This window comes from Lissotriton helveticus, chromosome 5_1 (assembly GCF_964261635.1).
Source record: "Lissotriton helveticus chromosome 5_1, aLisHel1.1, whole genome shotgun sequence".
NCBI lineage: Eukaryota > Metazoa > Chordata > Amphibia > Caudata > Salamandridae > Lissotriton > Lissotriton helveticus.
In genome coordinates, this window is record NC_136065.1 from 484,518,691 (window position 1) to 485,095,406 (window position 576,716).

Here is a 576,716-nt window from a genome sequence, read left to right on the forward strand (position 1 = left end):
ATGTCTCAAATCCGTTGCTGCAACAGGTGTCAGCATTGAAAGGTGTGAAAATATAGTAATGGGACACCAATTAGTGGTGTATGTACCTCGTTCTGTAGAACTGTTAATGACCAGGACCAAGACACAGCACTTAACCAATAATAGGCTCACGCGCTACGAGCAAGTTATTCTTGCTGCGGAGAACGTGACCCTTAAGAGGTGCTCTGTTTTGAATCCTGCTACATTGATGCCACTTCCTAATGATATAGAAGGCGAAGAATGTGAAGATCACGATTGCCTTGATGTGACTGAACTATGCACCAAGCCAAGACCAGATATTGTGGATGAGCCGTTGACTGACCCTGATGAAATTTTCTTTGTTGATGGCTCATGTTTAAGAGACGATACTGGTCGGTTGAGAGCAGCTTATGCTGTTTGCACCATTACTGGAGTTGTGGAAGCCGCTTGCCTGGAAGGAGTACACTCCGCTCAGGTAGCCGAAATCATTGCATTGACACGTGCCTGTTTAGCAGGTAGCAAAATTAGAGTCACCATTTATACCGATAGCCAATATGGTTTCGGTGTAGTTCATGATTTTGGCCAATTGTGGTCTCAGAGAGGTTAAATGACCTCCTCTGGTTCGCCTATTCGAAATGGGGAATTTGTGCGACTGTTGTTAGAAGCATTACAAGGTCCAGCAGCAATTGCGATCGTTAAATGTGTAGCCCACACCAAAAATACAGATTTTGTGTCGCAAGGTAATCGATATGCAGACGAAGTTGCTCGATATTGTGCGGAGCAAGGATATTCTTTCACGGAAGTGGAAGTAGGTGGGACTCAGGAAAAGACAGAGTTAAACATGATGCTAGAAACAGTTGATACTTGGGAGGATTTAAAAGACATGCAAGAGAACGCACCTGATTCTGAGAAAAAGGCATGGGAAACAGCAGGTTGTGTGAAAAGTGAAATGGATTTGTGGGTTTCAGCAGATGGAAGGGCAGTATTACCTGATGAATTAGTGAGTCCAATGGCACGACAGATACATGGTCCAGTACACTTAGGAAGAGATGCCATGCTGAGGTTATTTAGGCAGACTTGGTATAATCCAAAGTTTAGGATTGCAGCAGAAGCAGTGTGTCAAAGATGTGTCACATGTCAGCAACTGAACGTAGGGAAAAGAACACCAGTTACAATGAGTCACATTGGGAGGTCTGGGGGGCCTTTCAATCGAATGCAATTAGATTTTATTGAGATGCCAAAAATCAACCGCCTCAGGTATGTTCTGGTGGTTGTATGCATATTTTCCAGATGGGTCGAAGCATACCCTACACGCAGGTGCGATACACTCACAGTAGCAAAGTTGTTGCTTAGAGAGTTGATCCCGCGCTTTGGGGTGCCGACCTCCTTGGAATCAGACAGAGGAACTCATTTCAACAGTGAAGTTGTGAAGATGCTTTGCTCTGCATTAAACATTGATCAGAAGTTGCACTGTAGCTATCGACCAGAGGCTTCAGGTATCGTGGAGCAGATAAACGGAACTCTAAAGTCCCGAATAGCCAAAGTATGTTCATCGACGTCCTTAAGCTGGCCAGATGCTCTGCCCTTGGTACTCATGAGTATGCGTAGCACACCAGACAGGAGGACAGGTCTCTCTCCACATGAGGTTTTAATGGGGAGGGCAATGAGACTTCCGTCTGTTCCAACTACAGCTTTGTTGAATATTACAGATGACCTGATCCTGGATTACTGCAAGGGACTTTCTGATGTCATTCATTCTGTGTCTCTTCAGGTGCAGGCTGCTGAAGTTCCATCTTCAAGAGACCTATGTCACGACTTGTGCCCTGGTGATTGGGTGCTTGTGAAAAAACACGTCCGGAAGAACTGCCTAGACGTGCGTTGGAAGGGCCCTACCAAATAATCCTGACAACGAATACTGCTGTAAAGTGTGGAGGGCTGCCAAACTGGATTCATGCTTCCCATACTCGAAGGGTTCCAGCACCCTTAGAAGAAACAGCTCCTCTCACAGATGAAAATCCAGCTGTGGACGGCGAACCACTAGAGGGGATCAGTCAAGCTGTGGGGGTGTCGAAAGAAGTTGGGAGTGCTACAGATCCAGCAGAAGAAAGACAGGACGACAGTGAAACTGAAGTTGCCACCGAAGGAGAAAGTTGCTGTGAATACGGCTCAGACACGGATCAAGACAAGAGTGATCAAGAACCGAGTGTGAGGACAAGAAATAGGAGAACAAGGCGTGGAGAAGCTAGTTGGCCTGAAAGAAAGAAGAGGCCAAGCTTGAAGCCAACTCCAGAGAGAACTCTTGCTCCTATATCTGAAGACTCGGATTTGGACGAAGGTGCACAAAGACAGGAACAGGAAGGTCCGAGAAGATCGAGGAGGGTGCGAGTGCCCTGCAGAAGATACGCTACTCCTGAGTGGACCTACCTAGCAGCAGATGTCCAGTGCACGGAGATCCGGGAGGGTGAGGGAAGTGACAGTGACCAGTACTGACCCAATCATAACATTGGAAGTAGTGTTGTTGGTACCAGGAGTGGAGGTCGAAGGGTTGCTGACACTCACTATCCCCAATCCTCCTTATCTGAGCAGGATAAGAGAACTGGTTTTAAACAGAATAGAATTTCCGACTTTTTGTTCAACGATGCCAACACTCGAGGAGATCATTCTTCGTTTAGAAATATTAGAATACGTGATTAGAGCCGCTGGAACACGTATGATTCCAGATTGCTAAAGACTTTGTAAATAAACAGATTGAAAGATAACCTAGCGCCAAGTGGAAGAAGAAGAAATTTAGGGACTTCCCATTTAGTGGACGGAGAACGGCTAGGGTTGTCTGTTGCTATAGAACTCAAAGACTGATCTTGCAGAAGGGATTATCAGCTTCCAGGTGTGGTTCGGAAAGGCTGAATAAGCAAAGAAAAGAGACTTTGTGTTGTGAAAGAAAATCAGAACTACACTGTCTTGAGATCATGGAGGCCGGCAACCCAAACCGCAAGACAAAATGGATAGTAGGCACACTTTTAGTGGGAGTAATTTTTCTTATAGTTTTAGTAGTTACTATATCATATGTAGTGGGACATGAAAATGAAGAGAAGGCAACAAAGGAAGCAAAAATTGTATCGATACAGAAACCTACTACTGCTGGTCAAAGGGGGGACAATACAGAGAAAGATAAAGCTTTACTAGCAGCAGAGACTCGTAGGTTGCATGTGGATGAATCACAGGGAAATTTCAAATCAAATGCATATGCTAAATTGCTTTATGAATATATTGATGCTATGGAGGCAAAGGATTGCTATGTGTGCATGCAATTGCCAGCCTCTGTAGACGAAGGTATTAGATATCATCATCTTCCATTGACTTATGGAATCACATGTAGTTTGTTGCTTAGTATATTTTATGAACGTGATGGTTTTGAGTATTATTTTTCAAATTTTGATGCGGTTTTACCAGAAGTTCCAAACTACAAGCACATGAACAAGTGGGATTATTATAAGAGTGAAGATAGATTAAAGAAATTTTTCATTCCTTGGAAAACGTTGGATACTTCACATGCCCGAAGAAATAATTTGACTTGTAAAGTGTCAGAAATTGAGAAAAGGTTTATAGGACAGGTGGATGATCGGTATAGGAGACAGAAGATCTTAAAGGCTTCAGGCCAATGGAAAACAGATTGGACCGAGGAAGAAAGGTCACACAAAAGAAAGGGTAGTAATGGTCCAATAGCTTTAGATCGAGAGCAAAAAGGGAAACTGTGTATATATAGGGGTAAAACCTATTATGAGAATGTGTTTGTGGGAGAAGTAAATTGTGAACATGCTTTCCAATTAGAATATTATACAAAGGATTTCTTGAAGGGAATGCAGGTGATCCCGAATGTATATTTTGTTTGTGGAAGAAATGCATACGTGAAACTACCGGATAATTGGTATGGATCATGTTATTTAGCAATTGTCTTCCCCAAAATATACCATGCTAAGGATCTAGAAATTATAGAGGGAGGAACTCAAGCTAGAGGAAGAAGGGATGTAAGCTATGAGGAGGTAGTTGGAGACGTATTTGGTGCTATGTTTCCTCTTTTAGGGATAGTACTGAATGATGTCAAGATTAGAAGATTGGCAACAGTTGTAGGTAGGTTGTCCGCCAGTACTGCTAGATCATTAATGCTGGTGGAGGGAGAGATGCAATCGATAAGGGCAATGGTTCTTCAGAACCGACTTGCTCTAGACGTTCTGTTAGCCAAAGAGGGAGGAGTCTGTAAGGCTTTGAAGGTTCAGGAATGTTGTACTTACATTCCAGACAATTCAAAACCTCTAGAAAAGTATATACGGAACATCACTGAAATTCATCATGAGATTGAGGATTTGACACAGGTAAATGTGTGGGAAAAAGTAGGTCATGGAATGGGTAAAGTTGGAGGTTGGTTTGCCAACCTAGGAAAGGGTTTCATTTGGTACATACTGAAACCTATCATCATAATAGTGATTTGTATAATCACCTTGTGGGGATTGGTGCGGCTGTACCAATGGTATAGATCAAATAGGTTGCAGAGATCCATGAGAGAGCAGGAGAGGAGATTAGCTGCGATGCAGGATAATCAGTACAGGAGTCTGGGGGCTCTAGAGATGATGAAACGAGAGAGTACTGCAACGAGTTCTGTTTGATTCAGTTCATACCTCAGGGATGGTGTTGTGATGGTGATGACTACTAAAAGTCATCAAAGGGGGGAACTGAGAAAGCACAAATCGAGAAAAAATAGAAGTGCGCCATATTTACAAGCACGTTGCATCAGTTTAGTAAAGATTACACAAGGGTGTCGAATTTATAGAGAGAAAATACATAAGAGTGTTTAATTAAAATAGAATGCATATATCAGTGTGAAAAGCTAATGTAGAAGTGTGTAGAGATGTTAGAATGATGTTGAAATCCCATGTTATGTGGCTGTTGTAGAGGAGAATGTAATACTGCTAAACGTAGAAATGTGTAGGCCACATGGCAGTTCACAGAGAATGAAAGGTGCTGTTACCCTCTCACATGATATGGATTTTTAATGTTGTTGTAATTCAAAGTATTATTGATCATAGAACTGAAATATATGTTTTATAGAAGTGTTTCATATAACCATTGTGTGTAATAAGTTAGAATACTGTTTAGACTAAGAAATTAAAGGTTTACAGAGTGCACAGGCCCGTTTCATGTAATTCTAATAGGCCTGAATAGATAAGGTCATTTCTTTTGATCTGCATGTGTTAGTTAGAGGAAGGTCATGTTAAGCATAAATTGCGGAGCCTGCTCGAAGGTTTACGACTTAGAAGATACGGTGGAGGCGGGAATTTGGGGCCCACTGTACAAGTGTCTGTTTGCAGGTGCGACGAGGTTCCAATCAAGAGAGTGATGAATAGAGTTTTGTTCAGGGAGCCAGGCACAGGCCTGGAGGAGGCTTCAGGAATTTCCTGGGGGGTACCGTCCTGCCGGAGAAGAGCCTGAGAAGCAAGGTCAACGCTAACGATGGGCCCAGAGGAGTATCAGCATGGAAAATGCCAGAACCGACACCACGTGAGGGGCGTCTCTAAAGGGCGTTTCTATTGTAAATGTGATTTTGTATTAGGGACAGCACCCCTGGGTGGAGTTAGGGCAGATGGTCTGAGGAACCTAAGAGAGCGGATGGGTAGGCAGATAGGATAACTGCGAGACACCGATTCACAACGAAGACTAAGGGAAGTGAGTGATCTTCTTTGGAAGTCATCACGGCTGACACCTTTTTAGGTTAAGATTTTACTAAGTAGGGATGTCAATTAGTCTAGTGTAGGGACAGTCTAATCTGGATTTTCTTCCTTTCTGTAAATGACTCACAAGTTACAGCTTGTGTCTATTCTTGCAACTCTGATGATTTTTGAATTGGTTTTGGTGATATTCTTCTGCCGACTAAGAGCATTTAGAAAATTTGTTTGTATTGATACCAGTATATCTTTTGAACCTTATTTTGAGATGTTTGTATCTCCAGTTAACTTTGGCTTTATAATAAACTTTTAAAACTTATTCGTAGTAAGTGGTTCTTTAGAGTGGTGTAAGTCCTTAACTGATTGACCTAGTAGTGGATTGCCTTTTACTCTATGACAGGTATCAACGGTTCAGTCGACCTGAGTTGGGATCTAGATCTATAGCAATAGATCAGAAATCCCGCCGTAACACCGGCATTGCCGCTGATAGAAGGCAACGTGTGAAAAATGCTACATAATGTACAAGAGCGGCCTGTGGGATGTCAAGTACTTACTCATATCTGCTGTCCTTTCAAGGGGGCGTTTTGAACATGGCGGTCTCTGACCTCATGGCAAAGCTCTGGGGAGCATTTAGTGGGAACACTGGGGCTTATTTACAAACCTCCTGCGCCGCTGGTGCATCACTTTTAATATGGAGAAAAAGTGAGGAACTGGCAGCGCAAGGGCCTTGTAAATAAACCTCATTGTTTTTCAAGGGTGTTGGAAATATACATACTTTACTTTTGCATAGTTATGTGAAGTTCTTCAAAAAATTACGCAAACTTCGACTTAACTATTTGAAACGTAAATCCATTATTTAGAGCTATATTTTAGTGAGAACTACATCCTTGCCTCCATATTTGACACAATGAAGCATTTTGTCCTAAAGAAAGCAAAGTGAAATAAACACAATTGATGTGAAGAACAGTCACTTGTATTCTGGATGTTTGTGCTGTCCCAATGCTCCTGCACCATAATTTTGTTGCAAATTGAGGCACAATTACGCAACATGTCATTTGAGAATTTCATGTAAAATGAGTAACGCTACATTCCATAAATTACCTAAATCATGCCACTGAACTTTAAATTTTGCCTTGGCCTAGTTTTAATGCTGTTAAAACTTTGTTTATAAGTTGATTGTCTTGCCGATAGGAGAGTGGGTGATTGGATTTGTAGTCAACACTGTATACCATAAATGTAGCAATAGGGATGGGGACCAAGAAGGAGAAGTTAAAAGATAATAAGGTATGGAAAGAAGTGCTCCCTCCTAGTTTCATCAATTGTCAATTGACACACAGTCATTTGTGAGAAACAATGCATATTAAGTATTGAATGATAAAAATATGAGCCTCCACAGATACACCTGATACAGCTATGATGGAGAAGATTCACAAAGAAATTTATGAGTACAGTAAGTAGTACTACAGGCATACTTGTGAATTGGCAAAGAGTGCACCATCTGTTCTGTTTGTACTAGTTGCATGTGAACATTCCATAAATAGTCCAATGTTATTCCCATCCTATTTTTTGTTTGAATATGTATTTTATTCCCATCGTATAGTCACAAAAGCTCACCAGAGCACTGAAAATAGTACTCCTGTAGTACTCTTTGCCATACTCATAAATGCTATTGTGAATTGGCCTCTGAGGGATCACATGGATCATTAAAAAAAATTGTCCTCCCTATAGTTAAGAATAGCAAGCATACAACCCATCTAGATTAAAGGACCAAATTAGAGTTTGGTGGGCAGAATACTTCATTGCAAACATGAAGGAATACCATGGCTAACAAATCTTCGGGCCTCCCATGTCATTTAGAGATGGGCTGGCCTTAAGTTTTCTGCTGCCGAGGCCTCTGTTGGCTTTTGTGGTGGAAACTACCTTTAATAGTCTGATGGAGGAAGGACATTACACTGTACACACTTTTTTGCCTGGATGGTGTTAAGTCTTCTTTTTCTGACCATCACTTTCAGGAAAAAACGGGTGTTGAGGGACAGAAAAAAATTGACCCCCCCACACCCAGTGTAAAAATGCCCAGGGTGTGGGGATCATTAGTTATTGTATTTTTCGGAAACATACTCACGCTTTGGGAGTTTATATTGGAAAAAAGAAAACATTTGTAATGTTTGGCGAATAGTCAACACTGATGGTGGTCATTCATTTCAACGTACAGAGAGGATCGCTAGTGGAGGTGAGGTCCTCCGTCACCCTAACAGATGATATATGTACTATCAAATACAAAATCAGGCCCTAAATCCTGCTGTAGGCCATTATAAAAAATAATTGGTAATATATAGGAAAGAAGCAGTGGCATTCCTATTCAGATTTAGTATGGGTTGTTAGTCATATCACAAAATTCAACAAGTTTATTCTTGGATCCCACTGATGCAGACTCCAGCACAATGGTGTTGTCTGCACAAGCAATGGCTGGCATGAACTTCTTCCTTCTTTAATTAGATTGTAGAAAATCATGCAAGTATGAATTATACTTTTTAAACAAAGGCGCGGCAAACAGCACCCCTGCTCTTCTCTGCACACAAGGTGTATATAAGTCAACTCTGACTGTGCGCCCATATAGTCATGTGAAACTCTACTATGATACTTATGTAGACAAGTAGAGTGCTCTGATACTCTTGAAGAGACTAGCATATGCCCCTGCTGTTTTAGCTCCTTCTACTATTACAAAATGGATCCCTTTATTCACTGGTTTAGGGAAGTGTTAGAAATCTCTCTAGGTTAAAGGGGACATTACTTTATGATGTTTGATAGTAATGTGTAAATGTAAATGTATTTGAGGTTGTAAAGCGCACTGCTACCCGTCAGAGGTTTCCTGGCGCTGTATAACTCTGGGGAACCCGTCCTGGCTTTCCCTGTGGGATGGTCCCTGCTGGGAGTCCCCAAGGTGGAGCCAGGCATCCCCGGAATTGATGGGGCCGTTGTGGAGATTAGGCAAGCTAATGCCCAGAGTTGCCGAGTGGAAACCCTGATTAGAGTAAGCACCGAAGCGAGAATTATCGAGTCCGCTGACCCAATTGAACCCTGGTCCTGGCCGACTTCTGCTCCCGGGTCTGCCGCCTCTAACCAGTGAGCCACACCACTCCACAGATTTTTTGTACGTTTATAATAGTGTCTCATTGTGTTTCTTGGCTTATCTTCCAGGAGATCCATGTTAAAAGCCTTTTCCGAAATGTCTTTCAATTACCGATCATGCTGAGTTGATCTGTACCAATTCTGCTCCAGGGTACTTGGTGAAATTATCAACCATGATAAGGGCATATCACTCATCTGTGAATTGCATAAAGTCAGCATGCACTTCAATCCAAGGTTTGTTTAAGATATAATCAGTAAGGATTAGTACAGACGTTTCTCCTTCCATTGCATCCTGACAAGAGAGGTAGTCAATCACCATTGCTTCTAGATGCTTATGGATGTCCAGGAACCACACATTTAGATGAGTTTTCATTTTTTTATTTTCGCTATTCGTTGATTGTCCACAGAGATAGCATCAGAGCATGTGGTAATAAGGAAGTTGGAATTACAATTTTCTTCTAGCAAGAGAGTTTGTTTGGTGACCGAGCGTTCATTAAAAACATTGTGGTATGACTGGAATTTCTGATCCTACTGATGGTAAGGTAGATTTGTTGCTGTAGTACTGTTTCCATTGGTTTTCTTTGATGGCTTGTTTGGAATTTATCTAGCATTGTGTGTTGCTACATGGAGACTTCTACATACACTCGTGTGAGGGTTCTCATCCTAGTGCTACCACTATCTTTAGATGCACAAGTAGCTCAGGACTACACATGGAACATTCCTTAACTTTGGAATGATCTGCCTCTAACACTGAGAGAGTGCCACTCACTCCCCTCATTCTGCCAATTGCTTAAAACTTGATTGATTTGACCTCCGGAAAACATTCTTAAATTTGTATTCTCTTTAGACAGCACTCTGGACTGACCCATTGTCTGCGATGATCCTAGCGCTGGGAAACAATTTTTAGGTAGCCATGCACTTAATAAAACATGCATAATAATAATAATAATTCCTAACTAGGAGAATTTTCTAACACTCATAAATTAATATAACTTAATTTCTTCTTTTGATACATTTGTAACTCTTAGGAGCTCATCTATTCCTCCCACCTTTAAAGGTTGTAGGTGTGTCTCTTTAATTGATTTGACTTTGTAAATGCCCATCTTTTTAGTCTAATAGTCAACATTAAGATTCTGCCATTCCTATTTGCTTTTTCCTTGGGTGGACCAATCTAGTGTTGAGCAGGACTCGGAATGCGAGCATTGGGTTGACCCCAATTAATCAGGGATGTAGAATAAAATAGTCGAAAGTATTCCCTGATGAATTTAATGAGAAGTTGTATTGTATTGAATTGTAATTGTATTGTATATGAAGTTTTAATAATTGTGGCCTGGATTTTGCAATTTGCCTCAACAATGAGCCTATTCATAGTGAGATAATGAGTGTTTTTACCCGTATCTCTTGTAAAGTTAGGGCTCTCCTTTCAGTGCCATCCCAAAAAAGGGTCATGCAAATAACTACATAGTTTGAGAGTGACTGCTTGAGAAGACATAGAATACTGCAGAAGGCTTGGAGTCCTGAACCAAGAGATAAATCATTGGTTGTTGCCAACCGATTCAGTTGCATATCTGAGGTCAAAAGGTAGAAACATTTTCTCAAGAGTGAAGCCTGGGCGCATTTACCACAAGCTAGCTGTCTGAAGAATAGTTCTGTGTTTTGAGAGATTATTAATTGGCCCTTCTTTGTTCCTATCGATAACGAGTTCCTCTGACATCACATTACTCCTAACAGCTGGATGTTACGTTTTGCCAGAATTTACAACTACACCATTTCTGACACTATTTGTGATATGCTGTTGTCTTGTGATGTGGCTGGCAACTTAGCTTTTACTTTGGAGTAAGTTAACAAGGGCATGCTATGCCTCTCCCGGAACATGGCCTCTGCCCCGGACTGAATCCCCTTGACCCCTGAGCTCTATGTCAAAGAGTCTGAGATTTGGGTGCCACTTCTAACTGAAACTATAAATGCAGCAGTCAAGGAGGGGCCTCTGCATTCTTCTTCTTTTTTTTTGGAACATTTTAACTCGCATTTTATTACGTAACAACAATCCAATCATGTCATCATTGGTCATCACACCCCTCCCCCCAACCCCCACCCACCGAGCATCACCATTGTAATCAGTATATTCTCCTTCGGAGCGAGTATCTGCACAGAGCTTTCCCCGTATCCAAGTCTGTTGTGCTGTAATGAGCTTCCTACCGGTTGCAGCTGTGTCCGTGGACACATCTGCTCCCAATATCCACTTTCATAGCCCTCCATCAAGTCCATGATATTTCCACCATTTGCTCCAGACTTTACCAAATTCCCCTAGCCTTATATGTAACCCTTTTGGCTGCCATATACAGATCTAGCCCTCTTCTCCACTCCTCCAGCTGCGGTGGCGCGGCCACCCCCCATTTCTTTGCCACATCCCTCTTGGCCACCACCAAAGCCAGGACCAGAAAAATCAGTAGTGGGCGTGATAAATCCACATTGTTCGTCATACCCAACAGAACAAGTTTAGGGTCCAGTGGCAGGGAAGTCTCCAGCACCTCCTCTAATTCTCTCAGGACCTCCGTCCAATAGGCCCGAATTATCGGGCAGGACCAGAGTATGTGGTAAAAATCCCCCTCCTCTCGGCCACATCCCAGGCAGTTCGTGTTCCCTGCTCTACCCATTTTGTGTAAGCGGACCCTGTCATAGTAAGCCCTATGGAGTACGTGGAATTGAATTAGCCTCAGCCGTGATTTAATGGCTACCTCTCTTGGATGTATTAGAACTGTATCCCAGTCCACCGTGTCCATTCCTCCCACCTCTCCCTCCCACTTACTTCTAAGCGCATCCAGGTCGTCAGACATTTTATTCATAAGAGTACTATACGTAAGCGATACCGCTCTTTCCGGGATTTGTTCCTGCAAGAGGCGGCCCTCTAAAGGTGCATATTCAGGGAGTGTGGCCTCTGGGATCCCCTCCGCTCGCCAGGCATGCCTCAGTTGCGCATATTTAAAGTATTGATTGCGATGCAGGCCAAAGCCTGCCCTCAGTGCTTGGAATGATTTCAGTACAAAAGGGGGTGGTGATGGACGGAGCATCTGAATTAATCAAACACTCACACCCAGTCAAAAGATCTGGGTTTGATCCATCACCGTTCTTTAGCCCACTCTGCCACCCCAGTTCAGACATGGCTATATGCAAATCAGTCTGACCCTGTGCCAAACACAAATCAAATATTTTTGATTATTTAGTCGCCGAGCAGCCTGACGCCTTGTTCCTAACGGAGACTTGGCTTCATGGTAGCTTCTGATATTGCGAGTGCTGTCCCCAATAACTATGTTATACTGAGACAGGACAGAGACTCCGGAAAAGGAGGGGGCATTGCAATAATCTTCAAGTCTTGCTATTTCTGCAAACTTGAAGTCTTCCCCCTTCCTGGTTGTGAGGCAGCGCTTTTCAAACTCGCAATTAACCCCCAATTCACTTTATCTGGCCTTTTAATATACCGCCCTCCTGGCAATGCTCACACCTGGATATCCTCGTTTACCAACTCTATAGCCCCCCTACTTCTTAAGGCCGCAAACTTTACAATTCTTGGTGATTTAAATTTACATCTTGATGACCCTTCTTGTGCCATCAGTAAGAGTTTTCTAAATGATCGAGAGGTACTGAGCCTGATGCTGTGTAATTCGGGCCCCACTCACTCTGCTGGGCATCAACTGGACCCAATTTTTTCCAACCTTTCCTTCGATTGCTCACAGAGTGCTCGTCCTTTGGATTGGACTGACCATTTTGCAGTCCATTTCGCCCTATCCGATATCAAACTGCCAACTTTGAACAGACAGGGCAAGGGCGAACTAATCCACAGGTGGGGTAAACTAGACATTTCGAAGTTTAACCAGTATCTCTTCGATACCCGCCCCCTGAATGACGAAGCCCCTCTTAAAGAACTGAACTCGGCAATTACATCTTGGCTCATGAATGCCGTAAACACCGTGCTTCCCTCTACTCCGAGATTATCTAAACTCCATCGATGTCTGGCCCCATGGTTCTCGGCCGATTTAAAGGTCCAGAGAACTAATTGCAAGGCCTTAGAAAGGAAATGGAGGCGCACTTACTCGGCTTCCCGGAAGATCATTTACAAAGAAGCATTGAAGGAATATCATTCCAGGTGTAAAGAGGCAAGAGCTACGTATACGGTAAACACAGTGACGCAAGCTCAGAATTGTCCTCGTACTCTATTTGCAGTGGTCAAAAAATTGACAGGAGCAGACACTATACCTACCCCCCCTGTTTTAGAGGAAGCTCAGTGTAATTCCATTGCTGAATTCTTCATCGCCAAAGTCGAGCGTATTAACAACTCTATGAGTTCCCCCAATATAGCACATCAATCCCAATTAGGGTGTACGGCTGTGGCCGCACCCTCGCCCCCGAGGGCAATAATAACCAACTGGCTTTTGTTTGATGATGACTCGTTCCTTGTTTGCCTGAACAGTGTCAGATCTGGCTCACCGCGTGATCCGGTGCCTGCATAAATTTTAAAGCTTTTTGATCTTGAGTGCCGGCGTCCTCTTATGAGACTCCTAAACACTTCCTTGTGTGAGTCTCGTGTGCCACAGGACTGGAAACACGCGATGGTGGTCCCACTCCTGATAAAGGCTGGTGCGGACACATCAAACCTCTCTAATTTCAGACCCATCTCCTTGCTGCCTATCTTCTCAAAGATACTGGAGAGGCATGTCAATACGCAGCTCACTCATTTTATTGAAAATCAGGGCTTCTTACATCCTTCTCAGTCCGGTTTTCGGGCTCACCACTCTACCAAGACTGCATTACTAGGGGTAACTGAGTGGCTTCGGCACGGTATCGATCGCGGAGAAACTTCTGCCCTCATCCTTTTGGATTTGAGCGCAGCGTTCACTACCGTGTCTCATTCTATCTTACTAAACTCTCTCCGTTCCCTTGGAATAGCTGGCCCTGCACTTGCTTGGTTTGCCTCCTTTTTAAGTGAGCGCACATTCCAAGTTTTTTCTCAGAAAGCTGCATCTACGATCAGTCCATCGGCGTATGGTGTCCCCCAGGGGTCCATTCTCAGCCCGTTGCTATTTAATATTTACATCAAACCTCTCGCTACCATCGCAGAGGATGCCGGGCTGACCATTTTTTCATAGGCCGATGACACGCAAATTGTCTTTTCCCTCTCCAGTACCGAAGCTAGCAGCGTGTCTGGTTTTAAAACCGGTCTGTCACTTGTGGCTGAGTGGATGCAGAGGCATCTCCTCAAGCTAAACGGTGACAAAACCGAGATTATCATCTTGGGGAAGCAGAAGGATTTATGGGGTCTGCAACACTGGCCCAGTACTATGGGTCCCACCCCTCAACCAGTCCCGGTGATACGTAACCTGGGTTTTCTCATAGACAATAGATTGTCTATGAGGCAACAGGCCACCAAGGTGGCGGCCATCTGTTTTACTACTTTAAGATGGCTCCAAAAAATCCTCTGGATGTTGCCTCATGCCACCAGGAGAACCGTAGTCCAGGCGCTGGTAACATCTCGCTTGGACTATGGTAATGTCCTTTACCTTGGTGCAGATGCTGCAACTGTTAATAGACTACAGGTTGTACAAAACTCATCAGCCCGTCTCCTCTGTAACATCCCGAGGAGATCTTCGGCTGCCCAGGCTCTTCGTGATCTTCACTGGCTCAAGGTCTCGAGCCGTATTAAATTTAAAGCCTTATGCTATCTTTTTAAAATTAAACAGGGTTCTGCCCCTTTGTACCTCCAGAGCTTAATTCAACCCTATAGGCCCTGTCGTACTTTGAGGTCATCGACCAATTGCGACTATGTTATTCCCAGATTTAAACTGGTGAAGATGGGGGGAGATCTTTCTCTCATCTTGGCCCCAAATATTGGAACGCCCTGCCTGTCGCCCTGAAGGCCGAGACTAATATGCTCTGCTTCCGGAAAAAACTGAAGACTTTACTCTTTTAAATTATCCCCCGTAGCTCTTGGTGCTAATACTCAGCTGTGTTGTTGTTAGTCTTCTTCTTCAGTCTATCCCTTGCGCCGGGAAACCCATTGCGGGTAGCTGTTGCGCACTACAAGTTTTAAATAAATAAATGGGAACAGTCCAGCCCGAACTGCCACGCCATGCCTTCCCTGGACCAGAAACAAGCTTCCGAGGACCGGTTTCTGGCATTACAGCCGTCTTCAGCCCGGCTTGCTTGAATCCAGTGGCAAAGTGAGCAAGGGACTCACGTCTGAGCATACCCTGCCACACTTATGGCGTCCAAAGCGGTACAAAAGGGGGTGGTGATGGACGGAGCATCTGAACCAATCAAACACTCACACCCAGTCAAAAGATTTGGGTTTGATCCATCACCGTTCTTAAGCCCACTCTGCCACTCCAGTTCAGACATGGCTATATGCAAATCAGTCTGAACCTGTGCCTCATGGGAACACTCCAGCCCGATCTGCCAAGCCATGCCTTCCCTGGACCGGAAACAAGCTTCCGAGGACCGGTTTCTGGCATTACAGTCGTCTTCAGCCCGGCTTGCTTGAATCCAGTGGCAAAGTGAGCAAGGGACTCACGTCTGAGCATACCCTGCCACACTTATGGCGGCCAAAGCGGTACAAAAGGGGGTGGTGATGGACGGAGCATCTGAACCAATCAAACACTCACACCCAGTCAAAAGATCTGGGTTTGATCCATCACCGTTCTTTAGCCCACTCTGCCACCCCAGTTCAGACATGGCTATATGAAAATCAGTTTGACCCTGTGCCTCATGGGAACAGTCCAGCCCGAACTGCCAAGCCATGCCTTCCCTGAACCGGAAACAAGCTTCCGAGGACCGGTTTCTGGCATTACAGCCGTCTTCAGCCCGGCTTGCTTGAATCCAGTGGCAAAGTGAGCAAGGGACTCACATCTGAGCATACCCTGCCACACTTATGGTGGCCAAAGCGGTACAAAACGGGGTTGTGATGGACGGAGCATCTGAACCAATCAAACACTCACACCCAGTCAAAAGATCTGGGTTTGATCCATCACCGTTCTTTAGCCCACTCTGCCACCCCAGTTCAGACATGGCTATATGCAAATCAGTCTGACCCTGTGCCTAATGGGAACAGTCCAGCCCGAACTGCCAAGCCATGCCTTCCCTGTACCGGAAACAAGCTTCCGAGGACCGGTTTCTGGCATTACAGCCGTCTTCAGCCCGGCTTGCTTGAATCCAGTGGCAAAGTGAGCAAGTGACTCACGTCTGAGCATACCCTGCCACACTTATGGCGGCCAAAGCAGTACAAAAGGGGGTGGTGATGGACGGAGCATCTGAACCAATCAAACACTCACACCCAGTCAAAAGATCTGGGTTTGATCCATCACCGTTCTTTAGCCCACTCTGCCACCCCAGTTCAGACATGGCTATATGCAAATCAGTCTGACCCTGTGCCTCATGGGAACAGTCCAGCCCGAACTGCCAAGCCATGCCTTCCCTGGACCGGAAACAAGCTTCCAAGGACCAGTTTCTGGCATTACAGCTGTCTTCAGCCCGGCTTGCTTGAATCCAGTGGCAAAGTGAGCAAGGGACTCACGTCTGAGCATACCCTGCCACACTTATGGCGGCCAAAGCGGTACAAAAGGGGGTGGTTATGGACGGAGCATCTGAACCAATCAAACACTCACACCCAGTCAAAAGATCTGGGTTTGATCCATCACCATTCTTTAGCCCACTCTGCCACCCCAGTTCAGACATGGCTATATGCAAATCAGTCTGACCCTGTGCCTATTGGGAACAGTCCAGCCCAAACTGCCAAGCCATGCCTTCCCTGGACCGGAAACAAGCTTCAGAGGACCGGTTTCTGGCATTACAGCCGTCTTCAGCCCGGCTTGCTTGAATCCAATGGCAAAGTGAGCAAGTGACTCACGTCTGAGCATACCCTGCCACACTTATGGCGGCCAAAGCAGTACAAAAGGGGGTGGTGATGGACGGAGCATCTGAACCAATCAAGCACTCACACCCAGTCAAAAGATCTGGGTTTGATCCATCACCGTTCTTTAGCCCACTCTGCCACCCCAGTTCAGACATGGCTATATGCAAATCAGTCTGACCCTGTGCCTCATGGGAACAGTCCAGCCCGAACTGCCAAGCCATGCCTTCCCTGGACCGGAAACAAGCTTCCAAGGACCAGTTTCTGGCATTACAGCTGTCTTCAGCCCGGCTTGCTTGAATCCAGTGGCAAAGTGAGCAAGGGACTCACGTCTGAGCATACCCTGCCACACTTATGGCGGCCAAAGCGGTACAAAAGGGGGTGGTGATGGACGGAGCATCTGAACCAATCAAACACTCACACACAGTCAAAAGATCTGGGTTTGATCCATCACCGTTCTTTAGCCCACTCTGCCACCCCAGTGCAGACATGGCTATATGCAAATCCGTCTGACCCTGTGCCTCATGGGAACACTCCAGCCCGAACTGCCAAGCCATGCCTTCCCTGGACCGGAAACAAGCTTCCGAAGACCGGTTTCTGGCATTACAGCCGTCTTCAGCCCGGCTTGCTTGAATCCAGTGGCAAAGTGAGCAAGGGACTCACGTCTGAGCATACCCTGCCACACTTATGGCGGCAAAGCGGTACAAAAGGGGGTGGTGATGGACGGAGCATCTGAACCAATCAAACACTCACACCCAGTCAAAAGATCTGGGTTTGAGCCATCACCGTTCTTTAGCCCACTCTGCCACCCCAGTTCAGACATGGCTATATGCAAATCAGTCTGACCCTGTGCCTCATGGGAACAGTCCAGCCCGAACTGCCAAGCCATGCCTTCCCTGGACCGGAAACAAGCTTCCGAGGGCCGGTTTCTGGCATTACAGCCGTCTTCAGCCAGGCTTGCTTGAATCCAGTGGCAAAGTGAGCAAGGGACTCACGTCTGAGCATACCCTGCCACACTTATGTCGGCCAAAGTGGTACAAAAGGGGGTGGTGATGGACGGAGCATCTGAACCAATCAAACACTCACACACAGTCAAAAGATCTGGGTTTGATCCATCACCGTTCTTTAGCCCACTCTGCCACCCCAGTTCAGACATGGCTATATGCAAATCAGTCTGACCCTGTGCCTCATCGGAACAGTCCAGCCCGAACTGCCAAGCCATGCCTTCCCTGGACTGGAAACAAGCTTCTGAGGACCGGTTTCTGGCATTACAGCCGTCTTCAGCCCGGCTTGCTTGAATCCAGTGGCAAAGTGAGCAAGGGACTCACATCTGAGCATACCCTGCCACACTTATGGTGGCCAAAGCTGTACAAAACGGGGTTGTGATGGACGGAGCATCTGAACCAATCAAACAGTCACACCCAGTAAAAAGATCTGGGTTTGATCCATCACCGTTCTTTAGCCCACTCTGCCACCCCAGTTCAGACATGGCTATATGCAAATCAGTCTGCCCCCATGCCTCATGGGAACAGTCCAGCCCGAACTGCCAAGCCATGCCTTCCCTGTACCGGAAACAAGCTCCGAGGACCGGTTTCTGGCATTACAGCCGTCTTCAGCGCGGCTTGCTTGAATCCGGTGGCAAAGTGAGCAAGGGACTCACGTCTGAGCATACCCTGACACACTTATGGCGGCCAAAGCGGTACAAAAGGGGGTGGTGATGGACGGAGCGTCTGAACCAATCAAACATTCACACCCAGTCAAAAGATCTGGGTTTGATCCATCACCGTTCTTTAGCCCACTCTGCCACCCCAGTTCAGACATGGCTATATGCAAATCAGTCTGACCTTGTGCCTCATGGGAACAGTTCAGCCCGAACTGCCAAGCCATGCCTTCCCTGTACCGGAAACAAGCTTCCGAGGACCGGTTTCTGGCATTACACCCGTCTTCAGCCCGGCTTGCTTGAATCCAGTGACAAAGTGAGCAAGGGACTCACGTCTGAGCATACCCTGCCACACTTATGGCGGCCAAAGCGGTACAAAAGGGGGTGGTGATTGAAGGAGCATCTGAACCAATCAAACACTCACACCCAGTCAAAAGATCTGGGTTTGATCCATCACCGTTCTTTAGCCCACTCTGCCACCCCAGTTCAGACATGGCTATATGCAAATCAGTCTGGCCCTGTGCCTCATGGGAACAGTCCAGCCCGAACTGCCAAGCCATGCCTTCCCTGGACCGGAAACAAGCTTCCGAGGACCAGTTTCTGGCATTACAGCCGTCTTCAGCCCGGCTTGCTTGAATCCAGTGGCAAAGTGAGCAAGGGACTCACGTCTGAGCATACCCTGCCACACTTATGGCGGCCAAAGCGGTACAAAAGGGGGTGGTGATGGACGGAGCATCTGAACCAATCAAACACTCACACCCAGTCAAAAGATCTGGGTTTGATCCATCACCATTCTTTAGCCCACTCTGCCACCCCAGTTCAGACATGGCTATATGCAAATCAGTCTGACCCTGTGCCTATTGGGAACAGTCCAGCCCAAACTGCCAAGCCATGCCTTCCCTGGACCGGAAACAAGCTTCCGAGGACCGGTGTCTGGCATTACAGCCGTCTTCAGCGCGGCTTGCTTGAATCCGGTGGCAAAGTGAGCAAGGGACTCACGTCTGAGCATACCCTGACACACTTATGGCGGCCAAAGCGGTACAAAAGGGGGTGGTGATGGACGGAGCGTCAGAACCAATCAAACATTCACACCCAGTCAAAAGATCTGGGTTTGATCCATCACCGTTCTTTAGCCCACTCTGCCACCCCAGTTCAGACATGGCTATATGCAAATCAGTCTGACCCTGTGCCTCATGGGAACAGTCAAGCCCGAACTGCCAAGCCATGCCTTCCCTGGACCGGAAAAAAGCTTCCAAGGACCAGTTTCTGGCATTACAGCTGTCTTCAGCCCGGCTTGCTTGAATCCAGTGGCAAAGTGAGCAAGGGACTCACGTCTGAGCATACCCTGCCACACTTATGGCGGCCAAAGCGGTACAAAAGGGGGTGGTGATGGACGGAGCATCTGAACCAATCAAACACTCACACACAGTCAAAAGATCTGGGTTTGATCCATCACCGTTCTTTAGCCCACTCTGCCACCCCAGTTCAGACATGGCTATATGCAAATCCGTCTGACCCTGTGCCTCATGGGAACACTCCAGCCCGAACTGCCAAGCCATGCCTTCCCTGGACCGGAAACAAGCTTCCGAAGACCGGTTTCTGGCATTACAGCCGTCTTCAGCCCGGCTTGCTTGAATCCAGTGGCAAAGTGAGCAAGGGACTCACGTCTGAGCATACCCTGCCACACTTATGGCGGCAAAGCGGTACAAAAGGGGGTGGTGATGGACGGAGCATCTGAACCAATCAAACACTCACACCCAGTCAAAAGATCTGGGTTTGAGCCATCACCGTTCTTTAGCCCACTCTGCCACCCCAGTTCAGACATGGCTATATGCAAATCAGTCTGACCCTGTGCCTCATGGGAACAGTCCAGCCCGAACTGCCAAGCCATGCCTTCCCTGGACCGGAAACAAGCTTCCGAGGGCCGGTTTCTGGCATTACAGCCGTCTTCAGCCAGGCTTGCTTGAATCCAGTGGCAAAGTGAGCAAGGGACTCACGTCTGAGCATACCCTGCCACACTTATGTCGGCCAAAGTGGTACAAAAGGGGGTGGTGATGGACGGAGCATCTGAACCAATCAAACACTCACACACAGTCAAAAGATCTGGGTTTGATCCATCACCGTTCTTTAGCCCACTCTGCCACCCCAGTTCAGACATGGCTCTATGCAAATCAGTCTGACCCTGTGCCTCATCGGAACAGTCCAGCCCGAACTGCCAAGCCATGCCTTCCCTGGACTGGAAACAAGCTTCTGAGGACCGGTTTCTGGCATTACAGCCGTCTTCAGTTCGGCTTTCTTGAATCCAGTGGCAAAGTGAGCAAGGGACTCACGTCTGAGCATACCCTGCCACACTTATGGTGGACAAAGCGGTATAAAAGGGGTGGTGATGGACGGAGCATCTGAACCAATCAAATACTCACACCCAGTCAAAAGATCTGGGTTTGATCCATCACCGTTCTTTAGCCCACTCTGCCACTCCAGTTCAGACATGGCTATATGCAAATCAGTCTGAACCTGTGCCTCATGGGAACACTCCAGCCCGATCTGCCAAGCCATGCCTTCCCTGGACCGGAAACAAGCTTCCGAGGACCGGTTTCTGGCATTACAGTCGTCTTCAGCCCGGCTTGCTTGAATCCAGTGGCAAAGTGAGCAAGGGACTCACGTCTGAGCATACCCTGCCACACTTATGGCGGCCAAAGCGGTACAAAAGGGGGTGGTGATGGACGGAGCATCTGAACCAATCAAACACTCACACCCAGTCAAAAGATCTGGGTTTGATCCATCACCGTTCTTTAGCCCACTCTGCCACCCCAGTTCAGACATGGCTATATGAAAATCAGTTTGACCCTGTGCCTCATGGGAACAGTCCAGCCCGAACTGCCAAGCCATGCCTTCCCTGAACCGGAAACAAGCTTCCGAGGACTGGTTTCTGGCATTACAGCCGTCTTCAGCCCGGCTTGCTTGAATCCAGTGGCAAAGTGAGCAAGGGACTCACATCTGAGCATACCCTGCCACACTTATGGTGGCCAAAGCGGTACAAAACGGGGTTGTGATGGACGGAGCATCTGAACCAATCAAACACTCATACCCAGTCAAAAGATCTGGGTTTGATCCATCACCGTTCTTTAGCCCACTCTGCCACCCCAGTTCAGACATGGCTATATGCAAATCAGTCTGACCATGTGCCTAATGGGAACAGTCCAGCCCGAACTGCCAAGCCTTGCCTTCCCTGTACCGGAAACAAGCTTCCGAGGACCGGTTTCTGGCATTACAGCCGTCTTCAGCCCGGCTTGCTTGAATCCAGTGGCAAAGTGAGCAAATGACTCACGTCTGAGCATACCCTGCCACACTTATGGCGGCCAAAGCAGTACAAAAGGGGGTGGTGATGGACGGAGCATCTGAACCAATCAAACACTCACACCCAGTCAAAAGATCTGGGTTTGATCCATCACCGTTCTTTAGCCCACTCTGCCACCCCAGTTCAGACATGGCTATATGCAAATCAGTCTGACCCTGTGCCTCATGGGAACAGTCCAGCCCGAACTGCCAAGCCATGCCTTCCCTGGACCGGAAACAAGCTTCCAAGGACCAGTTTCTGGCATTACAGCTGTCTTCAGCCCGGCTTGCTTGAATCCAGTGGCAAAGTGAGCAAGGGACTCACGTCTGAGCATACCCTGCCACACTTATGGCGGCCAAAGCGGTACAAAAGGGGGTGGTTATGGACGGAGCATCTGAACCAATCAAACACCCACACCCAGTCAAAAGATCTGGGTTTGATCCATCACCATTCTTTAGCCCACTCTGCCACCCCAGTTCAGACATGGCTATATGCAAATCAGTCTGACCCTGTGCCTATTGGGAACAGTCCAGCCCAAACTGCCAAGCCATGCCTTCCCTGGACCGGAAACAAGCTTCAGAGGACCGGTTTCTGGCATTACAGCCGTCTTCAGCCCGGCTTGCTTGAATCCAATGGCAAAGTGAGCAAGTGACTCACGTCTGAGCATACCCTGCCACACTTATGGCGGCCAAAGCAGTACAAAAGGGGGTGGTGATGGACGGAGCATCTGAACCAATCAAGCACTCACACCCAGTCAAAAGATCTGGGTTTGATCCATCACCGTTCTTTAGCCCACTCTGCCACCCCAGTTCAGACATGGCTATATGCAAATCAGTCTGACCCTGTGCCTCATGGGAACAGTCCAGCCCGAACTGCCAAGCCATGCCTTCCCTGGACCGGAAACAAGCTTCCGAAGACCGGTTTCTGGCATTACAGCCGTCTTCAGCCCGGCTTGCTTGAATCCAGTGGCAAAGTGAGCAAGGGACTCACGTCTGAGCATACCCTGCCACACTTATGGCGGCAAAGCGGTACAAAAGGGGGTGGTGATGGACGGAGCATCTGAACCAATCAAACACTCACACCCAGTCAAAAGATCTGGGTTTGAGCCATCACCGTTCTTTAGCCCACTCTGCCACCCCAGTTCAGACATGGCTCTATGCAAATCAGTCTGACCCTGTGCCTCATGGGAACAGTCCAGCCCGAACTGCCAAGCCATGCCTTCCCTGGACCGGAAACAAGCTTCCGAGGGCCGGTTTCTGGCATTACAGCCGTCTTCAGCCAGGCTTGCTTGAATCCAGTGGCAAAGTGAGCAAGGGACTCACGTCTGAGCATACCCTGCCACACTTATGTCGGCCAAAGTGGTACAAAAGGGGGTGGTGATGGACGGAGCATCTGAACCAATCAAACACTCACACACAGTCAAAAGATCTGGGTTTGATCCATCACCGTTCTTTAGCCCACTCTGCCACCCCAGTTCAGACATGGCTATATGCAAATCAGTCTGACCCTGTGCCTCATCGGAACAGTCCAGCCCGAACTGCCAAGCCATGCCTTCCCTGGACTGGAAACAAGCTTCTGAGGACCGGTTTCTGGCATTACAGCCGTCTTCAGCCCGGCTTGCTTGAATCCAGTGGCAAAGTGAGCAAGGGACTCACATCTGAGCATACCCTGCCACACTTATGGTGGCCAAAGCTGTACAAAACGGGGTTGTGATGGACGGAGCATCTGAACCAATCAAACACTCACACCCAGTAAAAAGATCTGGGTTTGATCCATCACCGTTCTTTAGCCCACTCTGCCACCCCAGTTCAGACATGGCTATATGCAAATCAGTCTGCCCCCATGCCTCATGGGAACAGTCCAGCCCGAACTGCCAAGCCATGCCTTCCCTGTACCGGAAACAAGCTCCGAGGACCGGTGTCTGGCATTACAGCAGTCTTCAGCGCGGCTTGCTTGAATCCGGTGGCAAAGTGAGCAAGGGACTCACGTCTGAGCATACCCTGACACACTTATGGCGGCCAAAGCGGTACAAAAGGGGGTGGTGATGGACGGAGCGTCTGAACCAATCAAACATTCACACCCAGTCAAAAGATCTGGGTTTGATCCATCACCGTTCTTTAGCCCACTCTGCCACCCCAGTTCAGACATGGCTATATGCAAATCAGTCTGACCTTGTGCCTCATGGGAACAGTTCAGCCCGAACTGCAAAGCCATGCCTTCCCTGTACCGGAAACAAGCTTCCGAGGACCGGTTTATGGCATTACACCCGTCTTCAGCCCGGCTTGCTTGAATCCAGTGACAAAGTGAGCAAGGGACTCACGTCTGAGCATACCCTGCCACACTTATGGCGGCCAAAGCGGTACAAAAGGGGGTGGTGATTGAAGGAGCATCTGAACCAATCAAACACTCACACCCAGTCAAAAGATCTGGGTTTGATCCATCACCGTTCTTTAGCCCACTCTGCCACCCCAGTTCAGACATGGCTATATGCAAATCAGTCTGGCCCTGTGCCTCATGGGAACAGTCCAGCCCGAACTGCCAAGCCATGCCTTCCCTGGACCGGAAACAAGCTTCCGAGGACCAGTTTCTGGCATTACAGCCGTCTTCAGCCCGGCTTGCTTGAATCCAGTGGCAAAGTGAGCAAGGGACTCACGTCTGAGCATACCCTGCCACACTTATGGCGGCCAAAGCGGTACAAAAGGGGGTGGTGATGGACGGAGCATCTGAACCAATCAAACACTCACACCCAGTCAAAAGATCTGGGTTTGATCCATCACCATTCTTTAGCCCACTCTGCCACCCCAGTTCAGACATGGCTATATGCAAATCAGTCTGACCCTGTGCCTATTGGGAACAGTCCAGCCCAAACTGCCAAGCCATGCCTTCCCTGGACCGGAAACAAGCTTCCGAGGACCGGTTTCTGGCATTACAGCCGTCTTCAGCGCGGCTTGCTTGAATCCGGTGGCAAAGTGAGCAAGGGACTCACGTCTGAGCATACCCTGACACACTTATGGCGGCCAAAGCGGTACAAAAGGGGGTGGTGATGGACGGAGCGTCAGAACCAATCAAACATTCACACCCAGTCAAAAGATCTGGGTTTGATCCATCACCGTTCTTTAGCCCACTCTGCCACCCCAGTTCAGACATGGCTATATGCAAATCAGTCTGACCCTGTGCCTCATGGGAACAGTCAAGCCCGAACTGCCAAGCCATGCCTTCCCTGGACCGGAAAAAAGCTTCCAAGGACCAGTTTCTGGCATTACAGCTGTCTTCAGCCCGGCTTGCTTGAATCCAGTGGCAAAGTGAGCAAGGGACTCACGTCTGAGCATACCCTGCCACACTTATGGCGGCCAAAGCGGTACAAAAGGGGGTGGTGATGGACGGAGCATCTGAACCAATCAAACACTCACACACAGTCAAAAGATCTGGGTTTGATCCATCACCGTTCTTTAGCCCACTCTGCCACCCCAGTTCAGACATGGCTATATGCAAATCCGTCTGACCCTGTGCCTCATGGGAACACTCCAGCCCGAACTGCCAAGCCATGCCTTCCCTGGACCGGAAACAAGCTTCCGAAGACCGGTTTCTGGCATTACAGCCGTCTTCAGCCCGGCTTGCTTGAATCCAGTGGCAAAGTGAGCAAGGGACTCACGTCTGAGCATACCCTGCCACACTTATGGCGGCAAAGCGGTACAAAAGGGGGTGGTGATGGACGGAGCATCTGAACCAATCAAACACTCACACCCAGTCAAAAGATCTGGGTTTGAGCCATCACCGTTCTTTAGCCCACTCTGCCACCCCAGTTCAGACATGGCTATATGCAAATCAGTCTGACCCTGTGCCTCATGGGAACAGTCCAGCCCGAACTGCCAAGCCATGCCTTCCCTGGACCGGAAACAAGCTTCCGAGGGCCGGTTTCTGGCATTACAGCCGTCTTCAGCCAGGCTTGCTTGAATCCAGTGGCAAAGTGAGCAAGGGACTCACGTCTGAGCATACCCTGCCACACTTATGTCGGCCAAAGTGGTACAAAAGGGGGTGGTGATGGACGGAGCATCTGAACCAATCAAACACTCACACACAGTCAAAAGATCTGGGTTTGATCCATCACCGTTCTTTAGCCCACTCTGCCACCCCAGTTCAGACATGGCTATATGCAAATCAGTCTGACCCTGTGCCTCATCGGAACAGTCCAGCCCGAACTGCCAAGCCATGCCTTCCCTGGACTGGAAACAAGCTTCTGAGGACCGGTTTCTGGCATTACAGCCGTCTTCAGTTCGGCTTTCTTGAATCCAGTGGCAAAGTGAGCAAGGGACTCACGTCTGAGCATACCCTGCCACACTTATGGTGGACAAAGCGGTATAAAAGGGGTGGTGATGGACGGAGCATCTGAACCAATCAAATACTCACACCCAGTCAAAAGATCTGGGTTTGATCCATCACCGTTCTTTAGCCCACTCTGCCACCCCAGGTCAGACATGGCTATATGCAAATCAGTCTGACCCTGTGCCTCATGGGAACAGTCCAGCCCGAACTGCCAAGCCATGCCTTCCCTGGACCGGAAACAAGCTTCCGAGGGCCGGTTTCTGGCATTACAGCCGTCTTCAGCCAGGCTTGCTTGAATCCAGTGGCAAAGTGAGCAAGGGACTCACGTCTGAGCATACCCTGCCACACTTATGGCGGCCAAAGCGGTACAAAAGGGGGTGGTGATGGACGGAGCATCTGAACCAATCAAACACTCACACACAGTCAAAATATCTGGGTTTGATCCATCACCGTTCTTTAGCCCACTCTGCCACCCCAGTTCAGACATGGCTATATGCAAATCAGTCTGACCCTGTGCCTCATCGGAACAGTCCAGCCCGAACTGCCAAGCCATGCCTTCCCTGGACCGGAAACAAGCTTCTGAGGACCGGTTTCTGGCATTACAGCCGTCTTCAGTTCAGCTTTCTTGAATCTTGAGCAAGGGACTCACGTCTGAGCATACCCTGCCACACTTATGGTGGACAAAGCGGTATAAAAGGGGTGGTGATGGACGGAGCATCTGAACCAATCAAACACTCACACCCAGTCAAAAGATCTGGGTTTGATCCATCACCGTTCTTTAGCCCACTCTGCCACCCCAGTTCAGACATGGCTATATGCAAATCAGTCTGACCCTGTGCCTCATGGGAACAGTCCAGCCCGAAATGATTTCAGTGCAGTCACATCACCTAGCGTTGAGATCCCTTTGTCGTCTCACCTCTTGAACCCTTTCAATTTGTTCAGTTCTTGCAGCCAGGTACAGTGCCACAACAGTGTTTGTCTAGTGGGCCTCTTCTCCCAGCCTACAGTCTTAGCCGCTCGGTTCCAGACCGTCAGGTTAAGCCTGGTGGCATTCAGCAGTCTCCCCCTCCCTTTGCCCCGTACAGATAATAATTATATGGAGTGGTATCCATAGTGTGTCTCTCGAGTGCGTATGTGGGGTGCGAAGCCGGGGTGTGGAGCCAGTCGCTAATAGACACCAAGTGTTCTGCCCAATAGTAGGCCTTGATGTTGGGGAGTGAGATCCCTCCACTGTACTGATGTCCTTGCAGGGTAGTCAATGGCACCCGCGGTTGCTTACCCAACCACAAAAAGGTTCGCAATTCTGCTTTTATTTCCGCAAACACTCTGCGGGGAATGGGTAATACTCGTTTTGAAATGCTTATAGAAACTTGGGCAGCATCATCATTTTAAACATGGCCGCCCGGCCCAGGATTGTAAGGGGAAGCAGCCGCCATCTGTTCGCGTCCTCTACAAAATTATTCATTATCCGTCTTATATTTATGTCATATGATCGGCCGCCATCAAGCGTCACAAACACCCCAAGATAAGTAAAGCCTTACCAGTCGTCTGTAGCCACTCTGGAAGGCCTGTTTATTGTTCCTGTCCCCATGGATCATATAGGACAGACTTATGCCAGTTTATTCGATACCCTGCAGGCGCCCTATATCTCTCCAGCTCCGTGAACAATGCCGGTATCGTAGTTTCTGGGTGCGTTATACAGAGGAGGACAACGTCCGCGTAGAGCGATATTTTTTCCTCCGCGGTATCTGACGAGCTCAGTTGAAAACCCGTAATGTCCGCATTTTGCCAGATTGCACCCGCGAGCACCTCAATCGTTAGCGTGAAAAGCAGGGGAGACAGTGGGCACCCCTGCCTGGTCCATCGCCTCACTGGGAAATCCCGGGATAACACCTCATTTACTCTAACCCTAGCTCTAGGGTCTGTGTACAACAATTGGACCCACTTCTGAAATTTGGGGCCAAAACCAAACCGCACCAGGACCCCCTCCAGAAAAGGCCAGTGTACTGCATTGAATGCCTGTTCAGCATCCAGAGATAAAAACCAATGAGGGTCTCGTCTCTTGCTCACCTCCTGTAGCCAAATGTGGGTCCTTCTGAGGTTGAATCTAGTGGCCTTTCCCGGAAGGAACCCGGTTTGGTCCAGGTGGACTAGTTCCGGGATCACCCTCCTCAGTCTAAGAGCTAAAATGGTCGCCAGTAGCTTCACTTCATTATTCAAAAGGGAGATAGGGCGGTAGGATGAACAGTCCTCCTCTGGTTTACCTTCCTTATAGAGCGGGATTATCGTGGCCATGCGAAGGTCTGGGGGTAATTTCCCCTCTTGTATCGCCCCTTCAAAGAGTCCCAGGAGATGACGGGCCAGTAGGTCCGCTGTACGCTTAAAGAATTCATCCGGGAACCCGTTCAGGCCCAGGGACTTTCCCGCCCTTAGTTTAGCTAGGGCAGTCTTAATTTCATCTATCGTGATGGCGGCCTCCAGGTCGTCTAGGTCCTCGGGTGCCAGCACCGGGAGGTCTAAGTGCGCCATGTATTGCATGGCATCTTCCTGTGTCCCTAAGTCCCTCGCTTCATAAAATAATCTAAGCATCCGACTTCGTCAGGCTCCCTAGGGTGTCTCTATCCTGTTCTACCCACCTGGCATTCCTTTCCTTCCTACTCAGCCATGCAAGCAGCTTTCCCGATTTATCCCCCACATCGTATAGACGATGTAGAGTCGCCTGTGCCTGTGTTTTGGCCTCCCCCGTTACCATAACCCTATATTGGCATTGAACATCCAGCAGCTTACGAAGGGTCTCTGGGGCCCTAGCAAGTTGGTGTTCCCTTTCCAGCTCCAGTATCTGAGTTTCCAATGCCCCGATATCTCTCTGGACTTTCCGGGCTTGCTCCGCTAGCCTATTCTGTGCCCTATCCCTAAGGACCGCATTAAAGGCCTCCCAGAAGATCACTTTTGACGCAACCGAGCCCTCATTTTCGGCTACATAGACTTTTACATCTGCCCTGAAGCCGTTCAGTATGACCGGGTTCTGCAGGTCGCAGGCTGTTAGCCTCCAGGACCCATTTTTCCGTACCTTTCTCCTCCCCACCTGCACCAGAAGCAGGGAGTGATATGAGATCCCTCTGGCTTTGTACTCCGCTAAATCGTCTCTCGTCAGGACATGTCGGGCAAGGAAAATATAGTCCAGTCTAGAGTAGACCCTGTGGGCACCCGAAAAAAAGGAATAGGTCCTGTCCTCTGGGTGCAACCACCTCCATACATCCGTCAATCCCAGGGTACTAATCGTCTTAGCGAGTAAAATCAGGGTTTGGTCTCTGGTCCTGTCCCCTGTTCTATCCTGCTTTGGGACCAGCACGTCATTAAAATCCCCCCAACACCTGCAGTGTATCTGATGTATTAAGAAGGATATCTGCTACCCTTTTCAATGTAGCTGCCTGCAACTTAGGAGGTTGCAAAAAACACAGTTGATGGACAGAATGTAGAACAATGTCATACATTCACCCCAGTACAAGGATCTGGGCCTAAATCAATCGTTTTTTTGCACTCCACACCACCCTGGGTTAGACACTGGCTATATGCAAATCAGCTCTGACCCTGTGCCTCATGGGAACAGTCCAGTCCGAACTACCAGGCCATGTCTTTCCCAGACCGGAATCAAGCATCCAACTTAGGAGGGGCATATGCCGAAACTATCGTATGTTCCTGCCTTTTCCAGGTACCCCTTACTCCTACGTATGTCCCCTGGGGATCAGACCATACCTGCGCCACTCGGAATGGGGGGTTCTTCTTTATAAATATGGCTACTCCCCTCGACCCTTTAGTAAATCCCCCGTGTGCGAGAACTTTGTACTGCCCTCTAGCCAGAAAGCCACATTTGGTGCCCTGTAGATGCGTTTCTTGGAGAAGAATTATGTCCGGGCCCACCCTCTTCATGTATGCATTTACTAGGCCTCTCTTGATCTTATTTCCTAGCCCATTCACGTTCCATGTTAGTATCTTGAGCCCCTCCTGGTCTTGTAGTGCCTCTGTGTGGTTAACAGACATCCTATGTTAAATCCTGATGTGTGGTGCATAAGCTCAGCGCTAGTGGAGCGTCCTGGACGCAGATGTGTGACCTTTCTGACATTGTCCCCTCCCCTCACCCTCCCCCAACTCCACATCCCTCCCCGTCCCCCCCTCCTGCCTGACCCCCTCCCCTAACAGTCTCAACTGTAAAACCAACAGAACTCCCGTCAGCCCCCCCACCCTACCTCCCTCCCCGTCAGTCCCATCCTCCTCAAAGTTGGGATTAAAGGACTTTCAGGCGGAGAAGGTCTGTCACCCTCCCCAAGTTCAATGCCTACAAACCCACTCCAAACAGATAGTCTAATGAATACGAGAGACAACAACTTCTCCCACAAAACCTACGTTCATAAACATTATAGCCAAAAACTGTGTACTCAGTGGTTATAGGGTGTGAAACAACTTGGGTGCTTCCGGGCTGAGCCGGCATCCTGTCCATCCAGAGTCCCTCTCGATTCAGGCATTAGAGTCTGGAATGTCCCCTTGTGGTGTCTACACCTCCGTAGCCGCTGCCTGCTCCAGGTCATTGATCGCTGCCACTAGTGGGTGTAGCGACTTTTCTCCAGTTCCTCACTTCCGGAGGTGACACCCCCGTGGCCTCCTCTCCATCGGATCGTGCATGTCCAGCTAGGCAGCAAAACCTGGAACCCGCCAGACCACCAAGGTCAAGAGTATTGGAACCCTGATGTCGCATGCTCGTCGGATTCTGCGTGGGGTAAGGAGGTGTCTTCACTCTCCTGGAACCCCGCGTGCTCCGCTGCCGCTGTGTCTTCGGTGACTCCAACTGAGACCCGGTCTTGTCTCCTTCTCCGCCGCCCCTCTCATTTCTCCTTGTCGCCTTCGTAGCAGTGGACATTCCTCCAGCCATTGCCACGCTTCTCCTTTACAACAGAATCAATCAAAATTACGAATCTATAACATTGGGATTATTGTTATCTCCCTTTTTGAAAACTGGGTGCCCAATGATACCAAATTAAAACCAAGAATGCAGAGGCCCGGGGCGTAGCCGAATAAGTCGCACGCAAGCGAAGCTCCAGCGAGCCCAAATGATCCGACGTAAATACAAACATCCAGAGATCCCCTAACTACTGCCACGGATGACCGGAAGGTCCTGTGGTGCCGTGGGCAAAGGTGACGCTGCCGCGGAGGGTCTACGGAGCCCCGAGATCCGACGGAAAAGTGCGGCCTCATGAAGACGAGCGGAGGCGGCCTCAAGATGGCGGCGCCCTGAAGGTTCGCGGCGGAGTCGCGAGGTGCGCCCTGAGGCTGCAGGGGACAGCAGTAGGCCTGAGAAGTCCCTGAGGCCCACCGGGGTGGCGGAGTGTCGCTAGGACCCGGGAGACAGACTGCCGTGTGGCCGAGGAGATAGGCGGGATCCGCGACAGGGGCCTGGTCCGGAGAAGGCAGGCCCGACACCCGGGTGGCGTTGGCCACAGTAACGGCGGAGCGGCCGAAGCACCAACAGAGCAGCCACGTGGACGGAGCGGGTCGCAGGGTGCCTGGGACATCTGGCGGCACCCCGAGGAGGAGGAGGCGAATGGGCGGCCAGGTACACGCATTGGAGAAGGCCGCCCGCGGAGGCACCAGATTGGGGCCCCAACAAGGCGCGGACTGACGGGGGCGAGTTACTGGGGACAGAGGCTGAAGAAGAGTACCAGTAAGTGGAGCCCGACCTGAGAATACTGTGCGGGGAGCGTTTGGGACAGGGGCCCGGGCTGTGCTGCGCTCGACATGCCTCCTCTTGCCCCCCCCACCCTTCCCTGGCTTAGACACAGGACTGGCTGGGCTATCTGACGATCGTCAGTACGGACCCTGAGAGAAGGGGCGCCTGTGACGCGGCGGCGCCTGAGGCCGCGCGTCCATAGCAGAGTGGACCAGCTGGGCCTCCTGGGGCTGAGGGGCGCGGGAGAATGGGCCTCTGGACCAAGAAGTAAGGAGGCGGAAGGTACCCAGTGCCACCAGCGCCAACCCGGTAGACAACGTGAGTGGCCGTGATGGGCAAGAAAGAAGCGGCCCCCAGGGCCCCACACCAGGGCACACTGGATCGCTATGCATCGGTGCCCGCTACAGTGGAGACGGGCGCAGAGGCTGTGAGTCCACAATCGGATACGGCTCTTCTGATGGGAGCCATCCAGGCATCTAGAGAGGACATACAGGCATCCCGCGCGGCTCTTCAGGTAAAGATTGGGGAAGTAGGCTCTGAAATCGCGTTATTGCGACAGGACTTTCGCAATCTCATGGAGAGGGTGACCACGGCCGAAACTAGACTGGGTGAGGCAGAGGACATTATCTACTCTCTGCAGAAAGACGTAAAAGAGCACCGGGCCTCACATAAACAGCTCCAGTGGAAGGTGGACGATGCAGAAAATAGGACCCGGCGCAACAACCTCTGCTTTGTTGGCTTTAGGGAAGGAATTGAAGGGGCTAATATGATGGAGTTCTTGCGCACATGGCTGCTGAAGACCCTGCCTGCGGCGACATTCTCCAACTGCTTTATAATTGAGAGAACCCATCGAGTGCTCCTTGCGAAGCCCCTGGTGGGGGAGAGACCACGACCAGTCATCGCTCAATTCTTGAACTTTGCGGACAGGGACGTTATACTACGCAAAGCCAGGAAACTGGAGGTGATCCGTATGGAGAATGCACAGATCATGATCTTTTCAGACTACAGTCAGGAAGTGCAGAAACAAAGGCGATCCTTTGATGCAGTAAAAGCAAAGTTGAGAGACCTTCAGATCCGATATATGCTGCTTTTCCCGGCCAAACTAAAAGTCATCTTTAAGGAAAAGACCTACTTTTTCACCCACCCTGAGGAAGCGTGGCAATGGCTGGAGGAATGTCCACTGCTACGAAGGCGACAAGGAGAAATGAGAGGGGCGGCGGAGAAGGAGACAAGACCGGGTCTCAGTTGGAGTCACCGAAGACACAGCGGCAGCGGAGCACGCGGGGTTCCAGGAGAGTGAAGACACCTCCTTACCCCACGCAGAATCCGACGTGGAGAAGCGTGGCTCAGTGGTTAGAGGCGGCAGACCTGGAAGCTGAGATCGACCGAGGACCAGGGTTCGATTCCCCACCTCGGCGGGTCTCGGGCTCAAAAAATTCCACGGACTCGATAATTCTCGCTCCGGTGCCTACTCGACTCACGGGGTCACACTCTGCGACTCTGGGCAATAGCTTGCTTAATCTCCACTACGGCCCCTCGCGGTGGGATGCCTGGCTTTCACCTTGTGGACACCCTGCCGGGGTTTCTCTCAGGGGAATACCAGGACGGGTTCCCTAAGCAAGCGCTTAGATACCGTGTCGGTGATTTGCGCTATATAAATACATGTACATGTACATGTACAAGGTTGTAGGGAGGTTAGTCCTTAATAGCCTAACTGCCTGGGCCAATGAGAACCACATACTATCTGACCTTAATATTAATTTAGGTCTGGTAGAGCCACAAATGATCAGTGCTTGAATATGTACTTTATCATTAACAAGTGCACAATGTCCAGACGAACTTTGATACATATGGCTTTTTTGGATCTCACTTCAGCCTTCGACAGGGTCAACCAAATTAAATCATGGAACATTCTTTTCTCCTTGGGTGTAGACCCTAATATTGTTCTTTTTATGGGCTCTTCTTATGAATACCTCTTTTTCAATTAGTTATAGAAAAGGTTCTTCCTGTTCTCAATCTTTTCCAACAAACTGAGGTGTTGGTTAAGGGTGCCTTTTGATCCTGTTTTTATTTATCCTGTATGTTAACAGTTCAGATAAGTTTTACTATCTTCAGGTGCAGTTTGTCCTCTTGTTGGGAAACAAATTTTCCCTGACCGCTTTATGCAGACGATGCATTAGAACTGGCTTGAACCGCAAAGGGGCTCATTAGGATGGCGGACGGACTTGCGTCCGTCCGCCACCCTAGAGGAAGAGGGACCGTCCGCAGGGGCAGCGGCGGTCCCTCCGTGCTAATTAGGATGTGACCGCCACCCTGGCGGTCACATCCTGTATTTTTATCATTGCGACGGGTGCTGCTTGAAGCAGCACCCGCCGCAATGTTAAAAAAGTAAGTTGTGCATTTGCATGCACAAAGCGGCAGGCACCTCACGGTGCCTGCCGCTTTGTGCAGGCAAATGCAGGGGGGTACCATAGGTACCCCCCATGTGCACCCCCCACCCCCCTTCACCCCTGGGGGCCCGCAACGGGCCCCCAAACACAAATCCGTATGCCTTTACACGGCGGAAATGCCGCCGTGTAAAGGCATCTTTCCGCTGTCATCCTAATATGGCTGGCGGTGTCTGATAGACACCGCCAGCCATGTTAATGCTTTTCCGCCGCGGGCGCAATCCGCCAGCGGCGGAAAGGTGGCGGACAGATAGGAAGACCCACCAGCCATCCTAATATGGCGGTGGGTCTTGCAGGGCTCCCCGGCGGATTTCCCGCATCCTCCGGGCCGGCGGTGGCTTCCGCCGGCCCGGTGGATGCAGGAAATCCGCCATCATAATCGGCCCTTAAGTCTGCAAACCCTTTTGGATTTGTATGTCACTTTCATGGATGACTTGGACTTGGCCACCAATTATAATAGGTCCTTTGTTATGATGGTTAGACCTAGATCCACTAAAAGCCTTTCAAGTCCAAGGTCACATAGTAATGAAGATATGGGCTTTTTCCAATATGGGAGTATTGTTTGACTCAAGAGGGGCCTGGAATCCCCTCACTGGAGCCTAGAACACTCGTTAATGAGGGCAATCTCATCCATTTAAGGTTTTGTTTCCAGGCTAGAAGGGCTACCACCAAAAGCTATATTGAAGGTACACCAAGGTAACTGTATGCCAAAAGTTGCTTATGGCAGTGATACCTGGCAGTATGTTGACATCACACTACTGCAAACTATTTAAATCAAATTCTTCTGAGTATCCCACAGTGTACCCCATCCGATGTAATGTGCAAAGAGGTGGACTTAAGGTAATGATAAATATCTGATGTTCTAGATCTTTGCCAACTCCTGCAATAGTCAACAGTGTGGAGCGGGCCTGAAACCAAATTGACTAGGGAGATTTTGAAGGACTTCCTTCCTCTCTGTAATGCACACCACATACCAGGTGTAAGATAAATAGAGAACTTGTTTTCTTCCTTGGGACAGGGTGATTTATTGGAATGTCCGGGGCAAATGATAAAAGCTAACATAGCAAAGACCAAAACACATTTCCTTTTATGGCATCAAGCTGACAGGGAAATCCAGGAACTGGTAAAAGCTTCTGTGCGGGGGGTACATGTCTTTGAAAACAATGCTGTATATGGAGCATTATCTTATTTCATTAAATAACAGGAAACAATGTTTTTTTGCTCACAATGTGTTTTGTTAGTGAAACTTAGGAGAGGTTTTATCATTTCACTTTTATAGGGTCAAAATTTTAACCAAGTACATTCAGCCTACATGTTCTTACAGGAATTGAGTGATCATTTTATCTGTGACTCTGATGCTTGTTTTATTGATGGGGTAGTTAAATTAAGACATTCTATGGATGTTTGATTTTATGAAGCGGGTATTATTATTATTATTAGCAGTAGTATTCGTTTTATTATTATTTTTATTATTATTATTATTATTAGTACATTCTTTTATGCATTTTTACAAATTCTGAAATTAAGTTATAGGATGACGATTGAATAAAACGAAGACGTTATTCAAGGTTTCACATGCAAAATCGACCTGTGTATGCCTAGCAATGTGGGGTATGTGGTGAGGATTGGATTCTCTTCACAGCACTGGCAAGCATAACACTGCATAAAAGACAGCACCAGGCATGAGGCTATATACTCATCTTTATTAATTTCTCAGTTTTTATACATGGCCTACTGATGTGGACCTACTCTCCACACGTCCTTTTCTCTCTGCTTTCCTAAATGTAGTGAGAGGGAAAACTAGTACTTCCTGTCTCCACCCAGGAAGTTCCTGGCCTCCTACTTCTGTCTGGACCAGCTAGACCGCTGACCTACTTGTATAACAATGTCCTTTCCTGAGGACATGACATCTCCCCTCCACTTTTAAAGAAATTAAGTCCATCTCTTCAGTGCATCCTTTGGGCTCCTTGATTGGTTTGTTAGCTCTGCTGACCTACTTATATAACAATGTCCTTCCCAAGAAGACATGACATCTCCCCCCAATTACAAAGAAATTCAGTCAATCTCTTCAGTACATCCTCTGAGCTCCGTAGTTGGTTTCTTTGGTCTGCGAGTGTTGAGAGTGGTTCTGCAGATGTTGCGGGTGATGTCTGTTGCGGTGAGTGTTCGTTTGTGAGGTAAGCATCCATTGGTTTCCTTGATTAGTTTGTTAGCTCTGTGGATGTTGAGTGGGTTTTCTGTTGAGAAAGGTGCTTGTTGGTTCGATGTTTATTGAGAACAAGGGTCGGCTCTGGGACCCATTTACATTTTGTGTTTGCCTCACCCACTCCAAATTCCGTTTGAGAGTGTTGAAGTCTTTGATTATCCAGGCATCTTCATGTTACTTTCTCACCCCCTTTCCTTGAAAATGACATGTCTCTGTCAACACATTTCTGCCTTTCTTACAGAGTGATGAGACAGCATTTCCAAAAACATTTTTCAGTAATGTTCCATATGTTCATTCTTATTCTGCAAGCTCTTTAAGTCAGCCGAGCTGTCCCCATCAGAGGAGAAGGTATAATATTCATGTCTTGATGTGAATATAACTGACATGACATGTTGCATTGGGGGGTAAGGGATTGTTCTGAGTCATCGGCATGTGATGTTTTGCTCTGAACGGGGAGAACGTTCTCTGATTCCACTGTGCATTTGGGTAATTGACGGCATGGGCGTTTTCTCAATCTTGACGTGCCAGATGAATCTGTTGACCTGAGTGATTGTGCTGACATGCTTTCTGAATCAGATGAATCTTCTACTGACTTCCTTTGAGGAAGCTCTTTTGTGTGTGGTCTGACTGGTGAATCTCTTGCACTGATGGCCTGTGATGAACTGCTCCTTCAGTCGGAGCTATCTTTAGGACGTTTCTTTGGGTACATCTCTCAAAGTGTCTCATGTTTTCTTGAAGAGGAGGGATAATTTGATACCTGAGTGTTTATTATTTTTGTTTGGCCCCAGTGCATTTTGTCTTTGCTCCTCTCATGTGGTGTTAACTGTCTCCTCTCAGTTATCTCCTTAAGGTCGTGGGTGTCTTGAGTGCGTTTGCATACTGAGTGAAATGCCCAGTCTTATGTGGTTTGTTTCTTCTTCTCGCTTGTTGGGCTTGCTGTCGTCTGTGCCATGTGTGTGATTTGTCCCACTGCTTGATGCTTCTTCGGAAAAGTCTAAGAAGTTCGATGAACTGTGGGTGGCTGGGGCGTGTCTGTATACCGGTTTCCAGAGTTGGTGTGAATTGCCCAATCTTTGTAGTTTGTTTTTTATTCTCCCTTGTTGGGCATGCTGTTGTCTGTTCCATTTGTGCGATCTGTCCCACTGCTTTATGCTTCTTCAGAATAATCTGGAAAGTTTGATGAATGACTCTTTGAAGTTATTTCAGTTTGGCTGTCACGATCCCGGATTGTTCTGGTCTTTTGTTTTCCATCCTCCACTGCTCATTGTGTTGTTGAATCTGAGTATTTCTTGTCACTTTGTCTATTGTGATATCTTGTCTCTGGCCTGCCTTTGCCCTCACTCTTTCTGGCTCTTTTTGTCTCTTGGGCTTTACTCACTGACATGAGTAACATCTCATTTCTCTTGTCTTCTTTTCTTTCAATGAGGTGCAATTCTCTTGCTTTGGCCCGAACTCCAGCTTTGGACCTCCTGATTATTTCCTTTAGGGAGAGCTGCTTTTGAAGGATCCTGCACTTCGTGTCTGCTATTAAACAGCCCTCAATTACCCTGAGTCGAATTGCTTCCTCATTTGTGAATGAATTGTCTCAGTAGGCTTCAGTTAGGCTTGGATTGCCTGATTCCAATATGGCTGCATCATTTATTTTAGTGGATTTGTCTCAGGACGCCTGCCTTCAGGATGGCAACTCCATAGACTTCAATGGACTGTCCCTCAGCTTGCCTGTCTTCTAAATGGCCACCACTCGGCTGCAGCATGCATGGCTTGTAGCTCAGAGAATTCCTGCTTTTCTTTAATGCTGCATGCTAGCTGCAGGTAATCTGTGTTTCCTCAGCACCGGTACTTTCTTATGGTACTTGCCTCCTTTATCTGCAGGCGTGATCTTAGATCCCACCCTCATCGCCAGTAGTCCTGTTCTGGATTGGTTTCTCTTCACAGCACTGGCAAGCATAACACTCTGCATAAAGGACAGCACCTGGCATAAGGCTATTAACTCATCTTTATTAATTTCTCAGCTTTTATACATCGCCTACTGAGTGGAGTGAAGTGGAGCCAATCTCCACACGTCTTCTTCTCTCTGCTTCCCTCAATGTAGTGAGGAGGAAAACTAGTACTTCCTGTCTCCACCCAGGAAGTTACTGGCATCTCACTTCTGTCTGGACCAGCTAGACCGCTAACCTTCTTATATAACAATGTCCTTTCCTGGAGGACATAACAGTACACCTGTGTAAGCTTTGAATATATGAAACAAGATGTCTTGCTTGCCAGACGTGGACCCAAGACATGACTTCATGTTGGACAATATTGGAGTTGCCTGTGAAATGCTCTGTGTACTCCATGGCCCAGTACAGCAATATCTCATTTATTCTAGCTCTATCTTTTTTTTTACCTCACCCCTTGGGCCCATTACATCCTGATTAGATGCAGTCTTCCACAATTAATTCTGTTTTACTCTTTCTTATAGAGAGTCATCCATCACATACCCTATGTTACCATTTCGAATCCTACATGAGACTTGTCTGTGCATTCAACTTTGAAAATGTCTTAGAGTTATTTACATATGTACTCTTTGTGTTCTTGTACTACTCTAAGGGATATATCATTTTATAATGACATTGCCACAGGCTATGACATACTCAGAAATGACATGTTAATTTTGGCTATAAATTCTCCTCACTTTACGAACACAAAAGGCTAAGAATCTGTCAGGGCCTGAAACGACACTGAGGCGGTTTGATCAACCGATGCCCAATCCCCTTAAGCCCAACAATCATCTGTTCAGATAAGACAAAGGTAGGTGTTATAAAAGATTTCCCTTGATTCATTTCTGCATCTTAAATTCTTTGTGAATGCACTTTTTACTCTGCGTGGTGTGTCCATTGACTAAGCAAACTATGGGCCAGATTTATCATAGTATTGCATTACCCGTGTGTCACGCATGGTGTTGCAAGGGTAACACAAAACTAAAGTCAGATTTACCAAGCAACGCAAGTCCACCTTGTGTGGCCCCGTGTTGCTTGGTAAATTTGGAATAACGCATGGCATGGCAGGGCAAGGGGCTGCCTTGTGACACTTTGTCCTGGGAAGGCATTCCATTGGTGGAGGGTGGGTGTTCCCACGCATCCATCTATGGATTTTGGTGCATTCCCAGGTTTACCAAGACATGTAAACCTGTGATTGAGTTAAAATGCTATGCCTTCCCAGGGGAGGCTCAATGGGGAGGAATAGATGTCTAGCTGCAGCACACTGAGAAAGAGGAAAAGTCTTTGGAGATTGCTTTTTGTGCAGGAAGGTGTGCCCTCCCACGCAAAAACAATCTAGCCTGAAATACAGGCACCCTTGCATCATGGTGCAAGGATGCCTGCGTTGTTGCCTGGTAGCAGATTTTGAAGCAGCGCAGGCAAAGAGCAGGAATGCTCCAAATCGTGGTAAATATGGTGCATTCCTCTCCTTTCCCTTCCACACAGCACTGCAAGATGTATTGCTGTGTTGTGTTGCATTAAAGATTGATAAATCTGGACTTATGTTGTTTAGCACCCTCATTTCTGAGGCCCCTTGCGCCGTCGGAACGTCACTTTTAGTGACGTTCTGTGGCACAGAAGCCTACCCCATATTTATGAGGCAGCACTAAGCCACTTTTTCGGGCTTAATGCTGCCTTGTAAATATTGTCCCTTTTAACAGAGTTTTCTGCATTAAAGGGAGTGCAATGGGTGTTGCTGGGGGCATTCCTAGCAAAATCCATTACATGTTGACACCGCCCCAGATTTATGAGAAATAGTAAATCTGAGGCAGCGCCAAACATTACACCTCTCCAGGGGAGGCGTAAGGGAGGCACAATGAGGAGAAATATCTTTATTTCTCCTAATTTTTCTTCTTTCAAACGCAGCACGCACAGAAAATGGGAAAAGTCTCTTGTGATTGTTTTTGTACAAGAAGGTTTACCTTCCTGCACTAAAACAATCATCCCCTCAAAGCAGGCACCATTTCACCAGGGTGCACAGGTGCCTGCATTGGTGCACGGCAGCTTATTGTGTGCCGGCACAGAGGAAAAGGACAGGAATGCGCCATATCTCATAGATACGGCACATTCTTGCCCTTTTTTTTGCTGCCCCACGACAAAAACACACATACATGAGGCCCTTGGTCTCTAGAAGCTGATGAGCTGGCAAAGATGGGAATGGTCTTGACTGGGTTTTATCTCTTAATTTGATGGTCATACAAAACAAACTTTTCAAGCGTGTTATATTTTCAGTTTGGCGTATCAAGAGGGAGAGAGAGGACTAGATAGCTAGTCCGAATCCCCAGGGATTTATATGTAGTATCAACAGGGACTAGCCGTGTGTGACCGTATTAGGACTCTGAACTGTATTTTCAGCAGGCACCTGGTTGGTGTGTTCATGAAGCCCTCACCCACCAACCTAGTTGGTGGCATGCTTCATCATCGGGCCCACCCAGTGACATCTAATATCTCCCGGGTGTGCTTCATGAACACACCGACCTGGTGCCTGCTAAAAATACAGTTCAGAGTCCTAATACGGTCACACACGGCTAGTCCCTGTTGATACTACACTTATATTTTCAGTTTTCATGTTTTTATTTGTGCTGCTATGTTTTTTAAACCAATTAAATCGTAATAAAGGCATATCTAGATTTGTTTCAGTTTGTTTACTGTTCTTCGGAATTGAAAAGCAAGTACTGTGGCTGATGCCGCTCCCTTCCATCTCAAAAGAGGCACAACATGCAATGCATTATTTACATGTAGCTAAGGCGAGGGTTTATTTACTTCTTTTTTAATAATATATTGAATGTGCACTGCGGACTTAAGAAGGATTCAGTTGACATCACTAAATGTATTATTGCCAAAGAGGAGAACAATGGCGCAGTGCAGAGTCTCTTCCTCTCACAGATACCCTTCTAAGCCCCTGTATGAGCTCCTTGACGAGCCCAGCTCCAGCCTTCCCACGACATGTCGGAAGGAAGCCAGACAGAGGCGACACACCCCACCGACACGTTCATGGAATCCCAAGTTTTTGTGAGGCCTTTAATACCACTCGCCCCAGAGAGAGCATTAGTTTCATTTGCGGGCTGGAACCTTCCAAATTGTTCGTATTCAGGCCTGCACAGAAACACGTAAGGGTATATTTAGAAGCAGCTAATACTACAAGAGCATCACTTTTTCCTACGCTCCTTCTTCACTGCACCATTCCTCTTATTTACAAGATGGCTCTACGCCACTTAACATGGATTAACGCTACCAGTCTGCTGCGCCAAAGTGGTTGGCACTGGGGGGCAGATTTACAAGCCCCTTTCGCCTTTTTTGCGTCACTTTTTCTATGGGAAAAGTGACTCAAAAGTGTCTATAGGGGCTTGTAAATCTGCCCCTGGGTGTTGCTGTGGATGTTTCACCGGAAAACCCATTGCTTTTTGATGCTGTCCCTGATTTACGAGGCTGGGGTGGAGCCACAAACTAAGGCCTGGTCTTGGAATGGCGATAAGAGAATAAAATCTTAGGGACATATTATCAAGAACGGCGATTAAACTATCGCCACTTTAGCGGCAGGAAACTGCCGCTAAATCGGCGATAATGGGCTTGACCTTGTGAATTCCCACAGCAGCCCAGGTTCCGGTGTTAACCTGGGCTGCTATGAGAATTTACAAGGGCATATTATCAAGCCGATTATCGCCGCTTTAGCGGCAGTTTCCTGCCGCTAAAGCGGCGATAATTGTATCGCCGTTCTTGATAATATGCCCCCAAATTTCTCCTTTTTTTTGTTGCTCTTTCTATGTTCGCTTCATTCTTCAGCACACATAAAAAAGAGCAAATCGCTATTATTGACTGTGTCCCTGCCTGCACATAAAAAATCACCCCTGCAATACAGGCACCCTTGCAATATGGCGCAGGGGTGCCTGCGCTGGCGCTAGGCAGACTTTTTAGTGCCAGCTGTAGGGGAAACGCAGGGATGCGCCGTATTTTTGTAAATCCGGCACAACCCGAAATTTTCTTGTAAATATCTCCGTAGAGTTTTGGAATAAATGTAATGAGAAATAAAGTAACTCCTTAATGCTGTTTTAGAAGCTGTCAGAGGCAGTGGATTAAGCGCAATAGTCTCTCTCACCCCGCTACCTGGAATATGTGGTGGGGGGACTCTTGTCACCCCTATATCTCACAGATTTTCATAGTATGGGTTAAATGGTCACCCCTGAATGATGTTCCCCCTGAGCTCTAGGGGCTGCAACAACAGCCTGCCTCGCGACCCTGGTCAGAAGTCACTGAAGATGAATCTTGTAGCTAACACTGTTTCTGGTCAAATTTTCCTACCATGAGTTTGAGACATGAGCAATTGGGAAATGGGAGCTTGCTTTTATTTAGAGGCAAATTCTTTTTGCGGTAAACGCTTCTTGTCGTACATCCTTGAAAACAGAGAAAATAGTAAATAATGTCTTTCAGGTATTATCTCATTGTCACAGATAGAAGAATATGATCTGATATCCACCTGTTATATATGTTGCAGTCAGAGTTTGAAATCCAGGCAGTGTAACTAATAACTTTCGATTCTACAGATTGTTTCTTTCGCTATGGAACATTTTATTGTTTGCCAGGGCATTGATCTGATATATTGTAATAGTACAATAGTACTTCTTATGTTTAGAGCAGGTGTTTTTTTATTACCCAGTATGCTACTAATTTTATCTGATGGCTAGCCAGGATTCAACTCGTAGCCTGCACATCAGAGATAGCAGCAGTGAGCAGTAAACTCACTGAGTCACTTTACCCTCTTATTGTTTTTTTTTCAGAGTATCTCATCACCACCATCCAATTATCTGTGTGCTGCTCTGCTCACTCTTTGCCTTACTTCAATAAAGGGCACTAGTAAGCCCATTCATTCATCTGGGGAGGTCTAGTTGCAAAGACTTGGCAGGTAGGACTCTGCAGGTGGTTGCTGGGTGCTGACAGGAACCCAATTAACTACTTTCCACTATGTGCGTAATCATCTGTTCACGAGTTTATAATATCTACTGCCTGCTGGTAGGGTGCCTGAGAAATTGTTCAAGGTCTGTTAGATTAAGTTAGAGGCTGTATTGAGGGGGAGGCTTCCCCAATGTAATGTAACTGAATGTGGTGACCCAAGTGCGCTCTTGGGTATTACCACTATAGGTTGACTGGAGTACTCTACTGTCTAGAATGGGAGGACTAAATACACGTGTTTTGCCCCCCACAAGAATTCTATCTGGGAAGCCAACTCTTTGCCAGAGGACGTCCGGGTTTTATCACAATTTTACATGCAATTGAAATGTTTCCACATCTTGCTTGATGGCCCCTGCTATGTGTTTGAGGAGATTGCATTCTACCTGCTGGTTGCACACCAGGAAGATGAATCTGGAACACCATCTTAAAGCGATATAACATCCAGTGCTATATATTTTTTTCCAACGATGCAATATTGTGGACAGGTTATATTAACTAAGTAGATGAGATCGAAAAGAACACAAATAACATGTACAGGAACGCAGACCATGAATGCCAGCTTGCCCCACCTTTCTTTTTATTATAGCTTAGTTAATTATTTACTTTGAAAAAAAATCGCACTTTGACCAAAATGGCATAACATCACACTTGGGGGCATATTTACAAAGAAGTGGTGGAGTACGGCATTAGCCGTCATGGCTTAACACCTCATTCCTCTAATTCAGAAATGCAAGGCTGCACCAAATTTACAAGGATATGGTACAGCCTTGCGTTTCCCCCTGCGCTGGCCCTACACTTAGCAGTGGGAAACGGCCTCTACAACGAAGCCGTTTCCACGAAATCATTTACCACGCATGCACTACAACGCATGTGTGGTTACAACGAAAGGTTTTACCACGCATACCTTTACTACGAAATACGTAGTAAAGGAATGTGTGGTAAATGAAAAGAAAAACGAAGGGGGGTTTGGGGGGTCTCCCCCATAAAAAAAAATAAAGCGCTGGGATAAAAAGGGGGGCTGGGGGGTCTCCCCCCCAAAAAACAAAACTAACCTGAGGAGCCGAAGGTAAAGCCGAAGCCGAAGCTGAAGCAATCAACGTCGTTAGGGAGGAAACGGAAAGTAACTTCCGCTTCCTCTTAAAGACGTACGACGGACGTAACCAGAGAAGATGGAGGGAAGGTAAGTTAAAAGGTAAGGGGTATTTTAGTAAAATACATATATATATATTAAGGGTTAAGGGTAAATATAAGGAGTGATGCTGGGGGAATGTAAGGGGAGAGTTTTAACCTTTATCAAGAGTATGCCCTCACCATGCATACATTTACAACAAAAAACGGTGTAAATGTATGCGTGGTAAAGGAATATTCGAGGTAAAGGTTAAGCGTGGAAAACGAATTCCGTTGTAACGCATGTGTGGTAAAGGCATGCGTTGCAACGGAATTCGTTGTAACGTCATACATTCCTTAGCAGTATAGCGCCAACGCAGGCACCCTTGCACAAAAGTGCAAGGGTGGCTGCGTTCAGGGAGGATTGTTTATGTATAGAAAGGTGTCCCTTCATGCACATAAACAATCCCGAAATGCCCTTTTATCACTTCTATGTGTGCTACTTAATAAGGCACGCATGAAAGTTACAAAATGGCATTTTTTAAAGGATTGTTTATGTGCTGGAAGGGACACCTTCTTACACATAAACAATCCAAGGCGTTTTGTTTTTTCCATGTGTGCTGCACAAGGCAGCACACATGGAAAAAGCACAAACGAGGTGAGTTATAGCATTTTTCCTCATTTCGCCAACTTAAGACCAGGTTTTGACTGGTCTTAATTTTTGCGCTGCCACGTATTTATGCTGCCCTTGTAAATAGGTGGCAGCGTAAAAAACAATGGGTGTTGCGGTGGAACGCCTACAGCGTCACCCACTGCCCACCCCTTCCATGCTAAGTAAAGTGTGAAAGGGGGCTTTATTTACAAGGCAGTGTTAACAAAGTGACGTTGTCGTAGCGATAGAGGCTTATAAATATGCCCCTTGATGTTGGGCAGGCCGCTGGTGTTTTCAGACCCTGTACAGCCAACCAAGCTAAAGGCATGGGAACGTTTTTGCAATGGCAAAAATGATAGTATATTCAAAGGAAATCACTTCCCAGCAACATTAACATCAATGTTACAAGGGCAGCATCTGAGAACAGTGCCTAATTTAAGCCGGTGGTTGTCGGTGGAGGGCCAGCAACACTTATTTTTGGGGACCAGCACTTATTATTCAGCATCAGATTATTACCGAGAGCAAGATTAGTAAAATACACAAATCGAAAAGACGGAGCACGAGAAAGACGAAAAAAACAACAGGTAGTAGAGCGAAAGGAGGATCCTTGAAAGAGTGAAATAAAGGGTTAGGAGTGTCTGGTAGGGGATTAAAGAGGCATGAGATGGTTGGAGACTGCCATCCTTGGTATTCTCTGGGCTGACAAGTAATTGCACAGGCCATGGGCTTCTGAGCAGAGCTTCGTCCACCCGAACTCTTTCTTTAAACAAATTAAGCACTCTCTGAAAACCTGTGGTGTGAATTTATTTGGTGCAGAAGAAACATTGCTCGAAAGACATCTACTGCTAAAACGGCTGCTATACATAGAGAAGTTCAGAGATGAACATGACCTTTCAAGCACTTAACCATAAATCAGCTAGGAACAGATTGAACAGGAATTTGAGCAAGTTCTACAATAGATGAGAATTAAATGGATTTACGTGTTTACAGTAGGTATAAACTATGGGGATGTGATGATTGTGGTGGTGGAAGTATCTGCGGTGGTGGGTTCAGTGTCTGGGGGTGTGCTGGTGGTGGTGGATGTGTATGTGGTGGTGGGTGCAGTGTTTGTCATTGTGCTAGGGATGGTGGATGTGTCTGGGATGGTAGGTGAAGTGTCTGTGGTAGTGTGGTATCTGTATGTTTGGATGCATGCCTTTGTTTTTTGTGTTGTTTGTGTTTGTGTGTAGGTGTGCTGCTTTTGTCTGTGCTTGGGCAATATGGGTGGGGACGGGGTGGGGTGGAAGGTGGGGCACATGGTTGGAATGGTTGGGAGGCTGCGCTCAGTGAGGAGGCTAGTCCATGAAAAGGCCTCTGTAGGCTGGATATAGCACTGTGAATGCCTTCCAGGTAGGCTACCATTTTTTGCAATTGTCAGCCAAGCCCCTGAATGTCATTCAGCAGTGCAGTCTGGAATTCAGAGATATTCCTGGGGAGGTCCATAGTTTCCTCACTCAGCGCAGCCGGGGAAACAGAGGCAGGGGGTGAGGTGCTTGGTGCAAAGGAGACATCACCCCTTTCGAGGGGCTGGTTTTGCCAACTAGGGGGGAGCAAGAGGGAGGGTGGACAAGGCTGCAGGTATAATAGATGCAGTAGGATCCACCATCACCAGGGATTGCTCATTGGAGGAGGCCTCAGAAGAAGATGTAGAGTCGCTGATGGCCTCCATTGCTCTCCCCTCACCCTCCGGGCCACTGGGTCCCTCAGTGTTGGTGGTGACTTCAGTAGGAACACTGTGGTCAGCTGCTTCCTCACAGATGTTAGCACCTTCTCCTTCACCTGCCCCAGATAATGCTGAAATGATATATACAATAGTTTTATTGAATCTGTGTAAACAGAACTGATCATGACCTTTGATCATAAAACAGTTTCAAAGATTTAACATTTTCACCTGCTTCAAGGCTCTCACACTTTGCTTCAACAAAAGCATAATCTCATGTGTATGCAACATTTTCAAAAAACATTTGGTCACAGTTATGTAATTCCCCATGAAAGCTCCTATATCATGTATCAGCTTGTCTCTTAATCATCATTATGTATCTCCAGGACCTGTTTCACACTCCTGAACGGTTGACGTGTGTTGTCTAGAATAGTTAATTGATGTCTGCAAAAAAGATGGCAACCAAAAATACCTTTGTACGGTGTGTTCACAAGGCCCTAAAATCTGCATACTGTTCATTCTCAAAAAGTAATATATGAATAAATGTGGGAGCCAGGGAATAATTCAAAATATTAAGGAGGAGGGGTTGGTACCGTTGTAGCTCCGCAAACGTTGTTAGATGCCCATAAGACTGACCCTGAATAACCCTGGGTCCGATTTACAGAGCCCCAACTCCCCCGTCTCCCTCCAAAGATAGAAAAGAGAATTGTCATTCTAGATCTGCTCCCAGAGACTGCTCCCTTAGTGACCGTTCTGTTAGGTGTCCCACCAGTTAAACAGGGTTCAAAGGAGTCAACTATAGATCTGCTACACAAAGTGACCCACTGGTTGGACAACTCGTTAGTAAATGGGTGCCACTTAGCATCCTACGTTATCATGGCAAGAAGAGTTGGATAAGTTGGAACCACTATAAAAAAAGACAGGGGGGTGATTGCATTGTGGTTAACTTAACACACTTGGCCCACACAAAAAACATGATTCACAGTAATTATAGACAAGAATCTAACACTGGAATTAAGGTTGTCCCGCTTCACTTTTTCTATCCTGTTGGGGTTCAGCGCCAAAAATCCCAGAGTATAGACTTCAGTCTTTACCAGCAAGGCCATTACAATTCCCTGATGTGAGCAGAGCCATTCTCCTTGTAAACAGATTTGCCCCATTGAGGGATCTAGATAGTATTGATTGACAATCGGTCCCAATTGAAGGTGTGGATACAATAGGGTGCCCTCCATTATCTGGGGAGGTCAATAATTTCCCCTTAAAGCTTGTTCCTTACCAGCCTGGTCTATTTAACTTTAAACTAATGTCCTGGAATATTGCGGGATCGAAGGCTAACAAAGATGAGGAGCATGGCTGGCTAAAATAAGGTCCTGTCATATTGTCACACTACAAGAAACATGGGATATGGCTGATTCTTTTGTTTTTGATGGTTTTACCTCTTTTTATAAAACCGCTTCCCCCTCCACTATAGGATGCGCTAAGGGAGGCCTGCTTACTTTGATGCCACTTAAATTGGCCTGCACAATGAAGAGGTTGTTCTGTCCATCCACCCATGTGCTAGTAGTAGAATTCATTTTCTCCAAGTGTCCCACCTTGGTAGTAATAAACTTTTATATATATTTTTTTAGGGGAAACGATATTGAGTACATAGCCGCACTTGAGGGTTTTTTGGAGCATTATGGAGAGGAGTGTTGCTCCTACTCTGAATTCATTAGGATTGGTAATTTTATTGTATATTGCTGTTCCTTTAACTGTACACAAGGTAGGGGATCCTGGGACACCGTGGTTTCTTCAGCCCACTTTGAATATTCTGCCCAAGGCTGTCGGCTAGAGAGCCTACTTGCTACTAATAATCTACAATGTCTTGAGCATACGGATGAGATAGATTCAGTTCCATCCTTTATTGGCAGGGGCTATTGCTCAACCATTGATTTCAGTTTGGTATCTCCTCCTTTGCTTTCTGACATGTTAAAAGTAAGCCACTCCTGGAGTTGGTATAGTGACCATAACCTGTTGATTTTAGAACTGATGGGGGAGCTGGTCTTCCATGGGGCTGAGAAAAAAAGCGTTTCAAATAGGGATTTCAAACCAATAGATCAGGACCACAAAATTAAGGGGCCGATTATGATGGCGGACGGACCTGAGTCCGTCCGCCACCATAGAGTAGGAGGGACCGTCCGCAGGGGCTGCGGCGGTCCCTCCGTGCAGATTAGGATGTGACCACCAGGGTGGCAGTCACATCCTCAATCTTTAACATTGCGGCGGGTGCAGCTTCAAGCTGCACCCGCCGCAATGTTAAAAATGCATGCACGGCATTTTCGTGCACAAAGCACAGGCACCGGGTGGTGCCTGCCGCTTTGTCCACGCAAATGCAGGGGGGTACCATAGGTACCCCCCATGTGCACCCCCTACCCCCCCTTCACCAAGGAGGCCCGCAACGGGCCCCCGAAGGCAATGTCCGTATGCTTTTCCACGGCGGAAAAGCCCCCGTGGAAAAGCATATGATTTCCGCCATCCTAATATGGCTGGCGGTGTCTGATAGACACCGCCAGCCATGTTAGAGCTGTTAGGCGACCGCAACGAAAAAGCTGCGGACGGATTTTGAGACCCACCGCCATTCTAATTTGGCGGTGGGTCTTTTGTGCCTCCGCAGCGGTTTTCCCGCATCCTCCGGGTCGGCGGTGGCTTCCGCCGGCCCAGAGGATGCGGGAAAACCGCGATCCTAATCGTGCCCTAGGTGTGGAAGATAATCCCGGAGGCTTTTTTAACCAAGTTATACTTGGAGGGTGGAGAATATATTAAACTGTGTCTTGATAATCATACCAGGACCAGTGTGGTAATAGAGGCTTTTGGCAACCTGGTAAAGTGGATTGAAGAAAATCTATTTGGGGAGAGGAAGGATATAAGACATTAAGGTGGAAAAATGGTGCAACGTAGACTGCTCTAAAACCCATAAAGCTCTTATGCACACATTAAAACATAAACCCAGGGATGTAGAAATGATTAAGGTATGTAGGAAAGCCTATAAATTGGCATTAAATCAAAGGAAAGACAAGAAACAGGAACAGGCATGAAAGGATCTAAATCAGGTTAGTGTCCACGCACCAGGGCTTTTTAGCCCCAACGATCACCAACCTGCCTGGGGGGCCCAAACCGAAGGTGCAGCACACTGCGCTGGGGAGGGACTCGGTCCCCCAGCATCCACCAGACTCTGCACGGTGTGGGAGGTGATGTCACCCTCCCGGCACCTACAAACTGGACGCAGCACTTCACGCACCAGGGCTTGCTAGCCCCAACGATCACCAACCTGCCCAGGAGGCACATACCAGAGGAGCAGCACACAGCGCTGGGGTGGGAGTCGGTCCCCCACCAACCACCAGACTCTGCACAGCGCGGGAGGTGACGTCACCCTCCTGCTTAAAAAATGGCTGCAGCACTACCGCAGCATCAGGAAGAGGCAGGGCAGGACCATCCCTCTTTCGTTTGCTGTAGGAGGGTTGATCTGCCACTTGGACCTTCATTTGGGACGTCAGGACATTAAGGTACTTGTTATCTGGCCATTGCTTCTCTTTACCATCTAGATTCCTTGGAGGACTTGCTGCGCTCTTGCTTTTATTGCTTCCAGTATTTTGTATTGTTTTGTTAAATGTACATATGTTAAGTTGCACTTTGACACTAGCGTGATTTCTTGTTTTGCTCTTGAAGCATTAGTTGTTTCTATTGGCTGGGAGGTGTAACCAAGAAGTATGGGGAAAAGAAAGACTATGGAAGGAAGTGGGGAAGGGGTGGGGGTGGAAGTGGGGGCATTAGAATAGGACGGGTTAATAAAGGGAAAAAGGCCAGGAAGCTACACAAGCGCACAGGTAGCAATTGAGTTTTAGATCGTATTGACACCCTCTTTAGCGAGTGTGAGCATATTCTAGAGACATCGCCTAATGTGCAACCTGCCTGTGACAAATATCCCCCCTAGACTAACACAACCCACTGAAGGAAGCCCTAGCCACCAGCCTGCTATTCCTTTTATGTTTCGCAAACCACACAAAAAAAAGTCAGCCGGTGTAAATAAAGAGGGGGAATGTGATACATCTGGAGTAGTTGAGTCGACTAGCAGCCTTTGGGGTCTAATCTGCAACGTTTAGATCCTACAATTGTATGTATAAATAGATTCTAGGCCCTGTCGGATTTGACTATTGTAGACAGGGAAGAAAGTCCCCAAACTGCCCAGCTTTCGCAGTCATCGTTAGTTATTAGTCAAGAAGTTGTTCCAGGGAAGAATGCAAAGTATCAGGATTTGATCCATGTGGTTAACAAGCTACAGCAGGAGGTAGGGGCTATGAGAACCACGATTGTGGACCTAGCCGCTATGGTCCAGTTCCTTTCACCTGAAGACCTATCTCGTAGAGGGAGAGCTAACTCGACGGCAGATCACCATCTAGAGCGCCGTCAGGTCACTAATTGTGATATTTCATTAGACTCCACTAAAAAGGACACCAATGCGAGCTCTAGCGACCCCCCCTTCTGGTAAGGCTAGGACCTGCAAAGTAAAGTCATCTTCTACGATGGCCAAGCATCTCAGATATCTTAGTGTAAGAAATCCTAATAATCCTTACAGGGTAGCGCCAGTGAAGGACCAGTTAGTGCCGAGCAGAAATATTTCCCCACAAATCCAACACCCCCAGTGCAGTTTCCAAACTAGGTTGTCAGAGCAGAACATTCCCAATACATCTAGTAGACACAAAATCTTCATGGTGAATGTGCCTAAGTTTGACACCAATAAAGGCACAGAGAATGCAGACTCCCTGACTAATAAAGCCATCCATTGGATACGGCATGTCAAGGGATGCTGTTCAGTGATAAGAGAAGACATAGTCAAGGCTCGTAAGATCACCTCCCCAGCCTATCAGCTGGACTGCATTGAGCTTACCCTGACCAGGGCAGTTCTAGCTGAAAATCTTTTCGCTCTGGAGTTTCGAACTAGCCGCCCAGGACAGTTGTCTATCCCGTTTAGGCGATCTCCCCCGAGTAGCCAGTGTTTACATCCCCCTAGGCAGTTGTCCGTCATCCACTTGGGAAGTACCTCCTTGGACACCAATGATCAACTCATGAGAGTCCAATCCCAAATGCAAAATGGATCCCTCATAGTTAGCTCCACTACCAGCCCTTCTAGAACCAAGCTGACAGTTATAAGTTTGGGTGAAACTACAAGGATCCCATCTATATCTTCATCCCTGACGATTGGCCCAGAGGGGTCGGGTGGCATGCCTCCCATTGGAGCTAGCGGGTTATTGACACCTGGCCCAAATCACCTGACTGACTCCTTGCTATCCTGGAACATCACAGGGTTGAGCTCAAAGATCACCCCCCGAGTGGCACGCTTTTATAGAGTGTTATGACATCTGCCTCTTCCAGGAAACTTGAGCAGAGGTTCCTCTCTTCCGCCCAGGGAACTTAAATTATTATATCCCAGCTACTAGAGGTGTAAAGGGACGACCGTCAGGGGGTTTGGTGTTGAAAATAGCAATGTGTATGTACATAAGCGGCGTTCATTTGTGCTCACAGTACCCCTTGTTGTAAGCAGAACAGATATCGCTAAAACACTGACTGTGTTATCCCGCTAGCATAGACCCATGCACACACGTACACGACAGCCATTTTAGGTACCATGGTCTCTCAGTTTGCGATCGATCACCAGCGCCCCTTCCCTGACCCTGCAAGCCTCCCCCATGCACCCTGACTGCCCCCGCTCTCACATGCACAAGTCATGAGCCCTCCCCTCCCGCATGACTCTGTCTCTGAGTATCACACCCCGCGCCTGACCAACACCTCCTTTCCCTCCATGAATACCCCTCCTTTGATGACCTCTTCCTCTGAACCTAATTGTCTACATGGACCGCTGGTCACCCCCTTAGCCTGAGGATACAGTTTATTGCCAACTACTGTATGCACTCGCCTCTCTTAAAAGGAGCCACTATTGATCATGACCTCCCCACCCCCTGAGATTCGATCAGGAGCACACATTCCAAAGGAATCAGCAGAACACTCAGCTGCATGACAGCCCCCTCCTATTGTATGGAGGATAAGGGCCCCTACTGTAGCCACGTGTTGGAATATCTTCGTACTTCACACTGTCTTGATTGTAATAAAGGATGCCTGTGTGCCACAAACCTATGTATAAAAGACGAAGCCTCAGAGAAACTTGTTAGAGCACCTCCCGAAGACACTATGCGAGTGTCCGAAATGACATGCTCTCCTCATGAGTAATAAACTCTGTTCTTGTGTTCCTGCTTCCAGCGCCCGTCTCTTTATTTGGTAATTATTCAAGATGGGAACTAAGAGTCGCCCTGCACCAGCAGCCTGGGCATCGGGTGCGATATGGGCTAACCTTTCTACAATTGGCGTCCCAACGCAGGGTCCATCAGCGACATCAGGTCCGGTAAGAGAGGTCCAGACGATGAGGTGAACATCTAAATGATTGGAGTATACCTGCCTTGAGAGGGCCCTCGTCCGGCTGCCGATTAAATGAACTTCACCGATTCCGAACGGACCTCTCTCAAGTGACCTATTGTCCTGACTGGAATCCCAGAGGAATGCTGCGGTAAAAACATGGAGAAAGAGAACGATCGGGCGCTGGAAAAAGGAAGGCGAAGAACTGCCCACATGGTCCGGTCCGGGTAAGGTCGTGACACACGACAAATTGCGAAATTGATTGATTGATTGTTTGAAAATACTAGTATTACTCACTTTATTGTCTCTGAGAGATTCTCTATTTGCAAACAAGCACAGAGTCGCCATACTCTGTTTAGTCTTTGCAGATAGTGAAGGATAGGTAATGCAGACTTTTGTCCCCATTGTAATCCGTCATACCTATTTTTCTCCCCATTGATTGATTGTTTGAATCGAGCATTGAATTGTTCGAAGTTGGTTCTCTTAAGGATCTTCTCTGCCTGCAAACGGGGAAGAATAGGAATATTCTCTCTCCCTTTGCAGATAGTGAAGGGTAGGTAACGCAAACTTTTAACCCGTCGTGCCTATTCCGTTCCTCATTGATTGATTGATTGTCCGAACATTGACTGTTTGGAATTGTTCTTTTTGGAGGTATTCTCTGTTTGCAAATAACGTGGAATAGAAACGTTCTGTCGAGTCTTTGCAAGTAAGGAAGGGTAGGTAATGCGGACCTTTTGTCCCCCGTTGTAATCTGTCATGCCTATCTACTCCCCACTGATTGAAGCACCAGTCTCACCGGACCATTCACTAGAGGTAGGTCATCTGGCCCGACCGGAGAGCACCCCTAGTAAAAAAGACATATGCAATAACAACGAAGTGATCACTGTATCCTGTTAACAGAAACTTTAGCATGAAACAACCTGGAAAGAAAGGAATAGGAAAACGAAATCAGTAGGCCACTGATGAACTTTTTATTAAATAACGAACAAGGAAACGATAACAATACTTAATGATAAAACCTATTATTGTCCTAGAAACAAGAAACGTTAGAAATAAGCCCTTAATAAGAAACCTGAAAATGATAAGAGAAGCCAAGCTTGACATTGCGACGGCCACGAGGCAACGAGGCTTCATCGCCCCTCATTGTTCCAAACATGTCTGTCCCACCGCCTGCCACGCCCAAATAACGGCAACCTGGGAAAGATACAAGTCAGCAGACATCCGCCCCCTTTCTGGAAACTCCCAAAGTGCAACAGGTTTGCGGCTACGCCCAGCCGGAAGCAACACATATAGGGCGGGTCCTGCTGCCAACCGTCGGCCAGAGATCATCACATAGGGTGTAGCCGGAGGAGAGGCCGAGGCCGACGGGACCCGGCCAAGGGGACTGCTACGACAACCCTGGAGAGTTGCAGGGGGGGGAATGACCGTGTCCTCGACCCCCCCTCTCTCTCCCAGTCTGGACCAGCATCCATGGAGGGCCTGGGAGTGGAGAGGCCACTGCACGAAAGGCCCAGGAGAGGCGCCACACGCCAAGGCTTACCCCACCGGATGAACAAAGGAACCCGTTCCTGGGGCCAGGGCAAAGAGCGTCTGGCCGCCATCCACCGGAGGCCCGGCCCGAAAACATGCCAGGCGCCACTTCTTTCTTTTATAATGGCTGCAACAACCCTGGGGGGGATGTCTTGCACATGCCTCCGACCCCCCCCCCGTCCTCATCGCCTGGTCCGGCCATAACAAATGTCAAGCGAGGCGCCGTGGGGTGCACCGGGAGGGAGAGGCGGCGCGAATGAGCCTCTCCCACCTCCTCAGGTGGAGGCTCCCCAGCTGCGCCCTCAACGCACCTCGCACCCGGCAAAGGGTTCGTCCACTCTTGCGGTGCAGCGACGCTCCACGCACCCGGAAAAGGGTTCATCCACTGTGGCGATGCTGCAACACCTCGCCCGGCAGGTTGGAGCCCGTCTGCTCATTTGACCCCGCGATCGCCGGTAGCTGCCGAACTCTCAAAATGGTGGTCGACCTTGCAAGAGCGGGCCCAACATGAAGGAATGGCCCGGTTGCTTGTGGATGCCACCATCATAAAAGTTCTCCTCGTCCATGAAGATTCTAGAGGAGCCGCGGGAGTCCCCGACTCCCGCAGATACCCCCGATGGGGAATGACTGCCATGATTGCCCACGGAACGATGGAAATGTAGCCGCAGGACGTCGGCGCTCCCATGCTGTCGCCAGCCTCAGTTTGAATGACTAGAATCCTGCAGACTACAGTTCGGATCAGTTCCGGTGAAAACACAGTATGACCCGGTAGGAAAATTGTTGCCTCCCTCCCCTTTTTGACTGATGGTTCAGACCACCGATCCTTTCTTTTGCCCTTTAACGGAACTTTTGGACTGCCAAAGGAAGCTCTGGGCCAACCACGAGTTAGTAGAGATTTAGACTATGCCTGGTTCTGCCTGACGGCACCCAAAATGGCGCCGATGCAAATGAAACTCTCAACTCCTTATTGTACCCCGATTGCTCAGCCTTGGTGTCATAGGATATGTATGAAGTTTTTTAAAAAGAAAAAACATATAGATTGATATAGGATGTGTACTGATTATGAGTTCAGACAATGGATTGATATAGGATGTATACTGTCAGCTCGGACAATGAGTTGATATGAGATGGGTACTGATTGTGTGTTCGGACAATGAAGGACAATGAATTGACATGAGATGTGTACCGATTGAGCATTCGGACAGTGAATTGTTGTTGAGTTTGGCGCATCATGATTATTGAAAGTTCGAAATTTCGATGCTTATGATACTCGCTCACACTAAAGATTCGATATGATTTTTATTGCACTTGGCGCACTTTTTATGAAATTAACAACCACCGACTCCATTAAGTTTCCCCCTAATAAAGTATCCCCACATCTACAGTTCCAGCCTGCTCCGTGGCCGGCCCACGGGGTTGTAGGCCCGTATTTGTACACCGACATTCTTATTAAAGATTTTTGGAAAAGGCAAACGTAGTTGTCACGCGTAAGTTGATAAGTTTCAAATGAATGATCACTATTTTCGATATAACTAAAATATAGGTGAAATGACTCAACTCGATTAGATAAGGGTATAATGCAGAAATACGGCAAATATGAATGGTCCAGGTTTTTGTTGTATGTATTTTGCACAATTTTGTACAGCCCAAAGCAACCGCTAAAAAAAAAAACCCTGGAACTTAGCCTATATTTTATATGCTACCTGTATCAGGAAAATTGTGCTAAAATGTCCCTAAGTCGCCCCGAAGGAGTGCCACCTGGCCTCCCTACATATGGTCCATAATACCACACACTGGCCTCCGATAATCATCTCTCACACACTAAAAGGTTCATCTGGGCTTAAATGCCGAGTTGGCAAGAACTGCGCTCCGTGGCGATAGACCGAGTATGTAGTAAGTAAAAGCCTTTTTTGGGTTTATGCGCGCTGATGTGTTTTTAAATGTTGCCCCCGCCCCCTTCTTTTTCCCTCTTTCTGCAGGTCACTTTGGAACATCGATTAAAGATACGAAAAGGAAAATGGTGATCTAACGAACGAAGAGACGGGAAAAAGGCATTTGATTATGGTACCTAACCACGACAAACCCCGAATAATGCAACCAAAAATGACGTACAATAATAAATACATTCCTACGGTTAACTAAGTAGGGAAAAGTTTAGGGTATTTCGAGGTAAGGTTTACCCAAGCATCCTCCGCCGAGAGGACTAGGGATATTGCCAATATTTAAAAACCTACTACCTCCTTTTTCGCATCCTCATAGACATGTAACTCAAAGCTGCCCCATTGTTCTCCAACTGACACCGACTATTGTCTCAGCCTGGAAACACCGTTGCTAAAATGACTCGAAAATACCACCGTGGGCATTAGCCCGACCAGGTTAGTTCATGACCAAGTGGCAGAGACGTAAGTGTGCGCAACCACAACCTCCAGTAAAGGCAGCCGACAATAAAAAGAGAAGAAACAGTAAAGAGAGCTTAAGATACTGAGAATGCGCAGCGTACAGGAGGAGATCATTTTTGACCAATAACTGTTCTATGTTTTGTCTTGGATTTCTGTATATAATACATGTACTGTCTCCCCCGTCTGAGTTTGTGTGTACGTGATGCATGAATCTACGTCATCCCTCTGCCTGTGTTTCGGTGTTACTTAACCCCTGTTGTTCTGTGTTGTGCGCGCACTGAATGGCCCATTATTGTACACATCTCTCTCTCTCCCTCTTTCTCTCTCCATGTCATACGTGTACCGAATGAACCATTTAAGGTGCGGTCTCTCTCTCTCTCTCTCTCTCTCTCTCTCCCTCTCTCTCTCTCTCCCTCTCTCTCTCTCTCTCCCTCTCTCTCTCTCTCCCTCCCTCTCTCTCTCTCTCTCTCTCTCTCTCTCCAAAAAGCCCCCTGTTTCCTCTTTTCTTGTATGGTGACGTTGTGCCCCTCCGGCACAAAACATAATTGGGTTTCCTCGAACGCAAAGGTGTTCAGCAAAATTGACCAAAAATCAAAAATGATTGTGGCTTGCCATAGTACTACCTCTCCTTTCTGCAAAACGATAGAACCCGAGTTGGTAATGAAGGAAAGGACAGGTAAGACGACGGACGTCCCCTAATCTGGCCTTTTATAAGGGAACTATAACGTCAATGGTCTTCTGTTTCTCAGTTCGTTAGAAATGCGATCCCCAATGCCCCGATTGCCCCACCCCCCTGCGCCTAAGTGCGGATATCCAGAGTACCCCACTTCTCCCGATCGACCCCAGCTCCCTGTCCAAAGCACCCACGCGCCCCCGATTAACCCTAGCCTCATGTCAGCTACCCACGAAACGTAATTGATGACCTTGATTAACGGTCATTTCCCAGGAAAGCCATGTTTAACATCTGCCCCCTTCCCCCTTCTTCATGACGATAACGCCCCTGCTTGTAAGAATTAGCCGACCCCGAAGGGAGATGTAAGATTGTCGATACTTGGGTTAAAGGGAAGGACGAGTCTCTACATAAGGACTCGATTTTGAATTTGACGTAATACACTGTGTATAAAAGTCCAACTTCTCTCATCATATGTCGCGAATGAACGCTAAGCAGGTCTATGAATTCAATAAGCAATGCCCTTCTACAGACTCCATAAGTGACGACTTCTGACTGTGACCGATGAACTTATTCCCCACCTACATAGGATTGGGGACGGAATTGAGATGTATAAATGTCTTCTCCTGCCAGTTTTTCTAAAACTTGTTTTCTACCCATTCAAAGATACAATCACCGGAGGAGAGGAGCTGGACGTAACGCACAGCCTGGCCACAGATCATGGAGCACGTGTGACGACCAAAGGTGGAACCGCAGAGCAACAAGATGCGGGACGAGGCATAACTTTCAAACTCAGCAGATGGAGGAATGAAGGGCTGCCTTGAAGCCCGCGACTCGCTGACCCACTCGTGCCTGAAGTCCCCCGCCCCCTTTTGAGTCCGACTGTTGGGCTTGCCTGCTCGTTGTCCTTTGCTCCCTTGGTCCCTTGGTGTGTTCAAAGATCTGGCCCCACTCCGCTCTCTCTTCCCTCGATTATCCAACAAACTCACCCTTTTCGCATAAACTTTTGACTATAGAATGAGGTTTTACCACAGAAAAAGAAAAGACACGCAGGTGCCCAGCTTGAGGCACCCCTAAGAAAATAAGTTGGAAAACAGGACTGTGATCTAACAGCAGAGGACTGATCGCACCCTGCAACGTGTAAGGATGAATCCGAGCTGGACCTATAGCTCCACCGCCGGTGCTCAGCAGCGCCAACAAAAGAAGGCGGACTCTGTTAAAAGACATTGCAACAAAGACCCTCCCCCTTTCCAGAACTTTCTACTCACCCCTTGACTAATTGCTTGTATCGAATTGAATCCCTCCCTCAAACCATTTTTGTATTGCCTTTTAGAATGTTTCATCGGTCACTCATGTAGTTAGTTTTTCAAAAGTCTCTTATAGTACTGACAAGACCCGAAGTTATCAGAGCATTTTTCCTGTATGTTGATGTCACCAGAGAGAAAATGTGAACTTGATTTTATAATGTGTCGGAACATTTTTCCTTGATTCTACACCGACTAAATATTATGCCGATCTCTAGGCTTGTATGAAGAACCCAACAAATGTAAATTAACATGTATTGCATTCTGCCTATCACATCGACTATGTAGAAATTGAACTTGCTTATGTAAAAAAGCGGCGACTGTTGAAAATAGCAATGTGTATGTACATAAGCGGTGTTCATTTGTGCTCACAGTACCCCTTGTTGTAAGCAGAACAGATATCGCTAAAACACTGACTGTGTTATCCCGCTAGCATAGACCCATGCACACACGTACACGACAGCCATTTTAGGTACCATGGTCTCTCAGTTTGCGATCGATCACCAGCGCCCCTTCCCTGACCCTGCAAGCCTCCCCCATGCACCCTGACTGCCCCTGCTCTCACATGCACAAGTCATGAGCCCTCCCCTCCCGCATGACTCTGTCTCTGAGAATCACACCCCGCGCCTGACCAACACCTCCTTTCCCTCCATGAATACCCCTCCTTTGATGACCTCTTCCTCTGAACCTAATTGTCTACATGGACCGCTGGTCACCCCTTAGCCTGAGGATACAGTTTATTGCCCACTACTGTATGCACTCGCCTCTCTTAAAAGGAGCCACTATTGATCATGACCTCCCCACCCCCTGAGATTCGATCAGGAACACACATTCCAAAGGAATCAGCAGAACACTCAGCTGCATGACAGCCCCCTCCTATTGTATGGAGGATAAGGGCCCCTACTGTAGCCACGTGTTGGAATATCTTCGTACTTCACACTGTCTTGATTGTAATAAAGGATGCCTGTGTGCCACAAACCTATGTATAAAAGACGAAGCCTCAGAGAAACTTGTTAGAGCACCTCCCGAAGACACTATGCGAGTGTCCGAAATGACATGCTCTCCTCATGAGTAATAAACTCTGTTCTTGTTTTCCTGCTTCCAGCGCCCGTCTCTTTATTTGGTAATTATTCAAGATGGGAACTAAGAGTCGCCCTGCACCAGCAGCCTGGGCATCGGGTGCGATATGGGCTAACCTTTCTACATTGGCAATTTGAGTGCGGCAGGAATTAGGCTTTGACATCCGGGTGCTCTCGACACAGAGTCGTGACTTCCAGACAATTAGACTGACCTTGGGTTCCCAAGGTAACATAGACATTTATAATGTCTATGTGAGAGGAACGAGAGGGAAAAAGTTGGAAGTTCTAGCGGCTCTCAATAATCTTCTTGATCTATACTCAGATGAATCTAATGTCCTGGTCGCGGGCGACTTTAATTCATTGTTCGAGCCCCTGGTAAATGAGGAGTGTTATTTTGTAGAAGAGGAAGATGCTAAGTGGGGTATTCCAAAACTGGAGCTTGAAACTGTAAAAAATTGGACAGACGTGGCCATCCAAGTTAATTCTATTTGCCTGTAGAAAGGTTTGTGGGCAGTGAATGGTAGATCGCCATCAGACAGACTTGGGGCTAACACATTTAACAACGGGCGCAGTGCTAGCCGTATAGAATATATAATAATTTGCCTGAAACTATGGCATGTCCTTAGAGACATGATTGTTAGGGTCCGGCTGGAAAGTGATCATAATCCTCTGTGTATGTATTTAGAACCAATAAGACGGAAGGTACTTGCCCAACGAGAACATGAACTGTTCTTTAGTGATATTGTCCGCACTAATGACATGAGACATATAAAATGGGTGAGGATACTGGAGATGCCTGACCTATTAGGTAGCATCAAGGAGGACATGGATTCTGCAATAATTGAGCTTGAGTCTAGTGCAGTAAATGGATCAGCTCCAGGGAACTTAACTTATATTCATAATACATTTTTTGCAGTTTTGTGTACTTATTTTAATAAACAGGGTAGGACTAAAAAGGTCATAAACCAGAAAGCCAGCCATAAAGTATGCAGAGATGCACGTGCAGCACTAGGTTTAGCTATTAAAAAATGTGACCTAGTAGCAGTGCGAGTAGCCAGGTATAACTGCAGGCGTACCCAGACAAGGGCTAAGAAATAGTGGGATGAAAAAAGTTGGCAGGACCTTAGAGAGGCTTGTGTCACAAGCAATTCCAAGCAATTTTGGAACATATAAAATAGGACCGAGGGGGGCAACCCCAACAGCCACTGAATCACGTCTCACAGGAAGATTGGATTAATCATTTTAAACCCCAATATGCTCTGGGTTCAGTAGAGGAAATTTCAGGCGATATCTCTCATGTTTTTTATGTGGAAGAGGCCTTTAGTAGGGCAGACGTTGACGCAGCACTTAATTCTTTATCGATTGGGAAAGCACCTGGCCCAGAAGGCATCCCTGCGGATCTATTTCTTAATGATAAGGCAAGATGGTGTCGGTACATTTCATTACAGGCGAATGCAATTGCCCAGGGGGCGCCAGTCCCTGACTCATGGAAAGAGGTCGAAATCATACCAGTTTTATTAAAAGGGGACACATCTCACCCAGGAAACTATAGGCCTATCCGCCTAATTGATTCCTTGCAGAAGGTAATGGGGAGGCTGGTGCTCAACAAGGCCCAAGAGTGGATTGAAGAATATAGTATTTCATCCCCACTGCAGGCTGGTTTCCGGGCCTCCACCAGCACTATTGACCAGGTGTTCTGGTTTGTCCTGTAATATTGGAAAACGGTGACCTTGGGCAAGGGTAGTCTGTATACTACCTTTGTTTATCTTAGGATCTTGTTCCCCGTTCCAATTATGGGTGATCTTGCAAGAAATGGGAATGCCATCTGAATTATTAACCCTAATTAAAAGGCTCCACGAGAATAACATGGTCAAAATTTGTTGGAGTTCACAGGGCAACATTACTAGATCTTTTCCAGTTGAGAGGAGCTTGCGTCAAAGCTGCCTGATGGCACCCACGCTATTCTCACTTTTTATTAATGGAATAGTAAATTGCATGGGATCTATTGCTACTGACGCCCCATCCCTAGCAGAGGTAAAAATCCCCACATTAATGTTCCCTGATGACACATTAATCATATCCAAGACCCCGAGTGGCCTCCAAAGAGCCCTGTCAATCTTTGAGGTGTTTTGCTCCAAACGCGGCTTGGAAGTTAATGTGTCGAAAACAGAAATGATGTCTTTTAACCCGCATAGAGCATTTAAGGGGGGGGGGGTATTCGAATGAATGACCGACTGCTGGAACAACTTAATGAATTCACTTACCTAGGGGTTAATATTACAGCGTGGTATGAAATGGAACCACCAAATTGATCTGGCTCCCCTAAAGCACCGGCAACTGTCGGATGTGCTATATACTGAATATAATAAGTCACACTCAAAACCAATGAGTCTGGTAATCCAGATATACAACATGAAAGTTATCAGCTCAGCCCTTTATGGGTCAGAGCTATGGGGCTGTGAGAAACTGTCTAAGCTTACCAAAGCAGGAAACAGGTTCTCAAGAAAAATGACCAATCTCCCCCAAAGCACCCCAATGCGTCCATTATTATATGACTTGGGTAGGAAAGAAATTGCAGAGATGGCTAAACCACGCCCCTTTCTATATTGGCGTAGAATTTGGACTACCCCAGAATTGGCAGTGTATGCTGCTGGTGTTCAGGATATAATTAGAGCTGATAGTTTTCTTCAGATAAAATGGCTACGTGAGGTTAGAGACACCCTGTTTGAGCTTAGGTATGATAGCATTGTGGGATTATAATATTGGGAATTGGTAATGCATAACATACTGAGAAGCAGCGAGTCGTCTTCTTTAACTGGAATTTCCCTGGAAGTTAAAATGACCTGTAGCCTTGGGCCTTACTGGGATCTAATCACAAAACCGCATGACCAGAAGTTATATTTCCAGTTCAGAGTGGGTTTGCTGCCATTAAGAATTACTGCTAAATAGGTCAAATTTACTGATAATTTGTGCCCCGTATGCCAGGCCAGCGAAGAATCTTTAGCTCACTTAGTGTTTGCTTGTCCAGGATACGCTGCGCGCGCCGTGCTTGGCTGGCACCAATTTGTAAACTAATGGGTACTAGTAGGTGTATCGAAGATGAAATAATTTTATGTACTGATACATCTCCTCCCATCACTATAGCATTGGAAAAATTCCTGGGATGGTCTTGGACTATAAAATCACGTTCTCTTTGCTTCAAATAAGGGTGATCTTGTTTTGGAGTATCTGAATATAAACGAGGAAAGATATAATTCAGACAGTAAATGCAGTGATAATATGCCGAATCAGGTGCTTGTACCATTTAACAAGGGTTTGACATTTGTACCCCACTTAAAAATTGATTTAAAAAGTGCTGATGATTGTCTTTTATTACTGGAATTTTTAATGTTTTTAATTCAATTGATTTTATTCTGGCTTAATCTTTCTCCATCCAGGCTTAGTACTACATTTAACTTTGTGTGTTATGGAATTTTTTTTGTATCTTGCTTTTATAACTAAGTTGTCGAATAAAGCTGTTTGGATTGGATTGGTTAGTGTCCTGTCAAAATTTTAGAAAATCGCAAATAGTTCTTTTTTCTTTTTAGATCAACACTCCCAGGGAACAGATTGTGCCATCTGCTGATAGATGGGTTAGTCATTTCGACCAGATTTATAGAGATGTGGACCTAGAGAAAAATGCTATTCCCTGGGAACCCAGTTCAGATATCCGTCTGTTATGCTTTGGGGTAGACGAAGCCTATAAATTGATAATGGGCACTTCAGGTTGAAAAGTCGAGAAGCCTGATGGGGTCCCTGCGGATCTTTATAAAGCTGATCCAGGGACATGGCAAAGATCCTAGCTATGGTCCTTAATGCAGCAATAACTGGTGGCTCACCGCCATCATGCTTCACAGTGGTTATTTTAGCTATTTTCAAAAAGGGCGCCGGGGATGACCTTATTTGTTACCACCCGATTTCATTACTGGATTCGGCAGCTAAAATAATGGGTAAGGTGATTTTTGATCACTTAAGAATATGGTTAGATGCAAGCAACATGATTTCAGACCTGCAATACGGTTTTAGAAAAGGTATGAGGACAGTGGACCAATACATTAATCTACTTATGATGATCGGCAAATATACAATCGCCCAAAAGGGACGTATGCACATGGCATTCATGGACTTAACGTCCACCTTTGATCGAGTAAATAGGTCAAAACTATAGCCCTTACTATTAGAAATTGGAATGGATGCCGATCTGGTGGCCTTCCTGCACTTGTCCCACCTCAATCTGACTGCCTCTTCTAGATACAATGAAAATTGTTCCCTTACAAAATCTGGGGAGGTTAAGCGAGGGGTGAGAGAGGGATATATTTTGGCCCCTGTCTTATTTACCTTATACATTAATAATCTGGGGGCTGCCTTGTCAACTGCTAGAAAAGACATCCTTAGAGCAGGCTCTAAACTCATCCCTGCTCTCTTTTTTGCAGATGGTGCAGTTTTACTTGCTAGGACATCAATGGGGCTGCAACGACTTATAAATACTTTGATCGACTTTATGGTTTCACTTGACCTCTCAATTAACTTTTCTAACTTTAATATGGTGGTTAAAAATATGGTCTAGACTAGTCCTTCTCTGAATTAATTCATTTTAGAAGATTGTTTGAGGCTAGATAGGCCTGCTGACGTTCCCTGGCTAGGTTACATTTCTCAGCAGCTAGCGAAAATAGGGCGCCTTGAGCTCTTTACACACCCTAGACAGATGCACCCTGGAGAGCTGATAGATATAAAAAGACAATTTCTAACCAGGAGCATGGTGGAAAGGGAAAAAAGCTCAATTTTATTTTATTTTATTTTTGGCATTTGTATAGCGCACTGCAACCCTACGGGCATACTGGCGCTAAGTCAAAAAAGAGAGAAAAGCTGGATAGAGGAAAGAAAAAGAAGCAGCTAATGCGAGAATCATGTAATTGAGTCAGGGATTACGCTTTGGGGAAGAGTCATGTCTTAATTCTCTTACGGAAAAGCATTAAGTCCTGATTTCCAGAGGAAGGTGGTTCCTTAGGTGGGCAGCCGCCACTCCAAAGGCTCTTCCCCCCAGGGTTACTCTCTTCATCCTGGGAATTCTGGCCAGGCTGGCAGTGGATGAACGGAGGTTACGCATAGGTTCATGCCATTTAAACCTATCTTGAAGCAGTTTTGGTCCCAGTCCATGAAGTGCTTTGAACACTATGCATAAAGATTTAAACAAAATCCTTTGAGTAACTGGGAGCCAGTGCAGTTCCGCCAATGCTTGCGCCGTCGAGGAGTGGCGTGCTCGAGACAAAGCCAGCTTTGCTGCTGCTGCCTGGATACTCTGGAGTCTGGCAATCAGATATCCTGGAGACTCTAAGAGCAAAGCATTACAATAATCCAGGCGGCTTAGTATAAAACTCCGGACTACCATGGTTCTAACCTGGACTGGCAGCAATGGTAGCACTTTCCGGAGTCCTCGGATGAGAGTGTAACAGCCTCCCACCAGTTTGTTAACATGGGACTCCAGATTCATTTTCTCATTAAAGCTGACCCCAGATTACGTACTGTACTCACTGGTGTCAGATGGCCATCCATGGTTATTGGCCAAAAATCAGTTGGCAGTCCTCATGGGATCCTTCCCACCTTACAGTGTAAAATTTCAGTTTTTTCGCTATTGAATTGAAGCGAGTTGTTCTTCAGCCATTTCACCATTTCAAGCATACAGCCGTGAAACCTTTCCAGGGGATCAGCCTGATCGCAGTCCAGAGACACCATGAGCTGAGTGTCATCAGCGTAGTTAACCACGCTGATGTTATGCATTTCTATAATCTCCAGCAGTGGTCGCATATATGCGTTAAACAAGATAGGGCTTATTGATGACCCCTGGGGTACCCCATGTTAGTTTTTTTACAAACTCCGATTGATACGGAGGGAGCGCTATGGCTTGCCATCTATCTGAAAGGTAAGAGCGCATCCACTTCAATACCACCCCCTGTCATCCCTAGGCTTTCCAGCCTCGAGAGAAGTATACCATCGTTGACTATGTCGATTTCGGCGGACAGGTCTAGTAGTATTAAAGTTGCCAATTGGCCCCTGTCTGCCCGCATTCGAAGATTGTCCAAGACGGTCACCAAGGCTGTCTCCGTTCCGTGACCAGGTCTGAACCCAAATTGCGCCTCTTCCAGTTTGTTGATTGTCTCCAGAAAGAGGGACAGCGCCCTACTAACCAGACATTCCAGGGTCTTAACCAGGTAGGGTAAGAGGGATATAGGCCTGTAGTTCTTGTGGCAGCTTGGATCTAGTGTAGGTTTTTTAAATAGCGGCGTAATAATGGCCTGCTTCCATTAATAAATAACAAACAAGCACTTAGAGAGGCAACCAAGAAAAATAGTAAAGAAAAAAGTATCAGAGAAACAAGAAACAGCTGATATCCTTCATTGAAGCATTAAAAGTCTTTTTTTATTAAGTCTTCTTGACATGGTGATACACGGTGATACAGTTAGACAGCCAAAGTTTTCAATATCAAAGAACCAATGGAACAGCTAAGACACAGCCAACGTGTTTCACCCAAACGGGCTTCCTCAGGGCAATAGTCGCTTGATTTAACAGCAAACAGGATGATATAATCTTTAAAGGAACAAATGCATGGGCAGAAAAGCTATACTTAATGTGGTACGTTTCCTATAGAGATATGGCAAAGATAAACGATGACATCACTTGAACTAGACGCCAAGGTACACCAGACACTTTTCTCTTGAGCGTCGTACTGAGAAAATCTTTAATTTTCTTATTCTTTTTTATGTTTAGTAGCAATTCGCGATCGGAGTGTAAGCTATGATAGGCCACACATCTGATATAGTCTCTACGTGCAGATCGTCCCCATCTTTTGGTCACAGTCAGCACAACGTCATGTCAGTCCAATTTCGCGCCGAAATTGTACTGACAGGACGCGAATTCCTACCAAACTTAAAAGAGAATAAGAAAAATAAAGATTTTCTCAGTACGGCGCTCAAGAAAAACCAGGTGCGAGTATTTGCGGGTTGAATTCTCTGACAAGGGGGCAGGAGTTCTTTAACCGCGATACATGGGCAGGACTGGTCCGCTCCTGGAGACAGAAGATGGCACCCGATATGGTCGCCCAGGCAGAGCTAGAGGTGAGCGGTCTAGTCTGCGAGGCCACAGCTGCAGGGGAGTAGGTGAGCGGCGCTCGCGCCTCTCTAACGACGCACTTCACCGAGTTTTCCGGTCAGTGAAGTCGTATTTGTCTGCGCTATTCCTTAGAGTTCCCAGCCACTAGAGAAGTGTAATAATTTCCCTAGTTTTGATGTTCAGAGAGCCGTAGGCAATAATTTACATCGTAACTCGGCTCCAGTCTTCCGGCACGAGTTACTTACCTGGAGTAGAATTTCTGAGGAGTTTAAAAAAACCGAGTATCGTTCGTCAGAGCGAAGGAGGTCAACGAGTTCAAGTTCAAGGAGCAGAAGATTTAGCAGCAAGCTCAGAGCTAAGTAAAACTGTCACAAGTAAAAAGAAGAGATATTGTGAAACTTACCTGAGCATCAGTCGAGTTGTGTAAAACCTGAAAAGAAAACGACAGAATCAGTTTTCAAGGCATTAGAGACTTGAATGAATAATTAATATCGTCACTTGTAAAATTTGTAAATATATATCAGAAAAGAAGTCGAGCTAAACAGGGAACCTGTGATAAGAAGAAACAGAATTAGCCAACTTCTTAAGAGACATAGAAATGCAATTTCAAGTCTGCATGTAATTGTAAATATTCACCTGAATAGAAGTCGTGAGCTCAGAAAAACCTGTAAGAGAAAAGAAACAGAGTTAAATGAGAAGACACGTAAAAAGAAAGACAGCAGCTTAAAAGACAGAGAGAAATTATTGAAAACCAAATAAGGAGTTACTCCTCAGTTAGTGAAGTAAGTGCACTTACAACAAAATTAATAAGGCAAGCTAGATCAGAATAGGCAGATAGAACTAACGTTTGTTTTCTTTCATAGTGACAACTAACTGGCGAGGGAGACAGAATCTCACTAATATCAGAAGAGAAGCAAGATCCAGGAGAACTAGGGTGGGTGAGATATTCAACAGGGTAATTTAAGAGTAGAGTAGAAGTAAGGGTATTAATGTTGTATTAATTTTCAGGTTCCACTGAAAGAAAAGACGACGTCCGCAGATAGCTGACAGAAGGAACCATTCCGGACATGTCTCTTCTTTTTTTGTTATTTTATCCAATTTCCCCGGCCCCCAAGGTAATGATTTGGAGGTTCTGAGTAAAGACCTACTAACATTGCCGAGTGGGATTTGGGACCTAGCATCTCTGTTCCCGTGCAAGAACTGGTAAGCCATAATAGAGCATAAGAAGGTTCTGACACCCTTACTGCCTTTTTGCTGTGTTTCTTGCTTCCATTAATAAACAGGTGATAATACAATATATAATATTAAGCCCTGGGGCCCTAGAATAACCCTTTTAGTCTTTTATTAAAAACTTACACCATCTTTTTCTTGCAATCAGAGTTAGGTTTAATTACATTCACTGGTGTCTCACGGTTCCCGAGGGTTTTTCTAATCTGGTACCCAAAAGCTCTGGTGATGACTTCTCGGACCAAGATCTTTTACATTTTTTTGGTGTGGTTTTTATAACGATCCTCAAATAAAATATATCCTACCACCAGCCGTGGCCGGTAGTGGGAGTACCTGCCGGGCGATGATGTGGGGAGGGGGAGGGGCAGGGCGGGGGGTAGTAATGTATGGATTACGGACCTTAACAGGTAAGTAAACATATAAATAAATAAAATGAATTTCGTTGCATGCTCTGCATAGCATCTGGTGATGCAGTGCACACAACGACATTCGTTTTATTTATATGTTTACTTACCTGTTAAAGTCCGTAATCCATACATTACTACCCCCCACCCTGCCCCTCCCCCTCCCCATGTCACCGCCTGGCAGGTACTCCCACTACAGGCCACGGCTGCCTACCACTTTTAAAACATAGCCATTTTGCACAAGTGAGACCAGTTTTGATATATCTGCAAACACTGCCCTCACCTTTGATGTATTTTGGGGTTGCCGGTTTTTTAGCAGGAGCCTTACGGCAAAGGAAAATTTGGGATCAGGATTCGAAATGTCATGTTTTAGCGGCACTGTTTTTACTTCTGAGTTAGTACTGTTTAAAATGCACATTATGGGGCGTGGCTTGAGCGGCGATGTGAGCAGACGTGCTCTTGTGGAGCTCCCGCCGCCGTTGGCCTAATCATATGCTATCAAGGTGGATTTTGGGGTACTCAGACTCTCCCCGCAATACCCCTGAGTGCTGGCAGGCTGTAGTCGGGTTTCCACGAGCAGTGACTCCACGGAAGTGCCCTGTGCCCACGGAAGTGCCCTGAGGGGGGATCAACCTGGCTGCGTCTCCCTGACGGCTTGAGCGCCTGGCGCGATCGGCGCCCGCCTTTTTGAGGCACTGAAGCTGAGGTCCAGGGCTTGCTGTCCGGGACGGAGACTGACCTCTGGACGATCCCGTTCTCCGCTGCATTCCGAAGAGAAGGGGCAGAGCTGCGACCGGGGGCCGGACGGTGCTCTGTGTAGGCGGTGCCCCCGGGGCACGTTTCGGAGCAGACGGCGCCCGCCATCTTCCCGGCCTGCGCATTGGGTGTGCAGAGCCACGGCGGACTACCACGGCGGAGAAGCACGGCGGTGGGCTGCCGATCTTAGTAACGTCCTGGTGCTGTCTTTCCCTCTACGATCCCCTGCTGGCGCTTGAGCGGACCAGGTCTCAGCGAGCTTCCCTCGTCATCGCAGGCGAGGAACAAGAAGAGGCGGTGCACAGTGCCCTGGCGGTGTGGGGTGCCTGCTGCTCTGATCAAGCGGCGTACTGTTGGCGAGGGCTACCCCTACAGCGTTAACCCCTGACTGAGGGTCTGGAGCGGGAGGATCACCCTGCGCCGCACCGAACGGCCACGAGGTACTTTTGCCCGGTGGGTCCCGGACTGCTTGAATTGCTTTAGGGGGGGTGTTGGGGCCCGCTGTTGCGAGGGTCGAGTGATCGGAACTTTGGGCCCTTGAGTACCCGGGGTGCGGGCTGACTCTCGGGGCTCCACGCCTGTGTGCTACCCCTGTGTGCCTCCCCTTCCCTCTTGGCCTTGCTCTTACGTGCTATTTCGAGTGGGGGACCCAAGCTGCAGCGGCGATCAGCGGCCTACAGCAACCTCTCCTGACCACGACGGACGATGAAGCGCACAAATAGAGGCGCCAGGGCTGACCCAGCGACGGCCCCTAAGGATAACACTGTGACGGCCATGTGGGGCAAAGCGGGGGCACCGACGGCCGGGAGGGCCCATCCCGAGGGGCGACGGACTCCCCGCCGGTCACACAGGCGTTCATGGCCGCTTTTATGTCTGACCTCAAGGCAGAGATCGGCTTCCTGAGAACTGAGGTACATTCATGCGTTACCGAGCTTAAGAGGGAGGTCACGGAGCTAGGAGACCGTGTGGATAGCCTGGAGAGGACCATGGACACGCGCACGGAAGACCAGGAACATCTGTGGCAGCGCTTGACAGCCCTTGAGGAACAAAACATTGAGCTCCAGATCAAGCAGGAAGACTTGGAGAACCGGGGTCGGAGCAACAACCTCCGTATTCGTGGCGTGCCGCTCGGCGAAGAGGGGAAGGACGTGATGGACTACGTGGCGCAGCTCCTCCATGAGGTACGGGGTGATGAGGATGTATCGCCCCCCACTCTTGACCGGGCACATCGAGTGGCGGCCCCTGCGGGGAGGTCGGGCCTTCTACCAGACATTCTCACCAGGGTGCATTTCTTTGTAGAGAAGGAGGAGATTTGGAAGTGCGCGAGGGACAAGCCTGACCTTCAATACAAGGGCCATAAGATTCTAATTTTCCAGGACTTGGCGCCCAATACCCTGAAGCGGAGGCGTGCATTCCGTCCGGTGACGGAGAAGTTGCGGAGTATGAACATTCCATACCAGTGGGGCCATCCCTTCGCGCTCATCTTCCAGTGGGAGGGTAGGCGCAAAGCTTTGCGATCATACAACGAGGCGGCGCGGCTCCTCAATATCATGTCTTCTCCCCCGGAGAGCCCTTCTAGACCTTCGTCCCGTAAGAGAACACCGACTGGACCGGACTGGACCACGGTGCCACAGAGGCGACGCGCACCGCCTGTTGAAGTACCCACACACAGCCAGGCTCGGCAGGACGTTATAGCCCACATTAGAGCTCTAGAGGAAGCAGAGGCCGACCCTGAGGAGCGCTCCCCCAAGGTGCGTCCTCCCACGCCGTGAAGATGGCATCACACTTGCTGCACTCCTCTTGAGGTACTGTTCTCAAATCTCCTTCTGCAGACAAGGGGTTAAATGGCGGAAGGGGGGTCGGATGGGCTCCTGATCCCTCTGTGCCTGGCCTGGGAGGGTGGGGGCTCCATACCTCCTAGTGCTTTCTGACAGCCATGTCCCTCTTGAACTGCCCCCTGGGGAGTGACATCCCGAAGGACATTCGAACCCGAGGGTGTAGGATGCCCTATCCTGGGGACAGTGAACTCTGGCCCTGTTGGCCGCACTTCTATGGTTCATGTTTCCAGCCCACCCGGCTGATGAATGTTTGGTTTATGTACTTGACTATCTCTCTCTTCCTCTTTTTCTCTTTTCTTCTTTCTCTTACCTTCTGTGCGGGACCTGGGAGGGTGGGTGGAGTGGCGGATGGGGCCGGGAAAGGAGGGACCCTTGTCTGGGGTGTATGGATGGTGTGTGACTTGATGGGGATGGCTCTGATTGCGAATCTTAGGGTTCCCTGCCATGGCAAATAATGTGAATAGACCCCTAAAGATCCTGTCCCTTAACGTTAAGGGCCTTAACTCGCCCAATAAGCGCAAGCAGATATGGCATTACCTTATGCGGCATGAGACAGACATCGTTTTCATGCAAGAGACCCACCTTCTTCAGGCTGACACTGGGCGCATGGCACATCCTAGATACCCTCTCCCATACTGGGCGGCGGCGGACACGAAAACGGCAGGGGTGGCGATTTTGTGCAAAGCTGGCATCAGGCGGGGGGAGGATAGGCTCTTCCGAAGTGGTGATGGCCGTTTCCTTAAGGTGACTGTTGAGGTGGGACTTCGACGTCTTACACTGTGCAATGTGTATGCCCCTAATCTGGCGCAGGATCGTTTCCTCCGAGACCTCTTGCGCGATCAGGTACTTCAGGGTAGCCCCTCCATCGTCCTCGGGGGAGATTTTAATTTGGTGTGGTGTCCGAGGATGGACCGGAGTGAGGGCTCCTTTCACGGGGCGGGGGCGATGTCTCTGGTGCTTCGCAAACAGATTGGCGACCTAGGCTTGTTTGACGCATGGCGATACTTCTCCCCGGATAAGAGAGAGTACTCTTTTTATTCGAGTGCCCACCGCTCTTATTCTCGCATCGATCATGTCTTCCTGTCCCATGACCTCCTTCAGGATGTGGTGGATGCTGAGATGTCAGACATATCCATCTCGGACCATGCACATGTGGAGCTGCTCCTCCGGGATCCGCGGGACGGCCCCCCCCCCCCGAGAGCGGAAATGGTATTTGCCACCGCACCTCCTTAGAGATGCAGCATCTGTTGAGGACATTCGCACAGCCATTACCTCCTATTTTGAGTACAATGACCTGCCAGAGATGCCTTTTCCGGTGGTCTGGGACGCCTTTAAGGCCACGATACGGGGCCACATTACATCCCTTGCGATCGCAAGGGCATGAGAGAGGAGGGTGGTAGAAGACGGCTTGGTGAGGGACCTGAGGGTCGCGGAGACCCAGGATCAGGAGGGATCCACCTTGAGGACACGGCGCCGCCTGGCGAATCTTCGGGGCCAGCTGCGACTGCTGCGTGCGAACAGGGCTGAGGGCTCTCTTTTAGCTCTGAAGCAGTTGCACTTTGACGGAGGGAATAAGATTGGGAAACTCTTGGCAAGACGGCTGAGGGTCAAAGCGGCCAGATCCCATATAGCGAATGTGGTGCTCCCTGATGGGTCTCGAGCGACGGCGGCAAGGGACAAGATGGGGGCATTCCGGGATTTTTACGCCTCACTCTACACGGCGGACCCACCGGCCCCGCCCTGTCGGAAGAAGTTTTGGAGCAATATAGCGGGACGAGGCTGCACCCCCTTACGGCTGAACATCTGGAGGAGCCGATAACGCTGGAAGAGATAGCCTCGGCTCTTAAAGAACTGAATCTGAGGAAAACGCCAGGCCCTGATGGCTTGCCGCTCTCCTTCTATCGCCTGTTCCAATCTCAGCTGAGTCCCTACCTCCTTCGGCTCTTCGCCTCTTTTGATGATGGTCAGGGCCCTTCCCCGGACATGGGGATGGCGGAAATAGCCTTAGTTCCGAAGCCTGGGAAGGACCCCACGCTTTGCTCGTCGTATCGCCCGATTGCACTGCTCAATACCGACTTTAAAATATACACCAAGGTACTGGCTAAGCGATTGGACCCCCATATGCCTGACCTCGTTGACCCGGACCAGGTGGGCTTCATTCGTGGCCGCCAAGGGGCCGATAATGTGCGGAAAATTGCGCATTTGGTGGGGAAGGCGCGACCATTGGCGTATCCCGGCGTGCCTCCTCTCGTTGGACGCTGAGAAGGCGTTCGACCGCGTGGACTGGTCATTTCTCCGGGCGGTCCTTTGTAAGGTGGGGCTCGGTCCAAAGATGGTTGCCAGGATCATGGCGCCTTATGCTGCGCCGAAGGCTAGGATCCGCGTGAATGGGAGGCTAACAGACCCGATCACCATCGGGAGAGGGACTAGACAGGGCTGCCCTCTTTCGACCTTATTGTTCGCCTTGGCGATAGAGCCTCTGGCGGATTTGATCAGGCGAGACCCGGGCATCCACGCATTTCGATGGGTGGACAAGTCCATAAATTGGCGCTTTACGCAGATGACCTCATCCTTACCCTTACGGAGCCCCGACAGTCTTTACCGGCACTCCACGCAGCGCTCTGCTCCTTCGAAGGCGCCTCTGGTCTGAAAATCAACCACGATAAATCGTGGGTACTTAACCTTACGATCCCTCCGGCCGATGTCCCCTCGCTAGAGCAGTTAAGCCCCTATCGCTGGACTGATCGCCATATTAGATACCTCGGCCTATCCCTGACCCCCTCCCTGGAGGATTGGTCGGCACTCAACTGGACGGATTGCCGCAGATCCATCCTTGATGACCTGAGACGCTGGAAGCCACTTATCCCTTCGTGGCTGGGAAGGCTAAACGCAATCAAAATGTCTATCCTGCCTAAACTCCTTTATCTGTTTCAGTGCCTTCCTACACCTATCCCCTTGCCAAACATCCGAGCCCTGCAAAAAGACTGCACTAACTTTATATGGGGTGGTAAGAGACCCCGCTTCTCTCAGGCACTTCTTATGGCCCCGCGAGATCGCGGAGGGCTAGCATGCCTTAACCTAGTGGATTATTACTGGGCTGCTCACCTGCGCTTTGTGGTTGAGTGGGGCACCAGGCGGAGCGAGAAGGGGTGGCTCCATATGGACAGGGCGGTTACGGGCCGTACCATCTGGAATCTGGCTTGGATTCATAAAGCGGGGCGGTCCCCGAGTGCATATTTGGCGGTGCCCACAAAGACAGTACTGAACGTGTGGGACAAGATAGCGGTACGGAGAGGTCTCACAACTTTTCCCTCCCCGCACACCCCTATAAAAGACAACCCGTGGTTTCCACCGGCTTACCGCACCAGAGCCTTTTGTAAATGGACGCAAGGCGACTGCAGAGTCCTTACGGATCTCTTTGATGGGGGCACCCGTAAGTCTTTTGCCCATTGTAAAGAGGAATTCCGACTTCCGCCTGAGGCTGAGTTGCAATTTCTCCAATTGCGCCATTGGGCCTTGACGGACGCGGTATACCCAGGGGCCACCCGGGCCTTTACTCCGTTCGAGCGTCTAGCCCGCTCCTGCACTGACACGAAGGGCCTAATCTCCCAGATATATCGGATTTTGCAACACCCTCAGGCTCCCTCCTTGCAGCCGTACCAGCAAAAATGGCACGCGACGCTGGGTGCCGATATCGCGCCGACACAATGGGCTCGCCTGTGGGGAGATATCCCCAAAGTATACCGCAGCATACCGCAGCAAGAAAACGCGTACAAAGTAATGACACAATGGTATTACACACCACAGCGCTTGCACAGAATGTTCTCCTCTTCATCTCCCGGTTGCTGGAGGTGCCATCATGTGCCGGGGGACTTTCTACACATCTGGTGGACCTGCCCCCCGATCGCTATCTTTTGGAAGGAGGTTCTGAGCCACATAAGAGGGGTTCTGGGGTTCCCTTTGCCTGATGCCGCTAGTACAGTATTGCTGGGAATCAAACCTGCCAATTTGCTTGCTCTGACCCGTAGTGAATGGAATATATCATTGCAAATGCTGGGTGCTGCCAGACAACTTATTGCCCTGTTTTGGAAAAAGGTGGAGCCCCCCCCCCCCCTTGCTGCATGGTTTGGGAGACTCTGGCATGTCATCACTATGGAAATGCTTTCAGCAAGACTACAGTCTCGCACTACACGCTTTGAGAAAGTTTGGCAGCCCCTGGTGACTTATCTGTGCAAAAGTGAACATGCGAGAAACATGCCTCCTAAGCTGCGGGCGCTGTGTTTAGTGGATGATGCTGTGATCCCCTTTACCACCCGTAGTCCCCTGAGGTAATGGCCCGCGAACCCGGCATGGACCTGCTGAAGGGTGCCTCGACGATTGCTCCTCTCCGGGTCCTATCACTCCCCCTTTCCCGACTTTTTCTTTTCTGCCTTTCTCTCTGCTCTCTCTTGACACTGTCTCTATTCTTTTGTTGCCTTCCTCTAGGCCCCCGGTTATATGTTGGACCGCTATGGTCCGATGTTTGTTTACGTTTTGCCCACTGGTTGCTGCCCGACCCTCAGGGCTAGACCTTATGCGTGGTGACAATTGGGCGTGGTGGACTGCACACAATGCTCTATCACGCGGCCGGCCCGATTGGGTTGTAGGCAGAACGCTGTGTATGAGACTGAAGAAATTGCAGATCATGTACACACAGTAAGTTATTGCACTTAGAGTTATGTGTCGCGGCCGGCCCCTTGGGGGTTGTAGGCTTACCGCTGTGTAAGTGTCACCTTTTTCTTTGCGTATCCCCTTCTGGGGGTAAAATGAAACAGATGTTGAAATAAAATGCACTTTATCTAGGTCTATGATGGTACAGCAGTCCTATCTTGATAAGGCAAACATATATTAGGGCTTAGAAACCTATACATAGCAATTGTATATGAAATATTGGACCTGCCCTTTTATTATGTACTGCATAGTTTTTATCCTTTTACCATTGGTGTGTGTAAATGTGCTTTTATGGTCAAAACTGGCCAAATAAAGTTTTACTTGACTTAACTTGAATACGTGTGTGTCAACAAATACTGCAATGTTGTACCAATGTTAACATGATCTGAAAGCAGGTTACCTTTATTTGGGCATTTCACAATGATAACACCTACTCCAAGTCACGTAGGCGCATATTATCAAGTGGCAGCGATAATTATCGGTGACCGCGCTTAGCGCGCCTTTTCCTATCTCCGGCTATCGCTGGAACTTATCGCCATGTTAGCGCTGTATTAACAACGCTTAGCGACATGGCGATAATTATTCCAGCGATAGCGGGGATATCGCCGTTTTCCATGGAACAAGGCTGGTTTTCCAGCGATGTTTCATGGAAAATGGCGATACCCTTGATGATAGGGCCTGTGTTCTTAGCCACACAATCCACCTCCCATGTTAGGTATGCCTTAGTCTGGAATTTAACAGACGTTAAAGTCCAGCGTTAAGGCCCAGTTAGCGCTAAAAAAATCAGCGCTAAACCGGACGGGGCTTTGTTGTAAATACAGAGAAGCACCGTTAGCGATATTTTATAATGTAGTTGTAATGGGCACGCCTACATTGCATCTCATTAGAGATGCGAGGCAAGGCGATAGGAAACCGGGCGCTAAGGCAACGAAACACACGCTAGCATGTCCTTATTACTAAAGTGATAATATTATCGCCGCTTTTCGCCCAAAAACGGACGCTAAGGCGGCGAGAATGTTATCGCCAGCCCTTGATAATATGCCCCTAAAGTGTATGTTAATTGTCAAAAATTATACATGAATTCGGAGCTGTAGTAGCTTAACTATGTATCACATACTATGTAGATACCCAGGCTGTTGAAGACAATCAGAAATAAGGTTTTGGAGGTTGACAAATAACTTCTAGGTAAACACATAGCCCTTGAAACATTTCTAATACACTTCAGTACACAATTAAAACAATTTCACATTTCATTCGTAAATACCTATAGTTATTTGATGTTTGTTGTGTCTTTGTGAAATTGTTTCACTAAATACACTGCCTTTCAATATAGTGAAAAATTCTTAAGAACATTACAGTACTTTTTACATACACTAATTCCTATATAATTCTTACTACTAACAATCGCATATAAATTACAATATGCAACATATTACACCTTGATGCATTTCAACAGTTGTCAAATGAGTCTTGGAGTTTGGACTAATTTTGAATTTTCCGGATGGTATACTCCTAGATATATGTGAAGTAACTTTCCATCTTGCAAAATCCCTTTAAATTTGGAGTTTATCTACATCATTGGTTCATCATCTGGCCTTGACAAGGGACATTGAGAAATGCTTTAGGGTATGTGTTACTCTGTCACCAGATGTGTACAGATTCCTGTATGTGTTTACGTAATTATTTGTCAAAAAAAAGACAGACTTCCCCATACATATTTGTGTAGGGGTGAGAGAACATGCTAATCTGTACTTTTATTATGTATGAAACTGTATTTCTAATGCAAAACACAATTTGGGTATGTTTTCATTCCTAAATGTAGGCATTTTTACTGATGTCACTAGTCATTTTGCATCACATGCTCACTCTTGTTTTTATAGAATCCCAACTTACCAATGTGACATTTGTTGCCTTCACTTTATCACCAATAGTGAAGGAGCATCACACCTGACACAATAAACAGTATTGTCCTGTTTGGTTCAATTGTCCCTCATGACAGCAATCAAAATGATTTATATGTGGAACTTAGGCAGCCATGTGTCTGCTCAGAGAAGCCCATTGGTTGTGAACAGGAATCAGGCAGGATCCTATCCAACATATCAATAGACAAAGCACATCATCATACACTTTGTGCAAAACTTACACCTTCAACTCTTGGTGTGCGTTGGACATGGCTCACCATTAATGTTGATTGGAAAAATCATGGCTGTAACAAAAACTTAGTCATGTAACATTTGAAACTCTGATAAGAACTTAAACCTTTGATGCTGCCCTCAACTGCCCATCTAGCTCCGGACAGGCCACAGCAAGAATGCTGGTCATTAGGGATGTCAGGGTGTGGTGCACCCTCCCCCCCATGTTGCAAGGACTGGACCTATGTGCTCATACCTTTTCCGACAGATGAATTTGCCCCACTTAAAGAACCCTATGGCCCGCCCTTTCCTGGCAATTGCCTTCCAGATGTCCCGCTTTTGATGGTCTTTGACCTGTATATATGCAAGAAATGACAGAAAATCAATGGTTTTGTGACTTTTTGTTTGTTTGTATTGATGTAGCATCATTTTGCTACATCCAACACTAGCATAATTCATAAGTTAGCATGCAACATGTGTATTTTCCCATGCTGACCAATAGCACTATCTTAATACACACTTTTGAAGTGATCTGTTGCCTACCCTCAACCCATATCATGGTCTACACTCGCCAATCCAGGCCTGTGACATCGTTCAGCCCAACTGGCTACTACATTTTCTGTGATGAGAACTACTTCTGATCAGGGCAATAGATGGTGAAGTCCCAATGGTTAAACATATATACATATTGCACAGTCAACACTGCCCACTGGGAGTAAGGGGCCTGCAGTTTGGACTTGTTATACTTTGAAATGGGAGTCTAATTAAATGAAGTGCTAGCTCAAGTACTGAGGTAACTCTTCCTTTCACCCTTTGAAAACATTCAGGGGCATGTTTTTAAGTATGGCAAGGATATATATTTATGCCAGATGTACCTCAGGCCTTCAGTTGCTTGTCCCTGTGACACAGCCCTTGCCTGGTCCTTTATTCTGACTGAGCACTGTTCATTGTCAGGCTTTGTTATCTGCAGCCTGATGATCATGATGTGACATCAACACAGGCTTCCCTTACCTTTTTAATGAAAAAAGACCATGTGCCTATCTAATAAATGACTACAAGGCTATGTGCTACTCTGAAGAGGTCTGGGAGCTACTGGTAGATCCAATACAACTGTTTGTAGAGGCAAGATATAGGCTGAGTGAGTTGTTGGATGACACACATAGCTAACATCATTTACATTTTGTTTTTAACAAAAACATTCTTATGGGTGGGTGTGGCCTGACAGCCGAAGATGGCAGATGCAGGAGCTAGTGGCTCCACGCCGGCCTACAATGAATCCTGCTGTGTCCAGTGTAGCTCCAGATCCAGGGTACCTGGCGGGGTGTGCACTGACCCCGGAAGGGAATTAGCTGAGGTGACTGCGGAGGCCTGGTGAAAGTAGTGGGCAAAAAGACCCGAGACCTGGGCCCGCGTCTTAGAGGCCCAACACTGCTGGCACAGCGCTACGAGATGACCCGGGACGCCGCTCTAACCAGCCCCCACTTAAGAACGTGGCTGCCAGATTGAACTGCCTCTGAAGCCCTGGCATAAATCAGTGGAGAGGAGGTGTTGGGCCATGTGCAGCACAAACTGCGATACGACTGGGGTGACCAAAGATCACGATGAAGTGGGGGGCGCTAGATGGCGCTAAACCAAGATGGCCGCGCTCTTGTGAGGCTCTAGCCCATCTGAGCTTTTCAACATCCTTCACATCATCCTGATGTGCATGAAATTGCCTAAAAACTTCACCGCCGCCACCGCGAAGGTGCGATGCCATGCAAGTGGTGTTAACTGCTGGGAACACCTTGCTACGCTCGCCTGAACCTGCCTGCAGGAGTCGCCCTGCTCCCCTGGAGCCCGGAGCCCGGCAGCCACCTTAATTCCACATCGCGGCTTTCGGGCCTACCCGTCCTCCGGGAGCAGCCCGTGCGTGAGACCTGCGGCGGGGGGAGTGGAACCTCTGTGTTGCTGGCTCGTGCTGCCGGAGATCTGCTTAGAAACTGAGGTGAGAGGCCCTCCAACCCTCCCCCCACGTGCCTGCTGTGCTCTGTCCCCACGGGGTGGCGCCCCCACTGAACTGTGTCTCCCGAGCGGCGGCGGAGACCACCTGGGGCCGAGGTCTCGGGCCCTTCCTCCGTCATCCACGCCTGCCGCTTCTCGAGTGGTGCGGGGCACCTGGGAGCCTGCAGAGAGTGTCCTGCGCGCCTGCTGGGGCGGCGGTGGGACCTGTAGAGACACCTTGCCGCCTCGATCTCCCGCTGGGTCTGCCTCGCCACATGTGCTGCCGGCAGCGCTGCTTCCATACGATCGCCATTGCCACCTGGTCCCTGGTTGAGGAAGGGGCCCATCTCCTGCCAGACATATCCACCCCGGGCACAAGCGCAGCCTTTACCAGTCAGCCGTGCTTACCTCATCGCACCATTGCCCGTCCAGTGGCATCCTCCCTCCTGACCGGCTGTGCCGTGCCGCTCCTGCCTGGACCCGCCTGAGAAGGTCCCTGCCACACTTGGGGCTGTGAAACTTTTGAACTGTCTACACCCTCGGGCCCCCCCTCCCCCATCCCATTTGTTGGAGTGGACGAGGTGAGCTCAGGATCCGCCATTTTGATCTCCCTGTCGCTCTGCGAGCCCTCCCCGTCTCATGGGATACCGCCTGGCTGGTTGTACTTATCTGTGCACCCCCCTTGGGTGGCCCGTGTCGCTGGCCCTGCGCTGGCTTTGCTCCGTAATTCAGATAGGCTCACTGCCCGGTCACCCACCCCTAATTCCCATGGCTGCGGGGGGTCCTACCGCGCTCATTGCCTTTTTCCAGACACAACGACTCACTGGCTGCCGCCTGCTTCTATGGACCTCCACCTGTTCCTGGGAATTGTGGCTTGGCCTCCTCCGCCCGATCTACTCCGCTGGCCCCCATAGCCCCTCTTGGTCATTACTGATAGCTATACCCCCCAGCTGTGCTTAACGACCTCTACTCTGCTGTCTCTCTGGCTCCCTACCACTTCGATCTGCCCTCATCGGTCTCCCTTTTGTCTCTTGCTATACAATGGGGTGGAACGACGCCCGACAATCCAAGCTGCCCTACGAGGACCTGTTTGGCAGGGAGTCCTTCTCCGCACACCTCACAGTCGAGAGGGCACACAGATCCTTGGCGGCCCGTCCTCCCCCCGGCACCACGCCCAGGCCTATCATCGCACGGTTTCTGAATTACCGTGACCGCGACACGATTCTTCGGCTGGCCTGGGAGAAGCAACATGTCCCATATGAAAATAGTTGTTGTCATTCTACCCGGATTTTACGCCAACGGTGCAGGAAGCACGCCGCAAGTTTACAGGAGTGAAGAAAAGGCTGCAAGCCCCGGAAATCCCCTATGCGATGCTCTACCCTGCCAAACTAAAAGTCACTCATCGCGGGAAGCAACACATCTTCGCATCCCCGCAGAAGGCTGAAGAATACCTCAAACGCCATGGAAAGGCATCCTCTGGAGCAACGGACACCGGTAGCCGCTCCAGGTCGTCCTCCCCACTTTCACAGCAGGACTAACTTTCGCTGCTTTGACACTTTCCCGCGGAGCACCTCGCCACCTTGATACGATGCGAAACTCAGGACTGCTTTGGTGATGTATAAGACTATTTTACCTGGTTCAACCTTGCACTCATGTTATTGCTCAGGTTCTCATCTTCGTCCCACGCTCGAGTACTCAGCCTTTGGCTGCGGTACCGGTGGGTGAAAGAATGGAGATGTATGGGCGGTTCAGATGCCCCTAGTGACTTTACCCCCCTCTTCAGGGCGATCCCCTGACCCCCACTCAACGTTTGTTTATGTGGGGTGCTATTGTTTTTATTTCACTGATGGGTTTTAGTTTTGGGGGAGGGACAGTAATGCCCTGCAAGTTGGGGATGCCGGTGTGGGTGGGGAGACGGGATACTGCTCGAACTGTTTTAATGCATGTCGTAGTATTGACTGTAATTGTATCGCACTCCAAGTCTAGCTCAGAGGACCTATTATTCTTTTCCACTGACTATTCTACGAATCCTTGCCTAAAATCATATGACAGGCACAAGGGTGGGCACCCCAGGTGAGACTAGGGCACAACAGACCATTAAGCTGACCTCTTGGAATGTTCGAGGACTAAAAACCCCCAGAAAGCACAGACAAGTTTTGGGTTACCTTGACAGACATGGGATAGACATTGCCCTCCTACTGGAGACGCATCTGGCGCCCGGCGGCACTGTACAATTTGCATCCAGTTGGGCCTTGAGTCGCACATTCTCTTCCTACTCTAGCTATTCCAGAGGCGTTACCATTCTTATTAAGCGTGGGGTGGCATTCACGCCCAAAGGCATAAACAACAACACTGAGGGCAGATTCTGTCTGGTGTGGAGACACCTGCATGCACATGATGTTCTATTTGCCAACTACTATGGCCCCAATATGGACAGATCACGACCTCTCCCCTCTCACTACACTAACACGCAAAGAACGCACTGTGATATAGTGGAAGATAACAGCTTAGCGGACGCTTGGAGGTATGCTCATCCTCCTCTCCACGAGGGCACTCACTACTCTACCATACACTCTACCTGGGCGCGCCTTGACTACGTCTTCATACTGCGGGTGTTACTTCCTAGCTACTACATGCAACACACTTAGCTCGCACATACTCTGATCACTCCCCGGTCCTCTTAGAACTTAGAATCCCCCTTGACTGCTCACCTTATTTGAGCTGGGGGCTTATTCCGGCACACCTCAAAGACGCTGTTTTCAAGGCGGAAATGGAACAAGACATTCAGGATTTTTTTGATCGCAACATGTCGTCTGTCGATAGTGTCACTACTGTCTGGGAAGCCTTTAAGGTCACAGTCAGGGGCTGGTGCATAGCTAAAGGCGGGCATCCTGAAATCTCTGCGTACAGACCTGCACAATTTGGAAACCGAACTACGCGAGCTCGAACGTTTCATGGCTCAACGCCCTGACGACTGTACCGCTCAGGCCCGCATGCGCGAAAAGCTTATCGAATACACACATGTGGCGGACAGGGAATGTAACTTTTTGGGACGACCACATATGGCCCGTATTTATGGTGAGGGGGACAGGCCCGGGAGAGCTTTAGCGAATTCGATTAAACCCCCTCGTTTCACTAACTATGTCACTGAACTACACGACACTAATGGTAACATACATCCCTGACCAGCTTTGCACATTTCAGTAACACTATCGTGCACTCTATTCCTCGCACAGGACGGAACATCTTGACCTCCCGGCCTATTTTGACGACGTGGCACTAGCTTGGCTGGGCGACACCCAGCAGAAATCTCTTCATTTAGAATTAGAGCTGGATGAGATTACTGAGGCTATTATGGGGATGCGTTCAGGTAAGGCCCCTGGATCCGACGGCCTGCCTTTTGATTTTACAAACTTTTTGCTCCCATCTTAGCCCCCATTCTAAAACAAGTCTTTTATGTGGCGCTTGACGAAGGTAGTCTCCCTCGAACCATGCGTGAAGCGCTCATAACTTCCCTGCTCAAGCCTGGTAAGCCCCCTACTCATTGGGACTCCTACCTCCCCCTATCGCTCTTAAATTGCAACACCAAGATTTTGGCCAAGGTCCTGGCTACACGCCTCAACCTCCTTATGGAACGCCTAGTCCTGCCGGACCAGGCTGGCTTTGTCCCAAACCGGGCAACTTCACATAATCTTAGCACCCTACATGCGGTTCTCCAGGACATTGACCCACAAGGTGAGGCCGTGGCGGTATTCCTGGATGCCACCAAAGCTTTTGATTCGCGGAGTGGGACTACCTGCTGGGCACGCTACAATACATGGGAATGCCGTTTAGCTTCATTGACTGGGTGAAGCTGCTTTATCATCAGCCAACGGCCACTGTGCTGCTCAACGGTGCCAGATCCTCCCCTTTCACTGTCGAAAGAGGTACCCGTCAAGGGTGCCTTTTATCCCCTCTCCTTTTTGCGATCGCTATTGAGCCCTTATCCGCGGAATTCCGTCAAAAACATAATCACCGTGGCCTCATCTACCCTGCCCGCCAACTACTTGTCTCACTCTATACGGATGACATGACGCTTTACATTAAGAAGCCCCAAGATAATTTAAATCCAGTGCTGCGCATAATTAAAAAATTTGGGGGCATAGCTGGCGTACAAATCAACTGGGCAAAATCTGCAATCTTCCCGTTGACTGACAGTACCCAACCATAGCAACTAGACTACCCTCTCATGCGGGAGCAGGATGAACTAAAATATCTGGGCGTTCGCATCACCAGACAGAAAGAAACCATGATGCGGGCCAACTATGGCACTCTGATTGATAAAATAGCGTATAGTGTCACCAAATATATACACCTCCCACTTTCAATGGCCGGCCGGATCGCCCTTATTAAGATGGTACTATTGCCGAAGCTACTATATCTCTTTGTCAATATTCCCTAAAATCCAGGGATTTTTTTTTTTCGCTCCCTGAAGTCTCAACTAACGAGACTAATCTGGGGTGGGAAACAAGCATGTATCAGCTTTGATACACTTATGCTCCCGTTCCACCGGGGTGGGTTCGAGGTTCCCAACTTCGAGAGATATTACGACTGCGCCCAAGCACACTTCGCTGTCCATTGGTTTCATCCACCGCCATTTATGGCACACCTGGCTGTTGAGGACGGTCACATGGCTCCTACAGTCAAAACCGGATATATTCACACTCAAGTGAGGCCCAGGAGCCGCGACCCTTCCACTGTGGATTGCACGGTGGCGGCATGGAGCCGGATGGCACAAGCCCTGGACAGCCCGTTTTTTTACTCGCCCTTCCTGCCATTGGCTGATGATCCTCGGCTACAAGTTACTTGTGAGGCAATATGTCGCAGGCTGCTCACAGCTGGGTCATCGCCAATGGGGGGGATCTCTTTGTACAGGGGACTTTCCGGACTACTGAGCAGTTCTTTGGAGAGAAGACGCCCTCCGTTATGGATACCTTTTTATTTGCTCGGCTACGGCAAAACGTCCGAGCGATCACCCCCTCATTCCCTGATGAGCCTGAAACATTTGCGCCACTACACGCCCTAGTACAAGCAGACGCCCCATGCCATGTTATATCCATGCTTTATAAACATGTACAAGGTGCACTACTTTCCACCACACTGTGAGCCCGCTCGGAATGGGATGGGGACCTTGCAACACCACTGACAGATGAGCAATGGGAGCTTAGCTGCACACAAACAAACGCAATCACTGGGAATAATAGGTTAAGGCTTTTGCACTACAAATTTCTTCACCGGATATATCACACCCCTGCTAGGCTGCACAAATTTCACTTACGTGAGACTGATTGCTGCCTCCGCTGCATACACCTAGCTTGGTCCTGCCCTCAGGTTGCCACATACTGGACACAGGTTTTTGAGGGAATCTCTGATATGCTGGGTGTTGCAATCACCCCCTGCCCATTGACGGCACTGCTAGGACTGACGCAGTCCGTAGTAACTGTGCACAGGAAGCTCCTGGCGATTAGTCTCTTACTCACCAAACGATTAGTTACATGTCGCTGGGGACGGGGGTGAGCCCCTAAATTTAAATGCTGGGTCCGGACTATGTCTACATGGCAGGAACACCTGCACGCTTACGCAGAACTGCTGCCTCCGAGATCACAACCGAAAGATATCTGGGCTCCCTTCATTTCCTACCTCCTTCGGCGTCAGGCTGCAGAGGATGACGAGCAGGAGGGGATAAATACTGTTGATGCCAGTACAATACTGTCTAATGTTTAATCCAGCACCCGCGGCTATCTACATGCTTATTGCTCCTCTATAGTCCACGCACTTGTTATTATCCCTGGGGTACCGCTGAATGATCATCTGTATTGTGCTAAACGTTCACACACTATGCTGGCATGTGTTAGGTCATGCTTTAATATCATTATTGCCGGTATGGCCCTCTGAAAGTCCATATATGTTATTTACACCTCATAACTTTGACTCTGACCTGGAATATGCTGTATACTCTGGTTATGCCTTTCATATTGATTTTTTGGTGGGTAATGTTGGGTGGGTGGGTCTTGGGGTAAATGATATAATCGTTTTGTAAAACGTTATTGCTTCATGTATATGCTTAGCGCGGGAAGATGCTCATATTATGTAACTCATACGTCACATAATTGCCCGACCTTCTTGCATTGATGTACCGTGCTTTAAATACATAATAAATGTTTTGGAAAAAAAAAAAAATGATCACGATAAGTTGAGCTGATGTAGCGGGCCTGCCCTTGACGAGGCCTAGCGCGTTGCTGGTCCTGTGTGTTGCTATGGCCCAACTGAGCTCCGGCCGGTGAGGAAACCTGGTGCAGAGAAGGCACGGTAAGTGCAGTTGGTGGGACCTTGGGGCCCTGGTTGGGGCCTGGCGGTAGATGTGAGGGGGGAGACAGAAGATTAGGCCCAAGTCCAGGGGACCCTGCTCGCCCCATTGTTGAGAAGATGACACAGACCCCCTTGGAGCGGGTCACCCCCCAGGTGCCTGCGTGTTCTGTTGTGGGGCATGAACGGAGAGAGTGGGGCCTGAGGTGGGGCCGCTGCTGCCCCAGGACTGACCCAGCAGGGAAGCAGGGGCAGGTGTGACTCAGGAGAAGCGTGCAACCTGAGACCCAAGAGACATTGTGGGCTAGTGGCAGCAAACAATGACAAGACCCCCCCAGCTATAACGGGGTGCCCACTGTAATATTTTTAGGTGGGGGAAGGTAGACAAATCCTCTTGGCCACCTACTTCCAAAAAGATACAAATTCGGGGAGAACACCAGACTTGAGGTTACTACACATATCTGGCCCCTCCCCGTCCCCCTGAGGCAGGCGATGCACACCTGCAACACCTGGCTGGCGCTGAACTGGCCCTATGGTTGGAGCCCTGGCCGCTCCCTCACCCTAGGACGCACCCTGCATGACTGGGAGTGAAACCGCGCCTAAATACCTCTGAGGCTTATACTGAACAGGGGCTTGCCTTACAGACAGATGAAGAGCCACACCAGGGGCAGATAGCTGCATAAGGCCCACAACGTACTTGGTCTTCGGGAGTACACACATACCCTCCCGGTGGAGTCATCTCGTGGAGTAGTGACCGGAGGCCTCAGCTGAAACTTAAGAAACTCGTTCTATTAGGGGCACGAAGATGGGCAAAGCCAGGATGAAACAAACAGAGGCAGTGCCAGAACAAGAGGAAGCCTTGAGATATTGACACAGGTATACTCTATACACCAACAACTATCTAAGATCTTGGATGCTAGCTCAGATACCAAGACAACGTTACACCAGGATATAAGTACTGTCTCGGTGGGACTGGGACTCCTTTGAACAGAACACCTAAAGCTGTCTGAAAGAGAAAAAGTGGTGGAATCTAGTTTTGTGGAGCTGACACCAACACAGCAGACATTGTCACAACAGGTGGCAGAACTTACAGACAGAGTTCAGACGCTGGAGCACAGGGCGGAAGAAGGAGAAGGTCGTAGTCAACAAAACAACAAGGATCCTTGGCCTACCAGAGGGTGTTCAGACTGGAGACATGGTCGCCTATCTGGAGCCCTGGCTCAACACAGTGATACACCCTTGAGAGAGAGTACTGAGTGTCGGCACGCCCACTGGGCCCGGGTTGACCCTACGGCCTGTAGTGGCCAGGCTCCTACACTACAAGTATAGAGACATTCTTCTACATGAAGCTCAAACTGATGGTCCCTTTGTGGTGAACAACAGTATTCCCTGACTACACCCTCAAGGTCCAACGGAGGTTTGCTTTGTTCCTTGAGTTTAAGAACACACTGAGGGAAGAAGGCCTCCAATAGTCGCTAATCTTTCCTGCCCGGCTTCGTATAGTGCTGGATGGAAAGACCCATTTTTGTGAAGTCCCGAAAGCTGCATGGGAATGGATAGAAGCATACAGAAGTGAGCCCCCTCCAGGCAGGTCGAGGGCCCAGAAAAAGACCCAAAAGGTGAACAGAGCATGAGAGAGCGGCGGTGCTGCAGGCGGTAGCCAAGATCGTGCGCAGAGGGGCCCCCATCGGAGGCAGGGTCACGCTCTGTGAGGGGGACCGAAGGTTCAGACTCAGACTCTTCCCGAGGAGATAGCCTCAACATGCCAATAATGACCCGGAGACAACAGATGAGATTATAAAGCCATGATCCTTTTGGCACCCCTATGGAGACAAAACTCTTCGTAGCGGTGGAGAGTAAGCATGGGCGGATTTTGCGGATTGGCAATCCGCGAACTTGCGTATTTACGGATTCGCAATCCGCGAAGATCCGCGAACTCTAGCGGACTTGCGGATTTTTCCGTTTTTTGTGTTGGCGCGTGTTCGCGCCGATTTTGGGACAAGTTCGCAATTGCGAACTTACTTTTCGGCTTGCAACGGCCGCGACTATGTTGTTTCTACGTCTGGTTTATCATCACAGGTTCACAGCACCCTCTGTTTCACCACTGCCACCCTCTGGGACACCCATGCCACCCTCTAGTACATCCTCACAGGCACCTATTAGGTTTATTTATTACTGTAGATTATGGTGGTTGAAAAAAGCTAGCACACCTGCCCTTCTTCAACTGCCATCAATTAATTTGTGTTTCATTAATGTGTCAGTAATTTTGAAAGTTCCAGTCTGGCTGGCACCTGCTTCCTTCCTTATCTGTAATTTGCTTTTTGTTGCAGTGAAATTTTTTTTTTACAGGACCTTTATGGTGCTATTCTATGAGCCTGCTGTTTGGGTCATAGCAGGGTCATAGAATTGTTGCAAACTCTGGAGGGGCCCATCAGGAAGCACTACCTTGAATGTTACTAATGTTAAGTTTGAACTTTTGCACCTGCTCATTGCTTTCATTTTAGCTAAAATCGTTTTTTTTGCTATTTCGCGCGTTATTTGGGGCGCGAATCCGTGCGAGATCGATTTCGGAAGCCGCGAATACGTGCGAATACAAAATTGTTTTTGTTGCGACGTGTATGTTCGCGTGATCTTGCGCGTGTTCGCGAGGCGCTTCTAGCTATTCGTTTGCCAAGTTACCCTATCGGTCGTACACGGGCGCGGCCATCTTGTTGGCGTGACGTAATTCCGTTTCCGCCCGCTATGTGTAATCTCGCAAAGTGTGCTGCTCGCGAGTACAAGTTCGCGCGTACTCGCAAGGAAAATCTCGCGCGAACTTACCCACGCGGTCGTGAACGGGCGCGGCCATCTTGTTTCTCATTCATTGCTATGGTTCTGGGCATGCTTTCTCTATCCTCTCTCAATCTCTGCCATCCTTTGCTTGTTTGAAGTTTTTTTGATCTAATTTTACTTATTATCTAACCCTCTATTTTTCTAGCTCTATATTTTTGTGTTTTCTGCAGCTTTTAGTTACTTTTAAACTACTTTTTTAAACTCTTTTATTTTCTTCTTCACTATTCTATTTCTTCTTTATCATTTAAGTTTATTTCTGCCCAGACCATGGTAAAGGGAGCCGGGAAGCACCCTGAGAAGGGGAAGGGTCCCGCACCCCGTGCCCGGCTCCCGTGCGGGCGTTTAAGGGGGGAGCAAGTGGTCCCGAGGGAGATCTTTAGCGCGGAGGAAGTGGCGGCACTGATCTTCCATGTCCAGCGCCGCCTCCCCAAGACGATCCTGGGAGGCGGCAAGATCGCGACCGGCTATGGCATCCGGGAGCGCCGCCAGCGGTGGGAGAAGGTGTGCCGGGCCATGTACAAGATCTCTGGGGTCCGGCGCACATATAACCAGGCCACCCACCGCTGGACCGATGTCATGGACCGGGAGCGGGACTTGCTGGACGCGCTCGGCGTAGAGGTCCCCGGGCTTGGTGAGTAGTAGTAGTAGTACATTTACTACTCTGTTTTATCCTGCTCTGTTATTTGCAAATCTTTGTTCTTTACCAAGAGCAATAATGCTGCCGATTACATTGAGGTAAATTATATTTCAAAATCTTCTATGCATTTCATTTTCAGGTGCACTGCTCTCCTTCTCAGTAGCCTTGCTTGCTACTATGCTTCTTTGTTTTGTATGTTGTGTTCAGAAGCATTTCATTGGCCTGAGAAATTATGTATCAGTGTACTGTAAAGAAAAGAACTGCGTAATGCTAGACAGTAAGGGTCATATTTTCAATTACCGGCGCATCCCTGCAAAGTAGCAGGGATGCGGCAGTAATTGTGTGCCATGCCACCACCACCCATTGGCCCAAAACGTCACAGAAGCCTTACGCATCTGTGCCGTAAAGGCAGCGCATTGCTGGAGTTGCGTGCCAACGATGGCGCAGCTCCAGCAATGCTCTGGGGTACCCTATCTCCCCAATGCTGCATCAAGCCGTACGTCGGCTTCAAGCGCGCAGGGTTTGAGTCATGCATCATTGTCATAAAAATGACTGATTGACATCTTGTAGATTTCCCTCAGCCACTTTTAGGATTCGTTCCTGCGCAGGTACGCCCTCCCTTGCGCCGGAACGCCCCCTGATGGCGCAGGGCTTTACAACGTGATGCATCGCCCATATGCCCATATGTGTTTTTTTTTTTAATATATACGCCGCACCAACACCATGGCGAGTCTTTTGTTCTGCCGCTGCGTCAGAAAAGGCACGCAACAATGGAGGAAAATCAGCCGCAACTTCCGCAAGGGACTTATAAATCAGCCCCAACAGACTGAAGTCCAGTGTCCTTCCTTTAGACAGTCACATGGCTATCAGAAGAAATAGTGGCGGTGGTGGCGGGTGGATTGATAGTTTGAGTATTCACTGATCTGCAAGCAGGATGGACTTTGTCTGTCACGTGTTGTGCACTACTGCCTGCAGTGCCAGGCCTAGGCAAACCTCTTTAGTAGTCTGTTTATTGAGTTACATAGGAACTTTCTAAGTCAACGTTCCGCAAATCAGGCAATACGAATAACGTAGTATACCACATGAGATAGATCCCGTGGAATAGTTGTCTATCTATTTGCTATTTTTCCAAAATATGTTGTTATTGTTCTTTTGAAATGTTTGATTTGGTTGAAAAATCTCATCCATGTTTTATGGTTTTTCTTTCTTTCATGTTGTACATCAGCTCCCCCCAAGGGCAAGAGGACACAGGAGGAGGGTGCTGAGGATGCAGGCCAGGATCGGGCAGGCGAGGGCTCCTTTGCTGGCCCCAGTAAGTTTACATTTTACTAAACAGTACCTATTTTTTCCTAGCGTTCCTCATTCGATTTTTTCTAAATCGTCTTTGATCTTCTTGTAGACTGGATATAAATTCTTATCCTGCCTCGAATATGATGACTCCCTGTGGTATTACTAGACTATTCTTATTAGTCTGTCTGTGTAGCTAACTAAGATTGGACATTTGGCAATTCCATTGGACTCCCATTATATTCAGCAATACCTCTATGCACTGTCTCCTTACTGACTAGATAGTGTGGCAGAGTCATTCAGCTCCCGAAGTCACCGATTATAGATCCCCAATGATCTCTAGATTATCGTACGCAGGACAAGAGAGTAGTACGGAGTCACAGCACAGTCAAGAAGTGTCAGAGGCACTCATGCTTGCAAAAATTCCAAAACCTTTAGCTCATCCACTCTAGTCTAGAGGAACAAAAACCACAGAGTCTATTTAAGTGTAAAAGCTTTATTAAAAGTAAACACATTTATTGAAATCTACTTTGTCATAAAACTATTTAACTGTAAACGGAAAAGTGGTTAGTGCTGACGATTAATTGGACACATTTCTTGTGGTCGAGCCGAACTCTCACCTACTTTGAACTTGATCCTGGTCGTGTTCTTAGGACTCAGGAGTCAAGCTTCTGTCTGTTAGGAGAAAAAGTGGTGCGTGTTAAAAATCAAAAGCAAGCATTCATCAGTTGTGCATAAAAGTGCAGCAAGACAACAGCCTTCCCTGGAAAATGGGACATTTTTACTATGGAGTAGACAGTCACAAATTATTACATTGTATTCTGTTTTTTTAACATTTCTCCTAGACCAAATATTATATAGTAGTGAGTGGTGTATTCTAACTTTCTTAAATGTACTTTGTAGGTGTAACATCTGGTGACGGGGCCAGCGCGGAGGTGGCTGATGTGTTGGACTTGGACTCGGAGGCCTCTGGGGAGGATGCGGCGGTAGAAGAGCTGGTGGCCGTTCCTGTGGGGGATCAAACGGTGGTGGCGGAAACAGGTAAGCTATATATTCCTTACTTATTGAGATTGAAGACTGCATAGTGTGCTTTCTGCACGGGTGTATTACAATTACAAATCAACCAGGTAGTAGCCTCCTCGAAATGTACTTCGACTTAGCTGTGAAGTTTTTGGTGAGAAGAATCCCAATAAGTTCTTAGACGAACGTGATGGATGGGATGAACGAAAAGCGAAAGAAGGGTGTAAGTAAGTGGGACGCGAACTTGTATGATGGCTGGCAAAGAAGAACGATATGTGTTTGCTTGGACCCAGAGGTGGCTGGGAAGGAAAGAATATGGTATGGTGCATGGCTGGGTCAATGATGAAGCAAGGATGGGTGGAAGGACAGCAGCCTGGGTGGGTGAAACAGAAACTGTATGTGTGCGTATACTTTGAATGAATGGATGCCTGGAGCATGGTATTCTCTGACTCTTACATAGCAAATGTGTATCTAGAGAGAGTAGATGGTCGCCAGGTGAAGTAAGTGTTACCTTGAAGAGCATGTACCACCGCACCCGCACGTCCGTCCCAGTGCAGGGAAGGCAAGGAAAAGAAATTGTAAATGTGTCCAATACTACCATGAATAGTAGCAGTACTTTGTATTGCGTTTGCATTCACAGCATATATCTGGTTATTACGGTGGACACTCCGTACCTCTCTTAATAACTTTAGTTTACTTGTAGTACGTCATTCATGTGTGGGTGTATCACTGTGTTCACTCAATATTAAGCAAAGCACCTAAAGTCATCTCATCTGTCATTAAATACGTCCCATGTGAAGTGATAGATAATCAAATTAGTTAGCTTCTTCAGTTTCCTTTTCTAGTACTCATTTGCACTGTAGGGTGAAAGGTAAATTAATTAAGCAGTAGCCCTTGTAACAGAGTATTCTCAGTGCCACCCGTAATAGAAAAGTAATAGCTTCACCACCTGCATGTACTGGACCGGTACAGTAACGCAAGTCTGTCTCCATCATCATGGTGTGCAACTTTTTTTCTCGGGTGCAACTTCACTGTGCTGTGTCCATGTCATTCTGCCGGCTTGCATAAGATAACGTACCCATTTCCCTAAACAAGAGAGAAGAAGAAGAATAAGACTGGTGTACTGTCATAGTCGACTGTAATGGAAGTCCATAGTGGTCGTAGAATTAGTTCATTAAACTACCACTACTGTTAGAGCAAGGATGCAGAAGTGGGAGGGTTACATAGATACTGTCCTCAATAGTTATGTACTGTGCTTTCAATTTGCTACTTGTACTCTGTGACCCAACTTTCGGCTCAATCACTTTGTGTTATTAATAAGGAGCATTGGTTACAGACTATGTCTTTCTTTCTTCATATAGTTGCTCCTTCTTCCAAATCAACAACAAGGAGGGAGCAGGCTAGATTGGCCCGGCAACGGAGGCTGGAGGCCACAGTCGCCGAGTATCGGCGGCTGGTGGCCCTGGAGGAGGAGGAGGACACGCAGTCGAGCGGGGCAACATCTTCGACTGCATCCTCCTCCGTGACTAAACCAGCGGGACCGAGCCGGGCTAAGAAAGCCGACCGCCACCGCCAAGCACCCGAAACACCAGCTGCCCCCCACAGGAGCTGCAAGGAACGCCAACACCGCCTACGAGTCCGCATGTCCAACCTGGAGCAGGAGGTCCTGAGGTATAAGACCTTGGTTAAGGGCCTCCGCTCCGAGCTTGCCACCCTCCGCAAGGAGTATGATGCCCATGCCGCATCATGCACCAGCACCAGCACCCTCCAGTAGTGGAGTGTCCCTTGCCCTTTTTTTATAGACTTTTGGGGGGTGGGATTTGGGAGTTGGGATCGTTTTGGGACGTTTCAGAGACAATCGTTGGGGTTAGGGTGGGTGAGGGAGATTATTTTGTTAGGGATAAATAAATATATTTTTCAACTACTTTATCTGACCATACCTGTTTTTTACTGCTTTTCAGTCTGGTGGGTGGGGGGCGGGGGTGTAACAGTAACTTTGTTTTCCTGAACAGTCATAGGACTTTAGTAGTACAACCGTCAAACTCTTGTCTACTCCGAAATAATACTCCATTATACTACCTCCCACCAAACGCTTATCTTACCTGTAATTTGTGTTAGAAATTAGGGCTAGGCCCAGGGCTGGCTCCAGGTGAAATGGGGATTAACGTTGTCATTCCTGGGCGGGTGACATTTCCTCATTGCGGTGTTACTAGTGGTGTGACACAGTGGCAGTTGCATGCCTATGGAAAAAAAGAAAACGAAACCTTGTTTGTACTCCTTACTGTAGCATTACAACGGTTACGGTACGATCGAGAAAATAGCAGGTGACAGTACACTAGAACAGTGCCATAATGTAGCCTAACAAATGGTAAAGTATTGCAAGTATAACTAGTACTTGCGTTGAATTTATTTGACATTGGCTACTACTACTAGAAGATATAGTACTGAAGCTGAGTAAGTCTAGAAGATATCCTCGTATTCCTTCACCAGCCTGTTGCTGCTATCACCTTATCCTCCCCAGCAAGTGTGTGGAATTATTGATGTCATTTTAGTCAGACATCAAGCAAAACAACACAGCCCGGGGGAAGAGGGTTAGGGTTTGTAAAATGGATGGGAATGGGGGTTTCTTTTTGGGTAGGTTTTGTTGAGAGAAGAAAAAAAAAGCAGAGCATGGACAAACAATAATTGAAGATACAGAGTTTACAGACAATCTTTGGTTACAAAGTAAAGGTAAGCACATGCAGTCACACTCATAGAATAAAAGACAACAATGGATACTGTATCTGTATTGCGTATGTTGTTGGAGTTGTCCTGTTGAAATTGGTAAGTAAGTTGCATGCAGCAAACAATTCCTCTTATTGGCGGCACTCCTCCATTCCAGCTGACGCTTCGTCCATCAATGTGGTGGTGACCACTGACAGAAGAGACACCCTGTCCACTGCCTGCCTGGCGGATGTTGACTGAAACCCGGCCTGTAATTATTGAACGGAAAACAGGAAGTGCTATTACAATACCACTGATAAATAAATAAAAGGTATGTACGCTGTGTGGTTCAAAAAGTCACACTTTGATGATGCCTAGCAGAAAAATGGTTACAAAACGTACTTTGAAAGTAACAGTAGACCCAAATACAGACCGTGGATTGTATTCAAACCACTTGCCTGCAAGCAAAAGTATCCATAGCCAGCATCGCTCCAACAGTGCTCTACAACAACAGAACCGCGTTGCAATAGAACCCCCCTAAACACATGCAATCCTGCTGCTAGGGCTAACCCTAACGAACCCTAACTTACAAAGTGCCAAAACTGGTGTTTCCTTATGGATTTTGTCCAACTAACTTCTAGCCGGTATTAGACCTTCCCAGGAATGCCCCAGGCAAGACCCGCCAACCCACCCGCAAAAAAACACCCGACACAACACCACCAAACAGCGAAAAAGCTAAATCTCATACTTACAATGTCTCTCGGCCTTCGGTCCAAACGCGGCGCTGTGCAGCTAGGTCGTCATCATCATCATCAATCATCATAACTCCTGTTTTCCACCACGGATTTCCTGAAAAGCAAATGCAATCAAGATTAGACTGTCGCAGCAGTGCTTCGACAGAGACCCCGGCCGCAACCCACCCACGAACAGCAGGAAGCCCCCCAAAACGCTACATTGAGCAAGATGTCTGAAGAAATGGCAAAAAAAAGGCTGTTCCTTATGGATTTTGTCCAAAACACTTGTATCCGGTATTAGACCTTCCCAGGAATGCCCCAGGCAAGACCCGCCGGCGCCAACCCACCCGCAAAAAAACACGCGACACAACACCACCAAACAGCGAAAAAGCTAAATCTCATACTTACAATGTCTCTCGGCCTTCGGTCCAAACGCGGCGCTGTGCAGCTAGGTCGTCATCATCATCAATCATCATAACTCCTGTTTTCCACCACGGATTTCCTGAAAAGCAAATGCAATCAAGATTAGACTGTCGCAGCAGTGCTTCGACAGAGACCCCGGCCGCAACCCACCCACGAACAGCAGGAAGCCCCCCAAAACGCTACATTGAGCAAGATGTCTGAAGAAATGGCAAAAAAAAGGCTGTTCCTTATGGATTTTGTCCAAAACACTTGTATCCGGTATTAGACCTTCCCAGGAATGCCCCAGGCAAGACCCGCCGGCGCCAACCCACCCGCAAAAAAACACCCGACAACACCCCCAAACAGCGAAAAAGCTAAATCTCATACTTACAATATCTCTCGGCCTTCGGTCCAAAGTAACGCGCTGTGCAGCTAGGTCATCATCAATCATCATAACTCCTGTTTTCCACCACGGATTTCCTGAAAAGCAAATGCAATCAAGATTAGACTGTCGCAGCAGTGCTTCGACAGACACCAAAAATTACACACAAACCCCCGGAACCCCGCCAAAGAGCACCTCAAAGGCAAGCAAGTCAGCAAAAACGGCAAGAAATTTTCACCTCATATTTGGTCCAAAACACTTTTGTCCATTATTAGAGCTTCACAGCAATGGGCCCAAAACCGTCAACTCACCCGCAAAGAAGTACAACACCCCCACAAGTGCTGAGTCTTTCTTCATTGTGCGTAATCCAGCACTCTGCTTGGAGGGAAATCGCAGTCTGGAGGAGGAGGATAGAGGAGCATGTTCTTCAGAACTTGTGAACCTGAGGAATGTAGACTGCGGCACCTTCAAATCAATAAGCAAACAAGTGAAGACAGTTCTGATGATGGTCTTCTTTTTGGGATTAGGTGATTAAAGTTTGAATTAAATTAACTGTGCAAAACAAAGAAAGAGAGACACAAAGCACACAGGAATAAAAGTGAATAAGGACGAAAAAGAAAGTTCTTGATTGATTGTCTCATTTTCAGGGCTCGGTGTCAGGGAATAAGAACAAGATTTCGTCATCATACTCTGCGAATTCAGGCTGGATGAGGTCAGTGGCACCGAACAGAGAAAAAATCCCCTCATCTACGTTGCTGTCCTCATCGTCTTCATGTGGCGTGCTTTCTCGCACTTTGTAATCTGGTGGTATGAGGTGCTGATTCATCTTGATCATTGTCAGCCGCTCCACATTTTTGGGCGATAGGCGGCTCCGTTTGGCAGTTACAATGCCACCAGCAGCACTGAAAACACGTTCAGAAGACACACTTGCGAGTGGGCAAGACAAATAGTTTATAGCCAGGTTGTAGAGCTGTGGCCACAATTGTTTTTTGCCATGCCAATACTGCAATGGCTCCTCATTAAGAAAGACCACTGTTGAGTCATTCAGATAGTCCTGCACCATCGACTCAAGGTCATCAACTGTTCCTCCACTTTGCTTACTTTTTGCTGTGCCTGTGACATTTTTTAGAGAACCATACCCCATCAAACTTAGCCAATCCTCCTCCCCAGCCACTGTTAGTGTTGTCATTGTGTGTGGTGCAGATGATCCAGTTGCCGGTGTCTTTAACGGCTGAGAGGTCACTTGTGCCCCAGCCACAGGTGCAGAAGTGGATTCTTGTGACTGCGGATGGCCTGCTGATGCTGATGCTGATGTACTGGCTTCTCCTTCAATAACCTGCCGTTCTTTTTCAAACCTCTTGGCTGACCAGGCTAACCAATGTTTGTACTTTTGAACATCTGCATCAGCGAAAGGAAAGAATGCGTTGTCTGCCAGCGCCTTTTTGTAGCGTGGATCCAGAATAGTAGCACAAATGTAATGCTGATCTGAGTTGATGTTTTTAAGACGTTCATCACCACGTAGGCGATGTAACAATTTCTCAGACAAAATGAAATGGTTTTTTTTTTTTTCATCTTTTTCAAACTCAGAAGAAACCGCCATCAGTTGGTGCTCCAGTATGCACAACAATGGGATAGCTTTTCCCAAATTACAGTCCTCCTGGCTGACTGCACGCGTGAAGAACTCAAAAGGACGAAGCATGTCTGTCAGGCTTTTAACTATGGCCCATTGCGCCTTACTCATCCGCAGGTCCTCCTTCTGAGATGTAGCCTCTGTCAAGAAATAGTGATCGAGTACCGTATACTGCTCATGCAGACGCTCAAGCATGTAGAAGGTTGAGTTCCAACGTGTTGCCACCTCCTGGATGAGTGCTTTCACTGGCATTCCACGTTGAAGTAGCAGTCTCCGCAGATGCTTCCGGGCCTTAAAAGAATGGCTGAAATGGTTGCACATTTTGCGGCAGGTGGCCATTACCTCGAACGCTGGACTCTCTTTATCACTCAAGAATTTTTGAACTACCAGGTTGATACAGTGCGCCAAACACGGCACTCTAACATGGTGACCCTGTGACATGGCCTTAACTACATTGGCGCCATTATCCGTGGAAACATAACCAATCTTGCGTTTTAGGGGGGATAGCATTGACAACACCTTTTTGTCAAACTCTTCCAAAAGGTTTTCTGCTGTGTGACTTTTCTCCAAGGCAAACATGGCTAGTGTTGCATGTTTCCGAGCAGCTTTGAAAACTTGGTCCGGGTCAACACCTGCGTTTAGCTTTGCTATAACACCTGAAAAAGAGACCCAGTGTGTAGTGATGCACATGTAATCATCGCCTGGGCCACTGGTCCACATGTCTGTTGTCAGATGTATTGTGTGAACAGCACTCTTCTGCAAAGCTGCCCCAATCGCCTGCAGCACATCTTCATGTAGTGCTGGAACCGCAACTCTGGCAAAATAGAACCGGCTCGGAACCTTCCATTTAGGGCAGAGCGTTGCAACTAATTCAAGAAAACCTACCGCTTCTACAAAAGAAAAAGGTAGAAGGTCCACAGCTAGCATTTTAGCCAGCTTAGTGTTATACAGACGCGTCAGTGGGTGGTTGCGTTCATATGGCACGTCTGAAGTAAGCATTGTTCTAATGTTGGCCTGGACCAAGCATTTACGGGCTGATAATGACTTCGTTGACCCAATTTTGCTCGCTGGTGAACTTTTGTGCGTTGGTGTCTCACTCGCTCCAACACTCTTAGTGTGCCTCACATTGGGTGTGCTGCTGAGAGGGGTACTGGGTGTAAGGGAAGTGTTTGACACGTCTTCTTCCTGCTCGTCAACATCAGATGAAACATCAACGTTTCCTTGATTTTGGCCTTTCTTGATCGCAGCTAGGTGCGCAAACCATTGGACACCGTGCTTTCTGTCAAGATGACCACTCTGGCCGCCGGTACCATAGTTGCTACCTGGCTTACCACGACTAACTGCAAGCTTACAAAGGGTACAAATGGCAAACCTTGGATTTTTGGGACAAACAGTAAAGAAGTCCCAAACTGGGGACTTGAAGTGTCTGTGGGACCTGGAGGAGGCGGCGATACTGGTGGTGGTGGTGGTCATGAAGCTAATGCCAGATGAAGTGGAGGATCTGGATTGGCCAACTTTTGTACGTTTTCCACTTTCACCGCCACTAATTAAGGTCGAGGTTGACGCAGGTCTCTTCTTGCCAGAAAGAAATATGGAAGCGGGACGAGTTGGTGTACTACTTAACTCCAATGATTGTGGTGTTTCCACTGCCTCCTCATCGACAACATCATCATCATCATCATCACGCGCAGCAGCTCTTCGGGCTAGGGTCAAAATGTCTGTTTGCTGCATGCCCGCTGGGGCTGCAGTGACCTTTATGATGACTGGGTCGTCGTTGGCAGAGTCTTCATCAGCAGCAGTATCCGCCACTTCTTGTTGAGCCTCATCACACTCCATAAGTCTGAGACTTTGGACGAGCTTCCTTTTACGCTTAAGTACCTTTGTTGGATCATGGTGTGCCTCACTCTCAGACGGCTGTGGTGCTGGTTCCCAAGTTTGATCCGTATCATCAGAAGGAGGTGTGCTTGAAGAGGATGTAGACACCACCCTTGATCTCTTCCTTGCTAGGGTTGTGGAAGACAATGAAGGATCATCAGGAGGAGTGGCTTCCTCAAATGATACCTCGCCTTGATTGTCGATTTCCTGATGTGCCCCTACTTCGGGAGGAACAACTATTGTGGGCACTTGTTGTGACCCTCCATGCACCTCTGCATGCGCATCTCCTTGCGCTGCCTCTCCTTCCACATGTACTTGGGCTTGTACTTGCACATGTGATTGTTGTTGCCGCTGTGGTTGTTCAACACTCGTCAGATGAGCTACAACAACCTGTGTTGATTGAGGGACATTGCTGCTGCTTTCTTGCGATGAGCCAACATCACTGGTCGATGGTGATTGAAGAAGTATACTGGCTGCCTCTGCAGCACTCAAGGGCTTGGACTTAAGTTGGCGTGGTGGTGGTGGTGGCACTGAGCCCAATGGAGCGGGGGTGCTGCTGCCAGCTTGGTCCCCAGCAGATCCCGCTGCAGCTGCTGCAGGCATACTTTTTTTTTTACTCACAAAAAAAGGGGCGGGCGGCACACCAGTGTCCTTGGTAACTTGCTTCTTCTGCTCCTTACTGGCACCTTTCTTGCTAGAGGAGCTACGGGTTACTTTTTTTGGGGCCATCTTCTTCAGAGCAGGTCAGCAGGCAGCAGTTGCACGAGTTGCAGAGGGTTCTGTGTCCAGACGTGACGTCGCGTGACGTTATGCTGCACACACCGCTGCAGGACTTCTTCCTGGCACTGGTGGTTCTATTGAGTCTTCTTGTGCACCTAAAAGCAATGGAAGACAGAGGAACATCAGTTCAGTTATACACCCCAAAAAATCGACAAAACACAGAAAAATGAGCACAATCCCATGCCATCCATGATGTTTACATTGAAGACACCCCACAGAAAGACTAGGGACATGCAAGTATGCAACACTCACTACCCCTGGGCATAAGGGATGAAAAGTAGGCAAAATAAGTGCAGGCCTCAGACACTGCCTCTCCTCAAAATGGCCCCCTTACACCCCAAGCACATGTTGCTGCCTGTACCAGCCAGCACTCAAGATGGCCACCACCACCACCCACATGGCCAGTCCACATCAACAGTACACCCCCAAAAAACAGAAAAACAGCCAGAAATCACCACAATCCAATGCCATCCATGATGTTTACATCAAAGAGAGTGAGACAACACCACAGGCACACTCAGTCCATGCACCACCACCACCCCTGGGCAAGCAAAAGGCCACACCAGCAGCCCCCCAAAAACGACAAAAAACAATAAAATAAGCACAATCCCAGCCCATCCATGGCCTCAATTATGTTTAAATTCAAGAAGACACCCCACAGAAAGACTAGGCCCATGCAACACTCACCACCCCTGGGCAAAGGGCCACACCAGCAGGCCCAAAAAAACGACAAAAAACAATAAAATCTGCACAATCCCAGCCCATCCATGGCCTCAATGGTGTTTAAATTCAAGAAGACACCCCACAGAAAGACTAGGCCCATGCAACACTCACCACCCCTGGGCAAAGGGCCACACCAGCAGGCCCAAAAAAACGACAAAAACCAATAAAATCTGCACATTCCCAGTCCATCCATGACCTCAATGGTGTTTAAATTCAAGAAGACACCCCTCAGAAACACTAGGCCCATGCAACACTCACTACCCCTGGGCATAAGGGATGAAAAGTAGGCAAAATAAGTGCAGGCCTCAGACACTGCCTCTCCTCAAAATGGCCCCCTTACACCCCAAGCACATGTTGCCTGTACCAGCCAGCACTCAAGATGGCCACCACCACCACCCACATGGCCAGTCCACATCAACAGTACACCCCCAAAAAACAGAAAAACAGCCAGAAATCACCACAATCCAATGCCATCCATGATGTTTACATCAAAAAGAGTGAGACAACACCACAGGCACACTCAGTCCATGCACCACCACCACCCCTGGGCAAGCAAAAGGCCACACCAGCAGCCCCCCAAAAACGACAAAAAACAATAAAATAAGCACAATCCCAGCCCATCCATGGCCTCAATTATGTTTAAATTCAAGAAGACACCCCACAGAAAGACTAGGCCCATGCAACACTCACCACCCCTGGGCAAAGGGCCACACCAGCAGGCCCAAAAAAACGACAAAAAACAATAAAATCTGCACAATCCCAGCCCATCCATGGCCTCAATGGTGTTTAAATTCAAGAAGACACCCCACAGAAAGACTAGGCCCATGCAACACTCACCACCCCTGGGCAAAGGGCCACACCAGCAGGCCCAAAAAAACGACAAAAAACAATAAAATCTGCACAATCCCAGCCCATCCATGGCCTCAATGGTGTTTAAATTCAAGAAGACACCCCACAGAAAGACTAGGCCCATGCAACACTCACCACCCCTGGGCAAAGGGCCACACCAGCAGGCCCAAAAAAACGACAAAAAACAATAAAATCTGCACAATCCCAGCCCATCCATGGCCTCAATGGTGTTTAAATTCAAGAAGACACCCCACAGAAAGACTAGGCCCATGCAACACTCACCACCCCTGGGCAAAGGGCCACACCAGCAGGCCCAAAAAAACGACAAAAAACAATAAAATCTGCACAATCCCAGCCCATCCATGGCCTCAATGGTGTTTAAATTCAAGAAGACACCCCTCAGAAACACTAGGCCCATGCAACACTCACTACCCCTGGGCATAAGGGATGAAAAGTAGGCAAAATAAGTGCAGGCCTCAGACACTGCCTCTCCTCAAAATGGCCCCCTTACACCCCAAGCACATGTTGCCTGTACCAGCCAGCACTCAAGATGGCCACCACCACCACCCACATGGCCAGTCCACATCAACAGTACACCCCCAAAAAACAGAAAAACAGCCAGAAATCACCACAATCCAATGCCATCCATGATGTTTACATCAAAGAGAGTGAGACAACACCACAGGCACACTCAGTCCATGCACCACCACCACCCCTGGGCAAGCAAAAGGCCACACCAGCAGCCCCCCAAAAACGACAAAAAACAATAAAATAAGCACAATCCCAGCCCATCCATGGCCTCAATTATGTTTAAATTCAAGAAGACACCCCACAGAAAGACTAGGCCCATGCAACACTCACCACCCCTGGGCAAAGGGCCACACCAGCAGGCCCAAAAAAACGACAAAAAACAATAAAATCTGCACAATCCCAGCCCATCCATGGCCTCAATGGTGTTTAAATTCAAGAAGACACCCCACAGAAAGACTAGGCCCATGCAACACTCACCACCCCTGGGCAAAGGGCCACACCAGCAGGCCCAAAAAAACGACAAAAAACAATAAAATCTGCACAATCCCAGCCCATCCATGGCCTCAATGGTGTTTAAATTCAAGAAGACACCCCTCAGAAACACTAGGCCCATGCAACACTCACTACCCCTGGGCATAAGGGATGAAAAGTAGGCAAAATAAGTGCAGGCCTCAGACACTGCCTCTCCTCAAAATGGCCCCCTTACACCCCAAGCACATGTTGCCTGTACCAGCCAGCACTCAAGATGGCCACCACCACCACCCACATGGCCAGACCACATCAACAGTACACCCCCAAAAAACAGAAAAACAGCCAGAAATCACCACAATCCAATGCCATCCATGATGTTTACATCAAAGAGAGTGAGACAACACCACAGGCACACTCAGTCCATGCACCACCACCACCCCTGGGCAAGCAAAAGGCCACACCAGCAGCCCCCCAAAAACGACAAAAAACAATAAAATAAGCACAATCCCAGCCCATCCATGGCCTCAATTATGTTTAAATTCAAGAAGACACCCCACAGAAAGACTAGGCCCATGCAACACTCACCACCCCTGGGCAAAGGGCCACACCAGCAGGCCCAAAAAAACGACAAAAAACAATAAAATCTGCACAATCCCAGCCCATCCATGGCCTCAATGGTGTTTAAATTCAACAAAACAGTTGTATCATGCACCCATAACCAACCCTGGTCCTACTGGATACTGTGGCTACCCACAATATAATTTATTTAATTTTCTGAAAAAGTTCCAAAATTGTACTTGCAGCAACTGTAATGCCCCAAACAAACTTACTTGTGAAAGTTGATTTCTAATCCAAAAGTGATCCAAAGACAGTCAAAAAGGCCTCAAATCCAAATATCCAGCAGCACCCACAAAAAGTAATCCTTCCAGCTCCAGATCCAAATGAAAGTGACCAGGAGATGGACAAAGCACTGGGAGGAGCCTGCTGGACAGGAACAGGAAGTTGGAGACTGTGGGGCACTTCCTTCCTCCCCCCCCCCCCAAAATGGACTCCTTGCAAAAAAAAAGGCCATGCAAATGTCAACCTGAGGAGTGATTCTGATAAAAATCATAATTTTCTGAAGGTTTATCCTGTTTGCTGGTGATTTTCTTGTGCGAAATTGCAAAATCTCTATTTCGCAAGTGCGAGATTGTTCCTTTCCGCCGCAACTACATGTTCGCAATTGCGAACTCTCGCGAGGTGTGCTGTGCAAGGTGGCAAGCCGCGAGTACGTATTCGCGGGCGACAAACTCCCGCGGGAACACGCAGCAAGATCTAAAATGGCGCGTCACTCGCAAAGAAAAACAACTCGGCAAACGCTAAAATGACGGAAAGTGAACGCCGTGCACCACGCCGCGCGCCGCAACCAAGCAAAAAATCCGCCGCGAGCGGATTCACGGATTTTCGACAAATTCGCGAGCGTTCGCGGATTGCGGATTTGCCGAAAATCCGAAAAATCCGCGAGCGGAGCGGATTTTACGCCCATGCTTAGTGGAGAGCATGTCATCAGCGTGTCATCCGCAAAATTAAGATGGGGATTTTTCTTCCAGCTAAGATAGGGGCATCAGTGTGGGTGTCATCAAGGACGGTTGCAAATCCATTTATGAAGAGAAAAAACAGTGTTGGAGTCAACAAGCATCCTTGGTGAACACCCTTTCACACAGGAAAGGGATATGTCTTGTTACCTGATGCACCCCAAAGTATTTGTGCATAATTATCCTCAAGGAGGCGGGCCATCAGGGATAGTAAATCAAGAGGCATCCTCATCTCCTTTAAACCCTCCCACATTTTATTCAGTGAGAGCAGGTTGAAGGTGGATTTGAGATCAACAAAGGGCTCCATACATGCTACCTTTGCCGAGAGTAATTGTCCGCCAATATATAAGAACAAATTGAAAGAGCTGGTCAAATGTGCTGATATGGGTCCTGAAGCCTGCCTGGAAGGGGGATGAGGATGGTGTTTGCCTCAATCCAGACCTGGAACTTGGCCAAAACGAGCCTGACCACCACCTTCTGTATAGAATCTATGAGGCTTATTGGCCTATAGTTACCAGGTATGGATTTGTTTCCTTTTTTATATGTGGGAATTATTCCTGCCCCCCGCCTGGTGGCCAGAATAGGTGTTCCTTGGGCTAGTATGCAGTAGGACCATTTCGGTCTGTCGTACAAGAAAATGTCAGCAGGGATACAATCTAACCCTGGAGCTCTACCACCTGTTAGGGCGCTGAGAGCATCAATAACATTTGCCTAATCAAATACCCTGCCAGTAGGGAAGGGATGAATCAGGAATGGTATTTTACCATCTGCTTCATCTTCAGCATATTGAGTGGCAAAGTGGCTAACCCACACATCGGGGGCCAAATTATTTTCCGGTCTCTGTGCTACTCCCCCCTGCCCCATTTAACCATATTCCAGAACCACTTGGAGTTGTTGCGATCACAAGAACATTTTAATTCCTGACATCTGTCCTCATCCCAGGATGTTTTGGCCCAATGGATTAGGTTCTTGTAGCCACAGCACCTGATTTAATTGCTTCTCCAAGGACTTTACGGGCACGTCTACAGTCTTGATTATACCAATGGTATCTTTGCATGGTGTCTTTCACCCTAGCCTCACTCTGTTTCAGGAAATGCCCACAAATTTATAAAAGAAAAAGTTGTGCAGCTGCGTGAGTTCTTTAGCCGAATCATGGGCGAGACGGCAAGTCTCCATCAATCTAACTGTACTCTCAAGCTTGCTACTGATGGTTGATAGCATTTCCAGGCAAGCAAAAATCCTGGGCCATTTAACTCTGCACATGTTGTTTGAGACTAAAATATCACCAGAAGTGGGTAGAATAACTGGTTGTGCTGGTACACTAAGGTCCCTAAGTATGAACCGTGACCAGAGTGGATCATGGTCACTCTCTATACGTGCCTGAACGGCCATATCATCAAGGGTATGCCATAGATTCAGGCTGACTAGAGGTAGTCAATGCAGATAGAATGATAACCATTGGTAAAAGTGTTTGACCCTAGTCTATCTGAAGTGGATCGGCCTTTGGCAGCTCTTAAACCATGCTCCAGACAAAGAGTTATTTTTTAAATTGCTGCCTCGGTCCAGCATTTAATCGGCTGCAGTTCCAGAAATGGGACACCCCAATGTTCATCCTCCTCCCTTCCTAGGTCATTGTCTTCACTGTCAAGCGGTTCAAATGCTGTGTTTAGGTCCCCAGCAATGACAACTCCGGCTTCCCCTTGAAAGGCATTGATAGTTTCAGATCTCTGCCCCCTACTCAGGCCTTTGGCATGTACATTTACGATAGCACAAGTTCCATATGGAGCAAGAGCCGCCGCCATCGTAATTGCAATAATATCACTGCATTCTGAGGGTATGACCTGGATCGTGAAACCTATATCTTGTCTAACCCAGATTGTGAGGACCCCCAAAGGGTGGCCCCTAACGCCCTGCGTAGCTGGAATATGGTCATTTAGGTAACGAGGATGATGAAGCGACTCAATGTACCAGGTTCCCTGAAAGGCAAATATATGAAAACATTCTATAAAATGATGTCCATGAGATAGTGGTGAGGGGTCATCACTACATGGGGCAAACAACTGGTTTACAGATTGAACTGCATCAGGAATTGCTGGTCATAGAGGGTGAGCTGCAAACTTTGGACAGCATACAAGGAGTAGCCACGTAAGCTCATATATGTCTTCAAGATGCATGAAAACTGTATGATGAGGCATTGGAGAAGCTAATATCCCATGACTATAGGACATGTATGGACAAAGTGGAGGCAGAGGAAGGGAGAGCCTCCCGCTCGTTGGCATGGTTAATCAAGTCGGAGACTCAAGAGACCCTAATTACACATATTGGGACTGAAAGAGGTACAACAGTATATGACCCAGAAATTATCAATGATTTATTCCAGGGATACTATTGTAGTGTGGCCCAAGGCCTGCTTTACAAGCATGTTATGTTAGCATGGCTTATTAGAAGTTTAAACGCCATTTTACCTTTTGCCGCTTTTGCACACCACACTGCATGTAGCTGTTTTTGTGAGTTAGGCTTCGTGAAGGTCTACACATGAGAAAAGGTTTGTTTTCGACATCTATAGACTTACACCATGCCCCTAGTCTGCATAGTGAGTGCTGTAACCATCAAGTTTATCATAACATGTTAGCTGTTGTTCATCATGATCGAGTAACGCTTTTTTTAGACACAAGAATTTGGCAGCTGTGAGCCAACTTAGATTCTGGCGCCCTTATTATTGCACAGTTGCCATGATTTCACACACTTGGAAGATTTTCTGTTTCCAGGGATGCAGAGAGCTTTTGCTGATCCTGATGTGATTTACTCTTACTGAGCGGAAAGGTAATGGGGTACCCCAAACAAGCCTAAGAGACCTTCTTTAGTTTATAAACATAGTTACTATATAGGGAGGGTGTTATAACTAGGCACTATAAGACCTGTTTTCACCATCATTGTAATATGATTTCTCCCTTTGTATTTTATGGAATTGTAACAATGCTGACCATATTATTTTTAATCATATGTCTGCTTATGTTGGCAAAGATACTGCACCTGAGAGCACAACATTAAAATACATATTTTAACCTTACCCGTGTCTCTCTACTCCTGTTGTGGACTGGTATGAGAGTATAATGAAAAAGTGTTCTCACTTCCCACCATTCCTGAGTTTGCCCTAAGTCACATGTTCTAGGTTGTCTAATCATTGGTTCCTTTGCTATAGGACGAAAAGCTAATGTGACACTGATGCTAGCTGTTTGGGGTTTTTCTGGGTATTGAGGTGAGTTTCTGGTACACCACAATTCACTGATGTCCTGGGTCTCTTAGCACAGATCTGTGCATGAGCAGGATCCTTGCAACACTATGAGATGCTTTATGCCACCCCTCCAAGGGCCTCACACTCTGAGCTCAGAACCTTCCTGGCCCCTTTATGACTCCACGCAGTGGATGAACATGCTGGTGAGGCACTGGGCTGGCCTGTGATAATACATGAAGTGCTCCAATGACCACTGGGAACACTCCGGACCCAGATGGTGTCCCTGCGGAGTTCTACATTAAAAGCGCATCCTGGCTGGAACCACATCTGGTGACTTTGTATTCAGAGTCATTATGGCTGTATAATTTTCTGGAAACTACACAAAACGCAATGATGATCCCACTCCCCAAGACGACGGCCCCGGACGCCGGGTTAATCGACTATAGGCCCCTTTCCATGCTTAATATGGATTTTAAAATACTCAGCAAATTATTAGCACTCAGACTGCTTCTATAAATGAAGAACCTAATACACACCGATCAAAGGAGGTTTATTCCTTCCTACAATACCTCATACAATTTGCATAGATTATACTCCATGCTCTACCACTCAGAATCACGGTCCCTTACAAATGCTGTCATTCTGTCAATTGACCTGGAGAAGGCGTTTGACACGGTGAGCTGGGACTACCTTCTTGAGGTCATGAAGCACTAGGGCTTAGGGGAGGGATGGGTGAAGTCGGTATGACTATTATACACATGACCTATGGCGAGGGTCAGGATGGACAAAAACTTCTCCCCACACTACATGATAGTGCGCAGCACTCTCCAAGGTTGTCCCCGGTTGCCACTCCTATTCGCCCTGGCAATAGCACCATTAGCTGCGTTGGGCAAGCAATAGGGCTGACAATAAACTGGAGAACTCACATCATCTCCCTATATGCGGATGACCTACTGCTTTACCTGAGTAATGCTGAAAGTGGCTCCGATACTGCTCTGTGGCTCCTGGATGAGTTTGGGATGCTGTTGGACCTGCGGGTCAATAGGCGCAAAACTCATCTGTTTCCTGTGGCTGGCTCTTGGCCCAGACCCTCAGACTTACATGTGACCTTAAATGGGCATCTGACACATTTAAATATCTGGGCATTCGGGTCTTCTACTCTCTGGATGACTTGAAGGAGGGCAACTTAGATAAAGCGCTCAGATCGCTCAGGTCCAACTTAACATTCTGGCCACCTTACGGCTTCCTATAATTGCAAGGATCTCCCTGACTAAAATTGTCATGCTGCCCCGCCTCTTATATTCCTTTTCTAACTTACCAGTTCTAATGCCCGTGGGGTGGTTTCAACACTTAGACTCCCTAGTGCGAGACCTAATTTGGGGAGATGGGAGGGGGAGAGTATCACTAAAGACCTTGCACCGCTCTATGATGGAGGGGACTTGGGGGTGCTGGATTTTAAGCTCTATCATCTGGTTGCTAAGCTTCAATGGTTGGCTCAATAGTTGGAAGGAGTAAACACATAGGGGACCTCCTAATAGAGCCAAACCAGTGCCCGTCTCCTGCTGGCAAAACTCTTGGATCGTACAACCAGAGTCTCATATGACTCAACACTACAAATCCTGGCCCTGCAGTACTGGAAACGTTGCTTGGTGAAACTGCCAGAGGCCCAAGGTACTCGCCCGTACTACCCCAGGTGGTGCTCCCCCATGTGGAGCTGCAGTCGATCATTACAACAGAGCAAATGATACCCTGGACGGAGGGAGGACTCAAGACGGTAAGGGATTGCTACCAAAAGAAAACCCTGCACCCATTTGCAGAGTTGGTGGACGAATGCGATCTCCCGTCAGGGCAGTTTCTTCAATATGCGGTATTGGTGCAGGCTTTTCGACAGCTATGGGGTTTGGGTAGGGAAGAATTGTAAATGCATACAGTGCTACACTCATTGATCACTCTGGGAATGGCTGACACCAAATTAAAGGTTTGTTTAATATTATTACTTGGGGCTTACCTTGCCCCGCTACAGATGTTGCAGGGAAAATGGGAGAGGATTCTGGGCAGGTAACTCACTGACATAGAATGCGGTAGTGTGTTGGAGTCACCTAAGGAAATATCCTGCAACACACGGCTGAAATATGTCCAATTTATTTTTCTACCTATGTCATACCTGACGCTAAACTGCATATTCACCGCATACGGAGGAGAACCAAGAGGCTGCCAGAGATGCAGCCAGGTTGACGCAGACTTCATACATATGACCCGGGACTGCAAGAAGCTACAAGCTTTTTGGTCTGATGTGTTGTCTAAGATCAATACAACCCTGGGGCCACACTCAGTTTTACTGTGGACATCTGCCTGCTGGGACTCTTTCCCCGACCACCCAATAGCAAAGTACGAAATAGGTTTATGGACTTGACCCTGGCATTGGCCAAAAGGTGAATAGCTGTTATGTGGAAGTCTGCCCTAGGCCCACAGATTAATGTTTGGAGTCAAGAGGTGACCACCTGGGCTGGTGCAGAGGGCAGAGATTTGCACAGAGAAGAGATGGAAGTGGCTGCTACAGTGCCCAATCGCAGAACAATGGAAAGCCACATAATTTATTTGGGAACACCTCAGCCATCCCAATAGTGTGCATGGGGATAGTGGAGATGCAACAGACTATAATATAGGGGCTAGTAATGGCCAACCTAGACCACACTTGTCAGACCTGGAGAACCACTGCGACCCCCTCCTCCCGAGAAATAAATTTAGGACCCCCACAGATGTGCTAAGACCGGTCATGGGCAAGAACTGTCTGGATTCTAACTAAATAACAGCACACGCCCTTGAGCAAAACCTCTCAAATACCTATCTGTAGACCTCTCCTGCACCAGTTAAGTTACAAAGTTTATTTAGCAATAGTTACTTTTTTTTCTTTTTTACGAGTTGTAGATGCCAGTACAGCACTTCCCGCCCAAACGAAGCAATCCTGGGAGGTGGGGGCATTTAAAATACCAAAGGCGGAATCATAGTGGAGACACAAAATGATGTACCATTAAGATACAATGCGAGAAGTGGAAATATATTATTAAATATTAGGCTGATATTACACATCCCCCCACCATCAGATCTGTAGCCACCAACAATGTTATGAATAACTCTCGAAATCTGTGATACCTGCTTTAAAGGGATGAAACAACAGAATCAGTCCACCTACTGTAAATTGCAGTATGTACATACAAAATGCCAATAAAGATAATTTGAAGTAAAAAACAGAAAACATTGTTATCTACAGTTGCAAAGAGTCTATAACGTGTTGTCAAATTGCTATGATGTGGGATGAGCACATAGCATGTCAATCAAACATATGCATAGATATATTTCTCCATACACACCAATTACATTCCAGGGCTATAAAAACACAGCACATAGTAAAGGTCTTTTTTTTAACATGGTAAAGTGTTTAGAAATCCCCATCATTGTCCTCTGGAAGAAAAAAATATGTCAGTTCACATCACTAACTACACTTCACCGAATTTCACATTTGGTTTTGATGAACAAGTTAAAAATAAATGTGGGAATATCACATTTTAAATGCATTATTTACATATTTTGGAAATTTCACAATTGTTTTAGGCTATAAATGTAATTTGTGAAGAATAAATGACAAAAAGCAAATGATTAAAATAGTTAGTTAAACCATATCTATTTTGTAGGAGTACATGATTTCACTGGTAATTATCAAATATGTTGCTGCTGAAAATTTAACAAAATTTCAAATGTTTATCCAATACAGACATATGAACCCTGGGTATACAACCTTTACCACGCAACTTTTACCACGACCTACCATTACCACGCATTTTTTACAACGCAGGATCCATTACCACGAAGTACCATTACAACGCATGTATTTACAACGCAGTACCTTTACCACGCATACCATTACAACGTAAGTATTGGTAAGTATATAATTATATTAAAAATATTATAAGTTTGGGTTTTTGGGTAAAGGGGTATTTTTAGGGTTCAGGGTCAGTTTTGGGTTTTTGGGTAAAGGGGTATTTTTAGGGTTCAGGGTTAGTTTTGGGTTTTTGGGTAATGGGGTATTTTTAGGGTTCAGGGTCAGTTTTCAGTTTTTGGGTAAAGGGGTAATTTTAGGGTTATGGGTCAGTTTTCAGTTTTTGGGTAAAGGGGTATTTTTAGGGTTCAGGGTCAGTTTTCAGTTTTTGGGTAAAGGGGTATTTTTAGGGTTCAGGGTCAGTTTTCAGTTTTTGGGTAAAGGGGTATTTTTAGGGTTTAGGGTTAGTTTTGGGTTTTTGGGTAAAGGGGTATTTTTAGGGTTCAGGGTCAGTTTTCAGTTTTTGGGTAAAGGGGTATTTTTAGGGTTCAGGGTCAGTTTTCAGTTTTTGGGAAAAGGGGTATTTTTAGGGTTCAGGGTCAGTTTTGGGTTTTTGGGGTAAAGGGGTACAGGATAAATTAAATAAAATAAAATAATTAAATTAAATAAAAATACATTAATTAAATTAAATAATTAAATTAAATTAAATAAAAATAAATTAAATTACATTAATTAAATTAAAATAAATTAAATTACATTAATTAAATTAAATTACAATAAATTAAATTAATTAAAATAATTTACATTAAATTAATTAAATTAAATTAAATTAAATTAAATTAATTTAATTAAATTACATTAAATTATAATAAAATAATTAAATTCAATTAAAATAAATTGATTATATTAAATTACATTAAATTAAATTACATTACATTAATTAAATAAAATTAAATTAAATTAATTAAGTTAAAATAAATTAAATTACATTAATTAAATTAAATTACAATAAATTAAATTAATTAAATTAAATTACATTAAATAAAATTAATTAAATAAAATTAAATTAAATTAATTTAATTAAATTACAATAAATTACATTAAATATATTAAATTAAATTAATTAAAATAAATTACATTAAATTAATTAAATTAAATTAAATTAATTTTAATTAATTTACATTTCAAAAAATATTATATACTAACTAATACTTACGTTGTAATGGTATGCGTGGTAAAGGTACTGCGTGGTAAAAAATGCGTGGTAAAGGTAGTCGTGGTAAAAGTATGCGTTGTAACGTCATACATCCTGAACCCTGGGATAGTAAGGAGATGACAGCCTCCTGTGTACCGCCCATTTCCAGACCTTGCCAGCATAGACAAAAGGGATATAATTAAGAAGTTAGGTTAACTAGGTAACCTATACTGGATTTATGTCATCAGCTGGAGCCAGATCATCAGCCTTAAAACATAAATCCCACATCTATTACACCAATTGTCAAACTCATGACAGTACTTCATTTTGTGGCTACGGGATCCTTCCAATACACTGTGGCAACATCTGGTGGAATGTCACGACCAACTTTCAGTGGTGTGCTACAAGAAGTTCTATATTCAATGATGAGACACATCAACAGCTTCAACCAGTTTCCACGGCAATAGGATTTAGCCAAGGTGATGGGGGATGTTTATGGTTTGGGTCACCCACCATATGTGGTTGAAGCAATTGATGGCACACATATTGCCTTAGTTCTACCACACACCAGAGAACAGGTCTACTGGAATCAACATTCAAGATGTTTGCATTTGGGACTTGTACATCACAAGCATCTGTTTGCATTCCCCAGCTCTGCCCATGATTCCTTTTTACTATGGAAGAGCCCCATACCCCTGCAATTGTCTCAGCTTGGACCTGAAAGGGTCTATCTTGTTGGTCAGTATAATCTTTAATTATATTGTCTAGTTTCATAATCTGGAATTGTGTTACATTATTTTGTCCCTTTTTTGTCTTACATCTAGGAAACTCAGCTTATCCCAACCAACCATTGTTGTTGGCACCGCTGAGGAATCCTACAACACCAGGGTAATTCAGCTTCAATGAGACCCATGGAAGAACATGGTGGCCAGTGGAGCAGGCATTTGGGCTCCTAAAGGCTAAAATGTGTTGTCTGGACAAAACTGATGGAGCCCTCCTCTGCTCACCCATTTTCCGAAGAGAGCATTGAATAGAGATTGATCACTGCATGACACTTTACGATGTGTTGAAATCTGTTAGACAAGATAGAATGAGCTAATTGAGATAGCAATACACTTGTGAGAAAACAGAAAGAGGATATTATGGTAGTTGTAGTCATTTCAAAGACAACTTCCCGACACTTGTAAAATGGTTAGTGGAACATACCTGTGGAAAATATGCAGTGGACATGGGCCAGACACTTACGATATTACACACTTATGGTTGATAGGTTATTTGGTGTTGCAACACTTACAGGCACCATACCATCATGTGACTTGTAATGGAGATTGACACCTGTAATCTTAGATGCAATGCAATACATTCCCACAAACAATCTAAATAATCTGAAGTTTGAGGTTTCTATGTTATGAAAATATGTGCAGAATATATTAGCAACAGCTAACTTCAAAGCAAACAGGACATTGATGTTTAGTGAGAGTTTGTAAAGTGTAACTTACCAAACTCCACTCTACCAGGTATTCCTATCAAGCCATCAGTATGTAGGATCTGCAAGACCTTCTGTTCCCAGGAAAAACGTTGTAAGGGGGCCTGGGACAACACCACCAGTCCTGTTGGCCTCCAGTCCACACTTGGAGGCTAGGGAACGTACCTTCAAAGGCAGGTCATCTCACCTCTTCCTAATTTCCTCCTGTGTGCACAGGTTGTTAGCTAGAGACTTCACTGTGGCACTTCTTCTGGGACATATTTGCCTTTCCTATGATAGGGGTGTATTTGGACATGTTTTCATCCACCATGACTGACAAATTGCTCTCAGTGAGATTGGGATTTTTGTAGCCTGACATTTTGCAACAAAATATTATCACAATAAAATATTGACCACAAGGTGTAAAATTAAAAAAGAAGAAGGGATGAGTAACAGGGAAAAGAAACAAAAAAAACCTGACTTAACTGCAAAAAGGTCTGCTGGCAAGTGTCGTGGTGCATTGGAATGCCAAAGGATCATGGTCTGAAATGGAGTATGTTTTATGGTGTAGAATGCAGATGTTTTAATTTGGCCAATGAACATCGGGGGCACAGTGATGGTTCATTGTTATTTACAGACCACAACGGACTCCCTCCCTCTGGGAAACCATTGCTAAAAGACCACCAGCACAACTGTGAAATCTAAATCTGCTCGGCGGGAACCTGCTGCCCTGATGGCAACAGAGTAGCATTCGTCAGCATTGGAGTTTGCCGTGTCAGCAGCAGTTTGCAGCAACTGCAGCAGGAAACACTCTGTTAATACAGATGGTGAGGCAGCCTGCATGCATCTAAATATGGTGGATGAAAGATTGTCGATTCGGCAGAGTACTAGTGACCGCCAATTCGGAGTACGGTGGTAAGACCGCCAAGATCTAAATTGGGCCCTAGCATTCTCAAGGGGCCCACAATTCCATACCCGGCAGTAAAAAGCCGAGGGCCCTATTATGTTGGCAGGCAGATCGCCACTGCCGGCCTGGCGGTGGCGATCCGCCCGCCAAATGACCCAGTTTCACCCCGCCATATTATTATGGTGAGGGGCACCGTGGCGGACAGAAAGACCGTCTGCTGCTTTTCCGCTGGTCGGATTGCCGGCTGCGCGGAAAAGGCACAGGATGTGGTGGCGGTGCCTTTTAGGCACCGGCATCCATATTAGAAGGCCTGCCTTTCCATGGCGGAGACTCCGCCATGGAAAGGCATGTAGGAATTCACCATGGGGGCCAACTGCGGGCCCCGGGGTGTGGGAGGTGCAGGTGGCTACATTGGAGGGTACCCATGGTACCCCCAACCATTGCCATGCCATTGCCATGCATGTGGAGCCTGTCGCGTTGTGCATGGCAATACACAACATGGGCCTTAAAAATGCAGTGGGTGGTGCTTACAGCACCGTCTGCTGCAATATTAATGTCAAGTTTGCACCCACCAGTGTGGCGGGCGCATCCTAATTGGCCTGGCGGGACCGCCGTAAACTTCGGCGGTCGGTCCCGTTTTCCATCACAATGTGTCCGCCCGCCTTCTCAATAAGCCCCTATGGTTTTACTGGAATGGGTCTTGCTTGTCCAACAAGCATATTTTTACTTGTAGATTTGGAGGCTTATCCTGCATACAAACAATCTGTTACCATCTCAGAACTGATCATTTCTTTGCATCTGCAGCTCTGATAAATGTCCAAGAAGCACATTGTAGTGTTTTTCGAAACAAGTTTCTGTTTTCAATGCATGATGAAATATCAACAATCAAAATATTGTGGTACATACGTAAAGTAACGTAAAATAATATTGTGGTCAGAAATATTCTGGTGAAAAATATTGACATTATCATGGTAAGTAGATATATTTAATTGTAATCAACATTATTATGTTTAAAAATAAACATTACATAACTTTTTACAAAATTCTAATATTTAAAAAAATATAAAAATCATAAAGTCACATTAATTTATTCTTTTTTTAAATACAAATACCTGTATAAACACGTGTAAATATTTAGCAATACATTTTGACATTAATTTATGGCTGTGGGGACGCGCAATCTACTTGGCTGAAGTACGAGGAACCTTCCCTCTGGACCTGGACGCTCACTGCTGCTGAATTAGAACGGGAGAAACTGTCGCCCATTGACCTGCTGAGGGAGAGCTGGGGGATTGCTGCAGATACTGCCCATCCGTGCCTCGAGTCACCCGCGGACCGCGCGCTGCTTGCCTACAACATCCAGCAGGCAGCGCGGTCTCGCGTGAGGTGCCGGGCGGAAGGCACGCCCCCTGGACCTTTAAACTGCTCACTGGTCCAACGCGCAGCGGGACGCGCGCGGGCTCGACCGGGAGAAGCCCGGGACAAGGGTGGGCCCTCTGTGGCCCTCAGAGGCCAGTGGAGGCCGGGTCGGGCAACCCCATTAACATCTACACCCCCGAAAACCAGCGCCCCCCCAAAAAAAAGGAACCAACAAGATACAACATAACTATCATTGATCGGAGCTTTAAGTATCTAATGGTTCTAACATCTCACTTTCCACTGTTCGCCTTCATTACTATAACAGCGTTCAAATTCCTTCTGAAAGTAAGCTCGGACAACATCGTCTACCAACAATGTCCTCAAAGGGAGGAAAGGCAGATAAGGGTAGGAAATCACTAGAGGGAGGGTCGCTAAGGGGCACCATTGAGCAGTATCTTACCAAAGCGGCTTCAGCCCTGGGAGAAGAGATTGCAATGGCTAAACGCCGCTTGTCCACAGAGCTTCAGAATAGACGCTCTTCGTTAGGACTAATCCAACTAGTTACTAACAACAGGAAGGATAAATCTCCAAACGGTGATACAAGTATCCCCTCATTATTCTTCGAACCTACAACAGTATCGGAACCCAGTAGATCTTATAGCAATATGAGCTCCAGTATAGACCCATCGCTAGAAATCATCCCTGAGGAATCCCTGATACTCCACCCCTTAATGTTGAACCAAAAGAACAACTTGCAACCTCCACCCTCACATCCAACAAAAAAGCCAACACTAAAGAGAAAGAGGGGGGGAACAGTCATAGGGGAAGGCAGGCAAAACTACCTAATAACGCCAGGAATTCCCCATCAACGAGAAAGACAGGACTTGATAACACACCCCTAGTAAAGACACCGCCCCCCTGCATCAAGATCTAATCGGGAACATAGAGACTCTAGTCAAATCCCTAATATTACCGTTAGTGGAAAGAGTTAAAAGGTTAGCAACTCAATTGGTCTCAATAGAGGAAGCCATCACTTCCAATACAATTCTATTAAAAGGTTTGTTATTAGATAACAGTGAGAAACCTGGAACACCCAAACTCAATAAAGGGGATAAATCTGCAAAACCGTCACTTTTAAGGAAATGGGAGAAAACTGTAAAACCAACATCCCAGGTACTGGTAAACATACACCCTACCTCCAAGTCTAAGAGTGACCCACAAACACCTAAATTATCTAGCTCGAAGGGACTAGATGTACATCCAAGTAAAACAGTGGATAAGCGTGGAGAAAGCAACGGGGAGAAGTTAGACCCCAGACACTCAATAGGTTCTAATGTACAGATTGATTTGCCCCCAGAGGCTGCCCCTTACGTAGCAATACTGACAAGGGTTCCTGAACTGAAACCAGGGACAAGGGAAGGATACACTGACCTTAAAAACAAGGTAATTTATTGGTTAGTGAATAACAGACCTCTACCTCCCAATATCAAAGGGGAAATCATAAACATTAGAAAGTTCGTGTGGGTAGGCCAGAGGCCCAAAAACACACAAGGAGATGTAATAATCATACATTTCAGGGACCGTAGGGTCATTCCGTACCTAAACGATTGGTTCCCGGAATTTGAGAGTGGCGGGGAGGGGATAAGGATACATGACCTGAGCTACTTCTATCCTAGGTCATTAATATCCCGGCAACAAAGGAGGAGCAAGCTACACTATGACAATACCTGGGGGGGATGTTCCCTAACATTCAAACTTCAAACAGATTTGCTCCCTTCGTAGGGTTGGATGAGGTCGATTGACCTACCAACGTACTATCCAAGGCTTCAAGTGGATTAAGTATAGTGAATATTTCAAATGCCAATACGGGCATAACATTATCCACCTCTGAGCCAATAAGCAAAAGGACTATCATCGATCGGAAGGGCTCCCCAGAAGAAGGTGCTATCGATCAGTCCTTCTTATGTGATACATTTAAGCCCATACCCCCCCATCTAAAATAGAACTACCATTGGACCTAGGTATAAATAAGCTGATAACAGATACTCCCAATTGGAAAACTATTCCCACCCCAGTGCCCCTCACCACACTTAAAATAATACCACCAGAAGGAGAGGAAATTGTTAACTTAATCCCTCCTGGTCGGGATCTATCAAGCGCCCTCCATCAACCAACTATAATACCAACAGTAGACGTAGAACAAAGGGACAAGATTACAAACCAAAACAAACTAAACCCAAACGTAGTACTAGAACATCGGATACAACCCTGTTTACAAAAAACTAGTATAAATCCCGACCAAACAAGTAATCAAACTACGCTCGACATTATCTTCTGGAATGTGGCAGGGCTAAAAAATAAAATAGTAGATAGCAATTGGAGACTAATAGTAACATCATTTGATGTAATTGCCTTAAGGAAACCTGGCTTTGCTCACCCTCTCACCTCTTGGGCTATAAAACCTTTTTTTCGGAAGCAATCCCATCGACTTCTGGTAGACCAAAAGGAGGTCTTATAACGTATATTTCAAACACTCTCTCCCTGGGTAAAGTTGAAGTTCTGATGTTAGATCATAACTATCAGATCTTAAAGATAACCGGTCCCAAAAGGTTCATCTATTTAATGATTAACTTTTATAATAACCTCGGGATAGCCGACTTAAACGAGACATTAAATAGCATCTTAGGACTGCTTCAAAACTTATATACTAGATACTCTAACAAGTCAATCATGTTAATATGGGGAGGCGACTTTAATCTGCACCTATGCAAAAATAGTGGTCTTGTTAACTGTGGCATACAGGATGAGCTCGACAACAGCCTATCTCACTTTGAACATACAGCCACAGGAAACCAAATAAACGAGATCATGGCCATTGCAGATCTGGGATACGCAAATGACTTGGTTAGTCCACCAGTTCCCTTTACAACTACCTTTAATGGTCGGGGAACAAACACAATAATCGATTATATTCTAGTTTCAAACTATTCGGCCTCAAGACTTCAAAAATTTGAAACCTCCATAAACACATTTAGTGATCATTCCCCTAATAGCGTCCAAATAACCATTCCCCCCAGCATAACGGAGAAGGTTTATTGGAACCTTTTGGACCAACAATCCCTTAACGTTCACAAGGTAAATGGCTTCACGCTAAAATGGGCAAATGTAGATCAAAAGGAATTTTTGGCGATCATTTTAAGGAAGGCTCTTCCAGCAGTAAATGTATGTTTAGACCAGAATTCCAGCCCGAGATAATACTTTCTAGTTATGAAGACATTACTTAAGTAATAGGAGATGAGCTAATCATCACTAGAAAATTGAACAGGTCCAAACTAAAGGGTTGGTTTAACACTGAATGCACGAAAGCGTTAACCAGTCTGAAGAAGGCACTAACTAAAACCACAAAGGACAGGCAAGAGATCGCCGCCTTGAGAAAGGCCTATCAGTCAGCCCAAAAGAAACGCCAAGCCCAGATTAAAGACTCGTTATGGAAACAACTTCATCAAAGTTGTGTTGCGAAGGATTCCATTACCTTCTGGAGAACAATTAGAGCACCGTTTCTCTGCGATGACAAGGAATTCCCAAAACTAGAAGTAGCAGTAGATCCTGATGCTTGGGTGGACCACTTCTCAAACATCTTTAAACAAGATGAAGATCCAACACCGGACCTACCTGATTATTTCATACAACCAACTTACCCCATCCAGATAAGCTTTGCACACAATGAAATCATCAAAGCTCTTAACAAGTCAAAATCCGGAAAAGCCCCAGGACCGGACGGGGTCCCAGTAGACCTATTTAAATCTGAACCGGACCTATGGTCCCCCGTCTTGACAAAAGCACTTGAAGCGACCACCCAGGCAGGACTAGTCGAATCTTGGTCAACATCGATTTTGGTTCCTATTTTCAAAAAAGGCAACCGTAATAACCCCGGGTGCTACCGGCCCATCTCGCTTTTGGACACACTAGGTAAAATAGCAGGGCGCATCCTTCTGGATCGACTCAAATGCTGGGCAGAGGAAAATACCATTGTCTCAGACCTGCAATATGGCTTCAGAGAAGGGCTCGGGACAGTTGACCAAGTACTAAATATTATCCTTCTAATGGGAAAATACGTGTCAGCAAAAGGTGGGCCCCTGTACATGGTCTATGTAGACCTCAGCGCTGCATTCGACTGTGTAACCCACTCAAAACTTTGGGCTAAAATCATGGACATGGGAGTCGAACCTGCACTGGTCAACTTTTTAAGAAAACTCTACTCTAATGCTACAGCAAGGGTTAGATTTGGGCTGGATGGAGATCTCACCAAATCATTCAAGGTACAGAGGGGGGTCAGGCAGGGCTCTGGAATAGTCTCCCAATATCCCTCAGGTTATGTGTAGATCACTTTCCTTTTAGAAAAATGCTGAAGATCTTCTTGTTTAAACAGTAGACCATAACAGCTTCTAAAAGCCCTTCTTCTTAACATTACTGTAGAAGCCTAAGGCGCGGAGATACTCCTTCGGGAGTGAAGCCAGCGCGGTACAAACCTGCAAATAAATAAATAAATAAGGGTGCGTCCTGGCCCCCTTCTTATTTACTTTGTATACCAACAGCCTTGAACAAGAAATGGTGAGAGATAGTAAACACCTGCCTGCCATTCAGCGCCAACAATTCTGGCACTATTGTACGCCGACGACGCTGTTATCTTAGCGAGAACCCCTGTCCAACTTCAGCGTTCGGTGGACAGATACTGCGAGTACATGTCGTCTTTGAACTTAAAAGTAAATATAAAGAAAACATTTACGATGACTGCGGGGTTAAGGAAAAAGAGTAAAAAAAAGGACATTTACATCAATAATACTGCCCTGGACACGACGACTTCCTATCCTTACCTAGGAATTTTAGTTGTTAGCAAATTAACATGGACAAAAGCCATCGACTCAAGGAAATTATCTTTCCTTAGGGCTACAGCAGCGCTAACCGCATTCACCCAAAAACTTGGGAAGAGAGCCCCCGAGGAAATATAAAAAATATTCCAGGCCAAGTGTATCAGCGTTGCCAGTTACGGCGCGGGTGTATGGGGATACTCAAATACAGACGTCCTTCAGAGAGTGGAGAACTCTTTCTTTCGTTATCTCCTCTCAGTCCCCAGAAGCACCACGACATACGGGTCCCATTTGGAACTAGGCATGGACTACATTTCAGACATCTTAAAAATCCAACCCATAATGATGTGGAGGCGCATCTGGACGAATGACCAATGCCAACTAACCAGAGTCCTTATTTAGGACTGTATGTCATTAGACAAATCACACAAAATAAGATGGCTGGAATACGTAAAAGTGTTTTTTACTGACCTGGTCACCCAGACTTATTTGACTGACCCTACCTCGATCTCTAAAATTCCAAAAAAGACCTTAAAAGGACATGTCTGTCACATATGAGAGACCTTAGACTGGCTCAAGAAGTCGGTAAAAATTCAGTTCAACATCTAATGTCTATTCAAACCTCCTTCTTACTAGAGCCATATTTAAAATACGAGCTTAATCATTTTGAAAAACTTTTATTGACCAGATTTAGATTGGACAATTTTTATCGGCTTAGCTCGTTCCCAAAACAAAATGGGTCTCTGAACATGCCGCCCAGCTTTTTTAGCTTTGCAAATGTTGGAAAATGAAATATATGCCAAATCGATTGTTTCCTTTTTTTAATTTTGTATCAGTCATCGTCCCAATCTTAATATTGAATGAATATTATGTCTCAATGAATGCAATCAATATGTAAATTAATTTCTTTTTAACATGTTTTAATTGGAAAAAAATGTTATTGTTCTTTTATGTTCTTCTCTGAAAACCGAATAAAGATGATTTTGAATTGAATTTATGCCTTATAATACATTTATTCTGCACTTAAAATTAATTCTTACAAAAATACAATAATTGTCATTTATATTCCAAAATCAAACACCTCTTTAACATAGAATTTATAAACAGTTGAAAAATAATAAAACTTGTTTTATATTTATTCAACCATTATAAATAAAATGTTAATATATATGAAAAATTACTAGTTTACATTTTTTAAAAATATATATTATTAGAAAACAAAATCCAAAGAAAATGGATTACAAAAAAAATATATATTTTTATATATATATATATATCATTTTAAATTAAGTGTGTTTAAAATATTATAGTAATATCTAGTAACGAAATTCTAATCTCAAACAATAAACAAATAAAATCCAGTACAAATATTTTGTTCTGTCTTAAATCCCCCAAAGATTGGTGAAAATGCATTAATTTGGAGGGTCAGATTTACTAATCTAACTCCAGTCTAAAAAATATTAGGGAAAGTTTTCGTAATTAGAGGTTAATATTTGCATTCTACTCTGAAAAAGGAAATTATATATATTGGGGAGGAGGGGGCAGATTTACTATTTACTATTTTATCTCCAGTCCAACAAACTTTGGGGAAAGTGCATACACTGGGGAGGGGGTCACATTACCTATTCTAACTCCAGTTTGATAAAGATTGGGAGAATTTCTTTCATGAGGGGTGCAGCTTTACCGTTCTAACTCTAGCCAAACAAATATAGGGTAAAGTGCATACACTGGCGGGGGGGTGGAGAAGGAGTCAGAACTATTGTAACTTCAATCTAAAAAACATTGGGGAAAGTGAATACATTGGCAGAGTGAAAATTACTGCTCTAACTCCACTCTAAAAACATTTTGGGGAGGATGTGTCACATTCACTATTATAAATTAAATCTAACAAACATTGGGGAAAGGGCATACATTGGGGAGATGGTAGATTTGCTATTTCAATTCCAGTCCAACAAACATTGAGAGAAAGGGTAGGTCAGAGATTCTAACTTCAGTCTTACGAAAATTGGGGGGAAGTGTGCATACAGGGATAGTTCAACTAAAACTGGAGAAAGAGCATATTTTGACTGATTCACTTCACCCAAATAATATAATTACCCATTTAAAATCAATTGCAAATATAAATAAAGACTTAAAAAAGCAAATACTACTTAAAACTTGTTATCATTTGACGAAAACATTAAACTATTTAAAAAATGTACCAAAATCTAGCAGAATTGCTAAACAGCTATTCAATTTATTAAATAAACTTTAAAATCCCTCAAACCCATATTTAATATAGAACTAAATAAAATTATTAAGCTAAAAATAAGATTTTATAATTTTATATGTTTTTATTATTGAAAATGGATAATTTATTTTTTAAAACACTACCCACCCATTCCATATATTCACCACAAGTCAATGATAAAACATAGTCGTTTTTTTTAATTAAAATATATCACATAATTTAATGAGTAAAAAAATATTACATTATATTAACATTTTTGATTTTATTTTAACTACTAAATAAATCAATGAATATAAATTAATACCTATTTTAATTTAAAGACTACCCACCCAACTCCCAATAACACTGACAACCTAAAAGTAAAAATAAATAATTTTGATTATAAAATATTTAAACACTGTAAACAAAAAAAAACTATGGCCCAGATGTAGGAAGGCCAATACCGGTCAGTAACGGCTGAATTTACCGATTTTCGGCCGTTACCGACCGGTATTGGGCATTTGGGATGTAGGGGACCCAAAAACATCGGAATCGGTAAATATACCGAATCGGTAAAGTTACCGATTCGGAAACCATACCGAATCGGAAAAAATTCCAAATCGGTAAAGTTTCCGAATCGGAAAATTTACCGATTCAGAAATGATACCGAATCTGTAAATTTACCGACTCGGAAACGTTACCGAATCAGTATTTTTACCGATTCGGAAATTAAGAAATGGTAAAAATGAGTATTTAAGATGAAGGTAACCTCTGAAATACCGAATTTGCATGAAATTCGGTATTTAAGAGTCGGTATTTACCATGGATTGAAATCAGGTGGTAAACAGGTGCAGGGTATAAAAAAGGCCCCAAAATGCAACATTTTCACCAGAATGGCAGCATTCTATGTCATTGCGAGGCGGCTACGGCTACAGGAAGAAGGAGAGAGGGTCTGGAGGAGGGAGGAGCAGGTGTACAGGCAGAGGATCACACTATTCCAGCTAACTGAGACAGAGATCCTACAAAGGTACAGGCTGGATCCCCAAACTATCCTGGACCTAATCAGGGACCTCCACCCACTATTGGAACATCCAACCACAAGGGCCCATGCCATCCCACCCCATGTGCAGGTGCTGTGCAGCCTACACCTGCTTGCATCTGGGAGTTACCAGAGTGTGGTTGCTGCGGTAGGTGGGGTGTCCCAGAGCTGTCTGTCATGTTTCTTTAAAAAATTCCTTGATGCCATGCTGCAGAGAATGCACCACTACATCAGCTTCTCTGCAACGCATGCAGAACTGCTAAGGACAAAGACAGACTTTTATCAGATGGCGCATTTCCCAAACACAATTGGCTGTATTGATGGTACCCACATACCAATATGCCCACCTGATGCCACAGAGTACATTTATGGGAACAGGAAGTCCACCCACACCATAAATGTACAGGTGATCTGTGATTCAAAGTACATAATCACTGACCTAGTAGCCAAATTCCCCGGGAGTACCCACGACTCCTACATCTTCCAGAACAGTGGGCTCTACGCACGCCTGACAGCAGGGGAATTCAGAGAAGGATACTTGCTAGGTAACACACTGTGTGAAAGTCCCTTGATACGTATTGCAGGTGGATGTGTGTGTGTGCATGTGAGTAATGTTTTTTCTTCTTACTATTAAGGGACAGTGCATATGCCCTCTGGTCCTTCATCCCCACTCCCTACCTCAACCCTACAACACCAAGTCAGAGGAGATACAACAGGGCACACGATGGAAAAACATGGCGGCAGTAAGCTAGCTCGCCGCGGTGCTCCGGGATGAACTCCCGGTAGGATCGTCTCCCGCCATGCAGTAAGAGTGTTTTAGCGTGGATTGAGCTGCCTGGAATGTCATCGTCAATCGGAGAAGAGTGTAGTTCGTCTGTAACCTTGTTTTTTTACTAAGCTTCTTTCCCCGTGCGGGATGCGGTATACCTCTCAGTACAGCGGGCGCTTCTGCGGAGTCCTCTCTCTGTGTCCATGGGTCTTGGGCCGGAGTGAAGACGGAGCCGAGGAAGGAGACGGAGGACGCCGACCGGAGTTCAAAGGTAGTGGGTGTTGTGGGGGGTCCCGAGTCGTGCTCTGTGGCGCAGGCAAGTGGCTCTCGGGCAATTGTGAACTTCAGGGCGCTTGCCGGGCTGAGGAAACCCGACCCATTGTAAGGTTCGCCGGCTCGAACAGAGAACAGGCACTTAATCCTCTCCTCTCCCTCTCCCAAGAATCTCGGGTCACTCCTGAACCTAGCCCGAGGATCTGCTCAGCCGCGCTGGAGCTAAGGAGAGGTAGGAAGCTAAGAAGCTTGATCTCCCTTCGGGGGTTAGCAAATGCGGGAATGCTACGCATACAATCATAGCCCCCTGCTGTAAAGAAGTTGTACAAGATCAGCAACCTCGTCTACAGCATCCCGGTCTATTTGCCGCTGTGGAGGGGTCCCAGGCACAGGAACCCGATGATGGGAATCTTACAGATCTGTTTCAAACAGTAACTAAACCTACTCCCCTAGACTACACTCCCTGTGTTGAGGACAAATAACAGACTTCTCCTATTATAAATACCCCTAATATTCCTAATTCCTCAAAGACCCCTAACACCTCACCTAACTCACCCAGAGGGGGGCTTAAACGTGGTCGAGGTCAGGGGCGAAAAAAGAAAACTGTAGTAAGTAAAGCCGGGGTCCCGGAAGGGGGTGCAGAGGTCGGAAAAGGGGTCAACACACCATCTAAGAAAAAATCTTCTTCTTTTTTGAATACAGAACTAAAGTCTAAATACACTAACGTGAAGAGTAAAACTAAGGTGAAGGTTAAAGACTCTAAAACAGCGCTCCCCACAGGCTCAAGAATTACTCCTTCTCTTCGCTCCTACTTCAAGGTCGCTCCTCAGATTTTACATCTCTCTGAAGGGATCGACGATACGGATATGGCATCGGTCCTAGTGGCCAGCTCCTCCTCTCATACCCAACCTTTTGTGCCAGAAGATACACCGCTGCTGGGGGTGGAAGATGCAGCTGAGAAGAGCTCTACTCAGATTATTGAAAATGTTGTAACTACCGGTCTAGAAGGATAGAGATAGAACAACAGATAGAACAGATAGAACAACAGCCTGTGCAGTCTGCGCAATCTCCGCCACAATCTTTATTTGAGATAGTGCAGAGTTTACCCCTAGTCCTGACTACAAAGTTGGCCGAGGAGGCCGATGGGATAGATTCTCTTGATCTGGGAGGCGCATCTGGGGCTGTAGATATAGAAACTTCTTCTACTCCTGCTCTACTCGATTCTAACTCACTACTGGTCCCTTCTTCTCCTTCTCCGATGACGGCTGCCTCCGTTCTGGAGATGTTTTCGGCCCTTACCCTGGAGATAAGAAAGGGATTCGCGGAATCATCTGCTAATCAATTAGAGTTTAGAAACTATTGTGAAACGCTTGATAATAAAATTGAAGGGCTCACTATAAGAACCGGAGTGCTAGAGGAAACGGTTGGTGCACACTCAATTTATTTGGACCAAGCGAAAGTGGACATTCAGAAACTTACAAGGGAAGATCTGACTCCCAGCGATAGGATGGAGTCTCTTGAAAATAATGCAAGACGGGGGAACATTCGTATCCTGAATATTCCTGAAGGATCTGAAGGGTCAGATATTAAACAATACATCGTGTCTCTATTGAAGGAATCCCTGAGTTTAGAGCACACTCTCGAAGAATTGTCGGCTGACATTCAGAGGATCCACAGGGATCCCTTTAAACTGAACCCCCAGAGGTCCAAACCTCGTAAAATCTTAGTTAATTTTCACACTTACCTTTTAAAGGAGCGTATCCTAAATATGGCTTTGAAACAAAAGTCTTTGGCTGGGAAGGGTTTTACTTTTCTGATAAGATCAGACCTTTCTAGAGTTACACTTGAAAAGCAATGGGAGTTTGGGAGGCGCCTGTATGCCTTTAGAAAATTAGGTGCAACAGCTCAGCTCATGTTTCCGGCAGCCCTTAAAGTAATGTACAATAATAAGATGTTTAACATCAGGTCTGTACAAGCAGCCGATGAGCTACTAATGGAACTGGGCAAGGGGTCTCGTAAGGTATAACATCAGGCACCTATAACTCCACCTTACGTATTTAAGGAGACCTCCCATTTAATTCTCTATATTTGATCTGGAAATCTAGATGTTGACGTAGCTTTTCTCTTCTTACTTAAGTGCACTAGTTAATATGATTACAGTCTTAGTTATTCTCCTCTTTCCCTTGAATTCTTTTTCACTCTTCATTTGTCACTTGAGAAGAAGGCCGGTGATCTTTCTTGCCGGGAGTCAATCGGTGGGGCACTATCTACTGGACATTGTTCCGGTTGGATAATGCAAGGGTTTTTCACGGGGGGAGGGGCTCACACCTTGGGTGGGTGAGTGCTGAGGGGTGGCAAAAATATAAAAAAGTCCTCAATAACCTAAATAGTAGTTTAAGGAATGGTAATTCACACATTATACCCAATTTTTGTAAGGAACTTATGAATGTGATCATAAAAAGTTTTCTTTTTTGGTATAGTTTTTTTAGTCTTCTTGGCTTACTGGATGAGAGATGAGTAGTGTTGGTTTCTTCTCCTGGAACGTCAACGGCCTGCGCACCAAGCCCCGAGCCAACAGAATTTTACAATACCTGAAGGACTTGCATGTGCAGGTTGTGGTGTTGCAGGAAACCCATTTAACTCATAGTGAATTGATTGCACTTACCAAGAAGAATAGATGGATCGACTTTGTGGTCTCTACCACTCAAACATCTCATACTAGGGTGGTGGCGATTATTTTTAAAAAAGGAACTAGAGCTAAGCTGGTTTCGCAGGCTGTAGATCCTTCTGGTAGATGGGCCATGGCGTCAGTCCTCATGGTTGGGTTTTTAGTTACAATCGTGGGCTATTATGGCCCGAACCAGGATGACCCTTCCTGTCTGGAAACCGTTTTCTCGCAGTTACTTTCCGTTTTGGGCCCTATAATACTAGCCGGCGATTTTAACATCGTGTTGGATCCCGTCTTCGACAAGTCTCCTAATAATCTATCTTTGGTTTTGTCCAAGACTAGATCCTTCCTATTGGACGCTATGAGGCAGAATGGGTTTGTCGATGTCTGGCGACAAAGGTCGGGACAACAACAAGGGGTTCCTTTTCCGAACCTCAAATACCATCACAAGTCAAGGATTGACTTTATTTTAATAAGTCAAAGACTGGTTGATTCTGTTAAAACGATAGACTACCTCCCGTCTCACCTTTCAGACCATTCTGCGGTTAAATTGGAATTAGGTTTCCGTATTAAGAAACCATCGAGTACGTGGTCCTTCGATCGCTCTCTCCTTACTAATGATGAGGATATCTTATATTTTAGGTCGGAGACTCAGAACTTCTTTCTATTAAACAACGGATCTGCATTAAATAGAATTATCTGGGATTCGTTTAAGGCTACCTTGAGAGGGCTTATTACAGCTAAAATTGCCTATCGTAGGAAGCAATATAACGAAAAGATTTCTTCCATTGAAGCAGAAATGGCTCGTATTCAACACGTCATTGATATCAACGGTACAGCTTCAGGGTCTATATTAGATCCTCTTCATAATCAACTGTTGATTCTAAAAGGAAGCCTGGCTTCGATTTTAAATCTGAGGGTTCAACAAAGATGGGAAGCCAGTAAATTGGCACATTTCGAATTTAGTGAAGGCGCTGGTAAACTACTTGCTTGGAAGACCAAAGTAGATCAGGTCCGTAATAACATAGCATCTATAAAAGTAGGTAATAACAACTTTACCTCAGATGATGAAATTAGGAGGGTTTTTAGGGAATTCTTCCAAGATATATATCAAGAAGACAAGGTAATTACCGTTGAGGCTGTTAAGAGCTGGTTGAGTAACATCACTTTACCCTCCTTTTCCTTTGAACAATCGCAATATTTGGATAATCCCATTACAGAGGATGAGGGGAGATCTGCCATTAGAAAGGGTAAGAAGGGGAAAGCGTCCGGACCAGATGGGCTGCCAGCTGAGTTATATAAACTCCTGGAGTCAGAAATCGTTCCCTTCCTCACTATACTGTTTAATCAAATCCTTTTAGAAGGTATGCTTCCACCGGTATCATGGGATAATGCCTCTATCACCCTTATTTTAAAACCGGGTAAACCTAAGGAGGCCTGTGGATCGTATAGGCCGATCTCTATTTTGAATGTGGACCATAAAATCTTCACCACAGTTCTATCTACTAGATTAGCCTCTATCGCGCCCTCGGTTCTTCATTCGGATCAGAAGGGATTCCTGAAAGGAAGACAACTTTATGAATTAACTTATGATTTAATTGGCGCCATAGATATGGCAATAACCAGTAATCTCCCATTGGCCGCCCTCACGCTGGATGCAACCAAGGCTTTCGACAGGGTCAATTGGGTGTACCTGTCGGAAGCCTTGGCCAAGTTTGGTGTGGGGGAAAGGTTCCGAAGGGTGATAGGCCTGTTATACAGCAATCCATCTGCGTGCCTTCTTGTTAATGGTGACCTTTCGAACCCCTTTTCCATCTCTAGGGGAACCCGACAGGGATGCCCGCTCTCTCCCTTGCTTTTTGATTTTTACATTGAGCCCTTCGCGCGAGCCCTAAGGGAGGAGGTGACCATCAAATATTTTTCCTATCAAGGTTGGATGAGGAAGGTAGCATTATACGCCGATGACGTGCTTATTTTAACATCAGAGGTTACTTCTGCTCTCCCGGCTATCTTGAAATTGGCTCATGCCTTTGGACAAGTGTTGGGATATGAGATTAATGCAGCCAAGACTGAGATGCTTGTGTGGAATGATGAGGACTCCGTTACAGAATTTCAAGCAGGCATCTCAATGTGATACCTAGGCTTGACTATAGTGAAGGACATTAATAAACTTGTCCAAGTCAACTTATCTACAGTTGTCAAAGACTGTCGTAAGATTCTCCAACCATGGTCCCATTTGCCCCTTTCATTACTAGGTCGAGCCAATCTCATTAAAATGTCGATCCTGCCCAAAATTTCTTTTTTATTTAATACCATTCCTTTATACTTTGATCGAACTACTTTAGCCAAGCTCCAGTCTAATATCTCATCCTTTATCTGGAATAACCATCTTCCATGGATCGCCTGGAAAAAACTAAGACGGCGAAGAGATAAAGGAGGCCTCGCGGCTCCAGACCTAAAGATCTATGCTTGGGCCTTTCAATTATCCCATTTACGAATGCTGTTGAAGGGTCCCCTAGTCACGGGGGTGGGTCCTATGTATGCAGCGATGTTGGATGGGGAAAGAATTAATCGTTCGGGTTTTTTTTTTAAATTTGGTAATCCTGCGTTTGTAAAAAAAACTTAAACTGAAGACTCTACAAGGTCTTGCCAGAACTTGGTCTGAAGTTATGAAATCCATAAAACTAAATTACTTTTGTGAAAAAACTCCGCTGTGGGGGCTGCCTGAAAATCCTGCTTGGCTTGAAGACAGTCTAGCTATCCATTTGAGAGAGGCTGGCCTGGAAGTTTGGGGAGACCTCTTTTATGAGGGGGATTTACTCTCGTGGGAACATCTGCAAGCTAAGGTTGGCCCCAATCTTTCACGATTCAAATACTTACAGATTCTTAGTTGGACTGTAGCCTATAAAACCTCTCCCGCTAACAGGAATAAATTCAAACTTGGAGGGCATAGCCTATTTGTTTCTGATATAGTAAACTTGGGTCCAGTCAAAAAAGAAGTGTCCAAGTGGTATAATCTCATTCTGGAGGAGTCGGATGGGGACTTTGTTCTGCCGGTGTCGTTATGGGGCGCTGTTTTGATGGACCAGAATTTACAAGATCTTTGGATGACTTCTTTTGAACTTTTGTGGAACATTGTCAAGCCGTCCTGGCTTCGCAGAAATCATATCTTTAACCTGCATAGGGCATATTATTCCCCTCTTAGGTTATCCAAATTTGCAGGTGGAGAATCAGTGTCTTGTGCTAAATGAGGGTTGATTGCTGCATCAGACACACATATGTTTTTTGAATGCCCACAGTTAGCCACATTTTGGGAGGATATCAGTAATTCCCTCACAGAGTCATTGGGAAGACTTGTCACTATAGATCTGCCCCTAGTAGTATTTGGTGTTCTAGAAGGCGTACAAAACCCAGCCAGGTGCCTAGTCTTTTATGCAATCCTGCTTGCAAGAAGGGAGATCTGCAGGAAATGGAAAGACTCTACACCTCCTACCCTTAGAGATTGGCAAACTTCTGTCTTGCAGACCTTATGCACGGATCTGGCTAGATCTGGTAATCAGAGTAAAAGAGCGTTCTGGTATTTACTATCTTGGCTTCATTGATTCATCCGGGGTTTTTTGTTTTCCCCGGGTCCAATGATTGATCTCCTACGGAGCTTCTAAATTTTGCACCTGTGGAACAGCCGTTATCCGGTTCATGCCCGGCCCCATTTGGCTGCTAAACTACCCCAAGGTTTGCCGCAGATTGGTAAATCATGGACTCTGTGCCTTCTTGGAATACAGTTGACAGCTGAGGGATAGATGGCCCCTACTAGATTTGTGTCCCTTCCAGTTTTCCAGATAAACTGAACAGCTGCTCTCTGTAAATTCCTTTCGGTACTTTGTCTATATGGTGGTTATGAGGACAAAAAAAAAAAAAACAGGGCACACAAAACAACCCGGAACATTGTGGAACGCACCTTTGGCATGTTTAAGAGCAGGTTTCGCTGCCTCCACAAGAATGGAGGGGCCCGCCAGTACACACCAATCACCTGCTGCAAGATGATTGCTGCCTGTGCAATGCTGCACAACCTTGCGGTCGAAAAGGGCACAGAAGTGGATCTCTCAGACTATGAGGACCATGATGACGAAGAAGCAGTGCCTGAACCACACGCATCTGGAGTTGCTACACCAACTGATGGCAGATACAGACGGGATGAGATCACACACAACTACTTTTAAGTAAGTAAAAAGACACAGACAGGTGGAGTATGCACCGAATGTAGTTTAATTTTGTAATGAGGTAGGTTTTAAAGCACAAATGTGCAACAAACAGAATTTAACTGCAATAATGTCAGTCCTGGTTCACTTCACCATGAACTGTAAAAGTTATTTACTTCCTCGCTTCCCAGTACCACTTGTAGGTTGATCACCCTGCTCACTGTCTTGCTGGCCTGTGGCCTCAGCCTGGCGCCTGCTCCTCCTTGTTTCTGGGACAAGTGTGCTTCCAATGCTGCTCCTGCTTGTGCTCTCCTCACTGAGAGGCACATCCAGAGCAGCTGTATGTGCTGTTTGGGCATATAAGAGCGCCTCAAGAGCACTGGTCATCCTGCCCATGCCCCTAGTGACCACATTGGTGTTTTGGGTCATAGCCTCCTGCATGTTACTGCTTCTCCTGCATAACAGGGATGTGGCAGTGGCCAGGCGGTTGATGGCTTTATTTTGGCCATCAGCAAGCTGCCTTTCCTTGCGCCTTGCATCAAAATCAGTGTCTAGTTTGGTGCATAGCAGCTGCACCGATTGGCTAATTCCGCGCATCCCTGCTGCCATCTCTTTGTTGACTTGTACAAGCTCACTGATGCCCTTCCTTATTTTTCCTATGTTACTGTTCAGGGTCCTCATTTGTCGTTGGCATGACTGGATGGCTCTTCCCTGCATCCTCTGTATTCTCACCATGCTCCCCTCCAGACCACGGAACACACTTGGACCCTCAACTGGTACATCTGCTGGCCTTTCTTGGACTCTGCGGCGTCTTGCACCACCATGGGCCACCCCTGCACTGGAGTGCGTTGTACCAGAGCTAACATCTACAGGCAAGTTGTCTGTTTCGTCCAACCTCCATGTCAGCTGCTGCTGACTCCATTTCTAGGAGTGGTGCCACAACATGCCTCCTGCTTGGTTGTGATGCAGGTGTTGTATCATGCTGTGATGCTGGCATTTCTGGGGATGACAACAATAGTGGGGATTGAGATCTACGAGGGGACGCCAGCAACTCTTGAGCCATTTCTGAGTCTTGTGCAGGAGGATGGCTAGTTGATGCACTTGTGTCCTGTGGTACGTTGTGGGTAGTTGGACCTGCCTCCTGACTCCCCTCTGGTGGTGTGCCTTCAGTCTCTTGCGAACGCCTGCGAGACGTTTCACCTGTGGACATATGAGCGTACATTAGCTAAGCGCTACTGTCTCACAGTCACTACAATTACATATTTATCACATTGGCTATATTCTCTATGCAGTCATTTCCTTAACTAGTTGGTTGGTGTGCTGTTTGACATGTTCTTACATTTCCTGACTACATATTGCATCAGGCATTAGCCCTGTATAGTGCTAGCAGTACTGGACTGGGGTTCACTTGGCCACAAAGGGTACAGGTAAGGATGATGGTATGGGGGGGGTATGCTGTGCATTAGTCTTACCTTTTTTGCTTGCAGGTCTGGCTGAGCTGTCTACTTCTCCCAGTTCGCAGACGCTGTCTGGTTCAATAGTTGAGGCCACCATCTCCTCCAGGTCAGTAAGGGGGTGCTGGGTTCTTGCCTCCGCCAGTTTTTGATGCCTGCTTGTGATGTTTAGCCATTTTCTTTTTGGTTTGGCTCCTGAGGTCATAAAATCGTTTTTTCCGGTGTCTCTGGTGGTCACCCCAACTTCATTTACTTTGTCCAAAATGTCCAGCCAGATTTTTCTTTTGGCAGATTCTGCCACAGTGAGGAACTGCCTGCCAAACAGTTTGTGGTGCACCTTCACCACCTCCTCAACAAGGACCTGCAACTCCATGCTGCTGAATTTGACTTTCCTCCTCCTCTCAGGCTGCTCTTTTTCTTTGCTGCTTGCCATTTTGCAGTTTTAAAAGTGCACAAAACCCTTTCTGCTGCTCAGGAACTCAGCTCAGCTCCAACTGCCTTTCCAGAAGCTTCTAATTAGTTGCAGCTGCCTGTGTAGCCACTTCCTGGTAGGGAGGGGGAGGGTGGTAGCACCTGATTGGCTGCCTACTTAAGTTTCACTTTTTTTTGCTTTCCGATTCGGTATTTACCGAATCGGTATTTACCGAATTGGTATTTCCCATTCATTCCTATGGGCCTTTTTGGCTATAGGAATGCATGGGGAATACCGAATCGGTAAATACCGATTCGGTATTTTCCGATTGTCCGATATCGATTTTTACCGAATCGGTATTTTTTACCGATTTTTTCTCCACATACCATTTACCGATTCTAAAATACCGATTCGATAAAATTCGGTATTTTGGAATCTGTAAAATCGGATTACCTACATCTGGCCCCAAGTCAATTACAAATCTGAAATACTAAATAATTAACAATAATGTATATAAACCTTCAAAATAAAACTACCCATCGAAACCCAATACACCCCACAAACTGCGAAAAAGTAATAAATGTTTCTAAAACAAATAAGCATATACTGTATTCTATATTAAATGAGGTATACAATGAAATCATTTATAATAATCAAGTTGCACAGTTAATATATCAATTCTCATTAACTTATATACACTTTTTAAAGTTTAAAATGCTACCCAGCCAATCTCCCTATAAATCCAACAAGTCAATATTGAAATGTATTGCATAATTGCCGAGAGCTCGAGAGAACCTGGCGCAGAGACCCAACACCGGACAACATGACTGCCCTCAAGCTCGCCACCAGAAAACACCACCAACTCATCCGTGCCACCAAGAAAACTGCCTTCAAGGAACGACTGGACTACAACGCACACAACAGCAAGGAACTCTTCAACATCGTTAAAGAGCTCTCCAACCCGAACGCCGGAAACAACGACATCACCCCTTCGCAAGACCTCTGCAACTCCCTCGCAACCTACTTCCACAACAAGATCGCGGACATACACAACAGCTGCAGCACTCAACCAACGCACGCCATGACCGAACCACCGCACCCCACCACCACCCTCCGCACCTGGACCCCGATCAGCACCGAAGACACCGTCCGCACGATGAACTCCATCCACTCCGGATCTCCGACCGACCCCTGCCCCCACCACGTCTTCAACAAGGCCGACACTGTCATCGCACCCCACCTGCGGGACATCATCAACACCTCCTTCGACACCGCTACCTTCCCGGAGAGCTGGAAGCACGCCGAACTCAGCGCTCTTCTCAAGAAGCCATAAGCCGACCCCACCGACCTCAAAAACTACCGCCCCATCTCGCTGCTCCCGTTCCCTGCAAAAGTCATCGAGAAGACCGTCAACCAGCAGCTGGCCGCCTTCCTCGAGACGAACGGATCCCTCGACCTCTCGCAGTCTGGCTTCCGGGCCAACCACAGCAACGAGACCGACCTGATCGCAGCCACCGATGACATCCGAGCACTGCTCGACAACGGAGAAACTGCAGCCCTCATCCTCCTAGACCTCTCCGCGGCCTTCGACACTGTCTGCCACCGTACACTAGTACAGCGTCTCAGCAACGTCGGAATCCAGGAGAAGGCACTGGAGTGGATCACCTCCTTCCTCGCCGGAAGGACACAGAGAGTCCGCCTCCCACCGTTCAGATCTGAAGCCACCGAAGTCATCTGCGGTGTTCCCCAAGGCTCCTCGCTCAGCCCTACCCTCTTCAACGTCTACATGAGCCCCCTCGCAACCTTCGCACGCCAGCACAACCTGAACATCATCTCCTGTGCCGATGACACCCAGCTGATCCTCTCCCTCACCAACGACCCCGCCACCGCCAGAGCCAACCTTCACGAAGGGATGAAAGAGGTAGCCGAATGGATGAAGAACAGTCGCCTGAAACTGAACTCGGACAAGACGGAAGTCCTCATCCTGGGATCCTCACCCTCCGCCTGGGACGACTCCTGGTGGCCCCCCGCCCTGGGCAGCGCACCCAAACCAACAGACCACGCACGCAACCTGGGATTCATCCTGGACTCCTCCCTCTCCATGACAAGACAAGTCAACGCCGTCTCCTCGTCGTGCTTCAACACCCTGCGCATGCTACGTAAGATCTTCCGGTGGATCCCCTCCGAGACCAGGAAGACGGTCACCCAGGCCCTCGTCACCAGCCGCCTGGACTACGGCAACTCCCTCTACGCCGGAACCACCGCCAAACTCCAGAAGAGACTCCAGCGGATCCAGAACGCCTCAGCACGACTCATCCTGGACATCCCCCGTCGCAGCCACATCTCTGGACACCTGAGAGACCTGCACTGGCTCCCGATCAACAAGAGAATCACCTTCCGTCTCCTCACCCACGCACACAAAGCCCTACACAACCAAGGCCCAGGTTACCTCAACAGTCGCCTCAACTTCTACGCTCCCAAACGCCAGCTCCGATCGACCAGCCACGTCCTCGCTGCCGTCCCCCGCATCCGAAGAGCCACCACAGGGGGACGGTCCTTCTCCTACCTCGCCGCCAAGACATGGAACTCCCTCCCGACCCACCTCCGCCTGACCCAGGACCACCTCGCCTTCAGGAAGCAACTCAAAACCTGGCTGTTCGAGCAGTAGCGGACCCCCCTCCCCCCAGCGCCTTGAGACCCTCTGGGTGAGTAGTGCGCCATATAAATGCTTTTGACTTGACTTGACTTGAAATTAACGCAAATTTGCATTAGTGATCAAATAAACAACAATAAAACTATTAAATAATTAACATATATTTCAATTAAATATTAATGAATGTATAATTTTAAAAACGGGCCACACAATGTCCCAATAAAAACAACCCCAAACAAATTATGTTACAATCATTTTTTTAACAATATATTTACAAATACATTTCGCAAAAACCTAACCAAACAAATGAGAACATACTACAATAAAATAAAACAACACAATAAAAATTAATATTACATCAAACAATATTTTAAATTCAATATTATTGTAAAACAGTAAAAAATGATATATTTGTTTTCAATATCTTCACCTACGATAATTTTTTTCACAATATTTTGACTGCAATATGATCAGTATTTGATCGATTATGATCAATATTTTAAAGTTGATATTTTGGGGGAATAGCTCAGAGCTTGGCCTCAAAGTTGATCTTCAATTTCCTCACTTTAAATGTAGAAGGTGGGGGTGGGTGATTCAAGGCTTGGAGGCTAAACAGTGGGCACTGGGTCTGCTTCTATTCCTTTCTTCACCAGGATTTCAGTTTAGCTTAGTCCATGTATGCTTCTTCATTTACTGGTTTTCAATGCTTTTTTTCTGATAGAAATGTATTTTGTGTATATTTCAGAATGCCCATGGCATTGCAGCAGATCTGCTTGAGGGGATGTCCATAGTTGTTACTGAGCAGGTCAGAATGTTGGTTCTTTGGGCACGTCACATGAGACAGATTGTGAAGTTGATTCCTCTGAACCTACGATTATTTTTTTGGGTACAGTAGGAAAGAACAGATTGGGTCAATGCCAAGGAAATTCCAGACGTGCCTGGTGAGGACTGAAGCCTCTCCATCGTGTTAGTATACAAATGAGGCTAGGTAGAGCATGACAGAGGTTTCCATGAACGAAATGTGACATTCTGGAATGCCACAATACATTCGTGGAAATAGGTTGCACAATGGGCGTTCTTACATCCAGTATGCCAAAACCCCTACTATGGGGTTTCACGTCTATGTAAGCTACCTAACCTCGGGTGTATTTTAACATGATGGAGCATCTATATTTTTCTGTGTGGAGCAATTACCTGCACCAACCGAGCTACGATATGCTGTTAAAACTCCAAGTTTGTTGTGGCACAAATATTTTGGCAGTTTTTAAGTTATGAGAAAATAAATTATCGTCCGATTTTTATTCTTTGTGCCTATACTTTGTTGTTCAGGATCAAGACTGAGTTGCATATAGCTGGGTCTGAACTGAGGTGCCGAGGTGAGCGACAGAATGATGAAGGATTCAACCCAGATCTGTGACTGGGGGTGGGTGTCTGAAAAGTTTCAGCGCTCCGTCCATCATCTTCTTGTATTTGCTTAGGAATAGTTACAGTCATAACAAGTATAAGGATGACACATTATCATTAGTGTAGTAGCTAGGAAGGGGAACCTGGAATAAAAAACTTCAAAGCAGTACACTGCGCCCGCTTCAATCACAAAAACTATAGGAGCACCCACATTGGGGTCACAATGCGCAAGTACGTGTTGAATAACCGCGGGCGGAAATTAGCTGCAATAGCAAGGGCCATAATTAACAAAGGATTAAAAAAGGCAGCGCAAAAGAGGGTATTATCCTTTTAACTTTCAAGCTTGAAAAACCAACAGAACTAGGTGTTTCCTGAAAACTGTGGAGGAGAAAGTCCAAATACCACGGATGCCTCCGTGGAACAGTGCAATATTATTCTGGAAAAGCACAAGCGCCACTTAAGGTTCCCGCAAATAGGTACCAGACCAAATGATAGCGGCGCCATGTTGTAGGGATTCTGCTCAGAAAGAGAACTATGGTGGGACTCTAGAACATTATTAGAGAGGGACTGAGTCATCATACCACCTCAGAACCATGAGTCTTAGTCCGACTAGCAATAGGGTCTCACTTGCCCTCCTCCTCATACCCAGAGAGACCAGTGAATTGACACCCCAGGACACAACACGCCTGACCTTTTCAGTGATCACGGAGACAGGACACTCCCTTTCACCTACACACTAGTGCTTGTCCACAATAAGATATGAAAGAGACAAGGAGGAAGTTTGAAATATCTATTTAAACTATCATGCTATAGAACGCAGTATGTGACACAATTAGAAAAAACTGTCTAGCAAAAATACCATCAGCATTGTCAAAATACCTTATATTATGAAACACCCTGTCATATTATAAGACATAATAGCCTAACCCTCCCTCCCCTTCTAAAGAAGCAAACTGATTATACAGCAAAGGTCTATGGGTTTTGCAGTGGACCTTAGCATACACAGATTCGCATTCTATACCTCACATACAGCCGTGATCTGCTCTCAGGAAATATCTGTCTCACTCTGTCTGTTACCTTGCTGTGCATATCTCTATCGGTACAAAAGGGGGTGGTGATGGACGAAGCATCCATCACCACCCCCTTTTGTATTGCTTTGTTCGCCATAAGTTGGCAGGGTATGCTCAGACGTGAGTCCCTTGCTCACTTTGCCACTGGATTCAAGCAAGCCGGGCTGAAGACGGCTGAAATGCCAGAAACCGGTCCTCGGAAGCTTGTTTCCGGTCCAGGGAAGGCATGGCTTGGCAGTTCGGGCTAGACTGTTCCCATGAGGCACAGGGTCAGACTGATTTGCATATGGCCATGTCTGAACTGGCGTGGCAGAGTGGGCTAAAGAACGGTTATGGATTAAACCCAGATCTGTTGACTGGGTGTGAGTGTTTGATTGGTTCAGATGCTCCGTCCATCACCACCCGCTTTTGTACCACTTTGTTCGCCATAAGTTGGCAGGGTATGCTCAGACGGGAGTCCCTTGCTCACTTTGCCACTGCATTCAAGCAAGCCGGGCTGAAAATGGCTGAAATGCCAGAAACGGGTCCTCGGAAGCTTGTTTCCGGTCCAGGGAAGGCATGGCTTGGCAGTTCGGGCTGGACTGTTCCCATGAGGCACAGGGTCAGACTGATTTGCATATGGCCATGTCTGAACTGGGGTGGCAGAGTAGGCTAAAGAACGGTGATGGATTAAACCCAGTTCTGTTGACTGGGTGTGAGTGTTTGATTGGTTCAGATGCTCCGTCCATCACCACCTGCTTTTGTACCACTTTGTGCATATCTCTATGACAAGGTTCACATGTTCATAAATAACAGCTTAATTTATGTGTTGTGACTAGGTGCGAGTGCCTGACCAGAATAAAATAACAAGGAACAAGGGGCCATATTATCAAGAAAGGGCGATACATAATCGTCGCTTTAATCGGCAGGAAACTGCCGCTAAAGAGGCGATAATAGGCTTGATAATATGTCCTTGTGAATTCCCGTAGAAGCCCAGGTTCTGGTGTTAACCTGGGCTTCAATCGGAATTCACAAGGGCATATTATCAAGCCCATTATCGCCGCTTTAGCTGCAGTTTCCTGCCGATAAAAGCAGCGATAATGTATCGCCCTTTCTTGATAATATGGCCCATCGTTCTTTGACCTCGTCTGCTGTTCATACTAAATCCCAGGAAAGAACAGACGAAGAAAACAACTGCAGGTTCTGTGTGAAAATGTAATGTGGCACAGAAGCAAATGTGTTCAAATAGTAACGTGTGCAAAGCTAATGCGGGCTGTGTCGGGTACAGTTAAGCTAATTTAGGGAAAACTGCAATGGGTCCTGTTTAGAACACGACAGCATATGCCTAAAACCCATGAGCTAGCCTGCAAAATGATGTGTAAATTACAACAACAAGGTGATGGATGGAATAGTTGAACTTATCTCAGATACTCACAGTCATTTTGGGCCTCATTTCAGTACATTGTTTTTTGCCCACCATGCTGCCCTATAAAGTTCCACCTAATGGAAATCATTATCGACTTTGCTCCTCATAGGAACAGCACATCCAAAACTGAAAGGCAAGGGCCCTCCAGAAGGGACCACAAGCAAGGCGAAACCAGTTTCAACCAACTTAGCTCTCATCAGCGAGGAATAGCTTGAGTCATAAGGCACAATGAGCACGGCACCCACATGTGGGCATACTCGTCGCACTTAGGGCGTAAACTGCATCATTAACAAGGTGATAGATTCAATGATTACATTAACCTGTATCACTGGCAATCATTCAGACCACATTACACTCCACTGTTTATCATATTTGCATAATGATTTGCATAACACTGTCCTTTGTCTAGAGTGGAATGGAGGAGAAAAACAATTGACTGGAATGTGGCCATGAGAGATTGCCACGGGCTGAGATTAATTCAAGCATTCAATCATTCATCCTGTTGTTGTTGCATTTGACACCATAAGTGTGTGGGTATGCCCAGACTTGGGTCCTGTGCTCGCTGTACCATAGGGCTCAAGTTATACCTCACTGCTGAGACCTATGTAGGGCGACAACAATTTGTGGTTGCTTGTGGTCCCTTCTGAAGGGGGCCTCCCTGGCAGCTCAGGACAGACTGTTTCAATGAGCAACTAAGTTGGTACTGAATGTCATAAGTCTGTCTAAAGTGGCATGGTAGGCAAAAAAACGATTGACTGGTAGTCAGGTTGATGAATTGCCAGTATCTGAGACTAATTCAAGCATTCCATCCATCGCTTGTTGTTACAAAATGACTTGGGCATCTTTCTTCTTTTTATTTACCAAATTGTGATAAATAAGTAAATTTAAAATGAGGAGCACATAAGCGCTATTTTAAATTGCAGTGTGAACACACATACTTATTCTTTTTTTTAATTAAAAAGGATAACAGGGGTGCGAGAGTGGGTTAAGGGTGTGAGAGGTGGTGTGGGAGAAGCAACACAGTAGATGGGGAAAGACTCAACATGAGAGGGAGAAGAATCAACACAAGCAAAGGAGAGCAATGTGGGTTGTGGGGGGAGAAGCACAGAGAGAGGCAAGAGTGTGCAACACAAGTGCGGGTCAGAGACCAGCTCCTGAATGTTCTTGTTGATGTCATAATATGTCTTTCACACCCAGACAGCTTGCCCTGTCTGGTAGGCTTAACCTAAAAAGAGGACCCCAGGGAATGACAACCTAAAGAAATGCCAGGATTTAGCATGCCACTCAAAGAAATAAGTCCAGAAGATGAAATACATGCATGCCATGCTCCAAAATGTTCCATCTCACACCAGGGCACAGTTGAGGCAGACAAGCAAAGAACTTGTGGTCTCAACTATAAACATGTAAAAATTAGAATACACCTGATAGCCATATTTAATTTATGTTGTGATGGAGAAAAAGGAAACAGCCTTGCTGAAGGGGGCCTACAAACAATGCTCGAGCCAACTGAGCCACTGAATGCATTTGTGCTGGGGCTACTGAGGAAAATTGAATTTTGCCTTGTTATATGTGCCTACGTGTTCCCCATCCTATGTTATATGTGCATGATCGATATGCATGTATCCCCCTATGATCGATTAAAGACGCAATTATAGTTGTGTCCAACTCTAGTATGCCAGTCTCCAGTTCTCGTGAAAGCAACGAGTATTAGGCCTATGTTGCCACGTTTTACAGTGTGCACGTAATATTAATTGAATTGTCCCCGTTTCTAGGCCTCAAAGGGCCCGGAAACCAGATTCAAGCTCCAGTCTCCTGAACCTACTCCGAGGAGCGATGCAGCCCCCACCTGCATCCCTGACCCTTCACTTACTTCCTGCCGTGCAGCGCGGTGCCCGGCCTGGCTCTGCCTGCCTGTCTGCCAAGAATATGTTATGCTTCTAGTTATCAGTTCAGCTCTCCGTCTTCACATTCCTAAGCTACTGAACCGTATAAACATCTCCAGCTCTAGTCTAGTCTTTCTGTCTCCATGCAAGAGAATTACTGTATTAATATTCAGGAAGATTCATAGCGCACGCAATACATGTAGAATATATGCATGCACCAGCCTTAGTGTCAAGTAGCCTTTGCCCTGATAACTTTTAGATTCTATCAACATGTACTCCAAACACCAGATACCAGATATGCTATAGGTACATGTCGTCCTGACACCGCAGACTTTAGTCTCCTCTTCTAGTGCAGAAGTCATAGCCCCCAGTTCTCCCCGGTAACACGTCATTGTCCGTTTGCGCGCACCACTAGGTTAAAGGTCCCAGCTGCTCAGGTAGCCCCCTCCATGTTTCCACCCACTTTATGACACTTCTGTGACGTTTTCATCACATGTCTACGTGCACGCCTTCTTTTCACGCCCATGTGTTCTTATCTTACGCTTGTCACTAGTTACGCCTACTGTATGTAATGTAATTATGATGTTTTACTATATATATATCCTGTACTGTTAATGAAGTGTGCAGCTGCCTCTCTGTTTTATTTCAGGCTGTCCCGATCCTGTCCCTTCCCTTTTGCCTGAATAAAGCCCGTTCGATTCCTCGGATCCTGCCTCTTATTTTATTGAGCTATCTGTTATTGTTAATGTATTCAAAAATAGTACCGGTATTTAATTATTTATTTACCACAGAAATGGCGCCCGAATAGGGACGTGCCCTTTCCCCACGCGCCGGCGATGTAACGCAGGCCCCCTGACCCTCTGCAGCCGTGACGGAACTCTACCGTGCACGTGCAGATATTTCTGCTTCAAGTCTCCCTCAGGCCCACGGAGGAGACGGGAACTGCGGTCCGGCATCCAGACGAGGCGGTGTGGAATGCGGTTCGTCCCGACCAGAGCCCAAGCCGAGAGAGCAAGGTCCGAGGTATCCGGAGGCCCACCTGTTTCTGAAGTCCGAAGTTCGTAACCAGACGTCGTAGCAGTCCAGTCCAGTCCGAGGCCTTCCAGTTTCTGCTTCCCGGTGAGTACCGTTGCGGGGGAAGTATCTAGACAGGAACATTAGTTTGTTCCTGGTCCGATGGGTTTGGGTACACAGATCCAGTCCGAAGTATTCACCTAGGTGGATACGGTATGACGTGTCTCTTTATGAGACCGGTATGTTCTGTACTGTTTTAGCAGTGCATCCAGTAATTCTAGTAAGTCCGTTCTCGAGAAATTCAAGGGTTATGTTTTCAGTGTATCAGGTAGTATTCTGTTCAAACTGTCATTAATGTATTTCTATGTCGTGGTATGAGTGATTTGTTTGCCATTTTCATTACTGTGATTATTGTGTATTGTGTTCCAAGTATAATTCCGAAATGCCTCTGTTCTCGAAATTACGTCAGATAAAAACCAGAAAAGGGTTACTCGAAGAATCAGTTCCTATCCCTCCTAGGGACAGTCCTGGACATTTCATGTATCACAAGCATGGCTTAGATGCCATATTATATCTAGACTTATGGGCGGATTATACGAAAGATCTTGAAGAGAAATATAGATGGCCTGTATCAGGTACATGGGATGCCGAGTGCATCATGCGAGTAGAAGAAGCATTATGGAAAAAGAAAGCCAGACAGTCCCAGAAAGATGCCATCGAGTTATGGCGCAAAGAATCTCATAAAAGAACCGAAAAAGAATTTAGGAAAACAGAATTAAGTAGGGAATCCTCAGAAAAAGCCCAAGAAAGGGAATTAATCGAAGAAGGTGAACGAGTTAGAGCAGAACAGTCAGATAGACAGAGAAATGCCCTTATTAAAGGTATGTATCCTCTTCTTGCCGAGGGCTTGCCGAAGGCAACCCCGGAAGCACCCTGTAATTTACCGCCACCATTGGTCCCGATTAAGCTGCGTCATAAACCGACCGCAGCTGAAATTTTTCTTTCGTCCTACTTGGACGACACAGTCCCAGCATATGCAAATCCTATTCCGCCTGCACACCCTCCGCATCCTGTAAATAATGTAATTCCTGTTCCTCCAGCCGCTGGTCCCGTGGGTCAAGTTAATGTGCCCGTACCCCCGGACCAGCCCACAGTAAATGTACCCGCTTTGCCAGTCACTTTACCAGCACGTACAGTATTAACTGACGATTCTAGTTCAGGAGCAGCGGGGGGAAGTGCTCCTATCACCCCGCCTCAAGTAAGACGACTGACGCCGCGAGACGCAGCGTTACAGCGTACGCCAAAACTAGCTACATACGCAGACCTCAAGCGACTTCTTACGGAATGTATATATGATCCAGTTCCAGGAGATGATCACATGGTATTATATTCAGTACGCTTAAGACGGGTTGCCAACTTTTTGGTCACCCTGCCCGACATGAAGGAACATCTAGACAGAATATATCGTTTTGTCCGTACAGGAGAGAATCCAGGAAGTATTCACGAAGCTATGGCACACAGAAAAGTCGAGACTCAACATATGATTTTACAGTTCTTGATTAACTGTTTAATAAGAGAACAAGATTATCCTGATAAAGATAAAGACGAGATGAAAGGTCTGACTAAGTGGAGTGACAATATAGCCGAGGGAAAACACAAGACACAAGGTAGTGTAGAAAGTATGTACAAGAAAATTCGTAAGGAAATTATAAGTATACACCAGAAAGAGGAAGCAAAAAGAGCAACCGAGAAAGAGTATGACTCTTCTAGTGAAGAGGTAGACAGCGAGAATCCCTCCAGAATAGCGTACGTAGGTAGACCTAGACTTTCCGACCGACATTCACGCCTAGATTACAAGAAAGTTTTTCCTCCTCCAGTACCAGAACAGTGTTCTCTTGAACAAGTATTCCAGGCCACCGATCAAATTCTGAAATCACGAATAGGTTATAGTGAGCTTAGTACCATGCATGAACAAGAACTAGCCCGATCAGCAGTCCGATGGACTAGTGATTTTACCACTTTTCCAGGTGAAATAGTGGCCCAAATGTTTCTGAAACTGCCCCCAGCCGAGCAACGTCTGGTGGGTACGTATATGATCCAGCACCTCATTACACTGTATGAGGATCAGCATTCTGATCCAGGTCCTTTACATGATGTACTGAACGAGTTACTCCTAAACAGATGGAAAGGTCTAGGTACCGATTTAATTAGTGTCATACTAGAACAGCGCCACAAATACAGAATGTTCCTGAATCCACATTTTGTTCCCGTTCCACCCCCAGAAAGAAAAACATTCTACATAGACAGACAGAATCCGTTACGAGAAGTACATCCAGTTAAGGTAGAGGGGGGTGGTCTAGAACGAGTATTTGTTTACACCCCTATCACAAAAATAGAACTCTTGGAAATGAAAAAGTTAATCCCCTGTCACGATAAAGATCCAGCAGGGTTCCACCGTGAATTAAAGGACATGCTCCGTATGGGAGAATACACGTATCCTGATATCATTAAAATGTTAAAGGTCCTGTTGCCTGCGGGCATATATGAAAAACTCAAAGAAAAAGAATGGGAGGTGGGAGAGAAAAAGATAGATTGGACAGCATTAGAAACTGAAGATAACACACCAGTTCCAGGTACCGGTCTTGGGGATAAAGCTAAAGCATTGCCCGAGTTACTGATACAAGTTTTGCCAAGATTACTAGCCACGAAAAAGGAAGATTGGGATGCCATTTCAGCCTGTAAACAGAAACAAGACGAAGACACTAGTGATTTTTATTCTAGATTTGAGAAATGTTTCATTATTAATAGTGGTCTGAAAACAAGTAGTGAATCGTATCCCCATCTTTTTGTTACCAAGCTAGTCGAGAATTCAAGTCCACAAGTTAAAAATCGAGTACTGAAAGTCGAAAGTACCTGGCAAGCTAATACTCCGTCACAGATGCTCCAGATGTTACAGTATCACCAGAACAGAATCAGGGAGGAGCAGGAACATGAAAGGAGACGTATGAAAGACACGAAAATGAAAGTACTAGTTGCACAGTCTGTTCCGCAAGACAGTCAGAAGAGGGGTACGAATCAAGCCAGTCACCCTGCAGCTCCCGTTAAAGGGACCTGCAATTACTGTAAACAGCCAGGTCATTATATAAACGAATGTGCAGTTCTGAAACACAACATAGCTACTGGTAAAACGAAAGAAAGACCACGTCCGCCTAGACAAGAACAAGTCTCACAGACTTCCCAGCCACCGCAGAATGCACCACAGACAGTTACAGTACCGCAGCCTATAGCTGCAACGCAACACGTTACACAGCAGATGTACCAGTATGCACAGTCAGAGTATCCGGATTATCAGCCGTATTCATGAAACAGCCTAGAGAGGGAGGTTGGCTTGCCTCTCATCGAGATTCCTGTAGATCAAGAGGGTCCCTATGTACACAGTCAAGTATTAGGGAAAGATAGAAAGTTTCTGATTGATACAGGGGCAAGTAGGACTACCATCAGTCATGACGAGGTTCCAGGGGCTCCGCTCTCAGGCTCTAGAAATGTTTCCCTTGGATTTTCAGGAAAGCCTATTGTTAATGAAATATTGAAACCAGTTACTCTAGAAGTTGGTCCGTTGTCCCGAACTACAGACTTGTTACTTACGAAATCATGTCCAGAAAACCTATTAGGCATTAAGACTCTGAAAGAATTAGGAGCAGTCATATGCTGCTCCCCAGAAGGAGTACGATTGTTTTTGAGAGACTTTAAAGATCATTATGTATTACGTGATTTTGATCCAAGATTATTGAATGTACCACAGCATTTATGGGCGCAAGGTCCAACTGATGTAGGTTGTATGCACATTACACCCCATCGTGTCACTCTGAAGCAAGGTGTTGTATTACCACGAATCCGACAGTACAAATTGCCACCTGAGGCTGTAGCAGCCTTATCCAAAATTATTGACGAGCTCATTGCTCAAGGAGTAGTTGTAGAAACTGACTCCAATGTATGTAATTCTCCTATCATTCCGATTCTGAAACGTACTGATCCAAATGCACCTCCAGTTTATCGATTAGTGATTGACCTTCGAGAACTTAATAAATGTATTATACCCCAGTACCCAGTGGTCCCAGATATTTCTTCCCTATTGACAGCCATTGATTCCGAAGCTACGTTCTTCACTGTTATCGATCTCAAGAACGCATTCTTTAGTGTCCCCATTCATCCAGACAGCCAGTTCCTTTTCGGATTTTGTTTAAATGGAAGAAGCTATAAATTCACACGAGCTCCTCAAGGTTTCACAGAAAGTCCTAGCATTTATAGTCAAGCACTGAAAAGACAACTAGACAATATTCACATGCCCACTGACACTGCTCTGCTCCAGTATGTTGATGATCTATTGATCACAGCCCGTTCTGAACGTGACTGCGAACGTGCGTCACTTACAGTCTTGTATTTTCTGGCCGAGATGGGGCACAAGGTGTCCCCTTCCAAATTACAATTCTGTGTCCAGCAAGTGGTCTACCTAGGACACTTACTGTCCAAGAGGGGTAGGCAGTTGACACCTGACCGTATCCAGTTAATAGCACATCTTCCACAGCCCAAGACTCAGAAGGAGGTACGAGCTTTTATCGGCCTCACTTCTTACTGCAGACAATGGATTCCTCAGTACGCATATCTAGCCAAACCACTGATACAGTTAACGACACAGGAGGCAGCCGTATCGACTGTCCTCCCTTGGACCCAGGAACATACACTTGTTTTCAATGAGTTAAAGAAAGCTTTATGTAATGCACCTGTTCTAGCAACACCGAACTACAGTAAGCCTATTACACTTTTTGTCACTGAACGTGATGGTACTGCATTATCTGTTCTCACACAAGATCAAGCAGGACAATACAAGCCCTGTGCTTATTTTTCTAGCACATTAGATCCAGTGGCCCAGGCGCTGCCTGCGTGCCTCAAGTCAGTTGCAGCCACAGCTCTAGCTATCAGACAAAGTGATTCCATAGTGTTAGGACACTCCCTGACAGTACAAGTTCCACACTCCGTGGAAGTTCTTTTAAACCGAACACAGACTCAGCACTTGACAATTGCACGTTTAACAGGATATGAACTGACACTGTTTCAGCCACACATAGAAATCAGACGCTGCAACATTTTAAATCCTGCTACACTGTTACCCTCAGTTACCTCTAATCCTGCCACACATGACTGTGTGGAAGTTGTTAACACCATGACAAAGCCAAGACAAGACTTGACTGACATTGCATTACCTGATCCCGACCTGACACTTTATGTGGATGGTTCATGTATGAGAACAAGTACAGGAGAACTAGTAGCCGCGTATGCAGTGACTACTGAAACCGAAGTTATAGAAACACATCGTATTGACACCCTGTCTGCTCAAGCAGCAGAGCTCGTCGCTCTGACCCAAGCCTGCATACGAGCTAAGAACCTAAAAGTAAACATATACACAGATTCACGTTATGCATTCGGAGTCGTACACGACTTTGGAGTGCTCTGGCAAGAAAGAGGTTTTATGACTTCTCATGGAACCAAGATTCAGCATGGCCCCCTCATTCAAGCTCTGTTAGATGCAATACATTTACCGACAGCTATCGCTATCATGAAGTGCAAGGCACATACGAAAGTGACTGACATCATTTCCCAGGGTAACGATCTAGCAGATCGAACAGCCAAGCTCAAAGCTCAGACTCCAGACATTCCAGTTAACACAACACAGACAGACATTCCAGATCAGACTACTTGTATGACAGTTAAGGACCCTACACAAGACGTAATAGATATACAGTTACATGCTACTCCCGATGAAATCAAGAAATGGTCCGAACAAGGAGGGGTCCAGACAGATCAAGGATGGTTGACGAAGGGAAAAGCCACATGGTTTCTCCCCGACTCTATGGTTCAAGTCATTATCAACACCGCACATAGTCCAGCACACTTAGGAGAAAAAGCCATGTTAGACAGTATTCAGAACCTTTGGTTTAACAAGCATTTACGAGCAGCAGCCAAGCAGAAAGTGCGCACCTGCATGATCTGTTGTCAGTTCAATCCAGGTAAAGGTGTCCCGGTGCAACAAGGTGGATTCCATCCTCCTGACCACCCTTTTGAAGTCCTCCAGATGGATTATATTCAGATGGAGCGATGTCGAGGTTTCAAGTATGTCCTCGTAGTTGTATGCGCTTTGTCCAGGTGGACAGAAGCATATCCAGTTCCAGATTACACTGCTGCGACCACTGCCAGGCAGTTGGTTCGTGAGTTTTTCCCCCGCTATGGATTACCTAGGGTTGTGTATTCAGATAACGGCCAGCCATTTTCATCCGAGCTTATGAAACAAGTATCCCTTCTGTTAGGGTACCGGTGGAAGTTCCACTGTGTACGACATCCTGAAGCAGCCGGTCTCGTACAGAGACATAACCAGACTTTGAAAATCCGCATTGCCAAAGTATGTGCAGAGAAAGGTGTAGATTGGATAGTAGCACTGCCAGTTGCCCTTTTTTATATGAGAATGGTCGCTCACTCCCGTTCAGGTCTGTCTCCTTATGAGATAGTGTTCGGTCGTCCCCCAAATATGTGGGGTACACCTAGACCACGTACAATTACAGATGTTGACAGTAATATGCTGACAGATTATTTGGCCGCCTTGATGTCTGCACTACAATCTTGTCGTTCACAGGTTGCCGCCGCTTTTCCAGACAACACCGAAGTGAAACCGCATGAGGTCATACCAGGCGACCTGGTACTTGTGAGGAATTTTGCTCGTTCAAGTCCGCTGGAGCCCCGCTGGAAGGAGCCCCGCCTTGTACTGCTTACAACCAGGACCGCCGTGAAGATTGAAGGAAGAAAAGGGTGGTTGCATTCCAGTCATGTCAAAAGATTTCATGGACTCAAACCAAAGACTTTTCTCAAAGACTGCCCCGTTCTCAAGGACTGTCCAGACACTGAATCTAAACTTCCCCTGTTAGAGAAAACTCCGCAGCAGGAGTATAAAGAAAAGCTTCGGTCTAGTAAGTCAGCCAGTTTAATTGTCTAAGTCCCTCTCGGGTGAAACGGCTAGACAGGTTCCTGACATGTATGAGATAGACCCACACAGTGAGAGAGTTAGTCAAAACTCTAAGAGAATACGTTATCAAAAGAATATTCGAAGTAGATGTATCGTTACTCTGTTTTTTCTGATATTTCTGAGTCTTATGGTTACTTGCATAAGTTATGCCTTACATTTATGTTTTCCTAATTCACATGTACATATGTTTTCTAATATTACAGTAGAGCACACTTTTAGTGACCTGCCTCCTCACGAGTTATCCTATCGTCTTGCTATGCGTAATAATACTTTTATCCGAATGTTACACTATTCACATCAGACCAGCAATGCCACTAATTGCTGGGTGTGTGGTCGACTTCCCCCTTTCCAGACACCGAAGGGAGTTCTGCCACTCTTTCCTTATCCGTTTTCACATAATGGTTCATGTGGAGCATGGTCCACGTTAACGTCATCCTCAACTGATATGTCCCTTCTGAATAGAACATGTTTCCCAGACAAGGAAGGTCTTTCCCATAGAACAGGGTTAGATCTAGAAAATGAAGTATATGATCTAGGTAATTATTCCTCGAATTTCATGGTTTTGAATGTTCAGTCCGAGACTACTCCAGATTTGCCTGCTATTTCAGTTCTACCAGTTAAAGGCGAATTATGTGTCAGAAAGAATGGTTCCGCACATGTAGGACATAGTGATTGTACTACTATGGTCGAGTATAGTGACAGTGGGAAATCTATTTTCAAAGCCTCACGTCATTCTTATTTTGTATGTGGCCAGACCGCATATGTTCGCCTGCCCCTCGATTGGGATGGAACATGTTACATTGCCTTCCTACTGCCACCAGTTTTCCTAGCCCCATCCGATTATCACAGAAACGCACATCTAGTACACGTTAGACATAGAAGGGAGATCGAGTCCCCAATTGTCGATCAAACTGAAACTGCCTTAGAACAGTATCAAGATTTCAATAAAGGTTTCTTTTTCTTCATAGGTCCTGTCCAGAATAGTAAGCTAATACGTAGGCTAACCAGAACCCTTGAAGCAGTAGTGAATGAGACTACTTCCGCTCTAGGTAACTTAACTGAAGAGCAATCTGCTATGAGATTTGTCGTGCTCCAAAATCGTCTCGTCCTTGACGTCATACTGGCTGATAGGGGAGGAGCTTGTAGAGTCATCGGATCTAGTTGCTGCATTTTCATTCCTAATAACGCATCGTCTGTTTATTCAGCCATAACCAGACTTCATAAAATTGCCCATCAGTTACACCAGAATCCAGGCACCTGGACATGGTCCGGTTGGCTCTGGAGTATCATATCTGCCTGGGGATGGAAAGTATTGTCATTCCTAGGTATAGCAGTAATGATCATATTCAGTTGCTGCCTCTGTTTACAATGTGGCCCTGCGATTTGCGGCTTTTGTGCTACCTCTTGTATTCCTAGTCCTAAGTCCCGTTCCAAGACAATTCGAGACGAGCAAATGATGCTATATGAACAGATAGATGGTATCATGAATATTGATGTTTCCTGATGGAAACGTAGGGCACAAGGAGGGAATGAGGAAAATTGAATTTTGCCTTGTTATATGTGCCTACGTGTTCCCCATCCTATGTTATATGTGCATGATCGATATGCATGTATCCCCCTATGATCGATTAAAGACGCAATTATAGTTGTGTCCAACTCTAGTATGCCAGTCTCCAGTTCTCGTGAAAGCAACGAGTATTAGGCCTATGTTGCCACGTTTTACAGTGTGCACGTAATATTCATTGAATTGTCCCTGTTTCTAGGCCTCAAAGGGCCCGGACACCAGATTCAAGCTCCAGTCTCCTGAACCTACTCCGAGGAGCGATGCAGCCCCCACCTGCATCCCTGACCCTTCACTTACTTCCTGCCGTGCAGCGCGGTGCCCGGCCTGGCTCTGCCTGCCTGTCTGCCAAGAATATGTTATGCTTCTAGTTATCAGTTCAGCTCTCCGTCTTCACATTCCTAAGCTACTGAACCGTATAAACATCTCCAGCTCTAGTCTAGTCTTTCTGTCTCCATGCAAGAGAATTACTGTATTAATATTCAGGAAGATTCATAGCGCACGCAATACATGTAGAATATATGCATGCACCAGCCTTAGTGTCAAGTAGCCTTTGCCCTGATAACTTTTAGATTCTATCAACATGTACTCCAAACACCAGATACCAGATATGCTATAGGTACATGTCGTCCTGACACCGCAGACTTTAGTCTCCTCTTCTGGTGCAGAAGTCATAGCCCCCAGTTCTCCCCGGTAACACGTCATTGTCCGTTTGCGCGCACCACTAGGTTAAAGGTCCCAGCTGCTCAGGTAGCCCCCTCCATGTTTCCACCCACTTTATGACACTTCTGTGACGTTTTCATCACATGTCTACGTGCACGCCTTCTTTTCACGCCCATGTGTTCTTATCTTACGCTTGTCACTAGTTACGCCTACTGTATGTAATGTAATTATGATGTTTTACTATATATATATCCTGTACTGTTAATGAAGTGTGCAGCTGCCTCTCTGTTTTATTTCAGGCTGTCCCGATCCTGTCCCTTCCCTTTTGCCTGAATAAAGCCCGTTCGACTCAGATTCCTCGGATCCTGCCTCTTATTTTATTGAGCTATCTGTTATTGTTAATGTATTCAAAAATAGTACCGGTATTTAATTATTTATTTACCACACTACTCACAGTCTTTTCTACCCACAGTGGAAGTCTTTCCTTAAATGTATGTAGTTAGGTACCATTGGGAAGAAGGCAGATACAGCACTGCAAGTGTGGTGGCTACGCTGTAGCTCGCCCGCCCTCCGGTTCCTCCGACACCTGATCAAGATGTGTTCTGGCTTGTTGTGTCTCCACGCCTGACTGGCGATCACCAATAATGTTGTAATGGAGACACCAGACCACAGAAACATTGTTAAACAGCTTTAATGTTGATGCCAGTAACAGCGTGATTCTCCCTTCACCAGCAAAGGAGAGTAACTATTGAAACTAGAATCATTTTCTTACTAAGATTCTAGAACTGTAAAGTGTGAACATTCTAAAATTTAAGGAAAACACCATACAAGTATTAGCATTACTACAATTGGTATACCAAATACCTAGGGCCTGAAAATTAAATGCTACTAGTGGGCCTGTAGCAGTTATTGTGCCACCAACTTAAGTAGCCATTTAAAAACGTCCCCTGTCTGACATTGCAGCCTGAATGCAGTTTTAAACTGACAATTCAACTTGGCAATACAACCCTTTTCCAAGCCTTAAACTTCCCTTTTATTGCATTTAAGTCACCCCCAAGGTAGGCCCTAGGTAGCCTATAGGATAGTGTGCATTGCAATTAAAAAGTTGTACATGTAATTTTAGGTTTTACATGTCCTGATAGTGAAAACCCCCTAAACTCGTTTTTCACTATTGTGAGCCCTATCTCACCCTTAGGATAACATTGGGCTGCCTTATTACATTTAATAAGTATTAACGTTTGATTGAGAACAGGTAACATTTCAGATCTAAGAAATTTTAATTAAAAATCTTCTTTAATAGTAAGGTTAGATTTGAAGTTACAATTTCGAATTAGCCACTTTTAGAAAGTTGGCATTTCCTGCCATAGTTCCTGCAGCCTCTGCTTGGTCACATGACTGTTTTCAGTTGGCAATTAGACTTCGTTTATTTATCCCAGACAGCTGCACAATACAGGCATTAGATGGCCAGGAAGGGCAAACTACTGGCAGGATAGGGGCAGAAGTGGAAACAGCTCTACTTGCAACTGAATAGGCTGTGCTCTGCCTTCACACAAGGAACTTGTCAACCCTGCAGTGTTCAGGCAGCCAACATGGAGCCAGGGCAGAGGAAGCTGGAAACTTCAAGTGCTTCAAAAAGAGTCTTCTAGAAACTTCTCCTACTTCAAAGAAGGCATCAGGTTTAAGGATAGGACCACTAGACCCACGCTTCAGTTAGCTTTCTGGACCTTTGGAAGGATTTTCAGAGGACTGTCTGCTGCTGTGGCCTCCTGTGCACTACACAAGACTGCTTTGCCGCACCTGGTAGGACTGCTTTGCCGCCTTGAGCCTGCCTTGAACCCTCAGAGGCCTGCCATGCTGCTTGAGCCCTGTTTTATCATTTGGACTACCAGTGTGATGCCAAGGGCTAGTTGGCTGATCTCCTTATCAGAGCCTCAGGAATGTAAAAGGGGTCCCACCATCTTGGTCCCACACCTGAACGGAGCCTGAGTGAGTCCTAAAATCCTAAGGAGTGCCCCTCCAGACCTGAATCCCTGGTTGTGGTGTTAAAGGTGCCAAGGTACTAAAAATCCAATACTTGGAAATGTTTGGCCAAAGACTGCATTTAGAACCGAGAGACGACCGGGACCAACCTGCTCGTCTATATGCCTAAAGTGCATCGCCGATCAGCCTGACTGTGCGGCAGCTCCAACTACGTTCTTCTCTACAGCAACAAATCCTGTTCAGCTGTCCTTTGTCAAAGGGGTATCAGACCTCATGAAACTCTCATCTCCTCCAGCCTCATCCCAGCGGGGATTCTCAACTTCCCAAAAAAAGACCCAGACTGAACGTAGACATCTTTGCCGTGACTTCGTTCAGCAGCTCGTCAGTGCTGATGCTCCCTTCTCAGACACTGCCTGCAGCCTTGCCCTGCTGAACTTTATCATTGGCAAACATCAGAATTTTGTCAAAGTCTGAAAGTAAGCGCCGACTGGGCACAATCCACTTCTTGTATACGACTCGCACTACATTGCGGTCGACCACATATTTCAACTTTGACCCGGTCTTGCGTGATAATATGTCCACAGTTGGCTCATTGATGCTTTAGGGACTAGTTTTTACTTTAAATATATCTTTGTTATACTCATACATTTTTTGTCATTCTGGTGTCAAATAGTGTTTTAAAATGTATTTCAAAATTAGGATGGGATTTTTCTTGTGTTGTGCTTTCACTTTAGTACTGTTTGCGGCTGCATAAATACTTTACACATTGCCTCTAAGTTAAGCCTAACTGCTTTTGTGCTAAGCTACCAGAGGGTTAAGCACAGGTTAATCAAGTGACTTTTTTTCGTTTACCCTGACAGGGATTGTGGCTGTTGCTTGACCAGAGTTAGCGCTCCAGCCAACCAACAACCCAATTTCTCACACCCACTATTGTTACTTATAATGTAACAAGTTGCTCATATTGAAGAGCTCTGCTACGTCCCAGTGTATGTATGCATATAATCAATACATAAACTCTGTATATCTTACTGCACGGTAGGTGTTTAGTGCTTCTAAAAATAGAATGGCTAAGCACTATTAGTTGAATTGGAGCTTACTGCTAAATGTCTGCCAAGATGAAAGAATTACAATTGTAATGCCCATAAATAGCTGCCAGTCATTTAAAACTTCCAGTGCTAATTCAATCAAAAAATTGTTTATTAGTTAACATCATAAACAGCCATAACCAGAGATTATATAACAGAATTAAGCACAGCATTGTATTCTGATAATTTCATATAAACAGAGCAGTTAAGGAACAAAATCCACTCCCTCATGTAACCCCTCCGCTTGTTATAAAATCCAGGCCATAATGTGGCAGAAACACAATGGCATCATGCAAAGAATAGTAATGACCCTGTGTAGGGCTGGATAGGGGGTGGGGTGCTAGTTGATTAGATTTTTAAAAGAATCCTTTAACCTTGGGCAATAAGACTGGAAGGTAATTGAATATTTGGCTTCTAAGTTTGGAGTTAAGTGTTTGTAAGGGATGTCTTGTTACTTTACAGAATCTGTTGTCCTTGATTGAGAGTGTCTCTGTAATTGAGGATCCCTTCTTGATATTTATAGTACTCAGTAATAACCAATTGCCATAAAGAAAGAACATTAGATGTTTTCCATTCAAGTGCTTTGATATTTGATGAATATACCATCCTCTAATAACCAGGTGAGATAAAGACAGCACCGTTGCCTTTTTCTGCTGATGAAACCTGCACTCCAACTTGCTGAATTTTTAATGTGGGAAAATGCCTGGAAAGTTAGGATATTTCCATTTTTTCCCGATTTGAAAAGAAAGGACACATTTTGTCATTGGTGATATTTATTTCACCTGTTAAAAGAGGAACACCGGAGTATTGTATTTTAATGGGTACCAGGGGAGGATCCTCCGCTAAGGCAATGGAGCGCCCCCCTCTCTAAGATCAGAGCAAAGTAAAAATAAAATGATAATAACAGAATATTATCATCATTTTATTTTTTGACTGCCTTTAAGCTCCATGTTTGGTGGGGCTGGGTTTGTGCGATGCAAGCAGTGGGAGAAGTGGTAGCTGCATCAGAAGTGCGCATTAGGGTTTGGCTGGCCAAACCGTCATGCACACTGTGCATGTTCTCCACCGCCTGTTTAGTATAGCCTGGGTGGAGAACAAGCACAGGTTGTCAGTCCCTCTCTGAGCGCCGAACCGTGGCGCTCAGACCAATCACAACGCTGCTGTAAGGCAGTGTTCGTGATTGACTGGGAGACTCTGAGATCCTGGGTGCTTCCGTTCCAAGAGGAAAGGATGGAGGAGAGGCGGCAGCATTCACAGGTAAGTCTTTTTTTAAAAAATCTAACCCCCTCCTGCCCCCGCCCGCCGCCACTGATTGGTGCAGTAAATATCGCCCGCCCATCCAAAATGTTAGTACCACAGAATGATACATTTTGATTTGAGGAAAAAATACCTGTATCAAGGCAGCTGATATGCAGCAGAAAGCAGTTCTTTTAAGTATGTCAATAAATTCCATTAATGTGTGCTGCAGAATGCAAGTACAGGCTTCAAGGCGGAGTGTACCCTACCAAGAATAACAAATACTGTGGAACGATGTCTACCAGTAATGGATATATAGTTCAGTCTTGGCCATTTGCTAGTAACATATCCACTGATACTGACTCCAAGAAAGTGCTTATTGCATCCTCCATGCAGATTATTATTAATAACAATAATGATGATAATAATAATAATAATAATAATAATAATAATAATAATAACAACAACAACAGTAATAATAATAATAATAATAATAATAATAATAATAAAAATAATAATAATAATAATAATAATAACAATAGTAATATAATTAACATTAATTATTATTAATGCTAATCAACACTATTAGCAGCAATAACCAGAATAATGATAATAATATTGTTAGGCTACTAACATGATGAGTGCTTCATTGAAGACAATACATTGGCTCCGTCCCCATTCTCAATGCTACAGGCCTTTTACTTCAATAATCCAATGTTTGTTTCTCTTTTTTAATTTAGAACATTACACCCCAAGTTGGTAGAATGTTCAAATAGTTTTATAGTCCTTTGACTTTGGACTTTAAAGGTTGTTAAAGGCCCTCACGCTTCTTATAGGCCATCACAACAGGCCCACAACCCAGGAATGCGGCCATCAACAACCATTAGCACCTTCATCAGCACTCTATAATGCTTTCTTATTATTATTGTTGATTTGTTTGCTATTGTAAAGAATAGTAGTACAAAAGGGGGTGGTGATGGAGGGAGCATCTGAACCAATCAAACACTCACACCCAGTCAAAAGATCTGGGTTTAATCCATCACCGTTCTTTAGCCCACTCTGCCACCCCAGTTCAGACATGGCTATATGCAAATCAGTCTGACCCTGTGCCTCATGGGTACAGTCCAGCCCGAACTGCCAAGCCATGCCTTCCCTGGACCGGAAACAAGCTTCCGAGGACCGGTTTCTGGCATTACAGCCGTCTTCAGCCCGGCTTGCTTGAATCCAGTGGCAAAGTGAGCAAGGGACTCACGTCTGAGCATACCCTGCCACACTTATGGCGGCCAAAAGTGGTACAAAAGGGGGTGGTGATGGAGGGAGCATCTGAACCAATCAAACACTCACACCCAGTCAAAATATCTGGGTTTAATCCATCACCGTTCTTTAGCCCACTCTGCCACCCCAGTTCAGACATGGCTATATGCAAATCAGTCTGACCCTGTGCCTCATGGGAACAGTCCAGCCCGAACTGCCAAGCCATGCCTTCCCTGGACCGGAAACAAGCTTCCGAGGACCGGTTTCTGGCATTAGAGCCGTCTTCAGCCCGGCTTGCTTGAATCCAGTGGCAAAGTGAGCAAGGGACTCACGTCTGAGCATACCCTGCCACACTTATGGCGGCCAAAAGTGGTGTAAAAAGGGGGTGGTGATGGAGGGAGCATCTGAACCAATCAAACACTCAAACCCAGTCAAAAGATCTGGGTTTAATCCATCACCGTTCTTTAGCCCACTCTGCCACCCCAGTTCAGACATGGCTATATGCAAATCAGTCTGACCCTGTGCCTCATGGGAACAGTCCAGCCCGAACTGCCAAGCCATGCCTTCCCTGGACCGGAAACAAGCTTCCGAGGACCCATTTCTGGCATTACCGCCGTCTTCAGCCCGGCTTGCTTGAATCCAGTGGCAAAGTGAGCAAGGGACTCACGTCTGAGCATACCCTGCCACACTTATGGCGGCCAAAAGCGGTACAAAAGGGGGTAGTGATGGAGGGAGCATCTGAACCAATCAAACACTCACACCCAGTCAAAAGATCTGGGTTTAATCCATCACCGTTCTTTAGCCCACTCTGCCACCCCAGTTCAGACATGGCTATATGAAAATCAGTCTGACCCTGTGCCTCATGGGAACAGTCCAGCCCGAACTGCCAAGCCATGCTTCCCTGGACCGGAAACAAGCTTCCAAGGACCGGTTTCTGGCAATACCGCCGTCTTCAGCCCGGCTTGCTTGAATCAAGTGGCAAAGTGAGCAAGGGACTCACGTCTGAGCATACCATGCCACACTTATGGCGGCCAAAAGCGGTACAAAAGGGGGTGGTGATGGAGGGAGCATCTGAACCAATCAAACACTCACACCCAGTCAAAAGATCTGGGTTTAATCCATCACCATTCTTTAGCCCACTCTGCCACCCCAGTTCAGACATGGCTATATGCAAATCAGTCTGACCCTGTGCCTCATGGGAACAGTCCAGCCCGAACTGCCAAGCCATGCCTTCCCTGGACCGGAAACAAGCTTCAGAGGACCGGTTTCTGGCATTACAGTCGTCTTCAGCCCTGCTTGCTTGAATCCAGTGGCAAAGTGAGCAAGGGACTCACGTCTGAGCATACCCTGCCACACTTATGGCGGCCAAAAGCGGTACAAAAGGGGGTGGTGATGGAGGGAGCATCTGAACCAATCAAACACTCACACCCAGTCAAAAGATCTGGGTTTAATCCATCACCGTTCTTTAGCCCACTCTGCCACCCCAGTTCAGACATGGCTATATGCAAATCAGTCTGACCCTGTGCCTCATGGGAACAGTCCAGCCCGAACTGCCAAGCCATGCCTTCCCTGGACCGGAAACAAGCTTCCGAGGACCGGTTTCTGGCATTACAGCCGTCTTCAGCCCGGCTTGCTTGAATCCAGTGGCAAAGTGAGAAAGGGACTCACGTCTGAGCATACCCTGCCACACTTATGGCGGCCAAAAGCGGAACAAAAGGGAGTGGTGATGGAGGGAGCATCTGAACCAATCAAACACTCACACCCAGTCAAAAGATCTGGGTTTAATCCATCACCGTTCTTTAGCCCACTCTGTCACCCCAGTTCAGACATGGCTATATGCAAATCAGTCTGACCCTGTGCCTGATGGGAACAGTCCAGCCCGAACTGCCAAGCCATGCCTTCCCCGGACCGGAAACAAGCTTCCGAGGACAGGTTTCTGGCATTACAGCCGTCTTCAGCCCGGCTTGCTTGATCCAGTGGCAAAGTGAGCAAGGGACTCACGTCTGAGCATACCCTGCCACACTTATGGCGGCCAAAAGCGGTACAAAAGGGGGGGGTGATGGAGGGAGCATCTGAACCAATCAAACACTCACACCCAGTCAAAAGATCTGGTTTAATCCATCACCGTTCTTTAGCCCACTCTGCCACCCCAGTTCAGACATGGCTATATGCAAATCAGTCTGACCCTGTGCCTCATGGGAACAGTCCAGCCCGAACTGCCAAGCCATGCCTTCCCTGGACCGGAAACAAGCTTCCGAGGACCGGTTTCTGGCATTACAGCCGTGTTCAGCCCGGCTTGCTTGAATCCAGTGGCAAAGTGAGCAAGGGACTCACGTCTGAGCATACCCTGCCACACTTATGGCGGCCAAAAGTGGTACAAAAGGGGGTGGTGATGGAGGGAGCATCTGAACCAATCAAACACTCACACCCAGTCAAAAGATCTGGGTATAATCCATCACCGTTCTTTAGCCCACTCTGCCACCCCAGTTCAGACATGGCTATATGCAAATCAGTCTGACCCTGTGCCTCATGGGAACAGTCCAGCCCGAACTGCCAAGCCATGCCTTCCCTGGATCGGAAACAAGCTTCCGAGGACCGGTTTCTGGCATTACCGCAGTCTTCAGCCCGGCTTGCTTGAATCCAGTGGCAAAGTGAGCAAGGGACTCACGTCTGAGCATACCCTGCCACACTTATGGCGGCCAAAAGCGGTACAAAAGGGGGTGGTGATGGAGGGAGCATCTGACCCAATCAAACACTCACACCCAGTCAAAACATCTGGGTTTAATCCATCACCGTTCTTTAGCCCACTCTGCCACCCCAGTCCAGACATGGCTATATGCAAATCAGTCTGACCCTGTGCCTCATGGGAACAGTCCAGCCCGAACTGCCAAGCCATGCCTTCCCTGGACCGGAAACAAGCTTCCGAGGACCGGTTTCTGGCATTACAGCCGTCTTCAGCCCGGCTTGCTTGAATCCAGTGGCAAAGTGAGCAAGGGACTCACGTCTGAGCATACCCTGCCCCACTTATGGCGGCCAAAAGCGGTACAAAAGGGGGTGGTGATGGAGGGAGCATCTGAACCAATCAAACGCTCACACCCAGTCAAAAGATCTGGGTTTAATCCATCACCGTTCTTTAGCCCACTCTGCCACCCCAGTTCAGACATGGCTATATGCAAATCAGTCTGACCCTGTGCCTCATGGGAACAGTCCAGCCCGAACTGCCAAGCCGTGCCTTCCCTGGACCGGAAACAAGATTCCGAGGACCGGTTTCTGGCATTACAGTCATCTTCCGCCCGGCTTGCTTGAATCCAGTGGCAAAGTGAGCAAGGGACTCACGTCTGAGCATACCCTGCCACACTTATGGCGGCCAAAAGCGGTACAAAAGGGGGTGGTGATGGAGGGAGCATCGGAACCAATCAAACACTCACACCCAGTCAAAAGATCTGGGTTTAATCCATCACCGTTCTTTATCCCACTGTGCCACCCCAGTTCAGACATGGCTATATGCAAATCAGTCTGACCCTGTGCCTCATGGGAACAGTCCAGCCCGAACTGCCAAGCCATGCCTTCCCTGGACCGGAAACAAGCTTCCGAGGACCGGTTTCTGGCATTACAGCCGTCTTCAGCCCGGCTTGCCTGAATCCAGTGGCAAAGTGAGCAAGGGACTCACGTCTGAGCATACCCTGCCACACTTATGGCGGCCAAAAGCGGTACAAAAGGGGGTGGTGATGAAGGGAGCAACTGAACCAATCAAACACTCACACCCAGTCAAAAGATCTGGGTTTAATCCATCACCGTTCTTTAGCCCACTCTGCCACCCCAGTTCAGACATGGCTATATGCAAATCAGTCTGACCCTGTGCCTCATGGGAACAGTCCAGCCCGAACTGCCAAGCCATGCCTTCCCTGGACCGGAAACAAGCTTCCGAGGACCGGTTTCTGGCATTACAGCCGTCTTCAGCCCGGCTTGCTTGAATCCAGTGGCAAAGTGAGCAAGGGACTCACGTCTGAGCATACCCTGCCACACTTATGGCGGCCAAAAGCGGTACAAAAGGGGGTGGTGATGGAGGGAGCAACTGAACCAATCAAACACTCACACCCAGTCAAAAGATCTGGGTTTAATCCATCACCGTTCTTTAGCCCACTCTGCCACCCCAGTTCAGACATGGCTATATGCAAATCAGTCTGACCCTGTGCCTCATGGGAACAGTCCAGCCTGAACTGAATAGGTCATATATATATATATATATATATATATATATATATATATATATATATATATATATATATATATATATATATATATATATATCTATATATATATATATATATATATATATAGATATATATATATATAGATATAGATATCGGCGAGTCCAGCCGTAGAAGTTCGCACCTCCCTGGAAAGATTAAAAGGGCCCGTCGGACCTGAATGGCAGGACTGGTTACACGGCGCAGTTGGTTCCATGAACTGTAGGAACAAGTTTACAGCCCTGAGGCCCACTGGAGGGCTGCTATCGGTCCCAAAATGGTTTTTTCAGCACACAACCACTGGAGGTTTCAAATGGGCGTGAATAATTTACTACAAATCCCGGCATGCAATGAAAGTTAAAACAGAATTAACTGGCACACCTGAGGCCAATTGAAAATGAAAACGATTGCCTGAAAACTAACGTGCTGCATAAAGTCACCTCTGAGGAAAGTGCATGATTGCACTGAAACGCGTCAGGTGAAAGGACAGTATTTGCAGAGCTGTAAACCTGTTGCCTTGAAATAAATAAAGTGATTACTTGCCAACTGGAGGAGTGCGTCTTCATGCAGGGGCATTTTTGAAGGATATATATATATATATATTCACTGAAAAAACCATAGGTTATAGACCATATATAGTTAGGAATTAGCATTTACAAAACCTTGAAAATTCACTGAAAAAACCATAGGTTATAGACCATATATAGTTAGGAATTAGCATTTAAAAAACCTTATTTTACTCACACAAAACCATTGAAATTCCATATATAGTTAGTTGCACTAACTATATATTGCGCACCCGCAATCCACTGCTGATCATGTCACATATTACGTCATTCATGACATGGTCAGTGACATCACTGATGACATCACTGATGACATCTCAAATGACATCACTGATGACATCTCAAATGACATCACTGATGACATCATCTAGTGTCTGTGTGTTTTTGTAAAGTTTAAATATGTTTTACATATTGAAGAATGAGTGGATGTATAAGTGTCTGGATGAAGGATTTAGTAGGTGCGTGACTGACTGTATGAGTGAGTGATTAAATGTGTCTCACTGAATGCATGGGTTAGTGACTAAACTGTCTTAATTTGTGCATCATTATGTCTGTTGTTCTGTAAACTGCTGCATGTGTTGATCATTAGCTATACGAGAGGGTATATGTGTTATTAATTGGTTGCCCAAGTATTTCTATGGGAGATTGAGTTTGTGTAGGGGTGGCTGGAAGGTGTGTGACTCTATGCATAGATGTGTGAGCAGTTTATTCACTAGGTGTATGAGTTCAAGAGTGCATGTGGAAACAGCTACATGGGCAGTTGACTGTGTGCATGAGTGTATTGATGAGTGAATGGATATCTCAATGCTACATGTCATAGTAAGTACATATGTAAAACACAGTACATGTGAGAGTTGGCATATATAAATAACTGTGCATGAGAGCCACTGAATGAGTGAGTAGTTGTATCGATCATTGTGAACTTGTATCAGGGATTGTATAAGAGAGTAAATATGTGTTAGTATATGTTTCAATAAGTAAGGTGTGTTTAACTGTATAGTTGAAGAAATGGAGGTGAGATTGTTTCTTTGCATGACTGACTGGGTGTGTGAGTAACTCCATGGATGAGTGGCAGTGTGTGAGTGTCTGTATACACTGAGTGTATCTAAGGTTATATTAGAGTCTGAAGAGGTTTATCGTATTAGCACAAGAATGATGTCAAATGAGATGTCATCAGTGATGTCATCAGTGATGTCATTTGAGATGTCATCAGTGATGTCATCAGTGATGTCACTGACCATGTCATGAATGATGTAATATGTGACATGATCAGCAGTGGATTGCGGGTGCGCAATATATAGTTAGTGCAACTAACTATATATGGAATTTCAATGGTTTTGTGTGAGTAAAATAAGGTTTTTTAAATGCTAATTCCTAAATATATATGGTCTATAACCTATGGTTTTTTCAGTGAATTTTCAAGGTTTTGTAAATGCTAATTCCTAACTATATATGGTCTATAACCTATGGTTTTTTCAGTGAATTTCAATGGTTTTTTAATAGCAAATATCATAAGCTGGCGAATCTCAAGTACGTGGTAAGTGAAAACATTTTCGTGTTTATGCACACTGATCTGCTTTGAATGGTGCCCCCCCCCTCATTTCTATTAGGAGTACTCTCTCTTTGCAGATAGTGAAAGGTAGTTAACGCAGGCCTTTGCCCCCATTGTAATCCGTCGTGCCTGCTTCTCTCTCCATTTGATTGATTGTTATCCAAGTATTTACTGTTTTAGAATTAGTTCTCTTTGGTTCATTCTCTATTTACAAACAAACACAGAGTCGCAATACTCTGTTTAGTCTTTGCAGATAACGAAAAATCGTGTAAAAAAAAAGAAAAGGAATCGAGCAAAATCAGTAGGCCACTAATGGGATCTCTTTTTGACCTCGCTAAAATAGAAACATTAGGAACAACCCCTCATGACAAATACAAAACTAGTGAGATGAACTGAACTCCACACAATGATGGCTGCAAAACAGCTCGGCTCCGCCACCCGCCCAAAATAACGATAAAGAACGGCTGCCATGATTGGTTGCGGAATGACCACGACGGAGCTACGAAATGGTGCTGCTCTCATGCTAACCCTAGCTTCAGTCTGAAACATCCAGAAACACTGTAGACTACCAATTCGATCAGTTCCGGTAGCGCCCCAATGTAACCCGGTAGAGAAGAACTAGCCCTCCCCTCTTTGACTGATGGTTCTTGTTGCCTGTCCCTTCTGTTGTCATTTAACAGAACTATTTAGCCTGCTGAAAGGGGTTGTGTTCCGACCGCTGGTTGGTGGAGACATTTTGACTATATTCTGTACCTGCGTTGTCGCGTAATGCGTCATATGACGCGCCGCGTTAGCGCATCCGGAAGTCATCCGGGGCGCGCAGCGCGTAACGTAAGCATAACAAGTCATGTGACTTGTTAATAAAACTTTTCATTGGTTCATTTTACTTTTCTTATTGTAATGATGAAAGGCTTGGTCATATGACCTAAAAATTACGCTTTTCATTACTTCCGAACATTATTTTTTCTTAAATATATGTTATAATGTTCCAGGCTAATGTACTTTCCCGGAAATTTTACAACTGTCCTGCAAGTAAAATATATTCTTTTTTTCGAGAAAAAGAGCGTTTCTTCGTCCCATGACGGAGCCGTTGAGCAAAAGAGGGTCGACCTGCTGTCTTAGTCGCCGATACGCCTGAATATGAGATTCTTATCGATCACTTTATGTTGCAGGAATAGAAAACACAACAGCCCTTGACCATTTATCTTTACTGCGTTCCTTCGTATTATACCTTTTACCCTTCATGTAATTGGTCTGCTTTATTTCACTTGCCTTTTAATGATTCTAAAACAGTCACTATTATTAAAAACTTTACCAATGTATATACTACTACCATGTTTTCTTTTAAAAACCTTTATTGTGAAAATTTCATTATACAAATACGAGCCTATAACCACGTGGGCCTGCCACAGAGCAAACTGTAATCGTATATGATGAATAGACATTTACACTGTAGAGGAACGTAACGGGCGGGCCATTAGGTTGCAAGAACTAAGGTGTCTAACAGTTACGGAATCGGTGGACGTACATTTTATAATTAAAATACGACAGGGCCAGTTACAATAAAATTATCTAGATATACATTTGCGGGCAAGTACCATGGGTGACGTTAATTCGAACTTTCAACAGTACAGTAATCAATAACACATCAGAACTTAATATCAATAGGGATGTCGAAATATTCAATCAATTCTCGTCCCCGCCCGCCATGTGCTTCAAAACTGCATACGTATCTCGTGATTTCAAGGTTCTGCAACCAGTACACAACAAGGAGTTACGAGTCCCATTTATTCCGGCGCCATTTTGGGCGAGGACGGGCAGGTCCAGGATATAGTCAAAATGTCTCTACCAACCATCGACTATGATGATGTTCATATGCTGTATTTATTAGAGTAACACTCATCTGTCCACATGAAATTAATTTGCCACAATCTAAACATGTCATTTTAATCTTTCCAAAGTTCTTCTAAATATTTGGGACCGTTTCCCTTGCCTCTGAAGCTCTCAGTGCCACTTCTTTGATGAATGTACTAGCAGGTCAGGGGTTCTCCTCCAAATCTCTCTTTTATGCAGCACTATAATTAATTGGTGCCACCTCTCCATATGACGATGCATGGTATAGTTACCACAACTATATTTTTTTTCGGTTCCTCTGGAGAGTTCATCGTGGCAGATGAAGCGTGTAACGTACCGGGCATTTACCTTTTTTTGCATGTACAGGAAAGGAAAAAAAAATCGAGCGTCCGAGTTCTAAGGTGTCCCAGGGCCATTTTAGTGGACCAGGCCCAAATCCAAAGAACAGGCCGCCATTTTGAGAGTCCTCTTGCAGCCGCCTGTCGCTGTAGCATCAAGAGCAGCCGAAACTCAGCTGAATGGCAACTGAAACGGTAAAGGGGCGCCCCACTACAGCAGACGAGCCTCCACCTAGGAAGGCCCATTCACGCCGGCTCCCCCCCCCTTCGGGCACCCCACGCCGTTATTCGGAGCAGTATTGTAGGATGGCCACACCAGTGCGGCAACTTGCTAGACATCACCTCGGTGGTAACCGAATCTCAACGCCTTGTGGTGTCTCCTATTCAGAAAACATTGTTATGCTGCCTTCGACCTATTCGCCGCAAGTGCGCACACAACTCAACTGCATAGCTTGCTAGACACCACCTCGGTGCCATCCGGATCTTGGAATGTCAGCACCTTTTGATGTCTTCTCTTCAGAAAATATTGTTGCGCTGCCTTTGGCCCCATTCGCACATCGGTCCGCTACTGACGCCATCTCACAGGCTAATGGGGCGCCCCACGCCGAGTTTCAGCATTGTAGAATAACCACACCAGTACAGCAACTTGCTAGACATCACCTCGGTGCCATCCGGATCTCGGCGCCCCACTGCAGATGAAGTGCCTCTCAACTATGAAACCACCACGGTGACATCCGGATCTTGGCGCGTTGTGCTGCCTTCGGCCTATTCGCACATCGGTCCGCTACTGACGCCATCTCACAGGCTAATGGGGCGAACCACGCCGAGTTTCAGCATTGTAGGATGACCACACCAGTACAGCAACTTGCTAGACATCACCTCGGTGCCATCCGGATCTCGGCGCCCCACTGCAGATGAAGTGCCTCTCAACTATGAAACCACCACGGTGACATCCGGATCTTGGCGCGTTGTGCTGCCTTCGGCCTATTCGCACATCGGTCCGCTACTGACGCCATCTCACAGGCTAATGGGGCGACCCACGCCGAGTTTCAGCATTGTAAGATGACCACACCAGTACAGCAACTTGCTAGACATCACCTCAGTGCCATCCGAATCTTGGCATCTCAACGCCTAGTGGTATCTTCCATACAAAAAATATTGTTACGCTGCCTTTGGCCCCATTCGCACATCAGTCCGCAACTTAGACATCACCTCGGTGCCATCCGGATCTTGGCATCTCAGCGCCTTGTGGTGTCAGTCAGAAAATATTGTTGCGCTGCCTTTGGCCCCATTCGCACATCGGTCCGCTACTGACGCCATCTCACAGGCCAACGGGGCGCCCCACGCCGACTTTCAACATTGTAGGATGGCCACAGAAGTGCGACAACTTACTAGACACCACCTCGGTGCCATCCGGATCTTGGCGCGTTGTGCTGCCTTCGGCCTATTCGCACATCGGTCCGCTACTGACGCAAACTCACAGGCCAACGGGGCGCCCCACGCCGACTTTCAGCATTGTAGGATGGCCACACCAGTGCTGCAACTTGCTGGACACCACCTCGGTGCCATCCGGATCTTGGCGCGTTGTATTGCCTTCGGCCTATTCGCACATCGGTCCGCTACTGACGCCGCCTCACGTGCCAACGTATTTTCTCCGCATTTTATACCCTATGCCGCATAACAGGTCATGTGACTTGTTTATAAAACTTTTCATTGGTTCATTTTACTTTTGGTTTCCTAATGATGGAAGGCTTGATCATATGACCTAAAAACAACACTTTTCATTGGATGAAAACTTTTTTTTTCCCCCAAACGATGAAAGCCCCACCTTGTTTCTGGATGTTTCAGACTAAACTGGCGTCAGCATGAGAGCACCACCATCTCGTAGCTCCGTCGTGGTCATTCCGCGAGCAATCATGGCAGCCGCTCCCCACCAGAAGCCTGCAGGAGTCGGGGCCCCCAAAACTTTTGATGAATTCTCAAGGCGGAGGGGACGCTTTCGAGAATGGGGTCCAAGACCTAGCAGACAAGCGTCCGATTTCCAAGGTGTCCCAGGGCCATTTCAGTGGACCACGCCCAAAAAGGAAAGAGCCTGCCGCCATTTTGAGAGTCCTGTGGCAGCCGCCTATCGCTGCACCGCAAGAGTGGGCGCAACTCAGCTGAATGGCGGATTTTGACACAGTGGACCAAAAGCGGACGGAATGGCAACTGAAACGGTAAAGGGGCGCCCCACTAAAACAGATGAGACTCCACCTGGAGAGTCCCGTTCACGCCGCCTCCCCCGGGGCGCCCCACGCCGTTATTCGGAGCAGCATTGTAGGATACCAAAACCAGTGCGGCAACTTACTGGACATCACCTTGGTGCCATCGTTCTGCTGCCTTGGAACTATTCGCACAACAGTTTGCTACTGATGACCCACCCCCCGCGACGCCCCACGCCGTTATTTGCTGGGTGGCAACTTACTAGACATCACTTTCGTGTCATCTAGATTTCGGCGCGTTCTGCTGCCTTGGAACTATTCGCACAACAGTTTGCTACTGATGACCCACCCCCCGCGACGCCCCACGCCGGAAATCTGGACGTTGTGCTGCGTTGGGACTATTCGCACAGCCGACCGCTACTTCGTTGTTTTTCCCTAAAAATGTTTATATGTTATTACTATTTTTGTTTTCTTGTATATATTTATAAATTATTAAAGTTTTATAATCTTACTACTTTGTCGGAGTGCTATATATTTTTAATGTGACACATAATTGTAAAAACTTTGATGTACAAAGAGTCATCCCTGGAATCTTCCGCTTCACGCTCGGTCCCCTCCCCAATCACAATACAGGATGGTTTTCAGATAATAGCAACGCTTCTGCTGTGACGGATCTCATCGATTGTGGGCCTTGATCTACTATAACTCCTTTGAAGAGGGGTGATTCTTTACAGCTGTGGCCATAAACTACATCTGCAGGGCTAGCTGATAGCCTAGGACCGGCCTGGACAATCGGACACAGAGGAAAAGGAGTGTCAGAGGGTGCGGTAGTGAATAGGGCGAAAGGGAGGTGTCGGGCGGGCACAGGGTGTGATTCTCAGGGAAGAGCAGCGCAGATGGGGGGAGGTTTATTACCCATGCATAAGACAGAGAGCGGGGGTGACCACTGCCTGGGTGAGATGCTTGCGAGGGTGGGGAGCCATGCTAAGGATCGACAGCGTGCACAGAGTGGGTCTGGTCAAGGCATCTAAAATGGCTGCCGTGCACGACAAAAGTGTGGCATTTGAAAAAAGACAAGATGGCGCACACAATGTTTTTCAACAATTCCTGATTTCCTTCGAATCGAACGTTAACAGACGTTGGGGCATATTACCAAAGTTAAGCGATATTTATCCCTAACGATGCATTGCAAAGATTTTTTTACCGTCAGAAATTATCGCAGATAAACCTTGCTATTATCAAGGTTTATCGCAAATACGATAAAAAACGACCGCAATGCATTAATATCGCTGAAAACTCAGCGATATTCATGCATTACCGAGCTAATGCTCTTAGCCATGTTATCCACCTCCCATTGGATAACATGGCTAAGAACTGCTCAGGGCAGCTGTTACTTTTTGGAGATATTCGCGCTTATCTCGAATATTTCCAAAAGTTGATAATAGGAGATAGCGATGTTAGCGACTGTTTCCAGTCCCTAACATCTTGGCATGCCCACTTTGCATGTCATTAGTGATAAATATCACTCACATGCAAAGTGGGACCCAAGATGGTCGCTATCTCCTACTAGCCGTCGCTAACTGGTGTTAGCAACAGCTAGGTAATACAGATATAATTTTATCTCCGCGAAGCGGAGCGCTGTTACAGATATATATCTTGTTTTTGAACGTTAATTTCTCAAAATGCACTGAAGCACATATATTGAGACATAGCAAAGGCACATCGGGCTACCAGTCCCTAGGAGATAGCGATGTTAGCGACTGTTTCCAGTCGCTAACATCTTGGCATGCCCACTTTGCATGTCATTAGTGATAAATATCACTCACATGCAAAGTGGGACCCAAGATGGTCGCTATCTCCTACTAGCCGTCGCTAACTGGTGTTAGCAACAGCTAGGTAATACAGATATAATTTTATCTCCGCGAAGCGGAGCGCTGTTACAGATATATATCTTGTTTTTGAACGTTAATTTCTCAAAATGCACTGAAGCACATATATTGAGACATAGCAAAGGCACATCGGGCTACCAGTCCCTAATATTTTACCAAGTTTCGTGCAAATCCATTCAGCCGTTCGATTATTATTATTATTTATTTTTTTTGCCCCGCGGGGCCCTTTTAAAACCTCCACATCAAACCTAGGGGGTCAGCGAGGATCTACTATGCCCCCTTATGGTCATTTGCCCCTTCGCTTTGGCCTCCTCTTGTCTCTCGATCCTACCGAGAGACAAGATGGCGGCCGCTACGTACTGTTTGGAATGTTTACAGACACCGGAGAGCCAATCAGCTTCGCTTCGCAAAGCTCCGTAACGCGAAAAGTACGCGAAGCGGTGCGCTGTTACAGATATATATCTTTTTTTGAACGTTAATTTCTCAAAATCCACTGAAGCACATATATTGAGACCTAGCAAAGGCACATCGGGCTACCAGTCCCTACAATTTTGCCAAGTTTCGTGCAAATCCATTCAGCCGTTCGATTATTATTATTATTTTTTTTTTTTGCCCCGCGGGGCCCTTTTAAAACCTCCACATCAAACCTAGGGGGTCAGCGAGGATCTACTATTCCCCCTTATGGTCATTTGCCCCTTCGCTTTGGCCTCCTCTTGTCTCTCGATCCTACCGAGAGACAAGATGGCGGCCGCTACGGACTGTTTGGAATGTTGACAGACGCCAGAGAACCAATCAGCTTCGCTTCACAAAGCTCCGTTGCGCGAAAAGTACGCGTCCTGGGCCGCTGCCCGGTCCGCTGTTACAGATATATATCTTTTTTTAAACGTTAATTTCTCAAAATCCACTGGAGCACATATATTGAGACCTACAAAAGGCACATCGGGCTACCAGTCCCTACAATTTTGCCAAGTTTCGTGCAAATCCATTCAGCCGTTCGGGCTAAAAGTGAGGCCAACCGCCCTATGGAAATTAACATGGGAAAAACGCGAAAAAAATGTTTCTTGGTCAGTAGTGAAAATCAATGAGGGACAAGCTTATAGTTGCCTTTCCTGGTGCAAATGCGGCGGCCATTTTATAGTTCATGGAAGGTGTGCTGAAATTCAATTATTGCTAACATTGAATTCATTAGGTCTGGTGCTACTTATAGTCAGTTGTAGACCACATTGATAAGGGTGAACTTAATGCTAAGGTTTAGCTTATTCCATTATCTATATGAGTGCAAACATCACGTTTTGGATGTCCATTATTGCACCCAGATGGGTTGGAGACCTGAATTCAACTCATGTCAATCTAGCCCTGAATGGTCATTGGGCCTTATCTCTGTGTCTACTCACTACCCGCCTTGTTCTTTATATTCGGCACCCGCTTGTGTCATATTACCCTGCTTCCTCTATGCCCTCATCTTAAAAATGTGCAGACTGTTCTTACAAGTACAAAGTTAATACTAAAGGGTTCAAGCACTGTAAATCCATATCTGAATAGTGATATATCTCAGCTTAGCATAAGTGTACCCAAAGTTCTTCCTCGTTGTTTAGTCCTGTGGGGCTTTTGGACTGCATCTGAATAATATATTTGGACTCCAACTTCCGTAACTTTTTTTACCCTATCCCCTCCTCTTTCATCTTTGGGGATGTAGTCCATACAGAAGTACCTTAGTAGTTCAGGATTGGACTTGTGATGCTCCTGAAAGTGTTGTGCTACAGGATATACCATATCTCGATTTGTTATGGCTCTCCTATGCTCGAGTACTCTCTTTTTTGCTTTGTGGATCGTGCTCCATATATAGTTAAACCCACAAGGGCAGGTTAGGCAGTAAACTGCGAACTCTGTGTTACAGTTCATCAGTTTGTTTATCTTCCTTTTTGTTGTCCTGCCTGGGATCGTGTATTCCTTTACCTTTTGCCCATTCCTACATGCTTTGCAATTCATGCATGGAAAATATCCTGTTATTACATCCTTCTTTTTGGGATTCTTAGGGAAGTGACTTCTCACTAGATGAGTGCTTATTACCGGCCCTCTCCTGTATGTGATCAAGGGAACTTCTGGGAGCTCTTTTTCTATAATATGGTCTAGCTTTCAAAACTCTCCAGGTTTTACGGAAAATCTGAGTAATCTCTGGGGATTGTGCTGAGTAGTCTGTAATCCTTCTCAGCTTATTTTCCTTGCTCTTTATCTCCCCCAAGATTAAGTTCCTCCTCTCTAGAAGTTCCCCTTTCTTTTCGGCCGCTTTAAGTGTGCCTTCTTTGTAGGCCCTCTCTCTGAGTCTTTGGAACGTTTCGCCCTTTGTTTTAAGAAACTCGCTGTTTACTGTGCAGTTTCTTTTCATGCGTACCACTTCGCCAAATGGAATCCCTTTAATTACACTCTCTGGATGGAAGCTATTCGCATGAAGCGTGCTGTTCCCTGCTGTAGGTTTGCGGTATAGGGCTGTTTGCAGGTTCCCATCCTCGATATATACTCTTAAGTCCAAATAAGATACCTCTCTGTCACTTATACAGTCAGTAAATTGCTGGTTGCAGTCATTATTGTTCAGGGCCACTACATAGTTCTCCACATCTTTCCGAGATCCCTTCCAAATAATGAAAAGATCGTCAATGTAGCGCGGCCACAGCACAATATGCTCAAGCCATTTTTCATTCTCTCCTGCCCATGCCACGTGCTTCTCCCACCAGCCCACGAACAAGTTCGCGTAACTGGGGGAGAAACACGAGCCCATTGATGTCCCCTGTTCCTGCAAAAGAGCTCTCCTGCAAACAAAAAAATGTTATTTTTGAGGCAATATGCAATGAGTTTCATTAACATGCAGTTGTGTTTGTAATATTTGGCTTCACGTTTCATTAGAAAGAATTCTGTTGCCTGGAGCCCCTTCTCATGTTGGATACTAGTGTATAAGCTCGTGATGTCTAGCGTCACGAGAAGCATGTCAGGTTCCCACTTGATGCCATCTATTAGCCTCAAAAAGTCCTTGGTGTCTTTGACATAGGAACTTAGATCTCGGACCCATGGATTCAAAAAGCAATCAATGTATATTGATGCTTTTTCTAGTAGACTGTTCAACGAGGAGACTATGGGTCTTCCAGGTGAATTTCTAGTGCATTTGTGCACTTTTGGTAAGTGGTAGAAAGTCGGTATCTCTGGTGTGTCACAGCAAATATATTTGCAGTGCAAATCCTTTAAAATCCCTTTGACATGCCATTTTTCAATTATTTTGTGAAAGTCAGTGATACTTTTGTCATATACAGCTCTTGTCACGGTGTTGTAACATTCCTTATTTCTTAATTGTCTGCATGCTTCATTTTGATAATGCTTCCTGTTCATGATGACAATATTTCCCCCCTTGTCCGAGGGTTTCACAATTAGGTTCTCATAATTTTTCAGGTCCATAATCCCCTTCCATTCCTGCTTTGAGATATTTTCTCTCCGGAGTTCTGGACCTTTAGATTGTAATTTTTTAAGATCGTTAAAGATAAGGTCGTGAAAAGTGTCTATTGGGTCCTATGCTGTTTGTGGGATAGTTTTTGATTTGAGTTTAATATTGCTTGTGGCACCAACTTGGGTTATCCCCACCTCTTCTAATGTTCTTGCCATGTCAGCTTGGCTCAATAGAGTACTTTCATACTCTAATTCTCTGAGTAGCGTCACTGTTTCCATGTCTGAGCCAGTGGTACTTCCTCCTGCTTGGATTTGCATGCTCGTAGAGACACTTTGCGGCGTCTTCGGATGTAAAGTGTGTATTTTCCTTAATTTTAGCTTTCTTATGTATTTGTATACATCAACTTGTACATTGGCATAATCAAATTGAGGTGTGGGGCAGAAGGAAAGACCTAATTCTAGTACTCTTTCTTCAGTTCTGGCAATGACCTATCGGTTAGGTTCACAATAGTGTGTTTCTGTTGAGTGGCTATTTCTTGGCCCCCCGCTTGCTTCTCGTTACCATGTATCCGGTGTTCGATGTTCTTGCCTTTCCTGCCTTTCCTGCCCCTTCTTGTTCTCCGTCTCCTTTTGGTTTTGCCGGAGGGTGTGTTCTTGCTGCTGGCCTCTGCTGCACTTGCCTTAGTAACGGATATTCCTGAAAAAAAGTAGGTATTACTTCTTTTTCTTTTGGTTTGCGCGTGGACTGTTCTCCTTCCGAAACTTCCAATTCTGAAGTTTCTCTGGATGATGCTTCTTGTGATTTTTGCTGTAATAACAGCTTCCTCGGGCCCTCAAATGTCTTGGCAGAGGTCAGTATTTTCCCTGATTCGTCGTCTTCTTCGTCGCGTATAAATTCCGTTTGTTTTCGATGTTTAATCACACCATCATATTCTATCAGACGCTTTTTCATGAGACCCTGTAGTTCCTCTTTGAGTTTTTCCTCTTTATCTAATGCTATTTCAGCTTTGATTTTTTAAATTTCTTCTAAGAGCTCTTGCCGATCAATCCATGCATACTGACGTCGGTACTCGTTTGATGTCTAGATAACGCTGCAGAGACGTGGCTTCCCACTACTTCTGCGTTTCGATTTCATAGGTTTTCTCCAATTTGTAAAACAATATTTTTAGATTGTTAGTTATTTGTGTTCCACTGGCCCCACTTGGAGCCTCACTGTTGTGCTTTCTTTGCCCCTTGGAAAACAGACTGTCTGCTGCTTCTTCCCTTTCACGGTCTGTGAACATGCTATCTTCGGTTTCCCTCCTTGCTTCTTAACATGCGGAAAAATATTATACTCTTGCTTCGTCCCCCAAACGTGCCTATGACTGTAAAGTTCTCTGCAAGTTGCAACAAACGAAAAGAGCAGCTCCGCTTACCGGTGAGGTTTCTGACGAGCATCCAAACGTCCTCCGACTTTCGGCGTTCGTCTTCCTCCCATTCACGGTAACGCGTTGCCCGCTCTTTCTCTCCACTGCTTGTATCCAGGTGGAGTTCGATTTTGCTCACACTCCTGAATCAGTGACGGAGCCAGCAGCAACTTGTCAGTCTTCCGATGCGATCACCAGCTGCTTCTCCCACGGCACGGGTGCTCCAGCCTCCACGTTGGTGAAACGCCAAAAAATGATTTGTACGATAATCCCCTTGTGGATCACAGATGAGGCGCACACGAGGAGGATGTACTTTTAGTATTTATTCCGCAACAAAAACATCCGACAGACGCGTTTCGGCTACACGCCTTTGTCAATGTCGGTGGGATAATGTCTCAAACCATATTTATTAACAAACAACTTCATGCCGTGAAAGAAATGTTTCTTGGTCAGTAGTGAAAATCAATGAGGGACAAGCTTATAGCAAATGCGGCGGCCATTTTATAGTTCATGGAAGGTGTGCTAAAATTCAGTTATTGCTAACATTGAATTCATTAAGTCTGTTGCTATTTACAATATATACATCTTATAGTAAAAAGAAAATTAAAAAAATATATATATATATGTGATCAAGCCTCGGCTGAGGCGAAACGCGTCATGGCGACTGGTGGGCTGTTATTCACAAATAAATAACACTGGAAACGAGAGCACGAAGTTTGTGGCTTTTCTCAACTTTCGTTGTCAGAGTGAGCGGATGCTGAGTTGATTTCGAACTTTCTGAATATATATATATATATATATATATATATATATATATATATATATATATATATATATATATATATATATATATATATATATTCACTGAAAAAACCATAGGTTTCACACACGTTATAGTTAGGAATTAGTATTTACAAAACCTTAGAAATTCACTGAAAGTGGAGAAGCGTGGCTCAATGGTTAGAGAGGCAGAACCTGATGCAGAGATCTGGCCCGGGACCAGGGTTCAATTCCCGCCTCGGCGGCTCTTGGACTCAATTTCCCCGGACCTGATAATTCTCGCCTTGGTGCCTAGTCTAATCATGGGTCCCACTCTGTGACTCTGGGCAATAGCTTGCTTAATCTCCACAACGGCCCCAGCAGCACTTGGATGCCTGGCTTCACCTTGGGGGTGCCCAGGAGTGGACATTTCACTGGAAAGCCAGGTATGAATACAGCGCTACGAGACCTTTGGGTAGAAGTGCGCTATATAAATACAAATACATTTACATTTACATTTACTGAAAGAACCATAGGTTTCACACATGTTATAGTTAGCTGGACATTTCACTCATACAAAACCTTTGAAATTCCCCCTTTATAATTAGTTCAGATAACTATAACTCGCACGCCCGCAATGCACTGCTGATGACGTCACATATTACATCACTCATGACATGGTCAGTGACATCACTCATGACATCACTGATGACATCTCAAATGATATCACTCATGACATCTCAAATGATATCACTGATGATATCACTGGTGACATCATCCAGTGAATATGTGTTTTTCTGAAAATTAAATATGCTTTATATATGTATATCTCAAGGTCGATGGAAGAATAAATGGGTATATAAGTGTCTAAACAGATGATTTTTTGCGTAAAATTGATTGTATAACTGACTGATTAATTGTATCTTAGTGAATACATGGGTTAGTAATTAATGTTTAAATATGTAAATATCTGTATCAGTCTCTCACTTTGTGTATAAGTGGCTGCATGGGTTGGTGAGTAGCTACATGAGTGTGTATATAGGTTATTAGTTGGTTTCTTGAGTATCACTATGAGTGCCTGAATGTCTGTATGGTTTGGTGGGGGGTATTACTTACCGCATAGATACATGAATGGGTGACTCACTGTTTGTATGTATTTTGAAGACAGCATGTGTGCAGGACTGTGTGGGTGGATGAGTGTGTGTATGGGTGTGTTAGTGAGTGAATGACTGTCTCAATAGTATCTTTATGAGTAACTACATATGTTTTAAACTAGTATATGTGAGTATTGATGTATATAAGTGAGAATATGTGAGAGCAGGAGATTGTAAGAGTTCCTGTATAAATAAGTATGTGTTTCTATAAGTGATTGTTTAAGAGAGTAAGTATGTGTACAATTCTGTAGAAGTAAGTGTAGTGGTGGATGTGTAGCTGTATATGCAAGTAAATGGATGTTTGATAGTTTATTTGCATGTGTGAGTATGTGTGTGAGTGACTCTATGGATGAGTGTCGGTGTGTAACAGCATGTATAGGTGTATGAGTACATATGAAGAGTGATTACATGTATAAGTGACTATATAGAAATGTTGGTGAATGAGTGGATGTGTATGTAGATGGTGGAATTACTGTATAGGTTGTGGTAAGTGGTATTGGTATCTCCATTTTTTTGAAAATTTTAGTTTCTATTTTTGAATGTGTGTATCAACGGTTATATTACGCTGAGAGCAGGTCTGCCACTCTGTCACAAGGATGATGTCATCAGTGATGTCATCAGTGATATAATTTGAGATGTCATCAATGATGTCATGAGTGATGTCACTGACCATGTCATGAGTGATGTAATATGTGACATCATCAGCAGTGCATTGCGGGCGCGTGAGTTATAGTTAGCTGAACTAACTATAATGGGGGAATTTCATAGGTCTTGTATGAGTGAAATGTCCAGCTAACTATAACATGTGTGAAACCTATGTTTTTTTCAGTGAATTTCTAAGGTTTTTTAAATACTAATTCCTAACTATAACATGTGTGAAACCTATGTTTTTTTTCAGTGATTTTGCAAGGTTTTTTAAATGCTAATTCCTAACTATAACGTGTGTGAAACCTATGGTTTTTTCAGTGAATTACAGGGTGCTAAAACCCACCTTAGTATCCAAACCCCCTAACAGACTAGCAATCAGTGACTCATTGGTTCTTCGTCCTATAGCAAAAACACCAATAACTAGTCAACCCAGAACATGCAACTTAGATTACCTCAAGTAAGGTGGATAACAAGAGCACTCTTTCATTATAGTCTTACACCAGTCCAAACCAAGCAGTAAATAAAGACACGTGCAAGTTTGAAATGTTTATTTCTAACGCCGTAATCTCATGCACAGTACCTTAGATAATACATGCAAACATATTATCAGAAACAAGGTTGTCAGCATTGTTACTATTCCATTGTTACTATTACTATTCCATAAAATACAAAAGGAGAAAGCATCTTATAATGCTAAAGGGAAAGCGATTTAAAATATACCTCGATTTCACACTCCCTACCTAGCAGGTTAGTTTATAACTACAGAAGGCCTCATAGGATTACATGGGTGAACCCATACCTCCGGTACTCAGCAGCAGTGGATCACATTGAGTTCTGCACAAACTGTCAGGATACGAATGTTCTACAACTGTGTGTAATCATGCCTGCACAGTGCATTATTAAACGTGCCAGTATAAGAGGTGGCCACAGCTGCATATGTGCTATGGCTCTAATGTGCGAGGATCATTCCAAATAACAGACACAGTCTCCAAGATAACCTTGATGTTCCATGCTCTCACTATACACACTAAACTAGCGAGGCACTCTACAAATGTAGCATAACAAATTATTCTCATTTGAATCAAAATACTCAGCCTTCTCTAAACAATATCGCAAGTGCGTGTCGTGTGCAAAGCAGAGCAGGAAAGCAAAAATGATGTTTAAGCTTCTAATAAACCCATGCTAACATAACACGGTGTGAGTGGAAGCCTCAGCCCCACAACACCCTTCCTTAATCGAAGCACGTGATATAAACGTGGACTAATTACGAACGCAGAGTCCAAGCCTGAAAAGCACAGTCAAGTTCATATTTGCAAAAAAAATGATTTGCTGTTTCAAAGAAAGCAGTAACTAAATAATAAAGAATAGGAAGAAAAATAAAAGAGTCTTACTCCAACAGCGTATAAGCACAGTATGTAGCAACAGCCTTCAAGAGGAAGTCATTGTTCTCATCTGAAAACATTTCAGCCATCCAATTCAGTAGTGGGAATGAACATACATGTTCCTCAACGACCGTAGCCTCTATCACCATCGGAGGAAAACTCGGGTCATCTTCAATGCAACTGTGTGCCAAGAAGTCATGCGCCACTGCAAAAACATTCCAACGTTCCATTATTCCATGCATCGCTGCTAAGGCCATAATCCCGCTGCCAGAACAGAGCAAAATATGAACCACTAAGGGGCTAATCAGCTGGTCGTAATCCGTGTTGGGAGACACCGTACAGCAGAGACACAAATCCAGGGCCCAGTCGAAATCGCAGCTCAGGCAATGGAAGACAGGTTGAACGCATGTGAAAAAGGAAAAAGCTGCACTCAATGCAGCCAGAGGCAGCGCTCCATAATAAGTAAGCATTCGGTTGCGTACCAGCAACAACCGAGAAATATTCTTGTGTGCTGCAGGATGTGCATACATATTTAAGTAAACAAATTGATAGAAGCACACCGGCAACTAATGCGAGTATTAAGGGGAATCCACCAACGATGCTGGAAAAAATCGAATGGAAAAATGCAGACAAGACACCAAATATAGTTTGAAAAGAAGTCACAATGCCACTGCTTATAACTTTAAAAAAAAACTAAAGTAACTCCGTAGTCAAGGACGTATTAAAGATAGTCTAAATGAACTCCCCAAAATACAAGGACAGGTCAGTATTTAATAATGCATGCACTTCAATGCGGGTATTTGCCACGTGAAGGACAAATGTTTCTCTACCAGATGTAAGAGCGACCTCTTTTTGAGACAATAGCGCTCTTATACGGCTTATTTGGCTGACTCTGCTTTCAAGGTCGGAATAGACGGCCAGTTAGAAACATCCAGCTTCCCATGCAGAGGAGTTAACACAACTTTTTTATAGCAAACCACACGCTCAGTTACCGTAATCATGTAACCGATGCCTGCTAACATTGCACAACAATCTGCATTATTTCAAATTAAATAACTCAGGTTTCCAGTAAACTGAACGTTGGTATGAAAGCAGTGCTTTTCAAAACTCAGGCCAAATTAGGCGCCTCTTGTTTACAAGAGCCATGCAATAGTATGTGTCTACAAATTAAGGAGTGATCTGATGCTATTGTGCAATCCTCGCCATTCAGATAGACTTCTTTTCCCTCCCTCATGCACCTATATGTAAATGATAATATCCAACCTTCATGGAGATAAGCGCTGCCTAAAGATCCATATCTGCCTATAGCATACTATTTCATGTAAACCTCAAACGTAAACTAAAAAGTAACGTTATGATACCGTGGATAAGCCAAATATGGAGCAACACGTGAAGAACTTACACCCCAACAACTTTGCTCGAACTGCAACACAGAGGTTGAAGGACAACCCACCTGCTACTGCACCAAACACATCAACTGCTGCAGCAGAATTTTCAGCAAGCACTCCACACCCACAAATTAATCCTGATGTTGGTGAAGTTAAAATTCTATGCATTTATTGCAATAAAGTTTTGTGTTATGGGAAACAGTCTATTGACCTGATAAAACGCAGGAAGCAGGAGCATCGCTGTCCTCGACATTCGTTTTATTTTTCATTCTTTTGTTCCTCTTGGACACTTCCAAGCCCCCATTATAGTAAAAAATTGCCCGCGGGATTTGCCCCCCCCCCCCCGGAGCTAATTAAGAATAAAATAAACTTCTTTTTTTTTTCCTTTTCCACCGCGTAGGAGTACAATACGCGTACCACGCGTTTTAAAAAAAATACGTTTTTGCGCCTAAACATCCATGTGGGACCCCCTGAGCAGGCCTAAAGGATCAACATGTTTCTACTCTGCCCCCTTTCCTTATTTTTCAACTTTCTTTTACTGTTTTCTTGTGACTCGGTGCTACCGAGGCACAAGATGGCTGCCAACACTTCCTGGTTTGGAGTGTTGACAGACAGTTGACATCCAATCAGCATGTAGCTCGTGCTCATAATTGTACGGATTTTGGTACGCGTTCTGTACTTTGTCTCTAGATATCGCTATGAATTTCCTTTTGATTTCCTCAGGAATTACTGAACAGATTTACACCATTTAACAAAAAGCCCAACCTGCGAACCGAACTCTACCTCTCTGCCAAATTTGGTGTAATTCCGTTCAGCCGTTCGGGCTGTAGCCTTGGCTAGAGGTCCCTATGGAAAATTGCATGGGGAAAACATGTTTTGGGACACCCCTTTTTTCTCGGCCCCCACTTGACAAATCACCCCCAAACTTTCACGGAAGGAGCGGAGCCAAGCAGGCCATTTTCTTGGAGAAATTCGCGAAGATTCGTCCACCAGCGCCAAAGTTATTCCAAATAGTAGAATGTTGTGGATTTCCTATGGAAACTAGGTCCTAACTATAACTACGTAATATATATATATATATATATATATATATATATATATATATATATATACACACAACCAACTCCGGCACACGTAATCCTTTAGCCAGACACCGAAACCACAGTTCCAGTTCTTGAGATACATTTTATTTATTTAATTCAATACAGGGCTGTAACTCTTTTCGGCAGGATCCCCTGCCTTGTTCACACAGCGAGCCATAATGCTGCATTTACTTTTACGTTGATGAAAAACGATCACATGGTGTCATGGACACAAACAACATGCTTCAATATATACAAACTTCATTATCAGTTGCACAGGTTTGATGCATGTTCTAACTTTTTCTGTGTTTCTGCATTTGTTTCCCATAATTTACTCCTTTTTTCAATTATTTAAACTTTTAGTTTTTGGTTTTCCTTTTTTTTACATTTTATTAATTTAAAGCCTTATGTGCAGATGAGTGATATTTACTCCTTACTTAACTTCCCTCCAGTCAAGTGTTTAGATAATATCTTGTGTGCATCAACTTAAAGCCCCTTAGCATGGGTAAACATCCTTCACAACGCGGTCAAAAACCCTTGTAGTTGGTCAGACCATTTTTTTATTCATTTTTCTTTTTCCATAGAAGGGTCTATTAAACCTAGGCCACAAGTGGGCAGACAAATTCGGAAATGGAGGTCTGCAGACTTACCAGCATTCCTCAAAACTCTGGCTACTACTCTTCCCCCTCAGGACAAGGACATAGAATCCAATGAAAACGCACTCTCACAATGGCTATGCCAAGCGGCAGATCTACACGCTCCTCTGGTAAGCTTTCCTAAAACACGAGGGAAGGAGGCCCATAAATGGTTTACTCCAGAACTGAAGAAATTAAAACTCAGTATTAGACAAAAAGAAAGGAAATGGAGAGCAAATTACTTACCACAGGACAAGGAGACCTACTGCTTAGCTAGGAAACAGTATCAAAAAACGCTTTTAAAACAAAAGACTGACTATTTTTCTGCAAAAATTATGAACTCCTCGAACAAATCAAAGGAGATATTTGAAATTGTAAATGATCTCTGCAATGATGACAGGACAGCCCCCCACAACTCCTACCCAAAAACTATGTGACTCCTTGAACGATTTTTTTCGGGATAAAATTATTAACATTAAACAGAACATAATCAGCTCTCCTATTTCAACTCCACTAAATGACATATTTTGTAATCCTTACACTCTGGATACCATTTCTCCTATTGAGCCTAAAACTTTTTCGGAACTCTTGGTACGGGTGAAATCGGGATCTCCTGATGATATTTCCCCCCCCACATTTTTAAAGAAATAGGACTCGCTATCCCTCAGAGGGTTCTTTCTTTATTAAATGAATCACTTGCGCAGGGTAAGGTGCCTAGCAGTTTTAAGCATGCCCTGCTGATCCCCCTAACAAAAAAATCAGGCATTGATCCGCATGACCTTACTAATTACAGGCCGATCTCCCTTTTACCCTACCTATCAAAAATTCTGGAGGCTCATGTATCCAACTGCCTCTCGAGTTTTATTGAACTAACCGAATATTTAGAACCGAATCAGGCAGGCTTCCGCCCATGTCACTCTACCGAGACAGTGATACTTGCGGTCCAGAATACCCTGAGATCTAACGCAGACAGAGACGCTCATCAGGCACTGGTGCTCCTTGATCTGTCGGCTGCATTCGACACGGTTGACCATTCCATTCTTGTCAACCGTGTCGAACAGGCTGGCCTCAGGGGCCCTGCCCTGAGCTGGCTGGAATCCTTCATCTCTGAACGTACTCAGTCAGTTAGACTGGGGTCATTCACAGCACCAAAAATTGTCTCTACCTGTGGTGACCCCCAGGGATCATCCCTTTCTCCACTGCTTTTAAATTTATATTTACGTCCATTATTGTATTCTCTGAAAAATCGGAGAGTTACAATTTTTAACTACGCAGATGACCTGCAATTGGTTTTCTCGCTGGACTCCCCTGATGCTGTGGTGGAATTTCAGGAAACTATGTCTCATATCCAGAGATGGATGAATTTGAACCACCTCAAACTTAACCCGGGCAAGACAGAACTTATACTGCCCTGGAAGAGTGAAATTAGTTGGGGTCCCCACTTCTGGCCGTCAGACATGGGAATTCCACCCATTAAGTCCCACACAGTTAAGAGCTTAGGGGTGACTCTCAGTGAGGATCTCTCACTAAAAAGTCACATAGGGATGGTAGTCTCAACCAGTTTCTTTCAACTGAGAAAGATAAAGAAAATATCTCATCTCTTAACTCATTCTGCCTTGATCCAGGCAATTACTGCATTGATATTATCGCGGATTGACTTCTCAAATAGCCTGTATCTTGGTCTTCCAGTAGGTCAGTTGAAGAGACTACAATATGTTCAAAATCAGGCAGCCAGGCTTATTTGTAAGCAACCTAAATGGCAATCCATCAGATCAGGATTAGAAAAACTTCACTGGCTGCCAGTAGCTCAGAGAATCACTTTCAAAGCTGGTTGTATCATTTTTAAAGCTCTGCAGGGTAAGGGCCCGAAATTCATTGGGAATTTGGTTGGCAAATATATCCCTTCACGGAATCTTCGTTCGGCCCACCAAGAACTGCTAATGATTCCCTCATACAGGAAAAAGCGTCAGGGCGGTAGTAGTTTCCATTTTCTTGCCTCTTCTTTATGGAACTCCCTACCATTATCGCTGAAACTGAGTGACGATCTTCTTTCCTTCAGACAGGCTTTTAAAACCTTTCTTTTTAGACAAGCTTATCTTAGTTAAACTGATGTGCAATCCACCTTTGCTCAAAGTACCTAGTTGCTAAGTTGTGTTTCAAAAAACTTCAATAGCGCCATGAAGCCTACGGGCGTACGAGCACTGTATAAATAAAAAATTAACATAACATAACATAACAAAAACACCGCTGTGCCATTACGACGCGTCTTTTACAACGCAAGTCGTTACCACGACTTTCGCTGGAGGGCGCTCTAGACTAAGGAATAGTAGATTTACTATTCCAACACCTTTCCTACTGTACGTAGGCTGAAGTTGGAATAGTAAATCTTACTATTCCTAAGTCCAGCACCCTACAGCGCAAGTCGTGGTAACGACTTGCGTTGTAAAAGATACGACTTGCGTTGTAAAAGATGCGTTGTGATGTACCGCGATCATTTTGATCGCGTTGTAACATCATACATCCCTTAGCATGCATGTTTGTTAATGGATTCATCCCATGGCAAGTTAGTTGACAAATATATGTACATCCCTCATATATGGCATTCGGTCTATTTGGAGCAGTGCAATGATACTCTTGTGTTTTGCTCTAGCCTAGGTGTTTTCCAAAATTATATAGACAAGATCTCTCAATGAGATAATAAATAGTTAGACCTAATAAATGGAAGCAAAAAAGTGCAAGTGCAATTACCTCGCACTGAGCGTGTAAAGTGCAAGAGCTCTGGTTATCATCACTGTTGGGGAGTCAGTGTCGGATATCCCTTCCTACATATTGGATCAATCGAATTCTGTCTTTGCCTGCTGTTTTGGACTCAACCAAACTACTGTGGCCCAGATATGTGCAATTATGCAATGTCAATGCCCCTTAATGTAAGCTGCTGGACACCCGATAACAGTGGAACAAAAACAATATATATAATTATTTTTACTTCCTCAGTTGTAACCCACGTTTTACATCAGGAACCTACTTGTACCATTGGCATTATTCTGTAAACCTCAATTAGGTTTGTTGGGACTTATCCATCCTTCAGAAACCCTTGTTATCTCCCACTCCAAATGCACCAAAACATCTGTGCGGTTGGTTAGTCTAGCTGCAAGTAAAATGAAGATTCTGGAATGTAGTATAATGGCGGACACAAAGGTTCATTTTTGAAGTAATTGCTTAAAGAAACATTGAGAACCTTCATGAGTTATTACCAGCCCAGGGCAAAAACATGCTGAGATACTGATGCCAAAATCCCCACTATCATATTTCTGGACTATTTGTCTTTATATCTGTGACACAATCCATCTCGTGTATCATTTTTTCTATATTATGTGCTATATACCTTCACATACTTTCTGAGTATGCATGCATCATACCTACTTAGAAAATGTTACATGCTCTGAAACAAAAATATCATGGTTACTGCAGAGGTCATGCCCGGGTGAGCTGAAAGTATTCTATTTCAAAGAATTTTGAGGTTTTTAGTCAGAGTTTACATAAAGGAGGCAGCTGAATAAACATTTTCTTTTGAAAAAGAGTGCATGCTAGATTTAACAAGCGTTTACAAACACAAGTTGGGTATACACACTCTCTAAGTCGGCAATTTAAGGGAGAAGCATAGCAAGAGTGGTGTTATACTCAATGACATTTACCATAGTGGTGCATGACAATGCACACTATGCCACAGGCCTACTATCGCTCGAGCTTTCAACAAGAGTGCTCTGCAAGCACCTGTGTCAACCCTGGCCCCTGCATAGTTCCCAATTACTGACCTACTGCTCAGCTGTGATGTGTGGCTTTTGAGTCAATGAGTGCCTGTATCATGAGGAGCATCTTCATAGGGCTCTTTTGTTGCCAGTGTGGCATGATGAGCTAGAAACAGACGCTGGCTGCACAAATCACATGAAAATCTGAGGCGAGTGGACTTGGGTAGGCATAAGACCGAGAACACAGAGTAGCAAGCACCTGCAACACAATGTGTGGCGCAGATGCCGTGTTCTTTCCGTGTACCTCTAGACATGTGAGGGACTACCAGATTGGAACGAGAGATACATTTGGCTATTTCCATGCAATCACAAATATTGGCCAGTGGGTACGATCAATAGTATAGATTGGGGCTCTGGGTGTATGATCCTGAGGAAAGCCTATTGGTGGTATTAATTTAGCCATCGAAGGCTGAAACATGTCTCATAAACACTATCCAACACTCCCATGTCTCTAGTTTTTAATCTTCAATAGGGTAGAACATAACAGGAGTTACTAATATAAGGAGCCCTGTTTCTTCTAATTCATCTACTTCACTCAAAAAGATTCAAAGAGCTTTGGGTGAGCCAGCATAGCACTGCGATGGTGTTGACAAAGGAGTTACAACCAAGGGTGAAGTATGACACTTTTAGTGGGTGTGAAGTTGCATCAGTTTTATACAAGATACATATATGTGAGACGTTCCATAATATATATATTTAAACATTATTGAAACACAGAGGGCCTAATTATGAGTTTTTGGTGGAGGGCGTGCCACTGCTCCGTCAAAGGTGGTGCCGCCCTCCCGCCAGATTACAACTTTTTAGTGGTCTGGCAGCAGGCTGCATGGCGGTTCCATGCAGTGCCTCTTCTAAAGGCACTTGCCATTAAAAAAGGCACTGCAATGGGACCGCAGTACACGGTTCCTGCACGCATGGCCTCGAAAGCCCATGCCGTGCATGAACCTATGCACATTCAGACAGGAGGGGCACACGTAATGCCCCCCCTGTGTACAGGAGGGGCCCACGTAATGCCCCCCCTGTGTACAGGAGGGGCACACGTAATGCCCCCCCTGTGTGCATCGACATATGTTTGAGGCACAAGGGGGGCCCTGTAGGCCCCCCTTGGTTTCATCTCCGCCAGGCTTTTAATGAAAAGCCTGGCTGAGAAGAAACACATAGTATGGTTGGCGGGACCGTGGCGGTCCCGCAAAGCATATTGCGACCTCTGACGGCCGCTCCTACGCCAGGGAACGGCGGTTCCCTAGTGGAGCCAGCGGTCTCTGGGCTGTCCGTCTGCCCAAGTCCTAATCAGGTGGTTGGACCACCAGTGCGGGGGTGGCTAGATCTGCCAGAGCCTTGCCACCACGAGTAGGGCCCACAGTATGTTATCTGAAACAGCCTTAACTTCACAAACTTGATGTTTTGCTTGTACAAACCAGACGTCAGGGCCTGACCGGGAAACCAAAAGCAGCACTTGTTAAAATGCTCAAACTAGCCCTTCATCTTCTTGCACTATGTCTTTAATTTTTGTTGTGTGGTCGTCCGTCGAATCACCCCCCAACCCTACCGGCCCACTGCTTTGATCTGCACTGGCCATGGCTGCTATCAATCCCTCCATTTTCTCTCTCGGGATTTGGCCCAAGTATTGGCCCTGGACTTTCAAATCAGCTTCCAACGGGCTGCCAACGGGAAAACCCGGTGAAATCAAAGGCCTGTCTGGCCCTGCCAGCCCTCACTGCACTTCATCCTCTCATTAACACCAACAAATACTGACCCACAGATGAATTCACACTGTGCCTAATCTATAGGAAAAATAAATATATGTGACAAAGATTTTTCTTAGCAGCCCACAAGGTGCTGCTGAGTGCCAGAACTAGTGAATACCAAAGCTGCCTTATTTCGATTCAACCTCATCCCTCTTTCCTCCACTGATCTTCATTCTCAATCTCTTTATGTCACTCTTGCGGGTACTTTTCGTCCATGGTTTCCTCCTTTGTGACTGTTATACTAACTTGCCTTCTCCCTTCTTCTTTCTTTTCTGCCCTTCTCTTTCTTGCTCTAGGCCAATCTCTGGACAGTAGTTATTCTGGACTCAGGTTTCTGAGTATGTACCGCAGAGGGTGTTAAAGGTAGTGGGGTCACTGAGGTGTCAGGAAGGCTGTTGAGCAGAGAATTGCCTCCGTTGGGACAGGAGAGGACCAGGACTTTCATCTTTCTCGTAATGTTAGTTGTAAGCAGAAAGAGTTTCACTTTTTTCAGGCGGGAGACCTGGTACAATGCTGTTTTGGTTTTCTTGTTGATGTGTCCTTTGAAGAAGAAAGAGGTATGTGTTGAGAGTGAAGATAAGTATTTTTTAGTTAGATTGCTGAAGGTTGAAGTCATCTAGGTTGAGGTTACATAACAAGATTAAATCTGTGGTAGTTTAGTGTTGTTGCCAAGAGGAGGGATTCTGTGTATACAATATGCATCTTCATGGCTGTGCCTGTTGTTGCTGTGTGCAAGGGGTTCCATATAGAGAACAAAGATGAGGCTGGAAAGGATGAAAGTGGTTCGGTAGGCACTCCTTGGGAGGTGGTGAGTTTCTGAGATCATGAGGTTCCTAATAAATACCTAATCTGGTAAAGTAATACACCTTTTATGAAAGAAGCAGAATTTGGTATCAAAGATGGAAGCCTTTACGCAAAATGTGCAGGAACAGTGTTAGTAACCTATGATTTTAAAAGTGCCTGTTACCTTGCATGGAAGGGTGGTTTGCATGCAAATGAAGATCCTACCCCTAATAATGCTCTCATAACCAGAACTGTGTGAGCACCACAGAATTAATGCTAGGGGATTTGTGCCTCCTAGATAGTGTAGTGTAAGGTGGGTGCATGGTCTAGACTATGTAGCATAGAGGTTCTTGCTTCTTCTTCACACAAGAGAAAGTTAGGGACCATTCTAACATCCAGGAAAAGGGTGCAAAGGCACAGATTCAGTCTGCAAGGTTAGGAGCTCACAGGCACTTTACCTGTCCTTTAGGGTGGGGTTATTTCCTTCGGGAGAGTGGGTACTGAGAGGGACAGCATGCAGTGGGGAATTGCAAACCCTCTAAGGATATAAGGTCCACCAGCACATGCTCTCTTAGGAGTATATTTACCAATATTTCCTGCAATGCAGCAGTAAAACTTGCTGCACTGAGTTGTGTGAAAGGGAGAATGCAGAAATGTGCCATATCTACTAGGATATCTACTAGGATATGGAACGTTTCTTCAGTTTCCTGGTACTGGTGCACTTGTGGCAGCCTAGCGCCTGCTGCCTGCTGCAGGGGTGCCTTTGTTATGAGCAGGATTGTTTTGTGCAGAAAAGGACACCTTCCTGCCTAAAAATAGGTGTTTTTGAATCATTTTCCTCTTTCTATATATGCTTCAGAATGTATCACACATAGAAAGAGGAAGTAATGAGGAAAAATAAAGATATTTCTCCTTGTTACGTCTTGGTTAGGGAGGCATAGAATTCTGGCTCAATCCTAGGTTTTCTAACTTTAATAAATCTGGCAGTGTGTCAAAAGCCATGGGTGGTTGCGTGAGAACGTTCACACTCCTCCCATGGAATAAATCCCTGCTTCAATGTAAAGCAAAGCAGTGCTATGCACTACCCTATGTTACTTTGGATTTACTAATAACACACAGAGACACACACAGTGCCTTTGCATTGTTTAATAAATTCCATGTAAGGACATGCTTTGCCTTGTGTGCGACACACAAGTGCAACACAAGCCCTTAGCAAATATGCCCCATAATGGCAGGAATAATGTACATTCCGAGTGGGTGATGTGCACTCTGTCAAGTACAGTTTCAGTGTGGGTGAGAAAATTAGGATGGGGCATAGGTATCAATAGAGCAGAAGGTGCAATGGCATCAGAGCTCAGGGTTCTTGGGAGCACCCTGAACCTCAATAGTGACAATATGTTATTATCCAGCTAGTGGGCAGTTAGCCCATTTTCATTGCTTGCACCTGGGCTGATGGCACCATGCTATGCCACTGAATACTTCTCCTACCAACACTGCCACTTCTTCTAATACACAACCTATGAATGATCCCACACACCTCCTGCACACAAGACCAAAAACACCCTGCAACAGCTACACTGTATCCTGCTCAACGCCCGCTCCCTCTGCAAATATCTAACCGAAATCTAGGACACCATCACCACCATTGCCACAGACGTTACCTTCATCACCAAATCGAGGCTCAACCCCTCCTCGAACCCCAAAATCACCACTGAACTCCCAAAGGCTACAAAATGATACACTGAGACCATGCCAACAAACAAGGAGGAGGCATCATCTTCAAGGTAACCATCAGCTGCACTATCACCAACGATGACCCCATGCCTCTCATGGAACACCATAACTTCCTCCTACAAACTGGCGCAAGGACCACAAGAAGAAGCAACCTCGTCTACAGACCCACGGTACATCTAGCAACATTCTGCGACGCCATCTCCAACCTCATCACCCCCTAGCAATCGACTCTCACCACTACGTTCTACCCGGTGACCTCAACTGCCACATCAAAGACCCCAACGACACCAACTCCATCACCCTCCTGGAGAACCTGAACAACATCGGCCTTACTCAACTGGTCACCAAATCAACGCATAAAGCCATACACACACTCAACCTCATTTTCACCTCCAGTGACAGAATCAAATTCAGCCACATCACAGAACGCACCTTGACTGATCACAGCAACATGCATTTCACCATCACTGATACCCTGCAAACTATCACCAGTCGTCAGATTCCCCCCCGCCGGAGCATGGTCATTGAAACTCAGTAGTCACAGGCCCTGACCACCTTCCAACCTGAGGCCTCAACAGACCTTGACAAGGCCGTCCAGAACTTTGGCGCCTCACCAACAGCTCCCACAGAGTCACCCCACTGAACCCTACAACATCCAACATAACCTCCAAACATGCCAGGCGGTACACTCCAGAACTCAGGACCACCAAGTGCCACTGCCACCAACTGGAAAAACAATGGCACACCACTAAGAACCCTGCCGACAGAGCAACTCACAAAACAGCGCTCAGCAAATATCACCAGAACATCAGGAAATCCAAGAAAGCAGCCATCACCACCTGCATTGACTCCATGGCCAACCACTCAAACAAACTCTTTAAATCAGAGAATTCTCCAACCCAAAAGCCATAGAGAACACCACCCAGCCCTCGCAAAAACTCTGCAACATCCTCTCAGTCTACTTCTACAGCAAGATCACCAACATCTACAACAATTTCAACCTCCAACCTAGCACCCTCAACCCCAACAAACTTTTCCAACCAGCAAACATTAGCCAAACCATTACCAATGGGCTCTGCTGGCCGCCCTGACCACCTCAGCCATCATGTCTTCCATTCACTCCTGGACGCCCACCGGCCCCTGCCCCCACCACCTATACAACCTTGCAATTAATTCAATCAGCACGCAACTCACCAGCATCCTCAACACCTCCATCTCCACAGCAACCTTCCTTGACAGATGGAAGTACGTAGACATCAGACCACTCCTAAAGAAGGCCTCCGTAGGCCCCCTTAATCTCAAAATTATTGTCTGATCTCCCTGCTCCCCTACCTGGCCAACAACCAGCAGCTCACTGAATACCAGGAACAAAACCACCTACTGGACACCTCAAAATCAGGATTCAGTGCCAACCACAGCACTGAGACCGCACTGAATGCATCCACAGATGACATCAGAACACTCCTCCACCATGGAGAAATTGTCGCCCTAAACCTCTTTGACCTCTCCGCAGCGTTCAACACCTTCTCCCACAACACCCTCAACAAGAGGCTCTCAATCATAGGCATACAGCAAGACTCCCTCATGTGGATAGCCTCCTTCCTTACAGGATGGACACAGAAATTCCAAATGCCTCCTTTCACCTCTGCCAATAAAGATGTCATATGCGGCATACCACAAGGATCAACCCTCAGTCCCACCCTGTTCAACATCTACGTGCCCCCTTCGCAGACGTCGTCAGAGCCCACGGACTCAACATAATCTCCTACGGAGACGACACTCTTCTAATCCTGTCACTCACTGAGGACCCCTCCAACATTAAAACCAACTTCTGCAATGCCATGATCAACATAGCCAAATGGATGAGAGACAACTGCCTCAACTTCTACAAAAGTGAAGTACTGATCTTTGGAAAGAGCTCCTTTTCATGGGGCCAGAGCTGGTGGCCTGCAGAACTCGGACCTACACCAACACCGAATGAAATGACGTCACCACTGTAGTCTCCTCCAGCTCCCACACACTTTGCATGCTCTGCAGAATCTTCAGATGGATCCCAACCAGCACCAGAAAGAACGTCACGCAGGCCCTTGTTACAAGCCGCCTTGGCATGGCAAAACCCTCTATGCCGGCATCTCCACCCAGCTCCTCAGAAGACTCCAGACCATACAGAATGACACAGCCAGATTTATCCTGGACCTCCCCAAACAAACCCACATCACCCTCCACCTGAGAGAACTCCACTTGTACTCCCCATCCAGAAGAGATGCCGGTAAGAGATCCTCACACATGCTCACAAAGCCCTTTATGACCTAGGACCCGCCTACATTAACTATCTATTGAATTTCTACGAACCCTCTAGACACCTGCACTCCGCTAAACTCACCCTCGCACACACCCCACATCCATCACAGCCTCAGTAAGGGCCGCTCCTTCTCCTACATCACAGCCAAGGCCTGGAACTACCTTCCCCTACAGCTCCGTATAGCCCCCTCGCTAACAGACTTCAAAGTGACACAAGACCTGGCTCTTTGATGGAGACACTGTGCCCATCGACCCCTAGGGGTGATAGTGTTGTGCATTACAAATGCTGATCAGTCAAGTGCATGGCACTGATCTGCGCAGGCACTGTTTTTTTTAATCATGCAAGTGGGTAGGAGTTTACGAACGCAACCTTATTTTACCCACTGATATTTTTAAGAATAGTTTTGTGAAGCAAAATCGTAATAAAATAGATTCAAGAAAGATTATTTATGCCTGTTAGTAACATCTGGTTATTTTAGAAAGTGTTAATAACCTCAGCATCCTTAGCAGTGGCACAGACACTTGCCAAAAGGCAAATGTGATTCACTTTCTTGGTTTGAAACTTCAGCCATAATGTAGAAAAGCTCTGTGAAGTTTGGCCTTCATGACATGTTGGCGCCTAATATATTTTGTCACGTCATCCCATCGTTGGTGAAAACGAATGCAGAACTGATGCTTCATTTGACCCATTTGATCCACCCTGTTGTCATGAAGGTTTTACACGGAGGTTTTTCTAATCTCAGGTTCCACATCAGGTCATCCTGTAACTGTTCAGTAGCAAATGTCTCAGTAAACCCCATGACATTGAAGTCGCCGTCAGCCAGTTCTGCTTTTCTATCGTACACCAATCTACACGAAGGGCTTAATAATAAGGGGACGGGAAACATCCTTTACAACGCAACTTTTACCACGCAGTGCCTTTACAATGCAGGTTTTTCAACGCAAGACATTACAACGAATTGCGCTGGGGGGCGCTCTAGGATAGGTAATAGTTTAATTTACTATCCAACACCTTCCCTACTATCCACAGGGATTGGAGTTGAAATAGTAAATTAAACTATTCACTATCCAGCATCGCCCAACGCAAGTCGTTGTAACGACTTGCGTTGAAAAACCTGCGTTGTAAAGGCATGCGTAGGAAACGCATGCGTTGTAACAACGTACATCCAGAACTTATCTTGACAGTTTCATGGCACGGTGAGTTAAATGCTCGCTGCTGAAGCGTGCAGGAATCAGCAATTCACGAGTTTAAATTCCACCCAGGTGGACTGTGCTATTCACCGTTCCAAGGAAAGTGAAATTAGCACCGTTAAACTAACTATTATTTACAGCGGTCCATTATAAAGCTCTATATATAAACAGGGTATTGACTAGCAAACCTCGGAAATACACATAATATGGGTGATTAGTTTGCAGTTGAGAAAAATAATATTTCTGCACTTCGAGTAAGCAAACCACAAGTTACATTTTCGGCTTTGTGCCCCCATAAGGGGAGGCACTTGTGTAAAATACACAGTGGAAAGTCTGAGCTTTATTGCATTCTGAATATGAACTCATGACTTCCTTCTTTTTCCTCTCTACTTCTTCCCGCTCTCTCCACCGCCCTCCCTGTGTGAGAAACCTTCTTTGCTGTGACATGTCGAGCTCTTTACTATTGAAGAAACGCTGCAGGTAACATTCTTTGCTCGGAATATTTGTGTAATGCAACCAGGGGGATAAGTATCTGACTAATTCAACACAAATTGGCTAATATACTAAAGAATGCCATTATGTTTAACAGCAAATATTTAATGTCTGTGACCTGCCTCACAAAGAGCTGACAGGGTCGGAATGGATCCAAAAAGCTTCCTGTCCACCCCCAAAAAAGTATTCCACAATCGCAAAAAGCGCTTTTTTTTGCGACCATTCGTTAATTAGTACTGGGAGTCTTGAATGTGGTTAAATATGTGGTAGAGCAAGAGTTTTGTATTCAGCCCCTCTTTACAGCTTTCTTCTCAGCCCTTTTAATGTCTTCACCTCAACTTTAATCTTCCCAGCGCTCCTTCTTCTACCTATAGCCAACATTCCACTCACATACCACTTTTTAATTTTCTCGACACTTCTCTCTGTTATCTGCATAAGCCTGTTCTCCACCTCTTTACTACTGTCCCGTCTATTTACCTCTCTTTTCCTCTTTTACGTCCTTTTCCACCATGTGTCTGATTGTCTTACTTTTTCTACTCTTTTTCTCTTCTCCCTTTTTTTCCACCCTTCCGGTCTCCCATCTTCTTTTTCTCTCCCCTTATTTCTCTCCTTTCCTTTTTGTTTGTTTTGTTCATGTGTTCCCCAATCATTGGGCCAGGTAAGACCACATCAGCACTTGACTCTGTGCTAGCACGGTCCCAGTGGTTCAAAGAGGAAGGTAGGCACAAGTTGTACGCAAATTCACAACTTGCATATACGCACAGCATCCCATATAAATGAATGTTCAGCCAAATACTTGCTTTTATGAAAAAAGTAGTAGTCATACACAAACACGAAGTGAAATATGCCACACAACAAATAATACACACACATGACACACTTTAAATAAGGACACCCTTCTAGTACAAAACCTATGCTAGACTCATGCATACATCTTTGCACTGAAGTGCATCGTTGTGTGTGTGTGGAGTTCGACATCCTGATTGTGCGTCAGTTCTAGGGAGCTCCCCATAATGCCATATCTTTGCAGATATTGCACTTTCCTGTTCTCTCTCTCTCACTCAATGCAGCGCTGCAACTTTGTGTGTTGCGCTGTGTTGTGTGAAAGTTTTGTTAATGTGGACCTTCGTGCAGCACAAACTTGGAGCACGTCCATTTTTTATCTATGCATGACAATGGGCTGGTCCAAAGGAGTCAGTTACACCCTCCTGAAGCTTTGGGTTGTGTTTGAGCAGCTCTCACACTAAACAATGTATGGGTAAAAACTTTCAACTATTGGCCTCAGTGGGATCAGGGCAAAGGGAATGGGCGCATTTGCGATTCAACTCTGGTAACTGACATAAAAATAATTTTAGAGCGACTGCATACTGTCTGTAGTTGAGAAAAACATTACCTCTCACTCGTTTTGTTGCTTTCTGTTGCATCCTAGCAATGTGTCCTAGCAACATGCCTTCTATTCTTTCTTTGGTGCCAGCATCAGAGAGTTCTGGAGCTGAACAAGAGAGAGGAGACAGTTGCTGGAGACAGGACAGATTGTTATGTTGTTCCTTTTCTTATGTACCTTTAAGGCTCGTGTTATGTATTATGGAATACATGAGGTCAGGATTGGAATGTGGTATTGCTGCATTCTGGTGTGGGTGGCAGTTATGCTGGAGTGGTCCTTGGACTGAGCTGCTTCCCTGGCACTCACTTGTACAGCTTGTGCTTTATATCTAAATAAAGCTATTCCTTTTATTCTGCCTACGTTCCTCCATTACAATTGGTGACGATGGAAAGGGAAAACGGATTTGGAACCTTATAAGAAGAAATTTGCAACTTTTATTTATTTATGGTCTTTGAAGAATTCGACCATAAAACGTTGGGAAATCTTAAGAACTTTATCTCTGTGGAAAAGATTGCTGTTGGAAACGCCGGTGCATCGTGATATAGGTAAAGATTGAACTTACTTACTTCCCTTTTAATACTGGCCAGATCGCTTAGTGTCCGTTGGAGATTCCTCCTAGCGGCATTTTTCGAGTAGAGAGCGAGATTCTGCACGGGCTGCGCTCGAGCAGTAGCGCGAGAAGCGGAAGTCAACTCAGGACACCGGGTAATCCTGCAATTAGAGGAAAGAACCTAATTACGCGAGGTCACGCCACGTGACCTTACGCGGAGGACATTTTGATCTTTCATTTCCACTGGAGCAACGCGCTTGAAGAGAAGCTTCGTGATGACTTAATACGACCGGAGCAACGTGTTGAGGAGAAGTTTTGCAGTGAATTGAAAACATTAATTTTTTTTTCTCTTCACACTTTCCTATATTGTACTTGTGGATTTATTAGCAGAAAAGCGGACGTAGTAGAAAAATATTTTTTTTAAACATTGGAACAATTTATCTGTACAAGTGAGATAGTCGGGGGGAGCATATAAACATTTTAATATTTTCTCTCAACCTTGTAAAGAGGGAAGTGCAATGTTCTACTTTTGAGCAGAAAATAAATAAATAAATAAATAAATCTTGTGTTATGGACCAAGGTGACACCAGTGAAACCGGTGAAAATACTAGTGTAGTAATGGCTCAACAAAACTTCACAATAAATGCTCCTGAACCTTTTTGGGCAACTGGTACCAAGCCAATTATTAAATGGATCGAATGGAAAGAGTATTTTATAAACTATATCGAAGCAATTGATGAGGGTAAAAAGATGAAACCTGAGCAGAAGAAAATTATTTTGTTACATTCATTGGGCCCAATTGGTTTAAAAACTCATTCACGTATGAGCAAAGATGAAGACTCGAATTTAGATGTTTTTGAGAACTGCATTAAAGATATGGATAAGTATTTTGCACCCAAAGTATGCATTGGTGTGACGAGACATAAGTTCTTTCAGAGGAAACAAACAAAGCAAGAGACTGTTGATGACTGGGTGGACGACTTAAAAAAAACTGGCTATTGACTGCAATTTCAGAGATTTACATGATGAATTAATAAGGGACCAACTGGTTATACATAACAATAATTCTACGTTACAGGATAGGTTATAGGTGAATGGCGATGCGCCTTTGGATGATGTTGTGGCTATTATGAGAAAAGCAGAAATGTCCGGCAGATGTTCTTCTGTGTTAAAAGAAGCAGAAGAAGATAAGAGCGCTAGTGTGGTTTGTAAAATACAGACTGCAAACAAGCCACAGAATAAATTTCAGCAAAGTTCACAAGGGAAGGGGTTGAGTCAACCTTCTAGATATCAGAAATTTGAAGTTAAAAGAGAAGAACGAAGATGCTATCGCTGTGATAGTAAGGAGCACTTAGCGTTTAGCAGGAATTGTCCTGCTTTGAGAGAGAAATGTTCAATATGCGGACTATTAGGCCATTTTAGCAAAATGTGTCGCAGGAGAAGCAATGTTAAATATATTTGGGATGAGGAAGAAATTTAACAGGTTGAAGCAGAAACTGAGTATGTGAAGAGTGTGAGGGGGAATTATGTGATTAATATATCGGAAGAGTCGTTACATGGCAAACCTTTCTGTAATATCTCTTTAGGAGGTGTGGTTGTAGAGGTGTATGCAGACTCAGGATCTCCCTACACTATTGTCAATGAGGATGTGTGGAAGAAGAGTTTTGTGGGAATAATTGGAGGTCAATTGTGTGAGCCTGATATTAATCCGGTTGGGTATACAGGCAAAAGGATTGAAATGCTAGGTTACAGATGGCTTACCTTCCTATTTAAGGGGAGGAACACAAGAGGGAAATTGTATGTGTCTAAGGTTGGACCGTCAGTATTGGGGTGGTTTGACCAGAAAAATTTGAACATCATCCTAGACCCCAATAGTGAGGAAAAAGTGTTGGTTGTGGACGATCAAAGTAAATTGAGTGAAGTTTTGGGCAAAGAATTTCCAGGAGTGTTTGGTGAAATGTTGGGGAAACTGCAAGGTTTTGAGCATAAAATCCAACTTAAGGCTGGTGCTGTGCCTAAGGTTCACAAGGTGAGACCCATTCCTATGTTGATCAGGGATGAAGTAAAAAAAGAGTTACAGGGCCTGTTAGCGAAAGGGATCATAGAAGAAGTGGAGGCGTCAGAGTGGATTAGTCCTATTGTTGTCGCACGTAAACAGAATGGCAAGATTCGGCTATGCATTGATTTACCCCATCTTAATAATAACATACTCGTGGAGAAATTTCCGTTACCAAAAATTAATGAAATGGTTTCTTTGTTAAAGGGTGCTTCATGGTTCTCAACCATAGATCTTTCAGCTGCATACCACCAGGTGGAGTTAGAACCTGAGTCAAGATGCCTTACGGCTTTCATCACGCCGTTCGGTTGCTATCAGTTCAAACGTATGCCGTTCAGGCTGGCGTCAGCTGCTGCTGTTTTCCAGCGACTGATGTATAAGTTATTAGGGGACATGGAAATGATCTCATTTTTCCAGGATGATATTTTAATTGCTGCTAAAAACCAGGTGGAACATGATGTTAAGTTGAGGCAAGTTTTAAAAGTGTTGGAAGATGCAGGACTAACGGTTGAGTTGTCCAAGTGAAAGTTCAGTCAGAGAAATGTGTCTTACTTAGGTCACATCATAAGCGAAGAAGGGGTTAGGCCTAAGCCAGAATTGATTGTGAATATTGTGAATTCAGGAGCACCGTGTATCAAAGAAGAAGTGAGGGCATTCCTTGGGATGGCGGAGTATTGTGCGACATTTGTAAGCAATTTTGCATCTAAGACATTTAACATAAGGAACTTACTCAAAAAGAATGTGAATTTTGACTGGACAAAGAATTGCCAGGATGAATTTGACAGGATCAAAAATGATTTACAACATGTCAATGCCTTAGCCAGTTTTGACCCTAATGCAGAATGTTTGTTGACAACAGATGCTAGTGATAAGGGTTTGGGGGCGGTGTTATCGCAAGTGGATAGGCATGGGAAGGAAAAGATAATTTTATTCGCTTCCAGAGCACTTTCACCTGCGGAAGTAAGGTACCCTATGTGGAGCAGGAGAAGGATGTGGAACTTAAACAAGTTCTGGAGTATATCTGTAGTGGGTGGCCTAAGAAGTGTTTCATGGAAGATGGTTTGAAAGCCTTTTGGGAGGTTAGGATGGAGTTATCTCTTGAGAAAAATATACTTTTCAGAGGCAATAGAGTCGTTCCCCCGTCTCCTTGAGACAAAAGATTTTGGAGTTATGTCATGAAGGGCATTTTGGTATTGGAAGGAACAAAGTTGTAGTTAAGAACATGTTTTGGTGGCCAGGTGTTGATAGAAATACTGAGAAATTTGGTAGGAGTTGTAAAGTTTGTTGTTCTGCAGATAAGACTCTCAGAACTTTGAAACCAAGCATGAGTGAAGGATTGATTCCTGATCTTCCTTGGGATACCATTGCCGTTGATATTATTGGACCTTTGGGTGCTATGAGTAAGTTTGGTTTAGTTGCTATAGACTTATTTACTAAGTGGCCTATTGTGAGGTTTGTAGATAAAGCAGACACTCTTTCAGTTTTGAAGTTCTTAGATAAGATTTTTATTATGGAGGGTCTGCCAAATTGTATTCTTACAGACAATGGTGTTCAGTTTCTGTCACATATGGCTAAGGATTATTTTCAGAAGTGTGGGGTAAAGCATAAGACTTCTGCCTTGTACAATCCTAGTGGGAATGGCACTGTTGAGAGGTTTAATAGGGTGATCAAGGGGGTGATTCAGGCTGCTGTTAACAAAGTAATGGATTGGAAAGTTCACGTGCAGAAAGCAGTGTGGTCTTATAGGACTACGTCACAGACTGGTGTGGGTCTCTCCCCATTTGTTATGATGAGAGGAAGATTGCCAAGAAGTAAAGTTAACCCTGGTTGGTTGGTGGAAGGAAAAGTGACTCAATGGTCTCCTACTAAAGTGAAAAGGGACCTGGATATGCTCCACGCTAAGAGTAAAAGTTTTTATGATGTTCATCATGGCACTAAAGATATACAAATTGCTGTGGGAGACTGGGTGCGTGTAAGGAAGCCTTGGAAAGTACCGAAGGGTGAGAGTTGTTTTGATCCACCAAAACAGGTTAAGGAAGTTTTGAGGAATGCGATGAAGCTGAGTGATGGAAAAGTGTGGAACTTGAAAAGCATTGCTATTAATCCTGAACAGGACAATATGGAAGGTACTGGGGAGAGTTGTGGACGGAATGGTTATGATTGGATTGAAGATCATTTTGAAAATAGTTGTTTGCAATCCCAGTTGGCGGATGTAGAAAACAACAGTAATGGTGTTATGGAGGACTCTTCTGTTGTAAATTCGTCTGTTTGTGAGAAGGGGAGAAGGGTTGCTGGTATGATGCCATTTCTGTTTCGGATTCTAACTGTGACATTGGTAGTTCCATTGCTGTGGGACGGGAACATGGGAATAGAACTTGTGTCCTACCTTCATGGCTTAAGGACTATGTTACTTAATGTATCTTTAGGGGTTGGTTCTTTTTGTTTTCTTGTATTGTTTTAATTGTTTTTTTTCTCTTGTTTTTCTTTTATGTTCTTTGATTAAGGGGGGTGTGTTATGTTGTTCCTTTTCTTATGTACCTTTAAGGCTCGTGTTATGTATTATGGAATACATGAGGTCAGGGTTGGAATGTGGTATTGCTGCATTCTCGTGTGGGTGGCAGTTATGCTGGAGTGGTCCTTGGACTGAGCTGCTTCCCTGGCACTCACTTGTACAGCTTGTGCTTTATATCTAAATAAAGCTATTCCTTTTATTCTGCCTACGTTCCTCCATTACACAGATCTAGCGGTTGTTCCTCTTAACGTCAATAAAGTTCCTGCTTGAAATACATTGTCTGCGCCTCTTAAAAGTGGCGACAAGGATGGGATGTATATTCCCTGAGGGCAGACTGGCCATGCTACGTTACAAGTTGCTAACTTCTAGACCATTTGCTATATAACTGTCAGTAGGTGCCTCCTACTGTGTGCTGTTGACATTGCATTAGCCAAGGACGTGCTGCCGTGTAAGGATACCAGAAGACGGAGGCTGACTGACTACGATTGACAAGCATCAGCACACAGGATCAACCTTGAACTTGATGATGACCAACCATAACGGAATTGGTGTTGGAGTCTTGTCTGTGCTCAACGTACATGCGGAGTAAACACCGGTCCCCGTGAGGCTCGGGTAAGAGCTGTGACTGTGTGTTACCTAGCCCTCTGTCTTTATGAAATGGGTCGGCTATGCGCGGTGTACCCTTGACTTCGGGAAATTTGTTGTGGACTATCAATGCTGGAAAAAGTGATATATTGGGCACTAAGGGCAAGTGAATTGAGAAGCAATTTTACTGAAGTGTATAGAGGGGGGAGCGGTTGATTGCCTGGATTGTCAAGCCTATTGACCACTGGCTAGCCGAGCTCAGTCTGGAATCTGCCGTTAAGATCAGGAGTTCAACTACTTGCACCATTTATAATATTGTTATGCTTTAAATTTGGCTCACAGGCTGCTGTTCGCAATTGTCTCTGCATACGTGTTAAATGAAGCACCGGAGTCTCGTAGGTGATTCAAACGTGGATTTATTGCAGTTCCGTATTGAAATTCTTAACACCCACAACCAGAGCCGTCCAGTCGTGAAGAGACCAACGTCCAGAATGACGTACAGGGAATCTTCACGACTGAAGGGCAGAATTCAAGAACACAGTACATGGAACTAGTCTCGTGGTTGTAACCACAAGACTCTTAGCACACAGGAAACATACAGAAAGCAAATGTAATAATATAAGTATATAACATCTTCCCCTCTTGAAAGGGAAACAAAGAAAACAGACATTTGGGAATGCAATTCTACTCCAAAACATAGTCAATCAGTCTACAAGACAACTGTTTTAAACAAAAAGCTCTTTTTGTTGCCACTTCAGGAGCCTCCTCCACAACTGTTTCTGTTGGTAATGACAAATGATAAGAGACAAAAACAACAGGTGATGGACAATCAAGCATCCAAGGACCGGTTTCTGGCTATCAGCCTTCATCAGCCTGGATAGCTTGACTCCAGTGGTGTGGAGAGCATGGGACTCACGTCTGAGCATACCCATCCCACTTGGGGCGACAAAGGCAAAAACAACAGGTGATGGACAGAATGCAGAACATTGTCATACATTCACCCCAGTACAGAGATCTCGGCCTAAATCCATTGTGATCAGAGACAACAATCTGTGAAGCTACAGATGTCCCAGGAATTTCTTCCAAAGGTAAAGACAAAAGCTCAGAGACCACGGGTTGTGAAACCGTGGAAGTTTCGGAAGCAGGATTAAAAGAAGGGGGTTGCTAGTAAGTTAAATCAAACCAATCACAGTGCTCTGACTCTGAAGTGGCATGCTCTTTGATAACATTGGCCTGAAGTGGATATATTTTAACAAGAACCCGCTTGTTCCACCAACCCTTGTCATCAAGAAGAGCTGAAGCTTTACTAACTTGTGTAACCAAATTAGGAGAAGAGAATTAAGATTTCCCTTTCAAAACTCTTTTGGGATTTTTAATGAGTACCATATCCCCTTTTTGCAAGGGCTGATCAAAGGAATGCTTGCCTTCATCAAAACGTAATTTCATAGAATCTTGTTTAGCCTTCACACGTTCTTGAATAAAGTGAGAGTTATCAGACAAATTACAATCCCTATATAACCAACTAGGATTGAGGAGTGAATGAACTTTCCTTCTTCTAAGTAAAGTAAATGGTGCAACACCAGTTGTAGAGTGTGGAGAGGTATTGTTATGCCCACACTTTATCATGAACAAAAATCAAAGGATCTAACATAGAGGAAATTGCAGTTTGTATACCCTCCTTGATTACATGATTACACCTCTCAACCAATCCATTCGAAGAGGGTGAATACAATGCAACTTTGTTATGAGAAATATCATGACTTTTAAGATAAGAGCACATTCTTTGGGAAACAAAATGTGTACCATTGTCAGTGACAATGGTTTTGGCAAAACCTTCAACATCAAACACAGATTGTAAAACTTTTACGGCATTTTCAGTTGATGCCGAATTGCAAAAAGAGTAATACAACCATTTGGTATAGTAGTCAACTAAAAGAATCAGATACTTGTTTTCGATTGGTAAAACCTCATATGGTCCGGAAAAATCCAAACCTACTTTGTCCCAAGGACCTGCGGGAAGAGGAACAGGACACAAAGAGTGGAAAGTGTTTTCCAATGTTTGTCAGAGAGAATACATTCGGTACAATTATCAATCATTCTCCTAATGAGAGAATCCATGGAAGGCCACCAGTAGAATTGTTTGATGCGTTGACAAGTTTTTACGATACCAAGGTGTCCTTGATGAGCAGAACGAATGATATGATCTTGTAAAGAGTCAGGTGGAACAAATAAATCATTACGCATAATCATGTCGTTAACCAAAGAAAGTTCCTCTGACACATTTGCGAAACCTTTTAAATCAGAAGACAGGGTTCTGCGCTCAGGCAATTTGTTAACAATAAATTCTTTGACCTTAGAAAGTGTTACATCACTTTTGTAGGCTGAAATCCATTGAACCTCAGAAATGGGTTGACATTCAGCAATAGCGTCAATTGTAGCAACGACATACTCAATGTCATCATCAACCACAGAATTATCATCTAAAGTCATTCTTGAAAGACAATCTGCCCTGAAATTTTTGCCCCCAGAGATATGCTTAATGACAAAATGAAATTCGTGAAGTTTTGAAAGAAGACGAACAAGTCTAGCAGAAGCCCTGTTGGAAGTACTGTTGGAAAGCATGTGCATAAGAGGCTTGTGATCCGTGTAAATCTCAAACTCATGACCCCAAATGTAAGATTTGAATTTTTGTATAGCCCAAACACATGCCAAGACTTCTCTTTCGATTGTACTGTATCTAGTTTCGGCAGAAAGAAGTGTTCTGGATGCAAAGGCAACCGTTTGTTCTTTGCCTTCGACCCATTGTCCCAAAATGGCACCCAAACCAGTGAGACTGGCATCAACAGTGATGAAACACTTCGAACCATCCGAAAAAGGATGCCAAGCTGGTGAATCCTCAATAATCTTTTTAACTTGCTCAAAAACATTTTGCAAGTCTTCTGACCAGGAAAACTTCACTCCCTTTCTTAAGAGCGCTCTCAACGGCTCAACAATCTGTGCATAACCATGCACGAACCTCGCATAGTATTCTGATAAACCCAGAAATGTGCAAAGGGCATCTCTATCTTTAGGAGATATGGCATCTCTGATTGCTTTTAGTAAGGAAAATTTGGGTTTAATGCCGTTGGGAGAGAGTGAATGGCCCAAGTAATCCAATTCTTGAACCCCAAACTTACATTTATCATGCCTGACAGTCATGCCAGCTTTTTCTAACACCTGTAAAACGGTGTAAAGAGTCTGATTATGTTGAACAATATCATTAGCATAAATCAAAATATCGTCCTGATACGCTTGAACCCCAGGAATATTTTGCAATAAGTTGTCCATCAGTTTCTGAAAAATGCTGGCTGCTGAAGCCAAACCAAAAGGAAGCCTAAGGTACTTGAAAGCACCAAAGGGCGTAATAAAAGTTGTTAATTCTTGAGACTTAGGATATAAAGGAATTTGATGATATGCAGACCTAAGGTCCAGGAGAGAGAAAAATTTAGCCCCGCCCAAATTAGCCAATAGGTCATGAATTTTAGGTAGCGGATGGCAATCCACAATGATGTTATTATTCAGTGAGCGTAAATCAGCACACAATCTCACCTCCCCAGATTTTTGCGAACTAAAACTATTGGGGAAACCCATTCAGATGAATCACAAGGTGCAATGATTCCTTCATCATATACATTTTTCAAAACCTTCTTCAGTTCATCTCTTGCACTCAATTTGAAGAGAACGAACCTTGTGAATAACAGGTTGAGCATTGTGTTTAAGTCGAATTTAATGCTTAAAACCCAGAACTGTACCAACTTTATCCTTAAATAAGTTTTTAAAAGAATTGAATAAGTTATCCATTTTAAGATTAGGAAAAGACAAATCTGAAACATTAAAGTTCCCAGAATCATGACTAGTGTAGTAATCATGAGGAATCTCACCTAAAGCAATGGGTGATCTGACCCAGGTCTAAGAATTAAACCCATTCTGGCTTGATCGAACGAACCTAAAATATCTCTGCCCTTGAGAGCGACATAAACTTTAGTGAAGGTGTATCTACCAAGACATGCTATATTTGAATAAAAGAAACCTAGCATGTCGATATCTTTCTCGCCAAAAGCTTTAGGATTGACGTCAGATTTGCAAAGAACAACTTTTTTACCCCAATTGGCATAAAATGTGAGGTCTGATAAAATAGTGATAGGTGAACCAGAATCAGCTTTGACTTGAATTGGTACTGTACCAACCACTAACTCACACCATGGACCCTTAATGCTAGAAAATTCAACAGAATCACATTCAATAGACAACATGACATCGTTAAGCCTGGTTGAGCAAGATTCAAAATTTTCGTTAAATTCAATATTATTAACTCTAGTAAATTTTTTGCGACCCCTGCACACAGATGGAAAATGTCCAATTTTCTTGCACGAAGAACATTTTTTTCCAGATGCAGGACAAGCAGGCGAATTACCAAGATGATTTCTTGAATCACATCTGTAGCAAATGACAGGTTTCTTATTCTGTTGCCTAAAAGAATTGTTAACAAGGTCAATTGAGCCAAAACTTGAAGCTTGATCAACCATATGAACACAAGGTTGAGAAATGCTTTCTTGCAAAATTTTAGAGGAATTAGTTGCACGTTCAATCCCTTTTGCGATATCTATTGTTTCAGACAAGGAGGGATTTTTACAACTCAACAAACGTTCTTGAATTTTTTTAGAAAAACAAGCAAAAATGAACTGGTCTCTGATAGAAGCATCTGTACTTGCGCCAAAATCACAGGTAGAGGCTAAAATTCTGAGTTGAGCGATATAGTCTTCCACACTCTCATCTATAATTTGTTTACGTTTGAAAAAATTATGACGTTCCAAAACAATACTGGGTTCATCGTCATATTGTTTATTGAGTCAAGCAATGGCTTCTTGATGAACATTCCAATTGTCACCAGAATCGCCAGAAGGAGAAGGAATATGGGGAAGGTTCTCGAAAACTTGTTGAGCAGCAACTCCTAGGCAACCATAAAGAATAGCAACCTTGCGAGGAGGATCATATTTAGTGGCGTCAATAGCTACCAAATAGTTCTCAAAACCTTTGAGCCCAATTGCACCAGATGAGAGGAGGTTTTCCTGGAGTTTGCAAAAATGGGGCTGGCTTTTGAAACTTTTGAGAAGAAGCCATGGTGAAAACAACTTTCTTTGTATCTAAAGTTGTAATGACAAAAATATGTGCTTGTCGGTGAGTTGTAATAAAATAAAAGAATAAAAGATTTGCATTTATAAATGCTTTGCAGTAGTATAGATAAATGTGGTAGGCAACAAAGCGTGCCTATCGCTGAAGAAAAGCCTTGTATTTATAAATGCTTTGCTGTATTGTAAATGAACGTGGTAGACAATAAAGCGTGTCTATCGCTGAAGAGAAACTTTGCATTTATAAATGCTTGGTTGCAATGTAGAAAATCATGGTAGGCAGTAAAGCGTGCCTATCGCTGAAGAAAAAGCTTTGTATTTATAAATGCTTTGCTGCGCTGTGAAATAAACGTGGTAGGCAGTAAAGCGCGCCTATCGCTGAATGTGTGAAATAAACATGGTAGGCAGTAAAGCGTGCCTATAGCTGAAGAGAAGCTTTGCTTTTGCAAAAGCTTTACTATGGAAGACGTGGTAGGCAGTAAAGCGTGCCTATCGCTGAATGATTGTGGACGAAGGCTTGAAAATGGCCGACCGATGCCGTTGTCAGGGTTACAGTAAAGCGTAACTTTTGACAGGCGGTGGGCTTGAATTGCTGTATTGTTACGTAACGCGCGTGAAGTAGCGCGAGCCAGAAGCTGTCGGTGAACGCGCGTGATGTAGCACGAGCCAGAAACTGTCTGTGAAGAATGCTTTCATGTGCGTGGGGCAAACTGTCACAAAATCCGCTCAGATTGCTGGTAAAAACTTGGCAAAATACAACCTGATGATGATCGGAGGCGGAGAGTTGGACCGGAGGCAGGACAAGTGAAGACGAAAAACAGCAGTGTCCCGGTGAGTCTGTCTGATTCTCGAAGATCTTGTCTTTCTGGCGGTGGGTGCAGGGAATTTCCCGATCGTCGCCAAGATTTTAAATGAAGCACCGGAGTCTCGTAGGTGATTCAAACGTGGATTTATTGCAGTTTCGTATTGAAATCCTTAACACCCACACCAGAGCTGTCCAGTCGTGAAGAGGCCAACGTCCAGAATGACGTACAGGGAATCTTCACGACTGAAGGGCAGAATTCCAGAACACAGTACATGGAACTAGTCTCGTGGTTGTAACCACAAGACTCTTAGCACACAGGAAACATGCAGAAAGCAAATGTAATAATATAAGTATATAACAATACGTTTCACTTCTTGTTATTGTGCGTCATTGCGAAGAGACGCACAGCCACCCATTCTACATCTGTGCTCCAGAATTTCAATATTTCACAAGCACACAGTGCACTGTAGGAACCGTGCTGCATTTTGACGTGCAACGTGATTGCCGTTCATCAAGGAACAGCCAATGGTTGCTTTGACAATCTAATACAAGTGCTGCAACGTGATTGCAGAAGCGGAACTGGCGTATTAAGAAGGGAAATAGCAAGTTATGTTATGTTATGTTATGTTATGTTAAGGCCGTACTTTTAGAGCGCACGGCTACCCAAAGGGGTGTCCCGGCGCTTTGGCAAAGAGACCTGAAACCTAAAAACACAAAGGCAGCAGCGCCGCAGTCACAGTGATTACACGGAGAAGAGCATGGTCTTCAGCTCTTTCCTAAAAGCCAAAAGACTCTTGGCTTTGCGGAGGGAGAGAGGGAGCTCGTTCCAGAAGCGAGCTGCCACAGATTGAAAGGACCGTCCTCCCATCCGGACTCGTTTGGCAGTAGGCACCTCCACTTTGGCCAAATCGGCTGACCGCAACATCCTCCGCGGCACATAGAAAGCAATCCGCTTTCTAATATAGTTAGGACCGACAGAGAGCACGACTAAACTGTTCAGCAGGCACAGACTGAACTGTCAATATAAGGAGATTGTGCCCATTGTGTGCAATTTTCAACACTTTTGCGGACTACGGTGACTACATTAATTTTGTTAGTTTTTTTTCTTTCTTATTGCTTTCAGATATTCATTGCCAGTGACTGTTGTTATTATTGTTATTATTATTGTTTCACCATAATGCCAACTGGGTGTATAACAATTGGTTGGGGATACTCTCTAGACACAGTACTATAGATATTCTGCAGCTAAGAAATACCCATCAGTATTGTCATCCATTATAGCGCCGTACAAATTTTTACAAAGTCCAAGAGAACCCCCTTTGCCATGGGAAGATTGGCTAGAGTCTTTTGAGACTTACTTAGAGGCTATAGGTGGGGAGGATTTTATAGCTTCTCGGAAGGTGGCATTGCTCAAACATAATCTAGGAATAGAGGGCAGAAAGGTGCTAAAAACTCTACCTAGTAATACTTAAAAGAGACAAATCATTCTGGGAGAGAAAACAAACGATAGTGAGAGTAAAGAAGAGGGTGAGGAGGTAGATCTACATTATGATGAGGTAGTTCCCATCGATGAATATGTCGAAGTAATCAGGGCACTAGAAGAAAACTATGGCAAAAAGGTTAGCATAGTAGTAGAGAGGCACAAGTTTTTCTCTCGATCACAACTACCCGGAGAATCCATAGAGCAGTACATTTCCGTATTAAGAACCCTTGCTGCAACCTGTAAATTCAGAGACCTGCACTAGGAGATCATAAGGGATCAATTCATAAATAGAACGAGCAATGTTAAAATTCAAGAAAGATTACTAGACATGAAAGATCCATCCCTATAGAAAACTATAGAAGCAGCAAGGTGGGTCGAGAACATTTCTAGATATGTTAAAGAGCTAAGCACGGAAAAGACTGTCATGACTAAAGTGTGTGCTCTAGAGAAGAATTTATTAAAAAATAAGGAAGGTAATACTAAAATCATTGTACTCAAAAACAGCTGGGTGTGTTACAGGTGTGGCATTACCACACACACCGCTGATTCTGATAAATGCTTTGCATTTAAGGATTAAGGAAAAATGCTTTAAATGTAAAACGATTGGTCACTTGGTACGTATGTGTAAGGATGGATCTATATCCACTCCTAAATTGAAGCGCCCCATAAATGCCATTAGAGAAAACTCTGAAGATGACAATTCCGCTAATGAAGAGGAAGTTGAAGTCATGGTTATTTGCGATAATGTTATTAATGATGTATCTGAGAGCTAGAACCCACCCAAATGTGATCTAGGTATCAATGGTACCAAAAAACAGTCTGGGCAGACTCTTGTTCTCCTTACACCATCATAGATAAGAACACATGGGAGAATGTAGGATGTCACCAGTTAAATTCTCCAGATGTTGAACCTGTAGGGTACTTTGGTGTTAAGCTTCCGTTGTTAGGTTTTTTCAAATGCACATTATCTCACAAAGGTAAGGAAGCAACAAACTAGGTTTATGTGGTGGAAAGGGGAAGAGCATTGCTGGGATGGTGCGAACAAAAAATGTTGGGTATCACATTGGACCCTAACCACCCACAGCAAGTTCTAGTCATGGAAGATACTGAGAAAACTAAGTGGGGCACCAAATTTCCCAAATTATTTGGGGAAAAGTTAGGATGTTTAGAAAAATTCGAACACCACATTGTACTAAAGTCCCACAATGCTCCATGTGTACATAAGGCAAGGAATGTACCCTTTACTCTTAGAGAAAAGTTAAAATTAGAACTAACTGCAAACATTATGTGACGCACAAGTCATCAATAAGGGTGGGCAGACATTTCCGTTCCGCCCACAGAATGTGCGATCATTTGCACCTTCCGCCTTCCACAAAGAAGGCGAAAAACGGGGAAAATTATCACACATTCTCGGGCGGAACGGAAATTGGCCGCTCGCCCGACTCCCGCTTCCCGCCCACCTCCCGCCGCCTTAATAAATGAGATTTACAGGCTACAAATAAAGTTAAATAAAACTTACCTTATTGACCTGCAAACTTCCCCATCGCGGCTTCTTCTTTGAAACCGAGCATGCGCGGGAGCCTGCGCATGCGTATTCCTCGCCAGGAATGCGCATGCGCAGGCTCCCGTGCATGCGCAGGAGGCAGGCGTGCGTCTCGCAAAACAGAAATATCGTGGAGAGGCACGGAGATTCGTTCAATCTCCGTGCCTCTCCGCGATAGTGCTTTCCGCGACTTCCGCTCACCCCATGTCATCGATTCCATTGAGTCGTCTGAGTGGCACAGTCCGGTCGTTTTAGCACACAAATCACACGGTAATCTACGCATGTGTATTGATCTGAGAGACCTTAATCGCAACATCCTAGTTGACCGATACCCCTTACCTCACATTAACAAAATGGTCACCTCTGTAATGGATGCTACCTACTTTTCAATAATTGACCTGTCCAATGCATGCCAGCAGATCAAGCTGCATCCCACTTTAAGGCATCTCACTTCATTCATTACACCCGAGGGAGCCTTCCAGTTAACTAGAATGCTTTTCAACCTGGCATCCGCCTATGTGGCTTTCCAAAGAATAATTTGTAAAATATTGGTGGGCTTACCCAAGGTGTTAGTTTTTCAAGACGATGTGTTAGTGTGAGGGGCAAATCGATTTGAACATGACACGATACTGACACAAACATTGGACAGATTACAGAATGCTGGTTTATCTGTGGGGGTCAAGAAATGCAAGTTTGCTGTCAAGCAAATTGATTATCTTGGGCACACCTTATAAAGGAATGGAGTAAAAGCCAAAATAAATTGTGGATGCCATTACAAATGCACCACCACCTTGTGACAAGGAACAATTGTGCTAATTCCTGGGTCTCGCAGAATTTTATTCCAAGTTTGTTCAGCATTTTGCTGACAAAGTTCGAATGGACAGACGAATGCAAAAAAGTCTTCATCTCCATTAAAGAACAGATTGTTAAAGCTGTTGCGCTAAAACCATTCAACCCATCACATCATAGCATAATTGTGGTGGATGCCAGTGCATACGGTCTGGGTGCAGTACTCATGCAAAAACATTTGGGAAATGAATAGGTAGTAGCTTTTGCATCTCGCACCCTCAAGGGTGTGGAGGCTACCTACTCCGTCATCTAAAAATAGGCACTCGCATGCTGGTGGGGGTGAATTACTTCAAAAGTTACATTTGGGGGACCCATTTTGAAAATAAATCTGACCACAAGCCACTCATAGAGTTGTTCACCACCAAGGGAGCCAGAAAAGCAACCCCCAGGATTGCTAAATGACCTTACAGGCTCCAAGGGTATGACCTTTCACTACAGTATGTTCCTGGCATTCCCAATGTCAATGCTGATTGCTTATCCCATTTACCATTGGAGTGCGAAGACGATGACTCCAATGAAGATTGTATGGTAAACAGTGTATCTGAGTCGTGTGAGGGTGCCATATCTATTGACGAGTGGAAAGATGCAGTATTGACTGATCCCACTTTCAAAGACCTAATGATTGAATTTTATCTGGCCCAAATATTTTCCTTAATTTGGAGAATTTTGGACAGTCTGGACAGAACTTTCGGATGTGGATGGGACGTTGCGCAGAAGCGGTAGACTAGTGGTTCCAGCAAACTTTCAGTCCAGACTACTAAAATTGCTGCATGAAGGACCCAGTGGTATGTCAGGTATGAAAAGGAAGGCCAGGGAGACATTTTGGTGGCCAGGGATGGACAGGAACATAGAAGAGCATGTACGAGGATGTATGGAGTGCATGTGTAGTGGCAAAACTCATCGGGTAGAGGAATCCCCCATCTCTTCCACTAACTTTCCGAGCGGACCATGGGAAAGAGTGGCTTTGGATATCTGTGGGCCATTTTCGGCAAAGGGAATAACCAACAAATATGCATTAGTACTAATTGACGACTATTCCAAATGGCTGGAAGTGGCATTCACTGGAGACATCAAAGCATCTAATGTTATCAAATTTTGCAATAAAATTTTTTGCAGGGAGGAGTGTCCAGCTAGACATGTTGGTCACGGGCAATGGACCCCAGTTTTTAGTGGATGAATTCAAGACATACCTTATGGACATTTCTCACCCCACCACTGCAAATTATAATCCCAGATAAAACGGCCTTGTTGAGAGATTCAACCGAGTCTTGAAGAAGTGTGTCCAATTGTCTGCAGGGTGTGGTGGAGACTGAAAGGAGGAGGTGAGGGAAATGTTGTGGAGTTACTCTATTACACCCCATTCTGTCACCAAGGAGTCCCCATTCAGACTTCTCAAGGGCAGGCAACCACGGACAAGAGTTTCTCCTGTGTATATGTTCAAGGGTTTTTCACGACATGTGTGCAACAGGAGTCTAGAGTGCAGAGTTAAGAAACACCAAGAGATATATGTTTACAGGCACAACAACAGATTAAAAAGGGTTAAACTTGTATTTGCTGTTGGAAAGTGGGTGAAAACATATAGCATGGGTGTTCAGAAAAGAGGTCTGTCAAAATGGTCAATACCCAAACGCATAACCAAGTCATTGGTAACAGTGTTTGGCTGAGTGACGGCAAGAAGTGGAATATTCGAAGTGTCACTTTGTGCAACACTGTGGAAATAAATGCTTGGTTGAAAAAGGCAGGTGATGATTAAATAGAAAAAGGCAGTAACAGTGTGAGAAATAACAAACATGTCAAAATGGCACCCAAATGGCACAGTGATTATGTGACTTATTGATATCCCTGGTGTTGTTCTTCAATCATATTTTTTCTCTTATATTTCGTTACATTCTTTTGGTGCACAGTCTAAATATCGATTACTAAATTTCGACTTACAGTAATATCGAGTTGGAAATATCGAAGGTGGAGAATATCGAGGTCAAGAATATCGTTGGACAGAATATCGACCCTATGGTAAGTAATATCGAATTTTTTTATATCGATGTAAGTAATATCGAAGTTAGTAATATCGATATCAAATATATCGATGTTACTAATTTCGATGTTACTAATATCGATATTTGTTTATTGTTATGTATTTTATTATGTATTTTATATGTATGTGTTATATGTTTTTTGTTAAGTATTTTATTTGTTTTAAATTATATGTGTACTATTTTATATATACTAATAATGTTAATTGTAAGTAAATTTTATGTTTTAGTACTGGAGGGGGTTGTGGGTTTATAGGGGAATTGGGTGGGAAGTAATTTAATTGTAATTAAGTAATGATTTTTTTTAATTGATTTTTCTTTTATTTTTAATTAATGATTAATTGGTAATTAATTATTTTAATTGGTAATTATCTTAATTGGTAATTAATGTTTGTAATTGGTAATTACATTTTTTAATTGGCAATAATTTTTTTTAATTGCTAATTAATTATTTTAATAGGTAATTCAGATTTTTAATTGTTAATTACTTTTTATTTATTAAAAATACATTTTTATTAATTGGTAATTATTGTTTCATTGAAAATATTTTTAGATTTAAAATAAATGTATTGTTTACTATATTTTAATTGTTAATTAATTTATAATTATTAATATGTTTTTTAAAAAATATTTTTGTGTTAAATATTTATTATTTGTTAACTAATATTTATTAATTAATATGTATTGGTATTTATTGTTAATTTATTGGTAATTAATTATTCAATTGTAATTATGTCTTTAGTTTTGAAAAATATTTTAGTGTTCAATATTTATTATTTGGTAACTAATATTTATTAATTAATATTTATTGATATATATTGTTAATTTATTGTTAATTAATTATTCAATTGTAATTATGTTTTTAATCATTATTAATGGGTATTTGCAAATGATGTAGAGTTTAAAAAAAATTAAATTATTAATTATTTTATAAGATATTCAATGCTTTCCCTACTGTTGCACTCTCTGGAGTAGGAATAGTAATTTTTACCTCTACGCTATCCAATGTTTTCCCTACTGTTGCACTCTCTGGAGTGGGAATAGTAATGTTTACCCCTACGCTATCCAACGCTTTCTCTACTGTTGGACTCTCTGCAGTGGGAATAGTAATTTTTACCCCTACGCTATCCAACGCTTTCCCTATTGTTGGACTCTCTGGAGTGGGAATAGTAATTTTTACCCATATGCTATCCAACGCTTTCCCTACTGTTGCACTCTCTGGAGTTGGAATAGTAATTTTTACCCCTACGCTATCCAACACTTTCCCTACTGTTGCACTCTCTGGAGTTGGAATAGTAATTTTAACTCTACACTATCCAATGGTTTCTCCACTGTTGCGCTCTCTGGAGTGGGAATGGTAATTTTAAGTTATATGCTATACAACATTTTTATCACTGTATTTGTTTTAGTTATGGGTTTTGAATAGTATTTTTATTTATTTAGCTATTTGATCATTTTTTTTATAATTTTAGATCATGTAGTATATAATTATTTAAAAAAAATATTAAAAGTATTTGTATTTTTTTAATTTATTAATAATAATTATTTACTTTTTATTTATGTTTTTGTTTTATGTTTGTAAATGTATTTGTAATTTATAATATTTGTTAATTTATACATGATTAAAATAATTATTAAAACGTATTGTTAAGTAAGTATATATAATATATTGTTTGTATATGTTTGATTAATGTATTATTATTATATATGTATTATTTATTAATTTGAAACATTATTAGATATTTCTAACTATGTTTAATGTATTTATTAGTGTTATTTACTTTATTTTATATTTATATTTTTACCGGGGAAAAGACTATATTTTTAACATCGATATTTTTAACATCTATATTTTTTTCTCAATAAATTTGTACTTACCATGTTGTAGATGGGATGTCGATATTCTTGCCTTCGATATTTCAGCATCGATGTTCCTGTAGGTCGATATTTTGAAGGTCGATATTTTGTCAGTGATGCATTCTTTTCTCATGTATTCCTGTAAATATCTGTGTTTTACTTAGCTAGAGCTTCTGGCTCCCAGTGCTATCACTCAGGTTGCTGCGCATGGCAGGTACACGGGGGGCTGGGGAAAACGGACTGCATTTAGCACAGAATGTACCTATTACAAAGAACTAAAGCTAAGGGGTGCATCATGGCGTTCCACTGCCCTAGGTGTGCAATACAATACAGGCTGTGCTGTTTGCACGCTGCACACTAAGTACATTTTTCATATGTGAGCCCCGGCGCGCATTTCACTTCGAGATATTTCAACGTACATCCTTCATTTTAATTTCTACCGAGGTTTGGCTTAAAGAAGCTAAAACCATATACCAAATGATAAGAAAGCAAAATGTACTCCTTGACAATTACTTTATCGTTGTTTGTTTTAGCACATTGACCGGGTTGTTTCTTAGCCTTCACCTGTGTTAGAGGCAATGTTGTTGCTAAAATCAAATTCCGGAAGTGTTTTTCTGTTGAAGCCCTGGGTGTTGACCTTCAGTTGAGAAAGGCAAACGTGCTTAAAAAACATCCACTCTCCATGACTTTGTGGACACATGCAGCGAACGGTACTTGTGCCACTACAAGACATGTAATGTGTATGGCAGTCTGATTGACAGGGACACCAATCAGCCACCTGAGACTATCACCACATGGAGAAAAGAAACATCCTATAAAGGGAATTGGTATATGTAGATCTGGGTTTGTGGATATGCAAAGGCAACACCATTGATCAGAGTGGCAATTGAAGCTCCCATGGCCTCATGTATTTGCTCTGGAGCCCAATGGATTCAACCTTGTAGCTTGGCTCTATCGCACCATCATTCCATCCCGATATCATGTACAGTATTTTAAACCTTATTTCTCATCTCAACATGCAGTACCTTCCCCATTTTAACTAAAATGTTCCTGTCTTTTAACTTTCACACTCGTCACTCATCTCTCTCTTTCATTCTTATTGCGACGCTATCCCATTTAAGTTACTTGCTCCTCAGGTCTTACTTCCCCCGTCACCAGCAATCACCTTGGCCTGATGGCCTCCAAATATTACCACTACCCGCAGTAATGGGGGACTTTTCCATAAGTTCACAAGGCCCTTTGCATCCTCGCTACGCCACGGCTTCCTGATGGGAGAGTGAGGCAGTTATCAAGTACATCAGGGAGAAAGAGGGCTGAAGGAACTGTTGCAGGAAGCTGGTATTTTGAGTACTCTAAATCAGAATAGGACTGAAATGGCAACAGGCCTCCTTGGAGGTGTCTGTTAGCAAGCATGGAAGGCCCAGTGGTGGCTCTGTACGGACAGTCCTGACAGAAGTTTCACATTGGGGCAGGTAGGCTGTAAAAATTAGCCCGGGCAATTTGATGAATAAATTTTTACCTTTGGCACTTAAAGAGCACATGATATAATGTGGAGTTATTTTTCCCTACCTGATAAGTGTCGTAAACAACTTATTCATTTCACATTTGCTGAAATAAACCTGCAACCACATGCAAGCAGCTCTGTGAGGAGGTGCAGTGATGCAACGGACACAAATATGATGTGGCGTCCAGCTTACCCCCGGATGCGGCCGTGCTGTCTGTCTGCTTCACTCTCTCTCTTTACTGCTGCGGTCGCTTCACTGGCCGCTTCGTTTTGCTCTATTTTCTAAAAATAAACGTCCCTGGGGCCACAGCAGCAGGGTTGACCTTGAGAGGTTATAAGGTTATGCGCTCTCCCCACCCACTGCCAGTAGCACCACTCAGACCTGTCTTCACCTAGTGCTAAGGAGAGGTGGCAGGTGACCGGCCGGATTCAAAGAGTATGTTGGTGGCACTGTGTCAGTCACAGTCACATTTCGGCACAAATATTTCTCACAAAGAAATCCCCCCGTTTAGCTTTTACCTCTCCTATGTAGACTCCACAGTGACACCTTCAAACACGTCCTGTTCTTTGTTGGGGTAGGGGTTCTGCAGCAAATCACACAGCACTCCCGAGACTCTACTCAAGAGAGCGCATGGTGGTGGTGCACGTCACTGCTGCATTTTAACAGCACAGCGTAGGGGCTGGTCGAACCAAAAATTATGCCCAGGGGCCTCATTGGTAGCACATTCGCATGCTACAAGATTGACGGCCCTTGGACCCAGATATACAGTACGCCGCGCACAGCACCCCCACTATACTATGTGTTGAGTGCAGCATTTGCAAGCAGGTGTGCTTGCACTTCATACATGTGTGCAGTGCTGCTCACAGACAGCCGCATGTGTGGGTGTGGGGGGTGGTGTGTGTACATCACTGTTAGTGCCTTGAGACCCTCCCGGGTGAGTAGTGCGCTATATAAATGGCATGATTGATTGATTGATTGAGTGCCCCCAAATAATAAAGGCCACAGGCCACCAATGCTGCGCAGCCCCCACCGCCCCCAAAATAGTGCCTTCTGGGGCAGACAGCCCCCACTGCCCCCCCCAGCTACGCCACTGAAAATAATAGTTGATTTTGGTCATTTTGTTTACTTTGAGTTTGGTCGCATACCCCCATTTCTCTATGGGACGTTGTGTTACGTCCGTAAACTGACCCATTCATTCAATTCATTCAAAGACTTTATTCGGTTATAATTCATGAATAACCATAAAAGTACATCAAAAAACAATACATCATCATAACTAATAATATTAATAAAAACAATTTACACGATATCAACATAGGCCAGGAATTTAGTATAACCAAGATTCATATAATCATTTTCTTACGTAAATAAAAAATACTTTTTAAAAATGCCGCAACAGAGGCCACTGAGAAAATGTCCTCCAAGAGTTGTATAGCAAGAAAAGCAGGGCGACACTGTCTCATATTCATATATTTTAAGATAGGCATGATCCATCTTTTCCTAGATGTAACATAGAATTTACAGAAAAAGAGAATATGTATATCCGATTGTGCAGAAATATTATCACACGGACATTTACACATTTCCCTGGACCAATCATTTATAGCAGGAAAGCTCATCAGTCTATACAAGATACCAAACCTAAATCTAATCAGCAAGAACCTTTCTTGTTCTTTCATTTGAAGGTTTAGGTAAGGCTGGATTATCCTTGATTTGACTATCATTAGATGGGCAGTTACAGACTTTTTAGGGGATTCAATTCTTTCTCTTTGGTTCTCTAGAAAGTTTAAGCTTAGATGTTTCAGTGCTTTCCGAGAGATATCTGACATTGATGTGGGATCACTAAAAAATTCCGGGTGCTTAATGTTATCACAAAACGTCTTGATGTAGCACAACCATTTTATCTTTTTCCCCCCATCTAATTTCAATACATTCCCCAGAATGAGACGATTTAGATGGCATTTCTCGTTTGTCCATACACGATGCCATAAAATAATCGGTTGTAATTTAAGTAAATCTTCCAAATAGGGGATACCCAATTCTAAATGGCAGGTGTAACTAGACGTACTCTTAGGAAGAGCTAAAAGATATCGTAAGAAAACATTTTTGGTGATTTGTAAGCTGCTAACATTTGAATCGCCCCATATTCCTGCCCCATATAAAGCTACAGAAACACAACTTGCTCTATATATATATGAAAGCTCTTTAACTGGCTTTTTGCCCATCTTCTTACTAAAAGACCTAAGGGCCATTATAGATTTAGAAAATAATAAACTGACCCTATTACAGGCTACCATAGAGAAATGGGTGTGTGTGTAAAACACTGTACCCTATGGCAGGCACCCCAGGGTGCTTGCCACACAGATGTAACAAAAGAGGGAGGTACCCTAATATTGAAATAGGGACAGGGTGAGTTCAATCCAAAATTCAAAGAGTATCCCAATTGAGAGGCATAGATTTATTAAGGGTATAACACAGAACTCATTGATAGTAACCCATTGACAACAGAAAATATTATAAGGTACATCAGCACAACACACTTAACAAAATGCAAAAGCAAAAGTAGTATTAAAAAGTTGTTCCATACATTTATTACACTCAAAGGTTAAAAACATTTTATACATAAAAAACATTTCATAATGACATTATTAGAAAACAAGGTCGACGCGGCGTTTCGGTGAGTAAGCAGATGTTCACCTTCTTCAGGACAGTTTTCTCTAATCTAAGGAAGGCTGTGTTCAATTGTTGTCAATAGGTTACTATCAATGAGTTCTGTGATATAGCCTTGGTAAATCTGCGCCTCTCAGTTGGGACACTCTTTGAATTTTGTGCTTGCCACACAGTGCAGGGATTTACAGGGGGCACCTTAGGTACCCCCTCGGCCACCAACCGTAGACCGTGGAGGCAAGGAGGCCCTGCTAGGGGCCGCCAAAGTTGCTTTCAGACAGCCTTTTCGTGTCGGAAAGGCCGTCAAGGAAATGCTATGGTAAACCGACATAGTAATCCCGACATCCGAAATGCCATATATAGGAGATTACAGTGTGGGTCCCATCGGCCAGAAGACTCTGAGAGCTGGTCAGAACCGCGTCCGTATAACTGGTCGTTCACGCTCCGACCGTCGACATCGTAATTCAGCGGTCGGACCACAAACCAACCATGCCGGTTGGAAAGCCTCTGACCGAGGTCGGAAAGCTTCTGACTAGCTGTCAGAGACGTCCCGACCGACATTGCAATCGGCCCCATAGTCTGTTGGACAAGTCTATCAAGTAACACATAGCTAGATACGAATATTTGAAAAATGAATAAAATCAAGAGTGATTTTATCAAGCTGAATCTAAATAACATAAATAGTTTTCCAGCCAGCCAGCCAAGCCCAGCCAAGACTCGAATCTAAAAAAATCTAATCTCCACTAACAGATCATTCACCAAGAGGGAGGTAAAAGTAAAATATTTTACAAATAGAGGGAGTATTTATAAAAACTTCTCTTTTTAAAAATGTTTATGAAAGAGGTATCATATGGCAACTCACTCACACTTTTCAGAATTTGCATCAATCAAGTTACAAACTTTTGTCTTATGATTTCGAGACCAAACACCAACCCTGAAGAGACATTGAACCCATCTTAATTTCCTAGATGGTAATATGTCTACATAGGTGGAGCTCTTCGAGGATTCTAGATTTAAGGAGATTGATAATTTGAAAGGTATAATATGCTGATGTGTAAGGATGCAGAATTTAGAGAGCTCCTATGAACTATAGGGTAATGGAAAGGAGACCAATTGGTAATGTACCTGTATTCACCGTGAAGCTACATTAAGGATTGAATAATGTTAATGACACCACAAGCCCAAACACAGGAAGGAAATCTCCATATGGAGAACCAACTCCAATATAGAAAAAAAAACTTTTAGCGTTTATACCTGCTGTTAATGACCAAGAGGTATTATTCAGTTCCCTACAAAATAGCTTGGGGCTAGATGTAGGTAATTTAGATTTAACGATTCGAAAATACCGAATTTTACCGATTCGGTATTTTCGAATCGGTAAATGCAATGTAGGTAATTATTCGGTAAAAAATACCAAATCGGTAAGATTCGGTATTTACCGAATCGGTAATTACTGATTCGGTATTTGCCATTCATTCTAGGCCCATAGGAATGAATATCATTTACCGAATCTGTAATTACCGATTCGGTAAAATTGCAAAAAAGTCAAGGGTGGCAGGGTGTCACTTTGACACCCTGCTGCGCCCCTGATTAGTGCTTGTGTGCATATGTGGCACACATACATGCCCTAAGGGCATGTATGTCTGTCACATGGCACAGGTGTTAATACACATATTTGCATTTACATAGGAATTCGTTATTTACCACCAACTAATAGTTGGTGGTAAATAACAAATCCTTAAAGCCCTGAAGCACTGTTGAAAGTGCTTCCATCATCTCATTTACCGATTCGGTAAATAACGAATCGGTAAATGATGATTCGGTAAATACCGAATCGGTAAATACCGATTTGTTATTTACCGAATCGGTAAAAAAAAACTACATCTCAAAAGTCTATTACCGGTTGGTAACGGCTGATTTCGGCCGTTACCGACCGGTAATAGCCTACCTACATCTAGCCCTTGGAGAATTGATCACAGGAGCACATTAAAAAGGTGCATTAAACAGCAAGTCTTCCCTTTTCATCTAAACTACAGAAGGTTTTTATTTTAGCATCAATTGCTGTTCCATGATGCTGCCAAACTAACATTGAGTTTGAAATACCATTTGGCCCAGGTAAACAACTTTGAAAGAAGTCAGTCCTGACAAAATGTGACCAACTCTCCAAGGTTCGAATTTCATATCCACAAATTCTAACTGACACATATCATTATGATATCAGTTAACCCCCGGTGGTAGCGCAAACTTAGATGCATGCAGTATTGAAGCTGAGTTCACATTGCCATTGATTAAGAACTGAAAGCAAATCCCCAACAATCCGGTTTGCAACATGTAAATAACACCAGCTCTAAGATGTTTGACAAATTATAGTTATGTTTGGTGTTTCACTTTTTTTGCTCTAATGTGTAAACTGCCTGAAAAAACATACCAGGTGCAACGTGGAGATATAATTTGTGTTGTGGCCTTTTAATGCCAAGTTTTTATACGAGGTTTAAATAATTAAGTATAGTAGCTAGATTATTTCACATTAATATACATCATCACTCACACTTCTTTGAACGGGCACTTTAGAACAAGAGGATGTCACATCCTTACAGATAACCTTCATGTCTTTAAAGGGTTTTACTACTGACTATCAACCCTCAGAATATCATGTAACAAGAATATCGAGGACAGACTTTTGTGGGAGCAGAACCCTGACCCTAAAAAATGGTAGATACCCTCCTCAACATCAGACACAACTTTAGTTTAGCAGAATAATAAAATTGGAACTGGGACCACTTAATAACTGAGTTGTAGATCATAAAAAAGTAAACGTTGTTTTACTACAAAATTCTGAAAGCATTACAGAGAAATGCAAAGTATGTGCCATGAATGCTCAAGTAGAGAGTACATAGGCAGAAATTAGAAATATTCTAAGTCCCAATAAACAGCAAAAATCATGAAAAGTACTGACTGTATCACTTGCAAATAGATGTCAGGTAAATTTCTGGCTCACTGGTTATGAAAAAACTAACTATAAAAATCTTTAGTTTTCAAAAATAATTTGTCACCCAAAATTTTGTATTTAGGAAAAAAACTCACAAAACGATAGACAAAATATGAAAAGGTAAGTGCATATAGGGAAGTATAGATTTACTATTACAAATTACACATCTACGCACTTTGAAAAAATATATATACATATATATTCGACGCAAATGTGAGAGCTTTGCTAACAGGGCAACCAGGAAGCACAACGGAACCAAGTAAAGGATTGAAGCGTCTGACCCCTCGCATGCCTGAAGAATCCGAAGCCTGAAGGTGCCCGGTGAGCGCTGAGTTGGAGGACCCAGTGGCAGCGGTGAATCCCAGGTAGGACAAGAGGCTATTGCGGGGAGGAGAGGTGTAGGAGTCGAGTGTGCGGCAGGAAGCAGAGTGTACAAAGACACTGCAACTCACAAGCGGCAATAGTGACACCCCAGCATGTTGGCTGACATGGTACGCGCACATGAAGAGGCTGCAATAGAAATGTTTTCTGACGCGGCTCCCAGGGCTCTGGGAGCTACTGCCAAAATTACAGCAAATACTAGTACAAATGATAAGATCAAAGACAAATACAAATTACTGGAGAAAAAGATGAAGGCGGATCAGAACAAATGGTGGGAGTCACGTTCCCTCCAGAGGTATATTGATGTTGGGAGGATACCGAGGGGGCTTAGAATCCTCACAGCCCCCAGTTATGAGGACCCCAATCTAGACCTCATGAGGGAATGGGCGGAATGTAATCTTGATTCGTCCAGAAAACTCACACTTATATTGATTAAATATGCGGACATACATAGAACAGAATTGTTAAATGATTATATAAATGAAGAACTAGATAAAATGGAATCCAAAGAGGAGCAAAGTAAATTGCGTAAAGAAATGATGGTCAGAATCAAAAAAGATGAGGACAAAATCAAGGAGCGTAAAGCTTTCAAATTTATAAGGTACAAACAAGACTATGAATTAGGGCACATTTTCACTTTTGCGAAGCGTTATGACGCCATTAGAACATCCAAGTTCAGAAATGTTGAGGGGTAGACAAAGACTGCCAGAGGACGTAATGGACAAACTGATACATCGAAGTCAGCAATAAGTTCAATGGGAGAGAGGGAGTCCGAATCTGAGATGCGTATGTCAATGGATGAAAGACAAAAACCCAAACCATCGCCGGGGGAAGAACTAAATTTGATAAATTACGAAAGAAGTCAAACCTTACGCCCGAGACCACCACGATAGAGGAATAAAATAGAAGATATGCCAACTACAAACGCCGACAGAGGCGCAGGGCAAACAAGAGGCTTTCCAAGGGGGAACAGGAGAAGAGGCAGACGAAGATGGTAACTCAATCTGATCAGACTACCACCTCGACAAGCAACACAATAATCAATTTGACTAATGTAACTTTATCAAAACAAGAGATTAACATACTGAACTTAGATTTATCATATGCCCCTAAAGTCAATTTTGATTATGCAACAACTCGATTAGACATCTATAAAGGAGTCAGAAAACTGAAAATCAAAAAGTACCATATGCAAATGATGACGAATAAAGAACAACATAATAATGCCCCCGGGGATAAGCATACCCTAAGTTTGCCCAGTGAGATATCTACATCACAAAGAGATCAAGCATTGCTCCAAACTATGGAAGAACTGTGGAACGAGAATGCAAGTGAGATTGCATGTGATACAGGACAAGCACTTATAAGGATTGATACGGCAAAGACAACACATCAAACCCCATTCAAACCCAAGTCCACATTTAATCCCATCATGATTAGAGATGTCATTGACCTATTTCATGAGTCAACTACAACGCAAATAAAAAAGTTCAACAAAGTGGTGGCAATGAAAGAAAAAAATATTAAAAATAAGGATCAACAATACATCAATTTGATCAAGAAGTTAAAAGACAATAATGATATCGTTGTTCGACACAGTGACAAAGGTGGTAACATTGTCCTCTTGCCTCGAAATTGTATGACAAGGAAGCATATAGCCAGCTGAATGATAGAAGCTGCTATAATCATAGCAGTCAGGCTAACCTCAATGCATCATACAAGGAATATTATGGCAAACTATATAGCTGGAGACAAGCCAAACTAATCACTGATGATGAATACAAATATTTAAATAAAGAAAATCCCACCACTCCTTCATTGTATTTCATCCCGAAGGTACACAAAGATCTGATTAATCCCCCCGGCAGACCTATCATCTCGGCCAGGGATGGGTTACTGGAACATACCACTGTTTACATTGTCTATTTCCTTCAAGAATATGTCCAAAAGTTACCAACTTATGTGCGTGACAAAAGCGATTTTTTTAAGACAGATTTCTGATTATGAATGGCGAGAAGACTACTTACTCATAGCATTAGATGTAACATCGCTTTACGCAAGTATAGAACATACTGATGGAATTGAGGCAATTACATTTTACTTGTCACACAGACCAGAGGAATGTAAACAACACAGTCAAATGCTTATAGATATGATAAACTTTTGTTTGCATAATAACATCTTTATGTATAACTAGCGGCCCGTCCCGACGTTGTCCGGGTATCAAAAAGAATGGGTAAGAATATTTTATTTCAAAACCTCGTTTTTTACCTGTGTTGTAGATCCGTGCAGACATGCTAATGCTGAGTGTACCTTGCAGCAGAACATGTGTCTCAGTTTTTCCAGCCACTGCCCGAAAGCGCCCCAGCAATATGTGCCTCTGCATCCGCTGATGACGGCGCCAACGTTCAGCGTGTGTGGCTGCTGTCAAGTCCCTTCGCCTCACAGTGTCCAAAAGCAGCACCGCGATGCTCTGCGTGTCCCACATTTCTCCGTAAATGTGAAATAGCGCCCAAGCGATGCTCATGTGCCTCTGCATCCGCTGATTAAGGCGCCGATGTTCAGAGAGTGCGCCCGCTCTAAAGTTCTCAGTCCTTGGCGCAGAAGGTGAGCGTGTGTCTGAGGTTCTCTGTCCTTGGCGCAGAAGGTGAGCGTGTGTGCCTGCTCCCAATTAGACAGTGTGCAAATGTGCCACAGCCGTCCTGGCCTGCACAATGTGCCAGGGTGCCTTCGTACGTTCACTCACTTCCAAAACACGGCGTGGTGCACTGAGACGCCACACACCGTGCCAACGTCATCCGACAGCGTACTCACACTCCACACATTTCGATGTGATTGAACGCTATTCTCACGCTTTACAATGCTGCAGGTGGCGTACTCAGATGCCACACATTTCTACGTGATAGAACGCTATTCTCACGCTTTACAATGCTGCAGGTGTCTCACGCTTTACAATGCTGAACGCACACGCCCACCACAATGCTGAATGCACACGCCCACCTCAGAGCTGGTGCTACTTCAAACTGACTACTTAGTCCCACAACGTGCTTTGTCCCTTCCAAAGTAAATGTTGCGCTGGTTTATAGCCTATGTCCATCTGCTTTGCCTCACCTTTCCAATGCTGTATGCGGTGGTCCGGTTGGTGCTGTGGTTCCGGAGCTTACCCGCCTCAACGGTTTGGTCTCTCTCTTTATATCATTAGTATGGATAGCCAATTGTATCAACAGACTAGAGGAGTAGCCATGGGAGCCATCTTCTCACCCATTTATGTTTGCCTGCATATGGGTATGTGGGAGGAGCTGGTCCTCAGAGGCGAACTTAATCGATATATGTTGGAAAATGTACAAATTTGGCAGTGTTACATTGATGATCTTTTCATTATATGGCAAGGAACAGCACAGGAAGCTAACAATTATGTACAAGCCTTGAATAATAACAACATCAATCTAAGATTTATTGCCACTATCAGTGAGAGCTCTATTGAATCCCTTGATACCCAAGTATATATAAAAGATTCCAAGATAGAGACAAGATTGTTAAGGGGAAAAAAAGCTGGAAATTCGACCCTACATGAAAGCAGTATGCATCCTAAGCACCTCGTGAACAGTATACCCTATGGCGAAATGCTTCGCTTAAGGCGTATATACAGTACTGAAAGTGATCTTGCAGTAGCGCAGAAACAAATCAAGCAAAGATTCCTTGATAGAGGGTATCAGGAGCAAATGATTAATAAGGCCATCAGCAAATCGATGATAGGCAGTAGAACTGAAGTCTTAACACATAAGCAGGGAGAAATCAATAAACAGGGAGATAACACTTTCCGTATGATCTTGAAATATAATAACCAACATAAAACAATACAAAAAATCATACAGAAAAATTGGGCCATGGTACTGTGTGACCCAATAATAGGTCCGTTGCTCCCTCCTAAAGTTTCTATTACATATAGCCGAGCACCTTCCACACGGGATAAAATAGTAATAACAAGTTCAGAGGTCATTGAGAGTGGGAGCTGGCTTCATATGAAGAAAGGTTGCTATAAATGGAAAACATGCAAGGCTTGCACACATGGGATCACCATGAGTACTTATAAGAGACTGTTCAGTGACAGGGAGCATAAAATTACTAAACTCCTGACCTGCAGGACAGAATTTGCTGCGTATGTCTTGTTGTGCCCATGTGGTTTACAGTACACAGGGAGAACAGTCCTGCAGGTACATAAATGCATTCTGCAACATTTGCGTGCCCTAACGAATCAAGATAACACTTACCCAGTGGCGCGCCAATTCAAAGATAAACATAATTCCAACAACACATATCTTAAATATTATGTAATAGATACTGTTCCACCAAGTAGACGAGGAGGTGATAGAATTAACAAACTTAGAAATTTGGAGACAAGATATATCCTCCAACTCGATTCTAAGGTTTTCTCTGGCCTCAATGCAACTGAAGATTTGCATACTTGTTTGAGTTAAATATGACGTTTGTTACTATTAACAATTATTGAGGAATAACTATCATTAAAGCAATATGAATTCTGCATTTAATATAAGAAACCTACATGAAATGATTAGCTTTTTTAACATTACATACTATGGATTTTAGCTAATGAAATTATCAGTATTTTACATATATTTATTTACGAAGGCCCTAATTTTATATCTTTGTTGTGGTATATATGTATGTGTATTTATATATTTAAGTATTTATATATCTGTCTTTTGGTCAAATGTCATGCACAATATAATCGTTATGAATTAATAATGAAAAAGAACCAAATCTGCGTGCAATATATATGCAATATATAGAAAAAAGTATTAGCAGTTTACTATTTCTGCGATGCACACCACTACAAGATGGCCGCCAATGTCAAATGCTCCATGTCCTTTGTTTATTTTCACATGTGCACTTAGTATCACAATACCTTTATTTAAAAGGTTAATTTCTGTTATACGAGCCATCCTGTTTGGATATTGCGAGAGGCTGGATTGGAGTTCATTGGCATAGCGGCTGCTTTGCTGGGTGAGAATCAATATATATATATATATATATATATATATATATATATACAGTGAACAGGGACTCTTGGCAGTCCGAAACGCGTAGGTGGGGAAACCTACAGGAAAATAAAACAAACAGCGTAACCAAAAGTGGTGTGCAGCGTCTTCTTTGATGAAGAAATTTTGCTTCAGTAAATTACTGCGAGTTTGTCCCAATTCTCGCCGCCAGCACCGGCTTTTAGCAGCTCCCCCCGCTTTGGACATTTGCTCTTGAATATATATATATATATATATATATATACTAGCAGCCCATCCCGATGTTGTCCGGGTATGAATTGCTGCTGGCCAGTAGTATATTGTCTTGTAGGATTTCGTTTTGATAGCATTTCTTATCTGTGACAGGCCTGTGAAATGCTCCGATTCACAGTGCACTGCTGATGCACTTAAGAGTGCGCGTTCAGTAGTGTGTGAACTCGAGTTTCCCTACTTTATTTTCCCTTACAATATTATATAGCGCAAACTCGACAACATGGCATGAGCACAATTTACATTACAGAAGAACACATTCATTTGTGGTAGGCACGGGGAGACAACGCGATTTTCCTGGAATCACAGGATGTTGAGCTGAAGCCGAGATTCAAACGTAGCTCCCCAGCTCTAAATTTCGCAATTCTAGAACTTGTGGGGGGAGGTGTGTCTAAAAGTGTATGTTGGTGCTGGCCATCAATGAGAGAGCTGTGCATTTTTCAAATCGGTGGTGAAAAAATATAAGTATGTTGCTGGAGATGTGGGCCGCCATGCCACCAATGTACTTACCGGGAGAGGGTAAACACCCATTATTCCGCAACTTTCTTTCCGCATACCATCACTCCGCATACTTTCATTACGAAAGTACCATGACTCCGCAATGCCATTATAACGCATGGCATTACATTTTATATGCTTTTACCACGCATACATTTACAACGAAATTCGTTGTAAATGCATGAATGGTAAAAGCATGTTTTTTTAATGTTTGGATAAGGTAAGTATGGGTATAGGGGTATATGTTTTGGGGTACTGAGGTATATGTTTTGGGGTGTTTGGGTATATTAAGGGTTCAGATATAGTTTTGGGTTATGGGGTACAGGGGTACTTTTAGGGTTCAGGGCCAGGTTTGGGTTTTGGGGTATAGGGGTATTTTTAGGATTCAGGGGTAGGTTTGGGTTTTGGGGTACAGGGGTATTTTAAGGGTTCAGGGCTATGTTTGGGTTTTGGGGTACAGGGGTATTTTTAGGGTACTGGAGTAGGTTTGGGTTTTGGGGTACAGGGGTATTTTAGGGTTCAGGGGTAGGTTTGGGTTTTGGGGTACAGGGGTATTTTTAGGGATCAGGGCTAGGTTTGGGTTTTGGGGTACAGGGGTATTTTTAGGGTTCAGGGGTAGGTTGGGGTTTTGAGGTACAGGGGTATTTATAGGGTTCAGGGCTAGGTTTCAGTTTTGGGTTACAGGGGTATTGTTAGGGTTTAGGGATAAGTTTGGGTTTTGGGGTACAGGGTTTATTTATAAGGTTAAGATGGGTTAGTGTTTAAGGGTGTTGGGGTATTTTAAGGAATACGGGTGGGTTATGATTATGGGGTGCAGGGGTATTTAAAGGGAGCAGGATGGACACCCGGAGCTGGAATGTACAGAACCTGGGAAGAAAAAACAATGAAATATTGGGCACAATGCTCGATTTTTTTTCCCCGTAATCCCGCGCCCCGCACACGCCCCCAGCACATGCCCACAGCGCACGATATGAGACATGGCATGAAGGGCGGAACGTACCACACGCCCCCAGCGTTTGTCACGCCCCCAGCACACGCCCACAGCACAACGTAGACACGCCCACAAGGGACTACTTTGCTGGCACGGTTCTTTTACCTTTTAAATGTATATGGTGGGCGTCTGCATAGCCTATGTCATTCTGCTGCAACTGCCCTTTCCAACGCTGTATTGGGTGTTGTGATTGGTGCTGTGGTTCCTGAGATTACCCGCCTCAAAGATTTGGGCTCTCTCTTTATTATATTAGTGTATATATATATATATATATATATATATATATATATATATATATATATATATATATATACCGTGAACAGGGACTCTTGGCAGTCCGAAACGCGTAGGTGGGGAAACCTACAGGAAAATAAAACAAACAGCGTAACCAAAAGTGGTGTGCAGCGTCTTCTTTGATGAAGAAATTTTGCTTCAGTAAATTACTGCGAGTTTGTCCCAATTCTCGCCGCCAGCACCGGCTTTTAGCAGCTCCCCCCGCTTTGGACATTTGCTCGTGAATATATATATATATATATATATATATACTAGCAGCCCGTCCCGACGTTGTCCGGGTATGAATTGCTGCTGGCCAGTAGTATATTGTTTTGTAGGATTTCGTTTTGATAGCATTTCTTATCTGTGACAGGCCTGTGAAATGCTCCGATTCACAGTGCACTGCTGATGCACTTAAGAGTGCGCGTTCAGTAGTGTGTGAACTCGAGTTTCCCTACTTTATTTTTCCTTACAATATTATATAGCGCAAACTCGACAACATGGCATGAGCACAATTTACATTACAGAAGAACACATTCATTTGTGGTAGGCACGGGGAGACAACGCGATTTTCCTCGAATCACAGGATGTTGAGCTGAAGCCGAGATTCAAACGTAGCTCCCCAGCTCTAAATTTCGCAATTCTAGAACTTGTGGGGGGAGGTGTGTCTAAAAGTGTATGTTGGTGCTGGCCATCAATGAGAGAGCTGTGCATTTTTCAAATCGGTGGTGAAAAAATATGAGTATGTTGCTGGAGATGTGGGCCGCCATGCCACCAATGTACTTACCGGGAGAGGGTAAACACCCATTATTCCGCAACTTTCTTTCCGCATACCATCACTCCGCATACTTTCATTACGAAAGTACCATGACTCCGCAATGCCATTATAACGCATGGCATTACATTTTATATGCTTTTACCACGCATACATTTACAACGAAATTCGTTGTAAATGCATGAATGGTAAAAGCATGTTTTTTTTTATGTTTGGATAAGGTAAGTATGGGTATAGGGGTATATGTTTTGGGGTACTGAGGTATATGTTTTGGGGTGTTTGGGTATATTAAGGGTTCAGATATAGTTTTGGGTTATGGGGTACAGGGGTACTTTTAGGGTTCAGGGCCAGGTTTGGGTTTTGGGGTATAGGATTATTTTTAGGATTCAGGGGTAGGTTTGGGTTTTGGGGTACAGGGGTATTTTAAGGGTTCAGGGCTATGTTTGGGTTTTGGGGTACAGGGGTATTTTTAGGGTACTGGGGTAGGTTTGGGTTATGGGGTACAGGGGTATTTTAGGGTTCAGGGGTAGGTTTGGGTTTTGGGGTACAGGGGTATTTTTAGGGTTCAGGGCTAGGTTTGGGTTTTGGGGTACAGGGGTATTTTTAGGGTTCAGGGGTAGGTTTGGGTTTTGAGGTACAGGGGTATTTATAGGGTTCAGGGCTAGGTTTCAGTTTTGGGTTACAGGGGTATTGTTAGGGTTTAGGGATAAGTTTGGGTTTTGGGGTACAGGGTTTATTTATAAGGTTAAGATGGGTTAGTGTTTAAGGGTGTTGGGGTATTTTAAGGAGTACGGGTGGGTTATGATTATGGGGTGCAGGGGTTTTTAAAGGGAGCAGGATGGACACCCGGAGCTGGAATGTACAGAACCTGGGAAGAAAAAACAATGAAATATTGGGCACAATGCTCGATTTTCTTTCCCCGTAATCCCATGGCCCTCACACGCCGCCAGCACATGCCCACAGCGCACGATATGAGACATGGCATGAAGGGCGGAACGTACCACACGCCCCCAGCGTTTGTCACGCCCCCAGCACACGCCCACAGCACAACGTAGACACGCCCACAAGGGACTACTTTGCTGGCACGGTTCTTTTACCTTTTAAATGTATATGGTGGGCGTCTGCATAGCCTATGTCATTCTGCTGCAACTGCCCTTTCCAACGCTGTATTGGGTGTTGTGATTGGTGCTGTGGTTCCTGAGATTACCCGCCTCAAAGATTTGGGCTCTCTCTTTATTATATTAGTATAGATATATATATATATATATATATATATATATATATATATATGTATATATACCGTGAACAGGGACTCTTGGCAGTCCGAAACGCGTAGGTGGGGAAACCTACAGGAAAATAAAACAAACAGCGTAACCAAAAGTGGTGTGCAGCGTCTTCTTTGATGAAGAAATTTTGCTTCAGTAAATTACTGCGAGTTTGTCCCAATTCTCGCCGCCAGCACCGGCTTTTAGCAGCTCCCCCCGCTTTGGACATTTGCTCGTGAATATATATATATATATATATATATATATACTAGCAGCCCGTCCCGACGTTGTCCGGGTATGAATTGCTGCTGGCCAGTAGTATATTGTTTTGTAGGATTTCGTTTTGATAGCATTTCTTATCTGTGACAGGCCTGTGAAATGCTCCGATTCACAGTGCACTGCTGATGCACTTAAGAGTGCGCGTTCAGTAGTGTGTGAACTCGAGTTTCCCTACTTTATTTTTCCTTACAATATTATATAGCGCAAACTCGACAACATGGCATGAGCACAATTTACATTACAGAAGAACACATTCATTTGTGGTAGGCACGGGGAGACAACGCGATTTTCCTCGAATCACAGGATGTTGAGCTGAAGCCGAGATTCAAACGTAGCTCCCCAGCTCTAAATTTCGCAATTCTAGAACTTGTGGGGGGAGGTGTGTCTAAAAGTGTATGTTGGTGCTGGCCATCAATGAGAGAGCTGTGCATTTTTCAAATCGGTGGTGAAAAAATATGAGTATGTTGCTGGAGATGTGGGCCGCCATGCCACCAATGTACTTACCGGGAGAGGGTAAACACCCATTATTCCGCAACTTTCTTTCCGCATACCATCACTCCGCATACTTTCATTACGAAAGTACCATGACTCCGCAATGCCATTATAACGCATGGCATTACATTTTATATGCTTTTACCACGCATACATTTACAACGAAATTCGTTGTAAATGCATGAATGGTAAAAGCATGTTTTTTTTTTATGTTTGGATAAGGTAAGTATGGGTATAGGGGTATATGTTTTGGGGTACTGAGGTATATGTTTTGGGGTGTTTGGGTATATTAAGGGTTCAGATATAGTTTTGGGTTATGGGGTACAGGGGTACTTTTAGGGTTCAGGGCCAGGTTTGGGTTTTGGGGTATAGGGGTATTTTTAGGATTCAGGGGTAGGTTTGGGTTTTGGGGTACAGGGGTATTTTTAGGGTACTGGGGTAGGTTTGGGTTTTGGGGTACAGGGGTATTTTAGGGTTCAGGGGTAGGTTTGGGTTTTGGGGTACAGGGGTATTTTTAGGGTCCAGGGCTAGGTTTGGGTTTTGGGGTACAGGGGTATTTTTAGGGTTCAGGGGTAGGTTTGGGTTTTGAGGTACAGGGGTATTTATAGGGTTCAGGGCTAGGTTTCAGTTTTGGGTTACAGGGGTATTGTTAGGGTTTAGGGATAAGTTTGGGTTTTGGGGTACAGGGTTTATTTATATGGTTAAGATGGGTTAGTGTTTAAGGGTGTTGGGGTATTTTAAGGAGTACGGGTGGGTTATGATTATGGGGTGCAGGGGTATTGAAAGGGAGCAGGATGGACACCCGGAGCTGGAATGTACAGAACCTGGGAAGAAAAAACAATGAAATATTGGGCACAATGCTCGATTTTTTCCCCCGTAATCCCGCGCCCCGCACACGCCCCCAGCACATGCCCACAGCGCACGATATGAGACATGGCATGAAGGGCGGAACGTACCACACGCCCCCAGCGTTTGTCACGCCCCCAGCACACGCCCACAGCACAACGTAGACACGCCCACAAGGGACTACTTTGCTGGCACGGTTCTTTTACCTTTTAAATGTATATGGTGGGCGTCTGCATAGCCTATGTCATTCTGCTGCAACTGCCCTTTCCAACGCTGTATTGGGTGTTGTGATTGGTGCTGTGGTTCCTGAGATTACCCGCCTCAAAGATTTGGGCTCTCTATTATATTAGTATAGATATATATATATACATATATATATATTACCTACTGGCGGTCGCCAGTAGGTATATATAGTTAGGATTTTTTCTCTATGGGTTTTTTGAAAATTCTATGTCTAATAACTTTGGCGTTTGTGGACGGAATTGGCTGAAATTTTCAGGAAAATGGCACATTTTGTTTCTGTTTGGGGGGGGTTCGTCCAGTGGGGGCCGAGAAAAAAGGGGGGTCCCAAAACGTGTTTTTAACATTGAGTTTTCCATAGGGCGGTTGGCCTCACTTTTAGCCCGAACGGCTGAATGGATTTGCACGAAACTTGGCAAAATTGTAGGGACTGGTAGCCCGATGTGCCTTTTGTAGGTCTCAATATATGTGCTCCAGTGGATTTTGAGAAATTAACGTTTAAAAAAAGATATATATCTGTAACAGCGGACCGGTTAGCGCTCTGGTTCGCGGACTTTTCGCGCAACGGAGCTTTGTGAAGCGAAGCTGATTGGTTCTCCGGCGTCTGTCAACATTCCAAACAGTCCGTAGCGGCCGCCATCTTGTCTCTCGGTAGGATCGAGAGACAAGAGGAGGTCAAAACAAAGGGGGAAATAACTATAAGGGGGCATAGTAGATCCTCGCTGACCCCCTAGGTTTGATGTGGAGGTTTTAAAAGGGCCCCGCGGGGCAAAAAAAACCCAAAATAATAATAATCGAACGGCTGAATGGATTTGCACGAAACTTGGCAAAATATTAGGGACTGGTGGCCCGATGTGCCTTTGCTAGGTCTCAATATATGTGCTCCAGTGGATTTTGAGAAATTAACGTTGAAAAAAAGATATATATCTGTAACAGCGCACCGCTTCGCGTACTTTTCGCGTTACGGAGCTTTGCGAAGCGAAGCTGATTGGCTCTCCGGTGTCTGTAAACATTCCAAACAGTACGTAGCGGCCGCCATCTTGTCTCTCGGTAGGATCGAGAGACAAGAGGAGGCCAAAGCGAAGGGGCAAATGACCATAAGGGGGCATAGTAGATCCTCGCTGACCCCCTAGGTTTGATGTGGAGGTTTAAAAAGGGCCCCGCGGGGCAAAAAAAAATAATAATAATAATAATCGAACGGCTGAATGGATTTGCACGAAACTTGGTAAAATATTAGGGACTGGTAGCCCGATGTGCCTTTGCTAGGTCTCAATATATGTGCTTCAGTGCATTTTGAGAAATTAACGTTCAAAAACAAGATATATATCTGTAACAGCGCTCCGCTTCGCGGAGATAAAATTATATCTGTATTACCTAGCTGTTGCTAACACCAGTTAGCGACGGCTAGTAGGAGATAGCGACCATCTTGGGCCCCACTTTGCATGTGAGTGATATTTATCACTAATGACATGCAAAGTGGGCATGCCAAGATGTTAGCGACTGGAAACAGTCGCTAACATCGCTATCTCCTATTATCAACTTTTGGAAATATTCGAGATAAGCGCGAATATCTCCAAAAAGTAACAGCTGCCCTGAGCAGTTCTTAGCCATGTTATGCAATGGGAGGTGGATAACATGGCTAAGAGCATTAGCTCGGTAATGCATGAATATCGCTGAGTTTTCAGCGATATTAATGCATTGCGGTCGTTTTTTATCGTATTTGCGATAAACCTTGATAATAGCAAGGTTTATCTGCGATAATTTCTGACGGTAAAAAAATCTTTGCAATGCATCATTAGGGATAAATATCGCTTAACTTTGGTAATATGCCCCAACGTCTGTTAACGTTCGATTCGAAGGAAATGAGGAAGTGTTGAAAAACATTGTCTGCGCCATCTTGCCTTTTTTGAAATGCCACACTTTTGTCGTGCACGGCAGCCATTTTAGATGTCTTGACCAGACCCACTCTCTGCACGCTGTCGATTCGTAGCATGGCTCCTCACCCACGCAAGCATCTTCCCTAGGCACTGGTCACCACCGCTCTCTGTCTTATGCATGGGCAATAAACCTCCCCCCATCTGCGCTGCTCTTCCCTGAGAATCACACTCTGTGCCCGCCCGACACCTCCCTTTCGCCCTATTCACTACCGCACCCTCTGACACTCCTCTTTCTCTGTGTCCGATTGTCCAGGCTATCAGCTAGCCCTGCAGATGTAGTTTATGGCCCCAGCTGTAAAGAATCACCCCTCTTCAAAGGAGTTATAGTAGATCAAGGCCCACACTCGATGAGATCCGTCACACCACACGTGTTCCTACTATCTGAAAACCATCCTGTATTGTGATTGGGGAGGGGACCGAGCCTGAAGCGGAAGATTCCAGGAATGACTCTTTGTACATCAAAGTTTTTACAATTATGTGTCACATTAAAAATATATAGCACTCCAACAAAGTAGTAGGAATATAAAACTTTAATAACATATAAATATATACAACAAAACAAAAACAGTAAAAACATTTAAACAACGAAGAGACCGTGGCAATTTCTTTTTAATTATCCAATAGATTTATTGAAATTGACAGCACCAATAATGAAATATTCTTGTCAGTAGCGGTCTGTTGTGCGAATAGTTCCAAGGCAGCAGAACGTGCTGAAATCTAGATGGCACGAAAGTGATGTCTAGTAAGTTGCCGCCCAGCAAAAAACGGCGTGGGGCGCCGCGGGGGTGAGTGAGTCCAGTAGGCACCACAGCTATTCTTACCGGCATTGCAGAATTACTGCTGGGGACAATGCCTGTGCTGTAGCAGGGTCACAGCAGAAACAAAAAGGATTCTGTTGAAGATGTTGTTGGTTTTCAATTTGAAAACAGTTCTGGTGTCAACTGCTATGCTAATGTAGTGGTTAATGTTTTGTTTTCTCTAGAAAATGTAAAAGAGGGGGAGGCAGTCCAAAGTTCCGTTAAAAGGGCAAAGGAAAGGATCGGTGGTTTGAACTATCAGTCAAAAAGGGGAGGGGGTGCAATAATTTTTCCTACCGGGTCACACTGTGCTTTCACCGGAAGTGAGGTCTGCAGGATTGTAGTAATTCAAAGTGAGGCTGGCGCCAGCATGGGAGCGCCGACGTCCCGCGGATACAGTTTCGTCACTCCACGGGCGATCATGGCAGTCATTCCCCATCGGGGGTCGGAGACTCCCGCGGCTCCTCTAGAATCTTCAAGGTCGTGGAGGACTACGGTGGTGGAGTCAACCAGTGACCGGGCCATTTCTTTATGTTGGGCCCGCTCTTGCCAGGTCGACCGCCATTTTGAGAGTTCGGCAGCTACCGGCGATCGCGGGGTCACATGAGCGGACGGGCTCCACCCTGCCGGGCGAGACGTTGCAGCATGGCCACAGTGGAAGAACCGTTATCTAGGTCGTTCCGAAACTGTGCAGCACTGTAGTTGTTAGGATGCCACCGCCTGGAGCGCTGAGGGTGCAGCTGGGAAGTCTCCACCTGGGGAGGCGGGAGAGGCCTGTTCGCACCGTCTCTCCCTCCCAGTGCACCCCACGGCGTCTCGCTTGAGATTTGTTATGGCCGGACCAGGCGATGAGGACGAGGGGGGGGTCGGAGGCATGTGCAAGACATCCCCCCCCAGTGTTGTCGCAGCCATTATAAAAGAAAGAAGTGTCCCGTCCGTCTTCGGGCCGGGCTTCCGGTGGATGTCGGCCGGACGCCCCTGGCTCTGGCCCCATGAACGGGTTTCTTGGTTTATCGGCTGCAGCCGGATCCCGTCGGCCTCGGCCCCCCGACCGTTGGTGGTCGGACCGGAAGAGCATGTGGCGGGACTACCTGCAACTCTCAAGGGCCACCGCGGCCGGACTGGGAGAGAGAGGGGAGGGTCGAGGAGACATCCCCCCCCCCTGCAACTGTTCAGCGTTGTAAAGGCAATCCCCTGGCCGGGTCCCGCTGGCCTCGGCCTCTCCTTCGGCTACACCCTACGTTAGGATCTCCTGGCCGAGGCGTGGCAGCAGGACCTGCCTTATATGGGCTGCTCCCGGCTGGGCGTAGCCGGAACCCTGCCCCACCTTGGAAGTTTCCAGAGTGGGGGTGGATGTTCTACTGACTTGCATTTTCCCTAGTCTATCGATTTTTTTGGCGTGGCAGGCGGTGGGACAGCGAGGGGTGATTTGGTTTCTCTTACTGTTTTTCTGGTCTCTCACCACTGGCATATTTTAACGTTTTCTTGTTTCTAGGACATTAATAGGTTTTATCATTACGTTATGTTATCGTTTCTTTGTTCGTTGTTTAATAAAAGTTCATGTTCATCAGTGGCCTACTGATTTTCGTTTTCCTATTTTTTTCTTTCCAGGTTGTTTCATGGTAAAGTTTCTGTTAACAGGATACAGTGATCACTTCGTTATTATTGCATATGTCCTTTTCACTAGGGGTGCTCTCTGGTCGGGCCAGATGACGTATCTCTAGTAAATGGTCCGGGTGAAAAAGGTGCATCAATCAGTGGGGAGTAGATAGGCATGACAGATTACAACGGGGGAGAACGGTCCGCATTACGTACCCTTTCACTACTTGCAAAGATTTTCCTACGTTTATTTGCAAACAGGGAATACCTCCAAAAAGAACTAATTCCCAAACAGTCAATGTTCGGACAATCAATCAATCAATGAGGAATGAAATAGGTACGACGTGTTAAAGGCTTGCGTTACCTACCCTTCACTATCTGCAAAGGGAGATAGAATATTCCTATTCTTCCTCGTTTGCAGGTAGAGAAGATCCTTAAGAGAATTAACTTCGAACAATTCAATGCTCGATTGAAACAATCAACAATGGGTACTGTGAACACAAATGAACGCCGCTTATATACATACGCATTGCTATTTTCAACAGGTTGTTCCTAATGTTTCTATTTTAGCGAGGTCAAAAGAGATCCCATTAGTGGCCTACTGATTTTGCTCGATTCCTTTTGTTTTTTTACACGATTTTTCGCTATCTGCAAAGACTAAACAGAGTATTGCGACTCTGTGCTTGTTTGTAAATAGAGAATGAACCAAAGAGAACAATCAATCAAATGGAGAGAGAAGCAGGCACGACGGATTACAAAGGGGGAAAGGGCTGCGTTAACTACCCTTCACTATCTGCAAAGAGAGAGTACTCCTAATAGAAATGAGGGGTGGGGGGCAGCAATCAAAGCAGATCAGTGTGCATAAACACGAAAAAAAAAATTCTTACCACGTACTTGACATTCGACAGCTTATGATATTTGCTATTAAAAAACCATTGAAATTCACTGAAAAAACCATAGGTTATAGACCATATATAGTTAGGAATTAGCATTTACAAAACCTTGAAAATTCACTGAAAAAACCATAGGTTATAGACCATATATAGTTAGGAATTAGCATTTAAAAAACCTTATTTTACTCACACAAAACCATTGAAATTCCATATATAGTTAGTTGCACTAACTATATATCGCGCACCCGCAATCCACTGCTGATGATGTCACATATTACATCATTCATGACATGGTCAGTGACATCACTGATTACATCACTGATGACATCTCAAATGACATCACTGATGAAATCACTGATGACAACATCCAGTGACTATGTTTCTGTAAAGTTAAAATATGTCTTACATATTGAAGAATGAGTGGATGTATAAGTGTCTGAATGAAGGTTTTAGTAGGTGCGTGATTGACTGTATGAGTGAGTGATTAAATGCGTCTTACTGAATGCACGGGTTAGTGACTAAACTGTCTGAAAGTGTGCATCAGTATGTCTGTTGTTGTGCAAGCTGCTGCATGTGTTGATCAGTAGCTATATAAGTAGCTATATGGGTTATTGATTGGTTGCACAAGTATTTGTATGGGAGACTGAGTGTGTGTATGGCTGGCTGGGAGGTGTGTGACTCTGTGCAGATCAATGTGTACTTGTATCAGTGATTCTATAAGAGAGTAACTATGTGTTAGTATATGTTTCAAAAATGTAAGGTGTTCTGTGTTTAACTGTATAGATGAGAAAATGGAAGTGTGATTGATTCTTTTCAGGACTGACTAGGTGTGTGAGTAACTCCATGGATGAGTGGCAGAGTGTGAGTGTCTGTATAGGTGTATGAGTGCATATGATAGTGTTGTAAAGATGAGTGATTGTATGTATGAATGATTGTATGAGTGAATGTGTGTGTAGACATAGGAATCAGTGAGTGCGTATGTAGTAACTAGTATTGGTGTGTCAATGGTTTCAAAAATGATACTCTCTATTTAACACTGGGTGTAACGGAGGTTATATTACAGTGTGAGGAGATGCATTGTATTATGACATGAATGATATCATCAGTGATGTGATCATTGATGTCAAGTGAGATGTCATCAGTGATGTCATTTGAGATGTCATCAGTGATGTCATCAGTGATGTCATTTGAGATGTCATCAGTGATGTAATCAGTGATGTCACTGACCATGTCATGAATGATGTAATATGTGACATCATCAGCAGTGGATTGCGGGTGCGCGATATATAGTTAGTGCAACTAACTATATATGGAATTTCAATGGTTTTGTGTGAGTAAAATAAGGTTTTTTAAATGCTAATTCCTAACTATATATGGTCTATAACCTATGGTTTTTTCAGTGAATATATATATATATATATATATATATATATATACATACATATATACATATATATATATATATCTATATATATATATATAGATATATATATATATATATATATATATGTCCTCTACCCTTTTTTCACGAAGGAGGTGTACAGTCATATATATATATCTGTCCACTTGCCTCTAGTTCTTCTTCTTCTTCTGTTTTCAGGTTTTACTCGCTTTTCAGGTTTTACTCTTTTTAACATCTCTTTACACCTTTTTCAGTAACTGTCATCAAACACTGCTGCACTTTAAACATGTATGTCTATTTATGTGGTAATGATCTTAGATTATATTTATGGTATATTTAGGGTTATTTATGTGATTTATATACATGTTATCCTATTTATTTATATTTAAATGAATTTCTAAGATGTGTAATAATATGAATTTTATCTGTCATTTGATAACTTTCTAAAATCACTGTAAAGATAATTTATTACTTATTCAGTACTGTCAAATTAACCATATATACCGATATAGTCTGGATCCACCACTATAGAAATTCTACATACACAGTTATAAGTTCATTATAGCTGCAAGGGGTACTGCATTAAATTGTCAGAAACCTATTGTGCCCCGATGTTTTGGCACTCCTCACTTAATTCGGCCGGCTCCCTCCCTTCCTACATATAGAATAATTGTTTGGGGCTCCAATCAATTTTGTAGGAACACAGGGCCCATAAGAATTGCCGAACACTCTGGTATGTATACCGTCATCTTTTAATCACTTAAGGGTTAGTCCATATGCATAGAACCACCAAATGTGTATACTAACACAAGTTATGAGATTGGGATCAACCTCCTATAGACTAGCACGTTGTAGAAAACAGAACATTTGCACTTTGCACTTTTTTACTTTTTGCACTTAAATATTTTAAACATTGGTTTTACTCTAATGTAAAATGTACTTCATTTATTACCTTTTTAATAGGATGTATTTATTTATATGCCTATCATTGGGATGGGGTTGAAAGAACTCTTTTATGTCTATGATTGTTTGAACAACAAACAGCTGACGTCACCCATCTATGCAAAGTATTTAAACCAATGTAATCGTTCTAACTGTGTCATGTGATCAAGTCCCGAGGCGGGGCCGAAACGCGTCATGATGTCCATGCACTGAATTAAACACTAAGAAGCACCAGAACTGTGGTCTGTGTCCGTGTTTGAATACTTGGATTCTGTTTGCTGAATACGGATAAATGCATTCGCCGCCACCAGACTGTTCTGTTTTAATAAAGCCTCTCCAGCCAGTTCCCCTCTGGGCTTCTGCTTTCTTCTACGAGTGGAGGAATTTCCGTGCATATTTCCTGCGCCAGCCAGCAGCGCAGTTCAGAGGCCCCTGTCACGCTTTGGGTCCGGACAAACACTGGCATGCTTAACGGCCACAACGTTCTTACAGGTATGGATTTATCCGGAACCCGCCTCTCCCTTGGGACGATCGGAGCGGTTGAGGTAATTTACCTCTCTTTGTGGCATTATGCCCCTGCTCATTGGTCGCCTTACTCGAGGGGCTGTGATGGTTTGAGGGGGCCCAAGGAGCGACTTTGGCATTACAGGACTGACACATAAGAACATTGCGCCCCGCTTGCTATTGTTCCCCGCTTCCAATTTCCTTCATCTCATGGACTCTCCCCCATTACACCGGCCCGATCTGTTTAATCATGAAGCATTTTGGGAGTTGTGGTGCGGTGATGACGAAACGCACTTCAACAGGTGAGCAGCACAGCTAGGGGGAGGAGCGGATGATCGTCATCTACATAAAGCAGCAGGGGTACTTACCAGGACATTCCTGTCAGGTGTTGGGCGCTGAGGAAGGCAATGCGCCGAAATGCATTCGCCGCAACCAGACTGTTCTGTTTTAATAAAGCCTCTCCAGCCAGTTCCCCTCTGGGCTTCTGCTTTCTTCTACGAGTGGAGGAATTTCCGTGCATATATATATATATATATATATATATATATATATATATATATATATATATATATATATATATATATATATATATATATATATATGACAGCTTCCAAACACCAGCCAGCTGCACACGTGAGCGGGTGCACACACAACGGGGGTGTACCCATTTAATTAATCCAAGCTACGAACATCCCAGGATCCTTAGTCCATAAAGAAAGTAGCACACGCAGGGGGTAGTTCCACAAAAGGATTTATTTTGGGAACTGACAGCAACGACGCGTTTCGCCTCAGGGCTTTTTCAAATTGTGCACAATTTGAAAAAGCCCTAAGGCGAAACGCGTCGTTGCTGTCAGTTCCCAAAATAAATCCTTTTGTGGAACTACCCCCTGCGTGTGCTACTTTCTTTATGGACTAAGGATCCTGGGATGTTCGTAGCTTGGATATATATATATATATATATATATATATATATATATATATATATATATATATATATATATATATATATATATATACACACTGGCGGTCGCCAGTAGGTATAGTTAGTACCTAGTTTCCATAGGAAATCCACTACATTCTATTTGGAATAACTTTGGCGCCGGTGGACGAATCTTCGTGAATTCCTCCAAGAAAATGGCCTGCTCTGTTCCGCTCCTTCCCTGAAAGTTTGGGGGTGATTCATCAAGTGGGGGCAGAGAAAAAAGGGGGGTCCCAAAACATGTTTTCCCCATGCAATTTTCCATAGGGACCTTTAGCCAGGGCTACAGCCCGAACGGCTGAACAGAATTACACCAAATTTGGCAGAGAGGTAGAGTTCTGTTCGCAGATTGTGCTTTTTGTTAAATGGTGTAAATCCGTTCAGTAGTTTCTGAGAAAATTGCAAGTAAAATCATAGCGATATCTAGAGACGAAGTTCAGCACGCGTACGGAAATCTGTTCAATTACGGGTGCGAGCTGCATGCTGATTGGCTGTGAACTGTCTGTCAACACTTGAAACCAGGAAGTGTTGGTGGCCATCTTGTGCCTCGCTAGAACCGAGTCACAAGAAAACAGTAAAACAAAGTTCAGAAATAAGGGAAGGGGGTAGGGTAGAGACATTATGACCCTATAGGCTTGCTCAGGGGGTCGTACATGGATGTTTAGGCTCTATTTTTTATTTTTATTTTTTTTAAGAAAAATCTCGGCGTACGCGTATGGAAATAGGTACAATTATGAGCAGGAGCTGCATGTTGATTGGCTGTCAATACTCCAAACCAGGAAGTGTTGGCAGCCATGTTGTTTGCTGGGAGAGCAGAGTCAGAAGAAAACAGTGAAACAAAGTTGAGAAATAAGGAAACGGGGCAGGGTAGAAACATTCTGAGCCTATAGTCTTGGTCAGGGGATGGTATATGGATCTTTAGGCTCAATTTTAATTTTTTTTTAAATAAAAAATGGTGGGGTACTCATGCAATACTTGTATGCGGTGGAAAAGGTGAAAACAAAGTAGAAGTTCGTTTTATTCATTAGGTCCCGGGCAGGCAAATTACGGGGGCAGTTTTACTGCATAATGGGGGCTTGTAAGGTGCCCCGAGCACTGTGGAATGGCACTCCTCTGGTTTTAATTTTGAAGTATGCGGGGGGGTTACGGCCCTACTCCCCGCAGTCTTGCTGAGCGGCACCCCTTGGGTCTTTTTTAAAAAAAAATATGTTTTGAGCTCTCTCTCTCTCTCTCGCCGTGCACCACGCGGGGAACGCCACCTTTCTGGGGCAATGATATGTAAAATGACCTTCCAGCTCCGGGTACCTGCATTGTCTGAAGATTTTTTTTAATAAATTTGGGAGGGTGGGCTTGAAAATACGTCCTTGTTAATTGCCATAGAAGCCTATGTTCTGGTGTTAACATGGGCTTCTATGGGAAATAACAAGGCTATATTATCAAGCTCATTATCGCCGTTTTATCGGCAGTTTCCTGCCAATAAAACGGCGATAATTTTAACACCGGACCTTGATAATATGTACGTAATTTTACTGGTCAAAAAAATAGCAATGAGCCATATTATCAACAAAAGGCGATACATTATCGTCGCTGTTATTGGCAGGAAACTGCCGATAAAGCGGCGATAATGGGCTTGATAATATGCCCTTGTGAATACCCATAGGAGCCCAGGTTAACACCAGAACCTGGGCTGCTATGGGAAGTTACAAGGGCCTAATTATCAAACACATTATCGCCACTTTATCGGCAGTTTCCTGTTGATAAAAGCGGCGATAATGTATCGCCTTTTGTTGATAATATGCTCCTTCATTTCTATGATAGTATGTAAAGCTTTCCTTTTTTTGGTGTAGCAGTTGCACTCTCTTTGTATGCTCAGCGTCGTTTCAAAGCCCACGTTTTCTTTTTCTTCTAGTTCAACAAGCAAACCTTTCTTTATATCAATTAGTAAATCTGTAGCTTTCTTTTCCCGGTTTGTGTGTGTCATCCGCTGCTGTACTTTAGTACAGTATTAATAGTCATATTTTTTATATATTTATTTGAAAGGTAGTGCCGAGGCGCCAAACGTTGATTACGTACTCCGTCCACTGCCATTTTAGTAGTTTCTCACCATTGTTTTTATTATATCTGTTAGTTAGAACTCTAAATCCTAGTCTTGAATATCTTACTATAGTATTTCAACATTATTTTGATTGAGGGCCATCATACCCCTCCCCCACAAAATAAAAGAAGTATGTAGTATTTTTTTATTAACATTTATTAAACAATAAATATAAACGAAACTCAATTATAACTGTATTAGAACTGGAAAAATAACTTAAACAATGTTATAAACAAATTGTGAAATGGATTCCAAAAGGTGTCCGATTGGTAATCTGCAAAAGAAAAAAGAAAATTAGAGTTTAGAATTATGTAGATGTGAGTAAATGAGCCGAAGCATTACGGGGCATATTATCAAGAACGGCGATAAAATTGTCGCCGTTTCAGCGGCAGGAAACTGCAGCTAAAGCGGCGATAATGGGCTTGATAATATGGTGTTGTGAATTCCCATAGCAGTCCAGGTTCTGGTGTTAACCTGGGCTACTATGGGAATTCACAAGGGCATATTATCAAGCCCATTATCGCCGCTTTAGCGGCAGTTTCCTGCCACTGAAACGGCGATAATTTTATCGCCGTTCTTGATACTATGCCCCTACAAGTTTTGTTAACTCTACGGTTTTGCTTGTGCAGTGTGACTCGTACATTCCAGTTCTGTTATAGTGCCGCGTTCAAGTGGTGTCTATATGGAAGTGCCTACTGCGTTACTGACGCCCGTTATGGCGACTTATTTCTAATGCATTCCTATGAAGGCTTTGTAGATCTAGGCCTCTGTGCTTACCTTTGCAGGAAAACATTTCAGGCAGGTGGTGTCACAACTTATTCTGAACAATTCTTCTACACGTCTACACGTCAAAGACAGCAGTGTCTAAGTTTAAGAGAGAAAGAGAAATGATGTCACAGAGAGTGAGAGAGAGAGAAAACAACATTAAAACTATGTCGCAGAGTCTGGAGTTGAGATTTTTCATGAAAAGTGAGATGTAGATTTACTAGCTCCTAGCATCACTTTACCCATGTGAAAAGTGACTCAAAAGCGGCGTAATAAGGTTGTGGATCTGTTTGTCAGACTGTTGTAACGTATCTGTTGTCAATGCTCGGAGGTAATTATAGATTTTACAGAGAAGCTGCTGTACACTACACACTCTGGGCCATAATATCAAGCCTGGCCGACAAAATTATAGTCACTTTATCGGTAGGAAAGTGTCGCTAAAGTGGCGATAATGGGTTTGATAATATGCTCTATGGAATTCCAATCAAAGCTCATGTTAGATGTCCTTCACAGCTAACATGAGCTTTGATTGGAATTCAATAGAGCATATTATCAAACCTATTATGGACACTTTAGCGGCAGTTTACTGCCGATAAAGTGGCGATAATTTTGTCGCCCAGGCTTGATAATATGGACCTCTCTCGTTTCACAAATAAAGCTAACACTACAGTTTTACGAGTGCAGTGTACCTGGTACATTTTACTTGTTACAGTGCCGCGTTCAAGTGGTGTCTATATGGAAGTGACTACTGCGTTACTAACGCCTGTTATGCCGAATTATTTCTGATGCAATGCTATGAAGGATTTGTAGATCTATGCCTCTGTGCTTACCGTTGTATAAACCTTGCGGCCAAACACATAAGGAAGTAGACTTCACAACTCCACTGGGGCTGTTCTTCTACACGTCCAAGCAGACAGCAGTGTCTAAGTTTAAGAGAGAAAGCCAGTACTCACCACTGCCTCAACCCCCCCCCCCACCAATTTCCAGGTATAGGATTAGTCAGTTCACCCTTGGGTCCACATCTGACCTGTGCAAAGTTATTAGTATGTAACGTAATGACAACTTTTAAAAGATAGACAGGCACCCTCATCTCTGCCATAGCTCTCCATAAAGACTCTCTTGGGACTAGATCAAAGGTAGATCGAAGGTCTACAAAAAGTACATACAATCAACCATCCCTCAAAGACACTTACTTCCAGTACAATAGCTGTAGTCAAAAGACCTGGTCAATAGGGCTAATACTTTCTCTGAATCCAGCCAGCAATATAGTCAAGACTTCTGTGTCCAACATCCATTCACTCAATCTATTCAGTATGATATGAGAAAACACATTTTGGGCACTATTGATAAGGCTTATAGGTATATAGTTAGCAGGGGGTGATCTGCAACCTTTTCTAAAAATTGGGATGAGCTCTGCCTCTCTGCATTTTGTCTTGATCAACATTCACAAGTTGTACTGCAGAAGAGATATGCTTTGGTATGTTAGACTAACCACTTAATTTTCAAATTCTATGCATGTCTGTGTTTCCTTGGCTTTACTCTGTTTAGTATAGCACTTCTCATTAACTCTCCACTTACATATCCTTTCCCAGCCAAAAAAGTGTTTTGGTTGAGACAACCAAGACCTTATTGTCATCTAGTTAGGTTGTCAAAATAGAATACAGGCAAGCTCTATCATTGGCCATTTTATATTAGATCTGTTTATTTACCAAGTGCCTAGCTGGTAAGTCAGTAGTTCTATATTTATCTGTGAGGAGGCCATCTCATGGTTAGATACACTATTCAGGACAAGGGATACTGATAATACTCTACAATGCCATGGATCTGAAGTTGATAAAAAGTTGATAAAAAGAATCTATGTGGGATTGTGTTCCATGTAAGCAAGAGGTAAATTTATTAACCCTTTCCATGGGAAGTAGCAATCTCCATGTTTCCCATGTGGTGCAATCGGTTATCACTTCCTGCATGAAGTGCTTGTCCGTAGCCTGACTCATGTCTGGACATAGCCAGTATTGGATACTGGACTAGCTTCCTCCAACCACTATTTTGAATTTCCCATTGCATGTAGGGTCCTAGCCAGATCTGAAAAGAAATCTCCATTGTTGGCTGTTAGAAATCATTTGCCGGTGTGGCGGCTCAGCATTGCTTTTAGCGCTGCTTGGTCAGCGCGTCTCGCTTTTAACTACCAGCTTTGTATTTTTGTTTATTTGTGTTTCTTTTCCCCTGTTTTTACCTGGGAGTGTCCCCTTACCTCCATATAATTGTTATTCACCGCTGTTTTAGCGGGTCCGGGTCTGGGGCTGTGGGGGCTCTGCAGCGTTTCCACTTTGGGCGCCATCTTGGGAGGGACAGTGACGCTTTGGCAGCGCCATATTGAGCGTCCTCGTGGGGCGGTTAGTACCTCACCTGGAGGCCCTATTTAAGGCAGTTCTTCTGCCTTTTCGCCCTGTTAGGAATCATTTGCCCGGTGTGGCGGCTCAGCATTGCTTTTAGCGCTGCTTGGTCAGCGCGTCTCGCTTTTAACTACCAGTTTTGTATTTTTGTTTATTTGTGTTTCTTTTCCCCTGTTTTTACCTGGGAGTGTCCCCTTACCTCCATATAATTGTTATTCACCGCTGTTTTAGCGGGTCCGGGTCTGGGGCTGTTGGGGCTCTGCAGCGTTTCCACTTTGGGCGCCATCTTGGGAGGGACAGTGGCGCTTTGGCAGCGCCATATTGAGCGTCCTCGTGGGGCGGTTTGTACCTCACCTGGAGGCCCTATTTAAACCTGTCCTCACAGCGCAGCGGGATCGCGCAGCGGGGTCGCCCTCGCTTTGCCTAAGTCTTGCCAGAGTCCTGCCCGTCTGCGTCCGTCAGCGTTCCGGAGGCGTCGGAGCGGGTGAAGGGTCTGGCCACTGAGGCTTTTTAATTGCAGTTGTGGGGATGTTACACTACTCGGCGCTGGAACTCCGTTCATTGCAAAGAATATCTTGTACCTGTCACACAGTTTTTCCTGCTCGCTGTAGGGGTAAGAGGCAATGTCCTAGATGTGAGTGGTCACCAGGGTATGCCCCGACCACTTCATTGAAGAGAGGAGTGGCCAATGTGAAACATCTCTGCCTGCTCCTGAACACCAGATCAGTGCACAGACATTCTCAGAAGATCTTTGATCCCCCTGTCATGGAAAAACCTTTATGTCTCATGTTGACAGAGACATGGTTAGGGGATCTGTCCAATCCCGATATTGCCGTGGCCATCCCGCCGGAATATAATAATTTTAGGCAAGATAGACTGAAGGGGAGGGGAGGAGGGGTGGCTCTTGTGGTGAATAAGCTTGCCACCTGCTCTATTATCCCTATGGATATTATTACAGGTTCTGAATCTCTGGCCTTCTCCATTTCACTGGCCCCCCATCAAGCTCTTAAAGGGTTGTTGGTCTATAGAACCCCCGGACCGGCCGGATCCTTTTTTGATGAACTACAGGCAGCTATTTCGGGGCTAGCCTTGAGAGCTGAGCATTGTGTGTTGGCGGGAGATTTTAACTTCCATCTGGACAAGGGAGAGGACCCGGACACGAGTAAACTTCTCGATATTATGGCCCCCCTCGGCTTTGTCCCGTTTCTTGCAGGCCCAACACACGACAGAGGTCACACCCTGGATCAGGTCTTTTCTACGGCCCCCTTAGAAGGTATTGAACTTCTTCCGGTGCTCTGGTCTGATCATAGGTTGGCTAGGTTTTATGTTCCGGGTATGAAGAAACTCCCTAGCACTGCGCCTAGACAGTATGGACCACTCTCCAGGGCACTTCATCGGGTGACTCCTGAGATGTTAGCTCAGGCATCTCTTGACCATCCCTGCCCTCTTTTGGGCGACCTGGAGCGGGATCTAGACTCTTTGCAGGCGTGGTTGGCGGACAGGCTGAATGATTTAGCCCCAGCGCTGGCCCCTCGGCCTACATCGAAGCGGGTTTCCGCACCGTGGTTCACGGAAGCACTGTCGGCTTCTCGTCGGCAGTGCAAGGTGGCCGAGAGGGCTTGGCGCTCACAATACGATCCGGTGGCCAGACTTGCATATAGGACTGCGATTAAAGTTTATCATCGCGATATCCTACATGAGAAAAGGGGCTACTTTGCCAGGAGGATAGAGGCAGCCTCCAATTCATGCAAGGAGATCTTTACGATTGTGAGGGAGTTTACGGCCCCTCGGTCTAATCTCTCTCAGGCTGCCCCTTCCGATTCCTGGGTTTGTGATCTGGCCAAGTTTTTTACGGCTAAGATTAAACTGATTCAGGATTCCTTTGCTGAGAGGTTGGTCGAAGCCTGCCCTAGTTTTGGGGAGGGGTCTGTCTTACCGGCCTCCCCTGATTCTGTCTTGGCTGTTTTCCCGCCTATCTCTACTTCTGCGTCATTGGCACTTTTGGCCAATCTTAAATCTGGGTCACCTTTAGACCCTTGCCCGGCCAAATTCCTGGCGAGGATGGCGGCTGTGGTAAACCCGTTGGCTAACCCACTTTTGAACCTCTCCTTGAGTGAGGGGGTGGTCCCGCAGATCTGGAAGCGGGCGATGGTGATCCCCTCCTTAAAAAGCCCGGCCTAGATCCCGAGGCGTTGGCCAATTATAGGCCCATCTCTCTCCTTCCGGTGCTGGCCAAAGTCGTGGAGAAGCACGTGCATAGCGTGCTCTCTGTTTTTTTAGAGACCAACGAACTGTTGCACTCCACTCAATCTGGCTTCCGCCCCAATCTTAGTACCGAGACAGCGCTTTTGGAGGTGTCAGAAGCCATCAAGGAGGCTCTGGATTCAGGCGGCAAAGTCATGCTTGTCATGCTTGATTTGTCGGCGGCCTTTGACACCGTCCCCCACGAGGGGCTCCTCGCCAGACTTCATGACATCGGTCTGAGGGGGACAGTGCTCAGCTGGTTTTCATCTTTTTTAGCGGGCCGTCGACAAACGTTCTGGGCCTCCCCTAGCTCTGTTGAGATGCCGCCGTTGGGAGACGGAGTCCCGCAGGGTTCTGTGTTGAGCCCGACTCTTTTTAACATCTTTATGACTCCCTTGGCGGCACTGGCTGAGTCCTTTAGGGCCCAGATCGTTTCTACGCCGATGATACCCAGCTCCTCTTTACGAGCGGGAAAGGAGAGGATTTTGACGGAGAGAGCATTCGGGAGTGCCTTGGGGCTGTGTTCAGGTGGTTTCATTTGAACAGCCTCAAATGCAATTCAGACAAGTCGGAGGTATTGTTCTTTGGCTGTGCCTCAGACCCTGACTGGCAGACATGGTGGCCGACCAATATGTTCCCCCCAGCTCATGCGTCCCAGCTGGCAAAAAATCTGGGAATTAAGATCGATAATGGTCTGACAATGAGACCTCAGAACCTTGGTCTTACGGGCACATGTTTCGGCATCCTTAAGATGCTCCGGAAGTTTCTGCCTCTGCTCTCGGAAGAGCATAGGAGAATTACGGTGCAAGCCTTAATTGGCTCCAGATTGGACTACTCCAACGTCCTCTATCTGGGTCTTCCGGAATATCTTGTACAGCGGCTACAGGTGGTGCAGAATTCCGCTGCACACGCCATCTTTAATGATAAGAAACTGGTACCCTGGCTCTATGGTTTATATTCTTGGTTGTAATAATAGGAAATAAGGACAAAATATCCCCTATTTAGTATTCATATTACTGTGACCACAATTTATATATTTTTCATACAATCTCATGTCTCGTCATGAACCACAACACGCCTTTGAATTTCCCTGAATGATTTTATATTTTTTTATATTTTATCAAATGAAAGGATTTTTTATATTATATTTTCAATTTCAAACACATTTGTATATACATATATTCTTTACATATATACCAGAAAAGCCCTTCGTTTCTAAATTAGGATGTCTCACTGAAAAAATAAACCCGACATTCCTATAGAGATCAAACAGACTTATGTGAGGGAACAACAGGTATGTATTATTCAAACCCAGTATCTTTTTAAATCCCCAAACAAATTATTTAAACTAATCAAAAACATTTTTTTATCTGGTGTCTCTTTCAAGTCGACGCGTTTTAGCCAATCAATTCTGGCCTCTTCAGGACTAGTGCTATTCGTAATCCATCTCTACAAGTAATAAATAATTAAAAAAAGGGGGGGGACAGACATCATTTCTGGTACCCAAAAATTAATAACACAAGTTCCTATCTACATATCTACATATCAACATTTTGTATGTACACACTTTTTTTGTATATTATTCCTGTGAGCAGACTGACCATTGTGTCTAATAATTATTACACAAGGACCTGAGGAAATCATCTTCCCATAAGGGTAGCCCGTTTTTACCTTCCTAATACACTGCACTCTAGTTGTTAACACCAACTATATTCATTATTTCTATATCCTCTTTTATATATATGTCCAGTTAAAGTTATATCGTTGGCATCATAATTACCGGGTTAAAGGTCATCTGAGGCCGGGAGTCTTCTTCATGTTAACTCTGGTTTCCTCTTTTTTCTAATCTTGGTTTTTATCTATGTAAAGAGTGTATGTTGTAATTTATTAATTACAGGGAACAACCCATGTTTAATCCTTGCAAACAATCACAGTCCTAGCTGGTCTGTTCCTTACCAAGTTCGTGAATTTAGCTAAAGTGCTGCCGGTACATGGATGGTATAAATCTCTCCCCGACAGCGTCTGAAAAAGAGGTCATAAACAATGCCTCAGTCCGCCTGTTAAATGACTTCCCGAACGGATATCTAAAAAGTCCGGAGTTCATATCTAGCGCTTATAACAATAAGGGGACAAACTTACTTTGCTTATAGCCGACCGCCTCTTCGTTTTTTAAAACTCAATTTTTACATTCAAACATGCACTCGACCCAGCTGATGTGGCCTTGCTTTATCCCCGGAGTCTGTAAAAATACAATAACACACCCCGCGCTCGTCAGCTTCACAGCTTGGAGGCAAATGCTGCCGAGAAAATAAACAGTGGCTCCAAGGACACTTACGTTTCTCTGCTTTATATGTGTGTCTCTTCCTGCACAGGCGATGTACTCGTCGTTCTGGCAGCTTTGTTTATATGCTCCCCGCCTCTATATTTCAGAGACATTAAAAACGGACTACTCTTTACCGGGATGTTTAAGTTAACATTGAGAAAGGACTCTATGTTCCATGTACTTCCTAGCTGAAAGTATCAACAAAAAAGAGGGACTATATCTTGTCAACTGTTATCCTCCTCAAAATGGTGCTTATAATTAGTGGTATTTTACCCTTGGTATAACCAGTTCAAAACCCGTGTAATTACATATTTACAGTCTTAAGTAGTCAGTCGCTCCTCACATTCTAAATAATACATTCATTTTTCTATCTTAGTAGTATCATTGCATGTTACATCAAGGAACAGAACTACAGTGTATTAAATTTTCAATTCATCTCATCATTATAATAAAGACCAAATTTCATCTTTTTCATTTAAACCTGTAACCGCTGTTTTGTATTTTTCGATTAGTCTTGCTTCTAATCTATTCAGTTTGGATTCAATCTCTTCTGGTCTAGTTTTCTCAAGTACACAAAGCACTGACCAGATTATGTCATCCTCTGAATGTCGATGGGTTTCAAAATGCTGGACTAAAGGAGCCCCTGAAGTTTTACACTTGATTCGTGATTTGTGTTGCAGGATGTGTTTCTTGACCAACTGGGTGGTTTGCCCAATATATGTCTTTTTGCACGGACAAGTAATACAATAAATTGTGTTTCTTGTATTGCAATTGGAATAGCTTCTCTGGTGATGAATTGACCCATTAATCTCAATTTCTTTCGAATCCGATGTCAAAGTACATGCCACGCAATTTAAACACCTATAGTGGCCAATAATAGGGGGTAGTTTCAACATTCCTCTCAAATCAGTAACTTTTTTGTCCTCTTTTCTCTCGGCTCTCACAAGCATTTGTCGTATATTTTTGCCTTTTTTAAAAGCAAAAAGTGGTTTTTGGATTCCTAGATGTTCTATGATTTTCCAGTGTTTCTGGATAATCTTTTTTATTTTATGTGCTTTAGGGTCAAATGTCAAAACGCATGTTAAAGGAGATTCTTTTTCTGTTATCTTTGGTGTTAATAGATTTTCCCTCGGGGTAAACCACGCTCTTTTTAGGGCATTTTTTACTAACTTCCGTGGATAACCTCTGTGAACCAATTTTTCTTTCAAGAGTTCTGCACTCGCGAAATAGTCTTCTTTCCTACTGGAATTTCTTTTTATCCTCAGAAATTGCCCATACGGCAAATTTTCTTTTAAGGTTCTGGGATGACAGCTGGAGAAATGTAGCAACGTGTTGCGGTCTGTTGGTTTCGTATATAGACTAACTTCTAATTCTCCATCATTGGCATGTACATAAACATCTAGAAAGTTCAATTTCTTTTGGTGATGTGCCATAGTGAAGTTAAATTCCAATGTACGGGAATTGAGCCAATTGTGAAAGTCCTGTAATCGGGTGACATTTCCCTCCCAAATTAAGAAAATATCGTCTATAAAGCGACACCATATTTTTATACAGCTTTTGAAAGGATTGGTGTCGCTATAGATTAATTTATTTTCAAATTCGGACATCACCAGGTTTGCTATTTCCGGTGAAAAGCTGCATCCCATCGCCACTCCTGATGTTTGTAAATAGAGTTGGCCTTTGAAATTAAAAAAATTATTTTTTAAACAAATAGTGGCCAAAGCTACAATGAATTCTGTAGGGACTTGGTGTGGTCTCTCTCTTGCATTTAGTACACTTGTCATCACCGCTATTGCTTCATCTTGCGGTATATTTGTATACAGCGATTCTATGTCAAATGACCCTAGCAATTGCATCTCTTCGTTAAATGGTAATTTTTCAATTTTAGATATGAAGTCCATAGTGTCTCTTATGTATGATTTTGTTTGTTTGACAATTGGAATTAGAAAAAAATCTATATATTTGGCCAAGGGTTCTAATAAAGACCCACAGGCCGACACTATGGGCCTGCCCGGGGGGTTTATTGTTGACTTGTGCACCTTTGGCAGTACATAAATGTTAGGTGTTTAATTATCTTCTGTATTTAAGAAGTCGAATTCTTTTTTGCACAACCAACCTTGATCTAGGCCCTCTTTGGTGATAGCGAAGATTTTTTCTTTTAGCCATATTGTAGGGTTGGTCTCTAATTTTCTATAATGTGTCTGATTAGACAACTGTCTATTTACTTCTTGGTCATATTTAACCACATCCCACAACACAATTCCGCCTCCTTTTTCCGCGGGCTTTATAATTAAAGCCGCATTTTCTGATAGATTTTTTAGTGCTATTTTTTCTTTTTTACTGCAATTGGCATTATAAAAAGGTTTTATGGACTGCAAATCATCAAGTTCACGCAAAACTACATCTTCAAACACTAGGATATCTGGTGGAAGTAACACACTTTCTGGTAGAAATTTTGATTTATTTTTCAAACCACTAATATTTGTTGTTTCTTGGGCTTCTCTTTCCAGGAAAAAAGCTTGAAGTCTAATTTTCCTAAGGAAAGTCAATATTTCTTTTTTGGTTTCTATAGGGTTCTGTAGGTTTGTTGGTACAAATGATAACCCCTTACTTAGGATCGCTATCTCTGTTTCAGTCGGAGTATACTCCGACAAGTTGTAAATAGGCATCAGGTTTCTTTCATTGTTCTTATTTATCAAGCTTAACGTCTGTAAGTTTTCTTCCTTGTCCTGAAGGGTTCTGTCTCCTGGTTCTGGTATTGTTCCTGCTGTGGATACATCCCCTGTGGCTGGGGCATCCTCATTTGTTGGTTGAGCCCTCTCCATCTGCCACCCCCTCCCCTTGATCGAAACCTGCCTCTGCCTAAAAAAGGAGGATAGGGTATTGGGTATTGGGCGTATTGGGCGTATGGATAAAAGCCACTGTATGCCCCTTGGTCAGAATCTGATGAACTTTCGGAGAAGGTGATACATTTATTTCTAGATCTGCCTCTGTATTGCAAGTTAAGCGCACTTGGGTTGTTATTCACAAAGAAATCCTCTTTTAGATATGGATATACCTCTTCTAATTTAAAGTTCTTAATATCCTTGCCTACTTTAGTGATTTTTAAATTTGTATTGTGTGCTGTGAATTCAGCAATAGTTTTCTCCACAGCTTCCAACAATTGTTTAGAGTCTTTAATAGTGGTGTCACCTAGTATCTCTTTTTCTAGGTTATCTATTTCAATCAGCTCTTCTTCATTTAGTCTCAGAGCTGTTTCCACTGATAGTACCATCCAGTCAATGGAGCATTTTGTACCTACTCCCCCAAATCTCTTCAAATATGTTTTGTCTCCAACAAATATAACAGGGACATTTTTTACCTGTAATCCCACAGGAATTGTTTTACTTGTCAGATGTTCGGATAGAACTTTCGCATGTAACTGCGTTCGTATATTTTTCTTTTTTAACTGTTTTAGTTTTTCAATTTTATCCAAATTAGTGGCTAATGTCACAGGCTGATTCCCACTAAATAATGATGGGGTCTTTTGTAAGATGGCCTCTATTTCATCCTGACTGTAACTCACCGTTATCGGTTCCGACATTTCATGCAATAAATCACTTTGAATTTGTAGTATACATTATTCCACTTAAAATAAATGTCTGTCTCCACTAGCATCTATACTTGTTATAATATATACAACATAAATCCTATATCTACACTATACAACAGATTTTATTTTATCATAAGGACGTGTGGGTCAATCAGAACATGAGATAGCAGATTAACGACCCTTTTAGACTCAATAAATATAGTCTAAGGTAGTCCTCTCAGGGACTAATCAAACCCTCACACTTAGCAAAGTGTCATAGAATACTTTATGTAGGACAGGGGGAACCCATTAACCCAAAAGGTACCTGGGTAAAGAAGACTAAAATTATAAGAAACTGGTACCCTGGTTCTATGGTTTATATTCTTGGTTGTAATAATAGGAAATAAGGACAAAATATCCCCTATTTAGTATTCATATTACTGTGACCACAATTTATATATTTTTCATACAATCTCATGTCTCGTCATGAACCACAACACGCCTTTGAATTTCCCTGAATGATTTTATATTTTTTTATATTTTATCTGGGTCTTCCGGAATATCTTGTACAGCGGCTACAGGTGGTGCAGAATTCCGCTGCACGCGCCATCTTTGGCCTTCACAGGCGAGCCAGAGTGTCCGGCCTTCTGCAGTCGCTCCATTGGCTGCCTATCCGGAAGCGGATCATTTTTAAGACATTGACTCTGGCTCACAAGGCGCTCTTCGGTTCAGGAGCAAAATATCTTCAACGCAGGCTTGGCTTTTATGGCCCGGTCCGTGTTTTGCGATCTGAATCTTTGTTTCTTGCGATGGTCCCCGAATAAAGAAGGCCCGTATCGGGGGGCGCTCCTTCAGGCTAAGGGCACCACAGCTCTGGAACGCTTTACCATTGGCCCTACGCTCTACCTCTAATCTGCTGTCCTTTAGGAGGGGCCTTAAAACTTGGCTTTTTACCCTCTAATATGCTTCCTCCGCTGTCTGTCGTTGTCCTTTTGTTTTTCTCTGTGTTATGTTTCTTGTTATGAGCCGCCAATAAAAAGCGCCGGGACACTCCAATTGAGTAGCCGTGCGCTATAGAAATCAAATTTAACATAACATAATATAACTTTTTGGGCACTTACCAAATCAATCACTAATATAAACTCTTGGATTTGTAGTTTGATAAACACATAGGTGCTGTCTGGGTCTGTCCATGTCTTTAGAACATAAACCAGCTGTAATTTCTTGACTAATATGGTCCTTCCACCCTTTCCAACAAGTTGCATGAGTGTGTTGTGTAAAACACCCATCAAACTCAGTCCTGCTTCAATTTGTCAAATTTCTCATGGGCGAGGTGACTTTCCTGTAGCACAGCCATATCTGGCCATTTAAAACTAAGTGAAGTACACACTTTTTTCCATATTATGAAATGTCAGGCTGTTTACCGTTTAAGATAGCACTGAAAGTGCCCTGGTGTTGTCCATGAGGAAAATAACTTTTCACAAACTATAGAACCCAACTCACCTGGATCAATATAAGAACCCTCCCATCGACCTAATGAGAAGAGAATCCTTTTGCTTTGTAGAACTCTCACCCACCAGGGGTACCCCTTGATGGCATGCTTCATCATAGAGTTCCTGCTATAACCTATGAGAAGCAAGGGAGCACTTTGTTGGAAAAGGAATAGGGTAGTGAGTGGGGGTAAGGCTACTCTTCAAATATACCTGCCTAGTAGCCATAACATTTTGATCTGTGCGCCAGCGGTATGATGAAAAACAGGAAAAGTTAGGAAGCCCCAGGGCTCTAGTTACCCCAACTTCCTCTTAGGGTCAACATGTTTCTGCCACTTAGGCTTCCAAATGATTGTGGCTTATGTCAGGACTGATTATACTGCCATAATCCACACCAATTCCATGATGCTGTTGTAACTGATGAATTTACCACACATACATCAAGCACATCTAAACTACATACTTGATGCCCTTAAATGGGTATATATTAAGGCACTTAATAGTGCTCCATAGGTGTTATCATGAATTCTTAGGAGATCACAGTTAACTAATGTTGTGTGACCTGATGGGAAGGGTGAGGGTGAAGGGAAGTTGTATAACCACATCCAGCCAGCACGTCCCAGCAAGTAGGGTGGGCAGTACAGCCTTTCCATTATATACACAGAGTCATTACAGCTTCCAATGTGAATGCTTTCAATAGAACATAGCACATTTCTTCTTTCCAGGTCAGTTGCTTTCACATTGCTTCTAAGAAAAACCTGGATTTTCAGTGGATTTGTGCCTTCGTCTATCTTTTTGGATCTCTTTGTTTGGCCACTAGTGCGTAATACCTGCAGGCTTCAAAATTCATAGAGTCAACAGAATAGGAAAAAAAGGCGGAGGTATAGGCCTAATTCTTAAATCAAGTTTTAAATCATGTTTCAAAGCGTTACCGGATAACTTGGACTGTGAAGCCATAAACTTCTTTCAATGGCATTCTACTTTTACCGTCCAACTAGCCCTAAGGCCACATTTATAGACAATCTAGGACATCTCTTGGTTCGCAAGGCTGAACTTCCCCATTTCTCCATTTTAGGAAATTTTAATTTTCCCATGGAAAATGTCACTGACCATGACACTGAAGTGCTTCTTGATCAAATGGCCAGCATTGGACTATGCCAGATAGTAAAAGGTCCATCATATATCGCTGGACACTGGATGGGATTTTCACTGATAATCCTCATCTAAGATGGACCATATCCCTTCCTCTTATTTGGCCTGATCATAATGCAGTCCTTTTTTGAAATCTCACGGCCATGAAAGACACGTCTCAAAGAGTCCGGGGTATCTTTTATTAGTCTCTCCTGGAATAAATTAGAGGCTAAACAGGTAAATGCCCTTCTTTTGCAAACTCTGCAGCACATTTCCAATAACCCAAATCAAGCAATGGCAAATTACCTATCTTGGCTTAACTCAGCAACAATGCAACTAGTTGCCCCAAGAATCAGTCAGCGTTCAAGGTGCTCTTCTTCAGAACCCTGGTTCAACGATATTCTTAGAGCCCAGAAACAACAATGTCGTAAACTGGAGAGGAAACGGAGACTTGATGACAATTTACATACTAAAACTGAATATAAATCATCTTTTCAAGTATACAAAAACCTTATCCTTAGAGAAAAGGCTTCCTACTTTATGGAGAAAATCAGAGCGGCCAATGGATGTCCTAAAGCCCTCTTCACCACTGTGAAACATGTGTCCAAACTCCCAGTATCGTAGGACTCTAATGTTAGTCAGGAGTTCTGTATCTCCCTAGTCGAATCTTTTCAGTGAAAAGTCAAGGCTGTCTTCGACACCTATGTGGTCCAGGATAACTGCCTGGCACAGACCCCCACTCAACTGAACAACATACAATCTACAGCAGGATCGGTATCTCCAACACTCTCATCCTTCACCACCCTGACCATCGAACAGACAGCCAAAATAATTGGCGCAAACAACTCAGAATCACCCTCAGTTGCCTGTTCCCCAAAAATTCTGCACTTGTCCCCGCAAACCATAGCCAATCCCCTCACGGCTATTTTTAACTTTATATTCACATCAGGGCGCTTCCCAATGGAGTGGGAAAAAGCCTCCATACTACCTTTATTAAAAAAAAAAAAACTGGACGCTAAGGATACCTCTAATTATTGACCCATATCAAGACATCCCTTTCCCTCAAAGGTGATTGAGAAAGCCAATAACACTAAACTGTCTTCTTCTGTTAATGAGAATGTAATTCTGGACTCCCAATTCAGATTTCATGCGCACTATAGCACCTAGCTGGCTCTCAATTTGGCCACTGAGGAGCTCAGACAGACCTTGGATGGTGGGGGCAGCGCTGGTCTAATCCTTTTGGACTTATCAGTGGCATTTGATAGGTTAACCATGAGCTGCTGATAGATCATTTAGCTACCATTTGGATCAGGGATAATGCGCTTTCCCTGCTGGGTTCCTTTCTCTCTGATTAGTCTCAATTGGTAGCGTTGGGTGACTATGTCTCACCCGCCTTTTCTCTACCTTTGGCGTTCCTCGGGGATCTTCCCTGAGCCCAACACTTTTCAATCTCTATGTCACCCCCCTGGCTAAATTGATAAAAAGCTATGGCTTTGCCCTAGTATCGTGTGCAGATGACCGTCAGATAATTGTCTTGTGAGCAGTTCATCCAGTTCCACAGCTACCAGATTTGATTAATGTATGAGTCATATAGGTAACTGGATGACAGATAATTGTCTGAAGTTAAAGTCCTCCAAGAGTGAGGTTCTTTCATTTGGAAACAACACCTCTATCTGTACAGATAGTAAGTGGCCTGTCCAACTTAGTCCTTTACCCACACCAGCGTCCAAGGCTAAAAACTTAGTAGTCATCTTTGATACTAAACTATCATTTGAAGCACAAACTATCTTTATCACTTCTGCCTGTTTCTGTATCCTCAAAATCTTGAGAAAAGTACTCCCCTCAATCCCCATGGATCTCAGGAAATCTGTGGTAGCCGTACGTATTTCATCGAGACTGGACTACTGCAAAGCTCTTTTTACCAGCGCCTCTAAACGCAGTATCCAAAAGCTGCAAATTGCTCAAAATGAAGCAGCAAGAGCGCTTCTAGGAATCTCTAAATTCACTTCTGCTTCCGAGCCCTATCCCATCTGCTCTGGTTGCTGGTAGCAAAACTGATCCAGTTTAAATCGCTCTGCATTGCCTTTAAATCTTTGAACAATCCTGGGCCAATGCAGTTGGCAAACTATCTTAAGCCATATATACCAGCAAGGTTCCTTAGGTCAGCTGAGCTTGGAAATCTTGTTGTCCCTAGAGTGAGTAGGGCCAGGTGGGGTGGCAGGAGTTTCACCTCAACAACCGCCAAAGTGTGGAACTCTCTTCTAAACTTGCTTAAAAAAGAGACTAACCTGCTAAAATTTAGAAAGGGCTTAAAAACATGGCTCTTCAAGGCATACATTTTAGTTCACTCCAGTCAGATCCATACATTCTGAGGGCAGTGCCTAGACACCTTCGGGTATTTGTCGTGCTTTATAAATGTATCTTCATCGTCATCTTTCAATCTTTCTCTCTGCTAGAGAAGTACCAATCTCCTTGTTGACTGTGGCCAAAATTGGTGATGCATAGGTTTTTGCTATCTGAGTAGTATCCATAGTTGTAGTTTCCAAAGAAATCCAGGAAACCTTCTAACAAACCAGGGACTTTCAATCAGTTGTTTTTAGCATAATTGCTGGTTTGAACAATCCAAAGCATGTAGCTCATTTTCTCAGGTGGGGCCATAGGGCCAGAAATATTTTACTTTTCAAATTGCCTTAACGGGAGCGATCTTGCACCATGTAGATCTTATATTCACCAGACTGGAAAAGGCTACATTTTTTTAGCTGCAGTAATAACTTGTCTAATATGTTGGTAGCTTTGGCAGCTGGCTCTTATCTATCTCCGTTTAGCCATTTATTTCTGGTTCTCCTGATCCTGTGTGCCTTATGTACCTAAAGCAAAGGTCCTAAAGTAAGGTTTGTACATTCTGGAAAAGGGGGCTAGGAAACCAAGCATGTTGTGTCCCTCCAGCTGCTCCGGGCCTTCCAAAAAGCATACATTGTTTCTTTGGTTACTCTCTTCCAAGTCGATTATTTTTTGTGGACATTCCAGTGATCTTGTTCACAGTCAAGTGATTTTGCTCTTTTTAGTTCCAGTGGCGGCTGGCGACAATTGAAAGTGGTGTGGTGAGCAAATGGGTGAAAAAGGTGCTGACAGACTTGGGGAAAATTAAACCCTCACATTACAATAAACACTAACTAAATCACTGACATGCATTACATTAACGTATTATATTTAAAATGTTTACCTTTAACATATTAATGTAATGCATGTCATTGATTTTGATAACTGTTTACATAGATTACATGTTTAAAAAGTAAAAAATAATATAAATTTGCCTGACTGTTTTTCCTACATTCCTGGTGTTCTTCTCCAGTCATCCAGCGTGGGCCCAGCCAACTCTCATAACCCGTCCAGACACTGCTCTCATGCTGTTAACAAACATGAGAGAAGCACTAGGAATGGTTGGGGTGGGCTATCTCAGTCCTCCCACAAGCACAGGAGGTCTGTGCCTGCTCTCTCCACCCAGCTAACTAAAACAGCTGGGGTTATAGAGGTGTAAAGTATGCATGTCAGACTGGCCATCGCAAGACAGCTGGCGAAAGTGACATGCGCACTTTAAACTGCTGTAGTCAGCACCACTCCTTCTTGCTGCAGGTCAGCAGAAATGGCCCCACCCCACCCTCATAATCAGCTCGTACTGGAAGAGGAAAAATAAAATGTTAATAAACTCATTTTATTTTTTACTTTTGCTACACCCTCAGCAGAGAGGGCAACGTTCCTCTGACCACATGGGGAAGCCACCGCTGTTTAGTTCAACCAAGGACAATCTATCCTCAGTTGCTAGCAACCAGCAGCTGAAGGAGGCTATGTAATTTCTTATAGAGAGAATTTAATTGACTGTCTTTACTCTTTGCTCCTGCGATGATCGAGTGGAGAGCTTTTATGGAGGTCAGTTCCTTCATTATTTTGCCCAGAGTGTCTGCCAACATTTTGGTCATCGCTTGCTCTTTTCAATTGGTTTCTGGAGGATTCACATAACTTCCTTGGTGAAAACAAGTTATCCGTCAGGCAGACATCAGATAGACTGTTATGTCCCCTCTTTAGAAAATGTGGGCATCATCACTTCCAACCCTCTATCAGACCTTGCCTTTCTGTCTTGGTCAAACCCTATGATGACCAGACACCCTAGATTCCTTTTCATATCTCTTTTAAGGGCTTCTTTGATAACAGAGACTTCACCTCCCAGGGCCTGAGGAAGTACAGCATGACCAATGTTTGTCTCTGGAGTGTCCCTTGCTCTGTTGAATAGAGAAAGTCGATTGGTCAGTACTAAATCTTCAGCGGATTTGATCTAACTCAAAGTGCTTAAGACAGGCTTAAAAATATCACCAATGGAAATAAAAATATATCCATAATATCTATAGACCGCTGAAGTGGCATACAAAAAGTCATAGAAGAGTTAAATAAAGGCATTGCACTCCAAACAATAAGCTCACTAAACAGCATCTTTATTAGAGATTTGAAAATCTTCTCTGTTAATAACACATGTTTCAACAGTGTCAATGTTTCTTAGATACTAACAACCTACAACAACTGCACACCCTTCCCACTGATATTATTAGAAAAATGTTGGGCCTGGTCCCCAACCAACAAGCAGGCAACGTTTGATTCTAGTGCATTCTAGGATTTCATTCATGCATTCTAAAATTCATTATCGAATTTGCCCTCCTTTGTAGGTCGAGCATTCGAGACTTCTTGTATATACTTTAGTACATACTTTAGTATATATACTTTAGTATATGCTATTATGTGTATGTACTTTGTGGGCTCTGGAGATCCGCCCCAGGACTTGTCTGATTCCACTTAGGGACTTTTTTCTATTTAACTGTCTTGATAGAAAACGACCAGCAGAGGTCAGCAAAATACATAAAATGGCTTTCTGCTGAGGGACTTTTATTTTTTATTTTTATGGCAACTGCCTCTATTTAACTTTCTTGATAGAAAACGACTAGTAGAGGTCAGTAAAAAAAACAGAATTACTTTAGCATTCTCTAGATTCCAGTCCATAGAAATTGTCTTCATCGAGCACCCATAGACAATAATATTTCTTTCAAATCTTGTATTTTCAAAGTCAAAGTCAAAAAAGGCTTTATTTCGATAAAAGTTATCATAAAAGCTTCATAATAAAAAAATACATAAGTTCATTTAATTTAAAAATAGGAAAAGAAAAACACAACAATTTAATTCAAGACAGTATTACAAAAGTTTCAAATTCATTTTCATTTAAGCGAAGCATTTCATAAATAGAGTTAAAAGGAAGATTAAACAGTTACATTTAGCCTTTTGCTTCTGATGGACCATGCCCATGATAAAAATTTGGAGAGAGTGCAAACATACAAGGTGCGACAGTCTGATATAAGTATACGTAGTGCCTCCTTATGGCGCCTGGTCCCCAGTAGGCGGCACAAGTGCTTGAGCCATTTTTTCCTTGGTAGGGCATATTCCCGGCATTCAAACAGGAAATGCGCCACTGTCTCTGGTCTAGATGTGCACGCTGGGCAGTATACAGTGGTATGGGCTGGCGATTTCCACCGGGATGTAAAAGCATACAGTGGTAGAGTTCCTGTTCTAAATTTGAAATAAAGGGCCCTATCAAATGGTTTCTCGATGGTATCTAAATAGAGTTCCCGAAGTGGTAGGTCCTTAAATTTCAAAAAGTCCTCCGTGAGTCTACCCAAAGAACAGTTTGGGCTCCGTTGGGATAGAATCCAGTTTCAATAGAGATTCTTGAGCGTTGCCTTTGGGGGAGAAGATCTATTTACCCAGGCTTCGCTTAGACCCAAGTTGAGCAAGAGAGATTTCATATCTTTTAACCATCTGATTCTATGCCATCCTGGTGACGCCATTATTTCTGAAAGCCCCTGCGCATATTTGGCAAGCTCCGGAACTCGCCACAGGCGGGCCCAAAGCAGAAGAGGCCGGAACTTGGCTAGCTCTTCAATGGATCGACATCCTAGATCAAGCGTTAGTGGAGCCATGGGAATGCCTTGGGGAAGTGACATGATGGCCCTCCAAAACTTCCTCTCAGATTTTGGCAATTCGTTGGTAATACATGAGCCCCATAGTTCTGCCCCATAAAGAGCCGAGCTAACCTCCTTTGCTGTATAAATTTCAATAACGGGGGCTATAGGTCTGAAAGCACAGGAGCGTTGTTCTTTCAATAGAGCTCCTGTTACCCTCTTGTGGGCTAACAGCATTTTATCTTGGTGAGGGGCCCACTGCATATTATGCGACAAACGGATGCCTAGATAATCAAATACTTCTACCCTCCCCAACGGAATAGTATTCAATTTCGGGGGACATACAGATTGTTTGGGGGGATTCATAACTAGGTATTTTGTTTTGTCAGTATTGATTACTAGGCCCCGTTCTGTGCAAAAAGACTGGAAATTATTGAGGAGTTTTTGAAGGCCCATGGGGGTTTTGGATATCAAAAGCGTATCATCGGCAAAGAGAAGGGTGGGAATACGCTCCCCCGCCAGGGATGGTTCATCTGAAGGATCTTTCCGAAGGTGCTCAACCACTCCGTTGATATATAAGGAGAAGAGAGTGGGAGGTAGAACACATCGCTGGCGGACCCCTCTCTCGACCGGGATACTACTAGTTTTTTGGCCTTCTGTGCCCCATCTAATCAGGGCGAAACTATTTTCGTGGAGCCTTATAAGTAGTGAGAGAATGTAGTGCGGCATTACCCATTTCAGCAAGAACTTTCCATAGGGTTTCCCTGGGTACTAGGTCAAAGGCTGTCTTTAAATCGATAAAAGCGAGATAAAGACTGCCTTTGCCTATGACCACCACCTTCCAGTACACCAGCATCAATCTAAAAGCTTGCTCGATTGTGCCAGTGCCTGCTCCAAATCCTGCCTGATAATCAGAGAGGATGTTGTTGTCGTTAATCCACTCCAATATTCTGACCAGTAGGACCTTGCTAACTACTTTTTGGCTGATATCCAGGAGGCTTATAGGTCTGTAGTTGGACGGGTCATCCCTAGCACCTTTTTTAAAGATAGGGACGACCTCCGCCCCTTTCCAGGATGTGGGAATCGAAGCACCCCTGCAGATGGCGCTAAGCAGGTGGTGGATGAATTTCCCCCATTTAGGGATGTCTGACCGCAGCAGATCTCCCGAAATACCATCCGGGCCTGCCGCCTTTTGGGGCATGATAGTACTTATGGCATATTCCACTTCTTTTATGGTGAAGTCATACTCTACTAAATCAGTCGCCCAATTCATATGGATCGTAGTTAGGGCCGACTTCCATCCTTGAGCGTTGATCGGTTCATCTGTGATGTTGAAGCCTGGTTGGCGAGTATAGAGTTTTGAGAAGTGGTCAACCCACGCTTGGCAGGAAATGCTACAAGTAATAAGATCACTGTCCGGTCTGTTCCTGGCTCTAATTGTGTCCCAAAAGCACTTTGGATCTTTTTTTAGGCTCGCCTCTTTTAGGGTGCGCCAGTACTCTTCTTCCCACTCTTTTTTTGCACATGTCAATATTCGCTTATGCTCTTTCCTGGCTGTCTGTATTATCGTTTGGGATTTACCTCTAATGGCTTTGATTAAGGACGACTTTGCCTTTCTGCATGTGGATGTGTACCAATCATGCTTGCCCCTAGAAATCCAAGTTACTACATTCCTCTCCGTGCTGCCCTTTTTCAAAAATACATCCCCTATGGCCCTGAGTGTTGCCTCAAAAATAGGTGTTACTATTTCAGTTGACGAAGCCAGATTGCTGGTTTCTAGTTCTGCTTGTGAGGCCATAAGTAGTTCGTTAATGGTAGCAAGTCTAGTTTCATCTGCAGCAATTTTGTTCCACTTCAGACGTCTTCCGCAGGAGGAGACAGAGATATTATGAGTTTGTTTAAGGGGTGCTATCGGTGTATTATTAGACCAGGGGTCTATTAGTGATAAAGAGAGCGAGTTATGATCGCTTTCTACTGTAGGTAACACTGCCATATCCTGCACTAAACCCCATAATTTAAGGTCCAACAGAATATAATCAATCCTTGAGGTATGATTGACTCTGTTAAAAGTAGCAGCTCCTAAATGATCTGAAATTGTGCGACCATTTGTGGCTCTTAAGCCAAATTCCAATGTCAGAGCATTTAACTGAGTTGCACTATGTGTCCATTTCTTAATCGGAGGGATGGTTAGAGCTGGAATGCCCCATCTTGCATCATCATCACCTAGGTCCATATTATCGTCCATAGGGAGTGGCTCATGAGTACAATTAAAATCCCCCGCGACCAAAATTTGGGCACCCTCAACATTATCTCTAAGTTCTGCTTCGAGAGTGGTTACTGTCGGAGACAAAGACCCGCGATTGGTAACTCTACTATAGACATTATATAAGTCAAGAATTATCCCCCTACAAGGACCTCTCAAGGAAATACCTAGGATGTCAAGGCTGTTAACCTGCTTAGGTAGTATGCGGCAGTTGAGAGAAATGCTTACCCAAATAAGCAGGCCCCCCGAGGGGCGACCCTTGCCGTTTTTGGCTTTTACTGCAGGCACAAGGTATGTTACATAACCCACACGATGTAATGGTTCTAGGCTCCAGGTCTCCTAATACAGACAGATTTTGTGTGCCTCCACTAGGTCATTCCACTCTGGCGAAGCCAGTTTCCTAGTAATCCCTGCTAGATTCCAGCTAAGAATCTTCAGTGAGCCCTTGAGATCGTCACCATTACGGGTGTTGTTATTTTGGGGGCCCAGACAACAATATGCTAGCAGCGTAGGTGCAATTAGAGGTGGTGGCTGTATTTTTCTGGACTCTACTACAGGGGCAGGACAGGTGCGCAAGATTGGAGTTTCCCTCAACATGTGACCCTCCTCCCCTTGTCTCGCGTTCAGCGTTGGAGTGGTAGTTTCCTCAGATATGAGTCAATCCACCTCATCCAAAGCACGGAACCTATTCCAGTGAGCAAACTGGGATGTAAAGGGATCAGGCTCAAAAGAAGCCTGCCAGGGTAGTTGCCAATGCTGGAAGCTCCATTGGGGTGGTTGTTGATGAGCCCTGCTTATGGGTATTCTAGTTCTCAAAGTTTGTCTCTGGGGTATAGACGGGTAGAAGTACGAGAGATGGACAGGGTGGATTTGTGTGTTAATTCCACTGGGGGGTGCGTTGCATATGTAAATTACTGCCGCTGTATCTCTAAAGTTGATGGTAATAATATCCCCTGCTATTGTTTTTATATTCCTGCCTATCCATTCCCCTCTTCTGACTGCAAGAATTTCCCCGGATATATTAGGAGGTAGGGGTCTATTTAGCTGCAGCCATTGAGCACATTTGTTTCTTAGCTCAGTTTGTGTTTCCCTTCTTCCCTCCTTCATAGGTGGCACTCCTGTTAGTACGACCACAAAGGGCGAGGCTTCAGGCGGCAGATTTATTGTCTTAAAGCGTGCCGGTCTTACCTTGGCCTCTTGGTTTTTTAATAGGGGAGTGGCAGTGCTTGTGCTTTTTTTCGTACTTCGTCCATCATTATCTACAGAGTTTTGGAGGTTTCCATTTCCTAAATTGTGGATAGGCTGCGGAGTGGTGCTATCAGTATTAACATTCAAGGCTGCAGCATCTTTCTTCCCAGTTTGGGCCAGATGTTGCGTAGCTGCGGAGGGGGAGCGGCAGGCACACACAGGTCCGGAGTCAAAGAGCAGGTTCTGCGGGGCAAAAGCAATTCGGTGAGTCACTAGAGAAATGTGGGCAGAATGCGTTCCTCGCTCCACCGATGTGGACGCTTGTTTTTAAGCGCGCCTGGCGCGCTGGTTCAGAGGCACCCTTCCGGTCCCGGTGCAAGGGCAGCTGGGAGGTGTAGTTCCGCGCCCTCTCGCTCTCCCTCACTCGGCGGCTGCTGATGGACTGCAGCTGCGGAGGGGGAGCGGCAGGCACACACAGGTCCGGAGTCAAAGAGCAGGTTCTTGCCTCACGCTGCAGAACTTGATTCGGGGGCAAAACACAGCTTCTGGCAGTACTGCGGCCACTCCTCTAGCAGCCAGCACCAATACACGTGTTCTTAGGCAAGGGGATTCTGAATAGTGAGCACCGAGATACGTAATATGACCACCAAAGGCCCGGCTTTTATATCAAAAACAGAGCTTTGGTCTATACCATTTCCCGCTGAAAGGCAATATTTATGTCCATGTTTTTCTCATATCTGGCGTGTTATGCAGTTTGGTGCTTACTTTCCCGCATGTTAAGAAACAGTGGATGTTTGAGCACCCAGGCAAATGTGATGCATAGCTAAAAGCTAGCATAAAAGGTCCCATCAAATGTTTGTTTAAATATGCCATTAGACATCTTTATTGAATTTCTGGGGAGAGTCATAGATTTTACTTGACAAACGGTGGAAGGACTCCACATTAGATGATTTCAGGCTCTATACTACAACTGTGTCCTTGACTACAGGTGTCCTGGCAATTAGTGTGATATTTATTACACATAATAAGACCTGACTCCGTTAAGTTGGAATTTATTGGGTCCCAGGAATAGCACCAAAGTATGCGTTTGGGAGGAATAACATGCAGATTGTGTTGCCTACTATTCCAAAATCTGCTTGTTCCTATAAATACCGGGCATTGTTTTATTGATAAGTACCAGCAGGTTTGAACTACTGATATTTATCTTAAAACTCATAATTGCAATATGTGTAGTACAGCATTTTTACGCACACATCACAATTACCCGGGCTTCTCGTACTGAGGGCCCTAGCGCTCAACGAAAGCATATCAGTAAACTACTGTCATAAGTAACAGTTCATTTTTATGGCTCTGCAGCTTCTTGTTCCCACTCTGTGGTACTCTACTTGTCAAACAGCAGGCCACTGCTATCATGTTGCAATGAAATTTCAACCTCTTAGAAACCAAGGACCCATCTTAACTATACTACCACGTGAGTGTTTTTGGAGTAAATTCCTGAGTCTCCATTACTCCTTTTGTGGTTTCTGTCTCGAGCTTTGAAGTGCTGCTCATGAACAAGTAAATGCACTTGATGAAATTTGGGGAAATCCATTCCCTTTCACTATCATACTTAGCTTTTTTCTTAGTCATGCCCTATGGTGGCCATACTCATCAGATTCCATTCATATCTTTCATATCTTTCTTCAGGGCCTGTGATAGTACGTCTTTATAGTACCCCTCGCAGTGTTGAACAGAGGCAGGAGACTGGTCTGATTCTGTACCAAATCATGAGAGGATTCAAACTCTTCAAAGTACCAAGGGGCATATCAACAAGGGGACTTATCTCCGCTTTTTTGGATTTAAAAGCCAAAAAGCGGAGATAAAACTATCTCCCTATTTACAAGTGGGTGCTAACATGCATCAGCGTATGTTAGCACCCGTTTTCCCGATGCCTCGCTTTGCATCTTTAATGAGATGCAAAGTGGGCGTCACTGGGCAGTACTGCATGTAAATTATCGCTGATGTGCACATTGCGATATTTACAAGGATATCCTCGCATTTTAGCAGACGTTAGTTTTTGGCAAAAACCGCTCAGCAAGTTTATCGCCGTTTTCCATGGAACATCGCTGGAAAGCCAGCGATGTTCCATGGAAAACACCGCTATCGCTCGAATAATTATCAGCATTGCGCTAAGCGTTGTTAATACAGCTCTAGCATGGCGATGATTTTCAGCAATAGCCGGTGAAAAAAACAATTGACGCTAAGCGCGGCCAGCGATAATTATCATTGCCGCTTGATAATATGCCCCCAAAGTTGGCTTCCAAAATATCGCCAACAGAAACAACACATTTCCTCACTAAGTATAGACAGTTGAAGCCATAAAAAAAACATAGACGAAATAATGTAATACTTTGCAGTCCAACAAATAAGCTTTCTACACAACATCGTCATCGGAGATTCCAACATTTTATGGGATTATATTAAAGCCAGCATGTTTAATCGATTCCAGTGCTGAATAGGTAGTAACAGCCTCCAACAACTATGCACCCATCCCACTCATAACAAAGGAAAAATCTTGGATCTATCAATCTCAAGCACACCCAGCTTCACCTGTCTTGACACAATTCCTGTTGCCATAGTTCCATTCGAATTAAAAACCTAAACAGTGAGCAAACACATGACCAAGTAACCAAAATAGTAATGTCGTTCAAAAGAAATCCCCTTGGTACACTTAAAGCAGCCTTGAGGAGAGCCTTTACAAATGACACACAAATGCATGATAAAAATTACAGGGATAAACCACTTTCATAAAAGGTGAAAGAAATGATGGCTGAACTCACGCTATTGAGAAGGAGTAATATAAAGCTAAGTGCTGATAGATTTCATGTATTCCAGGAGTAGATAAGGTTGACGTTTAGACGCCACGTTGGTGCACAGGCAACTAAGATACAGAGCAGAAGCTGAACAGGCAGGATACCCAGCTGATTGCCAATGTTGCACATCCTGCACAAACGCTGAGTTGGAGGCATACCGAGGATGTTGTGGGTTTAGGGGGTATTCCCTTGATGTAGCGGAAACCGTATTTTATTTGTAGGAGTGCATTATAATCACACATGTAGAGCGCATCCGCATATAATCCTTTGTCGTGCTAACATGGAGTGTTAGAATTTCGAAATGTAATAACTAGAAACGTGATGTATTTAGGCCATTGAATAGTAACTTGAGGAATTAACATAGAAAGTGAATGTTACTAGCAGAATAGATTAACGTGAAACACTTGTGTTGTGCAACTGTTAATTCTTCACTTACTAAATGTGTTTTTTAATGTGTTATTTTATGTGTAGGTATAGATATTAACTGAACGTGCCTTATTCCATTCAATTTGGTAAAGCTCATATGCTATTTTTCTTATGTAAGCTGAATCTTGTGAGTTTGCAATGCAACTTTCAGGGAAACACTCACTTTAAAATGAACAGTTTGGATTTCATGTGTGCTGTGTATTTTGTTCTTTCTCACGTTTTGTGTTGCAGGTGGAAGAAGCGCTCTTGTTAGCTAGAATAATGTCTTTGTTTTATTAGTTAGGCAAGGAGAGAAGGAGATACATCTCAAGCTAAAGTTGATAAGAGAGTTGGCCTGGGGATCAAGATAAACATGTTGCAGTTCAGTAACATCGCTGTTCCATGGAAAAGTACCTATGAGATCGTGGTCGGCGTGGATGGCGTGACCCACAAGGATTCTTGGGAAGATACCAGTAATATTGAACATTGTAAGTAGGGAAAGAGACCACTTTTTTTCTGCTTTCGGAGAGAGAGCATCTTAGAAGAAGCTATGTCTCGATAGATGTATGCTATCTGACCCATCGATGGTGGAGAGACTTCTTAGGAAGACTCTGCAGGCTGACACCTTTTTATTCCTTTCCCTGAGAATGTTTAAGTAGGGATGTCATGTTAGTGTTAGTGTAGGGATAGATAGATGCTTTATTTTTCATCAACCCTCGATGCAAGGACATTTGGACTGATGCTTTCTGATCCTCTGCATCCTATTTCTTGAGTTAACTGTTTTGTGCATGTTGCACCACCTCAACTTTAATTGCAGATTTGGCTTTATGCTGATTCCTATGTATTTTTACACTCTTGTGTTGAGGTGTCGTTTTGCCCAGTTATTTTTAGCTTTGAAATAAATCAACTAACCTTATGTAGTTGCCTGTGGTTACTATGTGTCTCCAGAAAATCTTATTGCATTGATTGGCTTTAATAATATTGTTCTCACCTCTATGCTTACATGCTGTTAAAAAGAACCTTTGGAGAGTGACTCTAGAGCAGGTCCAGAACTCATGGGCACAGCCCTTTCACCCTTGCTCTTTCAGCCCCTGAATTTTTGCTCTTGGGTGCTTCTGGGTGTTGGTGAGACTCTCTGCCCAACTCAAGGCCTCCTTCCCTCTGGTTGTCAACACACTCCCATTGCACTGCTATCGCCGTCACTGTGCCTAACTCATACAGGGAGCTGGTGCAAGTGGTGGCTGGGTGCGCTGGTCTTTGGGGTGCTGAGAGTGGCATTGCCCCCTCCCCCTGCTTTTGGATCCCTGTCAGTCAAATCCAGGTAAGAGCAGAGGCTGACTTGTTTGGTAGCCTGTGACCATCTCCTATGTGGAAGGTCATCAGAGGACCCAGAGGACTCTAAGCGCCTGGAAGTAATTTGGAAGCACACTCATGTATTATTTGAGCATTCCTGCTCCTTGTGCCTGTAGATGGAGGTGGTGGTCATCGGTAAGTTCCTGGGGAAGAGGTAAGGGATCAATTGTATTTCAATCTGATTTACTAGTGGACAATTGTCCTCCACTTTAAAGCTTGCACTGAACACTGTTTATCTCTCTCCTCTCCCTCTTCTTTGCTCCCTGGACCAGGTGGTGCTTGCTTAACTTTCCCCCATACCCGGGTCCTGGGCTGGCGGTTTTGCCTGTGCTGGATGGAAGTCTAGTGGGGCACTTACTGGCTTCACCTTATTTAGCTGTTTCTCATGTTCTCTTACCACCACTGCTGTGCAAGTCTTCAATACCCTTGGAACCTGAACAAGGGCCTTGAAGTGGTAGGGAAAAGGAAGAGAAATGAGGCCAGTTGCAAATCGAACACCAAGGGTAAAGGATATGGTTGCCAGAGACAAGAACAAGATGGAAATTTTAGTGGACTCTCTCCATGATCATTTAAATACTGCCCTGAGTGCTAGATTGGAATAGATTTGTGCGCGGTTAGCCACAATCAAATTGGTGCTCTTTTAGCACAACCAGATTATGCAAACATTGGGCTCTCCTACATCTATCACTGTGCCTATTCCCCCTCCTTTTGCTGCTACCTCGTTGTCTACCCAAGCTGTGGTGGGAGAAAGGGGTGCTGAGCTGCTTTATGCTCAGGGAAATACTGTATCCATCATACACAGTCCCCATCCTGTCTCAAACGTGCAGGTTTTCCAGGGCAGACAAGCTCTAGCAGATAAGTCAACTTCTTCAGCTATAGCTGGGGTAGGAGTGTCTAGTGGGGGTTGTCTGGTCACATGGCACCTTACATGGTTTGTTGAGGGGCCCGGGATAACACCTCCTCTAGACGTGAGATGTTGTCTCTTCCATCAAACTCTGTTATTCTTAATTTAATCCCCAAAGCTACGCCTGCGTTGTCATGCTGGGTAATGTGCCTAAGCTTAAAAGCGGTACCTCAGAAAGTTTAAGCAATTGAAGAACAAGGTCACACATTAGTTGGGTTCAAACTTTTCTGTGGGGGCTCGTGATGGGGAATAGAATGACATGGTAGGTATGGAAAACTGGTTAAGAAAGGATGAGAAAACCTTTGAAGGAGACAGTGTAATCATACATTTTAATAAGCCTCTTGTCATGGGAAGAATCCTTGCTTCTATCTGGTGCCATTGTGCAAGTAGTCCCCCATCTTGGCTCTGCCTCTTGGTTTTTTCTATAGATCTGAGCCGGTTGTCCATGCCCCACAGCTTAATCGGTGGCAGATCCCAAGGCGCAAAGAACTGGCATGGGTCGACAAGGATGGATCCTTCTGTGAGTTGGATACTTCTAATAGATACACTCCCTGACCTACCTTGAGGCCTGTGTTTGACTGGGTGAGACTTCAATGGTCCTGCGTAATGAGGTCCAACACTTCCCCAGGTGTTAACTGTGCTAATTTCCCCACACTCCATCCTCCATTGGTTGTCTAAACTCAGGAAGCTTTGGCGCTGCCTGATTATACTCTTTCTCAGGCTAATTTGTTTTTGTTTTGGAACATTGTTGGCTTACTCAACAAATTGGATGATGAAAACTGGGTTGCACTTACTACCAGTATTGACTTGATATTCATGCAAGAAACTTGGTTCATATACCTTGTTAGCATTGATGGGTTTGCTGCATATGTGGTACAGAGAAGTCCTTCACCAGCAGCTCGGGCATAGGGTGGTTTAGCGGCAGATGTGCAAGTTACCGTGGGCTGTAAAATCTGTCCGCTTCACTGACAGAGCCCTGCTTTCCAAGCACTATTGTTAACTTGGTCTAATAGTATCCATCTAGCTGTTATTGATTTTTACAATGGTCTCTTTGGAGCTAAGGCATGTGATAACATTTTTAAGTTGCCAAGCTTCTTCTTGGGTCTTGAATTGGAGCTAGCTCACTTGAATCCTGGGTTTCATATTGTGGTTGGGGTGATTTTAATATCAAATTAGGTTATCAGCCCTAGGCCGATGAGTCAGCCATTTTGAATACAGCTTGTGCTTTGGGTGTTCTTGAGCTGGGGGACTCGAAAGCCAGGGAACTTTTGAACTTTGTCAGTAGGTTTGATCTTCTCAATGCCTGTGATTATGTTGATCCAACCCATCGCCTGAAAGCTACCTTTGTTAGAGGTGGCTATTAGTAAATTCTTGATTACATCTTTGTTTTTAGGTCCCTTCAGAGGTGGATCACATATGGCGACACAATTGTTACTGTGTTGAGTGACCACAATTGTGGGCTTTGATGTCCCTGAGGGGATAGTTAGGGTGGGTTGTGTCCCCTCTTCTTCCCTATCAGTTAAGTCTCAGGGGCTTCGCCTAGTTTGGAGGAATGTGGATCAAGGGGCAATACTGAAAAAGCTGTGTATGAATCATCTTGATAGCATACATAGTTGTCTAGATTATTTGACTGACACATGTATGTTGGCTAATAGCTTTGTCTGTCTAGGAGCTGCCATTGCTAGCTTACTTATGAAGCTAGTTAGGCCGGTATTGCTTGGGGCAAATTGATTTGATTCCTTCCATAAAAAGGCATCTTCAACCTTGCACAGGAGTCACCTAGACATAGTCAAAAAAATTAAGGAACACAGAGCAGCCTATAAAAGGGCCCTGAGTAAGAGGCGCAAAAAATTAAAACAGAGCATTGGGGGAGGTTGGTGTTGTCCTGCAGGAATAAGGGCTCAACACACTTTTGGAGGACTGTTAAAAATATTAGCGCTTTGGGATCCAGTGACAACTCAGTTATCACCACTATAAGCCGAGAGGTTTGGAAGACCCACTTCCATGCTCTCTATCACTCAGATATGCCACAGGGTTTTCATGAGACTGAGGTGGTCAATCTAAGTCCTATCAGATTCACCCTGGAAGAGGTCGGTAAGGCAATAGCCAAGTCTTCAATTGTAATAAGGCTTCAGGTCCAGATGGGGTCCCTATGGGCTTGTATAAATCCGCCCTGGAACTGTGGGCCACATTAGTCTGTAAATGTCTGAATGTCTTTACTCAATGTGGCCTTCCAGATTCATGGCATACTGCCATCATTGTCCCTATTTTTAAGAAAAGTGACCTGTAGTACCCCAGCTGTTATCGCCCAATAGCTTTGTTTGACTCTGCTGTCAAAATTGCTGTGGGAGGGTTGTTTTGGACTGGTTACCGTCCTGGGTTGCTGAGTCAAACACACTGTTGGATTTTCAATACGGTTTCCGTGAGGGGCTGGGCACTGAGAAGCATTATCTCAATCTTCAACTGTTCATTAGCTAGTACACCATTGCTAAGCAGGGTTCCATCTTCCTGGTCTTCATGGACTTGACTAGTGTCTTCGACAGTGTGGTTAGGTCTCAGCTGTGGGTCATGCTGAGCGATCTCGGGGTGGAGCCTGTGTTAGTTTGATTTCTGCGTGCTCTCCATTTCTACTTATCAGCATCTGTTAGGTACAGGCCTGCTGGCGAGCAGACCTCCAGCTTCCTGCTGGGGATGGGCGTTCACCAGGGATGTGTACTGGCCTTCATACTATTTCTGCTGTACGTCAATGGTCTTAAGAAAGCTTTGTCCACCTGTGTTGCGGACATTCCAGTGATGGGGGGAGTCCCTATATTACTTTACACAGATAATGCTGTCCTAATGGGAGGAACTAGGAGTCTAAACACTCTCTTCCAGAAATGTGTGGGCTTCATGGGGTCTTTAGGCATATCCACCAATCACTCCAAAGCTTACACTCTGTTTTGCAGGCCCAAATCCATCAAACAAATAAATGCCTATCTCGTAGGCCAACAGGTTGCTCACACCCAGACGTTTTCTTATCTGGGGTGGTTTTTGGTGCCAAGGCAATTGGGGCCCCTATAAGAACAAAACAGCTCAGAGGTTTTCCAGTGCTCTTGGTTTTATTAATAATTTAGCCTCACAAATTGGTTGAAAACGTATTGCCCACATGCTGGAAATTTTAGGAGCAAATATCTCCCTATCCTTACTTATGGGGCTCTCATATGGGGCTATTCTGACATCTCTGCTCTTCAGATAGAAGGGAATAGAGCCCTGTGCCTTGTCATGGGCGTACCTCCATCACGTGCCTCCTATATTGTCCATCAGGAGCTTGCCATTAGGTTTTATTGAAGACCTTATTAAACTAACCCCTCTGGCACTTTGATGTGCCATCTCAGTGAACCAACTTGCAGGCTTGAACAGGAAGGGGATCTTGGATTGCCTTGATTGTGACCAAGGCTTAGCTATTCATTTTTTGTCCTATATCAAACAAGTTTTGACTAACCTGTGGAGATCCAAGCTTTTAGCATGAAATGTGGTTTGCTGGAAATGCATTTTTCACTTCAGGGCATATCTCACTAATAATGTCCCACAAGAGTGTAGCAGTGGTCTGATTCAAGTACAAAATTGCTGTGCTAACTGTGACATTTTGGGAAATGTCACACATTTCGAGAAACACAAAATTCAGAAGTTTAGCACATGTTGCTGGCATAATTTAAAAAAATGAATTTGCAGACATGACCAGTGATATGAGATTGACAAAAAAACCTAGATCATGATGCGATAGCAAATATACATGTGCATGCCCATGGGAAGGAGAATGGAGACAGTAGAGATTAGCAAAGTTGCAAAGTGTTATTCTTTGAACTCTAATGAAGTCTATTTAACCTCACAAATATGAAAAGTTTGAAACTTTACCCTCATTTATAAACTTTACACTCATTTACATTATAACATTATATTTGGAACAGTTTATGTTTATAGAGGCAAACATCAATTTGCCAATGTACACAAAAATACCAAAGATAAACTTACAGAGAAAATGCCTACATACAGTCTTCATTTTGGGTGGATTTCAAAACAGAGAAAATTATATTGCAATGAAGTAAAAAGTATAATTCACCGCAAACTTTGTAAGGGTCCAAGGCAGACTTAAATTTCGGACCTCCGTAATGTTTGTAGAAACATTAATGAGCTTTATTAAATGTTGCTTGTGTTAAAACAGCTTTGCATACTTCAAAAAATACCAGACGTCACTAAGGACATGCAGGAGCCATTAGACATGTCAGAGTCTTTTTTCAATTTATGTTTTGTGATTGAAATGATCAACACTAATTATACACACATTCTCACCACATTTATAAAATGGTTTCTTTAGTGTTTACCATTCTAGAGTCCTTTGCATAATGTCCCTGGCAGTAGGGAACCTCTTGCTTTGATTTCTCTATGGACTAATTATTCTGCCGCCTCGACTTAAATCAACTCTTTGTCAATATCCACAGGAATAAGTTCTACTTTTCTTAGTTACTGAAAATAGTGAAAACTACGTTTAAGAAAGATACGTGGTATTGGAGCCAGAACACATTGCTTTTAATTTTAAATTACATACATATTTAAACATGAAGTGATTGTTTTCTGAGGATATCAACCAGCAGTGCCACTTTGCTTCAGTAAGGAAGATTTCAAGGGGATTTCAAACTTTGCGATGAGGATGATCCATAAAGCTGTGTAGAAAACATTGAGGCTATGTTTGTAATAGGAGGCATATGATGATAGTGATTGTGGCACATTACCTTGGCATTACACCCCCTTGAATAGTGTGTTTCGTACAGTAAGATTAGCTCTAGAGAAGTACATAAGCTCGAGAGCATAAGCATAGGCGCAACATGCTGGCTTCATCAATGCATTATTAATATTATTATTGTTATTATTATTACTATTATTATCATTATTATTATTATTAGTAGTAGTAGTAGTGACATATTTTTGTTTTTCTATTTGTATTTGTTATGCATGTGATTGCTTGACGTTGAGGAGTAGTGGTAGTGGTGGTGATGGTGGTCATGTTGGTATTACTGCATTTATTATTGACAATGATAAAATCACTAATAACAAAAACACAACAACAATAATAATAATAATAACTTTAAGTCTCCTTCATCCTTTTCTTCTTCTTCTTCTTCTTCTTCTTCTTCTTCTTCTTCTTCTTCTTCTTCTTCTTCTTCGTATTACTATTGTTTTTATTTTTTGTTCTGATTATTATTATATTGCCATTGGCAGCAGCAACATTGGAACATGAATAATAATGATCATAATAAATGATAATTACAACAATTCTATTAATAATAATAATAATAATAATAATAATAATAAAAATAACAATTATAATTGTTATCATCATTACTATGATCAATAATAGTAATGTTGTTATTAATAATAATATTGTTATTGTTAACAATATTGTTATTAATAACAATGTTATTGTTATTGCTATTAATGTTATTAGAAGTATCATCATCGTCATCTGAAGTATTATTTTACTTGTTGTTTGGTGCATTTTATTATTAATGTATAGCCCTAGGCATTACAGCCGTAACTCTTTATTGCTTACATTTAAATGCGCCACAAGTGCAGCTGCATGAGGCCCTGTACCTAGAGCAGATGCATGCAGAGCTCACAGTGTGGGCGAGTCGCATTGTTTAAACTCCACCAAAAAGTATTAAATCCAATTTTGGCCCGAGAGCTATGGAACACCGAGCAATTTACGGCATGAAATCTAGAACGGCTTTAGACCCGTACTGCTGCCCTGACATACAACACCGCAGGGCAGGCAAATTGACAAAAAACCATGAAACCCATCCAACCGCTGACACTGGACGAACCGCAAAGAAACTGGAAGCTGCTTAAAACATTTTTCAGCACAGAGCGCGAGTTCAGAAATAATAGGTTGCAAGTAGCAACAGAGTTGGTACCTGCTGCGGCTTTGTCAGTGTGGGCAGGCTGCCACTGGTGTTAAGCAATCACTGTTTGTGTAATTGTTTAATGAGAGGTTTAGTTCTGTCACCAATGTAATCCCGAACTCAAATAGCTCTCTCTACACAGGCACAGGAGCTCATATGTGTGGTTTGACTGGGCTGCTTCTTGGCTATCATCTCTTGTTTCCTTTCATCTGAATATTTCCTATGAATCTGTGCAGTTATGAATAGAATTTAGGCTCGTATGTACGAAGCCATTTAGCATTTCTCAACGGTCCGAATCGCTATTTGGGCCCGTTAAGAATTGATAAATGGCTTTTTCAGATGTACAAAGGCCCAAAACCGGTGGAAATTTGCGATTTCTACCAGGTAGAAATCACAAATTGCGACCACGATTTAGGAATTGCAAAAAGGGATTATCTACTTGCAATTCCTAAAGCACATGTACTCCGCTTTTCCTAAAGGCAAATTGGGACTTGAAGTTGTTGGTAACCATGTGCAAAATGTATTTTTGTATGGGCTATGTGCACTTACATGTGAACTAGGAAATTTGGGGTGCCTCCAGGGGGGCCTTAAGCCAAGAGGCACACTTGGCTTTGCATTTATTAATTTACTATTTACTATTAGGAATTTGCAATTTAGGAAAAGCAGACCATTTCCCATTTTGCCTATAGGGAATGTTATGGCATTTCCTATTTGCAATTCTCTAATAGCGATTCCTACTTTGTCGGAATCGCTATTAGGGAATCGCAAATTTAGTACATATCCTTTTGCTTTTCATAAATAACGATTCCTATAGAGTCGATATATAAGAAATGCAAATGGGAAGCTTTGTACATCTGAGCCTGAGAATCTAATTTGGATTTGGGAGCAGCAGAGAAGCCTAATGTCATCTCTGGAATCGTACTGGCTGCTTTGGGAACTGAGAGGATTAACTGATTCTATCTCAGCCCTTGCCAGCCTTTTTGAGGCATCAGGCTATATTCAACTCTATCTAAGAAAGCCAATGGGCTTCTTACACAAAGATTTCCTAGGGAGCAAATTACGAGCTGCCTGCGCATCTCTGTTTGTCAGCAGCTGTTTTATGCCATATTCCTGATGAGTTCAATCCAGCAAATCTAGAGATGGAAGTGAAAGGGGCTCTTTTATGACGCCCTTGTGCAAATGTTTGTGAACCCACATGTGGACCTCTCAGATACGGTTCAGTCATTTCCAGACTTGGTCCACTGCAAATTTCAGAGAAATTGGTTGAATGAGTCTAATGTAAATCTGAGATGTTCTGGCTATCAGTTAATTTCTCGAAAGAAAGTGTGTCTGTTTACAGTAAAAAATAATTAGCGATCTTCCACCATCTGCTTCAGTCTCTCCTACTTCTGGTCTGTCTCACTGTGCAAATGTTGATCTAAGCCCACGGATCTTCTCTGCAAAGAAGTCCTCAAAATGTGTCATTAGCTCTTCAGTGACACAGACCAGCAGGCTGTGCACTGGTATTACAACATGGGTTCCCACCACTTGACTCCCCATCACTTAACGTGGCTCAGGGTCACGTCTGCAGAAATCAGTGAAAGCTTGAGCAGTGGGTCGGGCTGGTCATTCTAATCTTCCTGGTGATGTGGCTAGTAATTCAAATTCATGCATCTGTCAGATTTACTGTCACATGACAATTGTGAATATATGGATGGAAACCTCACTTTTCATTCACTTGAGAGTAGTAAAAGAAAACAACTTGAGAAGTTCAGGAGCTGACTCATTGTGTAATTGCTGAGTCTTTAGCTCACCACTCCTCAGTACAGGACTGGAGCACTGGAGTCCCCACCAATGCCGGTTTTGGGCTTCAGGGGAGTTGGCACTCTAAAGCAGTGGAATGATGTTATTAGAAAATTGCTAGGAGTGGACAAAATATTCCATGTCGCCTGCGGATTGGTGGAAGTTTGGTTACTGTGCATTACTTTTTAATGCAAATTTCTGGCCAAATTCCGCCAATAGCAGAGTGGCAGAATTTTTCTCCCATGAGACTCCAAAATATGTGAGCTGGCGAGTGCCAGTGAGATCTGGCATCCCCTAGTGCGATTTTCTAACGCAGGTGGTCGCCAGCTTTTGAGAGAAATTCAGAGGGCTATCATTCGAGTAGATTTGCTGCTGCTTGCGTAGATTTTCTACTCGAACGGCAGCAAAATCAAGTTGCATGTCTGCACGCTCTTGCGCAATGCATGATGGCATCTGCTCTAATTCCATGGAGTGCAATGTTTGCGAGTTTTGCCCACCTCTAGAAATTGCCTGATGTACGATCACAGCTGTCATCACATTCATGTTGCAGCAATCTTAGAAGAGGCTTTTCCACTGTTAATGATCATAAGACTAGTTTATTTGATATGCCTCTATCAAGCTCTTGGGGACCGCCACTGCCGACCCAGAACGCCACCGCAGCAGGGTGTGGGTCTGCAGCTGTGGTTGGAGTACACTTTCTTCAGCACACTTCCCAGCAATGCTCGACCTCTGTAGTGCCTGACACCTTTGCCACCACCGTAAAACAACACAACACTGCAGGCAGAATCAAAATAAGGAAGACCATCAAGCAGGCGGTGGCTTAAAGGGGCAGGTCAAGCAAACCAATGACTGGAAGAGGCTAACCCAAGCCTACTGTGTACTGTTTTGTGTCTTAATGATGGGAGCTCCAGCAAACTGATAAAGCTGTCTGCAGCAAGACCTGGAAAAGCAGGATGTGGGCAAGGGAGCAGGTTCTTTAAATACCAGAAAATGGAAGCACAAAGGAAACAAATAAACATAATAAACACTTTCCTAAAAATAGCATAGTAAATTCCATGTAAGGGATAGGCCATGCCCACTTGCTGAAAGTGGAGGCTGTCCCTCAAGACGTAAGGATTGTGACAAGAAGACAGCCAACAGGGTAATGGTAACCCAACAACCATGGTTAAAAGCACGCACTTCCTGTTTTAGCTCAGCAGAGGTGAGTGTGCGGTTTTGTGCCTGTGTTGCCAAGAGAGAACTGCCTCTCGATATAAGGGGACTAAGAGATGCAAAGATGAAGTGAGACAGAAAAAATAGGCCTTATGCTAAAGAAGAGCTGTATTGAGGTGAAAAATACTATATATTGGATGATGCACTGGCTTTAAAGTACTCCAGAAAACACCAGACTCAGGAAGAGCGCTTTGTGTGTGTGTGAAAGTCATCCCAATATAGGATTGCAGTAATTGCTTAATCTATTTGATTTTGGTTTTTAACGGTTAAGGTGTTGTTACAACTCTCAAAGCAATTCACAAAAAAGATTAAAAAGAAGTTTAACGTTTCACTCCATGTCTTCCTAATCCCCCTTCAAATGAAAGCTTGTCTTGTTCACACACTGCACTTTCCTTCAGGCACAGGAATGGAAAGTAGACAGATGTTCAACCTTGAGTCGGCAAATATTGACACCACCCTACTCAGCAAAAATAAGTGGTAAGCCTGTAACATTAAACAATCAGTGTGGGGGGAAAGCAAACTCGTCAGACATGGAAATTAACCCTGTGAGTTCTGCCCTGTCCAATTTGCATGATGCTTAATTTTGCAAGTACTGGAGGTAGGTGCTTGCAAACTCGATGTCTGACTTTAATTGCACGTTCGCGCAGAAAACATGATGCTTTCCCTCTAGGAAAAAATAACTATCCGAAGTGAGAAATATGTTCACTACTTTTAAATCCAACTCGAAGAGCACGCTACCATTCAGTCTCCTTCCACGTCGCATTTCACATAGGAAGAGGGAGAGTTCTCAGGTGGGGATTGTGCTTTCATGCTTATTCCCGGAAACGCACTGGACTAATGACTCTCTGCAGGATATTATGTTGAACTCTTTTGTCTCAGGTTTAAACCCTGCAAACGTCAGCTCAGCATGCCAACCATCAGAGGTCAATAAAATGAGCACCAATGATTCACAACACACCCTACTATCAGTGTCAAGAAACCACTTCACGTGAACAAGCTCTTGACTGCTAACTTGAATATGTAAAACCTTTTAGTGCCTCTACTTAAATTGTGTATAGGTATATTGGACCAGTCACTCGGAAATTCATGTAAGTCTGATTCCCAATAACACAGGTATCCCAACTGATCCGTGATACCGATACTGGGGCAGATTTACAGGAAAGTGACGCATCTCTGCATTAGAGCAGAGATGCATCCGTTTCCTAGCGCCAGGCAAAAAAATACCTTGGGCCACCATGGATGTGTCGTATTTACAATACAGCGCACCATGGCGCAAGGAGAAACAGATGCGTTAGAAATTCTGCTGCATCTGTTGGTGTAAAAGTAACGCATTACTGGAGTCATGATACAAGCACGATGCAACTCTAGCAATTCAAGGGGAGGCCTGTACCTAATACACTGTATCACTCCTTACGTCTCTGCTCCAAGCAGGCATAAGGTTTTGACACAGTGGCATCCTAGAAGTGGCGCTGTGAAATCTTGTAGATTTCACTGCGTCACTTTTACGAGGCTTTCCTGCATGGAATGACCACCCTGCATACATTATACCTGAAGCAGGTATAATGTGACGCAAGGCTTTACAACATGACGCATCTCCCTAGATGCTTTACGTTGTAAATGGGCCGCAACGTGTTACATTGTTTGCACCGCCGTTACGTCACAAACAGTCGAGCAAAAATGTCACAAGGGGCTTGTAAATCTGCCCCACTGTATCTAGCAAGATCCCTTTCTGTTCCTTAGGTTGGTTGTTTTAACAGCACCTTCATGAATGATGGAACCTTTATAGCTAGTTACCAGGCAAATAGCAAACTTTCTCTGCAATTTACCCTGCGACCGACTAAACAGTAGATATTATTTGCTATTTGGCCAAATTACTTTCTGCGTTGTTTACCCGCCGACCATTGAAGAAGCAAGGAAACTTCTCTGTTTACCGGGAATCTGACAAAGAAGCAGAGATCAGGTAGTGTTTGGCCGGCAGCCATGCAAATAACATTACTATTTATCCACGGCTGGCTATTAAAAAGACATATACTGTTTGGCCAACGGTTGAGAAAATAACTAGGAAACTTCATTAGTCACCTGGTGAATGGCTCAATAGCAAATAGCTATTTGTCCAAAGGCAGTGCACATTACCAAAAAACTTCACTCTTTACACAACTGCTGGTGAAATAGAGCACTTTATGTACAGTTTGGCCAATGACCTTGCAAATAGCAAATAAACATAACTATTTGCATGGCCACTGGCTAAATAGCAAAAAGTATGTCCTCTTTGTAGTCTCTGGCTAGTGGTTTTGCAACTAGCAAAGAAATGCCACTATTTATCTGACCACTGGTTAAATAACAAGTATTATTTGTTATATGGTATTGAAGTCTTGTACATAGCAAACTTCTTTTTTTCCTGGGCCATTGTTCAAACAGCAGAAATTATGTTTGGTCAGCAGCTAAGCAAATATTAGATAAACGTTATTATTTACCAGCTGAAATTATGGATTGATATGTACATCACAGATTTCAACAAGCACTTACTTCGAGGCAGAACTGCAACAAAGGATGAACACAACTGGCATTCATCTCCTTATATCAGTGCTAAAAATGGCATAACTGCAATTTGCACCCAACAGCACTAACTCACATGTCTAAAGGCCCCAATGGCAATTAAAGACAAGGTGTGCCTGTTTCAAAGTTAATCTGAAAAATACTTGGCACAGAATGCCACTATATTATACCAAGGGCAAAGACACAGTGACTTGGGAGGCCCATTGTGAAGCTGTCACTGAATCCACTTAGGTCTTGCTCCTTCTGGTTCAGTTCAATCAAACAGTCAGACTATTAAACATGTGAAAACATCGATTTGTTAAAGGAAAAGTTAGAATGTTGTATCCTCGTCAGATGGTGCCATGTGACACTCAGGGTGAATAAGGCAAGTCACCATTATGGTATAATAAAAAGGCGTCATTCCAGTGTCATATCGGAAGGATGGACAACTTTTGATCTTCAAAATAATAGAATTTATGTAAGCAGCTAATAGTCAGTCAAAGTTTTGCTTGATGCCTTCTTTGCAGTGTTAGGCAAATACAAATATTCTCTAGACTAAATGACTGTACAGTTGGTGATGATTTCGTCATTTGAGTATAATTCTTCTAGCAAGAAATGTCAAGGGCAGTGGATCAAGGGTATGTGCAATATAATCTAAGAATAAAAAAAGGCAAATTCTATGCATTCCCTTTATCAGACTGTTGACACAGCGGATGTTCCAGATTTGTGGGTATTCATTATCCATTGTTGAATACTTTAAAGGTTTTTAACAATTAGTATAGCTCTGATTTCACACTCTTAGTACTCAGAAAAGAAAGTATAGCTACATAGGTGCTCTATGGTTGAGTTTAAGCACCTCTTATATTTTCTGTATGTAAATAGGATGCATGTAGGTTTTCAACAGTTTCAACAGAAAACGTTCTGCATCCCATAGACTGACAACAAAATGATTCTTTACTATGTATGGTCTGTTCTCTGTTGAAGATAATATTACATCTTTAGCTCCATTTTATAAGGAAAGAGCATCACTCTCACCCTCCAACATTCATGCCTTAAGGCATTTGAGAAATACCGGCTCAACTGAGCAAAACCATTTCCTAACCACATTCAGTCTTTCAATTACGTGGTCCTACCTGCTGTCTTGCTAGCCAGCACATTGAGTGGAAAGTAGTTAGACCTTCTAGTAATGTGGTTTAGAACAAAATTGCTGGTTATCCTCCATCATCTTAAGATAAGCGGCCCGCCTCTTCATTTTCAGTGCTATGTTATTGTAAGGATGGTGATCTATATACAGGTCAGGATTCCAGACATCCTTTCCCATTAGAATCAAGGGTAAGGTATGTACTTAAATAAAACTCTGTAGTTGGGTTATGTTCATGAACGTTTAAAAAAAAAAAATGTACAGCCCTTTCTGCCTTCAGGCTCATTCTCTTGATGCATGTTTCTCAACGATCTTTCTCTCAATGCCGAACTCAAACTCTGCTTCACAAAGATTTTCTATCAGGTTCTCCTTATCCAACATTCTGTGGATGACACCACCAGTAACTGATCTGAGGCTGTTCCTGGAAAATTCCTTTACTGAACACATGCACACACACATACACACAAACGCACACACATGCACACCTGCACACACACACATACTCCCACACACCCACACACACCCACATTCACACATAAGTTGCAAAGTAAACAACCTACTACAATGTTTATCCAAAAGCACACAGTTAGTAGTGAATGCTGAGAAAAATACTCAAATTAAGGAAAACTATGATATGAAGTCTGGTTGTACTCACTTTCTGTAATGTAAGAGCTCTCTTGCAGAAAAAAGCAAGAATTGGTGCATCTTAGATGCTACATTAGGTTGGCACATATTAAGTTTGTTCCAAGGTGATGGAGTGTTGCACTACCCAGGTGTTCACAATTTAATATTGAAGCTCGATAAGTTCCTTCGTAGACAATAAAGCTTTATTCAAATAAATCCAAATGCATGAGTATAAAGCAACAGCCAGCGCGTTTCGTTCATAAAAGAACTTCGTCAGGGCAAATATATCTGTAGGTGAATATCACGCTAAATCTGTGGATTAGATAATACCTGGAGTTGTCATATCAAATACCACACCGTCCACCATGATAAGGGCCAGAGACAGATCACTGAGTTGCGATCGTGGCGTGACGGCTCCAGATGCTGAGCGTATTAAGTTTGTTGTTACTGAAGGTGATGCACATTTTTACATTTTGGGCCTCGGACATTGTAAATCATCCTAGGCTTAGCATCCTTTCTAGGGATAGATGATTTCCTGACATCAACTATTGGTCTTCACATTTTACTAGCCCACATCTTTAATCTTTGCCCTCCTCTAAAATATTTGACCACTTAATGGTGTGAGTATTTCCTAATTAGGATGTTCACTTAACGTACATTTCTAATAAATGGCTTCGATTGGAGCTTATTTAAATCAGTGCTTATCCTGAAAAATCTGAAATTGATCTTCCTCCTGCCCCCTGGTCTACATTTCTGTAGGCCTTTGCCGAGTTTATCAGATTGTTTCTGGCTGCCTTTTTCCCTATCCCACTCCAGTGGGGGAAAGTTATTCTTTAGAGTATTATGGTTGGACCTCTCCTCAGCTACCTGTAACTTTAATTTTAGCCTTATATGTTTGCGGCTAATAGTTCCTTTTGCGCCTTTCAAAGAAACCTTACAGACAGCGACGTGCATTCTTAAGGTGGATGTTGAAGTCAGTAATTTTGCAATTGCTTTTTTGTTTTTGTGTAAAACTTAAGTGTGTCACCATTTGTGTCAGTGAGTTTGTTTGTAGGAAATGCAATTATTGCTTCGACTGCAAGGTCTGCCAATGTTTGTGCTTGATGCCATCCAAGCGGGCATCATACCAGCTCGGCTTACATTTTCTAACATTTCTTCTCTTCTTAAATTTCAACATGTTTTGAAGTCGCAGTTTTAATAAAGATATGTAATCAATATCTTATGGAGATGACATAATTAGAATCTAAATGGCTTTACTGGTGTTTCCCACACCATACCTAAATGAAGCCAGAGAAGATGTGACATACTCGAGGTGCTTCTGAGGAACATTTATGGGAATAGCTATTTTTTTAGGCAATGCTGAGTGTGTCATGCGCATTATGCTGAGGCTGCAAAAACGTTTTGCAGCATTAGTAAAAACTCGTGCAATGCTGAACTTTTTTTGTGTGTCTGCACCTGTTACACAAAAGTAGGAGTTTCACCAGAAAGGGAATATGCAGTGTAATCACAGAATGCCAGCATCTGTTGGTGGAATCTACATCAAGTATCACCAGTCTCCAGCACAAGAGTCACTTCCGTTCACCTTTGCTGCTACAGAATTGTATACTTACACATCATTCCTGTTATTTTCTATTAACTTCTGTGCTCTTAAACATACACAAACACCTTTCTTTCTATGCCTCAAGTTCATTGTGCACTAGGACACCTTTTACTGTATATGCTATAGTTGCAGCTGGCAGCTCTAAAGCTTTTTTTGGCTGGAGTAGAGGAGGCCAGATTGCTGTTGTTGAGCAATATAGTGGAGTAAGATTGTGAAAAATAGTTTTAATCCAGCATCAGTTTCAAATGCAGCCATGATAAAGTGGTTCAGCCTTCCAATCTAGACATTGCATACGTTGGTTGCTTGTGTGCCAACATATGACACACACCTCCATCATTGCAAAGCTGCATTTGGAAGAAAAAAAGGAGCTGCTGCACAGGAGCAGCAATCAAGACCAGATACTGCAGTTTGTGGCTTCCTTTAAAGGAGAGAATCAATTTCAAGATGCTTTTTTTGGCTCGTAGAGGAATACATTGGAAAGGGCCCTCATTGATCATGGACCTCCTTGTACCCTACACTCGCTCACGGACCCTAAGATCCTCCCAGGAGCAACTTTTAAAGGTTCCTTAAATATAAAGGACCAGATGAGGTGGTAGATTTTTCTCGTATCTGACCCTAATTATTTTGAATTTAATGCCGGCTGACTTCAGAAACTAAACAAATGAGATTTGTTTCAGGAAAATGCTTAAGACTTGGTTATACCCACACAAGTCGTTTCTCTCAGTATTAGCTCGCTAATGCAGACTATGACTGACTCACTCAGAGCTGGGTAGCCTTCAGGTGGCTATGCGCTTTGCAAATTGACATAGCATACCAGTTTTAGCTTGTGGGATTTACAGACCTAACAATTTAAAAAAAGATTTCGCCCTGGCAGGAAGAGGCGGGGCTTTGTGCCAAGAAGTACCCAAAAGGCACAACTGCCCCCTTTCCTCCATGAGTTTCCTTCCTCCATAAAAAAAGCTTGCTGAAGCTTCACTCATCCCCTAAATAGACACCGGCTGTTAAAACCCTCCAAAGACAGCTAGATAACCACTGTGTAGTGGCGGCTTGCAGCTGTCTTCCCTGCCACCATATGCTATTGGCTCCTCACAGGGTGACCAGGAGCCCATATCGTGTGACACACGGTGGCACCATGTGAGTTGGCAGATCTGATTTCTGCTACTGTGCAATGCTGTGGTCACTGCTATGAAATGCCTGGTTAGGTGGTGCTGATCTTTGGAAGCTGCCAGGAAATTTGGATGAAATGACTGGTGGCCGCCCTCACTTGGGGACTGTCCACCTCCCAGTCAGTTTGCTAAGAACCTAGGGGTGCTAATGGACACCTCGCTTTCCTTTGACCGTCAGGTCAGCAGGACTGTCTCTACCTGCTGTGGTATCATAAGGATTCTCAGAAGGATGGCCCATTTTCTTTCCCCCGAGGCCCGAAAACAGGGCACCGTGGCATTAGTCTCCTCAAGGCTGGACTATTGCAACGCCCTTTATGTGGGCATAAACAAGAGCCTTATCCATCGTTTGCAAATGGTCCAGAATGCAGCGGCGAAGATGGTTCTTAATCTCCCCAGACTTGCCTTCGTCAGCCCGGAGAAGCCCACATTGGCTTCTATTCAGTCCAGGATCTTGTTTAAGATTCTCTGTCTTACACATGGGGCCCTTCACGGTACAGGCCCTGAAGGGATCAGGTCTTTGGTTCACCCCTACTCATCTAGTCGATCCCTTCGCTCCTCCAACAAAAATCTTCTTGAAGTGACAAGGTTCGTAAGAGTGAAATGGGGAGGCAGAGCATTTTCCTCGGTTGTACGTAGGTTATGGAACTCTCTCCCCTCCGAACTCCTAGGGCAACCGTCGCCTGCTCTCTTCCGCAAGGCCTTAAAAACCTGGCTCATTTCTAAAGTCAATTGGTAATAGTCTACTTCGGTTGATTACATCTCATTTTGACCTGCCCTGGCGCCTTGATGCCCTTGGGCTAAGTTGCGCGATAAAAGATTCCCCTCATTCATTCATTCAGGTGTTATTAATCCATAAGTGGAAGACTGAACACTAAGGGAGTGGAGGTTATGCTAAAATTGTTGCTGGATAGGAATGTTTGTGTTTTAATTTTAGGGAGAGAGAGAGAGAGATGTTTTCTGACCCCCACCATTACATTTCCTCAATCAGTCTCTTTGGCTTTCTGCTCACTCTCCTTAGGCATAACCCTTGCGTCTCTTCATTTGGTACCCCTTCTTTTCTCTCGCTGTTGTGTGCCATTCTTCCCATGCTGTCCATGCCGTCCTCTTTGTCATGTGCTGCGTATCTCTTGGATGCTGTATCTCCTCCGTCCCCATCTGATGTCTTGAGCTCCTAGAAATGTGAGCTATTTCTGGTGATCCGGTAGGGGCCTGATGCAGCTGTTATTATTGGCCCTTTGACATTTATTATTGTCAGTGGTTCATCTGAGAACAGACTGTCCGATTTTCTTGATTGTCGTCATCACACCAGAACTGAGCACCTTTGCTTGAGTTATGATGATGTGGCATGCCTCTTGGTGTCCGTGTATAGTTTAATTTTGTTTTTCGCTTCCTGATCTCTTGCTACAATGATCTTGTGTTCTGATGGAGCTTTTGCCTCTAGTTGGGGCAATCTTGTCCTGCTTGTCCTTCCCAACACCAGTTCTGCTGGGCATCGTCCCGTGGAGCTGTGAGGGGTGTTTCGGTAGTCTCTTAATATATGACAGAGTGCCTGACCTACAAAGATCTGTGCAGGTTTTGCTCTTTGGACTGCTTTCTTGATGTTTCCCATGAATCTTTCCTCCATGCCATTTGCTTGTGGCCACAGGGGCGTTAAATTTTGCTGTCGAATGCCCAGGTAGGCCATGAACTTGCGCAACTCCTCTCTTGAGAAAGGAGGCCCATTGTCTGTCTTCAATTTTTGCGGGGAACCCCAGGCTGCAAAAATGTCATCCAGTATTGGGAAAGTTGCAGTCGCTGATGTTGACGAGACATGTCATACTATGGGAAATCTGGAGTACTTATCAATGACCACTAGCAAGTAGTTGCCAGTGTCCAATGGCCCATAGAAATCAGCTACCAATGTTGTCCATACTGCCCCTGGAAGTTCCGACATCTGCAGCTGGTCTGGCTTTGCGGGCCGTCCCGTTATTTGGCATAGGTGACAGTTGAGGATGGTGTCTTCCACCAGTCAATCCAGGCCTGGGAACCATACTCTTTCCTGTAGCATCTTTTTTGTTGCTACTATGCCTCTGTGGGACTCATGTGCCAGGTTTACAGTTTGCCACCGCAATGCTTTTGGCATCACAATCCTTGTTCCTCTTAGTATTATTCCTCTTTCCATTTCTGAAAGTTCCTCTTGTATGTTTTTGAATACCAGCATTTCTTCTCTGCTTACTCCTTCTCCCATGGTGCAGTTGTTGTTTAGGTGTCACCATCTTTGCTGTTGTGTTGTTGATATGATGGTCTGCATTGTGTCATCCTTTGTTGTCTCTCGTTCCAGCTCTTCAATTGTTATTGGTGAGGGAGTGTTCTGCCTTAACACAAAATGTAGGTACTCTTCTGCCATGGATGTGTTTTCTAGTGCCTGTGATGGGGAATGCCGTGACATGTAGTCAGCTGGGTTGTGTTCCTTTCCCGGCTTGTGCACGATCTTGAAGTCATAGTCCATCAGTCTTATTCCCCACCTTTCAATGCGTGGCGGTATCTTTACGTTCGGGTTTTCATATATTGTTAATAGTTCTTGGTGGTCAGTTACAATGGTGAACGGGTTCCATAGATGAACATGTGGTAGTGTTCACATGCCCATACTACTACTAGACTTTCCTCTGGTTGTGAGTAGGCTCTTTCAATGTCCGATAAGCTCTTGCTCACATATGCGACAATTTGCATTGGTGAATCTCTTCCAGGCATGTGTTGTGCCAAGATTGCTCCTAACCCTACCGGGCTGGCCTCAACAGTGAGCTCAGTAAATAGCAATGGATCGAAATAGGCAAGATGGTCTACAGCAATTACTAAGTGTCTTATGACCGCAAACGCCCTGCTGCATTCATATGTCCAGAAAAATTTATGACCCTGCTTTGTTAGGTCCTGAAGCGGTGTGCTCACTGTGGCAACGTCCTTTATGTTTCGAGCACAGTAGCTTGCTAACCCAAGAAATGACCTCACTTCTGCTACTTCTGTTGGAGGCCTTGCTTCTTCCAGTGTTTCTACTTTGCTGGGAACCAGCCTTATTCCTTTTTTTGAAAATATGTGGCCAAAGAATACTAGTTCCCTTTTTCCCAGTTCACACTTGTCTTCATGCTTGTTCCAACTGGTTGCAGACCTCACGTAGGGCCTTGTCGTGATCCTCATCCGAATGCTGAATACCAGGATGTCATCACTGTAATTCAAACTGTTCTTTACAGGCATGATCAATTGCCTTATGACCTCTTGAAATATTTCTGCTTCTGATGATATTCCAAAACTTAGTCATTTGCAGCAAAAAAGACTTATGTGGATGGAGAATGTCGTGATGTATCGCGATTGCGGATCGCGCTCCAGTTGATGGTATCCTTTGCACGGGTCTAAATTTGAGAATCTGCATGCGCCAGTAAGACAGCTGATCATGTCATTTAAGTGAAGCCCTGTGTGTCTTTCCCTCTTGATTGCTGTGTTTGGTTTTCTCATGTCAACGCAAATGTGAATCTTTGATGTATTCTCGTTAGGTACTGCTACTATCAGAGATACCCATGGGGTTGGTCCGTCAGCTAGCTCTATGATGTCTTGCGCAACTAGGCTTTGTGTTTCTTCCCCTACCTGTGGTTGTAGATGTATGGGCACTCTTCAGTGATGCTGCACCACAGGCTTGACTGCTTCATTGATGTGTAATGTTATTTGCTTGTCTCTTAGTTTGCCCAGTCCTTGTAGCATGGCTGGACGTTCCCTCAGAATGTTCTGTCATTCTGACATGTTGAAGGTCATTGCTAAAAGACCCATCACCAGTGCAGTCTAATTGCTTAGTTGACAGGGTGCTGGAATGTCTCCTCGCAGTAAATGCACCTCTTCCTTTACCGACATTTCTTTGTATGTCAGTGTCTCTAGGAACTTCCCCATGTTTACGACTGGTTTCCTTGAGCCCCAGGTGAATACATAATCAGTGGGCGGTTGATAGCGGTGGTTTCACTCTCATCTTCTCATGTTCTGACATGAACATGATGTTGCATGTAGCTCCACTGTCTAGTACGAAGCTTGTGCTGTGACTCTCAATGTTCACCGTCGCTGTTTTCTTCATCTGCTGTTTGTCTCCGAGATGGATGTGTTCTGGCGTGCGATCTTCTGTTGGTACCTCTGACATCAGATACTGTTGTTCTGCTGCTTCTGGCTTATTCACTCCATCCGAATCAGCTGAGGGACTGCGATTCTGCGTGTCCATGCGTATTGCATACCTGCTCGACACTGCCCGAGGTCTTGCTGGTCTACCACGCTCACTTTTGAATTGTCAACTCATGCAGGCACTCGCGAAATGGTTTTCCCTGTTGCATTTCCGGCATTTGGGACCGAACACTGGGCAGGCACTGGCATATATGAATTCAAGTCCACAATGATAGCATGTTCTTTCTTGCTTCTGCTTCAGGAGCTGCGGTGTACTGTCTTTTTTCCTGACGTTCCCAGCTACGCGGTTTGCTTGTTCCACTCTTCTTGCCTTCCCATTTTCCATTTGCCTGGCATGTGTTGTAGCTCTGGCCTCCGCTCGGGCCATGGTCAGTATTTTCTCTAGCATGTACGGTTCCTTCAGTATTCGTGTACGGAACTCCACTGACTGACAGCCTTCAATGATGCGCAGTCGTATGGCCTGCTCAATGTCAAATTTGTAGAATTGTAACTAGTTTGCGTAGTCTACGTTGTGAAATCTTCGAGGAACTCCTCTGTCAGTTGGCACGTGGTATTGAACGTATAGCTCACAAAGTCCACATTTCTTTGAGGGTCAAATTTGTCTGTGAGGCACTTCATCAGCCCTTTGTGTGTTGAGGTCTCTTCTGGGGGGAAATGTTATCAAAAGGTCCTCAACCTCATCACCTACGAAGGTTAGGAACAAATCTATGCTTAACTGATCTGTGTAGTCCTTGCATGTGGCACGCATGTAGCGTTCGAATTGCCTTAGCCATCTTTCTCAACAAATACCCTTTTGTGGGTCTGAAAAACTGAATGATAGTGGTCTGTGGAAGATCGCATTTTTGCTGTTCTTGTCACTTCCGTTTTCTGTAATTTTTGTTGTGGTGTAGACCTGATTTTCCTACCTTTGTATGTCTTTCCCCTCTTCTGTGTGCAGTTTTCTTCTTTTTCTGTACTTTATTTTCTTTATTTCTCCTTTGTTTGCTGTAATTTACTTTTGTTTTCACCTTTTCTTGCTTCTTTTATGCTTTTCAGTGTTTGACTGGCTTTAAAATGGCCACCTGACCCTCTCCTGCTTCTTATTGGCTCTCCTGCCTGACTTTAAAATGGCCACAGAGATTTCTGCCAGGCGAGATTTCCTATTTCTTCTATTGCCTGACTTTAAGATGGCCGTCAGGTCTTTTCCAGCCTCTGATTGGCTCTTCCCACTGCCCTAAAGATGGACACTGAGTTCTCTCGAGATTTCAGCTTGAAAACTATATGGGAGGCTCGGGGCTATCTCAGTAGTCAGCGGGCGGCTGCACCGCTCCCCTTCTCCTCACCTTTACACTCGAATACGGCCGAGGTGGGCTCCCGATGTTGTTGTATTTCCCGCACGCGGACCAGGGTGTACTCCTGGCTCCACTCTTCCGTGATTGAGGTGGACTCCCAATGTCTGGTTTTCTCTTCTGGGGCCGGCGGACCAGGATGGGCTCCTGGTTCCATTTTCTTGCGACCTGGGTGGGCTCTCGACGTTGCGTTTCTTCTTCCGGCGGTCAGCGGACCAGGGTGGGCTCCAGGCTCCATTCTGTTGTTGCAGAGGCCACGGGCATGTGCTTCTGGTGGCGATTCCAGATCCCACCTCATCAGACAGAAAGCACACAGAGACAGGTAGGTGATTTATTTTTATTTATTCTGGTTGCCCGTGGTGCTCACTGGCACATCTGTGCCCACGTGGTCTCCCAATGTCCCGTCCCCACTCCCTGACCGGAAGTGGTGTCCGGTTGCAGTCCCCTCCCTTTACTAGGGTGCAGGGTCCTAGTGCCCTCTGCCCCAGGTCACGACACACATATTCACCCTTAAATAAACCCGTGCTAAGAAAGATTTATACTGTAAAAAGCACAGGAAAAGGAAGTGAAGGCACTGGACAATTTTATGCTGCCTCGGACAAATAGCCAGCATGTGCCCAGATGCAGTGGAAAGGGTGAGGACGTAAACCACCCAGTGCTTCAAATACTCCTATGATTATGCAGAGACTCATTCTGCATATCCAGAAATTAACCAGGAAGCCATGTTCACTATGAGGTAATCAGGTGAGCTATCACATGCAAGTGCTACATAGACAAAGGTGCTGGTGTAATACATGGTCACTGAAAGGGACACAGCTCCTGACCCCAATCATGAAAGCAGAGAGCATTGATAAGCGCAAAAAGTGGTCTCAAAACCAGTGAATGGTGTCAGCCCTGCATGTCGCAAAATGTGGAGAAAAGACCCACTCTCCTAAAACGTGCATTACTAAAGGAAGAATGGGTTCTGCCCGTGAAAGCTGAAAGATTCACTAAAGTATTTCATAGCATGGGCCTTATGCAGCTAAGAAGGTGCACACTGTAACCAAAAAAAACAAATGGGGTTAGGAATGACTGCACGGCTATATCTATTCCTGAAGAGAAGGAAGAAGAAATATTCATTATCACAGTTGGAGACTGGATCTCCACACCCAGGAAATTTCACACCTAATATCGAGTGACTGATCGTGTTTAGCAAAGTTAATGGACTGACAGATGCCTGGAGCTAAAGCCCCTCCCCCACAACTCACCAAAACAGAACTCACATATATGCATATGAATGTGAGGTACCTCTCTACATTCCTGGGGCATTTAAAACAAGTGTAGCACATCTCAAAGGCAAATTTCCATGTGACAAACTCTGGCACAAGCATTCTCATAAGCTGCAGCATATCAATAGCTCTCCATCTCCATCAGTGTACATGTATGTTAAGTGATGGGTACCTTCAGGGGTTAGAACATCTCTCAATGTTAAAATGCATCAAGATGCAGCTTGGTGACCTGAAACTTGATAAGACAGTGAGCCCAGTTGCTTTCAGACTCCACAGCATACCTTTTCATATTTACATGAAAGTAGATGCTGACCTAAAGAAACTCAGATTTTGTTGTGATCGAAAAAGTGGCATGACCCACCTCTTGAGTATTCCTGGTTGATCGCACCACATGGCCAAACAGCCAGGCACAGTAGAAATTTGCATTGACATTGAATTCACCAACAAAGCCATAAAGCAGGATTGTATTTTCACCCCAATAATTTGGGAGCCGCAAGCTGGTTTCAGTGGACCATGTGGTTCTCTGAGATGGACTGTTATAACCAACTAGGCCTCTACAAGGTGAGCAGATATATCCCCATGTTACCTGCACAGGCAGTGGTGGCTCCTCCGCTATGGCGGAGGAGCGTCGCCCTACTACTCAAAAGAAAAAATACAATGATAACATATCGTGCATTTTTCCTATTGAAAATTGTGTCTCTCGGGCGGGGCTGGGCAGCGCAGGGGGAGGAGTGGTTTGCACTCCTCAAGTGGACATAAACTGCTTGACCGTCCCTCCTGGGCCTGCCAAACCGCCATGTGCACTTTGCATCTTCCCCACCAGACTGCATTACACAGCCTGGTGAGGAACATGTAAATCCTCCAATTCCCCATCTGAGCACCGATTCACAGTGCTCAGACCAAGCACAAAGCTGCATTGCAGAGTTGTAATTGGCTGTGGGGAGCCTGGGTCGGGCATCCTGTTCCTGCTTCCTGCTGCCCACGGAGTCAGGAGAAGAAGTTAAAGGACAGAGGAGAGACTGTGGCCGTCCGGCCAGCCCAGGTAAGTGGTTTCTTTTTAAAAAATGTTATTCCTTCCCCCCTCTCGCTGCCCCCCCCGCCTCACCACTCCCCTCCAGTAGCAGCTGAGTTGGTGAACGGGACTCAGCTTCTGAATGTCATTAATAGCTCAGGTTTTCCATAATGCTATATGATAAGCTCAGGTCAGCCTGGCAAATGTGACGAATGTGATGACATTCTGATATATCCAACCACAATGACTCATCAAATAGGCAAATAACTCCTGGACTTCTGTTGCAGCTCATGCGTTACCCAAAGCAACATTGACATTTTACGAGTTTTGCGATTGAACGTGAAATTCAACTGCAAATGCTGATTTTATAATTTACATTTAAAGAGTTATCCATTGCATAAAAGGTTGGTGTGCTCAGATCGTGGAATACTTTGAGTGGTCCACTGTGGTAAATTCTTAATTTTGAAAGTGGAAAGGAGCATGCAAAGTGATTCCTCTATTATGGATGTTAAATTAAGGCAATTGACAAATAAGATTCGCAAGATTGCTTCATATTGTCAAAATGTCAAGTTGGTGAAATAATGTAATACGCTCAAGTTTCCTGTACCTAACCGAAAAGTAAAAAACATAAAGCATCTTTTTATTAGCTCTCAAAGGAACTGTCTAATAAAAGTACGTGATTAGTAAAGATACTGTCGAGCATGAAGGCTTCTTTGAAACCTATGGAAGGGGAAGAAGAAGTTAGGCTCATGAAATACAAAGAAAATAACTTAAACGCAAAATGAGATTTGTGAGAAGATGGATTGCTATATTTCTAAATGCTAATGGTAGGAATACAAGGACACTTTGGAAATGGGTAAGTGACTTAAAAAGGAATGCAAATAAGTTCTTTAGTAACACAGTCCATGTTTCTGGGTGGATTAGATATGCTCTTAATCTACATGTAGGTAGTACATGGTATTCGATTTTAACAGGGTATCTAAGTTTGTTTTTTGCTATCTTTGCTAATTAAGATTGACCTTTAGACGTTAAGGTTTATGAAAAGATGAATTGACGTTTTATTAATATATTCTGGTAATCACTTTGTTGTTATGATGATGCCTTTTGTGTTTATGATGTATTTAATATGTACTTTTGTGCTCTTTTTAAGATTGAATAACGTTATCTTTTGAACTTGACATGTTGTATGTAGTTTTGTAGGCTTACAGCCCACCCAGTGTTTTTCATTTGTTTTTCTCAGTGTCCTTTGAACCTTGCTTCCAAGTGGTTAATCTTTCCTATATGTCCATCCTTTACATCGGTTGTTCACTCCCTTGGAGCAGCGCCCCAGTACTTGTAGCCTTCCACCTGTCTAATTCTAGCAAGTGTAAAAAGGACTACCTTTTTCTAGTCCACTAGCACTGCGCACGAGCGCTCAATCTTTTCAGTGGCACAGACTTCCATTTCTGTAAACAGGGCTGTATTACTTGTTTTGTTTGTTTTGAGCTCTTAACAAAATCGCTTGTGTCGCTCCAAGCTCTGATGGCCCTGTAAATCTTGTGCACCTTTCTTTTATCAGCACGGCACCTGTTTTTATATGTCAACATCGCGGCCACATCAGGAGGTAATACCCCTTTTATTTTATCAACACAGCTCCCGCTTCATGACTGCCGCACTTCATGTTTCACCATGGCGGCTGCACGTCTAACTTTTATCTACATGGTGCATGCTTGCATCCAATTCACGGCTGCTGTGTTTCATGTTTCATTATTTTATGTATATACTGCAGCTTTCCATATATTAAAGCTGTTTACTCTTCCTCCGCTCACCCCCGCCTTTGTATTTGCTGTTCCCATTGTATCTGCCATTCCTGTCCAGTTAATGCTCTATGCGCTCCTCTTGATCTGTGCTTGTATTGTATTGCCTTCTATCCTTGCAGTTGCTCTACTCTGTATGTGCTGTCTCTCATCCAGTCCTCTGTTGGCACTATCCTCCCATTCTGTTCTACCATGTGTACTTCCTTTTTCGGTATCTATCCTGCCTTCTATTGCCAGCTCCCTACTCCTCCATTAATTATCCCACCACTTCATTACCTGGCACCCCTTCATTGCACAATAGCTTTTTACTATCTATTTCAGGTATTTGTTCTCCCTTGCCCCCCTTTTAGCATGAAATACACCACCTTTGTGGCTCGGCTTTGACCACTCATACACAAGCAACATTAATCTTTAGTCTGTCAGCCCTTCAATCTACTACACCCTCGAATGTTCCCTAAGTGCTGTTTCCTCACTCCTCCTCCGCCTTGCCCTGCCCAGGCATGTGCACTTTATGGTTGGTGCACGATGGCTAAGTGCATTGTTTTCTCAGGACCTGGCACTCTGGGATAGGCAGTGCCATGAGCACTGCCTCTTCCCACAGAGGAAGAGGCAGTGCTCATGGATCAGGCGTCTCCTCTACTGGTACGCACTGCCCTCCTGTCCTGACACTTCGTTAAGTGGTTGTTTTGGTCTGTGTACATGTTCCTCTTTATGTTGTATGGACTGTTTGAATGAATACGTTCTCAGCATCCACTACCTGAACACAAACCTATTGAGTTTTTCAATGATATTGTTTCTTTTCTAGGACTAAATGGTTGATGTACAACCTATCACCTTCAGAAGTCGGTTGTCAGGTTTGCTGTTAGCTAAAGCCTTTTGATTTGACTGAAAATATTTTTTTTTATAAAATCTACTTACATATAGGGGGATTTAGCAAGCCCTGTTTATCCATTGGGTGGTGTTTTCACCAATGTTTCTTTCATTACATGCAGAACATGGAGCGTGGATTTGTTTTAACAAACAATATCAGTCAGTACTAGTAACCAGCCACATGGACTATGTTGATCTTTTTTTTCAACATAGCTATATATCAATGGTGGGCTTATTTTAACAAACAGTTTATGATGTTTTATGGATACATTGACCCAAATGGTCAGTACACTCTACTCCAACTAATACAACACCTTTTATGCCACTCAACTATGCTCTACGCCACTCCACAACACTCCATAGCACCCCACAACACTCTAATCAACTGTAAAACTCTACTCCACTCTAAAAAAAATCTATTCCTCGCAACTCTATGCCCTTTCACTATATGACACTAAACTCCCTATATTACACTCCACAACATGCCCCTTTGCACCAATAACTTTTAGCCATACTCAATGGCAGCCTTACTACTGCACAACATGATTAAAACAAATTAGGCAAGAACTATTAGCTATGCCAATGCTTGTTTACATTAAAGCTGGCAATCCTGCCTGATGGGCTGAGGTGATTACTGGTAGTAATCTTACATATGGTAACCATTTATGTGTTCTTGTCTGTTGTAATCACTCTTACAACACTAATACTAGTAGTAGCTCGGGATGGTTTCCATTGAATATAAGTAACTGTTGTTAAAGAAAAGGTTGACAAACCCAAATCTACACAATCCTGTAAAGGGCTCTATTTCATATTTCCAGTGGTATGTTGCTGATGTCCATTAAATACACACAATAAATATTTTGAAGGTTTTGAAAGGATTGCCACTCGGTAAATTAACATAGATGCACTGTTCAAATTTTCTGGTGCACTTAAGGGAATTCATATTCGAAATGGAATGCCAGTGACTGGAACAAAGAGTCAGGATCTGACATACTTAAAAAAACTTAGAGCTACCAGGTATACTAGAGTCTTCCATAAGAAATGGAAACCACTTAGAATGATTTATGTGTGAATGTTCATAATGTCCCGGACACTACTCAGCTAACATAACTGCTATTCAGTCATTCTTAGTGCTTTGACCTAGCCTTCCAGTCCATGTAGAGTTCCAGCAAGGTTTGAGTTGTCCTTCATTCAGGAGATCTCTAGAATCTCCTTCATCACAATAGTTCAAACTCTTGTTTTGTAGTTGGAATGGATAAAGCAGGCTTGTTCTCTACTCTGTGACCAATGGCAAAATGGGATTTTTGTTGGGAACATTTGGTCAGTATCTGTTTGAGCAATTCAATGTTACTGTATCTAGCTCCAGAAGCTCAGCTAATCACAGAATAACCAGACCAAAGCAACTAAATATGTGATTGCGGCAAGAAAGCGGAAGCACTATTGGGTTAGTGTCAGTTTTAATTTTATATGTGATTTATTCATACTGCAGACATAACACATGAGCAGCAGAGAACTTTGTAAGAAAAAAAGGAACACTACATGCGGCAAGAGCAAACAGTAAGAAGAGGGAGAAATATAACAGAGAAAACTGGGAGCAGAGGTCTAATTTGTGAAAGTGGTTCTAGAAGCATGTAGATTTGAATTGCATCAGAGAGTCTCGGACAGATTGTTCTACTTGTATAGTGCTTGGTAGGAGAATGCGTATTTAAGGGTTGTGTCCTTTTGGATCTTGGTATTTTGAGTCATACACCTGAATTTTCTCTAACATCTTTTGTGCCTCCTGTTGTGATTTAAAGGGTAGATGGTCACAATGTGATATTATTTGATAGGGAGGGCAGATATGCTATGAGATTTGAGATACTCCCTCACATCTAAGGCTAAATATTACATTGAGAAAAATGTGGATTAAATTTGGGAGAAAAGGGACAAAAAATATACAGTGACAGTTGGGCCGATCTCAATGTTATAAATCTCTACCTATACTTCTCCGATGGAAAGGTACAATGTTTTGATCAAAACTCATCCTGTGTAACAATATGGATGGCCACTGCTCATTTGAACAGTAGGAAAGCCACACTATCTTCCTCTGCCTTCTTTCCCTATGGCCCTCCTGTATCGTCTATCTTCCATGCTTCATGCCTGATCAACCTCATCATTGCATTTGCCTAAAACCACCTGGATAAAATCTGCCTTTTTATGTATCGTCAGCTCATATTTTTCACTTTTTGCTGGATCCTATTATTTAGCTGGCTTTAGAAGTCTGTGCACTTTAACCCTGCTAAAGAGGTAAAGTAAAAGTGCCCGTGCTCTCCTTTAAAAGGGTTGAATTGCTTATTCTGAATTGGTATATTTAAGTGACAGATAAGTCTGTGGGACAAAATGTACTAAGGGCCTGTAAGTTAAATGTCAATTGTGGACTCCAGATCCTATTGTGTCATCCACTACAGCGATGGTGTGAAACATGACTTCACGCCTACCATTACACCTGTTGCAGCTTAGGCACTGCAATTCTACCTTTCAAAATAAAAATAAACCCTTCTGACAAGTCAAAACCATCCTTTTAAATATTATTAAATCACCCCTGTGTAGGCCTTGGGGTCCAGAAAGGAGGGTACGTGGTATTTAAAAGTAGGACATGTAGAAATGTTATCCTAACATGTCCGTACATTGACTAGCCTCCAAAAACTATTTTTTACTGTGACAGGCCTAGCTGTACTACATAGTACAGAATAAATCCCTAAAACTGTATCTCTAGAATGGGCGTGCTTTAAGATAATTAGTTTTAATAATTTAATAGTTACTCAAATCTAATTCAATGAAATCAGATTATTAATCAATATTAACAAAAAGTTAATTATAGAAAGTTACCCTTTTCATTGCCTAAAGTTCCTGGAGGCTAACCTCAATGGGCAGAGATAACTTCTCTGAACCTCACCAAATCTGCAGGGTGGAAGCTGATGAGCATCCTTTTTGACATTACAGTGGCATATCCTGCTTGCTTTTTACAACATTTTTGTCAGGTCAGCTGAGTTTACATATAACACTTTGAAACACATTTAAAAGGCAGAGAGAAAGATGCCAAAACAATTAGAGTCTAATTTACTAGTTTTTGATGCAAATCACTTTGCTGCCATGCCCTGGTTCAAAAGAAAAGGGATCGGATGCACCATATCTATGAGATACAGCACATTTCCGCCCTGTTCCGCTTTACTGGCGACCTTGTGCCAATGCAGGCTCTCTTGTACCATGGTGCAAGTGTGTCGGCATTGTACAAATTATTGTTTTTGTGCAGCAAAGGACACCTTCCTGCACAATGGAGGCATTTTCTTCCTTCTATGTGTGCCGCAGAATGCAGCGCACATAGACATATGAAAATATCAGGGAAAAATAAAGCCATTTCTCCTCATTAAGCCTCCCCCGAGGAGGCGTAGGCCTTTGGCGCTGCCCCAGTTTGAGGCACAGGGTCAAGACTGATTTGCATATGGCAGGGTCTGAACTGGGGTGGCGAAGTTAGCTAAAGAACGATGATGGATTCAACTCAGATCTGTGACTGGGGGTTGAGTGTCTGAAAAGTTTCAGTGGTCCTTCCATTATCTCCTTGTGTTTGCTTTGTTCTTCCTAACTTGGCAGGGTACGCCCAGATGTGGGTCCCTTGCTCACTTTGCCACTGGATTCAAGCTAGCCTGGCTGATGAGGGGTATTACCCCAAAACCGGTCCCATGATGCTTGTTTCCGGTCCAGGGAAGACCTGGCTTGGCAGTTCAGGCTGGACTGTTCCCATGAGGCACAACGTCAAGACTGATTTGCATATGGCTGGGTCTGAACTGGGGTACAAAGTGAGCTAAAGAACAATGGTGGATTCAACACTGATTTGTGACTGGGGGTGAGTGTCTGAAAAGTTTCAACGCTCCGTCCATCATGTCCTTGTGTTTACTATGGTTTACATATAACATTGTAGGCATTCTTGAAAGGAAGGAAAGGAAATGATGCCAAAACAGTCCTTGTGTATCTATTGTCTATTTGCTTAAAAAACATACTTTTGTTCTACCAGATGTCTGGATGTATTGGGGGTACAGTGGCTGCCTCATATAGGATCTTAGCAGGAGGACACTGTGATTGCCATAGTACACTCCCCTCACACAACCTCAACCCTCAGATTCCAAGTTTAGTATGGAGGAAGACTGTTCCTATCTTGAATTAGCCCACAGTGGATAAGGTTGGCCCAGTGAACTTTTTTTTTATTTATTTTTTATTTTTTTTAAACCTTTATTGAAACTTGCAAAGTATTACATGCGCAGGCCCACAACCACAGGGGCCGGCCGCAAGCGTATCAAATGAATCAGGATGTAGAAACAAGAACACGACCGAAAAAAGCAATATCATAGATACGTCATGTGTGAGTGCGCAATGCAAAGCATAAGGATATATGAGGTTTTCGTTTTTTTAAAGTTATGTAGAGTAGGAACGGCTGCAGGAGCAATGGCGTCACACCACATAATAAAATAAGCAGAGGTAAGGGGGGGACGTACCCCGCAGAGCAAACAGAATCAGTTGAGGAACCACACAGTTGTCAAAACAATACAGTCGCCGAGGCGGACCTAGAGCAAAAACAATACGACAGCAAACAATAAAGCAGAGCACCATTCTGAAAACTCACCCCCCAGTAACCTAAAGGCATAGTTGAGTGTAGAAGCCTTATAAGAAAGGAAAAAGGGAAAGAAAGACAGCCAACCCTACTAAAGAGGTAAAGAACCCTCCCAGAGACAGACGGAAAAAGAAGAAAGGGACCATAGAACAAAACAAACTAAAATAACAAACCCCCCCCACACCCGCCATCCTACACCACTGTAATGGCTACGGCCTACCCCACTAACAGCGTGCCTGTCGCCCAGGAACTGCCCCAAAGGAGAGGGAAAGAAAAGAGAAAGCGGAGGAGGAGAAAGCAGACACACTCCCGGACTCCCATGCCCACCGCCAACAGCAACCACCCGGAGACACAATAAAACCAATATTCAGCAATTATACAAACCAGTCACGGTAGGATAAATAACAGCCACCCAATTCCCATCACAATATAGGCACAACCCCGGCATTAAGAAAATCTATTATATCGGAACCCAGCGATAAAGTTCAGCCCTGGCCAGTACGGTTCGTCCCAAGAGTCCTTGCCACTCGAGCCGCCATTTTGATGGAAAAGGTAGAGCGTCCATAAAAGTTCTTTGCAGCATAAGAGGATCGAAAACAGGATAAAAGTACATGGCTCGAACTAGGAAAGATGTCCAAGAACAGCGAGCATCCGAAACCATCAGCAAGTAACTCGTGGCCACATGGAAGTTTGTCCATAGAAGCGATGGGTGGCAGCAGGGTCAGGCAAAAGACACTAGTGAGAAGCACGGGCTGGCTAGCCGGCAATAGGGGACCGTCGAGAATCATAAAGTCCGGGCGATGCACAGGGACCCTGACCTCTGAGATGCCATGCATCGCTGGTACCATCTCCAACTTGAGACCAAACGAGGTGTCGTCCTCAGGTGCCAGGATACCGTCCACTTTCACCATCAGTGTCCGGAACACAGCGACTGTGTGCGAACGGAGCGCCCCAATGGCGGCCACAACGGCCCGTAGTGATGGCGTGCCCTCCGTCCGCTCCATCTCCTCTCGGTAGGTGACAGAGCCGGGTTCGGACCCCGGAGGCCGGCTGCTCCGGAGTCACAGGCCACGTAAATCTGATCACAAATAATGGGCGCTCTTCGTCTTATAGAACACACCTTCGCCGTCAGGGAGGACTCAGCCCGTCGACCCCCACGGGGCAGAAAGGGCTCCGGGCGCCGGGCCTCCACCACAGCAGCCGGCGTGGCACGCTGGCGTGTCCCGGGTGTGGATCGTTCAAAGGATCGTCAGAAAAATCAACAATTCAGGCACTCTTCGGGAGACCGGGCTCAGTCCGGGTCTCACGGCCGATGTTGTTCAACTCCGACTCGGGTAGTCTAGAAATCGAGGCCCCGGCTTCAACTCGATGTTAGGCCGAGAATAGAAACACGGCGTATCTTCGTCAGCCGATAAGGTAGAAATCTCGGGATTGCACCTCTGGAAGCAGTAGACCTTCATAGACAAGAAAATCAGGTGTGCAGACAGGATGAAAGACAGGATAATCGAGCTGTTGGCGGAGGTCGACGGAGCCGGGAGCTTATGCGGCCATCTTGATTCGTAGCGTAGCTCCTCCTCGGCCCAGTGAACTTTTACCACATTGGTAAAGGTGTGCCAAGAAGTAATTACCCGCCCACTAACTCATGCCATGCATAAACGTGGCATCACCAAGTGTACACTTAAGAACATACGCGCTAGCTCGTGCCAGGCATAAATGTGCCATCTCCAGGTGCCCACTTAAGAACACTTCTGGACTTGAGAAAGATCAAAACAGAACTGAACCTGTTGTATATGACCTGAGAGGAGCCCTGAAAGACTGGACCTGCTCTCTCTTGTACCCAAGACATAGAATCAGACATCAGGAGTTAAAAGGCTGACCCCCGGTTAAAGCTACAGGGTAACAACACTCAACAAGAACCCTTTCCTGCAACTGCCAGCTGATCAGTGGCAACTGAACATGGACTGGACCATGTTGTTGGCCTCTGCCTGAATATGATAGCGTCACTCCAGTCGCAATTAAATGAATTTCTAAACTTCGACAGTAGTTAGAAGGTACGATTTTTGGTCATTCCGAATCATTTTTTGTACGTACTGCTGAAATAGTGTGTTTTCAAAAGGGGATACGTCAAACCATATTCACATGAAAAACGCATAAAGGTGGTTGAATTTTTATTAATGTCATGCATTCACTATCAGGTACAAGACAGCACATGCCATGAAATGCTTTTTGGATCTTTGTATAAGATCGCTGAACTAAACAATGCACACATATGATTGTGTAAACAGAGTTATGAACATATGACATGTATCCATACATGTTTACGAATATATGACAGTTGTGTTTATTTTTCTAACAGAACATCAATTTCCCTGAGGAAGGGCAAAATGCCCGAAATGCATTGGGCTAAGTATAATTTTGAATCTTGAACATTGTGAAATAGTAATGAATACAAACCAATGAAATTGAACGTTTCAATAAAACTTTATTTTTGAAAGTACAAAACATAAAGGAAATTTTTCTACGTTGTGTGTGCATTTGAGGCCGTCACTCCCGACTGGAGTGACGCTATCATATTCATTACTTCAGCCTCCAGGACTCAGAAGGAGGTACTCATCTAGCACCTACCTACCTTTAGTAACGTCTTACAATCACCAATAACCACGAGTGCGACGTTTCACTCTCCACATTCTTGTTGGCCTCTGCCTGACACCTGTGAATTTAACCACCTCTCCTGAGGTCCTGGGGGGTTGCTTTCAAAGTGTCCTTCTATGGCGGAGTTGAATTTAAAAATCTAAAGTCAGAACGTAAAATCATTGTTCAGTTTGAACCTGGTTGATGTATCCAACCCATGCTCCATCGTTGTCAGAGTCAAATTGCATGCATGTTCTTGTCTACTGCGCCAACGGACTATCACTGGCACTTTTTGCTGCTTAGCGTTACTCATACTTAAAACCTTAAAAATTCATATCTCCTGTTCCCCTTATTGGATTTTTGACATTTTGCTGTCATTTGTTTATAAAGTTGTACTCTGTTTCTAATATGAATTGTGTTTTGTCGAATGTCAACTTTTTTTTCATTACTGTTTTGGTATTGCATAAATACTTTACATGTTGCCCTAAGTAAAGTCTGTCTGCTCTGTGCTATAGCTATCAGGGTCTGAGCTCAGGTTACTTTGAAGGTTCACCCTGACAACAGATCGGATTATTCCTTGAGGTGGGAGGTCACTCACCCCAAATATTAATCCAATTTTATACATCAACAAATCCCTCCTCTCTCTCTTCTCTTTCTAGCCATCTATCACCATGTCTGCTATCTATTCCATCATCTCCTATCCTTAAACTTCACTATTGGCCTTTGTTCCAGCCTCTCCCGTTTATTGTTTCTTTGTTCTATTCTTCCCACCCCTTCACGTCTTTCAAACCTCTCCCCTACTTTGTTGCTCTTATTCCCTGACTCCCAAATTTCCTGTACTTGTGTTTTCCATTATACATCCTTTTTTCATGACATGCTGATTGTTAAGTGTTTCTGCACTTAAATTGTAAGGAGATTTCCTGCTCTCCAATGCTGTTTTTATTTGTAAAGAGCTTTGACACCTAGCCTCGGTTGAGCCACGATACATAAAAATACAAAATAAAAACATAAAGAATGCTTGCACTATAATGCCCCAGAAGGCTGTGTAAAAAAGGGCTACCATATTCAGGTGATGAATGGAATGATGCCTCCTCTTGATTGAGAAGGACCTAGTGCTGTCGCAGTCGGAGATGGGACTTAAGGAGAGTTCTTCAAAATAAGCTGAGGGTGTAACCATCAGTTTTCTCATCGGCTGGTCAGCAGAAGCTTACAGCAGGATCCAAACTAGTCTTAAAGGCAACATTTTTCATAAGCCATCTGCTTGGATTAGTTGAATGCAGGCAGGCAGGCATTTTAGAAAATGGGAGCTCATCCTTCAAGGATTGGAATGAAATGTAATCACAGTATAATTTCTTGCACGTGCGTAGTGACCTAGGCCCATCGTGACAATGCAGAGTCTAGTATCTGTCCAGTGATTGCAGAGGTGCATAAAACCAGCCCTCATAGTAGGAAGAGGAGCGTTGTCCCGTTCCTGGGTTTAGCACATAAATCAGTGGTGGCTGTATGCCCTGTGATCAGCTCTTTCTGTTTGTATCAGTGAGCTTGTGGCCTATCAACCTTTCTTGTGTAAATTTCTGCTATATGTAACCCAGAACCTTGTGCTAACATCCTGTGTGTATGTTAAGTGCATATACCTGTATAGTATGTCTGTAGTACATGTGTGGTAGTAGGACTCTGTTTTTGTATAAGGTACACCAAGCTAGCCCTCATAGCTCAAAGAAGAGTATTGTCCCTCTACCGAATTTAACACATTAATCAGTGGTGACTGCATACCATGTGACCAGACCTTTTTATTTGTGTCATTGAGATTGTGGTCTACTAACCCATCTATTGTAAAGTTCCACTGTTATGTGGAGCCCAAAACATTGTGCTGACATCCTGCGTGTATGTTGAGTTCATGTACGTGTATGGTATGTGGGTAGTACCTGTGTGGTAGTAGGTCTTTTTGCATAAGTATGAGTACTGAAATTTGTGCGTTTCATTTTGGATGACCTGGTTTTGCAGGACAAAGATGGAGACCGAAGATGGCTTCCACAAACAGTGGAAGTGTATTGCCTGCTGAGGATGAGGCAGAGTTACCTTTAAAAATTCCAAGGTAAACATTGTTACCAAGGGGCTACTGATTAGTTCTTGCATGATCACTTCTATTTCGTTGATGGTAGGGCTGATGGGTGGGATTACATTTTATGTTGTTCATGCTGAAGAAGCTTCTAGGCCAGGCCTGCCACTTTGTCTGTCCCTCATGACTGCTCAGGAAGGCTGCCAGGTGCAAAAACCTCACACTTTTCTGTGCTTATTTTGTGTATGATCTGGCTTAAAGACAGCCCCAATGTTGCCTGCTTTGAGAAGAATCACTTTACTTAAAGGCAGGGTTGGAGAGCAGTCTGAGAAAGACTCTGATAGAAATGACGGTCTCTAGTTGGCAGCGGTATAGACCCTGTCCAAGTAGGGACCCTTTCTTCTAGTCAGGTTAAGTGAATTACATATCTAAGATAACTCCAGCTCACCCCCTTCGTAGCTTGGCACGAGCAATCAGGCTTATCTCAGAGGCAATGTGCAAAGCATTTGTACATAATACATGAGTAACACAGTCAAAATACTACTAATGGTCACCACACCAGTTTAGAAAAGTAAAGTATCTAAACCAGACAAGACCAGAACGACACAAATCCAACAAACACAACTCAAGATATGACTTTTTAAAGGTTTCAAGCAATTCTGTCCACAGAGAATTATGGGGCAATATTTGTACAGAAAGTACCTCAGATGGGTCAAAATCCACAAGGCAAAACAGCCGCAAAGGAGGGAAGTTCTGGAAAACACAAAGATTTGTCAGTTCCTTAATCCTGAGTCTTTGGGGAGGCGATGCAACAGTTCTGCTGCTCGCAGGAGAAGTGAGGGTTTGAATTAGGACTGTAGGTGGGAGTGAGGTATTGAATACTGCACCAGAGTCAGTGTGGGGGTCTCACACCTCAGAGACACAGTGCGCTGAACTCGTTGTGCTGTGAATTTTTCAGCCGTGGGCAGGTGCTGCATCGATTTCTTCAGCCGCAAGGTGGCGCAGTGTGGAAATTTCCCCTGCACTGAGTTGCTGCACCGGAAAAACAAGCACTGAAAGGTCGAAGAGTTGATTTTGATGTCTTCAAGCAGTTTTTTGCAGCAGGAACAACCACAAAGGGCCCAGAACAGGATTTGGCCTCACAAGGCATATTAGAACTCCCAGCAGTGGAGTTCAAGGACGCTGTGGGTGAAGTCTTTGTGTCCCTGAGACTTCTTAAGAGGAGGCAAGTTCTACTTTAAGCCCTTGGAGAATCTTCTCACGCAGGGTACAGTAAAGTAAAAGTCCAGTCTTTTCCAATGCCCACAGACAGAAGCAGGAACTGCAGGCCAAACCAGCAAAACAACACATAGCAAATGGGCAGTACTCCTCCTGACAGCTCTTCAGCTCTTCTTGTTGGTAGTGTACTCTTGATCCAGAAGTGCTCTATAGTTCTGGGGTCAAAGCCTCCACCCTTTTATGTATACTGAAGTCACATATATTTATATATGGCCTTGTGTAATCCTGTGATATGATATCATTATTGTAATGTAGTGCACTTGAACAGATACAGAAAGTGCAATTACTGTGTAATCTTGACATTTACGTGAGTGTGCAGACTAATGTTTTCCTTGCAGTGACATCTAATTGTAGCTCCTATATATATATACATTTGTGTGGTTTGGTTAATGTTAACCCTTATATAATCAACTATCTATTTGAATAACTCTCTGCATCTATATTGTAAATGTATGTGCATTCTTTATCAGGCATTTAAACATGTATTGAGATGATGGCCACAATAACTTGACCAAAGGCCTTAGGCATTTCGATTTCTTAATGTTTAACCTTCAACGTGAACATTTACTTTTGATGCAATGTTTTTCTCTGGACATTAGACAATGTTTTCCGTTTATTTTCTTTTTAGACTTCAGACCCCCTGAAGAAGAGCTGATGCCGGCTCGAAATGCATTGGGGCTAATATGACACTGACGTCAATGTTTAACACATACGCTTTGTGGAATTAATGTTCTGGAATACAAAGACCATTGTTTTGGATTGTATTACTTTACACCAATGAAGCTTTAAACCAGGAAGAATACAAAGTGAATAAAACTTTGATTTTTTCACCTAAATTACTTTGTTGGATCAATCACTGCAAAACCTATCTGCATACTGGTGTGCTCAAGAGCTCCACCTTACACCGGTAAGGTATTCTCTTTTTCTTGTCTTCCAGCGCCTCTAGGACAGGAGGTGACCACCTTGAGCACCCTTACCCTTATGAAATTTTGATTTTACCTTCAGATACTGATCACGAATACACCACGGAGTGCAGCGGACTCTTTGACTCCCTATATATAGCAGCACATAGTCTAAATTAAATTCCTATATTTTTATTATTATTCTTTGTATTGAACAATGTCAGGTAAATTTATAGCACATTTAAAACATTACATGTTACATTTCATAGAACACATTTGTTTAAAATTAAAACAAACAACATTTAGGAAAATGATGTATTTTGCAGTAATATCTTTCCTTAGTACAAATCACAATATAAAAAGATGATAACATAATTTTTTTATAAAACTTAAAAATGCTTTATCCTCTTGTCGACGCGTTTCGGTGTATCATGTAGTTAAAACCACCTTCTTCAGGACCCAACATATATACTTAATCACAAAGTTTTCATTTTTATCAACATAATCAATCTAAAAATAAAAATAAATACAATTAGATACAGAACGTGTGCTACAGAATTAATTAAACTTTTCGATGGTCCAAAGTATTATACTGTAATTTTAGTGCTACTCTATTGTTCATTGGAGCAGTATAAAGATTCATTGTATCTTTCTTGTCAGTTAGCTTAGGGCACATGTGACTCATTGATCAGTTAATGTTACCCCACGAGATATTAATATAGGCTTGATTAGTTCTTACTCCTATACAAAGTGTTTGCCTTCTGAAGAACATATTTCAAGCAAATATACTGATATCATAAGTCAATTAAGAGACCTTCACTGATTATATACACGAAGAAGCCAATAATAATATAGGCCACCCACATCTTCTTATCGTTAATCCAAATTCGGTAACCAATTTCGTGTATCACTGTCAAGCTATTCCTAATTTTACTCAGTTTCACTTTTCATGCAATCTAGAGAAATTCATAATTGCATTTGAGTATATTTGGGTAAACAAACGTAAGAGTCACAAAGGAGTATTTTCAATCCTATGCAAAATACTTACAGAGAGTTTGTCAGATCTTTATAAAATGTTTCTCTGTAGGCAATAGATGACGTCTATAGATACCTCATACCTGTTGATTCAAGGAGTACATACTGTAAAATCCTACCTTATTTTAATTTTAACCCTCACTTTAAAAACATAGTTTCTTTAGGGGTCACTCACCGAGTAGTGGTCATTGGCTTTAATAACTTTCTATAGTTGCTTTTTCAATTGAGACGACGATCTTGAAAAATATCGGGGTCCTATTTCGTTGCCCTGTTTCCTTAATAAATAGACATGTGTTTTTTTTGTAAGTGTTTTGGATAGTTCAAAAAATAGTTCAGATTTAAAACCAAACTAATTGTCACAGTTTTATCATCAAGTTACTTACCCCTAGGAACCTGTATTCAAACTGAACTTTTTATAAAGACGCAGTCTTGTGGTTGAATACCGGTACAGTGTTTTCTTTTTGGAATACACCTGCCTTTTTTCAATTAGGATAAAGGTATATTTCTGAAATTAAACCAAAACATCCATAAGGATGACTTAAGTAATTTTCTTTAAGCATATCATCTAATTCCTAACTTCTACATTGAGGGTACATTATCTGTGAATTATCAGTATTTTTGATAAATATACTATAGAGCTGCACCAACTTGTTTATCACAATTAAAATTCTAAGCGTATAGCGGTCAGTTATTATTAAACTAAAGTTAAATGTTGGTTAGTACCCCTTCATTGCTTTCGATATCCAAACATCAGCTAACTCACATTAGTAGCCACTAAAACATTTTCAGGACCCTGTCTCATGTGGCGACGCCAAAAATACTAGCATTAAAATCCCTGGCCTGTATATCTCTTGCCACTATGGACCTTTTCAAGATCCTCATGGATTTTTACATATTTAAGTATCTCACATATGTCCCAATTAACTATCAAGTGCTTTGTTAATAATGCTTTCACTTATTAAGCGCCGCATATATATATTTGGCGCATTTAAGCCATGTGCATACATAACTTTCTAATCTGTTATTAATCTAAAAAGAAGGATATGCTTATGTCCACCGTATCTTTTCAATACCATTATACCACCCGCATTCTCTTATTGAGCTCCAGAGCATTCTCTACGCCTCATGTGGCTAATGGCGGCTTCGCTAAACCACTCACATTAAAATACTAGGAATGTATTGTGTGGCTATTACCCTTTTAGATCGAGTAAGGCCCAAAAGTTAACCTGATTGAAAGCAGCCTTATACTGGTAGCTCAATTACTCAATTAAGCATACTATTATTCTTAATAAATGCACTAAGAACGCACAAATACTTTCTGTGCTCCTTACCGTATAAGACACTGAGCGTCTCTGCCAGTGGGATTCTAATTTGGTAGGCGGAAAAACGGCGTAGCCGTATGCCGTGCATTTAAATACTATGTAGAGACGTCAATCTACGCATTTGACGTTTACGTGCGGCCGTATTTGTCGTTTTTGAATAACTTGTGATTAAAAAGAGTTACATTTGAATAAAACCCTTGAACTTTATTGAGCCTATTTCTCCCACAAACAGATAATTACTGGAATTTACAGTATATTTTACTGCATGGTCCCATTTGCTTATTAATATAATTCAGCTACTCATTTAATATCGGGTAATTTCGTAGGCGGAAAACTGGCATAGCCGTATACCGTACTTTTCAATACAATGTAAAAACGTCCATTTACACATTTGACGTTTACGTGCGGCCATATTAGTAGTTTTGGAATAACTATCAATAAAAAGATTTACATTTGAAGAAAATACTCAAACTTTATTGAGCCTGCTACTCTCAGACAGATTATAACTAAAACTTGTACTATATTTTACTGAATGGTCCCAATCGATTATTTATATAAGAAAGCTACTCATTTAGTATCGTGTGTGCATCTCTCCTTTACACATACTAAGATCGTCTTTTACATTATTCATTGAGCCTATTGTTCAAAGTGTATAAAATCAGATTAGATGGAAATTTAACGATAATGTCTTACTTTTTGGAAGATATTTAGAAGTGCTCCTATATTTATGCAGGAGAACGACTTTATCTAATGAGTCTTTCCCACTCTTCTCTATTATTTAATCCCTGATGATATGTTTTGAACTTAGACATAAAGAATTGTTCTCGTTGTTTCCTCTTTTTTATCTATATCACATCCTCGTTCTGATGATTTTATTTTTTCTAAGATAAACCACTTGAGGTCCTCCTCCCTGTGGTTCATCTCAGTCCAATGGTCTACCAGTGGGGCATTCCTCTTTTTGTTTTTAAAAGCTGATCTATGTTCAGATAAACGTAGTCGCATCTCTCTACTTGTTTCCCCCACATAGCCCTTTTGGCAGGGGCAAACAACAAGATATACCACATTTCTTGCTCTACAATTGACCATGTCGTTCATTCAATGTGAAATGCCATTGAGGACCACTTTCTGTTCTTTGATAATCGTTTTGCAGTGTGTACAGGTACTGCAAGGAAAATTACCTTTTTAGTTTTTTACCATCCTGAATATTAATTTGCACGACAATCTTGGGTTTCCTATAGGTCTTCACTAGGTGATTTCGGATAGTTTTATTTCTTCTATAAGAGAATATGGGCCTACTCAATTTCTCACTACCCGGTTTATCTAAAAGAAACCAGTTCTTGTTGATCAAGTTTTTTAGTTCATGGCTCATTCCATTTAAATTTGTAACCATGACAATTCCCTCTTCTATTTTGTTGGGCTTATCATTTGTCTCAAACAGACTCTCACGGTTATAATAATCTGATTTTATACACTTCGAACAATAGGCTCAATGAATAAAGTAAAAGATGATCTTAGGGGCAGATTAGGATCGCGGTGAATCCGCATCCTCCGGGCCGGTGGAAGCCACCGCCGGCCCGGAGAATGTGGATTCACCGCTGCGGACACAGAAAAGACCCCCCGCCAGATTAGGATGGCTGGGGGGTCATTTTTCCGTCTGCCGTTTTTCCGCCGCGGTCGCCTTCCGACCGCGGTGGAAAAGCTCTAATATGGTGACGGTGTCTATCAGACACGGCCAGCCATATTAGGATGCCGGCGGAGACATGCTTTTCCACCGCGGGTTTTCCGCCGTAGAAAAGCATGTGGAGTCTGAGTATGGGGGCCCGTTGCGGGCCCCCAGGAGTGTTGGGGGCTGGAGGGTGCACATGGGGGGTACCTATGTTACCCCCCTGCCTTTGCATGCACGAAGCGCCAGTCACCATGCGGTGCCTGCCGCTTCGTGCTTGCAAAGGAAAACATGCTCATTTAACCAATGTTAAATATAGGGGATGTGACCGCCAGGGTGGCGGTCACATCCTAATTCCGAGGGAGGGAACGCCACAGCCCCTGCGGGCGGTCCCTCGTCTGGTCCCTCCACCTCGGGGGCGGAGACGCTCAATGTCTTATACGGTAAGGAGCACAGAAAGTATGTGTGCGTTCTTAGTGCATTTATTAAGAATAATAGAATGCTTAATTGAGCTACCAGTATAAGGCTGCTTTCAATCAGGTTAACTTTTGGGCCTTACTCATGCCACGCAATACATTCATAGTATTTTAATGTGAGTGTTTTAGCGAAGCGGCCATTAGCCACGTGAGGCGTAGAGAATGTTCTGGCGCTCGATAAGAGAATGAGGGTGCTATAATGGTATTGAAAACAGGATGTGCCAATTGAAGGAAGTAGAGTTGGTACATACATACGTACATAAACTATCTGCACAGTAAAAGGTTTGCTTTGAAGGGCACACAGTTTGTGGAGACATTAGAGATTCTTCCAGACACAGTATAAATTCGTCAATCCTTTGCAACAAATCCAACACCCGTGGGCGAGGTAATACATATATAGAAGAATAAATATAATAAATACCAGGAACTTATTATATTAAGAGATATTAAGACTAATGAATATTTGAATCATGGGAATCTATAAAACATTACACATGTTGCAGTTAAGGTTAAGATATGTAGAGGGGACTTTAATAAAAATCCACCTTGTTTAGCATATTTACATTCAATGGATTAAGCTTTAAGGTCGATACATGTCATATCGGATGTATGACGTTACAACGCATACTTTTACAACGCCTACCTTTACAACGCATTTTTTACACCGCAACATCCATTACAACGCACACCATTACAACGCATGCCATTACAACGAATTCTTTGAAACTACCTTTACAACGCATTCCACTACAACGCATACTAAATTTACAACGCATACCATTACAATGCATTACATTACATTGCATGTAAGGTAAGTGTTGGATAGTGTAGGGGTAAAAATTACTATTCTAACTCCAGGGGGTGCAACAGTAGGGTAAGTGTTGGATAGTGTAGGGGTAAAAATTACTATTCTAACTCCAGGGGGTGCAACAGTAGGGTAAGTGTTGGATAGTGTAGGGGTAAAAACTTACTATTCTAACTCCAGGGGGTGCAACAGTAGGGTAGAGTGGTGGATAGTGTAAGGGTACTATGTGTTGTAATGCTATGCGTTGTAATGGTATGCGTTGTAATGACTGCATTGTAATGGCATGCGTTGTAGTGGTGTGCTTTGTAGTGTCATGCGTTGTAATGACTGCGTTGTAAATGCATGCGTTGTAATGGATTTCGCGTTGTAAAAGTTTCGTTGTAATGGTAGTGCGTTGTAAAAGTTGCGTTGTAAAGGTTGTTCCCCGTCATATCAGTACTTGTTCTGATAATACTGTTACATTTTTAGGCCATTTCTTTTCCTAACTATCGCCACAGCAAGAAAAAAATGGCTCAGACTAAATACTATAGTCTGTGACGTGTCGCCCTCAAACACTCTTTCCCCATCTTTAATATGCCGAAAGCCTGAGAGGAGGCAAATGAGTTTAACCCACTTTTTCCTTGCCTGCAAGTATGCGGAGCATACAAATAGAACATGGGCCTCATCCTCCCGAGCACCCATGTCACACAATTCACACAAGTCAGTTTTGGTACTGCCCCCAGGTCCTTTATTACACGCCCAAGTTGATGTTCTAGATTTAATTTTTAGAATGCCATAACAGTACTTTAGATACAATGATTTAGCCACAGGGGGCAGAATTTCATCCATAAAGCATTCGAATTTACTTTCAATTTTAACATCAAAGAATTTAAGGGTCAATATTCCTACTTTAGAATTTTGTAATAAACGACTGTGGGTATATTCCCATTACCTTGCCTTCAGCAATTTTTTAGAGGAATGGGTAAGGGAGTCAGGATCTGTCCGAAAACTACATAGGCCCAGCTTTGAAAACCAATTTTTGATGTGCACTAGCCATGCCAACCGGGTAGTATTCTATATTTGCATTATTTCCTTTAGTGCATCTCTATAGTCCACTAGCTCGTCGGTAGACCACAGGCGAGCCCAGTATAGTAGTGGACGTAGGGAGGCATAATCATCAGAACGGCGTATATTCAGGTCCCAGAATAAAGGGATTAGAGGGGTGCAACCTGGAACAGCTAAAAGTTGTCTAAAGAAGCTGTTTTCTTGGACTGAAAAGGCATCTCTTACTACGTGGCCCCACAATTCTGCCCCGTATAGGGTAGCCGATTGAGCTTTATATTTAAATAGCTCAATTGCAGGTGATACTGCTCTAACAAGGCTATTCTTATGCTTCCTAATTATGGGGGCTTGGTTTTGTGTTAGTATTAACCTCGATTTTTCTATTTGTGGCTTCCAATTCATTTCAGTATCGAGGGTAATACCCAATTATTCAAAATTTTGCACATGTTCAATCTTTTCATTATTTGCAATAAAAGCTTTGTTAAAACCCTTATGAGGACTGATCGTCATGTCCTTAGTTTTAGAGGAATTAATTTCAAGGTTTTTATCCAGACAATAAGACCGGAATTTGTTCAGCAGGTTCAGTAATCCTTTAGGGGTCTGGGAGATTAAAATCGTGTCATCCGCGAATAATAGGGCCGGAACGGCTTGACCACACCGTTTGGGAGAGTCATGCTCGCAGTCCAAGAGGGTGTCTGGAATATCATTTACATAAAGGGAGAAGAAAGTTGGCGCCAAGACACAACCTTGCCTGACGCCTCTCTTTATATCTATTCTCTCTGTTAAATCTCCATTAGGTCCCCACCTCACTCTTGCAAAGTTTCCCTCATGCAACCTGAGCAGTTGTTGGAGAATGTCCCCGGGGACACCCATGTCCCTTAACGATTTCCATAGCTTCCCCCTGGGGACCAGATCAAAGGCCGCTCTGAGGTCCACAAAAGCTACATATAAGTGAGAATTCCTTATATTAATACATTTCCAGATTAGACATAGGAATCTAAAAACTTGGTCTACTGTACTAATTCTAGCGCTAAAACCTGCCTGGTATTTTGTTAAAATAGAATTATCCTCGATCCACATATTTAACTTACTTAAAAGTTGGCGAGTAAAAATCTTTTGAAGGACATCTATCAAACTGATAGGTCTATAGTGTGATGGATTAAGTCTGTCTCCCTTCTTAAAAATAGTCACAATTTCTGCGCCCGCCAAGTCACCGGAATTGGAGCTCCTCTTACAATATCATTACTGAGCAAATTAATGTATGGAGCAAACAAGAGATTCTCATGTTTCCAGAAATCCCCGGGAATTTTATTTGGGCCTGGAGCTTTGCTCTGTTTGACTGCATTAATAGCTAGTGTAGTATCTGTCAAACTGAATGTAAGGATGTTTAACATGAATTTAATTCTGTGTATTCGTGTATCCACTCTTCCTCATCCCCTCCACACGAGTACAGTGTAGAAAAGTGTTTGACCCAGATATTTTCCTCAAGAAACATGTCCCTAGATGGAGTCCCTTCTTTAGTGCCTCTGGCAATAAGATTTCAGAACAATGATTGGTCATTCAGTTTGCATGCTTGAAGCAAGTCCGTCCAAACTTTTTCATCCCATTCCTTTTTTGCTAATAAAGTGGTTTTTTTGTAATGCATTCTTTTGTCTCTAACAATATTTGTTTGATTCCCTTTTACGGCTTTTATTAATTCTGATTTGGCCTGGCGGCAAGCTTTATTATACCAGAGTCCTTCCTTTGACAGTTGTTTCGGCCAAATTGTGCTTTTTTAGTCCCTTTTGAAAGAATCTTGCTAAGTTGCAGTATCAGATTGCCATGCACTTCTGTTAGGGAGGAATCCTCATTGTTAGTATCAACTAGCGGTGACATAAGTGTTACATAAAGTTCGTAAATTTTCTTAATAATGCCTGCATTACCCATCACAGCGAGCCATTTTAAGGACCTGCGATTATTAGACTCTAAAGGGTCATGTGATGAGTTGTAATCTCGAGAGACCATCTCCGTAGGAAGCAAGAATAATGAACTACGAGTGGCCAAAGAGAGAAGCAAGTGGTCACTTTCTATACGGTTATCCACCTTCAGGTCCAGAAGCATTGGCCATAGGCTTAAAGAAACCACTATATAATCTAAATGGCTGGCAGAACAACCTCTTTTGAAGGTAGGCTTACTTGGGCAATCTGATGGGAATTTATTTTTATTTATTTATGAAGTTTTCTATAGCGCTGTCAAGACCCAGAGGTAACAGAGCGCTTTACAGTAGAGAATATCATATAATCAATAAAAGCATGACATATGAAGGGTTTTCGACAATCCACGAGTGTCACAATGAGCGCTGCATGTGTGTACTGCAGAGCTTCTATGGTTTCAGGGATTCAATGCACTTTACAGAATCGCATATAATCACCAAAGGCGTGACATAAAAAAGGTATTGACAACCAACGAGTAATAGTAAGAGCTGCATAAATGTACTGCAGAGCTTCTTTGGTATCAAGGTTCCATGCGGGCACAAAGTTCTGGTGTTGCAGTCTGTTACATCTTATCCACAGCTAAGAGAACGGATGAGGAACAAGGACTTGAGTTGGGTTTTAAATTCCACAAAGGACGGTATGGTTCTGATGTGCGTGGGGATGGAGTTCCAAATTTTAGGGGCGTTTCCCATGAAAGAGCAGTCCGCTGTTCTTTTCTTTCTGGTTTTAGGTATGATGAGCAGGAGGGAGTTAGAGCTTCTCAGATTCCTGGCTTGACCAGCTTTTTTGAGTTTTTTTGCCAGGTATTCGGGTTTGCCGGTATGGAGGGCTTTGTGGGTTAGGCAGGCCGTCCTGAAGTTACTTCGCATTTCTACTGGTAGCCATTTGAGTTCTTTGAGTGCCGGGGAGATGTGATCAGATTTTTTGATGCCGGTGGCTGCCGCATGTAATGTTCTTTTGATCGGTGCCAGGTGTGATTTAGGAATACCTGTTAGGATTGCGTTCCCATAGTCCAGTCTTGACAGTACCAGGGATTGAGTGGCCAGTTTGAGATCCTTGTTATGAAAGTAGGGTTTGATTTTGTTCAGGAGTTTGAGGTTAAAGAATGCACTTTTGGCAGAGCTCTTAATGTGTTTCATCATGTTTAGTTTTGGGTCCAGGGTGACGCCAAGAGATTTAACTGCTAGAGTAAGATTCCCTTTGAGCGCATCGATTGCCTTTAGCCATTCAGTGATTTGAGGGTTGTCATCCTTGTTCGAGATGAGGAGTGTCTCGGTCTTGTCTGGATTTAGTTTCAGATGGTTGTTTGTTAGCCATTCTTGAACATCTTTCAGGACATCATTTAGTCTTTGGATGTCAGTGAGAGAGGAGGTTTCCAGATAGATCTGCGTGTCATCCGCGTAGAGGTGGAAGCGGATGTTGGTTTTATTGAGTAGTTTGGCGAGCGGTTCCATATAGATGCTAAAAAGCTGTGGAGAGAGCACCAATCCTTGGGGGACGCCCTTGTTAACTTGATGGGTTTCGGAGGTGAAGTACTTGATTTTTATTAATTGGGTGCGGTTGTGTATAAAGGAGAAGAGTAAGTAAGGAAAAAGGGAGGTCTCCTTCAAAATCCTATGAGGGACGAGGGATGTATGACGGTACAACGCGTACCGTCACAACGTATCCCTTTACCACGCATCCCTTACAACGCAAGTCGTTACCACGACTTGCGTTGGGGGCGCGGATTTCGAATAGTATAGTTTACTATTCTAACACCAGTCCCCGTGGACCCTAGGGAAGGTGTTGGGATAGTAAATTTACTATTTTTAATCCTTTAGCGCCCTCCAGCACAAGTCGTGGTAACGACTTGCGTTGTAAGAGATGCGTGCTAAAGGTACCGCGTTGTAAAAACTTCGTGGTAAACGATGTTTACCGGGACGAGGAGTAATGCAGAAAAAGAAAGTACAAAAGTCCCTAGAAAGCCCATAAATTGGGAAAACTCTGCTACAAGTTAATGCTAAGGGGATACATCACTACCCTTTCAATGCCTACACCACACTTATAATAAATCACAATAGTAGAGGAAAATAGTAATCATAAAACAATCATAAAAAAACACTTTAGAATGATGTGTAGAAAATTGTACAATTTATTCGATCAGTTATACATTCATAAAAACTTCTTGGTGCCAAAGAAAACAATTTAAAAATGTGCGGGTGCACACGAAGAATACATTAAAAAAATTATACATGATTGTTTTATGATTACTATTTTCCTCTACTATCTAGGGACTTTTGTACTTTCTTTTTCTTATAAAGGAGGAGAACCACTTGAGTACTACCTCGCCGAGGCCAGCTCTTTCTTGGAGAGCCTTGATGAGGAGTTTGTGGTCCACTGTGTCAAATGCTGCCGAGAGGTCAAGGAGAATGAGGAGGCAGCATCTGTCTGAGTCTAGAGAACCATGGATGTCATCTATGATGTTCAGCATCACGGTTTCTGTGCTGCAGCCTTTTCTAAAGCCAGACTGGTGGGGGTCTAGAAGGTTGATGTTGTCCAGGTGTTGTGTCAGTTGATGAAGAACGCAGCGTTCAAGTGTTTTTGAGAGCAAGGGGAGGTTAGATATGGGTCTGAAATTGTTCAGATCTGTCGAATCTAGACCGGGTTTTTTCATCAGGGGGGGTGACTTGTCCCATTATTAGGCAATCCATTTTTTAAGGAGCTGTTTATGATTTTGCCCCAAATAGGTGCAAAAGCATGTTTCAATTTCTTGATTAGTAGGGGAGGAATGGGATCTGAGATGTGGGCTGATGGTTTGGAGGACGCGATCAGCGAGATTATCTCTGTTTCTAGTATGGGACGAAAGCTGAGCCAGGGGGTGAGAGAAGAGCCAGGAGAGAGGGCAGGGGGTACAGCCGCGCTGCTCTTCTTAGGGAGTGATTCATTGATGTCTAGTGATAGTTCGATTCTTGCTATCTTATCGTTGAAGAAATGAGCAAAGTTATCACAGAGTTCTTTGGACGCCTGTACAGATGAGGACACTGGTTTGGAGGTTTGTTGTCTGATGATGCTGTAGAGTTCCTTCGGTCTGTTTTTGGCCTTGTCCAGTGCCTCGCGGAAGAAGTTGGATTTCTTATTTTTGATGTGGTTGTTGTACTTCCTACGGGCTGATTTCAGTTGGTCACGAAGGATGGCAGTCGGGTTATTTCTCCATTTTCTTTCTTTGGCTCTTAGGATTCTCCTTTCTGTGTTGAGGTCATCATTGAACCAAGTTCTAGAAGGAGTGGTTCTGCTTCTTTTGAGCTTTAGTGGAGCTAGCTTGTCGAGAATGGACCCTAGCTCGGAATTGTACCGATCAGTGAGATCTTTGGTGGAGAGGTGGGCTTTGTTGTCCGGGAGGAGTGAGCTTAACTGCGCTGCCAGGGTATCCAGGGGTACTTGGGAGATGTTTCTCGTCCATTTTGGGGGGTCGTGTGGAGGTTGGTAGGAGATAGTGGGGTGATTGATATGAAATAGGATCATGTGGTGGTCTGACCAGTCGACGGGAAGTATGTGGTTGATTGTGATAGATTTCTTTTGCGAAATGATGGCATCCAATGTGGCTCCTTTGTAATGAGTTTCCTCAATGCAGTGTTGTTTAAGGTTGGTATCCTCGAGGAGGCTAGATAGCGATTGGATTAGAGGGTTGTGTATCTCGTTCCATCGTAGATTCAGGTCCCCAAGAATTAGGCTATTGGAGTCGCCGAGTGCACCTTGTGTTATCAGGTCAGATAGTTGTTCTCCAAAAGCGTTGTTTCTGCCTGGAGGGTGGTAGAGCAGGTGACATGGTAAAGAATCATTGTCTTTGTTCTTGATGATGGCGGATAGACATTCAAAGGAATCGTAGTCGAATGAGGTGGTTTCTGAGATGGCCAAACTATCCTTGTGGATGATAGCTACCCCTCCTCCTCGCTGCTCTATCCTGTCTTTGGTGATGAGGGAGAAGCCAGGTGGTACGAGCATGTCTAGACAGGGAGGAGATAACTTATTCAACCAGGTCTCTGTGAGGAACGCAATGTCAATATGATGAGTGAGGATAGCCTCGGCTAGTTCCGTTGCGTGTAGTGAGGCCGATCTGCAGTTGATTAGTAGGCAGTTAGTGAAAGGTATCTGATTTCTGGTAGTTCTATCTTTAGTCGCCCTCGGTATGGCGGTCAGGACAGGATGTCTCAGTCGTTTGTGCAGGGAATCGCCCATTACAAGAGCGTAGACCATGTTCCATTGTCATTTGTAACAGTTGCAGTGCACCTTTTGTGCAAGCTATTGTATGGCTTGCATCAATGCTGGGAATATTATTGGCATTGTCTTCCTCCCCATAAATATCTTCTAGGCCCAAAACTGGTTCAAAATTCCTGTTGAAGTTTCCCCCTATAATCCACATGGTTTTATGGTCCAGGTTGCAGATAATACTGTCTAACTGGGCTATTGTCTCTGATTCTTTATTTGGCGATTGGGGTCTATTATAAATGTTAATAATGCAGATTGCCCGTCCTTTAACATCTTGGAATTTTATAACCAAAATGTCAGGACTATTAAAATCTATCTGTTTAAAATCAATACCCAGTGTAATTTTTGCCCAGATTATCAAACCACCAGAGGGTCTACCTTTATTTAAGTTTGTTGCCGGTATATAAAATGACCTGTAGCCTACTTTGAAGTGGTTTTCTACTCCCCATGTTTCTTGAAATAAAATAAGGTCCCCACTATTAATATAGTCGTGCCATGCAGGGTCAGACATATGTTTCCTTATTCCGGCAATGTTCCAAGAGATTAATTTAACCTCAGCAATGACCTCGCCATCAAATTGGGTATGGCCCATATTTATGCCTCCTTGAGTTATCGATGTTAGTGGGTTAATATTTCCCAGTTGATCCAACGCAACGGGGTTAGAACCCTGTTTGGCTACTTCCCTTATATTACACCTGTCCTCACTTCCCTGAATGAAGTTAACTGTTATGTCACTTTTTTCCTTTCCATGAATTTCTCCCAGTCAATCGGCCTCATCTAGCCCATATAGTTCTGTAAAACAATTTTTTGTAGCTATCGGAAGATAGGTGTTAAAACCTCCCGACATCTCTTCATGAGCCGTGATTTGCTGGCGCCCAGGTATTCGCATAGCCTTTGAGCTATAGAAATAAGTGAGGTTTTTTGTTCGAATAGGGCCCCTATCCATATAATGCTGTTCATTGCAAATTAGTCTTACTACATTGCTATCCCTAAAGTTAACAATAATTGTGTCTCCCTGTATATCTTTTGGTCTTCTTCCTACCCAATTAACCCTTCTAACAAACAATACTTCTCCTTTCAAGTGTCTAGGGATTGGCCTGTTCTTGTTCAACCAGAATATCACTTTATTTTTTAGTTCTTGATAAGATTCTGGTTTCCCACTCTTTAGTTCTGGGATGCCAGTGAGCACAATTACATATGGTAATGACTATGGCGGTAAGTTAATCGTTACCAATGGGACTTTCAGATTACTGTCATAATTGTCTTTTGTTTTTTGTACACCTTCAGAACAAGCGACCCTCCCCATCGCACTTTTACCTACACTAGTTGTTGTACCTTGTACACTTTTACCAGGGGCTTTTTTAGTCTGTGTGTTACTAATGGGACCATTTTGAATCCCTACCTCTATCTGTTGAACATTAGCTACACCGATTGCAGCCCCTGTAGCAATTACAGGATTCCCAGGAGATGGCGCTGTATTCTCCATTCTCCCTCTAACTTCAATTTTTATCAGATTTTGTTAGGGAGGTAAAATTGTCTTGAGTTAACTGTTCAAATCTCTCCAGATTTTCATTTACCAATTTTATTCTTTCAAAGAGGGGGAGGATCAATGATCTAACAACATGCTCTATATATGCCATTGGCCCTCCAACATCCTCGGTAGGGGCGGGAGGGATAGTTTCTGCACAGTTACCTATGGTGGTTTGGGTAGTACTCCCTTGGTCATCATCAGACCTTACTAAAACCTTACTTTTAAGTAACCCTGGTTCGGGATTTGCCGGGTCCACAATTTTCGATGTTTTTGGCTTCCTCCCTTTCTGTACGGTTTCTGTCCTTTTTCTTTTTATAGTTCCTCCAGTATTTGCTCGAGTTTGGGGGTATCGGTTAACCGTTTTAGAAGAAGAAGCATCATTAATTAAAGAAGCCTCCTGGAATAATATCAAGTCGTTATGGTTTAGATGGCTTGTTTCCTCATTGATTAACGGAATTGGTGGCCTATCTAGTACGTTTGAGGATTTAACCTGCATTAAGGGCCCCAAGGAGGAGGCGTCCAAACCCTCTGAGTCAGTTGAATAATTTTTTGAGAGGGAGGACTCCACAAATAAATCTTGGGGCTGCAGAGTTGGAGTTTGTGAAAGTCTACTAGCAGTAGGAAACGGTACAAAGGGTGGATTTTGTGGTGGCGAGATGGTGTAATTACCCTCTATCCTTGGGAGCTCTGCATAGGAATCCAGAAGTATAGAGTCAGAGGAATTTGCCTGTGTTGCAGTGGTGTTAGTGTGTAGTGAAGGAAGACACATATTTGGGGGGAGGGATAGGCGTCTCTCAGTGCTCTCTATAGCTGTTACCACTACCCCTATTGTTTTCTGCAGCATCCTATCTATTGCAGTCAAATTTGGCAAAGGGGTAGTAGTGCACTTTTTCTGTCTGGTACTAGATCGTGTTGTAACAGGAGTGTTTTTACCCATGGTTCAAATGACGAAACAATCTCTAGGTCAATAATGTCAAGTACCTTAAGCTCGCAATAATAATGATCCAAGCAGATCGGTGCAGCAGGACTAAGAGGGGAGGCCCAGCCCTACCTCATCCTGCCCCGGACAGCCACAGACGGCCCGCCCTTTGCCCGGGCTTAGCCCGGTGCCGCCCGTGGGTGTCCCGCGAAGCGGAGGGAGCACCGGTCTTTTGTGTGCCTTCTGGGCGCGGAAGTGGGCGGAGGAGGGCAGAGTGGAGAAGCAGAGGACTCTGGGGGCTGTAGTCCCCCTGCTCGGCGGCCGCGTGGTGTTCCTGTCGCGGCAGCGGGGGGGACCAGCAGCCAGCGGTGAGTGCAGGCGCTAATAGCGCTGTGGATAAATGAGCTCCCAAAACACAATGACTGCTGCCCAAGGTAGGATTGAAACAAAGTCTCCCGCTCCCCAGATGGAGCACCGGTCTTTTGTGCGCCTTCCGGGCGCGGAAGTGGGCGGAGGAGGGCGGAGTGGAGAAGCAGAGGACTCTGGGGGCTGTAGTCCCCCCGCTCGGCGGCCGCGTGGTGTTCCTGTCGCGGCGGCGGGGGGGACCAGCAGCCAGCGGTGAGTGCAGGCGCTAATAGCGCTGTGGATAAATGAGATCCCAAAACACAATGACTGCTGCCCAAGGTAGGATTGAAACAAAGTCTCCCGCTCCCCAGATGGAGCACTGGTCTTTTGTGCGCCTTCCGGGCGCGGAAGTGGGCGGAGGAGGGCGGAGTGGAGAAGCAGAGGACTCTGGGGGCTGTAGTCCCCCCGCTCGGCGGCGGCATGGTGTTCCTGTCGCTCCAGCGGGGGGGACCAGCAGCCAGCGGTGAGTGCCGGCGCTAATAGCGCTGTGGATAAATGAGCTCCCAAAACACAATGACTGCTGCTCAAGGTAGGATTGAAACAAAGTCTCCCCTCTCCTCAAAAGGGAAAACTCTATTTTTATGACTAGAGAGTTACAGACCTCATTACAATATCTTTGTTGGGGGACTTTGTGCTATGCAATAGTTTTATTCTAGAGAACTTATACAGAAGTTCTGCAATACTGACATCTTTCTACTTTATTGGATCTAAATAGGGTTCCCCAATCAGTGCTAACTAGAGTAGGCTTAGTTTAAGTATCATAGACTTACTCATGTCTAAATAAGAAGACCACAAATCATATACAGATCATCAAATTCTCGTCCTTATTTTCTGCATGGCTATCACTGAATTTCTTGCATGCTTCATGGTAATGAGACTAAATTTTGTCGGTCTGCCAGTAGGTATTCTATACTTTTACAATATATTTGTGAGACTTGTGTACATCAGCCTGGCGTTGAATTCATATTAAACCCATCCTTAATCTCATTTACCGACTTTGCGTCCTCACTGTGTGAACAAATTGATTGCACTGTAAATTGAATTTGTGGATGGTGTTAACTCTCTTTATTCCTGAGGCACCTGAAAAGGTTCATTGTTTGGGAATTTGGACATTCAGCCCTGTGCACTGCCTCTTCCAAATGTCCTGTATAGAAAATGTGCATAAAAAGGGCATCCATATCAACCCATTCTTTTCAGTTCCAACTTAGTCATGACAAAGGAAGGAACTGTGCTAGAGAATACTCAAAAGACTGCTGCGCAACCTGAGCTGGTATCTGTCTGACATCGAGTTTCCCAGAGGTAATGGAACATCACCTCAAGTCTGCACTTTCTGCTGAAGAAGCTGAGGGTCTGTCTGGTGCTCAGAAGCCTGCCTGTTTAGATAGGCAAGGTCTACCTGGCACTGCAGGCGGAGGAACTCTCCAAGATCAGATGGGCAGTGTGTTCCTCATTTGAGAAGCACCGAGAGGCATCAGACTGCCAGAGAGGGAGAAGCAGAGAGCAACCAAAGCTGCAATGAGCTGCAACTGCCTTGGCCTGTGCATCTGTCTGATTTGTGCTGTAACTGCTATGCTCTGTGCATTGATTCAAGCTATGTGGCAACTGCTTTTCCATGAGCATTGGCCCAGGTTGGGCTGCAATTGAATTCCCATGTGCATCACACCAGGATCGGCTGGCACTGTCTTGCCGTGAGCATCAGTACAGTTTGGCCTGGAACTGCCTCGCCATATGCATCAGCCTGGGTTGGGCTGCACCTGCTTTGCCATGGATCGCACCACACCAGAAGCAGCCTGCGGCTGCCAAAGATGCCAGCCTGCAGCACCAAAGCAAGCTGAGTGGCATCTTTCTGTCCAGGGACACCTTGCATGCTGAGGACAACATCTGTGCCCGTCCTAATCCTGCGATCGCCGTGGGGTCAGCACGAATACCACAGAGCTCTGCCTACTGGCAGGACCAAGCATCTGCAACACACACCAGTGAACACAAAGACTTAAGACTCTTTTCTGCTCAATTGAACTGAGGTAAGAACAAAAGTGAACTGGTTGTACATTTGAATTTGCGGGGAACGTAATCTGCTCCTAAGCCTAGTACACGCACTTACCCTAGCTTACTGGAGGACTATCCTAAATGGGGTTGGACAGGTGGTAAGGAGCAAAGAGAAGAAGCATAGTTTTACATCCACAGGATAATCTCTTATTGTGTTTGAAGCCTGTGACCTCCACACTACCTCCCTGAGAAGCTGTGAGAGTCAAGTGCAGAAAGGGCTGTACTTGGCCCAGTTTGCCATAGTAAGATGGCTCCAGGACAAAAGTTTCAAACAACCTCAACCACCACGATTGGGCCAAACAACCTCAACCACCAGTGGTGGGGCCCTGTAGCCCCTGTCTGCCCTAAGGCCTCCCCCCAAACAGGGTCTCACAGTAATCAATGTCAATGCAATGAAATGATCATTTTGATCACTTTTTTCTCACTTGAACGACATTGTAAACACAAATTCGAGCGAATGAATTCTGTGTAAAAAAAATGGAAATGCAACCATTATTGTAGCGTGGGAGCCATGCTCCATAATGAAAGCAAAAAAACGCGTTCCCAGCACCAATTTGGGTAGTAAAAGACAGTCACAACTGGGGTGCAGTGAGCCCCTCAGACTCTCGGGCCCTGGAGTCCCTGCTCCTCCTTCACTATTGATAGCCACGCCCTAGCATACATCTTCACATTCTGGATGGCAGATTTAGGTGTTTTGGCTCATCTCTTCAAATCAGCAGGGATGAGCCAGAAAAGATGCGACACGCAATTCCCTCCCTGAGCCACCACGAATGCGTTGCATTTACAATGCGGCGCACTGTGGCACAAAGATAGAGCGATGCGGGTCGCATCCTGTGGCAGAAGGGCGGCACATAGCCGGAGTCGTGACGCAAGCGTGACGCAGCTCCAGGAATGTTCAGGGGCGCCCTATGCCTAACATGCTGCGTCACTCCTTTCGCCTGCTTCAAGCAGGCGCAGGATTTTGATGTAGCATGGACATAAAAGTGACTTTGTGAAATCTTGTAGATTTCACTGCGTCAGTTTTACGAGGCATTCCTGCGCCGGAACGCCCACCCTGCAACGGAACGCCCACATGAAACCTAACGCAGGTTTCATGTGGTGCAGGGCTTTACAACGTGACACATCTCCCTAGATGCGTCACATTGTAAATAAGGCGCAATGTGGCGCATGGTTTACGCCGCCGCTGCATCACAGAAGTGACGCAACGGCGGCGTAAATGTGGCGCATGGGGCTTGTAAATCTGCCCCTGGATGTTTGCAGAGGGCGGGGGGGGGCACTAAAGCATTCACATTATGGAGACTCTTTCATGACAAATGAATATTCATGTGTACCGTCTAAAAACGACGAAAAGTAAGACGCATGGGCGAACTCACCAACAAAGCTTATTCACTTCCCTAAAGCAACGAGAATGAGAGAAGGATTATGAAAGGACAGGTAGACACCCGTGCAGAGTTCGACTGATGAAAGGGTGACCGTTCCATTAGCCATCCAGATATTTTCACATTAGCACCGCCTTTCGTGAAATGGTGTCTTCCCAGGGAGGTCTGCAGCTCGTTCAAGAATAATGACAAGAAACAAGACACTAATACCCAAATCCTACGCGCAGAAGGTAGCATGTCACCGATTTGGTGAAATAAAGCTCCTGGGGCTTGTAGCTCCTCAGTGTAAACATAACTTGTCTTGAAATGACCTGCCGGCGAGATTATAGCTCCGTTTCCACAGCATTAGAGGAAACACGTTCGTAGACTTGCCCTGGAGGATGTTTGGGGCGACAGAGATAGCCATCTCCCAGAGAGTAAAAGGAAGGGCAGGTGGAGATTAAGGTTTCCAGTGAGAAAATGACTTCGAACTCTGACCTCTTGCAGTAAAAGGTTTGTTCTCGAACTAGAGACACGTCAGATGAGAATTAACAGATGTCTGCTTCCTCGAAGGAGGTATTTGTTACAAGTGTCCAGCACGTGTTTTGAATAGGCCTTGGCAGGGTGCTTTCTTCGGTGTTCCCTATGGTTCTTCAGCCCTGTCTGCTCAGTCATAGGCCCTTCTTCTACTTCCTCTAACTTTCTTTCGATGTTGTTTTCTGCATTTATATAATCACAGTGTGCCGAATTTTTGACGAAGTTACGCCAATCTATAGAATAAACCAGAAAATAAAAACAAGCACTGGCAAAGCCAATAGGCTTGACCAATACCAGATCTATTGGCTTTGTCACGTTTTTTTTTTTAATGCTGCACGGTGGTGTGATGTGCCGTGCTACATAGCTTAAAGTAAAAAGAAAAAAGCAATATGATGTGGTCAGACCGCGCCATAGTGCTTTGTTTTAACTTTAAGCCACACAAGTACAAACAAGTTAAAATTGTTATGTTCCCTATACTTAATATGAAGTCTATATTCTTGAACAAATGCCTTTGCAGTTACATCCTATCAAAGTGCAGCTATCGGGAACACTGAGCAAGGAGAGGCTGGGGCCTTATAGCTACAGCCGCTGACTTTAAAGATGGAACATCCGGTTCAAGTCTCGACACCAGCTCAACATCCAGTGATTCTGGGCAAATTACTTAATTTCCATGTGCCTGCAATAGTTAATGTTCTTGTGTAATGTAACTGACACTCATGTAAAGCACTCCAAGTCCTTCCAGTGGAATTCGCACTATAGAAAACAAGCTATGATGGAGGTAGTAAGGAGGCAACTAGCGATGGGGTGGGGAAGGGGCATGCAGTGAGGGGAGTGAGGTGGTGGGAGTGACACTCAACAACAACTGGGGAAGGGGCATGCAGAAAGGGCAATGCAGCAAAGGAAGTGGGGTGGTGGTAGGGACGGGCAAGCAATGAACAAATTGCGGATGCTGGAGAGTAAAACAAAATGTGTGTTACTGTGCACAGCCTGTGGAAGTCACTGGCTGCTAGAAGCAGTACTTGGTCCAAACTCCACACCAAGGACAAAGACTTGAAGCTGAGCAGAAATCTGGAGGCAGGAGAAGGTGAAACAGGAAGAAAGCAGCGTGACATGGGAGCCAACCAATAATAAGAAAAAATAAATAATGGGCGATCTCCAAGCCCCTTTTAAGATTTTTTATTTTGTTACAAGAGATTTCACAAGTATAATGCATGCGACGTGTAGGCGAAACCTAAAAATGAATGTGACCTTTTGTAATGTAATTGATGCTCATGTAAAGCACTTTTATACCTTTAGGTCGAGTTTGGGCTATATAAAACTGCAAAAAATATATATCTAAACACAATCAGGAGGACAATGAAAGCAGACAAATCTATTCCGGACTGGAAATATCCAAACCTACTATAAAACTATACAATCATTATCTTTACAGCGAAAATATCATCCCCAGGTCGACAATCTACTTTGATCTGTCCTCAGGTATTTTTGATTGATTCCTGACTTATTCCACCAACCTAAGCCCCATTAAGAATTGTCCATGCTTACATTGAATGCTATGTTGTTTTATTGTAACACATTCATCTTCTTACACCGTACAAGCCTAATATTTGAACCATGGTTTGCTGAAATTTATAAACCCACTATGGCCCCTTAATAGATGTGCTTCATTCTGCAGTGAGGCTCATCGCCAGTGACCTACCCAATATATTGCTGTATTTGAAGTAAGGCATACTTAAACAAGCCTGCTATGCTTGCGGCGTGGGAATGGGGCAGTGCCAATAAAGTAAGAGTGAGCTAAGGCTCCTACTATTCAGTTTTGGGTGAAAACCGAGGTCTTTTCATTTATTATTTTGTGTTGAGAGTGCTGTTGAGTAAAAGGAACATTCAACTGCTCCATCTAGGGCTTTGTTTAACTTACAAATCTGCAAGAATTGGCAAGGCTGCTTACTTATTTATTGTGCCTCAGGGTGTATGTTTGTCTTTTTTAATTTGCCATTAGCCAAGACGTTTTGTTCATCACCAAAATCCTTAGAAGAGTAGATACATACAAGGACTCTTAGTGAATCATCTCCATCCACTGGTCTGGCCTTCACATTTTGCTTCTGCCCACCACAGCTTATCACATTGGGCGGTGTGTCAGCCCACTTTAGCTATTGGTTCCATCATGTGAGAGTAAAGGCATTCTGCGCGAGCACAGTATTGGCCTCCACACAGAAATGCCTGCCACTGGGCTTCCAAAGTGTCCATTTTAGTTCTTGGCAACAGACAGATTAAGATACCTGTTGACCAGGCCACTTTGTTTCCAATATGCATATAGTGGACTTTGGATTAGCCACTTGCTCATGGATGACTTTATTGTCTATCTCCCTTCCTTGCTCCTAATTTGCAGGCAGGCTCATTCAAAACATGTGCTTCAAAACCACTAAATGTTAGCCACCTGTATTTGGGCAGCTATCTTTGAATATTTTTATAACATAACCTATTCAATGAAGGCCACTTGTGCCTGCACATGAGAACATATGCCGGGGCAACCAATTTTGAAATGTTTTGGAATACTTTAATACATTTTTTTTAAAGAGTGTCACACTACATGAACATGCATGCACACGCATGTGCATGCAAGGGTGACCATCTACCAAAGTTTTTGTTAGAATGTAACAAAGCCAATGAGAAGATGGCCCTATGTGCATTTGCACACATGCACATGTTAGGGTGGCTATCTTTGATTGGCTATATTATACTTTACTAAAGACCATTTAAAGGAAACAAGCATTGGCTAAGTCAATAACTCAACAGCCTACACCAGAACTATCGGCTTTCCAATGCTCTTATGTGTCATGGTTTAGCTGTCCTGTCTCAGAAACCCGGCTCCAGATGTAATTAAAATGTGCCTGTATGCTGTAGTTCTCTCGTACTGGCATACGGTAGATATGACTGTAATGCAGAGTTTGGCACAAGAGTGGAACACACTCCAAAGGCAGGTCCGTGGTGACACTGTCAGGAGAGCAAGGTGGGATGCCATATGTTCTAAATCTACAGCCAGCAGGAACATTAAGAAGTAGAAGCAGAGGCAAGCAAGTCTGACCAGGCTGGTTTCAACAAATAGATCATAGACATTTAGGCAGGGAGTACATTCCCCATAGTTGGCAGTATCACCTGGGACATGTGAGGTACACTGCAGGCGCAGTTTAAGAGGCTTTGGAAAGCAGTCAGGATTACTTTGGCCTATTTAATTTTTTTTAAATTCCTTTCCTCCCATATCTGTCTTTGTTTATTGTTTAAACTTTATTTCGCAACGTTTCCGTTGCATAAAAGTGCATATATCACAATAAAATAAACATATATCACCATAGTACAAAAATACTACAATTCTATCCATGTCCTTAAAACATCAGTTACAAAAGATACAGAATTAAAACTAAATAGATACATCATTTCCAAGCAAATTAATTACAAATTTATAGGATCAAAGAGCTACATCCCCTAAGACACTTGGGAATTAATCCATATAAAATAGCCAAGTCTGCAGCGGTACCGCTAAAAGGCCATATAGAAAAAATGAATGCTACTGTATTTCATTCTTTGGTACTATGTAGCTACCTAATGGCCTTGAAAGAACAAAAAGCCAATTTTTAAATGCACACATTCCCCTTCCATAAGATTACGTTCTTTCTTCCGTCTCCATATTGCCTAAAGAAAACTGGGTAGAACAAAACACACTGAGGACATTTCAAGGCGCTGAAGATATTGGTACTACACACATAAGGTACTAAAATTCTATGCCTTTTTTGTGAATAAAATGGGCAGAAAAACACTGTATGCTTAGTGGACTGACCAGATACCCCATCACATGGACTCCGAGTAAGATTTTAATGGCAACGGGTATTTGCCAGAAAACCCAAAATCACTGGAATAATATTCAATTGAAATCTGGTCAGAATAAAACGATGCTGCATATTGTGGAGAAAAACAAGTAAGATTGTAAGCCTTGTGTCAATGGGGGTGCAGAGTGACATAGACTAACCCTGCTTTTATTTTTTATTGTTATCCCATCTTTGGCTAGCTGCATTTTCCCACAAAGACTGTTATAACTTCTCTTTAGGGAAAATTATGCACTTTTCTGGTTACCCAAACAATTCACTCAAACCCAATTTTAACAGCATGGATCCTACATATTTTATTCAAAGTATCGCTTTAGCTCGTTCCAATTTGAGACAATCCCTTAGCATAGCTTGGTTCAGTAACATTGACTGCCTACTCCAGATGGAATGTCACAGTAGTAGGGGAGCCAAGAGAATTACATCACCTATATACGGAAGACCCACCTCACTATGGCATATATATTTACAGCAGCTTTTAGGCAGCGAAAGCAGCCTCTTAAGAAAGGCATTCTCCACACGTTGCATTGACTCTATATCTGCCATGCCCCATACTGCTGCCCCATATGGGGCAATGGCTGTTGCCAGTTAAATGTGTAATATTTCCAGTATGGGTTTATTCCCCACTTCCTTAGACAAGTTAAATAAGGTTGCAATGCTTCTCGCCAAGTGGAGTCCTCTATTTGAAACCATGTCTTTCCAGAGGTATTTACCATCAAAAAGAATTTCCTATATAAGAATGAATCAACCACCTCAACCCTGTGCTGAGATGCATGGAAAATTGGATGTTTCTTTGTCGGCGGACCCATGATTAAAATATTCGATTTAGACTTATTTAAGCCCAAGGAGGCCATAAAGTTAGTGTACTTCTCTATAAATGTCTGCAGCGCTCTTGGGGTTCTCGCCAAGTGCACTGCATCGTCAGTATAGAGGAGAATCTGGAGGGGGGATATCTCAATATATGGAACATCCTTGGTGCTTTCCATTATAACGTTCTCCACCTTAATGATGTGTAGAGGGAAAACAGGAATGGAGTAATCACACAGCCTTGCCTCACTTTATGATCAATACCTAATTATTTTGAGCATTCCCTTTCTCTACCAAATCTAACGCTCTAACTACGTAGAGCTGTCTTATAAAATGTATCATCATTGGGCGACTCCCATGGCCACCATGATGTCCCATAGTTTGCTATGGACAACACAGTCAAAAGGGGCTGAGAGGTCCATGAATGCCATAAATAAATGGCCCCTCTTCACTCCAGTGTATCTGGTAACCACCAAACTTAGGTTAAGGTATTGGTCAAATGTTCCTCTCCCTTTCCTAAATCTTTATTGCACCCTGGTCAGGCCTTTTCTCTCTTCAAGCCATCCTTCCAACCTATTTAAAAATGGGCTGCCCATCAGCTTGGCAGTGCTATCAATTAAATATATTGGTCTATAATGTTTTGAGTAGCCCTTGTCACCCTTTTTGTACATCAGGATGATTATTGAATGCTTCCATGAGTCCGGCGGGCCAACTTTAGCTATAGCATTAAAAATGTTTGTCAGCAAGAGGTTCCATATTTCTTGAATTTCCAAGAAAATGTCTACCGGAACCCCGTCTGGGCCAGGAGCTTTTAAAGGGTTTGATTATGCAATAGCATGCAATATCTCGCCCAGCTCAAATTTTAGATGAATGTTACTACTCTCACCTGGAGGAGGCACATTAGGGCTCACTAGAGCTATCGGGTTTTAAAAAATGCTTTAAAAATAAGACACCCAGCCGTATTCCTCAAATGAGTCTCTAAAGAAGATCCAGCCACCCCATTTAACAATGGGGTATTCACGACATTCCAAAATCCTCTACTGTCCTTTGTAGTTGTAGCTTGTTATAGATCTTGCTACACTTCATCTCTCAACATCTTTATTGCTTCTCTCTGGCCTGCTTATATTTAGCCCTTACACTTCGGATCAAAGGGACATCTCTGGGGACCATATGTGAGGCTTTAGATAAGATAGATAAAGCCTTTATACATGAGGTATCAAACCAGCATTAAAAAGGCAGATTTTTAGTTGGAAATTGGCCTTACCAAATGAAATGTAAATTCTATTAGTACTTTTACAAAAGCTTGCCTCACAAAATCACCGTTTTTACTATGTATTGCCTTAGGGAGGAAGTTTACTTTGTCTCATTTTAAGATATATCCTTTTTCCATGCTAGTAATGGTTTGGGAGCATGACCCCTGCATCTCCTATGGTTAAGCTCCTATTTCATATCAAACTCAAGGATAGCATGATCACTGAGGACTAAAACTGAGACCTGAGAGTTCGAGATTCGTCCACTGAGTGCTTCTCAGGCAATTACATAGTCTATTGTGGAACCCTTATCTATGCTCCCAAATGTTGCATCCCTTACTGCAATTATAGGGTTCATTGTATTTAGAATCCCCAGATTCCATTTCATCAATAAGCTATTCTAGCCGTTCCCATAAGTACATTGGCCAAAATGGGCCATATTTTCTCCTTTACAGTCTGAAAACCCACACACAGGTCTCTCTTTTTTTTAAACAGGTTCTAACATTAAAATCACCCATCCAGACTATATTCGCATCCTTATAGTGGCAATATCACTCAATGCCTGTTCCAGGGCTACTACCACTTGCGCCTTATCCCCTTCAGAGTAATTAGTATAATAATTTACAAAAATCACATCACAGTCTCTATTCCCCCCGCAAACCAACAAATGAAAATAGGGGCACAACATAAAAAATTATAATATCTTGAATTTAAGAGTATTAGCAATCAATGTCAAAATGCCCCCTTTGCCCTCCCTGAAATAGCAGGTGTGGCTGTTGATTGATAAGAGCGGATGCCATGTATAAAAACAGGACTCTCTTCCAATGTGCTTTGGGGACAAATTATATCATACTTTGCTATCTCCCTCAAGCAGTCCAAATTATCATTTTTCTTTCTAAAACCTGCAATATTCCAGGTTGCCATCCTTAAGCTATCCACACGACTACCCCCATAAGCCTTCTTCATCCGGGAAGCTACCCTAGACTCCCCAGCTCCCCCTACATTTTTGTCAATAGTGCTCATTCTCTCGCAATGCTCCAGGTTAATCAGTGGAGCATATCTATTCTCTATTAAAACTTCACTGCTTCTTTTTTCGTGGCGGCTATACCGCTTAATATGACCACTAAACTTTGGTAATCACATTGGTACCTTCTTTGCGGAGTGTGGTTTATAAAAATGAGCTAATGGTGAAGCAAATATCTGAGAATTTAGAGATGGAACAATTGGGAGTTGATGCAAGATGTTCTCCACTAAACCTGGACTATCTAAATGCACCAAAACACAGTCCCCTAATATATTTGTGGGAGATGTACTCATCCACATTCTTCTTCTTGCCATAAGGATATGCCCCTGAAAATGAATTCCTGCTCTTATAAACTTTGTGAGCCAATTTAACACCTTCCCCACTAGTTGCTCTCTGCAAATCTAATATATGTGCCCTGTGAGCCCTCCCTCTGTACATCTGCTTCTAATGATTTGGTCACTCTATGATTTTTAGCTCCCACACATGGCAAAGGTTGCTGAGGTAACTGTTCTGGGCAGGAGTTTGCTGAAATAGAGGTTTGACATTCGCCAAGTTTGACTATTGTCAAAGGTGGATTGCCGCTGTCTCAGCCTATATGTGTTATTGACAGCCCTTGCCCAGCCTTAAGATACAAATTACATTCAGGGGGGTGTCTGATATTATGTTGCTGTGTTAGCACAATTTCATTCTCTCCCCTTGCTTCATCGCACTGCCCTGAAATTGACACAAAGGGATTGGATAACGGGTTCAGTATGCTGACCGAATTACCACTTAACTCATTCCGATAGGACCCACTACGATTATGGAGTTGGGTTATATGTTGCTCTATTGCATCCAGTCTACTCAGTATGGGTTGTTGATGAATATTCAAAATTGTTTCCAATCTGTGGCAAACCTTTTCCATGCTTGCAATAGGTGGCAAGTGTGATCGTTGATCATGGCCTGCCATCTTCTTTAACTTAGTAGGTATGGGTGCATTACTTTGACTAATCCTCCCCCTTTTTCTTTTTACTGAGCGGCCTACTGGATTCTAAGAAGACCCTAGTGGCAAAGTCGAAGAAGGGTGGGGGGCATCATTAATAAGCTGGCCAGTTCTTACCTCCTCAACGGAGAGCCTCCGCTCTGTAAGCTCAATCTCTTTGGTTGATACATTTGCAGCTCTCATCAGAAAGGAGCTAGAGGTGTTTATTATTTCTCCTCTCATGTCCGGACGTTTGTCCTTTTTCTTAGGTACCTAGAACCAATGTTTATTATGGTGTCCGAGTGGTAAGGTTAAAAATAGATGTGGATCCTGGGGCTCCTCTCAGAAACAAATAAAGAGGGCGGATGTGTAACTAGCCGCTGCTCTCAGAATCAGTACAAGAGTGAATTAACCACACAGAAATAGGTCAACATGTTTCACGCTCTTTATTGGTCCTTAAGGGATCCATAGGCGCTTCTTCAGGACCAAAAAGCAGGTGAAATAAAAGAGAAAGGGACAGGTCTCAGGGAAAGAAGGTCCTGTAAAACGGTAATACCTCAGTTTTTAGGTATGTATGCGTCCTTGCGCCGATAGGAACTCTCTGTTTGAGTTCCAACCCCCAACCCCTTATTAAGGAAATCAGGCTTCGTCGACACGCTCTCGAAGAGCGGCTGAGTTTATTAGCACGCCTCTCCCAGGTAATCGACCTACCCCTCTGTAGCAGTGCGCCGGAATCGAAACCGAGATCGCGCCGACGAAGCCCGATTTCCTTAATAAGGAGACCTGTCCCTTTCTCTTTTATTTATGGTAACTGTGGTGTGTTGCAGCTTGTTTATATGAGTGTTCCTTACAGAATGTTGGGGCTCGAACTTGATGGAGGCTCCATTAAGCACTTTAGCGCGCTTGGGTCCGGTACACACTATATAAAAACATTAAATAAAATAAGGAAATTTGTAGCAGTTGGCTGTAGCTGTGGATGAAAGACCGTCCACCGTTTTTCCGCCGGTCAGATCCCCGACCGGGTGGAAAAGGCCCTTCACATGGTGCCGGTGCCTTGCAGGCACCGCCATCCATATTAGTATGTGACTTTTTAAGTGCCTTTCCATGTGGGAGTCTCCGCCATGGAAAGGCATGCGGATTTCGCTTTGGGGGCCCGTTGCGGCCCTCCAGGGGGCTGTGGGAGGCTGCACTTGGGGGTACCTATGGCACCCCCCAACATTGGCATGGTCAAGGTGGCAGGCACTGCGCGGTGCCTGTCACATTTTGCATGCCAATGCACAACATGCATCTATGGCATTGTGGCGAGTGCTGCTTACAGCACTGCCCTCCACAATGCAATAGATGGGGGATGCCACTTCCACCGTGGCGGTAGCATCCTGATTGCAATAGTGGGACCGCCGCACCTTTGGCGGGCGGTCCCGGGTACCGTTACGGTGGTGGGCAATGGACCCCTATGTTTTGGAAAGTGTTTAAAGTCATTTTAATCTGGCCTAGGAGTCTGCTGCAGATCATGTGATGGTGACAAGAAACGGAAGATGGGGCAAAAGAATCAGACTTTTTAAGCTATGCTTTCTTGATTCCAACTGTAATTTGTTCTCTCTTTTTAATATGTGTTCATGTTGTAGTTCTACTGATCATACGTTGCATGAATCTCTTTTTTAAAATTGTTCTTGGAGCAGGATTTCTACTGCATTATTGTTTTTTAGAATCCATAAATTGTATCATAATGTTAAACGTGGGCCATACAATGTATTAACTGAAAACATGTATTCAAGAGGGATAAACACGTTTTGCATTAATTTCAGTCATAGCACGTAGAATAAGTTAGTCAGCAGCAGCCCCTGCAGGTAATAATAGCAGTAGGGTGGTGGGGCCAGGTGGTAAGACGAGGGAAAAATATTTATTTATTTAATTTTTCCTCATGGTCGTCTGTCGAATCCCACCCAACCTGTCTCCACCACCCCACCGCTCTTACCTGCACAGGCCATTGCTGAAGTTAGTTATAAATCCCGATCTATCTATCTATCTATCTATCTATCTATCTATCTATCTATCTATCTATCTATCTATCTATCTATCTATCTATCTATCTATCTATCTATCTATCTATCTATCTATCTATCTATCTATCTATCTATCTATCTATCTATCTATCTATCTATCTATCTATCTATCTATCTATCTATCTATCTATCTATCTATCTATCTATCTGTCTATCTGTCTATCTGTCTATCTGTCTGTCTGTCTGTCTGTCTGTCTGTCTGTCTGTCTATCTGTCTGTGTTTCGCATGCATTTGTGCAAAGATAAATGCTGGAGTGATTATTGCTTCTAAGTTCTGCAGAACATGGCTCTGACAATGTGTAGGAGGGGGGTTGGGCAAGGAAGAAGCCAGAATGCTTCTGAGGCTTAGAATCATGCATTTGAGAGTCAAGATCCTAGATGAACCAGATGAGCTTGATTTCCTGATGTGTACATGCAGGCATTTTGGGTTGATTTCCTGATTACACTGACCGTGCTTCACAAACTGAAATTTGTACTATGTTTTGTAGTACTATAAAAAGTAGTGCAGAACGTGCTACAACGTTTCAGTTTTGCCAATTCTTATATGTGCAGAGTTCTCCACTCCAAATGGAAGTCTCCACACATGGAAGTATAGATTTTAGTAGTAAATGTGGGAAGTACACAGGAAAGTGGGTGGGAAAAGAGGCAGACATAGCCCTAAAGGGTGTTGTGATTCGGAAAGAGTATGAAGGGTGCAGTGAGGATCAGGTTGAGATTTAGGGAGGGACATGACTAAACCAATTGCATGCCTTTTGGGCCATTACTCCTTTTCCTTTTGAGATATGGTCCTGGAAGAGGCTCGAGCCAGACTCTCCTAAGGTTTGGCTGATGGGAGTGACACAGCAAAGTTCACATTCAGATGTGGGCTGGACACGACTAACTCAATAAGCAGAGCGGTTTTCACCAGTGAAGTTACAACTTCACACCAGGGTGAGGACAACTGACTTTTAAGGGAATGTCTAAGCTTTGTTTATAGACATGCCCTTTGATGGCTCCTGTCTCATCAAAGACAAGGCAGACTCAGCTGGAGTGCTTCAAGGACAGCAGAGCTACTGCAGCCACGTCCTTGGACCATTCGTGGTCACAGAAGGGGCTTCCATGTACATTTCTACCCACCCAGCCACCATGGCTCGCAAGCTTCCCAGCCCCTGTATGGCCATGGATGCGGCACCCAAATACCCTGTGGGTCAAGCAGCCAGAAGTTGGCCCAGTCCACCAACCCCCGGCAGTTGCAGACTCCAAGCAACTTCAGTTTGGCCTCCGACCATCATGGGCAACCAGAGGGCAAAAGGATATGCCCTCACCTGCACCACTGGAAGTCAATAACAACAGACCGCTGGGTTCTACTGGTTTTCCGAATGGGCTACTCCCTCCCCTTCATGACTACTCCTCCATCCATGCCACCCACTTACGGCAGGCTGACAAAAATACATCTTTCCTTACTCCGCCAGGAAGTGGCATCTCTCTTGGGAAAGGGAGCCATAGAAAGGGTGCCGGCATCAGAAGTGGGTCGTAGTTGCTATTCCCACTAATTCCTGGTGCCCAAGAAGGACTGAGACCTTTGTCCTATCTCAGACCTGTGCCATCTCAATTTCGTCTTGGAAAAGGAGAAATTCAAAATGCTCACACTCACACAAGTCCTGTTTGCCCTGGACCCGCTGGCGTTGGCCTTGCAGGGTGCTTATTTCCACATCCCTGTCCTGCCTGCTCAGAGACGTTACCTGTGGTTCACGGTAGCTCACAAGAACTTTCAGTTTGAAGTGCTACCCTTTGGCCTTACCAGAGTCCCTTGTGTACTCACCAAGTTGATGGCAGTGGTTGCAGATTGTTGTGACACTCTGACAAAGCTAGTAGATCTGACCTTTTTTAACTGCTCCCCACAATGTTCAATTGAGCTTACAAGACCGATATGGTGGCTTTAAGGTTCAGAGCTTGCTTGTGCATGGACCTTTCGTAGAGAGCATAGGGGATACAAGGTATATTTAAAGAATTACCAGAGCTGTGTTACTTTTTTAAGAGTGGGCCTCCTCTTGGTTGTGGGGCCCTTTAGAGGCTATCACCATTGTCAATTTCACCTGCCATTTGGGCATGTATTGTTGTAAATTTGAGTAAAATATTTACTACTGTGTGTAATAAACTACTTTTCCATTTGTTAAGAAAAAGCACTCACTGGAAAGTGATTTATTAAGTGCTGCTGTTGAGTTGCTGAGTACTGTATCACAAGCTCACAGCACCTCAACTTGGTAAGCCTTGAGCTGCTCTGACTCCCGACTCAGACGGTCAAAATAGAGCCAAACTGTTACATTTGGGGCTCAGTACCCTTTCCTGTGCCCAGGTTCTACATGGCATCAGAACATATAGAAAAGAAAGACTGCAGGGATGGCACTGGTGTGCAGTAGTAGGACTGAGAAAGAGTGGAGGTGGAATGAAAGAGCAGGTGAGTGAAGCACCGAATAGAGAGAAATTGGATGGCAGAAACAAGTCTCATGGAGAGCGAAATGAGGCCTGGTAGAGCAATAAGACATATCAGCGCAAAAGAAGAAGGGCCACGCACTTCCACAGAGAGCAAATAAGTCAAATACCATGCAGTAATCCTAAAAGAAAAATAGCTCCCTGATATCAACAGAGGAACACTCTTCCAGTCTGTAAGAAATTGGGTTAATGGTTGAGGAGAGGTAAAACTAGCAGTAACCACACCTTTTCTCAGGGTGAAGTTACAAGCAAACCCTAAATTAACCTATGCTAAACCCTCGGGAAGCTCGGCACAGAGCAGTTAGGCTTAACTGAAAAGCAATGTTAAAAGTATTTGTGCAGCACTTCAAACAGTAACACAGTGAAAATACACCACTACAGAAGCCCACAACAGAGTTAGAAAAATAGTCCTTTTTTTACAAATATAACAAGACCAAAATGAAAAAAATAAAATTAGCAGGACTGGAGATACCCAATTTAAAAGATTTCAGTGACAATAGCAACAAAAGGCATAAAGCACCAACTATGGATGTCTGGTCGCGCTGGACCAGGACATAGGCACAAGTTAAGGCCAACAATGATAGAGTGCAGGCCAGCTACAAGGACCCAGTTAGGCCTACTGACCAGAGTACCTTAAATCCTGGTTTGTGGAGCGTTGTGACAATTCGCGTCAAAGATGCTTCGTGCAGTCATGCAATCAAAGTGATGCATCGGTTCCAAGAGGTGGTGAGGCTGTGGTGTGAGGTCCTGCATCATTGTCAAGGATCCTATTGATCAGGGCTTGTGAAAGTCCAAAGTTGCTTATGCGTCACGCAGTTGGAGTGATGCTTCGGTTCCTAGGAGCTGCGAAGCTGCAATGCAGAATCCACCATCGTCAAAGCTGCCGTCTACAAGTGATGTGAAGACTTGCACCATGGATATGTCGCGCTTCAGTAGTTCTGATGCACCAACGGGCTGTAATGCAATGCGGGACTTTGCGACGATTCTGATCCACACAGTAGCGGCGATGCGTCAGTTCTACTTGGGGTTGTGCAGCGTAGGAGAGAGGATGCATTGGTTCCACTGGATCCACACAGGCTGGCAGAGAACCTTAGGCCCACTCGCAAGTGTCCAGGCCTGAGGTGGCACCACTTGGCAGGGTAGACTCACAGAAGGCAGAGTCCAGCTGCTGGGCCATGGTTGTTGGAGCCTTCTGTCCGTGAGACTCAAGTCAGGAGGTCAGGTAACTAGCCCTTGGAGTCACTCTTGGGTTCTGCTAGCCCTTGGACTCACTCTTGGGTTTCGGGTTCAAGAGATGAAGGTCCAGTCCTTCCCACCCAGGCAAAATGGTAGCAGGCTACAGGTCAGCATAGCAAGGCAGCAGCACAGTGAGTCAGAATTCCAGCAAGGCAGCAGTCTAGCAAAGTGGCAGTCCTTAAGCAGCTCAGCAGTCCTTCTTCCTGCAGAGTATCCACAGGTCCAGAAGTGTACTGAAGAGCTGGTGTCTGCAGTCAGTATTTATACCCCATTCTGTCTTTGAAGTATGGGAGAAGCTTCTAGAGGTTTCCCTTTGAAGTCCTCATGCATCCTGCCTTCCCTGCCCTGGCTTCAGGCTACTTACAGGGGGTATTCAGCCTGTTGTGTGGCAACAGAACACAGCCATTTCAAGTGTAAATTGGACTGGGTCCAGCTCCAATCTCCCATCCTGTCAGTGATGGCCCATACAGGCATACCTAAGCGCTCTATTGTGTGTGACTGTCTAGGAGGAATACACAAATCCCAACTATCAGCTACATCAAGTCATGTGACCAGAGACAGGCTACAGACACTAAATGGGGAAAGCAGGAAAATGTCAACTTTCTAAAAGTGCCATTTTCAAAATTGTAATTTAAAATCTGACTTCACCATGCCTTAGGACTTTTCATTACATTTCAAAGACACCAAACATGAACTGGGAACCTGCTCCCATTTTGAAATTAGTGAAGAAGTTAATTTCCTTCAGTAATGCCTTATCTGGGAGACACTCTATGCAGCCACAGATTCCATACCTTAAAATATCCCGTGTGTCACTAGATCTGAAATTTTTCTTTGCAGTTATAATTCTTCAAAAGAAGTAATGTGCAAAATCGCAAGGTCCAGGCGGGAATGAGTCACATCTTCAGCTTCTTGATCTAAAAGCAGCACTCAGGGAATTTGTGATGAAAAAAAGGGTCTGGTCAGTAGCTGCAAGTACATAAGTGCGACCTGGCTTGTCTAAATTTCATAGATTTTAAAAGGTGCCTAAGAAACAATCTCCTGAGATGTCTAAAATATTATCATAAAAGGACAAAATGTAAAGTGTCCTGTGGAGATCTATCGTCGCAGCCACAGGGTCCTCTCACATTTGCAAGTAGACAACTAGACAGGATCACCATTGATTGAATCTAAAATGAGTTACTAAATATCTGTCGAAGGATTTTTAAGGTAAAAAGATAATTCTCCATTCCCTGCACTGATTTTAGCAATACATGCCCTCTCACAGCCGGTTTCATAAGCTCAGTATTTTCGCGGTGAGCAGCAGCGTGTTTAAAAAAAAAGTTCCTTGACTATTCCCAGGTCCTGGGGCCTTACTGTTTCACAATTCAAGAAAATATCTGTCCTACCTAGAGCCATAAGGGACTCCTTTACATAACGTAGCCAAGGTATTTTGAGTGCATGAGCTAGTGACAAACAGTCTAAAATAATCTAACACTTTAACACGACCTCATCCCTAGACCATATCTTGAATCATCACCAGAAGGGCTTCACTGCCACCAAATCCGCTATGTAATTAACTCCTAGTTCTTCATGTAGAGTGAACAAGAGAGTACCTTGTGGGACCTTCAACATTTGTTTCAAAAACTTATTTTGAGCGACCTGTAACTTTTTGGCTGCTGTGTATCCCCAAACCTCGCTACCATACAAGACCTTGATGACACAAGTAGACTGGTGTAACTTTAAGAACTTCTCAGGGGACCAAGAAACCAATCTGTGAGCATAGTTGGTGATTGCTCCCATAGCTTTATGCATCTCACAACTTTCCCTCAATCAATTGTTTCCAGTTAAGTTTTGCATCAAATAAAATTCCCAGGTAGAGGAAAGCCAGGACCTTTGCTACGTTATGAACTAGAATGCAACCTAGTGCAGTTGATATGCTGTGTGAGGCCCGCCCCCTGTGAGTATCTGACTGCTGCTGCAGTGCAGGATTGTAGGTTCATTAATAAAGTTAAGTTACGATAGCAGGTTTGACTCTCAGGGAACCAAGTAGATCCCACAGTTGCTTGCGGTTCAACCGGTCAAAGACAAACGTTAGGTCCTAGAAGCCTAAAAAAAGAGCGCCAGGTTGAGCTACTATATATTTGGACACTAATAAATAAAGGTTAAGACATTGGTCGGTGGTTGATTTTCCCACCTGCAAACCAAACTGCACCACAGAGAATATTTGGTTTTTATCAGCCCATTTTGAAAGTCTAGCCAGTAGTACCCGACCCAAAACCTTAACTGTAGATTCGATGAGGGATATGGGGCGATAACAATAGGGGTTATCCTTATCCCCCTTCTTGAAAATACGTATAATGGTTTCAGTTGTCCAAGAAGGCGGCATCCCTTTCCTAGCTACTTTGTTTAACACCCTAATCAAAGCCAGGGCCCACACGTCTATATTGTCCCGGAAAAAATCTGCAGGGATCCCATTTGGTCCAGGCGTGCTTCCTCCAAAGAAAAAGTAGTAGATGTATCACCCATGCAGGGTTCTATCTTAGTGGGGGCCCTTCATTATGTCGAAAGTTGTACACCCTTTCAAAGTGGTCGACCCATTGTACCGGGGAAATGTGATGGCATAGCGCAGGACTTGATGGCTTTGCAAACAGGGTCTGTTTATAACCGGCCAAAAGAGTGAACTATCCCGCATCTCACTCGCTTGGGCCAGTTCATCCCAGTATACACAAACAGGAGCTAAGGGGGTAAAAAAAGAACAGGTCGCCTCCCCACTCACAAAATTCAACACAACAAAGGACCTGTTCTATCAACTGAATGAACTGCTAAAGGCGTCCACCATGCATTTTTTCCGTCACACAGTTTTATGTGGCAAGACAGGGGATCAACATATCCCGTCTGTCATAAGGTGACTACAATCACTTAGTATTCTTAAAAACCTGGTGTGTGTGCTGTGTATCCCACCCTCTAGTGTGAAGGGGAATGGTGTAACAAAAGTTTGAAAAAAGAATGTGGAAAGTGTGAAAAGTTAACAGTGCCTCACAGGAGTAACACCATGGAAGTTTACAGACTGGTTCTTGCCTTTATCCTCAGGATCTCATCATTAGCAACTGCCAACTTATAAACTAAATTGGTGATAAAGAAACAGAACAAGAACGTGCTCAGTGTGGTACATGTGAACTGTTTGACCTGGCCCTTTTGGCAGGTTCACCCCGAAACTTTTTGCTTTTTCCTAGCCTGTTTCTGGAACCTGGTGTTGGTGATTTTAGGCCTTGGCATACTTTTTCACTGTGGTACATGTAAAGTGCATGACCTCTCTGTGTATGTGTGGTGAGTGACCTGATCTCCCATAGGAATGAATGGGGAATATGTATGCCCATGGTAGTTCCTGATGTGTGGGGAGTGCAGGGTCGAGTTTGATATGTGCGAACTCGTGAGATTGAATGCTGCGTAATGGTGTATGCGGCATGGTTGTGTCTAGTCTAGAAGTGCCACTTTGAGAAGTTGGCATATTTGTGTAATTTGTGCCTGGCGTGTGATTGGCTGGTGAGCCTGGCCCAGAGTGCCTGGGCCTGCTTGTGGATTGACTGTCTGGTTTGAGGGTGACAGGGGCTGCAGAGCCCCAGGAGGTTGTCTGAGTCAGCCCGTGGTAGAAAGTCAACATCTGCTGCCAAGGAAGCGGGTGGATATCGCACCTAAGAGTGAATGAGGCTGTGCCTGCCTGCCACAATGCTGGCTCCATCTCCCCTCTGGGCGACTGTCACCTCTGTCCCTGATACTGAAAGGACTTCCCTATAACCAGTTCTAGCTGGTTCTCACACTGCCTGCACAAAGACTTCAAAGACTTTTCTGTGTATAAGAAGGGGCTGTGTCCCCTTCCAAAATGTTTTTGTTTCTGACTTGAATCTGCCAGGGGCGTGCTGTTCCTGCCGAGCCCCTGGATGCCTGGAGGACTTCTTGGGGACCCCTCTGCCTGTCCTGGAAGAATGGGGGACTTTTGCTTTGCCCTGGAAGCTCTGTCCTGTGTGGCTGGGACCCTTCATGCTGTAGGGGTCATCTCTAGGAGCTGTTGGTGCTCCCTCTCTTTGTCCTGGACTTTGTGGGTTCCTGCTAGCGCTTAGGAGCGCTTGATTTCTCTTCTAGCGTTTGGGAGCGCTGGTTACCCTGTCCTCTAGCGCTGGGGAGCCCTCGATCTGTTTCCTAGCGCTTTGGAGCACTTTTGTTTCCACTGGGACCTTGTTGGTCCTCTAGCGCTTGGTGGCGCTTTTGTTTCCCGGTTATTTAGTTGATTTACGGGTGCCACCCCGTTTTTATTTAATTGTTTGAAGCCGGTGCCCATCCGGCATTGCCCTGTGTCGAGTTCACCGCCGCCAGCCCGGAGAGTGAGTGGGAGGCGCTGTCTCGCCTCCTTGCCCCAGGGCCGGGCTACGATTGGCCGCAGCCGCGACCTGGAAGTCAGGCAATCTGCGGCGGGACAAGAGGGCGACCCGGAAGTGCTGGACTCTCTTGCGGGGCTCCCATGCGCTGGGAGAGCCCCGCCGGCTGCCGAGGGTGTTTTCGCCATCAAGAAGGAGGACGAGAGCCCACCTCGCCTCCACCTGACCCAGCGCGTGTAATGCCCCGGGAAGAGGAGAAGAAGCGTGGCCTGCTGCTGGGGCTCCCGTGTGCTGAGGGAGCCCCGGGGAGGAGAAGGAGAGCCGCCGTCCAGCAGAGAAGCCGCCGCCCGGAGGAGCCCGCACAAGAGAGCCCGGTGAGTCAGAAGGGCTGGGGAGGGCTCCGTGCGGCTGCTGTTGGTGCCGGGAGCGGCACATGGGCGAGAGTGGAGGTAGGGCGGCGGCCGCCCCGACGTTTCAACGGAGCCTGAGGCTCCAATGCCCACATTTGTTTTGAGAGCCCCGAGATGGTGACTTCCCTACGAGCCCTGAGAGGCTCCAACGACGGCGCATATTTCTTCAAAGCCTGAGAGGCTCAGGGTGCCATTCTGATTTACGAGCCCAGTGAGGTTCGAGGGCCATTTTGTGTTTAGAGCCACGGAGGATCTAGGGGGCACAGTTGTTTTGAGAGCCTGAGGGCTCCATGGAGCCTATTTTGTTTTAGAGCCTGTGTGGCTCCAGCATTTGACTATGGGTAGTCCCAGAGCCTGTGTGGCTCCAACGTTCTGCGCAGTGTTTAGTGACAGAGCCTGTGTGGCTCCAGCAGTGGGCGCAGTTTGCGCCAAAGGGTCAGTGAGGGCCCTGTCGCAGTTTTTGATGATTCACAGCTGCCCAGCAATTAGTGGGCAGCTGCACCGTTTAGGTCTTGTGTGTTCCCAGGTGCCCAGCAAGTAGTGGGCACCTGCTACGTTTAGGTTTTGCGCCGTTGGCGCACCCCTGACTGGCGCTGCATGGCAGCGCGCCCTGACATTCTGGACACAGGGCTCTGTAGGCCCTTTATTGGATGGGGGCTGGTATGTAAGTTTTGCGCAATGTGGTTACCTGCTATGTTTAGGATGGTAATTGTCTACTGTGTGTTTTTGCGCTATTGATTTGGGTTGGGGCACCTCTGAATGTTTTTAATGCATCATGTGTCTTCCTTGAGTTTACACCTCTGAATGTTTTAGGCATCATGTGTCTTCTTGCGCTGTACCTCTGAATGTATTTTATTACATCATGTTCTTTGTTCTGAACACCGCTGAATGTGTAGGATTATGCATCATGTGTTTCCCTTGTCTTACACCTCTGAATGTTTTTAGGCATCATGTGTTTTCCTTTACTACTCCTCTGAATGTGTTTCATGCATCATGGGTAATGTGTTCTTGTTTATACCCCTAAATGTATTTTATTCTTAAGGGGTTGTTCTTTCTAATACAGGTGGTCCTAGTAAGGTCCTGGTCCCCTGCGTGACATTCTCCTAAGGTGTTTAGGGTTGCGTAGGTGGTACTTACTTGTTCCCAGTATTTACTGCATGTGATTTACAACTGTTATTTTGTACTATACTTATTCTAAGTTCTAAAGTGCTATTTCTAAAAGTGTTGATTATGACAGTGGCCCATGTGGCCCTGTCTTGTACATAATCCCTTGTGAATATTGCCTGTGCCAGTTGGCGCAATGTACGTGTGTGATTTCTATCTGATGTGGTTTTGACAATACAGAAGTTATTTTTATATAACCTTGTGTGGAGTTCCTTTTGTGGTGTGCCTAGTATGTTGTTGCTGTTGTGTGCTGGCACAGATGCTTTACACATTGCCTCCGAGTTTAGCCTCACTGCTCGTGCCAAGCTACCAAGGGTGTTGAGCAGGGGTTATCTTGGCGTGTGACTCCCTCGCCCTGACTAGAATGGTGGTTTCTGCCTGGCTTTGGCGTCAGCCTTAGCCTACCAGAAATAGCCAGTTCTAATATTGTTGGTCAGCGGTGCGGATTTGGACTTGTGTTTGCGCAGTGCCACAGCGACAGCTGGCTACATTACAAAACTCTGCATTTTTTAGATAGTCACATGTTTGGGATTATTGTTTTTGATTTTGTTTTTTCCTCAAGAATGTCATTTTCAAATTGTGTTCCTGCGCTTTATGTTTAGTGGCAGATGAAAGAAAGTGACAGGGCGGGACGCCAGTAGAGGGGGAGGTTCCCATAGATTAGGAATCCCTTGCTGGGTCCAGTGTCCAATCCCTATTCCTGTTCCTGTGTGGGTAGATGGAAGAGAGGGAGTGTGGAGGAGAAATGACTTGTTTGGGAGGGTGGTTATCCCCTGAGTGTAGTATGTGTGTGTCTGGATTCCCCAGTATGGTAGGATCCGGTGGTGGCAACTAAAGTGTGTCCAGTGCGTGAAGTCCCTTTCCCAGTTCCCAGAGTATGGTGCCTGGTGCTCAGTAAGAGGGGTACAGGTTGAGAGTCAGGGGCAGTGAGGAACTGTCTCACCAGTCTGGAGGGGGAGTGTGTGGATGAGTGGTGTGTTGAACTGGAGGAGTTGGTGTGAGTTTTTTTTTAATGAGCTTGCACAGGAGGTGTACCTCTGGTGGTGTGCAGGAGGTCCTGCAGAGGCACTGGATAAGAAGGTGGATGTCTGGCCGTGTGCTAGATGTCTTGCAGAGGCATTAGGGAGTGATTCTAAAAGTAGTGGCTTGTGTATCTGATGATCCTATGTAGGTGAAGAGGTTCATGTGTAGCCCAGCTAGGTCCCATTAGGATGGTAGGGGTGTAGGGGCTCACGCCCTGTCTCAGTGGAGGCGGAGTGAGTGTGGGACGGTGTGTCCCACGTTGGCCCGAAACCCTGTCTCTGGGCCTGGAGGGTTCCCCCGGGAGCGCCAGGTCAGGGGCCTAGGCTGTACTTACAGGTCATTTGAGGAGGATCATCCTGTGTCTAGAGGACGGGGAGTGTCTGTAACCAGAACTCCGGCGGTCCTGGTGTTGGGTAGTACCGCTCCTAAGGGGAGGGTGCAGAACTCTGGAAGGGGGTGCAGAGGGATGGTGTACTTCTGACCCCGGTGCAACCTGAGAGTTTAGATCCTAGATTGGGAGATTAGGAAGCTTCCAGGTCAAGAGGAATCTCTACCAAAGTGGATCAGCTGAAGAGATTGAGGGGGCTGCCCTTGCTGTGTGTTCTGGGGCCCACCTGCAGTTTGTTGTTTCCACTAAGGTAGAGGAAAGGGGACTTTGCTGTGTGCTGTGCCCCCCCACCTGCTTGAAGAGGGACTGTGCTGTGTGCTTTGTACCTCAGGAGTGAAATAGTTTCCAGATCCCAGGTAGTAGACCAGTGATGGAGTGAGGTCCTGATGTGGTAGGAGAGTTGTGTTCTGGTGGGTGCTTCCCTGTGAGGGTGCGGAGACCCAGAAGTAGAGGTAGGGTGGGGCATTCTTGCCCGTGACCTCTGGTCAGCCTGGGGGTGTGGACCCTAGGTTGTTGGATCAGTGGTAGTTGTAGCTATACTGAGAGGGAGAGTGCAGAGTGGCTATTGTGTGCCAGGGGTTACTGCCCCCCGCTCTGTGGATTGGTTAGGACCTGTGATATTTGGATGGCCTAGGGCCTGGTCCTGGCTGTGGATGACTAGTGTGTACCAGTGGGGTACCCTAGTTGGGTCAGAGAGTTCTTGTTTGGAGGAAACCATGTAGGTTCAGAGTGGCGAAAAACTGGAGGGTGTCCCTGCCTTGCGGGCCCGTGTCCGTGTTTTGTCGCCCATAGCAAGGAAGCCCATCAGTGGAGTGATTGGTCTACCCTGCGTTTTGGCTGGAAGGGGGTTGTGTTGGACCTGGCCCTTTTGGCAGGTTCACCCCGAAACTTTTTGCTTTTTCCTAGCCTGTTTCTGGAACCTGGTGTTGGTGATTTTAGGCCTTGGCGCACTTTTTCACTGTGGTACAGTGTAAAGTGCGTGACCTCTCTGTGTATGTGTGGTGAGTGACCTGCCCTCCCATAGGAATGAATGGGGAATATGTATGCCCATGGTAGTTCCTGATGTGTGGGGAGTGCAGGGTCGAGTTTGATATGTGCGAACTCGTAAGATTGAATGCTGCATAATGGTGTATGCGGCATGGTTGTGTCTAGTCTAGAAGTGCCACTTTGAGAAGTTGGCATATTTGTGTAATTTGTGCCTGGCGTGTGATTGGCTGGTGAGCCTGGCCCAGAGTGCCTGGGCCTGCTTGTGGATTGACTGTCTGGTTTGAGGGTGACAGGGGCTGCAGAGCCCCAGGAGGTTGTCTGAGTCAGCCCGTGGTAGAAGGGCAGTATCTGCTGCCAAGGAAGTGGGTGGAGATCGCACCTAAGAGTGAAAAAGGCTGTGCCTGCCTGACACAATGCTGGCTCCATCTCCACTCTGGGCGACTGTCACCTCTGTCCCTGATACTGAAAGGACTTCCCTATAACCAGTTCTAGCTGGTTCTCACACTGCCTGCACAAAGACTTCAAAGACTTTTCTGTGTATAAGAAGGGGCTGTGTCCCCTTCCAAAATGTTCTTGTTTCTGACTTGAATCTGCCAGGGGCGTGCTGTTGCTTGGGCCCAGGGGAATCCCTAGGCCCTGCCCAGCCCCTGGATGCCTGGAGGACTTCTTGGGGACCCCTCTGCCTGTCCTGGAAGAATGGGGGACTTTTGCTTTGCCCTAGAAGCTCTGTCCTGTGTGGCTGGGACCCTTCATGCTGTAGGGGTCATCTCTAGGAGCTGTTGGTGCTCCCTCTCTTTGTCCTGGACTTTGTGGGTTCCTGCTAGCGCTTAGGAGCGCTTGATTTCTCTTCTAGCGTTTGGGAGCGCTGGTTACCCTGTCCTCTAGCGCTGGGGAGCGCTCGATCTGTTTCCTAGCGCTTTGGAGCGCTTTTGTTTCCACTGGGACCTTGTTGGTCCTCTAGCGCTTGGTGGCGCTTTTGTTTCCCGTTTATTTAGTTGATTTACGGGTGCCACCCCGTTTTTATTTAATTGTTTGAAGCCGGTGCCCACCCGGCATTGCCCTGTGTGGAGTTCACCACCGCCGGCCCGGAGAGTGAGTGGGAGGCGCTGTCTCGCCTCTCTGCCCCAGGGCCGCGCTGCGATTGGCCGCAGCCGCGACCCGGAAGTCAGGCAAGCTGCGGCGGGACAAGAGGGTGACCCGGAAGTGCTGGACTCTCTCGCGGGGCTCCCGTGCGCTGGGAGAGCCCCGCCGGCTGCCGAGGGTGTTTTCGCCATCAAGAAGGAAGAAGAGAGCCCACCTCGCCTCCACCTGACCCAGCGCGTGTAATGCCCCGGGAAGAGGAGAAGAAGCGTGGCCTGCTGCTGGGGCTCCCGTGTGCTGAGGGAGCCCCGGGGAGGAGAAGGAGAGCCGCCGTCCAGCAGAGAAGCCGCCGCCCGGAGGAGCCCGCACAAGAGAGCCCGGTGAGTCAGAAGGGCTGGGGGGGGCTCCGTGCGGCTGCTGTTGGTGCCGGGAGCGGCACATGGGCGAGAGTGGAGGTAGGGCGGCGGCCGCCCCGACGTTTCAACGGAGCCTGAGGCTCCAATGCCCATATTTGTTTTGAGAGCCCCGAGAGGCGCAGGGGGCATTTTATAATTTTGAGTCCCCCGAGTGGGACTCCAACGGAGTTGGGTGACTTCCCTAAGAGCCCTGAGAGGCTCCAACGACGGCGTATATTTCTTCAGAGCCTGAGAGGCTCAGGGTGCCATTCTGATTTACGAGCCCAGTGAGGTTCGAGGGCCATTTTGTGTTTTGAGCCACGGAGGCTCTAGGGGGCACAGTTGTTTTGAGAGCCTGAGGGCTCCATGGAGCCTATTTTGTTTTAGAGCCTGTGTGGCTCCAGCATTTGACTATGGGTAGTCCCAGAGCCTGTGTAGCTCCAACGTTCTGCGCAGTGTTTTGACAGAGCCTGTGTTGCTCCAGCAGTGGGCGCAGTTTGCACCAAAGGGTCAGTGAGGGCCCTGTCGCAGTTTTTGATGATTCACAGCTGCCCAGCAATTAGTGGGCAGCTGCACCGTTTAGGTCTTGTGTGTTCTCAGGTGCCCAGCAAGTAGTGGGCACTTGCTACGTTTAGGTTTTGCGCCGTTGGCGCACCCCTGACTGGCGCTGCATGGCAGCGCGCCCTGACATTCTGGACACACGGCTCTGTAGGCCCTTTATTGGATGGGGGCTGGTATGTAAGTTTTGCGCAATGTGGTTACCTGCTATGTTTAGGATGGTAATTGTCTACTGTGTGTTTTTGCGCTAATGATTTGGGTTGGGGCACCTCTGAATGTTTTTAATGCATCATCTGTCTTCCTTGATTTTACACCTCTGAATGTTTTTATGCATCATGTGTCTTTCTTTCCCTGCGCTGCACCTCTGAATGTTTTAGGCATCATGTGTCTTCTTGCGCTGTACCTCTGAATGTATTTTATTACATCATGTGCTTTGTTCTGAACACCGCTGAATGTGTAGGATTATGCATCATGTGTTTCCCTTGTCTTACACCTCTGAATGTTTTTAGGCATCATGTGTTTTCCTTTACTACTCCTCTGAATGTGTTTCATGCATCATGGGTAATGTGTTCTTGTTTATACCCCTAAATGTATTTTATTCTTAGGGGGTTGTTCTTTCTAATACAGGTGGTCCTAGTAAGGTCCTGGTCCCCTGCGTGACATTCTCCTAAGGTGTTTAGGGTTGCGTAGGTGGTACTTACCTGTTCCCAGTATTTACTGGATGTGATTTACAACTGTTATTTTGTGCTATACTTATTCTAAGTTCTAAAGTGCTATTTCTAAAAGTGTTGACTATGACAGTGGCCCATGTGGCCCTGTCTTGTACATATTCCCTTGTGAATATTGCCCGTGCCAGTTGGCGCAATGTACATGTGTGATTTCTATCTGATGTGGTTTTGACAATACAGAAGTTATTTTTATATAACCTTGTGTGGAGTTCCTTTTGTGGTGTGCCTAGTATGTTGTTGCTGTTGTGTGCTGGCGCAAATGCTTTACACATTGCCTCCGAGTTTAACCTCACTGCTCGTGCCAAGCTACCAAGGGGGTTGAGCAGGGGTTATCTTGGCGTGTGACTCCCTCGCCCTGACTAGAATGGTGGTTTCTGCCTGGCTTTGGCGTCAGCCTTAGCTTACCAGAAATAGCCAGTTCTAACATGAACCCTATCAGGAGTGTTGGGATCAGGCATGAAAACCCGATAGTAATGAAAACCGGTTTAATTGAGCAGACACACAGCAAGGAATAAAGTAGTATAGCTAGTGTTTGTCTAGCTCGTTTTTAGACTAGGACTATCAGGTTTTCATGTCTGATCCCTACACTCCTGATAGGGTTCAGATATACCACACTGAGCACATTCTTGTTCTTTTTCTTTATCCCCAATTTGGTTTATAAGTTGCGCCACACCCCATCCTAAAAAGCCCCCCAGTCTTTCCGCCACTGGACAAAACCTGGGTCTGAAAGTACACCATACACCAGGGATTTTAAAAGTTATACAAAAAATTGTGAGGGTGAGTGGCCAGCCCTATCACCAGGCCATACCCTTGCCTCTAAAAGCACCAACAGATTTTCTGCCCCTCCCCCCGGCGAGCAGATAAAGAGCTTTATCCCCTAACTGCCCTCTCGAGTAGCAGAAGTGCCACTAAGTACCACAAATTTTTACATATGTAAAACAGAAATAGGGAAGAGACCGGCCCACTCAGGCACTTGCTGGTAGCCCCTAAAATACTCGAAGATCCTTTTTTATCAATCACCAGGCTGATTGGAGTTTTTCCTCCAGCCTTCACTCCACAGGAGGGGCAGAAAGCACATTAGACATCAGGGATAAAAAATAATGTGTGGGGGGTGAATCGGGCATCCAGCCATACCCACACCCCTAAAGTCACCATCTGTCACTTTGCCCCAGGAGCCAATTCAGGGGTTTCCCCTAATTTCCTTATTTTGCTTTAATAGTGGTAATACGTTTTTTTTTAGATTTCCGATATCTAGTTGGGTATTGGGGTAGAAAAGAATTTTTAGGTTTTTGCAAAAGGTTATAGTGGTATCAAGTTGATTTTAGGTTTCTGGGATAGGTGGTGTATAGGGGTGGGAATGGGTGCATAGCTTTCAGGGATGGATGGGGTATAGAAGTAGTAGAGGGTTTTAAGCGCTTTTATTCTTAACTTTTTAATTAAATCTGGACTTTACTTTTTAGGAGCTGAATGCAAGGGTGTTAGGAGCCCTGAGTGGAGCATTAGTTTATTTTGAATAATTACATTTGGGATGAGATTTGTTTTGTATTTTGGGGTATTTAAATGTGGGCGTTTGCAAGTTGGTGTTTTTATTTTTATGGTCTAGGTAATTAATCGAATCTGTACTTATTTTTTTTCGGAGAGGGGTGTAAAGGGTGGGGGTGTAAGGGTGGGTCATTTTAGGTAAAAACATTTGCGGAGAGGTTAGGATGCATTGTGAATCTGGAAAAAACTGCCAATTTATTTTTTTTAAGCTACATTTTATTGAAAAGGAAATGCTGAATACTTTAAACATTTAAACATATAGTTAAGATTTTCATATTACAAAACTAATTATAATGTAACACATGTGGAGAAAAAGGTAATTATATATTAATATAACTATATAACACTATAAATATAACTTGTATTCATATTTTAATATATATATATATATATTTAAATATACATATATATAGATATATATATAGATATATATATAATACATGATCTATATATAGGTATTTTAATTTAGACAAACTTACAATTTTCTTGGAGGGAACAGTTGGTAGTTTCAAATTTGCTCGGAATAAAATTGTTTTTTTTAACAAATAGTAAGTAATGTGCATTATGAAACCTGTAGGGAGAGAAACATTTATTTAATCTGTACTATTTTAATTATAATTTCTTATTTACATTTTTATTGAATTAATTCATATTAAAATTAGATTAAAATGTATATTTACATTTTGCACTCTTTTAAAAATAGTATGAAAAATAGGCTAGGGACATAAGGATGTTTAATAGGTCATAATTTATTACTTACCTAAGTCTGTACAAAAGACCAAAGTTAATAAGCAAAAAGTTATTAGGTTAAAATCTCAAACATGTATCTATTTTTTTTTTTTTTACACAGAATAGTTATTAGTTAACCCCTTGCGTGCTCCCGTTGGCCAATGGCTGACGGGAGCACTTCCTCCCAGGTGCAGCGAACAACCGTTGACTGTCGCAGCCCCGCCCACCCTTCAGAACGCCCGCACCGCGGCGAAATTGCTGCCGCGGTTAAGACGTTAAATACATCGAACATCTTTCTGAAAAAATAGAACACATTATTACTATTTATTAAAAAGAGATTATTTTTTACATTTTTGGAAGATAGAAAACGAGTTTTCTAAATTTTAAAATAAATTATTTATGCTTTTTTCAAATTCTGAATATATTATTGCATCTCCAGAATGGGTCAATTTGAAACACAAAATCTCCATGTTTCTTTATTGCATTTTGGTGGCTTCCCTGTATGATAAGCTCATGCAGAAAACAATGATCTCGTTTTTATCAGAAGAAGTGTGAGAACAATGGGGAACAGGAATTTTGTGGATCCGCTTAGAATTTGGAACTTTGCATCACAGAAATGTAAGGAAAATGTATGATTCTAGTTAAAGTTTGACATTTGCCCCTGGGTGACAGCCTAGTCGTGGCCCAATTACTGCAACTTTACATTTTTTCAGAATGAGGGAGGTTGAAAGGCAAATCTTGATACTTCCTTGTTACATTCTGGGGCCTTTACTGTGGCGGGCACTGTCACACAAATGGGGTGCTGTCTAACTACCGGACAATCAGCTTATTGGATAACCTCCAAAAACTCTAACGGGCTCTAAGCAAGATTTAAACTCAAAAGGTGGAGAGTTGCACAGCCTATAGTATTTTTTTATATATTCTTTTTCAAACGAAAGTCTTTTCAAATTATGAACAAATTTCATCAAGTGCGAGGTAGCTGCCTGGGAGGCGTCTCTTGTCAGGACGTCAATTAAACATGAAAAAAGCTGTGATCCCAACCAATTGTTGGAAGCATCCCCTGGCGCTTCGCTCATATGTGGTTAGAATACTCCATCTGAGTTAGTTTAAGAAAATGATTCATACTGATTTTTCATGAATAAAGTCTTTATAAATTCATCAATTCAAATATCTTTTCCAAACAGTTCATTTGTATAATTCGTTGTTTTTGTATGAAAAATAAACACTCATTCAGTCCAATGCATTTCGGGCTGGAAAGCCCTTCATCTGGGACATGAAACTAGAAGCAAGACAAAAAAGGCTATTCAAGCATTTGTGCATTATCCAAGAAACATATAAGCATGAAACAATCTGTTGATGGTGAAATGGTGAATCAGTGATAAAACCATGGTGCAGCCCGTGAAAAACGTGCTCGGTGAAGAAATGTCAAAAATGTGCAGCAACACTCACGTGTTGTTCTTTCCATCTAACTAAAGCGTTATGAACTGTACAAGCTGTGAAAAATGGCGAATATTACATACTCATGTAAAATGACATTAAAATGATACAACTCCGAACTGATGTCTCTATGGGTAAAAAAACTTACTTAATGGACGCGTTAGCGTCTCTTCGACATTACAGCGCGGGCTTCTCTCCGTCTGTTGCATAGCAACCAGGTAGGCAGTCTATCGCGGCAGAAGTAAGAAAAGACCGCGGTGGATTTTTGTCTCAGTTCACGCGATTCGTCGGAGTTCCGATCACATGGTCGGGAGTCCGCCAATCAGCGGCTGTTCGCCAAGAAAAGCCCTCAAGAGTATTAAATAAATGAAAAAAATGAAAACAAATCAACAATGGTTAAGTCACAATTCGAATGGATGGTATCATATGATATGTGAACCTCATAGTCAAAGCGTAATAACAGAAAACAATACTGGTGTTTAGAAAGTGATAGAAAAGAAAGTAGAAAAATAAGCAATATTAACAAAAAGATTTTAAATCGACCACCAGTTGGTCCAATTGGAATCAAGGCAAAAGAGACCTGTAGAGGAGAACTTAAACAGGTACATGACATGTTATAGGTAACATAATAACTCAATTCGATCATTTAACCCATTTGGTTTAGAAGAATTTAGTAAGTAAATCCAATGATTCTCCCTTTGTAATAGGAAGCGATTATTGTCTCTGCCTTCCTGTTTCTCCACAGTTTCTAGTACCACAAACTGTAATTGGGAAACATTATGATGTGCTTCAACAAAATGTGCTGCTACTGACGATTTGACGTTGCCAGTTCTAATGTTTGACTTGTGCTCGTTCAGCCTGGTTTTGATCTTACGTTCTGTCTTACCGACATATACTTTGCCACAAGGGCATTTGAGCATGTAGATTAAATTGGTTGTGTCACAGGTTGCATTAACTCTAAGTTTGATTTTGTGGCCTTTCATTGGATGGTTAATGTGGTCACCTCTGATTAAATTGTTACAATTGCCACATTGTAGACAAGGACGAGTTCCTCTGTATTTTGTTGGATCATCAGTTGTAGACTTGAGTAATTCACCAAGGTTTTTGTTTCGGGTAAAGGCAAAAGTTGGGAGGTCATCGAAGGAATGTTTAAAATCTGGTTCCGCTTTTAAGATATTCCAATGTTTTTTAATCACCTTTTTGAATTTCATACTCACAGTGGAGTATTTAGATACCACTGTCATTCGGTCTTCTCGTTTCTTCTGTTTGACTTTTAGCAGATCAGATCTTTGTATGTTCTGTACTTTATTTGCCGCTGTTGTAATCAAATCATCTGGGTATCCTCTTTCTCGAAATCTCTCTCCCATATCTGTTATCTTTATCTTGGCTTTTTGAGTATCAGATGTAATCCTTTTAGCTCGCATCATTTGTGACAGTGGCAAATGCCGTTTCAAAGGTTCTTGATGAAAGCTAGAATAATGAAGGGTGTTATTCCTATCTGTTTCCTTTCTGTACATTTCGGTCTCTATTTTACCATGCTTTAGATTTATGCGTACGTCAAGAAAGGTGATGGACTCAGTCGATATTTCCCAAGTGAATTGGATTCTTTTGTCTTTTTGTTAAGGTCAGTGAGCATTTGTTCCAGTAATTCCCTTGAATTTCTCCATAAGATGAAAATGTCATCTATGTAACGTACAATCAATTTAAGATTGTCCATCCAGTTTGGAACTGCAAGTATGTTCTGCGTTTCATAGGACTTCATGAACAAATTCGCGTACACTGGGGCTGCGCTATTGCCCATGCTGGTACCAATGAGTTGTTGGTATCAAGTATTGTCATACTTGAAGTAGCTATGGTACAAAGTGAAAATTGTAAGCTCCATCAAAAAAGTCTGTAACTGCGGTTCAAAGTTGGTCGTTAGTATGGCTTCTTCCATTGCTTCAATTCCCATCCCATGGGGGATAGAAGTATACAGTGAATTTACGTCTGCTGTGCAGAGTATAAGTTGTTCTTCGTCGTTCAGTTTTAAAGAGTTCAATTTTGTCAAAAAGTCAGTGGTGTCTCGGATGTATGTAACCATTTGTTGAACTGTAGGTTGCATTAAACGGTCAATGAATTGACCTATCGGTTCATGGAGGCTGTTTCTTGTAGAGACTATTGGCCGTAGTGGTGGATCTCGAAGATTTTTATGCACTTTGGGCATCATATAGAATGTTGGACTTTTAGGGTATTGTTTGGTCAGAAATTTGCTTGTCTTGTCGTTTATTACACCTTCGTTTTTAGCTTTGGTGATAAGTTCCATGAGTTTCACTGTAAATTCGTTGGTGGGGTTATACTGAAGTGGTGCATAGGTATTGGTATCATTGATATGTTCTTTGACTTTCTGATTGTACATACTGGCATTCATAATGACAAAGCCTCCGCCTTTATCAGCTTTAGTACAAACAATGTTTTTATTCTTAGATCATTTTTTCAAGGTTGATTAGTCTTTATTGGTGATGTTACTATGCAGTGTCTTTCGGTAGTTCATGTTTTGAAGGTCTTGTTTGACAAGTGTCTCAAACAGGTCAAGCGTCTTGTGGCTCGTGGGAGCCATGAATGTACTTTTAGGCCGTAGCCCTCTAAGTTGATCAGGTTCTTGTACCGTTGGTTTTGGTGAAATATTGTCAAAAAAATGGCGAAGTCTTAGTTTCCGCATTAGTTTGAAGAAAGATACTTCCAGTTCTAAAGAGTTGGTACGTGTAGTTGGGACAAAAGATGTTCCCTTTTGGAGTAATTTGAGTTCATGATCATTTAATGTGTAATCCGAGATGTTGATCACTAGTTTTTCTTCGCTTGTTTCTTTTTCTCCTTTTCCTTGGTTTTGCTGGTCACGCTTCTTGTGTTTGGCAGATCCTTTTCCCCTCCTGGGTCTTCTATTTCTGTTGGGCCTTGTTCTAAAAAAGGCACTTCCGATTGGTTCGTTCCAAAAGAGGTAGAAGGTGTTGTAGCTTTCTGTTGTTCGGATGCGGTAGTCATAGAACCCTTCTTTGTTGGTAATGTTCTAGATGATGGAGGTTTGTTTGACATATCACTCCCTGAAGAGGAGGTATCAGTGTAAGGTGTGTATGGGCGATTTCTTCGTCTTTGAGCATACACATCTGCCCATGTGTAAACCTCTCCGAGTTTATAGTCAAGCGTGTCGCGCTTAAATTTGCGAATTTTTCTCTCGTTCATGTCTTGTGTGTGTTTCTCGATCTGGTTTTTAACATCTAGTAGCATAGTTTCAAGCTCTTCTGTTGTAAGTAGTGATGACAACTCCTCGGTAATTGCATCCATTTCTTTATTTAGTTCAATAAGGATACTGGAAAGTTCTTCAATTATTAATAAAATAAGATCAAGGGAACATTTGTTGAGTATAGCGTACCACTTGTCTTGGAACTTTTGGGAATTTTTACATAGGTAGGGTTTTAGGGCAATGCGTAGTCCTCTTGGTATACGCTGTAGTTTGTGGTATTTAATAAGTGTGTTAGCATGCCGCTTTTGATTAACATGCCTTGGGGATAAATAAAGAAGTTGTTTTAAATTTTGTTCCTTGGTTCTGTTGGAGGCAGTGGGGTCGATCTGTTCACCCACAAGTGAATAAATTCTAGAGGCTTCTCCCTCTTGAAATGCAAATGTCTCAGTTCTTGCTTCAGTGCTTTTTGCTATCTCATCGTATTGCATTGTGGATATAGAACATTTGTCTCTTCAATGTTTTAAATTCAGTTGGCGTGCAGCTTATACCGTGACAAGAAAGAAAGAATGAAACTCAAAAGGTGGAGAGTTGCACAGCCTATAGTCTTTTTTTATATATTCTTTTTCAAACGAAAGTCTTTTCAAATTATGAACAAATTTCATCAAGTGCGAGGTAGCTGCCTGGGAGGCGTCTCTTGTCAGGACGTCAATTAAACATGAAAAAAGCTGTGATCCCAACCAATTGTTGGAAGCATCCCCTGGCGCTTCGCTCATATGTGGTTAGAATACTCCATCTGAGTTAGTTTAAGAAAATGATTCATACTGACCTTCTACCACATCGCTGCGCTCGCGCTGTTGCTAGCGCGGAGTATTTTTAAAGCTTCCTGTTTTCTATCTGGGTCCGTTTTTTGTGTTGTATTTACCCCTGCTTTTAGCCTGCTTGTCTGCAGTTAGCGCCCCTTTCTCCCCTCACCTGCATTTAAAAAACGGCATTCTCTGCCGGTAAAGCACCACCACTTTGGTGGGTCCGGGTTCTGGGGGTCACTTTGGGCGCCATCTTCCTTTGGGATACCTCAGCCAGCGGTGGCCGCCATCTTGGAGCGGACTCGCACGCTCAGGGCTGATTGGAGCGCCTACTTAAGGCGGGCTCTAGCGTGGTGCTGGTTAGACCTTCTACCACATCGCTGCGCTCGCGCTGTTGCTAGCGCGGAGTATTTTTAAAGCTTCCTGTTTTCTATCTGGGTTCGTTTTTTGTGTTGTATTTACCCCTGCTTTTAGCCTGCTTGTCTGCAGTTAGCGCCCCTTTCTCCCCTCACCTGCATTTAAAAAACGGCATTCTCTGCCGGTAAAGCACCACCACTTTGGTGGGTCCGGGTTCTGGGGGTCTCTTTGGGCGCCATCTTTCTTTGGGATACCTCAGCCAGCGGCGGCCGCCATCTTGGAGCGGACTCGCACGCTCAGGGCTGATTGGAGCGCCTACTTAAAGTCGCTCCCTCACGCGCAGCGTGACGCGCAGGTGACGCCCTCGCTTAGCCTGAGTCGTGCCGGAGTCCTGCCCGTCAGCGTCCCGGAGGCGACGGGGCGGCGGGGGACCCCGGTCCGGCGATACTCTGGCTGAGATGATTTGCTATTCCTCTACGATGCTGCGGGATATGCGGGGTCATTCTAGCTCCTGCCGCTCCGTCTTCCCTGGGCGGTTTAAGGGCAAACGACGTTGCCCGGGCTGTGGCTGGATGCCTTTTTGGACCCGTGTCACTGCTCCTCGCCCAGCAACAGCTAGCGTGAAGCATCTTTGCCTGCTGCTGAATACGAGGTCGGTAGGACGCCATGCCCTGCATATTTACAATCTTCTGGTCAGGGAAAACCCCCTGTGTCTGTTATTGACCGAAACCTGGTTGGGAGAAGCTTCCAACCCGGACGTTTTCTCAGCTATTCCTCCGGCGTATAATATCTTCCGGCAGGATAGAGTGAAGGGGAGGGGTGGGGGAGTGGCGGTAGTGGTGAAAAAGAGCGTTTCCTGCTCAGTGCTTCCCCTGAACTCCATTGGGAGCGCTGAGTTACTCGCCTTCACGCTCAGACTGTCCCCGGGGCAGGCTCTGAAGGGGTTGCTGGTTTATAGATCACCAGGCCCTGGGGGTTGCATCCTGGAAGATCTGCAGACAGCCGTCTCGGAGCTGGTGCTGACCACACAGCATTGCATCGTGGCCGGCGATTTCAACTTTCACCTTGACGCGGCTGATGACCCGGACGCGGCCAAACTGTTCGATGTTACATCTCCGCTGGGTCTCATACCGTTCGTGTCAGGGCCAACACATGAGAAGGGGCATACCCTGGATCAGGTGTTTTCGTCTGTCCCACTCATGGAGGTTGATACCCGGCCGGTGCTCTGGACCGATCACAGGTTGATCAGGTTTTCGGTGCTGGAGTGCGCGCGGCCGGATAACAGAGCTCCTACCCTGTCTAGACCGGCCTCGAGAGCGCTGCACAGAGTGACACCTGATATGCTAGAGCAGGCGCTGCTGGATCACCCATGCCATCTTTCGGGTGATATGGAAAGTGACACTGAGGCTTTGCAGCTATGGCTCACTGACAGGCTGGACGACCTTGCCCCTAAGGCAGCCCCCCGGTCATCGGCGGCACGGCAATCTGCACCGTGGTTTACGGAGGCGCTTCGTGTGGCTCGTAGCCAATGCAAGGTGGCCGAGAGGGCCTGGCGCCTTTTGTATGATGGGGAGGCTAAACTCGCCTATAAGGCGGTGGTGAAGGCCTACCATCGGGACATCCTGGGTGCCAAGAGGGACTATTTGGCTAGGAGGATCGAGGCATCTGAGAACTCCTGTAAGGAGATCTTTACCATTGTGAAGGAGTTTACGACCCCCAGCTCCCATCCGCCCCCACTAGCTTCTTCGGATGCATGGGCGTGTGATCTTGCCAGTTTTTTCACCAATAAGATCAAGGCGATTCAGGCCACCTTCGTGGAGGGACCGGATGGAAGTGGCGTCACCGGGGCGGGCTGTGGACTTCCGCATTCTCCTGCGGCGGTGCTGTCCGATTTCCCTGTTGTTTCCAGCGATGTGTCCAGGTCGCTGCTGGCCAATCTTAAATCTGGCTCGCAACTTTACCCCTGCCCCGCCAAATTCCTCGCAGGGATGGCGACGGTGGTGAATCCATTGGTCAACCCCATCCTCAATGCCTCCGTGAGGGAGGGGAGGGTCCCTAGCTCTTGGAAAAGAGCGATGGTGATCCCCCTCCTCAAAAAACCGGGTCTCGACGCCGAGGCTTTGGCCAACTATAGGCCAATCTCGCTTCTTCCGGCTCTAGCGAAGATCACGGAAAAACACGTCCACGGTGTCCTGTCGAGCTTTTTGGAAGCTAACAATCTGCTCCACACATCCCAATCCGGTTTCCGTCCTAATTTTAGTACGGAAACGGCTTTGTTGGAGGTTACTGAGATCATCAGGGAAACCTTGGATGTCGGCGGCAGGGCCATGTTGGTCATGTTAGACCTTTCGGCGGCTTTCGACACCGTCCCCCATAAGGCGCTTTTAGCTAGGCTGCATGACATCGGCCTTAGGGGGACGGTGCTCAGGTGGTTCACATCTTTCCTTGAAGGCCGCCGCCAGACGGTCTGGGTTTCCCAGAGTTCTGCCGAGATGCCGCCACTGGGACTTGGGGTTCCACAGGGTTCTGTGTTGAGCCCCACGTTGTTTAACATCTTCATGTCCCCTTTGGCGGCCTTGGTGGATGCATACGGGGCCCAGATCGTCTCTTATGCTGACGATACGCAACTCCTCTTCACATGCGGGAAAGATCAAGAGTTTGATGGAGAGAGAACTCGGGACTGTCTTGCATTGGTCTTCGACTGGTTCCAGCGGAACAGTCTGAGGGCCAACTCAAGCAAGTCTGAGGTTCTATTTTTTGGTTGCGTCGCCGAGCCGGAGTGGCAGCAATGGTGGCCGTCCGATATGAGCCCTCCGGCACAGTCCTCCTTGGTGGCCAAAAATCTGGGTGTCAAGCTAGACAACCAGCTGTCGCTGAGAACTCATATTCTTGGTCTGGCTGGCACCTGCTACGGAATCTTGAAAATGCTCCGTAAATTCCTGCCCCTATTGTCTGAGGAGCACAGGCGGATTACTGTGCAGGCGCTTGTCGGCTCAAGGTTAGACTATGCTAATGCCCTCTTTCTCGGCCTCCCTGATTATTTGGTTCAGCGCCTACAGGTGGTGCAGAACCCTGCTGCCCGGGCTATTTTTGGCCTGCGCAAACGAGCCCGAGCTTCCGGGCTGCTACAGGCGCTTCACTGGCTGCCTATCCGGAAGCGGATTCAGTTCAAATCCCTGACTCTGATGCATTAAGCCTTGTTTGGATCAGGGGCTGGATATCTGCGGCGGAGAATGGCTTTCTATCGACCAGTCCGCTCTTTGCGTTCGGAATCCCTCTATAAAGCGGTGGTCCCGCGGGTGAGGAAGGCCCGCGTGGGAGGGCGTTCTTTCAGCTGCAGAGCTCCCCAGTTGTGGAATTCGCTTCGCAGCACTGCCAATTTGTTCCAGTTCAGGAAGAGCCTGAAGACCTGGCTTTTTAATCTTTAGTCTGCCTTTATAGTTTACTGTTCTTACTGTTTTCTTTTTTTTGTTTCTTTTCTCATTTTCGCTGTGTTGTGTTATTTTTACTCTGAGTTGCAGGTGGAAAGCGCCGGGACACTCATTACGAGTAGCCGTGCGCTATATAAAAGTCACATAACATAACATAACATACTGATTTTTCATGAATAAAGTCTTTATAAATTCATCAATTCAAATATCTTTTCCAAACAGTTCATTTGTATAATTCGTTGTTTTTGTATGAAAAATAAACACTCATTCAGTCCAATGCATTTCGGGCTGGAAAGCCCTTCATCTGGGACATGAAACTAGAAGCAAGACAAAAAAGGTTATTCAAGCATTTGTGCATTATCCAAGAAACATATAAGCATGAAACAATCTGTTGATGGTGAAATGGTGAATCAGTGATAAAACCATGGTGCAGCCCGTGAAAAACGTGCTCGGTGAAGAAATGTCAAAAATGTGCAGCAACACTCACGTGTTGTTCTTTCCATCTAACTAAAGCGTTATGAACTGTACAAGCTGTGAAAAATGGTGAATATTACATACTCATGTAAAATGACATTAAAATGATACAACTCCGAACTGATGTCTCTATGGGTAAAAAAACGTATTTAATGGACGCGTTAGCGTCTCTTCGACATTACAACGCGGGCTTCTCTCCGTCTGTCGCGTAGCAACCAGGTAGGCAGTCTATCGCGGCAGAAGTAAGAAAAGACCGCGGTGGATTTTTGTCTCAGTTCACGCGATTGGTCGGAGTTCCGATCACATGGTCGGGAGTCCGCCAATCAGCGGCTGTTCGCCGAGAAAAGCCCTCAAGAGTATTAAATAAATGGAAAAAATGAAAACAAATCAACAATGGTTAAGTCACAATTCGAATGGATGGTATCATATGATATGTGAAGCTCATAGTCAAAGCGTAATAACAGAAAACAATACTGGTGTTTAGAAAGTGATAGAAAAGAAAGTAGAAAAATAAGCAATATTAACAAAAAGATTTTAAATCGACCACCAGTTGGTCCAATTGGAATCAAGGCAAAAGAGACCTGTAGAGGAGAACTTAAACAGGTACATGACATGTTATAGGTAACATATAAACTCAATTCGATCATTTAACCCATTTGGTTTAGAAGAATTCAGTAAGTAAATCCAATGATTCTCCCTTTGTAATAGGAAGCGATTATTGTCTCTGCCTTCCTGTTTCACCACAGTTTCTAGTACCACAAACTGTAATTGGGAAACATTATGATGTGCTTCAACAAAAGCAAGATTTAGGCATAGGGTCAATGCAGTTGACCAGGTCTTCGGTTGCCTTTTGGTTAAGTGGAAGGTGTTCGATCTAGCTGGGGGTGACCTCTAAGTGGCATTTGCTGATGTGCATGCTGCATTTGACCGGGTCCCCGGAGGGAAATAGTGGGGATGGGGACTCCGTCTGACCTCTTGAATCTAATTAGACTACTGCATGAGGTGAACTTCACCAAAGGAAGGTGCGGAGCAAAAGGAGAGTTATCAGAGGCATTTGCAGTCAACCAAGGTGTTGGGCAGGGCTGCATACTTGCACCCACCCTTTCCCTATTAAGGCTACCCACCAGAGCAGAAGCATATAGGTATGCAAAAGTGAAACCTCCTCGATTACGATTGTGGGTGTTTCAAAATTTCTCCACACAGCGTGGTTAATCAGAGGCAAAATGCTAGATGAATCTAGGCTCGAGCATTGTCAGCTAATTTGGATTGCCCAAGGTGGTGGCTGTTGCTTGCAGGTTTTATGTTGTTGGGGCAATTGATTGTATAGTGGCAGTTATTTTATGGGATCATGCATTTTCTCATTTCTTTACCCTTGTTTTTAATTCATGAGCTAAATTTATTGTAGTCTCTTAGATTTTAAAATGTACCATTTTTTGTCTGCTTGTATTGGAATCGTAATGTTTTTATGTGTGTTTTCATGTTGAAACAAATGTTTCGAACTATCAAATACATTTAGAAATTTAGAAAGAGAGAGTGTTCTGTGAGGGTACCCTGAGGTACCAATTCCTCTTTTTAGTTCTGGCCTAAAGACTTCTTCAGCTCTCTTGCTAGTCCTATGTTTTCATTCAAAAATGACAATAAAAACACATGCCTACAAATCAACTTTAGATAACTCTGGTCGGACATCACACAAATGATGCTTCCTCTCAAAACAGCACACAGTATTGGACAGTGGGGCAATCCACTTCAGGCATTAGCTGCCTTCACTTTGAGTGACTGCATTTTGGGACTATAACAATAAAAAAGTCCCAAATGGATTAAACGTTGCAGGTACTTGTATTTCCCATTGACTGCTAGTACTTATGTATATTAGTGGGCACTTGCTTCCTTAACAATCAAGACAATTATTGAACACAGGCATAAACCATTAACATAGAATAAGAGTATATGCACATCTATATGCTGATGGGACATCTCCTCAACTATGTATACACCATTTTAAGAAATTGCATTTAACTTATGAAGGACATCTAGTAATGACATATACTTCGCAAAAACAATTGAACTGAATCAATTTGGGTTCTGAAGTCCACACAATTTGCCCTCCTGAAGTCGTTTCATTAGTGTACTTTTACTGCATAACACCATTTGGAAAAGGTAAACTCTAACCCTGGGCAAAGCGCTACGCTTCCGTAGTTTGAGAAGTTTCCGCTACTTCGCACTACAGCACAGTGCAAACACGCGTAGCGTAGTGCAGCAGTCATTTTTTGCTTGCTCGCGGTCCTCAGCGTAAAATTGGCAACCGAGAGCAAGCAAAATGACATCCCGGCGAGACTTTTTCCTCAGTCGCGATCAGCAACATCAATTTGCTGATCGCGAGCGTGGAAAATAAACCTCCCGGCGAGATTCTCAACGCGGGGAGGTCAAGTTTCTCATTGTGAGTGCTCGATATGGGAAACTACCAGTCAGCGTTGAGAAAGTTGCTGTTCGAGTAGCAGAAAACTACAACTTGCACTGTGCAAGATGCCGTTTTCAATGATTGCACAGCGCCGGATGCTTGTCCGCACTGTGCAATCATTAAAAACGGCATCTTGCACAGTACGAACAGGCTATTATGCAGTTCGCGTAGTGCAATGCGTAGCGCGAAGTGCACTTCGCGTATCTACGCGTAACGCTACTTCGCGAACTACGCCCAGGGTTAGTAAATACACATTAATTAAAATATGTGCAAACATTTTCCACTGCACACATAAACATTTTACAAAAGGTACATTTGCAGAGGTATATCCTGCATATATATTCCATCCACTTGGCTGCTGTGCTGAAAATGATCTTGCAATGTGGAAATAAAAAAAACTCTGCCTCGGTGATGGTAGAGGTAAATTAGAAAACTTTGCAAAGTTCGTGAATGAAAAAAATCAGATGCTTCAAAAAACTTTGGGGCCCATTATGATGTCGGGCGGATTGCCTCCGCCAGGCTGCCGGTAGCCACCGCCGGCCTGGCGGAGGCAATCCGCCTGACTCGTATGCCCGGATTCCCCCTCCGCCGTATTAGGATGGCGGGGGGAGCACGGCGGACGGAAAGACCGTCCGCCGCTTTACCGCCGTGCTCGCAAGGCGACCGCGGCGGTAATGGAATAATATGGTGGCGGTGTCTAAAGGACACCGCCAGCCATATTACAATGGCCACTGAGAGGTGCCTTTCCGCGGCGGCAATGCCGCCACGGAAAGGCAGGAGGTGTGTGCTGCGGGGGCCCCCTGTGGGGCCCCCAGGTGATGCTGGTGTAGGGGGAGGACAGGGGGGGTACCTATGGTACCCCCCAAATTTACATATGCAAAGCAGCAGGCACCGCGCGGTGCCTGCCGCTTTACACATGCACATGCATGCACGATTGTTTTGCATTGTGGCGGGCGGTGCAGATTGCACCGCCCGCCACAATGCAAAACATGGAGGACGTGCCCGCCACAGTGGCGGGCACATCCTAATTCCCCCTACGGGACCCCCACCCTTATGGCGGGCGGTCCCGTTCTCCGTTAGGGTGGCGGGCGGACAAAGTACGCCCACCATCCTAATGAGCCCCTTTATTTGAATAAATGTACATTTCATAAGGTATCTGAGAGGAAGCAGGATTGATAGGGTAAGTAGCCACTGGCTAGCAACATATCAATGCCATACATTGGCCTTAGAGTGCACTACATTTTTAACAATTATGATCAGGAAAGGGAAAACCAAGAAAGTGTAGATTGGCAGGGTCGAAAGAAGCTATTTTCAAGAGCGGGAGAAAAGACACTTTTTAAATGAAGTAGGGTGGAGAGGAGGTGTCGGAGGTATTCTGGGAAAGGTACAACAGAAACAAATAGGAAGCGATCTAATGGATGCTTAGGAAAGCATATGACTTTTAGTGATTGTGAAAGAAAGGGTGGCAGAGAAATGCTGGCAATGGAATGAGGAATTCAGGGGGATTACTAAAGTGGCAGTGAAAAGGAATAGAAAAGTTCAAATGAGGTTGCATTTAAAAGACAATTATAAAGCAAGATCTTTAGCAGAGATGATGCAAGCTAGGGATTTTTTAGGGTCGCAAAAATAAATAACTAAAGGAAGTAATATTTCATTGGGGTTGATGGGATTGAAAATGTCAGACTTTATAGTTTGTTCGTTAGGTGTTAGAAATAAGATACATATAAATACATCAACTATTTCTATCCTTTCTGCAATTGACGATGATCTTAACATATTTCGAATAAGTTCGAAATTAAATAAACGTACCAATAAACAAATAGGTAAACTGTACCCCAAGCTTTAAAAATCTCTCTTTTCAATCCTGATGTTGCAGTCTTATTGTTCATGACTCGGTTGTAAAGAAAGGAATAATATCATAATAGCTACTCACACTGTTCTCTCTGTGGAAGGTGGTTGGGCAAATAATGACACAAACCACTGGACATGTTCCTTAACATGTCTTGATCCACTGTACTTACAAAATCTCCCTCCACCAATCAGGACATTGTTTTCTTAACATGAAATACGAATGCTTAAGCACGGGGGCAGAAACCCCAGACAACACAGTCTAAAAGAGTTACACAAGTTTGTTAGTTGCACAACTGCCAACTAATTGTTAAATTGTCAAATATTTGAATTACAATGATTCTTTTTGTTGAGTTTTCTGGTAGCTTCCAATCAGAGGTCTTTCATTGTAGGTATGATTCTCGAGGTGACGCAGTTCAGCAAAGCAACATTAAACAAGCATTTACAATGCAACGGTCTCGGCATTGCAAAACTTAGAGCTATTAGCATTGTAAATTAACGCGAGTTTAAGGTCTTGACATTGTAAATGACAAGGTCATTTATTTATGTTGTAAAAACAAAAATATAAATAAAAGTCATTATCATTTACAATGCCAATAGCTCAAAGTCGCGTAATGTGTATGGCTAACTACAGTAGCCTCCTGAAGAGTGCCCTTTCACTTGGTCATCAGTTTACAGTGTACTTTTGAGGAAGGTTAACGTAGACTTATTTCAGTCAGCCCCCATTCTCTCCAAGGTTAGTCCCTCCCGGCGGGAGGGGGAAATTCGTCATCCTCAGCAATGGGCACCACTGGCACTGCAGCCTGGGCACCTAAGAAAATCTGTGGACCAGATCAAATCACACCTTGCATCACCCACTCTCCTTCCCTTGCGTAGTTCTTGGGTATTTATAAACAGTTGTGAAGCAGTAAAAACCTTTATGTCTGTCAGGAATCCGTCTATGAATTCCCGACAGGCATAAATGAAGACCATGGCATGCATACACATACACTAAAGTGGAGTAACATAAAATTTAACCCTAAACACCAGTACATGCACTTCGGTTTGGTGGTGGTAAGGGGTGGTGGGGTGTGAGCAAGAGTTGATGGGTCAGACCGGTCAGTGAGGACTTTATTTTACCATCACCGATAGATAGTTACCAAGCATAGTCAGCCTGTGAAGGCATCTTGAAGAGGTGCCTTCTGGAAGCTGACGTATTTGCATTCCGCGCGTGCCGCCGTCTGCGCCGGACCTGTGTGGGCCGTCCGATCACTAGGTCTCACGCTCCTGTCCCAGCTGCGGAGCAGCCACTGAATCATGCGCTTCAGCCGAGCCTTGCCAATGACACCTCCCAGCAATCTCGCGCGGCGTGAGCGCTGCTGATAAACGGCAATGCAGTCCGTCTCCGCCGAGCGGGGATCTGTTTGTCTCCTAACTCACCAGATTACATCTCCTGCTCAGTCCGCCTGGCTGCGAGATGTGTTTTGCTGCTAACAGAATTGGCTTAACTCCTTCCCTGCTGGGGCCAGCTTGGGCTGCGTGGCTGTGAACGCAGAAGCTGTGCTTGGGATAGGAGTGCTTAGTCGCCTGTGACGGGGGCGGGGCTGCGTACGTAACCGGAAGAGAAGGCGGAGTGAAAGCGTCTCGCGACGCCAGAAGGAGAGCGGAGTCCCTCAGAATCGATCTGGTAAGTTACAAAGGGCCGGGGGGGGGGGGCTCGGTTCCCTCGTTGTGTGTGTGCCTGTGTGTGTATGCATGTGTGCGACGGTGGGGGAGAGGGGGGTTGCACTTGTGTGTGTGCGCGCGCGTGTGTGTATGTGTGCGGAGGGGGGGTGGGTGGGTGGGTGTCTCTGTATGTATGTGCGTGGGCACTTGTGTGTGTGTTTGCGCATGCGTGTGTGCTTCCCAGGAGACAGCACCAGGCCGCAGCGCTCGTTCGCGTGCGCCTGTCAGTTTGAAATCGCCTCCAAGGCGATGCGCGCAGCCAGGATTGTCTCCTGGGAAGCACACATGCCGACAAAGGGTGCCTCGGCGGAGACGCGCTTCCGCGCGTTCAGCCGAGCCCTAAAAAGATGTAAATCGGTGTTCAACTCACAACATCGCAGTAAGCAAACTGTAAACTTCTAACACATGGGTGCTATTTCACAGTTAATATTTGCATGTAAGGAATACAGATCCTGCAGCTGCACCCCCGGCAACAGACGTCGGGCCCAACAAAAGTTCCACTGGGTACAAAGACGAGAGAGGACCCTTCGGGGCTCGCAGAAAGAAAGCGGAGGCCCTCCGGGGGCGAACGCGAGCGCCCAACGGTGCCTGGAGAAAGTGATCACAGCAGGCCAGGAGGAGGCACTGGACCGCCGGACGGGCACCATTTCATACGCCGGAGGTACGGAGTGCGATCAGCGCGAGGCACAGGCCCCAGGCAGCAACATGGAGCGAGTAGTGGCAGCCTGTGCGGGAACTAAGACTTGCCACTACATCGGTGGTGAGGAGCGCAAGGCACAGGTGGAGGCCTAAGGCAGCAACGTGGAGTGAGCAGAGGCGGCCTGTGCAGAAGCTGGGTTCAGCAGTTGGCGGAGTGCCCTGCCTCCAGGCGATAGTAGCGGGCTCTTGGTGGGACCTGGCGGGCTCCTGGTGGGACCTGGCTGGCCGCAGAGGGCCCATGCAGTGCGAGTTCGAAGCGCGCTGAAGAGACGACTTCCAGCGACCAACCCCCGCAGTGGCGGCTAACAACACAAACAGCTGGTAAGACAATGAGGAGAGGCGCCTGGGGGGACTACCAGAAGGCACATTTAGCAGACGAGGTTGAAGCTGAGGCCCGGGGGACCCAGGAGATCTAGGAGGAGTGGGCACGCGGGGAGGCGGCGCGTGGTGAGGGACTGAAGCCTGAAACCTACAGCTGTACCCCTAGCAACAGACACCGGGAGCGACAATTAGCCTCGAGAAGGACACTTGAACCAACAAAGCCCCCCGAGGTGCATAGAGGAGGAGCGGGCCCCGGAGCTTGCAGATAGAAAGCGGAGGGGGTCCCCCTAGGGGAGGCCGTGAGCGATCAGCGGTGCCCCGCAACGGTGGCAACAACAGGCCAAGGGGAGGCGCTGGACCACAAGGCGGGTGCCATTTTATGCATCAGAGGTGCGGAGTGGGATCAGCGTGAGGCACAGGCCCAAAGCAGCTACACGGAGTGAGTTGAGACAGCCTACGCAGGAGTTGGAACCTGCTATTGGCAGGGTGTCCTGTTGCCCGAGGGAAGTAATCGGCTCCTGGTGGGACCCGGCCGACAACAGAGAGCTCTACTATGCGCGTGAGAAATGCACTGAAGAGGAGCTCTCTAGCTTCCAAACCCCGCAGTTGCGACAGCGGAGGTGGTGCGAACCTCTGGGAAACTGTGAAGCCACATGGACCAGCGGCCATAAGTGGAGGTGGGCGGCTACCACACACCACAAACGGATTGTACTGAGGTCGGGGCGAGATTCAGATCCAGGTAGAACTAGCCACTGGTGACGCTCCCACCGGCCACCGCTGGCGGGACACAGGTGTTCCCTCATTGCGGGGCCATGTAGATTGTCTACTGAGAAGCCTGCTCCTGAACCAAGACGTTAACCACAGGGAAGAGCGCTGCTGAGTGTGATCCTCATTAGACGGCATGAGTGATTCAAGATTGAGGGCGAGCCCAGAGTTCCTTAGATCAAGACCAAGAACAGTAGCCATGGACTGCTCACGAATGCCAACAGCACAGCAGCTTGTAATGGGCTGGCTACGAGACAAGTCGCAGAACGGACAGCCACACATGGGAACCCTAGACCCCCACACACACGACAAGGTGGAGGGATGGAATCGCAAACGGTGACGCTTGCGGCCAAAATGGACTCTGTGCTTGCAGCAGTGGAAAATATTGGGGCCACCCTAGAACAGACCAAAGCGTCCCTGGAAACGCGGATTGATAAAGTCACCTCAGACATCAACCTCCTCCATGCAGATCATTGCAAATTGGCCAAGACGGTTACGGTACATGGTCAAACCATCCAAGAGCTCCAGCCTGTCACCCAGAACCATACTGCTGCACTACAAGACTTGATAGACCCTGTACATGCGCTCGAAGACAGAGTAGGGCGCTCCCGCCACAACAATGTTCGCGTGGTGGGACTTCCGGAGGGGGAGGAAGGTAGAAACCTGGAGCAATATGTTGAGGGCTGGCTGCGAGACCTGCTACCTCAGGGGGACATTGTCACTACAATTTGTAGTGGAGAGAGCGAATCGGGTGCCGACACAGAAGTCCCAACCGGGCGCCAGGCACCACCCGTTCCTCTTCAAACTCCTCAACTACAGGGACAGAGACGTGGTGCTGCGCAAAACCCGGAAACTAAGTGACCTCACAGTGGGGGGCAGCCGGGTAATGTTCTTCCCATACTACACCGCACTCGTGCAGCGGGGCAGGATCAATTACATGGCAGTGAAGCCTCAACTTCAGGAACTGGAGCTGCCCTACTCCCTGCTATTCCTGGAATGGTGACGAAAGAGGGGTCCCGCTTCTTCGACTCCCCAGTGGAGGCGTGGGATTGGCTGGAGGAGTTTGGCCTGTGGACAGGGAAACAACCCCCGGGCCCGGATACTGGCAACTTGATGGAGCGGAGAAATCGACGATGGAGAAGGCGTGGGACACTCCAGTCTGCAAGGTCCGGCCCAGTAGCGCCCAGTCCAGAGAAAATCAGGATGGAACGACAGGATGTCTTAGAAGCAGTGGCAACTGGAACCCCGCACAGTAGTGACCGCATGGAAGTCTACATGCGAGATGCATCAGGAACCAGCGGCTCATCATCCCCGTCAACTGCAATCTCCGAAGATATGAATCTGCCAGTGGTAATCCCACAAACTGCTGATGATATTATGTGATATCATAATGCTGCGTTGGACTCAGTCATAGTCAACCTACACAAGTAGAGTTTTGATTACTTGTCTCCTCACACTTGTTGTTAGACTGTGCCACACACCAGAGGTGCCACCAAGGCGCAAATGGGCGCACACGATACCTTAGGAGACAGTTAGGTGCTCGCAGAGCACAAGTCCGACTGTACCGCACCCTCACACTGCAATAACTCTAAGATAGAAGACCTCCATCACGTCCCGAACTAGAACTGCACGCTGCCCTAGATCACTAGCACGATAATGCATCTCCCAATCACAAGATGATAAGGGGTGATAGTGCAGACATGACACCACTAGCACGCATACCCCACCAGGCATCACACTGGACTAGCTCACACTCCATTATTGTTATGGATGTTTGGACGGACACCCTCCTGGGGATACGCCCCAATTGTTATGTTGTTTGCAGTTGTTCTGTTGTTTTCATTGCAGCAAATCGACACACTGTCCCCTGCTCCCGCTAGTTGCGAACTCAGAATATCATCACGGAAGACGCCACGCCATGGAGCCGGTTAATATCCTGAGTTGAATTACCTACTAAAAAGAACCAAATCCTGAGATTCTTTGTAATTGTGACAGCAGATCGGTCCCTGTTTACAAATAGAATACGAATACATCTCCAACTGAGATATCTTAAAAATAACATTACCTGACTTGGATAGAGAACAGATTGATGCATGATACTCTACGATACAGGTTAAACTCGCCCTGAAGAAGTCCGTGAAGGACGAAACGCGTTGGCTTTGGCTACAGACTTTTAAATGAAGATTGAATAAAGAAAGAATTATCAAAAGAACATTTGATTCTGCATCGAATTGATTGACATGTGTATATAAAATTGTATAGTCTACTGTATGAGTGTGTTGGACCAATGCTGCATGTAATATCTAGGGCGGACACACTCCGATCATAACCCCCTGTGGTTCCAGATTAGTTGGGAAACAGACCGCCCCCCTTTGCTCACATGGCGACTTCAGCTCAGCGCGCTGGAGGACCCGGAGTTCCGTTCATCGATGGGGACGGCTATTTTTACGTACTTTGACATTAACAAAGATACGGCAAGCAGCGCACTAGTGGAATAGGATGCCCACAAAATGGCGGCCAGGGGACACTCTCTGGGAGCCATGTGGAATATATGTTAGATGTTATCAACCTCACTTACACAATTGGAAGCCAAGCTGTTACAATACGAACATGAGGGAGAGGGGAGTGGCAGGCACTTGGATCGGCTGGAGGAGCTCCGCGGCCAACATGCGGAGCTCCTGGAGCGTCTGAGGTGTCTTAACTATACAGCGCACACAACCCGAACACACGCTAGAGCCGACAGAGCCGGCCGATTGCTTGCCTGGCTGCTGCGGCAGGAGAGCAGCCACGCCCCAATAGGAGCAATACGCATGACAGAAAGGACCTTGGTGTACACGCAGCGCGAGATACACTAAGTTATGACCGACCATTACGCCCAACTCTACAGATCTAGAGGAAGTGGCCCCAGACATATCTTGGAGAGATTTTTGGACTCTGTCCAATTGCTCACGGCGTCAGAGGAACACAAGGAGGAGCTTAACGGGCCCCTCTCCTTAGAAGAGATTCTGGAGGCGATCAAAGCCTGGGCCGGACGGTCTGCCTGCCGAATACTAGAAAGCATATCCTGAATCCCTGCTACCATTCCTCCACATGTTATACAACACAGTACTGGAGGAGGGCACACTACCCCCTTTGATGTTGGGAAGCATATCTGGTCTCCCTGCTAAAACTGGATAGAGATTTCACCGCCCTAGGATCATACCGACCCTTGTGATGCTCAATGAGGTATTGAAATTCTGAACCTTGTTATAAAAGTCTTCGTATCATGACGATTTTGGTATCAGCAGACCGAATATGGTGAGTGCTAGATGTGTGAGTATTTTCGTCCTATTTGAGTGACGAGATCACCATGAAATCAGGGAGTCCGTTCTGAACCCTCGAGTTCCATCTTGCGTACGGCAGCCATTTTGTGGTTGCCCTCACATAGGCCGGTGACAGTGGCCGAATGAGTCTCCAAACACACGTACACTTTAGCTGTCTTCTGAATGACCTGAACGAGCGACCCTCTTGCCTGAAGCCAAACTGGTTATACCAGTCCCTTCCCCGGTAGCTAATCGAGATTACGGATCGAGACACAAAACACCATCAAACCCTTTTATTGCGCATAACTATGTCTTATCTTGCTCACACCTGTCTCTACTCTTTTCTTTATGACCCGTTTACGATGGGGATGTGCCCGGTTTTATGGTGGGTTCGATCGACCTGTCTGATCAAGAATGTTGGGTTTGACCAATAGTTGATTATGGGCTGGACAAACTGAAAAATGGGCTTGTCATCATGATCCTGCCTTTTCCTTTCTGTGAAAACATGTGAGTGGTCAAACTGTAAATTAGGGATATTTGCCTGAAGCATAATATTTGGTATAAAAAGGGATGACTGTTTTTTGTGAGTGAGCAGTCTCCTGAGAACATACACCGTGTTGTACTTCTAGGATCGCTGTTACAGGCTGCAGCTAATAAAATTGATCTTTGACGTCACCAGGAAGTACCCCGTGTCTCTGTACTCTAGGACAGGTGGACCCGGAGACTAGGGCGTTTTCCCTGGCGCCACTGGGTCTTAAATAACCCGGTTCTTCATCAATGTGGACTATAATGTCCTTGCTAAAGTGCTGGCAGAATGATTAGCACTGGTGGTCCCCCAGTTAGTCCACACTGACCAAAATGGGTATGTGCCCCCACGGTGCACGTCGCTGAACTTGCGGAGATACTTCAGGGTGGCGACTGAGGCCACATGGGAGTGGCCCAGGGCGGTATGTCTTATTCGAGACCTGGAAAAGACATTTGACTGCTTAGAATGGGGCTACCTGTCGGCGGTGTTGTTGAAATACGGACTGGACATGGGGTTCCTCCAAATGGTCGATTTACTGTACAAAAACCCCACAGTTGGAGTACGGTTGGGCCCATACATCGCCAATGCCTTATCGATGGGTCGGGGCACCAGGCAAGGGTGCCCCTTTTCCCCTTACTGTTCGTGCTGGCGATTGACCCCCTAGCCGTGGCAATACGTGCAACACTGGGGGATGGAATACCACCTGGGGAAGTGGTCCACCAAGTGTCGCTCTATGCAGATGAACTGTTGGTCTATGTGAAGGACATAGAGAACATATCTGACCAGCTGGCTCACCTGCTGCAGAACTTTGCAGCTTTTTCGGGACTCCGAGTGAATGTGGGCAAGTCCTGCATTTATGCTTTCTGTGAGGGAAACCGCAACCTGGGGTTCAACCTTAGTGGTACGCAAGTGAAGTGGAGGGAATGTACCTTCCGCTACCTGGGGATACAGATATACCACCAACCGAAGGACCTGTTCGACTGGAATTTGGGGAGGGCTGTAACGGCATTAAATCGCAGGTGCGCTTCCGGAACACACTACCACTGAGGACCACGGGCAGGGTAGCACTCGCTAAAATCATCATGCTCCCCCGACTCCTGTACTATTTTGCCAATCTATCCCTATTTATTATGGCGGCTTACTTTGCCATGCTCACTAAACTACTAAGGGACTTTATCTGGGGCGACGCTCGGCATAGACTGGCATTAGCGAAATTATATTTGCCAATGGATCAGGGAGGCCTGGCCGCACCCTGTTTTGAACACTACTACCTTGCCATCCAGCTGCAATGGGTAGTCCGCTGGCTCGCAGACAGGGGTCGAGAGGACACAGCAACAATGCTGCCGACATGCTCGCTGGAGCAAATAACTAGACTCTTTCACCCTGATGCCAACGTCATGCCGCCAGCGCCATTTCTGTTGGCCGTGGCATACAAATGCTATCGTAGAGCCCTATATCTCACCAAAACTATTGTTCCCTATGCACCTGCGATACCACTGGAGGGATCCCCTAGCAGGGAGGGGGTGCTCACAGCTCCCAAACTCGCAGAATGGCGGGAGGCTGATATACAAACCCTCCGGAATTTATACCGAGATGGCACGCTCATACCATATGAGTCCCTGGTGGCGGGGGAGGGGCTTCCACCTGGGCAGTTTTTAGCACACCACTCCCTAATGGCGAAGCTGACCGCCAAATGGGGGAACATGACCACGGAGCCCAGCCAACACCTATCCATACAGTATCTACACATTATGGGGAGAGGCAGACACCTTGTGCGCTGGTTTGCGGCATCGCTCCGAACACACAAAGCAATTAACCTAGACCAACTCCGCCGCAAATGGGAACTAAATCTGGGGGGGCAGCTGGCAGATAAGGCAAGGGAGAGGATACTTAAGAGCCCGGTGCGCATACCCAGAAACATGAGATTCCGCCGAATACAGTTATTTATTCTTTTGTAATGGTTTTTATTAACTACACAATAAAATCTTTCTTCTTCCCAGTTATTTATTGTTCATAGGGCGTACCTTACACCCGAGCTGATTAACAGGTATTTTCACCGCAACAATGCGTCGTGCCCCAGGTGTAGTGAGCAAGGGGCAGGGCTGCTACATATGTTATTAGTTGCCCTAGGCTAGGTACATACTGGCACACAATCAACAGGCTGTTACCTCGCTGTACAGGCCGCACTATACCATTTGAATGGCCTGTACACCTATTGCACCACTTCAGGAGGTCTCCTGCAGAAAAGGTGATGTCCTGGTTCCTAGATCTGGGACTAGTGGTTGCAAAACGTCTCCTAACGAAGAGGAGGAAGGCGCAGGACCCCCCAATCACGCGGGCGTGGAGCTATTTACTTTTGGCGTGGGCTAAAGCAGAGGGTATTGCCATTCTAAGGGAAGAAACACTGGGGTTGCGGAAAGAAACCATAGCAGCTCACTGGGAAGGAATACTCTGTGCGCTACAACAGATGGAGAGGGAGGGACCAGGGAGACACCCCGAGAGAACGGATAATGAACACACAAGAGGGGATACGCCTTCCACCAATGTACTGCCGTGATATTCCAATACTGCTTCCCCCTTTTGTTGAGCTCCTAAGCACAAATAGTCACCGCTAATGCATAGTCACAATCACTGAATAAATGATGGACACTGGGGGTGCGGTATAGGGAGGTGAGGGAGTTAAAGGTACATATACCTGTCAATGCTGCTTTTGTTATGGTTTTCTTTGTTCTTATGTATGCCATCTGTTTAAAAGCCCAAGGTGAATGAACTGGAAAGGACATTACACACTGTCATGATGCTAATACGGTGCTACTGAGCTGTAATCTCTACGTCCTGTAATATGACTACATATCAAAGTTAACATCGCTCCTGCGTGAGTGCTCCCCTCATCAATTAAGGTACTATCAGTATGCATGTGAACCTAAAGATAATATAAATCCAGATGTTGGTGAATGATCTCATGAACAACTGTACGTTCTCATGTAAGTTGGCTGTCATGACTATGGAATACTAATCAACAAAAACAGTTTTAAACAAAAAAAAAGAGGGCACATGGGTTTCAACCAAAATGTCCAGCGTCTAAATAAAAGGCTTGAAAAAGTTCAGGGTCCGAAACATGTGCTGGCTGCCATTTACATTTACAAAGATCTTTGACAGGGAATGAAAAAGAAACGCAACAAGATGAAACAAGGTGCTTTAGTAATTTCACAAATATGTTGCCCATTGTGACTGTGCAAAACTAGAGCTTTGAATAGCTTTAAATAACTTTTAATTGATGTGCAACTAACAGCCTTGGGCAATTGTTTGTAACCTATTGCTTGGCTCTGAGCTTTGGAGTTCCTTACAGAAAAATACTATCTACCCAGGAGAAGAAGACTTTCTTCTGCTAGGCCTGAAATACACGATCTGAAAGGAATAAGCCAAAGTCACCTCTTTCCATTTGGGTATGCAGGACAAAGGCACAGCGTCCCATTTTTTCTGTCTGCCCAGCCTTTTTGATCTGAAGCTTTCAAGAAGTTCTTGACAGAAATCCTAATGCTGGTTGTTACCTCCATATTTAGCAGGGGAACTCTTACTTACCTTCCCAATGGTTAATTGGTCTCCCAGAAACATCACACAGATCATCAGGCCTCAGGCAGTCCTGACTCCTAACCAATCAATCAACCAATCAAGGTTTGTATAGCGCTAGTACTCACCCGTGAGGGTCTCAAGGTGTTGGATGAGGAAGAGGGGAGTCTGCTGATCTGTCTGGGCACTGGGGTTTCATTCTAAGAGCCAGGTCTTGAGAACCGTCCTGAATTTGGTCAGTGACGGGGCTTGCGTGTGGTGGAGAGGCAGGGTGTTCCAGGTCTTGGTGGTGAGGTAGGAGAAGGATATTCCTCCGGTCCTGGTCTTGCGGATCCGTGGGACGGTAGCCAGGACCAGTTGGGTGGAGCAGAGGTGTCTAGTGGGGACGTGGAATGAGAGGCGGTGGTTCAGGTATGCTGGTCCTGCATCATAGAGGCTCTGTAGGTATGTGTGAGGAGCTTGACAGTGACTCTTATGTTTACTGGGAGCCAGTGGAATTCTCGCAGGTGTTCAGTGATGTGGCTACAGGGGGAATGTTGAGGACCAGTCTGGCTGTGCATTTTGAACGTTATTTAACCCATTGACTGCGGCGTGAATTCCGCTGTGGGGGGTGAAATAATGAGTGGGCGGGGTTTGGACTGCCTCCGGCCATACTCTGCACACGTCCATTGTGACTTCGGATGGACGGGGGCTGTCTGATGCATGAAACGGGTTAAACTAACAGTGGTCCTGCATACTTTGCTCACATAAAATAAAATAATATAAACTAAATAATAAATTTAATTTTAACAGAATACAATAAATGTTATATATATTTTAATAAACTACAACAAATAAACATAATAAAAAAGATAAACACACAAACATAATTATTTATACATATATATTTACATGAAAACAATTTATAAACTATTATTTTTAATTTATATTAAAAGTTTAAAATTATATAAAAAAATATATCAATGATTTAAAATATATGCAACTAAATTCTACAATAGATTACAACAAACTATTTAAATATATTTAAACTTAAATTTCACAATACAGTCAATGCAACAGTAGGGAAAGTGTTGGATAGCGGAGGGGTGAAAAAATACTATTCCCACTCCAGTGAGAGCAACAGTAGGGAAAGTGTTGGAAAGCGGAGGGACATAAATTACTATTCCCACTCCAAAGAGATCAACAATAGGGAAAAAGTTGGATAGCGGAGGGGTAACAATTACTATTCCCACTGCAAAGAGTGTAACAGTAGAGAAACTGTTAGATAGTGGAGGGGTAAAAATAATTATTACCACTCCACTGAGTGCAACAGTAGGATAAGTGTTGGATAGCGGAGGGGTAACATTCACTATTTCCACTCCAGTGAGTGCAACAGTAGCGAACGTGCTGGATAGTGGAGGGGTAAAAATTACTATTTCCACTCCAAAGAATGCAACAGTAGGAAAAGTGTTAGACAGCACAGGGGTAATAATTACTATTCCCACTCCACTGAGTGCAACAGTAGGATAAGTGTTGGATAGCGGAGAGGTAACATTTTTTATTCCCATTCCGATAGCTGAGAGGTCAAAATTACTATTCCGTCTCCAGTGAGTGTAACAGTAGGGAAAGTGTTGGATTGTGTAGGGGGTAGAATTTACTTTTACCACTCCATTTAGTGCAACAGTAGGGAAAGTGTGGGATAGCGGAGGGGTAAAATTTACTATTCCCACTCCAGCGAGTGCAACAGTTGGGAAAGTGATGGATAGGGGAGGGGTAAAAATGACTATTCCCACTCCAGTTAGTGCAACAGTAGGGAAAGTGTTGGATAGCGGAGAGGCAAATAATACTATTAACACTCAAACTGTTAATTAATTACACAATTACCATCATTAATTACAAACTGAATAATTATTATTAATTAACCACAAATTACTTTACACATTTAACAATATAACATCTCAATTAAAGAAATATTAATAAATAAAGAATAATTAAATAATCTAAAATAATTAAATTACTTCCCACCCTATTCCCCCACAACCCACTACGGAACTAAAAACGCAAAATTCAAATAAAAAAAATAATAACTACTAAAAATGTAACTCATATATTAAAAACACAAACAATTTTTATACAAAAAACATACATCACATTCATTTAAAATATATACTAAAATACATAACATTAATTGAAAAATTTATATTTTTAACAAATATATTTTTGCAAACGATATTGAACACTTATATATTTTTAATTACCTTAAGTTGATATTCTTGAGCACGATGGGCCCGATTCTCAGAATGAACTTAAGACAAAATCCTAAACTTACTACCATTTTGGTATTCACAGAATGCACTTATTACTCCTGGTATTCACAAAATGCACTTACTACTTCTGGCATTCACAGAATGAACTTACTACTTTTGGCATTCACAGAATGAACTTACTACTTTTGGTAGTCACAGAATGGACTTACGACGACTAACTTTACGTCCGCACCCGGGCCGGAATTTCCGCTTCCGGGCCGGTATTTCTGGCTCTGCGTCAGGATTTCTTGTGCCGGACTGGAATCTCCAATTCTGGGCCGGAATTTCCTATTTCGGGCGAGAAGATTCGAACTGTGGCCGTTGATCATTTTAGACAAGGATAAACACCTGTCCAAGTGCCTACCATTCCCCCCCATGGATCAGCTGACACACTGCAGCCAATCGCAGCTAATAGCTCCATTTTGCCATGATGAATGTTGCCAGTGCCTACCATCCCCCATGACGCTCCAGCTGAAGCCAATTAACACTAATTGACCAGCACCACAAAACACATAAAAGCAGTACACTTTGAAGGAACAGGTTTGGTCACAGAGAGTTTGTGTTCACTTACTTCGCTGACATTCCCAGAGAGAAATGGAACCAATGAGGAGAAAGAAGAACTTCACTGTAGAGGAGACCACCATGCTTTTGGAGTATATAGTGCGGCACCACAAACGCCTATATGGACTCCCACCCTACTGCACCAGTGGCACACAGAAGGCAGCCCTATGGCAGCAATTAGCCACTGCTGTCACAGCATTGGGGGAGAAGATTCGCACAGTTCAAAACATCAAGAAACAGACTGTAGTTGCGCTGGTCGGGTCAAGATTGGATTACTGCAACTCACTATATGCAGAGATTAACAAGGGACTGATCCAGCGCCTCCAAACAGTACAAAATGCGGCCGCAAGATTTGTATTAGACACTCCCCGCTCCTCCTCTGCGACACTAGCCAGAAAGAGCCTCCACTGGCTTCCCATAGAGTATCGTATCTCCTTTAAGATCATCTGTCTTGTGCACAGGGCTCTGAAAGCTGGAACATCTGATGGGCTGGGATCCCTTCTTTTTGGCTATACCCCTAGCAGATGTTTACGTTCATCACAACATAATCTGTTGGTGATCCCTCGGACTAAGAAGTCCAGATGGGGAGGAAGAGCATTCTCCACTGTTGCCCCGCGTCTGTGGAATGCACTTCCACTGGAACTTAAGTCCCTAACCTCTCTGCCCCTTTTTAAAAAGGCCCTAAAAACATGGTGTTTCAAGAAAGCCTACCAGTAATTCAACTCTTTGGACATGAAAATACATAATTTTCTGGTTAGGCGCCTTGATGCCCGATGGGCTGAGTCTGCGCGATATAAATCTGCTTTCATTCATTCATTCATTCAAGAAATGCAGGATGAAAGGCAGAGGGCGAAGGAGAAGTACTCCAGAATCGAATTAAACAGGATCCTCCCTGCTGCATACCCTGGACCCCGCATCCGTCTCACCCCATTGGAGGAGGATATCCTTAGAACGATACACCCCCACTTGGTCCATGGGCTGCCTGTCAGTGACGTTCTCTACCTGGTTGTTGAACAAAGAGGATACACAGCTCCCCAAAAGTAGGAGAACCAAGCAAGAGAGGAGAAGGGGAAATTCCCCTTTCGGAACTAAAACCCTCACACACCCAGCGAGCTAGTTGTCATGCTTCTTTATCTGGGTTTTGCTCCTCGTCAGACTGGCGATGCAATGTCTGACGGGCACCCATGAAGGGGCTCTTCATCGGAGATCTTTTGTTCCTGCCAGTTGGTGCATGTGGGTATGGGGGTTTTAGGTGAAGTGTAGACGTGAAAGGTGGGTGATAATTAAAAATAATAATTAAAAAAGGTTAGGTAATCCACAAAGCATTTTAATGGTGTTGTTAACTACCTTAATAAAAACAGTGAAGGGAAGAATTACACACTGGTGCAATGATCCAGTGGTGTATATTCTACCTAGTGGTCGACATGTTTCATGCTCTTATAGCAATTCATCAGGACCTAGAAAATACAAACTATGCTACACAAAGTGGAGGGACAATACTACCTTCCACTGGAAACTCAGGCACAGGCCACAGGGTCCTGCTGTGTCCTAGTGGGATCTAGAGAGGGATGACAGAAAATAAGGGGCAATAACCTGGTCAATGTCAGCAATACTCTAGGTGCTTGGTTACTGATACAACACACATGCTAAGTCTAGCAAATGTGGGGTGGGACTTAGCGATAGGTGATTAAGTTAAAAACAGAAGTTTAAAAGAAAGCTAAACAAACCATTGGAACGACTAAAGCTGGGTCAAAAGTTGGTAACTCAAACAAAGGTAAAAATAAACACGCAAAAATGTGTGTAGTTCTCACCCTACTAAGGTCACTTTTGGGCTTCAACGGTCTTCTCCCGTGTAATGGCACCTTAGTGGCAGGTACCCTGGTAGAAGGGGAGAAATGAGGCAATGTTTAACGTACACTACAAAAGGTCGCCGGTGGGCGCTCACGGACCAAGCAGTGAACACTGATGTTAACAGTGGCATATGGTATCCAAGATCCCCCGTCATGCCGTGTCTAAGTTTTTAAGTCTAAGAGTTAAACAGGATCCTCCCTGATGCCTACCCTGGACCCCGCATCCATCTCACCCCATTGGAGGAGGATATCCTTATAACAATACACCCCCACTTGGTCCATGGGCTGCCTGTCAGTGACGTCCGCTACGTGGTACCAGGTAAATGGAATGAAAAGAAAAAGTGCATGAAAAGATTGTCTGTGTTGCACTGTCATTGTGAGTTAGGAACTTGTTCAAAGTGTATATAAAAATACAGTCAGTCACAGACTTACGTGTCACCCTCTGTATGTAGCACCACATGTCCCAGAATCCTTTGCATTAGAAATGGCAAATTCCTCCCCCCTTTTGAAAACATGGGCACAGTACTGCTGCCGTACATAAACAACCCTGCTAAGTAGCAATTGACAAATATTAGCAGGGATGCGCCAGTACCAATGCAACATGCAATTCAACACTTGGGCAACCACGGATGCGTCGCATTTACATTGCGGTGCACTGTGGCGCAGGGATAGACAGATGTGTGTTGCATCTGATGGCATTAGGGGGGTGCTTTGCTGGAGTCGTGTCGCAAGTGCGATGCAACTCCAACAATTTCCATGGACCGCCCATACCTAACGTGCTGCACCACTCCTTACCTCTGCTCCAAGCAGGCGTAAGGTTGCGTCGCAGTGGCCTCTGGAAAGTGACTCCGTGAAATCTTGTAGATTCACCAAAGGAACGCCCACCCTGCTTACATCAAAGCTGACGCAGGCTCAATGTTGCGCAGGGCTTAACAATGTGAAGCGTCACCATAGCTGCGTCATGTTGCGAATAATTTGAAATGTGTCGTCTTTTGTACACCACCTCTGTGTCACAGAAATGACACAACAGCAGTGTAAATCTTTTTTAAGGGGGTTGTAACCTCCACAAATTATCCAAGAAATAAATCACCCTGTGCCTGCCTAAATCACAAAGCAGAAGGTGAGAGAATCATCAGATCAAAATATGTCATACACATAGTCTGTTGTTCATTACTCACCCTGCCACGCCATTACATCCCCAACACAACACTGCTCCTACCTGCCCCTTCTGCGGCAGTACTTCACAACACTGTTAGCATGCAGAAGATATGGGGAAATCCCTGAAAAGTTCCCCAAGCACATTCCCCATTTGGTTACTTTTCTCTCTTCTCACCCATTGACACAATTAGCCAGAATACAGACAACTGCAGTAGCAGAGGTCCCTGCATCTACTGGGAGGAATAGACAACGTACAGAGAAAGGCATTACAACCTCACTAACTGATAAGTCGAACTGGCCAGGAGATGGTCAAAATGCATACATTGCCAGGAGACGACTGCGGGACATATAGTAGAGGGACATATAGTGCCCACGAATGAAAGTCAACCAGAGATAAAAAATAGCTTCATTACAATTGGAGTGGTCAATGGACATTCACCTTTAGCATATGACATTTGTGAACAGCGAAAGACAAAATATAACATGTCTTGGCTCATCATACCTTTGTAATTGTGGAACATAACATGTATTTGCGTGTTCGCGGGGTTTTTTCAGCGCGCCGACCGCGAAGTTACCCATGCGATCGTACATAGGCGCGGCCATCTTGTTTTCAGTGTTCGCGTTGCGTATTTCCATTTCCGGGCGCCAGTTGCATGCTCGCGTGGTGCTTTTTCTATGTGCGGGCCGCAATTACGTGTTTGAGTCAGTTTTTGCGTGTTCACGGGGGAAATATCGCGCCAACGTACCCACGCGGTCCTCAATGGCCACGGCCATCTTGTTTTTTATTCATTGCTGTGGTTCTGGGCATGCTTTTTCTATCCTGCTTTAATCTTTGTAATCCTTTGTTTCTTTGAACTTTTTTTATCTTTTTTACTAATTATCTATCCCTCTCTTTTTCTACATCTATATTTTGTGTTTTTTTCAACGTTTTGTTACTTTAATAACTACTTTTTTTGTTCAGCTCTCTATTTTCATTTACTTACTTTTTTCCCCCTATTATTTTCTTCTTTCACCCAGGACCATGGCAAAAGGAGCCGGCAAGTCTAAGGGGAAGGGTCCCGCACCCCGTAGCCGGCTCCCTTGCGGGCGCTTAAGGGCGGAGGATGCCCAAGCCAGGGAGATCTTTAGTGCGGTGGAGGTGGCCATACTTAACTTTTATGTGCAGCGCCACCTCCCGAAGACCGTCGCAGCAGGGGGCAGGCCTGGTTCAGGGTATGGGCTCCAGGAGCGTCGCCAGCTCTGGGCTAAGGTGTGCCGGGCCTTGTTTAGGGAGTCTGGGGTCCGGCGCACATACAACCAGGTGACGCAGCGGTGGTCTGACGTCCTTGATCCATGAGCAGGACCCGCTCCACCTGCTAGGCGTAGAGATCCTTGGCCTTGGTGAGTAGCTATTTAATACTACTTTTTTTTCTTCTGCTCTGTGTTATATTGCTAATATATGTTTTCCCCGAAGATCAAGATTGCTGCTGATTCGATTACATTGCAGGTACATTAATGTTTAAATAGCTTCTGTGAATGCAGGTGCTCGCCTGCTCAGTGGCGTTGCTACTATGCTTACTTGTTTGCAACTTTGTGCTCATTTGGCCTGATTGATTATGTGTGAGTGTAGTACTTTACAGAACTGCGTAATGCTAGGGAGACTAGAGAATCAAGTCTAGTCCTTCTTTTGTACTCCTGCTGCCACTAAGAAGAGATAGTGGTGGATTGATAGGTTGAGTATATTATGACTTGTTATTTAGTAGTAGGACATTTTTTAGTGGTCTGCAATCATGTTGACGGACTGTGTTTGTCACGTCGCGTGCTGCTGAGTGCTGGCAGTCGTAGTAGAACCTTTTAGTTGTTAGTTTAGTTAGTGATTTACATAACTTTCCAAGTAGACGGTCTGCGTATCCAGCAATACTGTACTATCAATCCTAGTTGACCAGATCAGATAGGTCAATAAATGTAGTGCAATTGTTGGTAATTTGTTTCCCCGAGATAATTTTAGATTGTGGTCAAAGAAATCAAATATTTCAAAAAAACAATCATCCATGTTTGTGTTTATTTCATTATCATCAGCACCTCCCAGGGGCAAGAAGACCACAACAGAGACGCCGGCGGAACAAGGTGGACAGGATCGGTCTTCTGCGGTCTCTTCTGCTGGCCCCAGTAAGTTGTTCTGTTGTTAATATGTTTCCTAATACTATTTTTTACAAAATAGTCTTTGATCTTCTTGTAGACTGTTTCTACATTCTTATCCTGCCTCTACTATCACTCTCTGTGCTACTACTATATACTATTATTATGAGTCGGTCTGTGTAGGTAGCTAAGCTTGCCCAGTCGGCAAACGGTGTTAAACAAAACTCTGATCCAGCAATAGCTCTAGGCACTGAGTGCAGTCCTCTGGGTTGCCCTTGCTGTCTATTCCAGTCTTCTTTTTTTTTTTTTTTTTTAATTCTTCTTATTAACAACAAAGAAAACAGGGCAGTGGTCAGTACAGTCAGAGCATTCATTATCCACATTGGTAGTGCAAGGAGTCACAGTACTTACATAATTTTATAATATAATGCATTCAGGGCAAAACTTCACAATATGGTCACAGTACGAGCGGTTCATCAATCAGGTCAACCCGGGGGGGGGGGTCACAGATGTTGCCTCTATATTCATTCCAGTTGGACCAGATTTCTACCCACTTCTTCGGACACCCCCGTGCTACGTATACTGTTTTTTCCTGGAGCATGCACCAATCCATGTCAGTTTTCCATAGGCCCACTCCGGGAGGCCGGTCCGCCCCCATAACCTAGCGATATTCCTTTTTGCTATTGCAAACCCCAGAGTCGCCCATATCTTACCACGGGGAGGCAGGTCCGTAGGTTCCCATATGTTTAACAGGCACCTTTTGGCTTCAAGCCTGAGTTCCACTCCCCAAACATCTTGCATACAACGGGTCACCCGGGCCCAGTAGTCCCGCAACAGTGGACATTCCCACAGTATGTGAAAGTAGGTTCCCACCTCTCTGCACCCCCGCCTACAGCATCCATCCTCACTGCGGCCCATTCGTTGTAGTCTAGTTCCCGAGAGATAAGCTCGGTGTATGATTTTTAACTGGATGAGCCGGAGTCTGGCCGATATGGCTACCTCCTTAGGGGAGGCGAGTGCTGTTCTCCATTCTTCCTCATCTATTTCCAGTCCATCGGCTTTCAATTTCCCTTTAAGGGGGAGGAGTAGGTCCGTGGAGTTGTTAATGATCTTTTTGTAAGTGAGGGATATGGCATGTTCGGGGAGGTGGCCATCCAGAAGTCTATCTTCTAGCGGGGAGGAGTTTGGGGGCTTTGTTCCCGCGGGGATGTTAGCCTGGAGGGAGTGCCTAACCTGTAAGTACCTAAAGTGTTCCGAGTGTGCCAGTTCGTAGGTGCGTTGGAGCGAGGCAAAGGACACCATTCCATTCGGGCCCCACAGGTCCCGAACGTGTGAGATGCCGATGAGGTCTCAGTTGCGGAACCCTTTAGTTCGGCCAAGCGATCCTAGTCTCTCCAAGACCCATAAAGGGGTGGCCATCATGAGGGTGTTAGACCATCCTAGTTTGCGCTGCACGATATGCCACAACTGCACAGAATGCTGCGTGGGCCCAGTCAGTGGATACCTCCCCGGCTTGGAGTAGAGCGCCGCTTCAAAGTTGCCGCCCGGTGAAAGCCAGTAATCCATTCCATATCCTGGATCATTGCCATCACAGTAGGTGCCCTGGTTAATGGCTGAGAGGTGTGCAGCCCAGTAATATTTACGGATGTCTGGTAGCACTATCCCACCATCGAACCATCCTCGAGTCAATTTTAGAAGGGATATGTGGGGCAGTCCAGACCACAGTAGCTCCCTCTGCGTGGCCTGAATGGACGTGAAATAGGAGTTCGGGACTAAGTCTGGGTGATTTTGTAGGGCGTATAGGAACCTTGGCAACGCCATCATTTTGAAGAGTGCCGCTCGTCCAAGGAGGGATAGAGGGAGGCAGCGTCTCTTTTGAATTGTTGCAGGGGCGTGTAGTGTAGTTCCTATAATCCCAATAGGCTCTGCGCATTGGAATAATATCTTCAGTAGTGTAGACGTAGGACTGAGGTTATCTAGGTCTTTACTGACTATATTAGACTTAAGTTTTTGCCAGCTAGCTCAGAGTTCACTAGAAACTTTCTCGAATAAGCTAGGAGGAGTTTAACCTCCCTGGATAGACAAGAAGGGATTTAGTTTCTGACAACCATAAAACATGACAACTTTGTTGTGAAAACAAAAGACAGCTATTTCACTCAGTCAAAGGTGCGTACTTAGTTTCACCAGATTGCAGTGAAAAAGAGAGACGGGCGTTTTCAATAAAAAATGTTATTTATTGAGCAGTCTCTTTCCTCATACAAGAGAAATGAATTGCTACAATTGCAATACTTATAGTTAAGTAAAGTGCATACAGTAAAAGCAGGATTATGAAATAATACTGTAAAAGCATTGATATGGTTTCTTAGCCATATGATACTTTAAAATGGATAAAATAGATACATACATATATACATTGACTAATCGTACTCAACTGTTGCTTCTAATTACGCCTACCCCGGTGTACCTGACCTAAGCCTAATACATGGGAGGGAGTAAGTAAGTAGCAGTTTAAGTTAAGTTTGTTTTGCCAAGAATCTGACTCAAGAATTCTCTGTAAGGGTTTAGTCAGTTCAGTACCTGGGTATTAGAAGGCAGGAGGGCTGGTGTCTCTCTCTCAGGACTCGGTATCCCAGTCACCCGCAAGGGTAAGCTGGAAACGCCGGAGGCTGGATTTCTCGGCAAGAGAAAAGGCAGCGTCTTTCTCAGCGCGTCAAAAGGGAGGGGCAGCGTCCGTGGGCTCTCGCATCAGCTGGGCTCTTCAGAAGTAGTAGCTTCTCTGCTCCAGGATTACCACCGTGTGTTTGCTTAAGGCAGCGTCGGTATATTTATACCTGAAAGGTGCCGGGGTTGACGTAAGGATGGACATAAGACGTCAATAAAGATGTCACTAAGAACTGGTCGTTCTTACAGTGTTTTACAGGAGTTCTCGGACGAAATCAAAACAATAGCAGCGGGGATTTCCCAGGTTGCTGGAGGCTTGGATTTGTTTAAGAACTCGGTGTGCTTTCTAGGGGGCTGGAGGAATAGGTTTGCTTAATGTGACAGCATGCGCTATGACTGAATTATGAAAAAGGGTGTCTATGCCGTTGCAGGGATATTATTGATTTATAACCGGACAAGGGCAAAGAATAGAATATTGATTCAGGTATCTAGATAAAACACACTACAGGCGGAAGAAGATTCCTCTCGTATCTGATTGTTTTCTCCTTGGAGATAAAGACCTCCTAGATAACAGAACCCCTCTGTGGCCACAGCGATCGGGCAGTTTCGAAGGGGTGTGGGAGTGTCACCCCGCAGGACATAGAGTATGGATTTGCTCCAGTTGATACTGAAGCCTGAGTTTTTCCCGAAACTTGAGAAAATATCCATGGCCACCATCATGGACTTACGAGGTCTCGTTAGGTAAAGGAGGATGTCATCCGCGTAGAGGGAAATCCTATCCTCCCACCCATAGGCCCAGCGTATCCACTTCAGGGACAGGTCCTGTCTGATCCAGGCGGCCAGAGGTTCCAGCGAGAGGGCAAATAGGAGGGGCGAGAGGGGACACCCTTGTCGCGTTCCCCGTCCTAGTTCAAATATTTCAGACACTTTATTGTTTACAGAAACCTGGGCCAGAGGGGCCGAGTAGAGGAGGCGCCCCCACCCTATAAAATTTGGGCCATAGCCCATTTTGTGGAGGACCGCAATCATGTAGGGCCATTCGAGCGTATCGAATGCCATTGCTGCGTCTAAAGACAGCACTACCGCGTCCTCCTGGATGGTGTGACATCTTCCCAGCACCCCTTGTATCCTCCGGAGGTTGAGCGCTGTGTTCCGGTGGGGCATAAAGCCAGATTGATCCGGGTGGACCAGCACGGAGAGGACAGGTTTGAGCCTGTTTGCGAGGACCTTGGCTAGAATCTTGGGCTCTGCGTTTAATAAGGATATGGCCTGTAGGAGGCACAGGAGTACCTTGGCTTCCCTTCCTTGGGGATGGCCAGTATCGTAGCAATGCGCTGGTCTCGAGGTAAAATACCCTGCTCCTTGCTTTCCTCAAACATACGTTTTAGGTGAGGGCTAAGGCCCCCAGGTGCGAATTTGTATAGCTCTATTGGCAAACCGTTTGGCCCAAGTGCCTTTCCCGGTCGAAGGTCCCAGATCGCCCGGACTAGTTCCTCTGTGGTAAGTGGCGCCTCCAAAGCGCCACGCTCTGAGTCAGGACGGGCAGGCATTCGGATGTCATTGAGCAATGAGACCGAGTCCCCCTCTGGTCTATCAGAACCCCTGCTATATATCTTTCGATAGTGTGATGCAAATTCCCTAACTATATCGCGGGGTTCCGTGATTACGGTTCCAGATTCCGTCCTGAGCTCTGCAACTACTCTCTGAGCCTGTTGTTTTCTATCTAGCCAGGCTATTAGCTTGCCTGCTTTGTCCCCTTGGTCGTAGAGTCTACCCTCTTTGTCTCTGGCTAAAGTTCTGGCCGCGTCAGTGGCCAGGGCCCTATATTCTGCCGCCTTGAGTTCCATGAGGTGAACTGTCTCCTGCTTTCCTTCAGCTTGAGCCGCGGTTTCCAGTACTAGGAGGTCCCTTTCCATAGTAACAATTTGCTCTTCCCTTTCCTTGCGGCGACCGGCAAACGCAGAAAGGGCCTCCCCCCTCAGTACGGTTTTGAAAGCTTCCCAAAGCACCGTGGACGAGGCCACCGTACCCTCGCTGTCCTCTAAATATCTGTCTATAAAAAAGGGTGAGTTTTTTCCTAATACCTTCGCTGCGCAGATGCCATGCGTTTATCGGTGCAATGCAACCCTCACGTTTCCCCCCAAGTGTGAGATGAACCAATAAAGGTGAATGGTCCGAAATCCCTCTTGCTAGCTGTGCAACCTCCTGAATTGTCATGTCTTGGTATAAGGGCGCCAATATGTAGTCAATATGTGAGAATAAATGTTGCGGGCCAGAGAAGAAGGTGTATTGCATATCTCGTGGGTGGCGGGTACGCCAGAGATCAATGAGACCAAAAGCCTTGAGGAAGTCTGCTAGCCACCTGTGACCCGATGGTATGTCCCTTGGTGGAATTCTGTCAAGAGTCCCAGATATCACAGCGTTAAAATCACCCCCCACCAGGAGTCGTCCTTCCGGGAGCGAGAGTAGCAGCTTCCCCAGATCCTGATACGATTGGGTTTGAAGACCAGGCGGGATATACGTCATGACTAGATTCAGCCTGTGACCCTCCCATGTACCTGACACCGTCGCAAAGCGCCCTAAGGGGTCAGAGTCTGTGTGATCAATGACTAGGGGAAAATTACGACGAAGCAAGATGCCCACCCCCCGTGATCCGGAGGTGAAGCCGGCATGGGCCGCCAGGGTGTACCCCCACCGGTTGAGTGCGTGGCATGTGTTACCCAGAAGAGGCGTCTCCTGCAGGAGTACCACATCGGGAAGGTGTCTCTTGACAAATTGTAGCACGATGACCCTTTTAAGCTTGTCTCCCAGCCCGTTGACGTTCCAGCTCATTATCGTTAGATTCTTATCCCACTTCATGGCTATGTGTATCTCTTATTGAATCACCCTCCCTGCGTTGCTTGAGATAACATTTCTGACTTGACATCCTGCACAATTTAGCACTACTTTCAGCAGCACTGATGCATCCCTGGTGTGACCGCTATTCCATAACTGACCCCAACTTCCCCCCTCCCTTTCCATCCCCGTCTCCAACGCCCCTTCCCCCAGCTCCCCATGTCCCCACCCCCCTCCCTGCTCCCCTGCTCCATAGGTTTGAAACGACCCACATCCCCCAATTAGCAGCGTGCCTTTCGCCCTGAACTCACCCCGGAAGAGGAAGAACTTACAACTCTTAATAACCCGTCTTCCCTTCCTAGTGGACCTTTTGTCAGGGGCGTGCAGTAGCCCCGGCCCTGTCCACCGCCCAGGTTCCCTCCCCCCAATATAACAGTTGAACCGTGCAATGTACAAGTCCTGCATGAAGAATGTTCGTTACCTGTCGATCACACCACTATGCAGCTGCCACATTCCCCCCCCCGGTACATCAGCATATATGAACATGGTGTTATTTGTTACATTACTGTTTACCGCATAGTAGTCCTAAGGGCCCCTCAGTCTCCGCAACCCTCCACAGCTTCTGGGGTGCTCCATCGAGGGCTGGCGGATCTGGATCTCCAGGAACGCTGGCTCAGCCGATCCAGCTCTGGTCTCCCAGTCGCAGATTCAGGGGATGCTACCTGTGTGTCCCTCCAGTTATGACCCTCCGCTCCCTTCCCGGTGGCAGGCAAGTCTTTGTCTAGCCAGTCCTGCACCTCCAATGGCGAAGTGAAGAAGAAAGATTTGCCTCCGGCAAGGACCTTGAGTTTGGCAGGGAAGAACATCATGTATTTGATACCCTTGTCTCGGAGTGCCGCTTTCACGCCTATGAAGGATCTCCTCTCCTGCTGGACCTGCAGAGTAAAGTCAGGAAAGAACCGGATCGTGGCATTTTCGTAGCGTAGGTCCCCTGCCTGTCTTGCCGCTTGTAGGATGGCATCTCTATCCCTGTAGTCAAGGACTTTTGCGATGATCGTCCTGGGTGGCGCTCCTGGTTTCGGCTTCGGGATGGGCGCCCGGGGTGTGTGCGTTCAATCGTGAATATTTTCGACAGACGTTTGGGCTTAAGGTGGTTGAGGATCAAATCCTCGAGGAAGAGTTCCATACTGGGCCCCTCTAGGCCCTCCGGCACACCTACGAGGCGGATATTACTTCGTCGGGCCCGCCCTTCCTAGTCCTCGAGACGGAGTGTCATCTGTCAGTGTTGGTGGACCAGGTCGTTAACCCGCTGTTCCAGCCGTTTCGTCGATGTCTGCAACTCCGCGATGTCTGCCTTGTTGGCATTGGCCTTTTCAGAAGTTTTGTTAAGATCTGTACGGAGTAGGTTGACCTCAAAGACACCTTGTCGATTTTAGTTTCAAGGGTCGCCCCCAGTGAGTGGATGGCCTCCATGATGTTAGCTAAGGATGGCTCCTGTTGGCTCTGTTGTGCGTCCGCCGGAGTCTCCTTCTGTGATGCGCCCTTCTGCACCGTATATTCGTCCAGCCTGTTGGTTTGCGTGGAGGTGCCAAGCTTGGGCCTCATGGCTGCGCTCTTTCTCCTCCCCGTCTGATCCGCAGAGGTGGGTAACATCAATGTCTCGCAGACAGGAAGAGGGGGGGGAAGATGAGTGGGACCTCTCTCTGGAGGGATGTTGGGACTATCCGGAGATGCAGTGTCCCCTCTCAGCTCCCTGTAATGTATCCCCCGTCGTCATGGCACAGTTGTGGGCCCCCCACATGGCTGCTACAAGATGGCGCCAAGACCTGGATTCAATCAGCGATACCCACAGCTCAGTCGGAGCCCCTCTATGGCCGATGGACAGGTTAGTATAGTGTTTCAGGCCCAGGTGTAGTCTAAGAGGGCCCCAAGGAGCACACACGGGTCCTTTATGCACTAGTGCCCAGGTTAGCTGCGCGGCCCACCTTTAGACACAGCCGCCAGACATTCCACCGGGGCTGGGTCTCGCCGCTGTCCAGGGCCGGGGGAGAGCTTCCGCAGCAACGCGAGGCCCAGCGTGGCGTCGCTTTTCAGGGCTCCGGCCCACACTCAGGATGCACGGGAGGCAGCGCCTCACGCTAGGCGGCAAATCGCTGGTGTTGCATAGCGGCTGTACAGCTCCCTGGGTGGTCGCCGCCCCATGTGTGCCGACGGCGGTGTTCTGGGGGTCCCGTGGGATCCGGCGGCTAGGCCCCAAAGCCGAGGCCTTGCCTAGCGAAGGAGGCCGCTCACTGCACTCTCCCGCTCCAGGCCCCGTCACGGGCAGGAGCTCTCGGGCCGCCGCTCTGCGGCGGAGAGTCGAATCCGGGCCGGAGTTGGACTGGAGGACGTAGCAGCCCCAGGGTGTTCCCACACTGTCGGCATTTGGCAGGACTTGACGGGTTCTGGCCGGATTGGCTGTTGTTGGTGGCTTGGGCGGCCGGTGCTCCGGGTTTAAGCGGCCATCTTGACCGGCGCTTAACCACGCCCCCTATTCCAGTCTTCTTAATGTTAGGGCTTTGACAATTCCCAACAACAAAATGTCAATGTCCACCAAGAATAAGCTAGTAGTTGGCTCTTTGATTTGATAGGAGCACATATCATACCGCTAGTGTTTCGGGGACTATTTTGCACATACAGGAGTATGGACAAGAGAAATAGGACATTGTTGATAATAGGTGCAGTTCGACTTTCCACATACCTCAGTCAGAACATAAGTTGAGCCCCCAATCCCCTGACCGACTATCTAGTGTGTCTGACCAATGATTATATGACCCAGAAGAACAGAAGAAGACTACCGAGTCCCGACCTATCAGAGTCACGGAAGTATGCTTGAAAAGTGCAGTAGTGCAACTGCAAACCCTTCCGCTCACTCACTCGTGAACAAAACCACACAGTGTATTTTAGTTTTAAAATTGTATTTTCAAATAAGAAATAAAAAAACAATTTCTTTATTTTTAATAGCGCAGTATTCCCAGCGAGCAGTGGTGATAGATGACGTTAAAGTTTAAACGCCCTTCCCTAGAATATACTTCAACTTAACACATCTAATTATTATAGTAACTGTGCGGGAGCCCTCACCATGTTTGAACTTCAAGTACTGGTGAGTAGGTGGTGAAAATTGAAAAGCTCTTATTGGCAGAAGGGCAATGGAATCTTCTATCTGTAATTAGAAAAATGGTGCACGTTAAAAAGCAAGCATTCATCAGTTGTGCCAAAAAGTGTTGCATGTTATGGCTAAGCATATAAAAAGTTAACACCCTTCCCAAAACTTGACTTTTTTTCAGTCCCAATAATTAAAAATTGTTTATGTATTAACATTTTCTTCCATTACGAGACGAAATAGGGGGTGGTGTATGGCATCTAAAAATATGACATGTTTTTTCTAGGTGTCATCACAACATCGGATGCGGCACCTCCCACCACCAGTACCGGGGCCAGCAGCGCGGAGGCGTCCACTCCAGGGGCTGATGCGGCGGCGCCACAACTGCCACCAGGAGGAGCTGCTGTGGGGGATGGCTCAGCAGCAGCGGACGGTGGTAAGTTATTATACTCCTTACTTATTGACATTTTAGAGTAGGCTCGCAAAGGGGTGTATGATGTACTGTACAGTAGACACTACACTAGTACAAGTACTCTGTACTGTTAAGAACAGTTACTAATTTAGAACTACATTTTTGCCAATCACGAAGAAGACAGTCACCCTTGACTTAGCAATAGCATTAGTGGCGGTAGTTCTTGAGTAAGCAATGGCCCCCTCTATTTGACTTCAACTCAGCTGTGAAACTTTTATCGTGAAGCCAAGTCAGATCAGATGAACTTGAGGGATGTGATGAACTAAAAGGGAAAGAAGGGTGTAAGGAAGTACAAACGAGTCGTAACATTTATGACTGTAAAGAATGATACGTGTTTTTGAATGCATGCAGAGGTGGCTGATAGGAAGGAATCAGATGCATGGCTGCTTGAAGCAAGGATGGTTGGAGGAGAAAGAAAAGATGACTGCCTGTGTGGGTGAATCAGAAAATGCATGTGTGGTGTGCATTGCAATATATCATTTGGGTGAAACTCAAATGCAAGTCAAGACGGTGGTTTTACCAAATAAAATAAAAAGTGTGTTAGTTGGTTGTTGAGAAAAAGTAAAGTTGGTACAGTTGAGACATTAAGAAGAATGATAGACGTTTACTTTGGAAGCTTGGATGGTATCTTCTTCCTCATAGATACAGAGGTGTATGTAGAGCAGACACTCAGTGGATGAAGAGTGTTACTTTGAACAGCATGTCCGTGCCAGAGTAGCAAAGCAGAGGAAATCCAAATACTAGAAGTTGTGATTGTTCAGAAATACTCCCTTGACTAACAGTACAGTAGTTTACTTTGCAAGCACAGCATATATTGTGTATGTATTGTATAGTTCACATTATATCAAGTCAAGTCCATTCCTCCAGCAATTATGGGTACCACACTCACTCCCTATGTTAATAATTTTCTTTCAGCTGTGTCAATCATGGGTGGATTATCGCTGTTGTGTACTCAATCTATCAAAACAAAGCACCTAAAGTCATCCATCATATAAGCAAAGATCATGTGATCGGCTGGATATATGATCAGAAATGAATAATCTTCCTTTTCCTTTTGTAGTAGTGAAGGCCCGGGGGGGGGGCAGTGCGAAATATAAATTACATTGAGCAGTAGCCCTTGATGTAACTGAGTATGGCCAGTGCCGCCCCTATAGAAAAGTAAGAGCTTCTCCATCCCCATCTGCATGTACTTCTTAAAGTAATGCGAGTCTGCGTCATCATGGCTTGTGTCTGTTTTTCTTGGGTGCAAGCTGACTGAGCTGGCATTATGCCGGCTACCACAAGTTCACGTACAAGTAATTTCTTTCGCAAAACAAGAGAAAAAAAGAAGACGACTGGTGTACTCTCTGACTCTCTGACTATGTAGTGAGTCCATAGTGCTGCTAGTAGAATTCCTGAAACTCCCACTAATGTTACAGGCCTACAAAGACGGCGGAAAGATACATGCCAAAATGTTATACTGTGCTTGCAAGTTGCTAGTGTTACTGTGAGACAACTTTCTGTTGAATTATTTTGTGTTAATGTTAAAGGGTATTGGTTACAGTATTTTTCTTTCTTTCTTTATATAGATGCTCCACAAAAGCTCACCAGGAAGGAGATGAATGTCCGTGCCAGGGCCCGGAATCTGGAGGCCATTTGTGCCGAATATCGGCGGCTCAGGGCTCGGGAACAGGAGGAGGAGGCGGCAACAACTGCATCCTCCTCCAGTGCCCCCGGGGCCACCAGCAAGCAGCCTCCAGTGGTACGGCGCCGCGGTCCAACAGCCTCCCGCCACGGCCGCGTAGCTGCAACAAAAACAGCAGCGCCCCCCCAGAGCCTGGATGGCATATTAGCGTCGTCTCCGCCGGAGAGTGGACTACCTGGAGCGCACTGTGGAGAAGCTGAAGCGCCAGCTCCAGGACCTCCGCAAAGAGATGCAGAACCACCTGTCCACAGGACACCGCCGGAAGTGACTGTCCCTTGTCCCTTTTTTAAAGACTGTTGGGGGTGGGGGAATTGGGCATTGGGGATTCAGAGGGACTTTTTGAGGGACATTCATATGGACATTTGTTGGGGTTAGGGAGGGGGGCGGGTTGGGTCTTTTGAATGGTTTATTTTTGTTAGGGGAAATAGAATTATTTCTTTTAAATACTTCAACATAGTGTACGCGTTCATATTATTTTGTGGGGTGGTGGGCGGGGGTTACTGCACGTTTGGTTTCCTCAAACTAACAAGCATGAATTATCTAAAATGTCCAAAAATGTACAAAAGTGCCACTAACAGAGTTAGAGAATTCAATTGCCCTACTAGTTCTTTAATAGTACTACTGTCAGTCTCTCCTCTCCTCCCAGTCCTAGCCCATTATTCTACCTGCCCAAAATGCTTATCTTACCTGTTACTCGTGTTTGAGAATAGAGCTAGGCAGAGCGCTGGCTGCATGGCAAATGGCGATTACAGTTGCCCATGAAATCCATCCAAGGACAGAAATTCCATTGTTGTGGTGGTAGTAGGAGTGGTACCACACTAGCAGTAGCAGCATATGAAAAAAAAGGAAATGAGACATTGAGTGGCCTGAGAGGAGTATTAGAAGTAACAGTATGTAGCCTAAGCAATGCTGAAGATAAGTATGGGAAAACATATTTGAATGGATGATTATGGCTACAACAAGAACAGTGACACAGCAGCGGAACATTTCTTGATGTGTAGGAGGATGCTGTTCACGATGGATCCAATAGATGGTGGGCATGAAATTCAGAATTGATTTGAAAATACTCATTGGTGTTTTTTTAAGCAGAATTACAATATCCTAGGATTCATCTAGCTGCCTTAAAATTGATTTGAGGAGGTTGCTTGAACCTTATCCTCCCCAGGAAGTGTGTGGAATTATTGTTGTCATTTAGTCACACCTCAATGAAAACCACACAGCCCGGGGGAAGAGGGTTAGGGTTTGAAAATTGGATGGGAGTGGGGTTTTTTGGGAAAGTTTTGTGGAGAGAGGAAAAAAAACAGGCATAGACAAACAACAAATGAAGAACAACAAATCTTTGCATACTAAGATATCCATAAATCTTTTAAGGGACATAAAGGAAGTACATGCACTACTGCATGCATGAAATTGTTTGCTAAATGGATGGTTAGGTTACTGAAAAGTAGTACTTACTACAACTTACTAACTATGAAGAAACAATGTGACAGTACAGGGCTGCAGTAATTACGCAATTGTATTTGCCTATCTGCCCTCAGAGAGAATAAACACTTAGTACATTAAATTAGTTTGAAAAATAGCAAATAAACTTATCAATAGCTGGAGGGATGAATTTCAAGCAGAGAGCAAACAAACGCACAGAGTCACACTCATAGAAGTTCGTCACAACAATAACATTATTTAAAAGATAAGGAGAAGTGAAGAGGATACTGTAACTGTATGTTGTAGTTGTCCTGTTCAATTTGGGAAGTTGCATGCATCCAGCCATTCCTCTTCTTCGCGGTACTCCTCCATTCCATCTGACGCTCCGTCGATCAATCTTGGTGACCAGACACACTGTCCATTGCCTGCCTGGCGGATGCTTAATTGCGGATCACTAATGGTAAGCCTGAGTTCATCGTTTTTCCCATCGCACAGGGTAAAAGCCGGCCTGTAATTGTTGGTGGAAAAATAAGAAGTGATATTAAAACACCACGGAGAAAAAAATATAAGGTACAGTGTGTAGTGCAAAAATAACACTTTCAGTTTCAGAGGCGACAGTATTACATACAAGCATCATTTCTAAAGTGCATACTCTGAGTCTCCTTTTCAAGGATAGTAATTAGCACAAAGCAGGCCAGGGCCATGCAGACGGTCAAGGCAGGCACCACTGAGTGAAGCAACCTGATGTTGCATACCTCTTTGACACAGACAGACAAAGCATATCTAATTGTATGCAGCAAGCCACATAGCCGCAATTTTACATGAACTGCTGTCTGGACTCTGTCATAGCATACACTGGCTCGACCACTCCATACCACGACTAGACAGACATGTAGTTCTGCTGTAGTTGTTGTTGACTCGTTTACCTGTTCGCCCCTTACGAAATGGCCATAGTTCTTCCGTAAACCGATGATGATGATGATCCATCCATACCAGTGAGTGACTGTAAAGAAAAAATATATTATGTAACTTTGATCATCAAGACTTTCATAATCATGGTATACTGGCAAACTCAATGTTGTTCATGCAGTCGCAGTCTACTCACACAGTGAGTCCAAGGACATTTTGCATATTAAAAAATGCAACGTAGTGGCCCCTGCAGTAGATGTAGAATTTGAATCAAACAAGGTAAAAAAACTGAGTAGACTTGAGTTACATTTAGTGTGTAAAAGATTAAATAATAACAGAAGACATATGATGATTCATTTCATGCACAACAAACAAACAGCAATTGATTTTATCAGAGCCAGACAGCCAGTGCTGTCCATTGCATGCCATCTCAGTATTCATTACCTGTTCCACTTTTTGTCCACATCTTGTTCTTAAAGTGGAGGCCCACAGGGTAGCCTCTCGTGTCAATTCAGAAGTAACTGTCAGCAATCAGCATATAGTCAGTAATTTCAGTCCCACTTCTTTTGAGGGGACTCGTCTACGAAGCAACAGTTTCTTCATTCTGCGTAATCCAGCCATCTGCCTTGAGGGAAATAAATGGATAGGGGGAGTCTGGAGGAGGAGGATAGAGGAGAATGACTGAGTTGTGAACTTGTGAACTTCCGGATTGCAGACAGCGGCACCTTCAATAAGGAAATAAGACTACGAGAGTGCTGCTGATGGATTTGTTGTGATTAGAGTTGCGTTGTTGTAAAAGTTGCAAAACAAAGAAAGACACACAGGTGTAAAAGTGAATAAGGAGTCAGGACGAAAAAAAAGGAAGTCAGTTTCAGGCCTAGGTGTCAGTGAAATAGAGCTCGTCCTAAAACTCTATGAATTGAGACGGGAGTAGGTCAGCTAACAGAGAAGAACTTCCATCACCTAAGTCGGTGTCCTCTTCTTTCTGCGTGGATTCACGTATTTTGTAATCGGGTGGTATGAAGTGCTGATTCATCTTGATCATTGTTAACCTTTCCACATTTTTGGGCAAGAGGCGGGTCCTTTTTGAAGTTACAATGGCACCAGCAGCACTGAAAACACGTTCAGAAGACACGCCTGCGAGTGGGCAAGGCAAATAATTTAGAGCCAGGTTGGTGATCAGTGGCAATTGACCCCTTTTCCCATACCAATACAGCAATGGGTTCTGATTAAAGAAGACCTCTGTTGGGTCATCCAGATAGGCCTGCACCAGGCACTCAAGTTTCTCCAAGGGTGCTCCACTTTGTGAACCGTCTGTGGCCTTTGCATCAACACTGGAACGAGCAAACCCTTGATCAGTTAGCCAATCCGCTTCCAACAATATTATGGCTGGGCCTGGTGCAGGTGAGGATGATGATGATATGGTTGCTGGTGTCAGTAACGGCTGTGAGGGAAAGTGACTGCCTTCGACCACAGAAGTGGACCTTGACGCTGGATGGCCTGCTGATTTAGTAGTACTTCTGCTGGTTCCTTCAATTTCCTGATGCTCTTTTCTGAACCGAGTGGCTGACAGAGCTAGCCACTGTTTGTACTTCGAAACATCTGCTTCATTAAAAGGAATGAATGCTTTACTGGCCACTGCCTTTTTGTACCGTGGATCCAGAATAGTGGCACAAATCTAATGTTGTTCTGTATGTATTTTTTAAGCCTTTCATTGTCAACTTGGCGGGTTAATAAGCTCTCCGCCAACTGATATGCGTCTTGCTTGTCAGTATCACCTTTGAACGTTGAAGACACCGCCTTCAGTTGGTGCTCTAGCATGCGCAACAATGGGATAGCTTTGCCCAAAGTACAGTCCTCAGTGCAGACTTCACGCGTGAAGACCTCAAAAGGACTAAGCATGTCTGTCAGGCTTTAAACTAGGTCACATTCCTCCAACTCTAGCCTCATGTCTTTCATAGTAGAACCCAGTGCAAAGATATACTCATTGATTACCAAGCACTGCTCAGACAGACGCTCAAGCATGTAGAAGGTTGAGTTCCAGTGTGTTACCACCTCCTGGATGAGTCCTCTGACTGGCAGTCTACGGTCACGTTGCATGTTCCTCAGCTGCTTCCGGGCCTTAAAAGAATGGCTGAAATGTGTGGTCAGTAACTTGCTGACTTTGTTTTCTTTTTTCAAGAAATCTTGAACAACAATGTTAATACTGCACTCTGAAATAGCCACCATCATTCATGGTCCTAACTATATTGCTGCCATTATACGTGGAAACATAACCAATCATGCGCTTTCTTGGATGCAGCCATTCAAAGACCTTACTGTTAAACTCCTCCAAAATGTTTACTGCAGTATGAGATTTCTTCATGGCAAACATGGCTACTGTTGCATGTTTCCGACTAGCTTGAAAAACTGTGTCACTGTCAACACCTGCATATAACTTGTCTCTAACCCCTGCAAAAGAGACCCAGTGTGCAGTGATCCACATGTAATCAAGGGCTTGGCAACTGGTCCACATGTCTGTTGTCAGGTGGATAGTGTGAACAGCACTCTTTTGTAAAGCTGCCCCAATCACCTCCAGCACATCTTGATGTAGTGCTGGAACCGCAACTGTGGCAAAATAGGACCGGCTAGGAACCTTCCATTTAGGGCAGACTGTTGCCACAAATTCTAGAAAACCCACCCCTTCCACGAAAGAAAAAGGGAGAAGGTCCAGCGCTAACATTTTAGCCAGCCTTGCATTATAAAGACGTGCTGTTGGGTGGTTGCGTTCAAATGGCGCCTCCTACCAAAACATGCTTTTAATGGTGGTCTGGACCGTTTTCATACTTGATGATGATGATCCAGACTTCTTCAACCCAGTTAGGCTCATTGATGTACTTCTCGCATTGGTGTCTCTCCCATACTCTTAGTGTGCCTCATAGATGTTGCTGGGGCAGAGGGTGTGGGCGCTACCACTGCAGTGCTGCTGCCAGGGGTACTCTATGTACCAGAAAAAAAGTCTGTCGCTTCTTCACCTCCCCCCTGCATGATCAGCCCCTCGTCATCATCAGATGCAATATCAATGGATACATTTGGATTTGTTGTATTTTTGGCTTCCCGGATGTTACTTAGGTGCTCCTCCCACTGGATAGTATGGTGTTTTTGGAGATGACCTCTCTGGCCTCCAGTACCATAGTTTGTACCAAGCTTACCCCGACTAACTACAGTTTTACAAATCGAACAAACAACTAGGTTTTCCGCCTTTTTGCTAATATTAAAGAAGTCCCAAACTGGGGAGTTGAGATTTCTAGTGGTGGTGGTGGAGGTGCTACTTTCAATGCCAGATAAAATGGAGGATGGGCATGGCTGAATTTGACCCTGTTGTGCACTTACAGTTACAGCACCACTACTTGAGAAAATGGAAGTCGAGCTGGATGGAGGTCCCTGCCGGCCCTTCTGAAGAGAAAATATGGCAGCTGTAGGTCGTGTTGGTGCAGTGGTTACCTGTGTTGGAGGTGGTACCAGTGCCACGCCGCCCACATCCCGCTCAGCAACAATTCGGGATAGGGTAAAAATGTCTGTCTGCTGCATACCCGCTGGGGCTGGAGTGACGACTGTGATGACTGGGTCGTCATCGTCAGACTGTTCATCAGCAGCAGAATACACCACTTCTACTTCTTGTTCGTCGTCATCACCCATAAGTGGAAGCCTTGTGGGAACCTTCCTTTTAGGCTTAGCTACCTTTGTGGGCTCATGGCGTGCCTCCCTCTCAGATGGTGGATTCCAATCTTGATCTAGATCATCAGAAGGAAGGGGGCTTGAAGAACTTGTACTAGCCCTCCTTGGCCTTTTTCTTGCTGGGGATCTGGAAGACAATGGTTCATCAGGAGGAGTGGCTTGCTCGGATAATACCTCCACTTGAATCTCGATTTCCTGATGTGCCCGTACTTCTGAAGGAACAAGCATTGTGGGCAGTTGTGCCTCTCCATGCGCCTCTACTTGCGCCACTCCTTGCGCCACTCCTTGCGCCACTCCTTGCGCCACTCCTTGCGCCACTCCTTGCGCCACTCCTTGCACCTCTCCTTGTTGCACCTGTGGTTGTCGTTGCGGCTGCGGTTGAACACTCATTAAATGAGTTACACCCTGCGTTGATTGGATGCTACTTTCTTGCGATGAGTCAAAGCCAACATCACTGGTCGATGGTGATTGAGAAATTAAAGTGGCTTCCTCGGCGGCGCTCATGGCCTTGGGCCTAACTTGGCGTGGTGGCACTGAGACCAATGAAGTTGAGGTGCTGCTCCCAGCTTGGTCCCCGGCGGAGACCGCTGCTGCAGGCGTAGTTTTTTTTCCCCCAAAAAAGTGTCTGTGGGTACACCAGTCTCCTTGGTAAGTGGCGCCACTTGCTTCTTCTGCTCCTTCTTACTGGCAGTGGCACTGGCAACTTTCTTGGTAGAGCAGCTACGGCCACCTTTCTTTGGTCCCATCTTCTTCAGATGTCAGAACAGCAGGCCGCAGTTGCACGAGTTGCAGAGTTGTCTGTGACCACACGTGACGTCACGTGATGTTGTGCTGCACACACCGCAGCAGGACTTCTTCCTGGCACTGGTGGTTCTCTTGTGCACCTAAAAGCAAAGGAAGCCAGAGGAACATCATTTAAATAAATGTTGCATATGTCTTGCTTCAAATAATATTTGCAACTAGGCATTTATTTTTACAACACACCCAAAAACGGAAAGACCCAAAATAAAAATTGCAATTCTAATCAAAAATGGATGTTTACATTAATAGAAGAGAGCCCACACAGAGAGAGTTGTTTCATGCACCACTGAGTACCCCTGGACATAATGAATGAAAGCAAGGCAAACTGGGTGCAGGCCTGAGCAGCACACTGCCTGGCTTCAAAATGGCCCCTTGACCCCAGCTACATGGCCAGGCCCTGCCTGGATCAGGCCTCAAAATGGCCCCCACCCACATGGCTAGGCCCCAACACCACCCCAAAAAGTCGAAAAACACACAAAAATCACCACAATCCAATGCCATCCATGCCCTCAATGATGTTTACATTGAAGAGACCCCACAGAAAGACTTGGTCTATGCACCACGGAGTACCCCTGGGCATAATGGTTGAAAGTAGGGCAGACTGGGTGCAGGCCTATGGCACAAAGCACACTGCCTGGCTTCAAAATGCCCCCTTGACCCCCAGCCACATGGCCAGGCCCTGCCTGTACCAGGCCTCAAAATGGCCCCCACCCACATGGCCCGGCCCCAACACCACCCCAAAAAGTCAAGAAACACACCGAAAATAACCACAATCCAATGCCATCCATGCCCTCAATGATGTTTAAATTCAACACACCCCAAAGAAAGACTTGGTCCATGCACCACTGAGTACCCCTGGGCATAATGGATAAACGTAAGGCAAACTGGCTGCAGGCCTGAGCATCACACTGCCTGGCTTCAAAATGGCCCCTTGACCCCCAGCCACATGGCCAGGCCCTGCCTGTACCAGGTCTCAAAGTGGCCCCCACCCACATGGCCAGGCCCCAACACCACCCCAATAAGTCGTAAAACACACACAATTCACCACAATCCAATGCCATCCATGCCCTAAATGATGTTTAAATTCAAGAGACCCCGCAGAAAGACTTGGTCCATGCACCACTAAGTGACTACCCCTGGGCTACTGGCTAGTGTGACTTTACACACACCCCAAATAAAAAAAAAATCCACATATAACAGTGAGCTATTCATCAATTCCAATCCATGACATAAATGATATTTAAGTTCAACAAAACTCACAGAAACAGTTGTATCATGCACCCATGACTAATCCTGGACCTACTGGATACTGTGCCTATCCACAATATATTTGTTTTAAAGTTGTGAAAAAGTTTAAAAATTGTAGTTGCAGCAACTGCAATGCCCCAAACAAACAATACCGACTTACTTGTAAAATCTCAAATCCAAAAGTAATCCAAAAGTGATCCAAACAAAAAGTCCTCAAATACAAATATCCAGCAGCAGCCACAAAGAGTAATCCTTCCAGCTCCAGATCCAAATGAAAAGTGACCAGGACATGGACAAAGCACTGGGAGGAGCCTGCTGGACAGGAACAGGAAGTTGGAGACTCTGGGGCACTTCCTTCCTCCCACCCCCCAAAAATGCACTCCTTGCACAAAAAGTACAGCCAAATGTCAAACTGAGGAGTTATTCTGATCCAAATCATCTTTTTCAGAAGGTTTATGCTGCCTGCGGTGGATTTCTTGTGCAGAATTGCAATTTTTGCAAGTTCGGGAAAGCGAGCTGTTCAAATCTCCCGCCGGAATTCAGCTGCGCGGCGCATCTACGTGTTCGCAATTGTTTACTCTCCCGATGCGTGATCGCGGGCCCTTATGACGTGGTCGCGTTCTCAAACTCTCGAAGTGCAAGATGGCGGGCCGCGATGACGTACTTGCTGTCGAAAAGTCTCGCGCAATCACGCAGCCAGATCCAAAAACGGTGCTGCACACGCAAACAAGGAGGAAAACAACTCGGCGAAATCAGAATCACGGTAAGTCAACGCCACGCGCGCAAGATTGTATTTTTGAAGCGCGACCAAGCAAAAAAATCTGCCAGCTTGCAAATTGTGAATTCTTTGACAATTTTGTGTGATTCGCAGACCGCGAAATTGCCAAAAGTTCGCAAAATTCGCAAATTCCGCGAACGGAACGGATTTTCAGCCCACGCTTACTCTTCTACTGTATTCACATGTATAGGTGAGTGTTTGACATATGAGGTTTGGATGTCTGCTGTGCAAGACACCATCCGTTGTCAGCTAAGTAGTACCATGATGTTGGAAATAGAGTATGGGAACAGAGGACGCTCAAAGGATGGCCACATAAGAAATCTGTGTTCTCTCATTCAAAAATGAGCTGTGTGACTTCATTGGTAGAGAAGCACAAATGAGCAACATCATGTCCCTGACTACTGCACATCTCACACATGAACTCCTTTCTGACTTGTCAACAGACAACATTACACTCATGAAAAATGTTAGTCTTAATGGTAAAGGTGAAATCAATGTAATGCGGAGGAGTCCCTTCCTTGAAATATCAGTAACCTTCTCATACAAGTTTGTCTGTTGATGTGTCATCTTATTTGATGTCAGTGCTGCGTGGAGGTAACAGCTGGCAAATGCTGCATGTGAGCAGGTGCCCACATGTAAAGTCCATGAGCTAAAACATGCTGCACATTGTCCTGGATTATCCGCAAATGGTTATTGAGAATGACATGTTGGTTCATAGCTACCATCTGTTGTACTAAAATATGGACATGTATGTCTCATCACAGCTGCTGACAGGATGATACCACTGCAGCGGACACCATCCCGGGGGATGCATGACATCCTGGCTGTAGCAGTGAAACCCTCAAGCACCTGTCCTTCAGGTAATTCTGGCATGAGGTGTGTCACTAGCTTAGATTACTAAGCCATGACAGAGATCAATATCCCTTTCTGCATGGAATCAACAGTTGTTGTTTACAAAGTGAAATACAAGTCAGGAGTGTCACATGTGCCTGTCTGTCAATTGCGGATGCAGATCATTGAGAATTGTGTCTCTACCCTATACAGCTATGTCTACAACATCTATGAGGAGACAGGTACAGCAGGTTACACCAGGGGGGGAACGCGAAGGGACAGAAAGTTGCGGCTAGAGCTGGTGAGTTTGCTAGTATTATGTACATCTCTGTGTAACAACTCAGGGCTATGGTGTGAGCAGACATTTGTGGTGATACCCTAACCAGGTCACATGATCCTCATCTGTTGATGCAAAGTACAGTTAATACAACCCTGGTGTTGCACCACATGTAATACCAGGTCAATCACTAATACGGTTGCAACCTCTGTGTTCCAGATGATGCTGAGGATGATGACAGACCTATGACCAGTGCGGGCCAACAGGCAATCAGAGGAGAGAATCCCCTGATCCTTCAGGCAGTTATGTCGGCAGCAAGTACTGCTCAAGAGGAGGAGGAAGTTCCTGAGGACGTTGACTTTGTGGAGGATGATGACTACATGTCCATCCATTCCCGGGATGACGCTTCTGATGCCAATGAGAGCTATCTTGCAGATTGCAAAAATCAGTCACGGCATCACATCCTCCGCCAAGCAACGTTCGTCAGCCTCATCCCAAACAAACAATTCCCTGTCCCCAGCATAGAGCAGACCAGCCACAGCTCCCCCGCATCCCAACACAGACATCACTCCCTCACAGCCCTCATGTCCAGGACCGACATGGTCGTTCCCCTACCCGCTCTTCCCTACACAGTGTATCCCTGCCATCCTCTCCACATTCTGTACCAGCCCTGTTGTGGTGCAGGTATCCCCTGGGCACCATTCTCCACCTGCCCCCCCGCTGTTGGACCTGCTTGTCCCATCCATGTCAGACACCTGCAGAGGGGTCCTGCACCTGGCTACAGTGGCCAGTGGGAGCAGGACTTCTGCCAACAGCAGACAGATGTGAGACAGGACATTCATGCCATAGGGGCTACCCTGTCAGACATGTCTGAGTCCCTGCAGGACATGGTCCAATTCCCTCAGGTGGTGGACAGGCTGAGCCAAGCTTTGGTTAGGATGGAACTTGGCAGGACATGTCCAGGAATACGAAAGACATGATATCCATCCAAAGGGAACAGAGTGCAAGACACCATGCCTTGGCCATGAAGATGATGGTGGGCATGCTGAAAGTGATCCAAAGTCTCCCTTTACGGTCAACGCAGGGAGAGGAGCCATCATATCTGCTTGCAGGACAGCAGATCCACACACCTGTACCACCAACTGCAGAGCACCACAGCAAAGGTACACAGCCACAACAGCACCCTGAACAGGCACCCTTACCACCTCCAAAACCACCATCACCCCCTGAATGGGCACTCCCACCACCTGCACAACCACCACCACCCCCTGAACGGGCACTCCCACCACCTGCACAACCACCACCACCCCCTGAACGGGCACTCCCACCATCTGCACAACCACCACCAACCCCTGTACAGTCACTCCCACCCTTGCACAACCAGCCCTTGTCCAGACACAAACCTCAAATGTGCAAACACCATCTGCCCCTGCACATGTAGATCAACCTGTACAGGCACATGGACAACACCCACCTACACGTAGGCGACAAGTCCAACCTAACCCCTCACAGCAATCATACCCTCCAAAATTGCAAAGTTGTAAGCACGATCACCAGTGACAAGAACCCCAAGACAAATTGACCACGTGAATATGTGTATAGAAAAAATTAAGTTCTACAAAAGTAAGATTCTGTGTGTATCATGTCCTGTGTAATGATGTAGGTGGCCTGGAGATATGAGGAGGTATGTGTGTGTGTGTGTGAGACACAGTTACAAGTGTAACCCATCATTGAAACAAGCTATTATGTGCATAGCAGATGACTCACAAAAAATGTGTCAACATTCTGAACCAGACATTCAAAATGAAGTCAAACAAGTTAAAGTAAGTAGAATTCCTCAAATATATTTATGTATGAACAGAAGAACAGCCAACTGTTTGGAAGGGAGAAAGGGAAACAAATGATGATCTTAATGCAGATGGAGAAGGAACTTGGATTGGGGTGGGGCAACAAAAATATAATACGTCAGGGAGTGTCAGGGAAATAAGTCTATTTACAAGAGGAAAATGAAATCTTTGTCCACAACGACGTCTCAGTCAAAAAGTCAAGTGTCCTTCTGGTCATCCTCCAGTACCACAATGTCCAGATCCTCAGTGTCCGATGCAGGCACACGGCTGGCTGGTGCAGGAACAGTCACCACATGGGTTCGTGACACACAAGGAGGACGGAAGGAAACAGTGTGGGGCAAAGGACAGGGGGAGACATTGACGGTGGTATGGGAAGGGATTTGGGAGACAACAGACGACATGGCTGTGGCCATGGAAATGACGCTGGATCTGAGGTTGTCCTGAGATCGGACAATGTCCTCTCGCATCGTGCGTATCTCCAGACACACTTGTAGCATGATGCAAGCGGACATGTCTGGTTGACCCTCACACATCCAACTCAAGTCCCCTGGCACAGCCACAGGAGGATCCACACTGGGAAGCACACTGGGAGGAGCCTGGGGGGGACAGGAGGGATGTGGTGCCTCAGGTCCGGAGCAGATGTTGCTTTCGAGTTGGCGGCTACGAGGAGGGGGACAGGTTGCAGGGGATGCAGCTGTAACCACTGCCATCACTTTTATATATTATGATTATTTTACGCATGAAAGGAAACCTTCCTGCACAAAAACAATCACAAGAGGCTTTTTCCTCTTTCTATGTGTTCTGCAGAATGCAGCAAATATAAAATGATGGAAAACTAGGGGAAATAAAGATATTTCAACTCATTGGGCCTCCCTTATGCCTCCCCTAGGGAGGCGTAAGTTGTTGGCGCTGCCTAAGGCTTCTGATTTCTGGAAAATCTGGGGCAGTGTCAAAAAGCCATGGATGTTACTGGGAACACCCAAGGAACACTCAACGAACGCCCCTTTCATGCAGTGTTCTGTGCAAAAGTGGCACATATTTATAAGGCCATTATTAATATGCTAGTGGCACATTGTGCCACCGTAACTGAAAAAAAGGTGATGTTCCGGTGGAGTAAAAATGCCGGTAGGGCCTTATAAATGATGCCCAAGATATGTAACCACTTTCAGTATTAATAAGTACTACATTTACAAAAGCTCAGTTAGGCACTAGGATGTGCTGAAACTGGACTGTGATCCCAACAAATATGTCATTACAAGACCCTGCAAGATGTACAAATGAGCACCCACAGTTAAAAGTCAAGTCAAGAGACAGTACAAATTATGATTAGTCAGTAATTAAACAGATCTACCTTCAATTATTTTCGGCCTCTCCCTAGAGGGTGATACAAGCACAGCAGCTGTATTTGTTGTAAGCAAATCTTGGGCGATGCACAATAATTTGATGATTTCAATTTAGTCTCATACTATGCGAACATTCTGATGCATTTTTGAAGTATTATTTCCACAGAGCACTAAGGGGCAGATTTACAATAACTGGCGCATCCCTGCAAATCAGCTGGGATGCGGCAGTTATTTTGCGTGAAGGTTGAAAACTCTTGCGCCATCATGGATGCACCGCACTTACAATGCGGCGCTCCGTGGCGCAAGTATAGAGACATTCGTGATGCATCTGATGGCGTAAAGGTGACGCAGTGCTGGAGTTGTGTCGCAAGCGCGATGCAACTCCAGCACTACTCAGGAGTGCCCTATACTTGCTGTGCTGCGTTACTCCTTACCTCTGCTAGAAGCAGACGTAAGGGTTTGACGCAGCGAGGACGTAAAAGGGACTCAGGGAAATCTTGCTACGGATCGCCCACTCTGTATACATTATACCTGACGCAGGTATAATGTAGCGCAGGGCTTTACAACGTAACGCATCTCACTAGACGTGTCAAGTTGTAAACATGTCGCATTGTGGAGCATTGTTTATGCCGTCGCTGCGTCACAAAAGTGATGCAACAGCGGCGTAAAAGTGTCTCAAGGGACTTGTAAATCTGCCCCTAAAGGTTCTAGTTAGATCTTCTAAGGAACGTTGCTGAATCTCCATAGCGCTGTTTCTGGACATCCATACTACAAGGGGTTAGTAAATACAGCTGTCTTTCCTTATCAATGAGGTTTGCGTTCCTCACAATTTTACGAAGACCTGGATTCACATCACCCGAGGGAACTGTCTCTGTTGATGCACAGTCTCCTGGCTATTTAAATGATGCGGCGCGGCGCTGGTTAAATGCCTGGGCCTTTATTTCAGGACGGCAGGCCCCTAGTTCAGCTGCTTAAAAATCACCTGCTGCCGCGAGCTCTGACCCTAAATAAACCAAACCTGCGGAGACAGAGCGGCACAATGGCGCAGGGCTGACCTTACGACTCCCTGCAAATCCTAAATTAATTAATTACAGAAATCCGCTGGCTCTATGAACGGCCCGCTTTATTATAGGTTTCGGGCTGGGGGAGGGGAGCTGGGAAAATCTGAGGGATTAGCCTAGACGGGAACGGTGAAACATAACATGGATGTCTCAGCTTTCACCTTTAGGAGAAATTCAAACTGTACCATGGCTCTGTCCCATTACTTTCCCATCAGAGCGCTGTTCATACAAGCACTAGCGCTGTATGACATGTAATCCTGTACGCTTAGGCGTGCTACTGAATAAAATGACAAAAAAACACGAATTTGACATATTCTCCCATGTTGAATGCTCCTCACACTGTCTGGGCCATAAATATAAATGTACAGTAGGTTCAACCCACATTACAATTCAAAATAAGTGATAAATATTATAGGAATACAATGTCGGAAGTTACTCATTTTAATGCAAGTTTTGTCGGCGGTTTTTCACGTATGTAAAAAATACAAAGGGGCAGATTGATGTTAACTGGCGCATCCCCAGGGATGCGCCAGTTAACATGCGCCACAGTGCGCCACTGCTCCGCCACCCGTGGTGCGCCGCATTTATGATGCGGCGCACCATGGTGCAAGGCAGTGAGGATGCGTGACGCATCTCTCGGCGTACGTGCGGCGCATTGCAGGAGTCATGTCGCAAGTGCGACATGACTCCTGCAATGCACAGGAGCCACCTATTCTATGCATGCTGCGTCACCCTTACGCCTGCTTCAAGCAGGCGTAGGGAATTAACGTAGAAAGTGACTGAGTGAAATCTCATAGATTTCACTCAGCCACTTTTAGGAGGCGTTCCTGCGCAGGAACGCCCCCCCTGCGCAGGAACGCCTCCTTATGGCGCAGGGGTTTCCAACGTGACGCATCTCCTAGATGCGTCACGTTGTAAATAGGGCGCATTGTTTGCGCCGCCGTTGCGTCACATTACGTGACGCAATTGCGGCCAAGGAGGCGCAAGAGCCTCATAAATCTGCCCCAAAGATTTTGGATACAAGCAACACAATTTAATTTTAGGGGAAGAATGACTCTTTTGGGGTCAATTCTGAGAGAGCACGAATCATTGAGATAGGTGAAAGTGTCCTAATAGCTTTGACACCACTTTTTTAATAAAGGTTTGTAGGACGTGGAAAGCTCAAGAAACCACTGATTCATGCAGTCATTAATCAATCAGTGCTGTCCTGCCATTGGTAAAATGCTTATTAGTTCATAACTAATCAATTTAGACCAGGGATGTCCAAGGTAGTTGTAAGAGTGCCAGATCCACAGTGTTGAGGAGAACACTAAACTATGTAAATGACTTTCATTTATATTCATTGTATGTATTGGTACCTATGTGCATAAACAATCAGATCTGGAATGGATCTTTCCTCCTAGACCTACATTGGATGCCCCAAAATAGATGGACAAGGATAAACTTGAAATCTTAACTTCTCGTTTAGTTAAATTGGTTAAATATATGCAAATTGCTAAATTGTACTTTGCCTCAGCAACCTTAGTGTTTCAACATTTGTAAAGGTTCTACCTTACTGATATGAACGTTCAAGGGACAGTCAGCAGCTAATCTGTGGCCAAGCATCTACTGGGCAGCAACCACTAGAACATGGCAGAGACCAATGCCCTTCCCAGAACACTGTGCCCTGTCCTTCCGTTTCAGGTTACTCATATGGTGTACATGACTTGGGGGTTTCTTGAAGAAAGAGGGTATTGCTTTATTTTTCTCAGTTTCCATTGATTACCAAGCTTCTAATAAAGATCAGGCAGATTCGAGCACTTACCATTGTGGTTGTGCAGAATGGGGCATGCCTCGTAAGGAAAATTACTTCAAAGTGTAGGATGTGCACAGCCTATAAGTTTAACGACGTTATCCGTGCTTCCTGGGTATCACTCTCCTCCCTGAGTGTAATCGAATAATCAAATGGTCGCAGGACTATTGCATCATAGCCCTCTCACCCTGGGCACAAGAAGATTGCTGGATCTCCAGCTTTTGCAATTCAAAACTTGACTTCGTTAAATGTTCAAACACTTGAATTTATTTTTCATCATAATCAAATATTTTCATGTTGAATTCACATATTAGATGTCTCCTTGTACATCGTTTGTTTGTTGTTCCCAAATAAATAAATCACATCCAATGCATTTCGGTGCATCTAGCACCTTCATCAGGGAAACCTGTTGATTAATAAAACAAAACTTGCTTTAACCTGCCGTATTTCATGTGATTCACAATGTTAAACATTATTAGCAACTTTGTATACTGACTGTGTTATTGCGCTAATGCGTGGCTTAACGTGATAAGTGCTCGCGTATAAAGACAAAAGTTCTAAGGGATGTTTAACAAAGGTCTAATGAGTTAACAGGCGTCTGTGTCGTGTGTTCATGCTAGTGGTTCGCTATAACAGTGAAACGACCTTACTGGCGTCTTGCCTAAATATTACCGCAATGATTCTAGGGCCGCTCAATCGCTGGCATGTGATTGATTAAGTTAAAGCTACACCGACTACACGGGGTGCGACTAGCAATGGCAGTTAACTCAAGCTATAGACGCTCACCTTGTAAACTTTGTGAACTGCTGAATTGTTCCGACTACGCGAACTCCGCGCTGCATCTCCTAATGGCGCCGGGGTCAAATGTGTACATTTTTCTACCGGCGGATTAACGCATGCGTGTTACTGCACAAGCCGTTTTTTTAAAACAACTTTGTTGACACGATCAATGTGCAGCGCTGACAATGCTATATTATGCTGGCTGCTCGCCCTTGCCATGTTGTGCACCTATGCCTAATCAATTGTAAGAATTAAGAGCTTCATGAAACGCTGTATGTTGCGTAATTGCTGCGTTATACATGTAACCAAAATATATACAAGTTCATAAATAGCACAAAAATTCTGTCCGATCATTCAGCCCATTGGGCTTCAGACTGTTCAGATGGTAAATCCAGTGATTCTCTCTTTTAAGTAAATTTTTTTTATTTGTTGAGCCCTCAATTTTGGGCACTATTTCCAAAATGCAAGCCCGCAATTGGCTTATGTGATGATGTTTCTCTTTGAAGTGAACGGCCACCGTTGATTTCACCGATTCTGTTCTTATGTTGCTTTTGTGTTCTGTAAGGCGTGTTTTTAATTTGCGTTCAGTGTGGCCTACGTACACAGAACCACAAGGGCATTTCAGCATGTATATTATGTTCATTGTATCGCATGTCCCACTGACTCTTAGCGGTATCTTAATTCCTTTCATAGGATGGGTTATCTCATTCCCCTTCATGATGTTGTGGCAGATGCTGCAGTTCATGCATGGAATGGTTCCACGATAAGTGCTTTGTGGGAGTCGCTCAATAGGGTATTTCAACATTTCCCCTAGGTTCTTTCCTCTAGTGAACGCGAATAATGGTTCTTCTAAAAAAATGTCTTTGAAATCAACTTCCAGTTTCAGTATTTGCCAATGTTTTCTAATAATGTTCTTAAATTGGGTACTCACATTGGAATATTTACTCACACATGTTATTCTTTTGGTAGACGGTTTAATTTTGTTCTTTAGTAATTCATCCCTGGTTATTTTCTGTGCTCTTACCAATGCTGGTTGAATGGTTTGTTCAGGATACCCTCTATCCTGAAACCTCTTGGCCATGATTGTTAGTTGCTCTTGACATTCTTCAGTTTCCGAGACCACTCTTCGTACCCTGAGGAATTGTGAATATGGCAGGTGTGTCTTCAGAGATTGAGGGTGGTGGCTATCGAATTTCAATAAGTTGTTTCTATCGGTAGGCTTTCGATAGAGATTAGTTTGAAATTGATGGTTGCTTCTGGTAATTTCTACGTCCAAAAACTGGATTTTTGTAGTACTCATTTGCCACGTGAAGCCAATCCGTTCATTTCTGTTATTCAATGTTTCCAACTCTCTATGTAGAGTTTCATCATCACCTTTCCAAATTAAAAAGATGTCGTCGATGAACCTTACGTACATCAATAGCTGAGTTGCCCATTCTTGTCGTTGGTAGATATGAAGGTTTTCAAAATCTGTCAAAAACAGATTGGCATACGCCGGTGCGGCGCAATTGCCCATCGATGTGCCACTCCGTTGGATAAACCATCGTTGTTGCTATTCAAAGTAGCTGTTCATGAGAGTGAACTCCATTAGCTCCATTAAAAATACTTGCAGGTCTTGATCATATGCGCTGTTCAGCAGGGCATTTTCTATGGCTTCCAGGCCTTCCTTATGTGGTATTGACGTATAAAGCGCCTTAACGTCTATGGTTACCATTGTTATGTTCTCTGTTGTTTCTAGGCTGTTCAATTTTACCAAAAAGTCAGTGGTGTCCTTTATGTATGATGTGGATTTTAACACCAATGGTTGCAAGTATTTATCAATGAGCTTCCCCACAGGTTCGTGGAGACTTCCCTTCGTAGAAACTATCGGGCCGCAGGGTGGTTTGTTCAAGTCTTTATGAACCTTAGGTACCATATATATGATTGGACTCTTAGGACTCTCCTGGGTCAGATATTTCCTGGTTTTGTCTGATATGATCCCTTTATCTTCTGCTCTCATCAGTATGTTGGATAAGGTTTTTCGGATTTCTTCCGTGGGATTATAATCAATTTCCATGTACAATGACTCATCTTTGATGTGTTCCTTCATCACAGACACGTAGTATGATTTGTTCAAAATTACCATGGCCCCTCCCTTATCTGCCTTTTGACACACAATCTTGTCATTTTTGGCCAATGCTTGTATGGTGCCATACTCCTTGTTTGTCATGTTCTTCCGTTTGGAAGTCTTCTTTGTGTTAACTTTTTCTATTTCTTGTTTACATAAGACTTCAAAAAGGTCAATTGTCTTGTGGCTCACTGGTGGCATATAGGTGCTAGTGATCTTTAACCCTCTTAACTCATCAGTTTTCACTTGCGAAGATTCTGTGAGAACGTTGTCAAAGAAGTGTCTTAGTCTTATTTTCCGTGTCAATTTAAATAAGCTCACTTCCAACTCTAATTTGTTAGTACGGGCTGTGGGGACAAATGACATCCCTTTTTGTAAAGTGTCCATTTGAAATTTATTGAGTCTTTCATCTGATATGTTAATTACCAAGTTTTTTGACTCTAATGAAATTTCTTGTTCTTGTTTTTCTTGGACGTAACTGTTCTCGTCTGTGGCGTCGTTTTGTCTATTTCTTTTGTTCTTTCTAAGTCCCCTCCGGGGTCTACTATTTCGGTGGGGCCTCCTTCTAAAAAAGGACGCTGTTCAGTTGAAGGTCCTGCTTGTTCGGATGATTCTGGAATTTTCCTGCCTCGTTCTATGCGCGTCGGTCGTCTATCCTCGTCTGTAGAGGTTGAATCCGTTTGGGATGTGTATGTTTTAGTCTGGCGTCTTCTGGCATATACTTCTACCCACGTATACACTTCCTGTAACTTGTAATCTAGAGTGTTTCTCCTATATTTCCGTAATTTCCGTTCGTTGACTTCTTGCGTGTGTTTCATGAGTTGATTATTTATATCCTCCACGATCTTTTTGAGTTCTTCCTCAGATACCGCTTTCTTTAGTTCTTCTGTGGTGTTCTCTATTTCCGTCTTTAGTTCAGCTAGTATCTTGGATAGTTCCTCAATAATTAGTAAAATTAGATCCAAACTGCACTTGTTTAGTATTGCATACCACCGTTCTGTAAAAGGTTTTGAATTTTTACACAAGGACGGCCGCAGGGAAATTCGAAGGCCTCGTGGAATTCGTTGGGCTTTATGGTATTTTACCATGGTGCTGGCGTGCAGGCGTTGATTTATCTCCTTTCTGGTCAGGTATAGCAAATGTTTTATTTGTTGTTCTTTATTCTTCACAAACGTATGTTCAGTAGATTCTGTGTTTATTAAGGAGTAAATCCTTTCACTTGCTTCTGCTCCAAATCATACTACGTGTCTGTGATCAAGGAACACATCGAAGATGAGTCATTGTACATGGAAATTGATTATAATCCCACGGAAGAAATCCGAAAAACCTTATCCAACATACTGATGAGAGCAGAAGATAAAGGGATCATATCAGACAAAACCAGGAAATATCTGACCCAGGAGAGTCCTAAGAGTCCAATCATATATATGGTACCTAAGGTTCATAAAGACTTGAACAAACCACCCTGCCGCCCGATAGTTTGTACGAAGGGAAGTCTCAACGAACCTGTGGGGAAGCTCATTGATAAATACTTGCAACCATTGGTGTTAAAATCCACATCATACATAAAGGACACCACTGACTTTTTGGTAAAATTGAACAGCCTAGAAACAACAGAGAACATAACAATGGTAACCATAGACGTTAAGGCGCTTTATACGTCAATACCACATAAGGAAGGCCTGGAAGCCATAGAAAATGCCCTGCTGAACAGCGCATATGATCAAGACCTGCAAGTATTTTTAATGGAGCTAATGGAGTTCACTCTCATGAACAGCTACTTTGAATATCAACAACGATGGTTTATCCAACGGAGTGGCACATCGATGGGCAATTGCGCCGCACCGGCGTATGCCAATCTGTTTATGACAGATTTTGAAAACCTTCATATCTACCAACGACAAGAATGGGCAACTCAGCTATTGATGTACGTAAGGTTCATCGACGACATCTTTTTAATTTGGAAAGGTGATGATGAAACTCTACATAGAGAGTTGGAAACATTGAATAACAGAAATGAACGGATTGGCTTCACGTGGCAAATGAGTACTACAAAAATCCAGTTTTTGGACGTAGAAATTACCAGAAGCAACCATCAATTTCAAACTAATCTCTATCGAAAGCCTACCGATAGAAACAACTTATTGAAATTCGATAGCCACCACCCTCAATCTCTGAAGACACACCTGCCATATTCACAATTCCTCAGGGTACGAAGAGTGGTCTCGGAAACTGAAGAATGTCAAGAGCAACTAACAATCATGGCCAAGAGGTTTCAGGATAGAGGGTATCCTGAACAAACCATTCAACCAGCATTGGTAAGAGCACAAAAAATAACCAGGGATGAATTACTAAAGAACAAAATGAAATCGTCTACCAAAAGAATAACATGTGTGAGTAAATATTCCAATGTGAGTACCCAATTTAAGAACATTATTAGAAAACATTGGCAAATACTGAAACTGGAAGTTGATTTCAAAGACATTTTTTTAGAAGAACCATTATTCGCGTTCACAAGAGGAAAGAACCTAGGGGAAATGTTGAAATACCCTATTGAGCGACTCCTACAAAGCACTTATCGTGGAACCATTCCATGCATGAACTGCAGCAGCTGCCACAACATCATGAAGGGGAATGAGATAACCCATCCTATGAAAGGGTTTAAGATACCGCTAAGAGTCAGTGGGACATGCGATACAATGAACATAATATACATGCTGAAATGCCCTTGTGGTTCTGTGTACGTAGGCCACACTGAACGCAAATTAAAAACACGCCTTACAGAACACAAAAGCAACATAAGAACAGAATCGGTGAAATCAACGGTGGCCGTTCACTTCAAAGAGAAACATCATCACATAAGCCAATTGCGGGCTTGCATTTTGGAAATAGTGCCCAAAATTGAGGGCTCAACAAACAAAAAAAATTTACTTAAGAGAGAGAATCACTGGATTTACCATCTGAACAGTCTGAAGCCCAATGGGCTGAATGATCGGACAGAATTTTTGTGCTATTTATGAACTTGTATATATTTTGGTTACATGTATAACGCAGCAATTACGCAACATACAGCGTTTCATGAAGCTCTTAATTCTTACAATTGATTAGGCATAGGTGCACAACATGGCAAGGGCGAGCAGCCAGCATAATATAGCATTGTCAGCGCAGCACATTGATCGTGTCAACAAAGTTGTTTTAAAAAAACGGCTTGTGCAGTAACACGCATGCGTTAATCCGCCGGTAGAAAAACGTACACATTTGACCCCGGCGCCATTAGGAGATGCAGCGCGGAGTTCGCGTAGTCGGAACAATTCAGCAGTTCACAAAGTTTACAAGGTGAGCGTCTATAGCTTGAGTTAACTGCCATTGCTAGTCGCACCCCACGTAGTCGGTGTAGCTTTAACTTAATCAATCACATGCCAGCGATTGAGCGGCCCTAGAATCATTGCGGTAATATTTAGGCAAGACGCCAGTAAGGTCGTTTCACTGTTATAGCGAACCACTAGCATGAACACACGACACAGACGCCTGTTAACTCATTAGAGCTTTATTAAACATCCCGTAGAACTTTTGTCTTTATACACGAGCACTTATCACGTTAAGCCACGCATTAGCGCAATAACACAGTCAGTATACAAAGTTGCTAATAATGTTTAACATTGTGAATCACATGAAATACGGCAGGTTAAAGCAAGTTTTGTTTTATTAATCAACAGGTTTCCCTGAAGAAGGTGCTAGATGCACCGAAATGCATTGGATGTGATTTATTTATTTGGGAACAACAAACAAACGATGTACAAGGAGACATCTAATATGTGAATTCAACATGAAAATATTTGATTATGATGAAAAATAAATTCAAGTGTTTGAACATTTAACGAAGTCAAGTTTTGAATTGCAAAAGCTGGAGATCCAGCAATCTTCTTGTGCCCAGGGTGAGAGGGCTATGATGCAATAGTCCTGCGACCATTTGAGCATGCCTCGTAAGACCATCCTTCGCCCGTGGCTCTTGGTCTCAAAATTGTACAGGTTGACTTCCTGGTCTGGGTATTCAATGGTGGTGTATTTGGCACAGGGGCGGCTCCTCCGCTATGGCGGGGGAGCGTCGCCCCACTGCATGCAGAGGCAAATGAAAAATAAAGGTATCTTAATACAGATCTTTTTGTTTTTCCTCCTGCGTCTGAGTCTTGGGGGTTGGTGCCACAGGACTGCAGCAGGCGAGGAAAAGTGGTGGACCCTGCTGCAGTGCGCATGAGGGTTTGGACGGCTGTCTCATGCCGGCCAAACCCTCATGCGCACTGACATCTCAACCCAGCTGTATTGCTGGGTGGAGACATCAGCAGGCACGGGCTCCTAGCTCCCAATGGAGCGCAGAACCAGTGCACTCCACCCAATCCCTATGCTGCTGTCATGGTGAGAACAGCAACGGGATTGGCCGCAGGGGAAGCTGCAGCCTGTGCGAAGAGGAAAAGCTAGGGGAGAAGAGCAGCAAGCGGAAGACTGACAGGTAAGTTTTCTTAAAAAAAAATGTTTTAGCCCCCTTACGCTGCCCCCCGCCCCCCTTGCCCCCTGCACCTCCCTCTTCCGCACTGCCCACCCCGCCACGTCCCACCACATTTATTTTACATCGTCGGCTACTGTATTATGCAGTCTAGAAGACCAGAAACATTGTTTATTCCCACCAGGAGATGGTGTTTCTTTTCTTGCAGTTGCAAGCACCTTTATGCCTGTTTCATAACCCTTAAAAAGATTGAAATTGTGTGTGTGGCTCTGGCAATGTCATTGGCCTCAGAAAGGTGTTTCTGGCATTCAGAGAAAATGCCACCTCTAAATTTCACAGATTTGCAGTTGACAGCATTTGAACCCCTAATAATCTATATTTAATCCTTTTTTAATGCTGTGGTTATATCTCTGGTGGCTATTCGTTCTGCACATGGTAGTAAGGAGTTTGGGTCTTTTTAAAATGTACCCATACCTACTTTTTGAAGGGTGTTTCTGAATCCAGGTATTGATTTTATTTGAACGTGTGTTTCCATTTTCTTGCCGATCCAAAATAGTGTTTGTGGTGTCTTTGTTAAGACTTTAGCAATACCCATCAGGGAGTGGTGGTCCCTAAATAAGGTAGGCAGTCTTCCACTATGAGAGTAGAGTCCAGGGTCTTTGCTGAGCTGGCCAGCTACAAGGATGCCTGCTAGGTTCTAAATGGCTCTGTTATTTACATGGATACAGGTACTTATGATGAATGCATCACCAGGAGATAGGATTGACAGTTCAGACCTCAAATAACTTCTGACTCCTACTGTCACAAAAAGAAATCTCAGCATGGAATCAGATAACAAAATAGTACAAGTAAAGAGGTAGAGCAATACTGCGAAGGGCATATGCTAACGGCTGAGGGAACTACATAACTCCATTAGATTTTTCTAGAAATGCACAACAAAAACACCTACCTCAGCACTACAACCTGAAATCGCCAAGCAATTTCTTCTCTTAAGGTTTGTCATCAAGGAGAACCATATTGCAGAAAGTGACCCTGTCTGAGACAGCTAACTACTTCCAAATTAGCCACCTCCCTAATGGAGGCAAACAAGACCAATGTTTTAGGTGTACGTTTACATTTCTGTCCTAATAGTTTCTTGATCTTGACAGTGGTGGAATACTGCTGGTACTAGTCCTCCATCATTCTAATTAAAATTTGGATGTATTTGGTTAGTGCACCCTAACTCTTGGGCCGGTGCGCATTTGGGTGGCTTTCGTCACGTTTCTGCTTTAATGAAGCATAAGAAGATTGAATCAGAACACCTTCTTTCCAGTGATGTTACAACATTGATTTTGGCAATGATTTCCAGACAATGCCTCATTCCTGATTGAATCCACAGAGCATGGAGAAATCTAGAAGCATCTTTCATTACAATATCTTTGATCTTCACTGTAAGTCTTTTCTGTTCTAACGGTCTTCAGGTATGCCCTGTCTGTGTGGCGAGTGGGTATCTTCTATGATTACTTCAGATTATTTTCATTACAGTGGCACTCAACCCCAATAACCAAGCCTCGTTTTAACCAGATGCATTCACACTGTTCATTTCTGATCTCTGCTCATTGTTTACCAACCAGATCACTACATTGAAGCTCACTCAAACTGATGCATACATGATCTAGAGCCATTGCTCAGCAACAGTCCTCTCCTAACCAACCAATACACGGTTGTGACCTATTTCTGATAGCTCTTTTTTAATTACGAGCACTGATGTTCAAACCTATGTAAAGAGACATTTCCCACTCAACAGCAGAAGTCTAACCATTTAAAAAATTGAGAGGAAGAGACACTCAAGATGTGCTATGATTGACACGGCTAAATGACTTGGTTGTTGTAAAGAACACTGGGCCAGTGGAGTCAAGTGCAAGCTGTCACAGGAGAAGGGCAAGGAGCAATATGGCCAACTTAAGTGTGTAAAGAGCACTGTCATCATCACAGATGATATGATATGAGCCATTCTTCCATGTAATATGAAAAACAGAAAAGTGAGATATAGGATGTTAATAGTACTGTGGTAGAGAGCAAGAAATGCAATGAAATGATCTATTACAGATGGATTCTGGAATGGATGTAAGGTGAAGAATGAGAATGGGGTTGTGAGAGGGTCCACATTTCCAGGTTATTAAGAGAAGCAACAAGGCACTTCTCTTTCTAAGGCCAGATGAGGGTGCTGTAGCACTTTGTGTCAAGCATAAGTGAAATCTGCCTGAAAGATCAAAGGATTATGTATTGAAATGAAAATAGGCAATTTAATCTCCTATTTAGCTTGACCCGTACCAGACAGAGGAGCAGTCTGGTTGTTAAAGCCTTCTTGGGGACTTTCTGAAAGCTGACCTAAGAATGCATTACACCCATTGCTTACCATTGTGGTCTGTATCTCAAATTTGCTTGCTTTCTATTTGCGGGTTTTATTTGTTTTAGGGTGTCCAGAATGTCTTTGTCCCTCCCATTGAGCATAGCCTGTTAACTGTATTCCCATATGAGGGCTCGCTTTCTGTAAACTGTCCTTTACATTATCTTCTTATCTTGTCTCATTTGCAGTGCTTTGAAAGACAGCGGTCAAATGTCAGGATCTGATTTCCGAGGGAACTTTTCTTTCTCTCACTTCAAAGTGAGAGGATTTATCTGACTATCTGGGGGGGGTGGAATGAAAGTTTTTTTTAGCACACGACAACATTTTAAATGTCTGTAAATAAACTGTGCAAATATTTCAGAATATTTCAGAATTAAGAAAGCACAAATGAAGCACACTTTTTGTAACTCTGCAGTGTGCTGGAAATAAATATTTTAATATAAGCAAAACAAATCAATATACTAGATAATGCCATTTTCACACATTGTCGTTTGTGCCATGTATTGTTTTATCAGTAAAACTGTTTGTCTGTGGAAATGTAAAGGTCATTTCAATAAAAAAAGTGTTATCAATAATGACAGTGAACTACCACAACATGCATACTCCATTCTATGCCACTTCACTCTAAGACACTCCACTCCGCGCCATGCTACTCCAGCCTACTCTATGACACTCCACTCTTTTACGCTCTACTCCACTCTATGCTACATCACTCTATGACACTTTACTCCACTCTATGCCACCCTAGGCCACTCTACATCACTACATGCTACAATACTCCACTCTATGACACTCCTTTCTTCTCCACTCCTCTCTACAGCACTCTACTCCACTTTAGGCCACTCCGCTTTACGTTACTCTACTCCATGCCACTCCGCTCAATGCCACTCTACTGTATGCCCCTATACGCTACTCTTTGCCACTTAACTCTGGACCACTCTACTCTACAACACTCTATGCCACTCCATTTTACGCCATGCTATGCCATTCCACTATCTTCCACTCTACACCACTCTACTCCTCTCTACGCCACATTACTCCACTTTACGTCACTCCACTCTACCCCACTCCACTCTATGTCACACCCCTCTGAACAACTCCACCCTGAGACACTCCACTCTGTGTCACCGCACTCAACCACACTCTACTCTCTTATACTCTATGCCACTCCACTCCACGCACTCAACTCTACGGCACTCTATGACACTCCACTCTACCACACTCTATTCCACTCTATGCAACTCTACACCTCTCCACTATATGCCTCTCCACTCTACACCACTCCAAGCTATGTCACTCTACGCCACTTCACACTACAGCACTCTATAATGCTCTACTTTACGATACTCTATGCCACTCCACTTTACTACACTCAATGCCGCTCTGATCCACTCTACAACATTCCACTCTATGACACTACATGACACACCACTCTTTCCCACTCCACTCTGTCCCAGTCCTCTCTACGCCCCGCCATTCTATGCGATTCCACTCTACTGCACTCCACTGTATGACACTCCACTCTATCCTACTCCACTCCTCTTTACGACATTTTATGACACCATACTCCACCACTCTACACCACTCCACTCTACGCCACTCTATGCCACTCTACATGTCACTCTATGCCTCTCTACTCTATGACACTCTATGCCTTTTTAATCTAAGCTACTCTACTCTTTATTTGTATAGGGTAGGCAGCTGGGTTCTAGAGGACAGCACTACCGGACTGAGTCACAATCTTATTAGCCTATATTGCCCACCTGAAATGAACTGCTGCCAGTAGGTCATAAAATAATTACAGCACTTTGTGGATGAGAGGCAACATAAAACGGACAAATCACATGTACATATTCAAATTGACAAAATTCTTCTTGTGTCGATATCTTTCTTTTATTATGCTGTGTATGCACAGGAACAGAACCAGCCAACGCGTTTCACCCAGAAAACGGGCTTCTTCAGGGCAAAATTCGGTAGAATAAACGGTAGTATCTTCGCCCCAGCAACTCTGGCAGCTTGAAGTACACCGGACATGGCTCCAAACTTCGTTGAAGGACAGCACGACTCGCAGGTCCTTTTGCTCTCTTCATTGAGATTTCCCTCACCCGGTACACTCTCTACTTTGGAGCAGATTTGACCATTGACGCACTCCGCAGAATTATTTTAAGATACTACCGTACATGTGATTTGTCCGTTTTATGTTGCCTCTCATCCACAAAGTGCAGCCACTCTACTCTTCTCTATGCCACTCGAATCTACACCTCTCCATTCAATGCTTGTCACTCTTCACTCTTGGACACTCCACTTTGAGCCACTCCACTCTGCCTGTCAACCCTACGACACTCTAATCTACAACACGCCACTCTACGACACTGCACCCTATGACACTCTGTGCCACTCCACTCTGCGTCACTCTAGAACACTCCACTCTATGCCACACTACAACACTTTATGCCACTCCACTCTACCACACATTACCCCACTCCACGATATTCCAATCTAAGACACTCTATATCACTCTACAACACTCTATGCCACCCCCCTCTACTACAGTCCATGCTACTCTACTCCTCTCTGTGCCGTTCCACTCGACATCACTCCACTCTATGCCATTCCAATCTACACCATGCCACTGTGCAACCCTAAACTCTACGACACTCCCTTCTATGACACTCTACAACACTCCACTGTAAAACACTCTACTTTGCGACACTCTACGCCACTTTATGACACTCCACAACACTTCACTCTATCCCACTCCACTCTATGCCACTCCCTTCTATGCAAATCGACTCTACGCCACTTCATTCTGCTACACTCCTGTTTCCAATAAAAATGCATGTGTCGTTTGCGCCCTTCATTTTTATGCCATGCTGAACCATCTTTACATTCTCCGGTCGATCTAGGATTCATGCTTGCCTGGGTTGCTTGCCGTAAAGCCTTGAAAACATGGCTTTTTCCTTAGCAGGGTGCTCCTGTCCTTTGCTTTGATGCCCGCTCTGTTTTTGTCTTCTCCTAGCCGGTTCTTATGCTGCAAGCGCCTTGAGACCTTGCGGTGACAAATGGCGCTCTATAAAAACCTATGACATTGACATTGACATTGACATAAGTGAAGGCCTCCTTGTGGGCTTAATTCCTCACTGTTTTTGAGCTGTGCCCTGATTCCCTTATGTGCTCCACCCTTGGCAAACCTTCCCTCTAGTTATGGCCTTCTGATTGGATTTTGGCATTGTTTCCTTCATGTGCCATGTCATTGGATTTAGTCATCCATGTCCCTGGTCCTTCCTTATGGTTCTGAAATCTAAATAGCAATCTTGCGAGATTTTGAGTGGATCACATGACCGGCAGTCATTTTGAGGAAGTTGGGTATAAATACCACACCCCTTCCTCAAGGCTGTGCTTATGTTCCTGAAAACTACAGGGTAAGTATCTTTCTCCCTGTTCAGATACTTACGCGGTGGATTCTTGAAGTCCTGCAATGGAACCGCCATCCACGATTTCCACTTCCCCCCAGGTGAGCTCTGTTTCCTCTCAAAAGTGCTTCTTTTCTACCCTGTGAAGAGAAAAGAGAACATTATTTATCTAGCCAGGTTAATTCACTAACAGAAGAAGTGGCAATAAAGTGACATCTCAGAACAGCTAACTGACCTTACTATGAAGGAGCTAGTATTGTTTTCTGGGAACATTTGCAGATAGTATATTTTGAAAAGACTTTTTAAGACCTGTGCAGTTCTTGAGGAAGCTGCTCTTACACACGTTTTCATTGGCAGTGAACAAACAAAAGACTAGAGACTCTTAGCATATTGGTCTAGAAATGAGCATACTTACTGGCAATCGTCTCTGAACCATTTTCAAAAGAGTCTTGAGTTGTGACTATAAAAGCTCCTTTATGCTAAGGAACTTTCTTTTGCAAAAGTGCTACTTACTCTGATTGTAAGTCTTAGAATAGACATTAATTATGTAGATCTTGTTATATGCATCATTGGCATTGAGTTTAAAAGACCTGTAGCTTAAAGGTGAGTGGCAAGCATAACAAATCCACTCCACAACACTCCAATCTACAACACTCTACAATGTTCCAATCTACAACATTCTACTCCACTCCACTCTACAACACTCTACTCCTCTCTACGGCACTCTATGCCAGTCTAATCCCCTCCATTCTGTAACACTTTACCCCACTCTGCTCTATGGTCCTCCACTTTAAGACACTCTATGCCACTGTACAACACTCCACAACACTCTACGCCACTCCACTTTAGATCACCCCACTCAATTCTACACCACTCTGCTCCACGCTATGCCGCTCTACTCTACTCTACTGTACCACATTTTACTCCACTCTACAACACTTTACTCCACTCTACCGCATTTCTCCACTCCGTAACATCCTACGACCCACCACTTTACCCTACATTCTTCAACCCAACATTCTACATTACTCCACTCCACTCTATGAGGCTCTACTCTACGACACTCTACTATACAACACTTCACAAAATTCCACTCTATGATACTCTATGCAGCTCTGTGCCACTCCACTCCACTATATGGCACTCTACTCCACTCTACAACACTCTACTTCACTCTATGTCCCCACCACTCTATGACACTCTACTCCAGTCCACACCTTTCCACTCTATGCCCCTCCCCTCTATGACCTTCTGCTCTATGCCTGTTCACTGTACGACACTCTTCTACATTCTAGAGTACAAGAATCTATGACACACTACTCCACTGTACGCAACTTCCTCAACCCAATTCCAGGCCACACTCCACTCTACTTCACTCTACTCTACTCAATAACACACTTCTCCACTCTAGTCAACACTAATCCACTAATTTAACTCTACACCACTCCACTCTATGACACTCTTTGCTGTCCCACTCTAGACCCTCCCCAGTATGCCGCTCTATACCAGCCCACATTATGCAACTCTATGCCACTCCAATCTATGACACTTTACTCAACTTTACTTCACAACACTCCAAATACTCCACTCTATTCTCAGACACTCTACTTTAAGACACTCCACTCAACTCCTCTCCACTCTACACCACTCAACAGCCCTCTGCTCCACAACACTTTATGCCACTCCTCTGTATGACACGCTACTTCACTCTACACCACTCTGCTTTACGACACTCCACTCTACTCCATTCGATGCCACTCCACTCTATGACATTCCTCTCTACTCCAGGCCACTCTCCTCTATGCCACTAGATTTTAGCCATGCTGAACAACATCCACTCTGGTGTACAGCATGGCTACAACACAATAGCAAAGCCAATAGCTCATGCATAAGCTAGACATTTTGGCTTTGCCAATGCTTGCCTGCTGGAGCTGTTCTTTCAGTAGGAAGGATTGTATATAGTTGTATAGTTGTTTATATTATAGGGTTATTGTTTCGATCTTTATAACGGTGTGTATAAGTGAGGGAGATCATTTCATCCCACTGCTTACTCTGTACTGAGTCCCTTCAGGCCATTGCATGCCACCTTTCTAAGTTCTGGAACTGTTGTGTTTTAAATGGGTCCAGTTGGAAATATCCTTAGTAAGGGACAACACTCCATTTTGTTGAGTGGCAAAATGCCTTTTTTATTTCAGTCTATGGCCAAACAGTATCATTGAAGTTCATCACCAACAAAAACACTCACATATGGACCCCGCCTTTTCCAGCAGAGCAAAACAATAGCACACTCCACAGACGTTTAAATAATACTGTAAAATTGAAACAGTACAAGTGTTTAAGAGTAGGCCTGGGCGAAATATAAATTACTCCCACCGAATTCGTGTAGTTTCAGAAATTTCGCATTAGCCTTGTTAAGCAAAATTCCCCGGATTATGCCATTCCGCCTCTGCACGTGATTATGTACCATTTACCGTGAAAAGTTTAAACGAATGGCGTTCACTGTACAAAGAACGCAACTGGCTGTTGTTTACAATGCTTTTCTCGTCGTTTTACTCTATTATTTCGAGCAAAATGCATTTTCATGTCAAAAATGGACACTAGGATGCATGTTACACTAAAAACTAGCACTACTTGGCGGATATACCTTTTACATAATTATGCACATTACGTACACCTCTGCTTAATGTCTAACACAGCATATATATAACAACACTGAAAAGATAGGACAAAGACTTGCATACCAGTACTCTCTCTACTCGTAGAGCACAGGAAAATAACCCAGTTGTTGACAATAAATCCATTATCACAGCCTACCCACTTGAGACCTTGGCCCTGATAACAACTATGAGAGTAATTCCGTTTTGGATAGAAATTACTGTTTACGGTCTAGATGGGTTTCGATGTTGTGTGTTATTTGTCCATGCACTAACTGCACATGTAGTATTTGCCTATTAACAATTCACAAATCGTGTATGCCATGATCATTGCCCACAGTTTTACAGCAGATAAAACTTGGCAAGAATCTTGTTGGCAAATAGCAATGAAAGATCCTATCACTGCCCCCATCTACCCGACCCTATTGGTGGGGCGATATGATTTGGCTAGCACACTTTTGAAGTTGTCAGGCTGTCTGGGTCTGTACATCATAACACTTACACAGTTGTAGGTTGCGTGTTTCACATTTACAGCGTTGCTCAATATAGGAGGGACTTTTTGTGTGGATAATGTTGGATTATCTCTCATGACTCTACACTCTGAATGCCTGGACAACACATGGATTACACACAGTGGTTCATGAGTAGACTGAGCAAGGTATAGGTGTGTGGGAGTGTGGTTTAGTATTGCTGGGGAGATGGAAATATATCATACTTGATGCACACCACATTCCAGGCTCCGTCATATAACCAACATATGTGGGCAGTCCCAGTAGTACCATGTCAGTGACACCATCAGTGTAGGTGATGGCAGTGCTGGTTGTCACAGTGGCCCTGTAATGGTGTACTCCAGGGTTCTCCAATGAGTCGCTCATGAGCAACTGGTAGCTTTCCACCCACCTGTAAGTACCTCCTTCAGTGTTCATTCCAGTCTGCTAATTTGATGCATTTGCTTGGATGCATTAATAAATGTATGCCAAAATTTAAGTGTGTGCATCTGAGACGAAAATGTGTATATTGTCAGACCTATTTAGAGAATAATATATTTAAAGCTGATATTTAAGTGAAATATCTTGGGACTTTGGGGTAGATTTATTACTAATATTACCTTGGTGGCAGAGGCATTGCAGCTATGGCTGTTATGTATTACCTATGTATAGGCATTCCAAATTGGCAAAGCCTTTTTTACATTGCTTCGTCCAACCCTGCTTGATGCATTGAAGTAATCACTGCTGGTAACCCTGCACTGAGGTGACCACTGCTGGTAAGCGTGCAAAGAGTGCGACCAATGTAATTTTGCCTGATGTGGTCATTATTATTACAGATCTAATAAATTTAGTAGCTCTGGATGGTTTCTCATTGAACATAAGTAGCTCTTATTACAGAAAAGGTTGTAGAGCCCACATTGGTAAATATGTGCATGAGACAGATCATGGAGTTGTGTGTATTTTGAAGGTGAGTTATGTGCAAAGAAAGATGTGGGTACGGGAACTAGGGGGCAGCTCACTTTTAGGATTTTACATGTGATACTTGGATTTCGCCATGGAAGATGCATTTCAATTTTTCAGGGATGGTTTCTCTCGCATTCCAGTAAGTAACCTTAACAAAACCAGGAGGTTGGCGAATTATGGTCACTGTGCTTACAATGAGGCTGGACATTAGCCCTGAACTTTGTATGCTGGTTATCTGTCAACAAGCATTTTCACATAACCTTATTGAAATAACTTTGCATCAGCAAGTCAGTTGAGTTGTCTGAGTATCACTTGGCCACGTGTTTGTGATAGACAAGGGTGTTGCTTTGGTGAGTCAACGCTATTCCTGAGACAGATAAGTGCTGGGACTTACTTTTATTACTTTTCTTTACCACAACTGATGACTATGGTATCTGGAACAGATGCTGACTATAGCCAGGAAGGGTGTTTATTGTGAAGAATGCGCTGCTCTGTGAGATTAAGTTGGGGAGATGCTCCAGATCTGTCACCAAGCATTACAGCTGCCACCTGTATCCTGGTGCATTGATCCCTCACATACCTCTTCTCATACTGCCAATTGTTCTCAGTGTCCTCTTCAGCGCATATCTTTAGCACTGTTAGCATCCTGATGGTGGTTAAGAAAAAGGGGACCCCTATTATGTTAAATAGATAGTTATACATAGGGAAGAAACACAATATGAAAAGTTGTATAGCTCAGTCGGTCATAAAATTGACAAGAAGAACTAAGAACAGGTCATCCTATGGATAGTTCTATCATCCCATATGCAGTTAGTTATACATGAAGGATATACATTCCACATGGATTAGGTATCTTTATGGAAATCGTTATTATTATTAACTTCACTTGTCAAAGATTTTTTTCCCCTATTTTTAGTATATTTCTCAAAATTATATACATTAGAAAACAGTTCATAAAACACAGAACAATAGGAACCGAGACAATTGATTGAGGCAATGGCGGTAGAAAGACTACGCGCGTTTCGGCGTTATCGCCTTCATCAGGTCACCGTCATATTGCACTGAACTGACAGGATGCATATCAGTAGAGGAAGACAAGGAGAGAGGGCATCGACTATTCTCCTGGTTGTAATGACGTTCTACGTAGTTTGAGTATCAAGCCCGTTGCTTGATAGAGTTGTTGCTGCAGAAAATCGAAATCATAAATTAGTGTCAAGGCAGCCACTGGTAGTCGTATAATATATAGAGCTACAATCTTGTAGTATCTTCTAGAGAATAGTCTTGCAAAGGAATTCCGATCCTTGATTCGTTATGTAGCCGGCGCTAAATGTTGACAGGTATTTTAAGCTGTGCCACGTGCGTCTTCTGAAGGGAGGATAGTACAAGGAGTACAGATCCTTGACTCTTCATTTCATCCGCCGATCGCGCCACATTCATCATCCTCCAAGCTGGCTTCTCAACCACGACGATGTATCAGGCGTTATGTGGCTCAGTTTAAAACACCTTACGAAACCTAGCGGTGGTCGCACCACGAGTCAAGGATCTGTACTCCTTGTACTATCCTCCCTTCAGAAGACGCACGTGGCACAGCTTAAAATAACTGTCAACATCTAGCGCCGGCTATATAACGAATCAAGGATCGGAATTCCTTTGCAAGACTATCTTCTAGAAGATATTACAAGATTTTAGCTCTATATATTATACGACTACCAGTGGCTGCCTTGACACTAATTTATGATTTAGATTTTCTGCAGCAACAACTCTATCAAGCAACGGGCTTGATACTCAAACTATGTAGAACGTCATTACAACCAGGAGAATAGTCGATGCCCTCTCTCCTTGTCTTCCTCTACTGATATTCATCCTGTCAGTTCAGTGCAATATGACGGTGACCTGATGAAGGCGATAACGCCGAAACGCGCGTAGTCTTTCTACCGCCATTGCCTCCATCAATTGTCTCGGTTCCTATTGTTCTGTATTTTATGAACTGATTTCTAATGTATATAATTTTGAGAAATATACTAAAAATAGGGGAAAAAAATCTTTGACAAGTGAAGGTATTAATAATAAAGATTTTCATAAAGATACCTAATCCATGTGGAATGTATATCCTTCATGTATAACTAACTGCATATGGGATGATAGAACTATCCATAGGATTACCTGTTCTAAGTTCTTCTTGTCAATTTTATGACCGACTGAGGTATACAACTTTTCATATAGAGCATCCTGATGGTGACCTCTTGCATGGTCTGCACGTCTGCCACATTGAGGGTGTATGAAGGCAGACTGACAAAGTGATCATAGTTTACAACCACAGAGGCCACCACAGGACCTGCCTTCCAATGAAATTACTCTTCCTTTTCATGTATGTTAGTTTGCTGTCCTTTCGTTGCTGACTCCGGGGCTCACCTGCTTCCAGTTCCTCGGCCGGGCTTGGCTCCGCCCCCAACCTCCGTGGACGACCGGCCGGGCTTGGCTCCGCCGGTCGGTTACAAACTACACAACCCAGGATCCCTGGCTGACGCTGACGCCACCAACGAGCGCGCCAGGAGGCGCTTAAAGTTGCGCCAGGGCCCTCGCCCCGTGAGGACGCGCGTGGGACGCGCCGGACTAAGCCCGGACAAAGGGCGGACAGTCTAAGACAGTCCGAGACTGGCAGGGACTGGACTGGGCCAGTTACTCTGTCCGTAACTTCAAGGTGAGACTTTCCCATTGCTCGAGGCGGATTCAGGACTCTATTTGCCAGAGACCTTGCGTGTATTGTGGCTAAAGTTGCCTCGAGGGTTTGTGGTTCACGTTGTTTACGTATTCATACAGTGTTCTTGGGAGGGTACTGCACACTGGCAAGCTATGTCTGGCAAAAAGCCATCCCCGGCAAAAAATACCATGGACAACTACCTAGTTCAGGTAGTTGCTAAAATCAATTGTGAGAGGAGATCCTCACTTGGGTTGGGTGTATCTCCTAAATCACCTATATATATTTTGCCGGCTCCTGACTCGGCCCAATTCCCTGACTCAGCAAACACTAACGGTTCTGTTGTAATACTTGACCATGTTGACAATGTTGCTTTGGTTCAGACTACCTGTGCACTAGAAGATAGTGATAAGGAGGAGGAGGTTGAACTACACTCATCTGAGGAAAAAGCCCCTACCCCAGTGCCTGCGCCGCGCATTACTAGAGGAGCTAGAAAGGGTCTGCCCAAGCACGGAGGGCTTCGTTCAAGTCGAAAAAAGCCCGTTTCTCCACTTAGTAACATTATGGTGGAGGAAGAAGGGTCAATTGACGAAGTCTGCATGTCTCTAACTAACGAGCAATTTAAGAAGTTGGTGGGCATGATAGATACTAAGATCAAGGGAATTGTAAAGCCGTTGGTAGGCAGGATAGAAAAGCTCACTAACGAGGTTAACAGATTAGGGGATCTACTAAATAAAACTAAAGATGAAGTTGAAAAATTGCCTGCAGGAGTCGCTAACATGGTTGAGCTAAGGAAAGGAACTTCTAGATCTGAGGGAGGCGGTGGAGCTTCTCCCTCGTATAACCATCCTGTTGCTCCTCAGGTAGTCTTAGCGGACGGGGAGCAAGGGGTAGTTGTTCCTCCAGTTGTACCCTCAGCTTCGGAACCTGCGAAAGGCTCGGTTGAGCTTATAGTAGAGGCTTCCCCTCTAGTCCTTGTTCTAGCCAATGTCCCTACATTGGCTCCAGGACAGGATGAAACCACTGCATCACTGCTGTCCAAAGCCCTACACTGGCTGACTAATAATATGGCGATAACTCCCTGGGGCAAGCAACAGTTGGCAGAGGAATTAGTTATGGCCAGGAGGGTGGAGTGGATTGGAAGTAGTCAAAAAAGATTTAGGGGTGACTGTGTTGTTTTGAATTTTTTAGACCCTGAGGTCTTACCCAACATACTGCCCAACCTACTACAGCCACAGCGAAGATCTAACGACATTATCCCAGTCACATTAGATTTTTCTACTATCGGAAGGGGAGGGGGCCTAACCGGTGTACCCTAAGGACAAAATGGAATGAGGTTTCAGCCAAGGGGAGGAGGTTTCCCAAACCTACTGAGAGGGGACTCAATCTGGAGAATAGGTTCTCAGCCCTCTCCAATCTGAACGACTGTGATTGACTCCCTGGGGGAACAAACTTATTACCATCAGCTACAATTGACCAGAGTCTACGCAGCTTGCATGCTCACAATTGCAACTGTTATAGAAATAGGCCGGCGATTAGGCCTGGGGCTGTGTCTGGCAAGAAGGTTGCCCAATCGGATGCTTTAAGCAATGTAGCACAGACAAGTCCAGTAGTATCAGAAGTAGGAGAGCCTTGTTCCTTGAACTTTACTCCTGAAGTGCAAGTTGGTCGTTCGACTGGGGTGGGGAACCTAATCTCTTGGAATCTGGCTGGGCTGTGTTCTAAACTAGATTGTGGGGACTGGCTTGGCTTTGTTTGTTTATACGACGTATGCATATTTCAGGAAACCTGGGCATGCAAACCTGTTTTTGTGCTAGGCTATTTAAATTTTTCTGTGCCAGCAAAAAAGGGCCCAAAAGAGAGACCAATGGGGGGTCTCACAAATTGGGTTAGACAGACGCTCAAACTTACAATCAAAAGCATAGTGACTAGCCACAATGACATCCAGTTGATCAGGATAACTAATGATGTATCAGGGTCACTCGATATCTACGATATATATGCTAGAAGTGCAAAGGGTGGTCGATCTGATGTCTTAATTGCCTTGGGTAATTTCCTTGACACATTTTCCCACGACAACAATATTGTAATAGCGGGTGACCTTAATCGGACTTTTGAGCCTCTGGTCACGTGTGAGGCTCTCCTTGGAGCAGAAGAGGACTCCTATTGGGGTATCCCTGAGTTAGATCTGATGCCAGTCACACGTTGGACTGAGGACATATTAGATCTGAATGCTTTGTGCCTCGAAAATGGTCTGAGAGCTTTGAACGGAAGAACAGCACTGGACAAAAACGGCTCTATGACCTTTGATAATGGAAGACATAAAAGCAGAATAGACTATGTAATCTGCAGCACAATGCTGTGGCCATTTGTCTGTGATATGGAGGTTGTCGTGAGACCCGAGAGCGACCACAACCCCCTATGTGTGGAGCACAAATGGTGGTCCGCTGGGACAAATACAATCTGCCCGAATGCTCCTGTTCCAACTTTGATCATCCCAGAAAATAATATGCGCAGGCTTAGATGGGCTAGCGTAGTGACCAACCAACAGGCCATTGATAATATCAGTCATGAAACTGACAAAGCTATAGTAGCTTTGGAAACAATTAGTGTTTCTCTCTCTGGCTTGGGGGATGTGGTCAATATTCATGATACCCTTTTTGACAAGATTAAAAAACACTTTCTGAAACCTGATAGGCGCAATGGGGCAAGAGTTAGTAAAGATGCAAAATGGTACAATGCTAAATGTAGGGCTGCACGAGTTGCTCTGGGCCATGCCATTAAAAAGAGGGTGACCGAAACTATCCGCCTAGCCAGGAAGGGTTACAAAGCCTGCATAGCGAAAGCCAAAAGATCCTGGGATGAGCAACATTGGTGTAAACTAAAAAAAGCTAGCGATAGAAAGGATTCTAGAGTATTCTGGAATATTGTCAAATGGGGTAGTGAGAGAGTAGAGAAATCCCCTAACAACATCGTACCACAAGAGGCCTGGGTAGAATTTTTTAGTTCACAGTATGCTCTTAATACTTTGATTACTGGTGAGGACAGTTCTGTTAAGTCTTTCTCTCAAGGTAATCTTTTTACTTGCAAAGAGATTATGTTCGCCATCAATGCTGTGAAAAGAGGACGTGCTCCTGGTTTAGATGGCGTACCTGCAGATATCTTTTTAAATGACAAAGAGCGATGGTGTAAATACATCCACGTACTTATTAACTTCATCGCTAAGGGTGCTGAGGTCCCAGCTTCTTGGAGCGGAGCAGTGATCATCCCAGTGTTTAAAAAGGGAGACCGTGCACAGCCGGGTAACTATAGGCCAATAAGTCTCATTGACACCGTGCAAAAAATAGTTGGCCGTGTGGTAGTAAATAGGCTCCTTGATTGGGCAGAGGACAACAATATTTTATCACCCTACCAAGCGGGATTTCGAAGGGCAACAAGCACGGTGGACCAAGTATTCCGCTCCAATTGCTTCAATGGAAGACTGTGGTGCTGGGAGGAGGCAGCCTATATGCGGCTTTTGTCGACCTAAGGGCTGCCTTCGACCTGGTGCCACGGGCCAAATTGTGGCAAGTCCTACAGAGTCTGGGGGTCCCTGGGGAACTATTGACCTTAGTAATGCGCCTCCACGAGCTTAATTTTGCTAAAATACAGTGGGGAGGTCATGGTATGGTCACAGATGACTTTCCCGTAGAACGTGGAGTTCGACAAGGGTGTTCAATGGCTCCAACCTTATTCACTCTTTACATAAATGGTGTTGTCCCGCGCATGGTAACAGCTCCAGTAGATGTAAAAAATAGAGCATAACGATGGACCCTTCCTGCTAACAGCACCTGACTTTCTTTCTCACCAAGCAAATATATGATCCCCTCAAATTACACTAGGGGTTTGTGTGCACACTGTATGGCACCCACCATTACTGTGCCTATTCCCTAGGGAATGAAATACAGAAAAACAACCGCAAAGGTGCACCACAATTTTCATCAAAACACAGTATTGCTAATAAATCGCGGAAAGATGATCTTTTTCTTGTTTTTTCAATAAGTCTTTATTTTCAACCATTAACACCGTACAGCTCACGCGTTTCGTCCCACTGGGACTTCTTCAGGGCTTGTTTACTCAAAAGTAGTGCTTTTCAGTCTATAGTCCACATTAAGAGTCTATGAGGTGCCTTTTCAAGTGTTGGAAATCTTTGTAAAGGCTTGTTGTATAAATTTGCCGAGTTTGTTAGGTCTCGGAAGCTATCAGATGTGGGTGATGTTGCCTCGTAGTAGAAAAATATTTATAGATCCTGTAAATCTGTGTTAAATTCAAATGTCCAATGGATATAATATTATATATACCACTTTAGACGAAGATGTGGGCACTGGACATCAGTAGGCCGATCGTAATAAATCGTCCTGCAGCCATCCACAGAGCCTTCGTCCTTGCTGGAGTCCGTCACCGATCCACCCAGCTCCAGTAGATGCTCCGTCTCTCTCAGGGTTAAAAATCCCTATATTAATGTTTGCGGACGACACGCTGATTCTGTCTAAAACTCCTAGTGGCTTACAGCGTGCTCTGTCCATTTTTGAAAACTTCTGTGGGGAACATGGATTAGAGGTGAATGCTACAAAAACTAAACTCATGATTTTTAAGCCACATCGTAGTTTTAAGTCTAAAATTGTCATGAGTGGGCGCCCTCTTGAGGTGGTAAACTCATTTACATATTTGGGAATCCACATTGCAGATAACAATAGGTGGAGTCAACACATTAACATTGCTACCCTGCGACACAAGCAACTATCGGGTGTCATCAATTCGGAACATAGGAAGTCTCTGACTAAACCCGTCAAGCCAGCTTTGCTGGTTTACGAAGCAAAGGCAATCGGGTCCGCACTCTATGGCGCAGAGATGTGGGGCTTTGAAAATTTGAACTCTTTACAAGGATCAGAGAACAAATTTCTACGGCTACTCACGGGCACCCCGAAAAGCACTCCACTGTTGCCTTTAAGATATGATCTTGGTAGGAAACAAATCAAGGACCTAGCCAGGCTACGACCAATTTTGTACTGGCGCAGGCTCTGGACTACTCCTGAGCTTGCGCACTATGCTGAAGGTTTTATTGATGTCATAAAGGCGGATTGCTTTCATAAAATTAGTTGGCTCAATTCATTGAAAGCAATATTGTATGAGCTTGGGTTAAGTTCAATATGGCTTGATCCAGCAGGTGCATCATTTCCCACCAAGTCTGTCCTAAAAAATATATTTTGGGAAACCGTTGCTGGCATGAGTTTGAGTAGTTCCAGTATGGGTCCATGTCTGTGGGTTTTCTTGAGGCCAAACTGTATCCGGCTTTGGAGCCGTACTGGGATACTATCTCAAAGCCGGGTGACAGGAAGCTCCTATTCCAACTGAGAGCTGGAGCACTCCCCATAAGATCATTGACAGCCAAATGGGGCTCAGGGGGGTGTGACATCTGTCCAGCCTGTGGAACGGGGAAGGAAACACCTGGTCATTTTCTGTTTTCCTGTAAAGCTTATTGTGTTCCAAGGCGCGTTTGGCTGGCACCTATGTGTAGGAACCTTGGGACCACTTGTAGTGCTGATGCCCTGCGTATTATATGTTCAAGCCCACTTACATGGATATTAATAGCCACAGCAAAATATATTGGTTGGGCATGGGTGATCAGACAGAGACTGCTAGTTAATTAACTATTCTCTGTCTGTAAAAACTGACCCTATCATTTTGTTTTCATTGTTTTTTAGACTATCAATGATTTAGTAACCAAACAGAGACTGCTAGTTAAATAACTATTCTCTCCTTGTAATATCTGTTCCCATGAATTTGTTCATATTGCTTTTAAGACTATAAATGTTTTTATAATCCTGTTATTTTTTCTTTTTAATAATGAATTAATCTAATCTCTTTTTAATCATTTAACAAATACTGTGAGAATCTTTTTTAATTGAATGTATTTTATAGCTTCAATAGTGCTTGTCAACGTGTTGACTGAAATTTAATCCTTCTTTTAATATTTTGTGTATGTTTTTGCTTTTATGAGTAATCACTCGAACAAAGCACTATTTGACTTGACTTGACTTGTATGTTAGGGTGTCTACCTTCATCCATTACAAACACAAGATGCACTGAAAGCCTCAATAATGGTAATCATCATTGCCAGCATTGACAAACTTGTTATGCAGAAAGAAAAAAAAACACAAACCATTACAGCAGAAACAGTGAATATGCAATTCATAGGTTGAAAGCCAGCCTTCCTTATTAGCGGCAGTGCTGGAAATAAAAGGACATACGACTTGTTTCGTCTCCTTTTCAACAAAGGAAGCCATTCTAGGGCAGTCTACTTTCTCCCTAGCTGTCTTGTATACTGAGATTGAGGGTGCTGTTGTTTACTCTTCTGGCACCTCTAATAAAGGCATAAGGTACAGAAAGCACTTGTATTTGACTTGAGAAGGACATTTAGTAACAGATTGGACTGCTGCAGCTTTTGTGAACAGATTGGACTGCTGCAGCTTTTGTGAAAGACTTTTCAAGTGTTTGCACCTGGCTTCAGATCTGACAGCTTCCTTCAAGACTTGGAAGTGTGGGTCCAACAAAGGAGACTGGCCCACTAAACCAACCTGGCTTCTGTCCTGGAAATGTCAGTACCTCCAACCTCCTAGCTTCATGAAGGATGCGTCTTATTGCCAAAGCGGCTGACTTTGAAGCTGTGGAACCAGGTTCGAGTTTGGTGGGAGCCTCAAACATCCTCAAACATCCTGTGATTCTGGGCAAATCACTTAGAGGCAGATCTACAAGCCCTGCGCTTTGTGCCTGTGCTTTGGCTGTGCCACGCTGCGGCACTTCCGAAGCACAGGGATGCGCCATGTAAATCTGCCCCGTAATCTCCCTGTGCCTAAAATAATTAATGAGTGCGTCTGTAATGCAACAGGTGCTCATGTAAAGCACTCTCATACCTTCGGGTTGAGTTCAGGTGTAAAAAACTGGCCAAAAAAATGTCAATCTTAACAGAAGAGAGCTCAAAAACCTCGCTATATTCATTTTTGTGACCTTAAATCAGCCTCTGATATGGTTCCAAGGCAAAGTCTGTGTTCTAAACTAAATCAATGGGGCATCCCATCAAATCTGCTTCGAGTGATAGAACCAGTTTTTACACCTGGGTGTGTGTAAAACTGGGAGTTAGGAAGGAAATAGCAAGGAATACATACACCAAGGACGGCCTGAATCTGGGGTCCTCTCTGCTCATTAATTTATATATTGCCAATCTAAACAACGTAATTGAAATAGAAAAGGTGCACCCTCACAGGCTAGCACAGTAAGTTGTGTACCTTATCGCTGGAGCCACTCTTAACCACAATAACCTGCGCTCTGTAAGGCTCCATAGGAACGATGCCAAGATGTTGGATACTTTTTAAGCCAATTTCTTTAGATATCTACAGCTTCCAATTTTCCCTTCATTAAAATACTGCTCAAGCTCAAATATGTCTAGAGTTCAGCCTGCCAAAACAACAACATGCTGCCAAGGAGCCACCATTTATATCTGGAAAAATGTAGACTGTGCAGAACTCACTAGATCTAGCAGCACAACATTCGTGGCAAACATTTTTAAGTTAAGCATTAGATACCCTGCAATTGAACAATCTCTGGGTAAAGTTAAGCATTAGATACCCTGCAATTAAAAAATTTCTGGGTAAAGTAAACTACCCTGACGTCATTCAAAAATATGTAAACAATTTGTAGAAATTTAAACAAATGTAACATTGCTCTCGTGTTTGCAGGACAAGGATGAGATGGCAAATGAACCTGAATGCATGGTTTATAATAAATTCACATGAATATGGAACTCAAAAATCATACTCACAAGCTCACTTTTCTGCCTACATAATATCAAAGCGTATGTATTACACAGAGGGACGTGTTGCTGGGCAGTTGACTGTTGCCTCCGCCCTTGCTGTCTTTTGCTGCTGGAGACAGGGACTTCTAGTCCCAGAAAACTGTGCCCAGGAGGAGGGGCCACAAGGACTCCCGTGGCGTGAGACACGCACAAGCAAAGCCTGGGCCAAGGGCGGGCCCAACAGAGCACGGTGGAGGCAGGGTTGGGCCCCCTCTCTTGGCCCTGCGCCTTGAGTGTCTTTCATACCCCCCTTATATCCCTGTTCAGCTTCAAGCAGAGAGAGGATCCTTCGGTGGACCTAGAACTGTGCTTGTTGTCATTTCTACTTCAGGAACAAGGTAAGCCCGCTGGGGCTGCATTACAGTATCGCTGTGGACTCTGCATCATGAAGGGACTAGGGGGTGTGAGGGTCTGTGGTTTTCCTCCCTTTTGGGTGCAAGTCGGCGTGCCAGAGTATACTGATCTAAATTGCTCGACTCACCTTGGGTGAATGCAACCAAGTTATGTCTGCTTTGTCTTACTGGCCTTCTCTATGTTATCACACTGTTTTGCTGCCATAAGACACTTCCTCTAACCAGCTGAGGCCTAATGGGGAAACGCAAGATTGCTGCTGCCTTAGTGCATGTGGCACCAGCAATTTCAACCATGGACTGTTTTATGCAGAGTGCAGGGGGAGGATTCTTGAAAAGGAAATCGAGCTGGTGGCTGGCCGGCTCTCATGTTCCTCGGTTAACCAGATACATCTTCGCTCTCCTAGCCCAGAAGGTGGCCAGACCCCCTCTTTGTGTACCCCAGAAATGATGGAGTTAGCGGATCGATCTGTACCCCAGTCCGGTCAGGACCCGGACCAAGGCAGATAAGTTGAAAGCATGATGGCGGAGGGGGGGACAAGTAAGCCCCTCCAACCCTTATGTCCACCTTTGGCCGTGGAGCTACTAGCTCCGTGGCAGTAGTCCAAATGGATGCCCAGGCAGCGGGGACTAGTAGGGGGTCCGGATCGGTGGCCAAGTGCCAGAGTGCCCCGTTAGGGGCCATGGCCAAAGACCCAGAGCAGATATTTCATCTCCAATTATTCGGGGTGAAGTACCTCCCTAGAAGGATGAACTAACAGCCATGCTAGAACCATGTGTGGGATCCGTCTTGGATGAACTGGATACCAAATTGGATCCCATTAAGCAAAGCCTGGTCACAATTGGGAGGGAACTCTCCCTGTGGTCTGAATATCACAAGAAGATCAGTAATATAGTCAACACCAGTCAAATGACTTTACCACCTAGTGGGGGAAATTTGGGCCAAAGGCAGTCTGTTGTGGTACCTGCAAATGGGGAGATGTATACTCCTAGTAGTCACTCGGAAAGTATTTTCCCCCTGTCTGGCCCCATATCTCGGCTTCCCTCTCCCTCACCTCGAAAGGAGGTTGTACAGGCGGGGGCTCCAGCTACGGAGTTTTTTAGAATAATGGAAAGTCAGAGCAGCAATTTGTCCATTAGAAGAGAGCTGGAGGGGGAGGAGGTGGAACACCTGTCTTGGCATCTTGGGTCTCAGGAGCCCAATTCCAGGACCCAACCACAATGAACCTACCGCCAGAAGCCACACTGCTCTTCCCCAGGGCTTTTTTATAAACCGTTGTCCCTGCCTCCATCTCCCGGCTTAGGGATCTCTAGGAGACCATCCCACACAGCTTCTAATGATTGGTATCAGGTTCCCCCTCCTGTGCTCTTCTCCAATGCCTTTGCACCTTTGGGGCTCCTTGATAACAGTAAATGACTGGAAGGCAGGTGTCCATGACCAGCATGGCCATTTTGCCGCAGTGGGGCCCTACGCATCTGTAGGCCTCAGACCATGCAGGGCCTAACTCCAGGGACATTAACTCTTGCAACTTTATTTCTTGGAACATAGCCGGTTTGGCAAGTAAGATCGTAATATCTGAGTGGTGATGTTTTGTTCAATGGTATGGTATCGTCTGTTTGCAGGAGACATGGGCTACTGATAACTCCTTCCTTTTGGAAGGGTACAAGTCCTTCATTGTGCCTACTATTCCCTCGAGAGCTTGCCGCCCAAGGGGGGGGACTTGCGGTTTATGTCTCACTTAAGCTAAAAGTGGGTATTGTTGAATTGAATACAGAAATCCTTGTCTGCAGGCCTTGCTATTTTCTCGATGGTCTAGTAGGTAATTTTTATTGAACTTTTATGACGCTATTCTATCCCTTTCCTGAGGTTCGCAATATATTGCGGTTAGGCACCTACATGACTAATTTTAATGCTTTATCTCACTATACCCCTAATATTGTCTTAGCGGGGGATTTTAATGTCCACCTTTGTGGGGACCCCAGAATGCATGGTATAGGGGGTCTTTCTACATGCCCCGCATGTCTGTCACGCACTTTGAACAGGGAGGGGGATAACTTAAATACGTTGGTATGTGATTTTGGCCTCCAATCAGCAATGGGTAAACTGGACTCACTCCAGAGAGATCTCACTCCCACCTTTAAAGGGCATGGTAGTGACTCTTTTATTGATTTCATTCTAGTCTCTTCACCTCTTTTCCATTTGATCTCTGATTTTTCCATCCACGCATGTATTTTTAGCGATCATAATCCCCTATGTCTAAAAGCTAGTTGGTCCTAATGGAGCTAATGGAGCTAGAAGCAGGGGAACAGGGGTGGACGTGTTTTACAGCTGACCATTGGGGGTAGAAGGCTCAAATGGGCGCAGATTATTCCAGGCTCCTTTCATGATACTTTCATAGTCAAGTGTCAGAAAGAGATCCAGATCTGTCTGGCTACATCGTGGCAGCCGGATGCGGTAATTGTTAAAGCTTTCAAATCTATTTCTTGCTTTGTTGCTGCTCTAATGACGGTTAACTCCCCTACTAGCCAACAAGAACAGGCACCAAGACGGGTTGACACAGTTTGCTCTTGTGCACTTAGAGGATTAAAGAAGCACTGCATGGCGTCCCTAGAGATAGATGCCTTGTTAGAATCTGAAGTATGTAGTACAAAGAAGCCTTTAGAAAACGCAAGATAGCTTTGAATGAGGATGCTTGGAGCAAGCTTATGAAGGCTAGCACTATGAGAAGTAGCATCAAGTTCTGGAGCATCGCTAATAGCCCAAATTTGGGAGTAGAATCAGGAAATGCCTTGGATACGCAAATGACAGAGAATGACTGGGTCGGCCACTTTGAGAGTATGTTCGGGGGTGTACTGAATCAGAGCGTGTCTGGGGGAGGGATACTGAAATCTAGCCCTAACAGTCACGGTGGGAGAAGTAAGATATGGAATAGCTGGTATGACGCGCAACAAGGCCCCTGGACTGGATAGAATTCCACCGATCTTTATATGTCCAGAATTGAGTTTTGGGCACCAATGCTTACTGCTGTTATCAATGCGGATGCTAGGTCTGCCCCCTCCCCCTGGTTTCTTGGGTTACTTCCATCATTATCCCAGTTTTTAAAAAGGGGAACAGAGATAGCAAGTGTTTCTACAGTGCCATCTCCCTCTTGGACTCTGCAGTTAAAGTGGTTGGACGGATCTTGTTAGACAGGTTATCCAATTGGGCCCTTCAGAATAACATCCTATCAGATGTCCAATACAGTTTCGCCCCGGTCGCTGAACAATAGATCAATGCCTGAATCTTTTTATGATTATGAATAAGTATACAGTTGCCCATTCTGGCACCATCGGTAAACAGCATTTACCACACATGCAAGACAACGCATGCCATTACAACGTGGTCGTTAGAACGATCACGTTGTTACATTGCATACCTTTACAACGCAGGTCGGAACAACGACTTGCGTTAGGGGGCAGAAGGTGCTGGATTTAAAATCCAACACCTTCCCTACTGTTGCACAGACTGGAGATGGAATAGTAAATTGTACTATTCCAACATCTAGCACCCCCTACAGCAAGTCGGAGATGCGGCGGTGTCTGATGCAACGTTAATCCTCTTCTCCTGTGACACGCTTCCCGGTGATGCGGCGGCATCAGCTGCAACGTCGATCCTCTTCTCCGGCAATGCGTGGCGCTTTGTGATTTGAAGTGGCAGCGGCGAAGAACAATCTAAAAGATGGCGGCTGCTTAGGACGGCCGTTGCAGTGAAGCAGTGGAGGTGTCGGTGGAAACCCTGAGTATGATCAGAAACGCTGCCGCAAGGAGCCCGAGATGCCACATATAACCACTAGGATCACTCGGATCACTCGGGAAAGAGACTAAAAACAAAAAAAATCGATAACAAGAGCAAAGAAAAAAACGGTGGGGAAAAAGAACGGCGCAGATCGATGTTCCTTCCCCTTACCTGCCGCGGACCCATTGGACGGCTCCTGCGGGAGCTGACGCTGGCGGTGAGAGTGCTCGCGGCCAGAAGCGGAGTCGGCTCGGAGAGGCGGAGTCCAGTGCAGCGGAGCCCGCGAAGCTCGAGGCACGAAGCTGAAGCGGGAGGGGCGCCTGAACACCTGTCACCTGAACCAGCGAGAGCCGTACGCGGCAAGCAGAGGCTTCGCAAACGGGCGCCCAGCGGGATGGCCCCTAAACAGAACACAGGATCTAAGGCAGCGCTGAAAAGGAAAGCGGCGCTTGAGGCGGCAGCTGAGGAGGAGGAGGATAGTCGGCAGAAGAGACAATCACCCCCGGTAAGGAAACAGAACCAGTCGGCCAAAACTAAGCAGACAGGCACCCCTATCGCCGATATCTTTGCCAAAATAGGTAAAGAAAAGGGTCTGAAAATGAAGGAATTATCAGAGGAAGAGGGCCAGGAGAAAGCATCAGAAAAAGTTTTCTTGCAAGCTGAGGCCATAGGAGGGGGGCTTGTGGGAATACCCCCTCCCTCGCTGAGTGCACCTGATGTTCCCCTTAAGACCCCAGAAGGCTCTGAGGGGCTACTCAAGGACTTGGAAAAAACGCTGCAAGGAGTTGTAATAACTCAAGAAGAAGTAGCCTTAACGATGGAAAATGTAGATCCAGGAAATCTTGGGGATCCGCTAACAAAATGCACTGAGGATATATCCAAGGTAGTGCTGGACTCAGAAGGAACACAGGAGCCCGAGTTAATAAACAATGCGGCAAGCTCCGATCCGGACAAACTGAGGGAGAAAGAAAAAGTACCAAGCGAGTGCTTTTTTTCCGTATCTGAAGGAGGCAAGTGGTCGGAAGACGATAGCTCTGTACATGAAGGGAGTAATTCAGACTCAGAAAGTAGTCTAGAGTACGTGCAGGGGCCACGAATAAACGCAGCAAAACCACCCGCCGGTACTAAAGCGCAGGAGCTCAGCTGGGATCACTCCTCAGCCTTGCCATTAATCGGGAGCCCACAAGGAGAAGGAAAAGCCGCGCAGATGTCACTTTTAGAGATAATCCATCGGGAGATCATCGCGCACAGAGAAGAAACCAGACAGGACAGCCGCAAGGCACAGGCCGCTGTCAAAAAGATGCAGGGGGCCCTAAGGAGAATGTCTAAAGTGTGCGGCAATTTAGGAGATCGAGTATCCAACCTTGAGGAAAGAATAGTCTCAACTGAGACGGAGGCGGCTGCCGCCACTAGCAAGGTAGACTCTCAAAATGCTCAAATAACGGATATCCAATGGAAGTTGGAGGATTTGGAGAATAGGCAGAGGAGGAATAACCTCCGAATCTTGGGTGTGCCAGAGGGGGCCGAAGGGGCTGATGCAAGAGCATATATCATCAAGCTCTTTGAGAAAGCATTTTCAGATCTGCCTGGTTGGAATTGGTCGGACGAAATTCAGAGGGCTCACCGCACCCCGTTTAGACTGGGCAAGCACGTGAAGGAAGGGGATAAACTGAGAGCTATTTTAATCTTCTTGGGCAACTTTGTGTTGAGACAGGCAATAGCAGAGAGGGCAAGACCAGACTCAAAAAGGGTTGTTGAAGGGACAACATTCTTTGTTCGCCCCGACTTCTGTCATATAACGGTGGAGAGGAGATGGAGACTGAGACAGCTGATAAAACCTTTTCAAGATAAGAGGATGCAAGCATATCTGATTAATCCAGCTCAGCTGAAAATTTTAAATGGTGGGAAGACTTTGTACTTTGCATCAGAAATTAAGGCCAAAGAATATTTAGACTCCCTCAGGGCCTGATTTCGTTCAAACTGTATCTCCTAAATCTTTGGGATGTTTAAGAGAAGCTGGGATGATTGATAAGATTGATAAGAGGCCCATTGAGTGCAATCATGGCTGTCGGGTGTGTGGGCCCTTGGGTGGCTCTTAGTTATTTAGGTATTTAATAGGTGTTGTCATATCAGGGTTTGGTATACATTTTTTGGTTAGTTTGTTCATTTCCACTGCTTCAATTGCGTTCCATCACGCGCACAGACCAGGTCTGAGCGCCTCACCAGTGTGGGTGTGTGGGTGGGGGAGGGGGAGAAGGGGGGGTTGGGGAGGGCGGGCGTGGGAGGGGGTGAGGGGGGAAAAAATAAAAATGAGATGCTATGGTTATGGTGTAACGAGGTATTTGGTTTCAATCTGAGGTTTTCAGTGAACATAATGGATATCTTATGGGCAATTGTTTTTTCGTACTGGAGAAGTTTAATTCAAGATTATGTCATGCATTAAAATCTGTACCCTCAATATTGGAGGGCTGAATGATTGGAGAAAGCGCCAAAAACTGGGTCATTTAGTTAAATTCAATAATATCGATATCCTGTGTCTACAAGAGACCCATCTTCCTTGGGAAAAAAGAAACCTATTGAACCTAGTGGGATATGAGCTACTGGCCTGCTCCTCACAGACGTCTTCAGTCAGGGGGGTTGCCATTCTGACTAAGCAAACTCTAGGAGGGGCTAAGAGATTCAAGGCTGATAGTTCGGGTAGATGGCTATTAGTCGAACTGACTATGGGATATACGATTTGCACGGTATATGGCTCAAATCATGATGAACCAGATGTGTTCGATCTTTTAGAGGGGGAGTTGGCAAATTGGCCAACTCCGGTTATCATGTGCGGGGACCTGAACATTTCAGTTGACTGGAATAAGATGGACAGCTATTCAGGGCGTAAACCTAGGGTGCTTAGGGCCTTGGCTTCACTTAAGGAATCACATGGGCTGAAGGATGTCTGGAACGCCAAGGAACCTAATGACCCGGGCTTTACATATTATTCTTACCCATGTCAGAAATATTCTAAGTTGGATTATTTTTTTATATCAGCAGAAAAACGTAGCAAAGTGAAGATATGTAAATTACCAAAAGTGATATCGGATCATAACCCGTTGATCTTAACTTGTGTAGTAGATAGGATCGAGAGAAAACAGACAAGCTGGTCATTTGAGAGAAAACTTCTTTCAGATGACAGGTTTGTTCGACATCTTAAACAATGGGCAAAGGAGTTCTATGAGGCAAATCGGTATAGTGCATCCCGCAATGGAGTTTGGGAAGCCTTTAAGGCCTCTCTAAGGGGTGAAACTATAAGTTGCTCAGCCCGACTGAGGAAGGAAGACAGGAATAAGATTGAGACCCGGATAAGGGAGCTGGCAGTGGTAGAAGAGCAGCATATCAAGGAAATTGTGCAGGGGAACGATAGTCAGGCAAGCCTAAATAGAATGGCCACTATCAGAGCAGATCTCCAGGAAGTAGCGGCTCAGAAGGAGACCAGGGAATATCAGTCCTCCAGGGCAAAACGCTATGAGACGGGTGAGCAGGCAGGAAGGGCATTGGCACTCCGGATCAGGCAGGAGAGGTCCAAAGACTCGATTGGCAGTATACAGGAAGACGGTATCGATTATACTAAGCCAAAGGATATCTTAAGAGTATTTCAAACTTTTTACCAAAAATTGTATGATGAGGAGGGTGGGACGCAAGCTCAATCCCTAGAATCTGAGTATGGCGGCCCAGCACTAGATAGTTGTAGTAGGGAGATTCTGGAACAGGACATGACCCTGTCAGAGATTAGAATGGCGTTACGTGATCTGTCAGCTGGTAAGGCTGCAGGTCCCGACGGAATTCCCCTAGAGGTATACAAATGCCTGGATGAAGAGATCGCCCCAATCCTCCTGGATTTATTTAATGGCATAATTTGTACAGGCATAATCCCAGACTCCTGGAGGGAGACAAATATCATCATATTCCATAAAAAGGGGAAAATTAAAACTAACCCAGGCTCATATCGCCCAATTTCGCTTATAAATGCCGATACAAAATTATATTCCAAGATCTGGGCGAAAAGGATGGGGGGGATCATTGGCTGACTCGTTTCCCCTTGGCAGCATGGCTTTGTCCCTGGCAGAGGCACCACGGACCATATTAGACGCGCTATCACTTTGTTTGATGCCCATGCTGCCAGGGGCGGAGAGATGGCAATGATCCTCCTCGATGCGGAGAAAGCATTTGACCGCGTGGTCTGGGAGTTTTTGTGGAGCATTTTGGCAGGAAGGGGTTTTGGGGGCAAGAGTATCAGAGCTATCAAGGCGATGTACAGAGACCCGGTGGCAAGGGTCATGGTCATGGGTCAACGATCGGAGGAAATATTAATAAAAAGAGGTACCCGTCAAGGTTGCCCCTGTTCTCCGATCTTGTTCTCACTGTATATTGATCCTCTCATTCAAAAAAAATCTTGGCCTCGGAGTATATTACTCCAGTAGTACTTAATGGATATACTACCAAACTATTGGCATACGCCGACGATCTGGCAATTATAACCACAGACCCGCAACAATCAATGGTTGAGCTCTCTCAATTGGCTAAGGCCTTTGGTGTACATTCAGGCTATCGCCTGAATGAGGAAAAGACACAGATAATCTGCACAAATAACATCACTAAGGTGGACCATAGATATATGGAATCAGCAGTATATTTGGGTGTTAAGGTGAACGCTAATGTGGATAAGATCATCGCCGATAATTATATACCCCTGATGGATCTGATTGAAAATGAGCTGAAAAGGATTGATATCATGCATCTATCATTGATAGGCAGGGTAAACGTGCTTAAAATGACTATGTTCCCCAAGATCCTTTATCTGTTTCGCGCTATACCTTTGTTATTGGAAGAAGGGATGATTAGGAAAATAGAAACAGTATTTATGCGATTTATTTGGCAATATGGAAAAATAAGACGATCGATTGCTCATATGTCACTACCATTGGCGAGAGGTGGATTGGCGATGCCCAACCTTAGGTTGTATCACTGGACGTGTCTATTGGTACAAATGAACATTTTGTTTCAGTATGACCATCTAATATCAGAAGCCCAACCGGCTTACATTGTACCTCCCTCCATCTTTGAGCTCTTATTGGGGAGAAAGGCTGTGGGTCTATTAATCTGTGAAGTTGATCGCAGGTATTATAAGAGAGCTAGATTTAAGGTTTTGCTGGGGGCTTGGGGGACTTGGAAGTCTGTTATGAAATACCTGAATATCCCAAAGATTAATAGAGATATTAATCTTTGGAGCTGTAATCTTTTCCCTAACCTGGGGCAAAATAGAAATAGTCTACTTTGGAAGGAGCAGGGGGTAAAGTGCCTGGGGGATGTTATGGAAGGTAATGATATTCTGGGCTTCGATAGACTACAATTGCAATTTGGTATTCCAGTAAGTCAATGGCTATTATATAGCCAAATCTGCCAAACATTTCGTTCAATCAGGCCCAGAATCCCCTTACCTCCGTCCAATCCTATAGTCGATTACCTGAGAAAGGGGGGCAGGAAAATCAGCATAGGGTATAATCTCCTACTTCAAGAGCTTGAGGACGATATGGAAAAAACGGAATTCTCATTGGCACAGAAACTTGGCGATTCCGATGTGGATTTAGATCTCGCCTTAATCATGAGCAAAAAAATCTTCTGATCCTCAAATCTTAGGGCTCAACATTATAAAACCCTTTTTAACTTATACTATACCCCCGCTAAATTGTTTAGCTGGGGAGTAAGAGATAATGACAGATGCCCTAGGTGCAGCAGGAGTTCAGCAGACCTACTCCATATGTTTTATTACTGCCCAAAGTTGGCTCCGGTTCTTAGGGAGATACAGCTGTTTCTGGAGGGGCTGCTAGAACAAAACATCGTTCTATCCCCTACTGTGGTTTTATTAGGTACCAATGGTAAGCTGAGGGCAAATGGGGGACCAGAAGCCTTGGTTTTTATATCAGTAGCCGTACTGCGGATATTAATTTCTGCTGGTTGGAAGGACACAACTGTACCCACCTTCCAGATGTGGCTAAATAGGTTTTTAGGAATACATAATGTAGAAGAATGTTTGTATGCTTTTAAGGGAAAGAAAACCCGGGAACTGGGCAGTAAGATTTGGGCCCCCCTTAGGAAATGGAGAGAAGATAGACAGTGACCCACTCCTGTTTATATATTTATTGAGCCTGCCAGGTTATGAATATTTTCTCTTAACAACTGTGTGCTTTTAAGATCTGCTATTTTATTGTTGTTAATGTATTTACGCTGATTATACAATTGTGATATATGTGTTTTGTTTTTTACCTCATTTATCGTAGCATCTCAAAAATAAATAAAAAAAAAAAGAAGTGGCAGCGGCAGTTCAGCGACATGCTTCTTGTTCTTGAGTCGCGCTTCCAGCTCCTTGTGACACGCAAGTCCTCAAAAGTACAGCACAACTGCAGGCACTTCAGGAAGACTCAGGGAGCTGGTGGGTGAAGTCTGTTGTCCCTGAGACTTCAGCAGGAGGCAAGCTCTGTTCCAAGCCCTTGGAGATCCTTCACAAGTTGAAAATAAAGTACACACAGTTCTTTCTCCTTCCTTTGGCAGTCAGGAAACCACTGCAGGCCAGTCCCCCAAGCAGCACTTCAGCTTAGGGATAGTCTCTCCTCAGTTTCTTCAGGTTCCTGTCCTCAGCAAAGGTTTCTTCTTGTAGTCCAAAAGTGATCTAATTTCTTGGGATCAGGGTCCCAATATTTATACCCCAAAGTCCTTTGTTCTCTGAGGGCAGAGGGGTGTTTGCCCAGTCCAAACCATTTCTGGAGCACTCTGTTGACTTGCCTCCTTCTTTCCTTTCACAGTGCAGGGCAGAAACATCAGATGCCCCACAGGAGGCGGAGCCAGCACTTTGGAGGGAAAGCACAGCCCTGGAGCACTTTGTTGACATGATTCCCTCTCTCCTTTCACAGTGCAGGGCAGAGACTTCAGACGCACCACAGGGGGTGGAGCCAGCACTGTGGGGGGCAGGCACAGTCCTATTCGGGTCCCAGGTGCAACTCCTCCCTCCCATCTAGATGCTGATCTCTATATTCACCACTGGGAGGACTCATTCTGTCTCCTGGAATCCCCCAGCCCTGTCACTCAAACTCCAGACAAGGAATACACAACCTAGTAGAGGCAGGCTTGGATAATTAGACAAGAAAATGCCTACTTTCTAAAAGTGGTATTTTCAAACGCAGAATGTTAAAATCAACTTCACTAAAAGATGCATTTTATCATTCTGAGCCCAGGCATACTAAACTCGAATTTCTACCATGTTCTCTGAGACAATTAGGATTATAAACTGTAATAATCTAACTGCCCATTCTGGCCTATGAAGAACAGGTAGCCTTGGAAAAGTGAAAAACAAAAATGGCTGTAATTCACTATTAGGATATGCCACACACACCAGGGCTTGTCCTACCATATACTTACAATGCACCCTGCTCTTCGGCCTACCATAGGGGTGTCTGATATGAAGAAAAGGGAAGGTTTAGGGACTGGCAAGTGGGTGCAGTTGCCCAGTCAACATGGCAGTACCAGACTGCACACAGGCTCTGCAATGGCAGACCTGAGACACACTTTTACAGGCTGCTTCTGTGGGTGGCACAACCAGTGCTGCAAGCCCACTAGCAGCATTTGGTTTACAAGCCCTGGGCACACTCAGTGCACTGTACTAGGGTCTGACAAGTAAACCAAATCAGCCAATCATGGAATCACCAATTAATACATCAATTTACAATAGGGAGAGCATATGCACTTTAGCACTGATCAGCAGTGGTAAAGTGCCCAGAGTAATAAAACCAACAAAACAGGTCAGACAAAATACAGGAGGAAGGCAAAAAAGTTCAGGCATGACCCTGCAAAAAGGGCCAAGTCCAACAATACTGTTTGAGGTATGAAGTCCTTTTGGATGCTGAAGAACCTTGGGGGGGGGCAAGGAGCCCTCCTGTTACTTCCTGTAAGTCCCTTACAGCAGGATTATTGAGAGCTGGTCAGAGGCTTCACCCAGTTTCATCACCACGCTGCAAATGTGACTACCAGTTAAAAAAAACATGGGAATCGACTTAAAAAGGCAAAGGTTACATGGGCATTATAGTTAGGAAATAGATTTAAAAAAACCTTAAAAATTCACTGAAAAAAACAAAGGTTACGAGGACGGTATAGTTAGGCTCAGATTTCCCTCATACAAAGCCAGTGAAATTCCGCAGTTATAGTTACCTGAACTAACTATAACTCACCCCCTTCAATTCACTGTTTATGACCTCTGGGATTCCATTACTCATGACAGGGCAAGTGACATCACTGATGACATCAGTGATGATATCTCTTTTTTATGTGAATATTGTTACAGTAACCAATTTTGATGCCTGGGAACTCCCAGGTCTGTGGGATGCACAGCCTCAGTCCCTGTGGTTTCAAATGTGGCTAACTGTCCTTTGTGCAAATGTTTATAAAAGTTCGTACAAGAGTACACACAAATATATTAAAATCATTTTAATGCAAGACGCACTCAATTTCAATAATGCAAATTTCTGTATTCACAAAAAGAAAAACAAACATAAGCAAAAGCGACATTCGTTTGCATATAGACATACATAAATAAACAGCACTTGAATTTAATGATTCAAAACGCATTTCGGGTTATTTAAACCCTTCCTCAGGGGTGTTTTCAAGTACAAGTATGATGAAAAGATGAAAAATTCAGTTCCTTCTGAATCACACTACAACATAAGTAGAGAACAAACACAGATGTTACCTAAATGCATAACGTATTTGAGTACAAATAACTACAGTAGGATTTGCACATGATAGAAAAGTGAATAAGAGAGAGAGTTCCCTATTTCCAAGACTGTGACCCATAGCAAAAAGCTAACACAAAAAAAAAGAGGTGACACAGCGTTTGCCCTGTATCCAAACATGCTAATCTGGGACACAGAAAATATCCCCAGTGCAGACATTATCGTGTATCAAAAAATTTGTGCCAGACCATGCTAAGTACCCAAGTGAATCTTAGAGCAAGCAATGGAGAACCATGTGTAGCTGGCATGTCAACAGCATTAAATGTTTAAAAAAATCCTACCCGCGTTAATGCAATCAACACAGAGTTCCTTTGTGAATAAAATTAACCCAAACTGTATCAAGACATACATCTCGCTAAGATAACTCAATGAAAGGTACTGCAAAGGAGTCTGAGCGTACCCAGTGAAGTGATATTCTGCAATTACATGCGTGTCATGTCCCGGTTAGAGCACCCGATCCCCTTAATTATTGCATTTGTGCCCTGGGGAGATGGTGGTCCTAGGGGCTGCTAGGGAGGCTGGAGGGCTCCCCCTGCTTTTTAAAAATGTAATAAAGTATATGCCCCGGGGTGGTGGCAGTGCCTGGGCAGCGGTGGAGGCCCTACGACCTCCCCTGTATTACTTTTAAAAAAAAACAGTGTGCCCCGGGAAGGTAGTAGTTCTCAGGGTAGGGGGGACCACGAGGACCCCCATAATAATGAAATTAGCCCCAGGGAGGTGGCGGTCCTCTGGGGCAGCGGGCAGGCTCAGTGGACCCACCCGCATTCATAAATAAAAATGCCCCAGGGAATGTGGCTATCCCTGGGACTTTGGTAAAGCTTAGGATGGGTCTTGGATGGTTTTAGAAATATTCCGAGTAAGACGGAATTACGTAGGAACCTGAATAATATCACGGAAGGCTCCTTCATACCCTGGATATCTAGTTTGTCTACTTCCCTGGGGGACAATGTCCAGTCGGCTGTCTTACAATATGACAAGACCATTACAGAGGCTCTGGAAGTACTGGCCCCCACACGGCCATGTTATTCTGCTAGGAAAAGACCTTCAGCCCCATGGTTTACGGAGCATTTAAGACTACTCCGACAGGAAGCCAGGAGACAGGAGCGTTTATGGCATACCAGCTGGGATCTAAAGGATAAGGAAACCCATAAGACCCTGATAAGAAAGTATAAATTGGAAGTTATTAGGGTAAAACAAGAATACTTTACTGCCCTAACTTCCTCACTTTCCTCTCCTAAAGAGCTCTTTAGGATAGCGGATTCTCTTATTACCCTTCAGACCCCGGACCCGGTGATTGCGTCACAGGAGCTCTGTAACAATATTGCTTCGTTCTTCCAGACTAAGATACTGGACATTTATACCGCTCTAGAGTTGCTGAGACCTGTTACCACCAAGCCCGCGGTCCCTGCTGCCCTGGACCCTGCCCTTTCGGAGAAACCTCAGCATGGTGCCTGGAATCCTTCCCTTCTCTCTCCCTACAGGATGCAGAGACACTTCTTAATAAAATTAAATCTGGCTCTCCTCTAGATGTTTGCCCGCTTAAGATCCTAAAGCAGTGTAGAAACTCTCTTTTACCCCCCCTTGTAGACATCATGAACAGGGCCATGAGGGAGGGTATTTTTCCTCAGCAGTGGAAGAATGCAGTAGTAAGACCCTTACTCAAGAAACCCTCTCTCGACCCTGGGGTACTAAAGAATTTCCATCCCATCTCACTGCTCCCAGCCCCCGCGAAGATGCTAGAAATCCATCTGAATAAACATCTTGCAGCCTTTGTGGAAAATTCTGGCTGTTTGGATCCCTCCCAGCATGGATTCAGGAGGGAACATAGCACAGAGTCTGCCCTCACCATAGTACTGGATAATATCCGTATGTGTGTGGATGGGGGACAGACCTCCCTCCTGATCCTCTTAGACCTTACAGCCACCTTTGATACCCTTTCTCCCTCAGTGCTAACATCTCGCCTGAGGGAGATTGGGGTTCAGGGGGAGGCACTAGCTCTACTCACCTCTTTCCTCGATAAACGAGAGCAAAGAGTGAAGCTGGGTAAATTTCTATCTCCATCCCTGTCTGTGCAATGTGGGGTCCCTCAGGGGTCGGCGTTAAGCCCGACCCTTTTTAACATCTATGTGACCCCCTTGCCAGACTAATTAGATCTTTTGGGATGGAGGTAGTTTCTTATGCGGATGACACCCAGATCCTCGTCTCTCTCTCCCAGTCAGTTACTCCGACTGCCTCCAATTTTAGATCTTGTATGGAGGCTGTCGGACAGTGGATGATTCACAATTCGCTGAAACTGAATGGGGAGAAGACCGAGGTGATGGTGTTCGGAGGTAAGGAGGAGGTATGGTCAGCCAATTGGTGGCCAGATTCACTGGGAGCATGTCCTGTCCCTGCTGCATCTGCTAAAAATCTCGGGGTAGTGATCGATCCTACCCTCAGTATGTGTTAACAGGTAAACAGGACCATCTCCACCTGTTGGGGCATCCTTCGCATACTGAGGAGGATCAGGCACTATCTTTCGCAGCAAGCTAGGAAACAACTGGCAGTTGCTCTAGTGGGCTCTCGCCTGGACTACTGCAATGCGCTGTATGCGGGACTGAATAAAAGCCTGCTGCAGCGCTTGCAGGTGGTCCAGAACGCAGCGGCTAGGTTTGCTTTGGACCTACCTCGGGGCACCTCGGCCACTCTGGCCAGAAAACGGCTTCATTGGCTCCCCATGGAGGATCGCATCCTGTTTAAAACCTTGTGCCTGATCTATAGGGCTCTAGCAAGAAACAGCCTTATAGGAATTGGATCCATCTTGTCCTGTTATTGTCCTTGCAGGAACTTACGTTCCTCTAACAAGGCTCTTCTATCAGTCCCGCGTATCCGAAGAGCTAGGTGGGGTTGTAAAGCCTTTTCCAACCTGGCACCCAAGTGGTGGAATGTTCTCCCTGTGGAACTGAGGTCTCTCCCCACCCTGCAGTTATTTAGAAAGGCCCTGAAGACCCGTCTTTTTGCGCTCGCATACTTGTAGTCTGATCTGTCATCTTTTTGATTCATTTTGTTAGGCGCCTTGTTACCTTAGGGTTTTAGTTGCGCGATATAAATTATTTTCAAATCAATCAAACAAATCAGATGGGGAACCTGTGAGCCCCCCTCCTGTATTTAGCATATGCCCCTGGGATCTGGCCCACCCAGAGGTTATTCCCAAGCAGGCATGGGAGCCCCATAAACAAAACATGTGGAAAATTAATTTTGGGATCTCCCTCTTTTCTTGGGTCCTGCTTGACGGATCACCCAAAATCTTACAACACAGCAGCTGAACAAAAAAGGGGAAGTTTTTCGAAAAGTTTGTGGAGATTCGTCGAAGGGAAAAACAAGAAATATTTTTCCTACGTAAACTTTATTCCTAACTATAACTAATTACTGATGACTGCCAGTAGGTTATATATATATATATATATATATTCACTGAAAAAACCATAGGTTATAGACCATATATAGTTAGGAATTAGCATTTAAAAAACCTTATTTTACTCACACAAAACCATTGAAATTCCATATATAGTTAGTTGCACTAACTATATATCGCGCACCCGCAATCCACTGCTGATCATGTCACATATTACATCATTCATGACATGGTCAGTGACATCACTGATGACATCACTGATGACATCTCAAATGACATCACTGATGACATCACTGATGACATCTCAAATGACATCACTGATGAGATCACTGATGACATCATCCAGTGACTGTGTGTTTCTGTAAAGTTTAAATATGTTTTACATATTGAAGAATGAGTAGATGTATAAGTGTCTGGACGAAGGATTTAGTAGGTGCATGACTGAATGTATGAGTGAGTGATTAAATGTGTCTCACTGAGTGCATGGGTTAGTGACTAAACTGTCTTAATTTGTGCATCATTATGTCTGTTGTTCTGTAAACTGCTGCATGTGTTGATCAGTAGCTATATGATTAACTATATGGGTTATTGATTGATTGTCCAAGTATTTGTATAGGAGACTGAGTGTGTGTGTGGCTGGCTGGGAGGTGTGTGACTCTGTGCCGATCAATGTGTACTTGTATCAATGATTGTATAAGAAAGTAAGTATGTGTTAGTGTATGTTTGAAAATGTAAGGTGCTCTATGTTTAACTGTATAGACAAGAAAATGGAAGTGTGATTGATTCTTTACAGGACTGACTAGGTGTGTGAGTAACTCCATGGATGAGTGGCAGAGTGTAAGTGTCTGTATAGGTGTATGAGTGCATATGATAGTGTTGTAAAGATGAGTGATTGTATGTATGAATGATTGTATGGGTGAATGAGTGAATGTGTGTGTAGACGTAGGAATCAGTGAGTACGTATGTAGTAACTAGTATTGGTGTGTCAATGGTTTCAAAAATTATACTCTGTATTTAACACTGGGTGAAACAGAGGTTATATTAAAACGTGAGGAGATGCATTGTATTGTCACATGAATGATATCATCAGTGATGTGGTCATTGATGTCATTTGAGATGTCATCAGTGATGTCATCAGTGATGTCACTGACCATGTCATGAATGATGTAATATGTGACATGATCAGCAGTGGATTGCGGGTGCGCGATATATAGTTAGTGCAACTAACTATATATGGAATTTCAATGGTTTTGTGTGAGTAAAATAAGGTTTTTTAAATGCTAATTCCTAACTATATATGGTCTATAACCTATGGTTTTTTCAGTGAATTTTCAAGGTTTTGTAAATGCTAATTCCTAACTATATATGGTCTATAACCTATGGTTTTTTCAGTGAATTTCAATGGTTTTTTAATAGCAAATATCATAAGCTGTCGAATGTCAAGTACGTGGTAAGTAAAAACATTTTCGTGTTTATGCACACTGATCTGCTTTGAATACTGCCCCCCACCCCTCATTTCTATTAGGAGTACTCTCTCTTTGCAGATAGTGAAGGGTAGTTAACGCAGCCCTTTGCCCCCTTTGTAATACGTCGTGCCTGCTTCTCTCTCCATTTGATTGATTGTTCTCTTTGGTTCATTCTCTATTTACAAACAAGCACAGAGTCGCAATACTCTGTTTAGTCTTTGCAGATAGCGAAAAATCGTGTAAAAAAACAAAAGGAATCGAGCAAAATCAGTAGGCCACTAATGGGATCTCTTTTTGACCTCGCTAAAATAGAAACATTAGGAACAACCTGTTGAAAATAGCAATGCGTATGTACATAAGCGGCGTTCATTTGTGTTCACAGTACCCCTTGTTGATTGTTTCAATCGAGCATTGAATTGTTCGAAGTTAATTCTCTTAAGGATCTTCTCTACCTGCAAACGAGGAAGAATAGGAATATTCTCTCTCCCTTTGCAGATAGTGAAGGGTAGGTAACGCAAGCCTTTAACACGTCGTACCTATTTCATTCCTCATTGATTGATTGATTGTCCGAACATTGACTGTTTGGGAATTAGTTCTTTTTGGAGGTATTCCCTGTTTGCAAATAAACGTAGGAAAATCTTTGCAAGTAGTGAAAGGGTACGTAATGCGGACCTTTCTCCCCCGTTGTAATCTGTCATGCCTATCTACTCCCCACTGATTGATGCACCTTTTTCACCCGGACCATTTACTAGAGATACGTCATCTGGCCCGACCAGAGAGCACCCCTAGTGAAAAGGACATATGCAATAATAACGAAGTGATCACTGTATCCTGTTAACAGAAACTTTACCATGAAACAACCTGGAAAGAAAAAAATAGGAAAACGAAAATCAGTAGGCCACTGATGAACATGAACTTTTATTAAACAACAAACAAAGAAACGATAACATAACGTAATGATAAAACCTATTAATGTCCTAGAAACAAGAAAACGTTAAAGTATGCCAGTGGTGAGAGACCAGAAAAACAGTCCGAGAAACCAAATCACCCCTCGCTGTCCCAACTCATGCACTCTGAAAGTTCAAAGTTTTGAGGAGTGCTTGTAACATTGTCTGAAGCCTATTTGCAATTGCTTCATCTTCACTATTCTTAAAGTAAGTGGGGGCTGTTGTGATGCGGTGCCACCCTGAACCGCTTGACGGAGGCCCCCGAGGGACGGTGTCATGTCGCGGACTCGGAGGGGGCGCTTGGCTCCGGCCCCCTCCCCAAGTCGTGTTGCCCTGGTGTGGCCTGAGATCGCCCCCGACATAGGTGGCCGGCTCCCGGGGTCAAGCGGAACTTTTTTCCTTTTGGTGACTCTTCCATTCTTCACCTTGTCCCACAATCCGTTTCACCTAAAGACACGCTGTAGTGGGGCACCCCTTTTCCGTTTCATTTGCCATTCAGCCCGCTTTTGCTACACTGTGCCTCTTCCGCTATTCAGCTGTTTACCGCCCGCTCTTTCGACTACAGCGTCTCGCTCACCATGTACTTGAGTTGCTCCCGCTCTTGCGGTGCAGCGATAGGCGGCTGCCACAGGACTCTCAAAATGGCGGCCATCTCTTCAGATTTGGGCGTGGTCCACTAAAATGGGCCTGCGACACCTTGGAACTCGGACGCTTGTCTGCTAGAGCTTGGGCTCCATTCTCGAAAGCGTCCCCTCATCCTTGAAGATTCTACAAAAGTCTTGGGGGCCCCCGACTCCCGCAGGCTTCTGGTGGGGAGCGCCTAGCATGATTGCTCGTGGAATGGCCACGACGGAGCTACGAAATGGTGGTGCTCTCATGCTAACGCCAGCTTCAGTCTGAAACATCCAGAAACACTGTAGACTACCAATTCGATCAGTTCCGGTAGCGCTCCAACGTGACCCGGTAGAGAAGAACTTGCCCTCCCCTCTTTGACTGATGGTTCTTGTTGCCTGTCCCTTCTGTTGTCATTTAACAGAACTATTTAGCCTGCTGAAAGGGGTTGTGTGCCGTCCGCTGGTTGGTGGAGACATTTTGACTATATTCTGGACCTGCGTTGTCGCGTAATGCGTCATATGACGTGCCGCGTTAGAAAGTTTAATAAATTATTAAACACAATAAACAATCCTTAAAAAATAAAAAAAAATAAAAAATAATCAACAAAACCAACAATCAATTAACAACAGTATTTGAAAAGTCTATCATTCATTTTTCATTGCAGTACGCTGCCCAGAAAGCTTCCCGGTTCCCGGACCGGGCGCTACCCACGCAAAAAAACAAAAAAAAAATTTATTTTTTTTTTGCCCCGCGGGGCCGTTTTAAAGCCTCCACATTAAACCTAGGGGGTCAGGGAGGATCTACTATGCCCCCTTATGGTTATTTGCCCCTTTGTTTTGGCCTCCTCTTGTCTCTCGATCCTACCGAGAGACAAGATGGCGGCCGCTACGGACTTTTTGGAATGTTGACAGACGCCAGAGAACCAATCAGCTTCGCTTCACAAAGCTCCGTTGCGCGAAAAGTACGCGTCCTGGAGCGCTGCCCAGAGCGCGCTTACAGATATATATCTTTTTTTAAACGTTAATTTCTCAAAATCCACTGGAGCACATATATTGAGACCTACAAAAGGCACATCGGGCTACCAGTCCCTACAATTTTGCCAAGTTTCGTGCAAATCCATTCAGCCGTTCGGGCTAAAAGTGAGGCCAACCGCCCTATGGAAATTAACATGGGAAAAACGCGTTTTGGGACCCCCCTTTTTTCTCGGCCCCCCCTTGACGAACCCCCCCAAAATTTTCAGGGGCTGCTCAGAAACAAAATGTGCCATTTTCCTGAAAATTTCAGCCAATTCCGTCCACAAACGCCAAAGTTATTAGACATAGAATTTTCAAAAATCCCATAGAGAAAAAATCCTAACTATATATACCTACTGGCGACCGCCAGTAGGTAATATATATATATATATATATATATATATATATATATATATATATATACAATTACAGTTTTCAAGTTCATAAGAAAATTGAAGTTGATCAAGTTCTTCAAGCTTAAGCACAATAATGCCACCATTGCCAACACTGTTCACGCTGATCAAATTGTTGAACAATCGCTCACTGTGGCAGACATCCCGACACTACGTATTTTTGGTGAACTAGCAGTACCTTGCACACCAAGACCTACGCAGCAAGTCCTATCGGATGAAGGCATCGAAAGTTCAAACCGAATTCCTAGCCCTTTTAAACCACACTATACCTTTACCCCTATGATGCAGAGGGATGCGATCAACATATATAGTGATGTCATCACCGATGAGCTCAAAGCACTACATCTCAAAACCAAGAGGCAAGCAGCAGGAAGGCGCATGCACAACCTCAGGTATAAAGAACTCATGAAAAAGCTACAAAGCAACAATGAGGTTATCATCAACAAAGCGGATATGGGGGGCAACATCGTGCTGTGGCCACGCAATTTGTATTTGGAAGAAGCCAACAGGCACCTGAATGACAGCAGCTGCTACAGACTCTCCAATCAAAAGGAAACTGTGAGTAACATTAAGGAACTCAGAAAGCACCTCAACGATTACAGATCACAAGGTCAGCTGAGCAAAGAGGAGTGTGCATTTCTCAGTATTGACTCACGAGTTTTGTACTTTCTGCCGTAAGTGCACAAGAATGTGACACCCATCCCTGGTCGTCCCATCAACTCGGCCAGGAAGAGCATCTGTGAAAACGCCTCCAAGCATGTGGATTTCTTTTTACACGATATTGTATCCAGTCAGAAATCCTACCTGAGACACTAGGGATTTCCTACTCAAAGTTAAGGATATACCTTGGCACGAGGACTATTTACTAATATCCATGGGCATCACATTGCTGTACACCAGCATACATCACCACGATGGACTTGCTGTAAATATTTCCTCAGTAAAAGACCCAATAATTGTCATAAACACAACAATCTCATTTTGTTCCTAATTTAATGGTGCCTTACACATAATTTTTTTATGTTCAACAGAAAGATATACCAGCAACTCATGGGTGTGGCCCAGGGGGCCTGCTTTTCACCAGCTACGCATGTTTACATGTTGGCTGGTGGGAGGAGGAGGTTCTCGTGGTCAAACACCAGCCAGCTTTCAGAAACAACATAGTGTCTTGGATGCGCTACATTGACAATGTCTTTCTAATCTGGAGAGGTGATGTGAGCAGTGCTAAAACTTTCATTGATGAGATTAATGCCAATTATCTCAATTTGGAATTTAATGCCAGCATTAGTGCCACCTGTACGGAATTCCTAGACGTTAATGTGTACATCGCTAATGGCACTCTGGAAACCAAACTGCATCGTAAATTCACCGCAGGCAATTCCACAATGCACGCCTCAAGTTTTCACCCTAGACACCTCATCACCAGCATTCCCTATGCAGAGATGCTGCGTCTGGCCAGAATTTTTAGTACACATGAAGATCTCGTAGTGTGCCAGGCTGAAGCTTCAACAAGATTCAAAGCATGCGGCTATTCCACATCTGCCATTCGCAGTGCTCGAGAGAGAGCCAATGCCATCCCCAGGGAGGAATTGCTTATGGTCCCGAACTCTGTTGAGGTCACCAGTGCTACCACCATACTAGCTGAGTCCAACTCCATGATCATCCCCAGACTGATCATAACACATAACACTGAAGAGAGAACCATCAGATCAGTCATCAACAAGCATTGGGGGATTATCAGATCTGATCCCACATTGGGTTTGGCGGTAGCACGGAAACCTGACATTACATACAGGAGAGCTTTCTCTATTAGGGATACTTTGGTCAAAAATAGTCCTGAAATCGTCACCACGCAGAACTGGCTAGCTGACATAAAGGGTTTTGTGAAATGCCAAAGTTGTAGAGCTTGCAAATTCGGTAAGAACATCACTAAGGTAGACTCTGTGTTCAGACACACGCCACTCACAATCAAACACAGATTAACCTGCAGAACAGAATATGCGATGTACATGCTTAAATGTAATTGTGGGCTCCGTTACATTGGGAGCACCAAACTCCAGGTACACCTACACATACTCCATGATAGGCATTGAATATCATTTGCGCATCCACATTGATATAATCTCTGTACATATCACAGTTTTGCATTTATATATGTTTATACAGTTGCATCCAGCGACTTCACTAGGGCTATCACCGGCTCTGACTGTCATGTACGTTATTTATAGTCCCTCTTTACTGTAGTGCCTCCTTCGCAGAACCGGTTCTGCGAAGGAGGCACTACAGGTCCAAAGCAGGCTCTGCCCAGTAATTCTGGCCAACCCTTGCCACTTCTCAGCCTTGAAGTAGCATAGAAAAACACTTTAGGGCGTGTATACACATAGTCTGAAGTATACACCCACTAGTTTCAATCACACACACATATTTTATCCGTATTAAAGTCTAATTTGCCTCCGGGCACTGGGATCCCCGCCAAGCCGTTTTAACCCACATTCCATAACACCCTTCACCGCACACTCAGCGACATACCTGCTCCGCTGTAATCAGGCGTCGAAGCACACCCGGGACACGCTAGGTGTCACTGGGTGGGCCCGATGATGAAGCATGCCACCAGCTAGGTTGGTGGGTGAGGGCTTCATGAGCACACCTACCAGGTGCCACTACCCCGTGACGAAACATACTTGAGTCCTTGAACAAAAAATTTAAAATTAATTTTTGTTAATCCTGTCTATTCGAGCTAGTCTCTTTTTGATTAACTACATAAAAATCTTTGGGTAACATGAGACAACACAAGATGATGATACTAGAGATGGTAGAATTCTGTCTAAACAATAATATATTCATTTTCAACAACCTCCTCTATAAACAACTGAGATGAGTTGCCATGGGGGCCAGCTTCTCCCCAAGTTATGCCTGCCTGCACATGGGCTGGTGGGATGAGCTGGTCCTCATGACGCTATGTAACAAAGAGGGTTTTGGCAAACGCACAGTAAGGCTGTGCCAGATACTGAATGAACAAAGGGATTGCCAGTACTGTGCAATTATTTATGTTTGTTTAACCAAGTGTTGAGCGAAAACATTAGCTCAACCCAGAGACCACCAATTCAGTCTTGAATCTTTGTAAAAATAAATTTATTTGTTATTTTTTAACTTGTTTCTTTTTTTCTTTTTTCTCATGAACGAAAGATATAACCAATCAAATTGAACAAAAAGGTCATTTCAAAAAGGAGTGTTCGCAAATTGCTCAATATGTAAACAACACTCTTTTATAGGTGCATTTCTAAATAGTAACAAAAGCCAAAGACAACAGGGTAAGAACCCACAATACAGTTCACCAATACAACATCAATGACACATTTAGACAACCATTAGACAATAGACAACATATAAAGGTAATGGGGCTAACTAAAGCCACTCTTTAGATACTACCTATACAGGGTAGGGCCTGTTGCAGAATTTCTGCTCAAATTGTAAAACAAGGCCTATACATCTAAATGAAAACGTGCCAAATTAGACCTCTCTTTTTGTATATACGACCACACACTGTATTTATATTTTCGATATTTTCTAATAAAGGTTGGTCGCAAAAACAGAATATATCAAAATTAATGAGGAGAGGGGGTCAATTAATGCAGAGAAGGGGTCGACGCGTTTCGAATCTCTACTTAGTTAAGAGATTCTCTTCAGGACCGACAGACATAATCTGAAAAACATAAAAAAACATACACTCAGTCAAAACCACACATGAGAGACCTTCAACTCGCATACCGATCAGCGCAATTCGTGTCATACCTGTGTATGCTTGAGGCAAATGTTCAAACCTAAAATCAGAAAGGGAAAAGCCATTCTTGGTGATTGTAATACTTATTAAAGGAGGGGTTCAGGCAAAGGGAGCACAACGTTTGCGGCGTTTAAGCAACTTACATTGTTGGTGTTTTTCGGTAATCCAAAAATACGTTTGACGGACCAATGGGGAGTTTCACCCGTCTTGGCAGTTTACTTGGATGGCAACACCTAGAAGTAACAAACGAGTTTGTGAATGACAGGGCGTGTGGGACGCCAGACCAATAATTGACGATTCAACACTAAGAAAGGTCCAATGTACTTGGTATGATTTAGGAGAATTTTAAAAAAACGGATGGTTAGTCAGGGAATTGCCACCGGCGACACTCGCGTGGGTAGGTGAGTGAAACAACATGTACATCGGGCGTGGCCCGTGCGGGAAATCATGTCGGCGAACCATCAAGAGTTCAACTAAGTTAGCGGAGGTTCAGCCCGTGCGGGAGAAAATCGTCTAACCACGCATTAAATGGGACGCGGCTGCATTTACCTTTTGGTTGTTGCGCTGTCCTATTTTGATCGGTGTTCACTCATACGGAAGGCGCCATCTAGTTTGGCTTGTTCAGTTCCGTGTTAGTCCGGACGTTCATTTGAAGCCCGCAGAGTCTTCATGGGAAATGTAGTCCCTGAAACGTTTTTTATCCATTTGGAGCGAAAATATATCGCGGCTGTGTATTTAAGGATTGCAAATGACCACATGTTGGTGTGCGCTACAGAAGCCTGAATGTTAGGTGTAGATAATCTAATTGTCATTGTGGACTCAATGACGTCTCATGGGAGTAGTAGTTCTGAGGGGAACTCAACAGAAGATTTTTGGAAAAAAAATTTTGGGTTCTCTCTTCTTCTCAAATGGAGACGGTATGTGCCCCTCCTTACAGATGGTACAGTTCAGACATCTCGTTCAGGCCTGTGATAGTAGTGTTGAACTTAAGGATAAGCATTGCTTCTCTCTGTCTTAGCTTGGCCTCTAGATCACCACCTCGTGGATCTGGTTCTATTTTGGATATGATTGTCCATTTGAAATCCCCATCTCCATGGGATTCATCAATCCAGTGCTGGACTAATGGAGCTGTTAGTACTTTCATTTTTATGCGAGATTTATGTTGTGACATTCTTTGTCTCGCCTCTTGGTTCGTCTTTCCAATATATACCTTGTTGCAAGTGCAGATGATGGCATATACTATATTCCGCGTTTTACAATTAGTAAACTGGTCGTGTTTCCATGACACGCCATCATGTTGGAACAGGTCGCCTTCGATGGTTGAATTGCAGCATAAACATGTGCCACATTTGTGATGGCCTGTGATTGGAGGTAGGCTGACATAGTCTCGTAGAGTCATTGTCTTGGGTTTAGGTACAGCTGCTCTCACGATCTGGTTAGCTATACTTGTATCTTTTTTGAAAGCGAAGAGTGGTAGTTCTTTTAGCTGTTTGTCAATATCTTTGACTAAATGCCAGTTTTGATGGATTATCTCTATCTTTCTGCAAAAGAAAGAGAAGAAGCAATTAAACCGGACGGTTTGTGTGTCAACCTTTTGTCCTGCATCTAATTTTTTGAAAAAGATAATCCATCAAAACTGGCATTTAGTCAAAGATATTGACAAACAGCTAAAAGAACTACCACTCTTCGCTTTCAAAAAAGATACAAGTATAGCTAACCAGATCGTGAGAGCAGCTGTACCTAAACCCAAGACAATGACTCTACGAGACTATGTCAGCCTACCTCCAATCACAGGCCATCACAAATGTGGCACATGTTTATGCTGCAATTCAACCATCGAAGGCGACCTGTTCCAACATGATGGCGTGTCATGGAAACACGACCAGTTTACTAATTGTAAAACGCGGAATATAGTATATGCCATCATCTGCACTTGCAACAAGGTATATATTGGAAAGACGAACCAAGAGGCGAGACAAAGAATGTCACAACATAAATCTCGCATAAAAATGAAAGTACTAACAGCTCCATTAGTCCAGCACTGGATTGATGAATCCCATGGAGATGGGGATTTCAAATGGACAATCATATCCAAAATAGAACCAGATCCACGAGGTGGTGATCTAGAGGCCAAGCTAAGACAGAGAGAAGCAATGCTTATCCTTAAGTTCAACACTACTATCACAGGCCTGAACGAGATGTCTGAACTGTACCATCTGTAAGGAGGGGCACATACCGTCTCCATTTGAGAAGAAGAGAGAACCCAAAATTTTTTTTCCAAAAATCTTCTGTTGAGTTCCCCTCAGAACTACTACTCCCATGAGACGTCATTGAGTCCACAATGACAATTAGATTATCTACACCTAACATTCAGGCTTCTGTAGCGCACACCAACATGTGGTCATTTGCAATCCTTAAATACACAGCCGCGATATATTTTCGCTCCAAATGGATAAAAAACGTTTCAGGGACTACATTTCCCATGAAGACTCTGCGGGCTTCAAATGAACGTCCGGACTAACACGGAACTGAACAAGCCAAACTAGATGGCGCCTTCCGTATGAGTGAACACCGATCAAAATAGGACAGCGCAACAACCAAAAGGTAAATGCAGCCGCGTCCCATTTAATGCGTGGTTAGACGATTTTCTCCCGCACGGGCTGAACCTCCGCTAACTTAGTTGAACTCTTGTTGGTTCGTCGACATGATTTCCCGCACGGGCTACGCCCGATGTACATGTTGTTTCACTCACCTACCCACACGAGTGTCGCCGGTGGCAATTCCCTGACTAACCATCCGTTTTTTTAAAATTCTCCTAAATCATACCAAGTACATTGGACCTTTCTTAGTGTTGAATCGTCAATTATTGGTCTGGCGTCCCACACGCCCTGTGTTACTTCTAGGTGTTGCCATCCAAGTAAACTGCCAAGACGGGTGAAACTCCCCATTGGTCCGTCAAACGTATTTTTGGATTACCGAAAAACACCAACAATGTAAGTTGCTTAAACGCCGCAAACGTTGTGCTCCCTTTGCCTGAACCCCTCCTTTAATAAGTATTACAATCACCAAGAATGGCTTTTCCCTTTCTGATTTTAGGTTTGAACATTTGCCTCAAGCATACACAGGTATGACACGAATTGCGCTGATCGGTATGCGAGTTGAAGGTCTCTCATGTGTGGTTTTGACTGAGTGTATGTTTTTTTATGTTTTTCAGATTATGTCTGTCGGTCCTGAAGAGAATCTCTTAACTAAGTAGAGATTCGAAACGCGTCGACCCCTTCTCTGCATTAATTGACCCCCTCTCCTCATTAATTTTGATATATTCTGTTTTTGCGACCAACCTTTATTAGAAAATATCAAAAATATAAATACAGTGTGTGGTCGTATATACAAAAAGAGAGGTCTAATTTGGCACGTTTTCATTTAGATGTATAGGCCTTGTTTTACAATTTGAGCAGAAATTCTGCAACAGGCCCTACCCTGTATAGGTAGTATCTAAAGAGTGGCTTTAGTTAGCCCCATTACCTTTATATGTTGTCTATTGTCTAATGGTTGTCTAAATGTGTCATTGATGTTGTATTGGTGAACTGTATTTTGGGTTCTTACCCTGTTGTCTTTGGCTTTTGTTACTATTTAGAAATGCAACTATAAAAGAGTGTTGTTTACATATTGAGCAATTTGCGAACACTCCTTTTTGAAATGACCTTTTTGTTCAATTTGATTGGTTATATCTTTCGTTCATGAGAAAAAAGAAAAAAAGAAACAAGTTAAAAAATAACAAATAAATTTATTTTTACAAAGATTCAAGACTGAATTGGTGGTCTCTGGGTTGGTCCTCATGACGCAACACCAGGAAGCCATGACTACCCATGTTAAAGCATGGTTACGGTTTATTGACGATCTATTTGTCATATGGGATGGTGACTTAGATACTGCCAAAGAATTTGTGAAGACCATCAATAACAACACTTCAGCACCACGTCAGTAAGCTTCCTTGATACTGAAGTATTTGTGGAAAATGACAGAATTGAAACTAAACTCCACCGTAAAATAACAGCGGGTAACTCTACACTCCATGCCAAAAGCTCCCATGTAAAGCGGGGCTATACAGAAAAGGTGATTGATACAGCTATCACAAAATCGATGAAAAAAGAAAGGCTGGAATTGTTAATGACAGGTACAAACAAAAAGGGCAATGGAGAAGTCAATACCACGAGTGGACAAAAAGAAAAAGAGAAAGAAAAAGAGAAAACATTTAGGATTGTTGTCCAATATAGCCAACAGCACAAAAAGGTAGAATCCATAATCAAGAAAAATTGGCCTCTAGTGCTCAGCGACCCTATAATTGGTCCTAAATTACCTAAGAAACCATTGATAACTTATAGTAGAGGTCGCTCTATGAGAGATGAACTCATAGAAACAAGTCCAGAGGTCATCGAATCAGCCAATTGGATGCAAATGCATACTGGATTCTACAACTGTAAAGTTTGTAAGGCATGCCAACAAGGTACAAATAAAACATCTTACTTTTCACCTTTTGATCAGAAAGAACATAAAATCAATAAACTACTGACATGCAAAACAGAATTTGCAGTTTATGCTTTATCCTGCCCTTGTAATTTATTGTACGTAGGGAGCACAAAGCTCCAAGTACATAAAAGAATCCTGCAACACTTAAGGGCAATAAACAATAAGGATAATACCTATCCAGTAGCAAGGCATTTCAAATCCAAACATAAATCTTCTTTGTAATTGACTTTGTTCCAGCGACCAGGAGGGGTGGGAACAGAGAAGGAAAATTACGGCAATTAGAGACCAGATATATTCTAGAATTAAATACAAAGCAGCCGTCAGGTTTGAATATGTCTGAGGATATGTTTACATGCCTTTGATTAACTGATCGTCTGTCATCTCATGAATTTTATTTATACTGAGGTTTTAGCAGAATGAGTTTTATATTATATTTATTGAATATTTATGTATTGATTAAATAGTCTAATTTTGTATGTACCTTTTTATACAAACCTTTTATGCATTTTATCATAAGCTAATTTTATCTATTTTAGATGTAACTTTCAAGCTTATAATTTGCATTAATTAGGTTGTATACACTTATGTGTACAATGACTATCCTGAAGATGAACAATGTATTTATGCCCCCATACATGTTTCTGGGCATGGATAAATCATAGACAGGGAAAATTACACCAGTGCTGCCCAAGTGGGATTAGGGGTTACTCAAAAATAATCCAAATTTCCCTTCAGATATGTGAATGCACAAAATAATAAATGTTTCAATATTAGTAAGTACCACATAAGAATAACAGCGAGTAGAAACAAACTAGTAAATTAATAAAATAAAACATTTAAAATGAGCCATGTCCCAATATCGATAACATTCTCACTACAATTAACATGCACTCTGGATCTATGGGTAGGATAAGTTAGAGTATTACTATACCAATGATAATATTTGAAGACTTCACCCCCCAGTGGGCTTGTAATCTTATTCGCTGCTCACTGATCTTCAATGTCTATTCTGAGTATAAATGCATTCACTCTATCCTGCAATAGAACAAAATAAAGTACATATATATGTGTGTGTATATTTCATTGAAAAAAGTTAAAGTGATGTTATTGTTAGGTATAGCAATAATATCTTACTTTACAATAAAAAACTGGGAAATTCATTAAATAAAACTAAAGGTTAAAGTGACAGTGTATTTAGGCAAAAATGTCAGTTAAAGTTTTACATTTAAAAACCACTGAAATTCACCAGTTATAGTTACATGCAGTAATTATAACTTGAGCTCTCACCATAAACACTGTTATGATAAATGATGTCATTTCAGATGCCACATTGATATTATCAATTAATTCATAGAGCATTTCATGAGTGATGTCATATGTGAGGTAATAAGCAGTGCATAGCGAGATTGTGAATTATAGTAACATCAGATAACTATAATTTACTGTTTGAGACTACCTCCACTGATAGGTACTTTTTTAAAACTCACAGCGAAAAGGTGAGCAGAAATCAGGATCAGTCTGCAGGAGCAAGGGAGGTTGGAGATATCAGCAGTGAGATAGACTGTCACAAAAAGTCAAACATAAGTTAAACATAAAAAGATGGCCAAAGAGAAGGAGCAATTAACAACCCTTAGTTGCAGATTTATTCAAAACAGGTACTATGTTGAAAATCAAACTCCAAAATGGATAATAAGAAGATTTTGATGGAAAGCATAAAGAATGGACACAAAGAAAGATCGGCAGCAGACCAAACAATCTTGACACGCTTTTTAACAGATTGCAGTAATGCTATCAATGTCCCCTGTGTGAAAGTGCCCCTTCAGAAAATACTACGGGTTAAGCAAGAGTATGTAAGCAGGACTTGGGCAGGCATGTGATGCCTGAGATGAACAACAATCAAAATACCCATACACTTAGCACAAACTAATGATTTACGACTGCAGACTATATAATATTATTGAAGAACAGAAAGAAATAAAGAAAGGAGAAGCAGAAACAGATAATCAGGGAAACATTCTGGGAGAGCAAATCAAAATACTACCTGAACCATGTTCAGCAATGATAGTGAAAATACCTACACATCTTCATGTGCAAATAGTACGAGGGGATAGCTAAATTAATGTAGCAAAAAGTCGAGAAAATAGCCAGAATGAACTAGATCAAAAGTGTCCTTGTGAGATACTAGGAATTTGGAACCATTAAGGTATACATTAACAGGGGTAAACTCCCTCAGGATACCCCATTGACCCAGCTCAACTGCAAAATGCAAGATAGTACAGAGGCACACAAAATGATATATATTCAATAAAGCCCAATGCTGTCACTTATAAAGCAAAAACTGAGCATCCAACAGACAACTTTCAGTGTCTCGGTCTCTGAAGCTGAAACTGAAGCTGCACGAGAGTCTGCAAAACTGCAACTGACAGTAATATGCAATACAATGCAGCAATATGATGACAATTTAGAGGAGAAGGCTAAGGAGCCCGCATCCAGTCCACGACTCCTATCGGACAGTGCCATTGTGTCATTCCAATCCCCTCCCAGAATAGCAAGGCCCTCCAGAAGTTCGCCCCACTGGCGGGTAATGGTATCTACAAATGTACTACCCAGAGGCGGGGGTGTATAAATACGGCCTACAGTGAGTGGTACCCCATAGAACGAGCCCGACAAAAAGACGTATCGACCTCCAGGGTCTAGCCATTGTTTAGTGTGAAGATATGGATCCAGGCCATGAATCAGAATGGCTGTTCCCCTGGAACCCCTTGTGAACCCTGCATGATACACCTGCTGATAGACAAACCTAGCTAGGCATGGGGCCTTACTACCCAGTAAATGAGTCTCCTGCAGTAGGAGAATTTCGGCTCCTTAGCGTTTGGCCTGTCTCAGGATAGCCCCTCGCTTTACTTTATTGAGCATCCCACAGATGTTCCATGTGACTACAGTTAGCTCAGTCATGTGAGAGGTTACTGACTGGGTGGCCATAGATAAAATGGTGGAGCCAAATATAGTAGAGTGCCTAGTGGAACGTGGGACATATGTCTGCGTGCATAACAGAAATAAGAACAACATCTGAAAACACCCTTCCCCCGACCCTCCCCCCCCTTCAATACCCCCAAGAACTCAGAGCATCTGTCGCGGTAGAGCAAAGCCCAAGACCCTAAATGTGAATCCCAGCACCCTCCCTCCAATGGATCCCAACAACCCAAAAACCCTTAACAGTGGGATACTCGTGTCCTGATCAGTTCAACCATAGTGGAGCACGTCCAACTCTTCTTGGTATTAGATAGACAGAGTAGTTCAGAACTGTGCCGGATCAGCTACAGACATTTAGAAGCTATGCAGGCAAAGGATAGTCAAGACGCTTGTTCTGGGCTAGGCGCTTGACGAGAGCATCCGGATCGGCATCCTTGCCTGGATTTATCCCTGCGCGACCTATTCGTTTGATAGCTTCTGGATGAGTCCGATTCCAGCGGCGGCAGGGAGCGAGGTTTCAAATGCACTCGTTCATCAGTCCAAGCAAAGACCGCTTCAGGGGAGTCGAAGAAATGTGTATTAGAGTTATACACCACCCGGAGTCTGGCCAGGTACAACAGCATGTAAGAGAGATATTGATGCCCTGTAGGCGTTTCTTCGCTGCCGTGAAGGATTGTCGCTGCTGCTGGACAAGGCGAGTGTAGTCTGGAAAAATCATAATAGGTTTGGAGTCGTAGATGAGTGTGTCCCTGTGCGAGCATGCATACTGCAGCACAGCGTCTCTAGCTGCATAATTAAGCAGCTTATAGATGACAGATCGCAGGACCTCTCTGGGCGGGGGCCGCCTCTCGACCACAAAGCACGTGGAGAGCATTTTGGCAGGCAGCAGGTCCTTAAGCCACGAAGTGAGGAAGCGATTCATGGAGTTACCTTCGCATCCCCCCCAGGAAACCAATGAAGTGTAAGTTGTTGCGCCGCACGCGACCTTCTGCATCTTCCACCCGGGTGGCTAGCTCCTGGGAGATGACCATCAATTTATTGACGCACTGTTGGAGGGTTGTGACGTTATCTTCAACCCTGAACACGCGTGTCTCAGCCTCGGTGATTGGAGAAAGGAAACTCCGTGCCTACACCGCCAATCTTGGCCTCCACCGAGTCATTCGCATCTGTGATTGCTGCCAGCAAGGCCGCATTATCCGGCATAGGGCCAGGCGGGGAGTCGCCACTCACAGATGTGGCATACTCGTCCAGGGTGGTCTGCTGCTGGCTTGAGGCAGAAGGCTTGTCTTTCCCCCATCCCTTCCAATGGCGCAGCCACCGGCAAGAGACTTCGGGAGGTATGCCACTGGAGACTCATTATCTTTAGATAAAATATATTATGTAATATTAACACTGGAGCTGGGCAATACATTGTAGCAGAATCCCGGTTTATGATGCGCTGTGCACTCGATGCCTGATATCAAGTTCAAGACAATAAATAAAGTATAAGAACTATATATACTAGAAGTCCTATCCAACCATGCCACGCTCCTCAAGCACGACCAAATTCTCCACCGTTCTCCCTCCCCCTCCAACTTCACACACCAAAGGCCTCCCAAGTTCCTCCACCCCAATTGGATCTCTACCCCCCTCTCGAATCAGATACTGAGACCTAAAAGAACTAGAGACACCATGTCCTCGAGTGAAGCAACTGATCTCTCCTCCTAGTAGGACACCATACGTACTGACACCCCCAATACAAAATTCAAATGATCACTAGATTCAGAAGAGACCACTCCCCTCTGAAATCTGCAAGAACCCGACCTCTCGTACTATCATCCCCATGGCCCCCCTAAAGAAGAAACCCAAGGAAGAGGCAAGCTCCACCAGTTGCATGCTCATAAAGTGCAGATCAGCCACCAAACATGCCTCTTAGCTAGCGGAGTCCATCCTCTCCCATGACATAGACATAGCCTTTATCACAGAGATCTGGCTAAATGACTGCTCGTCACCAATCCTACATACCCTCGTGCCCCAAGACTTTGCAATTACCAATAAAGATCAAAAAGACCAAAGAGGCGAGGGGTGTAGCAATCATCCACAAGAACAACATTTCCGTGAAGGAAATTGACACCTTTAACTATAACACCTTTGAATGCTTAACCGCTAACATTAACACCAGGGACAACAAAACACTACACTGTCATCTCCTGTACCACCCTCCAGGCAACACCCCCGCATTCACCGAGCACCTATCCGACTTGATTGTCCATTGCTCGCTCGGTGACGCCAACAACCTTATTCTGGGCGACCTCAACCTACACTGAAATGAAGAAAACAACTCTGTAATTCAAAACGTGAATGAGCTGCTACACAGCAACAACCTCACCCAACACTGTGCAGATGAAACCCATAACAAAGGAGCAACTCTAGATGCCATTATCGCCCAACGTGACACTGTTACGATCAACCACATTCTTCCCGTTGACTGGTCTGACCACCACTTAATCCTATTCCACATCAGTCTACCAATCCTATGTCTACCTCCCACTCATGAACCCCCGAAATGGTTGAGAAATCTAACACAGATCAACATGGCTGACCTGGAGGAAAGGGTAAACTCGCTTCTTCCTATCGCCACAGATGATCTCTCCACCACGGAACTCACCTCTCATTACAACACAACTATGATGACCATCGTAGACTAAGTAGCCCCCCTGAAACTAAAAAAAACAGGAAAATTCCATCCAGATCCTGGTTCAACACTGACATCAACACTTAAAGAAGACAAGTAAGAGCCACAGAAAGACTTTGGAGGAGTAATCCCTCCACAAGTCTCCATGAGCAACTCAAAGCAGCTCGAAGGAAATACAAAAAACACATCAGTACGAAAAATCCACTTTTTTCTCCAACGCCTTGGACAACACAAAAAACAGGCACAAAGAACACTTTAACATCATCAGACAACAACAACTTCGCCAACTTCTTCAACGACAAAATCACCAAGATTGAGCTCTCTGTAGACATTAGCCTCAATACCTCCCACGAAAACCCGACCTCAGAGACCAAAGACGGCTCTCGCAGGCTCCCCTCAAAAAACTGGAAATCCTTCAACTATATCCCCGAAGTCGAGAGTATCAAACTGATCTCCACCTCCAAACCCGCATCTCACGTCCTAGATCCTATACCCTCCCAATTGACCAAAAAGCTGGGACCCTGCCTAGCCCCGTATTGGTGTAAGATCATAAACAGCTCCTTGAGAACCGGCATCATACCAGACTGCCTCAAAGTCAGCCACGTCACGCCCCTATTGAAAAAACCAGGCCTTGACACAAACGATCTGAACAACTTCCGACCCGTTTTGAATCTCCCTCTCCTTTCCAAAACCCTCGAAAAATGCGTTCTCCTACCACTGACCCAACACCTGGACAACATCAACTCTCTAGACCCACACCAATCAGGCTTCAGAAAAGGCTGTAGCACAGAGACCGCGATCCTTAACGTCAAAGACGATAACCACAAATCACTAGACCATGACGAAATGCTGCCCACTTTTTCTCTTGTACCTGTTGGCAGTCTTTGACATGGTTGACCACAACCTACTCATTAAGGCTCTTCAAGAAAGGGTAGGTGCAGACGATGTGGTCTTACAATGGTTCTCTTTCTTCCTATACAACCGCTCCCAAAGTATAAAAATCAAAACCTTTACGTCTGACCTTCACCCCGTCAGCAGAGGTGTTCCCCAAGGCTCAGTGCTCTCTCCCCAACTGTTCAACATATACATGGAACCCCTCACTACCCTACTCAAAAAAGCCAACATCCCCTTCCACCTTTACGCTGATGGCATCCAGATCTACCTGGAAACCTACTCCATTGGTGACATTCTGAGGCTCAACAACACGCTAAAAGAAGTCCAATACTGGCTATCAACAAATCACCTAAAACTCAACCAAGACAAAACAGGTTTTGAATCCTTATCTCTAACAAAGAAGAAAACCCCCAATTCGCAGAATGGCTAAAAGCAATTGAAGCCCTCAATAGCACTCTCACCCTTGCTAACATGGTTAAATCACTAGGAATCACCCAAGACCCTAAACTCGACATAGCCAAACACATTAAGAACTCCGCTAAGAGTGCCTTCCTCAATCTGAAGCTACTTAACAAAATAAAACCATACATCCCGCCCAAAGCCCTCAAACTAGCCACTCAATCTTTGGTGCTATCCAGACTCGACTATGGGAATGCAGTCCTTACTGGTTCAACCAAATCTCACCTAGCCTCCCTCAAAACAACCCTCAACGCAGCAGCCAGAACGATCACCGGAGTCAAGAAATATGATCATATCTCACCAGCAATCAGAGAACTAAAATGGCTACCCATCGAAATGCGTGCCAGATTTAGAACTGCTTGCCTCACGCACAAAGCCCTGCACACAGGGAAACCCGACTACCTAGCCTCAAAACTCAAGAGAGCTGGCCGGACAAGGAACCTCAGGAGCTCTAACACCCTTCTTCTCATCCCCATGAAAACAGGCAAACAAAAAAACGCCGCACGGTCCTTCGCAGGAAACGCGCCTAAAATCTGGAACTCCACCCCAATCGACATCAAGACTACCTCTTCCTTTGTCAAATTCAAGAAACTCCTAAAAGACCTCTTTCTCAATCGTGCCTTCCCAAACCGGTAACAGCCACCGATGCGCAAAAGCCTGCACTCTGCTGCATCTTGCCACTGTGATACTCAAACCTACCTCTTCCCCGCTCCCCTCCTCCACATTCCCTCCTCCTTGAAAGAGGTTCAACCCAGGACTTCGTGCACCCATCGAGGTTTCTCAGCTCTTCCATACCTCAATGTTGTACAGCACGCGGGGACCTCAGAAACAATACTATATACCATGACCTATTGTGCTCCCATCGAGGATTCTCAGGACTTCCATACCTCAATGTTGCACAGCACGCTGGGACCTCCGAAACTATATTATGTACCATGACCTATTGTATTATCCTGCAAAAAAAAAAAAAAGTTGCAAAGCGCTCCGATACCCACGGGTCTGGCCTGCGCTATATAAAACTTCTCAATAACAATAATAATAATAATATTTGAAAATGGTGGGTATTAAAACTCCTGTGGGGCAGATACATATATGCAAGTGAAATATCTGCAGACAAATGTACAATCTAATGGCAATGCATTTTGATCAATTCGAAAGCAGAATGAAATATTGAAGAATAGCATGGAGAAATTGGATTTTTTTTTAAAGATGAAGCAATATTAGGCTGAAAGGGTTCCAGAAGAAACCAAGATAAACTCTTATCTAATAATACATTTAGTTGAAGTGTTACAAAAACATTAGAGATCTGGATTCAACCACTGATTTCTACAAAAAGATTAAAAAAAGACACAAAGAACCTCAGGAGGGACACAAGAACATCAGTGGTTTTAACAGTTTTTGCTAACAGAATAGATGAGAATCTGTTCAAGGTAAAATATGATGATACTTTAGTGCATAAACCCGGCCTACTTCACAACTCAAAAATAGATCGTTTTAGCACACACATATGCACACATTGGGAAGGTTAAGTAAAATAAGTAAAAGGGGGGGCAGAGGGGCATTGGGTGGGTTATTAACCTTAGTATATGCCTTATTAATGCCAGTAGTTTTTCCATTTCACAGTATGTGTGACTGGTTAATTGCACAAAGTGTGATCTTTGACGTAAAAACTGTCTATAGCATTTATTAATATGTAGAGGGCAGATCATTCTCATGAGCACTGGAACACCATACCAGCACAATTTTCTTTTGGTTTACATAATTTTTGTTGCTGATACCCTTAGACCATAATTATTGATGAAGGTGACCTTCCTTTGAGGTTTCAATTTGGATGTTTAAATTCAATGCATGAAGTATTGCTATAAGATAATTGTGATGATGATATCATTTTAGAAGAGAACTAGCAATCTATTTTGGGTGTCCAGTTGGGCCCACTATTCATGCAGAAAAATGCATCCAATTGAACAGTCAGATTTCATTGGAACAAACAGTAAATCAATAAAGGGATTGTTCTAATACCCCTATTGATAACACACATATGTGAATAGAACTGACTTATCAAGAATGTCATTCATTGATCATATTTATTGCATTCATCCTATCCCATACACGTAGATGCAGACCTTGCAGATGTTGAAAGTATTCTTTATTAGTTTAATGGTCTTTCCTGAAGATGAACGTTTTTTACCTAAAATAATGGACAGCCTTCCATATTTAGCACTGTGTGTAAAAATCATATATACCTGTTTTGAAAACATAATGAAATCATGTATATATTCACCTAGGAAGAAAGCTATATTTAGCATATGTAATCTGAAAATCCCATTTTTAAAAAGAGGATTTGGATTCCCCAGCTGAATAAATACCACCAAGCATTCATACTGTCATAAGCTCAGGAGTGATTATGAACAATGTGTCTGACACTCCCAGGCAGGCACTCATAGAGAAAGAAGGTATCAACGACAAAAGCCTCAAATTGTTGCTAACTTGAGAAATATTCAAGTCATAACACCAAAACAGACATCAAGTTTTTCACTAGATGTGTATTTCACCTACTTGAAGGGAAAAAGCAAAAACTATATTTATTCTCCAGAGCACCATTATGAGAAAATCTTCACATTCAAATTGAGAAACGAAAGCCGTGACTGAGTTGAATAGATGCTTCTAAATATAATCTCAGTCAGTCTCAGATTTTCACTCAATTTATGACTTTACAAACAAGGATCAATTTACATTCAGATGAGAAAGCAAATTAAAGTCTACTCAAACAGTGTCTTACAGCTTTTACCAAATTTTAGAGATTCTGGAGAAATATTGCAAAGTAAGTTATAACAGTCTGCCTGTTACCTACCTCCCTCAAAACGTCCTTTGACCTCCACGATTTACAAAAGCATACCAAATTACAATATTCAGCTTTTGGTGAACCACAGGCAGGATTGGGAAGGAAGCTCAACTATGTAATTCCTTCAACTGTCCGATACAAATGTATGTTGTCTCTTTGGAATTCTGGATTAATATGTCAGGTTTTATTGATTGGCAAGCAAACTGTTCAAATGCCAATCTAGTGCATTAGTTTGTGTACCGTGGAAGGCTGTGGTGGATGGGAAAAGCTGACAGAAAGTTGACAAATTCTCTTGGCATTCAATTATCCAAGTCAATTATTCTCTTCAGTGTCGTATTAGGATGGCTTATGCGTCATGAGGCTCAAAAACGATAAATTATTCTGAGCCTAATGCAGCAAAATATAACATCAACAAAAATGGAAATCTATGTGATATTTGAAAAAAGAATCCCAGATCATAGACATGTTACAAGTGGCCCTCACCAACGTACTCCTGCTCAAAATGTGTGATATACCATCCATTTCAACTAACCCTGGGCGTAGTTCGCGAAGTAGCGCTACGCGAAGTGCACTACGCAAACTTCATGTAGCACTACGCGAGCTGCGTAGTAGCATGTTCGCACTGTGCAAGATGCGTTTTCAATGATTGCACAGTGCGGACAAGCATCCGGCACTGTGCAAGCATTGAAAACGGCATCTTGCACAGTGCGAGCTGTAGTTTTCTTCTGCTCGAGTAGATTATTACTCGAGCGGCAGCTTTCTCAACGCGAACAGGTAGTTTCTCATTGAGAGCGGTCGTGAGCATGCGCAACCACTCACAATGAGAAACATGACCTCCCCGCGTTGAGAATCTCGCCAGGATGTCATTTTGCTTGCTCGCGGTCGCGAACATGACGTTCAGGACCGCGAACAAGCAAAAAATGACCGCTGCACTACGCTACGCTGCATACGCATGCTCGCACTGTGCTACGTGCAGCTCGCGTAGTGCGAAGTTGCGCAAACTTCGCAAACTCCGCGAGCGTAGCGTAGTGCTTCGCCCAGGGTTACTTTCAACACATTTCCTAGGCTGCTATGGATAACATTATCTATTGTATGGCTATTATTAGACATTTTGTGACATGAAATTGTATATCCGTTAGATTCTGGTGTGATATAAAAATGTAAGTCAACGTATATCCTTCTTAAATATATCTTTTCGTAATAATAATTGTCAGGAACTTGGAAGTGTTTTGTTCCTAGAGTAGCCTTAATGTTGATAGTAGAACTTGTAGTACCTAATCGTCAAACTTTAAAATAATGTTGCCTGGCTGACAGACCCGCATGTTATATATTGCAATGTTTAAATTGTCATGTTAATAAACACTTTAACATCTAAATCATATAAATCACTTCACTCTTTCTTCATTATGATGACAATGACTGAAATCCTTTTGTTTCAGAAACTGAAGAGTCAAGCAGAGTGACTGGTCATTTGCATGATGAAAATTTGTTGGTCAAAGTTTGCCATAAGCAACAAATGCAATTGCGGGCAACTTTAGAGAGAATAGAACAAGATCATGCCTGTCGGGATCAAATAGATAAACCTGGAAAAATAGTACCACAAGCTCAATATGAAGGCTTTTATAGGAATTTAACACAGCAGATATCTCAGTTGGCACGGTTTTAATTCCATGCCCAGAAAAAGAGACTGTCACCTGGAAGTAGTTAAACTCCTAACAATGGTATGACAGAGAATGTTGTGAACCTAAGAAAATTGCTGAAAAGATAAAAATGAAGAGCAGAACTGGACGTTTCAAATTTTAACAAAGAACTTTTTTTTATAAAAAAAAGCATAAAATGTCCTCTAGATACCTGATAAGATGAAACCACCTTGGGGGTCTGTGAACTTGATTGGAAATCAATGTGATTGGTAAATAGAACCATAGGATAGCATTGACAACTGATGTTTGTTCCAGAGAACAATAAACCAATACATAAGACAGATTTTGGGAATCAGTAGTGCAGAAGCGAGCCAGAGGTTTCCATTGTTTACAGCATTGGAGTAGCCTTTGTAAGGTATTATATAAACTGGTTTGAATGCTTGGTGTTTGTTCTGTTTTTGTTTGTCTTTGTGGCCAGGAAATTCATGTACACATGGTCCGTACTATAGCCTCATAGCCTGCCGTAGCGGGCAATACCGGCCATTAAAGGCCTGCTCCAGTGTTTAACAAGGGAGCGGGACTTTACTAGCAGGTATAGCCCAGCTGCGAAGGGCTATAAGGCTATTAGAATATTCTGCCACTAGAAGGCAGAATGTTCTAACAAATTAAATAAATGCCTCTCTGAGCCCGAGGGAATTGAAATCCCCTAGAGCTCCGAGAGGGCTTTGTTTAAACAACATTAAAATGTTGCTCTACGAGCCTTTACCGGCCCGCAGAAGCACAGAGCACTCCATTGTCCTCAATGGGGTGCTCCACATTCCAATGTTCTAATTACCTATAAGCAATACTAATATCACAACGTTGGGATCACCATTATGTCCATGGCCTTTGCTTTTAAGCACCAGCAGCTATGCATTTTTATAACTCTGGAGTGTCATGTTAGTTGTTTGTTACAGTTCTAGACACTCTCCAGGAGCACAGGTGACAGCAACCATACAATAGAGTTGATAAGTGAAGCTGCCCTTTGGAAAAAAGCGAGTTTAAATGAATGTCTAAAGTAGAATGTCAGGGGTAAAGGATTTTACTAATTGAGCAAGCTTCAAATGATTTGGAAGAGTCATACGGCCTGATTATGACTACGGTGGCCTATCAGGCACTGCTGCACCAGGGTTCTGACCGTCGTATTAGGAATTTGGCAGGTGAACTGCCATAGGATCGCTGTCCCCGCCATGGATCCCTGAAAGATTTGCAGTGGTCTGAGGCCTACAATATGCTGGTGGTGCTGTTGCGGCACTGCCAAGCATATCAAGAGTTTCCTCATCACCACAGTTTTCATGGCATTGAGCCTGCCATGAAAAGTGTGGCAGTGAGAAAACTAAGGGGGCCCTACAGGGCCAGAGGATGCATGCTGGGGGGCACATGTTGTGCCCCCCTCCAGTTCCTGCATGGCATGGACAAGTTTGGAGGTGTGGCAGCGGGCCGCCATGACAGTGCCCCACTGCAACCCCGCCAAACTAGTCCGCACACCACCCGCCAGAATACGTGTTTACACGTGGTCTGGTGGGCAATGATTTGGCACTCCCATTGCTGTGCATTTCTAAGGCACAGATATAAGCCTTTGAAAGGCACTGCCATGGGACTTCCAAAGTAATTCCCCCCAAACCACGAATGAACTCGTAATCTGGCGGGCGGTGTGTGGACGAGTTGGTGGTGTGGCAGCGGGGCGCTGGTGTGGTGGCCTGCTGCCACACTGCCAAATTCGTAATCAGGCCTTTAATCTGGCTGAGGCTGCAAAATACAAACATTGAAACATGTGTGGGCATGTTTCGATGTAAGTTCAACTGAAGTATGTGGTTTGTGGAGGGCAGCATCTTTGGGCATTTTGAGATCGTATGATGGTAGTGGTACATAGTATAGAGGCAAAGATTTGGCTGGTAGAGGATATCAAAAAGCGCAATGGATGACATACTAAATGAGGAGGTGGCTTGCGATAGTGCTGATGGTGCCAAACAATGTATACCAATAAGGTGGAAAACTGGATAGCAAAAGTAAGCCAATATGAAAGTTTTTTACTTCTTTGACAGTGATAGAGCAGAGGTATTTCCTCTCATTAATTTACTAAAATTTACACAGAAATGATTTGTGACACCGATTTATATGGAAATGGCAAAACGTGTGTTAGGCTTCACTTTTCAAGAAACACCCAAATGAAGTTCTGATTTTGATACTGCATCATAAAAGCATGCAGAATGTAGAAGTAGTTTATGTTGCACATAACAATCAATAAGTTGATGTCAGATTTGACACTTTAATGACGTGTTCTTGTGATTAGATAAACATGATGATAAATGATAACACAGAAATTCCAATGTGAGAATTAATCGCTTTATGTGTTAAGTATAGTAAGTAAGTAAAAATGTTTTGTTTTTCATTAGTTTAAACCATTACAAAAATACATTCTGAGAGAACATTTTGATTCAATTCCTTTTCGATCAATGAACTGTTAAAAAATCTTTATGTACCAAGACGTGCATGAATGATAAAAAAGTGCAGAGTGTCCATGGTTCATTTTCCTTGGGGCCTCACGAGTCTATGTGCAGGTTACCGTACCGCTGATCCTTTGCTTAGCTGCAACTTGAGATAGGAACTTGACAAGCATCCCATTTAGTTGTGGGTCCCTTGGGTTAAAACATGGAAGTACTGCTTGTCTCCGAGTGCGTATGCCATGTTCATTAAAGTGAGTTTTTAGGAGGCCTACCCTTTCTTCTTTTAGTTTGGTGTAGGAGCATATTATGTGTTCAACGTTTTCCCTCCCAATTCCGCATAGCCGGCACAAGTTCCCATAGTTCTTTCAAAGCAATGGTGGGAGATGGGGTATGACTGGCAGGATCCCTAACCTGTGTTTTTAGAAAGGCCTCTTTAGACTTCCAAGAGTACCCAGTTCAAAGTATGCCTGTGGGCCAAAACATTTGTAACTGCACAAAGTCATCCATGCGTGGGTCCTGTGTGCAAATGTGGCTTTATCACCTGTGAGTGAAATTTTCTTAATAACCTTGTTTACAATGCGCTTAAAGTGTGAGTGCGATGTCGGAATTTCCCATAATTCAGCTAGTCCTGTGGCAGCCAGTGATTCATCCAAGTATGTTTTAGCAAGCGTAGTAGATTTGGTACACAGTTCCTGCCAGAGCTGATGCTCCTGTGTTCCTGGCGGAGTTATTGATTTCTTGCCAGCACTTGATATACAAGCCTCGCCTTGCATGGAGTTGCTTTGTTAGGCAAAGCTCTAGGCGAATCTGGGCTCGCACGGTATATAGCGGGAGGTTTAGCATTACTCTATATGCCTTTGCCAAGGTGATATCCAACAGTGAAGCATCCCTGCCTCTCAGTACCTTGCTGCTGTATGTTACTGTTGGTGGAAGTTTTTGCTTGCGCAACGCAAAGAAGTGGTCAAATGTTGGTCCAGTCAATTTTGTTTTGAGAATCCTTAGCGTTGTCACAATCGCCATTCCTTTCCTCTTGATGGTATTAAGCTGGCTCGCAAATTGGCCCCCTTTGTCAAACATGACACCTAGGTACTTATACACATTGCAGTTCATGATTGCGGTTTTTCCAAGTGACCAGGCATGGGACAGCTTTTTTCCATTAATAGTAAAAAGTTTAGTTTTGTCTACTTTGACTTCTAGTTGGTTTTCATCAGCGTACCTATGCAGGTTTAATCCATCACCGTTCTTTAGCCCACTCTGCCACCCCAGTTCAGACATGGCCATATGCAAATCAGTCTGACCCTGCGCCTCATGGGAACAGTCCAGCCCGAACTGCCAAGCCATGTCTTCCCTGGACCGGAATCAAGCTTCCCAGGACTGGTTTCTGGCATTACAGCCGTCTTCAGCTGGGCTTGCTTCACTCCAGTGGCAAAGGGAGCAAGGGACTCACTTCTGAGCATACCCTGCCAACTTAGGGCGAACAAAGAAAAACCAAAGGTGGTGATGGACGGAGCGTTGACAACACAAACACTCACCCCCAGTCAACTGATCTGGGTTTAATTCATCATCGTTCTTTAGCTCACTCCGCCACCCCAGTTCAGACATGGCCATATGCAAATCAGTCTGACCCTGTGCCTCATGGGAACAGTCCAGCCCGAACTGCCAAGCCATGTCTTCCCTGGACCGGAATCAAGCTTCCCAGGACCGGTTTCTGGCATTACAGCCGTCTTCAGCCGGGCTTGCTTGACTCCAGTGGCAAAGTGAGCAAGGGACTCACGTCTGAGCATACCCTGCCAACTTAGGACGAACAAAGAAAAACCAAAGGTGGTGATGGACGGAGCGTTGACAATACAAACACTCACCCCCAGTCAACTGATCTGGGTTTAATCCATCACCGTACTATAGCTCACTCCGCCACCCCAGTTCAGACATGGCCATACGCAAATCAGTCTGACCCTGTGCCTCATGGGAACAGTCCAGCCCGAACTGCCAAGCCATGTCTTCCCTGGACCGGAATCAAGCTTCCCAGGACTGGTTTCTGGCATGACAGCTGTCTTCAGCCGGGCTTGCTTGACTCCAGTGGCAAAGGGAGCAAGGGACTCACTTCTGAGCATACCCTGCCAACTTAGGGCGAACAAAGAAAAACCAAAGGTGGTGATGGACGGAGCGTTGACAATACAAACACTCACCCCCAGTCAACTGATCTGAGTTTAATCCATCACCGTTCTTTAGCTCACTCCGCCACCCCAGTTGAGACATGGCCATATGCAAATCAGTCTGACCCTGTGCCTCATGGGAACAGTCCAGCCCGAACTGCCAAGCCATGTCTTCCCTGGACCGGAATCAAGCTTCCCAGGACCGGTTTCTGGCATTACAGCCGTCTTCAGCCGGGCTTGCTTGACTCCAGTGGCAAAGTGAGCAAGGGACTCACGTCTGAGCATACCCTGCCAACTTAGGGCGAACAAAGAAAAAACGAAGGTGGTGATGGACAGAGCGTTGACAATACAAACACTCACCCCCAGTCAGGGTATGCTCAGACGTGAGTCCTTTGCTCACTTGGCCACTGGATTCAAGATAGCCTGACAGATGAGGATTATGAATCCGAAACCGGTCCCAGGATGCTTGTTTCCGGTCCATGGAAGACATGGCTTGGCAGTTCGGGCTGGACTGTTCCCATGAGGCACAGGGTCAGACTGATTTGAATATTGCCATGTCTGAACTGGGGTGGCAGAGTGGGCTAAAGAACGGTGATGGATTAAACCCAGATCTGTTGACTGGGTGTGAGTGTTTGATTGGTTCTGATGCTCCGTCCATCACCACCCCCTTTTGTACCGCTTTGTTCGCCATAAGTTGGCAGGGTATGCTCAGACGTGAGTCCCTTGCTCACTTTGCCACTGGATTCAAGCAAGCCGGGCTGAAGACGGCTGAAATGCCAGAAACCGGTCATAGGAAGCATGTTTCCGGTCCAGGGAAGGCATGGCTTGGCAGTTTGGGCTGGACTGTTCCCATGAGGCACAAGGTCAGACTGTTTTGCATATGGCCATGTCTGAACTGGGGTGGCAGAGTGGGCTAAAGAACGGTGATGGATTAAACCCAGATCTGTTGACTGGGTGTGAGTGTGTGATTGGTTCACATGCTCCGTCCATCACCACCCCCTTTTGTACCGCTTTGTTCGCCATAAGTTGGTAGGGTATGCTCAGACGTGAGTCCCTTGCTCACTTTGCCACTGGATTCAAGCAAGCCTGGCTGAAGACGGCTGAAATGCCTGAAACTGGTCCTAGGAAGCATGTTTCCAGTCCAGGAAAGGCATGGCTTGGCAGTTCGGGCTGGACTGTTCCCATGAGCCACAGGGTCAGACTGATTTGCATATGGTCATGGCTGAACTGGGGTGGCAGAGTGGGCTAAAGAACGGTGATGGATTAAACCCAGATCTGGTGACTGTGGGTGTGAGTGTTTGATTGGTTCAGATGCACCGTCCATCACCACCCCCTTTTGTACCGTTTTGTTTGCCATAAGTTAGCAGGGTATGCTCAGAGGTGAGTCCCTTGCTCACTTTGCCACTGGATTCAAGCAAGCCTGGCTGAAGATGGCTGAAATACCAGAAACCGGTCCTAGGAAGCATGTTTCCGGTCAAGGGAAGGCATGGCTGGGCAGTTCGGGCTGGACTGTTCCCATGAGGCACAGGGTCAGACTGATTTGCATATGGTCATGGCTGAACTGGGGTGGCAGAGTGGGCTAAAGAACGGTGATGGATTAAACCCAGATCTGTTGACTGAGTGTGAGTGTTTGATTGGTTCAGATGCTCCGTCCATCACCACCCCCTTTTGTACCGCGTTAATATTCCATGAGCATATCCTCAGGGGTAATACACTTTGATTTCCGCAATGCCTCATTGTGTGTCTCTGTCACTGTGGATGACCAAGTAGATTGATTGTTCTGGTGATCCGAAAGGGACCTGGAGCAACTGCGATGTTAACTGCTCTGCTCATTTGTGTATTTGATGTCTACACTTTTTGTGGAGACGGCCCTCGTGCCCCCGTAAGTACGGACAACATTTTGTTTCCTTTGTGGATTAGTCCTTCTCTTGCTATATCAAGTAAAGGGAATCGGCATCCTGTGTTATAGAACAAGGTGGTTTCTATCCCCCAGGCTTTAAAGGTTTCCTGTTCTTCCAAATGTATGTTTGCAATTCGGTCACTAATCCAGGTGGCTTTGGTGGATTCTGTTCCGTTTGCTTTATCCAACTTTACAAATTCTATTGAAAGAAGGTCAGTAGAGTGTATGTCTTTTAGTGTAGGTATTGTGCCCAGGAGTTGGAGAATATTCCCTCTGTTCAAGATGTCGAAGGGTCCTTTCGATTCGTATTCTGGGGTAAAAATAGTAATGGCTGAATTCCTGGTTTGGTTGACTGGAGGATTTTTTCCAAAGATTGGCCCCAAGTGATATTTTGTGGTAATGGTAGTGAGTTGCTGACTCGGTCTGATCAAGGTGTCAGGAAATAGGGACTCTTGGGGCTTAGGGCCTATTGAACCATCTAGACCACAGTCCGTGTTTAGGTGTTGTATTGGAGTGAGACCCGTATGCCCAAATGTAGTGGTCCTTGGCTCGAAGGGGGGTCCCTGTGCTTCATTACAGGCACTACTTGTGCTGTCGTTTGTTTGGACTGCTTCCCCTAGTGCCTTAGTTGGGTCCGGAGTGGTCCTGTTAGCTGGCGGCTCAATTTTCAAGGTTGGTTTGTAGGAGTTGGTACCCAGTAGTGGTGAGACATGTAAAGTTGAGCTTGAGGCCAACTCCTGGTTTGGACCTTCGGCAGTGAGGGGCTCCCTCGACTCAGTTGATTATAACATTCGACTGCTGGTGGTGGTTCTGTCGTCCTGTTTTTAAAAAAAAAAAAATTTCATTATTCTGTTACCTTTGATATCGGTTTGGCCTCTGGATAATATCCAGGCTGCCCCCAAAGGTGGTATTTCGGCTTGTGTTACATACTCATTTTCCATAGTGTCGGTGTCCTTTGGCTGGTTAGATCCTCCCTCAGCTTCGAGGACATATATGATGGCAGATCGAACTTGTGCTTGCTGCTGTGATGTTTTTGTTGTAAACAGAGGGTAGAGCTTTGTGAGGCTCGGAGATGGTATTTCATTCTGACCTTTTCTCCTAAGTTGGTGGCGTTGCTTTGAGTTCTGCTTTGGTGTTTGCTCCTTGGGTGGGGGAGAGGTCCTAGTGGGCAGGCTGCCCTTGTGACGGATCGGAGGGTTGTTGCCAGTGTTGTTTTGGGAAGTAGAGTCCCTGTTTAGTGCTTCTTTGGCTGCTGCTTTATTTGAGTTTGCCCTTAGTTTGTCTTGATGTGGGCCCATTGGCAGGCCTTCTATAAGGGTGGAAACAATTGAAGGGAGTGACAATAGCTCGTCAATTATAGTACCACAGCTGCAGTCCAGTTGTACTTCCTGCTGGGCTCTGCTGCTTAAAAGGTTTAGTTGGGCTAGTTTGTCGTCAATGGCCCCCACAAAGAGGGCGAGAGTATCTAAAAGTGTCAGCTGCAGGTCCATTTTGTCTGACTGGTAGTGTAAAACGTCAACCGTTCGTTGCATTGTATTTAATAAGATGTCCCATGTTTTCGGTGCCTGATTCCCGGTTCGATTTCATAAGCCTGGGATCAATGGAGGAGTTGGAGGACTTTTTCGTGAAATTGAATTATTGATCGCGGTTTCTTAGTTGTTGCATTGATTTGTATTAATACAGGCCGTAGGCAAAAGCTGTTTCACAGGGGTTTCTAGTGCATAGGACACTATTAGGTCACCCCACTCTTGCAATGGAAGGTAGGAGATAGAGTCCTGCCCACTTCCCCTGGCGACTGGAGAGTCCGAAAAAAAAGACTTTTAGGGGATATCTTGGTCACCCCCTGTTTCCGCTCCTGGTGAAGATTGGACCGGTTTGATGGCCTCTTGGCTGTTGTGGCAGCACGAGTGGGGGTTTGTGGAGTTCTTTTTGAGGCAGGACATTAAAGAGGTATTCGGATGAAGAATTCAAATTATGTCCAATCTGATCCACCTGCCCTAAATTTGAGACCTTGCTGTTCGTTGTTTTAGGCTCTTGTAAGTTTTGTGCCTCCTGCCACTTTTTGGAGTCGGTTGAGACAGTTGTTATGGCATTGCTGATAGGGGTGGGGGTAGGCAAGGATTGATGAATAACGTACTCCTCAGTACGAGTTTCCACCTCCTCCACCCCCTCTTGAGAAATAGGTGGGCTGTTTGTTTTATGTTTCCAAATTTTTTCTGATGTTAGGGGATGGACCTCCGGTTTGGCCGCTAGGATTCCCACTGTAGGTTGTTCTGTGACTGGTAAGGTTGATGGCAGTATGGGGAGGAGAGGGAGGAATGGATCTTGTAGGCCCAGAATGTTGGCACTGGAAGAGAATATAGACGACGCTGGGTCTTTTAGAAATTGGAATTTTGTTTAAATTGTTGATTGATGCAAGCGGGGTCTATGGCTTCCAGGGTTTTGTGCTAGATTACTGGGAACATCCACTTCCTCCCCTACTTCGGTGGCCATCACCAGAGTTACTGTACTTGGTTTTGGATTTCCATTTTGTTTGGCTTTATGCACGGTAACAGCAGGCTGCCCCCTTTTCCTGCCCGACCTCATGGTTGTGGTGGTCTTTGTCCTCTGGGAGAGGCCCTGCTTTTTCACACCTTTCCTGTTACATTGTTTTTGCCAAAAGCCCTCCTAGGGAGGATCAGGATGGGTCTGTCAGGTCTGTCAGCTGCCGGTGGAGGGGCAGCAGCGTAGAGGGGCAGTTGATCGGTTCAATTGATTTGCAAAAATCGCTCTCATGGGGCGAATTTTTATGATCAGCACTGACTACACTAGACATACAAGAGCCCTCCTAGGGAGGATCAGCCTGGGTCTGTCAGGTCTGTCAGCTGCCAGTGGAGGGGCAGCAGCATGGAGGGGCAGTTGATTGGTTCAATTGATTTGCAAAAATCGCTCTCATGGGGCGAATATTTACGATCAGCACTGACTACACTAGACATACAAGAGGCATGGGAGAGTAAGACAGAAAGGGCGGCATTCAATAAAGTGTGTAAAAGTGCTGAAAAAAACCTGTCCCTTGTCGAAGATAAAAGATTATTGGTAAAATGCAAAAGCTCTTGGTCAGTTATAAATTGTTTTGTTAAACCGAAACCGCAAGCTTATTTAGCGGCACATTTTCGATTGTTTTTAAAAAGAGTTTTATGATGTATCGGTTTGGAGAATATGAAACCAAGGATTTGCGAGAATCATGGAAAGGCAAATTCCCAAACGAAAACTGCTGTTTATGTAGATACCACATTGAATATTTATGTCACTTGTTGTGCGTTTGCCCTACAGTGAAAGAAGCAAGAATGAGACTCTTAAAACCAATTTTAAATGATCTTAACATACGCACCTGTAGAAAACTGTAACTTGCTGGATGGGGGGGTGCATCAACTATTCTTATCTGTCGTGGGGCTACGTTTCTTACCTTGATTGACAATCTCCTAGGTAAAGTAGACAATATAAAATGAACTAGGCTATAAATGAGTTGGAAATCATGCATGAATTGTAAAAACTTTATTTTTAATGATTTTTATAGTAATCTAGTTTTTCATTTAAACTGATTTTTAAACAAGTAATTTATTTCCAGTATTATGCTAAATGGTTGTGATAACCAAATAAAGGTTTTCTGTGAAATTGGTTTCAGTCTGATCTAGTTTCGTGGATTGTCTGCTTTTTTTGGGCTGTTTGTCCTATCACCTAGCTGCTACTGCCGGGGCTATTACAAGGACAATGCAAAGATATAAGGATGCTAGGACGATGAAGTGAGCAGTTGACGCGACTACGCGAGTCCTCCCGACTGACTTAGTGACGATGATAGTGCTTGCTTGCGTGCTGCAGGTCTAGGGCTGTTCAATCCTCACTCCCCGTAGTGTTTCACAGTGAGCACAGGGTGGTGTGGGGCAGAGCACAAGAGCAGGAGCAGAGTTGCCACTTGGCTCCACTCACCCCCGCAACACCACTCACCACTCAGCACCATGTGGCCCTCTGTGGCTCCGTGTGGCTCTCGGCAGTTTACCCACAACGCAGGGGCAGGGCACACTGGAGCACACTGGGGCACACTGGAGCAAGTGCCAACCAGGAGTAGTGAGGAGTGAGGGGACCGTGTGCATGCACAGGAGCAGGAGCAAGACATGTTCATATTTTAGCATAATTTCATCATGTATGAGCTGTACTTCATGAAGGGCTCAACTTTGTTTCCTCTCTAATATGAACTTATGAACTGAATAGTCTGAAGCCTATGGGAACTTTTCATAAGCCTTCCACTTGTGTTCTAAAATTTCAATTGCCTTTTTGACATTTGTAGCCTACTTGATTACACTTGCAACAAAAGTGTTACTTCCTAGAGCAAATGCTTGAGAACTGACAGACAAAGTCTCCTACTTTCTAAATGCTACACTAATCGTATGACTAAAATACAGTGGCTCTAAGAAAATTACGAGTAATGGATTACTTAATTTTTCCGGATTTGTATACTTTTTACTTACTACATCATCTCGACCTATTAAGAGCGACCAATGGGCCAGAGAGGTCTGACAAATTTGGTGATATCAATTGTTGTAAACCTGGAATCGATGCTCAGACTTTGGGACTGAGGCACAGCACCTTTTTCCTTCTCGTGGCATATTGACAGTTTGGACTTCAAAAAGCAATGCGAACTGTGACGTAACACTGCGATCTGCTGCCAGCTGGTATGATGGCGTAGTGGAACCTTTTCGGCTGAAAGGGTCCACGTCAGAGCAGCTGTGTCATTTATGCTGCACTGTTGGACAGACCTAGATACTCTGGCTTTATGAACTGAAACTGGTAATTTGGAACTTACAGAACTTTCCCAAAGGGCTGGTATGAAACGCAACTGATTTCCCCTGCTGATCAATTTTTGTTAAGTTAATAATCTCCTTTGCTGAGGACGATCATACCTCTTCCTATTTGGATCTTGCAGAGTTTTGGTAATGCTTTATTCAATCTGACCTAATTTGAATTTAGGGTTGTATGCTATGTCATTCAACTTGATTAGAATACAAAAATTAATATTCAATTAACTCTGCTGATTCTGACTCATTATTTGTTTGTGATTAAACTAATTTTGATTTGTGGTTTCATCTGAAAACAGACGTGGGACTTTTGAGTGATATGCATAATATTGTATGTTAGCAACTATCTTATTCCCTTTCCTCATTTGGTAATTGCTCATCCTCTAGTATTCCAGTCCTTTCCAGTACAGAACAAGGTCCAACGAAGGACCATGGAGATTAGGTAAAGTAGCTAAAATTAACCTGGGTTAGGAGAAAAATTAGACAAATAATAGTTCAAATTAAAGGAGGCCCAGCAATGTAACGCTACAACAACGGTAAATAAGCTGTTCTCACGGACATAGGAGATAAGTGGAGTTCTGAAAGGAGTAACACCGGAAGAGAAAATAGTGGAGAGGAACAGGCTAAAATCCATTGTTAAAAGGAAGAAAAGAAGGAAAAAGAAAACAGGTGAACAGGTAGAAAGCATATATTCTAGAGTGACCAACATATTATACCTTTTAGACAATTATTTAATGATAAAGGAACAACATTTACATATTTTATTAAAAGTGGGAAAATTAGTAAATTAAATGAAAAAAATTGATTTAAATCTTGTAAAATAAGTTTTGAACGCTATTGGCTAAATGCTTTTTAAGGTGCCTGCACTATCTTTCTTTGTTTGAAGGGTGTGTTGTTATGCGACTAAACCGATTTGCTTTCGGAAATAAGATGTTAACAGACTACTTTTCCACGACAAACAGCTCTTTGCCAGCGTCGGCTGCTAGACTTTTTATTTCCCAAAGAAGTTGTGAGCAATTGAATCTTGACACCCGTAAAGGAGCTAAGTGTCTGCAGAGCCGGCACGTTTCATTAAAAAACAGACTGCACTGCAAGTGCTAATGTTCTGCTCAGATCTCCAGACCTCCCTCAGTCAAAGAAACTTTTGCTGCTGTTTGTCAAAGGGGCTGAAGCATTGTTAGCTTAATGGGATGTGCTTCTCACAAGATGTCCCAGAGGTACGCTGCTGCAAATCCTTCCTTTCATTATGATTATGCATGCCAGCCACTCTAGGATTCCCACCCCTGTGGATGAATGTCTCATTGCCAAGGCTGTTCTCATGTCTCACTGGGTTTAAGGAGCGTTGTGCGGTTGTTAGTGCCTCCTAGTTCGTTACACGTGAATGCAGAACAGCCTACAGGATAAAAGCCACGAAACATAAAATTATATGATCTTTGGGAATGGTTGCCTGTTAACTTGCAAACTTCATTGAACGTTACACTTTTTAACGTCGCAGAGCTAAGAAATACCGAGCTTTGTTCCTTTTGGAAATTACAGAATTTAAGACGAATTGGTTAAAAATAATTTGATAGCATTGTTCTGTAGCATCTTTATAGAGTTTTCCGACCCTTAGCAATAACTCTAAGTGTATTCTGGGTATCCTAATAAGTAACTACTCAAGTCACCATTTACTACATTTTTGTGCAGATGATCCCATAACGTAATGCGGTGGAAATATAACTTACTTACCACTTTAAAGCCTACTAATACAGCTTTAAGTTCCATTGCCTCGTGCAAATGCCCGTTCTAGCTTTAATAACTGAGAGCTTCAGTTTGTTGGGTATGGCTACTCGAGTGCCCATGCTATAGTGTGGTCTATTTGTTGATAACGTTGGTGTTGTGCAGTAGATTTGGAGCTGTACTCCATTTACATAGTTAGATCTTGTGTTGGCGCATAAGCATGGGTGGAAGCAATGTTGGAGATATAGGATGATACATGCATATACTTATAATGATTACCTTGCCCTACTTAGCATCATTATTTGGGTCAGCGGTGTAGGAAGAAAGGACTATGATTGTGTTCATTGGGTAGGTGTTGGCTTGTAACCTAGAGAGTTTATCAAAGTGCAATAAACCGACCTCTAAGGGTACACTTTTGAGCTGCAGTCAGCAATCTAATGAGAGAAGCAGAATTCCACCCAATGGTAAGCTTTCTAGTGTGTCACTCAGCAGCTTGCATCCCAACTAGGTCTCCATATCCCTCCAATGATAGTTAGATGTCTTTGGAGCCACCCCTAATGGGCTGAGATCAGGCTTGATGGAAGCTTTTGTGCAGCTCTGGGCACATATCTGCTGCGAGTCACTGCTCTGGTTTTATGGCAAGACCTAGTGGAGGCTAATGGTTCATACCTTACTGATAATATATCACAAAAACATACAAAGACTGCTTTTGTGATACATAACTTGATTTAGAAGAATCAACATAAGCCCATAAAAGATGGGTCCTGGGATAAAAACAGCCTCTGCTACTCCTCTCTGTGACTGGCATGGCTGACATACAACCCATAGGGAGAAATCACTGCAAGCATGACCACTCAGTCGTTTGGATGAAGTGATCCAGGTTTGGTTTCCATACAACTTCACCAACAGCTACTCCTGACGGTATAGGACTTGGCAACAAGCAAAGTCAGGGGCATATTATCAAGGACGACGTTAAAATTATCGCCGATTTATCGACAGGAAACTGCCGCTAAAGCAGCGACAATGGGTTTGATAATATGCCCTTGAGAAGTCCATTAGACGCCCATGTTTACACCAGAGCATGGGCTTCTATGAGAATTCACAAGGGCATATTATCAAGCCCATTATCGCCGCTTTAGCGGCAGTTTCCTGCCGCTAAAACTGCGATAATTTTAACTCCGTTTCTTGATAATATGCCCCCCAATTGGGAGTCCATGCATTCCATCGCAAGTATAGTAAGCCAAGAGTTACGCTGCAAGACGAGAATTGGACCTACATAAAACATGACTGTATAGGCTCACCTAAAGAGTGATGAGTTTGCAATCCAAAGAAATCAAAAACAGGCTACACTTTTCATGGTTAATTGAATCAAACCAATACTGTGTGACGTAGAAAGCTCCGTAACAGAATTACACTTTTATTGCAACTTTAGGTACCCTATTGGCTGATTATTGTCATTTGTTCCAATTTCAACCCCAATAATATTTGTGCAAGTGGCTATCAACTTGAATTGCATTCATATAGTGATGACTTACTAATGCACATTGCCATTGTAGCACAATAAATGCTTTTAACTGATCTACAAAGAAATTTGAAGTAAGCAAAGGCAATGGTAATAGGTCTGGTCTATAAATGAAAGTGACTCTTCAGTAATTGATGGTTTCTAGGTACTCAATAATTCTTCATACGTGCATTTTGGCACTCAGCGATCATGCCAACGTAGAGGAAGAGTATAACTGCTGGCTAAATGTCCTCACAGTTGAGGGTAGGGTGGGGGGTAGGAGAGAGTGCGTCAGAGGGTGGCTTGTTTGAAGTATTTCAAAATCAATAAAATCATATTTTATTCCATGAATTCATGCTTCTACTCATACACCCACTGACTCATTGTTTTGTGTCAATGGCTGTGCAGAATGCAGAGTGCTGCAGATGAAATGAGTAGCCGACAGGCAGCCCATTACCAGTATCTGGAGAGCTGTAGTCTGCTCTTAATAATGAAAATAGTGAAGGAGATTGTTAGAAATGAAAGAAGAGTTATAAAAGGAGAAAAAGGAAAAGTAAGGTACTGGCTCATTAACCCTAGCACCGAAGCACAGTAATTTTCAGAAAGTGTGGACATTTAATCCAACATACACCAGTTGGGGAGAGGATGTGGCCTAACGGCTAGAACGTTGACCTCAAAGCTGGGGAACCAGGTACGAATCTCGGCCACGACGCTCAACATCATGTGATTCTGGGCAAATCACGTAATCTCCCGATGTCTAACAAAAATGAATATATCCGTCTGTAACGAAACTGGGACTCATGTAAAGAGCTCTGATACCTGATGTCTTCGGGTCAAGTTCCTGCTATACAAAACTCCACCAAAATGAAAAAATAGTTGGAACTGGAACCCATTTTCTAAGCTTAGCTTTACCCATATGTTAGTGTTAGTTTAAAATTTGGGAGGAAGAAAGAGTTGGCTCTTCATCCACTCTAACTTTATTTGTATATTGAGACAACTAACCCTGTCAGGCCTTCTGAAGAGATTCTAGCAATAAGAATTCTAATGCAAATCTTTTACCCAATGGTTTTCTGAGGGAACAGTTATCATCACAGCTCTTGTCTACTAAGGTAAACTGTGAGATTCCATACGACAAAATAGCTGCCTATAACTTTAGCACAGTGTACTATGAGTCCACCCAAGACTACCGACTTTAACTCATACTTTACTCTATAAGTAAGCCAGACTTCCTGACTTTGTGAAATCATTTCATAAAAACCCAGTGAAAGCTATAGAATTTGATATAACATTTCCCAATGTATACATAAGGTTTATAACCTTTACAATTGGCTTGTCACGAAAAAAGAAGACATGCCTACTGAATTACACATTAGTTGGCAACCGTCAGGATTACTGGTATAAATTATGAATATGTAAAAAATGTACAGTCAGCAACACAATATAATATCTTTCCTAAGAGTGTCTAACAAGAATTATCAAAGTGAAATCTTCTATCCCTCTGGTGTATCAGATATGTTAACTAAAACCAAAGCCCTTGCCTGCTAATCTGTAAGATGAATCACTGACAAAATATTGAGTACGACAATATCGAGGTAGAAAAATATTGTGACAAAAATATCAAAGTGAAGAATCGACATCCTAGCTATATCATGGGAAGTACAATATCGTTGTTAACAGTATCGTTTTTTTTAAATGTTAAAACAATAATGTAAAATAAAGTAAATAATACATATATTTAAAAGAAATATTAAAAAAGTTTAAAAATCATAACTAATACATATAATGTTAAAATAAATTAAACATATACATATAAAATATCATATATATATACTTAATAATATTAGGAAATAATTATTTTAAGGACTTATGAAATGTTAAAAACGTTTAATAAATTATAAATACATTTACACACATACACAAATAATATAAATGAAAATATAAAAAATATATATAACAAATTAAAAACTACAATGTTTTTAATCTTTTTAAAATAAATTATACACAATATTGACTAAAATAATACAGAAAAATATTGGATAGCGGAGGTAATAAAATTACTATTCCAACTCCAGAGTGTGCAACAGTAGGGAAAGTGTTGGATAGCGTAGAGGTAAAAATTACTATTCCCACTTCAGAGAGTGCAACAGTAGGGAAGGTGTTGGAAAGCGTAGGGGTAAAAATTAGTATTCCAACTGCAGAGAGTGCAACAGTAGGGAAAGTGTTTGATAGCGTAGAGGTAAACATTACTATTTCTCTTCCAGAGAGTGCAAAGTGTTGGATAGGGAAAGGGTTATAATGACTATTCCCACTCCAGTAAGTGCAAGAGTAGGGAATGTGTTGGATAGCGTAGTGATTATAATTACTATTCCAACTCCATAGAGAGCAACAGTATGGAAAGTGTTGGATAGTGTAGGAGTAAAAATTACTTTTCCCACTCCAGAGAGTGCAACAGTAGGGAAAGTGTTGGATAGCGCAGAGGTTAAAATAACATACTTGTCAATTTTTTATTTTTATTTATTGAATAATGAATTAATAATAAATTAACAATACATTATTTATAAATACCAATAAAATAAAATGTATAATTACTTTAATAGCATTAAATTACTTCCCACCCTATTCCCCAATAAGCCCCCAACTGCTCTGCATAAAAATTAAAACAATTAATATAATTATCAATTAATCAATTAATAAAAAATATGAATCAATATTTAATCAATAATACAATAATTATCAATACCAATACATAATAATTAATACAAATTAATTTCAATTAATAATTGATTAACAATAAATTATTTATGAATACCAATAAGCATTAATTAATAGTTACTTAATTATAATAAACTACTTCCCACCCTAATCTTCTATAAAAACACAACCCACTCCTATACTAAATTAACACAATTAATATATTCATCAATTAATCAATTAATAAAAAGTATTTACCGATTAAAAATAAATTCATTATCAATACCAAAGAATAAAAATGATTTATTAATTTATTATAATTAATTTACTTCCCACCCTATTCCCCTATAAACCCACAACCCGTTCAACTAAAAAATAACACAATTAATATAATGATCAATTCATTAATACAAATTAATTAGCAATTAATAAATATTAACTATCAATCCCTTTAAACAAAAATTAACCATTACTTAATTACAACTAAATTACTTCCCACCCCATTCCCCTATAAACCCACAACCTGCTGTGGAACAAAAATGCAAAATGTAATTAAAAATAATTTCTAAAAGTTATAATTCAATTTACTAGAATTAAATTACTGCCCACGCTATTCCCCTATAAACCCACAACCCGCTACGGTATCAAAAAGCAAAATGTACTTTAAAAAAAATTACTAACTTCTTAGCATTTAATACATATATTTAAAAAAAAAAACATAACAAAACATGTGAAAAACACATTCATATAAAATACATACTACAATACATAACACTAACATAAACATCAATATTATTAACATCAATATTTTTGCGATCCATATTACTAACTTCGATATTAACAAAAACAATATTTTTTACCTTCAGGTCGATATTCTGGTCACCGATATTCTTGATGTCGATATTCTGTCCCTACGATATTAAAAACTCGATATTTATGTAGGTCGAAATAAAAAATGTGATATTATGTTTGTGCACCCTGTAAGATTTCATGTAACAAACACTTATCTGTAGGCATTAATACAGAGTAGTTACAACCTACTCTAATTGACTATTACCTTTAACATAAGAAAATCACAATAAATATGTCAGGCCTACTACCTTTATTGTAACTTTACAAAATAAAATATTAGGAACTGTAACCTTGACTAGTGAATTGCCCCATAATCAATAAAATCTACTCTATTGAACAAAAGTATTCTCACAATGCATCCTTCAGGTACACAGTATTAAGAAAAATCAAAATCTAATAGAACGCAAAACAACATAAAATCCGTCCTCAAAGGGCATAATAAGGATACCCTATTGAAACTATAAATCCCCAATTCTCTAATTGGGTGGGCTACCAATAGCAAAACCTTTACATATTACAATATCTGTGAGATTCCATATAAAATGAAACAAAATTGTTCTTTCTATGTGTGCTGCATTCTGCAGCACTCATAGAAACAGCAAGTCACCTGTAAAGTTTGTTTATGTGCAGGAAGGTGTCCCTTCCTTCACATAAACAATCACCCCTGCAGCGCAGGCACCCTTGCATCACAGTGCAAAGGTGCCTGCGCTGGCACTAGGCAGCTTCTTTAGCACCAGCGCTAGAGGAATTGCAGGGGTGCGCTGCATTATTGTAAATACGGTGCATCCCTGCATTTTGAAACTGACAGAGTGCAGCGTTATCAATTTTGCGGTAACACCGCGCTCCACAAGTTTCTATTAAAAGTGCCCACAACTATGTTCTTCTGGGGCAATCAACTCTGTGGGGCCGATTCCGATGTCGGACGTTCTCAGGTCCGTCCGACATCTGTCAGGAGCCGTAACCGACCGACCTGCTGTGGTCGGTTATGGCCCTGCTGATACGATGCGACTGAACCCTGTTTGGTCGCATTCGTATGGTTCACAATTCAAGCATGGATTCCAGGCGGAAAGCATGCTTGCAATGTGAAAAGCAGGGGTGCAGTTCATCCCTGCACCCTGTGGCAGGCACCTCAAGATGCCTGCCACCGGGTGCAGGGATCGACAGAGGGGCACCATTCGGCAGTCTCGCAAGAGACAGTTTCCGACTGCCTTTTCGTGCCAGAGACACTCTGGCATGAAAAGGCAGTGAAAAACTGCCATCGTACTCCCTTGGTCGTAAAGAGGCGACCGGGGGAGTACTGAAGGATTTCCGGATGGCAGACGGGCTCTCCGAGCCTGTCGTAAGCCATCAGGAAATCCGAGTCGGATTCCATTCCGACCGAGCCATTCTGATGGAATTCGGTCGGCACATACATGGTTCGGAGCCCTTCCGATCGGAATCGGAATCGGCTCCAAAGTGTTCTGCCTCTGGCTGGATGGCACATTGAATGAAATGGGCTGACGTGCAGTACAGCTTCCTGACTGGCCCATAAGGGAATGCACTTTTGTGCAGGCACCCAGGAAGTTGCGCAAATGGAGACTTTATACAATGCAGAGTATTTTGAACTTGCTACCCACACACAACAGTAGTCAGTGGCATGTTTTTTATCATGGTTTGCAGGTTCAGGCATATTCCTACTGTTCGGGTGAGTAGAGTTTGCAGCCCATCGATATGTTTCTGTGTTAACTTGATTTAAATGATGTTGGGGTGATCTAAGCATGTGTAAAAACAAAGGAAAAACTTTTTTCTATTATTATACAGTATATGTAATGCTGAATATAATGTGTATTGCAAAAAACACAGTTGATGGACAGAATGTAGAACAATGTCATACATTCACCCCAGTACAAGGATCTGGGCCTAAATCCATCGGTTTTTTGCACTCCACACCACCCTGGGTTAGACACTGGCTATATGCAAATCAGCTCTGACCCTGTGCCTCATGGGAACAGTCCAGTCCGAACTACCAAGCCATGTCTTTCCCAGACCGGAATCAAGCATCCAAGGACCGGTTTCTGGCTATCAACCTTCATTCAGCCTGGATAGCTTGACTCCAGTAGTGTGGAGAGCCTGGGACTCACGTCTGAGCATACCCAGCCCACTCGGGGCGAAAATTGCAAAAAACACAGTTGATGGACAGAATGTAGAACAATGTCATACATTCACCCCAGTACAAGGATCTGGGCCTAAATCCATCGTTTTTTTGCACTCCACACCACCCTGGGTTAGACACTGGCTATATGCAAATCAGCTCTGACCCTGTGCCTCATGGGAACAGTCCAGTCCGAACTACCAAGCCATGTCTTTCCCAGACTGGAATCAAGCATCCAAGGACCGGTTACTGGCTATCAGCCTTCATTCAGCCTGGATAGCTTGACTCCAGTGGTGTGGAGAGCCTGGGACTCACGTCTGAGCATACCCAGCCCACTCGGGGCGAAAATTGCAAAAAACACAGTTGATGGACAGAATGTAGAACAATGTCATACATTCACCCCAGTACAAGGATCTGGGCCTAAATCCATCGTTTTTTTGCACTCCACACCACCCTGGGTTAGACACTGGCTATTTGCAAATCAGCTCTGACCCTGTGCCTCATGGGAACAGTCCAGTCCGAACTACCAAGTCATGTCTTTCCCAGACCGGAATCAAGCATCCAAGGACCGGTTTCTGGCTATCAGCCTTCATTCAGCCTGGATAGCTTGACTCCAGTGGTGTGGAGAGCCTGGGACTCACGTCTGAGCATACCCAGCCCACTCGGGGCGAAAATTGCAAAAAACACAGTTGATGGACAGAATGTAGAACAATGTCATACATTCACCCCAGTACAAGGATCTGGGCCTAAATCCATCGTTTTTTTGCACTCCACACCACCCTGGGTTAGACACTGGCTATATGCAAATCAGCTCTGACCCTGTGCCTCATGGGAACAGTCCAGTCCGAACTACCAAGCCATGTCTTTCCCAGACCGGAATCAAGCATCCAAGGACCGGTTTCTGGCTATCAGCCTTCATTCAGCCTGGATAGCTTGACTCCAGTGGTGTGGAGAGCCGGCAGGAGGGGGGTGACTGTGCGTGTGCCGGGTCTTACAATAGAGCGCCGCATGCTGCGCATCCACCAACAACAGGCACAACACCTTGCAGCAATACATCTGCAGCTGCACAATACAGTCAGGAATGTTGGCCAGGTGTCCGACCGGATGGAGCGAATGACCACAGCAGTGGAGGCAAACACTGAGGCCATGCTGACCTAGCGGGACCTCACCCGGCGCCGCCACCACCAGCTCCTAACACGCCTCTCGGCGTACACGCGCTCCAATTATATAATTGCCAACGCAACATCCCAGCTGTCCCGAAGATCATTGGCCATGCAAATCCAGATGGTCCAATGCTGCCAGGACGTGGCACGGGCACTTGAGCAGGCAACCACTGCAGTTCAGGCTCTGCAGGCAACTGGCCACGGCCAGGCAAGAGGGGAGGACGCTAGTGAGGGAACATCTAGCCACAGCAGCCTGTCTTTGCCACCGGTTAGAGTTCCCCGCCGCAGCAGCAGGCCCACTGCGGCATCACGTGCGAATCCGGAGGAAAATGTGGAGAGGCGAATCGGAGCCTCGGGCGGGAGGCGCCATTGACATTTTCCCTTATCATGCAGGGACATGCTGATGAGAAAAGCATGCCCTCTAACAAATCAGGAGATGTATGACGCAATACACCTCAAATGTATCTTTTGAAAATAATGCTATATTATTGTGAAAAAAACAATAATATTTATTCAATAACCGTACATCAGACTCATGTCATTATTTCAATTGTCATGCATGAGTGAAGTGTTGGGTGAGGGGAGTGGGTGCACTAGAAACAGTTGTGATTTGATTGCGGCGTCTGTGTCCTTCAGCTGGATTTTCCCCGAGTGCATGATGCGCATGTGCAGGTGGGCGGTTGTCCCCTTCCGACTCACTGCCAGATATCTCTATAGGTATCCTGCGCTTGGTAGCAATGTTGTGGAGTATTGCACACACGGCCACGATGCGGCAGCGGACCTCAGGCTCGTATTTGAGGGCCCCACCAGTCTTGTGCAGTATGCGGAAGCGGGTCTTCAAAAGGCCAAATGTCCTCTCAATGCAATTTCTAGTGCGGATGTGTGCAGCATTGTAACACCGTTGCTGTGGTGTGGCAGGGTTGAGGTATGGGGTGAGGAGGTACTCATGGAGACCGTAGGCGCTGTCACCTGAATGAAAGGAGCAGAGGGTGAGTGCATGTTCTGCGCAGCTACATGATCACAGTGTATTATATGGGGGCATGTGTACTTACCTAGTAGGTGTCCTTCGCCAAAGTCTCCCCTGGCCAGTCGTGTGTGAATGCCGCTGTGCCGGAATATGAAGGAGTCATGTGTGCTCCCCGGGTATTGTGCCACTATGTCCGTGATGTAAGTCTTTGCGATGCACACCATCTGGATATTGAGGGAGTGGTAGTTTTTGCGGTTGCGGTACATGTACTCCGTTTGTGCTGGTGGGCAGATGTGGATGTGGGTACAGTCAATGCATCCGATGACATGTGGGAATTGGGCAACGTTGTAGAAATGTAGCTTGGTCTCATTCAAGTCCTGTTGGGTGGTCGGGGATGAGATGTAGTGGTGAAGCCGGCTCAGCATTGCCTCCAGGAAAATCTTTAGGCAGCGGGACATGGTGCTCTGGGATATCCCCCCTGCAACAGCGACTATCCCCTGGAAGCTTCCGGAGGCCAGTAGGTGCAGGCAACACAAGACCTGGACATGTGTGGGCACGGCATTGGTCCTTCTTGTTGGGTGCTGCATCAGGGGGTCTAGGTCCCGGATCAGCTTTAGGATCATTGGCCCATTCAGGCGGTACTTTGAGTAAATTTGCTCCGCAGTTTGGCCCAGCAGGGTGACCCGCAAGCAGAATATTCTCTCCTGGATCCTGCGTCTGTTCCGTGCTGCAGCCTGGAGCCTGCGCCGCCTGACCACCATGTAGAGTCCTGGCATTGTGAGAGTCCTCATGCTACTACTGTGTTTCCTTAAGTGTGTTGTTCAGGACTGCAAATGTGGCTCGTTAGTAATTTATTTTAATTTTTTTCCCTTACTGGTTCCCACCTGATTTTGGTTCTCCTTAAATTGCACCTCGCAAATAGCGATTTTCAGCTTTTTCGCTAAGTGCGAGTTTTCATGAATGGCGTTTGCGATTATTGAGCGAATTCGCAAAACAAATCGCAGAATCCATGGATTCTCGCAAATTCCGATTCGCTATTGGGGTTCCTCCTAGATTCTGCGTTTTTTTTGCCAATTCGCAAATTTAATTTTGCGAATTTGCAAACCCAGTGTTTTTGACATAATGAATTGCTTTTCTGTAAATTGCGATCGCAATAGCTAATTCGCAGCTATTGCGATCCCAATTTTGCTTCATGAATCTGGCTGTATGTGGGCTGTTGGAAGTTGGAATGTGATATGGGTTGTCTGAGTCCTAACCAGTTAAATGGCAGAACTGGACTGTGTTTGGTGGATGAACAGATTTTTGTCTAATGTGTTTTGTTGGATATTTGCCAGTGCTATTTCTTAGAGGGAATTACTTTTGTGAGCTCTGAGAAAGCAAGCTACAGGCATGCAAAGGCTCTGTTTGGTGAATGTGGAATGTTCCACTCAATGTGTCCTGCTGGATGTTGAGCGCCCTGTGGAAGCATTGTAGGGGGTATGCCTCATGGGAACAATCCAGCCCAAACTGCCAAGCCATGTCTTCCCTGAACTGGAATCAAGCATCCTAGGACTGGTTTCTGGCTATCAGCCGTCTTCAGCCAGGATAGCTTGACTCCAGTCTGGGCATACCCTTCTCACATAGGGTGAACAGCAAAACACACAAGATGATGGACGGAATGTTGCACAATGGCAAAACATTCACCCCTAGTCACAGATCTAGGTGGACTTTTCCCATGAGGCATAGGGTCAATACTGATTTGCAAAATAACGATGGATTAAACCCAGATCTGTGACTGGGGGTGAATGTTTTGCCATTGTGCAACATTCCGTCCATCATCGTGTGTCTTTTGCTGTTGAGAAGGGTATGCCCAGGCTTGGGTCCCGTGCTCACTAAGTCACTGGAGTCAAGCTATCCGGCTGAAGACGGCTGATAGCCAGAAACCGGTCCTAGGATGCTTGATTCCGGTCCAGGGAAGACATCGCTTGGCAGTTCGGGCTGGACTGTTCCCATGAGGCACAGGGTCAACACTGATTTGCATATGGCCATGTCTAAACTGCGGTGGCTTAGTGAGCAAAATAATGATGGATTAAACACAGATTTGTGACTGGGGGTGAATGTTTTGCCATTGTGCAACATTCCGTCCATCATCTTGTGTCTTTTGTAATTCTGCTGAGCGCCATTACTTCCTACACACTAAAACCCTGAACCTTTAGTGTCAATCATTATGGAAAAGTCATGCAACCCAGAGAAGTAAACAAAGTTGCTGACCAGCTATGAGAGAGGGAAGTAGTAAGAAAGAGCCATAGCTGCTAGCATATGGCATTGTCCTGCTCTCTCCATAACGTTGGCATAAAATTAGGCTGCCTCCTTTGCACCGTAGCAAAAAGTATGCACACATTGTCTAGTATAGGTTTTGCACTGGAAGATTAGCCTTCCAGCAAAAAATACCATGCCTAGACAAACTTTATAATGTTTCCAACTTTGGGTGTGTGCTGTATAATACTGTAGGTTTGGTGTCCCAGTTGGGTAAATGCAGAAAAAAGTACAGTACTATTATAGAAATGCTCCTTTTTCTTTTTTAAACATTTTTATTTTTCACTGTGATACAATAAAGAAATGTCCAGACAAAAAATGAGTAATTAATTAAAACTACCCCCCACCCCCTACCCCTCAAGACCAAAGAGAACCAATAGTACAGACGCAAAAAAGGAAGAGGAACAAAAGGCAAGAGGTATAACTAAGTAAGGAAAGATGTTGTGGGTTCCTCAAGGCCTCCCCCGCAATGCTTCCTGGCCGTGTTGCCCCTGTTGCTCAATCCAAAAAGAAAACTTTCCCCAAAACTCTGAGCCTGTCATCCTTTTTCTTCGTCCTTTCTTAGCGTATACCGATCTTTCTAAATGGAATCTGGCTACCAGCCTGGCCAGCCATTGGGCAAAGGAAGGGGGATCAGTGTCTAACCAGCCGGAGGAAACATAAATCCTCCATACTGTCATTGCTATAAAAACCAGCCCTTCCTCCTTAATCCTTGGTGAGTCAGATTGGGTCCCCAGAAGGACAGTTGTAGGATTTAAAGAGATTGGTTGGTTAGCTATTTCGCTAAGTAGGTTCTGTACTTTAAGTAATGTCGGAGCTAATTTAGGGCAGGTTGGGAAGATATGTATCGAGTCAGCCCCCACTTCAGAGCAATGTGGACATAGTGTTCCTTTGCCGGATCCCCATTTGATGATTTTACTGGGTGTCATATACAGGAAAAAAATAGTTTTAAAATGTTGTGCTTGTAGTTTGGCGGAGATTAAAATCTGTTGTGATAAAAGTAGAGAGTTATAAAAAATACTTTGGGAGGAGTTGAGTTTGATATGCCATTTGGTTGAAATGGATTCTAAGTCGTCTGGGGTTTGCCTGTTGAGCATTTTATATATGCCTCCGATACGAGGAGTGATGGTGTTACGCAAAGCGTGTAGAAGTTCAACTTCTGTGAGCCCGGTGACTCCACCCACTTTCCTGGATAGATAACCATGGATGGATAGATATTTAAACAAATCTTGGCTTTTTAGATTAAATTTAGATTGTAGACTTGTAAAAGATTCAACCCCCTCAGCTGTGATCAAGTCCCCGAGTTTCACTATTCCGGCCCTGTGCCAGTCGGAAAGGTAAGATGGGTTAAAAATAGCTGGTAGGTTGTTGTTGTTAATTATGGGAGAGTAGAAATTAAATCTACTGATTCCAAAGATTCTCTGGATGTTACGGAAGACTTTATATGAGTTCATTAATGTCTTGAACTTTACACGATTGTAGTACCCATATGTTGTTTCACGGAGCAAACAGCCCCAATGTTGTTCTCCTAGTAAGAGCTGAAAGGGTGAGGGTAGCCCGGTTGCTGTGACATGAGTAGATTCTCTTACTAGTGCTGAGCTGTACTGTAGTACTGACGCCCAGTAGTATAGGGTGATATTAGGGAAGGACCAACCTCCTCTTTCTTTTGGAAGTGTGAGTTGTTTCAGGGCTCATCTGGGCTGAGCATAAGCCCAGCTAAATTGAGTAAAGATTTACTGAAATTTGAGAAGGCTGTTTTTGCTGAATTCTAAGGGTATGCTACAGAAAAAGAAGAGTAGTTTCGGAAAATATGTCATTTTGATGACGTTGCATCTGCCAACTAGCGTTAAATGTAGGTTATCGATCTGCTTTAATGCCTTCTTGGTCTGGGCAGCGAGGGGTGCCAGGTTGTCTGTTACTATTTCCTCTAGCTTGGGTGAGACAAGCACCCCCAAGTATTTAGCCTTAGGCACCACCCTGTCGTCGGTCCAAGTAATTTTATTGTTTACTAAGATCTGTGTTTTGTTTTTATTGAGGGCATATCCAGATAATCTCCCAAATTTCTGGGCCTCCCATTCTAAGCTAGTATGGAGTCAGCAGGGTCTGGGGATATGATGGCAAGGTCGTCGGCATAGGCCAGGATTTTACAGTCATTATGATAATAGGTACTGGGGAGATGTTGTTGTTTTTCTCTATCTGCTTGATGAAGGGATCCAAATAAAGGGCGAACAGTAGAGGCGAACAGGGACAGCCCAGCCTGGTACCCCAAGAGATGTTAAAGGGGTCAGTAAGTTGTCCATTTATAGTGACACTGGCTGTTGGTTTGGAGTAGAGTGCCTGTGTTGCCAGCATGAGCTTGTCCCAGAACCCCATCCTGCTCATTACACTCCACAGGAATCGCCAGGAGACTCGGTCAAAGGCCTTTTCGGTGTCGAGTAGCGTGAGTGACATCGGGTCTCCGGCAACCTGTGCAGCGTCAAACCGGGTAATCACCCTCCTGACGTGTTCAGTGGTCCCTTTCTTGGGAATGAAACCATGTTGACACTCCGAGACAAGAGATTCCACTACTTGAGAGATTCTGGAGGCTAGTACCTTAGAGAATATTTTAGAATCACAGTTGATGAGGGTTATGGGTCTGTAGGAGCTCATGTTCAAAGGGGATTTATCTTTTTTTGGGAAGATAGAGATTCTAACACTTGACCAAGAAGTCGTAGGGGAGACCCCGTTGAAGATAGATGTTATTACCTCGGTAAATACACATTTAATTTGAGGGGCGAAGACTTTAAAGAATTCGACGGGTATACCATCAGGGCCGGAAGCCTTCCCATCCGGGAGGCTAGTGAGGGCGTCCAGGATTTCCTCCCAGGTGGGGGTAAGGTCTAAAAGCTCGCTGTGTTCTGGACTAAGTTGCCTTAGTTCGATCTCACTGAGGTAACTGGAGATCTCCCTATCTAAGACATCCCCCGTGGAGCAGTTTTCTTCAGGGTTTAATTTGGCATAATACTCCTGGAATCCCTTCAGAATTAGACTAGGATCAGTGATCTCAACGCCTGAGGGAAGTCTGATTGCATGGATTTCGCTGCTAGTAGCCTGCTGTCTTGTCCTAACGGCTAGGTGGGGCCCAATGCTATCGCTACACTCATAGTTCTTTTCCCTTGTGGCTGCCAACTTTGTTGCAATTTTTTCCAAGAAGACAGCTCCTATTTCAGCTTTGGCCAGGACTGCTTCCTTTTGGGCAGGCTGGCAGTCTAGTCCTGCATGAATCATTTGGGTTAACTTAATTTCGATTTTTCTTAGTTTTTCTTGTAATTCACTAATTAGAGTTTTTTCCCCTTTGTTTTTCTGGATAGAAAACCTTAGGGTCTCGCCTCTAATCCCCGCCTTTAAAGCGTCCCAGACTATCATTTGAGAGGCAGAGCCAATGTTTATCTCCAGAAACTCTTGGATCCATCCCTGCATGCGGGTTATGTAACTGCTGTCATATAACAGTGCTTTCTCGACGCTCCACTTAGTAGCCTCCTTAGGTTGTCCGAGGTCTTGATGGTAATAATGAGAGGGTTGTGATCATATAATAAGCGGGGTGCAATATCGATTGTATAATTGTTGGTAAATGAGGCTGAGATAAAAAAAGTAGTCTAGTCTGACTAGTACTTGGTGAGGGGCAGAATAGAAAGTATACCCAGGTTACGTAGGATTTTTGCTCTCCCAGCCATCTATTAGTCCGTGAGTCTGTATAAGATTAGTTAGAGCCTGAAAGACTAGGGGTTTCCTACCTTTATAGCTCCATGTTGTATTAGTACCCCAGTTACAAGGTAGGTGTATATTAAAGTCTCCACAAAGCACTATGGGAGTGGGCCAGTGTACTAGCTCACCAGAAACCTGGTTAAAAGCCCCAGGGTCATCGGCATTGCTCCCATATACTGAGCAAAGGGTAATAGATGAGTTGTTGGGGAGTAGAATCTGGGTAATGACCCACCTCCCTAGCGGGTCAGATTTGGTTCGAGGGTTACTGGTGACGAGTCTTCTATGGGCTAGGACTTCCACTCCCTTTGTTTTAGCCCCCTGCGTGGTGGCGCCCACTACCTTAAACCCTAGAGTGTCTAGTAGGTGTTTTTGTGTCTGTTCTACATGGGTTTCTTGCAGGCATATAATGTTCCCCCCAAGTGTCCGTAAGCCCAGAGCCACTTTCTGTCTCTTAGAAGCGTCATTTAGTCCACATACGTTGACCGAGACAATTTGTAATGAGACTAGCCTAGCCATCTAGAAAGTGTGAAGGTGAAGGCAATAATATATGATGCGTGACCCTTTATTTAAATTTTTTTCCCTCTCCTTCCCTGATAGTTTCCTTGAGTGATCTGTTTGGATCTGATGACACTGGAAAGATTTGATGTCGTAGAGCAAACTGATAGCAAGCCGAATTGATCTCTAAGATTAACATTGAGATTTCCTGATTGTTTAATAATTTTAAAATTGCACTTTGTACTTTGTACTCTGAGCATCTGCGGGCTTTACGCCCCACCTTTCATGCTAATTGCATTACACTTAGGCCCGACCAAGCAGGTATAACTTCATGCCCTAACTGCCAGCTCACTCTCACTAATTTCATACCCCACCCCGACCCGATAATAGGCAGTTCGACTCCGAGACACAAACCCAAACCCAGGGCCCTAGAATTTTCCTTTTACAGTATTAACTGCCGCTCTTTACCTCAGCACAAATTTGACATTTTTAACTTATTACTGGAGGACAAACCCAGTGCAATTTTCTTAACAGAAACTTGGCTTCACGACAACGCTGGCTCAGATGTAGCCGCCGCTCTCCCTCCTAACTATGCCATAGTCAGGAAAGACAGAGTGGGTAAAATTGGTGGCGGGATCGCCATCATCTTTAGTAGAGAACTAACTTGTAGCCTTGCGCCAGTTGACATCCCTGAATGTGAATCTGCGTTCTTCAAAATCACCCTTAATCCCAATTTTACTTTTTCTGGTTTATTGATGTACAGGCCCCCTGGAAATGCTACTACGTGGGCTCTGAACTTAGCGAATCACATCACGCCTTTTCATCTTTCCTCAAGAAATTTCTCGCTGATAGGAGACCTAAATCTGCATCTAGAAGACCTTTTGAATGACACATGTTACAACCATCTGGAAGATTTAACAGCATTAAACATGAGATTACCTAACTCTGGACCCACGCACAAAGCAGGTCACCTGCTCGACCCAATTTTTTCTAACGTTAATGACCTGAGATGGCTAAAAACAACTCCTGTCTGCTGGTCAGACCATTACTTAATCCAGTTCAGTCTTAAACTACCAGCCCCCACCCAGCTGCAGCCCGGCTGTCCAACTACCTCCATGAAGAACTGGAAGACACTTAATACTGTCCAACTAAATCACACGTTAACCATAAATCCTCCAACTCAGAGCAATGATATGGAAAATATTGCCAATGCAACTCACTCATGGCTCAGTGACGCCGCAGACTTTTGTCTCCCCCCCTTCACATCAAGGGAACTCATCATCGCCCCCCCAGCCCCCTGGTTTAATGACCATTTACAATTAATGAAATCTAAGTGCAAATCACTCGAAAGACAGTGGCGGAAAGACTATGCACCCGAAAAAAAAGTGATATATCTAAAAGCAAGAAATAATTAGCACACGGCCTGTTCCAAGGCCCGAGCCCTCTACGTTGCAAACTCTATAAACACAGCTACTAACAAGGCAAGAACGCTCTTCAACACTGTGAAGGAACTAGGAGGTGCACAAACTACTGCTACCACATGCCCCTTAAACAAAGTTCAATGTCAAGATCTCGCCATTTTCTTCACAGAAAAAATTGACAAAATAATCAGCGACATAAACCATAATACTTGTTTAACAACCCCACAAGATGACTTAGAGTCCTCATTCTGTGCCACAAACCTCCTAGACCACTGGCCCTTGATGACTATTGAGACGCTGATATCTACCCTTCAAACCATAAAGTCTGGCTCCCCCCGCGACCCTATTACCATTAGTGTCTTGAAAAAATTGGAGGTTCCCTCCTTGAATATTATCGTTGACACTTTAAATTCCTCTCTTAGGCTCTCGACCGTGCCTACACTTTGGAAGCACGCCATGGTCAGTCCTCTTTTGAAGAAACCTACAGCTGATCCCGAGATACTGGCCAACTACCGCCCCATATCACTCCTACCAGCTTTCTTGAAACTTCTAGAAAGACATATTCACACCGCTCTAACCCACTTCACTGAAGAAAATTCCCTCCTTCATCCGTCACAATCAGGTTTCAGGGCAGGTTTCTCTACTGAGACTGCTCTGCTAGGAGTAACTGAGAACATCCGAAAACTCCTGGACGAGGGTCAAACGGTCGCACTCATTCTTCTTGATTTGAGTGGGGCCTTTGACACCATCTCGCATGAAAAACTACTTACTACACTGAATAGGAATGGCATCTGCGGAACTGCACTTGAGTGGATCAGGTCTTTCCTGACAAATCGGACGTTCCAGATAACCTCCTCCCTTGCCTGCTCTGAAACATTCAGCGTTCCCCATGGACTACCTCAAGGCTCCATTTTGAGCCCTCTATTTTTCAACCTACACCTCCGTCCTTTGGCAGATGTTGCAGACAAATCAGGACTTACCCTCATGACCTACGCGGATGACTCTCAGATCATCTTTTCACTGTCTGAAGCCAACTCCTCAGTTCCCTCTACTCTTAAACAAGGTCTCCACGACATTTTCAGCTGGATGTCGAACAACCAGTTGAAATTAAATGGAGAAAAAAACGGAGGTCCTCCTTCTGGGGAAAAACCATGACTTATGGAACTCCGCACATTGGCCTTCTGGCCTGGGAAAACTTCCTCAACCAGCTACTCATGTACGTAATCTGGGGGTAATTATCGATAATGCTCTCTCCATGAGACAACTGGCAAACAAGGTCGTTGGCCTCTGTTTTACCATCATGAAGTGGCTAAGAAAAATCCTGTGGATGCTGCCCTCCGCTACCCAAAAGACCGTAGTCAATGCCTTCATAACTTCTAGGCTCGACTACGGCAACATCCTGTACCTTGGCTCAAATCAGGCCGTGGTCAGGCGACTGCAACTAGTACAAAATTCAGCCGCCAGACTACTATGCAACATCCCTAAAACCACCAGCGTATCAAAATACCTAAGGGACCTGCATTGGCTCAGGGTTGAGAACCGGATTAGGTTCAAAGCCTTGAGCTACATGTTTAGGATTAAATCTGGCACGGCACCTAAATATCTTCAGGCATTAGCCCGCCCTTACCTTCCAAAACGAACTCTGCGCTCACAATCAGCAGCTAAATTCTGTGTACCTAGGTTCAGGTTAGCAAGAATGGGAGGGAAGTCCTTTTCACATCTAGGACCCATTCTCTGGAATTCACTCCCTCTCCACATTCGCAAGGAGGAGAATTATGCCAGGTTCAGGAGAAGCATCAAGACCTGGTTATTTGAGAAATAGATTTTGCTTGCTCCGTTTCACTAAATCTATCTTGTACTGTGTCTCGGCGCCGGGAAACCCTTTTTGGATAGCTGCGCGCCTTATAAGTGTATAAAATAAATAAATAATATAAATTTGGAGTCAATGAGGTTGCTTTTAGAGATATGGTCGCGCTGCCAAGAAAGTATCGTGAGTGCTTTGCGCCTGAGTGTTCTTCCTGTGTCCCCAGCCCCACCCCTCAACCCTTCCCACCCTCCCCCTTATGTGAGCAATCAGGCCAGGCCTTAATGATGGTGATCAGTCATGAGCCTCGGCTGCTGGCCACACCAGTCAAAAAAAAGAAAAGAGAGTGAACAAACTCAATCTGTGATCGGCCATTGTCCCTTCCTTGTGCGTGTGTGCAATTTTGAGTGCTGAGTGCTAAATACAAGTGTGTAAATACGTAGTTTTCGTTCTTTCCCTCTCTCCTCCCTTTTCTTTTAAAAACTCTCCCCCAGTTGTTCCCTTTTGTAGTTCCTGATAAGAGAAGTAAAAAAGCGGAGAAAAGAGTATAGATTCTTAGAAATTAGCAGAACATATAGCAGAGGGTATAACACAGGAAAGACTGAATTTTGCAATGACTGCGCCCCCCCCCTGGTTAGGATGAATTAATTGTCAGTGGGTTTGCAGTAGTTGCAGGAGGAGAGAGAAAAAACAATAATACGTTTTGTTGGTTTTTTTTTGCTCAGAAAGACTTTTTTTTGTTTTTTAAGTCACTGCGTCCCTTCTTAGTCTTAGCTTCTTGCAGGTACTCTCTGGCTTTAATTTCAGACAGGAAGACCTTGGTGGTGCCTCTGAGGATAACCTTCAGCCTGGCCGGGTTCATGAGGTATACCTCAGCGCCCAGTTGCTGGAAGGGGGAGATCAATTGCCTCAAGTGCCACCTCCGCTCCACAGTCTGATAGCAAAAGTCTGGCTTGGCGAAAAAGGTAATCCCGTTGGTCCCTTTCTTAGAATTAGGACGGGCCTGGTCATACACCAATTGTCTTAAGAGGAAATTGCCAAAGTACACAATGAACACCCTGGGCTGTCCTCCGTTTGAGTTACCACTGTTATATTGCCGCTTCAAGAAAAAAGGAAAACGGTGTGCTCGCTGCACTTCTCGGTTCCAGTCCCAGCCTGGATGTTCCGGAAAGGAGTCTTGTAGTAGATTGACTATGAATTGTCTAGGATCTTCCCCCTCCTTCCCTTCCGGAATACCGAGCAGGCGGAGGTTGTTCCTGCTTTGTCGATTTTCTTGTTCTTCCATTTTGACCATCAGGTCTGTAAGGCAAGCGGAGTTGGATTCAATCAGCTGTTTGGAAGCCACTGCTTCGGTTTCCAGGTGTTCTGTCCTGGCCTCAACCATACCCACCCAGTCGCTGATATCTGTACAGGTTTTATTCAATCTTCTCAGGCCACCCTGTAATTTTTTAGCTGCGTTCTTGGCAGTCCGGTTATCAGCTCTAACCTCCTCTTGGAATTCCTTGATAGAAGTAAGTATAGCCGCCAGTGAGGGCTCGGTTGTTTCCGTTGTTTTGGTTTGTATACTTCTCAGACTATGCCACTGTGATTGAGTAGAGCCATCTTCCTCCAGAGGATAGGACATCTGTGAATCAGAGTAGTCACACTTGAGTTGGCTACGCCGCTTGGTCTTACTTCTTGTCTTTTGGGGACGTACGACGGTGTCAGGGTTAGCACGGGAGGCATCACTGTCCTCTTCACTAGCACTGTCAATACTCATGGTCAGGTCCATTGATGGGTGAAGGTATGGGAGCTAACTCAGGAAGACTGCCTGGGGAACAGGTGGGATCTAGGCCTTCGGCGGTGTCCGCGCTGTTAATACCCATTTCATTTTGGTCTCTTTTAGCAGTGGCGCTATCCTGTTGTGGGAGGGCTTTAGGCGGTGTAGAGGTTTGCCTACCAGTGAAGTTTTTAGCGCTTGCGGTCTGGCTTTTGGCTACCGCAAAGATTTTTGCAGGGGGGGCTGTGTGGAAACTGAGTCTTTATAGTCTTTGTTTAGTGCCCCCCCCTGCTTTGCCCAGGTTAAGTTTTTTCGCCCCACTGACCTGCTCGGGTTTGATCCTTCCAGCGCTCTCTCCAGCCGAGGGGTCTTTCCCTGGTACGGGTGTCTTCAGCCTGGTCCCCTTCCTTGCTCCACGAATGCTCATTTTCGAGCAGGGGTAGGTGTGTGTGCCCGCGATGGCTCTGAGCCTTGCTTTTTCCAAAAATAAAGAGCAGTCCGGGTATCCATGTGTGTGGATCAGCGCCACAGCCGTCACCACCAAAGAGAGGCAAGTGCTCCAATTACGGCACCAGATCAGCACGGCAGCGGCAGCGATCCTGCCAGAGCTCCGGTCGGGCACCTCGCTCCTGTTCACGCAAGTTGCGTGTGAGAACCAAGGTTCGAGCCCCGAGGCGATTGGACTGAAGGCGCTGTCAGGGCTGTCATCGGGCCCCTCACTCGCCTCTGCTGGTCCGAAGGGTGTGCAAAGCAACCCCGCACGTCCGAGGGGCAGTCGTGGCATTCTCCGCTGTCTCGTGATGGCAGACAGTCTGCGCGCGCGGCAGCCGAGCATCTCCGCTAGTCACGCAGGGCGCCTAGCCGATCATCTCCGTGTCCGTTGACTGGCGTGAGCAGCCGGGCAGCACGGAACTCACGCTGACTCCATCTTGCTGATTATAGAAATGCTCCTTAATGCATGTGATGCAACAAACATAAGTATTCAGATCCTAGGAAGAATGTTAGGACATCCACCCAGAAGAGGTTTGACAATGAACAAAGAAAATTATGCAACTTCAAACATACTTTCAAGTAAAACTTGGATGGAAATTGCAAAAATCATGGTGTATTACTCAATTATCAAGAAAGTGTTTATGAGGTCAACCCTGATGTGATATATTCACAGTTATATATCATTGGATTAGATTTTGTTTATCATTGCTATTCAGTTTTGTTAGAAATGATCTCCTTGCAGTCAAACATTTGTAAATGAAAGGCCTTCTGGTTGTCTAAATCAAATTGAGGGTGCCTGGAAATTCTCTGGTGACAGGGCTGATGTCAAATGATACATGCTCCTTACAGGTTCAAAAATGTCTATGCAGTTAAACAATCCATTGTGTTGGAAGTCTCAAGTTTAAATTGTCTTATCAAATATGAAATATATTACCTTAGCTCTACATAACATCCACCATAAACAGGAGGCAATTGTCATCAATGATTAGGGGAACAGGCCAATAGTTACAATAACTACTCATAAAGAACTTATGACTAAATTGTCAACCCACTTTTCTAAGTCTGTCTCTCAAGGGTCATACAAAATTGGACAGAAATTTGATTGGTCCAAAAGCATTCCCTGAGTGCTAAAACTAATCTTTATCAACACCCTTAGCTAGTGGCCCATAATTGTATGATTTGTACCTTGAAGGTGCTTATGAATATATGGTCATACCATCAAAACTAACTTTGAGGACTAGATCTGGCAACCACTAAAGTCTGCTGCTCAAGGGATAGTCGGCGCTTTGGAAGTTAATTGGTAATTGTAATAATTTTGGGCCATAATCATTGAGATACATATTAATGAACATGTTTGGTTTGTATTTTGCTGCCCTCAAAACCATATTACCCTATCATCACCATCTGACTCTTAGTCCATGAGCAAGGCCCGGGAGTATATATGATCCTTGTTGACATTTCACAGAAAACAGGAGATATAGAACTTCAACTTGCTTATAGCATGGGTAAATACAGTTTCTCAGTGAGGTTCACTCTCGGATTGCTGGAATGGAGCATTGATCCTCACAATTTATATGAAACGTTCACAATAGTTCTCTAGTAACTATCAGTGCATTTCTCCAATTGACACTCAAGTCAAAACTTTTGTAAATATGGTTCTTGAACTATTTACTCATTGACTTGTTCAGAATAGCAATAAATTGATGCCAACACAAGGCTTTATAGTGGATAAACAAGATTGGTTGCATTTTCACATGATTATTTGACATGATTATTGCTATATTATTTAAGTTTATGTCTATTGGCCTTTGTCGACCTTTGATAAAGTAGGCAGAAATCTAGTATTGCATAATTTTATAGAACAATTTGTTGACATATCTTTGCTTAAGATTTTGTTCTCCTTGCAGGGGAAAATATATGTTGAAGTGAGATATGACAAAAACTTGCAACAATCAGAGAACTTCTGCACAAGCCAAGATGTCAGACAGAGTTACATTCTGGCTCCAAACTTTACTTGGTTTATTATTCAATTCTAACTATTGAATGCACAGCACAATGCCTTCAAGTCTAGAGGTCCTGCATATGATTTCGCTATTTGCCTTTGATGTTTCAGTGTTACTTCTCTATAGTGTTTACCAATATTTCCTCTTGCTTTTGCTCTACTTTCAAACTGCTAGTAATTATTATTGCACATTAAATATATGTTCATCAACTCACAGGAAAAAGGTTAATCAAAAATTCATTATGAATTGGAAGCCTACTGACTGCGTTAGTGAATTTGAATATCTTGGCATTCACTTCCAGGGAAAAGGCAACTGGAATGTTCATCTACGCGTCTATAGTCATCTTAAGAAGGACAATTTACGGATGAGCATGTAGCTTGTCAAGGGAGCATATGGAGTGAAATAAACCAGATCTGTGAATACTATAGGGCCCAGGCAGTGGCAGCCACTTTGTGTTGTATAGAACTCTTGGAGTCGGGTGGAGTGGAAGTGGGAGCATGCTGGTGGGGCAGTTGACAATCTTTAGCTTATTCCAAAAGGTTTTGAGGTCCTTCCTGAAGACTTGCAGTGAAGGGCTTCGTCTAATGCTGAGGGGGAGTTCATTCCAGGTCTTAGCCGCGATGTAGGAGAAGGATCTGCCACCCGTTCAGAATGGAAGTGGGCAAAAAGGATAGCTGTGTGTCCTCAACTTATACATAACCATGCTATTTACCTGGTAGAAATTCATGCCTGGTTTTGAGCAAGCCTCCTGTATGACATTTCGTTAACTGAATTATATGTTTTGAGTACTCTTCCCTACCAGGTATGCCAAATTTTAGGGGTACTGGAGTTCGTTATCTGGCAGCTGAGCAGATAGTTATGAAGAAAAGTCAGTATTTCACTTCCTGAAGGACTGTGTTTTTTATAGCCACATCAGGAGGAAGTGACTAAAGCGAGTACTGCTGAACCATCATAAATATGCTGTCATATATGCAGCAATCGGCCACTGCAGCTATTTAAAACAACGTACTTTACATCTGTCAATTTCTTTCAAGGACTGGACATTGTGAAAGCCAATCAAGTTTCCTTCAATATTGTCCAAAGAAAGGGTTGCTCTTACCAGGAGCCATGGCACCATGCTGCACTTAATATAGCCATGAAAGGTGCCAAGTGTTTTCTTAAGAAGATACCACAAAGGGCAGAAAAACCTCCTTTACAATCTTCATAGTTACATTCTTTGATTGAAGATGATGATTAAATGTATATTTAGATAAGCAAGATAATAATAGTCCCCTGCGTCAGACATGTAGAAGAACCCTAGATAGATCTTAGAGAATCCCAAAATTCAGGCTGGAATTCAGCTACTAAATAGATTAAAATCTGGGCCAAAGATGATAGCAAGTGGGTTATGCAGGAGAGAAGGAAAATGAGGGAACAAAATGTATTGCAAAGCATCTTTCATTTATCAGTGCCGCCTCATGTATGGTATAAATAGGAAATGACATCACAGGAAAACAGTAATCTTCATCTTGGATTGGGTTCTTTTTGGCAAGGATCATAAAAAAGTAACCGCTTTGGGATTAGTGATATATATGGCAAGCCACACCTTCATTATCCTAGATATGGCATCCTTTGAGAAAACCATGTTTAAACATCCTTCTTCCCTGTGAGATTCCAAGCCGTGACAACTCCACTTCTTGTGTGGAAATTTGTGCAAAATGCGGAACAAACCTCTGTTGACCTTGACCACAGGAGGTCACTGGGAGCCGGACTGGCAAACTGTGTGGTCTTCCGTTATTGCGCTTAGCCGCGGCGCGTAACCTACTGAGGCCCAGGGAGAGCATGGTAGCGCCCTACATTGGCGATGAGGAGAGGAGCCATATCCACGCTCCGACTCCCGCAGCAGCACTGCTGCAAAGGGGGTGGAAACACCCAGTAAAATCACTGGGCTTGCCCAGAAAACGCCTGGTCGACGGCAGCAAGGCTGAGGAAACCACCCCGATGGTGCGCCCTGTCCAACGGAGGGCACGGTTGGTTCGCCAAGTCCCATATCCACAGGAACAAAGGGCCAGCTGCTGTATCCGCGCCAGCAGACCCCCATGCGCAAGCAAGAACTGCCGCCGGTGGGGAATAGCCACGTGACTGGCTGCCCATGTGCCACGCAGGACGTGGCCTGCACTCCGCAGCACCAGGCAACCACCGGAGCCTGGCCCTGACTAGCCATGTGAAGCGGAGCTGCAATGAGAAGGTACCCAGCAGCTTTTGTGCCAAACAGAGCGATGCCACCGCCCAGGCATCATAATGGGGGACTACCCAGACGAGAACCAGGCGCCAAACCGCATGGTCCCACAACACTCCCCCACAGGAGTCCTAACACCATTTAGTGAGGCAGCCGACCCCACCACTATGTCCCCTAGGTGGAAGACGTGGCTCGGACATCTTGAAAATTACTCCATAGCATCCAGGGAAACAGACGGAGCCGTCAAGAGATCACTCCTGCTCCATTACGCCGGGGAGGAGGTATACCTGCTCTTCAAGCACCTACCAAATGTTGGACCCCCAAATGACTATGATGCAGCAGTAGCCGCACTTAATGCACATTTTGACCCTTAACTGAACCCTCAACTGAACCCGGACTTTCAGCAGTTCAAGTTGAGGCAAGCCAGACAAAGGGAGGGGCAATCAATAGACACTTTCCATGCGAGGCTGAGGGAGTTAGCCAGCACACATCTAGTGGATGAAAGAGGGGCCAAAGAAATCAGAGCTCGGCTCATCCAAGGAATATGAAGCAAGGTGCTGCATGAACTCATCCTACCGCTGAATGACATACTAGTCATGGCTAGGTCACATGACCTATCAGTGGCTCGCGCTGATGAAATGGACTTAGCACTAACATGCACAACCAAAAAGAGGCCACCCTCAAAGTGGAGTGAGCGGATGCAGTCAAGGCATGTGGCAGAAACAACAGACAAGAGACTGTCTGCCGCCAAACCGGAGAGGCCAGTGTGGATACTGCAGCCACGAGGAACACCCCCAATCCTGCCAGGCTGAGGGGAAGACATACACCAACTGTGGCATATTAAACCATTTTGCGTCGGTGTGCAGGGGGAAGGCCCTGAAGAAAGATGAATGACAAGCACCACCCACGCGGAAGATGGTGCACCAACTCTCAAACCTTTCCCTCACATCCTCACACGGGGGAAGGAAAAGTGAATGAACCACTTACCAGGTAGACGACACAACCTCAGAGAAGGACGAAGGAGAGACATATCTAGTCTCTTTTGCGCAGGCACTCAAATGGAGAAGAAGGCCTCAATCCACATGTATTGTGCGAATCTCAGGATCTGAAGTCAGCGCGGTAATCAACACCGGCGGATCGGTTAATGTAATGGGGGTTCAGCAGTATGACAGATTGAGACCCAAACCTGAACTCAGGCCCTCCACCACAAAGATCTTGGTGCACGGGAGTGACACACCCCTGCCCCTCAAGGGCAAGATGACCGTACCCATATGGTCCGAAGATCACGAGATCCTCACGGATGTCCACGTCAAAAAATAAGAGGCAGATACCCTGCTAAGTAGCCATGCAGCGGAAGACCTCAGACTGGTGACATTCGCGAGGAGTGTACAAGCGGACCAAACAAAGGACCTACTCAATTTGCAAGTCTATTTGAGGGCCTAGGAAAGATCAAGAAAAATCCAATCAAGCTGCACATTGATCCTTCGGTCACCCCGACAGCCCTGAGACACTGGAGGATCCCTTTCCACCTCAGACCGCTAGTGGAATTGGAGCTACAAAAGCTTGAAGATTAAGGGGTTATAGAGATAATGTCTGGACCCACACCATGGGTATCACCGATGGTGATCGTGGAAAAACCCAGACAGTCATGTAAGATCAGGCTGTGCATAGATATGCGCCTTCCCAACAAAGCAACTCGGCACGAATACCACATCACGCCAAGAATGGGCGACATTGTGGCCGACCTCAACGGCTCCCAGTGTTTTTTAAGTTGGATCTGAATGCCGGCTTCCACCAACTGGTGCTGGCGAAGTAGGTACATTACCACGTTCAGTACCCACCTGCGCCTGTGGAGGTACAAGTGCCTCAAATTCGGCATCTCGTCAGCGGCCGAGATCTTCCAAGACACCATAAAGGAAATCCTGACTGGAGTGCTGGGGGTACTGAATGTAAGTGATGATATCCTCATCCACTCAAGAACCGTGGAGGAGCATTACAAACACTTGAGGGCCACCCTGAAGCAACTCCAGGAACACAGAGAGAAGAGCCTATTCTTCCAAAAGCAAATAGAATTCTTTCGATACACTTTTAATCAGGAAGGAATCAAAGTATATCCGCAGAAGTCTCAGGCCATCAAGGACGCCCCAGCACCCCTGACTGTGTTGGAAAGTGCGATGCTTCCTGGGGATGGCTACATACTGTGGCCGGTTCATTCCCGACCTCGCCACCATTGCGGAGCCCCTCCGGAATCTCACATGTGCTGATGCCACGTGGCAGTGGGGAACTCCATAAGAGATGGCTTTCCAGAAGATCAAGAGCACTCTCATGTCACCACACCACGCTGCTGTACTTCAGCCCGGGCAAGCAAACTGAGATATTCGTGGACACCAGTCATGTAGATCTCGGGGCTGTCCTCATGCAAGAGCAAGAACTGGGAAGATGGGCTGCCCTAGCCTACACCAGCAAGGTGCTGTCCCCCACAGAGAGTCGTTATGCGCAAATTGAGAGAGAGGCTCTGGCAATCCGATGGGCATGCCGCTATTTCCACCTATACATCTGCGTCCAACCCTTTCAGATCATCACAGACCACCAGCCAGTGGTACCCCTTTTCAAAGGGTCACCACCACACCTGCCACCATGAATTGAGCGATAGGCCATCGGACTCCAGCAATAAGAGATGGATGTGGCGTACCTCCACACCTGAGATGGGGGTATGAAATGCATATAAGACAAAGGTATTTTTACTCACTTCCCTCTTCCTGTTCTATCATGGACCCAGTCCTACATGTCCTGACTATGCTGCTGCTTGCTGATCATGATGCAAATCAACACTGAGATGTGGAACGTGGTCACACAGCCACAAATAACTATATCTTTGGGTTTGCATCTAGGCAATAGAAGGCAGTGCTTTGTGGTGCAAAGCATACAAATAGCAGAAGCAATCAACTTTTATGTGCAAAAAACTATTTTTTGCCGGGATTGAAGAAAAGTGCAGCTCCAAAGTCTCCATGTGGTGCACATTTTAAGCCCCACCCTGTTATTTGAGCTAAGAAGGGCTAATCGGGCAGGAACAGCACAAACACAATATCTTTCAAAACAGTGTGATCTGGCTCTGTGTGAATTCCTAATGCAAAATCCAATGAGGCTGAAACTATTGTGTGATATTTCTATGTGTAAAATGTGTAGTTGTTGCAAAACTGCACACTTTGCATGGCTTACTCTTTGTCAGTTGTCGCTGTGTTGAATGTTGCACTGGACTGTGCATCCTGAGTAAAAATCTTATAAAATGCACCACTGCTTGCCTCTGTGCTCCCTCCTGTATTACTCAGGGGGGATTACGAGTGTGGTGGTCCTATGACCTCCAAACTCGTGGTGGTGTGGTGGCTACTGCTGCACCAGTGGTCCGACCACCATATTTTGAGTTTGGCAGTCGGCCGCCGCAGGCCCACTGCAACTGCCGGGGAACCGCAGTTCCTTGGCGGTGTTGCTGTGGTGAGAGGCAATAATACGCTGGCAGTGCCATTGCGGCACTGCAAAGCATATTATAAGATTCCTCACTGCCAGCCTTTTTATGATGGTGAGCCAACCATGAAAAGGCTGGTGGTGAGGGAACTGAGGGGGCCCTACAGGGCCCCCTGGTGCCTCAGGGCCATGGGGATGCATGTAGCGGGGCACATGGTTTACTCCCAAATTTGCATGCACGTCTGGTTTCTGCACAGCATGGACTTAACAGTCCATGCTGTGCGTGAACTTGCTTTGGCATTTCCATTGTGGTGCCTTTTTGATAGGCTCTGCCATGGGAATGCCAAAGGACCACCCGCCAGACAACGAGAAAACCCGTAATCTGGCAGCCTGCCGGCGGTGAGCTTTGGCAGGTGCCACCTTGCTCCCACACTGCCAAACTCAAAATCAGGTGCTTAGTGTTGCTCTAAAAGATTATTTTTTAAATTAGAGCATAGCCAGTGTATCATTAGCATGTGGCTTTTTTATAAACCTGACCTTGGGCTTTTTTTCTATTTACAGAGCACAGAAAACGTTCACACTACTTCATGTCTGTTAATCAGGGTTTACTAGTCCCTAACCACTGCTAATTATTTGGTTCTATATTCTAGTCCTTTATGTATACATTTAATTTTGCCCAATAAGGTACTCTGGAGACCAGCATTATACAAATCAGATTTACCAACCAGAGGTCATGCAGAGATAGACTCAGTAATACCACAGACTGATAAAAGCAGATGGAACTGAGTGGAGTACAGAGATGTTATAGGACTGGATATTAAAGAGAAATTTGCCTGAAACCCTGCAACACAAGGAGTGGGATGGAAGAACATAAAAAAAATGGGTGGGAACCATCCAAACTGTGGCTTACCTAAACACAACAATAGACACCATGGGTCTGCATCAGTGTACTTTCTGCACATGATCCCCGGTATGTGCTCATACATAACACAGAGTCAGAGCCACCACAGGTCATCCCAACTGCAGTCCCTATACCCACATTGTAAACCTATTTGCTGCCTTCCAGAAATTCCTCTCCTGTCATCACTAGACCCACCAAGAGGTAAACTGAGTACACATGAAAAACACTCTCTGGTAACTTGTGCGCATTTTGTACACAAGTGTTCACCTGGCATAGGTCTTCCTTGGAGCTGTTTATGGCAGTGCAACTTAGGCCCTGATTACGAGTTTTTGGTGGAGTGGTGGCACGGTGGTTAACCACCATGCCACCACTCTGCCAAAGACCGCGCTGCCTGCCAGATTATGACTTTTTCATAGTCTGGCAGGCAGACGGAGTGGCGGTCCCAAGGCAGTGCCTCTTTTAAAGGCGGAGTGCCAGTCAAAAAGGCACCACAATGGGACCTCACTACAAGGTTCCTACACGGCATGGACTCGAAATTCCATGCCGTGCAGGAACTTATGGGCATGCACACAGGGAGGCACTTGTTATGTCCCCCTGTGAGCATCTACATAGGTTTGAGGCACAGGTGGGCCCCGTAGGGCCCGATTGTTTTCCTCACCACCAGGGTTAAAGCCTACTACTACTGTTCCCTGGCAGAGGTGGTGATCCGACTGCCCGAATCGTAATTGAGCAGTCAGACCGCAGGTGCGACTGTGAGTGGGTCTCCCACCGTAGCATCAAAACATGTCTGGTGGTCCACGGATAATTGGACCCTTAGGAGGCAGGGCTACTGAAATCACTGCACTTGTTTGTAAATGCTAAAAATGGTGAGCTGATGATAAAAAGTAATTGTAAGATTGTGCCCCTTGGAATCACATGCAGGGAAATGCCGTAATTATATGAAGAATAAAACATCACCTCTTCACACATCCCTAATCCAAGCGTGCTGTTAGTCCACAGATATAAAGTTGCAGATTGTTTAACCATATGCATCAGTGTGCAAATATAAACTGCATACAATATGTAAAGAACACACAGGTGAATATATAACTATGGAAGGGAGGCATTCAATAAGCACAAATGGTTCCCTTTCACTCATTCCACATTGGTAACATACAACATCCAACATACATCAGGTGCCACAAAGGGAGATGTACAAATCCCCATAAAATATCACCAATGAACAGGAAACATACTCAACATTAATCAATCACTCAATCAATGATTTAGTAGTTAGGCTTGGGTGAAATTTCTGTTACTTCGTTGTATTCTCACGTACATTTGTTAAAGTCATGTTATGCTGGTTATACAAGATTCCAGTAACTACTCTATTATGCGACGTGGCATACTTATGCATTGTTCGTAGAAATAATTTACCACAAGAGCATGAGGACAACAGGAACGATCAGAACATGAGAGGCTGCTGTTTGCGGCACTTGTGGTTTGATGAAAAAAAGGCCCACCATGTCTAAAATGGACCTGTGGATGCTTTTCACATTAAAATGAAGCGTCAAATGCTGGTTTGAATTATGCATAGTTGCACATAATTTCATATAATTGTTTCATGAAATTATGTGAAAGCAAATGACAGGAATTTCACACACCTTTATCAACAGTAACCTAAATAGGATGATCTACTGGTGACATTAAAGAAAGATACATTGCAAAGTAAATGCCCTGCAACATTGTTGTCTCAAATAGAGACTACACCATTTTACATGAAACACAACAAAAGTTACACACTTTAAAAAAAAAAGCAAGAGCTGTGGAAATTGAGAATTGAGATTAAGGGTAAATTTACAAACATCAGACTGCAAGCCGTAAAGTATGCTAAATATCAGGGACCAGCTAATGGAATACCACATATCAAGGATAGAATATTGTGAGTATGGTTTGTGTATCCCCTTCCCTTTACTTAAATAACTTCATTAATGTAGTCTCAAGTTGGCAGCAAAAAATTATACACTTGGTCGACGTGGATCATTAAAGTGAGGTAGTCTGCGAATATGTGTGGCATAGAAGTAGTATACTGAGATGTGAAATTTTTATATAAAGAATCGATTCGCAAAAATAGTTCTTATCCAGTTCAATGTGGACACAAGATCAGGTATCAATGGAACTAAATGAGAAGATAATGTGAGAACTTTCATCCAACATTCAAAATCAAATGGCCACATGTTGATGTTTGTTCTACATTACAAATGCTATGTACTGCAATAGTAGGCATGATTTTCTACATATATCACAGCTAATACTGGCATGGCCATACATGAACAGTTGCAATACAGGGCTCACAAAGGGACACATCCCACTATGTACAAACTCAATAGAGTCAGGCATCCCCGCAGATGCCCAGATAACCATAAAATATTTTCTAGTTCTGAGACTAGTCCTGATTTTTGCTTCATCTATATATTTGCACTCTCTAATATTTCAGTATTGTTACCCGCCTGTACATCAAAATATCATAAGAAAAGATATAGTGTGGCAGTAATAGCATGACTTAAATATCGTTTGCAAAAAAAATGTCCATTGTGTGTAGATTTTCCATTACTATGATATTCTAGTGTGATATCTTATCAAGAAAATACAAGAATATAACATTACATCAAATGTAGGAGGCATGCTTGTGCCTTTGTAAATTCTATCCCTAAATGAATGCAAATAGTTGCCACTGGTGTATAAAGCCATTTTAGCCACTGTTTTTTTTGCCAGTATCACACCCGCATATACATATTCTTCAATCTATAGCACTGTTTGTGCAGCATAGCAAGGAGTCAGTCATGTTTCATTACGTTTTTATACAGCTCTTCAAAAATGTTTACATTTAAAGTGTTGTCACAGTTCTACAAATAGTGCTTGAAAACGTATACTTACTTGGTAATGTTTATTGCAATGTTAAATACATTATATGTCGGCATTTAGGGTTCCATTTTGAACTATATCTAATATATCAGATGTGTTAGTGTGCGTGTGTTATACTTAGATGGCCGGCATCTTGTGGTTCATGGATGGTGTGGAAATGTGTATGTTATAAAATATGCAGAGAGGTCACCGTCTGTATGTGAGCTACCATTCAGCTACCACAAGGCTAAAATTACCTCATCCCAAAAATGTGAACTTGTTTCTTTGAAAAACCCTATCTTATCCTTAGAAGCTAGACTAAACTAAAAAGACTTTCCAACCACCACTACCCTGGGTGCAAGGGTATAGGGGTATTGGGTGAGGAAGTGTATCAATACGCTAGTATTAAGTACTGATATTTCGGTAGCCATTTTTTTTTATAATTCATAATTACATTTATTGATTTAATAAATGAAAGTTAAAGTTATACGTTTTTGGGAGAGGATGCAAGGCAGATACAGGTAGTGGGCATAGAAGTGTATTACTAGTCAGGTATTAAGCATTAAGGGGCATATTACGAGTACGGCGGTCCGTAGGACTGCCGTACTCGCAGTAGATGTCCGACCACCACCACCCTGGCGGTCCGACCGCCGTATTAACATGGTGGCGGTGAGACCACTACAAGATCGCTGCAATCTCCGGGATCCTGAATCCCGTGGCGATGGCGGTACGGAAAGTGGGCTGGACATCAATTACGATCTGCTTTCCACCAAGCATTTCATGGTGGTGATCCACCATGAAATGCTTGGTGGAAAGGTAGGGAAAGGGGCCCCCAACACGACCCAAGGGCAAATCTGCCCATAGGGGTGGATGCACTGTGTGGCATGCACAGCCAGATTTAAATCCCCATAAATGTTATGTTTGTATGCCCAAATTGCGGAAGCTGTTTTTTTATAATAACTTAAAAAAAGGTTCTTAAAGTTTTAAATACTTCTTTTAAAACGAATATTTTTTTTTAACTGCTTTTTTTCAAAACAATTTAGGCACACATTTATTTTTAATATTTGATTTGATATTTAACAAAAGAAGGACAATTAAAAAAAATCCAATTTAACAAGAAGTTCAAATAAAATAGGAGAGTAATTCATTGTAAATGTCAGTAGGTTTAAAAGTACATAATGTAAGTATCGTTTTCCAGGTAGTCAGAACCTCCTAAAATAGAAAACGCTTTGATTTTTGCCAATAGACATTGAGACATTTCTTTATTATTTTTTTATATTTGTGTATTCAGGCTACCTGTTAAAGATTACCCGTCTCATTTCCTTTGTTCTTTTTTAAAATATGCACTGTTGAAGGAGTTATTCCAACCCTCAATGGCATTGTGTGTTTTTGGACCTCCCTCAAACCATTAATCTTCAAAATAATTTAGAAGTGTGGCAAATTGTTCCTAATTTTATGAAAAAGTCTAATTGTATAATTGTTTTTATGAAGACATCACCCACACATTTAGGAAGTACAAAACACAAAGCTGTTACATTTTTGAAGCTCAAAATGTAATTTTCTTTTAGACATGACTTCCTCAGCAAAGGATGTTTTTAATTTTTTTTCCAATATGTCTGGAAACGTTTGAAAATACATCATTTAATTTGAGTATTTGGGTATAGTTTAACAATAGAGTTAATCATTTGTAATTCAACATAAATTTGCTGTTTTAAAAAAATATGTTAACGGTTGTTAATTTCCTGTTGGTTTAAGGAAACATTTGTATGTTTTTAATTTAAAAAGAAAGTGAAAAGGATTACCTTTCAATTTGGAGTATTTGTGTTGGGTTGAGTATCTTTTTGTGAAGGCCTCATTTTCCTGTAGTTGAATACCCTTTTGTTTTTATTTTTTTTGGAGGTATTTATGTGAAAAGTAAAACAATATTATACATTTTCTATTGTTTTTCCTGCTTTTGACTGAAAAAAGGGTTATTATTTTGAAGGTCATTTTCAGATGAGTACATTTCCTGGTGGTTTATTGACTTGATCATGGATGTGAAAGCTGAATATTTGGCCACGTTGGATTTGATAAGATTTGTCTTTAGGTTGTAGCATTGTTGCACAAGGAGAATATTTAAAATTTGTTAGTAAATGTATCAACCTTCAGACTGTCCATCACCTACCCTGCGTTGGCACTTGGCAAAGGTAGGAACAGTAAATTGTCTCAAAACAAGGTGATAGATGGAATGCTAAAATTAATCTCAGCCACTGGCAATCACTCGGGTCGCATCCCAATCTATCATATTTTGCCCCCCATGTAACCTTAGTTAGTACCCAGCCGTATGTCTTATCCCTGCTCCCCATGAGCACAGTACAGCCAGAACTGAGATAAGCCAGGTCCTCCCTGAACTAGAACACAAGCAACCTAGGACCAGTTTCAACCTAGTTAGGGCTCTTCAGCCAGGTGTAGCTAAGTTGCAGTGGTGTAGTGAGCCCAGGGATTCATGTCTGGGCATACCCTGCACAGATAGGGTATTGAATAAAATAGCAACAAGGTGATAGATGGGATGCTCAAATTAACAGCCACTGGAAATCACTCTGGCCACAAAAACAATGGATTGGGTGTGGACCCCAAGCAGTTGCCAGTGGCTGGGGTTATTTCATACATTCCATCCATCACTTTATTTTTTGATTCCATAAGTGTGACAGGTGTGCCCAGACACGGGTCCTGTGCTCACTGTGCTACTGGAATCAAGCCATACCTGGCTGATGAGCCCATAAGAAGGGCAAACCAAACTGGTCCTGTGGTGCTTACATTCCGGTACAGAAAGGACCTGGCCTGGCAGTCTGGGCTGGACTGTTCCCATGAGGAGCAGGGCCAAGGCTGAATTGCACATGGCTGGGTCCAGACTGTCAAAAAACAATGGATTGGGATGCAGCCTGAGTGAACACCAGTGACTGAGATTAATTCAAGCATTCCACTCATCTAGTTATTTTCTGTCATGCATCTTCCCTGAGTTGGCACCTGGCAGAGGTAGGAATAGTAAAGCTGCTCCCCAGCCACTCTCCAGCACCTTCCCTGAGATAGCACTTGGTGGAGTTAGAAACAGTTAAACTGCCCCCTGCCACTACAGAGAACCTTCCCCGAGTTGGCACTTGAAGTTAGGAATAGTAAATCTGCCACCCGAACCACTGTATAGCACCTGCCCCAAGGTGGCACTCGGCAGAGCTAGAAACAGTAAGTCGGGCCCCGGTCACTGTCCAGCACTTTCCCTGAGTTGCCACCTAGCGCATTTAAGACTAGTAAGTCTGCCCACCAGGCCAGTGTCCAGCACCTAACCTGAGTTGGCACTAGGTGGAGGTAGGAGTAGTAAATTTCCCCCCAGCCAGAGTCCATCATCTTCCCTGAGTAGCCACTTGAAGGTGGTAGGAATATTACATTTTCCCCCCAGCCACTGTCCAGTACCTTCAACCGAGTTGCTAACATTTTAAAAATGTTAATCCTTTATAAATCTTCATTTCGGAGAAATTTTTCACCATAAAAGACATTTAATACATCCATAGTATTGTTAAAAAAAATATAAGAATATACTTTGTAAAATTATCCATAATTATTAAAAAGCAGTATTACACAGTACAATGCATAAACTTGATGCGATGGAATCAATTACCAGCATCGAGATGTTTTCTTCTCAGAGACCATATGGCACCCAAGTATTTGGCCACTGCGAAAACAATGTGGTCCGTCAAGTTTGTTTTTAGGACTCTAAATGCGACCATGCACTCTCCAAAACCCAAGTTTCTGCATAGAGGAACTATCCATTTCCTACGCAACCCTTGGTAAATGGGGCAGAAAAAGAGTATGTGGAGTTCGGACTCATCAGACATTCTGCAAGCTGGGCAGATGCTGGGTGATTGTTCACTCCACTTACTTGTAAATACTCAAAGTGGAAGTGACCCATGCCTCCATTGCAAATATAATTTCCTAAGCAGGGGAGAGTACAGATTGTCTAGAACTCGTTCAAATCTATACGTGTCCTTAATACATAAGAAGAGCTCTGTTAGTGGGCCAAGTTTTTGATGCTGTAAAAGTTTCGTGAGTTTGCTATCATAATATATCTTTGCTAGTCTCTTTTTGGGCAAAAGTGGGCAGTTGGTTAGTGGATCATACCACATCTTTGTAAGTCCCAGGCCCTCCAACTCTGATTTAATAAATTTCAGCCAATTGATTTTCCCAGCATTGGGCATGGCAAGCACCTCCTGTAGTCCCTGTCTGTAGCTGACCAATTCAGGAGTTACCCACAGCCTACGCCAGAAAGCCAAGGGACGGAAAGCCAATTCTTCATCTAATGGTCGCATCCCTAGGTCTAACCTTAGGGGGACTAGAGGGGAACTGGAGGGGAGTCCTACAACCCTCCGAATAAATTTGTTCTCCTCCTTTACCAGATCCGGTGTTACTGCATGCCCCCAAAGCTCACACCCATACATGGCTGACCCCTAGCCTGTATTTTGTAGATCTGTATAGGAGGACCAACAGGCCGAATAGTTGATTTATTATTGCCCAGAAGGTTCAAGGTGGCCCCTGCGTATTGGGTCAGTTTAAGGAGTGCTTTCTCCTGATGCGTGCTCCATGTCAGTCTGTCATTTAACATGACGCCCAGGTACTCGAAAGTTTTCACCCTTTCGAGCCCACTCTGCCCGATGTTGGGTCTAAAGTTAAATTTTGAGGGGGGGTTAAACACCATAAATTTGGTCTTTGAGGTATTGATTTCTAGACCGTATGCCCTACAAAAATCAGTGAAGCCATCAAGAACGCGCTGAATGCCCGTTGCGGACTTGGAAAGCAACAGGGTGTCGTCGGCAAACATAATTGCCGGCACCCTTGCGCCCGCCAACTTGGGCGCGTCAGAGTTGGCTACCCCGTTTAGGTGGGAGATAACCCCGTTGACGTAGAGACAGAACAGGGTTGGTGCGAGCACACAGCCCTGTCTCACCCCCCTGCCAACGGGGAACCTATTTGACAGGGCTCCCTCCTTGCCACACCTAACCTGTGCGAAATTAGCAGTGTGGAGGCGAACAATCATCTCCAGCAAACCCTCTGGTACCCCCAGTTTGGCCAACACATCCCAGAGCTTTTTACGGGGAACCAGGTCGAAGGCCGCCCTCAGGTCCACGAATACAGTATAGAGGCTGCCACCCTCCAACTGCACCGTTTTCCAAAAGATGAGGACGAACCGAAAGACCTGGTCTATGGTTGAAACCTTCTCCCTAAAGCCTGCTTGGAAGGGACTCAGGATGTTATATTCCCTCATCCATTCCGACAGGCGGTCCAATAGCAACCTGGCGAATAATTTTTGGGAGACGTCTATCAGGCTTATTGGCCTGTAGTTGGCTGGGAGCAGAGGTGATCCCTTCTTAAAAATTGGGACTATCTCTGCCCCCAGCCAAGTTGGGGGGATCGTCATGCCATTCAGAATTGCATTGAACAACGCCTTGAGGTACGGGGCCCAGATTGTGACTTCGTGTTTGTAAAGGTCCCCTGGCAACCTATCTAGACCAGGCGTCTTTCCGGGAGCCAGAGCCTTGATTCCCGAACTAACCTCTGCCAGGGTGAATTCGTTCATAGGAGCTACGCCTCCCATCGGTTGGTGCCTTATGTCTTCGTGTGGGTTCTCCAGTTGGTCCGGGTTGTGGGGTTTGTACAAGATTTTAAAGTGTTCCTCCCAAACGGGGGCTGCTATATTTGCTACTACTGCCACTAATGGTTCAACTGAGCCGTGTTTAACAATTTGCCAACATTTTTTGGGATTGCACAATGTGAGGGCAGCTGTCATTTCAGACCAGTTTTCCTCATCCCATTCTTTTTTAGCACTGAGGAGAATGGACTTGTAAGCAAGCCGCTTTAACCTAATCATGTTCTGGGGTTCACGTATTTTGAGGGACTCTAATAAGTTGGCCTTTGCCCTCCTACATGAAGCGTTAAACCATGAGGCTCTTTGCTTCTTAAAATTCTTTGCCCTGGCTACCGGGTTCAGCACATCTGCCAAATTGGAACATAGCTCAGAGTGGTTGGCCCCTAACTCATTGAGCTTTGGTAAAAAGAGTTCAGTTTCGTTAGCTAGGCAGTGGCTAAGGGCCTCGACCTTTTCCAGTGCGGGGACGACTGTCGCATACAGCCTTTGGATATTGGATGGGTTCTTCAGCAACTTTGTCCATTTGATTCTACGTCTATTACTAGTTAGAACCAAGTCAGCTGGGTCTGCCAAATTTACCTCTGGCCGACTCGTTTGGGACCCCTGGATCGCAAATCTCAGCGACAGTAGGTTGTGGTCACTATCAGCTCTGTCTACTATACGAAAGTCCCTTACTTTAGCCCAATCCCTCGCAGAGACCAGGATATAGTCAATACGTGACTCATGTCCGGGTCTATTGAAGGTGTATTGTGGAGGGATGTCCCCTTGGATCCGCCCATTACAAGCCCTCAACGAGTGACGAAGCGTGAGAGATGTTATTTGGGAGGCAAGTGGCGTCCAGGCCTTTATGGGTGGACCTGCCAGGGTGGGAATATCCCAGGGTTCATCCTCTTCACTTGTTAAATCTGACAAATGGCCTGGAAGGGGCTCGTACTGAGTATTGAAATCTCCTCCAACTATCAGTGTGGAGCAAGGAGTGGTAGAATCAAGAAACAGCACTAGGTCATTAATTGTACTCGAGATAGCTGCTATCCCTACCGATCTCGAGTATACATTGATCAGTGTCACAGTGACACCACCGGGCCACTCCAGAGATACGCACTGGAAATCGGCTGAGTTCGTTTCCAGTTTTGTAGCCCTGCAGCCAAGGTGAGATCCCACCCAAATCAATAGGCCCCCTGAGGGTCGTCCCTTTCCACCCCATTTTGCCTGTATCTCAAATGACACATATCCCGTCCGGGAGTGGTTATCCCTGGCCCAGGTTTCTTGTAGTAGGCATATGTCATGCCCTTCGGTAAGTTCTACCCATTCGGGGGAGTCTAATTTATTGGCCAGCCCGGCGACATTCCAGGAGAGTATAGATACCACTCCAGGAGCCGTCTTGGTATCGGTGGCATTAAGTGCCAGAGAGCACTTACGTGGCCCAGACTGTCCTTGCTGGGTGGCGGACACACCATCCATTACCACTGAGTTTATTTTTAACCTGGTGTCAGGCATGGAATTGGCCTCGTTGCTTGGGTCTATTCTGGGCGTGTCTATGTCATTCTTAGTGTCATTAGTAGGCTTATGAGTTATGTTGCCCTATGGGAGTTCAACGGGTGCCCGTTCTATATATCTAGTGGCGCCTAAGTTTAAATTATGGCTCCCCAAATGGAATTGTAGTATGGGAGAAGCAGATCGATCCAGTTTAGGTTGGGGACTAGGAGAAGCTGATCGACCCAGAGGGTAGACTGAGCGACAGAACGAGTCAACTACTGGTAGACTGTCAGTTGACCTATATGTGAGTCAATCCACTTCCTCGAGGCACCCAAATCTGTTATACGTCGGGGCCCCGGTCCACCCACCGTACGTGTCTGACCAATGGTTGGGTGGCCTGCCCCACCCGCCTTTTCTCTCCGGGATCCAGCTCCAATTCCCTCCTATGTTCAGTTGTGGTTGCGGAGGGTAGAAGTAAGTAAGTGGTCTTGATGCTATCGGTGAATTTACATTGGTTTGGTACCAGGAGTGTACAGATTGCGCTGTGTTGGGATTTTCAAATGAAACCACTACACAATCGCCGGTAATGGACTTATGTGAAGTGCCTATCCAGGGGACCCGGCGCACCATGAGGATTTTACTCCTCAGGTGGTTTGGTATTGGCCTGTTGGTATTAAGCCAGTGGATTACTTTGTTCTTTAATGAACCAAAGTCTTCCTGTTGATGGTATTGCAGTTCCGGGACCCCTGTTAGTACAACAACATAGGGTCTAACGTCAGGTGGAAGATCAACATAGCCCCTAGGGCGATCTCTATTGGCATTAACTCTATTAGTGGTAGATTGTTGATTAGTGAATTGTTTGAAATTAAGATCTCTAACCTTCGGTTTAGTCACAGCTTCCAGGGGTGGTGTAGGATGACCTGCCGTGGCTGACAGAGATGGTACAGACTGTGCCGCCAGCTGGTTTGTGACCACCGCTGCCTTTTTGTGGATGTCTATAGTATCCCTGTGCCGAGGTTTAGGAATAGGTTTAACCTTGGTGACATCAGATGAAATGGCAGCAGCTACTATTTTATCAACAGATTGTAATGTGGGATTAGTAGTATCAGATGGACAGGTAGGTTTGTTAGCATGGGCGCTAAGGGTTGCTAAATTCAGAATGCTTTTTTCAGTTTCGAGGAGCTGGGATTCAATGAGGGCAAGCCTTACTTCGAGGGGGGTTAGAAGTTTTTTCAAGGTTTCCCACACAATTGACAGAAATTCTACATCCCTCCCTTTTATAGTGCAGAGTGGAGCCTCCCCATTCTCGCTTTCTATTACAAGATTGTCTTTACTCGCCGATTGTGCGATACTCGATTCTAGACTTGAATCGGGAGGGTTTGTAGTATTTGCAGAAGAGGATTCTAATGGTGCATTAAATGGTGCCTGAGTGGGAAGTTGGGCCTCTGCTACCTTTACTTTTTTTTTAAAGTATGCCGAAGTGTTGTTGCGCTTTCTTTTGTTGGTTTGCCATTTTTGTGGGGTCTGGGAGTTCCCCCCACCCAATTCCATGGATTTGGGAATTGAGGATGTTTCAGAAAGGGCCCTATCACCCGCAATAGCCGTCCCATAAGCCCCACCTAGTGGCAGATTTAGAATATCGGTGGATGAGGATAAGTGCTCCCCCTTGGGTAAGAGTGGCGTTGCTACTAGTGGCTGATGAATGTCTGCCTGTGTCGTGATCAAAATAGGGATCGGACCATTTGCACGGTCAGGTGATTTCACGAAAGCAAAATGGCCTAGGGAAGATTTTTTGTGGACGACTAGCTCCTGAGATAACCTTCTTGCTGCTTCCAGTTCAATGGATACTCTGTGCTGCATTTTATTTATCTCCCTATCAATGGCTGTGTTAGTTTTAGTTATAAAGTCATCTAGTTTCCCGTCTTTCAATTTACCCTTGGCTGCCCTGCCTCTGTACTCACGAGTTGACATGATCTTCAAACAACAGCTACAACAGGTGATTGGGCAGCTGGAGCACTAGGGAACACAGTTAGGGACCAAGAGTATGGGCCAGACCAGTCCTTTCCGTCCTCGAACGGCCTCAAACGGCCCGCTCTTAGCCCGGTCTTTGCCCCGGGCTGCGTCCCGCGCTGCGGGAGAACAAGCAGTGTATATAGTGGACGGAAAGGGCGGGGGGGTGGAGCTACAGGGAGAGCGGACCGGAAGCTGGACTCGGTCTCGCAGGGACACCTGGGTCAGGTAGTCCCTGCACGCTCGCAGCCCTGTAGCGTTGCTGGCCCCGACTTCCCAACAAAGGTGCCCCCACAGGAAACAAGCAATGTCAGCACAAGGTCCCACGACGAAGCGGCACCCGCGGAGCGGGTGCCGCGAGCTCCAAGGTGCAAGAGCGGTAGGTGAGCGCAAGACCAGCGTAGCGCTTTGCAGCAAACAGCAAACAGAGTGTCCCAAGGGTCCAGGGCTGGGCCAGGTGATTATAACAACCCTCTGATGGGCGGGGGGTGGAGCTACAGGGAGAGCGGACCGGAAGCTGGACTCGGTCTCGCAGGGACACCTGGGTCAGGTAGTCCCTGCACGCTCGCAGCCCTGTAGCGTTGCTGGCCCCGACTTCCCAACAAAGGTGCCCCTACAGGAAACAAGCAATGTCAGCACAAGGTCCCACGACGAAGCGGCACCCGCGGAGCAGGTGCGGCGAGCTCCAAGGTGCAAGAGCGGTAGGTGAGCGCAAGACCAGCGTAGCGCTTTGCAGCAAACAGAGTGTCCCAAGGGTCCAGGGCTGGGCCAGGTGATTATAACAACCCTCTGATGGGCGGGGGGTGGAGCTACAGGGAGAGCGGACCGGAAGCTGGACTCGGTCTCGCAGGGACACCTGGGTCAGGTAGTCCCTGCACGCTCGCAGCCCTGTAGCGTTGCTGGCCCCGACTTCCCAAGAAAGGTGCCCCCACAGGAAACAAGCAATGTCAGCACAAGGTCCCACGACGAAGCGGCACCCGCAGAGCGGGTGCGGCGAGCTCCAAGGTGCAAGAGCGGTAGGTGAGCGCAAGACCAGCGTAGCGCTTTGCAGCAAACAGCAAACAGAGTGTAAAATGTTAATCATAAGTTAGCATACTTTTGCTGAAAATAGTCAATGGTTTTCGAAAGGACACACTATCTGATAAATGTATTTCAATTCAGTAGAAGTGCTGTCCGAAAATGTTAAAAAAGATTACTTTTGAATCAGTCAGAATACTTTATTCGGCTCAAAAAGAGCCATAAAAGTTTACATACATAAATGTTTTCATTAAAAAACAAATAAGCATAAAAAACATTTAAGTACAAATTAATAGAAATACATAGTAATTACTACAAATCTTAAAAGCAGTAAAAAGGTAGTTTAAAACTTCATATATAATATCTGTGCTTCCGAGGGAAAGCAAATAGACCATCGTCAATTCACAAGCCTGAATCCTCGATACTAATAATAGTGGACAAATAAACTGCCTCCTCTGGGAATAATATATAACATTTACAGTATAAACTAAAGCGCTTTGCGGGGAAAGGCTGTCACAAGGACAGACTCTCCCCCTGAAGTGGGTAGGAAATGCAGCCAGAAAATGTATAGTTTTTCGACAGAGCCTGCTCAGCAGAAAGTTTTGCCTTTCCCTCAGGTTTATTTGCAGATAACGAGCAGGTTGTATTTGGAGCTGATAAGAAAGCTCTGAATGTCCAGTAGTGTTACACACTGCGCTTGGCCGCTCAAGGCTTTGATAACAAAGTGATTTGATTGTAGCAGATGAGACATTTCTCAGAGTATCAGGATTTGTGTAATATTTTGAGACCCCCATCTTAACACAACTCATTTTAATGCATTTTTACCAGGGTATGTTGAAGCAGTCATCTAATTTCATACAGTTTGCTAATATTGTTCTACCAAAATCAGCCTCTGTATTAGTCCAAATTCTTACCCAGAGCAATCATGGCTGCAGTCTAATGTAATCTTTAAAAAAACTCAGTCCAACTTCCTCTTGACAGAAAGAGGCAGAGGAACTCTGGAGCACTGCAAGAAGTCTCCTTATGAACTTGTTTTCTGCTACTTCGATTGAATTACAATTTGTGTATCCCCAGACACCAGATCCAAATGTTACTACTTAGAGACGTTTACTTTTATAGACAAGTAACCTTTCTTTGATTGGCTTATGGCCTAGTCTCTTGGCAAATCTAAAGATGGCATCAATTGACTTTTGAAATTGCATGGCTCTAACATCTAATGGGCATTTCCAATTAAAATCCACATTACATGGGACAGGTAGGTGAAATGAGGGTCTTTCTTAATTTCTTCATCCCTGAGTAAATATTTACTTGATTTAGACTTTTTTGGTCCACAGTTTATTATGAATGATTTAGAACGATTAATCTTAAGGCCCAAACCATTCATAAAACCATTAAAAGTATCAAGCAAAATTTGTAAGCCGTTAGCGGTCCTGGCTAGCAGGACAGTGTCAAAAGACACACAATTGATGGACGGAATGCAGAACAAATCAAAACATTAAACCCCAGTCAAGAGATCTGGATTAAATCCATCCTTCTTTTGCTCACCATGCCACCCAAGTTTAGAGCTAGCTATATGCAAATCAGTCTTGAACCTGTGCCTCATGGGAACAATCCAGCCTGAACTGCCAAGCCAGGTCCCTCCTGGACCAGAAACAAGCATCCTAGGACCGGTTTCAGGGAATCCCCCCTCATCATCCGGGATAGCTTGAATCCAGTGGCAAAGTGAGACCGGGACTCATGTCTGGGCATACCTAGCGCACTTAGGGCGAGAAAGCAAAAGACACACAATAGATGGACGGAATGCAGAACAAATCAAAACATTCACCCTCAGTCAACAGATCAGAGTTAAATCCATCATTCTTATGCTCACCATGCCACCCCAGTTTAGACCTGGCTATATGAAAATCTGTCTTGACCGTGTGCCTCATGGGAAAAGTCCAGGCCAAACTGGCAAGCCGTGGCCTCCCTGGACTGAAAAAAAGCATCCTAGGGCCACTTTTAGGGTTTCACCCCTCATCATCCAGGATAGCTTGAATCCAGTGGCACAGTGAGCTTGGGACCCATGCCAGGTCCTCCCTGGATGGGAAACAAGCATCCTAGGACAGGTTTCTGGGTTTTACCCCATATCAGCCAGGATAGCTTGAATCCAGTGGCACACTGAGCTTGGGACCCATGTCTGGGCATACCCGGCGCACTTAGGGCAAGAAAGCAAAAGACACACAATTGATGGACAGAATGCAGAACAAATCAAAACATTCACCCCAGTCAAGAGGGTTAAATCCATCCTTCTTTTGCTCACCATGCCACCCCAGTTTAGAACTGGACATATGCAAATTAGTCTTGGCCCTGTGCCTCATGGAACAGTCCAGCCTGAACTGCCAAGCCAGGTCCTCCCTGGACCAGAAACAAGCATCCTAGAACCGGTTTCGGGGTTTAAACCCTCATCGGCCAGGGTAGCTTGAATCCAGTGGCACAGTGAGCCCGGGACCCACATCTGAGCATACCCGGCGAGAAAGCAAAAGACACACAATTGATGGGTGGAATGCAGAACAAATCAAATCATTCACCCCCAATCGAGAGATCTAGGTTAAATCCCTAATTCTTATGCTCACCATGCCACCCCAGTTTAGAACTGGACACATGCAAATTAGCCTTGACTCTGTGGCTTATGGGAGCAGTCCAGCCCGAACTGTCAAGCCAGGTCCTCCCTGGACCGGAATCAAGCATCATAGAACCGGTTTCAGATTTTCACCTTTAACAGCCAGGATAGCATTAATCCAGTGGCACAGTGAGCCTGGGACCCACATCTGAGCATACCCTGCACACTTAGGGCGAGAAAGCAAAAGACACACAATCCAGTCCAATCCAATTCCAGTCCAGGGAGGACCTGGCCTTGCAGTTCGGGTTGAACTGTTCCCATTCGGCACTGGATCAAGACTGATTTGCATATGGTTGGGAGAAAACTGGAATGGCATGGTGAGCCTAGATCACTGTACTGGGGTGAATGTATGACATCCCTCTGCATTCTGTCCATCAATTGTTCTTTTTGCATTTGTCACCCCGAGGTACGCCCAGACGTGGGTCCCATGCTCTCCATGCCACTGGAGTCAAGCTATCCTGGCTGATGAGGGGTGAAACCCTGAAACAGGTCCTAGGATGCTTTTTTCCAGCACAGGGACGACCTGGCCTGGCAGTTTGGTCTGGACTGTTCCCATTGGGCACAGGGTCAAGACTGATTTGCATGTGGCTGAGTTCAAACTGGAATGGCATGGTGAGTACAAAAACGATGGATTTAGGCCCAGATCACTGTACTGGGGTTAATGTATGACATTGTTCTACATTCTGTCCATCAATTGTTCTTTTTGCATTTATCAGGACAGTGTCGTCCACTTATAATAATACAGGAATTCAACATAAGTTGGTCCTCGGCGTGTCCTTCCCCGCCTTACATAATTGCTCTCCTAATATAGTAATATATAATATGAAAAAAATGGGGCTAAAATACACCCCAGCCTAACCCTCATTTCAGAGGGGAATTCTTCTGTTCGATACCCCTTACTATTATGCTGTACTGAGGCTGAAGTGCATTCGTGGAGCCTACTAAGCAGGGTAATAATTGCTCCATTGATCCCTAACTGTGCCATTATGGACCATCATTTATATCGCTCCACAGTATCGAAGGCCCACGTTAAGCCTATAAAGGCTAAATGCACACAGGCTTTTTGTGCCATTGTAAATTTTTGGCCAATTAGTGCCAACATTAGTTTCTGCTCCATGGTTCTGAGGCCTGGGCGAAATCCAAACTGATAGATCGAGAGTGCTTTGGACTCAAGATCCAATAGTTCTAATTTAGCCAAAATAACCCTGCCCAAGATTTTAACTAAGCCATCCAGCAAGGAAATCGGGCTATAACAATGAGGTTGACTTTTATCCACCTTTTTGAAAATCGAGACTATAATGGCTTCCTGCCATGACTTAACTAAAGGTCCTACTATAGTAGCTTTTATGACGTCAACTATTTATGGGGCCCAAAACTCTGGTAGATATTTATACATATCAACTGGAAATCTGTCCGGTTCCCGGGCTTTCTCTGGACACCTATTCTCTATTGCGAAAAGTACATCACTTACCTCAACTGAGTTACTCAGGGCCTGGCTGCTCTTGTATCAATGCAAGTTTTTGAGGCCAAAACCACATTTACTAGCAGAGGGTTTCGAGAAAATATTTTTGAAAAGTTTTATACCCAATCTTTAGCTAAGACTGTGGTATCTAGTTTGGGCATTTTATCACCAAACAAGGAAATATAATTTACAACCTCCCAGAGAGCGTAGGGGTCTTTTAATATAGAGGCAATTTTTAGATCTTCCCAAGCCTTATCCTTCAGATATTCAAGTCAAGTCATAATTTATTGTTTGATTAATTAAAATCATTACAATTCCCCCCATATGAATAATAAAAACATATAAAGAAATATCATTACTTTCACGATTAAAAAACACATGATATTAACATGATTACAATGATTATTTGACAAGAGTACAGGTGCTTATCTTTTGATTAAAAACGTTAAAAAGCTTGTATGTTGGTGTTCCTAAATACAAAATCGTTTTACTAGCTAAAACCCTGATAGCACTTTAATTTATTTGGTTCAAGTTCATGTTTAAAATTTGTATAGCGCACTACTCACCCAGAGGGTCTCAAGGCGCTTGAGGGAGTGGGGGTACATTACTTATCGAATATCCAAGTTTTTAGTTGTTTTCTGAAGGAGAGGTGGTTCTGTGTAAGGCGGAGGTGGGTGGGGAGAGAATTCCAGGTCTTGGCCGCTAAGTAGGAGAAGGATCTTCCCCCCATGGTGGATCTTTGGATGCGTGGAATTGCGGCGAGGGCTTGATTGGACGATCGTAGTTGGCGGGTGGGGGTGTAAAAGGACAGGCGCGTGTTGGTGGAAACTCTCCCACTCTACTGAATAGAAAGCACAAAAGACAGACTATCAGTTAAGCGGCATGTTACAACATCAGTGGGTACTACAATTTAAAACTAGAACAACATAATTAAAAGAATGGAGACCCCTAAAAGGAGGTGATTATTTTGATAATGCACCAATTTTCAAAAGTATAATCTTTTAGACCATCTATTAGAAGCCTTCAACTAAGAAGGGTCTCTTTATGGTTTTACATTCTGTCCATTTGTTAAGGTGATGAATCAAGTGTGGCTTTGCAGCGTGGATCCTACCTATTTAGTTTACTCCCCATCTGCTTGCCATAAGAGTCTTCTGACCTTTGTCATATATTTGACCCCCCGGCAGGCCAAGATGATGGAAGTGCCCTCCAACCAGCATATCACCACTTGCCTGCAGGAGCGAATGTTCAGATCATTAAAGATGAATTTTAAGTGCTGTCTCCTCTGATCCTGGACTGCTGGGCAAACACATAGTAAGTGGGTTAAAGATTGTGATTTAAAACCACATAATCGACAGTTCGCAGATTGAAACGATGGGTGCAGGTCTTTTGAATCATGCATACCCATTCGGAAATGTATAAAGCTTTTTTTTAACTGCAAGCTAAAGTGAGCGGATAAATATGCTTGTGGCTTTAGGGATCTGTAAGAATTGATGACGGTCCACCCGTGCTGGCGCTTGGTAATTGCTTTTTTTGTCAGGCAGCAGAGATTTCTTTTTGGCTGCAACGTTTGCAGCTTTACTGAAGCTTGCTCCATCGACCCCGTTTTCCCATGCTGTTTGTAGTTCCAACTCGGCCAGAGAAACTCTCAGGAAGCTTCCCCAGGAATTCGGTATTTCGCGAACATCAGACTGCAAGCCGTAAAGTATGCTAAATATCAGGGACCAGCTCATGGAATACCACATATCAAGGATAGAATATTGTGAGTATGGTTTGTGTATCCCCTTCCCTTTACTTAAATTACTTCATTAATGTAGTCTGAAGTTGGCAGCCAAATATTATACACTTAGTCGACATGGATCAAGTGAGGTAGTCTGCGAATATGTGTGGCATAGAAATAGTATACTGAGATGTGAAATTTTTATATAAAGAATCGATTCGCAAAACTAATTCTTCTCCAGCTTAATGTGGACGCAAGATCAGGTATCAACGGAACTAAATGACAAGATAATGCGAGAACTTTCATCCAACATTCAAAATCAAATGGCCACATGTTGATGTTTCTTCTACATTACAAATGCCATGTACTGCAAAAGTAGGCATGGTTTTCTACATATATCACAGCTAATACTGGCATGGCCATACATGAACAGTTGCAATACAGAGCTCGCAAAGGGACACATCTCACTATGTACAAACTCAATAGAGTCAGGCATCCCCACAGATGCCCAGATAACAATCAAATATTTTCTAGTTCTGAGACTAGTCCTGATTTTTGCTTAATCTATATATCTTTATATTTGCACTCTCTAATATTTCAGTATTGTTACCCGCCTGTACATCAGAATATCATAAGAAAAGATATAATGTGGCAGTAATAGCATGACTTAAATATCGTTTGCAAAAAAAATGTCCATTGTGTGTAGATTTTCCATTACTATAATATTCTAGTGTGATATCTTATCAAGAATATACAAGAATATAAAATTACATCAAATGTAGAAGGCATGCTTGTGCCTTTGTAAATTCTGTCCCTAAATGAATGCAAATAGTTGCCACTGGTGTATAAAGCCATTTTAGCCACTGTTTTCTTTGCCAGTATCACACCCGCATATACATGTTCTTCAATCTATAGCACTGTTTGTGCAGCATAGCAAGGAGTCAGTAATGTTTCATTAAGTTTTTATACAGCTCTTCAAAAATGTTTACATTTAAAGAGTTGTCACAGTTCTACAAATAGTGCATGAAAACGTATACTTACTTGGTAATGTTTATTGCAATGTTAAATACATTATATGTCGGCATTCAGGGTTCCATTTTGATCTATATCTACTATATCAGATGTGTTAGTGTGCATGTGTTATACTTACTCTTAGATGGCCGGCATCTTGTGGTTCATGGATGGTGTGGAAATGTGTATGTTATGATATATGCAGAGAGGTCACCTCTGAGCTACCATTCAGCTACAACAAGGCTAAAATTACCTCATCCCAAAAATGTGAATTAGTTTCTTTGAAAAACCCTATCTTATCCTCAGAAGCTAGGCTAAACTAAAAAGACATTCAAACCACCACTACCCTGGGTGCAAGGGTATAGGGGTATTGGGTGAGGAAGTGTATCAACACGCTAGTATTAAGTACTGATATTAGGGTAGCCATTTTTTTTTATAATTCATAATTACATTTATTGATTTAATAAATAAAGTTAGACGTATGATAAGTTTTTGGGAGAGGATGCAAGGCAGATACGGGTATTGGGCATAGAAGTGTATTACTGGTCAGGTATTAAGCATTAAGGGGCTTATTAAGAGTACGGCGGTCCGTAGGACTGCCGTACCCGCAGTAGATGCCCGACCACCACCACCCTGGCGGTCCGAACTCCATATTAACATGGTGGCGGTGAGACCACCACAGGATCGCTGCTATCACCAGGATCCTGAATCCCGTGGCGATGGCGGTGCGGAAAGTGGGCTGGACATCAATTACGACCTGCTTTCCACCGAACATTTCATGGCGGTGACCCTCCATGAAATGCTTGGTGTAAAGGTAGGGAAAGGTAGGGAAAGAGGCCCCCAACACGACCCGAGGGCAAATCTGCCCTTAGGGGTGGATGCATGGGGCATGTGATGTGCCCCCCCCCCACAATTGTGCACTCCTTCCTGCACTGTGTGGCATGCACAACCAGATTTAAATGCCCATAAATGTTGTGTTTGTATGCCCAAATTGGGGAAGCTGTTTTTTTTATAATAACTTAAAAAAAGGTTCTTAAAATTTTAAATACTTCTTTTAAAACTAATATTTTTTTTTAAAACTGCTTTTTTTTAAAGACAGTTTAGGCATACATTTATTTTCAATGTTTCATTTGATATTTAACAAAAGAAGGACAATTAAAAAATATCCAATTTAACTAGATGTTCAAATAAAATAGGAGAGTAATTCATTGTAAATGTCAGTAGGTTTAATAGTACATAATGTAAGTATCGTTTTCAGGTAGTCAGAACCTCCTAAAATACAAAACGCTTTGATTTTTGCCAATAGGCATTGAGACATTTCTTTTATTATTTTGTTATATTTGGGTATTCAGGCTACCTGTTAAAAATTACCCGTCTCATTTCCGTTGTTCTTTTTAAAAATGTGCACTGTTAAAGGAGTTATTCCAACCCTCAATGGCATTGTGTGTTTTTGCACCTCCCTCAAACCATTAAACTTCAAAATAATTTAGAAGTGTGGCAAATTTTTCCTCATTTTATGAACAAATCTAATTGTATAATTGTTTTTATGAAGACGTCACCCACACATTTAGGAAGTACAAAACACAAAGCTGTTACATTTTTGAAGCTCAAAATGTAATTTTCTTTTTGACATGACTTCCTCTGCTAAGGATGTTTTTAAATTTTTTTTCCAATATGTCTGGAAACGTTTGAAAATACATCATTGAATTTGAGTATTTGGGTATAGTTTAACAAAAGAGTTAATCATTTGTAATTCAAAATAAATTTACTGTTTTGAACTTTATAACTGTTAAGACTTCATTATAGGTTGAGGATTGCTTATCATAGAGTAAAGCTTAAACTAACAGGATAGTAGTGTAATTAACTGTAGCATGTATTGAGTAAATTTGGGTCACTGGATGGGTAAATTTAAATGTGCCATCCATCATTCAAATTTCTCTGTTTCTAGTGTAACTGTATTATGAAGGGCTGCATATATAAGAACATGTTTTTGAGGGTGTTCATTGTCTTAAAAAAAGAAAGGTTTGTGGTTGAAAGATTTTTGTTAATTCAGGGTGAATAATAATGTTAGATTAGGAAAAAGGGCTTGTTAGTTTGGATTACTCTTCTGTTTTTGTCTTTGTAGCATTCTTCGTAAATTTGGAATCGTGAGCATACGACTTGCAACATGCATGGGGATGTTCTGGGGTACCTTCCTAAATATTGTGCCACAGGTTTCATTAAAGGTGGCACCAAGTGCTTCAATGTGCTATACATTCTCACATGCTTCCAACTCAATTACAGAAGCTGAGTGATTATGATTGGATGTACTTTCAAGTATGTCACTAAGTGAAACAGCCCTGTCTTTGCAATGGGTTGAAGTAGTCCACATACCTTCAATGACTACTGGGCTCAGTCAGTCTCACCTTACAATAAAGGTACTCACCATATTTCAGGAAGGATGTACACAGCTTGCCTTCATTCTCCATGATATTTATTTGAAAGACGGAAACATGGAAATATGTTGGTTGGATGTTTTTAAAACGTTTTATATGGTATGCTTTATCCAGTTGAATGAAAGAAATGGAGTCATTTTCATGCCTTCAACCTGAAATAATTTTTTTGTTAACAACTGATATTCTGTTTTAAAAAATATGTTAAAGGTTGGTAACTTCCTGTTGGTTTAAGGAAACATTTGTATGTTTTTAATTTAAAAAGAAAGTGAAAAGGATTACCTTTCAATTTGGAATATTTGTGTTGGGTTGAGTATCTTTTTGTGAAGGCCTCATTTTCCTGTAGTTGAATACCCCTTTGTTTTTATTTTTTCGGAGGTATTTATGTGAAAATTAAAAAATATTATACATTTTCTATTGTTTTTCCTGCTTTTAACTGAAAAAAGGGATATTATTTTGAAGGTCATTTTGAGATGAGTATATTTCCTGTTGGTTTATTGACTTGATCATGGATGTGAAGGTTGAATATTTGGCAATGGATTTTGATAAGTTTTGTCTTTAGGTTATAGTACTGTTGCACATAGAGAATATTTTAAATTTGTTAGTAAATGTATCAACCTTCAGACTGTCCAACACCTACCCTGCGTTGGCACTTGGCAGAGGTAGGAACAGTAAATTGTCCAAAAACAAGGTGATGGATAGAATGCTAAAATTAATCTCAGCCACTGGCACTAATAGATAAAATAAAGCAGGTGCTCGAGCACCAGCTTTATTTTATCTATTATTGCTTCCTGTTGAAGCTAACTTAGTAACTATTTTAGGATGGCGCTGGCAGCTTGCCGGCGCCATCCTAAAATAGTTACAACAACTTCAAGCTTGAAGGCTTGAACTTTTGCCCCCCGGATCCGCCGCTCGCGGATTTGCGGATTTTTGGTAAATTAGCGGGAGTTCGCGAAACGCGAATTTACCGAAAATCCGCAAAATCCGTGAGCGGAACGGATTTTGTGCTCATGCTTACCCTGCTCCCCATGAGCACAGTACAGCCAGAACTGAGATAAGCCAGGTCCTCCCTGAAACAGAACACAAGCAACCCAGGACCAGTTTCAACCTAGTTAGGGCTCTTCAGCTAGGTGTAGCTTTGTTGCAGTGGTGTAGTGAGCCCAGGGATTCATGTCTGGGCATACCCTGCACAGTTAGGGTCTTGAATGAAAAAGCAACAAGGTGATAGATGGGATGCTCAAATTAATAGCCACTGGAAATCACTAGGGTCACAAAAACAATGGATTGGGTGTCGACCCCAAGCAGTAGCCAGTGGCTGAGGTTAATTCTTGAATTCCATCCATCACTTTATTTTTTGATTCCATAAATGTGACAGGTATGCCCAGACATGGGTCCTGTGCTCACTGTGATACTGGAATCAAGCTATACCTGGTTGATGAGCCCATAAGAAGGGCAAAACTGGTCCTGTGGTGCTTGTATTCCAGTACAGAAAGGCAGTTTTGGCTGGACTGTTCCCATGAGGAGCAGGGCCAAGGCTGAATTGCACATGGCTGGGTCCAAACCGAGGTGGCACTGTAGTCAAAAAACAATGGATTGGGATGCAGCCTGAGTGAACACCAGTGACTGAGATTAATTCAAGCATTCCACTCATCTCATTATTTTCTGTCATGCATCTTCCCTGAGTTGGCACCTAGCAGAGGTAGCAATAGTAAAGCCATTCTCCGGCACCTTCCCTGAGATAGCAATTGGTGGAGATATGAATAATAAATTTGTCCCTCAAGCCACAGTCCAGCATCTTCCCATAGTTGGCACTTGGTGGAGTTAGAAACAGTAACACTGCCCCCTGCCACTACAGAGAACCTTCCCCGAGTTGGCACTTGAAGTTAGGAATAGTAAATCTGCCTCCCGGCCACTGTATAGCACCTGCCCCAAGTTGGCACTCGGCAGACCTAGAAACAGTAAGTCGGGCCCCGGTCACTGTCCAGCACTTTCCCTGGGTTGCCACTTAGCACATTTAGGAATAGTAAATCTGCCCACCAGGCCAGTGTCCAGCACCTAACCTGAGTTTGCACTATGTGGAGGTAGGAGTAGTAAATTTTCCCCCAGCCAGAGTCCAGCATCTTCCCTGAGTAGCCACTTGAAGGTGGTAAGAATAGTCAATTTTCCCCCCAGCCACTGTCCAGTACCTTCAACCGAGTTGTTAACATTTTAAAAATGTTAATTATAAGTTAGCATACTTTTGCTGCAAATAGTCAATGGTTTTCGAAAGGACACACTATCTGATATATGTATTTCAGTTCAGTAGAAGTGCTGTTCAAAAATGTTAAAAAAAGATTACTTTTGAATCAGTCAGACTACTTTACTCGGCTCAAAAAGAGCCATAAAAGTTTACATACATAAATGTTTTCATTAAAAAATAAATAAGCATAAAAAACAGTTAAGTACAAATTAATAGAAATACCTAGTAATTACTACAAATCTTAAAGGCAGTAAAAAGGTACTTTAAAACTTCATATATAATATCTGTGGTTCCGAGGGAAAGCAAATAGACCATCGTCAATTCATAAGCCCGAATCCTTGATACTAATAATAGTGGACAAATAAACTGCCTCCTCTGGGGATATACCATTTACAGGATAAACTAAAGCGCTTTGTGGGGAGAGGCTGTCACAAGGACAGACTCTCCCCCCGAAGTGGGTAGGAAATGCAGCCAGAAAATGTATAGTTTTTGGACAGAGCCTGCTCAGCAGAAAGTTTTGCCTTTCACTCAGGTTTATTTGCAGATAACGAGCAGGTTGTATTTGGAGCTGATAAGAAAGCTCCGAATGTCCAGTAGTGTTACACACTGCGCTTGGCCGCTAAAGGCTTTGATAACAAAGTGCTTTGATTGTAGCAGACGAGACATTTCTCAGAGTATCAGGATTTGTGTAATAATCTGAGACCCCCATCTTGACACAACTCATTTTAATGCATCTTAACCAGGGTATGTTGAAACAGTTATCTAATTTCATACAGTTTGCTAATATTGTTCTACCAAAATCAGCCTCTGTATTAGTCCAAATTCTTACCCAGAGCAATCATGGCTGCAGTCTAATGTAATCTTTAAAAAAACTCAGTCCAACTGCCTCTTGATAGAAAGAGGCTGAGGAACCCTGGAGCACTGCAAGAAGTCTCCTTATGAACTTGTTTTCTGCTACTTCGATTGAATTACAATTTGTGTATCCCCAGACACCAGATCCAAATGTTACTACTTAGAGACGTTTACTTTTATAGACAAGTAACCTTTCTTTGATTGGCTTATGGCCTAGTCTCTTGGCAAATCTAAAGATGGCATCAATTGACTTTTGAAATTGCATGGCTCTAACATCTAATGGGCATTTCCAATTAAAATCCACATCACATGGGACAGGTAGGGGAAATGAGGGTCTTTCTTAATTTCTTCATCCCTGAGTAAATATTTACTTGATTTAGACTTTTTTGGTCCACAGTTTATTATGAATGATTTAGAACGATTAATCTTAAGGCCCAAACCATTCATAAAACCATTAAAAGTATCAAGCAAAATTTGTAAGCCGTTAGCGGTCCTGGCTAGCAGGACAGTGTCAAAAGACACACAATTGATGGACGGAATGCAGAACAAATCAAAACATTAAACCCCAGTCAAGAGATCTGGATTAAATCCATCCTTCTTTTGCACACCATGCCACCCAAGTTTAGAGCTAGCTATATGCAAATCAGTCTTGAACCTGTGCCTCATGGGAACAATCCAGCCTGAACTGCCAAGCCAGGTCCCTCCTGGACCAGAAACAAGCATCCTAGGACCGGTTTCAGGGAATCCCCCCTCATCATCCGGGATAGCTTGAATCCAGTGGCAAAGTGAGACCGGGAGTCATGTCTGGGCATACCTAGCGCACTTAGGGCGAGAAAGCAAAAGACACACAATAGATGGACGGAATGCAGAACAAATCAAAACATTCACCCTCAGTCAACAGATCAGAGTTAAATCTATCATTCTTATGCTCACCATGCGCCCCAGTTTAGACCTGGCTATATGAAAATCAGTCTTGACCGTGTGCCTCATGGGAAAAGTCCAGGCCAAACTGGCAAGCCGTGGCCTCCCTGGACTGAAAAAAAGCATCCTAGGGCCGCTTTTAGGGTTTCACCCCTCATCATCCAGGATAGCTTGAATCCAGTGGCACAGTGAGCTTGGGACCCATGCCAGGTCATCCCTGGATGGGAAACAAGCATCCTAGGACAGGTTTTGGGGTTTCACCCCATATCAGCCAGGATAGCTTGAATCCAGTGGCACACTGAGCTTGGGACCCATGTCTGGGCATACCCGGCGCACTTAGGGCAAGAAAGCAAAAGACCCACAATTGATGGACAGAATGCAGAACAAATCAAAACATTCACCCCCAGTCAAGAGGGTTAAATCCATCCTTCTTTTGCTCACCATGCCACCCCAGTTTAGAACTGGACATATGCAAATTAGTCTTGGCCCTGTGCCTCATGGAACAGTCCAGCCTGAACTGCCAAGCCAGGTCCTCCCTGGACCAGAAACAAGCATCCTAGAACCGGTTTTGGGGTTTAAACCCTCATCGGCCAGGGTAGCTTGAATCCAGTGGCACAGTGAGCCCGGGACCCACATCTGAGCATACCCGGCGAGAAAGCAAAAGACACACAATTGATGGGTGGAATGCAGAACAAATCAAATCATTCACCCCCAATCGAGAGATCTAGGTTAAATCCTTAATTCTTATGCTCACCATGCCACCCCAGTTTAGAACTGGACACATGGAAATTAGTCTTGACCCTGTGGCTTATGGGAGCAGTCCAGCCCGAACTGTCAAGCCAGGTCCTCCCTGGACCGGAATCAAGCATCATAGAACCGGTTTCAGATTTTCACCTTTAACAGCCAGGATAGCATTAATCCAGTGGCACAGTGAGCCTGGGACCCACATCTGAGCATACCCTGCACACTTAGGGCGAGAAAGCAAAAGACACACAATCCAGTCCAATCCAATTCCAGTCCAGGGAGGACATGGCCTTGCAGTTCAGGTTGAACTGTTCCCATTCGGCACTGGATCAAGACTGATTTGCATATGGTTGGGAGAAAACTGGAATGGCATGGTGAGCCTAGCTCACTGTACTGGGGTGAATGTATGACATCCCTCTGCATTCTGTCCATCAATTGTTCTTTTTGCATTTGTCACCCCGAGGTACGCCCAGACGTAGGTCCCATGCTCTCCATGCCACTGGAGTCAAGCTATCCTGGCTGATGAGGGGTGAAACCCTGAAACAGGTCCTAGGATGCTTTTTTCCAGCACAGGGACGACCTGGCCTGGCAGTTTGGTCTGGACTGTTCCCATTGGGCACAGGGTCAAGACTGATTTGCATGTGGCTGAGTTCAAACTGGAATGGCATGGTGAGTAAAAAAACGATGGATTTAGGCCCAGATCACTGTACTGGGGTGAATGTATGACATTGTTCTACATTCTGTCCATCAATTGTTCTTTTTGCATTTATCAGGACAGTGTCGTCCACTTATAATAATACAGGAATTCAACATGAGTTGGTCCTCGGCGTGCCCTTCCCCGCCTTACATAATTGCTCTCCTAATATAGTAATATATAATATGAAAAAAATGGGGCTAAAATACACGCCAGCCTAACCCTCATTTCAGAGGGGAATTCTTCTGTTCGATACCCCTTACTATTATGCTGTACTGAGGCTGAAGTGCATTCGTGGAGCCTACTAAGCAGGGTAATAATTGCTCCATTGATCCCTAACTGTGCCATTATGGACCATCATTTATATCGCTCCACAGTATCGAAGGCCCACGTTAAGCCTATAAAGGCTAAATGCACACAGGCTTTTTGTGCCATTGTACATTTTTGGCCAATTAGTGCCAACATTAGTTTCTGCTCCATGGTTCTGAGGCCTGGGCGAAATCCAAACTGATAGATCGAGAGTGATTTGGACTCAAGATCCCATAGTTCTAATTTAGCCAAAATAACCCTGCCCAAGATTTTAACTAAGCCATCCAGCAAGGAAATCGGGCTATAACAATGAGGTTGACTTTTATCCACCTTTTTGAAAATCGAGACTATAATGGCTTCCTGCCATGACTTAACTAAAGGTCCTACTATAGTAGCTTTTATGACGTCAGCTATTAATGGGGCCCAAAACTCTGGTAGATATTTATACATATCAACTGGAAATCTGTCCGGTTCCGGGGCTTTCTCTGGACACCTATTCTCTATTGCGAAAAGTACATCACTTACCTCAACTGAGTTACTCAGGGCCTGGCTGCTCTTGTATCAATGCACGTTTTTGAGGCCAAAACCACATTTACTAGCAGAGGGTTTCGAGAAAACTATTTTTGAATAGTTTTCTACCCAATCTTTAGCTAAGACTGTGGTATCTAGTTTGGGCATTTTATCACCAAACAAGGAAATATAATTTACAACCTCCCAGAGAGCGTAGGGGTCTTTTAATATAGAGGCAATTTTTAGATCTTCCCAAGCCTTATCCTTCAGATATTCAAGTCAAGTCATAATTTATTGTTTGATTAATTAAAATCATTACAATTTCCCCCATATGAATAATAAAAACATATAAAGAAATATCATTACTTTCACGATTAAAAAACACATGATATTAACACGATTACAATGATTATTTGACAAGAGTACAGGTGCTTATCTTTTGATTAAAAACGTTAAAAAGCTTGTATGTGGGTGTTCCTAAATACAAAATCGTTTTACTAGCTAAAACCCTGATAGCACTTTAATTTATTTGGTTCAAGTTCATGTTTAAAATTTGTATAGCGCACTACTCACCCAGAGGGTCTCAAGGCGCTTGAGGGAGTGGGGGTACATTACTTATCGAATATCCAAGTTTTTAGTTGTTTTCTGAAGGAGAGGTGGTTCTGTGTAAGGCGGAGGTGGGTGGGGAGAGAATTCCAGGTCTTGGCCGCTAAGTAGGAGAAGGATCTTCCCCCCATGGTGGATCTTTGGATGCGTGGAATTGCGGCGAGGGCTTGATTGGACGATTGTAGTTGGCGGGTGGGGGTGTAAAAGGACAGGCGCGTGTTGGTGGAAACTCTCCCACTCTACTGAATAGAAAGCACAAAAGACAGACTATCAGTTAAGCGGCATGTTACAACATCAGTGGGTACTACAATTTAAAACTAGAACAACATAATTAAAAGAATGGAGACCCCTAAAAGGAGGTGATTATTTTGATAATGCACCAATTTTCAAAAGTATAATCTTTTAGACCATCTATTAGAAGCCTACAACTAAGAAGGGTCTCTTTATGGTTTTACATTCTGTCCATTTGTTAAGGTGATGAATCAAGTGTGGCATTGCAGCGTGGATCCTACTTATTTAGTTTACTCCCCATCTGCTTGCCATAAGAGTCTTCTGACCTTTGTCATATATTTGACCCCCCGGCAGGCCAAGATGATGGAAGTGCCCTCCAACCAGCATATCACCACTTGCCTGCAGGAGCGAATGTTCAGATCATTAAAGATGAATTTTAAGTGCTGTCTCCTCTGATCCTGGACTGCTGGGCAAACACATAGTAAGTGGGTTAAAGATTGTGATTTAAAACCACATAATCGACAGTTCGCAGCTTGAAAGGACTTTTTCCACGATGGGTGCAGGTCTTTTGAATCATGCATACCCATTCGGAAATGTATAAAGCTTTTTTTTAACTGCAAGCTAAAGTGAGCGGATAAATATGCTTGTGGCTTTAGGGATCTGTAAAAATTGATGAGGGTCCACCCGTGCTGGCGCTTGGTAATTGCTTTTTTTGTCAGCCAGCAGAGATTTCTTTTTGGCTGCAACGTTTGCAGCTTTACTGCAGCTTGCTCTATCGACCCCGTTTTCCCATGCTGTTTGTAGTTCCAACTCGGCCAGAGAAACTCTCAGGAAGCTTCCCCAGGAATTCGGTATTTCGCGGTTCATCTGGTGCTTGATTTCGTCCCAGCATAATCTGTTCATGGTATCTGGGTTAGAAAAGCAGAAATTGTGGCAAAGTTTAACAAAGCCACTCATTACCCAGAATTTCTGATGCTGGAGGCCGAATTCCAGTCGGACCTGAGCTGGAGAGGCAGACTTTGGCAGGTCAGAGACGGCCTTGTAAATCCTTGTCTGAAGTTCGTTTAATAGGTCAGCTTCCTTGCCACACCAGGGGGCTAAACCATACGACAGGCTGGGCTGAATTTGTGAGGCCATAACTTTTAGCAGATGAGTGTAGTTCGGACAATCTAGTTTTTTACATAGTAATCTATATGCATAAATTAACGATTGGGCTTTAGCTTTTATGGCCAATTTATGTTCCTTATATGTTGCGCCCTGCCCTATTGTTGCGCCGAGATATTTGTAGAAGCGTTGCTCTTCCACAATTGCCCCTTTCGCCGACCATTTAAACTTAGTTTTTTTGGGATCCACTAAACAAACAATTTTTGTTTTTTCTTTGTTTAACTCCAATTTTTCCTGATCCAGGTAGGTTGCTAGATTGTTTATCGATCTTTGTAAGCCGATGGGGGTTTGGCTCAACAAAACAATGTCGTCAGCGTATTGTAAAATGGCAACTGACTCATTGGCCATATTCGGCGGATGGCAATCGGCTTTTTCAATATGCGATGCGATGTCTGAAAGGAACAGATTAAATAGGCTAGGTGCTAAAACACAGCCTTGTTTCAAACCTCGCTGCGTGTGGATGCTTGAGGTTGTACTGCACCCATCACCCAGCTTTACACTTGCCCAAGTATCTGTGTATAAGGTGGTTATAGCATTGAGCATTGTTCTTGGCAATCCCCATACGTTGAGTTTCTTCCAAAGATGCCTCCTACTTACTCGGTCGAAGGCCGACGTGATATCCACAAAACTTGCGAATAGCCGGGTTTTCTTTTTTAGCGCTTTTTCAATTAAGAGTGCTAGAATGGCCAAGTTGGTTATGGTGCCCATCCCTTGCCTAAAACCTGTCTGGAACTTGGGAATTATATTCTTCTCATCCATCCAATCTTGGAGCTGGACTAACAGACAAGGAGCATAAAGCTTAGCCTCTACGTCTATCAGGGAGATCAGTCTGTAGTTTCCCGGCTTGCGGTGATCTCCCTTTTTAAATATGGGATGGATTATATTCCCTTTCCAGGAAACTGGAACGTTGGGTTGCGTGTAGATCTCATTAAAGAGGGGGTGAGCAGGGAGGACCAAAAATCTGGGTCGTTTTTGCAAATAGCGTTGGGAAGCCCATTTGGGCTTGCCGCTCCCTCCGTCTTGAGTTTTAATATAATGCCTCTTAGTTGCTTTGTGTTGGTCAAGTTATTTAGCTCATTGCTAATTGTCTCCGATCCTATTACTCTGCCTTCCGCATGTTCCGGGTCGGAAGCAAGTTGTGTATCTTCTTGCTCGAGATGCCCCCCACAAGGCCCTTCTGCGGGACCCGCTACTGTATTACTGTACAGGGTTCTAAGTAGGGCCGCCTTAGCAAATTTCTCCCATTTAATATTCACATCTTTATTTTTATTATATACAGCACTGTGTTGTAATTTCGTATCCCTCTTATTATTCAGGGATACGTTTAAAGTTAGTGTAATGGGATTGTGATCACTTATACAGCTAGCCATTACCACACATTCTTTAGAGAACTGTGATAGATCTTCACCGATTAAAATGTAGTCGATAGTTGAGTTGGATTCGGCTCCCATATATGTTGGAATCTGGGGTAAGGTGGTCATGTCCAGATCTTGAGCAAATATCTAGTTCTCAACTAAAACAACTCTATTCAGTGAGTCCCCATATAAAATGTTTTTGAAGTGCATTTGGGGGCTGATCCCTCTCATCACAGATACCTCATGATGCCTGAACTCTGGGGTCACAAATTCCTATATTAAAATCCCCAGATCAGTTTATTTGAAGATCCTTTGAATGATCATATCGGGCTTGAGATATTGCATACTCAAGGCTATCTAAAATATTAGTCACGGTTGGATAAAATACATTATAATTCTAATTAAAGAAAAGTAAATCAAATTATTTTTGCAGGGTAAATAAAAGCAACTGAAAATATGGCATGTACCAAGTTCTCTAATCGTAATGTCTATGAAGGTCACTGATATAAAAGTAATCAGACCTCCTTTAGCTAGGCCTGACCTTGACGGATTTACTGGGACATCATAGGAAGCATAACCATCTATATCGGGTGAGTCTATTAGCCAAGTCTCTTGACAGCAGATTATTGTGTGTTGTCCTACCAGCGTTTTCCAGTCTGGGTTGTCAATATTGGAGCGAAGACCTGAAATGTTCCATGAGATCATTCTAAAACCCTCCTCCCGGGATTGGAGGTTTCCCGGATTAAATGCAGGGTGGAGTGGGGAAGATGGTATTACACATTGTAATTATGCCCTCCAATTCCAGTTGCTGTCAATCTTGTAATTCCAGGGCAGACAGAACCTCAAATCTATCTGAAAGGAGCAGGTCGTTTTGTGATCTTGAAAAAAAGAATTCATCTATTTTAGGGCACAGCTGTGGTGGCCTATTTAAGTGTTCGGTTGGTATATAGGCTCTTGGCTGGTAAAAGTATCCTAGGGGTTGTGCTCCGACGCCCTCAAAAGAAAAAAGTTTTTTTGTGAGTAGATGTAATAGGGTTCTAACCAGACTCAGATTCCTAAAATTTACAATTCCACAATCCCCAGGAGGTGCCTTTGGGGCTAGACCCACCCAGTTTACTCTTCTTGTGAAAATAATTTCACTGGAAAGATCACTTGGCCGGTTAGAGTTTCTCTTCAGCCCGAAGGAGACTTTATTCACTGAAGATACTTGGGATTCATACTGTACCTGCTAAAGCAAGGGAACATTCTCCAATACTATTATGTAAGGTGTACACACCGGTGGAATATCGTGTCGTATATCCTTTTGATCAGGTTGATTACAGCTATTTAGTACATGAAGCACCCTATCATCAGTGTCCCATGATTGTGGTACCTCTTGTTTAGCTGAGGGCTGCATGGATGGCAATGGGATTTCAAAGCTTGAGACTTGCATATGCCTTGATTCTTCTTTTTGTCGAGTGATATGTTCTTTATTTAGAGTGCCAATATTTGCCCTTCGAGTTCCTTGAGAGTTCCCCATCTCTTCCAAGGCAGCTACTCTACTTATAAGCCTCTCTTGAGCCAATATTATGTTGTAAATCTTTCCCTCTAAGAGGCTTAATTTCTCAATTGTCCCAGAACATAATTTGACTATAGAATTTAGCTTTTCGCCCAGTTGATCAAATCAGACGGAATAATTCATGCCAGCTTTCTTTATATCAGGGTCATTTTTAGAAGACTTTCTTGTGTGTTTTTTTCCTGGATTTTTCTTTTTATTTAAGCCTTGTATGGGCAGAGAGCGAAAATTAGGTTCAGGGTAAATGAGCTTTTGCAGTTCATCTTGATTCAAGTCTTGTTTACTTTTCTTGCATGGGGGACTATCCAGCCGGGATAAGTGCAGATAGCGTTTGCATATCTGTGACCGCAAAAGGGTTGAAAATTGAGTGAGTAGTGTGTTCGGAAATCTCTATGGAAGGTAATGATTCCACGGTCTTTAAAGACTTGGACATGGTCTGGCTGACAGAGCCTTTCTGCATAGACTCAGTTCGATCATCAAATGTAGTTTTAGAGACAGTAAAACCCATCTTTTTTATTGCTGGGTCCATCCTTGCCTCAACCCTGTCGATCTCGATTTCAATGGCACCCATAACAGAAGTCAAGTATCTTTTAATTGAATTGAATTAGGCTTCACCCTTTTCCCTTGTTAGGTCTAAACAACTCCCCTTTCTCTATTCCATCTTGGGGTCGCAAAGATTTACCTTATAAAAACGTTGCAGAATCTGGAAACACTTCTTTGCAGATGATCTGTCCAAGTTCAGTTGCAAGTTGAAGATAAAAATGAAAAAAACAAGAAACTGGGCCCAGCCCAGCTACCTCCAGACGGTGACAGGTGCAGATTGGCCCGCCCACATGTGTCCCGCGCTGCGGGAGACTCCTGCTTAGGACTGCAGTGTTGGTATTGCAAGCTAAACACAGCCTGTTTTGGCAACCACTCTGCGGGAGACAGGCATCGGTTTTGTGGGGAATGAGGCCACTCTCACTCGCAGGAGCCCATGTGCAGGCTGGGGGACCAAGTCTCACCCCAACAAAGGACTGCAGAGTTTGTGATGCTGGCTAAACACAGCCCATTTTGGCAATCAAATTAAGTGGATTCTTGCTTCATTAATCTCCTTTTGCTCATAGTAAAATTTATTTGAAAGACAGATGGCAGTCTTTCAGAAACACTCTTAATTTCAGTCTTCTCCTCACCTGCAGTACATGTGGTCACCTAATAAGTCTATGTACCATTGAATAGAGAACTGTGGACAGCCATTTTATGGAGCCGATTTCAAACTGCCACCCACTATTGTGGTAGTCAGAAGACCATCCGACAAGCAGGCGGCGGTCTGACCACTGCATTTCGATATGACCGCTGTTCTGGCAGATAAAAAAAGGGGCTCCGTATCACGCGGAATGTGCTGAGGCCAAAAAAAAGAGCCACAGCACAAGCCGCCATGGTACAGAGCACCTTCTGAACTTCCATGAACCATGTGCCATGCACCATGTCGTGCATGGCACGTGGTGCATGGGGGTGAGTGGGGGCACTACATGTCACTTTCCAGTGGCCCAGGATGGGTGGAGGCCCTGTTTGGGGCCCCAGATGTTTTTCTGACAGCCTTTTTCATGGCTGTCTTCCTGCCACGAAAAGGCTGTCGAAAATGGATATTGTAATTCCGACGATGATGCCTGCCTCAGCACCGCTGACATTCAGGGATACGATAACGGTATGCTTGGTTGAGGTATGCATGGAAAAGGTTTTTCAATGTTAACTTATGTGAACACATGGTATGTGGTGAAGTATGAATGCTAAAGGTATGTCTTGTTATATTATACATTTTCAGGTGAAAGGAAATTACTATTGTAAAAACTGCCATTAAGGCAGAAGAAATTCTGAGTCAAAATAATTCTTTGCAATACCAATAAAAACCTATTCCAAAACTTCACCTTTTAAAACAATTCATCTGTGCAGTGCTGTATTGAGCCCTTGTGATGCAGACTTAAAATGTGTTAACCTAATGGGGATTCTCTTATAAAAACATGAAAAGACTTTCTGGGAATTAAGTTTTTTATCTAATTATGTAAGATAATCAGATCTAATCAAGATTGCTTTCCACAGCTCTGATGTGGTAATTATCTTAAAATAACATTAAACTATTTTACAACTTTACACTCCAGCTAGATATTCTTACTGATAATTATTAATAAAAGGCCTAATGACAGGATGGGAGACATAGTTTGTTAAACATATAATTATAGAAAGGTAACTGTGAATAAGGGGGAGGTTTTTCACTAAGGAGTTATTGCTGACATTCCGGGATTCCGTTCTCACGCATAACTGTGCACAGAGACTTGGAACCTCAGTGAATTAGGGTGTGCCAAAACTCACCTTAGTACCCAAAATCCCCTACCAGACTAGCAACAGTGTTTCATTGGTTCTTACACACTCCCAATGTTTAGATAAACCAGAACATGGACTTAGAACACCTCAGGTAACGTGGAACACATGAACACTCTTTCGTTGTACAAACATATCAATCCAGAACAAGGAGTAAATGAGGACGCATGCACATTTGAAATGTTTATTTTCTAATGCAGTGTTCTCAAGCGCAGTATCTTAGCTTTTTTTTTTTTTAAGTTCAATAAAACTTTATTAAGCAAAATATGCAAGATAACAATATATAGTATAACAAGTAATCATGTAAGGGATGAGGGGAAGGGAAAAGGGTGGAGGGAAAATCAGAGTACAAATTGTAAATGAGAGTACAATAATAAACTTATCATGGGTGTTACTGAGCAGGAAGAAAGGGTAGATTGATTAAGCAAGTAAGGAAATACAAAAGGAATATACAAATAGTAATGAGAAAAAATGAATGAAATGACAAGGACATCATGGGGGTTTAGTCACTTCTTGCTGAGAAGGTTGTGGACGAAATGAAGGCGTAGTACAACTATCTAAATACATTGTGATAGGAAGCCAGAGATCTGCACGTTTGGCTGCCAACTGGGCAGGAAAAACAAAGGCATTATCAAGTCTATGGTTATGACATACATTATGATGAAGCAAAGCTTCGCATATTTTGCGATCTTGCCGAAGTCATGAACCTCGTTTATGTGTAACAAAGTAATAAGTGTAAGTCTTACTAACGTTTATATTTAGTTTAAATAAGGATTAAGACGCTTGCCTATATGTTTTACTAAAATAATTTACTCGAGTCACTTAAAATGGCTGCCGCTTGTATTTAGTTACTGCGCATGCGTCAGCCACACTCACGTGTCCTGACGCGTCTGCAGAAGTGGAGGGAAATTTATGCGCATGCGTAATACATAGCTGTGCCCATCATGTGGTACTGCTCGTGCCACTGCTCTTGTGATTGTATCCATGTAGCTAACATATAGACTGCATAAGTATATTTTATGATGATAAGTTGAAAGTACAACCCTGTGATGTGATTTCATAACGTTATGGTTGTGTATTAATTTGTTCTCGCTTGCTTTTCATGTACCGCGGGGAATGGGGGTCCGAACTGATTGGGAGCCATATTGACGGTCTCTTCTGCGCATGACCAGAGAATACTGAAAGGTGGCAACTTTGGACAGTGGAACTCAGCCAGCTGGCAGCCACAGTCAAGATGTGCCTGGGAAAGCCACCTCTGCGCTACGAGAACGGAGAATGTTGCTCCTCATGTGTTACAATGTTAATTGTCACTCGTATTTCTGCACAGTTTCTCATGAGAACCCCAATCTCTCTAGGCGGTACCCAAGTATGCTAATATAGGCTCAAATTAGCGTGTTCTGATTGGTGTGTTACCCAAATCCTACCTTAGGACCAATCCAAATTGAGGGATTCTGACACTTTGCAACATTGGGGGGGTGGTACACCGTCCCAAAAGAGTATATCTACCCTGGGTTTACCTAGGGAATTGTCCGACTTGTCTGGTTTAGCTGACCTGTCACTGACCCATCGTACTCAATAGGTGACTGAAGATACAGAGAGCTGCGGAGCACTCTGTCCGAAATTGACCATAGACTAAGGTTTTTACTGAACCTTAAAGTGCTGGCGAAGCACTTTGCTGGGAGTTCGCTGACCCAATCGGGGTCTTGATCGATAGCTGCAGAGAGGGTGGAGTGCAGGCGTTGCTTCCAAACTGCGGGTGCGGTCCTGTCCTGAGCGGTCCTGTCCTGAGGGTTTGCTGTCCTGTCCTGAGGTCCTGTCCTGATTCCTAATCTGAGGGTATCCTGTCCTGTCCGGGGTGTCCATTCTGCACCTGCTGTCCTTTGAGGGGTATCCTTCCTTGAGGGTTTCCTGTCCTTAACTGACCCGTGGCCAGGGTTTGGTTTCCACACCAGTCTAGGTAAATACTGCTCTAAGTTCTTTAAACTTGCACCTTTCTATATTTCTACCTTTTGCTACAATAAAGTGACACCTTTGCATATGTTGATTTTCCATGCTTTTACCGCAAACTATTGAACGAAAGTCATTTGTATATTTTTCATGATATGTTCCCATGTCACCCTACCTTTTAGAGATTATATTTTGCATTGCAGTTTGTCATTTTCTGATATGGTCTAGAACCTCCTTACCTAGACTGTTTAAAGGTCCTTTTACTTTAAGTTTAGCGTGTTACTCTTTATAGGCCCTCCTATAGTAACCCATGCATAGTCTGTCCATGCTAAAACATTTCTGAGATTATATAGTATTTTTCCCATTTGCATTCCATATTGCATTTGAATGGTTACCCTGTCGTTATTTCTCTATAGTTATATAATTTACATTATCTTGGTTATTGATTGCCTCATTCTTGTGTATCTTATGCTTGATGATAACGAACTTTAGATAAACATTTTAAAACTTCCAGTTGTCCGTGGTCATTTTAACAACATTGAATGTCATTTGGAATTGCATTTGCTGCCTTTCCTTTTACAGCTAGGCCCCTGATCCATTGAAGTCATAGGTACCCGTGTCGGTGGATGGTAAGTCGGGTACACTGAGTCATAACAAGTAGGGAACACACACACAATTGATAGCAGCCCGTGAAGTCGCCTGGTCAATGAATCGTGTGAATTGAAAGTATATGGGCCCTGAAGCCGGAAACGGCGGAATCATTGGCTGGGTGACCTCGCGCGCTCTATCAGTTTTCTGGTAGCAGAGGTATGGTTAGGGACTAGCTAAAGGTTAGGCAGGATTAGTTAGACTAGTTGAGTCGGAAGCTGCTAGTACATTAATGCTGCTAAAAGAGCGGCTGTTCTGAGAGAGCTGATCATTCTCTTGTGAATACGCTGCTGAAATTCATGAATTGCTGTATTGTTATTATTCTTGTTCTTATATTGTTATATGTATTAATCCATGCGTTCGTAAACCGTATTGTTTCGTGTTGTCCGAACTCCCCGGGGAATTGAAAGGGCAAGTGGTGAATAGAATCCATTGTCCTGAGGTCACAGGCTTAAAGGAAAGTTAGGTGCAGGTTAGGATAACCGGGAAGCACTAACTAGGGTCTTCTGAATACATGTGTGAATAAATGTCAGTAACGAGGTTCATTGGCAAAATTCCCATAGTGGCGTAACCTAGTAAGGGTCACATCGGAAAAGTAGCAGGTTCCTTGGAGCTAGGGTGAAAGCAGAGGGGTCCGCTGAGAAACCTTAAACTCGGAATATATCCCGGAAAGAAGTGGATGAGTTTGGGGGAATAACAGGTTCACTGATGCTAGAGTGAAGGGTAGGCGGAAGAGATCTGCCCGCAGCGCGTGAAAAGTAAATGGAAGTAGTTTACTTGCAGTAGAAGAAATCGTTCTGTCTAGACACTTGAGCACTGTGGCGAATGTGTATTTGTTGTAAAATAACCAAGCACTGAGCACTTTAGAAAGAAAGAAAGTTTCCGTTACCTTGTGAAGGGAGGGAGTCAGCCGCGAAGCGTCTCTGACGTCACTCCGTGCCGCGCTGGGATTGGTAGAAGCAGCGGGCGGGTAGCGGGGCTGGAATTGTAAAGGAGGGGTGAAGCGCCGAGGAGTGGGAACTGTCTCACGAAGGGGCCGCACACCCATTGGTCGAAATTATTTGAACGCGTGCACCTCATTGGTCGCACAGATTTGCAAGGCGCGTTCTGATTGGAGGTAGCTTTGTAAACAAAGTTGAGCGTAGAAATCGTATGTGGCACTCGTATTGTCCAGAGACTAGACCCGATCCAAGAAACCAAGGGTTCGAAAGGGATCAGTGGAAAGCTAATAGATACGATATCATGTATGGAGCTAAGAGAAAGATGTCCCTTGTAAGTAGGGTAAAGAATTATTTCAAAACGGACAAACCGATTAAGTCTAGGGAGGGCGTTACTATCCCGCCACCAAATACTCCCGCCTCGTTCATGATGTTTGATCGAGGGTACAATACCTGTGTGTGGTTGGAGAATTGGGTAAAGTACACAAAAGATGACGGAGTATTGGCTTTTCCGTTAGACGGTACTTTCAATGGCAGAATTTTATTTAATTTGAGAACCCGCATGAATGAATTGCATCCCAGACCGAGACTAACGCAGTATGAGGCATTAGAGGAATGGGAGATTGAGGCTTTTGAAAGAGAGAAACCCCGTATGGACAAAGGTCTGACTAAGTGGTACCCCAGGCTGAAACAAGAGACCAGGGATAAGAGGATGAAACAGCGGAGGCAGAGCATGATTGTTGAGGGTCTGTTTCCCATGATGCCAGTAGGTAACCCTTCTGGGGGAGAGAAAAGGACAGAAAAGGGTAAGCATTGGGGGGCCCTTGGGGAGTCAGACGATGAATTGTTAGATTACATCTTTACGAGAAGTCCGCCCCCTTATAATGAAGGAGCCCAACCTTCCAGTGCAGGAGAGAATCTCCAGCGTCCATCTATTAAGGAGGAGGACAGATCCCTATGTAGGGGGGGAGGGGGCCAGGTATTGCCCTATTTCGAGAAGCCCGAACCCGCGGAAGTACGAAATATATATCCTAGAATGCCCGAGAGCTCAGAGGAAAAATATTCCCGTGAAAGAACATTTTTTCCCAGACCTCTGTATGAAAACGAAGAAAAGCCAGTAAGTTCAGGAGTACCCTTTTTGCAGCCTCCATATGGGGAAGAGCGTAGGTCATTTGGCACAGGAACTTTGTTCCCGAAACCAAATTATGGTGGGGGTCCAAGTAAGACGCATCCTACTGCCCCGAGTCTTACCCCTCACCTGACCCCACAGATAATACCTGAGCGGACATTAGGAAGAGTACTAGATGAAAGGGAGCAAGAGGCCCTAGCTAGACAGAGGACAGAAATAATTCAGAAAATCTCCCAGTTAAACACCAGTCCTGAAGCTTTGACTATTCCGGTAACAATCGGACCAGTGGTTCCGTTGTACGGGAATGGTCAAGGAGGTCCGAACCCTCCAGTTATGAACCCAATAATGGCCCCGCCGAGGCAAGAGCCCTTACTAATAGACGATCAGTCCAGTGAGTGTGAGTCTGATGTTGTGTTTTTGGATCTGCCAAACAAACAAGCAGGGAAGGGAGTGCAGAAGAGGCATAATCCTTTTGATACAAAAGAAATTAAATTAGAGTCAGCAACAGGTACTAGGAGTGTCTCTTTGGTAACGCCAGAAGAAATTGAAAATTGGAGTCGTGAATTAGAAAAACAGGCTCCGCAGACGAAACCTTTAAACCTCTACAAACTGAGAGTAGAAATAGAGGAATTAATGGCAGGAAATGTGGGATTGGACAGGTTAAATACCTATTCCGAAGAAGAATTGCTGTTTAAGTGCAAAAGCCTTACCCGGAGTACTAGGGTGCTCCATGAAAAACTGACCGACACTGCAGCTAGTATGGGGATAGATATATCAAGATCAAAGCCCTTGCAGAAACCATACCGAGCTGAGTTTTCCGACAAAGATTTAGAAAGTCTGAATGTGTCAGGAAGAAAATTGCAGATTAAAGAGTTGCTTGCAGTTTTGCAAAAATGGGGAGACGTGGAAAGGTGGAAAATGAGGTGGGCACATAAGAAAGAGGAGGCCCGATCCAGACAAGCAACCCCTGAGTTTCCTTTGAGAGAGGTAGATAAGCCCGAAACTTTATGCCCCATGCGCGAAGTACCCGGTGGGAGGTATGTGCACGTTCCATGGTCCAGACAGGATATTGTGTCCTTTACTAACGATTTCCCGAAATTGCGGGAGAAGCCAGTTGAATGGTACCGGCAAGTGGAAAGGTTTGTAAAGGTGCAGAAATGCCTGTGGAAAGACCTGGATGGGTTTTTCGACATTGTGGTCCCAGTTGATCTATGGACCGAGTGTAAAATAGCCATAGCCTGGCCTAGTGAGGAATACCCGAGAGATGAAAAAACTGGGGAACCATCGAAAGAAGTGATGAGAAAATATGAGCAAGTAATTCAGCATCTGAAACTAAAGGTCCCAGCAAAGGAAACTGATTGGACCAGGATAGATAGAACAACGCAGGAAAGAGAAGAGACAGTGCACTCCTATTATGAAAGGCTGTTACAGGTGTTTAAAACATACAGTGGTATAGACAACATAGAGATGAAGGACATGACGCACTTCATTTACAGGTTTGTAAACGGTTTAAGACCTGAAATTTGTCAGTGGATAAAAGATAACAAAATCTGTTGGCACTCCAAAAAGGTAGATGAGGTCCTGCGGTACGCAAAGTACTGCGAGGACGAGATGGCAGAAAAGAAAAAGGCTCTCAAGGAAAAGGTGATGTGGGCTCAGGTGAAGCTCGCAGAGCAGCAGGAAAAGCAGTTGAGTAACATGGTCAAAAATGCTAAGAATGAAGGCCCTGGGGGAGGGGGAGGAGGCAAGCCCCGGCCCAAAATGAGCAGGGAAGAGGCTATGAAGAAATTTCCCTGCCATCAGTGCGGCGAAATTGGGCACTGGCGTAACGAGTGTCCTTACTTGCCCGAAGATAACCCTAAAACTCCTGATTTAACTCCACAGACGCAGAAAGAGAGACCGAGAAAGACTCAACCACAGGTAAAAACAGTTCAGGTGCCCCGAGCACCAAAGCAAGTATACAGGGGAAAACAGGCAGAGGGAGATGAGATAGAAGTCTGGGAAAGCAATGAGAACAGAAATACAGCAACTTCGCAGTATCTTCTAAATGATACCTTCCTTTGTGATGACCAGTACTGACGGGGCCTGAGAGGGGAGGACGAGGAGTGCGTACTTGGCGCCTCCTTGCCGGTAGACCAGTCCGGACCATACATTGAAGGAAAGGTTGACGGAAACGATGTCACCTTTCTGTTGGACACTGGCGCTACCCGTTCTACTGTGAGAACAGTGGACGTTCCAAACCTACCCCTCTCGGGAGAAGCCATCCAAGTAGTGGGTGTATCTAATCAATTGATTAGTACTCCTGTTACCAAGCCCATGGAAATATCAATTGGAAACTTTAGGGAAATGCATAGATTTGTCGTTTGCGACACCAGTCCAGTAAACTTACTGGGACGCGATTTGCTGTGCAAAATGAACTGTACCATCTTTTGCACACCAAAGGGTGTTGAAATTCAGACCCCAGATGAAGACGGCATTTATAAATTAATGTTAGTCCGCCCTGACTCGGAAATTAAACGAATGACCATGCAGGATTTACCCAAAGAACTCCAGGAAGCAGTGAAGCCGGAGGTGTGGGACTTTACTGGGAAAGATGTAGGGTTGATGAAAAATGTGGACCCCATACAAATAGCAATAAAGGACAATGCAGTATACCCCAATACTAAACCCTACAGGATGAATGCAGAAGTGAAAGCTGGTGTTGCTGTGGAAATAAAGAAATTGTTAGAAGGAAACATCATACAGGAGGTGATGAGTAGCCCATGTAACTCTCCGATTATGGGCATTAAGAAACCTAGTGGCAAGTACAGAGTAGTGCAGGATTTGCGAAAAGTTAACAAAATAGTAGTTCCCTGTTGCCCTATTGTCCCGAACCCAGCAGTGATTCTGTATCAGATTCCCTGGGATGCTGAGTGGTTCACAGTGATAGACTTGTGTCATGCATTCTTTTCCATTCCTTTGCATCCAGATAGCAAATTTCTTTTCTCATTTGCCTTCGAGGGTCACGTGTATTGCTGGAACCGGGTCCCTCAAGGCTATACAGAGAGCCCCTCTATCTTTAATAAGATCTTGAAAAAATGTTTGGAAACTTTGGTCTTACCTGGGAACTCTGTCTTAGTGCAATACATAGACGACCTCTTGGTGGCGTCTAAAAGTCATAAGGATTGTGTGATTGACACCATTGCCCTACTGAATCATCTGTGTGAAAAGGGACATAAAGTGTCCCCTGACAAGTTACAGTTTTGTGCAAAATCAGTGAAATATCTGGGGCACCAGATAGAAAAAGGTGTCAGAAAAGTGACATCGGAAAGAGTGAGGATAATTCAAAAGATGCAGTTACCCCGTACTCAAAAAGAGATCAGAATGTTCCTGGGTGTGATAGGATACTGCAGGCAGTGGATTCTGGGATTTGCAGTCCTAGCCAGGCCCTTGATAAAAATGACCAAGAGAGGGACACCCGAGATTGTAGAATGGGATGATGAAAGCTTAACAGCCTTCACCAAGTTGCGAAATTGTCTGTGTACAGCCCCTGCATTGGGAATGCCAGACTATTCCAAAGAGTTTGCCCTATTCTGTGACACTCGCGATAATTGCGCATTGTCAGTCCTAACTCAAGACCATGGCACGACGAGAAGGCCTGTGGCATATTTCTCTGCCACCTTAGATCCAGTGGCTGCTGGATTACCAGGTTGTCTGAAAGCAGTAGCTGCTACCTGTGCCAGTTTAGAACAGAGTGAGTCAATTGTCATGGGACATCCGGTAACTGTGTATGTTCCGCATGGAGTGGTAATTTTGTTGACCAGAACAAAAACTCAGTATCTCACCCCTAGTCGGCTGACTAAATACGAGAGGATTCTTGTGGGTGCTGCAAATGTAAACATTGTTAGGTGCAGTATTCTGAATCCAGCCACCTTGCTCCCCGACCCAAAGGATATGGAAGGGGGGGTGGATGATGAACACGATTGTATTGACCTAACAGAATTCAATACCAAGCCACGCCCAGACATAAAAGAAACGCCCTTGCCTGAGCATGACAAAGAATTATTTGTAGATGGTTCATGTCTAAGGCATGAACAAGGAGGCCTGAGTGCTGCCTATGCAGTAGTGTCCTTAGAGAAAATTGAGGAAGCAGGTTATCTATATCACATCAAGTCTGCACAAGTAGCCGAATTGATTGCTATGATAAAAGCTTGCCAAATTGGGAAGAACATACGCATAACAGTGTATACTGACAGTCAGTACTGTTATGGGGTTGTGCATGACTTTGGCCAGTTGTGGCTGCAGAGGGAGTTCCTTCTTGCAAAACCATAAGTAGTGAGAATAATTCTAAAGCCAGAAACCCAAGAAGGAAACTGAGTGACTACAAGGTAATTATGACCTGTAGTAAAGAATTGATAAGAACACAAAACATTTCTATATTATAAATTGATATTTTTGTTTTATTTCCAATTTTTTTTTATATATATCATTTTTGTAGAACATATTCAGTTTATAAAAATATACATTATCAAGTTAAAAAAGTATGTGGTATACATATTAATTTGTCAAATGAAAAAATACAAAAACGTCCCATCTACCGCTTTGCTTATTACACTCAAGCCCCATTTAACATCGGAGTCATCTTTGTTGTTCACTTTGTAATTTTCGTTTTTGTATTTTTTCATTTGACAAATTAATATGTATACCACATACTTTTTTAACTTGATAATGTATATTTTTATAAACTGAATATGTTCTACAAAAATGATATATATAAAAAAAAATTGGAAATAAAACAAAAATATCAATTTATAATATAGAAATGTTTTGTGTTCTTATCAATTCTTTACTACAGGTCATAATTACCTTGTAGTCACTCAGTTTCCTTCTTGGGTTTCTGGCTTTAGAATTATTCTCACTACTTATGGTTTTGCAAGAAAGTTCTTACATGTTTCCCTACAAGTAGTGAATGCATCATTAGTAGGGGTCCCCCTTCTTTACAAATAGTGCAGAGGGAGTTCCTGACTTCATCGGGTACTCCTATTCGAAATGGAAAAGTTATTCAAGACCTTTTAGAGGCAATCCAGTTACCAAAGGAACTGGCAGTGGTAAAATGTGCTGCTCATAAGAAGAGCATGGACAAGGTATCACTGGGGAACGATTATGCTGATCGAGTGGCCCAATGGTGCGCAAGAGATCGGTATATCGTAAATCCAAAACGAGGGGGGCCAGGAACCAGCTGCCAACTTCAGGTGTTTGAGGAAGTGCCTACATGGGATGAGGTGAAAGA